At 44.7% G+C, this 576,716-nt stretch overlaps 2 protein-coding genes across 3 annotated transcripts; one reads left to right on the top strand and one right to left on the bottom strand.

Annotated features, from left to right (window-relative positions):
- Window positions 1–188,264: 188,264 nt before the first annotated feature.
- On the bottom strand, window positions 188,265–278,399 carry BRINP2 (BMP/retinoic acid inducible neural specific 2). Its single transcript, XM_019728423.3, has 8 exons — window positions 277,636–278,399; window positions 237,326–237,672; window positions 209,434–209,624; window positions 208,151–208,359; window positions 197,350–197,455; window positions 194,568–194,804; window positions 191,873–192,095; window positions 188,265–190,298 (listed from the first exon to the last, which is right to left on the bottom strand). Exons 2-8 carry the CDS (start codon window positions 237,592–237,594, stop codon window positions 189,182–189,184), a joined length of 2,352 nt encoding a protein of 783 aa, XP_019583982.3. The 5' UTR covers window positions 237,595–237,672; window positions 277,636–278,399; the 3' UTR covers window positions 188,265–189,181.
- Window positions 278,400–285,502: 7,103 nt separating this feature from the next.
- Window positions 285,503–576,122, top strand: ASTN1 (astrotactin 1). 2 transcript variants are annotated; one of them, XM_019728300.3, is made up of 23 exons: window positions 285,503–285,986; window positions 388,326–388,513; window positions 417,528–417,921; window positions 419,414–419,560; window positions 420,647–420,754; window positions 425,187–425,336; window positions 426,344–426,511; window positions 433,862–433,946; window positions 479,000–479,074; window positions 485,886–486,023; window positions 486,504–486,654; window positions 495,026–495,192; window positions 498,145–498,339; window positions 499,770–499,897; window positions 506,127–506,231; window positions 508,263–508,451; window positions 543,300–543,568; window positions 547,554–547,687; window positions 551,333–551,484; window positions 552,501–552,636; window positions 558,795–558,895; window positions 568,387–568,570; window positions 572,683–576,122. In XM_019728300.3, exons 1-23 carry the CDS (start codon window positions 285,704–285,706, stop codon window positions 572,918–572,920), a joined length of 3,885 nt encoding a protein of 1,294 aa, XP_019583859.3. In that variant the 5' UTR covers window positions 285,503–285,703; the 3' UTR covers window positions 572,921–576,122. The 2 variants fall into 2 exon arrangements, with proteins under 2 accessions (XP_019583859.3, XP_019583781.3); XM_019728222.3 differs by having other exon boundaries at window positions 285,574–285,986; window positions 426,344–426,535.
- Window positions 576,123–576,716: the final 594 nt, after the last annotated feature.

Here is a 576,716-nt window from a genome sequence, read left to right as displayed (position 1 = left end):
AATACGTGTGACCTTCGCTTTCTCCATTCAACTTTTTTTTTTTTTTTCCTTTTCTATAGCAGCTAAATTCCATGATAGGTTTCATGGAATTTCATCTGTGCCAACTCAGTTCAGCCCTTGGCTAGGAACTGAGGGTGAATGTCTCTGCAGATCTTGGGGCCCTGATATGTGTGCCCTTGGTCCCTCTTACATAGCCTGGCCCACAAACCAGTAGCCTCAGCTGCTGTAAACTCTGATTGCAGCCTCCTCAGCAGTAAGACCTGTGCTCTCTTTTCGCTCTATGTCTCGGCCCCATGTTCACCCGACAGAGCTCTGGGAACACAGGCTTGACTCAAGCATTTCCCTTCCCTGACAGTTCTGCTCTGCCTGTTGTTCGTGCCTCATATATTTGTCCACTTTCATAGTTCTTTAGGAAGCAATGGCGAGTCAACTCTAGTTACTCTAACTTGGCTTAAAGTGAAAGCACATATTTTAGCTCTGATTATTCATGCAGAAATGAGAGATGAAGACTTGAACCTAAAAGAGGCAAATAGCAGGGATAACAGCATCGTTTTGCCAAACACACACGCACACATATAAAGTAGGACGCTGTAAACTGCTGTAACCTCAGTGAAAGCGTACATTATCCAAACAATCTCTCTATGATCACAGAGAGGTGACAAGGACATCTGTATGTCGCAGCCTATCTTCTGGGTGGAAAAAAAGTATTTTCTGATTTATTTTAAGCCTAGGCCTGTGAATTACAGGCGTAGTAGATTTATACTAGGTTCTTCTCCTGAGAGATGCCAAATTAAGAAATTAACATAAAATTCAGTCCCATGCTGGTGATTTTCTGGATGTGACTGGCAGAATCAAATAGAAAACCATTCTTGAAGAATAAATCCTCAACCTTATCTGCACTGTATTTCCACAGATAACAGTCTATTGAAGATTAAATCAAAACTCAAATTACGTAATACAGGGGGACATTCTACCATATGCAAGAGTCAGCAGATACAATAGCGTCAGACAATTGGGTTGTTTAGAATTTCAGGTTATTGAACAACCTAAGAGGTATGTCTAAAATGATTAAATAAATGAAAGAAAAAAGAAATAAAATACAAAGACCAGCAAGATGCTATAAAAAGACTCAGCAGTTTCTAAAAGGAATTAGTTAAAAGTTAACAAATTAAAAAAAAGCTATATAAGATAAAACATAATAGTTTGGTTAAATAGGCACATGCCACTTAGCTGAAGAGCTAATTATCAAAATTCAAAAATGCTTTTCAGTGGGCTAAAAACAATGTGAAAAGTATGAGAGAAGTCAGGAGATACAGAGAAGAGAATATTCTGTTAAAAATTATAGAGCCAGCACTCTTGGAAATCAATACAATTACAATAAGGACATTTAAAAATGGTAAATCTAAAAGAACAAACAGAGTTGGGGAAGAGATGATTGGTGAAGATAAATAACAAAACAAAAAAAAAAAATCAGAAGATACAAGAAGATGAATAAGTATTAACTAATTACACACTGGAAAAGGCAGGGGGTAGCTAGTGCAATGGAGTAAGGCACCAGGAAGGAAGATTACTGACACCCCAAGACCTCGGAGAGCCTTGGAGTTGGAGGTACCACATACATCTGAAGGCTGAGTGGGATGTGGGGCCAACAGCAGGGAAACATCGCCATCTAGAAAGTCTGGACTCAGGAATACAAGGTGCAGCTGAGGTTGGGTATGAGTCTGTACAGAACCAAGGTTACTGAGTGAAAGTCTGCACAGTCACTGAGCTTCCCAGCTCAGCTGCCAAAGCACTAGCTTTTAGGCTCAGACTCTAGGTGGAAGTACACCCCACTGTACCTAGTTCATATGGTCCTGGCCCTCCGCTCTCTGGCATATACTTCCTGGACATACTTCCAGCCCCTCATTTCCTAATACCTGCAGCCCTTCCCCGCTTCCTTGAAATTGGGGTTGAGCTTTAGCACATCCTCCACTGTGGCAGCTGTCAGTAGGTCCAGCACTCGGTTCCCATGCAGTCAGACTCACAGAGGCTCCCCATAAAGGCTCCGTCTGCCTGGTGATGGCTTGTCCATCCGGGTGTTCCCGGGAGTGAGGCAGCTGGTCAACCTACTGGAGTTGAACTCACCTCACATGATGAATAGAGGTTGAGTCCTGGTGAGCAGAAGAAAAGGAAAATCAGGTTTATGAATAAAACTGCTATGAACCATTTTTTAAAAACTTTTTTTTTTGGTTGTATGTTTTAGTTCTTTCCGTTCTTTTGTTCTTTCTAGGAGTGGAATTTCTGGGCTCTCAGCAAATGTGTGTTTACATTTATAATCAGCCGCCAGATCTTTTCTCTAAGTGGTTGTACCATTCAGTTTTCCTACCACAGTATGTAAGAGTTTGGGGCTGCCCACACTGGGTGTGTCTGTCTTTTACATTTTTAACAATTGTAGTAGTTGGATGCTTTCATTTCATGGTGATTTAAATTGAATTTCCTTGAGGACTAGTGATATTGGGCACTTTTTCATGTTTTTTTTTTTTTTTCCTTGATGAATATGTCCAGGGTTCTACCAGTTTTGCGGATCTTTTCAAACACTAACTTTTGACCTTGTCATTTTTTCCTATTGTGTTTTATTTTCTGTTCTTATTTTTATTATTTTCTTCTCTTAACCTTATGGCCAATTTTTCTTAATTCTACTGTTGTAAATGTAGAAATAGATATGTCTCAAGATCATTTCATAAGAATTAAATGAGAAAATGTTTTCTGGCACATAATACTAAATAAGTGATATTTATTCAAATTATTACAGAGAGTTCTCTGGTACTTCCTGTGAGGTTCTTCTAAGTTTAGAATGATTGATCAAGTATTTTCTTTCTGTATAGGAGACATTTTAATGAGGTGGAGACCAACAGCTTAATATTTTAAGGTCTTTATTGGATAAAATTCAATAGCTAACATTTATAAATCTTATAAACTAACATTTATAAGGCTGTATTCCCTTCAAAATGGAAACAAAACAGAGACTGCCTCTAGCTGAGTGCAACAATCTTCTCCTAAAGTGTAGTTTCAATCACTCACTGTCTCATGAGGACATTTTCATAGAACCGTGTTGACTCAACAGGCCTGTCGCAGTCATGTCCTTTGAATGAGATCAGGTTGGGTTAAAAAAGAGGTAGGGATTTATAGAACCCAGTATCTATGGCAGCCTTGAGTAAGAGAAAAGAGTCCTAGAAGATGGGAAGGTCAAGGAGGGAGAGGTGGAATGGAATTACTTCTTGTTGAAATCCAACTGTGTGACAGGCCCATCCAGGCACTTTATGTACTTTATCTCTGATATTCCTAAATTATGTGGCATAGATTATTATTTCCAATTTAGAGGAGAGTATATGCAAGGTTATAGTGAGGATTAAGATGGGATTCAAATTTAAGACTGTAAAACCCCCAAAGTCATTTCTTACCACTGCAGGAAGCTTATACATAGCCCTCCCCAGGGAAATGGAGAGCCATACGCTGCTTCGAGCCTCAGTGTGTTGTTAACCAGAGTACTGATTAAGCAGAACTGCTAATACTCACCTGCAGCCCCAGATTTTAAAATCTGCCATTGTGAAAAGTGCGATAAAAAGCTCTACATGAACTCAAAAGATTTCTTTTCAGAGGGGGTATGGGAGAGGTATATACAATAAAACAGCTGTAGACTTTCCAATTTATGTTTTGTTGGAAGTTAATCAGAGTTGAATGGGTTGTAAAAGTCCCCTAGAAAATAAAAGTTGACCTTGGCTTTATGCACAATGTAAAGCTAATATTTGTGTATCACATTTCTTTTGACACTGAAGCTTTGCTCCTATTTGGGAAACACACACACTGAAATTCAAGGCCTTGAATACAAGTCCTAATAAAAACAACCCTTACGCGTCCTAACGTTCACTTCAGAGAAGCACTTGGTCTCTGTCCATCTGCAGTACATTTAATTCTCAGAGCAAACTCCTGTGAACATTGGTTACTCGGCTAATCAGTCCACCTGGTCCTGCCCAGTGCAATTAAAGCATAGTGACAAAGACAGGGACCCTGTGTCCCGTAGTGCAGGTGGCAGGTGGAAGCTCCCAGCCTGGTTGTGGTACGCCCTCTCCCTCCACTTTCCCCAGTGGCACAAAGGCAGGAAAATGGCAGAGGACAGCCCATCTGACACCTCTTCACAGGCTGAGTCTTCCCTTTTTAAAATCATGTGCTGTTCTTCTCATTGCACAGACTCCTCAGTGGTTTTGACTTTTCATTTCTCTCTCGCCTTCTCTTCCTATCCTCTCCCTGCCCCCCTTTTTTTCTAGGTTGTTTTGATGAGAGTTCTCAATAAACGACATTAGACACGTCTTCACTTTGTTGGTTATAATCTTACTCTAGAACCAATTACTAAAGATCTCGGAGGCTGGAAATTTTGCAAGAAGCTGCTTTATCAGACTCTCCTTTTCAGAGATAGAAGGAACCGTAACTATCACTCATTCACTTATTCATTTAACAAATATTTTATTTCACATCAGGCACTGTTCTGGGTTCTGAAACAGTGTGGTAAAAATAAAGAGAAAGAAAAACTACATACAGTTGACCCTTCAGCAACTCAAAGTTTGGGGTGCTGACCTCCCACGCAATAAAAAATCCATATATCACTTTTGACTCCCCCAAAACTCAACTACTAAAAGCTTCCCTTTGACTGGAAGCCTCACTGATAACATAGTCACTTAACACATATTGTGTATGTTATTTGTATTAAATACTGTATTCTTACAATAAAGTAAGCTAGAGAGAATGTTAAGAAAATTGAGAAAATACATTTCTAGTACTGTATGTGTTTATTGAAAAAAAATCGCACATAGGTGGACCCACACAGTTCAAACTCATGTTCTTCAAGGGTCAACTGTACGTACTCATGGAGCTTCCGTTCTTGGCAGGGGATGGAGAGGCATATATTATTCAAAAAGAAAATTATGTACTATGTTGAAGGTGGTAGGTGCTGTGGAAAGAGCCGAGGACAGAGAGGATGGGAACAGTGTACGTTCGCAGTGATAAAAAGGAGTTTCAGGGTTGGCCTTGCTGAGATGGTTACAAAACTTGATGGAAGAGGAGGTGAAGGAGTAAGCTGTGGTTCTCTCTGGGAAGATTTTCAGAGGAAACAGCAAGTGAAAACTCCCTGAGATGGGAGTACTCAAAGTATTTGATCAAAAACAGGGACGTTCAGACAGTTGGAATGGAGAGAGCTGGTCTGAATCTCCTAGTAAAGTCACTATTGAACTTTTATGTGCAGTTTCTCAGGGGCTCAGTAATCATTTGTTGATACTAAAGGCTGATTAAATGATGCCAAAGAGATTCCTGGATGAGCTCTTACAAGATCAGAAAGTACACACGCTGCTTGAAAGAAAAGGAACAGTTAGCACGTTGTTGTAACATAGACTGTTTAGGCAGGTGACAATATCAGGCTGATCACCAGCATTTTATCACATGTTTGCACATCAACACACTGAAACCAGGCTGCATAAAATACTGCATACCTCTAGCGCAGGGGTGTCCAAACTGCGGCCCACGGGCCAACTGCGGCCCACAATCCATTGTTAATTGGCCCGCAGCAAATTCCAAAAATATATTTAGTTTACTTAAATAAACCAGGTGAGGCAATACGTACTTCACCTCGAGTGAGTGGCCCGGCTGTTTGTGTATTTTACTGCATATGGCCCTTGGTGAAAACCGTTGAAAAAAGTTTGGACGCCCCTGCTCTAGTGGGTGAAAAGCAGGCAATCTGCTAGACTTATCAAGGTCAAGAACATGTTTTCTATATTTCCTTACACTTCTTTGTTATCTTCCTTCTCAAGCTTTATTCTCAGCAAATGCCTCCAGCATTACTGAGAAGGTCATGGGCATCAGACCGTAGCTTCCTTACCTTTACCTCCACCTATACCTGTTCCCACAGGCCTCGAGAGTGAGAGCCTCCCACAAGCTCACTCTCTGTGACTCCCACCCATGGCTCCCACCCATCCCTACTCTCCAAAGAAGCTGCCGAATTTCCCATTTGATGACATCCCTTCTGCCTTCAGATGATAGCAGGAGTTTTGTTTGTGTTCTCACTATTGGAGACTCAGAACGTGGCTCTTCCTGGTACCAGATAAGCACCCCATAAACGTTTGTGAGTGGAAAGAATGGTAGCTCCCCCTTGTCTTACAGCGTAACTGATTCCCTCTAATCTGCTTCCAAAGGTAGTGAGAGACACACCTGGAGACGTGGACGGGAACTCTCCCTGCTTTCTCCACCTCTTAACTCCCAGTTTCCTCTTTTCCTAAGGAGCAAACCTTCCTAATGCCCTAAAGCTCCAAGTTGCATGTGTGTCAGAGTTACCCATCTTTTCTCTTCCCCTGTCAAAACGCCGTTCCCTCAGTAGAAGGCAGAACGAAGGAAGAAAATGATCTGAAGTAATTTACTTTGATGTCGCAATAATTACATCAGAGCCCTCGTGGAGGTGTCTGGATTTTCAAAAGAGGGAGCTTGTTCATCTACATGATACTGTGATCTCGGGAGTATCATGAAAACCTACCAGTGAATTTTAAAAGAAGTCAGGTAGGTTGGGAAAATGACTGCCTGCTTCCCTTTATGAGAGCTATTCTGGTAGAATTGCCTCATTGCGAACCTGTCTTTTGTCCCTTCAGAACCTTCCAAGTGCGCTGTCTCTGGGTCCCATGGTTATTTTCAAACATCCCTTTTGAGGTGTGTCTCTCACAGCTCAGGTGTTTGAGAGACATGTCCCCTCAGGTCTGCAGGTGCGTCTGACCGACCTCCCTGATTGTCCCACACCAGGCTCTGATTCAGGGGTAGTGGCACTCCTGGCCAGTGGGTTACCCTATTTCGCTCAGCGTGCTCTTCAGCTAAAAACTCATATTTTTAAGGGCCCCTTAAGGGACAAAGGCTATGGGTACAAAAGCATAGTTTGGCAACTCAGCAATGCCATTATTTGATAGAGAATCATTCCCAATGGTTTGGAATCAGGGCCAGATATATCTGACAAGAGGGGCCTGACAAGTCTGGAGTGTCCGCAGTGGCTCTCTAAATAGTGGAAACAATCATGCAATAAGGTTGGGTAAACAGGAAATGTAGACACTTCCAAATTACTATAACTTCTCTGGTTTCTTGCCAGATTGATTTCTTTCATTAGGTTGGAAGTTACTTCCATGTACATAGCATCCCAGCCTCGGGAGGTAGGGGACTGATTTAGTGGTCTTAATTTAGTAGCATCCAGAATCTTCAAGAATTTATTGTTTAATATTTGAGTGCCCATATGTGACATTGGGATGAAATGGCTTGATTTTGTTACAAGTCTTTTGTGAGTTTTGCCTCAAGTTGCGTTTGAAACAGTTTCCAATGAGTGGTGCCACCACCTTGGACACTGAACCTAAAGGTAACAGATTTGAACGCTGTTTTCAGCCCAGTCCCTGCTTGAGACCTATAGTAGCTTCCTTTTTTGGATTTTCTCTGACTTAATCTCCTTCGCCTCACATCAGGACCCTAGATCAAAGATGTCCTGACCACTTTTCTGATCATACCTCTCCTTACAATCTGGCCAGTGTTCTCCACAGAGGCACCACTGCTCCACCCCTACCCCCAGGAGGGCGATTCGGAAATATGGGAGAATTTTAATAGTCACTGTTACTTGGTGGCAGTTCCAGCACTTGATGGTTGGGGTTTAGGGATGTGACAAGTCCTGTGCTGTGTGGCAGTCCTATGCATGAAGAATTGCTTCTCTGCTCCCAGTGCCAGTGGGGCACTCACTGATAAAAGCCATTTGCCGGATGACCATCTCCCTCCAGCGGCATCATAATGATCCTTCTGCCCTCGCTCGTGTTCTTTGCCCTCACGCCTCATCTGCTGCGTTAGTGTTGACCCTCTCTTCTTTACACGTCTGTACCTATCCCACCTGAAATGCCCGCCCGTGCACTGTCCGCCTCTCTGAATCCATCCCAGAGGCTCCGCTTTAGTTCCACATCTTCCTTGAAACCTTCCCGAATCATGCCACCCCACGCGACCTCTTCATACCGTGAATTCCCTTCCCATCTATTTTATGTATCACTCTCAGAAGAATCGAGCATATGCCTTTCAGTTTGTTTATTTTTAAACTCTTTATGTGTGCCTATCCTTACTCCCTAAACATCTAGCGAGCAGTCTTGGGTTTTATAATTCTCCCTCTTTGATTTCATGTATTTCTCTAGCTCTCTGCTCCAGCCAAACACCGAGGTTCACTTTCTTTCTGTCAAACATGCTATATGTTCACCACAGCCCACTTCCTTGTCCCCCTGGACACACACGGCAAGGCCCCTTGCAGTTAGGTGTGGTGTTGGACTGAATTCTAGCCAAAGGAATGTGGGCAAGAATGAGGTGTATCACTTCCGGGCCTGGCCCGTGACGTTGTCCGTGTGCAATCAGGACACCCTTTTCCTCTTTCCCACCCACCAGCTAAAGGAGAGGACTCCGTAGACCTAGAGGGGGACAGAGCCACAAACTGAAAAGACTTGAGTCCTTAAATGACCTACTCACTGAGAACATCTGAACTGGACTCTCTGTGTACAAGAAATGAACTTTAATTTTGTTCAGCCACTGAGATTGTTGCGTTGTTATAGTAGCAAGCATTACCAACAGACATCCATGTACTTTCTCATCTGTGTTAACTTACTAAGAGTGTTCCCAATGCCCTGTGTGAGTTTCCTGTCCACATGTTTACATTTTATGCTTCATCTGACACCTAGATCAATTCCTACCTCCTCCCTGGCACTTTATACGAGTTCACCAATCCAGAATGTCTTCCCCTCACCAATTCTTGAAAAGCGCACTTACGACTTTACCGCTCAATTAGCAAGTACACTGCACATGTTTTTATTTAGCTTTAATTTGTGTATTCTATCTTCTCTGGGAAATTTTAAGATCTTTTAAGGTAGTGTCTTGGTTTTATGCTTCTCAGTATGAGGGATGTTGTATAGGTGAATTGACATATTTTACTCAGGCCTTTTTAAATATCATTTCTTTCTTATCAACATGGCTTGAATTATAATATTTGCTCCTTCCATGGATGCCTTTGATGCCCTTTCTTGTTTCTATGTCTGTTTTTCAGTTAGAAATGCTGCTGAAAGAAAATGATACCTTCCCACTACCCCTTCTTTCCCCCTATTTATTCTAGCTTATTTGTCTGTGTTTAATACATGCTAGTTGAGTAATTGAATCTAATTCTTGCCTCTGAATTCAGGAAAGAATAGAGGTAAAGCAACCTAAACCTCCCATTTCTAGAGATATCAAAACATTGTATCAGACATCTTTATTTTCTATTTTATTGTGGGAGTAATCACAGGGCTGGCTGCCTGTTGTAAATGAGGTCAATCATTACTGTATTGACTTTTGTTCCTAACAAGAAAAGATTCTTCAGTCGGTTACTGTAGTGTGATCTTTTCTTTCTCTGATTTCACCTCGGAGTTGATGTATCCTCATGCTTATAATAGTTTTCAGATTGTTGGTGTAATCTGGTGAGGCTTTGCTTACAGGGGTTTGTTGGAAGGAAAGCCTGAAGAGGCAAATGCCTTGCCAAGACATCAAAGTTATTGGAAAACAAACTCATAAAACCAGACAACAGATTGGTGGTCACCAGAGCGGGAGAGGGTGGGGAGAGGCCAAAATGACCTCAATTACATGGTGACGGATGGGAAGTAGACCTTTGGTGGTGAGGACACTGGAGTATATACTGATGTCTAATTATAACATTGCACATCGGAAACATATACTGTGATCAACCAATGGAACCTCAATTAAAAAATATTTCAACCCCCTTCTGGCCCCCCCAAATTTTTTTAGAAAGAAATTAAAGTTCTCAGTTCTGATCTTCTTGTTCCCTTACTGAACCTTGAGACCCATTCACTGATAAATAGTGACTGTAAAGAGACGATAAGCAGGACAGGTGTCCGGAGACCTGACCTCTTCTTCCAATAGCTTGGCCCTCAGCCACCCACTTCTTTCTGCACCACTCTATCCACAGGAGAATGGGTAAATATGTGTTTTTCACTTCCTTTTTTGGTGTCGTCTTAGAGTCAGTGAGGCCATATTAATAACCAGGTAGGTAATTTCTAACTAATGGACGGATGATAGGCAAAAACTCTCATAATATATTGGTGTTATAATCTTTCTGAATCAATATTAAACACATGGCTTAGGTCTCTAACTAGTCTCAGATGTATCAGCTGTGGCCTTAATAATAGGTCTGCCTCCTTTGCTTAGATCCCTGAGTCTCTTTTTCAACTCTGAAAGAGGCACATGTTAGGATGGGAGGGAGAAGGCCAGTGACTGGGCAATTCCTAAGTAGCAAAGTGAAAAGCTCCTTCAGTGAGGGAGTGAGCAAGGAGTTACGCCAGGGCTCCAGTCACTGGTCCTACCAGGGAGAGTGGTGGAGAATGGAGACATTTATGGCAGAGGGTAGGAGCAAAGATAGGGGTGGGAAACATGCAGTGGTTCAGGGCAAGGCGATTCAAATTTATTAACTAATTAGAGTTTTCATTTAACTACTGTCAATACTTTTTAATAAGCTGTCTCATCCATTAATTATTGAATATGTCTACTCAACTTAAGTACCTGCTTAGTATAGTCAAGGGCCAGCCTGATTTTGTGTCAACTTTGAGTTTATCACCATGTCAGCGCAGGGGAAATGTTTGGTGTGCACTTGCTGGGGGATTGATGTCTGGCCTTAGCTTCTGTTTGGTCCACTCTATTTTGTTTCAGATTCTGGGACATCCGTCATAGCTGCAGTTAGGGATTCACTTCCTTATTCATTCAATAATTATGTATTAAATGCCACATGCTATTCTAAGAGCTAGAGATACAGACAAAGTTCATACCCTCACAGAACTTAAATTCTTTTGGGAGGAGAAAGTGTGTGTGCGCGCGCGTGTGTGTGTGTGTGTGTGTGTGTGTGATCATATATACCGTGGGTGCCAAAAAAAAACGTATACACATGACTTGTATTCATCTTTGGTTATCAGTATATATTGAGTATTACAATTTTAATAGTTTGTTCCTTTCTTAAAATGTGTATACATTTTTTGGCACCCTCTATAAATATATACTATATATTTATTTGTACACACACATACACACACACACAATTTAAGCAAAGTCCCAAATAAGTGTGGGACGAAGCCATGCACATTTCTAGAGGGAGAGCATTCCAGGCAAAATACTTGGCTGGTCCCAGGGGCAGGTATATGCTTTCTATGTTGGAGGAGCAGCAGGGGGCCAGTGTGACCAGAGTGTAGTAGCAAGCAGGAGAGGTACCAGAAATGAGGTCACAGAGTTAGAGTGGGGCCAGATTGCTCAGCACTTTTCAGCAGTGAGAGGACTAGGATTTATTCCAAGTGAAATAAGAAGACATTGACTGGCTTTGAGCAGGGGGAGATGTGGTCTGATTTCCTTCTCAGACAGTTTGGGTGTGGTGCAGAATCTGGACGTACGGGGGCACAGGGTGAAGAGTCTCTTGCTTTGGTCCAGAGAGAAACGATGTAGCTTGGAATAGGGGCCAGTGGTAGAGGTGGCCTTCTCCCCAAATCACCCCGATCTCTGTCAGAGTAGAAAGATGACACTGTTCTACAAGTCAGAGGGCTGACCCTACAGTATCATATTGAAATTAGAGCACCTCGGATCTTTCTTTTGAAATTGTGGTCTTGTTTTTCCAGGGCTTCAGATCCTGACCACGCTGGGTCAGGAATTTGGGGTACAAATGAAGTCAGAGTAAGAGAATTTGGAGGAGAGGCAGAAGATGGAGAAAGGAGAGCAATAGGCTATGGTGTCTGGTGTCCCCCTAGTCACACCCGAGGACACAATCCAAACTGGGAGCTGAAGGCTCTGCCCTCACATCTTATTTATTCTCCACCCGTTGGTTTCCATGCCCAGCGTTCATTAGAAGCCTGCTGTGCCCAGGTCACCAGTGACCTCTACATGGATATTCAATGCCTACGTTTCAGTTGGCACCTCTGTTGACTCTCTGTAGCACTGGGTACCTCTTGGGTTACAGAACATCACACTCTGTTGTTCCGCCTTCCACTCCTCTGACAGTCCTGCTCTCCATCCTTTGCAAGTTCTTCCTCTGTTAGCTTTTCAAATATTGGTGTTTCCCAGGTTTTTATTCTCTGCCCTTTCTCTTCTCACCCTCTCCACTGTCCCAGCTCTCATCCAATTCTGGGCTGCAACCATTGTGTATATGAAGATACCTGCTCTCCCTCTAACCTCAGACTTGAGCCTCAGACTGCTATCCCAGCAGCCAGTGGGGCATTACTACCTGGTTGTCCCACAGTCACCTTACACTGAGTTGGCGGCTTCCACCTTCTCTGGGCTCAGTCTGCTCTTTGCTTTCTTTATTCTGCTTCTCAGTGTGTGGAGCCACCCAGCATTCCTCCTCCTTCCATCAAGCCCCTTCCGTGGTGAGCCATTCACCGAATCTGGATGATTTCACCTGCTAAAGATATTTTGATGCCTCCCTTCCTGCTATCCCTGCCCGCCCTGCCCCAGCAGAGGCTCTCATCATCTCTTTCCTAGACTCCCAACTGATCCTCATGCCTCCCATCCATCGTCTCTATTCCTTCAGGGATCTGTCTGTCCTGCAATCGGATCGTTTCACTCCTTTGCCATAAACTCCACAGCTCCCCTGTCACATATCGTGTGCCGTGTGTTTCCTCGGGAGGCCAGGCAGAGCTGTTCGCCATCTGGTCCCTGCCCACCCTCCAGCACGAGGTCCTGCATACCTGCCCCCATCTCCCACTGTCTTGCACACTCTGGCTCATTCTGTTCTGCAATACTTCTTCCCATTTTCCAGTCATACCAGGTTTCATGCCAGTGCTCTGGCTACTTCCTCTGCATGATAAGCCTCCTCCTTTTCCCTCTCTGGATAATTCCAAGTGAATCTTTAAAACTCAGCTCAGGGACACACGTCCTCTGGGATGCTTCCTTTAGTGTCCCCAGGATAGGTGTGACACCCTCCTAAGTGTCCCGCTGCCCTCAGCATCATAGCACCATCGGGCCTAAGCGCATGTTTGTGTCTGCTTCCCCTTCCCGAGCATCATTTCCTTATGTGTGGGATGGGGACAATAGTAGCCCCCATCTCAGAGGACCATTTGGAGGATTATTAAATAAGGCAACCCGTGCGATGAACGTAGAACAGCGACTGGTGCATCAAAAAGATATTCATTCATAGTTACAATGATAATAGCAACACTAATCTTATGTAATAAAAATAATTGATATTATTGATAATTATTATGTGGTGATAAAATTATTGATAATAATAATGGGCACATTATTGATGAAGAGGACCCCCCCACACACAAGCAGGGCGTCTCTAACTGGCTGACCACAGGGCTGTTTTAGAGTGATATCGCAAAGTTGACATGCCCGAAACAGTGAGTTTTTCTACTTGGGAAACTTTTCTACTTTCAAAACTAAATGGTTTTGATCGTGGGAGGACATGGATAACTGTTTGAGATGAAAAATAGAATCCAGCCCCTGGCTGCAACACTGTGCTCTTGGCCCGGTGGTGAGAAAGGCCCTGATTTTACAGTCGTGCTGCCCAGTCTGTGAGAACAACATTGCAACGAGTTAAACAGGTATCAAAGCACACTGAAATGATTGACCTTGAAGGGCTCGGTGTCCTAGGAATACAGGCAAGGTCACGTAGCAGAAAATATGGGGGACCAGGACACAGTGGGAACAGGGAACAGACACCGAGCAGCTGGAAGTGTTTCACATGTACCTGCCCGTGGAATACTCAGTTCTATGAATTAAACAATAGTCTCCCATTTACCGATGGGGCACAGAGAATCTTGTGAGTTGCCTAGCATCACAGAGCAAATTTCGCGAGCCTGAGCGAACCGCTTCGTTCCGTCACTAGCTGCTCTTCATTTGCCTACATAGTCTGAGCAAATCTTTCAAGTTTTAGTTTAAGTTATTTCCTCGGGAAAGGTACACACCTGGATACGCACTGTGATAACTACATCCTGGGCCTTCAGCCCTTCTGGTTCTGTAATTAAGTGTGACACACTGTTCCCCTGCTCAATTTGTAAACCCTGTAAGGGCAGGTTGGGGCTTTATCTTTCTGGTTCACACCTTTAGGACCAAGAACTAGTACAATGCCTGGTCTGTGGTAGGTACTCAGTAAATGCTTGTTTCATTAGCATTCTTGTCTTTACCAAGAGATGTCTGGAGCATGTAACCTGCAGAGCTCTCGCCCATTCAGTGTTCCCGGTGGTAATGTTCAGACCTCACGAGGGGAGGAATTTGTGTCCCCAGGCAGCTGATGCTGTGGGAAGGGCATGTCCGCAGATGGATGCTGTGGGCTTGGGGTCTTATCAGAAATTCTGCCCAGGTCTTTGTCCTTCTCAGCAGGCACTGGCAGAGGTGCCATGTCCTCTTAGCTCTTTTTCCTGTAGGGCCTGGAGACAGCCTGCTGCAATCTTTCATCTTCAGCACGGCTGCCACTCACTCCACCCTGGAAACTCCTTCTTGCCCTGAATCTGGATGGGAAGTGGGGTGCAGCCTTCCTGCAGAGACATGCACACAGCCCATGTCAGGGCACAGAGTTTTATTCTGCGTCTGCACAAAGACACACTTGTGATACCAGAAGTAGCAAATATGGGCACTTATAGAGCTTAAAATAGTTATAATTCATGTTCGGAAAATAGTTATAGTCATGTTCATGGTCAGAGACATATGTCTCGGTTGCTAGTTCCTGCCCAGGACTGGCCCCTTAGAAGACCAGACACGCTTGTTCACTGTCGGGTCCTGAGGCCGCCTGGGTTCTAATCCTAGCTCTTGTAACCTCAAGGCCTCACCTTTAAAATGGGGGTAATGTTATCTATTAGGTTGAAACATAAAATTGCCATTTGGGTAGGTCAAACAGGTCAAATATTGACAATTTCTTGTAGTTCAACTTAATACATTCTAAAATTGTTCTAGGTGCAATGAATAATGCATGTGGGGCACTTATCATAATGCCTGCCACAGAAACACTCAATACATGTAAGCGTGATGATTCTAACGATTTCTATCTGAGACAGTGACGAAGGTCTAATTGGACTTCCGCCGTCAGTTTAATTTTTCTAAGTGGTACCAACCAAAGGCTTAGCTTTATCTGACCATTGTCGAAAGGTAAAGAGCAAGCAGGCAGCCCCTAAAGCCCACTCTTCTCAGTATGTCATATTACATGTGATATTGGTGAAGAATGACAGGGGTCTGGTATCCCAGGTGGACACTTTAAATCTCCAAATCCCTCTATACTGAGAGAAACCTGATCCCTGAGCCCCGCCACATACTGAGCGGTTACCTCAGGCATTTCCTCACACTGACCTCTTAATATTGCTGTGATCCTGGTTGAGTAACAATATCTGAGCTCCAGATAGTTCATTTTCATTTTCAAACAAGCATACCTTGGTGTTCACTAGGTTTTAGGCAACGGCATCATGCTTCCACAAACAAAAATGTATCCTCAGAGTAACATTGTCATTCATTCTACAATTATTTATTGAGCACATACTAGATGCCAAAGATTATGCTAGATAATGGATATGATGGTGACCAAATCAAAGACAGTCCCTAGGAGCTTACAGTCTACTAGGAGAGACAGACATTAAATATATACTCTTATAGAAGGAAATGTAAAATTGCAATTATAAGAAGCATTATGAATGAGAATATATAGTATTATGACATCAAGAAATACACAGCTTTGACTTAGTCTGGGGAAGTAGAGCAGATCTGCCAACTAGTTGACACCACATCTTGAGAGAATTAGATAAAGAGGTCCTAGGAAATGCAGTTCTGTCCCAGAATCTAGGGACTGGCCGCTGGAGTGGGGCTGGGTTCCCCCCATCGCTTGCTCCTCAGCCAGATGCTCTCATGTAGGGTGCAACCTGCCACATGAACACAGCAACTCTGGGTCTCTGGAGGCTTCCTTGAGGAAATGATGTTGGGACTCTTGTTATCTGACAAGGGGAGAAACTAAGTGTAAATACGTGAAGATGTATGTTTGTATCTGGTAGAGCTGAGGGTTGGAGTCCTGCCCCAGGCAAAGTGAACTGTGTGTGCAAAGGCTCTGTGGCAGGAAGAAACAGGACCCACTTGAAAAACAAAGTGTCCAGTGGAACTAGAAGTCAGGGACTACTGGGGAGCAAAGTGGGAAGTGAGGCTGGAAAAAGAAGCAGAGATCAGAACTCGTGAACCTTGGAAGGGATTTTGGTCTCCACCATGAAAACAATGAAGAGTCACTTAACTGTTTTAAGTAGATGATAGTAGAGAATTAAATTTTTGTTTGTCAAGATCACTTTGGATGTTACGAGGAAAATGGATTGGAGAGAGGTGGCAATAATGGATACAGGGAGACGATGTCAAAGGTGGGAAATGATGGCAATTTGTAACAGGGTGGCATCCAAGGATGTGGAGAAAATGGTACGTATTCAATGAAGATGAGGAGCTGAAGTCGATAGAAGTTGCTGATGGATTGAATATCGGGGATGACAAGAGGAAGCAATCAAGGAAAACGCCAGAGTTTTGGGTCTGGGGAACAGCATGGGTAGTGAAGCCGTCCCCTGAGATAGAGAACCCTGGGAGAGGCCATGTTGTGCAGAGGAAAGGCTGAGTTAGAGTTTCATTTGCGGCATCCGCATGGAATTATCAGCTCAGCAGTAGGGTTCCTGCATCAGTAAATCAGAGGAGAGATCCATGTCAAAGATGGAAGTTTGCAAGGTGCCTGTGCAAAGAAAGCAATTAGAGTCACCGCAGTGATTGTGATCACCAAGGAAAACAATGTAAATAAGACAAGAAGCTTAGAAATGAGCCTTTAGGAATTCCAAATTTATTGGCCAGATGGAGGAAGATAAACTTTCAAAGTTGTTTTTATATTCATTTGCCAGAAACTAAGGCTCGGAGGAGTTGAGTCATGCGCCCAGTACAGATGGCAAGCAAATAGTAAAGGTGGAATCTGAACCTGGGTCTTTTATATTCCATAGCTCTCACTCCCCCATTGTCACATTTTTCAGTTTTTAAACAATTAAGTTCTAAAACTTTGAAGAATATTGCCATTGTTTTGTTTAGCATTGAATACCTATTTTATTCGATACAACTATTTTTTTTTTTAAGAGAGTTTAAAAGATCCACACTGCTGAGGGTGAGGAGAGAAAGGCAAAATGGCGGCTATAAAGAGATGTAAAAACCAGAAACTACCAGCCCCTAGGATCCTGGAGTTCTCCAACTTGACATAATTAGGTGTTCACTTAGCACTCAGTAATGAAATGACTTTACACCCACTCCTTTGGAGGGGAAAAAAGCTAATGCGAGGTGCAGGAGACCTTTAGGCTCTTTCACAAAACCTGTCTTCATGGCTGGAGACTGCGGCTGGCTCCTGCTGAGTTTCTAACTGCACTGTGACACCTCCATGGAGCATGGAGCTCTGCTCTCTCCCTGTCTCAGGTCAGAGAGCTGAGACACGGGTCCCAGCAAGTCCTGGGAGGGAGGTGCTGAGCTTCCCCTGGGTTTGTTGTGTGCAGTTGTTTTCCCTTTCACTACAGCAGGTTCCCTGGCAGTGGATGGGAGTGAGTCCAAGCGTTTTGTGAAATAACCTGGAACTTTGTAGGTATACCCTGCTCAGAGGTAACTGGGTGGTATTTGGCTGTGTCTTGAAGGTGTCTTCACACTTCTCCTTCCTCATAAAGGTCTGGAGAGGATTCTCACTTGGAAACAACACTAAAAGGATAACCAAAAAGAGGGGCTTAAATGACCGGGCTCCATAGGCCAGAAGGAATGAAAATTGCACTTTAATTCCTGTCGGGCAGGAAAGTAATTAAAGAATCTACGTACCAGGCAAACACAAACGAGTTGTTCTCACCCACCCATCCACTTACACAAAACAAACAAGGGTTTGAAATGTCTTATCTAGAAACAGAAAACGTAAAAATTGTCCAAGTTAGGCAAAACTGGGGGATGCACAGAAATTGGTTGCCACTTCATGCTGTGTCATTTGCCGCAGTTCTTGGAGAAACTCTGTTTCCTCCAAGAGCTCGTTGAGAACCTCAGGCTGTGCCTGCCTAAACTGACCAACTTTCATCCTGTAATGGAGACTCTGGTTGGCTGACCACGAAAACATTAAACTGTAGTTCACAGAGATGAAAAGATACTTCAAAACATGGACACGACTAGGAAAATTGGGCTTTTCATAGTGTTTAGATTCTTGTGACACCTCTCAGTTTCACTAATACGATGGTGTGGGCAGGATGGAGAAATGAAGCGAGGGCTGTGCCTGGAGGTCAGGGAGTTTAAACTTCAGCCTTTGTCCCACCATTTACCAGCTGTGTGACCTTGGGCAAGTCATTTGATTCACTTGTCCAAATATACATTGAGTGCGACAGGGGAGCTTGGCCATAGCCAAATAAAGAGGTCTTTCAGATTATGTTAAGGAATTTGGACTTTTTTCTAAGGGCGATGGAGAGCCAGAGGGTGGTCTTCATCAGGAGAGTGACGTGATCAGATGTGTGTCTTAGAAAGATCTCTCCGGTCTTAGTGTATAAGGCAGATTGCACACGACAAGGATGGATTTGGGAAACTGATCAGGAAACTTCTACAACTGTCTAAGCAAGAGGTGTGAAGGGATAGACTCGGGAAGTGATAGCAAGCGTGGAAATACATAGATAGATAATAGATGATAAATAATGTGAAGCATGTTAAGAAAGAAAAGACATAGTAGAAGCTAGATATGAGCATTAGGGCGATTTCTGGTTTGCGGTACTGAATAGATATGGCTGTCTTCAATGAGTTAATAAATAAAGGGAAAGAACTGATGATGAATGTGGTTGAGGAATGCTCAGTTTGAGGTGTGTATGGAAGTCTCTAGATGGAAATGTATTATGAACAGCTTTGGTATGAATCAAGAGAGAGTCTGGGTAAGATCTAAAGACTTTAAAGCCGTATATTTATCCACAGTCGATGAAATTGTGAACACAAATAACTCCATGCAGAGAGGATATGCAGAATGGAAAGAGCAGAGGACGGAAAACAGAGTCCTCTGGGAACAGTAAGCATTTAAGAGGCAGATGGTGGAAAAAGAGCTATGAAGTGTAAGAAACTCACAAAGCAGGTGAAGCTGCTGCAGGGTAAGAATGCAGAATGGTCAGGTTCAGATTGATCTATGTTGGGGACCTGTGTTAAGGGAGATCGCCGAAGAACCAAGGTGGAAGGGGTTCCAGTTGCAAGCCAGAAAGATGTTGATTGATGAACCGTAGAATACAGGTTATATGCAAAAGGATGGAGGTCCGCAGAAGAAAGAGGTCATAAATAATCCCAGAGAAAATAAGAGCTTCAAGCAAAGCACGGCCAGTAGTGTCAAAGTCGCTGAGAATTCAGGTATGATAGGAGACCCATTTTATCTGCCTTTTGTCTGGCAGGTTTGAGGTATAAAGTGGCTTCCATGGTTGTAGTTCCTACTTAACTTCTCAGACCACATGCCTAACACCCTTTCACTAGATTCTCTATTTCTCAACTTCAAATTCCTGGGAGAGAGAATCTGACATGTACACTTTGGATCAATAATTTATTCAAGATTCAGTCAGCTGTGTCCTGGGAGAGAGGGAGGGTCACATGACCCCAAGATGGAAGGTTTGTCCATACTTCAGCTGGGCCCGTAGGTAGTGGATAGTTCTCAGAGGGAAAAAACATGGGCTGGATATGTACCTTAGAAGTCCCCATAACACAGCAAAGTTTAAAAAAACAAAACATAGATCCTGAAACAGGAAGGACACAGGAAAAAGCAAGACCAGAAGGAAGGTCAAAGCACCTATCTATTTTGCCATCTCTACAGTCTCGGGTGAATGTATCAGTCTTCTCTGTCTACGTTGTTATGAGAATCACATGAAAGAAGTTATAGGAAAGTGGGACACAAATATAATATAAGGTATCTCTTGAGACTGGATCCGGCTACTCTTAATTCAGAAAATTTGAAATCCTCTAGCTGTGTTCTAACCACGGTTGTTCTTGAGTTTCCTGTTTCTTTCTTGGCCTCAATTACTGGGAATCTTTTGGAGTTACGTATTTTACCTCTAATCAATTTTTTCCCCCTTTGTCTCCTTGATAAGTAGGTCTTGATTTTCACACTCTAGCTTCGTGTGTATCTTTCCAGGCTCAAGTCAAATTCTTACTTGGGGCTCTTAACCAAGACCTTGACTGTCCTCTGGGTGTGGCAGGGCTTCTCCTTTCTCTTCCACCAGGTAGAAGACGTGAACCTCAATACTTCATTGGGCTCATGGTGGAACTTACGCTTTGAGAGTCTCCTGCTAGTAGCCAATAGTCCTAAGCATTAGTGGTTCACAGGGTGAGGACACTGGCGACCCGTGCTCCCTCACCAGCATGGGGAGGCGTCCTGAGACAGTGCAGAGTGAGAGGACCAAGCATTGGGACCTTTCTCACTAAATCATTCTCATACGAGGAGTGGGGGACCGCGGCCTCATAGTTCAGGCCTTCGGAGGGGGACCCACGTGACTACACCCTCTGGAGACAGACCCTCTCTAGTCTCCATTCCCTCCTGTCCTCTTCATGCATCCCTCTTCAAGGTTTTCTCCCCAGCTGTGAGGTGGCCACACTGCTCTTTCAGAAATCTCGCTAGAAAAGAATCTAGAGACGCTAAGTCTGCTTGACTTTGGAAACACTGGCATTCCAGGTCTTAGATGGATAAAATGCAGCTTCTTTCCTCTGCCCTTGGATTTGCTGATGCTAAATCGAGACAGACTGGCTCTTTCTCAGAGAGTGATGGTGAGAAAGATGCTTGATTCCAGTTCCATCTCTCCGCTACTGAGGACTACTCAGTTGCTTCCTGAGTTTCCCAAATGCACACATTTCTTGGTACAGTGAGTTGAAGACAATCCGTTTAGTCCCTGAAAGAGGGAAGCGCAGTCTTCCTATTGACATGACCTTAAACCTATATGCAGAGAAATAAAAACCCTGAATGTATTGTGTAAGGAGCATTTGACTCCTTTCTGAGGCTATTTTTAGTACAAGGAGCCATTACATTGGTGGAAAATGGCATCTGAATCATATGCGATGAAAATGCCACTTCCAAATAGATTCCTTTTGATCCTCAAATTTCTCCTCTGAGAGAAGAAAGTTTGTTCTTCCACATTAAGATTTATTCTTTTTTTTTTTTTTTTTTTTGTAATATCACATATCTTCTGTGTATGTGGGATTGTCATCAATCATCTCTACCTGCACTCAACAGGTAAGTCTTCCTATGTGGCGCCCACCATGTGGCCTTGTAGCACAAAAAATAGTGTGGCTTCTGTGGCACACTAACGAGCCTTCCTGAATGAAGCCATCGCCAGGTGCGAGGTGAAGCCCGATCCCACCTCTCACTAGACAGTGCAGTTCCTCTCCCATCTGTCTCTGCGCCTCTTGTGGTTAAGTAGGATAGATGTGCTCTGTCTCAATCGAATCTAGAATACACTCCTTCAGTCTGCTGGAGGGATCCAATGGCTAGATGGAAGAGATGAGAGAACAAAGGAGGGAGGGAAGAGGAAAGAAAACAGAAGTTACAGAGCTCAGGATTTGTGCTAATTTGTCAGTAAGCATTGCATTTAAATTGATGGAAATCCAAGCCAGTGAAAAGTAATGAAGCAAAAGAAAATTCACTTCCAAATGAAGTGATGATATGCCTCCTCCTAGGGAGAACTAAGTGTGATTATTCTGACCTGACGTTTCATGGGAAGGGCAGGATTTGAGGAGGGTCAGGTCCCTTCCCACAGCCATGTTAAATGATATTGCGGTTGAAAAATAAAATGGGGAACTGAGTTCTTTTCCTAAAGGAGTGTAATCGAGAGACTGGATTTATGAAGGGAACATATAGAAAACAGCACAAGTGGGTCATATTAGGCTTTATGTAAGCAAAGTCCAAAATGTGGAGAATAAACTATGGGATGACAAGAGACAGAGCAGCCCAGGTAGAGGTGCCCCATTGTTGTTTTATTTGTTTGTTTCTCAGCATGCAGGCTCACTCATCAGAGAAACACACTTCTTGGTTCAGCTGTGGGTTCACTGATTCCTTGTCCAGTGGGCAAGCCGTTTTATTTTTGACATATCAAATGCTATTGCTGTTACAGAGATGGTAGCCAAGACCCCTGGGTAATTCCTCCTCTGCAGACCCCAGTCTTGGTAAGAACACCAGGTTTCTGACCATCTTGTTTTACTCACTTGCTTTCTATATACTTTCAGCCGTTTCAACTTCCTGTTGTTTTTCATTCTTGATCAGTCCACTCCAGGGCTGACAATTAGCAAGATCATCCTGAAAAAAGAAGAAGAGAGAGAAAGAGAGAAAGCTAAAGTTCAGTGTCTTTGCTTGTAAGCTCCTGAATACAGTTCCAGGGTATTTAGAATATTCTGAACAGCGGGTAATAGTAACTGATAACAGTGACGCTTACAGTAGCTTTAAGTGGATGTCAATAGAATGAGAAGATAGTATCTGCTCCTTATTCAGTTTCTAATTCTCTATCAATCCTGCTTCAAAGCTGCTGTCTCTTCCAGGTGACGTTTGAGCCTGTCCCTCTCCATCTCTCACGCACCTTATGAAAAATGGCTTTGCCATCTGCAGCTGTCAGGAGGCTGTGGAATACGGAGTACGGCTCAATGAATATACAAATGTGCAGCTGGACCACGGGCCCTTCCAGAAGGCGGCTGGAATGTAAATCACAGTGAGCTCGCACTTTTCAAATACCGGCCTGCGACTTACTAGGGGGCTGCCGTGCATGAGGGATTGAGGGAAGTACAAGGACCAGAGAGAGGTCTCAGTGGAAATAGGCCCTGTGCCATGTGGGGAGGTTGCTGGGAGGACGGAGCCAAGAGTCATGTGGTGAAAAACCTAATTTCTTAGGCTCTAGCAAATGGTGAAACAAAGCTAAGCACAACAGGCGGTGCATTGAGCTCTGGTGTGTTTGCTGGTATGTTAGCTGATGGGAGTCTCTTAGGATCTCTCTCTCTCTCTCTCTCTCTCTCTCTCTCTCTCTCTCTCTCTCTCTCTCTCCTTCTTCCATTTGCCAGGCATTGGGCAAGGTCTGGAGCTACACATTTTGTTTTTGAATCAAACAAAATCTCTGCCCTAAAATTTTGTGTGTGGGGGGCACGGGAGGGGCAGAGGGAGGCTGGCCGTGGTGATGGGGAAATAGACTTTATAATAATGACAAATATAATAAATCGAAATGCGAATGTGTTGAGTTGTAATACAAATAGTGACCAGGATCTGTGAGATCTCAAGAGGCAGAACAGGTTAGTCTGCTTGGGGTTGGTTTTTCAGAGGTGACCTTTGAATGGAATCTTCCAGCAGGAGTGGAAGTTCTACTGGTGGGTTTGTTTCTCACACGCTGGCTTCACCCCTAAACACACGTGGCCTATGAAACCCTGGCTGCCCATGGGAGTCATATGGCTATGACAAAATAGTCCCAATTCCTCCCTTCCATCGATTATGCCATTGTTGTCATTCATTTCACTTACCCATGTGAGATAATCGACCGATATCTTTTAGCATTATTACTTTGAACAGTTAATTTAGATCAATTAAGAACACAAAGAATAAGACTGTTTTTATTTATTCCCTTTCTGATGCTCTTCATTGCTTCGTGTAAATGTGTGGTTTTGCTGTGTCTCACTTTTCTTCTCCTTGAAGAACTTTTAAAATTTCTGGCAGATCATGTACGAGTATGCTAAGGATTAATTTCCTCAGGTTTTGTTTGTTTAAGAAAGTTTTTTATTTCTCCTTCACCTTTGAAGGATAATTTCACTGGCTTTGAATTTTAGAGTTGTGTCTCTTTTTCTTTCAACACTTGAAGTATTTCAGTTCATTCCCTTCTTGCTTGGATGGTTTCTAATGAGAAGGCCATTGTATTTTTAGAGAAGGTGACATTTCCTGATTTCTTTCAAGATTTTTGTCTTTGGTTTACCGAAGTTTGAATATAATGTGTTTAGGGATGGTTTATTGTTTATTTTGTTGTTATTTTTGTTATCTTGCTTGCTTAGTATCTTCTGCGATCACTGGATCTGTGGTTTGGTATCTTTATTTAATTTTGGAAAGTTTATTATTTCTTCACACATTTCTTCTCTGTTTCCTCTTTCTTCACTTTCTGGTGTTCTCATTATGCTGCATCTTTTGAAATTGTCCCATGTTTCTTGGCTGTTCTGTTATAGGTTTTTTTGTTTGTTTGTTTGTTTGTTTGTTGTTGTCCTTTCTCTTTTCTCTTTACATTTGAGTTTCAGAAGTTTCTGTTGACCTCTCTGCAGCCTCACTGATTGTTTTTCTTTGCCTGTGTACAGTAGCTAAGCCCATCAAAGGCATTCTTTGGGTTACAGTGTTTTTTTAATTGCTCTCATTTCCTCTTGGTTTGTTCTTAGTGTTTCCATCTCTTTGCTTACGTTACCCATCTGTTCTTGCATACTGTTTACTTTTACATTTGACCCTTAACATATTAATCATAGTTATTTTAAATTCCCTGTCTAATAGTTCTTTCTGACATCTGTGTCATATCTGAGTCTGGTTCTCATGCATGCTCTGTCCCTTCAGAGTTCTCTCCCAGCCACCGCCACCTCCGCATGCCTTATAATTTTTTGCTGAAAGCTGGACATGTTGTATTAAGTAAGCAATACTGAGGTATGTAGACGGCTAGCGTGAGCATTTATATTAATCTGGCTATAAATGCGTGTTCAATAATGGCTGTAGCTGTAGGTGCCTTGAAACTTCAAATGCCTCTAGTGTCCTTGCGATTGTGTTTTCTCTTGCGATTATAATACCCTCAATACCCCTCTTCAGAGAGTCTACATCTTGCAACTCTTTCAGCTGTAATCCTCTATTCTCTGGGTCCCCTTTGGTGTGTTTGTCAGATGTGGGGAGAGAAAGCGTTGTATACTCCTATGATTAAATCTCATTCTTTGACCAGGCTTCCAGCTCTGGGCTGTGACTCTCACAAGTGTTTTTTCAGTGGCGCCATTTTTTTTTCACTCTTAAAGTGAGACAGGAAGACTAGAAAGGACTAGATTGGGAGGAATGCTCTTTCCCAGCTGGGATAAGGCTTTCGTATAATCTTTTTCCATAGAGGGTGTAGGTCTGTGTTATTTTTTGAGGGCATTTCACAGTGATTCTTCTCCCTTCCCCACCCCAGCCAGAGCTGCAAAGGTTTCTTTCTTGGATCTTCACTGTGGGAGCCGAGTGGGATGCTCGGAGGTAAAACTCAGGAACATGCGTTGAACCCCAATACTGCGATCGTCCCCATTTTCTTACTCTCATGCTAGTCTGCACTCAGCTACCAACCATTCATCACAATTGCCATTGAAGTGTTCCTGTCAGTTGCTTTGGCAACTTCTGCTTCAGACCTTGGATGTGTCTCTCCGAATGAGCCTGTCTATTCAGCTTGCGGGGTGGCAGTTAGCCCTACAAACTCAGCTCTCCGATAGTTTCAAGAAAAGTCATTGGTTTTCAGTTTGTCTGGCATTTGCTTGTAATAAGAACAAGTGTGACAGCTTCTCAACTTTTTCCATGTTGGAGGGGAAACTAGAAGTTGTCATGGTTACTTTTGTTACCATTATTACTTCAGCTCTTACAATAAAGTAGGCATATTGGTTTCAGGGAGATGAGGTAGAAACTGCTAATTTGTATTTCTCAATGGTCACATTGGCTTTGTATATACTGTGCCCAAAAGAAAAAAATATCAGGTTTTGCTCATTCATTCCCATATAAGCATGGCTTTGAACTTGATTTATCTTTAGAATGACTGTACACACACTGAAAAAAATGTGTAGTTTTGCTTTGCCTCTCTGGAAATCGGCTCTCTAGCAATCCCATCTCTTTGGAGTGCAGCTGAAAACCAGCAAATAAGCAAAAGAGTCCTCTGAACAGTTCATCTAAAAGTCACAAAATGCAGGTGCTAAATTTTTCAAAATGTAATTTTGATGCAAGCAAAACTGTATGTAATGCATATATGTTATGAAGCATAATGATATAATCATTAACTATGAGTCTATGACCTGTCCTAAAAGCTAGATACTTTCAAAGCTATCTCCCACCTTGGGGCAGCTAACCTCCCAAATTTGGGCATGTAACTCATCTGTTCTATGAAAAACATTTTCTTACATATATTTCCCTAAACAACATAATTTTAAGTATTGTTTGTTGTTTTTAGTTTTCATAAGGTATGCCATATGTAGTCTTCTGGACTTGCTTTTTTTCATTTAATTACTTACATACATTCTCTGTGCCCAGGGTCCTCCTGTGCAAAATGCAGGTAATAATAGTACCTATCTCACTGTATTTTTATAAGAAGAAATAAATTAGTATTTGTAAATCACTTAGCACAGTGCCTGGCATATAGATCATGCTGTCTATATTTGTTAAAGAAAATATACATTTATTCATTTATGTTCTCCATACATTTGGAGTTCATTCATTTCTACTGCTATATAATATTAAATTTTACGTATACCATAATTTATTAATCCATTCTTTTGTTGATTGGCATTTAGATGATATCCAGCTTTCTGCTATTACAAATAATACCGATTGAACATTTTTATTGTATTCACTGTTGTCACATACTGTGTGAGGGTTTCTCTAGGGACTATGGCAACAGTAGAATCGCCGTGGGGCTTGAGCATATTCAGCCTGACAAACTAACACCAAAGTGGGTGCACACGTTTACACCGCTATTAGCAGAACAGAAGGGGTCTTGCTGGTTCACTACTTTCTGTCACGTTGTATTATCAAATTTAGCAGATTTTGTACTCCAGATGCAGTAAAGTAATGGTTAATTATTGTGCATTTTCAGAATTTCTAATGACATTGAGCATTTTTCAAATGTTTGTCCTTTAAGTTTCTTCTACAGTAGAATAACTATTTATGTCTTTTGCCCACTTTTCTATTTGGATATATATATATATATATATATATATATATATATATATATATGTATGTATATATATATATACACACACACACTAATAATAAAAAATATAAAAATATTATATATAATATATAATACATATATAATATATATTATATATTATATATAATGTGTATTGTATATTTTTTGTATGTAATATATATATTTTATATATATTATATATGTATTATGTATTATGTATATAATATTTTTACACTTTATATATCTTCATGATATGTTGCAATAACCTCACATTCTATGCTTTACCTTTTTGCTTATTTTGTGATTTATTTGAAATAGAAAGGTTTGATTATAAAGTGAGCAAATTAATATTTTTCATATGCTTACTGCTCTTTACATCTTGTTTAGGAAACTGGTTAATATGTTTCAAAGATATTCACCTATATCCTCAAATGTATAAAATTTGGGGTTTCCTATTGAAGTCTTTGTAATTCACCTTATATGTGGTATGAGGTATTGATCAAAGTTTTTTCTAGGTGAATATGTGTGTATGTATCCTAACATCCCTAAATCCCAATATCTGTTGAATCATCCATTCTTTCCACATTGATTTGCAGTGATACCTACGTCAGACACAAAGGCTCCATAATTGCATGAGTCTATTTCTGAGTTCTGTATTCTGTTTCTTTGGTTAAATTATCAGTTTCAACACCAATACCACACTCACTTAATCACATAGCTTTTTAGCGCCTCTTGATATTTTTATGTACATTTTTTTCTTGTATAGGAGTGTCCTGGCTATTCTTCAATCTTTGTTCTTCTACATAGATTTTAGAATAGGCTTTCTAAGAACTTCAATATTTTATTGGAATTACATTGAACATAAAGATTAATTTGGGGGATAATTGATATAATATTGAGACTCCTGTCCATGGACATGGTATATATTACAGAAACTCCTAGATGTCATCTTCTGGAGAGAAGCAGCTCATACCACTCTGGCTTTCTCCATAGAGCTCATTAGTGCCTTGAAGTCTAGTGTGGTCACTTTATGCCCATTTTATAACCCTGAAGAAAAGTTAAAGTATATTCTTTTTTTTCTTAAAGGAATAGGAAATTGCATAACCCCTATTAGAAAAATTTCTATCCAAGATAACTAAAACAAGAAATTCTTATTTTTTTCTGGAAAATTCATAAAAAAGATACCTTTTTTTCCCCCCTGGACAATATTCTTCTGTAGGAATTTTAAATAATGATTATGCACTTTTTCCAACCACTTTTCTGTCAATTAGTTTTCGCAGGCTAACAAACCACCTTAAAATTTAGTGGCTTTAAACAATAACTATTGTTTTAGTTCACCTCCTTGGCTAGGATCAGCTGGGAATTTCTGCGTGTCTCAACTGGCTTTGCTCCTGCATCTAGATTCAGCTGGCAGTTACTGCCTCACTCACACTATCTGGCAGGCAGCTGGCTGTTGGCTGGGGCAATAGGCCATTTGTCTCTTGTCATCCAGCAGGTTAGCTGACCTAGTTCATGTGGTGATGGTTTTAGAGTTCCCAAGGGGTCTTGAAGCTCAGGTTCAGAACATACACAGCATCACTTTTGGTCAGAGCAGATCACAAAGCCAGTGGATTCAAGGGTTAGGGAAATAGACCCTTCTTTATGGGAAGAGCTGCAAAGTATTGTGGCCAGCCTAGCAGTTGTATCTGCCACTTGGTGTATCAGAGCAGATGAGCCTCCGATCTAAGCACAGGCTCTGCAGTCTGTTATTTGCATCTTCATCAGGACTCTGTTGTACTGCTCTGCCACTGCACTCCCACCCTTAGAAACACTGGGTCAGGGTGGAGCCTTGAGGTGCACTTTGATGGCAGATCTAGGTGGGTAAGTTCAAACAACGGGACCTGATGTGACACCTGGCAGGCCTGTTGGCTCTTTAAAATTTTCTCTGGATCTGGAAATGCTCTCTGATTTGGGACCACTTGCTCCCTCTGTGGGTTGTGAATGCTTATGGTGCCAGGGGAGAGTCAAGGGGGTGTACTCTGTGTGTCAGTTCATTTCTTTGAACAGGTGCAGCATGCCATATGGCATGGGTGAGGGGTAATGTTGGGGGAGGAAAATGTGAGAACATAACCTCAGCATTTCCTGCCCGCTTGCATTCTGCCTCTTCGGATTGCTCTCCCTCCCGCCCCCCTCTGGGTAGCACCACATGGTGGGAAATTGCAACTTGTCACTTCTTTGGGTGTGATAACAAAATCTTGGTTCCTTGAATAGAACACTTCAATGTTAATTTTCAGTTGAAGAGGAACCTTGTATGTGTGTACGGATGAGTGTGTGTGTGTGTACGCGTGCGTGCATGTGCTCAGTGTTTGTGGGGGTGGAAACTGCTGTTCCTGAGACTGGATTCAAACTAAATCATGCTGTCTCTGTGGTAGAAGAAACGTTTACCCCAAATCTTACCAAATCCTCTTCCCACATCACAAGCTCCATTGGAATATCATCTTCCTTAGCTCATCACTGCCCTGGGATTTCTTTCCTCTCTCCAGCTGAAATCCAGAGAGATCCTCTTTCAATTTCTTCAGGCAAATCCACCCCTTCAATGTAACTCTCATTTTCTTTAGTTAGTTAGCAAATTCTGCCCTCGATTTCATTTCTCCTTTTTTCCTACCACCTTGAAGCTCACTTTCTCTTTCTCATGCTACATACATTGTGATTTTTTTCTTCTATGACATACTTCTAAATAAACAAACAACAAAGAGGAGACCGAAGAAATAGCAAAACTCGAAGCAATATTTTTGACAGATTTTTTTTCCCTTGTCAGAGCATTAGGAATCTCGCTACAGGCAATTCTGTTATAATGTACAAAGTACGTTTCACAGATATGGTCCCTAGTACTAGAAATTTAATTCTTGTAGGGTATGTGCTTCTTTTATGGCTCCTAAATTCAGAGTTGCTTATGGGCCATCATTTTATATTATATTGAATCCTGAGAAATTACTGAACCATTGTTGACCTACAAAAATGGCAGTTTCATATGGTTCAAACTATATTGTATGTTGGGTCACTAATAAGTATTTTAATCAATAATTTGGTGAGATACTCGTTTGATGAGTCTAGATTGAGCTAGAAGAAAACAACAACAACAAAAAAACTGTCACCCCCCCATCTTGCCTGTACTATTGAAATGGCTTCCTATCTGATTTCTTTGCCCCCACCTGAAACCCCTGTCCTCCTTCTGATCAGGTCATTGCCCTCATCAATGATTCCTTAGGCTAAAAACTAAATCATGTAGTCTGTATACAGATCTCTTCCTGTATGAGGCCCCAATCTACTTCTCCAGCCGCTTCTCATTCTGTCCTGTGTGGCTTTAGCCACAGTTATTTAGGAACTGAAGCGATGGAATGAACACAGCCAGGGTGCCCCGTCTCTCTGAGTTTCTTTGTGTCTCCTTCTGCCAAGAATACTTGTTCTCCACCTGACAAAATCCCTCCATACCCTGGGAGGTCTCACTTCTAATACTACCTATTTTTCTCTCTGTCTCCTTGATCCACCCCTGTGGATGATTTGCTTCTTTCCCTGGATTTCCATTATATGGTACTCTTATAGCAGTTATACCATTTTCCCATTATATTATACATATTTGCAAGTATGTATCCTTAGATAGTTTTGAGTCCTCTTAAAGACTTTGCTTGTGTTTTATTCCTTTTTGTATCCCTAGCATTGCTTCACCCCTGGCGAATGCCCCATATATGTTGGTGAAATGTATTCCGCAAAAATCATCATTTTCTTTTCCTCTTCCGGATGGAACAAGGAAATTCAGAAGCAAGCAAGTTGCTAATATTAAAGTTAATGAGCTTGCAAACAGTCCGTTTATATTTGGATAGAGTGAGAATATTCAAGGCAGTCATAGTTTTCCCCAAACCCCACTACCTGTCCCAGCAGTGATTAGTTATTTTAGAAAAGATTAATATGTCTTTAATCCGACTGCATCACATCTTTCTCACTTATTTTAAGCAGCAGAGGACACCTTTCAGATTTAATGTTGAAACATGTAATAACTTCTATTTAAATATCACTTTCTAACCAACGAGTTTTTGTTTCCTCCATTAATCAAATTTAACTTAATCCTCACAGTACCTCAAGGGAAAGCAGCTGGCCAAGAATATCCTGGGTTTTTTTCTTTTTTTTTTTTTTTCCTCTTCTTTTTGGGGTGATGAAACTCCTGCTTAGTTCTGAGAGACTGAGATTTTTACTTTCACATTCAAATTCCATTTTGGTTAGAGCTGACTCACAATGCCAACCCCTGAGTGTTGGGGCTCTTTTGCTTTCTGTGACTCCTTCTTCTTAGCCAGTGCCTTGAGAAAATCAAGTCTGTTTTAAAGTTGGAAGACTTCAGCCACAGGAGGGCCCTCATCTGGTGAGATCCTGGCTGAGCCTCCCGGGCCTGCCCAGAGCAGTTAGGAGCCCTGGCACCTGAGACACAGGATAGCAGGGTCCCGTCCAGTGGGAGGCTCAGAGTCCTGGTTCTGCAACTTTGTCTGAGAAGGCTGGAGGGTGGGTTGGAGGTGGGGGCACACAGCAGGAGAACTGAGCAGTTGTCACAGGCAGAACTGCAAACAGCAGCAGCCGTAGCAGCAGGACAGGCTGGGGGAGCATCATTGCCAGCAGCTCTGAGCTAATGATGCCCTCATCTTCCCACTCAGCATGTAGCTCTGAGGCAGAAAGCAGCACAACCAGTGTCCCCGAAAGGGATCTGTGTGATTGCTCATTTTGTGCAGTGTTTTTCCATTTTGCCTAATAGATTTTTATTAAAGGAATATAGATGCTACTACATTCAGGTTTTGGCTCTGGGACAGACTCTCTGCCTCACCCGACCAGTATTCACCTTCTTTCTCATTTAAATCATCCGGATTGTCTTTTGGAGAAGGGGGACAGGGGAAGAGAGTGGTGTTGGAAGTTACACTGATGGTAGGGCTTCTGAAGCTTAGAGATGTAGACCGACTGGTGATCTAGGCATCCCTGAGAGACCTGGGCATCATACGAGGTTACTCACAACTTCCAGGGTCCTACTCCACTTTCTTTTAATTCACTCAGCAAAACAACATGTAGGAGTTGCAAAATCTAAGTTCATAAATTCCATAGGTGTCCATATAGTCCATATGTGTCAAAATATAAATGAATCTATTTTTATAGCTGAAATTAATTATATCATATTTTCATTGATGAGGAAATTTAAGGTTGGGCAAGTCAGTCCATTCAGTTTCCGCCCTCCTGCTTCTCTCCTCAGGGCTTCTGAGATCCCAGGGGCTTGTGTCAGATCAGTGTAGTTGGGGTGGTGTTGGGTCTTTGCCACATTTTCTCCTGGCATCCACGAGAAAGTTTGTATTTTCAGGTGGTCTGGAGTGAGAATTCCACTGGGATCATTCTGCTCCCTCCTCATGGAAGTTGGGAGGCAGCTTCAGATCCACTGGTCTTCCAGCAGCTACTTCCTCAGGTCTCCTGAGTAGATGGGAAAATCCATATGCCTCCTCGAGGGCATTCAAGGATGGGGAAACTCAGGGGGGCTACATCAGGACCTTCCTTTCTCTACATGTCCCATCGGCTGCTACCCTGACGTGCCTCCTGCTGTGGCCATGGGGTCCCTGGTGTGTTGGGGCTTCCCTGGGCCCTTAAGGCACAGATCCTCATTGCTCTTAGATTCCCAGGCTTTTCTGGCATTTCTGAAGCCCCTCCCCTAAAACTTGGCATGTGGTGTAGGACAGGGCTCCTTTAAAGCACCCACTCTGGGCGTCTACATTCCTTTCTTTCCCTTTTCGATGGTTTTTCTTCACCCCCACTAATGGGCTCTTCACTGAGTCGGAGTAGGGTGGCCTGACCCTTTCTCTGTTCTCCCCAAGCCTGTGGTTGCGTGGAATGAGCTTTAGTCAAACTCTTTTGAAAGGTTGGAACATAAAAAAAAAAAAAAGTCAAGATTTTGGAACATAAACAACCTTTTTTCCCCCTCAAATGATTGTCTCTGGCAATCGTTTCAAAACTGTTCTTTGAGACTCAAAAGCTGTCCTGTCCTTCAGCATTTCTGCTCTAACAATCTTCGCTGGAGGTAAATGGATGTTTCTACCAAGTGAGGGAGGGACGAGCAATACGGTCATTGTAAGTGGTGGGAGACCCGCAGGTTATAGCTCAAATTGTTATCTTGCCACATTTGTGTTAAGTTCTTTCTGTGTGTTCGTGATGGATGCCACAAAAAATCCCTCTTCGAGATTCCACTTCTGAGGTGATGGAGCAAGCGTTACAAACCTGTCAGAGGAATCATGAGGGAACCAGACCATGGAAGTCTCAGCCTCCCAACGAGAAGACTGAGTCCCTATGCAAAGTTGTGGGTACTGTTTGGGTGAATTTCACATTGTACTGGATCCCCAAGCTGACTCTCAAAGAAGACACCGGAAAAAGCCAAAGAATGGCTTCAAGGAGAATCATTACCAGCCCACCCATCACCAGAGCCTCACCAGACTATGATCTGGAACCTACCAGTAGGGGTAGGTGCTGAGGCCACAATTTCTATTTTCACTTTATCCTGATAAATATATAGTCCTCAAAGAACTTTGTATTAAACGAGATTGGTCCATTAGGGAGCATTGGAAAAGCATTTTATTTTGCCTCCTGGGCCAGGAAGTAATGAGAAGGAAGGTGATACGTGAAGCACGTGACCAGGGAAGAGTATGCAGAATGAGAAGAGAGTCGGCCCAATGACGGCATTCTGGTGCCGAGAAAGTTCAAAAGGAAGGAAGATCCAGAAGGGTCCATGAGGGGACTCCAAGGGGGAGACATTCTCTCTGGCTTTGACTGTCTTTGGGTATAGCAGATATTCAAACATTGGCTTTCTCCTAGGGGCACTTTTGTGAGTTCTTCAGAGACCACTGTGCCATTGTTGGGACCTCCGTACCTATATCCCTGACATCAGTGATGAGTCCTTCGGCTGGTCACTTTCATTTCTTTCTCCACCTCCGTGATGAAGCTCACTTCTGACCATCTCTTCCCCATTAATTCTACATACTGGGGCCACCTCACTGTCCCAGGTGGAGAGTGAACTCTTGGGTGAGGTGTCAAGTTCAGCTCCTTTCTGCAGGGGCAGGTGTGGTCTGTGAACAACATATATACCTCTCTGTGCTGACAGTGGCTTCCATTAGGGGACACTTTCCATGCTGCTTGGTCAGGAGCAGTTCCGGCCTTTAGGTTTTTCCAGGAAAAATCTGACAGGGTTGGGGTTGCAGTCAGATGGTTTGAGCAGACAGGACTCTAGTTTCACTAGAACACGGAGTGCTTGATGGGGACACTTGAAGATGATACTCAGTCAAATAGGTTAGGTTTCATCATATATAAATAATTTTTAACTAAGACATGACAAGAAATACATATGTGTGTGTCTATGACTTAATCAAATGGTAGTTACCTAAGACCTTGTGGTGCCAACATCTTTCTTTTAGTGAAATTTGCTTTTTATTCCCAGTTGACCAATAATTTATCCCAGTCATGTGCAAAAGGTCCAGGCTTTTGTAATCATGTTTCCATAGTTGGAGTGTCTCAGCCTGGAATTTAGATAGAGACTCTCATGTTGGTGGTTGTCCCTCATAATTTTGTGGCAAGTTCTCCATCTTTGGTTTTAGAGTCCCCCCAGTATTAATTATGACATTTATTTGCTTGTTGCTCTTGTGCTCCCAAAACTCCAGTTGTCTAAATCATCATGATGTGAAGTTTCTCAATGGAAGAACACAAATCTTAGGAGAAATGTCTGCCGTTAGAGTTTATAACTTCTTTTCAGTACAAATGCTCACCAAAATGTGCCTGGTATTGGCCACAAGTCATCTGAAAATTGTTTCATCCCTGCACACCACTTTGGCTATTCTTTCTAAAAATCTGACATCTTATTATCCCCACGTTTACATCCAATCTATGTATGTGTATTCACCCACTGTACTTTCATGCTCTGTTTTGAGTTTCCAGAGTTTTTTCGGGGTTTGGGAGCTTCAGAGTTGTGGGAGAGGATCGTTCGCCTAAGCCTGAAGTGTGCTGGTCCCTCCTCCCCTCCTCTCCTTCCCCAGCACCCTGGACACGTCACCATGGAAACACTTCTCACCATAAACCTGGTCATCTGCTGTCATGCCTACCCACCCCTCACCCCAACTATAGGCTTCGTGAGGACGGTCAATTCATCTCACTAATTTTTGTATTCCCTGAGTCAAGTACAGTGCCGGACACACAGTAGGTGTTCATTGTATGCTTGCCAAATGACTTTGGTGGCCCAGTGTCAGGCTTAGGTTGGGAATACTCCCATAGGTAAGGACTTCCTGGGATTTAGACCCACATATTATTTTGGAGAAGTGTGGTGTTTGTGTGTGTGTGGGGGGGGGGTAGGTATTTAAGGAGGGAATACGGAGAGAATTCAAGGGCAAAGAGAATAAAATTCCTTGGCTTTCTTTATAAATTTAACTGAGAGGCACATGAACTTTCTCCCTAGTCTGAACTCCCTTTGCACTTGCTGCCTGTACCACTCATTTTAGTACTTAATTAGCACGTTGCTTTAAATTAAAGTCGTCCAGGATCACAGAGGGGTCTAATCTGCATAGTTACCTTAGGAATTCTGTGATGCCAAAGCAGGTTATGTGGTTCTGCTTTCACGAAGTCTCCTAAGTCACTTGGGAAGAACTGTGATGGGAACTTTGGAGAACCCTGAGAAAGGAGCTCACCTTCTTTCAAAGTCTGCCCTCCTTTGAGAAGGTGACCCAGGAAGTCAGAAAACTTATTCTGATGTGGGAAAAGTCAGAGGACCTCAGATCTCAGGGGAAGAAGCAGATGAGTAAGGTTTCTGGTGGATTCCTGTGGGATTTCATCCACACTTCTCTGCTCTCCTCATCTTGGAGATGAATGGAGTGGCAAACATTTAGCAGTTGGATCAAGCCAGAAGAGCCGTTCCCCTGGGTGGGCAGACCTCCTTTTCATTTGGGGAAGGAGGGGCAGTCACCCACAGCGGAAATGGAAGGAGCAAGGCCCTCAAAGGGGAGATGCAGAGCTGGGGGTGATGGCGGTGGGGGCTGGGGCCTTGGTGACGAGAAGCTGAAGCCTGGACACCACCACTCTGCTGTGACTACTTCCATTAAGTTGCTCTGACACACAGAGGGAGGTTGACCCAGTAAGGCCTTTGTTCGCATGCAGGCCACCAGAGGGGTCACGTGTGAATGTTGAGACAAAGCAATTCTTGGTGTGGGTTTGAGTCAACTTCCTCAGTCTGAAATGGACTGAGAAATTAAGGTGACAGTTCTTTAATCAATTGCTTTAATAAGTCTACAAGCCCTAAAATACCAAACAAAAAATGTGTTTTAGTGATGGCATCACAGCCTCATTTCCAGGCCTCAGCTTTTATCTGTTGTTTTGCCGTTGTTGTCATGATTATCATCATCTTTCTCTGCCTCGGGCTTTCTCTGAACAAGTGACTCCAGCACCTGAATTTTTAAGAACCTCACTGCAACTGATATATGTTAAACAGTTACATCTTTGAACCAACACGTATAATGAAACATACAGAACATTCGCTCACACCAGTTTGCGAAGGCAGTTGCGATCTTGCATATCATTGCCCGACAGACACGTCCTCTATTTCCTTCCAGGAGCGTATTCTGCGTGTGTTGCCTGGTGCTGCTTTTCCTCTTTCCTTCTGCTGCCCATAGCCATGGCAGGGAGTGGGGCGTGTGTACTTTTCCAGTGATCTGCTGCTGTGGATTTTCTGCACCGTTGCTTTCTAACAGGAGCCTGTAGCATCAGGCGTTGATTTTTGTATTTGCCCATCGTGCACCCTCAGTTAAGTTCACGAAGGGCAAAGGTGTTCTCTGATCTGTTGAGTGCCTAGAATGGTGCTGAGCAAACTGCGGCTGCCCCGTCCACACTAATTGGATGCCAGACTGAACGCCAGATGGTGGCTCTTTGATTTGGCTCCTTTCAGGTCTATTTAACTACAATTCACATCCACTGGGATTTAGATCCCATTTTATAGGCACATTCTTCTGATCTTGGTGTGAAGAATGTGCTGGAACAGCTCTTGACGACGAGCCACATTAATATTAAAAGCTTCTAACAGTGGACAGAGACAGAGTGGAAGTAGGGTTTTCCATCTCAGGCATTTGGACAGTTCAAATGTTATTAGTCAATTTCCCCTCTCACCTGTGACTATAATGTCTAAAGTTCCCCCACTGGAGTGTCATTCCTTTTATTTCTGTTCTTCTCTGGAATATTATATTTTTAAAATAGAAATATCCCTAGATAGGTAGCATAGTACCTCGTTATTAGCCCCTTGGTATAAATAAGTTTCAGTACCAAATTAAATTGGGATATTTAAGTTGGGACCTGAGGTAGAGATTAAACATTTATTTAAATGTTTATGGCCAAAGGACCTATTGTACATGACAGTGAAAGCCAAGAGAAACGGAGGCCTCTTAGTGAGCAAGGTCCGTATCAACTAACATGGCCCATGCTTTACCTAAGGGTAGTTGGTGTGTCGGGGGGTGGGAGGCTGGTAGACTCCAGCTTTAAAAATAAAAATAGGAAACAGAAATCAAATGTAGTTTTCAGCTACAACCTAAGGGGAGCCATAACTATAGCCTAGAGACCAATGCTGTAGGAACTTTGAAGGATTTCTTAAGATTTGTAACTCCCCTGTATTTATTGTCACTGTTAGTTTTTTCAGTTTTTTTTTCCTTTTCTTTTTTGGCTGTTTCCTTTCCGCAGTTATTAAAAGCAAACCCTTAAAACCAAAAGGGTCTTTATGGTTATCTTGGGGAAAACAAGGAAGAGAAGAGAGCTTGGCAGACTGACTCCTACATCACTGCCAGCTCTTTGGGAGAAAAACCACAGAGGTGATCCATAAAATGGAAAGAACAGGAAGGGGAGCAGAGAAAGCAGGCATAACATCTGAAAAAAAAAAAAAAAAAGACTTAGGGTTTAACAATAGAAAGGCCCATTTGGCGGCAGAAACCAAAGCTAGAGGCTAGAACAAAGCCATGGTGGGGAGGGGTACTGAAGTGAACAGGGGACGTCGAGGCTGGGAGACAGGGTAGGAAGCAGAACTAGTCAGGAATTGCAGACAGATTGCCTCTCATGCTGTTCTAAGGCCAGCCTCCCACCAAGCTCAAAGGGGTCCCCTTCCCTGAGGGCCAGGGGCTCCAGAGTGGAAAGAAAGCTCTTGGTTTCCATTCCAGGCATGTACTTTTCTTCTTGAAGTGAGTTTAGATCACGTTTCAGCATGTGTCCTCCTGCAGAGAAAGGTCTTCGTGTTAAAAATAAAGTTCACTGGAGACACACTTGATATTTCCAGTGGCCTTTCTACGTGTCCAGCCTGGGGGAGGGCTTAGCTCTATTGCCCGTCACTGCCTCACCACACTGCCTCATGCAATTGGGTTTAATCTATAAAGTGTTACCCGTGTGGAGCCTAATTGTTTCGAGGTCACCCCGGATGCCGTGTATCCCCAGCTGGTTGGAATCCATTCCCAGTGCTGATGTGAACTTGAGAAGAGGAGAGCTGGAGTGTTTTTGATGTGGGGTAAAAGGCACCAAAGCGAGAGGGCGGGAAGAGGCATTTTTCAACCCCCTTTTCTTTCCGGTGTGTTCAGACCCCTGCTGTGCTGCAAGCACATTGCTTTTTCTTAGGCAGTAAGGTTAGAAACCTCGAATCTCAATGTGTCTGCTTCATGACAAGGGTGCCTGTAAAAAGAAAGTTTCTCCTGGACAAAGTAAAAATACGGTTTGGTTGCCTCAAATCAGACTTATGTGTAGCTGATGAGATATGCATTTTTCATTTATCTGTTGGTTGGCATGAATGTTCTGTGGCAAATTTTGGTAAATATAATCTCCTTTTAACCTGGGTTGGTAGGTGTTTCAGGCTTCCAGTTAAAACAAAATAGTAAACCAATGACAACTTGAAATGTGCATACTTTCCAAATTTTGCAATGGACTTTGGATTTTTATAGAAGATGATATATTAGCAGAGATTGTGAAAGTAAATGTGAGTGCAGTATATGTCATTCATTAGAATGACCTTTTTTTTCCGCCTTAAATTGAAAGACGCTACAACATTCCCCCTTCCAGGAGGTATCTTGTGAAAGTGGCTTGTGGATGGCCACCTCTTGGTTGGATTCAGGGCAAACTGGGCCCCAGTTTGGACCCCATAAGGGATACAGAGGCTCAACTGCCATCCCTTGGGATGGGAGCTGAACTATTGGAAGCTCTGCCTAAAACTGTAGCAGACTAATTAGATGGAGAGGCAGAGTTACACAACGCATCCTGCCTGGTCCAAAGCGGGCTATGTGTGGGAGGGAGCTGGGCAGCCCCACGGAGGAGTGGAGAGACCCTCAGGCCAGTTTAGCAGAGATGGTGCCATGGCACATGTGATGGAACTGCCACTTTTGAACCCTCTGGAAAAATAACCTGAAACACCAAGAGAAATGGCAGTTCCCTCAAGTCGCTCACTGAGTGAGGAATTCCTCAAAACGACGGTTTTATTCCTCACAGTGGAAAAGAGTGAGAACAGGAAAGAAATGGCTTTGCTTTCTTCTGCTTGGAATTTTGAATAATGAGACCCACCGGCGGGAAGGGAGAGTGACTGGGTACAGGGATGGACAGAAGAAGGAAATCAGAGGGGGCAATACCTAGAGCCACCCCGCTGTAATGTCCCACGTGACTGAGAGTACAGCGTGGGACCATCAGTCACGGCCACGACGACCTCAGAACGCCACCTTTCGCGGCTGCTCCTCTCATCTTGCTTCCTCCCTTTCTGCAAAACAGGTCTATTATGTGTGACTAGAAATTTGACCAGCTACTCTGACGCTACGTAATTCATTTTTTGTTGCGGTGCTGTTTTCTTTAAACTAGTCCTATGTTGTAGCTTATCTCGGTATTATGTCTTTCTCTTGAATTTGAAAACAGACTCACTTAGCAAATATGCATCGAGCAAGAACTACATTGCTATTTTCGAACCCGCTTGTAAATTCTTCTCACTAAGGTCTAAAGGGTCACGAGCTTAATATGCCTCCTCTTCTTGGAGATACCTGCGTTTTCAAAGAATTTGGGGACTTCAGCTAGGGACGGGAACTTGTGTTACAGTCTGAGAGAAGAGAGATTTCCAGAGACGATTTTTACTGGAGAGGCTACTTGAGATCAGGGTTCTGCCCTCCCTTCTCGTGGTGACCAGACGTGGGGTGAGGGGACAACTTGGTCCCCTTCCTTCAGAAAAGTGACCTCTGCCTGCTCCCTACGGGGGAGTGGTGCAATAATGAGACTGTGCTGTGGCAGGGAAAGCAAATTACTTGTCGAAGACTGACTGGGGTTTTCCTTTTTAAATCATTGCTTCATTAGTACATCCCTGTCTGTCTCCCTGATCTTATATTTCAGTTTCTGGCAGGTTAATCAGGAGACTGTAGCTAAATCATCTGTTGCCTGTGCTAACCACCCTCAGACGCCCTGCTATATATAAGAGCCCTTGGGTAACGCTGGTTACTTTCTGCCCAGGTTGCCGTATCCCTGAGTCTACAGCTGGTTACCACGAACGCCTCCTTTGATTTGCTTCTCAGAATGTCACAGTGACCAGCTTGCAGGTGGCATATTGCTAAGAGATGCTGGCACAGAGTTTCACCTATTATGCTGCCTGGGCTGGTTTTTCTCATTATTTCTTGCTGAGGATGGTCGCTTTGATTTTCCTCTCCGTCCTGCTTCTTCCTCCCTCCATGCATTGGATTCCTTTTGAATCACTCAGGCATAGAAGTCAGAGGAAGAAGCACCTCCTTTAAGGCCAACCCTCGGACTTCTAGGTCTCTTTGGATTCAAATTCTGCCATAAGCTGCCTGGACCCTGTGGGGCTTGCTGACTCCTTCCTTACAGTGTCCTCAAGCTCTTGTCACCTCCCCATTCGTCCCTATTTCATGCCAAACACAGACAGAATTTTCCAGTCTTCCCCCTTTGCTGAATCTTCTAAGTGTGAAAATCAGATGGCTCCCACCAACTCAGACGTTGGGTCGTAACATGCCGTGAACCACCAACCTCTGAATGTGGCCCTTACCTTTCTTGCTTCAATTCATCAGGAACAAGCTGATTTCATGTTGAAATAAATGAGTTTTGCAGGCGCTGCAAATTGCATTTGTTGCCTGTCAGTGGGAATATGAGTGTGGGATAAAGTTGAGAAGGGTGTGTGTAGATTTAGGGGTTCTTGATGCTAGTTGAGAAATGAATATGATTTCCTAGGAGAAATAGCCTGGCAAAAGTCAGCTCTTCAAAAATCCAAAGAAAACCCTTTGGAGCCATGTAGAAAGGGTGTTACTTCTGGTGCAGGGAATGCAACGTGGGTGGAACAGAGAGGAGACCACAGAGGATAAGAGATACACACGCATATAGAATAGTCATGTTGAGCATTACTCGTGCTGTGCTCATTCTGTTGCCCAAAGATGGTGAATAAGTCCAACATTTACTGGGCACCTGGTTGGTACCAGGCAGTGCTCTAGACGCATGCTTTGTTTCACTTAATCCTCATGGTTATGCTACAGTGAAATACAGTACCATCCCCATTTAAAGCAATGAAGTCCCTTATCTAAAGTTACACAGCTGGTGAGTTTTGAACCAAACTTTCAACCCAGGCAGTCTGGTCCCAGACTCCCTTTTAACCCATGCTAATTCCACTTAATGACAATACTTCTCACTCAGTGCCTGTCATAATTCTAGCACACAATATGCTCAGTGCATACTTGCTGAAAGAAAATATTTGCTCCAGAAAAAAAAATAAAACCAACTAAATCTCATTAGAGGAGGCAGTGAAGGATGCAGGATGCTGTCTCCTTAGGACTAGAGTCTCAATTAGGTGAGGATTTCCCACAGCACAGTGGAAGGGATCAGGACGCCCCTGCCCTGTCCCAAAGGGTCAGGATCCAGCTTCTCCACGCTAACCACCCCACATCCGCACTGTTGTTCCGAGCCAACCGTCCCTAGTCACCGCTCCACACTGGTTCTTGTCTGTGTTGCTCGGAATGCCTTCTCCTGTTTGCCCACAGGACAGACTCTTGATTGGATATGGTTAAAGAACACCACTTCTTTATCATTTTCTCTGGCTTCCGTTTCACCCTATTGTTTTATCAGTAGCCGTCCTTCAGTTTCTGTAATTGTTTATATCCAACTTTACCATGTCACACTTTGGGGACAGAGCCAGGAGTGCAGTTTCCAGGCTCTCGGACTCATGTGGAAAGGTGCTGGCTCAGGTAGAAAATGGCCATCAACTGTGATTGGATGGCCATCAGCTGTGGCTAGTTGGCCGTCAGCTGTAACCAGTGAGCCACTGGCCACTAATATAACTGCTGTGGCTTTGCTAGCAGAAAAATGGGGGCTAGCAAGAAGACAGTGGCTGAGCCTGCAAGAGCAGATTGCAGTTAGCACAGTGGATTGCAGCTAGCAAGTGAGGTGGGTTGGCAGAGAGAAGTGGATGGCAGGTTGCGGATAGTGTGGCTCCTGCTTCCTGTGTCTCCAACCCTGCCACCAATGAGACTATAGTGATATGACTCCCCGTCTATGGCTCTGTGGGTGTTCCTTTTTGGCCTCACTATGTCCTGCGTTCTTATGTGGGGAGCAGGACCAGAGACCCGCCTGACACCCTGCATGACACACGCTATAACTATTGATTTGCCATCTGTTTCCCCACTCAGCAGCGAGCTCCTTGCAGGCAAGTCATGTTTCATTCACCTGTGCACCCATGACCAAGCAAGGCGCCAGCTGAATGCTGGGTGCTCATTAATGCATAGTGCAGCTGGTTGCATTTCCTGCCTGCTGTGCTCTGCTCTCACGGTGCAAAAGCTCAGTGGGCTGCATGGGTGCTCAGGCCCAGAGCAGTTGCAGGCACCTGTACCTCCCATGTTCGCTGGCCACCAGCCACTTGTTCCATGGGAGGGTCAACTTGATTTAAAGTTTCGGGATTGAGGAACAATATGTCATGAACTTGACTCAAATGATTCTCTTAACCAGTGTCAGCCCATTGAACTATCCCCTCAATTGCAACTGTTCCATCAGCCAAACAGCTTACTCAGCTTTTCAGATGCCTATTATTTGGTCTGAAAACACTGGCAACATTTCGGCCTCCAATCTGATGTGAAACCTGTTAAGGATAATGCGTTTTCTCTGGATTAGGTGATGCCACCACCCTCTTGCTTGAGAAGCATCAGTTATGTCTGCATCTTGGCTAGAATCAGCTGGAATTGGGAGCGTGCTGGCCTGTATTTCATTGCTAACAGACTCCTTAATTAACCTGCTAAATCTAGTTCACCATTCACGGTAGTTTTAGAAACGAGATGCGTAACAATGTACACTTTTTCTTCCACCGCACTTTTTTTATTTTTATTTGTGCAGGTTATCGGATAGTCAGAGTCTCTTGGGTTGTGCATTAAACCTTCTCAAAAGAAGCGAGGGTTTGAGAAAAACCCAACGGGGCTTGATTTCTTTTGACAAGACTTGCTGTTGCTCCGTTTACCCCTTGATAATTGAGTTCTTCTCCCCTAATATTTAAATACGTCAATTCACTTCATCTAAAGTGACTCCTTTCCTTGTAATGTCTCCATTCTCATAAAGTATTGTTTGTAAAATAAAAGGCTGGAGAAGCCCCACCCACGCACCCCACCCCCTTTGGGGAGCTCTCCTTTCCGGGAGGTCTGCACAGTGAGAGTGGAAGCTATGCTTTTCCACTCTTCCTGGGCTATGAATATGCATGCCTCCTGTTTGTCATGCCTGAAATAAATTTGCTACCTGTGTTGTTACTTCATGCTTTGCACATAGTGTCCCAAATTGCTGCTTCTCCGGAGACGAAGCCAAGGGCATTGTGTCCCATTCATGATGAAATGCAGATTTCTCATTGAACCCAATCAACCTTCATTTCAAAAGGTTGACAAGGCGGATACTTACAGAAGTCAGTTGGATAAATTTATGGTACTGAAAAGAATCCATTCCAAGAATATCCTCTGATTCAAAAGCTATAGACTTTTTATTTGATTGTGACTTAAATTGCATTTTCATTCACATCAAGTCTTTGCTTCTCAATTTTGTGTCTCTCAAAGAGAGACAAACTTGTTGACAGTGACATGGATCTCTACCGTTCTGTCCCAGGCCGAAAAGACCTAGTCTTTCAGTCCTGCTCCCATCAGATGATTTTTATACCGGTTAATAGATGCGAGAGTTTTGCATGAGAGAGCACGGTATCCTTTTAGACAGGAAGGAGAACTAACATATTTTCAGTTACTGACCATGTGCCAGGGACTGTGTTAGATTTTTAACATGCGCTCAATCATTTTTTAGCAGGTCTATGGGTGGGTGCTATTGTCCCCATTTCAAAAATAAAGGTATACCTGGACCCAGAGAGGCTTTTAAACTCTTTGGCTAAAACATGCATATACTAAGCAGAAGCGTCAGCTTTCAAACCTAGGCTTGTCTTTCTCCAAAGCAGTCATGTTTTCTCTATTCTACCAAAGTCTTCCTTAAATATCCTTGTTAGTGTGGGCAGGCCAACAGCCTTACAATATCAAAGGAGACGAAACTTTGGCCTGCCTACCCCAGAGGTGACCTCAGAATCTCTCTCAACACAGCATCTAAGTAGCCACTACCAACGAGGGATAGAATGCCAAGTCCAAAGTTACTTGCCATCCCTTTCTCTAAAGGTGTCTCCAAAGCCTGCTTGTATGGACTTCATGGCTAGAGAGTACGGATCACAACCCTATCCCACTGACCCAAAGAAGCAAGGTGGGTGTCAGCAGGAGGCAGTGATGACACAAACAAGTGACACACACACACACACACACACACACACACACACACACTCATCTTGTTTGTCATTTGGCCAATTTCGAGTTCCTTCTGGTGAGAGGGTCATTCATTTTGGAACTATCCCAGAAAGGACTATTCCCCACATTTCTCTCCGGTCTTCTTCGGTCTGTCAGGCTTCTTCAAACATGATACATAATCACTCACTTGAATGATTCACGCACGGTTACGTGCTTCCTCTCACGCAGTTTGCCTGTGCTTCTTTACATGATGGTGTATCTGGCTACCCGCCCAGGATCCGTTTTCCCCTGTGTGGGTCACATCAGTACCCTCTGCTCAGGTCTCCCCCCAGCAACTTCAGCATCCTCGTCATGTATCTTGTGCGTCAGGCCTTCACCAGCGTGGCAAGATTTGTCCAAGAGTAGGGTGTCCTTGGTCATGGATGGCAGATGTGGCTTGGGTCCCAAGATCAAACAGCATGGCTTGTAGATAACACGAATAGTAAAAATACATGTGCCTTTGTCCTTCACATACACACAATTTTAGAAGACTTGACAAGCTGTATAACAAGGTTGATTTTCCATTTGTAAATCAGCTCTCTTTTAAGCTGGGTTAACTTTGTCAACAGCGAGGCCTTGTTTTTTCTGAAGTCTGGGATGGATTTGGTTAGTTGGGGTTGAGCGGATAGCCCTGGAACCAAGCAGAATTGCTTTACATAACAGAGATCAAAGAAAGTTGAAGTTTCTGGGACAAGGAAAGAGCCAGGAGTAAGGGGCAGGCAAAAGGGCAGTTGTGCAATTCTATGCAGAGAAATGCCAGTATTGACATGGCTGAGAAGAGACTTTGAGGTACAGACATGTTCTAATGGGAACACTTAAGAAGTTTGTGATGAGATAGCGTATGTAAAACTCCTACTCCGTCACTTGTTCATGCCGGTCCCTATTTTAGGGTGACTGATTCCCGTGGTGCAGTTTGAGGAAGTGTTAAGTTCTCCATCCAGGATAAGGCAAAAACAGAGGGAATAGGTTTGTGTGAAGGAGCAATAGAGCTGAAATGATGTAAGAGAGATGTTTTAGAGTCTGCATGGGATTATTTGAATCAAGGTATCTAGACTATCAAGTACAACCTTTCCCAACAAAAGGTTCCTCGTCTGAAGACACAACACAGAAGATGTTTTAAGGTATTATTTTCTCAGCTTTCCTAAGGGTATTATAACTAGTATAATTCTAGATGCACTGAAGAGGAGCTAAATTATTACACACTGTGGATGCTTTAGGGCAAGAGTTGACAAACTACCAGTGAGGGCCAAACTACCAGTGAGGGCCCACTGCCTGTTTTTGTAAATAAAGTGTTATTACAACATGACCATGCCGATTTGTTTATGTTTTTTTGTGAGTATATATATACATGTAGCATTCGTGCTACAATGATAGAGTTGAGTACTTGGCATAGAGAATGTATGACCTGTTGTTTTGTATTCTTTTATGAGGTGGTCAGACAGGTGTGGCCACAAAAGGAAACAGAGGAGAGACTCAGGAAAACAAAGCTTATTATACTCATAGGTCCTAGAGCTGGGAGCCGTGATACGTTATGAAGGGCCACATGGTGAAGGCACCAAGGTGGTCAGGAGGCAGAAGACAGGAGCAGAAAGGACACGCAGGTCATGACCTTTACTGGGGTTTCTTCTGGAAAAGCAAAGCAGAGCAAAGTAAATACCGTGTTTCCCCGAAAATAAGACCTAGCCGGACAACTGGCTCTAATGCGCCTTTTGGAGCAAAAATTAATATAAGACCCAGTCTTATTTTACTAGATATTTATTTATATTATACTATATATTATTTACTATATATTTATATATTATTATAGTAAAATAAGACCGGGTCTTATATAATATAATACAATATAAGATCCGGTCTTATATTAATTTTTGCTTCAAAAGACGCATTAGAGCTGATTATCTGGCTAGGTCTTATTTTGGGGGAAACAGGGTAGCTCAGGATTGGCTAGTTTGAATGATTCAGAGGGTACTGGATTATTGGGTGGTCTTTAAGTGTCTGCTACCTTGCCCAGGGATGATTCCAGGAGTACCAGTGGCCAGATAGAGGAGGTATGGCTCTGGAGTGCTTAGTTTATATATCGAGGGCAGGCTGGGTCCTTTGCTCTCTCTAAAATTGATCAGCCCTGAGAGGAGCAGTGTCTCCCCAGCCAGAAAGGTTGTTTTTTTCTTTTTCTTTTTTAAGATGTCAATACATCATAATATGTAAAGAATTAAAAATCTATACAATAACACCCACAAAGCCTAAAATATGTTCTATCTGCCCCTTAACTAAAGTCTGCCAACTCCTGCTTTAAGATACTAGCTCTTCATTAGGTCTTAATTCTTTAGGGAAAGCCAGCTGAGAAAGGCCGACCAAGTTAGTACATCTAGTAGCATCTTAGGTGAAGTAACCAACTTAGAATTGGGCCAGGTGCAAGTCCTCACCCAGAGCGCCAAACTCTCGGATCCCCACTACCCGGAAATAGCGATTACTGCACGAGAGTGCCTGAGAACAAGCTTGGGTGTGGGCTCTGTTTAAAGATACAACCTTTGCAGGGCTCCCTGCGCAAATCCACATCAATCCTGAGTCTCAGTGGCCTCACCAGTGCCTTTCCCGGAGGCATCGTTTAATCCTAGGCGATCTGTCTTTTAAGAAGCTTTTCACCCTTGCCCTGCCATCGCTTTTCTCTAGCGCATTACCTTTGGCAAACTCCTGAACGGAAGTTGCGATTGACCTTTTCTGAAGTCTGTGCCCCTACGCACATCTGCCCTGTGATTCTTATTTTCCCTCTGCCTTTGGGTGTTACAGGCCTTCAGTAACATTTTTCTCCCATCATTTTTTTTTCTGCAATAATGGGATAGGCCTCTGGTGTTTCATGTTCCTTGCTAGTTCCCCTGTGCCTTTGAGAAAGGTTCAGCTGAGATTTTGACAGTTTCGCCTCCTCCTTCAGTTAATTCTTTTCCTTCTCTACCAAGTGGAAGGCTGGCGATATTTACTGGACCAAGGTCTCTCTTTCCTCTTTCCCTTTTAACTTCTGGCCTAGACAGGAACAACACTCAAATCGTTAACCTTCAGTAAAGTACGGGCACCAACCAACCAAGAGAGACGCTGATTGCGAATAAGACATATGGGCAGCTTGTGACATACCTGCCAGTACATTCAAGCTGAGTACCAGTCCAGTCCCAGACACTGGCTTTTGAAAAATGTACGTTAGTGTATTTTTTTTTCTTTTGGGAGCACTTACAGTGAGACACGAGAAGTCAGAGCATTCTGTTCAATAAGATCATCTGTTGTTCAAGCAAATCCTCTTCAATGTCCAACCCTGAGTTGGTTAACCTCACCCAGGAAGCGTTATTGTAGCAGGTCAATACTCGAAGCAGTCCAGAACCTGGTCTTTTGTTGTCTTCCCCAGGTCCCTGTTACTATGTTTTATTTGTGCCTCGCATTCCCTTAGAGGCCAAAGCTCACCTTTTGAGTGTAATCCAATAACTCTGTGCCCCAGCGGGGTGCTGGAGCGGGCTTAAATGGGCTCACAAAGCTGACCGCGTGCGTCTCTTCCCAAATCCCCATTCAGGATTGAAACCTTGAAATAAGTCATGGAGGGAGTATTCATATCACGAAATTGGCAAACACTGCAAATAAGGTTAGTATTTTTTTTCCTGGAGACTGGGTTGTTAAACATTGATCGCCTGCAATAACCTATGACACTTCCCCTCAAGTGTTTTAATTTCTCATTGTTAATATGAAGGATAAAAAGACAAAAAAAAAAAAAATTAACCTCCCTAAAAAAACTGAATTGTTTTGACACTCACTCATCCCAGTATTGCTATGAGTAGTTACACTGGTCTTTATTAAAATTGTTAATTTTTTTTCCTGCAATCCTTTATATAGCCATCCCAACCTTCAAGAGTGGTTCCCCAGTTGCTTTTGCAAGTAGGGACTGTCTTCAGCTTTAAAATGAGTGGTTTAGGATCTGAGCTCCCTTTAGAGAGACACTGCAGGTAAGGTTAGGCACGTGTTCTGTTGTTCTGTGGACTGGAACAACCCTTTTGCATCTAGAACAAGTACAATATCCCCTCCCCTTTTCTTGTTTTGAGCCATTTGATCCACAAACATCACTTTTTTCCCTTTTTTCACTTTTCTGTCTGTTTTTATTTTCACATTCAGGTAGGTCTAGGCACTCCTCTAAGATCTCCTAAGGAAAGCTGTTCTTTCTTTCTCCCACAGCTTCTGATAGGATAGTAAGCTGATGCATATTTTTAAAGCAAATCCAGTTTCTTTCCTGAGAAAACTTAGTTCCCTGGGACTTTTCCAGACACAGATCTTTGAGTTTGTAATAGCAATCACTGAGACTTTTTTTTTTTAATTCCTTAATCCAAGAGGATACTGTATCCTTTATAAAATAAGGGTTCCCATTCTTTTTCAAAATGTCCGTTAATAAAATCTATCATCTGGAGATCTAATGTAGAGTATGGTGATTATAGTTAATAATACTTTTTTTCATATACTGAAAAGTTGCTAAGAGAGTGGATCTTAAATGTTCTCAACACACACACACACACACACACACACACACACACACAGTGGTGTGATGGAGGTGTTAGCCCACACTGTGGTGGTAGTCATTGTGCAATATCTCCGTGTACCAAATCAAGACATTATACACCTTAAACTTACACAATGGTATATGTCAATTATATCTCACTAAAGCTGGGGAAAAAAATTCCACTGTCTTTCTACGGGTGAAATCTTTAAAATCTGGGTCTTTAAAACCTGAAGCCGTGGTCAAAACTGGATAATAAATGTGCAGCCAACCTGATACCACAACACAGGAGATAAACACTGGGAATCTCTGAACATGCTGCATAATCTAGGCACTTCACCCTTCCCCACGTCTCAGACTTGGCCCTGAATGTTATTCACAATAACATAAAGGAGCTAATTTGTAGAATGTACTTTCACCTCTTTTCTCCTTTTCAGTTTAAGCTTAAATATCGCCTTTATGAAGATTTATCTGACTCCCCTGGAAAAGTGTACTTTGTTCATTCTGTTTTATTATATTTATATTGTGTAATAGCTCTTTTTTTTTTCTACACTACTAGGAAGTAGTTTATGCCAGGATACCTTTTATTTTTCTTTATATTCCCAGGACTTAGGACAATGCCTGTTTCATAATTGGAACTTTATAACATTTGATTAATGATAACATGCAATTCTTTCCCTCTAGGATTTATAAAGTTTACATGAAAAATTAAGTGTCATGGAAAACTAAAGTCGTTAGATGAAATGTTCCATTAGAAAGTTATTTCTCCTTTAATCTGAGCTGGAATAGAGCAAACTGTGGGTACTTACGCTACCATTGGCATGAATCTTTTAGTTTTCTCATTCCTGTCTATGAGCCAAAATCTACTTTGAGTTTTACGGCCCTGGCTATGTTGGTAGATATAAGCAGAGTAGCATCTTGCTTTGGGGATCCAATGACTTAGCCTAATTGGCTAGTACACCCGTTCTTCTATGGCCTAATGAAATGAGCCCCAGATTTGAAGTCGGGAAAACTGGGTTTCCATTCTGAGATGTGCCAAGTAACCTCTATATGTCCTTAGGCAAGTGATTTAACCTTGGTGAGTCTCTGGTTCCTTCTTCCTAAAATGGGCTTAATAAGACCCATATCCAAGAGTTGAGTTGAGGCTATTAGAGTCCTTGAAAATATTTATTCCCTGGGACTTGGTGTGTTTATGTGAGGGATTATTGCCCGAGTCAGCAAGAGTTAACTGTGGACTCCAATCCAGAACATAAGAGAAACCCTGTGTAATTATGACCCATATGCCATTTCTGTTCTGACATTTCACCTTATTCATCTTTCTCATCACAAAAAGTGTTAGCCTGGAAATGGCCATGCTTCCTATCTCATCCTGAAGTGAGTTATTTTTTCCCCCCTTTTTTGAAAGTTTTAACTGATACAATTCCACCAGCTTCTCTGCTTCTAAGTCAGACCACACAGGTTTTTTTTTTTTTTTTCCCTTTAAGTCCACCTCTCAAAGAATATACGTCAATCTCTTTCCTGTGATTGTGTAACTCAGAAATGTCTAAAGCTATAAGCTTCAAACTTGGCAGGGTTGTCGCCTTCACTAGGAAAGAAAAATCAAGGAAAATTTGAAGGAGAAAACTTCCACTGTATTTTTTTAAGTTAGTTAAATTTTACAATAACATGCAGTTGTTATTTACATGTTTTCATTCTCCTTGTTAACAATACCATAGTGTTGCCTATGGAGATTTCAATCTCACCATCCTCTTGACATACAGGATAGAGACATATTCCTATGCCAGTCAGGAATGGTGGATAAAGATTGTTCTTGTCCTGCAAGCAATAAATGCTTTTCATCTTCTGTTAGAGTAATTTGTACCCAGGACTAATATTGAAGTCAATTATGGTAAGTAAGAGAGGTCGTTGTCTTCAAGGTCCGTCCTCACCTCAGAATCTTCCTCTACTTTTAGCACAAATGAAATTCTATCTTCAGATCTTCCTTTATCTAAACAGCTATACTTTTTTGTGAAAAGACAAATGGTAGTTATTGCCTATGGACTGCTCTGAATGAATAAAGAAGCTGAAAGAGTTTTTGAAGGGGGTTAGAGGAGACTGACTGCATGTGTAGACTGTAGGTCTAAGAATAACAGCAACAACAAAAAAAGGTTCAGAAGATAGCACGGTGAGGATGAAGGAGTGACCATTAATTGACCTATTTTATATCTAAAGGAAGGGACATATTTAACTGCAATTCACTTATAAGGAATGAGAACTCCAGGGGGCACCCTCAAAAATATGGGAAAGAAAGGAACAGTAAGAGTCTGGGTCGAGAGTCTGGAATGGACTAAAGAACATGGGCAAGTGAGGTGAAGAGCAGACAGATGCCCAGAGGATTTACAAATTGGCCTGAGTCCAGTATATGTGACAAACATGTGAGGCATGGCAGGCTTGGCTGGCTGAGATTTCCTACAGGATGATGCCCAGGGTCCTTAGGGAGATTTGCAGTCACATCTCCATGTGCTGAACACAGAAAAGGTAGGGTTTCAGGTAGTCAGCTTCCCTCCAGATTGCACTTTCCCCAGATCTTCTCATCAGGAGCAATTCACAACTTACATTTGTGTGTGTGTGTGTGAGAGAGAGAGAGAGAGAGAGAGAGAGAGATTAAAAAATGGATATAATGTTGCAAAAGATACGGCTTATAAACTCTGGAATTCTAGAATTTTATATATGGGTAACTCATACTTGAAAGAGCGCTAGGTACTAGGGCTGCAGGAAACTTGCTCGAGGTATCTTAGTTGTGGAAGTTTCTTGAAAGGGCACACACAGCTTTAGAGAAGACTGTATCCTCAGGGAATCTAGGAACATCTATCATCCGTGTCCCCAGACAGCTGAGCACCTGAGTCCCCTTAGGAGCGCGAATCTGTAGATCTGCATTCTGACACCATTCGTGAGACTCTGTCCTTTTCTTTTGATGCTTCTCTTTGTGCCTTTTTTCATTTCTCCTTCCACTGTTTGGAGATCCACAGTGACTAAGAGCATAGATTATGAAATTAAAATACCTGGTTTCAGGCACTAGCTCTCTTCCTTACTAGCTGTGCAAGTTACTTAACCTCAATCCCCTCATCTGTAAAATATGGACGATAATGGGACTTCCCTCATTGTTTGTTTGGATAACTAGTGCGTTTATATATTTAAAGTCCTTATTACTAATATGTCCTGTCAATGTCCCCCTGTTCTAACTCTGGAGAAAGATACTGTATGTCTTGGAAAATTATATTACCTCTTTTGTGTAGAACTTTTTTCTACAAAAGTATCATACGGCTGGTGACTAGTGCATAGGCTGACCACACTTGGGTCAGATTTCTATGTTGTTCAACAAGTGGCCAGCCCTTATTTATAAAATACCCCAGGGCCATTCCCCTCACGAGAAGGCAATTTTCCTTTGAAGGGATGGCGACTGTGGCAAGCTCCATGACTGACAAGCCCATTTTAGGGGGGATTAGTGTAAAGAGGGTGCTTTATCTAATTAACTAAATCCATCCATCATGCTTCTATTAAAATCTGTGACCCTTCTTTCTTTCTCATTTAACTCATGTAATTACTTCAATTATGCGTTTCTTCAATTATTGTAATTATGCATTTTTATTGAAGACACTTTTAGATGGAATGGTGTTGGCGAGATGACCTCTAAGGCTCCTCCTTGTCTTGATATTCAGTTAAGATGTCTTTGCAATGATTCCTGTTAGTCTTGAGGGCAAGGACCTTGTCTTCCTGTTGACTGCTGTATTCTTAGCCTGACAGGTGGTAACTGCTCAATAAATATGAGTTGAATAAATGAATAAAATGGAGACTTCAAAGAGGGAACTTGTCAGGCAAAGTGCCACTGAGCAATACATTTCTTGGGTCTTCCTCTAATGTTTAATGTCGGATATTTTTCTATTGTAAGATAGAAAATTATCCATGACTCCTTTTTCATGGGTGTATTTTTTCATGGAACCAAAATAAAGCCTCCGGAGGTCAGTGCAATAAGCTAGGCCAAGCCTTGAGGAGGCAGGAGTAGGGGATGGAGATGTTTACCCCTGGACGTTGAATTGGTGTATTGCTGATAACTAGAAACACCATCACCAAGATGCTCCGCAGTTGCCATGGATACCATCTTCGGTGCTCTGAGGTGTCCTTTCACGGTGCGAAGAGTCGTGCAGAGTTGGGCTCAAATCCCAGGCCTGTTCTTCATTGGCTCTCTGTCCTCGAACAAGCTATTTAAACTCTCTCGAGCCTCAGTTTCTTTATTTTTTAAATGGCTAGATAGAAGAGTTGTACTGTAGACGATGATAAAAATAATGGCTACTGTTTAGTAAACGTATTCCATTAACTGGCAGTAATACTCCTCAATTATTCTGTGAAGTAGGTGTTATTGTCTCTGTTAACAGACGAGACAACCCTGATGCAGAGAGGCAAACTCATTTGTCAAGATCATACAGCTAGTAAGAGACGGAGCTAAGATTTAAACCCAGGTTTGGCCTGAATCTCATACCATGACTAGAGATAATTCATAGAAAGTTCCTGGCGCATAGCAGGCATTTAAGAAGTGGAAATATTAAGATCTCTTTGCAGAATATACTGCGCTCAGGACTTTCTCATCCTCGCTATTTCTTCCCATGTCAGAGAGCTTTGAAAGCCCTCCTTTCCACCTGCCCCACTTCCTTACGCAATCTCATGAGCTTCAAAGACCTTGTAAATGAAAGGAGACAATAGCTAATACAACCGACTGCTTTCTAGTCAATGCCAGGAAAGGAGAGTCCATTTCCTTGGTTTGAGGATCATTCAGAGCTTCCTCTGTATCTTATAGTGGTGTGGTCTGAGCCCCAACATCTGGGTGAAAATGGGTCAGAGAGGCTTCTCTCTCCAAGTAGGCACAGAGAAATGGGGTATTAAAACTTAGAGCATCAGCCTTGTCTTTCCAAGTGTTCTTTCTGAGCTATAGCCCTGAGAGATTCTTTATAAAACCAAATTTGATTCTGTCCTCTGGATCAAAGAAATAATTATACCCTGGAGGGCTAAAACTACTGTACGGGGAGAAAGGGAAGCCGAGAGTGAACTCTGAGATGGGGGATAATTGCTGCCAAAGGTGAAGGAGATTGACTGGGAGTCTGATACCTGTACAACTGAGGCAAAGTGAATATAAAAATCTGCGCTGGTTTCTAGCACGTGCCTTCAGAGGTTCTCAATGACTGGGGTGTACAACAGGTAGGGGGCTTATCTTGAATCTTGGCTTTTATAATCTGCTTTTACAAAGCCTACTTAGGGAGTCCACTTTACTGCTGGCAGGGGAGTGGAGCACAATAAAGCTGTATTTAAAAAAACAATTCCCGTTACCTTGAATTTCTTATGGCATTCTTTGAGTGCTAAATCTGCAGGCAGAGGCAACATGCACCTCTCTCCTGGCCTTAAAAAGAATTTCCCATAATTGTTGAGGTACCACCATGAGTGCCAATGATGCGGCGAGTGGAATGGGTGACCAGAGAATCTGATCCACGTTGCAGGAGTTAATTTCCTGCCCTTGTAGGTTCTCGTCTTTGTTAGACGCTGAAATTTTTTCTGATTTTTCTAGGAACCTATTTCAGGTTAGCCTTCTGGACTCGAGGGAGAATTGCGTCCCTGCCAACAAGGTGTGTTGGACAAATAAACAAGGGGCAAGGCAGGGTTGTAGTTGAGGAAATTGTAAGACCTTGGCTTTCTCCTTTCCTCCATGTTCTAGGTTGCCGATTTCATGTCCGTGATGAGAGTCAGTCTCAGTCTGCATGTGCGATGGTTTGTTCCAGGGAGGGCACTGCGCACGCTGGTTTCCCATGACCCCTTTTTCTTCCTTCTTTTCTTTCTCCTCACACCGTCCTGCTCCTCCTTTTCATCTGCTTACCCCTCTTTCTCTTCTTCCTCCTGTTTCTTCAGTGACCTTGCTCATACCTTATTTTTCATCCATTCTACTTCCTCCACTTCCTTTTTTCATTTTACTTTGCTTTGCTTCCTCCAAAATCTAACTCATTTTCTATAGTTTTGTCCTGGCTATCTCTTCCTTCCCTACTCCCATATTTTCCATTTCTTCAAAATATTACTTGTTTATTACCTTTTCAAAAGAACATGCATTTTTAATGGTCATGAACCCCCCAGGGGACAGAAGTGCAGGTGAGGAACTCTGTTCCTCCGCATACAGATGGGCTGAGAGGAGGGGGAAATAGAACACAAATGACTGGCCCCGGGGCACTGGACAAATTAGCCCAGGCTGACCGCTGCCTGTTTATCTCTAGATAAGCAGGCTTTATTGGTCCCCCTCGATAGGAGGCCATTTTGTCAACTGTCTGACCATTTATATCAAAGCTTTGGATTTATCTGTCTGTGGGTTTTCCTTCCCACCCCCAGTAAGTCTGCACTTATTTGCTTTTGAAGACAAACATAAATACTGGTAAAAGCCTCCCACAGGTGCTTGCCCACTCACCATGCTCAGAAACATAACAGGAGTGGCAGCAGAGATAACAGTGCAAATCAGTATTAAGGAAGGCTTTGTATCTGAGAAAAGCAAAGAAATCAGTGATGAAAGCGAGATGAAATATCTGACTATCAGTCCGCAAAAGAAGGAAGGAACTTGGGGTGCAGACCTGGAATCAGCGAAGAGACAGAAGCAGGGCCGGTATGGGTGGGGAAGGATCTACCCAGATGGCCGGAGCTGGAAGGGGAGCCTGGTGGGGAAGCGGGCTAAGCCTCGAGGGCTGAGACGTCCTTAGCCATGCATACCCAGTCCGCCCTCAAAGAAGAATCGTTGCCTCAGCTGCAGGGAGTGCTGTGTGCAGATAGCCTTCAGCCCTCAGGTCATTGCAGGACCGGGTCCCCACAGAGAGCACCTTGTCAGAGGCCACCTCTTCCTAAAGTGACCTACATGCAATAACTGACAGAGGCAGGAGGAAACAGGCACAGCCACCTTGGGTCAATGCAGGGCAACTCTGTTGGGACATTTGAGCCCCAGGGCTCCCCATGGGATTGGCTCAGGCTGTCGTTTGGGTTTGGTTTGCAGCCCAGTCTTCTTTCTTTGCCCTCCCACAGCTGCTTCCCTCGTGGGCATCCTCTACACTAACCTCCCTCCTTGTCGGCTTCCCAGACAACTCAACCGACAACAGCTGATGCTAAAGTTGGTCTAAGAGAGCAGGTATGATGATGGAACTTGGGAGCTCGATGCCTTAGTGCTTATCTGCCAGTGAGGCCAGCTCTAGCAGAGCACAGAGAGCCCCTGGCACGAGGAAGTTCAGGTATTAAGACTTTCACCGGGGTTGAAGGCTATACCAGTGGAAAGCGATACTGTGTAGCGAGTGTTTGAGAATTATGGGAGAAATGGTAACTAGAAGAACAATGGAATTCAATGGCTATTGCTAAGCTTGACTGATGCACTAAACTAGAGGATAGCAAACCATGCCCCACGGGTAAAATTCTGCCCACTGTCTATTTTTCTAAATAAAGTATGATTGGAACACAGCCACATCCATCATTTACATACTGTTTATAACCGTTTTTGTACCTCAAAGGCAAGGTGAATTGTTGTGACCCAGACTTTATGGCCTCAAGGCCTAAACTATTTACTGTATAGCCCTATGAAGACAAACTTTGCTGACCTCCACAGAAGACCCAGAGACAGAGGAAGAGTTAGAATGATTAACAAGCAATTACAAAAGCAGATGTGAAACCCGGGAGACCTTTTGACAGAGGCTTTCACCTCATGTAGTGGGAGGGCAGAGAAAGCTACGGAGCTAAACCAGGATTTAATCAGTGGAGTAACTGAGTTCCAAAGAAGGTTAAAATCCAAGGAAGGTCTATTATGCTAAGGTCAGGGCTCTGGTTAGGAAACAAGGGGGCACTGACACATAGGATGGGGACATCTGGATTGATGACTCTAATCACCTTGAATTTCTAGATTCTTCTCAATCCTCTGAGCCTGTAGAGGCTCTATCCCAATTTAGATCTATCCCAAATTAGATCTAACTCACACCCTTTCTTGCTTGAAGAAAATGCAGAGACCTGTCCCTCAAGAAACAACATGTGCTCCCCTCAGGATCTGTCCCATCTCCCCTCCTGGCCACGAGACCTATGACTGGCAGCCAGAGAATGAGGGGCCTGTGAAGAAAAGACAGTGATGATACCTGGAAAAAGCTGCAGGACTTAGCCAGCATGTACTGGCAGGAGTGTGGGCCTGTGTGGGGACAGAGTACCAGAGAGCAGTTTCCAGGCTCTTGATCTCACGTGGAAAGGTGCTGGCTCGGGTAGTAGATGGCCATCAGCTGTGATCAGACGGCCATCAGCTGTAGCTAGTTAGCCATTAGCCACTAATATAACTGTCATGGCTACGCTGGCAAGGGGGTTGGTTGGTTGGCAGAGAAGCAGATGGCAGATTGTGGCTGGCAAGTGTGGATTAGCAAGCATGGATGGTGGATTGTGGATCGTGTGAATCCTACTTTCTGTGTCCTGCCCGTCCGCTAGTGAGACTGGGGTGCAGGAAGACCCCTTGTTGGGGTACTGGCGGATGTTTGCTTTTGTGTCTCGACCAGCTGCCATTGAGAATATAGTGGTATGACTCCCCTATCCATGGCTCCGTTGTTGTTCCTTTTTGGCCTCACCATAGCCTGCGTTCTTGTGCGGGGAGCAGGAGCTGACTCCCTGTATTGCAGCCTGTTTCTGGAGGTGCTTGATCCAGGGAACTAAAATACATGGTTGGATAAGGGAGATTATATTAAATTAGGTGTCGTCTTCTGAGATATAGGATGTAATACTGTGTCAAGGACCCCTGAGATACAGCAGACTTGTTACAAAGTCTGGAAGCATGAAAAATCATTAGTCCACACTGAATGAAGCTGAAATGCCAGAATTTCCATGAAGGAAGATGGAGGAACTTATTCAAAGACTGGGGGAAGGAGGCATGCTGAAATGGATATACTGTGGAAACCCAAAAACCCCATCATGGGAAGGCCCAGAGTGTACACAGCTTACCAATGCCACACAGAAAGCTCTGAGGAAAGGGTCACCACCATCAAGAACTTCAGTGATGCCTCTTAGTTATAGGCCGTGGAGAATGATAGGAGAAACCATCATAGAAGAGAGCTCACTGATATCAATGGATGATTGGACCCCTTAAAAAAATTAAGACCAGGTGGCAGCACTTAACAATCAGAAGCCAAGTGGCTGTAATTTTCATAAAGAAGCACAAGGTTGGCAAGGCCGTCAAGAAGATGTGATCTGCCGAGAGTTATGAATTGTTACAGACTGTGGCGTCCACAGGGGCAGAAGAGATGTGCATCCAACAAAGATGTTATTGAGCTTGTCCCATCAGAGGAAACCAAGACTGGGTCCTCAAGGGGCTCAGGGCAGTCACCCCAATAAAAAGCCATGGTTCTTTGCCATTTTCTGGGCCTGAGCCAGTTTTCGGATCCCAAACTCATTGTCTGAAAAGGAAACAGGGCTTCTGAAATGAGAGAGTGCAATGCCATGGCCAGGTACCCAGTCAGGATTTCTTCAGCTCTTCCCCAGAGGGGTGTACAGCAGTCTATGCAGGGACCGGGGAAAAGGAATCCCCAGACATTCCAAGGGCTGTTGGACACAGTGTTAGAGTTACCATTGATCCCTCGAGATGTGGAATAGTTTTGTGGTCCCTCTGTTCAGACAGAGACTTGTGGGGTCCAGGTAAAACATGGACTTTGACAAAGGTCTAGGCAACTGTTGGTTTCTTGAGTTTGTGAATCACCCAGTAGTAATTTCCTTAGTCCCCAAAAGCGTAATTGGGATAGAAATACTTGGTAACTGGTGTGACCTCCATACTGGGTCCTTGGCCAGTGGGGTTAATGCTATCTGTAGGGAAGCAATGGGGAAGGTCAAGTGCAAGGGCCTAAACTTCTCCACCCCTGGATAAGATATTAAATAAAAACAAAACAAAATAAAATTACATTCCAGTGGTGGGGAGAACAGAAGTTAGTGCTACCAGGAGGGAGCTAAAAGAATCAGGAGTGATGGTCCCCATCGTAACTCCATTTAAGTCACCATCTGGTACCTGTAGAAAAACCATACCGATCTTATACAGATTCAACCAAGTCGTAACCCCTCTTGCAACTGCCCTGCCAAATGAGGTATCTCTTGCTGAAAAGGTTAACATGGCCTCAGGTCCATGGAGTGTGGCCATTGATTGGGCGAATGTTTGGTTTTCCATCCCTGTTGGAAAAGAGAATCAGAAGTAGTCTGTGTTTCTGTGGACTAGACAATAATATGTATTTGCATTTCACCCCCCATGGCTGTGTTAATTCTTCTGTCTTTGGTCATAATACAAACCAAAGAGATTTGGGTCGTTTGGATGTCCCAAAGTATATCACATTGATACGCTGTATCAAAGACATTATGCTAATCGGGTTGAGTAAGCAAGAAATGGCGAGCACGTTGGAGACCTTGGTAGGACACGTGCTCTTAAGAAGGTGGCAGATTAAACTCTGAATATTCAGGAGGCTGCAGTATCAGTAAAGCTTGTAGGAGGCCAATCATGGGGCATTCTAGGACATGCCCTCCAAAATAAATGCAAATCATTGCATCTTGCTCCTCCCATCACAAAGCAGGAAGCATGGGCCTGTAGTCCTTGGAAGACCCTGGAAGCAGCACATTTCACGCCTGAGAATACTGCTTCATCCATGTGGCAGGTTATACAAAAGGCTGCCAGCTTTGAACAGGGCTCAGAGCAGGAAAGGGCTCTTCCACAGGGCCAGGTTATGGGCTAAGCAGCCTGCCACTTGGGTCCTACACGACAGCAGATGTTATAGTATCCGAGGAATTAGTGGTGAGAAAAGATGCCATGTGGCGTTTGTGGCAAGATCAACAGGAGAAGAACAAGGTACCTTGGGGTTCTAGAACTGGGGCCATGCTCTCTGCAAGGAAGAATTGTACTAGTTCTGCAAAACAACATCTGATGTGCTGCTGGAGCCTGGTGGAGTCAGAATAGACAGAGACCACAGAGCACTGCATGGCCATGCATCTAAAACTTCCCATCAGGATCTGAGTAAGATTTGACAGGTCTGGCAACTCAGTGTAATATGTCATTGTATGTTGTCCATCTGGGGTCAAGCAGGGGAAGGACAGAGGGCATGAGCAAGCAGTGTGACCAAGTAGCCTCCGTCCATGTCATCTGCCGCTGTGGCACCAGTGCCCCTCTCCCCATTCATGCCAATGGCCTCTTTCAGCTAGCTCTTGGAAGGAACGTAACTGAGCTTGATTTAAGGGTGCTCAGCTCTTTACGTGGGTGTGTGCTGGCTGGCAAACAGCTGCAGTATGTGGTCACTCGGGGTGGTCTGGAAAGACCCTGTCAAGAAAACTCTTCCCAACAGGCAGGCCTTCAGTCTGAGCAGTCATACTCTGCGTTGAGTGCACGTTAGAATGTACATGGCTTTGTGGGCGGTGGAAATGATTTGGAAAGCTGAAGAGAAAAAAATATATATAGAAGACTGAGACTAAGGAAGTGTGGGATTGAGGCATGTGAGGGTGGACACAAAATGTGAAGATGACATGTTAACACCCACCAGAGAGCACGCATCATGGAAGTTCCTTTTCCGAATGAAACGGGGGGAAGGAGTCAGTCAGTCACTAAGTGATTAGAGGTATTGAGTGCAGTCAGAGATGCTCTCAGGGGTGGTGGGGCACGGCGGCAGGGAGGAGGTGCAGGTGGGAAACGTACACTGTACACCCCCTTTCCTGCCCGGAACCAGCTCAGTCCCTTGTAGATATGGGTGATAATCATACACCTTCGGTGCAAGGCTAATAATTACAGCCTGGAACTCCTTTTCTTAGAGTCTTTCAGGTGCTCCTTCCTGCTGCTTCTCTCCCTTCATCCTCCACTCACTCACTCCTTCTAGACCCCCTGCTTCCTGTGAGTGTTAGGATGGTCTCCCTACAGATCTGTGGGGCAGACCACTGTGTCGTGGACCTGGATACAGGCTCTGGGAGAAATCTACCTGTACTGAGAAGCTGTGGGTTTTTGATGAGGCAACCGTGGGCCTCAGGACCTCAGCCAAGACCCTTATCAACATATTAATGTGGTTTTGTAAAGTTTCCAGTATCTCTTATTCTATGAACTTTGCTTGTAGAATTACACTCACTGTGGATACATATGGAACCAAAGAATCTAGACTCTATAACCATCTTACCTCTAACTAGCCCTGCTCAGCCATAGGTGTAGCGGGAGAGACAGCAGTCTAAACAGTATTATTTGGTCAGTTTAGAGAAGTCCTTTTGCCTCTATTCTATCTTCATAATTAGCAATGCTTTCCTGTTACGTTTAAGGTTTGGCTTACCCATCCAAACACAATCTTTTGAAAACTGAAATGGGAAAAAAAATTTAAAAGAATCTGAGTTGAAGTTCTCCTGTTTAGTACTTATATGGTTCTGGCAAAGTTACAAAACTTCTGTGAGCTGAAGTTTTCTCAGGTATACGATGCAAGGAGAGGAATTCCGTGGCCCACCTCTCAGGATTGTTAGAAAGATACAGACAAAGAAAACGAAAGTTGCATAAGCTGGAAAGCGGTATGGAATTGTAAGGGGTTTTATTTTCAGCTGCTCCCACTTCATTGTGAATATTGTAAATGGTATTACCTGTCAATTTTCTCTCTTTACCTCAGGACACTGAAAGGAGGGGGGTTTTAAAGGAAAAGAAGGAAGGGATGGTTTGGGGGACGTTACATGATTTACTTGTCAGGGTTGTCACGGGTAACTCTGGGCATGTGTCTAACTGGGAGCAGAATGTGCTGGGAAAACCCGAGAGAGAGGAAATTGGTGGTGGGGAATTGCTGGCCACGATAAATCAGTCACGTGCTGTTCTCCTAGAGCACCCTGGACTATACAGTGTCCAAAAAGAGCCAGTGCGGATAACTTCATTCATTCATTCGTTCATTCATTCATTCCTTCATTCAAAAAACATTTAACCAGCTTTCACATTGTGCTTGACGCCGGGAGAGTCGAATAAACACAGTCACGCAGAATGGTGGCTGAGACAGGCTAACAGAACACCCATGTCAGTTGCATGTGGCACAGCTGTGACAGAGGCAGCAAGACCCTGAGAGGAGCACAGAGCAGGGGCATCTGTATCAGATTAGGAAGCAGGAGAAAGGTTTCTTGGAAGAGGTGATGCTTGAGCTGATTTTAGAAGGATGAGTAAGCCTTGCATGACGTGGGGGCAGAGAGAGTGTTTTCCTGGAAGAGGGAACAATATGTGCAAAGAGTTGGAAGCCTACAGCAGCGTGTTGTATTTTAAGGAATCACAAGTGATTGCAAATGACTGTTTTGGAGGTATGTGGCGAAGGGCGGGTGGGAGGAAGAAAGGTGTGTGTGGAGCTGGGGAGAACAGAGAAATGGGAGGGCATTGCCAGGATATCTGAGCTTGATCCTGAGGGCTGTGTGGAACCTGAAAACGGGGTGACAGTGACATTGTCAGAATTACGTTTTAGAAAGAGGGCCGAGTTGATAGAAAGGCATTAGGCCCGGAGGCAGGAAGCTCAGTTGGGAGTCTGTGTAGCCACTGTCAGGGTGTGAAGTAAGGCCTGGTAGTGGGGATGGAGAGAGGAAAGCAGAGCTCACAGAATGTGCAGAAGTCACTGTGCCAGAGCTCTGTGACTGCATGTGGAAGTGTCGGTGTGACGAGTTAGAATGCGTCTCAGAGCTGAAAAGTACAGGTAACTTTGATCACTGAGACCGTCTACTAGAACCTTCCTTTACCCTGTTGGGAGTAGAAGCATCTGGTGATGGTCCGCCTACTTTCAGGTTTAGGGAGGCGACCAAGCATCATCGCCAGCCCCATTCAGTTAAGTAGAGGACCAGTCCCACCGTCAGTCATGCCCACTCCATTTCAAACTCTAAGAAATCAAGCTCCTTTAAAGCAGACTTTCACAGACCTGGGCCTCCGATTTTCTCCCATTTTCTGCATGGCCCCCAGTTCCCTGCCCTGCTTTCTCCTCAGAGCAGTGGGTGGTGACCCAGGGCATCCTGCCCCACAACGTCATCCTCTCCAGCTTCTGCTCCCCCTCCCAGCACACATGCCACCCTCTGTCGGAAGTGACAGATGATGGCTTTGGTCCTGGGCTTTCCTCTTCAGAGTGTGTCTGTCACTTCTCCAGTCTGTGATGAATGTATTCTAAAGCGCTTAAAGGCTGTTTGGGGCCGAGACGTCTATTTTAGGTTGAGAATTGCTGACACCCAGGAGCACTTTTTTAAATAGAAAGAAGAGTATTAGAAAGAGGTTTCCTGCTCTCTTCTCCATAGCAACATTTCTGTGCTACCCAGTGATCTGGGATGACGTGGGGTACGTTGGAACCCATACATTATATAATCTGTGGTGAATGACAAAAATGGCCACCGCGTCCTCCCAGTATCCATGTCCTTGCAGCGTGACTTTGTAGTTCCTCCTATCAAGTGGGGAAGACGTTCTCTTTTTCACAGAGCATAGAAAAAATGCGAGTTTTACAGGGAAAGAAGGAAGGGAAACTTGGGAGAAGTGATGCAATTTACTTAGCACAGCGCTCAGGGAGGGCAGCGCTGGGTGTGTGTCTAACTGGGAGGCAGAAAGTATTGGAGAGATAAGGAGCATTAGGAGGTTGCTGAGGAAAATAAATTAATTGCTTTGCGATTCTCCAAGAGGGGGCCCTATGCCATATAGTGTCCGAAAGGAGCCAAGTGCAGATAACTTCACGTGTTCGTCCATTAATGAACTAATTCATTAATTCATTATTTAAAAAAACCCCACGTATTTACCAGCTTTCAATGTGTATCCCTCAGGCACTGTGAGCTGACGCACGTTAATAGATTATCCGTTTGAGTACAGTGTGGCCTTTCTAGCTGGGAGTTGCTCAGCCCACCCCAACCCAGGACAAAAGAACCACCTAAGAGAATCATGAGTTAAAGAAATGGAGATATTTCTAAATCTCTCCCTTTTAGGATGCTTGATGGTACAGCAAAATCTAACTGAAGACTCATCGAAATCTAACGGCTATATATTTTGGTCTTTATTTTTCCCTAGAAACCTCCTTAGGGAAGGAGGGAAGATGGGTCATGCCAAATTTTAAAGTAAAAATGTGCCATGCTGTAGAGCAGAGCAAGGACATTTCATGAAAGCAAAAGAAAATACTTGGACCATCACTGCTTGGAATACTGAACATAACCAGGATTAATTTTTGAGGGTATGCAAGGAAGGCTAGACCCCAATAACCTTTAGAATTTAGAAGCTTACAAATGTAATTAAAGATATTTCTTTAATTTTTTTTATTGCCCCAGGCAATAATTGATTTGGTGATTTTTTTCCCCCCTATAACCTTTTTATTAAACATTTTTAGCTCATAAAAACCTTATGCTAAGCTTATTTATCACAGAAAAATTAACTTGCCATGTCTCCTGGGTAATCAGCACGTTCTAATCACTTTATCAGAATGAAACATGTGATACCCTGGGACCACGTGAAACTTTCAAAGGTTCCCTTTGAGAATAATGATATAAACTATAAGAATAAAACATTGTAGTTTACTATGGAGCAGGCACTCTGCTTAGGGGCTCTACATTCATCATCTGATTCAATCACTGCATCAATTCGTATGAGGTGGAATCGGCCCTCATTAGTGATTCCAGTTAGGGTGTACCTGAGGCTGAGGAGACGTCCCGTCAGGGAGGACGTCAGCAGAAGGCAGTGTTGGGCTCTGGGTGCCATGCTGTTGGCCGTGACTTTGGGTTGCTGGATTGGGCTGGGATTGTCTCCCCACTCGGCCATCGTTCTCCTGTATTGCTCTTGGTTTATTTTTTAAAAATATTTAGCAAATATAGAAGTAGGAAAATCAATATAATACATAATACAATATAAAATGAATCCCCAATTCTTTAACAAAGAAGAAGGGAAAATGTATAGAACGTCGACATCAGGCTCAAGGCCAGTGATGGAGGCTGCCCCTCAGGTCTCATAAATCCCGCGTAACAAGACAGAGGTTTCCAGCCATAAAGCATCTCATTCTCACACGGTGTCATTTCCATAAATACAGTATATAAAGAACACAGTGATGAGTGCTAACTCAGGCCACGGGGGAAAGGCAGATGTTCATAAAGTAGCTCTTGTTGTCAAAGCGAGGTTTTAGAACTTGTCTGAAAAAGGATGTTTCCACGCTGCTATGACGAAATGAATACACACAAGTGTGTGTGTGTGTGTGTGCGCGCGTGTGTGTGTGTGTAATTATTTTTCCTTCAGTATGTCCTCGTCAGCAGGAATCTAGACTGCTGAATAAGGAAGCCAAAGGGACCTGATCCTTGAGTTCACAGCGACATTCACCGTTCTTTTTTCTTTATGTGTGTCCTAAGTGATGTCACAGGCCATATCTGTGCTTTTGGAATACAGCTCAGGCTTATTGGATGATTCTCGTCCAAGTCACCGTAGCCACCTTCTAGGTAGGAATGGTCTTTCTAATTAAGAAAATATCCATAAACACTCCATGCCCAAGAGCAAGAGGGGGACCCTCTACTCTCAGAGGAAGTGAAGCCAACCTTTTATGTCCTCACGTTTCTAGCCCCTTGCCACCTCAGACAAGTCCTAATACTCCAGTCTCCCTTCTGGCCCTGGGGATATATCATAACTGAAAGCTCCTGATACTCTGTAAACTAGAAATCCCCAGGGCATGGTGACAGCAGGGTTACACTCCAACCGCCTCACCTCCGGAAGTCGGTTGGCTGACCCCGCTGGCAGCTGCAGAATCATTGCACATCATGCATTGTGCAGTTGCTTTATAAAATAAGTTTTTCCTGTGGGCAGAAACATCCCTCTTCCCCCACTTCCAAAACAAAAACCAACTCAGCCTGTCTGCTTTTCTACCTGTCCACCTGATCTGTTTTTGAGTCCCATGGTCAAGAACAGAACCTTGACTGGGGGCTCGTGATGAGCTCCCGTATCCCCTAAATGTCCATTAATGTAGTGGTATTAGGAGTTATAATGAAATGTGGCCATTTGGCAACAGACCCAAATCCCTCTTCTTTTAAACCTGTGTACCCTCCCCTCCCCACAACCCCTGCCCCCAAATTCTGCCATCACACACAAACAATCCACACAAAGCACGGGGACCCCTAAGCAATTTGGGTCTCAATAAGAGTTCCAGAAAACCAGGGTGACACACATTTGCTCATTCATTCACTCATCCATCCAACAGAAATGTATCCTAAGCTCTGTGCTGGGTGCTGTGAAGTTTCAAAGATAAAGATGATATGTCTCTGCCCTCAATGAGCTTTGAATTCTGATAGTGACCTGGAATTACATTATACCTGAACTTTCCATGGTTATGTTTCCAGGGACTCATTAAAAGGGGGAAACCTCATTAAAAGGCACCACTGATTTAAAAGAGGACAGATAAAGTTGAAGAAGTAGGAAATGGGGGCTACAAAGGAAAGCTAGAGGAAGCACTATTATTTAGCACAGAAAGAAAACGCTAAAGTGATGTCTTAATAAGAGCATTTAAGTGGATAGAGGATGGACTCTATTATGGCGTTAACATGCACGAATTTATCTAAAATCCTTTTTTGAACCAAATTATGTTTTTTTCAGTCTGTGCTGTCTCTAGGGGAAATGAGTTCCTTATGTAGATTGCCTGCTGTGTGAAATAACACATCCTTTGGCTTCTGAAATTTCCTCCTTTAAGCCTGTGTGAGCTCCCACTAATTCTGGGTTTGCAGGATTGGTGAACAGGGCCTCATGGTGTGTGCCCTGGACCCTGCACAATTTTGCAGGTCTCTTTCATGTCCACCCTCAAGCCCCTATTTTTCTGGAGTCCTTATGGTTCCTCATAGAGAAGACCCTCAAATTTTGTTATGAAATTAGCTACACAGTGTTCTGAAATTTTCCTCGCTCATGTGTGTCTTTTTAGGGATATGCTAAAAAGAACAAATTTATCAATTTATCTAAAAAAGCATTTTCACATCTCTAAAATCAAGGTGTATTCTATAATCAATGTTAGCAAAGCAATGTCTCAGAGATTAATTGGCAACATTTTTTTTCTTAGCATAAGGAACGTTAACAGTGTGTCTTGACTACCACCTTCAATTTCATGAAATATGGTATTAATATATTGTTGGTCTTTGAGGAACAGTGGATGCTAGCGTACAATCATAATGTTTATGAGATGCTCTTGGATGCCTGGGATTTAATTTGTGTGTTTGTTCAGTGTTTATCCAGGTGCCTTTTCCACACCAGCATCTTTGTTGTCTCAGAGGCCAAGCCAGTTTCTCTGTTATTTATACCTCTTCATATAACCCCGCATACCCATTGGTACTTAAATGATACGAACCAATAAGACTGGTGAGGAAGCACCTGGAACCTGGCTTTAATTCCTACCCTGGCTCCCCAGACAAACCCTATGGGATCTCCCCACCCCCACCCTGATGCTTCTGTCTAGAAGTAGAGAATCTCTACTCCTCATCCTCCCAATGGGTTTGAAGATAAAAGCTAAGACAGTGTCAGGATGGTACTCAGAGTTCCTTGGGGAAAAAAATGCTAGAGAACAGCATGATCTCATTATTCTCCTGGTGTTGACCGTGTCCCTGGAAATCTAAAGCCATTCTGGAGAATGGATTTCCGACGAAAGTACAGCTCTTTAATCGGAGCTTAATTGGAGGCAGAGTCTGTTCAGCAAGCTTCGCCGCGTGATTCTCCTTTCTAAGGCAGATTGTATTTCACTTTGCATAATGAGGCAATCTTTCTATTTACTGATTATTTCCTTATATAACTTGATCACTGAAAAGAAGTCACCAGCAAGACCTCAAACAACTGACTAATAAACATCTTCCCAACGCCTGGTGTGTAGAGCACTTACGATGCCTCTCTTGCTTGCAGACTGAAGTTTGTTTGCCAGAAGGCAGAGTTTACATTCCTGGCATTTTATATAGAAAGCCAGAAGGAAAAGGACAGGGTAATGTCTCCATGTCTGGCATCTTGAAGGTATGAGATAGGACGTGAAACTCCTAGGGTTGACCTAATAATAGCACAACTAACACTTGTGTAGCTTTTTATAATTTTATATTAATTTGCTCCTCACCACTACCATGATAGAAATAAGCAAAACACGTATTGTCCCACTTTGTATGTGAGAAAAATCCCAGTAACAATGGGCAGAACCCAGAATTGAATCCAGGTGTTCTGATCCGTAACCCTGGCCAGCATGCGGCCTCCCAGGTAAACTGACTATATTCCAGGCCCAGCCTCGTGACGGCCATACTGGCATCTGCCAGTACCAGTGTCCTCCGTGATTCAGACAAGGGAGCCAATAGGCTTTTACCAGTTTCCTTAGGTAATTTCCTCCATCATCCAATTTGTTGTGGTAGCATAGGCCAGAGCGGCTGTCTTTCTCCATTATTCCTCTAGTATCTCCATGCTTCTGTTCTGCATAGTACTTACCCTGATACATGTTCTGTGTGTTACTATGTCAGTTTGCTCTTAGTCTCCCGTGTAGACTGTAAAGTGCATGTGGGTACATATCGTTACATGCCCAGGGCCCAGCACAGCGCCTGGCACATAGTAGGCATTCGACAAATATTTGTCAAGTGAATGAATGAACAAACAATGCTTGAAATGGCTAAACTTCCCAATCAACACCCGCGTTAGCAGCAGGGACTTGTTTTTATAAGTGAGCCATTTTACTATAGATTTTATTTCCTGGAACAACAGTTCTGTGCTCAGGGTGGTCGTGGCATTTTGTAGTGTCAACAACCCAGCATCTCGAATTGTCCTGCCAGGAATACCGTATCATCAGCATTTAATCATACCTGTACTGTATTATAAACCTTGGTTGTCTTATTACAACGGGAGGGAAATGAAAAGGGTGCCCAATAGCACACTAGGGACCACTGCCGTAATATAGTCTAGACTTCAGAAGAGCAGTGGCTGGATTTATGTTCTTCTTCCTGGGTTCAAGTATTTCATGGTTTTTAATATTAACTCAGTGAACCCTTCAATGGTCCCAAACTTATGTAAACAACCTTGGCAATATGCTAAGAAAAAAAAAAAAAGCCCTGTATTCAATGTAGCATGTATCTTGGACATTCAACAGAGCTAACTCTCTCTTCTGCCCGTAAACCATCTCTTGTAAAGCTCAGGAAAGGTCCAGGAAAAATCTCTAGCCTCTCTCAATAGCAGCAAGTGTCTCTGTGCAGACATTGTGCTGTGTTGGTCGATGTGCCTGTGAAATTGACCCAGTGCTAATGTTTTACTTGGAAGTGGTGACACTGACATAAGTCAATATTACTTATCACTGTGTTTGACAGGAAGCACATGTGCATCTGCTTCTAACAGGTTGGACGGACATCAGTAGTAAATAATAAATTATGAATATAGGTCACCTGCTGATGGGAGGCAGGCACTGACAACTATAAGCTTGCCTCGGGGACATCTCAACCAATAATATCTCTCTCACCCGTCCTTTCAAAATACCGCCCTTTCCAAATGTATGACTTTGATTTTAAAGAATCTCACTCATCACTCAGTATAAAAACACAAAATCTAAACTGAACTCCATCTGTCCCCAGAAATATGATCCCGAATGCTGAGACACATTGGGGTGTATAGATATGTTTTAGCTAAAAATAAAAAAATAAAATGGCTGAGGGTCCTCAAGTTATGTGAATAAATACGAATTGATGAATCAACAAGAAGGAAACAATGTGCTTGCCTTTACAATCACATAGTATTTTCAAGGCCAAGAAGTTCATGATCTTTCATCTAATCTACTAATCCAGTTTCCTTTCATTACGGATGAGGGAATGGAGACACGGAGAAGTAGACACACAGTGAAGGGAAATCGCTGTTCAATGACATGTGGTTACTTACACAAGAATGGTGGGGTTTTTTGTTGTGTGTGTGTGTGTGTGTGTGTGTGTGTGTGTGTGTGTGTGTGTTTTAATGCCCAATTTAATGTGGTTTGTGGATGCTGGGAAAGAGGATAGGTCCGGGTTTTTAGACTTGTCAGTCTTTGGCTTGTTCACTCACTGGGAGAAATGTTTCTAGTTTTTTTTTTTTCTCAGTAGCCCTTCTCAGTTTGTGTGAGACTGTGGTTCACTTGACGATAACCTCAAAGCTCCCTGGAATTCAGACCGTCTTTGGGAACCCTCGTGGGTCTTGGCTGTCATTCTAGAATGTATGGTTATCCGAGTGCATTGCCTTGGGTGTGTGGAGGGGAGCATGGTGGCGGCTGAGGGGAGGGAGGGGGCAAAAGGAAAGTGAAGAGAGAAGAAGACCTTTGTGGCCCAAGGAGAATTAACCCTTAGTGGCAGATGATGTCTGTTCCTTTCTCCAGCTGTGTTGCTAGAACAGACATGAAGAATAATCCCTTTGTACAGTGTCTGTTTGGACTCACCCAGGAGTAGGGATGACTTAAAAGTGAAAGCTTGCCTGTAATGTTCTAGGATAACCTTCTTCAATTTCAGGTTAATTGCAGGCCCTTCACCTGCTGGTCAGTGCCCTTGATTTAAAAAATTGGCTACCATATATGGGGAAAATATATTTTTAGACACATCCCTAGCCTCTCCTGGTTAAATCCTCAGGTCACTCTTGAGACTTTCATGAAAAAGTAGAATTCCCCATATTTATTAGACAGTTATAACAAAAAATAGAAAAGATATTATTTATTGTATTCACATGGTAGGTCACCAGAAAAATTAATGTTCAGTCTCCTGTTTAAAGCTTACTCTCATTTTCAGCTTTGGGGACAAGAGTAGTTTTTATAGTGGTGGGTAGATGAGGACACTGAAGGAAGATTCTTCTGCACTTTGGTTCATCTCCACCTGGTCAGCTCTTGTTTCCTCAGAGGATTATACCTCCCATACTTCTTGCTTCCGGAATTTTAACTATTCTGCCTGATTTACATCCTGAGTCATTTGACTGTATAATGTGCTAGTGGCCTCAGCTGTGTCATTGACTCTCTGACGTTTCTTAAAATGTGACCATCTAGTGACTTTGAGCAGAATGATCATCAGTGAAGTGACAAAACTTGGTGCAATTCACAACTATTAAATCTCCCTTTAACAAATCACGGAACTAGTTCTCCAGCTAAATCGTAGCAACGTTCCAAACTGTGATTGCACTGAGGAGACAGAAAGCATGGCTATGTCACACATTAGTTGGTGTAAATGAAAGGGCCACTTACCCAGTTCAAACCAACCCAGAATTTGCCAGAGTTACTTTGCTGGTGATGCATGTAGGAGGTGTGTATTGCTTCACAGGTATCCTTCACTCTGGTGGTGGGCTCTGGCTAGTCTTGGGTAACCCTGTGCTGATCCTAGCAGACCTCCAATAGGGGTCGATTTTGGTGGACCTGATTAGGTATATGACCTTGGGCAAGTTGGTTGTGCTCAAGTTTCCCACCCATTATCCATCAAATAGGAATAATATCATTAACTTCATAGGGATATGGAAATAATTAAATGTGTTAATACATGTAAAGCATCAGAACAATGTGTGGCACATAGTGAGTGCTAAAAATTATCATGCTTCCTAGTAATGATAATTAGATCAAACTGTCTGAAAGCACTGTTGAAAAGGGAGCAAACCATGAAAATTAATCATTTCTTTGGCCTTTATGAAAACTGCTCCACAGTGCGGTGGAAAAATCATTGACATAGAAATGACTTCCAGCTGTGTTATCTTGGGCTCATTACCTTATCTTCTATGATCCAGTTTCTTATCTGTAAAATGGAGGCGCAAAATAAAAATATGTTGTTAGGAGGGCTGAATAACATCATGGATTGCAAACATTGCACCTGGCAGAGAGTAATGGTCAGTGTATGTCACTCCCCTTCCCCGGTCCAGCCAAACTGAGCCAACTGGGAAAGAATGCAGTGTTTTCCAGTCAGAGTTTTCAAAATGAGAAGGAAAATTTATTTCATTATTAATGCAGTGAATATTTATTGAGAGTCTACAATGTGCCACGCCTGGTTGCTAGGCTCTCGGGATACAATGGAGAACAAGCCCTTCTCTATTAAACTTGACGTTGTGCCGGAAATGGCCAGCTTTGGTGGACTGAGAGAGCCTCACTTTGATATTCAAGGTGCAGAAGGAAACAGCGGTGATTATTATCTCATAAAAGAGAAAATCCAAAGAACTGGATTCTTTCGATTCTTCCCTGTCCTGGAGTTGGGCAGCCACGCCCCATCAGACGACAGCTCCTGTGCTGCTGCATCCCTCTCTGTGAAGAAAATAGAAGTCTAAGGGAACTGCATGTCACTGATTAGGCTAATTTCAGGGTCCCATCTGTCTCCATGGCTCAAGATCTTTAGTCGCAGTTTCAGAATCCCTCAGAACTTAAGACTAAATATTGGTTCTCACTAAGAGTTTACTGGCTGATTTAGCAGAAATGTGAAAAGGTGGCTGCATGCCAAAGTGCTTTGTAGAGCTCAAAATCACAAAGTTTTTCTCCTGGGAGCTTAAGGTTTAACTTCCTCAAAGCTATCTCAAACTAAATGAGGAATTTATAAGAAGAAAAACTGATCTGTGAGAGGAAGGCATGTGTAGAGTGGAAGGAGTATGACCTTGAATTTCGATGGACCTGGCATTAGGAGAGGAAAGTGGCTAGAGGTATAGGAGTTGGATATACCTTAGTTTCATCATCTTGCCAGCTGTATTACTGAAGCATTCTGTGCCTCAGTTTCTTAATCTGCAACAGGGGGGAAATAACCACTTCATTAGGTTATTGGAAGGGCATAATCTAATTAAGATTCACGTGAAAATGTTCTAAGGGAGAGGAAGGCGTTGCTGTTCTAGGACCATTGTGGGCAATGCAAAAGGGGAGGCTATCACAGGCAGATGGATGGCAAGGGAAATACACCAGGTGTTTACTGAGTACCTACTATGTGCTATGTTCTTTGCTGTGTGCTGGGGAAAGGAGATATAAGGGGAAAAGAAAACATTAATTGATCTGAATGCCAGACACTTCCCCCACATTATTTACTTCCATCTTCACAACACCCTTCATAGATGGTAATTTTCATGATCTATAATTTGCAAATGGGGAAACAGACTCCAAAAGTTCATATAGTTAATAAATGATAGAGATAAATCTCAAATGCCAGATGAACTGATGCCCAAACTCTACACTCCTCTCACTCTTCAAACGGTGAGCAAGACCAAATCTTTCGTCCCAGAAGCTCATAATCTAGTACCGTAAAAATCACATGATTATGTAGATGACATGATTTTCATAGTTATAGACTCCGCTGTGGAAATGGAGCTTTATGTCCCTATATCTGAATTTACCTTAATTGTTAAATCTGAAATTCCACCAGTGTGAGAAATTGTAATCCCCATTAAAGGCAAACTTTTCCTCATTTGTTTTGGATAAATATTTAGTTTAGGATTTATTTTTTCTCCTCTCCCTTAACCCCAAGGTCATTGAAATTCCAAGCACTCTAATAATTTCTGGTATGTTGTCTATGGCTGTTTTCTGATGTTCACCTTTGCTGAGGAGAAACTCACCCTCCTCTGTTTCCACTGCTGCTCATCACCCATCCTGGTCCAAGCCCCTCCCACTGTCATGACGACAAGTCTTCTTCATGAGTGTCCCAGGAATGCCCTTTTCTCATCAGGCTTTTCAACACATTGCAGTTCTTCAGAAAAATACTGGATTCAGCCCATGAGATGGTTCATGACCGGGACTAGAAGCCATCAGCCCCTACGTTGTGACTGGGCTTCACTTGACAAATAGGCACTTTCCGTGTGCCTCCATCAGAACCATCCTAAGGTCCTGTCACACCATCTGAACAGCATTAAAGTTGTCTCTTCTGTCTTGGTCTTTCCCACAGAAAGGAAGACTCTTCAGGTCCAGGATTTAGGGAGTCTGGTACGCAGTGCAGTGCCTCGTAAATGGTGAGTGCTCAATACATATCTATTTTCAAACAATGTACGAACAAATGCACAAATACTGAAAAAAAAAAAAAACAAAAAAAAACGGAATAAACCCTTACAAGACAGGTCTTCTTGAGCAAATGTTCGACACCCAAGAGTTCTCCTTCGTTGGTCTTATTTTCACTCTGCTCATCTTAAATGACAGAACAAAGTTCTAAGTTAAGAAAGAAAGGTAGAAAATCGGGCAGATTCCTAGGGGAGAAAGAAATAAGGGGACCCGTACTGAGCACTACCTGTGTGAGACCCAATGTTAACTTACTTTGTTAACTCTGTGAGGAAGGCTTTGCCTATGCTGATTGGGTTATGATTTTAAAATGTAGCCAAAAATTGTTTATTCTCTCTTAGTTCAGACAAAATGATTTTCGACTTTTCTTTAAAGCGTCTTTTACTAAATCTCAAGGGAAAAAGGGAAAACATGACAAACTATCTCACCTTTGTCAGGATGTATGTCAGGGGTGCCAAAAACAATGTGTACACCTGGACACTTTGGTCAGCGTTGCTCAAGCAGTAGTTCGCCGTCATCAGCAGTGTCTGAATGCTGATGGTAACCACTTTGAGCACCTCTTGTAATTGCAGACGTCAAACATGACTTGTATTCATCTTTTGTTATCGGTATATATTATTACAATTTTAGTAGTTTTTTCCTTTCTTAAAATGTACATACATGTTTTTGGCATCCTTTGTATTTTTGAGAACATGTGCATTAAATGGAAATCTGGATGAGATCTTGTTACAAATTGGCTTTGATGTGGCTATTTCCAAGGTGTTGCACTTTGAGTCAAAAAATGAACTTGATGAAATAGTGGCTTTTGCATTTGAAATGGCAATCTGGGTAAAAGCTCGCCTCCAGGATAGGAAACCGGAAGGTGGAGGGCGGGCGGGGGCCGGACAGGCAGGATGCATGAGTGTGGCTGACAAGGAGAAGATGACAGGGCATTAGGCCAGTGACACAACTCTTGACCTGGATTTGGACGTTTCGGGGGAATTCAATGAGGATGGAGTAGGGGACAGTTAACTGTCAGGTAACTGATCAAACGGAGCATTTACATCCTGGATTTGGAAGGTACTCTTACGGTCACCTGTGAAAGCCAGTACCTCCTGTTGTTCCTCGGGCGTTAGCGACTAAACAAAATGAGTGATTAGCTTCAGTGTGAACCAGTTACAACTGGACCGTGTCACAATATGGCCCGTGTGTGCTACAGATGGGGGGACAGGTAAGGCTGGGTCATGGGTCCAGATTCAGAACAGAATGCTCTCTTCATCCTTGTTGATGACAATGGGAAGCCTTTAATTTGAGAATGACCTAGTTTTTATAAAAGTCTGCATTCTCCAGTTTGGTCTGGGCTGCTCCTGCCTTCTCCTATTCGAGAAATGAGATGGTGCCATGTTTTTCTACATCAAATCAACAGATAGAATACAAGGAGCTCATCTACGAGGTCATTTTTAAAGTCCACAACACATGAGCCCACAGCAGATCTACCTGGTACCTCCTGTACTTATGATGTCAGCATGAGCCTTCCTTTAGCGGCAGCAAAGCCATCACCTGAAGGAGAACAAACCTTGGCCTAAGGGGTGGGAGTTTCCATGTTCTGTGAAATGTCCAACACGTAATCCAGCTTCTTCCTTATCCCCAGGCTGGAGTTTTGTCATTGGTTTGACTGCAGGGGTGGGGAGTGAGGGTGGGGGTAGGGGGGAGGTACTCCTCGGGTGCTGTTTGGAACCGCTGTACTCTCTTTCTGAATACCAGCCACAGCCACAAATCCACAACACACAGTGTTGGTGGGAAATGCTCCAGTTTTTTTACACATCCACTACAAACATCAGGCTTTATTAATAGGGGAGACAGCTTTCTAATGAAATATGGCCCTCAACTTCTTTTATACTGGTAATATCCTGAACTCTTTACCCAAATGAAGCATAAAGCACTTACGACTGTGTTTTGCCACTGCACTGACCAAGGAATATATTCATTTGCAGTAACATGGGATTCAATGGAGTGGAAAATAAGCTCTGAAAATTGCTCTTGCCATGAAATTGTATCAATAAATAGGAAAAGCCCATTTAAATTGCACTGACCAGTTCTCCCCCCATAACAGAAATTAATATGGCCAAGTGGTTGGTGACAAAGGCTGAGCAAGCCGTGTGTCAAGGCCTGCCTGGTGTAGTGAACTTATTTTACTGTTCACAGAACCAGCTGAGGGTGGCTTTGTGGGGGGCGGAAGCCTCTGGGGGTGAAGCAGGCGGACAGATGGGGAAGCACCACCTCTGGGTCTCTGACCACGCTCTTCCTACATTATCTGTACGTCTGTACAGATGGAAACCGGTCCCCAAAGATGTCCATCCCCAGTTAAGAAAATGAAAACCAGGCTCACGTTGTCCTTCTTTGAATCAAGGCTCATGTTGTACTTCTCTCTGGCTGTTAAATCCAATACACCATATTCTCATGATAAAATTCTAGCAGACACATCTGAAAATAAGCACATGGTTAATCTGTGGCTTATCCATGTGGCAATGAATAAAACATCAAGTTCAGGCGTGAAGTAGCCAGTCAGGATGTGAACAATTTGTGTCAAATACAAAGGCTTGTGATTGATGATACGGAAGTCAAGTTACACTAAGAGCCAGAGCTGACACTTCCTGCGTGATTTGGGACAAACCATACCATCTCTCTGGACTCAGTGGCCACGTTTGTAAAATGGGCCTGGCAATGGCCGTGCTGCTCGCTCCTCAGAGTGGCAATCCAATGAGGGGTGTATGTGAAAGTAATCGAGAGGGTCTGCAGACGTTTAAGGCAGCTCAGCACCGCTGTCAGAGGACAGCGCTAGTGGGGTGAATTACACCCTTCTGAACTATTCCTTTGTGCCACTAGAGGCAGAACGACGGTGAAAGAGGAGGGACTGGGACATCTGGGAAGCAGGAGTCCAGTACTGCCTCTCCTGCCAGCACAGTGAGCCCTTGGGCCGCTAACTTCACATCTCCCCCTTTCACATCTGTGAAATGAGGTGGCTGTACCGGGTTATATCCCAAGTTCCTTTCTAGCACGGAATTTTGTATGTCTTTGCGCAAAGAGGTGTCATAATCGAAACCCAAATGGTAAACTAGGAATGAAGGAACATGTGTTTTAATTTCTACAACAAAAGGATCACCATTGTCTTGTAATTTGATGGTAAAGGGTGAGGTCATGGAGGAAATTTTGGAAGAGTTTTTAGAGCTCCGTACTCTCTAGGGTAAACTTGTCTTGAAGCAAAATTATAGTACTTGTGCTGCTGTCTGAAACCTTCCAATTTCTTTTTTTAAATCTTCATTTGTATCATCTGTCCAATGTCAGTGAAGCTTTTTAGAGATGGGAGACTCCTGTCCTTTCCAGATATCCCCTGGGGTTCCTAAGTCTTGGCAAAGAAGTGTTTCTGTGCCCAGTACCACCCCAGTAGAAGCTGACTATATTGCTTCCTCTCTTTGCCAACAGAGGTTTCTTGGGGACCTTCTCTTACTCTGGATATGCAGAATGACACAGAGAGCATCCCACGCCTCTTGTTTGTTGACTAAGCCCCCTCCCAAGCCCTCTACATGCGTGTCAGGAAGCCCTGACATGTAGTAACTCCGGGAGGCACCCAGCCTGAGTGACCCAGGCCACCTCCTCCCTCTGTGCGCTCTTGCCAGACTGCCCCTCCCACCCTGCAGGGTTTCTACTGTTCTCATTAGTCAGAGCTTAGCAGATGATGACACAGATTTATGGCAGGTGGACCCTGGAGGGGAATGCTGCCTTGTAGTCTGTGTCCTGCTAGCAACGTGGCTGAAGAGAGTCTGTGCTCTGTTCCATGGCTCCACTTGCCAGTCATGCTCTTGGAGAAAGTGCAGCTCCCCAGTGAAACTTGAAGAAAATGTATCAGTGTAGAGTCAATGGTTCTTAGCACAAGATGGTGATCAAGGTTGAGAGACCAACTTTGGCTGCCTTGGTTAAACCATCCGTGGTATCTCTGTAGACCAATCCGTATTTGTTTGAATTAATGAATTGAAATACACGAAAACATTCTTTTTTGCAAAAACCCAAACAATGCAAAATAAAGCCAGCTTCCCACCACACATCACCCCCGGTCCCTACCCAGAGGAGAGCACTGTCAATCAGTTTTTATAAACAGACGGCTGTCTGTAACAGGGTGATGGACGGCAGTGCCGCTGAGGAGTCCCTGGGGACCCCCCTGCAGGGTTCTCTAAGACGAAGTATAATTAATCTGCTACTGTCACCAGACAAGTCCCCCCTCAAGAGGTATATGACAGGAAGTAGAGATGGTATGTGTTCGTTTAGAGAGAGAGTTGCTGTGGGTCCTCTCTTCCGTCTCCACAGGGAGTCAGAGCAGGTACTTTAGCCTCATCCTCAAGCCAGAGCAGGATGGCTCCAAGGGGACCACTTTTATATTTGGAAAGTCTCTGCAAGAAGAGGAGACAGGTCCCTAATGGGACATGTGCTTAGGGAGCAGACTTGCTGGTCTTCACTCAGCACCTATTTGAGCAGAGTGAAAAGAGAACCGAATAGAGAAGGCACTAGGAAGCTGCCACATACACGTTTTTTGGTTTGGCAAGGATAGAGGGGTTTTCTGTGCCTCCAGCGGACATAGAGGGAGGATTGACCAAGATGGCTGACTTCCAGAAGAAGGGCCCCTGTCAGCAAGAGAATGTGGTGTGAACCACTAGGAAGGTGGGTCAGAAGAGGTCAAATCGGAGCTTTCCATCTGTTTCAGGAAGCACTCACTCACTCATGTTATGCAAGCAAGATGCCTGCCAACTCACTGGCATCCAAGGCCAGTTGAAGTCAGCCAAGAAAGGATCTCAGAGGTGCAGAGACTCCAATGTCACCTCTCTCCTCCAGTGGACTGAGTGTACTGGAGGAGAGAGACCCAGAAGAGGGGGCAAGAGCGGAAGAAACCAAAGAGTAGACCAGGCATCTCCCCGACTCCAAGTCCCTCCAGCTGGGGTCAGGCTGAATTAGGTCAGAGGAAGGGAGTGAAATTGATGACTTAAAGTGGGATAAGTAGCTGAGACTAAACCGGAGTGTTTAATATATGAAAGGAATCATATATCTAGGGCATCTTTCCTGGCATCACTGAGGGTTTGAAAATGGAGGAGATTCAACACAGTTAAAGGCAGTGATTGGAAAAAAAAAAAAAAAAAAAGAAAGAAAAAAAAAAAAGCGATTCCATATCTGTATCCCAATGAATCAGATTTTTCAATAAGCCGGTTACATGTAGAAAGATATAGTATCATTTGTGTGTTTTAACATTAATAATGTCATAATGTGTATATCATACGGTAGCTTGCTTTTTCTCACTCAGCAATATGTCTCCGAGAACTTTATATGTCAACACACATGGATTTTGTTGTTATTTATAACTGCTGCATAGACTGCCACAGTACAGCATTCTTAGAGTTCGTTCAGACATTCTGTGGCTGGTGGGTTTTCAGCTGCTGTGTAACAGCTTGATTGGACACAGTTAGGCTGCAAGTGAGACCAAGGTGTGGCATTGATTTCTGCAGGAGGGCCATGCCTTCTGAACTAATAATGAACTTGCGCAGGATTTCTGAATCCCTGACACTTCCTAAGGCTGGGTTCTAAGGACATGGAGACTGGAGAAAGGGGCAGAACAGGCTACCTACGGATAGAATTGTCTTCTCTTTATCTTCCCAGTTACTGTTCTTCCAAGCCCCCATCTTATTGAGGTAGAAGCCAAGCCAATGATTTTGGCTCACTCTGTTTTCTCACCTAACATTTGAAATGAATTCCTTCCTTCTCCTTCCAAATTTTGGTGTTGTGGCAATTAATTAATAATGTCAGAACAGTACTTTGAAAATCTTGAAATGGAGATGTGTTACACATTTGAGAATGTATTAAAAGAAATCACCCTATCACTTAGATGTAATCTTTTCTATACATTTGTCAGACATATATATTTTTAACCTCTAATTTATGTTTTTAAAATAATATGCGCTCATAACAGCAGGGCATTTTCTGGTGATACTTTGCTCATCGCTAGTAATTACTGAGCAGACATAAGTGTATCCAAATAACTATATGCAATATTAAACATACAACACTGAATACAAAATACATGAATGACTTCACATTTTATAGGATTTTAGCCATCATAGTCAAACATCCATAAATATGTCTTAAAATTTAGTGCATTCCTCCTAATTATAAGAATTTTCTTTTTTATTGGTCTTTTACAGCCTCCCTTATGAAGCTTTAAAATGAGAGTATCAACTCTCACCCAGTGGGACACACTCTGAAATATATTTTCTGTGTTCTCCTAAGTATAGAAGAATCTCACATTGTCCTTTTGGGCAATTTTCATTGATTTTTCTCATCGCTGTTTTTCTTTTGAAGGTTCTGTTCACCTTCCAAAATCTCAGTGTTACGTTTTTAGCAATAAAGACATTATTATCAGGCACCAGCCTAATTTACCTGTTAACATGGCTGTGTTCTTATCAGTGTTAGGAAAAAAGCCCGCTCCGTGTATGTTCTCCTGGCTTATAATTCTATTCTAGGCTCTTCTTCACAGATGTCAGTCAAGTCCACGGGATGGCCAGTGGGTATTTATACAGGTGAGGAAAGACCTCCTTTCTCCTGAAAACTTGGCCCTCAGATGAGCCACCTGCCGTGGTTTTTAGCTTTTTTTTTAACTCAGAGGAAAATATAAACAAAAATCACACGGTGTATCTGACAATCTTCTATTAGAAAGATTTATAGAATCACGGGGCCAGAAGGGAACCTAAGAGCCCATGGTTTCCATGCCCCAGCCTTCGTACTGGTCAACACTTGCCATCCCAAGTAGACTGGCTCTCTTCTCTCTTCATAGCTTTTCAGAATAAGAAATGGTATTCCTCACTCTGGATGAATCATTTTGATATTTGATAATCCTCACGTAGGACATTTCTCTTGTACCCTCTCTGAGTAGTAGAGCTGAAACTGTTGGCTTCTTGTCTGTAGAGATCCAGGCTGAGACTGGGCCTTGGTAGGTGACCTCATTTGCTGCATTTAAAGACATTATCTGTTGTGATGCAAATAACTTTATTTTATTATCATCTTTATGGGCTTCTTTTTCCCCCAATACGTTCTCTAAGTGCCCTTGGTCAGAGCCAGAAAGGCTACCTCTGCTGTGTTGCCCTGGGCAGACTGGGTCAAATGCTAAAAGGACCCTCAAGATTTCCTAACAATAGGTGTGTGGAAAAGACAGATGGCTTCCTTTGTATCTGATAGATGCCCACTGACTGAACATCTGTGAGAGGAATGGAAGGTATTTATTCTGAGGTCCCATTTGTATCAGTAGGAAATCCGATGTAAACTTTTTAACAGTTTCCATGGAGGTGAAGGCAGAAAGCCCTGCAAGTCCATTGCCTCATTACACCTTCCAACCACCATTTTCCTCACTGCTTGATGGGAGGCTGAGCTTGCTCTGTTGTCACATCTTTCATGATAATACCAGCCACCGACAGCTAGTTAGCCAGAGAACACGGGTCAGGCCAAAACTGCACCCTGCCAAGTCACATGGCCTGTGTCCTGGGAGTGTATGCCACAGTATAGAGAGTGACTCTCCTTTGACATTTCAGACCCTCACCTTCTTCAGTTCATCTTGGGGCAGCAATCCTAGAAATGACATATGCTGAATAATTAAGCGTGGAGTTTGGTAATTCAGATTCTTCTTTACAAAGAGTAATTTGCCTTATAAAAATTGGTGATGCTTTGGCCTTCTAGTCTATATTTCTTCTCCATATCAAGGTAACAGGGTACGGGAGTAGCAATTTGAAGTTAGTCAGAGAGCTTTGAATAAAAATGAGTTGGCGAGTTTTACAAGACATGTCCCATGCTCTACAAAAGACCAGGATTTTTTAAGACCAGGATTTTTAAATTGAGCATATTCCTGCTGAGCCAAGACGTGGTACATATCTTCAAGAGCTGAGCCTCATCAGAGGAGACCTTTACAATATCTGCTATGTAATGTTAAATAATTCTATGGGAAGATGGCCAAACCAGAGGCTCCTGAGGTGAGTCTTGAAAGACGAGCAGGATCCAACTAGGTCAAAGAGAAGGGAGAGGGCCAGGGCAGAGGGTGAGGAAAGAGTGCGTAGCTTCTCCAGGATATCAGAGTTGTGCAGGATGGTGGACTGTAAGTACAGGGAAGGGGATGATGAGGTTTGGGGTGGGATGGGAAGTTTATAAAGCACTTGGGACTCAGCCTGAAGGCACTAAAGAATCCTTGCAAAGCAAGTGCGTCAGCGTATTTGTGGTTTTAAAAGTCATTTGGGTGGTGGAGGGGGGAGACGTTTGAAGACGAATGAATTGATGGAGACGGAGTGGGAGGCAGGGAAACCATTTAGAAGACTGTTGAAATAATCATGAGATAGACCTGAACTAAAGTCGTAGCATTTGTGATAGAAAGATCCATATTGGAGATGGAGTTTGAGCCATATTACAGAGGCAGAATTAATGGAATTAGATTGATTGGCTGTGGCAGTTGAGAGAGAAGAAACTCCAAGTTTGCACCATGGAGGAGCAGGCACTAAGTTCAGTTTTATATTCATGAATTGTGAGATGTCCACGGGATATCCACGTAGTGATAGCTAGCAGGTCTGGGGCTTGCTTTGAGAGTCATCAGCTGTAAATGAAGCCATAAGAGTGGGTGAAATTGCCCAGGAAATTGCAGAGAATGTCCAGTGCCCTTGCTTTACTCTAGGGCACAGTTCTCCAGGTAGCAGATATGGTGTTCAACATTTACAGAGTCATTTTCTCTTGGACGATGCTGGATAAACACTCTTACATTGTTAGTCTGCTTTCTGGACTCTCACCTTCTATTATAACCATCTCATCAATAGTCCAGGATCCATTCTAGTGTCCAGGATGATGTGGACAAATGTATTCCCCTTGACGGCATAAATACATGTCTTCATTTGGGTATTAGCCAGGCTCATACAGCAACGTAAAACGAGATGAAAGAGAAGCCCTTTTCCTGTATGTTAATGCCTCTGAGGCAGCCTGGCCGACGGCATTTCCTTGCCTTGTCTCTAGATGTGGAAGCGGTTGTTTTACTTGGAGTTCTGCTCCTGAACTAGATATGAAACCTTTATCACTGTGTTGGTTTCCACCGAATAGTCTATACATCTGTTCATCCCGGACTGCTTGTGAATTGTGAATGTTGATAGAAAAGAGGGCGGGGAGGAGGGTCTCTCCAAACTTGATTTTGTAACGCCTGACAAAAGAGTCAATATTTTTAGACTAGAAAAGCCCCCAACAACTCAGAGCAGCACATACATGCCTCTTCGTGTGCTGGTGCTTTGAAGGTTCTAGACAAGGAAGCACCAGAGCAGCATTTGTGCCCGTTCCCTCACCACATCTCTGATTCCCTTTGAGGCACTGGATGTAAAATGACTCTGAGCACCAATGGCTCATAAATTTCATCTTTTGAAATAAATTGGTGCTAGCAGGTCTCCCAATATGCGGATCCTGTCTTGCAGTGACAAAGGGCATTCTAAGTAGAAGCATTTGCATTCTGGGGACGAGCCTCTGTACTGCTCAAATGGGACTCGGTGGGGAAGCCAGACGTGCTACCCAAATCTATTAGGATGGATGGGAGGTAATTCCATGTCCACTTGATGCTATTTTCCCTGTTGAAGATGTTGATGGTACATGCCTACATATGAGAGATGAGTCTGGCCCTGATTATCTAGATGATTCTACCAGTTCTCTGCCTTATTGTCTTAGCAAAGACTGGACACAGCTCTGCAGGCATGCATGGGGGTGGGGGGAGGATGGTGTTGCTGGTGTGAGCTGAACTCTCATGACTCACCCCGGCTAGTGTGACTTTGGGAGCATGGCTTCTGTGTTAATAACAAATGCTGCCAATCAGAGTGTCATGTTGAAGCACTCAGTACATTGTATCCAGAATAATCTTTATTTAGATGGCAAAAGTGTCAGAACAAAAAGTGCACAACCTACATGTAACGGGTTGATTGAAATCAAGACAGAGGTAGCTAACTGGAAGCAGGTGGGGTAGGGTAAAGAACTGGTGCTACGTAGAGATGAGAAATCAGTCAGGCAAAACGAGTTCTGGGCATGGATGAGCCATTTATCCTGGCAAAAAGGACATACTGACTCATTTTGGAGTTCAGAGTGGTCCTGGAAACAGAAAGTAAAGAACTGTAAACATGACTCAAAGTTTTGAAAGGATGAGTCTCATTTGGTGCTTGCATCCAAACTGTTAACGCCATGGGTTAAGAAATGGCCGACTCTCTGCCACCAACGTGGAAGCAGATTAATCCAGAAACAGCAGCCTAGTATGAATGGTGGCATCAGTGCCAGTGAAGATGGCAGGCAGCTTTCCAGGCACTGGCATTGCTAGGGGCATTGTTTGTACCCATCTGCATAGGATTTTATATAAGTTATAGTAGCAGCGGTAAGTGCAGTGGCCTGAAAGCAAAGAGCAGTCCCCGTGAATAAGTGTCTTTCCTGACATTATCCCCAGGCTCAGCCTGGCAAATTAGTGTTTACTGTAGGTTATATGTCCTGTGGCAGGGCATGTTTCACATTCTCTCTCTCGCTCTCGCTCTCTCTATCACACACACACACACACACACACACACACACACACACACACACCTACATACCTACACACCCACAGGTTGCATGGTTTTGTTTGGAGGCTGTAAGACTTCTCTGGATGATCCAGAATTTCGCTGGTATAGAGAGCATGAGGTGACCTGCCTTACAAAAGACCATGACCATCTAAACAAGAGGTAGTTCTGGAACACTTTTGAGCCTGGTTGACCCCCAAAACATCAGCTTGAGTAGGTCAGCTAGATAAACCAGGACAGTTAGGGTACAAAATAATTCTGGAGGCTAGAGTTAGAAATGGTAGGAAAACTACTACAGCTCTTTTCCTTCTGAACCAGACCCAGTAATGTTTGATCACATCCCTCTGGGGCAGCTGTTACTGTCTGTCAGGGGTTAGGTTTCCTCAAAGCAGAGCCTGGGTCAGGGATTTGAGTGCCCTTGGTTTATAGAGGGCATTCTCTCCTGAAAAAGGGAATGAGAGAAGTAGGACAGGGCAAGGGAAAGAGCTAAGCAAGCATTTGGTCTCAGCTCGATCTCCATACTAGGGAAAGGCAGGGGCCCAGAGACTAGATAAATTCACTGTGCCTAAGTAGCATCCACGTCTTCACTGTAGACCGGAAGACCTATTTTTATGTCATTTTCTTTTAGACTGTTCAAGATGGTGTAAATATACTGTACTCTGTCTTACTGAGTTGGTGCCTGTAACTAAGGAAATGACCCTTGTTCCCAACTCTAAGATACGGTGAGATGGTGTCTGAGAGATTTATTGTCCTGGTAGCCGGTTCCTTGGGTGATATGTGCAACCTCAGCTCTCAGTTTACTCCTTAACATGTAGTAAGGCTGCTTCAGTCTGTAGCAACAGCGGCTGTTCTCAGACTTTCTATTGTGCTTCAGCCAATGGCTGACTCCAACACTTTCTGCACCTTATTGGTTAGCATTTAAAGGAATAATTATATCAGATGTCTGGGACGACCAATTTCATTTAGTTATAAGTGATAGAATTATTTTAAACAAACAAAGGATTTATTTACTCATACAACCAAGTCATAAAATGATAACTCTGGCCTTAGGAGAAACTGGAACCAGAGCTGCCATGTACATTTGCATATTTTGTGCAAAGCACAGGTGCCCCGCCAAGGGGACAGGTAGAAATCCAGCCCTTGCTCCATTCCCCAAGCCGTGCTCTTTGGCATGAGATTATGTCTCCCCAAAGGTATCTTCTGCTCACCTTCAGGGCTAGGTCCTGCCAGAGGCAGTGCATTTTCCTAATTGGTGCCCTCAGAGGAGGTGCCCGTGTTCTACCTCCGCTCTGCTCATCCTTTGCTCTGTTTCATTAAGAGCCTCGCTGTAGAGCTTATGTGAATGAGATTCTCACAGCTCAAACATGCTTGCAGGATATGCCTCCCTAGCTAACCAAGTGTGGTAATTGAGCTGGCATGGCAATAGTATTAGTGTTGTGTCACTCAGAGTCCTTCGGAGATCTTAAATACTAGTTTAGATCATTACTGTGATCATGCAAAGAAATAGCATACAAGTTGGGGGAATGAGAAAGTGCAAGTCTAGTGACTATAAATCAGGGTGTCCTGTAGAAGAATTTGATTTTGCATTAGAAGCACTTAGGAATAGATTTGAGGCCGAGGGGAAAAATTGAATCACAATTGGCAAGAGTAACTTGAGAAGCTCTTTAGATATGCAGAGGAAATAGGGGGGAAATGAGAAAGAAGATTATGAATATAGACGATAGAAGACAGCAGCTTTACCAGATAATTAGAAGTGCTTCTGAAAAGGAAACCCAAACCACTGGAACCAGATTAAATGAGGAAAGATATTATTAAAAATGTTTCTTGACTTGAGAAAAGAATTCACTTTGGGACGGCCAAAATTGCTCACTTGTACAGATAAAATTAATAAAATGATTTCTATACCCAGATGTAGTCAGGCATAATCTTTGAATTATAAAGAGGAAAAAATCCTATCAGTACCCCTGACAATAGGAGGAAAACAAATGGAGAGCATTTCTACAGAGGCATTAATATTAGGCTGGTGCCAACTGATTTTCTTCACCAGTAAATGCTAGAAGACAGTGGAGCAACATCTGGAATTTTGGCAGCTGGGAGATGAAAGATTGTTAGCCCAAGTTTTATACCCAACCAAACAGTTACTGAAAACATTTTTATATGGCACTAGTAAGTATACTATCCGCTAATCCTTTTTCAAGAAATTAAAGATATTCTTCGACTAATAATTTTTTAATAATTACATGGGAAGTCATCATTAAAATACAAACCTTAACACAAAACTGCATAGGGAACCCTTTGGAGTTGGTAGATTGCATATTTATGGTGTTAACTATTGTTAAGCAATCCCAGAGATCTGTGCTATGTCACAGTTTTTAGTTGTGTTGAAGTAGAAAGATGAAGACTAAATCACAGCGCTGGATAGCTAATCTGATCAGTACCTTGGCGTATTCATGTGTGTGGTTTTCCTTAACTGAACAAACATTCAACTCTCCTAGACTGATTAAAAATAACATGATTTCTTTGTTTAAAAAAATGGTCATCAACTGAGAGAACAGCAAAAGTCAAAAAGGCAAGAATTGTTGTAAGGATATGCTCAGTAAATACACACTAGGTTGTGTCAATTATTTTCTTCTATAAGTATTTATTGAGCACTTACTGTATACAGGTCATTGACCCATATCTGGGAAAATGATGATGAATAAAACAGGTATGATACTTGCCCTTGTGAAAGGAATGGAGCAAACTCTTCTCACAGGTAAACAAATGGTTACAAACTGTTAAAGGTACTTAGTTAAAGAATACGAATGAGGACTTTCTTTAGATAAGATAGTGAGAAAGTGGTCAGAAACGGTGATTTTCAAGTTGAGTCTTGAAGGATGAGCTGTTGCATCCACGGAAGTAGTTGGGAGCCTTTTACACCATATGAATTGGGCACTTGTTCTGTCAAAAACCACTAAGCAGTGAAATAGGATGAACTGGTCTACATTTTGAAAGATCACTTTGTCTGCCGTAGGAGAGTGGGGCAGAGGAGGGCAAAGATGAATCTGTATTCAGGTGACAGATGATGACATCCAGGTGACAGGTAGAAGAATGGCGTAGAAAAGCAGAGTAGCAGTGGAGAAAAAGAGACAAAGTGATCTACCTCGGGACGTAAATCTGAGATGTCTCTGAGGCATTCATATGGAGATACTACGTAAGTAGTTAGGGATGAAATTCCTGAGGTCACAGAGGAAGTGGAAGGTACAAATACAGCAGATAGAGGACATTCTGAACCACGAAAATTGATGACGTCATCACGGAAAAGAGTGTGGGGAGAGAGAAAGACCAGAATTGAGTACCGAGTACCATGCAAAACAGGGCATACAGCGAGGTGGCAACCCAACTAGGCTTGTTGGAGCATCATTCCCTGGAAAAACAAAACAAAAAAAACACACCTCTTAGATATAGGTATTGTAGCACGTATTCAGGTTCCCTATTGCCTGTTACATTCAAGGCCTAGGAATTTAGTAGGGCCAAATGTTGGACTTTAGCCCTTGTGCTGTGGGACTTCTACACTGTGACTGGGAAAGCGTCAACCCTTCACCTTGCACAATCAGTAGCCTCTGCTCAGCAACATGGGAGTGGTGGAATTTTGCTCTCCCCCTAGTTTTGCCAGCATTGAGTTTATGGTGGATGAAGTACCAACCTTACTCGATGTGAGCGGGACACTGAGATCTAAGATTTGGAATTGCAACTGTGTCACATGGTGATTTTCTGGCAAGATTTCCTACATTAACATTCTTGGTTCGGGAACCATCAGACCCTCCCATGGTTTGACCAGGTTCCTGGGGTCCCTGCCTTCTGGGTGACTAGCACCGATTGACTGAAGCCCTGGGCTATAGCCTCTTTTCATGTATCTTTGCTGAAGTCCTGAAGAAGATGAATCTTGATTCTTAAATTACCCCTGATTCCAAAAGTGGTATCTATGCACTATATCCCACTGTCAGAAATCTATACCATTTCAATCCTGAAAGCTGTGAGACTAGTCACCGAGGTCACTTTCAGAGACACTGGCAGGTGGTTAGTAATGGTCAATTGCCTACCCCCAGGAGGAAGATCTTTTTCATCCAAGGCAAAGAGGGAAGTCCATTCATAAGAACAGCCGTAAAGGGCATATTTTTCAGTCTGATAAGTATAACTGGGTCAACAACATTGGTATCTGTAGCCCAGGGGTTGAGAAAATGCTACGTCAAGTTTACAGCATTATTCTCAAGTCTCCTCCAATGACTGCTGAAGGGAGAAGAGACATCTTGCATGGCTTGCTGAGTCTCCAGTCTTAGAGTTCATTGCTGATCATTTCATTATTAGGGTACTAGGTCATGTAATTTAGTGGAGTTTGCCAGAAGGCTGCAGAAGTAGGCCAAGTGGTTGGAATTGTACAGCACAGGGAATATAGTCAATAATATTGTGATAGCGTGGTACAGTGTCAGATGTTTGCTGGACTTATTATCATCGTGGTCACTTCTTTGGGCATATAGATGTTGAATAATTGTGGTGTACCCCTGAAACTAACATAATATTGTACATTAGGTATATTTTCATAAAATCTTTTTTTTTAAAATAAAGGGTTGGTGTTATCAGCACACACTAAAATGGCTACCAACTCTCCCCCAGCACAAGCAGTACCAAGTAGCAAGCCCAGCATCATGACAGATTAGCTGAGGAGGTCACCACCTGGGAGGGACACACCAAAGAACCGTAATGACCTATGTGAAAATTCTCCTGGAAGTATTCAAGTTGAATTGTTGAATACTCCTGCCTCTCATGACTTCCGATGTTTCCTTTTGAACAGGTTATAGGTTACTCTGTCTTCTGGAAGTATCCTTACTGTCTGTCCCTTACTTTGGGCCAGTGATCTTGGCAGGGACCCTGACTCATCCTGTCACATCCATACTGTCCCCACACGATGATGCTGTGATTCTTGGATGCACTTTGACACTTAAGATGAACAAAGTGGCATAGTGCCAGTACACAGAAAGCACATGGCAAGGAGTGTGGGTCCAGAAGTTCACTATCACATAATGTGAAAGTACGGTGGCTTCCCTTGAGTCACCTGATTGGCTGGACTACGAATAACCCATCAAGAGGAAACAGTGCCTCTGAGTGGCGTGTGCCCGCTCGTTCACAAAGGATGAGGTCTGAGCATCACAGCTTCCTGAGGAAGTCAGGGCAGTCATAGGACTGCTCCACTTAGCAGAATCTAGCTGGAAACTGGCTTTAAGTCTGAACAATGTTATTTTAGAATAAGTGGAGAGAAGAGCTGAGAATCTCGGGCAACGTACAATGCTTAATAAATAGTATCTATGACAGTTCACCCCTTTGGATGTTTGGTGTCCAAACACACCCTTCTATTCGTATTTAACATTTAAACAATATCCACATCGTGCACCCACTGAACAGCATGTGTTTATGTGTTGTATGAATAACAAGTGACTCTTCCTCTTCCCCAGAACGGCAGATACAAATCCCACGTATCCATATGTGAAGGATGCCCTTTCCTTTCCCGGCACAGACAGAATTCCTGTCTATATTCTGTAACCTAAAGACTAAATGAATAATCACTTCCAATATACCACATATAATATGGTAGGGAAATGAGAGCGTCACGAAAGTGGAGTAAATTATTTCTGCTCACATTATATTGGCCAGACCTCGTCATCTAGGCCAGAACCCACATGCGAGCAGCTGGGAGGGCTGTACCCAGAAGAGGAAGAAAAATTGTTTGTGAACGACAGCATTGCCTCTGTCATAATAAAAGAGCAAAGCGTTTTTGGAAAGAGGGACTTCTGATTAAACACCTTTATTTAGCTCTTATTTCCCCAACCCTGGAATAATCCTTGAAAATGACAATAAAAGGAATAAAAAAAGGTAGACATTGGGAAGGGAAAAGAGCATGGGAGGGTGAAAAACTGAAAGAGAGATGTTAAAATTTAGAGCATGAAAATCAGGTGAATTAGGAGAAGTGGTGTTTGAAAAGAAGATGACAGAGAGAAAATAGATGATATCTGCCCCCAAACCCCCATAACCTCAGCTTTTGGAGGAGCAAGATGCACTGTTTAGCTATCATCATAATGAACACGTATAGCAATCATAAAACCTCAGTGGTGTGCACTTTTGTTCACCCAGCTGAATATTAGCGGGATCGCACATGCCTGTGGGGGTCAGCTGGGGCTTTTCCAAGCTGGGCTTGGCCAGGCTCCCCAGCGGGGGTAGCTCTGCTCCCCGTGTCTGCCACCCTTTTCCTGACACTAGCACACTAGCAGAGTCATGTCCTCATGGTGAAGGCACAGGTCCAGGAACACAAGTGAAAATTCTTGACTCCTTAAGGACGAGGTTCAGAACGGTCACTCATACCTGCTCTGTGGGTCAATGGAAGTGCCACAGCCGTGCCTAAATGCAAGGCATGGGGGGATAGGTAGATTCTGACTCCTAAGTGAAAGGAACTGCAAAGTCACATGGCAAAGGGCATAGTTGACGGGAGGGGAGAAGCATTAGGGCCACTAATCCGATCTACCATAGCAGAACTGAGAGGATGAGGTGAAATGATGGGCGGAAGTCCCGGGAAGAGCACTTAGAACCCCAGATTTCTCTCCTGCTGTTTCTCAACCCCAGGAACAGCAAAGGGTAGTGGTGATCATTGATACAGGGGAGCAAGTAAAGGTCTGTATTTTGCAAAGTAAAGCACCTGCCTCCTTTTCTTGCTTATCTCCAGCAAGTCTGGAAAAGGAGTTGGTAGTCTTTTCTAGAGAAACTGAATGGACCCTGAAGTAAGACCTACAGATAATGGTCACTGGAGGAGGCCGTTGTGGGAGTACATGGAAAATGAAGTAACATTTTCAAACAAGCCACTATTAACTTATAAACTCATATAATTAACCATTAGAATTAATAACTAAGAATATGAAATTATATTAAGAATATAAAAGTATATATTGTATAGTAATTTTAAAACAATAATGAATTAAAGATGAAGTCACATCAACCCATGAAAACAATTCTTTCAAGAAGTGGAGCTGAGAAAGGAGGCAGTAGATGGAGGGATGGGTGGATTTCACTAATGTTTTTAAATATATTTTATGATGCAGAAGAGACTAGGCAAAAATGAAAGTTCAAAATCTGTGAGCAGATAAGAATTTGAACACAGGGAGCTGGAGATTTCAGGAACCTCAGCAGCATGCAGTTCTGTCCAGGAATTTGGAGATTCATAAATGTTTTATTTTGTAACATGTATTTATCTTGATATTTACATGCACACACACACATAAACACACACACGGCATGAAATCAACATACAAAATGCTAATAGTTACATCTGTGTGGTGGAATAGGTGATTTTGTTCGTTACACTTTTCTGTAGTTTCCAAATATATAATAAACATACATTAATTTAAAATCTGGGGGGAAATGTTATCTAGCCATCCATTTATTTCCTTCAGAAAAATGCGTGTTCCTGGAAGGCCATGTAGAGTACCAAGGAAGTGGTATTTTAACCACTTTGGCATACTCTAAAATACCCTATCTTTTTAGGAATGGTTTTGCCAAAGGGGATGAACGGATGGTTTATCAGAATCCCCAAAACAAACCATTCCACCTCTTCCCTCCCTCTGCTCCTCTGTCCGCATCTGCCTTTCCTTCACTACATCACGGCTGTCTCAGCCCCCTCTCACTGTTTCACAGGTTTTGTCTCTCACTCCGTCAGGCTATTTTTGGTTTGCCCCCTCCCCACTGCCTGATCTATTTTCATGTAAAGAACATGATTTCTGACAGCTCTGCTTCATTTGTTCTGGTCCCCCTGTGGACTGGCCTGAAAGCATGTTGTCAGAGAATTATGTTGCACTGACTGCAGGAAATGAATTAAATTACTAATAGATCATTCTGTCTCAGGACACAGAAAAAATGCAAATACACTGGCTGTGTTGCCTCAACCCCGTATGGTTGCACTTTCGTATGCTAGGACCCCAGACTCTCTGATTCTCTGGTGCTTATCTTGAGCTCTTTACCCAAATGCACTTGGATTAGAAACTCTGCCCCTGACCAACTGTGTGACTTTGGGCAAGTTCTGGTGCTCCCTAAGCTTAGGAGTCCTTCTTGGTAAAACGGCTGAATGCCAGGCTTGGAGAACAGCTGCCCCAGTCAGAAGAGGGGTCCAACAAATAGCCATTTCCAGCCTTTCTTCCTATTTGAGCTTCCTACTTCTTCTGTTCCAGTTTACTCAACTGACGCAAACCAACGTGTAACAACCTGCCTGTCTCCCATACTTCCCTGTGTGATCTTAGGTATTTATTCCAACCTGGGTGGTCCTACTGTGATAGGTTCGTTTTATTCTAACCTTGCTTAAACCTCATGCAACCCTGTGAGAGATTGTCATCCCAATGTCACAGAGAAGAAAGTGAGGCTCAGAGGTTGCTCAAGATCAATGGCTGATAAGTGCTGGAGACAAGATTCGAACCTACAAGAAATCTTTATGCTACCTAAGCTCTTAGGTGGATTCTCCTACTTAAATTTTACAGCAATTCCCTTTTCCTGTTCCAAGTAAGGACACAACAGGAATTCGAGTTTAAAGGCACTAATTACTCCAAAACTCTGACATCTCGTTAGTTATTAGCCTTTTCTCTTTGAAAAAGCTCTTCTCTCTCTCTCTGTTTCTTATTTGTTACCATCTTAATAACTTGTGATTCAGGGACTTGGCTTTAGGGGATTACCAAGGCATTCATTCGTTCATTTGTTCCTATCTTCTGCATCTATCAACCATGGTGTGCTGGGAACTGTGAAGACAGTAGAGACACACAGATACTGATGAGGTCCCGGTGTTGTGGGGAAAGAGAAGTGCGAATGTGCCATGATGGAGTCCTGTGGGAGGGGAGCAGCCAGGATGCTAACTCTACAGAGTAAATGCATTAGGTAGGACACTCGTCTGCAAGTACCAGAAAACCCAATTCAAACCGAGCTAAAGGAAATTCAGTGTCGCACAAAACACCATGCAAGTCGTGGTAGGTCAAAGTTTCAGTGAGGCCAAGGTGATAGCTCCATTGCTCTGCTAGTCTCTCAGCTCTGCTCTCTCCTGTGGAATGAATTTGACCTCAGCTTCCCTAATGGCTGCAAGATGGTGGCCAACAACTTCTCCGCGTCCAATAGGAGAGAAAGAAAATAACCTCTGCTCAACGGGTGGAAGAAAACTTCTTCCTTCAATCACTCAGGGTGTGTACCCACTCCCAGGACATTGTAGGGAAAGGGGGTTATCATGCTGGACTTTGGCTAAAAAGACCCCTTCCGTGAAATAAGTGTGTGCTATAGGAGGCAGTACAAGGGAAGAAGAGGCTAGAGGCTGAGTGGGGTCCACAGCAGTGGGATTCAGAGCAGAAATGACAGTTGAGCTGATGGATGAGTATGAGCTCACCGGAGAGGCTCCGAGTGCATTTCCAGCAAAGGAAACAGCTACACCTTGGCCCAAGGACCTGACATGCATGACATCTGTGGTGGCAGTTTCCTAGCAGCAAAATGGAAAGAAGCAAAGAGGCCTTAAAAGAGGTGGGGACATTCTAGGAGGGGTCTTGCATCTCTTGTAAGGCATTTGTTTTCAGTCTGCAGGCAATGGGGACCAAATGGCAGTTTTCATTTGACAGCAGGGAATGCCGGGTAAAATTTCTCTCACAATGATTAACTTCATATACTAGAGTGTAGGGAATGAAGAAGCCATCAACAAGAAGACAGATACAAAATTTCAGATGAAAGACACTGGGTGCCTGGCTGCATCAAGCTGGGCACAGATGCAGAGCTAAAGAGGTAGAGGGAGCCTTTGGGAGGACACACTTCCTTTTGAATTCCCTTCTCAGGGTCACGAAAACCCAAGAATGAATTGTCTGTGATGACTGGGTAGGAGAGTGAGGCTAGTGGTACACACATCTGCCCTCCCGACCAGAGGGCCAGTGTAGGGAGGGAGAAGGATGACACTGCATTCAGCTTCCTCACTCCCACTTCCTGAGTGTGTTTGGGTGTGTGGGGTTTATCCTTTGTGCAGAGGCTTCCGAGTTAACAATCTCAGACTCGTGATCTCAAGAAGAGATGGAGAGAGCCTCAGCACCTACTCAGTAAAGCATGGAGCTCCTTTCTCTGGTTCATGGTTGGATGTTTCTTTTCTTCACTTACACTCTGAACTCGGGTACATTCCTGGTCTCGTTACCAGAGGCTGCTTCTGCCATTACTGAGGCTGATAGAACAGGCGGTGGGATGGTTGGGGACCTGAGGATCCGCCCAGTTAGAACATTTCTCAGGCAAAACCCACTGCCAGCAGGTATCAGAGGAGAAAGCTCTCATCCATTCCTGGCTCGTGGTCTAGAGGCACAAACACTGGAGTATATCTTCCTTGTTGGTCTTCTGTTCTAGAATTCTACATCTTCTGGAAAAAGTGTTTCCACCGGGATAAGTCAGTAAGCAACATCTACAACTCTAGGATGGACGTTTAGTTCAGTGGCAGGGAATCTACTAACTGGGGTGGGAATAGTGGGTGGGAACATGTCCCGCTCACGTTATAGCATTAGGAGGGGGTGCTCTCTTGACTTCATGAATCTCTCCCCTGAAGTGGCTCATTCCTGACAGGATACAAACATGTTATAGTATCTCACATAGTAAAAACAATAACCAAAACAAGATCTCTTCGACGTCTTGTACTGCCCTATTGCTCCATCTCGCTTTGTCTCTCTATAGCAAAGAGACTCCAAAGAGTTGTCTAAACTTTCTACTTTCTTGTCTCATATTCTGTCTTTCACCCACTCTAATCACCGCTGTGTGGGAACTACCCTTATCAAGACATCAATGATCAATGGTCCATTGTCAATCCTTATATCTTAGCGTCTTGGGCATTTGACACATTTCATCATTCCTTCCTTTCGAACCTCTTCTTTCGCTTAACTTGCAGGTCAATAAACTTTTCCAGCCATCTGCCTATATCAGTGGCCACTTCTTGATCTCCTTGGCTCAATCGTCCTCCCGTAAGTGACCCCTGAAAGTTGGAGTGTCCCATGTCTCAGTCCTTGGAGCTTTTCCTTTCTCATATCTACTCCCTGGATGAGTTCATCTAGTTCCATGGCTTTCAATGCCATTCACATGCCAAGGACTTAAAAATATACTCTTGCAGTTCTGAGCATCATACTTGTATACCCACGTACCTATGAGATGCCTCCATGGAGATGTCCATGGGGCAACTCGTGGTGTTGCCTGTCAGCTACTTTATAAGACTGTAACACAGAGAGTGTGCTCTGAAAGTGTGTATTAGTTACGTCAAGCCAGAGACAGTTGCTCTAATCAGGAATTTGCACTACAGCTGGCTTCATTACCGAAAGGCCATCCTCCAGAGGCAGCTACAACAAGCACTTCAGCTATCTTTAACTCTGATCAACACCAGACATTTTGCTAATTAGCATGCTGAATTCAAAACTGAGTTTTCATTTGTGAAATTAGTGGCTTGTTAATCAGCATAATGAGTGTTAGAAACAGGCTTGCATAGGTCAAATTAGCAGTAATCAAGATATGGGAACTGGCTAAAATATTTTAGGGACATTCTCTACCCGTATAAAAGCAGGAGATAAGAACCCAGCCAAGCCAATAGGCCCTACCTTTAGGGATACCTGACTTGTACCTGATTTTTGTACTTGATTCATAAGCAGTTCTGTTTCCAGCCATTAGGGCAAAGGATTTCTGGCTGTCTGACCCTGCTTTGGCACATGACCTTCTGCTGAGGCAATGCCTCATGCTATGCAGTGGTTGGAGCCCTGGAAGGCCCGTGAGCGGGGACTTCATCAGGCTTACAGAGAAGCTGTATAAATTGCTTTGTGCCTACTTGTTAATGACATTATGTCTGCATGTGTGGCAAAATCTGATCTGAGACTTGCTCTCATTATACACTGGTAATGAGATTGTGCGAGCAGTAACTGATTTGCCCATTTCTGCTTTCCATGGCTAGAGTGGTATACCACAATGAACCTAAGAGTTGTGCATTTTCAGGCTGGTGTATGTCAGTTTTCAATCTGGGAAGTGAGATGTCTCTGTGAGATATGCTCAGGTTTACCCATTCATTGATGTAACTAATTTTTCTTGCATGCCTCTTATCAATCCGAACCTGTCATAGAGGAGGATGTAATTGTGAGAAAACCAGACAGATTTTCTTACAGAACTTACCATCCAGTGGGAATTATAAACATTAAAAAGCAAACAAATAATTATAAATTGTGATGAGTCATAAAGGAAAAAAACAATAGAATGCCAAGGTAGAGAATGGCCGTGGCACATTATAGAAGTTGATTAGAGGCAGCAGCTCTGAAGAGATGATCAGATGCTGAAGTCTGAAGGATGAGAATGAGTAGGACGTGGTGAAGAGGATGTCAAGTGCAAAGTCCCTAAGGCAGGAAAGAGGTCAGTCTGAAAGACCAACATGGCTGAAGTGTTGTGAGTGAAGAGTGGGAGCCATGTTTGAGACTGAGAAGAGAGTAGAGGCTGGGCATCCAGGGCTACCCAAGGTGGGTATTACATTTTATTTTAATTGGAAAACAATTGAAATGTTTTGGACTGTAGTAAAATTGTCATGTTTTAAAAATTGATCTGGAAGCTGGGTGACAATGGTTTGGATGTGAGGGTCAGGGTGCAAACAAGGAGATCAGTTAGAAGGCAGCCATGATGGTTGAGTGAGAAATGGTGGCGGCTCTGGACTAAAGTGGTGGAAGGAGAAAGGGAAAGATGGAGCCACGTGAGAGAGGTATTTTGGAGGTAAAATCAATAGAACTTGAGGAGGATGGAATGTGGGTGCCCAGGGTTAGACACGTGACAGATCTTCAATACAAATATGTGATTATATTGTATTCTTGACGAAGGAGGAAAAATAAGAATTTTTCCTGGATATCTGGTTTTCATAACAGGGAGGAAAGGCATTGTTGTTTCCTGAGAAGATAGGTAAGACAGAGAGAAACCACTTTAATAGGAAAAGTTACTTCTGATTTGGAAGTTTTAAGACTGAAATCGCTGTGACACATTGTATTAAGTAGACAGTTGCATGTGCAAGTCCAGAGTAGAGGAAATGTCTGAACTGGAGATATCCTTTTGTATCTATGGGAAGGAATATAGGTGGTATTTAGAACCACGGTAATAAAGAATATCACTCAGGAAAGGCTAGAGAGGATAATACATCCCAGAATAAGGTGCTTGAGAAGTCTAATGTAATCTTGGCAATTAGAAGAGGGAGATTTAAGAGGAAATTTGACAAAGGTGAATAAGAGGAAATCTAGGATGGTGTGTCATCCTGGGGACAAAGAGGAAAGTGTTTCAAGGAAGTTTGTCAGTGAGGTTAAACACTAACAAGACACTCAGAAAGATGAGGAAAGCACAGTGTCGATTGCATTTGGCAACATGGAGGTGGTGACCTGTAACGAGCAGTTTGAGTTGAGTAATGGAGACTGAAGTCAGACGTTGTTGGGCGGAGCGTCAGTAAGCTGGAGATGCAGAAAGTGGAGACGGTGTAGAGAAGCCTCTTAGGAAGGCTGACTGAGAAGAGGAGAAGAAAAATGTCACAATAACTAAGGGAGTGGGTAGGGTCAAAGGAGAACGTACCAGTATTTTTGTGAGATGGGAGATTATAGAATTTGCTGATCGTCATGGGACTGTTCACTACAGGGAGAAGAGGATGCCCTTAAAAGTGAACAGGGACGGGGGTCTAACGTAGAAGCAACGGGATTGACTTTTGGTAGGAGAGTCTTTATTTTATAATACTCAGGATGTAAAGGGTACTTCTCTTATTTTTATTGCTCAGACCCCAAAGTCGAGAATAATAGATGGCAAGTGATATTCCTGAATTCTGAAATGAGGCATGGCCTCATTTGTGCAGCACACGGAAAGGGTGGCAAAACCTGTTTTGCCCATTAGCTCATCAGTCAGCTCCAGTCAACAAAGGAGACGCTGCAAGAGGGTGAGGGCTCTTGGGAGAGTCATCTGCAGTTCCCCTGGGTAGGAGAGAGCAGAGGGGTGCTTTCTCCTTCACTTCAAGCCAATGAGGGAATGGCTTCATGAAAACACTTGGCAAACTTGCTGTATATCCCTTGGTGCTAGGGCACTCAGGGACCTACCTGACTACACCTGGAAAAGTCTACACATGAAAGGCCATGTGGAGGGGTTGGTAGCAGCAAAGCAGAGGACTTCACTGGGAGTGGCCTGTACTTCCAAAGTCACACGGTTCAAAATGGTGTGTGTGTGTGTGTTTTCCTGTGGGCCGTAAGTGAACCCCATAAAAAGAGGTACTCTTGGGACTTCTTAAAACGAACTTTCACACTAGGACAGTCTGGAGAGATGAGGTATCCCAAGAGAGAATGGCTGTGCTGATGGGCTAGACTCCAAGGGATGACAGGGAATCATAAAAGTCCCACTGGAGAGGATATTTCCTACATCAGGGAACTGCATTGGGGAAGCTTCCATTGGGAAGATACGTGAAGGACCCACAACGTGATCCACAGGGAAAGACTTAAATTTGAGTTTCTGATACAGCGAGGGCTCTGGTGCCGCGATACAACCACGGCAGCGAAGGGCTGTTCCACTATTCACTCTCCTGAGTCCAGCCCAAGGTGGGGACAAAAACAGCATTTAGCGAGTAGGCAAGAAGTAGAGAAGAAAAGTAAAAGTAGAAATGGCCAAAGAATGAAGACACCAGTCTCAACTCTCGTCTTCGTTCCAGGCTTGGACCTGGGGGAGCCCCCTCCCTCCAGCTGATGTGTGGGACCAGCCATGGGGACACTTAAGTTGGTCGAGAAATTGGATCTCTGATATCAGAATAGATGGGACTTTCTAAATGCTTTAAAAGCCAGGTTTTTCATTAATGCCTACAAGTGATGGGAAAAGTAAACATATGTCTAAGGGTCCTTTTTAGGTGGGGAAGAACAATTTCCCAGGAAGAGTGTAAAGGGTCAGTGGTGAGAAAGAATAAAAGTTGCTTTCTGCCTGTCCCTTTCTCATTCCAGCTTGTTTTTTAGCAAGCTGGTTATAATTTATATTTGTTTCTATCCTAAAACATTGTGATGTTTATGCTGTTGCAGGCCAAATAAAACCTGCGTGTGACAATTTATAAGCACGGCCGTACTTCCTGTTCTATCATGGTTTAGACCAGGTTTGCACATTTTAAAGCATCCAAAAACCTAGCAAGTGGCAAAAATAAATGATGCAGGAGAAGAAGGAGGCGTGGGGAATGCATGGCTTCTAAATGTTTGGGAAACCGCCTGTCCGTCAAACCGCGTAAATACGGAGACTACTGCTTAACGACTTTTGTGTTAGGTGTTAGACACTTTGCCCCACAATGGACATCACAAGCCTCCACTGCAGTGCATGTGGCCATGGGAGGGGGATGGGTGACAAGGCAAAGCGACATGCCCCAACTAACATTCATACATACTAAGCTAATGCTTTTTATTACATGAGTGCAGAAATATTTTGAGTTTTCCCAAATCTATAATTTACAATTTCTTGTCAACATTCTTGGTCCCAATAGAGAAGCACCAACTTGTCATCTTAACATTAACAGGATAAATGAGGGAAGAAATAGTGAGTGCGTGTCACAGAACTTTCCCCATTCTCTGCCAGACCCTGGTAATGGACACCAACACAAGCCATTTGCTTGAGCAAGGAAACACCTTCCATTCAATTCATTAAATCTTTACTGACTGCCTACTGTGCGCAAGAGAGTATTGGGAGGTCAGCTTTGACCAGGAAGATAAGAGCTCTCTGGTGTATAATCTTGTCATTTAGAATTATGCCTGGGTAGCAATATGCTAGCCTTAAGCAAAATATCCTGTCAGCAAAATCCAAGCTTCCTCAACCCTAACCAAACATATGAGAGAAACAGAAAAACAGAATTTCAGAATGAGAATCGTTGTACACTAGAGAAAAAAAATGTAATTGTATTTCATTTAATGTTTACTTTTAAAATGATTCCCTAAAAAGGAACCCAGGATTCATTTCTGTACATTGTATCTGAAAAGAACCACAGAATCTTGGGGTGTTGGAAGGATATTCAAAGGGCATCCAAATCACACTTCTAAGTCGGGACAAGTATCCTCCTTAGAGCAAGGCCCTTCCCAGGTGGTTCATTCCACCTAAGCTTGGCCACCCACGATTATTATAACCAGACCCCAGTGCTGTGACTTGTCCTAGATGCAACTAAGTGCTGGAATCTAAAAAGATCTGTGTTTCTGGGCAAAGGGTAAGGCTCAGGTTATACAAGACACATGGACGAGAGGCTGAGAGTTGGTCTCTAATCAGGAAGTAACCACAGTTATCGTGATGGGTGAAAGGACTCGGAAGGCGAGGCCATCAGTATAGGACCAAGGGGGTTCTGGTTGTGAAGTCTGATAGCAAGAATCAGCATCTAACTGGAGGGAAGAGACCTCCAGAAAGCAGGAATAACGTTCCTGATGACCTGGGAACAAGGTGTGGACCCCGCATTAGGGAAAGGAGTCTCTCATTGCACAGCCATTGCCTTAACAAGAGTGCTCCGAGGCCAGGCCTCGAGCAACCACTGAACGAACAATGTCTCCTCTTCATTGTGAGTCCTGGCCTGGGGGGGCTCTTTGCCTGCTGGTGGGGTTAAGTTGTTTTCATCATCCAGATTAGGAGAGATGGAGCAGTAAGGTCCCCACAGGGGGCTGGGAGATTCCTGTCCTGGCAGGAAAAATCGGATGTTTATGGAATTATCCTGAAACAAAGTGACTTCCTCTTTAAATACTTTCTTCTTTTGATTTTCATTATTCCACCTTCTCCTGGCTTTTATCTTATCTCATTAGCTGTCCTCTGACTGACTCCATCTTTTGCTAACTGATCTCCAAATACTGAGAGCCTCCAAGGCTCAGTTTTGAGGTCTCTTATTTCTTCCTATCCCTAGTCCCACGGCTCACGTTCCATCTAGGTGTTGATGACGCTCAATCTTTGTTTCTCCCGCCATGACCTCTTCCCTGAGCTCCATTCTCATCGAACTTCCTACATGACCTATCCGCTTGAGTCAAATTGAGATTTTAGTGTAATATATCCAAAGCATAACCCTTAATCCTGTCTGTGGTCCACAACCTCAATATTTCTCCATCTTAAGAAATGACAACACCATCCAATTGAAAAGTTAAGCAAAAAAATCTAAGTCATCCTTAATTCTCCCTTTTCTTCCCTGACATCGCACCGCCAGCATCCACTTCGTCAACAACTCCTGCCATTTCTATTTATGAAATGTTTCTGGAATGCATCCATTTCTCTCTAGCTACAGCGTCGCCACACTGCTCCAAGCCACTGTCCTTCGTCCTCTGGAATTCTGCTCCAGCGGGAACTCCTCCACACTCCGTTCTATGCCCAATGGCCAGAGTGATCTTTTAAAGTATAATTTAACTGTCTCAACAAATCCTGTCCAAGACTAACATAACTGTCTTCCATCACCTTTGGAATAAAATTCATTCCCCATTCACCTTCCTTCAGCCACACGGGACGACTTTTTTGTCCTTGATAGCCCAGGCTCAGTCCTGAGTTATGGCCTCTTCACTTGATTTTTCAGCCTGCCCAGAAAGCTCTTTCTAAGACTGGCTTCTTGTCATTCTGCTCTCAAAATGTCACCTCCTTGGAGAGTCTGTCCCAGCACCCAATCTAATGAGCTCTCCCCCTTGGTCAGGCCCCATCTTTTTGTACTTTACTCCTTTCCTCAAGGTACTTACCACTATCTACAGTCACTTATCTTGCTGATGATCTGTCGCCCATCACTAGAGTGTGACCTTTAGCAGAACAAGAGAGCTGTCTTGCTCCTCATGAGATCCCTATACTTGTACCTAGAACAGTGCCTATGAAATGTAGGCCTTTAATAATTACTTAACGAGTAAATGTGAACTAACTGCATATCGCTCCCACTCATTGGTGTGCTGGAGGTACGTTCAAAAAGTCTATTGTGTCTTCTGTGTGATGACCTTTAAATATTTGGAGGGAGTCTTTATTAGGGATGCAAATGTGTGTGTGTGTGTGGGGGGGGGCTGTATGTGTTTCTCCGGGACAAATCTCTGCAGGTATTTACAGCAATCGTCATATGAAAGGATTTCCAGTTACTTCACTATCCAGGTCACCCTCCCCTGGACACACTCCAAGAGAAGAGTCTCCAAAGTTAATTCCAATGATGTCTAAAAATAAACTGACACCAAAAATAGGTCGTGGGAAAAATAACGCTTTCAGGCTGCAATGAACAGCCAACTCCTGTCTTGGTCTAAAGCACTTCTTACCTGTAATGCAGAATTTAAGGCAGAGAAAATCTTAAAACGTTTTCTTTACTCTTCTTTTCTATAGCAAGTAGCTCTCCCCCATGGCTCCCAAACCAGCTGCCTAAAGCATGTACTGTTTACTCTCTTGCTTACTGTTTCCCAAGCTCGGATCTGAGAGAGGAGAAGGTTCTCTGCTTATATTTCCAGCCCTAGCCTCGCCTCTGAATTTCAGACCTGGACATCCAACAACCTACTTGGCACCTCCCCCACTTGTCCCAGAGGCACCGCAAAGTCAACACATATCTCAAACTGGACCTTTCTTCCCCGGCCCCTAACCTTCTTTTCTCTTTTATTTCCAGTGCCTGTAAATGATACCGCCATTCATCTAGCCACCCAAGCCCCAAACTTCAGAGGCATTTGAGACTCCTTCTTCTTCATAAGTATCCACATCAAATCGGTTTCCAACTCGGATCACTTCCCCTTGCCTTCCCCTTTGTTTTCAGCCCTAGCTCATGCCTTCACAAGCTCGGGGTTGCAGCCTCCTGAACTGGCTCCCCATTTTCCCACCCCCTGCCTTGCTCCATTTAATCACATTCTCTACATCGCAGTCCTGGGGACTTTCAGTGCCCCTCCTTTGTGATGGGGCCGGAACCTCCTAACATGGCACCCGAAGCTCCTTAGGTCGGGCCTATCTACCTCTCCAGCTGTATCTACCATTTCCTGACTTGCACGTAATTCTTAGAAAAGTACACTATGAATTCCCCCCAAACACCACACATTTCTGACCTCTATGCCTTTTCTTGCCCCTCTACCTGGACTTTGTTCACACCTTTCCTCACCTTCAAGGGCTACAGGAGCAGCTGCTCCCCTAGGGAGCCTTTCTGAACCCTCTGCTGGGCCATGCATCCCCCCTTTCTGCTCAGATAGTGCCCTGTGCAATTCTCTGCCTACGCACCCAACATCAGTTATTGAAATGATCTGTTTTTGTGCCTTTCCCAGGCTGAAAACTCCTTAAAGTGAGGCAATAGCTCTTAATTATCTTGGTACCTACTCTCTAGGACCCAGCTAAGTAGGCAGCCACCTAGCAAATGTTTACCAATGCAAAAGACCCTTTAAGAGGCTGAAACATTAAGAGTTCCAAACATGGAACTCTTAGACAGAAGATAATATCACAGTGCCCTTACATGACAAAATGGAACTGTTTGTACTTCTCCATTTTTCATAGTTCCTGATATTTCAAACCTTGTTTTCAAAAACACTTCTAATGTGATTGCTCATGCTGGAGCAGCAGGGTTCAGGCGACTCAGGGCGGTCAGAGCCGTGTCTGAATGCTATCTTTCACCTTTTTATCTGTGGCTAAGTTCACATTAAGTAAGATGGATGCTGAGATATGTGTCCAAGGCCAAGGTGATGAAACTTCTTGTGATCTAACAGTAGATATGAAACAATAGAGACTCCTGTGTGCTGGTGCTATTTATGTGCATGTCTTAGTCCCTACAACAACGTTTCCACCTGGAAGACAAGACTTAAGACTCATTTATCCTTGAAACTCTTGGAGTCTCTATCACAGCATCCCACACAGAGAATGACCTCCATAAATGTGTACGGAATTGAACTGAGGCAGCTACACGGCACCAGGCTACTTGGAGGCACCACTTTTGTTTGCGACAGTCATGGGAAAATACATAGTGACCATTTCTTTCTCTTTATTGTGAATTTCCTTGTTGAATGCCTCCTTAAAAGGCAGGTAAAATCAATTGCAAGTCAGCGGAAAGTGCTGCGGAGATGTGACCTCTGGGAAAGCCGGGAGGACAAGTGCAGCAGTGCTAACATACGATGTCTAACGAGTTCAAAGTACAGATCCATTTGACATGAAGATGAGGAATGGCCTGAAGCACGTGTAGTCCAAAGGCTTCATCGTCGGGTCCTGGGAGAGATGACACCTCTCTTTCCTTCTCTTCTTCCCTTTGCTCTGTTAGATCCCATCTTGTTGGACCCTCAAATGCTCGGTCCTTGCAGGCTGTCATCCTCTCAAAATGATCCCTAACTAAAGCACAGCACCTCCGATATCCTTTGAATCCAACAATATCGATCTTATTCAACATTCATTCATTCATTCATTCATTTGGTCAAAGGTCACCCATCACATGCAAGCCGCCAGTGCACTTGTAAGGAATTTATGGCCAGTATTCTTCCTGGTGTTTCCCATGGATTGTCTGCAGGCACATAAAACATAAAATGAGGGTACTGTCTAATGGGCGTGGCATGCAGTTAAATTGGGGAGAAAAATAACTCGAGTTCAAAATGTTCTCATTTTTCTCCACTCAGCAGGGTCTCCTATAGACACCTCGAAAAATAAATTTGTAGAGAATGTGACTATTAATTTACTTTTACCTTCAAGTAATGAATTTCTCCGCGTGTGTAGAAGACACATAGTGGCTATTCTGGATAATAGAGCATAGCAAAAATTCTCAAACTAGTAAAACCTTATCTCCGTGCATCACAAATGTAACTTATATGCAATTGCTTCTGGAGGACTTAAGGCCCTGGCCTTTCTTTCCCTCCTTGTCTCTGAAGGCAAAAAGCACTGCTACCTTGCTGTTTTGTGATTGAAACACAGCCAAATACACAGGCAGACACCCTGATTTTCATCCTTCATTACTGGAAACCTGCCATTAGGAATAATGTTGAACGTCTAACCTCAGTTTCTCATCTGTAAAATGGGATTATAAAATGTACTTCACAGGGTAACTATGAGGCTTCAATGAAATGAAAAAATACTTGTTTTGTATGGAATGCAGGTTTGGTCTAGTTACCAGTAAAACTCATTAAGAGATAATGTTCAGGTATCCACGGCATTGTTTTCTTTGTTTGCCGATTACGGAGGTTGGAACTCGAAAATTGAGTACTTTCTGCTAAACCGTTAGTCCATGAGGAACCACTGACATCTCCGCCTTCTCTCAGGTGAATCAGAGCCCAAGCACACCCGCCAAGGAAATATCTGTGCTGCCACAGCTTCCATAGCCTCTCGAAACAACAGTGGCAGCAGCCCCCAACATCTTGCAAGACTGTGCTCCGTGCCAGACTGGGCTATGCATTTATGTGTGTCCTCTCCTGTACTCCTCAGGGTGACCCCAAGAAATCTGAGCTCTTCAGCTCAGCAGCATGGTGTCTGCTGGAGGCCACACACAGGAGTCAGGCAGGCCACAGGAGGAAGGGTTGCTGTCCCACATCTGAGCCCGGAAGGATGCTAATTAATTAGCCGCCTCACTTCCTTTTACTTTATTCTGTCTCTTGATCTGTTGTCACCACCCAGGGGCCTCTCTGTTACCTGTCTCTTTCTTACTGTCTTTTCCACAGCTGTGAGGGCAATCTTCTGAACCCAGGCCACCCATGGTCCCAGGAGGGTCTCTGGGACCCCAGCCCTTTGGTCTTTCCACCCTCGAGTGCCCACAGCACTTGGCAAACAGCATTGTGGTGGCCTTGATGGCTTCTCCCGCAGGAGAAGGAGAGACCCTGGGAGGTAGGGACTGCCTGTCATTTATCATTGTATCGACCGGGGCTGTACGTGATGGGGGGGCTCCTTTCCCCTCACTTCCTAGTAGGGCAGTGATTCTCAGCCCTGGCTGCATGTTTAGCATTATCTAGGGAGTTTAAAAAAATAGCTATGCCCACAGCCAGTCCGAGTTCCATGGACTTTGAATCTCTGGGTGTGGGGACTCAGTGTAGGTTTTGCTACAGCTCCCAGGTGACCTTACTGCATAGGCAGAGCTGAGAGCCAGTGTTTGTGTCTGTGTCTCTATGTCCTGGTGTCTCTCTGTTGCCTCCTCACTCATCTGACCAAGTTTAAGAGGAAGGCTGACCTGCAGCCAACCCTACCCCTCCTCTTCCTCTCGGTGCCCTGCTGACCTGCAGAGAGCCTGCCTGCTCTGCTGCTGGTCAGACCTTAGATAAACAGTCAGGGCTCTGCCCGCGTGGGCCAGGCCTACGGTCCCCTAGTGTCACCTGTGTCTGGGCAGGTAGGCCAGCTTATATCTGGAGTTCGCTGTTAGGAAACCCAGTCTTACCTTAACCTAAGCCTCCTTCTCCAGAATGTGTTTCCAATAGCAAATGTGTCATTTACATTTCTGTTGGCCTGACCACCTCCGAACCCCATCAACTGACTTAGAATTTAGGAAGGGAAAATATTTATTATTTCCCTGAAATCAGCAGCATCCTCTTTTTCTGGCCTGGTGCCCAGGCCATAGTAGCTGCTCAATAAATACTTGTTGCAGGAGTCAGTTCCCTACGCGCGTGTAGTAATGTCTGTTCTCTCCATTTCACTTTCACTTTCTCTCTGTCGCTTTCCTCCTCCACAAGCTACAGATGGTATGAATGCTGCAGCCCTTTTGAAGACGGAAAAAGCACTCAGACAGATGTGTCGTTCATAGCTCCCTAGTCAGGCATAACTAAACATTTACATTTATTACCAATTAGAGGGGAAACAGACTGTAGTTTTATGCACTGTATGTGGCTGGATATATTTCTTTTTGGGATCTCACTAAAAACTTCACAATGTATCATTGGATCTCACTCTTTTACCAACTCGAAACTCATTGAAAATGCCGTTTAAATAGAGATCTACCAACGACAGTGCAAGTCTCCACATATTTCTCCTACCTGCCCACGGACCACAATACAGGTGGAAGGGCCGCTGACCCGGTGTGGCTGAGTTGACCCCACTCCCCTAGGAGTTTGTAGCACATACAGCATTGATGGAGTTACGTAGACGTTGCTGAAGACGGCGCGGTTAAAGTTGTCAGTGGTACACAGTGTACAACAGTGTGTGTACGCACATGGAGCTTGGCTGCGTTACAGCCTTTTTGTCCTTTTGGGGCGAAATAGAATGAGTAAAAATTGAAGTAGAAATCATCCATTCTGCAGAGTATCAGACCAAATGCTGAAGAAGTCACTGTTTTTAGCTGAGCTCCACCTAATCTGCTGTACACCTGACATATACAATATCGGTCCGACCTTCTCAGAAGGTCAAAGGAAAGCACTAGTGAGATATAGGCCACCCCAGCTGTGGTCTCGGCTCCTGGTAACTCAGCTTCTTCACCAGTAAAATCAGACGACTGCCCCCGGGAACTTTGGCTAAGAAATAACGCGATTTAGTTAAAGATGTATGTGTTATACAAAGATTTCGTCACGTGGCTATTGACAGTAGGAACAATTTCAAAACCACCTAAATGCCAACAGGGTAGGGACTGGTTCATATATGAAGGAAACACCAGATGAATCACACAACACTGAAAAGTTGTGGTTTTACTATAATAAGATACCGCTTCACACCCATCGTAATGGATGGCTGCAATGAACAATGAAAACCAGAAAACAACAATTGCCAATGAGAATGTGGAGATACTGGACCCTCGTGCTTTGCTGCCTGGGATGTAAAATGATCCAACAGCTGTGGTGTTTCCTGGAACAGTGAAACGTGGAATTCCTATATGACCTGGTAATTCCCTTCCTAGGTGTATACCCAGAAGAACTGCAAACAGGCCCTCAAAGAAGTACACGTCCACACATGTTCCCAGCAGCACTACTCACGGTAGCCAGAAGGTGGAAACTGCTCCCATGTCCATTATTGGATGCCTGGGTAACCAAATGGTGACCTCTCCATACAATGGAAGGGTTTTCAGCCATAGAAAGGAATGAAATACTGATACATGCTGCAATGTGAGAGAATCTCAAAAATAATGCCGAGTGAAAGAAGCCAGACACAAAAGGTCATATATTGTATGATTCCATAGATAGAAAATATTCAGAATAGGTAAATCCATAGAGACAGAAAGAATGTAGATAGATTTGTGATTTCCAGGCACTGGAAAAAGGGGAGATGGGAGGCAAACCGCTTATTGGTTATGGGGTTTCACTGGCGAGTGACAGAAATGTTTTGGAGCTAGATAGTGGGGCCGGTTTCACAGCATTGTAAGTTTACTAAATACCGTTGAATTGTTCATTTTAAAGTGGTTAATTTTATGTTCTGTGAATTTCACCTCAACAAATTATTTTACAAAATTGTGATTTTGAAGGATATTTACTGACAGAGGGAAATTCACATCATGTATATATTATTAAAAACTAGACTTACATGATAGTCTGAATTTTGTAAGCTTAAAAACATATGTATGAGTGTGTGTATATATATGTATACACACACACAAATACATGCACATACATATATGCATACACATATACAAATACATACAGAGGGTGCCAAAAAATGTATACACATTTTAAGAAAGGAAAAAACTGTATTAAAATTATGCTGATGGTAACCGCTTTGAGCACCTCTTGTAATTGCAAAAGTCAAACGTGACTTGTATTCATCTTTTGTTAACAGTATATATTGAGTATTACAATTTTACTAGTTTTTTTCCTTTCTTAGAATGTGTATACATTTCTTGGCACCATATATATATACACATATAAAATCCTCCCCAGAAAAAACTAAAGATAAATTTAGAACTCTGAATATTAAATCGTAGATTATTTCATTTATGTACTGTTTTTGTTGAGCATGTCAATTTTATAACTCGAGGAGAAAAAAAATATTATTGACTAAGAATTGGGTTACAAGAGTATTGCTCGGGTTTCCTTCAGTTCTGCAATTCTAGAAGTCTAAATGGGTTACATTTACTTGCATGCCCGTTAGATGTTGGGCAAGAGCAGATAAGCCTTTTGGGTCGGCTCCTAGATCATGAGGAGTTAGGGCAGGCGGGACGTGTCGGAGCACAGAGACGTTCACTATACAAACAGCCGTAGAGGCAATCTGCATGCAGAACTTCAGTCCTTGTCACTTCGTTCAGGAGTGGCACCACTAGAAGGACGGACATACCCATTATCCAGCCCCATAGCCCGTAATCTCTGATGGCTCTTTTAAGAATGATGGAAGCGTTCATGGTTCTCATGTGGACTCTTTCCATAACACGTGCATCTGAAAATAAAATAAACATCCCCGTCCTGCACTGCTCCCCTAGCTGAATTCCTACTCGTAAAAGAAAATTGAGTTGTTGACTTTTTCCTTTCTTATTTTCTTAGAATAAAATACTGCGGTTGATGTATTCCAGTCGGTGGCTTCCCTAAAACGGTCATCTTTTGCTTGGCTTGTCACTCACTGTGGGAAACTGAACTTTATACTATCCTCAATTCAACACATCCCCTTTCTGTCACTCTCTGTCAATGTGCCTTTTTAAAAAACACTGAGAGTTAAAAAGGAGAGTGCGGGTTAATGTTCATACAATCAGAACATTTTCCTCCATACTTACAGATTTTTTGGTCTGTTTTTGATTTTTATCGTTCTGTCATCTTCAGTGATTCTCCCCAGCCCCTAATTACCTTTGTGGATTTAGAACCCTGACTCTTCACCTCACTACCCTGGGTCAGTCGGTATAAAAAAAGAAACTGAATTACGAGCATATTTGTGCTGACGTGATACCAGGAGATTTATTTCTGCTGGTAGAAAAATCCCCATATGCAGAAGCAACGTGTGCTCAGACCTGTGAGGAGAAGTGTAAAATCTCATTTAGTGTTGCCAACAGAGAGGAGATTCATAAAGAAAACAAATTCAGGTGCTGTTTTTGAAAGACTGTGAATCGTAATGCACGAGAAAGTGGAGAAGATGGAGAGAATGTTCACAAAAGCCTGAAAACACCAAGCTGAAGAGTCATTGACTGTTCTCATGCCCACAAAAGAGGAGACTCAGGAAATTCTGCGGACAGAATTTAGGGGTGTGCCTGAGCTGAGTTTTGAGTTAGGAGGTGAGTCATTTTGAGCTCTGCTAAGCACAGGGTCTATAAAACCGAGTCAGAATGGAGCTGGATTCCTCAGTCACTAAGCAGCTAAGCCATTGTTCTAGATTCCACCTAGAGGAAAACCGCAAATGGAGGTGTCATCAAAATCCTGACCGGTGTCCACTTCATGTGTGCAAACTCAAATGAATAAGACGCATTTCTTACCATTATAGATGTGGATATAGTTGTACCTCAAAGAAGGTCCACACGGGGCAGTGGTGTGTGCCCTCTGAGTGCCTGAGTGTGGGGGGCATGCTGTCCTGCCACTGGGGCGTGGGTGCTTCTGGGTAAAGGAGACGTGGGGGGGGGGGGGCGGATTTTAAACGAGACTACATTCCTACCTCGCTCCTTCCTCCAGGGACTGCTTTTTTTTTTGTTGAATTGTAAAGCTGTGAGCCCTCAATTGCTAACTCGACACACTGATTACTGTTTTTCTGGCTCTTTCTTTAAAAGGACACTAATCCAGCCCCAGGGGAAATAAATAGCACTGGGATTAACGAACAAAAGGTCATCCCCACCTCCCCCTTGACCTAGATCTCCAGAGGAGGTTAGCATTTATCAGGAGGACGCTGTGGTATTCTCCCTAGCCAAGCAGAGCTTTCCCAGGCCTTGCCAGGCCCACGCTGAAGCTGTTGGCTCACTCATTTAACACGCACACACTGGGCTCACGCCATGGATTCTCGCCCTAAGACATGACTTCACAGTTGTCTGTATTAAATTGCACTCTCTTTTCTCCAGCCTCGGGTCACCCAGAAAAAAAAAATAGTGTGAAAGTCCCTCGATCCAGCACACGGGACCTAATTAGCTGCTCTAGCTCTAAGTTTAGTTTATCAAGAGGAAGATTTGCTGTTTTAGAGTTGACATGCTCCACTTCTGTGTGCAGGCTTGGTGAGATCTGTGCTGCAAGAATGGCATGTCATGTGCTTTAGGCAACATGAAACCCGGGCTGTGTTGTCACTTGCAGCACCACAGATGTATGCTTCTCCCGTTGCATTACTCAGGAGCCTTCACTTAATATCTGAAACTCAGCATTAAGGTGCAGGGACAGGAAGCGATGTCAGGTACGACAGCTCTGAATGGACATCTGCTCGGTGCTAACAAAAAACCTGTCTTGTTTCACAGGATTTCTATGTCAGTAAGACCAGGATAGAGTCCCCCGATGGCGCTGTCTTTACGTTCTGAAGCATTAACTGAGGGTGAAGAACAAGAGAAATATAAGGGATTTGCTTCCCCACAAAGTGTCTTCATCTTAGAAAATGAATTGGGCTGCCCCTCACATAGGAACTTGATGCCACTGACTCATTCTTCATACAGCACGGGTTTCGCTTTGCTTTTCTAGCAGTCGGGGTGGGTTTATGTGGCACCAAACATATGCGCTCTCCTCATTTCCCTTGTGATCAGTGCTCTAAGACACCTGGTAGGAATTAGAAACAGAGTTATGCTATCATCGCAAGAAATAGAGGTGGAACTGACACCAACAGCACAGGGGCACCCAGGTTTGCCCTGGAGAACTAGAAAGATGCTGAGATCAGTGAGTGATCCAAAAGGCAGGGTCAAACGGTGGGAGGGCAGTGGCAGATGATGAGACAAGACAAATAATTTTCCAGAGGTAACAGGAGCAAGAACTGGGGAGCCCCTGGATGGAAACAGTTGGGGCTCTGGGAAACAGGACCCAGGGGGAGTCCCAATGGTTTCACCCAACAGCATCTCCTTGGCCTGGCTCAGTTTTTGATGGACTGAGTACAATATAGCTACTGATCACTTTTCTACATCAGATGTGATGGTGAAAGCCAGAGTGGTTAGGGGATTGAGAGCAACAGTCAGGTCTCTCCTGGCACTGTGAGGTCATGAATACTAGATTCCTGGCTCCCGAGCCAATGCTCTGATACAGGACAAATGGAGGGTGCCAGGGGGGTGCTTAGAATGGAGCTTTCCTCTGGGAAAAGGTAACATCATCAAAGCTCTTGGGATCTATGAGGTCTGAGGAGGTTAGTTACCTGTTGCCCAGCTCTGGGGGATTTACACCTCTTCCTTCGTCCCCATAGGCAGAGTGAAAATGAAGCCTGGGATTGGGGTAGAAATCTCCAGAAGCACTCTGAAGGGTCAAGATAGTAATGGCTGCATATAACTGGGTGTGTTTGTCTCCACCAGGCAGCAGGGACGTTGTGGCCAGAGCAACCCATTCTCTGTTCAGAAGCCTAGGGTTCCAGACCCTTCCATCAGACCCACTCCGCTTACCTTCTTCCCACCAACACTCTCCTTTTTTCTCTTTTTATCTTCCCTCCCCTCTACCCTCCAACACACCTTTGTTCTTTCTTTCTATTGATTCTTAGTCTCATTTCCCAAAAGCTCTCAGTTTATCTTTGGATTTTATCTGTATCATAATCTTAGATCTTTTAACCTCCGCATTTTAATCTCTTACCTTGATCTCTCTGAGATTCTCTTTGTTTTCTCACCAGTTATTTTGTTCTGTTTTGTTTTTCAACTCATAATCATTTGAGATGGTTAGCCTAACTTTTAACTCTTTCCTTTGTCTCGTTGCTTTCAGTTGTTTGTAACTCCTTTTAAAGTTCCTGGTCTTCTGTTTCATCTTCTACCCTATATTTCATCTGTTTCTTAAACTCCTTTTGCTCTCTTTTCTCCTTTAATTTTCATCTTGCTGTTAGCTATGTTCTTCAATGATGTAACGAAATACGAGCCTGGAGGTCTGCACGGCGTGCAGAACCCACGTTACTAAAAGGGAAGCAAGAAGCCTTTCTTATCTTAGTCGCTCCCAGCTGCCCCTACAGACGGCTTTCCCATTTCTCTCAATAGATTTCCTAGCTTAGCTTTGCAAGGAGACTTGGCTGAGGAGAGGAGAGACTTATGGGTAAACAACTCTCCTAAGAGCCCGAATCCCACCGTTCAGAGAGTATGTTTTACTTGCAGAGCATTAGTTAGTTACAGGTCACACTCTCCAGGCATTTGCAGAAACATCATGTGTTTTAAAATCTATGTTCTCTGACGTTGGCCTCACTGGCTTGGGTGTGAGGCATCTGGGTGGTTTGCCCTGGATGGGCTGCGAGTGGGGCCGAGTGTTCTGGCCTGAGTTGGTAAAGAGCCAGGGAGGGCCAAGAATTGCAGCATTGTGATACCACACACATCTCTTTGCTCCTCACTGAGCCGTTTCTCGGCCGGGTCAGGAGGAGCCTGCCTGAGTGTGACTAGCGCTGTCCTACCTTCTTCCCTTCATCACGAGACCAAGGAGAAGTGGTCTATGGCAGACGCAGTTACGAACAGGCTTTCCACGTGGGGGCAGATGTGCCCCTGCCAGGTGCTTCTTTCAAACCACCAGGCCCTGCCCCGGACCACAGAGGCCCGCCAGAGGCCTTCCTCGGGGGCTCCTCTCTCTTTCTGCGGTGGCTGCGTGTCCCAGCCCTTACCACCCCCCAGCCTCAGGACACCCATGGTGTGCAGGACAGTAGCTGAGGATAGAAAAGTCTTAATTCTCCACTAGACTAACGGAGGAAGGAAGGATGGTGGAATTCCCCATCTCCTGATTGTCTTCAGGTCAATTTAGCCAAGCGGACCAGTGAGATATCCCACCTGAGGGCAGGTACTTTCCCTCAGAGTTCGACAATGGCAACACATCAACATGAGATTCTTAGCAGCAGCTGCTAGGTATTGGCTGCTTGTTATAGGCAGGTCTGAGTGGTGGGTGCCACGGGAGCGACGTGGTGTGTAAGTGTTTGTCCCTGCCTTTGGGGATCTTGCGATGTCTTTGGTGACACAAGAAATACGCACAAAATAATTATGTGGCTCACAAGGTCCTGACACCTCCAGGAGTTTCTCTCCCTCCTTCCTGCTCCTCCCTAAAGACCAATTCATTCTCAGGTCACACTTCAAGTCAACATTCTCGAGGAAATCTGCCTCTTCCGACCTTCACTGTCGCAGGTTTCTGTGTTTCTGCCGATTTTCCTCGTTAGACAGTAAGCTCCTTAAGAGCAGAGACTGACCACCACACTGTCGTATTACCGTATTACCGGCGTGCCGTACAGAGAGGTGCTCATCCAATATTTTCAATGAATGAATGACTCAACAGTTAGATGCAGCATACGTCACAGGGAAAACGCATGGAAGAGGCAGCATATTCTGCACGAATTTAGAAGGGGAACAGAGAAAGCGATTCCCTGGGGTCCTGTGGTAAAATCGTGGAGTTGGTGCAGTACGAGAGATCTAGCAACTGTTGTGACCCTAAGCATGTGGCTGCCTGCACAGTCACTTCTCATCTGGTGTCATGTTAGGTTATAGAGCCCCTTGATTACAGGAAGTTGGTTAACATTCCTCTGGAAGAGGTGGCATTGTGATTCTCACTGAGCTCCCTACTTCCAGTTCTCTCTCTCTCTCTCTCTCTCTCTCTCTGACAGTAACAACTGGGCCAGATGACCTCTTTCAGCCAGTCTCCATCGCTAGCACTTCCCAGAAGCCACTGCATGTCGCAGTCTGCGTAGTGATAGAAGGAGCCTAATTGCCACAGCCCTCCAGCTTACATTCTGGTGGGAGAGCTTGGGCATACATTAAAAAACAAGTGCAGAAATAGCTCTGAGCATAAGTGACACACTCAGAGAAACCTTTGCAAACAAGTGCATTGCAAAAGGGACACAGACATGAAAACAACCGGTGGGCTCGAGCTGTATGAATAGATCACATGGAAGGAGGGAGAGAAATGCCTGCAGATATAAAGACCTTGTAAGCCATGTAACTCTTTGTGCACATTTCTTATATCACCACCTACACCGTAAGGTCCCCAAAGGCAGGGACTAAACACATACCATGTAGCTTTCTTGGCATCTCATACTAAGACCTGTCTATAACAGGCACTCAGTATCTACTGCCTGCTGCAGAAGGGAGTCCCATTTTGAAATATACCGCATGCAAGGAGATACGGCGAGGGTGTCTGGTGGGGCTCCTGCTGAGGGGACTCTGGGCGCAGTCTAAGAGGGAGACGGGCCAGTTTGGAGGGTGGTCCTGGCATGGGGTGTGATGGCAAGTATATTGTGCAAAGTGTGAAGGGGGGTGAAAACATGTGCAGGATTGGTGGGTGAGGGGCTCCTGCTGCCAAGCCGGGGGAGGGGGATGGAGGTGGTGAATGAGGACAGCCGTGGTGGGCAAGAGGGACAAGAAGGGTGGCCACCATGAACGACCACCACCGCTGGAAATGTGGCCTATACCAAGTATCGTAGAATGTGCTCCACAGACTCGGTGGGTGTAAGGCTCTGCTGGGAGTCTGTGAGCTTGTGTGCACAGCCGAAGGGTGCTGACCTCGTAGGGTGCAGCTTGATTCCTCTAACTTAGTAAATTCATCCTGCCGAGCTAGTGGGGGCTTGGAACTGTGCACAGAGCTGGCAGATACAGTGATGACAGATGTGGTCCCACCCCCAACCTGGAGGCTCTGCGAGAGTGGGAGGGGATGTGTCAAGAGGTTCAGACTCCATGAAGGGGGCTTTCAGGAGAAGAAGCAATCAGGAGCTTCTTGAGGTTTCTGAGAAGGGCAGTCACCTGCTCGCATGATGCTTGAGGAAGGTGATTTAATATCAGAGTCCAGGTTGGATGGGGGGTGGGGGGTTGGGGTTGGGACTTGAGCTGGCAGGCTCTCCATGCTGCTACAGTCTTCACGAAAGAGGGGTGGCATCTGGCCTTGAGTGAGGACAGAGACAAGAAGTGACTACAGCAGTGTTTCCCGTTCTGCTCGGATGGGGAGGCTGAATGATGAGAACACGGAAGGGGAAAGGCAACTCCATAGTTTCCATCCTTCCAAGACTGATCTGCTGCGGGGCCCTTCTGGGGTTTTTATCATGGAGGGAGACCCGGCCAGGAGTCTGAAACATGGCTCTACTCCTGGCTGTTGGACCTTGGGAGAAATCATTTCACATCTGCTTTGGCTTATTTATCTGAAGACGAGGCCATTTCAGCCTTAAATGGTCTAGGATTTATAACAGTGCTTTGGTGGGAAAAGTACGTAATGGATGATGTAAATTAATGACACACTAAATTACACTATTGATGGCAATAATGACGGAGATTTGTACACTGCCTTACACTTTACAGCGCGTATTTGCATGCATTCTTCAATTTCATCCTTACCAACACCACGGAGGTAAATGCAGGCATTTCATTTGTATTTTATAAATGAGGAAACAGAGACAGGGAGTGTTGTCCTAAGGCCATAGGGTGTGGAGTGGCAGAGCCAAGACTCAGACCCCCGAAATCTTGACCTGCTGTACTGTGTGGGACCTTAGAGGTCTCACGTATGTATTAAACATTGGCTGTGAACTCCTATTGCGTGGAAGCCAGCATTACATATCATCGTCATCATCCTCCCTTAGGACATTTGATGTTCGTTGACCTTCACCCATCCCCTCGTTCCTTGTATGTTTACTGTTCACCTGCTATGTGCCAGGCATAGAGCCAGGCCCTCCCCAGTGAGAATAGAGCATGGGCTCTGCTCACCAGGACCCAGCCTGGGGAAGCAGCTAGACTGTGAAAGTAGAGGGATATCGCAATACAGTGTGCTAGGCTCTCTTCCTGAAGCACGTGTGGAAGGTACTGTGCACGATGTGTGTACAGGTCTGTTTCATGTGGGGCTGGCACCTTCTCATTCGTGCAGGGAACAGACTGGTGACAAATGGCTCAAGGCCCTCCGCCTCGATCAAGGCTCCCGGACTTCAAGTCCTCAAACTCCGTTTCTCTCAAAGCCCTGCTGCCCTCTCTGCCACGACCACTTGGTCTGTGGTATCTTCACTCTCCATTTCTGTTGGTGTATTTACTGTTCACTCCGTGTTTTCAGTACTTCCGTAGAGGCTCTGTGGTAGATTCAGTTGTTTCTGTACATGAACCATAGGTAACATTTGTTATTCAGTCACGGCTCTCGGGCTGAACATGGTAGGCGATCAATAAACATTTGTTTGATTGATTAAGATTCCCGAATTGAGAATCCACAGATCTGGGAGGTGCCAAAATGAATCCTCTAAAAGTACTGCCACGGAGCCAGGGGAGTGAAGGCCAGAGCAGCTGCAGTGCTGTCTGGGGCGTTTCCGCATGAGGACTGGGGGCCACGAGCCCACCCTGGCCCCCTTAGTCCATAGTGGTAGAGTGTTAAACAGCTACTGTCAGGGTGTCCAGGCCCACCGTGCCGGGAAGGAAGGGAGAGTCGGGCTCTTCATAGTCGTTTGGGAAAACAGAGCTCAACCCAGCAGGGAAGGTGGTAAGAAGCAACGACAACAACCTCAGAAAGTGATTCTTATTGCTACCTGCGTCCTCTTTCTGGCCGTGTCGGCTTTGTGAAGCGGCCGGATACACAGGCTGCTCGGGAGCCCGTTTTCCCGGCTGCAAATAATCCCCATCCTTGACCCTGGGCTCTCAGGGGTGTTTGGAAGCCCAGGGAGGTAATGTCTGTGCCGTGCTTGTGGGGTCTTGGACAAAAGGCGGCGTATAAATTAAGGCGATCATTTGTGTCACAGTGTACACCATACTTCAGAAGTGTGTTTAATGCCCTGTCCCCTTTCCTCGGTCCCCTTGCTCTAAAGTCTCCCCTCTGCTTGTACTAGGAGCACAACCGTTCTGATCTATCTGCAGTCAGATTAACTGAACAAGGTCCTTTGAAATCCCATTTAGTTTATCCAGACTGCCTGTCTTCCAGACCTTTCGGCAAGCTCTTTTCTTTATTGAGAAAGGGGAAAAGACTTCACTTGGAACGGCAACTCCTTGGTTCCGGGATCAGGTCAGCTTTTTTCCTGAGGGATCCCTCTGCCCCTCCAGCAATCTCATCTGAAACTCCCTTCACACTGTGATGGCTGGATGCAGGCCTCTCTGGTTTGGTTGCCTTGGCAACAACTTCTGAGATTAGTGTTGGGTAGTCGCTGTTTTTCCCTCTGCCTCATGGTACAAGAGGGGCAAATAAACTCTGTGGATTGGATGAAACAAAGGAAGCAGTCCAATGAGTGACAGGACGAAAGGGGAGGAACAGGCACCGGAAACCTCTAGAAAGGCCACTGTTGGGCCTTTGGAACCTCTTGGGAAGTTACACATTTAACATGATTGAAAACCAGGAAGCCATGATCTAGAATGATTTGAAGGGAGGTACACAGAGACCTTGACATGACAGATGAACTCCTCTGAGAATCATAAGAACAGGAGACTTCATCAGCGAAGCTGATTCTCTCTTCGGGATACACTGTAGAACCACACATTTTAATTTTTCTTCATTTGGAAGACTGGGCATAATTGTATAAAAAAAGACAACTTCAAGACTTGTGAGTTTGAGAGCGAGGAGCGTTCTGATCCCTTTCAACTGCTGTGATTCAAGACCCACATATGTAAGTGACTGTTCATTCTTTGTGTTGTCACCAAGGGCAACGCTTACATTACGGTAAGAGCAAGGTGGCTTGAGCGGTGATGAATTAGTCGAATGTCAACTACAGGTTTAACAAATGTACGTTTACAGGTGGTTCATCCTTTTCTTGCTTTAACACATAATCACTGGATTCTGATGATTTTCCAGGCAGTGTACTGGGCACTACAGGTTAGTGAAGAAAGCAGTGGGACCCTCCCAGATGCTGTGTTCGCTCTCAGTCCCGCAGTCAGTGCTCTGCTTTAGCAGAAAGAGGAAATGGAGGCTGTAGAGTCGCCACACCCAAAGTTTACCATAAAACCACACAACTTCAGGGTTGAGAGGGCCTTCACCTCCCACCTCCCATTTAAAGCAAGAGTTCCTGCTTCAGGCATCTCTTGGAGACAGGCGCCCCCTTCCACCCATTCCCTCATCTGTCACTTCTTACCGAGCAGCAACTCCTCCCAAATCTGCCCCCCACGTCTCCCACCTGTCTCGCCCCAGTGGTCTTCCAGCAGGTCTCCCTGTGTCCATCCCCCCCCCACCATAATCCATTCTCCAAACAGCTGACAGAGTGATCTTTTAAAAATGCAAATGAGATCATGTCTTCTCTACTTCAAACCCTCCAAAGGCTCTCTCTGCACTTAGATGAAAATCTTAAGTCTCCACCTGCCCCATAAATCTGAGGGATGCTTAGACCTGCACCACCTCCCGACCTCACTTCCCTGACACCCCAGCACGACACTGGGGCACAGTGGTGTGCCTGCTTCTTTGCTTTCACTGCCCCAAACTGCCACACTCACCACACACACACAACACACACACACACACACACACACACACACACACACACACCACAACTCTCTCTCTCTCTCTCTCTCTCTCTCTCTCTCTCTCTCTCTCTCTCTCTCTCTCTCAAGACTAAGCTCCTTGGCAGCCTGTACTTTAACTTGTTCACTTCTAATTACAAATGTGTCTCACATGATAGGCATTCATAATTATTTGTTGAATTAAAAAAAAAATCTAGCCTCTTTAACACGTTTTGAGTGACAAGAGACGATCTGTACAAGGGTCCCCAATGTGTATATGTTTCTGACACTTGGTTTAGTTTTTTCTCATGTAATGTAAAATTTTCTTTCCCTGTGACACATTGGACTGTGTTCCGTTACGTAAAATTAACCCGTTTCGTATCTATGTCAGCTCTTTACATGTTGTGTGTAGCTTTTAGCTCTCAGTTCCTCTTCTGTTTTCTAGTCTAAATACAGTTCCTGAACTGTTTGGCCTGTGCTGATCTTCAAGCCCTTCTCTCTCTCGCTTCCTTCTCTCTCAGAAACTACCAGGTTGCTTCCTTCTCTCTTACAGTGTAGTGATTGGGTTGGGTGTCTCTCACAACTGCCTGAGGAAGCTAGGATGAGCCAATTAACGGGAAACATTTGGCTGGTGAAAAAGAAACTTGATCCAATGTTATAACATGCTTATTGATCACTTCTATGAAACTAGTTTAATGTCTGACCAATTAAACCTAATTGAAGGCTCCGCTCTGCCAAGCCAAGGACACCTTCCACTGGATTCTGAGCAACGACCTCATGTGCGTATTGGTGACTCAAAACTAATTCTCTATTCTTAATCACTCCTAATACAGGCTGGTCCTCAATAAATATGATATCAAAGTACTTATATTAAGATTATGCAGAATCTCAGACATGGTAATTAATGAAGAAGCATTTGAACTGTCAGTGGTATCTTGAGCCCTAAAGGCAAAACTAATAACCTGACAATATAAGTGAAGTACCAGATCAACCAATTAATTAGCCGAATAATTTAATCTGATGCTCTGGAAGTAGGCCAATTAAATGCACCGTTACTATTTAACATTGATTAAGCAAGGTGCTAGATCCTGAACACAGCTTGAAAATAGACCTTATCCCTACCCTCAGGGAACTTAAAGCTAATTTAAACTGTATATAAAAGGACAAAAGAACAGGAGATGTGTTGACTTGGGGTACTCACTGGACATCCTCCCTCTAGGGTTGGGCAGGAGCAGGGTGGGGCTGTTACCAGCGCTACACTCTTCCAAAGTTACCCGCACTCCTAACCTTCATGGGAGAGTGGGAAGGCCCATTTGAGGTGAAGTGAGATCAGAAACAATAGGTTAAAAACAAAAAGCTTTCCAGAAAATACAAAGTTTTCTATACTTGCGCTAGGTAGCAGACGAGAGGAACCCAGATAGCGTGAGTGCCTTTGATAATTCATTAGGAATAATTCATTGGCTACTAATGAAACAACAATAACAATAAATACAAAAAACGGAACCATCTTGCCTTCCAGCGTACTTAATACAATGCATGGACCCATCAAATTTAATGATGACACAAAAATAAACCACAAAGTAGCCCAGTAACTGCTCATTTAACTTTAATGAATTCTGATCTCTGAAATTAATAATAATAACAACATACATGTATTTATAATCTGCAGAAAGTTCTTTAACCTCTTGTAAGCCTTCTCTTTAAGAAATACTTACGTTTCATGGTCTTCCCTCCAACACTTTGCTCATAGTACTGGATGACTAATATTTGGTGTCGTAACACTGTCCCTGAAAAGAGAATCCTCCATTCCTTCCATTTCACTAAAAGGAAACACAGGAGAAGGGCCTCCCTCTCTCTCCTCTGGATTCCGTGTTTCCCGTGGGAGTGCCCTTTGAATTTTCTGTAGCGGTTCAAATAGATTGTGTTGAGCCATTCGTCTTTTCTCCTCCTTGAGAACCATCAGCATTCATATGGAAGTTGGGGAGAGCTGCCTCTGGCTGGACACGGCTCATGGCTCCCTGTCTCAAATGAGACTCACCCCAAGGCTTAGGACTGACAACTGTCATGTTTCCTTTGGAGCATGCAGCAGTGTAATAGGCTAAAATGGAAGATAATTTGCCAAAATGTGTTGTAGGTTGTTCAAACACACTAAATAATGGTGCTTAAGTACAAAAGAGTTCAGAACTCATCTACGAAAGTGACGACCACCCCACAAAGTAGCATCCCCCACATCTATCCATGTTCCACCTATGTGTCCACAACTCCAGGCTAAGAAGCACAAGTATTTGTCTACACCAATCACAGTGTCCCCAGCGTGACTTGATTTCTTGGTGCCTAGTGACATGAAAATGAAATGGTAACCCTGCATAAAAACTGTGAGTAATTGAGCTCTGACTCAAGTTGACTAAAGCTAAGTGCTTTCCGTGCATTATTTCATTAAATTCTCACAACCTATGAGGTAGACATTACCATTAATTCCCGTTTTATAGAAATAAAGAAATTGAAGCCTAAAAATTAAGTAGTGTGGTAACTGCAGAGGAAAAACCTCAAGTTCAAGTCTGTGTGGTATGACTTTCCCTACTCTGAACCTCTGTGATTTATCACCCCCTTCGGAATAATGTGCCTGGGCATAAAGGTCACAGTCATTGCTTGGACATACAAGGTTTTGATAACGTACACATCATTGCTCTCCCCAGCGTACACATTGATATACTTAGCCCTTGTCTCCACTGATTTAATTTTTTTCCTTATAGTCTTTACATGCATTATAGGTAGGCTTGGTTATTATAATCATTTTATAACAAATTGCTGAAACCTAAGCATGATGCATATCTCCATGGTGACCACTTTTTTCCATTCTGTCCCTGGTCACATTTGCACCATGTTCCCAGTCGTCTAATGACTCGAGTTTACTTATTGAAAATGGTATATTATTTTCCCCATCCACCCTGTCTGAAATTAGCAATTTGTATCCCTACCTTGTCTCAGAAAGAAGAAATAGAAAGAAAATGGAGTCGAGTTTTTATTTTTTATTTTTTGACACTTGCAATGCATCACTTTCTTTGTCCTGAGGGCTAAAATAATGTTTGAAATTATAGCAAATTGGGATCTCAGAGCCAAATCTATCTTCCTCTGTAGAGTTTTCTACTCTTCCTTGGAATTCCTTGGGGTTTCCCATTTATTTAATGTTGCAAATTTAAGGTCCAGATCCCCCAAGTAAACTACCAAGCCCCTCTCTACCTCAGTTTCCTAACCCAGCGACCACAGGCCAGACAGCTGTAGGGAAGCTTTGTTTGCTTGTTTTTTACCTGATATTCTTGAGTTTAATATTTCTTGCCGCTCCAGGGGGAAGGTCTAGGGCACAAATAACACGGAACATGGAGGAAATTATCTGAGTGTTCTTTGGGCTGGTGATGTAATAGTGTATTCAGGTGATACTGGGTAAATTATCCAGTTTACTGCCTCCATTCTCTGACATTGTTGGTGGAGAGAAGTTACGAAGAAATAATCAGAGGCATTGATGACTGATGAAATGTGAAAAACAAGGGAGAAAGGAATCCAAGAGGATGGAACCGTATTGAACTTAGATTGAGGGGAGAATGATGATGTTACTAACTGACGTTGAAAAGTCAGAAGGAGGAGACACGAGGGATGATGGGAGGAGGGAAAGGAAATGATGAATTTGGCTATAAAGTTATTGAGTTTGAGGTGATGCTGGAAAATTAAGTACCAAGTGTCCGGCAGACAGTTTGAATGGTAGGAGTGGACTTTAGGGAAAAGGTCAAGGTGTGAGATAAAAATGTGAAGGTCATATGTATAAAAATGGACGATGTCTCTGGGGTGGAGAAGAGGAATGAGGCTTGAACCTTGAGAAATACCCTTAACCAAGCAGCCAACACAGAAAAGCCAGCTAGGAAGTTAGAAAAGGAATGGGCCACGCATGGGAGAATAAATAGGATAGCACCATGTGTTGGAAGCCAAGGAAGGATAATGGATTTTTTCGGATCGGGCTGTGAGAACTCTGTCAGATTAAATGTGTTGAAGCAGTTCATAAGCTACGGTATCAAATGCTCTACTAGTTTTTACTTGTAAAGTTGTTATTTAAAACTAACATTTGATGAGGAAATAGAATGTATTAGAAGGAAACAGCATCAGAACATCTAAGACCTGTCTAATCACCCACCCCAATTGGACCCTGTCACTAAAGAGGAGACCCAGTTAGGACACTCCAACAAGACACACACTTTATAACGAAATTCAGCCATAGGAAATGGCTATTTATTTTGTCGTGGAAAGAATGGTTTTTTCGTATGACTCACCCTCATAACTTTAGCATGGCTCCCCAAACCTACTCTGATGAGCTTGGCCACCTTGGAGCTTTAGGAAGTGGTTTTCCCTAATCTGACCCAGACTCTTTTCCCTTGGCTTTCACCCTAGTTCCTCTGATCATTCTACCTGGGGCCTTCGGAGGGCTGGAGAGGGGACATAAGTGATTAGTGTGTATACACTTAGGTAGCCACAAGGCTTAGATCAAAGACCTGTCCTCCTAACTCCTACCTCGTCCACCCTTTTGGCTTCCCTTCCCTACCATTTCTCTGAGCTCAATGAGCACATTCAAGAAATCAAGACTGTGGAAAGTCATGATTCTGACTCCATCTTTCCCCAAATTGACACAAGAGAAAAGTTCTCAATGATCTAATATTAACATTTTGGGACGCCCTTCCACCACAGAGCAGATAACCAGATAACCTGCCAGTGCAACTGGGGCAGAGGAAAAGTCAAGATGTGTCATCATTCTGATTGACATGCAGACCCTCCTCCATGGTCTGGTGAATTTTACAGTCAGAGCGAAGCAGAGCACCAAAAGAATTACTTCCATTATGCAAATCAATGACCCAATTAAGCACTTCCTTTCGTACATAGAGTCCCAGTATTAGCATGCCTGGTCAGTTGTTCAAATGACCAAATTTTACTTGGTCTCATTAACATGTAATTTTTAAAATGCATATTCCTCCAATTAATGTAATAGCTCGGTCTCTGCAAATGGAATTCTCCCCAAATGTGTAAGTGGCTCTAAGTAGTTTAAAAAGTTTAAAAAGCATAGTAAGTATCTTGTACGTAGGCTGTTGATCCTTAATAGAGGTTCTACAAAATGGAGTCAGCAGAGAGAACCATTCAAGTGCAAATGGGGCAATTAGGGACGGCCAGCTTGACTCTCCCTGTCACTCTGCGTGACTGCTGCTGCCCCTTTGCCAGCTCCACTGCAGTGTGAGGAAGCTGACATGCATTCTTGATTCTTTGGTGTGGTTTCAGAGAAGGGAGATCCTCCGAGGTACATCTTTATATCCAGAAAAGCACATAGAAGATGAGATAATGCTTGATTATTCCGAGCTTCAAGCTTGGCCTTATATTTGCCCCTGCAAGTGCTCGTTGGGTTCTGAGTTTATCTTTGCCTCTTCTCTTTGGTTTCTTGTACCATTCTCCGCTCTCCTCCCCCATGGCTGCTGCTTTTCATAAATGCAATTTCATGATGAGAATTTGAAAATAATGTGGCAGTGGTCGATCGCCAGCGACGGTGGGTTGCCTCTGACTCTCTCTTCTTCGAGACACGTTAATAAAACACCAGTGAGCTTTTTCATTTCGAATAACCAGGAAGATACATATGTAGAGACACTGATATAATGTCAGATATGTAATATAAAATGGTCATATCATAATTATGTTAAAAACTATTATATAGTTTAAGTTTATATACATTTAATATATATGATACCCATTTTATTTAAATATACAGTCTTAGGAAAACCCAGTAATAAATTTTAGAAAATTGAATGTTAATAAAAAAAAAACCCTATCAGTTTTGCACCTATACGATAGTTCAGAAAGTTAATTTTCTCCACAGACTGTGGTAATTTGAACGAGAATATCCTCATATAATTCAGATGCTCACGAACAAACTTCCCTGTATTGAAAATTGGGTTTGAAATAGGATTTGGGACTGTCATTTTCATAGATGAGATTATACTTTGTGCGTGGAGTCCCATTTTTAATAATTTTTAAATCTGAAATTAATTTGAAAAACTCCACTGACATCTTTTTAGGGGGAAAGGCACTGCTTACCTTCTTCTGATTGATTGACTCCGTGAAACTTCCTCAGAGCTTCCTCTGGGCCTCACATCTTTTCAGCAGCTATATTGCTATCACTTTGTTAATACATTTTATAAAGGCAACAAAACTAAGGATATAGATTTGTTATAGGCTGGGAGTTGCCTCGCCAGTTGTCTGGCAAGTCACAGCTTATTTCTGCAAATATCATCATTATTCTTTGTGAGGTATTGAGAAGTCGTTTTGTCGGCATCTGTTTATTAATAGATCACAGTTTATAGTAATTAAATCCTTCTTTGTGAGGTTTGGACGGAGATCACGCAGCTGTAAGGGCAGTAGATGACAGTTCTGTGTTCCGGAAGGTCAAAGACATTCTTGGTAGAACTGCCTCCGTGTCAGTCATTGTCAAACAAGGATGAATTGAAGGTAATCGCCAGACTCGAGGAAGAGAACGCTTTTATGGGATTCATTTCTCAGTCTTTATCAAAATCTCACGCCTTTATTTCAGGGATGTACTTCTGTGAAATAAAGTGGGCAGCATAGAAAGCCTGTAAAGTATGCATCGGTATTTCCCTGCTCTCCATTTCCTGTTGGAAGCATCACTCGGACTGTATCACACGTGTTTGTATGTTATGCATGTATTTAATCCCACATGACATCATGTTCATACATGATTATAATAGACATGACTTGCAGTACAGTTTACTATCTGATGTAATAACTTTAATAACTTTTGTAGGTATTTAAACACTTATTATTTTCGTTTTTCAGTTTTCTTTTCATACTTTGGAGGTTTTTTTACAAAAGTTTTTTTTTTGGTCTCATATTTTTGCAACATCTTGAAAAGCCTGTAGGTTCTAGATACTGAGACTTCTCTCCTGTCTTTGAAGACGAGTGTCATTCTGCTGACCAAGGCTAACCCCTGCTCTTATGCCTCCAATGCTGGCCCTGCCACAAATCAACAAGCACGTGGAGAATGCCTACCACGTGTCCCCGTGACTGGCAGCGATGATAATGTAGAGTGAGAGCTGCAATGAGAGAGAGAGAACGGGACTGACTTACCTTAGGACACAGCTTAGGCTGGCTTCACAGAGGAAGTGGCTTCTACACTGAGCCTCCTGGTTGAATTGGAATTGAATGGACAGAGAGGAGTGGGGGTGGGGTAGGCGTTCCTGAGAGAGAAACAGCATTGGCAGAAGCACAGCTTTCTGTAAGGTCTTGTCAATAAAATATCTCTACCTGCCTCCTTTTCAAAGACTTTAGAGATATTGGACCAATTTTCTTCCTACCTCTCAGGCTGTCCTTTGTCTGGATGTCATTTTCACTCCTGCTTCCCTGAAATTAGATGCCGCCCTCCAAAATCTGTCCTGGTCTCCTTTTCTTTAAGTTCTTTCTTAGTAATCTTGATGTGTTCTCAAGGCTAACAACTGTTCCCTTACGTAGAACTCTATCCTTCCCCACCTCCAGGGCCAAACTTTCTTCTAAACTTTCTTCCAAAGTTTGTTCAAACTTTCTTCCAAAGTTTGTTTTGCTTTTTATTTCAGTTGCATAATGTGTATCTCCATGCTTCCCAAACTAAGCATATCGATTCTTGCAGAAAAGGCTGCCCTGTGTTCTGTATTCCTCATTCAGGTAACTGCAGATTTTCTTCGTCATTTAGAGCTAAAACTTCAGAGTCAGCATGGACTTCTCCCCACTCGGTCCCCCTACCACATCCAATCCGCTCATTTTTCTTCAGTTAATTCCTCATCTTTCGCTCCCTTCCCATACCACTCCCTCCCTGCCGGTTGGTTATTCCTTCCCCTCTCACCTGAATTATCACCGAGCCTCCTAACTGGTCTCTGTTTCCATTCCCACCAACACAGGGCACACACTTACGTTACAGGTGCCCATTTCTGGTCATCTCTCTTCTCTGCCAAGCATCTTAAAGACATCCGCTCTCTGACAAATAAGGTTCGAAGTGCTCAAGTCATATATTTGAGGCCTCTACGATTTACCTTTCCGATATCAAATCAAGTATTCACTTTCATACACCCTTTGCCCCATCAAAACAGCCTCACTTGTGGCTTCCCGCAGGCATGTAGAGTTTTTCAGTCTCCATCTTTTTGTCTAGAAAACGTTTGCGTCCCACGTCAAAACCTGACTTCTCCTTTAAGACTCAACAGGAAGGCTGCCTCCTTTGCAGAACCTCTGCTTATGCTAGGCTTTCCTCCCTCTCATTCATTTCCCCCCTCCTCCAACCCCACATTGTATCGGAAGGGCATTCTCCCTCTTTTGAATTCACACTAATTTTTTCATTAACAAACTTTACTGTGTTTTTCTGTTTATAATCCCACAGCCTTCTCCTCATAGCTCTTAGGGCAATTACTGTACTTTGCATTGATTCTGGAGACGTTAGCCATAAATATCTGGTGGATGGATGAGTGCAGCCTTTATAGATTTTTTTCCCCTCTAACAAGTCTGCCTTCACATCTCTAAGTCAATTGAAAGGATATTATAGATGGAGGGAATTTCTGCACCCTCGCAACAAGTTATTTGAAAGGATAATTTGAAAGGGTGCTTATTTATGGTGTGGAATTGCAATTCTCTAGATAAACATGAAAAGAGAAATTAAACTGATGATTGGACAATTTTTGTGATCTCCTCTTACAGAACATTTGAGCTAACATTTTGTATAATAAAGCAAGGGGATGAGTCAAGGACAATTAACAACAACAATGCTGATAATGGAATAAGTGCTATTTATTGAGAGTCAGGTATATGCCACGTCCTGTTCTGTGTGATAGTCCATGATGTTATTTCTAGCCTGACAATTGACAGATTTGCAAATTGAGCTTCAAAGAGATTAACACCAATTATCTAATTACTCAAGATTACTATTTAAACTCCACACCTAGGTCTTATTTCTCTGGATCAGTATCTATTCTTCAAAGTATTTCTAGTTATTTCAACATCGCATGATTCCAGGTACTTGCCCCTTTTCACCAGTAAAGCCCATTCCATTTCGGGTCAACCTGGGGTTTGCCTCTGCTCTTTTTGTGTGAAGTCATTTTTTCCTGACTTTATCTCTCTGTGTGGCGGTTGTTTCCAGAGGCCCGGGAAATGAAGTTATGAATGCATGGTCAGTCAGGGTTTTTCCTCGTGATGACTCATCTTGGGATACGGTACATCAATGCCTGTATCTGAAAGTGATGAGCATATGTCCATAGACCTGTGCACCAAGTACAACTCTTTAATATTGGCATAACTTAGCCTAAAATATCAAATATAAGAAACTTGGCCAATGTCCCTAAGACTAAAAAAGGTCTGCCCTGCTCGGTTCCCACAGTGGGAACTCCCACCATCAGAGCCACCCCCTGGAGCCATGGACGTTCATTATCACAAGCACTTACTGGAGGGAGTTCAGTGGTGAGAGCAAAGAGCATAGCCTTCAAATCTTGGCTCTACTGCTCAGGAGCTGCGTGGCTGCTCAGTGCCTCAGTTTCCCTGTTTGTGTAATGTGCGGGGGAAAAAGGAGCAGAAGAGGAGAGGGCACCTATTTTAAAGAGTGGTTTGAGGATGGAGAAAAACATACGGACCTGGTATAGATGAAGTATTCAACAAATGGTAGTCATGATTGCTATTCATCTCAAAAGCAAGTCCTGTTCCCCAGCAGAACGAAGGGTCCTGTATTTGTTTCCCGTGGCTGCTGCAACAACTTACCATAAGCTGGGTGGTTTAAAACAACACAGTTTATTCTCTCACAGTTCTGGAGGCTGGAAGTCTGAAATCAAGGTGCCGGTGGGCCATACCTCCTGTGGAGGCTCCAGGGCAAATCCATTCTTTGCTTCTTCCAGCTTCTGGTACCGTCACATTCCTTACCATATGGCCACATCGCTCCAGTCTCTGCCTTTGTGGTCAGTTACCTCCTCCTCTGTCTGTGGGATCTTCCTCTGTCTCCCTCTTATAAGGACACTTGTCATTGAGTTTCAGGCCCCGCTGGATAACTCAGAAGGATCTCATCTTAATCTCTTTAACATAATTACCTCTGCAAAGATCCTTTTTCCAAATCAGATGGCATTTGTAGCAGTTACCGTGTCTGGGGATTGGGACATGAACATCTTTGTGCGGGATGGGGTGGGGGCACCATTCAACCTATTCCAAGTGCTGAAAGAATGGGTAGGGTATTTTGTTTTGTTTGGCAGGTGGTGTATGTGTGGTGCGCAGGCTTCCTGAGTGGGGTAATGAAGTGATGCTGCTGACCGCCAGGGGGCAGCATAAGAGGCGGAAACAGATTCTGAGACGGGAAAGAGGACATCCTGAGAAACAGCCTAGAACAGTGGAAGATGGCAGGAGGCCTGGACTTGGGGAGAACCAGGCTCTAGGTGTAGTTTTAACCCCCACCTCACAGTGTAGCAGAGGTCAAGACACTTCTCCATGGACCTCAGTTTCCTCATCTATAAAATGAGAGAGTACTGGACCAGATCAGAGATTTTAAATTGACTGTGTACAAGTTGAATGCAACCTTCCCAGGTGTTTTATTTCTATCTTTAAAAGCTCTGAAAATTTAAAAATTGGCAGCCATCGTATAACAATTAGTATAGCTTTTTAAGAAAATCAGTTGTAGCAATCATAGGACACTTAGTCTCTGTTGCTGACAGTGGATTGTAGGGAGTGTGGCCCCACCAGTACCATGAACCGTCCAGCTTGCCACCTCTCCCACCACACCCTGTTGGCTTCTGCTGCGGAAGCTGAGTGCCAATGGACCTTTGTCATCCTCTCACACTGCACGGTTCCTGATTTACAGAAATATTTGTCTGTGTCCATGTTTTCATCAATTGGGAGGTCCAGATGAACGGTTTTTCCTACACCTCGCTGAGGTCATTCATTGACATGGCCTGCCTGGGTCCTCCAGAGTTTTCCTTTTGTGATGACTGAGTCAGAAGACTGACATCACTTCTCCTCTCTATGGCACTGATGATCTAGTTGCGAGAAGGGGGTGCCAGAGACTGACGTGACCTGTCTGCAAGCCAGCTCTCCACGTGCCCTCCAGGCCCAGCAATCTACCATGTTCCAAACGTGTTATGGGGCTACCTCACAATCCATAGGGTGAGATGCTTGGCCTCTCTCATTGCTCCTTATAACCAGACCCTACCGCCCCCTCCCCAATTTTCTCAGTCCTCACACATCTTTCTTTCATCTTTCTTTCTACCTCCATGGCTCCTGCTGCAGAGCCTTTTGCCCTTCAGCTTCTGCCAATGAGTACCCTTCCTGTGGTTCTGGAAAGCTTAGGATGGCAGCCTCCCCTTCATCTGGACTTTACTGCTCTCTCCTGCATGATTCATGATTTAGTTCTGCAAAGCATTTTTAGAGCCTTGTTTGCAATGGTACAGCACTAGGAAAACAAAGCAGCATATTGTCTTCAATCTGGTCCCTCTCATAAGGGGTCTAGTTAATTTTTAAATTGTAATCCTCCAGTAATGGAGCATCTGAAAAGATAGCTTCTCTCTCAGCTGGAGCCTCCTGTAGCTTACGAAGGAGTCACGTGCCCTATTGTCATGGCCGAGCCTGCCTGGACCTTCCAGGGAAGCTGCCCCCAGCCATTGCTTGGGTCTCCAAGTCTCACTGTTACTTGTCCTTTTCAGTGGTCCCTAACTGAAGCTGGAGAGTGATGCCATCCCATCTGTCCCCTACCCACAGCATTGTTTTTTAAATCACCAGGTGCTCCCAGCTTGCTTGAGTTCCACTGATGGTAGTTAGCTGAATAAGCTCATTACAGAGAGGGCAAGTTCTCTCACAAGCAAAAGAAGCTTTTGCTTTAATTTAATTTAATTTCTATGTGTTTTTTTGCTGTTCCTGAACTTCCTTAGCAAATATCAAGCTAGGAAAGTTCTTTTTCTTGTTGTTGGTGGTGGTGTTGTGTTATTTTTTTATTGGGGAACAATATGTTTTTCCAGGACCCATCAGCTCCAAGTTAAGTCGTTGTTTTCACTCTAGTTGTGGAGGGCGCAGCTCACAGTGCCCATGTGGGAATCGAACCGGCAGCGTTGGTGTTATGAACACTGCGCTCTAACCAACTGAGCCAACCGGCCATCCAGAAAGTTTTAAATCATATAAAAGATACCGAACAGTTGACTTTCTTTGGACCTCTAGTTGTGTGCAGTTCACGTCAACAAGTAGCCGGCAGGTGAGGGGAAGGGGTCTCTCCTTGGTGCCTTGGCTGTGCTCATGCTCAGTGCTGAGCTAACAAAACATGGAGATATGCTGGCTTTATCAAAAGGGTACACGAGATTGGCAGGGAATAAGAAGCAAAGCTCGAAGCACAGGTCAGAAAGAAAAATTTGGTAGCCACAGAGGCAGGCAGATTGAGAGGCAGGAAACGATGAGTGAGGCATGAAATTATATTCTTGGCAGTTCTGTGTGCAGATGAGGGCAGACCTGAGGCTTTTGCAGACCCTGAGGACAGGAAGTATTTCCTGAAGACCCATGTGGTTCCCTCAACAGCATGTAGTCATTTCGGATGACGTTCTGTCATCCTTGCTCCCATTTTTCTCTATTCTCTATGTAAATGGTGCCAATCTCCACTCAATTGCTCAAGCCATAAGCTCAGATTCCTCCTGACTCCCACTCTCTTTTCACTCCCTCGCCTCCCCCATTTAGTTGTTCTATCTTCTAAGTGTTGAATTCACCCCCACTTCTCCCCCTCCGCTGCCCGACTGGATCCATTGCAGGACATTGCCTCTAGTCTTTTCCCTTTTCATTTCTCCTTTATTCTGCCACAGTTTCCAATTCGATCATGTTACTAATCTGCCTGAAGTAGTAAAAACACAAAGCAAGAAACAAAACCTCCCAGGCTCCTGCAGAACAAAATCCCCAATCGTTAGCTGGCACACAGTTCAAATACTTTGGCTTCAGTTCTTCTGCCCTTTGATCTGGGTTCACAACTTGGCGCACACTAGGTCTCGCGACTTCTTGACTCTGCCGTTTCCTCGTCGGCCCCTTTCGCCTGCCCATGCCCAGTCCCGAAGCGTCCCTTCTTCGGCTCCGGCAACTGTGAGTCCTGTGTATGGAAAACTCCAGTTGCTCTTAAAGACCCATTCAAGCAGCCCCTTTTCTGTAAGATGTCCCCTAAGTTGCTTGTTGTTTGACTCAATACAAGGCACACACCTCCGGGCCCCCCTTCCTTCTCACATCAGTCTACATAGAGGCGCCCACAGAACTCTGCATAGATTGCTGTTGGCTGTCAGTGACCTCACGCTGGTCATTTGCATAAAATTCAGATTCTACCACCAAGCTGGACTGAAGAAAGTGTGATGATCTCATTTATTTTCCTCATATTAGACGTTCTTGAAATTGACTCATACACTGAACCAATATTTCCAAATCATCTATTACTTGTCAGGCACTGGAGATGTCGCAGTGAAAGCCTATGGACGGCAGTCTCTGCCCTCATGGAGCCTTCACTGTGGCTGAGGAGCCAGGGAGCGAAGAAGATAAAAACTGAAAACATAGAATGTTACGTAGTGATAGGCGTGAGAAAACTGAAGTGGGGCCAATGATTTGGAAGGAAATGTTTGTCCTACGAATGAGCCATTCCTTCTCCTGGGGGATTGTGTAAAATTCCAGGGCAAGAAAAACGAGGGATATACCTAAGGTGAGTAAATGTGAGAGAAAGCACAGATCTAGAGACCGCACGCTAATGTTTGTAAAATTAGGCTTGGATCCTCAAGGGACGGGGGTTTAAGAAGAACCCCTGGTCTATGAGCGGTAGGGTCTGAGCAGATGTTTGAACAAAAGAAACGATTTTGCAGACTTCAATGACCAATTCTTACAGCTTCTAGCTGAATGTTAACATCTAGGTCCGTGCATTTCTTTTCCTTTCTGTGCGTGTGTCCGTCCCCCTGCACGAACCCCTGGAACTTCCACATCATAGGCTGCCTTCCCTCCCACAGGATAATCTGTTGTGAAGTGTGACGGTCACTCAAGCCGCCCGGCTTACGTCACGATTCCTCCCACACACCCATCCGCTCTCTCACACGCAGACCCTCACACGTTCTCTCTCCTCTCTCTCTCGCACACATGCTCTCACACCCACTGCCACACACATACACTCTCTCTCACACCTGCATACACTCACCCAGACTTTCTCACTCACACTGAGACCCCTACGAGAGATCCTCACTGATGCTGTGCCACGTGTTATCACCCTGGAGGAAGGATCCTCTGAAGCAGTCAGATCGCACAATCAGCCATGTGTAGCAGGTTCCCTCAGGCTCTCCCTTGGGAATGGAATAACTTAAGGACCCCACCTTTTGGGCTCTTTCTGCTTAGGTTGCTCTATAAGAATTCTAGCCTTCCTCATGCAAATATCTATGGGCGACATCACCTCTCCTCACCTCTGGCCACCCGCTGTAACCCACTGACCTCTTCTTTCACTGTGGTTTCCCTGTGTGCACCCTTTCCCCGTATTGCAGGGAATTCCCACACATGTGATATGGGCAGCAGTTCTCCGCCATGGCCTGTGAGGACTTCAGCTACAGCTCTGGTCCCTGACACAGGCATGGCTCTGACATGAGTGGAACACTCATTTCCGGGGTCCTTTTGCACGCCCCGTCCCTGAGCCAGCACTTCCTCCATCGGACCAAGTCACCGGCCTGCTATTATCTAGTGAAGCTTTGCTTCGTTGGAGACAATATTGTCTCGGGAAGGAAGAAATGAAATTACTTCTAAGTCAGAAATTGAATTAATTAAAACAATTATTACTATCCTCCTCAGGAATGAGATGGGGTCGTTAGGTGAGGTTGTGTTTGTCCCCCTCTGGATGAAAGAACAATCTTCTTTTTTCCTTTCCATTTTTAAGCCTCAATAAGAAAAGTAGCAGCACGTTTCTGAAGAGGGCAGGGAAATGAAAAAAGAATGATAATTCATTATTCAGGAATCACCTCCTCTTCCAGATGCTGCAGAGAACACAGGGCTGCGAGGAGAGGCCGATGCAGACCCTGCCCAGCTCGCACCTCTGGGGCAAACACTGTCCACAGAGACCTTATTAAGAGGAGACAGGCAGGGAACTGGGTGAGAAGAAAGAGGGGGCTCACTCTTTGCACCCTCTCTACGTTTGTACAGCACGTTCACGTGCAGTGTCACTGTTTTGTGGACCAGCATCCCTCCTCCCCCAAACCCCACTTCAGATTAAGAAGCCACCATATAGTTGTCTGCCTGAAGGTTGCAGAATGGGCCCCTGTCCACTGGGGCTCTGACTGCAGAGGGATAAGGTCTTTGCACGAGGACACACCTGTGAAGCCCTCTGGTTGTTAGTGTGACCCTGCTCTGTACCCTTGTGCAGGCAGAATCCTAAGATTCCCCATCTCCGGCTGTACACACACCTTCTCCCACCTGTTCAAGCAAACACTAACCTAGGTGCTGCTATGAACGGATCTTGCAGATGGAGTTAAGATCCCAAATTGGTAGCTTTCAAGAAAAGGAGAGATCCTGATATGTTTTGCCTAATCAGAGGACACCTTGAAAGGGATTGAGCGCTTCCTAAAGAGTTTGAAGTGTGAGAGAGATTTCACACCAGGGAGATTCTGCATTACGGTCTTTGAACGTGGAGGGGCCAGTGGGCGAGGGCTATGGGTGACGTCTAGGAGCTGAGAGCGGCCCCTGGCTGATAGCCAACAAGGAAACGGGCCTTCCTCAGTCTTGTGACCATGAGGAACTGAATTGTGCCACCACCACTTGAGGTGAACCCCAGGTGAGGCAGCAGCCTGGCTAACACCTTGAGTTGAGCCTTGGGTGACCCTGAGCCAAGAATCCAGGCACGCTGTGCCAGGACCTCTGACCTGCAGGACTGGGAACTAATAAATGGCTTTCTCTTAAGCCATTATGTTTGTGGTTACTTGCTATGCAGCCATAGTAAAGTAAGACAGCGCTCAGGGATCCCAGCAGCATCCTGCTGGCGGAGCTGGACCACATACCCCATCCGCTCTGCACCGTGGCCCCAGGTGTGCAGATGTGCTTGGGCTCTCCTGGGTCTGAAGCCCCTCAAAGGAAGGGACTGCCTCCCCCATGAGTGAGTACTGTGAGGTAGTTGAGAACACTGACCTCAAACAGACCCTTTTTGAATAGCTGTTCTACCAGCAACCGTGGGCAAATGTATCCCCTGAACTTTAGTTCTGTTCTTTTTTAAGATAAAGCTAATGACATCTACTTCTTGGGATTATTGTGAGGAATAAATGAAACAATCTTTATAAAACATTTAATATGCAAGATTGATTGATACACGTATGGCAATTATTATTGTTTGTTTTCCATAAACATATATTAAGCAGCGGCTTTGTACCTGGCTTGGCGTGACACCAGGTGCTGGAGATACGATGACAAATAACACCGAGTCTTGGCCTTCAAGTATTTACAGTCAGTCTCATCCCTACTGACTCCCTACTTATCAGGGCTTTAAGAAGCACTTACTCAGTCCAAAGAAGGAACTCCATATCTTGGAGGTGACTGGTGGCAGGGAGTGGGCTCTGAGCAGATCCAGGCCTCACCTAGAGTCCTGCAAAACGTCGGACAGAAAAATCTAGGTGCTTTGTACACAGTCCAAAGCATGTCCTGCAAAATCATGCCACCAGGACAGAGCCAGTATGCAGGTGAATTCTCAAATCATGAATCACCTGGAAAGCCTTAGTAAAATACAGACCAGTCTCCCCTCCACCCAGCCAGAGGAGGCTCCTGGTGTATGTTTCATAAGTACCCCACACAGATCCTATTCCAGCTTATTATATGTGCAGATTTGGGGCATTAGGAATTTGGACAGGGCTTGACGGGACAATTCTGTTTTCTGGGGTGCTAACTGAGGTCCCTTGGTGGTATTCAGCTAGCAAAAGGGCAGATCTGGGGCGCCCAAGATGGCTTCACTTTATGTCTGTCACCCTTCTGGGGATGCAACACAGGGCTCCCAGACAGTGTCCCAAGGGACAGGAAGAGGAACCTGTGCCCTGACTCTGGCTTAGTGCATGTCCCCAGTCCTGTTGGACAGAGCAGTCACAAAGCCCACCCAGAGCCAAGGGGCGGGGACCCAGACCCACCTCTCAATGAGAAGAACGTGAAAAAAAAAGTGGCCATATTTAGTCTCCCACAGCCTAAGCAGAGTTAGGAAACTCTGTTTTACCGGAATATTAAATGGTGATGGCCTCTGCTAGAGACAGTTTCTAGGTGTTCTGGAACAGAGGCCAGAACATTTCTTTCTGTAAAGAGACAAAAAATAAATACATTAGACTCTGTGCTCCACGTGCAATCTCTATCACATATTCTTCTTTGTTTTATTTCCAATTCTTTAAAAAAAAATGTACAAACCATTCTTGTGGGCTATACAAAACTAGGCTGTAGGCCAGCTATGGTCCATGGGCTATAGTTTGCCAGCCCCTGTTCTAGAATACTCTTCCATGAGACAGTCTGGGTAAGCTGGGGGTATGGTGACAGCCTCTACCCATTATGTCCCCTGAGTAGCAATAACTCAGAGAGTCTTAGAGCTAGAAAGGACCTCGGGAGCCACCTACTCCAAACCACCCGTTCCATGTGGAAACCACAGTCCAGAGAAGTTAAGAGATGTGGCAGAACCGTGGCTCTTAGTGGTAGATCCACAGAGATCCTCAGGTCTCTTCTCTCCTCATCCATCGTTCTTCTCAGTGCAGCATCATACCATGTCTCCAAACGCTGCTTTTCTAGACAGCAGAAGCAGCAGCTCTCTAGGAGTGGAGGTTAGACGCAGCAGCAGGGAAATGTGCTTGAGCCCTAGAACCCCGAGAGTGTTTACCCCTGTCTGTGATCCAGGTCACGAGTGGAGGCCAACCTGGAGGCCGCATTGCTTGGCCTGTTGCTGGCTACTGGCTGGAAAAGCAGAGTGCAATCTGTCTCTCTTATCAGGACAAACCATTGGCTTGGAAAGGATGGATTTAGAACATGTAAGGAAAGGGGGTGTGGAGAGGTCATACAGGGGTCTGCACGGGGTCGGCTGGGGTATCCATGCCCCCCCCCCCACTGGAGAAGAGCAGTCAGGGCTTGAAGAAGCACTTATCTCCGTAGTGGGAGGAGCCACATACACCAGGCTTTCTCATGTCCCCACACCTGCTGAGTGTGGTGTCTTCTGTCTGGGATGCTCGCCGCCCTGTCTACCTTTTGGGAAAACTTGGAATGTTATCTCCTCTGGGAATCCTTCCCTGACCTTTCTGGAGAATTAAGGCTTTTGTCTCAGACTCTCACGCCTTTTTAATTTTATGAAAATAATATAAGTACTCTGGCCCTAAGTTACCTAGTGAGCTTGATACAAGTAGTCACTATTTCTGTTATACCTCTTTTTTATAGATATTACATGATTATGTTATATTTATGTATATTTACTGTAATGGTTTGTTTTCATGTCAGTTTCTTTGTTAGATTGTAAACTAGTTGATGAAAGAGATCATCCTATTTTTTTTTTTTTTTGGCTGTCCAGTCCCTACTATAAAGCCTGGTGCAAAGTAGGTATTCAAATAAATGTTTGCTGAATGAAGGAATACATAATCCATGAAAGTGGGTTTTTCTGCAATAAGCAGTAATACATTCCTCCAGGGTCAGGTCCTGGACGACTCTGACTGCCTGGTAGCTCATGCCAGCATTTTCTTCATTACTGGCTCTGAAAAGTTGGAATCCATTGGAATAGTTACCATGAGGAGATTATGAAGTAGTCTCATTTGGGTCTTAAATGTTAGAATCATTTCTTTAGAGTTGCGTAAGCATAATTCTGCCGGCCTTGCAAGGCCTAGCTTTAAAGTTGTGATTGGGGTATATCCGTCCCCTCACTCCAATGTCCTAGATATTGGGCTGTCCGAAGCCATCATATGTTCTGGTTCTTTCTAAAGAACACAGAAGGTCAGCAGTTGGTTTTTGATAGCTTGGCTCATGAGACATTTGAGGACTTTGCTTAACATATAACCCATACTTTAGAAGAATATACATTACGAACTCCTACTGGGGTCCTTTCCGATGTGTCTTGGCAGTCCTGGATGCTCTTCAGTATTTTGACTCGAAATAACTCGACCATGTATTTTGACTCGAAATAACTGTCACTGGCTCATCACATCCCTTTCCACACATCAGTGTTATTTTTTGTATTGATTCCTGCCTTTGCCCATATAATGCGAGCTTTTATTACATCCATCTCGACCTCTTTCCAGTTGCAATGCAGAGTAGCAAGGCACTACTGTTTTTCCAGCATTTCTAGTAGACTTGATCAATTGTTTAATACTGATATGGATTCTAGGTTCTTGGAGGGATGAGCTCTCCGTGCAAAGGAAGGAGGCTTTGCGTGTCTGCCTGCAGACAAAAGGGATGCTTGGTGATTGGTACAGCCCTTCACGGCTGCCCACCCCTACAGCTATGCTGCTGTGGTTTTGCTGTGGTTAAAAATAACTAGTTGGAGGGAGAGTGTAGGCTTGCAGTGGTATCTCACTATACAGAAGGGATTACAATGCTACAGACACATTCAAACTTTCACCAGCTCAGAAAGCTCCCTTTGCTGATCGGTCGTTTCACAAGCATGTATCATTCAGCAGGGAGCATTCACGTTTTTGTTTACAATGTGTACTTGTGTAGTTTTGCTTGTTTTAGGCCTACTCTCATTTCTCCCACCCCAGAAGCTGGGGGTGGAAGTGGGAATGCGTAGAGTATGACATGAATTTAGCTGGTGCCGTTGCATTTTGGCAAGTGTTATGGCAAAGAAACCCAAGAATGTCCACCGAGGACAAATAAAGTAACACATACTCACACAGGACTCCTGGAATAGATTGGTAATGGAGAGAAGTCTGTTTGATTTTTCTGCTGCAGCTGGAACCTACATTCCAATTGTGGACATAATACTTCCCGACTTTAAACCTCAGGGTCTCTCTTTCTGTAAATTGGGGGTAATATAGCACTTTGCTTGGTCCCTCACACGTTGTTTAGATCTGTGGTGCGTGCTTATAGCCTGTAGAAGTCGGGACTGGCCTGAGACAAAATTGTACCTCATGCAGTGTTCACGGGCAACACCCTTGATGGCCCACTTCTAATTCCAGCTCTGTGCTTGTGGAGGAGAAACTTAAGGAAGAGATGCAGCCAGCCTCAGAATGTCTCCCCTTGGCCTCCAGCTCGCAAGTGCAGAGCGAATGTCAAAGTGAACTGTGGAGATCCCCAGGGGGGAAATGCTGTGGGGGGCAGCTGTACCCATGCTTTGTGAGACACTGCACAGGAGCTGAAGGACAGACCCGGTCCCCTTCCCCCTCCACACACTCCCCAAAGGGTTGGCTTGGTCGCACTGTGGGAACAGGTAAGGAAACATTACCGATGCTGAGGCACCAGTTACAGGAAGGCCTTTGCTCCCTCCCCGCTCCCAAACAGGAACAAAGAGCGCCTGTCCTCTGCAGGCGAGAAGCAGCAGCTTCTTTGATGAGGGTGTCCAGAAGGGCATTTCTTCGGTGGCACTTGCCAGAAGAAATAACAGAAATTTCCATTCTAAACAACAATACACCAACAAAACAAGGACTCCACGGATGCAGAGTGCATTTGGCATATCAGCACGCCCTTGCTGACTACTGCAGGTGGGGCAGGCAGAGAGATGGAGAAGAGGAAGCGAGAAGGGGATGGAGAGATTCAGAGAGGAGAAGGCAGAGCAGAGTGGAACTCGCCATCATAAATGTCTGCAGTAAATCACTCAACCTCAAGGTCTGCAAGCTACAGCCCACGGGCCATGTCCGATCCAGCCCGCTGCCTTTTGTACCGCCCACAAACTACAAATGGTTTCTGCCTATGTACATGGCTGGGGAAAAACAAACAAAAGAAGAACAATATTAGGTGCCATGTGAAAATTATGTGGATTTCAAATATCAGCGTCCATAAATAAAGTGTTATTGGTGTACAGCTACGCGCACTGGTTGTCACCTGCTGTGGCTTTCACACTTCAGTGTCAGGGTTGAGTAGGGTGTGACAGAAACCACATGGCACCCAATGCCCAAAAATTTACAGCCTGCCTCTTTCTGCTGTCTGCTGTCTGCTATCCCTGCTCTAGACAGTGGCTTCAATGCTGGCCTGTCAGTTCATTTAAATGGTCCCCAAAAAGAAGCGCCGAGCAGTTATTTGTAACTGTGCATCTTTTCTGGTAAATGGGGGGTCACTACTGCACAGGCAGGTGGAGGAGGGCATCCCCGCTCTCTCTCCACCTCCGCACTGCCCCTCAGCTGCCTGCCCAACTCCTCGCACAGCGCCTGGTGCAAGCCAGCCAGCCGGTGGGCTCGGCGTGCAGGAGATTTTTCATTTGAGCAATCCCACGGGGACTCCATCCAACGTTTCGAAATAGCACAGAAAAAAATGTTATATATGGAAATATGTGTAGCACGTGTTACAGTGACTTCCATCTCTTATACAGAAACTATAAGCACAGCACAGCCAAATTTGAGTCATCGCGTGTGTATTAATCATAGTGTGATATTCGATGTTACTCAACTTCCTAATAGTGAGTGTTTCCTATCATATGGTATAGATAATCTTTGGCTAATTAATCACACTCGTGGCGTACATTTGCTCTGTTTCACACAGTTGCTGTACCTCATGGAGCACATATTAGGGATTTTCAGACGCATGTTTCCCCGATGGCACTTTTTTTTTTATCCCGTTAGCACTTGCAAAGTGGCTCTTGGATAAGAAACCTACATTATCCAGCATGGAATTGACTTTATTCCGACTACTTTCCACCAACTAGATCTTTCTTTAATTACCGTGTTTCCCCAAAAATACGACCTAGCTGGACAATCAGCTCTAATGCGTCTTTTGGAGCAAAAATTGATATAAGACCCAGTATTATATTATATTTATTATATTATATTATACCCAGTATTATATTACATTACATTATGTTACGTTACATTACGTTACATTACATTACATTACATTACATTACATTACATTACATTATATTATATTATATTATATTATATTATATTATATTATATTATATTATATTATATTATGCTGGATCTTATATAAGACCTCGTCTTATTTTACTATTAATTTTTGCTCTAAAAGACGCATTAGAGCTGATTGTCTGGCTAGTTCTTATTTTTGGGGAAATACGGTAGGTTCCTGTGTAAACTGGCCATTTTTTCTAAATAGATTTTTCTTTTTGGCAGTTTGCTTAAAACTGCATTCCCCAAGGAACTTTTTACATAATCCAAAGTCAGGTTTTTAACGCAAGGGGATCTAGTTCAGGTGGAAGGACAGGAGTATAGTGAAAGAGACATGGAGCAATGCAATAGTTATACGACCGCCTTTTACAGAAGCTTCCTGAGTGCCAGAAACAGCGGGCAGCAGTGGGTGATTTGGCCACTGACAAGTAGAGAGGTGGACGGTGGGGTCGGGGGCAGCCGAGGAGGCAGAGATATTTTTCTGAAGACTGAGAGAAAGGAAGATGGGAGCAGGTTCAAGGTCAGCGAGACAAAATGGCAAAAGGATGTGTTTGGAAAGAACGTGGATGGAAAGAAGAGGCCGTAAGTATGGCTACGATCGAGAGGGAACAGGAGTGCATGGTACACGAGTGCATGTGGTTTCTGCTGCAAGTTGCGCTCGAGGAGAGCCGTGGTTCAAGGGCGTGTGTGCAAGAAGGTGGGCGGATGTCAGACAAAGAGCTTGTGAAAGAACACTTATGTGAAGGCAGGAGATGGCGCTGGGGCCGTGTGCGTGTGGGCATTGGCAAGAAGAGAAAATGGAAGGCGCGGGGCAATGGGGACGGTATTCATTGCTTCCCTCCTGTTTCTGTCACCTGCTCAGAGTCCCAGTTTCCCCATCAGGAGTTTTAATGAACCGCTGAGGTGAGCGTGTGGCATGTGCCCTGTCAGGAGTGATGGTATTGGGGCGGGCAGCCTGGGGCTCTGCTTTCCCTGCTGCGGTTCATCATGTCTGAACTAAAAAGGAATTGTTTGGACAAGCCTGTTAAGAGCATGTTTTCCCAGCATTAGTGGGAGAGCTGAAGGAACTCACATTGGATGGGAACAGTGTCTAAGGCTGTGCTGAGAGAGAAAACTTATGTAATAACATTCACACGGCACCTTTCCTTTGCTTCCTTGGTTTCCTGCATTCAGATTGGTCTCGGGCACCTCTCCAAACCTCTGTCTGCGTTGAACCAACTGTCCAAACACCATAAGGCCCTTTTGTACACTCTGATTGGGTCTGTTTCAGCAAGATGCTGAGGAAGCATGTGTTCCCCTGAGCGTGTGCATGTTGATGTGCGTGCGTGTGTGTGTGCATGTGTGTGTGTGCATACACACGTGTGTAACACCGTAGAGAGAGGAGCCCCCTCAGAGAGACGAGCTCTTCCAGCAGCAGTTGCTTTGGGAAAGAAGAGTTCAAGCAAAATTACCCCATGCGTTATGCACTTCTCTCTGCAGGAGCGACACTGAGCCACACGAGTCCCAGGGCCTGGGACAGTCTGTTATTCCACCCCCAGACTGTTTCCAGCAGAATGCACCAGGGGAAGCCACAGAAAGTTAGGAGGATTATCCAAGCTTGTGTTATATGTAGAAACAAAAAAATCACATCGTAAATAGTTTGGGGTCTGTATATTGATCAGGAAGAGGAGAAGACCTAGCTGTTCAGCTCTGGGGGAAAAGTGCTAGAATTCTTGGTGCCTTGCACCCAGCCTCTCTGAGGCTATCTTGCTGGCCGCCTCTGCACACCTCAGCGGCCGAGAGGCCTGGTGGGAAGAGAAGCTGACACGGAGCTGGAGAGAGACCTGCTCTGCCAGTAGAGAAGGTGGGGCCGAGGAGGAGAGAAACTGTTGTCATGGCCAAAGGCCAGCAGTGTTTCTGGGTTCTGCTTGCTCCATTAACTCTGCAGAGGAAGCTCCTCGGTCCCAGCCAGTGGAGAACTGGGCCCTGGAGGCAGGCGCTGCCAGCTGCTCGCTGATGGGCTCTGAGGCCTTCCAAGGCTGGGCTGTGCCCAGCGTCCCTACCCTGCTCCCCTTTCCCAGCAGTGTAGTCGGGCCCCCCCACCGCTATTCCCTCTCCCTCCAACCCTTTGCAGCTTCCCTTGTAACGTGCTTATAACAGGCCTCATAAGTTTGAGCGTGCTTCCTAGGACTGCAGACGGATTCGTGAAATGAGCTCATGGTTCTGGCCGTGGGACACGCGAGTTAATGTGAGTCCCAGAGGGAGCCGCCTGCCTAGGCTTTTTCGGGAATGGGAGGCAATTTAACAACGTCCAGACTTTCAGAGCGTCAGAAAAGTAAAATCTGACATGCTCTTGGTGGGCTGTGTTCCCCTGTTCTCTAAATTCTTAGAGAATTCATCAGCGCCTTTTATAAGTCCCACCTCCTCTCTCCCCTTATGTCCCAGGACCTTTACATCATCATAAAACAAATCCTTTCATATCATCTCATCCCTTTGAAGCTTTGGGCCCATCCAACATTTCACTGTCTTTTCGGTCATTCTCCATCCTCCGAAATTCTCCTGCATTCCAACCATCATTGCGGCCGTATGCCCCCTCTTCCTCTTTCCTAAGGTCCTGTACTACTTTACCCCTCCCCCTTGCTTCTCTCTCTCTCACTCTCTCCCCATCCCCTCCCCCAACCTGCCATCCTCTGTACTTTTCTGACCCTATGCCATATGGCTTATTGGCTTGGCATCTCAGTGGTATATATATAGGGACAGATGGACAGAGACCAGAACAATGAAGTAGGCAATTTCTCAAGGTGAACTAAAAAGCTTTGCTCTTGATTCTTCCAATCCACTCAAGACATTTATCAATTTAACAAGCGTGTATAGTACACCTTCGTGTTCTGCCACCGTGTTAGACACTGGGGCTCTCTCCATTGTATACCTTGGGATGTGAATTACCACAACCATTAATACTGACGTTATCACCAAACTTTATCACTGTGTTTAATAACCTCATTCACTATTAATTGGTATTATTAACTATTATACTTAATAACTAATTAGTAGTATTAATATCTACATTTACAAGCTTATGAAATAACTCCCCATATATTATTCATTCAAATAAATACATCTTTATTTGGTACCTTCTGTGTGTCAGCCGTTATGCTAAACATGGGGGATATAAAGTGTCCTTTCTGAGACTGACAAAAGAAATCCCTGGAATAGCCAGGCCTCAAGATGATTATGGGCTAGCCCAAGGTTACAGAGCTAATGAATGGAAAGTTCCAGTTTTTTCCCATAAGAGCTAACGCTCTTTCTTCAGCGTGGTACCTTAAAATTAGTGGTACAGTGGAATCAGTCACCCAGGAAACTAACGTATACTAATGTCTGGGTCCCACTCTCAGACATTCTAATGTCATTTATCTGGGGTACGCCCTGGGCTCAAGAGTTTTAGAAGTTCCCCCAAATGAGTCTAATATGGAGCAAAGCAGGTGCCTAGAGCATTTTGTCAACAGCGCTTGTCCAGTGTTGTGTTCTGTTGTTTCCGTGCTTGTTTGCACATGAATGAACCTTGTGTCCTCTGTGAGGCCTGATACACAACTATGTGTCCTATAGTGTCTATGGCCCAGAAGGCTTAACGCAACGTTGAGTGCACTGTAAAGAGACCTCAAGTCCCTGGTGGATTTCTACAAGTATTATAACCAGTTGGAGGGCAGGATTTGGTGGCAGGACAGACTAGCGAAAGCAGTTCCCAGCCCCTCGTTTAGTGGCCGTGGGCCTGAGGCACTGGCTCTGACAACGCTTCACACTCTTAACATGCGACAAAACACTCCTCCTTTAAACATCAAATTAGCTCCCTTACTTGTCCCCTCGCTCTCAATTTTCCCCACGTTTGTCTCTTACGCGATTCTTTTACCCAGGAAATTTCTCTCTCCATTGAAAATTTTCTGTTTTCCAAGCTGCAGACAGATGCCAAGTTAGCTTTCCAGAACCCTTCCCACTTTTCCAAGCTAGAACCGAGAAGTCTAACACAGAAGGATCGAGTCCCTCTGACTTTCCACTTCCGTCCAGCTGCAGACGAAGGGCCTCCATATAGAGGAAGCAGAGTTGTGAGTAGATTTCACAGCCTCAGAGGAAGGTGGCCAAGCGAGGACTCCCACGCTGTCCGAGGAGCCCTCACTGGAATCACCTTTAACCATCCTTTCATGGCCGTATCGACTCTTCCTGGCACATACCTCAAAACTCTTCCAACCTCTGCCTATTACCCAGTCCCAAAGCTGTGTGCACATCTTTAGGTATTTGTTATAGGAGCACCCCACAATCAGTACCAATTTCTCTCTTGGTCAGCTCAGATTGCTGGAACAAAGAACCATAGACTGGGTGGCTCAAATAACAGAAACGTATTTCTCTCAGTTCTGGAAGCTGGGAAGTCTGAGAACAAGGTGCAGGCTGATTCTCTTTGGTGAGGGCTGTCTTGCAGATGGCTGCCTTTTTACTGTATCTCCGCATAGCAGAGAAAGATCTCGTGTCTCTTCCTCTTTTATGAGGGCATTGATCCCGTCATGAGGGCCCCCCTCTCATGACCTAATCTAACGCAATGTACCTCCCAAAGGCCCCACCTCCAAACACCCATCACATTGGGGGCTTCAGCATATGAATTTTGGGGGAGAGACGCAAACATTCAGTCCATCGTACCTATATCTTTGGTGGGAGATGGGATTAGGGTATTTAGCTCAGATGAACTCAGAGGATTACCTGTCACATGCTCTTCACCCCAAATGTTTCTTGGTTCTGGAAAAATGTGAAGTATTATAAGTCCATCTCCCAAAATACAAAGTTGTGAGATATCAGGGCAGAGAAGGGAGGGATCTTTCCTTTTAAGAAGCTGCTTGAAAGGATTTATTCATTCATTTATTGAACAAGTGGTAGTTCTAGGAACAGAGATGAATAAAGCATAAACTCTGCCTTCAGGAGCTCCCAGTCTTTTTGTGTGTTTTTTTGTGTTTTTTTTTTTTTTTTTGTCTCTTTGTTTTTGAATTTTATTTTATAATTTATTTTTAAACGGCTCTGCTTTTGTTTAATCTACAGGAGCTCCGTGTTTTAAGGGGGAGAAAGATATGCATGTAAACAAATACATCTCTAGTGAAGTGTCATGGGAGCACGGAGAAGAGGGTCCTACCCAGTTTGAGGGGTGGGAAGTGGGTGGTTAGGGGGAGACTTGAAAGAGAATCTTGTTGGCTAGGTGAGTGGGTGCAGGGGACAGTATTGTAACCTACTGTGAACACGCGGAACTGCTGTTGAGTGAGGGGTACAGGGAGTTGTGGGAGAGTGGGGCGGGAAGAGAGCACAAGATGGAGAGGTGGGTTAGCAGCACATCAGAAAAGGCTTCATGTGTCACCCTGGGGAGTGTGGACTTCGGTCTAATTACTGGTCACAACCCTAGACTCAGGGAAGTGACTGTCTAGCTTCTGCCACTAAGTACTCAGGATGTGAGTGTGGCTTCAAACGCAAGTGCCCAGGTGCTCAGTGGATTGTCAGATGTCAAGGCCACCACTTCCTACAAAGACACTGAGGTGGAAGTTTCAAGGACATTTCTCCCCTTGTGCTGAGCTTGTGTGCAATCAAAGAAAACAGTAGGCAATTTCAGGTTGGGTGTTATATGTTATATTCTCTTTGAGAACTGCAGTTAGGATGGCAACAGGCAACAGAAACACCAACATATTTTAAACAACAAGGACTCCCCAAGAAAAGAAAAAGAAAGAAAACCTGTGTTCCCAAAGGCGCCTGCCATGTCTTCTCTCTATTGATGTCAGACATTTTTATGGGTATAACGTTCCATAACGTTATTTCGTAAAGTCCCACCGAAAACATGGCTCAGCTCTCCCCTATGACACTGCGGCTTCAACAAGCCATTTCCTCCCCTAAATCCTTTCTTAGCAGAGTGAGTGCAAAACACATCCCAGAGCCCAGGCCAGAAAAGACCCCACCCAATATACCGTGTTTCCCCGAAAATTAGACCTAACCAGACAATCAGCTCTCATGAGTCTTTTGGAGCAACAATTAATATAAGACCCAGTCTTATTTCACTATAATATAAGACCAGGTATAACATAGCATAGCATAGCCTAGCCTAGCCTAGCATAGCATAAACAACACCAGGTATAATATAATATAATACAATGTAATATAATAATGGGTCTTATATTAATTTTTGCTCCAAAAGACGCATTAGAGCTGATTGTCTGGCTAGGTCTTATTTTCGGGGAAACAGGGTAGCTTTGTTTGCTTTTTAAGGGTCATTACAGGAGCCTTTGGAAATCCCATGTGTTCTCAGTAAACCTGGATTTTCAGAAGCCCTCAGAAATTCTGTGTCCCTGGCCCCACACACTCAGGGCACCACTGTCTCATTTCTGGATTATTATTATTATTATATTTTTAATTAATTAATTAATTAATTAATTTATTTATTTATTTATTTATTTAAAGAGAACTCAAGCTTTGGGAGAAGTAAAATGCTTATTTCTATTCTGGGTAGCCTTCTACTAACCTGATTTTTGCCCAGTAAAATGGAGACATCAGTCTCTGTCACAAGACAGTTATTTTCAAAAGTAGAAGGAAACAGTGAATGAAAAAGAAAAGGATTTGCAGATGAGAGGAACCAGCCTCCTGCAAGGGAACGGGGGCTTGACAGATTCTGTCCTCATGACAACCAGGGAGGCAGGTAGGTAACAGCATCCGCATTTCACAAAGGACGATGTAGACACTCAGCTGATTTGAATAATTTGCCCAAGGTCACAGAGGTGGGAAGTAGCTGCCCTGGGTTCTCCAGGCCAGCACACAGGGCAAGCCCCTGATTAATATCTATGGATTTGAAATTCCACGTGCAGAATTAGCTGGGAGAAGTGCAGGCCTTCTCTGATTAATTTGGGAGAGTGATTAATGAGCGATGTTAAAATTGATAAAGAGAATATGCCATCAGATTTTTAAAGTGTTTTTCTACCTCGCAAGACCATCTGAAGCTCTTATAGGACAGAAGGAACAAATGAAGTTATGGATTTCTCTGGCAAGGAAGCTGTAGCCTGACGGGCTCATTGAATGAATTAGCGACAGATGAAGACCGGGACCCAGGCTCCCAGCACCTAAATCCGAAGCTTTAACCCTCCACTTGTGCAACTCAAGCCTCCACGTGCTTCAAAAGCAATACAGATTTCCACCCCAAACCCTCTGTATCAAACTCCCCAGGTGATTTCTCCTGACACGAGTTTGTGAACACATGTACTTTTTCTTTCTTTCTTTTTTGGTCACTTAGGCTCTGTGAGTTGGAAGGGTACCTGGTTCCTCCCTGACGCTGTAGAACTCCCCTGTGCATACCCTCTAGTCTATGAGTGTTTTCTAATCTAAAAAAACCGTTCTAGAAGGGAGACTAGAAAATGCCCCTTGTTCTCTCTCACTGTTAACAAGCTTCACTGTTAGCTAGTTTCTCCTTGTGTCTTAACTCTGGCTTTTCTTTAGTCAGTTTTTTTGTTGTTTTGTTTTATCCTTAGAAATAGAGAACATCTGATTAGCATCCCTAGTGTAACAATAGTCCCTATAATTGAAAGCAACTCTTAGGTCTTTCTTCAGAATCCTCTACCTCAGACTCTTAGCATCAGAATTGTGAAATATTTTTAGACTGAGGTAGTTCTGAGCTATGGACCCCGAGGAGAGCATCACAGAGAAACTCCAAAGATACACTTTTTTTCCAATGTGACATATTTTGAATAAATATTATTTAATATTCCCAGTGATTTCACTTAAGAAGGGAAACGCATTTCCCATTTTTTCGTGTTGCCCTACATTTTATTTTAAAAATACCGAACTTAAAGTTATAAAGCATATAAAAGGAACCAGTAAGTTTTTAAGTCCTCAATCATAATGATATACTACTTATATAAGTCAGTGAAAGTGACTGACCTTTTTTTTTTACCCATTGCTCAATCAAGATTTCTAGCTGCCCATTAGCTTGGGGGAAAGGTTGGTCAGACAAATTCACATTCTTTCCCACTTTTCTGTAGCTTTTTTGTTTCTTATAAGAAAGACAGGGCCAATAAATGGTGGGAAAAATACCTTCTCTTCCTCTGATCCTTTCCCCTCCAGACCAAAACACAGGCTATTTCTTTTCCCAAATCTCTGGGAGGTAATTCCAGTCTGGGCTTAAAAAAGGTGATATATATATATATATATATATATATATATATATATATATATATATATATATATATATATATATATATATATATATATATATATATATATATAAAATTATTTTTTCTCACGACATAAAAGATCATAGAAATGACCAAGGGAAAATAAATCGTTTGGGAGATGTGACGAGGTTAACAGAAAGGAGCAGAGGTTTCCATCCGCAGTCACATTCCTTTGACAAGATTCTCTTCTCCCAGAACGTGGCTGCTATGTGAGGTCACTTTTTCTGTGACACTTCTGGTACCATGGGGCACTTGGGACAGTCTTGGCTCTATTGTGTATTCCCAAAAGTTTGTTAAACATATGCAGTAGAGCTAGATTCAATACCCAGTCAAATTCTAAGTTCTGAATCCAGTAAAGAAAAAAGAAAAAAGAAAAAATGGATAGCTAGCTGCTGTTTAATTCCCCTTGTTCTGCGTTCTTGTCGCATTTGTAGAGAAATGGAAACATTTAGAAATATCCAACTAAAAACTAATTTGAGAAGGTGTTGAAGTCATTGAACTCTTCCTTCCTAATTCTATCACAGGCCCTTCCGTGGGCGGAATTATTGCAAAAAAGACCTGAACACCCTGTGGAGAAAGAAGTACTGACGTTAACACATGGGATTGGCATGCAGAGTGAGTGCCTGTCAGCAGGAAATATGTACAGACATGGTGTTTTATGACCCATCGACGCCACTCTTCCCACCACCCGCCAACTTTATCTGGAAAGACCATTCTGCCTGATGTCCTAAATGTCACATACAAAAGAGCTTGTTTTGTTCCTAAACGATCATTTCCTTACTCAAGGCTTTTTGGCCACCACTACATAAAATCTACAAAGAAAAACAACAAACCATGCCTGGGAAAGACATCAATGGCAACACCTTCCTTCGGCTCAGGGGATCAGAGCAGTAAAGGAAGACAAGACAAAGACAGCCAGCCCCTTTTCATCACAGCCAAGCACAAATGTGGTTGCAGATGCCTTGGCCGGCGCTGGACATTTGGCTCAGAACTGCCTACATTTGTTTCATAGTCAACCTCACTCATACTTGGATTGAGCACATGCATACTTCGGAGAGACTGTGCACACACTCGAGTGAGCAGACCAGGCATCCCATCACCCACCAAGCAAAACTTCCTGAAGGAAAGATGCTCACATCACTTCATCCCAACGAGTTCTCTTTGAGAACCATGGCTGTGGTACCTCTATAGAAAGAGATGGGTAATTCAAAAGCAGTTTCTTCAAAATAAGACGCCATTGGGGCCGAGAATGCTGAGTCAGCACAGGGCAACACAAGGGGAGGCCTGGCTCCTTCAGATTGTGAACTGATGAGGGGCTATTTTATGGTGTCTCCTGCTTGAGGAAGTACAATGTCTTGACTGTACACATGCACAGGTCCTCATAGAAATATACTCAAGAGGCATTCCCAAAGGTTGGCCTAATAGCACACCATTTTCCATTGGCCTCCTCACTCCCTCGTTTGGCCTTCCTGCTTTCCTGCCTTTCTAAACCCCTGTGCTGTTTTGGTCCAGGAGCAGACTCTCCCTCCTTAGCCCTGACCTTTGTTCCTTCCAGAGGAGCTTCCTGGGGGAATCTAACTTCCCACTTGATTTTCTAACAGCCTAATTAGACCCGAGTTAGTGATGGCTGGCAGTAACCATGTGTAATGTCCTTCCCGGATGGCATTTGTTCTCTAAAAGCCTTTGTTGATGTTCACAATCTGAAGAAATGTCAATGGCAGCCACAGTCAGTGTGGGTTATGCCCATAGGAGCTCCCGTATAAATCACGATCGGGGCTTCTCATTTCTTCAAAGACTCCTGCATTCTAAAGACTTTTCTTCAGAAGAAGGTCCCTGGGTGCACTAACTCCTTTCACTTCAATTCCACTAATGTCCTGCTAGTGGTGACAGAATCATGTGCTCAGTACATCACTGACCCAGCTACCATGGAGGAACTAGAAAAGTATGTGTCATTCTCGCCAAGGTACCTTGTGGTGCACATAAGGCTCAACTGCACATGAAACGGTCCCGAAGCAGCAGATAAAGCTCATAGTTGGGCACTGAACTCTGACCCTGAGTTGACGATACTACATGAGTTCAAAGAGGGCTAGACCAATGTGGATGGCTATCCTGGAGGGTTGCATGCATTTGGGGTGAACGGGCAGAGGGCAAGGCCATTCAAGGTGTGGAAGTGTGTTTGGCGGTAGTAGAGACCAGAGCTGACCTAAAGCTGATGCTCGGAACCATCTCTAAGTACTAAGTGAAAAGCTGCCTTTTTTGAATTTTGTTTTGCCCCTTCCATCGGCTCCCAAGGTAAAGGCGTAGCAAGATGCCATTTGCCTATGGACGGACAATCAGAACAGGCAGTGCCGCTGATCTGAAAGCGTGGTCCTCCAGGCACAGCATGAGTCAATATCTGTCAGAAACTTGGGAAGAGAAACGTTTCCAAATGATCCAGTGCCCAGGGTCAGGGGATTAATCCCCTAGGTTGGCCAGTTAGCTTTGCCTGTTTCACTGTTCCATATTAGCCGTAAGAAGCCTGGACAAGAACATAAATGGATGTGTGATCAATCTGCCAACACCATTAAAAAGAATCCACAATTTAATACTGGCCATGTTTACTGATGTTGTGTTGGCAAACTCAGAGTGGTTGTTTTTTTTGTTGTTTGTTTTTTTGGTCTGTTTGTTTTTGTTTTTATAGAGCATGCCATTAAAATATACTCAGAGTAGCAGTATAGCCTAGTGGCTGCGTGTAGGTGCTAGAGGCAATTGACTGCATTAAAATCCTAGCTCTGTTTCTTAGCTTATGACTTTGGACAAGCTACTTAATGTTGTTATGCCTCAGTTTTTTTTTAATTTGACAAATAGGGATGATCATATAATACTTCCGTAGGGTTGTTTTGAGGACTAAATGAGAGAGTCCATATAAAAAGATGAGAAGAGTACCCTTGTATGTCTCTGACGTGCAATAAATACCAAATCATCATTCTGATGATGGCAATTATTGGTCCTGCATGGACCTTAGAGGGCATCTACTTAAATACTACAATTTTACAAATAAGGAAACTGAATTCTGGGAAGGTAAAGTGACTTGCTGTCAATCATTAGTAAGATGGGAACTGGTACCCTCGGCTCCCGACTCATGAAAGAAAAATTTACATGTATGTGTTATTGTCACCATTAGCAAAACACATTCACACACATTATCCCCAAACTCTCCCTGTTATACCATGTTGCCTCTGCACACAGAATTGCGGAAACATTTTTCAGGCACCCAAGTATAAGAGCTCCTCAGGGAATAATTCTGAGTGAGTTCCCGGAAGAGGCGCTTGTGTAATGAGATGAGAGAAGGGCAGAGAGAGGCCGTGTCACAACAGTGGGGCCGACAAATGTGAGCCCTTCGGTGCTGCAGCAAAGTTATGTTCCATTATTAATTTGATGCTGGTTAAATTAGCCATGTTTACGAGCAGCACAGATAATTCCTTCAAGAGGAGCTGTACTGTATTCCATGAGCCCAACGGTCCCAACAGGCTGTCTAGATAGTGCCTGTTTCTCTTCATTGATTATAGCCAGTGAGTAGAATGACACCAGGTTTGCTGCGTTTCTTCTTTCTTGATGAATTTCATCTCGTCTCTGGGAAATGATATCTGCGTCCCTGTGGTCATCGGAAACCTACCTCCCCCTCTACCCTGTCCCTGCCTGAATCAGCCTACCCAGCACCAATGACTAAGAAGTTGGTGTGCCACAGTCATACACTGGGGTGTCCTTTTGACTGCGTGTATCCGTGTTGTACAGGCATCAAACTCCTTTAAGAATTCTATTTTTCTTGAAGCAAGATGGAGAAAAGTATGTTTTACTTGAACTTCTCCAAGGGAGACCGCTGTGTGTTTGGTAAATCACTTGGGTTGGTGGGTGGAGACTTCAAATGTGTTATATTAAATAAGAAAAGTCTGATAGGGTATTCAGGGCAGGGGCAGAATTTGGGCGACAACAGAAGAGCAAGAGGCTGTTGTTGGGTGTGGGAATTGTGTCTGAGGACAATAGGAGAGTTCTATCTGGCAAGAAGACTTGAAGTATTTTTCTCTGAAGTGTGCAGGGTAAGCCCTCCTTTCTGTTTTTATGATTCTTCAGTAAAATCTGTGAACAAGCCATGAAGTGAATTTCTTTTGAAAAAACAGTGAAGAAGTCAGCATTGAGATCTAATCTGGTAAAGACAAGACGAAGACACTGCATGGTTTGTGGGAACCGGGGCTAGGAGGGAAGTTAGCTAAAAAATGTGCTGAGGTACCCAGTAGAAGAATTCTTTCTACCAATAACTAGCTAATCCTTAATAGAAATGTCTGTCCTTCAACTTCCCTAGTTTTGGAAACATTTTTCCATAATATTTGTTATGGATGCGTGTTATGGACTGAGTTGTGTCCTTCCAAAAGCACAGGTGCTGGCCTTAGTCCCCAATGTGACTGCGTTTGGAGATAGAGACTCGAGGGAGGTAATTAAGGTTAAATGAAGTGATATGAATGGGACCCTAATCCAGTAGGATTGGTGTCCCTGCACACACACTGAGGCGAGGCCATGTGAGGACACAGTGAGGAGGCATCTGTCTGCCAGCTAGGAAGAGAGGTCTCATCAGAAACCAACCCTGCTGGTCGCTCAGTCTCCCAGGCTCAAGCCTGTGAGAAAACCGATGTCTGTTGCTTAAGTCGCCATCTGTGGTCTTTTGTTATGCCAGCCCAAGCAGACTAATACAGCTGCTCTCCCTCACTTTAGGGCATGGCTTTATAGTTTTCCTAGATGTTCTTTGACCTAGAGTGCTGGACCAGTCAGTGTCCCGTCCTCTCCTGGAAAGACAATTCCTTGGCATAAGCCCATTTAGCTGGTGGAAAGGTCCAGTCTTGAAATGTGCCATGGTTCGCGGGTTGCTCTGCGTGTTAGAGTGTCACCAGAGAAGCAGAACCAGTAGGAAGTACATATCCATATGTACGTGTATGTAGTGTGTACATTACAAGGAATAGGCATGTCAGTTGTAGGAGCTGGCTTCATAACCCGGAAGTCCCCAGGGCAGGCAGCGAGGAAGGAAAAGGAGAGAAACTGCAGCTCCAGCTGCCATTTCATGCCTGAGAGGTGAGTCAGCAGAACGGCCACACTGAGGTGAGTATGGAGATCTCAGGATGCAGGAATATCTTACAGTTTACTTTCTCCTCTATTGCTTGGCATCTTTGCTATTGAAGGAAGGCTTAGTCCATTTTTAAAAGGTTTCCACCTAATTAAGTCAGGCCCATCCAGGAGAATCTCTCTTTTGATTAACTCAACATCAGCTGATTTGGGACTTTAATTGCATCTGAATTCACTGTAGCATCTAAACTAGTGTTTGATTAAATAACTGGGAGAAAGTGTGTGTATAGTACAAAATGGTAACCGTCTCTCTTTGACACTGTATTTCTCCTGAAAGAATGTCCCATGTAACCCACCCTAATAAGAAACATACTAGGAAGGGAATTCTGGGGAATGTAGTTTAGCTCTGCCAAGTTGACACAACATGAAGCCATCACAATGTTCACTGCTTGGGTGTGTCCTTCTTTCTCACTCTCATGTTTGTACCCCACAACATATGTGGGGCTGATCTATCAAAAAAAAATCTTCTCTATTCGTGGAAAAGACCACCAGACTTTAGAAAGACACATTCTCTTCTTCTGTTCCTCCGCTGGTCATCTTCCGCGGGTTTCAATCCTGTCTGGTTTCGCCATGATAGAGTCTTTGCTCTGCTTGCTGATTATCCTAGGAAGGCAGTATCTACACCCTTATCTTTGTGGTTTGCTTTGTTGTGGTCCTTCCGATTATACACTGGGGTTGAGTAATGGCTCTACCACTTAGAAACTAGGTGAAATTGAGCCAACCCCTTCCTTCTCCAGGACTCAAAGAATAGTGACCTGCTAGGTTTGCTCTATAGATTAAATGACCAACGAAAGGTAAAACACTGCCGCCTGCACACCGTGGGAGTTGGATAAATGATAGCACGTCATAATCATTATCATCTCAATGTTAGGCCTCATTATTTTCTCAAAGTCTTGAAAGACAATCACAGAATAAGTGCTTGACCCAAACCCGGAGCTGTGAATTTATATCAGTTGGTTTGCCCCTCACCCCACCAAGAGTTATTTCAAGTTCCTAGTTACTTTAAGACATTTATTTTGGAAGGGATTCTACTTGCTATCAGGCCTTTATCATTTTTTCAGCGATATTGGCTACACCATTAGCAGCAGCGATGATAAATGTAATAATGATAATTCCAGAAAACCTCAATGTGTGCTAAAGGATCCAGTGAAAATCTGAACAGCAGGAGACAAAGTTTCTTCCCACCAATGAATGGGAAGCCAAGTCTAATTTGCCACCTGCACAGCACTTTCGAACCTGTCAGAGAAAAAGGAAACCAGTGAACCTTCGTCTTGTCACTAGTCTTGGGAACTGCTCTCTAAAGCAAATGAAAATAGCACTCATTAAAGTAAAAAATGGAAGGTCTGTGTCAGCCCCCTATGTTCTCTTCTTGGCTAGCAGCAAAGTCCTTTATTGTCAGTGATGAGGTGGCGCCGAAGCCCACTGGACCTCCGCACTCATCTCCTGATGCTGGAGAATGAGCATCCCCTTAAACTCTTTAGAAAAGTTTAGAGTATGAAGTTATTCAGTTCTCCTGTGATTTACGAGTCAAGGGATATTAGAAATATAAAAAGAGTTCCACTCTTTCAAAGTCCTAAATCTGGGAAAATGCTCTAAAAGCCAAGATAAATTCCAAGTAAAGAAGACAGGACTTCTGAGACGGCTTCCTTTGGCCCTCCTGACCTTCTAGAATAACAATACAAGCATCTATACAATTTACTGTTAGGGTACAAGCACACAAACAAAAAACAAAATACACCCACAAACCCCTTCCTCGTAGTATTTACTCATATACCTCAAAATCGGTCAAGTTCTTTTAGTGTGGCACTTTGTTTACAGTTAGGGATGCAGTCACGAGATGAAAGTGTGTAATATAAGGCCATGAGGTTAAAAATACGGATTATAGCTTATTCATTCAGCAATTCATTAATTCAACATGTATTTAGTAGACCTACCATGTGCTAGGAATGTTGGAAGATGGAACTACTTGCCCTAGAAGTTGTACCTTACACGACAACCGGCATACGTTTATTGCTACTTTTATATAAAAACTTTATACTATCGACTTCTAATTTATTGATGAGACGCCTAACTAAAAAGAACAAGCTCTTATAGAACATTTCTCAAAAATGAATCTTGTTTTCATCTTAGCCTCGTTCCTTGATTAAAATTACCTCCTTCCTTTGTTATGAACTCTGAATCCCATCTTCGTGCCACTCGAAACTGGCACGTGGCTTTGGATCCTTTTTGCCACAGTAGCCCCTCTGGGGACTTTCCTCAGCTGTCAGACACCCAGGGACTTCTTTCCCTTCATCCCAATTGTTATTGATCTGTTCACCCTGTATGGAATTTGGAGGCAGGTGCTCAGCTCAGGGGCAACCCAGTGCCCTCTCTGCCCTCATTTACCCCCCATATCATAGTGGAGAAGGGATGATATAAATGGACCACGTTCACAGAGATTTATTGAGCCTAGGTCTCAGATATTCTATCTCTTTGGGGATATTTCTTCTGAGGTCCTCCTTCTCATAGCATATCAGTGAGAGTCGGGGACTGAGTCGAAAAGGCCTACAGTGTGTGGTTTCCACCAGTTCTGGTTTAGGCCCTGGGGGTACTTAGATTCTCAGTCCTTGGGAATTGCATAGAACAGAGTAGTTGAGGAAAGACAGAATCCTGAGTCTTGATTGGGTCTATAGCTGTTTATTACCAGCAACCCAACTTCTTTTGAATTAGAGGGACACATTTCATTTGTCTTTTAAATTTCTAAGTCTCAGCTCTATTCTGTCTGACACCCCTGTGTCTTCTCTCCTGTAGGTAAGTTAGGCTGACACAGAAAGAGTGAGAAAAGCCACATAACAGGAGCCTAAAGGCCACTTCCCCTGCCATTACAACAGTTATCTTTGATATAAATATGTATGTATGTATGCACGTATATGTGTGTGTATATTTTTTTCCTTGAGAAGTCCTGCAAGTTTCTGCCTTTTGGATCCGTACTTTATTCATAATTAGTGACTCAGGTTGCCTCTAGCAGCAGCTTTAGTTTAAGCATCTCACCAGACGTATTTTCTTCTTCCAAGATTTGTTTGCCATAAACTTTTATCTCTCACCACAGAACATAGTTCAACAACATTTATAACCAGGAGACTTAATGAGTCTTAATAAATGGGAGACTTTAAAGTGTTTTTGTCAGGTTAAATGGTCATGATAAGGACATTTCATTGGACGTAGGCATTTATTATAGGATTATCAATTTTTATACACACACATATATATACATAGGTATGTACATAGATATGTGTACGCATATATACATAAGTAATACATAAGCAAATATAAATATTGCTTTGGCTTATTGGATATAATAAAAACATAATAGAAATATCTCAGTTCACAAGATTTTAGGATGAAATAAAAAGGTAAAATAGGAAAAGATAATTGAATGTATTTATCTTGCTCCATATTTAACCAATACTTTAAGACATTCTTAGTCTACCTGGGCATCACTAGACGTACCTTATGGGGCCATTTGTGTATTGAACCAGAATATTCTATACTGGCACCCATTTAAGCCTCTGGGCTGCCCAGGTCCAAGGAAGTTCACGGTAAGAACAATAGGAATTTTTCTGAAATCCAGAAAAGTCTACTATGAAGTCAGTCTGTCCCCAGACCACCACCCTTATGAGAAAAAGAAAACACCCCAAGTTAAGTATATTCTAATTAGGAACACCACTTGTAATTGTATATATAATTTTCGATTTTCAAAGGCCATTTACAGCTCTGCCTTAAATAGGTTTCATATATATTTATATATACAGATATGAATATGTGTGTGTGTGTGTGTGTGTGTGTGTGTGTGTGTGTGAGATTTATAGCAGAGGCTTTTAAGACAATGAGTCATGAACCACTATAAACTTGACATCTCATACTAGTTCTATAAAAGTCTGAGAATGACTTTGCACTACCTAAGAGCCTACAGGTCAAATATAGTTGGACTGAACTCAAAATCTCATGAGAATAGAAACCTCTCATGATTTGCTTTGTCCTTTGTCCTGTCCTAGCAGGACCATCTAAGACAGATGTTCATAGTTAACTTCTGACTCTTGATGGAGCCATTTGACCTCACGAGTACCTTCGAATTACAGAGTTTCACTCACAAGCCCTTAAAGAAAGAGCCCAGAATCTTCCCAGCACTGTGGTGAAACAGTCCAGGAAAGGCACCGAGGCTCTGGATGAGGATTATATCTGTTCAAATATAAAAGAAATGTCCTCGTGACTCTTTAAAAATCTTTAAAAGTACACAGATATAACTTTTTAAATGCCAAGTGCCATGACGCCATAAAGAAATCCCAAGGTAAAACATTCTCCAGTACTGAGTCAGGGCAGAGAGCTAGCATTACAAAAGCAAAATTGAATGTAGAGTGGACATGAAAGCACTAAAATGGGGGTGGGCTAGGATAAAAGATAGGTTGGACTGGAATTATATGACAATAACTAAAATCCTGGCTGGATTGTGTAGAAGCTAAGTGCAGCCTGCATGAGGACTCGTGGCACAGGTGGCAAAAGGAGGTGGGTAAGTCACAATGGCCCAGGTGGGAACCAGGTATGGATGCTGGACGGGGAAGCCCCAGTGCTTTCAGGACCCTGTGGACCAGGAGCCGACTAGCAAACTAATGAAACAAAGAAAATGGGATCCCTGAAGGACTGTTATTTGTTGAGCTATTTGCCAAAATTAGCAACAGAGCTATTCCATTTAACACCTGAGCGTGTAGAAAACAAGAACTTCTTCTTTTGTAGAAAACATTAACTTCGTTGATTAATTCAACCAATATTTGTTAAAGACCTGCTATGTGCAAGGCATGATGGTGGGTGCTGGAGAACAAAACAAAGCCTTTGCTCCATGACGTTTTCATCATATAGTGAAGCTGTATCGTGTTTCCCTGAAAATAAGACCAGGTCTTATATTAATTTTTGCTCCAAAACACACATAGGGCTTATGTTCAGGGGATGTCATCCTGAGAAATCATGCTAGGGCTTATTTTCTGGTTAGGTCTTATTTTCGGGGAAACACAGTAATACAGCTAATCAATGAATATATAAGAATATACACTGTGATTGATGCCATAAGGATGACAAACAAGGAGCTATGATTGAGAAAAACAAGCAGAGATGGGCCTATCGAGTGGTCCGGGAAGACCTCCCTGAGAGAACTGAAAACTAAGGAATTGGTCATGAAAAGAGTCATGGGGAGAGAGTTCCAACTGGTGCAGGAAAAGGAGACAGCCGGCCCAGAGGCCCAGAGGGTGAAACAGCTTGGTATGTTCTAGAACTTAACAGCAGGCAGCCTAGTGGGAGACATGTGATACTGTTGAGGTATAAAAGGACATGAGGCGGTTAGAGACCAAAATGGCAGCTTTACTGCTGAAAAAAATCTTGTTTAGAGGGGGTGGCATAGATCTCTGAGCAAAGTTTGCTCAGAATTAAACTTGCCTACGTGGGCCTGGTTGGAAGATGCCAGCCTCTCCAATTGGACGTGCATCTGCGACTTACCCCATGGAGATAGAGAGAATAAGTCTTCTCAGTGAGCAGGCTGCCATCCCAAAAAGAGGAAAAGAAGGGGCTGGACCAACTAAGTCAAGTTTTCTCCTCTCCCCGTAGGGATCAGAGGCCAGGAGGTTTACTTAAATGGCGGTCCCTTCATTTGGAAACTTGAAGCTGAGTAACATGTTTCCTCTAAACAATGACTTGGGTTGGTGCCTAACTGTGTGTTTAGACTAGCAAGGGAGAAAGGAAGAAATAAGATACCAAAGTGGAATGGAAACGACTGTGGCTTTTGATGGGAGAAATCCCCCACAATCCTCACCGATATTTTTTTTCCCTTTGAATGGTGCCAACCGACAGCACCCATCCGAGATTGTGGCAGAGAGGATAAGGTAGAGTTGTGTTTGGTTTTGATCATAGTTATCACTAAACTGGACTTACGAGGGGAAATGCTGTCCATCAGGACTGAGGCCAGGCTCATGTCTCAGCTGATCTATAGGTCTTTTAACTCATGCTAGTGTGATTATATGCGTGCAGGTATGTGCCTCGTCCAAGGACATCTGCCTTCCCTTCCATTAGTATGTAAATCTCATTGGCTGCTTTGCTATCTGTCCGTAATGTCTGGTTTCATTATAGAAATTCAATTTTTGCTGCTTCCCTCACTGATTAATAAGGTTGAAAACAGAGCTATTCAACATTGTCGGGTTGAGACCAATGGAAAAAGACAGCTCTTCCCCTTTTCATCCAAAACCTCTACGCTTCTTCCCTAAACATTGCAGATGCTGGGAACAACCTGCACAGAAGGGGTGGGGGGTGGGGGGAGGGGATCACAGTTAGAGTGTAGAGAGCATCCTTTGGGAAGCAGACTAGACTCGGTCTGATTCACACACTGAAATCCTGCTTAGCCCAGTGTTTCCTGTTGTGTCCCCTAGGATCCATTAGCGATGGATTTCTTGGCATTTGTGGCTGGCAGGAATGAGATCAGCCAGGCCCAACCAGCTCCAGCCCCCCAAGGGTTCAACTACAGCGCAGGCAGCCTGAGTACCTGTCTCCGGAGCTGGATGGGAGCAGCTCCGTCCCTAAAGGAGCTGTGTCGTCCAGTCCAAAAGGACCTTCTGTGTCCATTGGATACTGCCCTCAGTAAGACAGTTATAGTTTCGCCTTTAAAAACATTTTAATTTTGACAAGAAGTATATAATTCAGAAAGTTCAAGTGGTTCTCGGAGGTTTACAATAAAACCCTCAGTTCCCTGCCCAATCCCAGATTCTTACTCCCTAGAGGGAATCACTTCCAATTATTTAATCCTTCCTGCGGTAGTTACCTTAATAATTTTAAGTAGCATGCTTACGCTACTAGTTTTGTAATTTTAGGCATAATCTGTTGGTTTTCCTACTATAAAAAAAGTAAGATTTGGCTCTCTGATGCCTACATACCCATGTGCACGTACGTGTACATATACACAACCTCCCCCACACACACACACACACACTGTCTCTTCCCCTCTTTTTCCCACTATCATTATATCACGACTTTCCATTTTATCACCATGCATTGTTTACTTTACTGTGAACGTATAAATAAGATGCTTATACTGCCGAGTCATACGGAACACTGTGATTTTTTTTTTCTTGTACAGTTTTCCCCTGAAGTAAATAACTTGCCTACATTTTCTTTTCACTCAGTTATACATGCAACTATCTTTAATTGATCTCCAAACCAGATCTCCTCTGAATGGCTTCAAAACACATGGGGTTGTCTGTCGGTGTCACTCGTTTTTGGAAACGTCCCTCCTGGGGATGTCATCCTGTCTTGCCGCTTGATGGCTGCTGTCTGGGTCTGCTTCCAGCTGCCCTCCTGGCGTCTTCTTTAGCTTCCAATACACTCAGGAGTTGTATTCTCCTCCGTGTTGGGGTCCTGGATTTCCGAGATCTCATTTACCCTCCTTGATTAAATTTCAGATCTTCCAGTAGCTTTCCAAAAAGGGTGCATGAATTGGTGGTAAATTTTAGATAACTTTATATCCCCCTAAAATCTTTATTCTCTCTAATAGGTTAAGCATAGAAAAAGTTTTCCCTTCCCTAGATGACCTTGAAGTCATCTCTCCATTGTCTTCTACTTTCCTCTGTGAACACTGAAAAAGTCTCAGATGGATTTTATCCCCATTAAAATTTTTAAAAATCTATTATTATTATTATTATTTTTCTCTATGGAAAGCTTTTAGGATTTTTACATTTTCCCAGCATCCTGAGATTTCCTAATTTTGGATTTTTCTCACTGCAACCTTTGGTGTCGGCCTTCTCTGACATACTAAGTTTATTACCACTTGTTCATCTACTCTCTAGCGCTAAAATTTTATGGCCGTTTTCCCCATTTATTTTTTCTTGACCCTTGTGACTGTAGGTAATCTTTAAAAAGATCCTTTTATCGTCCTATTTTTGGGGTTTCAGGAGGATGCAGAGATATATAGGTGTATATATCTGCTGCTCTTTGCGATTACACTTCTCCATCATTTCTCATGATTTTGGGTTCTGTACGGTGAACCATAAAAAAATGAGGGCCACAGTCCAGATAATTACTAAATAGATTCCCTTAGTCTGTGAGGGTGCTGCCAACCGTCATTAGTAAGGGTTTTGAGCTTTGAGTCTTGATAGGGGTTTTTCCCCCATCTGCCCACTGACTCTGGGGGTGTGGTCAACAGCCAGGCTAACTTCCCATTGGTGGACTGGCTGGCAAGGCTCAGGTGAGCGGTGTGTTCTCCCATGATGGCTATTCACTGGCTGTCTCACCGTAGACGATGTAATCGTCTGATTTCAGTTGCTTTCCTTGTGAAGGAAACATATTTCTGTTTCTAAGTTTCGTGTCAGGCTTAGAAATTATAAACTGTAAAGCTCTGCACAAATGATGGGAAACATTATATTTCAGTTGTTCCCCGTCTTGACTCCCAGACATACCAGTTTGCGTCCATTTATTTCACAGCACACACCACGCTCAAGTTAAATTTATATTTCCCTGTCTTTCTCCCACATTAGACTGAATGGCTTCCAGACAGGTATATTGGCCATGATTTACTCAGCGTTGTATCATCAAGCCATAGCACTGGGCATGGTACATGATAGGGGTTTACTAAAATGTTGGCTGGATAAAGAGGAGACAGAGCCATCTGGCACCAGGATCGAACCCATGATATTGACTTCTTTAGTTGTTGCTTCTAACCAACTGCCTCTGCCATTAAGAGAGCCCACTCCCATGGCTGAGACGACCCATTCTTCACAGGCTCTGAGCCTCCACAGGCTGGTCGATGTGCTGATCTTGAATACCTTGGGCAGATCTGAAAAATGACACTCCTCCTGAGCCTGACTCCACGTCCTCCTACCCATCCCTTGAGCCATATGTTTAGCAAGTTATATTTAATAAATACAGCAGCAGAATCTGATTATAGCGAGCCCAGTGATAGTTAAACTCGATTGCCAGGGAAATAGAGTTAGAATTTTGAATTGTTTTTATGTATTGCAACGGGCAATTTGCAATGCCTGTTCCATATGGCATGGACTCTGTCTGTGGATTGCACAGCCCATTCCCTGTCAGATGGTCCCATTTTGGGTCAGTGATGATGGCAGGGAACAATGTGTAGAGGCAGGTGATCCCCAACGGGGTCCATTAGATTTCAATTGTTTCCCCTCGATCACTGTCCTACTGCAGACCAATGGACGCTGGCACTGTTGGGCTCGCATCCTTACATGTTAAATTGATGCATTGGTGTTTACAGCGCTGGCTCTGTCTGGGCTTTGGAAAGGCAGAGACAATGGTGGGAAGAGAAAAAAGTGCCTCAATGAAAGGTTAGTGGAAATCGTTTTCCTGCTTCCAGAGGCGGGGTGGGTTCTTTAATCTGCACCAGTTCACATATTTCCAGCTGTCACAGTTCAGAGGAGCCTTCTCAGAGCTGCTCAGTGCCCCAGCAGAGGGAGGGTGTTGCCTGCTGCTCCGTCTTCCGACGGACATTTCCTCTTCTCTGACCGCCCCACCCACTCCCAGAATGCATCGTCCTTCTTCCTTCTTGAGTCTGCCTGGGGAGTGTTTGCCATCCTTTGCCCGGATGGGAGGAAGTGGCTTCCTCTCCCATCATTGAATGAAAATTACAGAAAGTACCTTGAAGATGTTCTCCCCTGGCTCACCTGTTCAGCTTGTTAATGGAGCAATTCTGCAGCTTGGACGGGGCTGGAGAGGGGGTGTGGGGCAGCCTGGTAGGAGCCTGAGGTCACTTTCTGAGAAAAGGACGCCTCCATTCAGATCCCAAGAAGAGACACCCTCCCCTCTCGGTGCCCCTGCGAAAGGCTTTTGTGAATGCTTTTAGAGGCTATTACAGGAGGCTGCCTTTGGCACATTTTGAATGTCAGTCGACTTCACGTCACCATTCTTCCTATCGTAAAGGAGCGTTCATATAATATTCACTAGGGTGGAGGAGACAATAAGTCTGCTTCCTTCCCTGGCCCTTTTCCTTTCCTGTCAAGAGGAATCAACTCTGAGGAGCGTGGGCAGTAGAGCTTTAAGTCATTGCTCTGAAACCTGGCCTCTTGAGCCAGCAGCCATTTTCTTATGTGTCTGTCACAGGTCCTTCGTGGGTTCTTCTCTAAACATCCTTTGCATCTTTCCGTTATCCTTCTTTCTTGCTCTCTTTCTGTTTTTTTTCTAAGCATTCACAGCCAGGCTAACTCACACACACAGGGGCTGTTGCAATGTCATCGGTGACCCCTTTGCTCAGTAGCCAGGACACCAAGTACTTTGCTCTCCACAGAGAAGCCGAATACCTCCAGCTGGAGTTTACAAATGTCTTGAAGTCTTTGAACCTTCTTATTTAAAAATAAAATTAAGCCTCCTTGCTTGAGCGGTAAAGTCTTAATGACCTACATTAGGCAAATGACAATAAAGCAAAACAAATGCTGCTTTACAGCCAACTATTCACTGGAAGGAGGTGTGTGAAATGAGAATAGTCCTCACAACAAGTGGATATTAGGGAAGGAGGGCTGGAAATGGGGGCTGCCATACAATGTGTCTTTCCCCTTCATCTCTACACACTCCTGTGAAACAAGCGTGATGCATTTCCTTCCTGGGGCGGGGGGGTACCTGCATTGACCTTGGGTCTCCTTTTCTGACTCAGTCTTTGATTGTACACAGCTGCACAGTGAGGATAAGGCTGTGGAACCAGGTGAAAGGAAGAAGTGGGTCTCTTTATCTTCCACCATGTTTATCTCTTGTACTAATGCCGGAGACACCCCACACTAGTCGGACACGGTTATTTCACCAAGGCCCGTAGGCCATTGTCCAAGTCTTGGTCATTTCAGAAGAGCCATACAGATAAGATTCCTTGCACAGGTGTCCCTTGCTCTCTAGAGAGAAGCCTAGAGGTATTTCAATATGCTCTGGGATATTGGAGTTTGTAGATGTTTGTGGCCATATGGCAGTGGCTAGAAGCTAAAGAAGGCAGCATCCTTCCAGTGGACCCCAATGGACCCACCCCAGAAAGTCCTTTGGCAGCAAGATCATCTGGTTCTATGTTTACATCTCTCTTGGCTTTCCTCTTTTGTTATCCCCAGCCTTCAGGAAAGTCTCATTTAAATATTCCCCCTGGTCTTAGCTGTGCTACGGAGTTGGCAGGACAGGAGCCTGGCTTATGTTTGGTCAGAACATTAAGTAGGAGCAGCTTTGTCCCCAGAAGAGCAACGGTAGCCCTAGTAATTAACAAAAGATTTCCCTCGGGTAACGTTTTCCAAAGTGGGTTGCATATGACATGAATTCTGTTTAGATATTAATAAGCCGTACGGGGGAAAGAATGCCATGGCCAACCAAGTTTGGGGATTGTTGGGTTATACATCTGAAAGGCATTGACTCCTCGAGTCCTGTTTGCTAGTTTCCTGTGGCTGCTGTAACAAATTACCATACACGCGGTGGCTTGTGTTCTCTCACAGTTCTGGAGCCCAAAGTCAGTATCCCTGGGCCAAAACCAAGGTGTGAAGGTGTGGGCGGGGCTGTCTTCCCTCTGTGAGCTCTAGGGGAGAATCCGTCTCTTGCCTATTTCAGCTTCTGGTACCTGTTGACATTTTATGACTGGTCCATATCTCCCCAACCTTCAAGGCCAGCATCTCAAATCTCTCTATTTGCTCCATTTTCACATCATCACTGTGTGTGTGTGTGTGTGTGTGTGTGTGTGTGTGTGTGTGTGTGTAACCTCCCTCTGCTTCCCTCTCATAAGGACACAAATGATTGCATTTAGAGTCCACCTGGGTAATCCAGGATCAACTCCTCAAGAGTCTTAATTTAATCACTTTGCCATATGTGGGTTCAGGGATTAGGAAGTGAATATACCTTTTTGTGGGGTCACCATTTAACCCACTAAAGCCTTTAATACCTTGTGAGCAATGTGCATTTCTAGGATGAGGTAAGAATTGTGAGGTGTTTCTCAAATCTATCACAAAGCAGCCTTATCTCAGGATATTTTTGTAGGATCGGTATTCTGAGGAACACACTTTGGAAAATGTTACCAAGAGAAGATGAATTTTGGGAGGAAATGAAAGCTGATCAGTCCAGCTTGTCTTCTCCCTATAGATCTGGCTTTTATTTTCCAAAGGAAGATGACACTTTCCTTGCCTTAGGAGTTAATATTATTGCACAGATAAAATATGAAAAAATAACAGCAATTTCACAGAGACATCTCAGCCAAGCTCCACAGGGGAAAGTGTCTCTAGGGAATAGTTCAAATAGCATTGTATTAGGAGTTTCAACACTTAAATTGGATTCCTGGTCCCCCTACATACCAGCTAAATGATGCTGGGGAAGTAATTAAACTGTCCTAAGCCTTGGTTTTCTCATCTATGAAATGGGGATAATAACCACACCTACTTTGGCAAATCATGGGTACACCCTGTACAAAAGCACTTTATTAAGTGTAAAACTTCACACAATCTAAGAAATTATTTTTATTCTGTGAAACCCAAAATTGAAAAACAAAAATAGTCCTTGTCCTGTAGGAGGAGGAGGAGGATGGTGGCGGGTGTAGATGTCTACTGCTCTTCTCTGGAGGTCAAGTTGTTTGTGGTGAGAGACCACAGCAACATGACTATGCTTTCTTACCCGCTGTGGTATTTCCAATACTTGGCATCCAGTAGGTGCTCAATAAATGTGATATGAATCAACTCTTCTTGTCTACATCTCTTCTCCCCAATGCGAATTCCCCAGAATCATGGAATCCTGGGGTTGGAAGGGCTCTTAAGATACCATCTAGAACACTAGTTCCCAAATGTTGATCTGAGGACAAGTAAAGGCTGGCTATGTGAGAATTAAATTCCCCAGGGGATATGACACAGCTGGTTCATACACTAATCTAGCCTTCCCCATGGTCTTCACCCAGAACCTCAAACATAGCACTAAGTCTATGAATAAGTCTTTGAATATCTCCATGGAGTTTTTGCAACTTCCTTCACTAGGGATGCTCTTGGTACCAAGTGGCCATGTGAGACAGCCAGGATTCAGAGCATGTTGGTTCATTCATTCATTTATCTTTCCTGCCAATGTTTATTGTGCACCTACTACGTGCCTGGCACTGTGCTAATCGATCCCAGTGCATTCCTTCTCAGGATATCCATTGTCAGCATGAACCCCATGGTTTAAATAAAGCTTCTTATTTCTCCTTTTTTTGCCTTGAGTAAGTCGAGATATAGAAAGACTCACTCCCTGCTTCACTGTTTGCTTTTCTCTTCTCTGGGATTATCTCTAAAGTAAGAAGGAAGCTTCCCTTCCCTTAAATAATGAATGCTTGAACGCCTCAGAATCACGGATCATACAGTTGAGAGGGGCCTCAAGAGACCCATCCTCAGAAATGGAAGGCAGTATCATTCCCATTTCCCCATTTTATTTACAAATAAACTAAATAAAAGTCAGGGACATTAAGTGATTTTCGAAGCATCAGAATTCAGGAATATACAGTTTCTATCTCCTATCTCTCCCTTTTTACTTTGTAAAATAATGTTTATTCCGAAATTTTTATTCTAAAATAATATGAGAGCAATGTTCCATTATTTACAAAATACTATCTTTTGAATGCTCATTTGGCTGGCTTGAGAAATGGGCCTTTTCTTCTCTTGCAGGGCTGGCTCGTAATTACTTATTGACATCTGATATTCACTAGTGTATGCTTGTAAATAAATATCACATGCCCCCAAACTGAGCCAGTCAATATCTGGTAAATGGTGGATGAGTAAAAGGTTGTTGGCTGTGCTTTATTTTTCTGTGCTGCAGTGGGGCCTTGGGTCTTTTTCAGTCTCTCTGGCTTTGAGGGTGAAAATACACTCCCCCCCGAACCCTGCTTCTTCTGTCCCTACTGCGTCTCTGTTCCAGGGCTGCTCCGTTCGTTCATTTGTCACCAGCAGTCGCCAGTGTAGATGGAGAGGCAGGTCCTGCCAGCTGTCCTGGGATCTGCTGGAGTCGGGTGCAGCAGGGGCCCCCCACCGTCCCACCCCAATCCCTTTTACTTTGGTTACACAACTCAAACATCACAGGGTCCAGATGGTGCTGCCCTCTTGTGGCAAATGACATCCTGTGGGGCGTGAGTGGGTGGGAGGATGGATCCCCATCTCTGACCTGTGTGTCCCGGATAAGACTGGTGGCAAAACCTGTATTTTTCATTTTAAACAAAGATCTACCGTATCTTACTGTGTTCTTCTTTCAAAGGGTTTTCTAGACAGCAGTGCTGACTTCCTTTGCTCACTTTTATCCAAAAGTCAACAGAAGGGATGTGTGGGCACCAGAGAAGGTCTCAGGGCAACAGCTGGGGGCTCAAATACTGGGATGGATTATGCGCATAGGATTAGGGTGGCCCCCCCAAGGATAATGGGGAATTTGAGACAGATTGGCTCTATTTTTGAGCCAAAAGAAATTAAATGCTTTGTGAGATACTCTACCTTGTGTGTGTGTGTGTGTGTGTGTGTGTGTGTGTGTGTGCATGTGCGTGTGTGCCTAGCATGTAGAAGAGACTTGATTTGATGAGGCTAGTAGTCTTTCTTTTTTTCCCCCTATCTTTCTTTTAAATTGTTGATATTTTTATATGTAATTAATATCATGCATTTTTACTCCATTTACTGGGACTGAATGATTCAAAATAGCCCCTTATACTGTTAGCAGGGAAATCCGAACTTCAAAGGGTCTAAAGAAACTACTGTTTGAATGTCAACTTAATTATGAAATGTATAAAATTCCCATCTTTTCCCCTCTCTTCTACTCTCTCACTTCATCCAGTTGGTCCAGATCACTTGAAAAGTGATAACATGTGTTGGGTACTAATATACGATACCTTCCTCTTCTCCCCCAACCCCAGCCGACTGCCATCCCCCACCACCTCCTTTCCCCCAGGAAAGCTGAGATTAGGGAACTGCTCGCGCTATTTGCAAAACTGAATTCAGCACCAGCCCAGCAGCAGACCTGATCCTTGGTGTTGGTCCCCTTGAGTGTTCCAAAGGATATTTGCATATTTCCTGAGGAGGAGAGTCCTAGGACATCCCAGTGTCAGCAGCCAAGGCCACCCTTCCGGGATAACTGGAGTAGAAGGACATGCCTCATTGTGTCTCAGCTTCGGATTTATTTTGATGCTGGGAAATGTGGGGTGGAAGGGGAGAGTGTAGGGCAGAAGGAAGACAGATGAGTGGTTAATGTGGCCCGAAGTGGCAGATTGAGAGAGAACACAAACACAATAGACAGACTGATGGATTGATAGATTGGACGTGGAGATGTAAATAGGATAGTCTGTCTAAGCTGTTTAGAGTCTCTCCTTCTTATCTATCCGTCTATTTATCCATGTATCTGCCCTAAGCAGGGACTGATAGGGGGACAGACAGATAACACGAGTAGGATGGATTAGCAGCTGGCAAGGAGTCTCTTGGTGTCCCAGATTTCTAGAGAGCAAAGGGGCTTCAGGGCCTGGAGGGCAGATGACAGGCAGGGCCCTGGAGGATTCCTGCCCCTTCTGTGCGCCAAATCAAAACATGATCGATCAGCGCCAAGATCAAGAGAAGGTTCCTCAGGTGGCCGTGTGCCTGCTCACCTGCCTTCCTGTTCCAGACCCCTCCTCTAACAACTTGCAGGTGTCTTAGTCTCACACCCCAGAAAGTGGACAGCTGCCAATCTAAGAAAGAAGCTGAGAGAGCAGGGTTCAGTGCTAGCATACATTTTTATCCCACAGCCTTGCTTTAAATTCTCCTCAGGCTTTCAGTCTTGCAACAACAACAACAAGGAAAAGGAAGAGAAGAGAAAGAGAGAGAGAGAGAGATGGAAAGCTAATTGTGCTCCGGCTGTTCCGGAAAGCTGTCAGCTGTCAGGTCTGTTTAACTGACAACCTGGTCTCAGAGCCTTGGGAGCCCAGCCCGGGGAAAGTTGAGCACTGTTCTGGGGGGAGGGAGGGAGTGTTTCTGGCTGCTTCTCTCCCTACTCCCACCCTGGCCTAGGCCTGTTGGGGGACATGGCCCTGGGCTAATGAGCAAGCCTGGGGGAGGGTCACAGGGAGTGAGGTGGGCCATATCCTCTGTTCTGCCAATCATCCTTGGAAAGAAGGAGCCTCAGGGTAAACAGGGCTGTGTTGCAGAGAAGTCAGGCCTTCACAGGACAGCCTTCCTGTGTTGGGATAGAAGAGGTTCCTTGGGGGTGGGGGGGAGGGTTGGTGCAGTTGGAGGAGCAAGAGGAAGTGCAGAGATTCCCGGCGCTCACTTAGGCACACAGGTAAAGGGACCACACCTTGGGTCTGTCACACTGGGATTGAGTGACAGCCCCTCCAGGAACTAGCTGGCCCTCCCTCCCCTCTTCTCATCTACACAAGCCAGCTTCCAGGATCCCCTTCGTTTCTCCTCCTTCCTTTCATTCTGCTGGGCCCAAATTCCTCGGTATGAAATTCTCGTGAATCTCAAAATCAGGGCAAATCCTGTGTCTAATGGGAAGACATAGCCAGGCTCGATTCCAGTAGCCACTAGTTACTTTGTGACCTTCATTCCACTCCCCACTACTTCCTATGTGACCTTGACAATAGTCGTCACTACCCACTTATGTGTGATTTTGAGCAAATAAGCCTTATCTCTAAAAGGGAGATAATCTTTAATCCACTGATCAAACAAAATTGCACATATGGAGACATTTCATAAACTATGGGCATCTATAAGACATTATTCTTCCCTGATTTATCTTTGTTTCCTTGACAGCCGCTAGCACAAAGACTTACACAGAAAAGGCACTTAATAATAATAGTCAAAGGAACAAATAAATAAATGGATGAAGGGCTGTAGTAGAGAAATGTTCCTCGAAGTTTGATTGTGGGACAGCTGAGTCCTACTGCAGATCTGCAGAATGAGAAACTCTGGGAAGGCGGCCTGGGAATCTATACTTCAGCTTGGCTGCCAGTGTTTCAAAGCTGGGAGGTTTCTGTCCGAACTAGGAAATCGGGGAGCACAAAATAAGCTTTTGTGATTTTTCTTTTTTCAGGGCCTGGACTGTGTCACCACTGCCTCCCTAGCACATGGCACAGTGCCTGATAACGCATTGATTCTTCAAGACAAAGTTTAATTTCATGAACGTCACCATCAGTGTTTTGTAGAAAGCAGGCTGCTGGGGTTTCACTAATGGATAAAGTATAGTCCCTACCCTCAAAACAATCACCTGCAGAGATCATTTTACGACTCTGGTAAAGTGCAGTCGTAGACTTCCACTGGGGGGGGCGGGGTGCGTTACGTGGGGAGGGACAATACCCAGCAAGGCAGGGCAGGGTGGGGGCCTGGGTGAGGCACTGGGCACACCAGATTTAAGGGGGTGCTGCTTTCTGGTTTGTGGAAGCACCTCCTTAAATTTTGTACCCTAGGGGCCTTGCCTGCCCAACCCTGGTCCTGGCCTGGGGTGAGGGGAAGGGTTAGAGAAGGCTTCTGGAAAGAGTTATCAAGTCTGCAAAGGTGCACAGGAAGGAGTTTTCCAGGGGACTCAGAGAGAAAGATATTTCAGGCAGAGCGAAGAGCATAAAGGAAGCAGAGGTACTAGAAAGATTATGGTGTGAAGAATTACCCACACGTGGAGGGGGCAGGAGCGTGACATTAATCGTGGAGTGTTAGGAGACTTCAAAGAGGGTTGTGTCAGCCACATTGAGGACCTTGGAATTTGTCCTATACTGACTATGGGAACAGGAGGGTGACAGGGTCACTTTGTGCTTCAAATCGAACATTCCAGTTACTCTGTAGACACTGCACTATCCAATTCATAGATATTATGAACCTGACATGCAAGTCACATGTGTAACTTTAAATTTTCCAGTAGTCACATTCAAAAGGGAAAAGAAAAAGGAAATACGAATGTGAATAATATATTTTATTTGATTTAACATATCCAAATATAATCATTATAACCATTTCAACATGTAATTAATATTAGACAATATTAATGCGTTATTTTATATTCTTTCTTATTGTACTAAGTCTTCAAAATCCAGTGTGTCATTTACGCTTACAGCACATTTCGGTTTGGTCCAGCCACATTTCAAGTAAACAATAGCCACCCACACATGGCTAATGGCTGCAGTATTGAACAATGCATGTCTAGAGGACAGAAGGTAGAGACTAGAAAACAGAGGCAGGTTTTTGCAAGGTCCAGGGGTTGATGGTAAGTTTCTAATCCAGGGTATTGATGATGGGAATGGAGAGAAGATGATAGAAATACTATCGAGTGACTTAGCTGTCCCTGCCTTCTTTGTTTGTGAAATCGGATAGAGTATTTACCTTCCTGCGTGATGTAAAGATCCTCTGAGATCGTGTATATAAAGGACCAGCATGGGCTGGCAGGGGATGTATACTTAGCCAGCATTCTCCCCACTAGCCAAGCTGTCTGCCCTCCCGGGAACAAGAATTGACATCCTGCTTGGATGAGGTGGAGTTTATAGCCTAGAAATGGTAGTGTACCAGGCTTACACTGCAGACACTAAAAGAAACCGCTGCCTTGTAGCCCCACGGTACCTTTCCAGGTGTGCCTCTAGATATGACCCTGGTGAAGCGATGTTAATGCTGGGCTGTCCTGGGGAGGCTGGTAGAGTAGCGTGAAGCCAGCCCAGGAGAGGCAGAGGAGCAGAATTGCTGACATTCCGGCAGCAGCCACTCTGACTATCAGCTGCCAGCAGTTGGCAGCAGCTCCAGAAGATTGAGAACTGAACAGCTTAATTGGAGGAGCGCTAACACTGTGGAGTGCCAGGCTGGCATGGTTAAGTGCAGAAATGTTTCCCCAGGGCCCTCTTCCTTGTCTTCGGTTGACGTGCCCTTGCTCTCTTGGAGAACGCCCCCCTCCAAACCCCTGTGCACAGATCAACAGCTTCTATGTTCCTTGGAAGGAAAAAAAAATGCATTTCCGAGTAGATGCAGGATACAGCCCTCCAGAATTGCTCGTGCTGTGGAGAGAGGCAGGGGTGGGGGGAGGAGATGGCGTGGAGGGGGGAGGGAAGCCAGGTCAGTGTCTGTTCCATGAAAACTCCATGCGGGCTGTCCAAAGAGAAGCGCAGGGGCTGTATATCATAGCAGAGGCTGCGTAGCATATTAAGACCCTTCTGAGCATGACCCTTCCTCCTATTTCCGTTAAGGTGACTTTCGGATGAACATTTGTTTATTTTCGAAATGATTATTTTGGTCAGCTGAAATCACGGGGTGGGTGCTGAGAATCTAAAAACGTTAGCAAGTAATTAGTGCCTAGAGCTGGTGAGAAACACGGCTCCGATTCCCCGTGCCCTCTGACTCACGTTCATTTGCCATCTTTGTATTAGTCTGTGTAAGCCAACTGCTGTAACAGGCAATCCCCAGACTCCACTGGGATAACAAATGATTATCTGTGTCACAATCTGACTTGGAGGAGCAGCTCCCCTGCCCAGCTTTCTTCCTAGCACCTCATACCTTACATACCATGGGTCTACCTTTCACTTCTTAGAACCCTTCCTTTCCTGTGTTCTCCTAGGAGAGGAAGGAAAAAGGAGAATTGCCCAATGGAGGGGAGTACATCATCTCTGCCCAATTCCTTTGTCCAGAGTTCAGGTACTTAACTTAAGAGGAAAAAGTTTTTTGACCATCTAGTTGGTCTTTGCCACAGTCACTGTCATAATCATTCTCTCTCTCACTCTGGCTCTCACCCCCGCCCCCCACGAGACTCCGATAGACTGTTTGGGACCTGACTTGACCCTGGAGGTTTGAGAGTCAGGAGACTACAGGAGAGGGGCGACATTAATTAGAGAATGGTGCCCTGGAGTTTCAAGGTTATTATTAATCAGGACAATGTCACAGACGAGAACTTGGAATGGCAAACAAAGTCTGTTCTCTCTTGTATGCCAGACCAACTTTGTCAGTTTCTGATCGAAAGCAAGGAAAGGTGCTGCAGCCAGAGTGCCAACAGAGTGGAGGGCTAGGCTAGTCTTCCCATCACTCGTGGGTACCATGTTGTCCCCCATGGCCCCCACTTGCCAGCCCTTTGTGGATCCTTTGTGATGATACCATAGCAGAAGACTATTTGTCTTTTGCTTACAAAGCAGCCCTGAACATCCAGAATAAGCAACATTATCTGCAAAGGTGTGGAAACTTCGGTCTGGTAAAGCACTGTGAAAGACAGGTAGTGGTGCAGGTGGAGTCATAACAGAGATGGTCATTGTAGCAGATGTCGTGTGCCACAGAGGTCCCCTCTTCAGCACATCCCCTAGCTTCTGGAATATTAACTGCTGTCTGCTCACAGTTCACAGCTATGCCTCTCGGTAGGAACGGCCGTGCCCAAAGTTATGGCTCCCTCTCATGCGTAACTCCTCTCACGTAGCTTATGGCCAGGGACTGCCTGCGTGGAGATTTCAAAGCCGAGCCCCCTTGCCTCAATTTGGGACAACTCGGCATAGCCCTTCAGGCTCCAGAACCCCCACTGAATCTGCTTAGGGCTCAGTCAGCACCTCATGGCAAGTCAGTTTCTCCTCCTGCCCAAACATGCTTTCTTTACTTCTTTACATATGTGTCCCTCAAGAGCTCACCTCAGTAAACCTTCTGCATGCAACGTGTCATCGAAGAATTCATTGATACAAAAAGTGGTTTTAGGAAGCTGATTTTCAAAACAGGGTTTGGGAGATGGGTCCGTCATTGGCTCTTTGGCAATGCAAACCCCGTCGCTGGTAGTAGGTGGAGATATAGCAGCACAATGACTAGAAGCAGGGAAATTTCTGTGCAGTTGCTAAAACTTCCACCGGTGGTAAATGGATACAGGATGTGCACAGAAGGGGATACACGGCTGGCGCAGCATTTCTCACGATTAAGAGGGAAAAGGGAAGCGGTAATTATAAGGAACATGGAACTGGGTGGCTGCTGCTGAGCACCATTGATTTTTGAAAGATAAATAATGACAGGCTCAGATGGTTAATCACCATTTGGAGGCAACATATAAAAGCTAGAGGGCCTCCTTAGCAGCATTGAGGGGAACCCGAATCTCCTGCAGCCAGAGTGCCAACAGAATAGGAAACTAGGCTCAGGACTTAATCATGAAAGTAGTAGACTGAATTCTCAGTCTCGGTAAGTCTCCTCCACCAAGTACAGGGTCCGCATGGGAAAGGAGTACAATTCTGAGACTGGGAAGGGCTGAGTCAATGTATTTAAGTAACTTGACTTGCTGGGTTCAGAAGTCCCCTCTTTCCCTCTGCCTTGTCAGAAGAAAGTAGCACTCCCCTTGCTTACAGATGATGCAGAGACCTCCTGAGGCATGCACTTTCCAAGGCAATGCTTGTCTGCTTCAGGACCCCCAACTACCCTCCTAGCATCCAGTCCAATAAGTAAGATGGAATCTCGGTACCACCATGCTAGAGACAGCTCAGCTGAGCCTGCTATGGAAGGAAACAGGCTGTACACCTGAGCAACTATAGGCATGGCTGATGTATACTTGTAGTAGCTGGTAGCAAATGTGTGGGACTGAATCCTGGAGTATTGGGTCAAGAGGGGCAGAACATAAGGTTGGATAATCAAGAGTTTATCAGTGTGGGAATAGTCTCCTTTTTATATGACTTGATACCTTGGCGAGGGCCCACAGGATGATACCGATATGTTGATAGAAGGCCTGTTAGGATCCAGAAAGAGCAAAGGCTCACACTATGTGAAGCAGAAATGCTGGAACTGCCATGGAGAGTGGTGAAGGAAGGTTCAAAGAAGTTGGCACATGAGAGTGCATATACTATATAAGGTTGGAAACCACCGGTTGAGTATGTCCCCTGGGAGGGCTGAAGGACAGACCAAGTGTCAAACTAATTAGGAGTGCACTGGTGAAAGTGGAATCAGCTCTGTGATGGCTGTTCTCTGTGGGCAAAGGCTGATGTTAGGAGACAGACCTAGACTCCTAATCGCCTGAGTGGAGCCCCAAACAATACAAGTCCAGGAGGCAGCAATCCAACCTCAGAAGCAAGGTAGTTGCGACTATCCTAATGAAGCAAGGTGGCCATAGATACCACGTTATGTGGCAAAATCCAAGGGGCATTTGGGTTGAGTTGGAGGGGGAATCCAACCTTCAAAGAGCTATGGAGATATTAATGGGATTTGGTGTTTTCCAGAGGCAAGTTAGATGAGCAGTCAGAGGGGATAATTCTTAGTTTACACAAGCACAAAACGGTCAAGGATGGATGGTCAGACGGCTGAGGGAAGCCTCTCAAATGAAAATTCATGCCACTTTGTCCAGTTTCCAGACTTGAGTCAGGTCTCAGACCAGAACACAGGAGGCAGAGCACTGGAGGCATAGGATCCCTCGGAGAAGGAATCCTGCAATTCGTAACAATTATATTCGCAGTTGAAATTCCTCCAGTCCTTCACCTAAGGGACTACAATCATTTACTCAAGTGACAGTGCATTTGAGAAAAGGGAATACCCAAACTCTTCAATGATTCTTGGACATAGGGTCAGATTTTACACTGATACCCAATGTGGGACTCACATGCCATATTAGCTCTCCTGTTAGAGTTGAATCTGGAGATCAATTTGGGGAGTATTGCCCTACAGTGAGGCTGTCTGGGGCCAGGACATAAAGGGAATCCTGGAATCCTAGGTCTGGTTCACAGTGGGTACACTGGTTTCATGGGTACACTTGATGGTCATTTGCTGGTATAATTGGAAATCATAGACTTGGAGTTTGGCAGAAACCCTTGGAGTTGACATAGCTTCCTTACTTACAGAGGAAGAATTTAATAGGGAAAGCCAAATGGAAACCTCTGCAACTGTGCCTTACCCAAGCCAAGAAAGAAAATAAAAAGATACTATTGCAACCTGGGAAGAATGGTAGATATTAGTGCTTCCTTCAAAGGTGTAAAGAATACAAGGATGATGGCTTGTAACAAATCCCCGTTGAATTCACCAGAATGGCCCCTACATAAATGAAATGTGTCACGACTAAATGATTCACTGCTGCAAACTTACATAGTGGCCCCAATTATAGCTCGTATGCTGGATGTGATTTTACTAAACCATATTAATACAGACTCCAACACATACTATGTAACCATTGGTTTGATGAGGGCATTCTTTCCCATCCCTATAAGGAGAGAGGATCAGAAGCAGTTCATATTCATGTGAAGTGGATAAGAGTACACAGTACGGTCTTGTCTTAGGTTATGTTAACACTTCAACCCTCTGTCATCATATTGCTAGAAGGAATATGGAGCAGCTGACATTCCACAGAACATCACATTGGACAATTATATTGACAATGTCATGCTAATCAGACCAGATGAGGAAGAGATGGCAAGTATGTTGGAAGCCTTGGCAAAACACATGTGCTCCAAAGAGTGGAGATTAAAGATTCAGAATCCAAGCATATTAATGAACTTTTTTAGGGATCCAAAGTTCTAGAGAATGCCAAAACATCCATTCCAAATTAACCAACAAAGGACTATAGCTTACCCTCCCACGACTAAGAAGGTAGCATAAATTTTAATAGCCTCTTCAGGTTCTAGAGGCTGCATATTCTGTACCTGGGATTCTTGCTGTGACCCATTTGCTGGGCAACACTAAAGGCTATGAGCTGTAGGTTGTGTTCAGAGCAGGAAAGAGCTCAGCAAAAGGATATAGGCTGTGGTGAAGTGATTTTGACACGAGTCATATGACTCACGAGACCCTATGGTACTAGAGGCATCTATGGTAGGAGAAGCTGGTGTGTCGAGTTTATGGAAAGCCTGAATAGAAGGTAGTGTGTAGAGTTTATGGAAAGCCCAAATAGATGAATCACAATGTAGACCCCTGGAGTTCTGGATAAAGTCCCTGCAATCTACAACAGAGGAGTGCCACCATCAGAAAACAGTTACTAATGAGCTATGTGGCCCTGGTAAATACAGAGCTTCTGACCATGAGACAGCAAGGACCTTGTGGCCAGAGCTATTCCTCAGGAGCTGAATTAAGAAAAACCAACTGAGTCGTAAGGTGGGACCAGTCCTGCAGCCGTCCATTCTAAGGTGGACATGGTACATCCCAGACTGGGAACAAGTAGAGCTGGAGACCCCAAGTAAGCTTACCAAATAGGTGACCCAGAGCCCCATGGCGTCCATCGATGTTGCACTAATGTATATCCCACAGCTCATATCTATGAATTAATGGGAAGACCTTTATGACCAGACAACAGAGAAGTAAAAAGGACAAACTTTATTTTTAAGGTGGCTTGGATGGATGGAGATGAGGGGAAATCCAGCGGGCAGAGTTTTGATGTTAGGTGCAATTAGTCGTTAGCTTTGTGTAGAAACAGAAGTGGCCTGAGGTGGAAAAAAAAACGTAGATGAACTCATGGGCAATGGTGAATGGCATTGTTGGTTGGTCAAGGGCCTAGAAGGAGAAATGTTGGAAGATTTGAGACAAGGAGGTCTGGTAAGAAGATACACGGATGACCCTATGGAAGTGGATGCATGAAGGTTTTCAAACTGCAAGTAATACTCAGCAGAACACATCTACAATAGAAGAGGTACGAAACAACACAACTAGGTGGAATGACTCCGTCAGCTGGAGAAAGCCAGTATCTATCATTGGCCACTCTGGTGCTGGCACCATGAGTGCATGAACTAAATAGCCAGGAGGGCAAGTATGGAAGCTCTGCATGCGTTCCAGTTCATTAAGGCTGATCTAGTCACTGCTGCTGTTGAATGGAGGCAGATGAGAACGTTGGAGGTGCACTAAGAACGTTGAACAAACACCCTGGATTACTGATTATTCTTACTTTTTTTAAAAAAATAATTTTAGCTTCTGGATGCCTTTGTGTACCCACAGATAGTGCTGACAGTGGTATCTTTTTCTGTAGGCCAATCTGACCCCACAGTCAAGTGGTTTTCTCAGATGCTGCTGGTAAAGCATAAAGGAAAAGTCCTCCTGGCCCCACAGGAGGCAGCAAGAGTGAGGCTGAATATTGACAACAAAAGCAAGAATGTGTTGGCTGAAGAAGAGTCATTAAAAACGGCATAGTCAAACTACATCTGAAGATGATATGCTCTTGTTTATAGAAAATTCTAAGGAATCTACACACACACACACACACAGACACACACACACAAAACAACCTATTAGAACTAATAAGCCACTTAAGCAGGGTTGCAGGGTACAAGATCAATTATGGAAATTAATTGTAATAAACAATGAGCAAGTCAAAAATGAAATTAAGGAAACAATTCCATTTATCATAGCATCAACAAGAATAAAATACTTAGAAATAAATTTAGCAAAAGTAGTATGAGACTTTTAAGACCAGAAACTACAAAGTATCATTGAAAGAAATTAAAGATTTCAATGAAAAGACATTTCACGTTTATGGATCAGAAAACAATATTGTTAAGATGGCAATACTCCCCAAATCGATCTACAGATTTAACACAGCCCTGTTAAATCTCAGCTGTGAATTTTTGCAGAAAATGACGAGCTGATTCTTAAATTCATATGCAATGCAAGAGATCCAGAATAGCCATAACACCTTGACAAAGTTGAAAGATACACATTTCCTGATTTCAAAACTTATTACAAAGCGACAGTGATATATTCAGTGTGGTACTGCCATAAAGATAGACATGTGGGTAAATAATGTAGAATTGAGAGTATGGAAATCAAGCCATACATTTATGGTCAATTAATTTTTGACACATATGCCAAGATAATTGCAGAGGGGAAGAAAAGCATTTTCAACCAATGGTGCTGGGACAATTGGCTATGTACATGCAAAAGAATAAAGTTGGACCTCTGCCTCCCACCATACACAAAAATTTACTCAAAATGTATCAGAGGCCTAAAAGTAAAAGCTAAAATGCTTAAAACTCTACTTAAACTCTTCTTAGAACTCTTGCTTCTTAGAGTTTCTAAGATGCTGTCTTCTTAGAAGATAACATAGGCATGAATGTATTTGACCTTCAATTAGGCAATGGATTTAGATATGACACAAAAGCATAAACAGCAAAAGAAAAACAGATAAATTAGACTTTATCAAAATTTTACACTTTTGTGCTTCAAAGACACTATCAAGAAAGTGAAAAGAAAATCCACATGGTGGGAGAAAATATTTGTATTTGTAAATCATATGATGTTTACGCATCATACATATTGGATGATTCCACTTATATGAAATGTTCAGAATAGGCAAATGCATAGAGACAGAAAATAAGATTAGTGGTTGTCAAGTTCTGGGGGTTAGGGAGGAATGGAGAGTGATTGCTAATGGGCATAGAATTTATTTCTTGGGTGATGTGAATGTTCTGGAATTAGTGACAATCAATGCATAACCTTTTGAATAAAAATGACTGAACTGTACACTTTAGAGGGGTGAATGAACTTTATGGTCTTTGAATTATATCTTAATAAAGCTGTTATTTTAAAAAGAAGAGAGGTGGCCCAGGAGGCTGGGTATAAAGCATGAGCATTACACTAAACCATCATTGCGTGTATGGATATGTGCCTAGAAAAATGCTGCTCCCACTTCTTAGAACATTGTACCTTTCCTTTTTGCCAATTGGCATCTTATGCCTTTTAATATAGCTGGAATATGAACTCTTCCTTCCTCGTGTCTGTATCTAAAAATCTTACGGCAGTACTGCACCCTGGTTCCCCATCAAAGAATTCAACCAGGAATTGACTGCAGTCCAGAACTTGCTAAAAGTGCACTTAATATGTGGTATTTGAAAGAGACTGTCTAGTTGGCATGTTAACCAGCCATTCTCTCAGACACTCCAAGCTCTAGCACGGTAATAAGTGATCGGAAACAGTGTACCTGAGCCACATGACCCAGCCAGGCACAGGCATTTTGGTGATGAGTATTATAATATTTTATTCTCTGCTTTTATAGAGGGTCTATATAAAAAATAAAAGCCTTTTGATTGGCTTATTTATGTCTGCCACGAAACTGTAATTGAAGACCTTTTCCGTTCTATTACCCAACGATCCTTGTGTAAGGGCCCAGGTGATAAATGTCTCTTCGTTACCAGGAAGAAGTTTGCTTTTGCAAGTCAGTAACATGGATATTTCCTTTCCTTTCCTTTGCTTCTCTTCCTTTGCCCTCCTTCTCCGCTCCCCAAGCATAGAAACTGTCTAACGCAATAAAAATAACCTACGTTTATTGAGCATGTCCTGTGAGCCCACCTCCCTCTCCTTTACGTGCCTTCCTTACTTTATTTGAACATCACAATATCCTATGTCCTACCCATGGTCATTGTCCCTCTTACACAGATGTGCAAACTGAGGCTGACAGAGATTCAATGACATATCCTGCCCCTCACAATGTGTATGTGGCAGAGATGGGATTTGAACCAAGGCAGCCTGACTCCAGAAAGCATTCTAAATCCAGCATCTGCTTTCACTTAGCTCTACAGCCTCCCCCCAAGTTGCATTGTTCTAAGTCACCTGCAAAATTTTTGAATTAAGGGAGTGCACATGCTAAATACATGTTTGCTTTATTCCCCACATCGCCTCGCTGAAAACGCTCAATAAATAACATTGATTGATTCATTCCACCGAATCCTGAGATCCTTGGAAGAATGACCCCACATAAATTCTGGTGGCCGTTTTTACTAATGATGCAAGGGCAGTAGTAATCACATGGCCTGGAGGGGAGGAGGACAGAGCTGCAAACAAAAATAATTCATTTTCTTTCTTAGACGAGGTGTCTGGAGGTTGCACGGCACCTTAGCAATCTATAGTCTGAGGCCTTTGGGTGCTTGCACACTGCTGCTGTAAATTTCCTCATCTCGTCTGATGTATGTTCCATAGGATGACAGGTACTCCCCTGTCTCACTTCTGAGTGGATTTACTCTGATAGGCTTGGGGGGAAAGACCTTTCCTCAGCCAGCGTGATTCCTCTGGGCTGTGGGGCTGCTCACCTGTAAACACATTCATAAACAAGCTAGCTCTCAGCCTGCAGAATTTGGACTTAGTGAAGTTTCCTTCCTTTGCTCTCTTTCTTTTTCTTATTCTACTGGTAAATATATACGTCAGACACCTGGCTCCTAATTACCTGAGAGGTTAAAGGCCAAGAGAGCACCGAGATTTCCATGAGTGAGGTCCTTACCTCCTCGCCCGACATTATTAACCTTTTGGTTTCTTTGCCCTGTGCTCTCGGCGGCTCCCGTTTTTACCTTCCTGCAGGAAGGTAACGTGCATACTCTCGAAGAGCTTGCCCCACATGGTCCACACAACAGCAGCAAGCAGTAGCATCACTTGGGAGCTGGCTAGCCACGCAGAACCTGGGGCCCCACCCAGACCTGCTGAATCAGAATCTGCCAGTGAATCCTTTGCACGTTAAAGGCAGGAAGCACTCATTTCAGAACGCTGTAACCTCAAGGGGTGGACGCAGCTCTCTGCCAAACAGACCTCCTGTGGAAGTCCCTTGAGCATGCCTGGGATTGAATAACAAGGTGCTGACATGGTGCTCAGGAGTTAGAAATAAGGGCACGGACCTGTCCTCGTGTGTGCCTTCAGCTGAGCCCTGCTGATATCCATCGCTCTTTTTCTGCTCCCTGAGAAAAGATGCATGCGTTATGTTAGGGCTGGTCATCCCTGATGTGTAAACCATCTGGACACCTGGTGTATTGCTCCCCCAGGTAGTAGAAGGTTCACAATCAATGCCATTACTGTCTCTTCCAGGGAGTGATTTACTCCCTTTCTGTGTATCACCAGTACTCTGTACATCTCTGCTAGAGAAGGCACCGCTCTGATTTGTCTATGCCTTCCACCCCCCACATGAAATGGTACAATTCTTCACGGTCCAGAAACATGTTTCATAGAATTTTGAATATTCCACACACTGTAGCTGACAGCCTAGCACTTAACACATGAAAGAAAGAAAGAAGGAAAGAGGGAGCGAGGGAGAAAGGGCAGAAATAGGATTGAGATTTGAGGATTTGAAGGTACCCATGTATTCTGGATGGTGGAGAGTATAGAGCAAAAATATGCCGAGAGGTAAGTGTTCAGAAAGCAAAAGGAAAGAACCATCTTAGGGTGGTGGGGATAAAGCAGTTGGGTTACAGAATAGGGGACAAGTCAAGAATTAAGGTCATTTAAACGTAAGTGTGGAGTCAATGAGCAAATCCAGGTTAGTCTGACTTACGGTATGTACTTCTCCTGTGTCACACTGCTTTTAACACCATAAAGAGATAGTACTAGAAGGACCCTCGATACCTGGGTAGGAAATTCAATTCCCTCATGCACAGGGGAGCAGAGTGGGGCCCAGAAAAGCGGAGGGACAGAATTGGTGGTGGCAAAACCAGACAAGAAAGATGTTTTGCAGAAGTTTTCAGATGCATATAGATATTCAAACTCCAATTGGTGGATTATAGGAAACGTCCAGAAATTGGAGGCAGGATGTTGTCATTAAAAAAAAACATTGAGCTGATAAAGTCATCAGGAATTCAGCAAGGTGGTTCTTCTATCTCCAGCTTACATGGAAATATGTCCAGTCTATGCTCAAAGCTTCTCAGGGAAGTTTTTGCCTGTTAGAGAAGCTGGTTCTTTTTGCTAGAACCAATCCTAGGGAAAGATGTGAAGATATTCCCACCTCTAAGTGGTCCTCTTCTCCTTCCTGGGAAATTGTCTTTCTTCCTCCACCCTCACACTCCCAAGCCCGTACCTGGGTCCCCATCATCTCCCAGGACCCAGGTGTTATTTACTGGTAGAGGGGTGGAGAAGGAAGCAGATGAAACTGCTAGTCACAGCTCTGCTAATAGATACAACCTTGGGCAAGTTCTGTAACCTCTCCTTCCTCATGTCAGAAATGAGTAGCCTGAAAGACCTCTAAAAACTTTCCAACTCCATCAATTGAATCCTCTCTTTTGCCAGTGGGTTAACTTCAAAGATTTATTTCATCCTAAAGGCATTTTAACTTCCATACAAAACACAATGGCAAAAAAGATCTCTCATATGCAAGAGAACAGACTTACATGATGAAATTGCAGGCTTTGGAAATGATATTGTGGGGCAGGACATGTAGCCACGTATTTCATCTACACATAAGGCATCTCTACCCATCGTGATGACTATTTTCATATTTGTGAAAGGAAGTTAAGAACTGCATGTGAATTATTTGTGATACCCAGTATTTGAAGCAATCTTCATTTACGTTTTTGGCTGTGGATGCATGAGTATCCTTGCAGAGTATAGAGCATTACATTATTAGCAGCAGGTATTAAATATATTATTTAGTATTAGAGGTATTAGTCTCCAGCATTAGAGCAGATTACATTTGATGTATTAGTTCTTTGGAGTTATAATTAAGGCTTGAATTTCTGATTGTTATATCCAATAACTAAATCATGATTTGCCTCTTAATTCCACAATGAGTTCACCAACATTGGCAACCCACTACTAATGAATTAATGACAATTATTTATTTGTAACTATGTCTGAGAATAGGTGGTTTACATCTTCTGATTATTGTAGACTTTTAAAGTGACGATTTTGACTGGGCATCCTTTTCTTATCATGGTATTTCTCAGCCTTGACTTTTGGGAAACACTATGCTGAATTCATGGTTTCAAGCCTTTAAAAGCCTCTGAAGGGATCCCGTCCATCCTTTATTTCGCCCTCTACTACCTGCCTTCTGGAAGCAGTTTTGGCCTGCTGCTTTGACAAAAGCTCTTATACACCACACACCCCATCACTGTCTCAGAATGGAGGAGTCAGGCATCCGTCACAGATAACAGATGAGTAGGTCAAATGTAAGCATTTCTACCACTGTGGTTAATTAATAATGTCCTTTAGTCCTTATCAATATGGTACTTGCATCTGGGCTCAGAAAGACACTCCTAAATATTTTCCAATATGTAATAATACTTCTAGATGGAGTTGATATACTCAGCTTTGTGGTTTAAACCTTCAAGCAAGCAAGAAGTTGAAATCTTTATAACTGGATCACTGTATTTCTAAAACCGTAGTACATTACACCATCTTTTTCCCAGATCCTTCCCAAGACAAGGAGTCTGAGACAAAAGAGAGAGAGAGAGAGAGAGAGAGAGAGAGAGAGAGAGAGAGAGAGAGAGGCAGCATCCTTCCTAATTACTCTACAAATGTGCTTTCCCCCCCGTCTGGTCTCAGATTCAGAGACTGACAGCTGCGGTGAGGTTTCCCATTGCTCAGCTGTGAGACTGGCCCAGGTGGGATGTGAGCTCCCACGTACTGACTCAGTTCCCATGAGGGCAATTACCTTCATGCTACTGAGGGTCTACACTGCTAACTTTGTGCATAACACATTTTGGATTGCTTTCCTCTCCACTCTGAATATTGCAGTGCACAGTGTACCTTTCATGTGTGGGTACAAGACTCTGCCAACCCACCCCTACAGCATGTAGACATGTATGCTCAGAGTGCTGAAATCAGACTCTGATATCTACCTTGCTCTCTCAGACTCCATCTGTGGAAGTTAGCAAAGCCTTCACCCTCCTCTGGCACATCACAGACCTATAGATGAAGATGACGTCTGCTGGTTCCATCTCCCACCGATGAAGGGCTTGATGCAAGCCCCCTAAAACAAGCCGTGGCTGAACTAGAAATAGACAGCCAATAGCTCACCCATCCCCAGCTCACCCATCACTCTGCATTTCCACCCTAGAAGGCTTCAGGGAGCTGGGAAGAAAGAAATGCCCTAGTCTGCTTATGTACCAAGGATTTCAGGCCCTCATGGATTGAAAGGTGGTTCCATGATTAAATAAATAATGCCGGATTCTTCTCTATGGAACAACAAATGACGAAGTCTCTGGGGCAGGTAGACTCTCATTGTCCCCCAGCTCATTTTGTACCAACTGAGATGTACCACAGGTGGAGAATGAGGGACTTAGTATTTACGTGGTGACTTTCGCTCGAATAAAATGGGGGTCATCATGCCTATGCGTTGTGCTTAGAACCTGTGGAGAACAGACAGAGACATGGTTCTTCAAAAGATTTGCTATGAAGCGGTTCTCATCCCACCTGGGAAGGCACTGAAGGGAGAATGATGCATTGTTCTGTGTGGCGTATGTCAGACCTGCCTTTTAGGCTGGGGAGGTGGGAATCAGACAGAATGGAAGAAACCAATGTCAAGTCTGCATCTTCCCCAATTTCCTCAAAGGGTGATCCCAGACCGGAAGAGGCAGAGTGGGGGAAATTCTCCTGAGGTCAGGGTCAGCAGCAGTGCAGGCAAAGAGGAGCTCCCGTTAGCTGGCATTTGCCCAGCACAAAGGGTGCCTTTCCCCTGAAGAGGACAGACTTTCATACCGTTCTCTGGCTGTGGGACCCATGTGTGTCCTCACTGCAGGGAAAAAGGAGAGTCGGGTAGCCAGATCATTCTCTGGGAGAATCCCGCATCGTTCTGTCTCACTTCATTCTTTATTCTCCTCTCTCTCTCTCTCTCTCTCTCTCTCTCTCTCTCTCTCACACACACACACACACACCCCAGTCAAGACAGGCAAGCATTCGCTTGTGCACACAATAATCAATGATCCTCCCACACAGCATTATCCACCAACTATGGACACCCACGTGTCACCCACAGAACAATTAAAAAAAAAAAAGATCCAGGCAACCCAGGGAATTATACTCTTTTTTCTCTTTTCTCTCTCATTTTTTCCCCTCTAAAAAAGGCGTTTTGGAAAATATATTAAACCAGGTAAATTTTTACTTGTATGTTCACGTGGCTGGAGCAGATTGACAAGGAAAACAACCACAAAATAAATATTTTTGTTTTTGTTTTTTAAAAAAAGAGCATTTCCCTATACATTGTCTCTCTCTAACTTGACAGGGCTGCTTTCTTAGCCGGAACGGGTGCTGTTGGAAGGGGTGCTCTGGCTGGACCATAAGGGAACGTGGACCAAGCCAGGGCCCCGAAACTGGGGAAGTAAGGGGGTCAGAGTGGGGAGGGAGGAGACAGGAGAAGGAGCAAGGGCAGCTGCCCACCCTGAGCGGTCCTCTGTTGGTGTCACTTCTCTGTTTCCTAGGGAGGCGGCTCGAGGAGCAGTCAGTGTCTGGGAGGGCACCAAGGAGGCAGAGTACAAAAAGTAGGAACCACTGTGGGCAATCACGAAACAGCGCCGTTTTAAGAAATCTGGTTAAAAAGAATACAAAAGTGACTCCACAGAGAGGGAGGGAGAGCTCCGATCCCTCCCATGCTTGTCCCCTCTTGCTTCCTCGAAGGATAAGAATCACTTTTAAGGATGTGTTTGTTTCATGGTTTGGCTGGTTCTTTTTCCTAATCTCTCCCTTGGCTCCTCTCTTTCAACTGCATTCATTTTAGGAAGCACTGGCTTTGCAGATGCGACGCTGCTGAGCTGCAGCCGCCCCAAGGGAGTGTGTGTGTGTGTGTGTGTGTGTGTGTGTGTGCACGCGCGCACGCGCGCATGCACAGGGTGAGTGTTTGCATGTGTGCAGTGGCTGTTTCTTTCTCTCCTGCCTGCTTCAGTCCAAGCCCCGAGGTCCCATCTGCTGGGTATGGAAAGTCTCAAGGGAGCATTTGTTGGCACCAAGGCGAGAGCTTGGATGACCTCTGCACCTGGATTTCGGGCTCCCCTCCCGGCCCCATTAGCTACAGAGTTTGCCTGTCTCATACTCCACAGGGTTTGGCAGCTTGGAGTTGAAAGCCCTCAGGGAGGACTGGATCCTGCCCACCTCATTGTTGGCCAACTTGAGCCGGTGCCGGAGCAAGCAGGAGAAAAGGTCCAGCCGGACTTTGCCAGGTGGAGAAAGCTGGTTGACCCGGTCCCTAAGCTCTATGAGCTGCAAGAGGGCAGAGTCCTGGGAACCTTGAGTGTATGGGTAATCCAACTGGAGAATTAAGTCCCGGATAGCATCCGGGTCAAAGGGCAGGCTGTAGCCAAAGACCTGCAAGGTGTTGATTTTCATGTAGCCCAAGTTTTTGGAGGGGTCGGTCATCTCCAGGGGCTCATAGTAGATTGTCTCGTTGGAGCTGTCGTCCAGGGACTTGATTCGGCTCCGCAGGTAAACATGGACTGTCTCAAAGAAGGTCTTCCACCTGTTTCCCAAGGTGATAGTCCAGTTCTGGCACTGGGCAGTGGCATCCACATTAGTCCTTTCCCAGTCAGGGAAGGGGCCCTCATTCACGGGCATGAACCAGCTCTCAGAGTGGCTGCCCCCAAAGGGGTTGACGTAAATGGCCATGACGGGCTCCAGGGTGCTGTTCTTGGTGAGGCAGATCTGCAGGGACAGCGCCAGCATCACGTGCACCAGCCCGGGCTTGTACTTGTTGCTCTTCAGGGTGAGCAGCATGCGCTTCCTCCAGGAAGGGTCGAACCAGCTGCCCAGACGCATGTCGTTGCTGATAAAAATAGAGTGGACCTCGATGCGGCTGTCCCGTTTCTGCAGCAGGTACCTCAGCTCCAGGTCCTGTAGGTCTGTCTCCAGCCCCAGAAAGTTCTCCAGGGACTCGGCTACCTCTGGCCGGCACAGCCCTTGGGCCAGCACGTAGCCCGGGTTGCAGCTCCCACAACGTGTACTGTTGTCCAGAGCGCAGTGGGCACAGGCGGGCCCTTCCCCCAAGGCACACGGGATGGCGCCCTGGCAGGAAGCCTGGTCGTAGGGGCAGGTGCAGCTGTGGCTCTGTTCCAGGAAGGTGCCAGGGAAGGTGCTCTCTCCACAGTAGAGCAGGGACTGGATTCGGTTCCACCAGTAAGACAAGGACCTTTGGGAGAGGAGATAAACATGAAGCGAGAATCATAGGAAGCCACGCGCTGCCATCTTTCCTGAGGGTAGCAGGACATTGACTAACAGGCATGAAAGATGATGAGGAAGACAAAAGCCCGAGTTCTCTGAGTGATGGAAACCCCACCTGGCTACTTTGGAAAGATTGAGTACGGCCTGGGGCTCGGTGTCCGATGGGTCTGCACCAGAAATCCTTAAACCAACCTTGTACTGGAAGCAGCCAGGCTCATTCCTCCCAAGGACCACCTCACTCCTTTATTTAAAAGCCCACGGAGGTTCTCCAACATCTTTCCTATCAAATCAGCCTTCTAAATAAGGTCTTCCAACAACTGGCTCTCCATACTCCCCAACGTCGTGCCAGCTCCTTCCCTACTTCCCAGTCTCTGTCCTTTCTCTTCTCTCTGCTTCTGTCACTCTTCCACAAAGAAGGGGAATTTTCTATGACTGGCTCCCTCTTAAGATTTAGATTTCAGCTCTTATGGTACCTCCTCAAAGAGGTCTTCCATGAGTCCCCTTTCAGAAGAGCCACCTGTCACTCTCTGTCGCATCACCCTATGTCTCTGTAATTCATAGCAGTGACCAGTATCAGGAATTGTTGTGTTTATTTATTGCTGATTTTTTCACGGATGCCTCTCCTGTAAATGCCGTAAAAGCAAGGGACACTGCATTATTCACCAACACAGTCTCAGAAAGTAGAAATATTCTGGTGTTTGGTAAACATTAATTATTTGTTGAAAAAAACGAACCCATCCCAGAAACCCTTGCTGGTCTGTCTCTCCACTCGTGTTTCCCTCATCACCTGTGCTTCAGTTAGACTTGCCCCTCTGGGTTGCTGTGAGAGCAGCTCTGCCCTTCTGGAATGTTCCATCTCACGTGTACCAGTGCGTGTCCATCTCCTCCCGCACGATCTGGCCGAGACCACCTTGTCCAAGGTGGCTGTTCTCTCTGGCCTTTGCTTCTATGTGACCACGTTTCTGATTTATGTTCCACAAATATGAATGTGAGTGGCAGCTACATAGTTATAATTCTCTAGTTTTTATGTTTCTGTCTATTTATAAATCTTCCCAATTAATAAATATCCCTAATACCATTTAATAAAAACATGTTGAGTAAATGAGCAGATGAATGAGTGAGTGCCTGCGTCCGAGGGCCTGGGACCTCAGCTCTCTTTCCTTCTGAAACTCAGAGCAGTCACTCGGTAGAAACAATGCATGTGTGTATTTCTCATCCCTGCAATTGGTGTATGAGTTTTAACTCTACCCCTTTCTTTCCTAAAATACTTACTGAAATGGAAATAGTTGAGCATTAAAGTATTATTAAATTAACGTTTGAACCTACTATCATTTCTGTGAAAGTAAAATTAGCCTCTCTTTTTTCACTCTCTCTTTAGACACAACCCATAATTGAGAATGACATGTGAGCAGGTCAAGAGAACAGGAGCCTCTAAAAGGCTGTGTGTGGGTCTCCACTCCCAGGTGTCCCGTGTCGGACAGAGGGTCGTCTGGCCACAGCTGTTGGGGGTAGGTGCTAAGCTCTGGCATCTGGAGTGCTCACCTTTCCTTGGGTAGGCGGAAGCGAGGCTGCCGATGGCAGCGCTTGCAGAGGTTGAAGAGCCGTCGGACGATCCGATGGGTCTTCTTGAATAGCACTTTCAAGCTGTCTCCCAATTGCTGGTAGCGGTGCTGGAGGCCAGTGTCCAAGGCCCAGAACTGAGAGATGGCTGTGGAGTTCAGGAACCTGTCCTCAGGCAGCCTTTTCAGCAGGGCCTGGAATTCCTCTGAGGACAAGGACACAGGGCTGAGCTGAGGGGCAGCCACGCAGATCCCGGGAGGGGCAGGCGGATGCCCCCCAGCCCCAGCGGCCCTTGGGAGCCACTGTGTACAGGAGGTTCACAGCCCCTCTCCCAGGCCCGTTAGTTATTTCGTTAGTTTCCAACAGCTTTACTGAGAAGTAATTAACATACCATAACTATGACTCAGGATTCTTTCCCACCCTTCCTGTCCTTAATATGCTTCTGAATTTCAAAACAGATCTCTGTCACCACCCCTGGGGCCAGGGGACCTTCTTTTGCCAATGACCTTGGGACGCATCTCTGTTCCCCTGTATACTTCTGTGTAAGTCATTCCCAATGCTGTCTCTGGTCAGTCTTCTTCAATAACACCCCCACACCCTTATGGAAAATGTGAGACGCTTGTTCATAGGACCGTTCACAAGGCCAGCCCATGTGGACACAGAGAAGATGGAGGCCCCAGCTCGCACGTCTTCCTACAAACCCTTCGGTCTCTGAGACCAGCCTCCCCTCTCCCCATCCTTCGCTCTGACTCTAGCATACACTTCCTCCCTTTCAAGCTTCCACTCTTGGTCAGATACCCGTTCTTTCCTGTGGCAACGTGCTGTGTGGTTCTCAGCTCCTGGTGCAAGTCTGAGCTCCTCTCAGAGCTTCTGGGCATGACGCATTTTCACAATGCACGCTCAGGTCTCTGTCCATGGCTCTGGTCTTACATGGCACATGGTCCAGAGAGTCCCGACTGACTCATTAGCAGCAACTTATTGTGGTGAAATCCCAGCATCGTTTCCCCCACACTTAAGAGTTACCAAGCCTATCCCCACAGTTGCCAAAGGCAGCTGGGATTGGAGCACTGGAATCTGATGTTTCCCTTAGAGACTGAATGCCTTGTCTAGGGCTTGAAATAACAATGCCTGGCACCACGGCTCATTCTGATTTCCTAAGCACCTGCTTCTGCGTCCCCCAGAAGACTGGAGAATCACCTCCAGTAATGAAACTCACAACTAGCATGCGCATAGTTCTCTTTATAAAACACGCTCGGAAGCATATAAAAGTATAATAGGGTAAGCACCCACGTGCCCGTCACCTACAATTTGGCATTTTGCCATATTGGCTTCAGATTTTATTTTGTTTTAGGAAATAAGGCAAAGCAAATATACTTGAAAACCTCAAGCGGTTCCTTCATCTCCATCTAGTCGTAACCACGCTCTTGGATGTTTTCTTTATCATTATCACATTTTTTTAAATGTTTTCTATAAATGTGTTTATCCATAAAAATATTAAGTATTGTCTAGCATGTTTTTAAACATCATATAAATAGTATTAAATAGATATTATGTTTCAATAAATTATAGCATTATATGTAAATATTATATAAATATAAATATGTCTACAATATATAACCTTTTTCATCTCGCTTTGTTTTATCCAACATTTTTTTTTGAGATAGCTCCACATAACGTTCATTTAGTATTGAAATGTATGAATATACCACGTGCAGTTCTTTTTAACGTTGATTTTATCTAAACTATCCCACACAACCCTTCTCTCCAGCTGTCATTATCACTTTCCCTCTTTAACACATGAGGACACTGAGGCCTTGAGAAGCTGCATGGCCAATCCGAGGCCATCGAGCTCATCAGTAATAGGGTGACTGAGTCTGTTGGGCTGCTATAACAAAAGACCACAGGCGGGGTGGCTTATAAATAACAGAAATTTATTTCTCACAGTTCTGGATGCTGGACCTCCAAGATTAGCATTCCAGCATGGTCAGGTTCTAGCGAGAGCCCTCAGGGCTGCCTTCTCACTGTGCCCCCACATGATGGAAAGAAGGGGTGAGACATCTCTGCAGTCCCTTTATAAGGGCACTAATCCCACTCATGAGGGCTCTGCCCTCATGACCTAATTACTCCCAAAAGCTCCACTTCCTAATACCATCACTTTGGGCATTTGATTTTCAACATATGAATTGTGGGGGGACACGAACATTTAGAGCTTAGCACAGAGCAAGGATGCAAAACCAAGTCCTCAAAATCTAGGTCTCAAGGTAACATTCACATCAGTTACACACACCGCCAACAAGCACCACTTAGCATGTACTGGGCCTCCTGGAAGTATTTATGGACTTTGTCCATGCAGCAAGTATTTACCATGCATCTTACGTGCAGGCCCTGTTCTAGGCGCTGTGGAATCCATAGCAAACAAGACAGACAAGGCCCATGCCCTCAGTTATGTTTAGCTTAGCTTACTAAGTCCTTAAAACCTAGCTGTTTGGTAGGCATTATGTCCATGTGCATATAGAACAAAAAGAAACAACTCGGAGTGGTGAGAGAACCTACATGAGGTCACAGAGGCCGTAATAGGCTGAGCCAGGACCCAAGCTGAGATCCCCATCACCTTGCCCTGCACCTCCCAGCCACCTCCCACTGCCAGGGAGGACCTCTGGGACAAGCGACTGCTCACCTGACTCCTCAAATTGCCTGTTTTGAGTGGCCCAGGAGTCCTGGACCTGCAGCAGGCTGTCCTCCATGGCCTGGATGTCGGTGTCAGGACAGTTGCATTCTGGGAAGGTGGAGCTGCACTTGCACCAGCAGTCATTCTCCTTGCAGATGAGCTCCCCCTCAGAGCTGCACGTGATGTAGCTGAGCGCCGCGGCCACAAAGCGCTCCCGCAGGTACTCAGGTAACAGCACCTGCAAGCCTAGGGAAAGGACTTGTCAGGGAATCACCAGGCAGAGCCTGTTTCCCTCACCCAAGGCTGCAGCAGCCCAGCAGGGGTTCTGCTGCCTTGTGCATCCTCGGCCCAAGAGTGGCCACCCCAGGGCCTTATCCTGCTGAGCTGGTTGGGAGAGAGAGTTGCCGCTGCCCCAGTGACAGATGGGGGAGGATCTGAAAATGCAAATGGAAACATCAAAGCCCAAGGCTTAGTTGAACCCCTTAGATCAGCCAAATTGAGAGCGTGCATATCATATGCACGGGCTTATTGGCTACACATCAGCATTTCCAGGATGGAAACAGGAAGATGTTTCAGATAAAAGAAGAGCTTACAGTTCTCATGGGGGAGGAATCAAGCCTTGATGGGCTTTTTGCTTTGCCTCTGATAGCCATCCTGTTTCTAGCTTCACTGAGATTAGCGGCAGGCATCCTAGGATGTTACTGATTGCTGATTTTCCTGGGCCTCCCACCCCAGTCCTGGTGAGGGAGCAGAGGCAGGTATATGGGTACGTAGTGGCGTGTATGGAAAGTACTTGGTGTGCTTTCCATATACAATCTCAGGTAGCCCTTTCGGTTATGCTGAGGCTCTAGCAGGAGAGGAAATCCAAGCCCAGTGACCTCAGTGACCTGCCCAAGTCACAGTACTAGTGAAGTTGGCTTGATGACAGCCCCTGCCCTTGTCCCATCCAGTCACGCTGCATATAACTAGACCTGGTTCCCTCATTTCCATATGATTTAACTCTGGAGGAGATGTGAAAGTAGGCTAGTGATAGACACCCCAAGATCAGTCAGGCCTGGAGAGGTCTGACTGGCCTCAGCTCTTGTCATTCGCTTCCTCTGACCTTGCGTATAATCCACTAAAGCTTCCGGTTTCCCACCCATCTGTAGTGGATATTAGCTTATCAGTAGCAGAATACACTCCTGACTGCCTCCAAGCCACACGGGATGGCTGTTGGAAGCATTTCAAGGGATGAAGGAAGGACAGGCAAGTCTTTGGACACAGGCTGACAGGTTCAAGGTCAAACCTGCAGGAGGCTCCCCTCGTAGGGACATTTTGAGAGCCTGTGCCAGGAGAGTGAGCGACATGGGGCCTTCTGTCGCTTCTGGATATGATGAGCTTCCCTTTCCTCAAATGTCTGCCAGCTCTTTATTTGTACACCCTTGACCTTGTCTTTGGCAGGAAATCAGAGGCCCAAAGTATGTATCCCAGTCTCAAAGTATGTATCGCAGACCTCAACCTATAACTGAGAATTGCAGCAGCCATGGATGGCTGATGTTCTTGTTTGGGGTTTCCCTCCTACTCTGCACTGCTCCTGAATTCTCCCCCTTGGATGCTGTGCCCTCAGTGGCAGGCCTCCCCACACACCCTGTCCGCAGGCTTGCTTTCAACGCCCACCCCCTCTGCAAGTCCGTTCTTTCACCTCCCCCGTTACCTCCCTCCTCCTCACCACCACATTTCCCATTGCTATAAAATAAGTGCCTGGAGCAATGTCTGCATGAGTGATGGGCTATAAAATTAAATGGCATAAACTATTCCAAATGAACCACCAGAGATGCTGAACTTCACTCATCACTAATTTCCAGACGCAGACCCAGCCCATCCAGGAATGTAGGAGAAGAGGGATGCTAACTGCATTAGGTGCCTCTAAATAAGGGAGTCTTTTGCTCCTCTTTACTCTCTATTCCTTGATTCCTAAAGCATTTATGGGTTACCTCTGGCTCAGGTTGCCTGGAATTTATAATCGTAGATCCTGGGTGAGAACTATTGATTTTATAATACCAAGACAATAATATCTTAAGCAGAGTCCAATTCAGTTAGGCCTGAAGAAAAATGAACTCTTCCCGCTGCCAAAAAGCTCGGTTGGGATCAGTTTGCACAGCCCTGTCCTTAGGATGCTTGGGGACAGAGAGCAGGACCTGTGTGCCACCCCTATCTCCCAGCCTCCTGACCTAGTGTAGTTCCCTTTCCTTTCCTGTTTTCCTGTTTCCTGTTGGATCCCATTCTTCTCAAACTCTTGTCTTGGCTTTGATCACCCATGGAAGATTGTAGACTAATGACGGAAAGCAGGGACTGCTCTTAGGGTAACCATTGGTCCCACAGTTTGTATAGTTCTTAGTTGAGCTAAGAGATGGTGGCCCCATAACCATTCTGCAAAGGCCAGCTGTTCCCAGTGTGTCCTGAGGATAAAGCAGAGGTTTCTTTGGACAACAAAGTGGGTCACGGAACTAGGTCAAGGCTTATAAGGATGGATGTGCTGTTGCTGTAGGATCGGGACAGAGTTCTTGGAAGGACTGTGACGGGGGTGGATTTGGATGGTGAGTGGTGTGAGCAACGGGTCTTAGGTGTAGGGCAAACCATGTCAAAACTTTTCTCCAAAGAAGGATGGACAGTTGTTACATGCAAGTCCCAGAACTCTTGGTACTTGTTGTCTTAAGAAGGGCGGAACAAATGGGCCAGGCAGGAAGGACTTCCTGCTCTTTGGTGATCCGAGTTTCCCACCCGGTGGGAAAACCATCACTGCGCAACGTACCGAGTAACTGCACTCTGTTCTCCGGACTCTGTACCAGGACAGAGCTCACCGAGTCCAGGTTGTCGTAGTTGCTGCAGCCCAGAGGGCCAGTCCTGGTCTCCGTGACCTAGAGAGGGAAGGGCAGAGTGTGGATGTAGGTAATGAGGGGAGACTTCCCCTTGGCACGTCCCTTCTCCAGTCATTCCATCTCAGTCTGTCCTTGACTGGCCAAAGGAATGGCATGTGTTCCCCCACCCCAAGAGCGTGAAGCCACATTGCTTTCTTGTTGTAAGACCGTGCCTATCAGTGGTGTATGGCTGGCAGCAGCAGCTGTACATAGTGGGAGCTTTTCAGAGGGAGCCCAAAGGAATTTGTGTCTGGCAGGAGAAAATCCAATGTAGGCAGAGGGAGCTGGACCTTTCAGCTGGAGCCCCCTCCTTCTCCGCCCCCAGAGGAAGACAGGAGGCCAGATGTGGACGCTGTCAGCCGGCTGCTAGGCCCAGCTGCAGTCACTTGACATGCTGCTTACAGGCTTTGGGGCTCCCAAAGATGAAAAGCACTAGAGAAATATGAGTTATGGGTATTATTATTAGTATTAAACATTTACGTCCCACCTCGGCACTGAGAAGTCCTTAGAGAAAATCAGCCATGGGCTTACTGCATATTTTAATAAGTATATTAAATATACATAAACTCTTACAGGCATGTAATATTCCCAAACACCATGGAGTCATTTTAAAATATTATAAAGTTGGCCTATCAGTTTGTTCCCTGATGTTTAAAGTATAAGATGAAAAATGGGGAGCTTTACATGCACTGAAATAATTATGTAATAAGAATGATGGGGGCCTAAGGCCCTTACTTCTGCAGATCTCCGAAGGCTTTGCCAACAATCAATCAACCAATCAACGAGTATTTATTGAGCAGTCACTGCTTCAATTCCATACAATTAATCAAACATGCATGGAGTGCTTTTCCCCAAATTCTCTAAGGAAACCCACCCTGATCCCTCCGACCTCCTCCCCCAGCTCCAGACATCTCTGCTCAGCAGCAGGCATAGGGGCTGCAATTTTCCATCCTTTCCTGCGAGTGTTTCATTCATGTCTGGTCCCCTACACACCGAAGGCTCCAGAGAAATAAGCTCGCATTAATGGGGCTCAACAGCCATGAACAGTGTCTGGCACATAGTAGGTACTCAATAAATTGGAGAATGTATGAGTAGTAGGTTTCAGGCTTTGGGGGGTGGAGGGGCGAGTACAAAGACATACACGTTATATACTGTGTCCCCCAGGAGAGTACAACCTGTAGGGGAGACAGGTACATACACACATCCAAGTCAAGCAGAAGCCACGTGTCATGAGCTCGGAGGAAGGCCCAGCTCTAAACCAAGGGAAAGTGGGGACGGAGTAGCAGAGAAGATACCAACTGAGTTAGTCCTTAACTATAAGTAGGAAGTGAACAGGAAGAGAAGGAAGGGATAGGTATTCAGAAAAAAAGAAGGCGCAGTGTGACCTCAAACACATGGGTGTAAAAGTGTATATTGTATGCAAGGGTCTGGCATCCTGCTAGCTCCCATGGTGAGTACCAAAGGCTGAGTGACATCCTTACAGGGAATTCAGTATACTCGGGCTTAAAAAGTACACATGGAACAGAGTTATCAAGTAAGAGATGGTGTGACACTGGCTTAGAATGCAGTGGGGATAGAAATGGGAGAGATCCTTGTAACTTAAAGTAGTCACAGAAGGCTTCATGGAGGAGGTATGCTATAAATTGGCTTTGAAGGATAAGTAGGGGGGTGGGTGGGATGGGGGAGAGAACTGGGAGAAAAAAAGTAACTGCAGACAAAGACCAATGGCCAACGATAGACATAGTACATGAGAATCAGCAAGACGGCCTAAGTGAAGAATTGGACCAAGACCATGCCAGGGCCGGTCTTCTCTACCTGGATGGTCTAGAAAGCCCTATAAGAGCCGTGGCTAAGGACTAGCTCACTTGTTCTGGAAAAGCCTGCCCCTGTTGGAATGGGTGGGCTGAAGGGCAGAGGGGGATGGTAGGGGTGGTATTTGGGAGGCTTGCCTGGCCCCCAGCCCCAGGTAAGCTGGCCAGCGCGCTGTCGGGGTTCTGTACAGATTTTCTATGCACTCACCTGAGTCAGTCACTCAGCAGCATCAGGTCCAGGCAGGGAGGGAGCTGCACACCTTATGTGAGAACAGGACGACTCCCAAAGAGGTCAACAGAACACCCACTTCCTGTCCTTTGACTCTCCCTCCTGCCAATCCATCTCCTTTCCCACAGCCACCCCTCCCCCCACACACATGCACACACCGTGTTAGCACTCTGGGGCTGCCTCTGATACTCTCCTCTGACCTTCACTTTGCTGTTTCCAAGGGTCAGCTCCACAAGAGGACAGTTAGGTAAATCATTGAAAGAGTGTGCATGGCTTCACTTTATTAATCGTCGCACAAGGATAGACATGCGGACGACACAAAACCCATGGTGCCCACGTTCATTTCCTGTTAGAGAGAAGGCTCCAGGCCAGCTCTCCACAAGTGAGGGAAGCCCACTGTGGTTTCACTAGATCCCAGCCATTGTGTTTGTTCTGCTCTGTGCCACCTCTGTCCTCCCTTGACAAGTAACAAGTAGGGAGCTGGGAGGAGAGAGGGAGCTGAAGAGGGTCTGCTTGCAGATACTGCCTGAGCGCAGACTTGCTAAGCAGGATGGCCCAAGGGCCCCTCCCCTGCACGTGAGGAAAGTCCGAGTCTCTGCAGGGTTGGTCCGGAGATCCCTGTGCTCTCCTCTGTAGAAGAGGCAGACAGCTCCGGCAGATTATAAAGGGCTCATAGAGGTAATGGAAAGTGCAGTTCACTCAGGCACACACGTTCAAAGCGCCTCTCCGATAAGCTTTCAGAAAGGGAAAATAATTGTGTGCTAATTGGTCTGTTGACAGAGACCAGCCTGCCATCAGAAAGCCCTGATGGATCTCAGGTTCATTAGCACATCCAATTTTCCATAAATACCAGATCATGCGAACCCTCATTCCAGCGAGCCTGCTCCCCTCCCCCTGCACTTCACTTCCCCCGCTGCTCATGTCCTACGTCTTACCATCCTACCTACCTAGGGGCACCCCTGCGAAGCTCAGGGCAAGTACAATGGGCTTCTAATCGTGAGCGATAGGGCCGTGGCTGGAAAGCAGGGCTGATGGTGTGTGTGTGCTTAAATGCGCTGCAAATTGAATCCCAAACTGCTGCGGTGAGGAATTCCCACAGGTCATTTTACGGATGCTCTGTGAGAAGCACTCCCCTTGCCTTCCGGGGATCCACGTGAACTTTTGTGAGGGCCCTTTTCCGTCCTCTCAGAAGCATCTCATGCCCTCCCCACCAAGTTCTTCCTCAGCCTTCGGTTCCATAGAGGGTGTGCTACAACTAGGGACCAGGCCCCTTCTCCCTTTATGGCTCTGAGCCCTTCCCGGGAATGATGGACAGGATGGATAGGGAACCAGCCCTTTACAGTTTGCAAAGTGTTTTCATGTGAACTATACCTTTTGGTGGCACCCCAATCCTGTGGCCAAGTCAGGGGTGATGTTCACAATATTTATCGACAGGACAGGAGTGTGCTCACTAATTAGAAAAGGTGCCAAAGCAGGGTTCTGGAAGCTTCCCAAGGTGCAGTAGCCCTTTGGTTATTGTCAAGAGGGGTTGGGAGTTCCAGGGGAAGGATAAGTCGGTTAGGGTGGCACATGGGTGGTTCGGGTAAAGACTGTTTACCAGCTGATACGGAAGTGTTTTAATGTTTTAATAACTGTAGCCATATCCGCTGAATGTAAGCCCTGGGTACAGGTAAGCCAAATAGTTGGCAACTCCATGTTAACGAGTTCAATGACTTGTCAAGGTCACAGAAATAGCAAGCATCACGGCTGAAACCCAATCCCAGATCTTCTCACTTGAGTAAGTTTGTTTCTCACTAAACCATGTAGCCTGTCTTCACCTATCAAGCATTTTATTGAGTGTCTCGCCGTGTGCCAGACACTGGCCCCAAATTGCATGCATGCTGCCAAGGCCCTACTACTCTAAGCCCTCCTGCTGTGATGGGCGTGAGGAGGCAGAGATGGGCATGCAAATGGCTGCGGTGTAATGTGACAAATCGAGAGGTGGGCGCTGATCAGGGCAAACCTTGCCACAGATGGGCTCTCAGAGGAATATGTTGGATAAACAAAAGGGGGCAGGGGGCCTCTTTCTCTGGATTAGTGAAAAAAAAGTTGCTAACAAAGGGTAAAATGTAAGAACGCACCTGCTTAGGGAAATAAGGAACAGGCTGACATGCGGAGGGTTTTTCCTTCAGCAAAGCTGAGCAGATCTGCGGAGTCCCTCACCCGACTCGCTTCCACCCAGGTAAGGACAGTGCTGGAAACCAGCTCAAGTACCGCGAAGGTATGTCAGTGCGGGAAGTTGGTGGTAGGTGCTCCAGCACCGGCAAGAGTGTTAGCTGGAAAGGATGTCCTGCAGCCTGTTGGCCCTGGCTGGGCACACCTGTAAAGGCTAAGTGTGCAGAGCAGAGATGGTCTCTGGGGGAGCACGTTCCCTGTCAGGACGGAATGGGCAGGCCGACGCCATCAAGTGAGCAGAGCCAGGGGATGGGATGCCAGCTCTGACTTGGCTCCTTAGTGGCGAGGTGTGTCCTTGGGCAGCTCACGCAGGACTCTAGACCTCAGTAAGTTATATACAGATGAAGACTTGGAGGAGTGGAGGTGAGAGAAAACACGAAATGCTGCTGGTTTTCTCATGCTTCTCTGGGTGACCGGCATTGTGCTCCTCAACAGGAAACTCCAGGTCACTCAGCCCAGTGGGAACTGAATAGTCACCTCACGTTCCAGGTGTGCTTGGAGGGATTCCGAAAGGTGCCTCCAAGGATGGTGGTCGCTCTTTTGAGGAGACGCACGGTGGCGCTAGTTCTGAAAAAGTGCATCCACAGGCACTAGAATAGGTGTGGCTTAGGGTACCGGCCCATCTCTCACTCCATGACCCACAGACTTTACATAACAGGGGTTCCAGTAAGCCATGGTTGAGAATATGCAGCCCCTGCTCTTTGTATGGGACTAGGGTGGACTCTGAATTTTAAGTTCCAAAGGGTGATTGTGGGACACGTACAAGATGCAGAATAAATAATTATCAAGCACCAGGAACTGAGGATTGAACAAGAGAGTGGTGCCTGCCCTGATGGCATTGGCTGAGAGAGAAAACAGAAATATAATGTTCAGTCAGGGCAGAGGTTGGTCATGAGCAAGGCAAAGCTACGTGTAAGCGGAAGTCATTGATATACAGAAAAGGCTGGAATAAACAGAGGTAAGAACTGGGACAAGAGATGCAGGTAGATGAAGCAGGGGAAATGAAAAAGCAGAGACATGTGTTGTAACAAGAAACACAGAGAGCAATCTGGGAGCATTACTGTTTTTTTGTAAGTCCCCTGTGTCTGGATAGGATTTAGTGTCTTATCCTTGCAGATCTGTAATATTCTTCACCTAAGTCCTCTTAGTAAACCATCTTTATACTCAGGCTATCTTGAGTAGATTTGTTTCTTCCAACTAAATGTGCTTATATTTCAATGCACACACATTGAGAAGAGCCTAACTCAGGTGGAAAATGAGGTCAGTGACTTCATTCATTCACTCATGAATTCACTCAACAAACCTTTATTCGTTACCCACAGTGTGGCACGCTCTGTCCTCTTATTGGGAGCCAAAGATGAATACGACCCAGTCCCTCCCACAGGATCTCAGAGGTCATCGTGTTAGCTAGTACTTATAGTTCAACTGATAAGCCCTATAAAAGAGATATGGGCTTGAAACATGGAAGAGGGGCATTTAACTAACTTGGGAGTCAGGAAAGGCTTTGTAAAAGTTACCTTTTTGAGCTGAGCAAAGAAAGGTGAGGAAGAGTCACTCAGGTGAAAAACTAGCATTGGAAACAAAACAGACAGCAGGTGTCAAGGAAGGGAGACGTAAGAGCACGGTATATTTGAATAACGGCTAGGTAGTTAGACAGGCCTGGGTTGTGTAATATAAATGGTAAGTGAAGGGTCGAGGGGGAAAATGGGTCTGGAAGTGTGTAAAAGGATTGTTTAGAGATAAAACTAAAAAGACAGCAAGAGTAGATCTTCACTGGCCTTACAGTTTTCTTAAGAAGAAGAGGAATTATCCCTTTTCAATCTCCAACTGTCCTGTAGCTGATGTTTCCATATATTTCCTTTTTTGGATTTTCACAGAAGTCCTTCAATTATTCTAATCAACATTTTTCGGAAGAGCATACTGAGGTTCAGAGAAGCTTGGTAACTTGTCACAGCCCTGCCGTGAGCAGTAGCAGAGCTCAGACTCTTGGATTTGAGCCTCTGGTCACTCTGCCACCCTGGCTGGGGTACAGTGGCTTGGGCTCTGTTCCATATGCCGTTAGGAGCCATTGAAGGAATTTAAGCAGGGAGATGATATGATATGATGATTTACACTCATGCCAGCAGCACACAGAGGGAGAAGAGCTGAGAATGGAGGCAGGAAGACTAGTTTAAAGATAATACGAGAAGATCAGGTAGGAGTTGAAAAGTCCTGAATTATAGGAATGGTAGTGGGCGTGAAGAGCAGGCAAGGGCACATTGAAGACACGTAAGGGAATAATTCTAGTGATGGATGAAGGCATCCGTGGTAAAGAGGGAAATGAGGCCAGGAGGGGTGATAGAAAGTGAAAACTTGGTCAGGTCAGAGGATGAGAAGGAACATGAGTGGAATTTTTGAGTTGCTGACCCAAGCCTACCTTGCATTTCGAGACAAGACCATTTCTTTTCCAACTTTAACACAGCCCACTACAAGACTGAAGGGGGAGAAGGGCTCCCCAGAGTTCTGTCTTCTTGGTAAAACACAGTCCACGCTACTAACAGTTCTATTTCATGATTTTAAGCTGCCTAAGGTACCGGCCTCCCAAATGTACTGTAAATCTCTGTCAACTTTGGTCATTGTCTCAGACTCTCACTCCAGACACTGTCCGTTCCTAATCTGACGCCTTTCCTTCTGTTAACTTCCATCGTGCTCTCTGAGTCTCATCACCGGTCCTCGGGAAGGTCTCCTACCTCCTCAACCTCTGCTCATGCGCCCTCTTCATCTTTCTGCACCATCCCTGGCCTAGCAGACCCAAGGCATGGTTTCCGGGCAGTCTCCTGTGGTGGTGGCTGTCTGCTTCCCCACGCCTCACACTCCTGGGTGTGGAGGTGACATGGATCTGCCATGTGACATTCTGACATGATTTCTCCTCCATCTTGAAACCGTCTCTGGCTCCTTTGAAGCCAGAACCATCGGGACTCTGTCACCCATCCCTCCTCCTGGTTGCAGTCTATTTTTTCTGTTACTTCCCCTCACTCATTGAGGAGGTTCAATAGCTTCCCACCACCTTTCTCACCACCTCCAGGGCTGTGCGTTCCTGTTGCCCTCAGCATCCAGGTAGGTGATCCTTTAATCCCCTGGCCTCCCAGGTCCCTGGCCTCCTCACCTCACCTCCTCACCTTGTCTTCCAAGCCTGTGTTCACCACCCACACCCACGGCCATGCCCCAGCACCTGACTCGTTTGGTCGCTACACTCCTTCTATTATAGAATCTCAATATGACAAATCACACACTTCTACCGCCTCTAGTCTCTTCCCTCTAAAAAGTCAGCAACCCTACTTAATGTCAACAGTAATTGTAAAGCAAATAAAAAAAAAGAACAAAACTTCTTAGACTTCCAATCTTTTGACCTGACTGACTTTTCACTTTCTATTTTTTCTTAATGCTCTCAAATCCCTTGGTCCATCACTGTAATCATTCCTTTCTATATACTCTCAGCTCCCTGGCCTCTTTTTTCTTTCATCTTGTGTACACACACACACACACACACACACACACTCACACACACACACACACACACACACACACACACACACACACCTTGGTTAAATCCAACTCTTCATCTATTCCATGCCTGGCTGAACACGACATGCTGAATGTAGAGGATAAACTCACAACTCTGCTGACTGATCTCATGTTACAGTTACGGCCATGAGTCTCACAGGGGCACTCAGTGCTGCCCAACAACCCACCATGTTTATCTGGTCACCTGATGTGCCTAACTCCTACTTTCTGAAAAGACCATTTCATATGTGCTTTTTCTCAACAAGCCCTCTTCCTTTGAGCTAAGAGCTTTGCTTCTTATTTCATGGAGGAACTAGTCAATCAGAACATAACCCCTGCACCCCCCACATCTGTCTACCATCCCATGGCTTTAGTCCTTATGTACTGCACACTGTCTCCTGTACAAAGGGCACAGTGTTTCTGCTTCTGTGTAAGACCTAGCCCTCCACCGTGCATGGTGACATTGCTTCTCTCATCCACTCAGTTGCTTCTGCCGTTATCTCCTGTCTCTCCTGCACCATCACTTTCTCCATTCTCCTGAATCATGTCAATGAACATGCCAACATTCTGGAATACGTCTCATCTGAGAAACAAAAACACAACCTCCCTTCACCCTACATCACTCTCCAGCTATCGCCCATTTTCCTGTTTGCCTTTACAGCAAAATGCTAAAGCGTTTCTGAGCCCTCCCTTTGCTCTCTCTCTTGAACCCTCTCCACTCAGCCTTTTGTATCCTTCATACTACTGAAACTATTCTGTCTGGGTTACTAGTTACCTCATGTTGCCAAATTCAAGGTCAATTCTCAATCTAACGGCTCAACAGCATTTAGTACAATTGCCTGCTCCTTTGTGACACTTTCTTCACATGGCTTTGTGATCTGAATTTGGTTCTCTTCAGACCTTTATGCTCTGTCTCAGCCACCTTTGTAAGATCCTCCTCCTCTTCTTTGCGTCTGAATATTGACGTACTTCACAGCTCAGCCCGAGGGCCACTTTACCAGCCATGTTCGAGTGACCTCATCTCATCCTTTCCCATAGTTTTAAATACCGACTACGCATGTGTCAATACTTGTATGCCAAATGTGTATCTCCAATCATGACCTTTCTCTTGAGATCCTGGTGTTTATATCCAACTGCCTGTGAGATGTCTCTACTTGGATGGCTAATAGAAATGTCAAGTTCAATGTGTCGAAAACCAAACTCTTGATTTACTCCTTTCAGATCTGCACCTCCTCCCAGTGTTATCCTTCTTAGTTGTAAACGGAGTCATCGTTCATCCGGTTGCTCAGGCCAAAAATCTGGCTGTTAATCTTGACTCCTTTCTTCCAACTCATTAGCGAATCCTGTAGGCTCTGTCATCAAATTATATTCTGAACCTGCCAACTTCTCACTACCTCTACAGCCAGCTTTGCCTGAGAAAGCCACCATTGTTTTCCACCTTGACCACTGCCATAGTCACTGAAACCTTTATGCTCTGGCCCCTGTACGCTGTGTAGCCTCAACTCCCACTTTGCCCCTCTTCTGACTGCACTCCAGCTATACTCCATGGTGTTCCTGGATCATGCCAAGCACACTTCCACTTTAGCCAATTGCCTTTTCTCTTCCCTCTGTCTAGAATGCTCTCCTTCAAATACCTACGTGCTCACTCCGTCACTTCACTCAGATCTCCGCTTAAATGACATTCCTTCAGACAGGTCTTTGCTAAAGTACCGTGTCTCCATCACTCTCTGTCCTTCTCCCTGGCTTCATTTCTTCATACCATGAATCCCACCTGACATCACATGTTTATTTAATTACGTCTCCACCACTAGAATTTACGCTTTTTGAGGTCAGGGACTTCATATGTTTCGTTCACACTTGGATTCTCAGTCCCCAGGACAATGCCTGACACATAACGGGTGTTCGATAAATATTTATTGACTAATGATTGAATGAACAGAGCTTCCTTGTGAATTTTGGGTGGGACGAAAGCAGGATGTAAGACGACATTGACCTCTACTTACCACCTTCACTATATATTGAGAATTTTAGAACTCCAGCCTGCTCAAGTATTTTTACTAGTCGTCGCTTTCCTAAAACAATATGAATTTTCCTAGAAACCCAGATGTAAGGAGAGAAGTTGGGATGGAGGTTGTAGTTATTAAAGTTACAGTAATACTGATCTTTTATGAACAAAAGAGACCCTATCACTCCTCGGCGCAAATCTCTGTGGTTGTGTTCCACTGCACTTAGATTGCTTTAACAGTCTTTATCATGGCCACGCAATCTGGCTCCGGCATATTTCTGAACCTCATCTTGTACCAGCGCCTTTCTCATGCACCTCTCTGTAGTGCCAGCAATCTTCTCTGTATTCCCCCGAGGCACCAAGCTGCTTCCTACCTCAGGGCCTTAGCACTTGCTATGCGCTCTGCCTGACCACTTTACACACAAAGTTGGCTTTTTTTCGTTCAGAACTCAGCCTCAAAAGTCAAAACCCAAAGTGCCCCCTCCCCCCCGACCAATATGGCTATTAGCATCCTCCTTCTTTCACCCCAGGAAATCTGTTCCTTATGACTGCCTTTCCCTTATATCATTATCCGAAGTTACTTTGTTGATATTTACTTGTTTATAATGTTCATCCTCCACTAAAATGTCACCTCTGGAAAGTAGGGACCTTGTCCACCTCTCACATAGTCCCTCAGCTGGAGCCAGCCCTAAAACGGATGCTACATGAATATTTGCTGTAGAATGAAGGCGTGGACCATGTATTCGGCTGGTTGTGCTTTCGTCGGAAAGCTGCCTTCCCACCTCAGTCAGTGGGGCCTGGCCGACTTGGAGCTGTTGAAGACTCTGGCCACCTCCTTGGTTTCTCGCTGCCTGTCCCCCACCCCCCTCTCCCAGAACCTCTCAGGCCATTACCTTGATGGCCCCTGTGGCTATCTGGATATGGTGCAGCCGTCGCAGCGTACTCTCTCTGTCGATGAAGTAGGAGGCTGCCAGCTGATGCAGGGTCTCCAGGGACACGGCAGAGCTGTTCCCACTGCCCCCGACTATTGGGGCGCCTCCTGCTGTCTCTGTCTTTCGGCTCAGTTTCCGCTTGTCCACAAAAATGGTCAGGGACTCTTCTCCTATAGTGAACAATGTGTGTTCATTGGTGAGGCTTTCTGCTCCCTAATCCCCTCCCAGTAAGAAGATGAAACTCTTGGCGAGGATAGAGGGAACTAAGGAGCCCATTGCTCCCTCCTGCTGACAACTTCCCCATCACTTAGCATCTTTGGAACAATCCCATCAGACTGCCACAGAACAACAGGCGTCACTGCCTGAGAGGCCTCCTCCCATTCCTTAATTCCATAAGCCTTCCCAAAGGTCGTCCCTCTCCCATCTAGCTTACCCACTTAACATCCTCCATTGATCCCTATCTCAGGCAGTCTTCCTCCATGGGGAGTTAAATTCTTCCTCTCAAGTTGTTTATGAGTAGTTGCCATGGCTATGTCTGCTCCCTCCCGAAAGGGCAAACACTTTGAAGCTCAACATTCCCCCACCCCCATCAAACACTCAACACCTGCCACATGCCGGCAGCTGGCCTGTACCTTGGAGAGCTCCTGTTTCGTCCATCAGACAGTGAGCTAAATGTTGTACTAAATCCTGCTATCTCCTTCCCAGGGCAAAGAGAACTCTACCTCTTCAGAGCTTCTGACTCTGCCCTGGGTCTTAGCCATGGCTGCACCATCCTCATCCCCACCCTCGCCACCACCCAGCCCAGTATCATTGGAATTGGTTTGTCTGGTTACCAGTCTTTATAAAGGGGAAGCAGGAGACAGGGACTCCACAGGCATTTACTTCTTTGCCCATGGAGTTGACGACTGTAGGCAAATACTGGGATGTGGAGAAGCCTTGGGGCTAAGTGGCTCAGTCAAAAGAAAAGTGGGAGCATCCCCACTGGCGAGTGTTTAGTAGGGGTCTGTCTGTCCCCCAAGCTCCTTATCTTCCACCCCCTCCTCGGAAGGATGCTACAAGCACACAGCAATGTGTTGGAGGGATTTGGATGTCAAGACACGATACTGTTCTCAAAAGCACAAGCAAGAAAACATTTCTCAGGCAATAACAAAAGACCCGAGAAGACTATGGAGCTATACTCAGTGGGTCGGAAAGCTATTTGTCATGCTCTGGCCACTGATTCATAGAAACACGACGTTGCTTACCTCCAAGGGTGGCAGAAAGTAGGAAATGAGTGCCGTACTTTTTGATCAGGTTTTCAGTAACCTGTTGCAGGTTGGGTCTCCTCCCCAGGAGGCGGATATTCCGGATAAACTCTGGGGCAAGAGGCAATGGCAAACTGAAGAAGTCCTTCCTTTCCAGAGCCAAGTTGTTCACTTTCCAACGTGCAAACTCCCTGGAGGAAAAATCAAAGGGTAAAGAAAAGCTTGTTGTATTTTGGAACAAGAGGCACAAAGTCTGAAGTAAGTCACGTTCTTCCTCCACTGGTGTCTGCTCATCACCTCTCAGCCCACATTTCTTCAGATGGAGGCGCCCGCTGCCTGAAAGAGGCCCTCTGGCCCCTCACCTGGCCTCTCATTTCCAGGCTGTGAGAAAGCCCTGTCTCAGCTGACCTCCAGCATAACTCACTCCCATCCAGCTTTCTCACTGGAGAGGAGCTGCTCAGCTCAGGCAGTCCTGGTAATAGTGTAGAAGGTTAAACAAACAAACAATGAAAACATTGGAACCACGGTTTGCAGAGATACGATCTAGTAACAGTCGCCACTCAGTGGATGTGTCACATCACCTATCATGGCCTGAGTTACCCACTTGTAAAATCAGGAGGTTGGTCTAGAACAACAATTCTCAAACTTTGTGGTCTCAGGACCCTTCACACTCTTAAAAATGGTTAAATCCTCCATATTTATGTGGCTTATATCTATTGATAATTGCCATTTTAGAAATTAAAACTGAGAAAATTTAAATGTATCTATTGCATATAACATAAATAACATATTTTTATGACATCAACTGTGTGTTCTGAACCAAAACAAATTTACCAAGAAGAGTGGCATCACTTCCCATTTTTGCAAATCTCTTTAATATCTGGTTTAGCAGGAGAGAGCTGCATTCTCGTATGTGCTTCTGCGTTCAATCTGTTATGATCATTGTAGATATTCTTCTTTGGGGCCATACTAAACTCAACAAATGTAGTTTCTTAAAGGTTAGTTAGAGTCTAGCATCTGAAATCATATTTGATGAACTTTTCATACACTGTTACTTTAAAACCCAGCGTTCTGTACTGTACTTTAAATAGATCTTTTACCCATCATGATTTTGTAACATCATGCATTGGTCATCTGGAAAATATGTGATCACTGAATTATTCAGATATTCCACATTTTGACACTTTCCTGTATATAATATCACAATGTCATATTCATTAATAGCACCACCAATCTCATCAGAAAAGTCTTTAAATATTGGAAAGCTGTCAAGCTCATGATAACTAGTATGAGTTTTCCCAAATTCTAATTTTTGTTTGAAAGCTTAAATTTTTATCAGTGGTAACAATATTGTCAGTTGTTTTCATTGAATAGGCAGGCGCGCTTCATTATTTTTCCCTTTTGATAAAATGTCTGCCAAACACGAAAGTCTGAATAACCATAGTTTGTCTGTTGGTTGTTCAAGGAAAGATTAGTTCCATGAAAAAAAGTGGCTAGCTCAGCTCACAACTCAATCACAAAAGTATTTTTCCCTCAGAAAATAACCATTCTTTAGTAGCCTCAGACCTGCTTTATGTGTACTTCCCACTTTATCACATAATATTAAAAACAACAACAACAACATATACTCAAGGGTTAAGATCCAATGAAATTAATACAATTTACTGTTTCAAGGATATTCTTACATAAAGCTAGTGTGTGTGTGTGTGTATGTATGTATGTGTGTGTATGTAGGTGCAACTATATAATGATGAAGAAATTATGGCTACTAGTGTTATTTGGTAAGACTGCCTTTATTCAAACAAAGATGGCAGCATTTTATTGCCCATTGCTTTTGCATCTTTAATACAAATGTCAACATGGACATCCTGAAAGGAACTAAGAGGACCCACGTTTTGAAAAGCCCTATTCTAGAACATGGCAAAGTCCCTTTCCAGTTCCTTCTAGAATTTTAATCTTCATGCCTTTCTCCTCCCTGAAATGTTTGTGTTTTAAAGGGGACACATTTTGTAAGGGGAATGTTTGTCCTTGGATGAAATTTAAAGGATCGTATCAATGAGTAAGAAAGAAGTTTTCCATGGCTTCTTATATTATACTAGTAAAGACCAGTTCCACTGCCTTAGGAAACAACAAAATGTAAACTCTTTCAGTCTTCGCACCCATCCTGACTCTTATTTTCATGACCATACTAAGCCTTGGTCTAACCTCCTCCTCCCGCGCCAAAAAAATCCATGAAGTACAAATGATAAGGCTGCAGAAGAATAAAATAATTCAAAATACATAAATACCCATGCCTAATTTGAGGCTATAGAATCCCCACCGTCTAACTCCAGAGAGGAGGGGCACATCCCAAACATTACCATGGAAACAAACAAACAAACAAAAAGGATAACTAATAATTCATGATTCCAACAAAGCCTTTTAAAATTCCTGCTGTGTGGCTTTATTTATCTAAGTAGGCAAGTTCATAATAATACATTATCATTTATGTACTTTGTGCAGGATATGCTAAACTTTAATTAAAGTACCGGGTATTTGTCAAAAGTGTTTTCTATCCCAAATCCCACTGCCATGTAAACAACAGTTGCTTGATCTCCTTTCTAACTGGCTAGATAGGCAATAAAAACTTAATAGATTTTCTTTTTCTTTTTTCTTTTTTGTAAAAAGACCCAACTTCAGCTTTAAGGACACATATACTGAAAGTGAAGGAATAGAAAAAGTTATTCCATACAAATAGAAACTGAAAGAAAGCTGGTGTGACTATACTTATACCAGGCAAAATAGATTTTAAGCCAAAGACTATAAGAAGAGACAAATGAGGTCATTATATAATTATAAAAAGATCAATTTATCAAGAAGATATAACATTTGTAAATATTTATGCACCCAACATAGGAGCACCTAAATATATAAAGCACATATTAACAGATCTGAGGGGAGAACTATATGGCTATACAATAATAAATACCCTACTTTCAACAATGGATAAACCATCCAGACAGAAAATTATCAAAGAAACATTGGACTTAGATTCCATGTTAGACTAGATGGACTTAACAGATACTTTTGGAACATTCCATCCAACAGCAGTAAAATACACATTCTTCTCAAGTGCACATGAAGAATTCCCCAGGATAGATTGTATATTAAGCCACAAAACAAATTTTAATAAATTGAAAAAGACTGAAATGTTACCATGCATCTTTTCTGAGCACAATCCTATTAAATTAGAAGTTAATTAAAAGAAACCTGGAAAATTTATAAACATATGGAAATTAACCAGCATGTTCCTGAATAATCAGTGGGTCAAAGAAATGTAAAAAAGAAATCGTAAGACAAATGAAAAATGAAAACAAAAATACTAAAACTTATGGGATGCAGCAAAAGCAGTTCTAAGAGGAAAGATTATAGCAATAAATGCCTCTATTAAAAAAATAAAGATTTTAAATAAACAACCTAACTTTACAACTTAAGGAACTAGACAAGGAAAACAAACCAAGCCCAAATTTAGTAGAAGGAAGGAAGTAATAAAGATCAGAGTGGAAATGAAAGACATAGATATTTAAAAATAACAGAAGAGATCAATGAAACTAGGAGCTGTTTTTTTTTTCTTTTTAAAGATAAAAAAAGATAGACAAATCATCAACCGGACTAACCAAGAAAAAAAGGAAAAAGAACTCAAATAAATAAAACTAGAAATGAAAGAGTAGACATAATAACTGATATTGCACAAATACAAGTGATCAAAAGAGACTACTATGAACAATTATACACCAATAAATTGGATAAGTTAAAAGAAGTGGACAAATTCCTAGAAAGATATAACCTACCAAGACTGAATTATGAAGAAATAGAAAATCTGAACAGACCAAGTACTAGTATAAGGAGACTGAATCAGTAATTAAAAGCCTCCCAACAAACACAGTCCAGGACTAGACAGCTTCCCTGATGAATTCTACCAAACATTTAAAGAAGAATTAATGCAAATCTTTCTTAAACTCTTCCACAAAATAGAAGAGGAAGGAAAACTTCCAAACTCATTTTACGGGGCCAGCATTACTCTTCATACCAAAGCAGACAGGCACACTATAAGAAAAGAAAATTACGGGCCAATATCCCTGATGAACACAGATGCAAAAATTCTGAACAAAAGATTAACAGAGTTCACAGTAAAATGATCATACACCACTCTTGGAATAAATCCCACTTGATCATGGTATCTGATTTTTATTCTTAGTTTTCTTAATGTGGTGAATCACATTATTTGATTTGTGGATGTTACACCCTCGCTTCATTCCTGGAATAAGTCCTACTTGATCATGAAGAGATGGTGTAACATCCACAAATCAAATAATGTGATACACCACATTAAGAAAACTAAGAATAAAAATCATATGATCATCTAGGCAGATGCAGAAAAAGCATTTGACAAAACTCAATGTCTATTTGTGATAAAAACTCTCAACAAAGTGGGTATAGAGGGAACATAACTCAACATAATAAAGGCCATTTATGACAAGCTCACAGTGAGCGTCATACTCAATGATGAAAAGCTGAAAGCTTTTCCTCTAAGATCACTTGTATTCAATATAGTACTAGAAGTCCTAGCCAGAACAATTAGGCAAAACAAATAAAAAAACAACAACATATAAATAGAAAAGAAAGAAGTAAAATTGTCTCAATTTGTAGGTGACATGGTATTATATGAGTATGTAGAAAATCCTAAAGACTTCACAAAAAACAAACAAACAAAAAACTATTAGAACTAATAAACAAGTTCAGTAAAGTTGCAGGAAACAAAATCAATGTACAAAAATCAGTTGTGGTTGTACAAGCTACTAACAAAATATCAGAAAGAGACATTAAGGAGAGATCCCGTTTAAAATGGCATCAAAAAAGAATAAAATAACCCCAAGAAATAAATTTAACCAAGGAGGTGAAGAATATGTACACTAAAAACATTGATGGAAGAAATGCAAAAACACACAAATAAATATTTGTGGAAATATATTTCATGTTCATGAATTGGAAGAATTAATATTGTTAACAAGTCTATACTACCCAAATCAAGCTACAGATTCATTTCAATCCCTATAAAATTCCAATGGCATTTTTTCACAAAATAGAAAAAATAGTCTTAAAATTTTTATGGACCCACAAAAGACACAAATAGCCAAAGCAATCTTCAGGAAGAAGAAAAAGGCTGGAGGCGCCACACTTACTGATTTTAAACTACATTACAAAGCTATAAAAATCAAACCAGTATGGTATTAGCAACAGCCAAACAAACAACAACAACAAAAACACAGATCAATGGAACAAAATAGCCCAGAAATAAACCTATACAAATACGGTCAATTAATTCTTGACAAATGAACCAAAAATATACAATGGGGAAAGGATAGTCTCTTTGATAAATAGTAATGGAAAACTGGACAGCCTCCTGCAAAAGAATTAAACTGGATCCCTATCTTACACCACACACAAAAATCAACTCAAAATAGATTAAAGACTTGAATTTAAGACCCCCCAAACCATAAAACATATGGAAGAAAACATAGGTGATAAGCTCCTTGACATTGGTCTTGGCAACGACTTTTTAATAATCTGACACCAAATCCAACCTTCCTGTTTTGATGTAGGCCACACCTAAACTTTATTAACTAATAAAGAGTTCTTATCCTTTCATTTAGATTGCCGGGGGGGGGGGGGGAAGGCAGGTGTTCTTCCATTTCCTATATTTTCTTACAATGGTCAAAGCCCCACACTAAAAGGAAAGTCCACCTTACCATAGAGGTGACTCCCACTTTAATTAAATCTAATAAATATAAATAGGTGGTCACATTGCTTGCATGGTAACTTCATTCAGGACTGCCAAACGGTACCTCCTACAAGAAGCTTTCCCTGACCTTCCCATCCAAAAGAGCACTCTCTTTCCCTCTCCCTCTCTCCCTCTCTCCCTCTCTCCTCTCTCCCTCTCTTCCTCTCTTCCTCCCCTTCTCTCTCTCTCTCTCTCTCTCTCTCTCTCTCTCTCTCTCTCTCTCTCTTCTTTATGTATGTGTCTTTTAGCACTTATCACTACTTGATGTAATGTATTTTTAAATCCTCCTTGTCTCCCTCCAGAACATAAACTCTATGGGGTCAGGACAGATTCTGCCTTAATCAACAATAGGACAATGCTAGATGTTCTAACAACAGAATAATAGTAGATGTTGAATATATTTTTGTTGAATGATTGAATGAGAGATTCTCATATATAGTCATTTATGTTACAGCTCTCCTCGTCCTTTAGTTATTTACAGATTATTGACAACTTGATAAAAAAAGTTACAGACAAGACTACATAGAAGCAACAACCAATTGGTAATTGATCTGAAGAGAAAGTAAAGCATTATAAATGTGTATACATATCAATGGGAAAATTGGATTTATAAAAATGTAACTTATGGGCGTAATTTTGTGCATTTCTTTATATAAATCAAGGCACTGATGGCCCTATCCTTTGGTAAAATGAGTTTGGATCCTCTTCCATTGTCTTATTTGGACATGGGCAACGCCCATTGACTGTCCCTGGTCCACACTCTGAAGTCTAGTGAGCACAGAGCTCCCATTCATTGCTGTGCTTCACACCCAGCTCCAGTCCTCTGCACGGGGTCTCACAACAACTTCTATCACACTCATGGTGGTAAAGTTCTCGAAAAGAAGCAACCATCTCGGTGTTTCTCACTTTTCCTAAGTCTCCATCTTCCTTTGTCCAACATCAGACTTGGAGAATCACATGTGTTACCCAAACCAAAAAGCGTTTTGAGTACATGTTACTTAAATGAATGAGGGTATTGAAGCTCAGAAAGCTAAGTAATTTGCTAGATGCCACACGACTACCAGGAGGGAAATTGGGACTGTCAGAATTAGAAGAAACTTTTGAATACTGTTTGCCAATTTATTTTTCACATTATCGTGTACATTGAACATTCTCTTCATGTGATGCATTGAGGTCAATGAATGAGGCGTCTGAGCCCCGAGGAGACCAGCACAGGGAGTCTGGTACCCAGACCTTGTCCGATTGCCCCAGGGGTTGAGGGGATCAGTGATGGACACACCATAATCCATTTACAGCACCACCAGTGCCAGCATGCAAACCAGTTGAGACAGTCTAGTTCAATCTTATGTTGTGAGAAAACCATGAAGCAGAGAGGGAAGTGGTTTGCCTAAAGCAATATAACCAGTTGGTACCAGAACCAAAAAGCTAATGTCCTGACCCTCCCCTAGTGCTCTTGACAACAACCATGATGATGGGGACAATTACAACATTGAGACGTGGAGAGGTTACGAAAGGAACTCGCATGAAATCACACAGTACGTGGCGGAGGTGAGATTAACACCCAGGTCCATTATATGCCACTGTTTTCTCTGGTGAAGATTAGGTTAAGTGTATTTTATTGCCTATTTATTCTTTTTAAATGTTTACTATATTCTAACAAAACTATTTTCCTTACCTGGGACATTCCATTCTTCTAATTATCCATACAAAACATAAATGTACTGTATATCCAAAACACAGTGCAACATATACAACAAAGCAAAACTTTTGGATTACGGTAGTTTCAGTATACCCATTTGCAGGAGAAGTTGAGACCTAGGAAAAAATCAAGTCCACATACATAGTAAGTACCAAGGGAGGAATTGAAGGTAAAGGCCTGATTCCAACTCCTACAGCTGCTCAGGAAATTGTAACACAGAACAACAAATAACTTAGAAAACTGAATGATACAGTCTTAGGGAGCTTTTTATGAGCAAATAATAACGGTCAACATGCAATGAATTCTTAGTATGTGCCAGGTATTCCAAGCATCTTCTAAGTATCAACCAGTGTAATATTCAAAACATCCCTATGAGAGGGGAAATATAATTATCCTCATTTTATGGATGAGGAAATTGAGGCACAAATAAGTTAATTTCCCAGTAGGTAATACCCAGTAGGTGGCAGAGTGAGAATTTCAACACAGGCTGTTGGGCTCCATGATAAGAGTCTTTACCACCATGCTAATACCACCTCTCCTATGAAACACCAAGGGGTAGTCACAATTTTGTGAGTGGCAGAGAGCGAGAGAGAGAGAGAGCGAGAGAGAGAGAGAGAGAGAGAGAGAGAGAGAGAGAGAGCAAGAGAGCGCAAAAGAGAGAGAGAGAGCAAAAGAGAGAGCAAGAGAGAGAGAAGAGAGAGAGAGATGGGGGGAGAATATTTCAATGGAGAAAGAACAGATGCAGATGGATGGTGTCAAGTCAGAACGAGGCATACAGCATCTGCTGGCTTCAGGAAGGTTCAGGCTCTGAGGTGCCCAGTGGTTTTCTCTTCTACTTAGTTCCTTCCCTAGCCCTTCACTGAATCAAAATAATGGGGGAAATGTCTGTGAATGGAGTTAGAGTCAGAAAGTCGTGAAAACACGCTTATAGAACTAATTAACCTGGCTCTTTACAGCATCTGACAACCTCAGAAGAATATTGGAAGGCAGCCTGAGCTAGTCAAAGAATAAATGTTGGTTTCTGATTTTTCATTCAGTAGTTTTTTCCAGTAATAAAATAATCAAGTCTCTTTTTTTCCCTAGAAAAAAGGATATTTTCTATATATCAGTTAATTAACACACACTTCAATTAAGCCATCATCTTTGTTTAAATGAAGACATCAAGTAAATCTCCATTTCATTTTAGCCATTTCTCTTTCAAGCTTCTCCCACTGTGTTTGTTATGCAGTAAAGAGTCTGAGAAAGTAAACATTTCCAACAGCAGTGACGCCCCAATGAGAAGAAGTGCCTTTAGAACAGCAGAGGCCACTACATAAGGGCTCACAGGTTAAGCCAAAGGGGAACCAGAGCTCCCCAATGTGGACTTTACCTGGAAAAGGTGTTCATACCGCACTTCAAAAGGGTGCTTCCATAGTCTATTATAATTAATGGAAGTTTAGTTCATTTCCCATCATTTTAGATTAGCCAAGAGTGAACAACATATATTTCTGTCAAAGAAATTTCTGTCCATTTCATACCCATAAAATAATTACTAACAAAACAAAGTTTAGGAGAGGTATAATCCAGTTGGGAGGGTAAAATCCAATTTGTGAAAGCAGCTGTACATACCGACACTCAGGATATTTGAGATCTAACTCAAAATCTCTACCTATATCGATATTCTGAAGTGATTGTAGTTATCTTTTTCCCTGACTGCTGAACATTAGTGGTCCAGGTTGTCAATAAATGATGCTTCTGGTTGTACATGGGTTTAGGGATTTTCCCAGAATCCAAAGGGAATTGCTGGGGGAGAGCTAAACAACCATGCCCAGCCTTAGGCAACAGAAGCCCTGGCAAGGCCTTGGGCTTTGCAGCAAAAGGGTCTCAATGAGAATACGAAATGGCTCAAGGTGTTCCTAATAGGAAAGATGGAAATAAAAAGGGATGTATCGCGTCACCTCTGCTGGCTCTCATGTCACCTTGCCACACTGTGTTCCTTTACATTACACAAGAACTCTGCCAATGAGAGGCCCCCACAGGGTCCTGCCATGAAAGACTCAGAAAGTGCACAACCGGGGTCTCCCATCTCAGGGGCTGTTCTCCAGCAGCTGCATGCTGAACCACCACTTTTCGGGCCACCAAGTTTCCCCCACAGAGGAGGCTTAAAGGAGTCTTAAAGGAGAGGGCACTTAAACAAAAAAGTCCATAGTTTCAAAACACAAACAGAACTATACCTCCAGTTGAGTCTGACGTCTGCTAGTAATGAGTACTACAGTCTACACTGTGGGTGGTTGTGCTGAGATCCCAACAGTCAGGTTACTCTGTTCCCAGTTTCTAATAGCTACATCTCCCATCTCTGTGTGTGAAGCACCTTTAGGCCCATTTCCAAGGCCACCGATATGGGTGTGTTTGGAAAGTCACATTTCCTGTACCCTGAGTATGCGTCTTCTTCCCCCTGTGGCACCCCTTCTTTCCACTGTGGCACCCCTTCAGGCTTGACACCATCCTATCCCAGTGTCAGTGTGCCCCTCGAATGTTAGGAGCCCATTTGGTCTTCCTGAGTTAGACTCTGGACTGTGTTGACTGGGGAGGGAATCAGTGTTGCTTCCAGCACAGCCAACCTGTCACCCCCTGCTCATTCAGGAAACCGCTCTCAGAATAGGATCTGGAACTCTGGAAAGTTGGGAGAAGTCTTAAGTCAACCATGGAGCCCAGCATGCCTAGCTCCAAGCACCTCTTTGAAAACGATGGCAGAAAGAGCCAGCTGCCGTGGTAGGATATATTGACTTTCTCTACTTTTTGGCCCTCCTGATCTATTTCTAAGAACCTCCCTTTTTGCGGGGGCTACCCTCCTGCAACCTTTAGTGTTCAAAAGAACTGCAGCACTGAAAGGGACTGAGCTATCATTCTCCAAACAGCTGTTTTGGTATGAACCATGCTTGCGAAGAAATATGATTGATTCGCCTTGAAGAATAAAGACACAAGACAAGTTACTGAATAAAATACATATTTAAGAACTTTGGAACAAAAATGATGGATTGGCCTTAAGCCAAGGACACAATTTTCTTGTCAGTTTTCCTGTGACTTGACTTTGTCTATGTAAGCTGTCAACCAGTGACCATAGGAAAATTCCTCACATACCAACCAGTTTTGGATAGATGCAAACGTCTTTGTTCTCAGAACCCACGTTTATTTTGGAGAGTTGCCTTTCCCCCACCAGCTTGAGACGTGCCAGCTTGACATAGGAAACTCAGTAAATATCACTGAGTATTGAACTGCTGATTTTTCTAGAGTTCCAGACACTAAGAAGCGTTCTCTTTCGTCACTTTTCTGCCAATATACCTCACATCTGGGGCTCTCGGTCCCTTCACAGAATGGAAGCCAACAAGCTAAGACATTACCGTCTTTCCTTTTTCATAGGACTCACATCCTTCACCTTGAAAAACTCACGTGAACAAGAATAGCCAGAGCCAACGTACATGTTGATGGATGTCAGTTATTTACCTCAGTGACTCAGCTAAGAGGGTTTTGTGTCGCCTAGCTGGACATTTTAGAGGCTGAGGGATACATCATGTTTTGGCTCCTATATAGACGGCGGTATTTCTAGACACATCACATCATCAGGAGATTTCTAGCTCAACAACAGATTACTGTAATGTACTTGGCTATTAGAGCCTGTACTGCTATAATGAATAAGACATGATTGATCTCAGCTATAAAAAGAAATTATAATAAAAACCATAATCTCTTATATTGGTGTAGAACTTTCCTTTAGTTTTTTTTTTTAATTTGTTCACAATTTTCACACATGCTCACAATTTTATCCGTATAAGGACCTCGGGAAAGAGAAAGAGGAAATACCATTCCTCTTGTACAGGTTATTCGTCTTTTACAGGTTAACAAATGAAGAGACAGAGAAGCTGAGAGAAGTGACCCAATCTCAGTTGATCAGTGGTAGAGTTTGAGAAGGACCCAGATCGTGCTACGGATGAGTTTCTGCTTTTGTCTATGACCTGTGTCAAGTTCAGAGACCACTGTCCACCTCTGTCATACTTCCCAGGAAATTCTTTTGTCTGATTTACCACAGTGGCTGGCAGAAATCCCCAGGCAGCAAGCCTTCAATCCAGAAGCCATTTGGTTAAATAATAGCTCAGCCCCTGCAACTCTAAAAGGCACGGGAGCAAAATGGAGGCCAGCCCTCCCCTGATGTCCCCGTGCCCTGTCCTTCCCACTGTCGGGAAGAATTCAAGAAGCCTGGCATGGAGGTAATTTAGCAGCCTGCTGTGTTCTCAAACAACGGCCTTAAACAATGATTGGCCAATTTCATTCTAATCTTCCCAATTTTGCTCTAATTAAAATCAAGCTGCAGCTTTCAAACAGTTTAATTAAGGCTGATTGGGAGAGATGGGGAGGGGAGACTCAAGCTTAAAGAAGATGGAGAGATCAGTGTTTGAGGAATCGCACACTGCCCTGTGGGGGTTCAGGGTCTTGGAGAGGGCACTGAGAGAGGTGTGGAATCAACATGAAATATAACAGACCCATTGGAATGGAGGACCAGTGAATCTGAGACCAGAAGGAACCGAAAAGGTAGCTACGATCTCTGTTTTCCCAGGCACAGAAACCCCAGCTCCGCTCTGACCTCCCAAGCTGCTCCCCACAGCAACTCTGTTCAGCTGTGGAGAAATGGCTCAGTTTCCCACTTTTTGCCTCCCGCTGTGCTTGTCTTTCTTTGCTCAGCAAGCTGATACCTCAAGCCATGTTTCTCCTCAGCAATGGTCCCTGGGCTTCCCATTATCTACTTAACCCTAAGAGAATTCCCACAGACTGACAGTTCCTTCCAAGTTTATTCCTTTTGCAATGAGATAGCCCTTCTAATATTTGGGCGCATTTACATTTTATGTACACCACTCTTCCTTGGACTAAATATTTTTAATTCCTTCAATACAGCTTCCAGAGCCCTCGGCCCTGATGCTCAACCATCACTGCTTGTTCAGTCAATCTAGCTTAGTCAATGCATTTCTTTTTAAAATGGCCACCAAAATTAAACACCATCCAGCAGATGTGTTCTGAGTCACTAAGAGGACACTAGGATACAATATCTGAGGATGTACATCATTACCATTGTCATTGTAACTATCATTATAGCGTCTCTTTCCTGAGCCCCTGTGTTGCCAGGCTTGGGATTGGATGCTTTACATATTTTTTAATCACACCACAATCTTACAAATGCCAGTGCAGTAGATTGAATCCTCCTTCTCGTCTGTATTAGAATGCCCTTTGATATGCGATTTTGCAGTATCACTCACTCATACGGATGGCGCTTATTTCCCTCCCCCATTGATATTGGACTTGGCTATGTGACTTTGATTTAGACAAAGGAATATGAACGGAAGTGACAGTGTGCCAGTTTGGGGCCAAGACCTCCAGAGGCATTGCATGATTCCACTCTCTCTCGCTCGCATCTCTGCACTCTCCATACAAATTGCTTTCCCCAGGTAGCTGCAGGGGCTGCCCTTTCAGCCTGTACCCCAAAATAAGCATCACTGGAGTAGAGACCGAATGCCGCCCTTGCGGACCTGTAGCTTGAAACATATCTAACTACACCAACCTACAGGTAGATGAGAATAAATGATTATTGTTTTAAGCGATTGAGTTTGGGGGTTATTTTCATATGCATAATTGTGGTAGTAGTTCACAGACACACACCACAAACTCTAGTGCTATTTTATAGCGACGTTAACTGAGGTTCAGGTAATTTATCTTAAGTGTCAGATGAAGCTAATCTATGATCTTTCTATTATACGTGTTTCCTTTATTAATGCATTTGAATATTGTATTCATTTTTTAAAAGACAAACATATTGTTGGCTAGCAGTCATCATATGGTCAGCCCACATTTGTTTTCCAACCCCAGATTTTTTTTTTCCACAGCTAAGCCAGGTTTCCTATGTCTTATATTTGTGAAGTTGACTTTTTGAACTTAAATTTAGGACTTTGCATTTCACCCTCTTCTTGCAGAGACTGGAAAGCTGTTCTCTAAGCTGTTTCTGTTTTCCTCCTGGGTTCACAGATAGACAATTCCCCCCAGCTTCCTCTGTGTTTACGTGTAGCATGTGGCAGAGTTCTGGCCAGTGGAATGTGAACCCAGGCCAAGCCCATAAGACCTCCCATGGAATCCATCATGCTCTGTCTCTCTCTTTTCTTATCTACCTGGACCCAGAGGAGGATTCTAAGGCCCTGAGGGATGACAGAGTGACAGGGTAGGATGAGACTTGGTTCTGATGGATTTCATGAAGCGACTTCCTGTTAACCTTTAACCCTTCCACAAATCACACTGGAATGGGACATGAGAAAATTAAAAAAAAAAAAAAACAATAAAAAAAAAACAAAAAACACCAACAACAGCAAACTTCCTAAGTCCCTGAGATTGGGGGACTATTTGTCTCAGCAGTCAGCCTACTGTGACTCCTTCTGCCTTGCGTGTCAATCTCATAGTCCAGCCTGGCAAAACGATCTTCACACTTGATTTTATTGCCTATCTAGATAAAGTCCCTTTCAGTTACCTGATTTTATTATCTGTGTGGTCAAACATCCATGCTCCTATTTCTCCTCAGCTCAGCAACAATCCCATGTGGGGTCTCTTTTCTTCCCTTTCTCTGAATCTACCTGGGAAATGGTGTTGGTCTTGAGGCCTTGATTTTTATGCTGTGGGGTTGTGGTGTGCAAGTCGTACTCTACAGGGGAACCACCTGTCAGTTAAGGATTTATTTTTAACTATAACTATAAAATCAATGGCTAGATGAACTCAGGCTATAGTTACAGAGAGTAGTGTGTGGATTTTCAGTGGTACATTCAATTAACATATGGAAATTGCAGCAGAAAGAGTTTGATAGAGTAAGACTGCCCTCTCTTTCTTTCCTCTTTATTCACTAATCTTTCTTCATTTCCTCTTCCTCTTCTCAAGATTCCCCTACTCTACTGTTTTTCATATATACTCTTAGAAGACCTCTCACAAAAAGAATAAGCATTTATCTTGAAATAAATCAAATTTGTTTTTGAGTTATTACCAAAGAGTTCTATTAAGTACTATTATTCTATTCATTTTGCTGGTGAGAAAAGTGAGGCACAGGTGCCAAATAACTTGTACAAGTTCACACAGTTAGAAGTAGTGGGACTGCAATTTAAGCCCATGTAGTGTGAGTCCAGAGCCTGGAGTCTCAACCACTATCTGCTTCATCTAATTCAGTCCCAGAACATCCTACTCTTTACTGAATGGTTTCATTCTCTTATCACATGCTTACACATGGCAGACATAGTACTGGGAGCTGGAGATATAAAGATGAAATAAGATTTTTCTTTGCCTGAAGGAGCTCAGAGCCAAGTGAAGAACAGAGAGAGAGAGAGAGAGAGAGAGAGAGAGAGAGAGAGAGAGAGAGGATAAGGGAAGGGAGGGGAGGAGAGGGGAGGAAAGGAGGAAGAAAATAAGATAGCTAGCATATATACGAACAGATGGAAGGGAAATCATAAGTAGGAATAACTGACTCTTGTAGGAGTCAAAAAAGACTTCATAGGCAGGTGACATTAAATGAGTTGAATGTCATTTAAAAGGTGAAAAGGAGCTTGGCTCCAGAGAAAAGGAAACAGCTTTTCATGAAGATGGATGGGACATGGAAGGACACATGTGCTCTAAAGGAGCCTTCTGTGTCCAGGCAAATCTGGAGCCATCTCTGAAACCAGAATAGAGGATAAACGGGGAGAAATGGTGCGGTATGATCAGGGGTACAGAGTCAGCATTCACTAAATATTTGTTGAAATAGCAAATGGGTGAATTTGGAAGGGACTTCCATTGTAAAAAACAAACAAACAAAAATTGCATTTGGGTTTTATTGTTTGGTCACCACGGGACCAACAGAAGCCTCTAGATCGGTTGGGTTAGAGAAAAGAGAAAAGTCCAAGTGGTGAATGATGAAGGCAGGAGAAGAGAGCAGAGGCTGGATTTGTAAGACAGCTCTGAGATGGAAGCCAAACAACTCAAATGGCGGATGGGATGGGGAAGAGGCAGGAGTTACAGTGGTCTGGCGACTGGTCATACCAGGGAGCACAGCAGAGCATGTAGGAGACAGAGTAAGTGAAAATATGAAACATGATGAGTGCAGTTGGGGCTGTGGTTTACCCCAGAAACTAAGACTGTGCATACACAATCAAATCAAGTGGGTGGTGGGTACAATTCTTTGAGAAGCTGAGGAAAAAGTTAGGATTTCCCCCACCCTGTACCCCCTACAATTCACTTAAACGAAACACCGGTATTCTTTCACCATAAGTCCAGCTCCTATTTCCAACTTTTCTTGACGCATGGATGCTTCAGTTCCAAAACAGTCACCACACTTCCTGAGGGGTGCCTGTGAGCTAGAACCACCATCACTAACCTTTGAGAACTCATAGAATGCAAAAAGTTAAACAGGTCGATGGGAAGGAAAATGCCTGATTTGAGAAACTCCAAATTGATGATGAACAAGTATTGATCTGTGACAAAATTCTAGAGCAAGCAAGCTCCCTAGGAGCCAGAAGTGGTTCAGAAAACAAAACAAAACAAAAAAACAAACAAAAACAAGTCTGACATCACAATAAATTTCTTATATTTTCTTTATGAAAAAAGATGGAAAAAGGAGTTGGGAAAAAAAGACAAGGACAGTTTGAGAGAGATAATGTGAAAGGTAGAGGAAGAGAGAAAAGAACTTCTGGAGCGAAGTTATACCACGCTAACAAGTTTAAGAATCGGAGCGAATAATAACCGTCATCAATATCTAGAGACATGTTGTGAAGAAGAGGCATTTAGACTTGTTCTAGAGAAATAAGAGCAGAGTCAGGACCAGTAAGTGGACGTTTGGGAAGAAAGACTGTGATTCAATATCAGAAAGCTCTTTATAGTGTTTGGGGATGTTGAATGGAAGTTGGTTTCAGTGAAGACGCAGGACTGGAACTGCTCAAGTCAAGGCTGGTTGGTCACCTTCTGGGGGATCTGTAGAGTGGTCACATGCATTGGGTAGGAAATAGGTGATTTTAAAGTTTCCTTCGAATTCACAGATTCAAGCATCAAGCATCATGCAGTTCTGTCCTGTCACCCATGTGATCGGGCTTCCTTGTTCACCCAGACACTGTCTTTGCAGCTCTGACCTCTTGTCCCAGGCTGTCTACTAAATCCGTGGTTCCCAGATTTAATCTCTTGGCCTGCAGGCACCGAAATGGACACTGCCTCACTTAGTAGTAACAGACAGCAAAGGAGTGCATTTTCTGCCTCTAGAGCCATACTTCTCCTACCAAGTCTCCTTTGGGCGTGAGTTTCTAGATGTCTGAGGCTGATGTTCAGGACGTGCCCATGACGTCTTCATCAAACTCACAATTCCGAATATACACAGAATGCGCTGAGTAAGAGGCTGGCTTTCCATGCTAAAGTTTATCTCTGTCACTAGTAAACCAACCATGTAGCTTACGTCAAGGGATCATTAGGTGTTTACATGCCACTGTAGAGCCAAGAGAACTCACTCCCCAGTGAGTCTTTCTTCCGTCTCTCCTCCGTCACTAGCATGTCCCCAGGTAAGGCACAGACTCTCCCAGCATGCAAGGACAATGCGAATTCTCCCTGGCATTGGGGTTGGTTATGAAGGCTGGAAGTCTTGTGGTTCTGGCTGCCTCATTTGTTCTCACCAGGGATTCCTGCCTGGCCAGTGAAACTTCTTGCTCACGGTGACTTATGCCGACATCCAGCATTTGTTTGTTCTTTGGAGGCGAGGAGAAAGAGGCTCATTTCTAGGCTCAGGGGAGAGCCTGGCATGGTGGCAGAACTAGGGAGCATTAAACAGGCGCAGAGGGAGCTCTGCCAGAGTACTGCATCTTCCCCACACCATGTCCTTGGTCTAGAAGCCCTAATCTGCCCACACCCATACCTGCAAATCCGAAAACTGGGCATCCGGCTCTAGGTCCCTTTCACTGCTGTATCTGATTCCATGTGCTGTGCATGCAAGGGTAGGTGGGAGTGACCCAGAGGATCTATCAATCTGGATCCATCAAATTCCAAATGACAAAGCAGCCCAATTTGCAGCACCAAAGGTTTCTTCTGGCTTTATGAAAATATTTCTTGAAATAGAAGTTATTTTTCAAGTAGATATTTGTGTTTATAAATCAGCAGTTATGTGATCCTAAAGTCAGGGGCGAGAGACTGACTTAACACTGAATTTTTATAAGCCATCGCCAGGCAAAAAATAAGATACTGCATTTGGGAAATGGCATTAAGTGTCTCTCCAATAGGGATTCGATTTACAGAAATTCAATTCACCCCACACCCTTATAGAAATATACTGGCAGTACAAGTCTGACACACACAGAATTGGCCGTGGGTGAGTTGTTTCAGGAAGATTCATCTGTAGTTTCCCCTCGCTGAGGGTTCCCAGAGCCCAAGTGCTGATGGAGATCTCTGGTGGAAACACAGGACTACAGGGTCTGTGCGTGGGATGAGCCACCCTCCAGCCCCTTGAGGCCAACGGTCTTCTGGAATGCCAAAAACGAGAGGAGAAAGGACTGAGAGCACAGGTGGTGACAACTGGAGGTACCATTTTCCTCGGAGCATTCAGAATCCAGGCTCAGAGTATTGACTCGATTCAATAATAATAATTTAACAGTCAAGTCTTCCATTTTATGGGTTGAGGGCTGGCTCTTCCTCTTATCAGTCATGTGACATCCTCTACATCTCAGTGTCTATTTGTGTGTGGGTGGTATTTCCCTTGTAGAAGAATAATTATATACAAAGGGGGCCAAAAAATGTATACATATTTTAAGAAAGGAAAACTGTATTAAAATTGTAATACTCAACATACACTGATAACAAAAGATGAATACAAGTCACGTTTGACTTCTGCAATTATAAGAGGTGGTTACCATTAGCATCCAGACACTTCTGATTATGGTGAATTACTGCTTGAGCAACGTTGACCAAAGTGTCTACTTGTATACATTTTTTTTGGCACCCTTGGTATATATCTCACTTAGTGAAATGTTGGGCATATGATTAGCACTCAATATATATTAGCTTTTATTATTTACATCATTAATATTTTGTAATACAGAGAGAATCCTTTCCTTTCTTTCCCTAATTTAAATAGAAACTTTGGCCAACTTGTTTGCCCTCTCAGAATAATCTACCATGTTTCCCTGAAAATAAGACCTAGTCAGACAATCAGCTCTAATGCGTCTTTTGGAGCAAAAATTAATATAAGACCTGGTATTATATTATATTATAGTATAGTATATTATAGTATATTACATTATATTATATTATATTATGGTAAAGACCCAGTCTTATATTTTAGTAAAATAACACTGGGTCTTATATTAATTTTTGCTCCAAAAGATACATTAGAGCTGATTGTCCAGCTAGGTCTTATTTTCGGGGAAACACGGTATCCCGTGGTCCATGTTTCAATGCTGTGTAGAGTTGATGCACTGAGACCCCTGCCCACAAAAGGGTCTTGTCTCTTGGACATCCATGGCCTCCAGTGGACAGTTCCTCAGAGGGTTTCCTTTTCTTGCTATTACCGTGCTTCCCCAAAAATAAGACCTAACTGGAAAATAAACCCTAGCATGATTTTCAGGATGACATCCCCTGAACATAAGCCTGCGTCTTTTGGAGCAAAACTTAATATAAGACCTGGTCTTCTTTTCAGGGAAACATAGTAGCTCACTTGGTGGAGATCCATCCGAGGCCATCTGGGCAGCACATCACAGTGCCCAGTTATGCCTTCTCCAGTTGCTTCATTTAGGATTGGGCAAATCAGGCCCATGGACCAGCGAGCGCCGGTTATCCATAATTTGAGTCAGGGATGGATTGTGAGGGTAGGAATCCTCGTCTCAGACTCAGGTCCAAACCTTCATCTCCAGGCCACTTGTCCTCAGCGCCTTGTGAACACACTTACCTGTTTCTGATCCTGGAAGAAAAGACAGATGACTGGCATGGGAACCAGACTCCTCACACACAGCACTTTCTTGCCTCATGGACCTCAGTCCACTTCTGGTCACTTGCTCCAGGGGTCTTCCTTGAGGGCAGAGTTCTCTGAGGCCTGGGCGGTATGTCAATTACAGCCGTGTCCCCAGCACTTGTGGGGTGGCCAGCACACATAGGTGCTCAATAAATATGTGCTGAGTGAATAAATGCACCACCACCACCAACAACAACAACAACAACAACAACAACAACAACACTACCACCTACCACATGCCACTCACTATTCTAAACTCTATGGACTGAAATCATTTTCTTGTGGGAGATGTGGGACACCCTGAGGGGGGATAAATGTGGCAAAAGCTGAATAAAGGGAAAAAAATTGAGACTCCCTGACCCAGAAAAAGTTCTTCTCTTGAGGAGAAAACAAAAAAAAAAAACACACACCAAAGAACCCCCACATGACTAGCCAGTGGCCCTGACTTCCTGCATCTGTGTCGTGACAGTTTTTAGATGAAGCTACCTCGCTCCTTTCCACATATACCCATCTCTAAGTAGCAATTCATTCATGAATAAAATTAATTATTTCTCAAAGCAAAAATTAATCCTCTTTTTCTCTGCCTGATTGACTCAAGATCTGTCTACTAAATCTCTTTCGAAAATAAAACCGATCTCGCCTTTTCCCTTTGCCATCCTGGATTCTCCCTTCATTTCTTGCACATTTTTGTTTTTCACATTTGTTCTTCACAGACCATCTTTGCAATCTTATTTCGTGCCAGGGTGGATAAGCTGGGGATAGCCCCAAAAGACATGGGAAAATTTAGGGCAAGAGTCATTTTGTCCTGCGGTAACCGGGGACTGGCATCCTGAGAATTCATTCTGACATGGCATTCAAGGTCCAAATCTGTCCCATCAGCCACTGAAAATGTACTGTCGTCCTCTCCACAGCACTTGTCATGCTATATTCTAGTGTTTTCTGGTGAGTGTATTATCACTCTAACTGGAGTTGTGAACTCCCAGAAGTCAGTAAAACTGTTTCCTCTATCTCTTGTAGCTGCAATGCCCAGAATGCTCTGCACACAGGAAACGCTCCATAAATTCCCGTGAGAGGACCAACTGAGCGAATACAAGGTGTGGTAACTTTACCCTGAATTCAATCTTTTCAGCATAAATGATGCTGGAATTCCGTTGAACCAATGGGGTTACAGGACCTTAAATCACTGCCTACCATTTTCTTACCAGGGGAATATTCACACTCCAATTTTCCAAGGTAGAAATGAAAGGAATAGCCTTTTGGTCCTACCTTCTCCAGACATGTAATTACTTTTACTTCATTTTACTCACCCCTGATGCAGAGAGAGGACACCTCCAGGTGAGCTTTGTGAAATTGTACCCTGGAAGAAATCAGTGTCTCCGAGAGCCTTTGGACGTTTCGAAGGGATAAGATGTGGTGGAAATAACACAATGGGGCAGAGCCGGGGCAGAGGGGTGCAGTCCCGTGCATCTTGACATTAGACACACGGGACTGGCTGCCCAGTTCCTAAATCACACCTTTGCCCCCATGGCTTTGGTTCTACTGCTCCTGGGTCTACCACACCATTCCCCAAGCCTGCACCTGGAGACTTTCCATTCATCCACCTGAGCTTGGCCTGTGCGTCACCTTTTATTCCAGCTTTCCTTGATCTTTCTTTGCTGAGTGACCTAGCACGTTCTCCAAATGTACTGATCTGTAAGTTCCATCAGATCAACAACTGTGTCCTCCTTGGCCATGGTTTATTATGAGAATCTTGTAGAAGCAGAAGCATAGAGTCGGCCCTCCAAAATGTCAATTGAACATCACTCTGTGTAGGCCCTTGAACTGTAGTTGCTTGTTGTGTGCGATTTCTCCTTGCTCCAGGAAAGCAGAACACATTCGCATCCAGTTCTTTGTACATTGCAGGAGCTTTCTGTAGGTCTGTTGCTCTCGTGTGGTGTTTCCCACGTCAGAGATGGGAGTGGGACTTTGTACAAGGACGAAGACACGCAAGGCTCATCATCCAGACACATCTGGAATGAGACTCCTTGGGTTGAAGTCTTTATGATGCTGGGTGTGGGGACAGAGTCCCAGAGAGCAGTTTCCAGGCTCTCGGCTGGGTTATTAGATGGCCATCAGCTGTAATCAGCCACCTCCTCTGTGGCTGGGTGCCATCAGCCGTTACCAGTTAGCCATTAGCCACTAATATAACTGCCGTGGCTATGCTAGGGGGTTGGTTGGTTGCCAGAGAAGAGGACGGCAGATTGCAGCTAGCAAGTGTGGTTAGCAAGCGGATTGTGGCTCGCAGATCACATTGATCCTACTTCCTGTGTCTCGCCTGGCCGCCAGCAAGACTGGGGTGCAGGAAGACGCCTCGATGAGGTACTGGTGGATGTTTGCTTTTATGTCTCGCCCAGCCGCCAGCGAGAATATAGTGGTATGACTCCCCTATCTATGGCTCCTGGGTGTTCCTTTTTGGCCTCACCATGTCCTGCGTTTCTGTGCGGAGAGCGGGAGCTGAGACCCCGCATGACACTGGGTCTGTAGTCTAGATTCGCTGTTATATCTCAGGGGTACTGTACAATTAGCCAGCACTGAACTCTTGATTAAGGCAAATTCTAACCAGCTTATTCTGCCCCCCTCCCACCTTCTCACCTCTGTGGACTGAGAAACGGTGCCTGTGACCAGAACTGCAGGCTAAGCATCGCCACATTGCGTCTCACTTTGCTCTAATGTGTTTTGCTAGTTTGTGCGCAATGCCTTTCCCTCCTTCCATCCCAAAGAACTCCCTCATTGTCAAAATATAAACCCAGGGAGAGGTTTGGAGAGCAACCAGTTTGCACAGTTTATTACACAGGTGACAGTTGTTTCTCCAGGAGCGCTCCCCTCCCTCCCCGCCTGTCCCAGCGGCCTGAGGACCATGGCTTCCCTTGTGGTCCTCTGCAGCTGTGTGATCACAACTTTACCCCATAACTATCATGAATGCCTGGGAAAGCACTGGGATTCACCCAGGCCAACTGAGGTTGCCTTTGGTTGCTGTCTGTTTACATGGATTGTGATCTCTTAATTGGCGATGGTTCCTCTCCCAGGGTTTGCTGTTTATCCAAATCAGTGTTTGTTAGTCCGTGAGAGGTGGTTGGGATGATAAATCAGCTCTGCAGTTCCTCCTGTGAATGCGTCCACAGCTTCTTTCTGCTTCCTTACCTCTCCATCTCCCGGCAGGCACCCACAGGCTGGTTCTAGGCCCTCCAGCCTTTACTGCTTTAAAATTCCTCTCCCATCTGCTGGATCTATTCTTATGAGTGCATGTGCCTTGGCACTAATAACTCCTAAATTTAACCTCGCTTGATTACGATTCTATTTCAATTGTAACATCTTCTGTAAATGTCCTCACGACCTCAAATGCATCATGGGAGATACTGCCTTCTGTCCTCTACCCTGGTCCTTCCTGCTTTCTTCTTCATCTCCCAAGCTTAGCGTGATCAAATATAATACTTCTCAAGCTTGAATGTCATCCTGTTCATCGGGGGCTCTTGTTTAAATGCAGGTCCTCATTCTGTAGGTCTGGTGAGGCCTGAGGGTCTGTAATTTTTACAAGCTCTGCAAAGACTGCTAATGTGCCCCCCACTCCCCGACCCTCCCTTTCTAAAATAGAGGCAGCTAGAAATGGGGGTGATAACAGGGTTCAATAATCTGGAATTATACCTAACCTTGCTGTCCCCCAAACCACAGTGGTATCCTCATTGTTCTGTATGATTTTGAACTTTCGCTTCATTTTAATTTATTCTTTCTGAGTTTTAAGTGTTTCATCATAGTGGCTTGGATTTTTTCCAATCCCATGATTATCTCTCTATTAAAGCCTTAATACAAAAAGAAATTAAAAAAAAAGAAAAAACAGACTGCTCATTACTTTGATTTGTAGCAAAGGAAGAATGGAACATTACCACTAGAGTGTTTCGAGAAACCATATTTACACTTGCATCAGCTCAATTTAGGTGCCTGATTAGGGTTGCGTGTTATGATAAAGATGCACTTACCAGTCAAAGGCAAGTGGCATGGTCTGGAGTAATGAGCAGGCAACTTCGAGTTAGGAGCCCTGACTGCTATTTCTGGCTGTGACTTGCTACCTGTCTGACCTTGAACAAGTCTGTCTCATTGCCTTGGGGACCCTGATAGCCCCCACCTGCCTCACAGAGCTGCTGTGAGAGGTTGATCACTTCAGTGTTTATTATAGTGGGGGCTATGGAATGAAGCAAGGGAGGGGGGTTGGGTGTCACAAATGGAATCGGAGACGGGATATCAGCGCTTATAGCTCTTACCACTAGCCTGTTAAGAGACAGTGTCTGAGACGTGGGCTGATTGCTCAGGTCTTGGTCTGACAGGCTGAGGACATGCTGAGAGGTTGGTTAATGGAATTGAAAAGCTTGCCAAAAAGTAGGTGAGCTAGCCAAGTCCTGCCTGTTATTTAGGAAGACTTAGCAAAAGTACATATTGTCTCTCTTCTCGTAATGGCGCCCTCCTGAGATTGTTCATTTCATCCCTGGGACCAGTCACTGGCTTCTGTAGGACATCCTAAGGAAGACCTGCTCAGTTGGCAATCCCTGACTTTAGGAGAAAGGTTTTTATCAGTGGTAACTCCAAAACACACTGGAAACCATCTAGCTCCCTCAGGTAAGCCCACAAGACCAGTGAGAATGTGCCCAGAGAAGATTCATTCATCCTTCAGCTGAGTTCCTCTCCAAGCAGAGAGATAGATTGAAGGGTAAAGGTTAATATGCTTTAAAATGGAAAGAAAGAATATTTTTTTTCTCCTTCTTGCATAGGTTAGTGAATGCTAAGCCAGCAGCAGACATTATCACAAAGATAGAACCCATGGCTCTCATCTCATTACCATTCTTGCATTGGCTGAAATTTGTTGAGGACAATCTAATAATAATAGGTAGCTTTTTATTACACACGGTTCTCAATGCTTTCCATCAACTAACTCATTTAATTTTCACATTAATTCATTAGATGGGCTCTATGATTGCCCTGATTTTACAAATAAGGTAATTGGGGAACAAAGAAGTTACATAATTTGCCCAACGTTATACAGCTAGTAAGCACCAGCTCCAGGCTTAGAACCCAGGTCACCTGGCTCCAGAACCTTCACTCTGAAGCACCTATGCCTACACGAATACAAACTTGAGATGGAGAGAACAACAGTCTCCAAGGGCCCAGAGTTAGAGAGGCCCAGCGCTATTCTAGAATGGCCAGTCATCTCCTCAAAGTGAGAGCACACACTGATATCCAAACAAGCATGGGTGGGATTTAGAGCTTAAGATTAGAACCTCACAGTGCAATAGTCATGACCTGTTCACACAGCTACGAGAAGAGAAGGGTCTCTCTCCTGTTGTGAGAGCCTCGTGTGATTCTGCACCAAATAGTCTAGCCCCGTTAGAAAGTTTTATTCTTCCCCCATCACAGTTCATCTCCTTTCTTATGTGGAAAGTACACATGGGTACCATTTGATTTCTAGGTACCAAAACCTTTCTTAAAGAATCGGATGAAAGACCAATTCTGATTGAGACCCCACATTTCACCACAGAACATTTCTGATATCCTCTAGAAGCTTTTTTTTCTCTCCACCTTTCTGGATAAAATGCCCTTCTGGTCATTGGTCAGAAGCATCACCTTCAATGTATATTTTCCCAGTTTTCTGTGACCCACTGTAGTCAGTGTAAGTAAGGTCTAGAATTCGCCAGAGGGAGTTGCCACTAGAAACAAAAGGCGAAGGGATAAGACTGAATTGCCATGGGGTTAATATAGTGCCCTACAACAAGTATCCATGGATCCACCATTTTGCTGAATAACTAAAGGCAAAACTCCCAGAATGCTCCTGGAGCAACCGTGTGTGACCATTCTCTCGTTGCCCCACCAAAGAGTCACAAATCAAAATGCTGCATTCCTGTCAGAATGACTGGTTACTGTTTCCCCAAGTACAGGTTCATGTGCAATAACTGACCCCAGAGAAACAGAATGGCACAGTGTAAGAGCTTGTCACATTAAATGATCAGAAAACCATTACCGACTGATAGAACAGTTGATGGTGCAGAAGTGATTACAGACACTCCCCGTGGGCCAGTTCAGAACTGCCGCCCAGGCGCCCAGGCTGCCAGGCTTGGAGCCGGGCTTGATGAGAAGAAAAATCTATTGAGGGGAGAAGGAAACTGATGGTTTATTCCCTCTAGTTCCTATCGCCCTTTGCAGTAGATAGTGGTGTTGGGATTCCCAGCCTGACATTTCAGTTCCAATATGCTTTTTAAAAATATAGTTTTGGTAATAATAGTGCTTCTGAAAGATTTGGGATAAACGGAAAAGTCTAAGGTAAATTAAATCTTGTTTTCCTGTATTAGAGGAATTTGCTGCTTAAACACATTCAAGGGCTCTCTCTCTCTCTCTCTCTCTCTCTCTCTCTCTCTCTCTCTCTCTCTCCCTCTCTTCCTCCCTCCTTCCCTCCCTCCCCTTCTCTCTCTCTTCCTCCCCACCCCACTCTGAGGGATGCAAATATAAATTCTTTGATAAAGAGAAGCATCAGTTGAATTTACCTTATAGAAAATTTGCAGGGGGCATATGTCTAGTTTCTTAAATATTTCCTGAAAGTTGAGTTAACCTCTGCTGTTCATCTGCTTCCACCTGAGCAGGTGTTAACTCAGCCACTCCCAGCCTGAGTGGGCCGCAGGCTGCCTCAGTGGCGCTGTGTAAATTTCCACTGTAATCTTGGGGGGATGGCAAGGACCAGAGCCACAGAAGCAGAGAGTGTGAACTGCAGTGCCCCCTGAGACCAGATGGGATCAAAGCATGGTGGAAGAGAAATGGCCTGACAGGAGAGCTGGGCGGGCTACTCCTGAGGGCAGGGTTTTGTTTCTGTGTACCTCTGCACCCACAAGTACCAGCCCCCCAAATACCTGATCTTGTCCCTTGGTCTGCATCTGCCTGTGGGAATCATGTACCAGAAGAACGGCCTCTGTAAATGGCTGCTCTTACCACTTGGGAATCTTCCGGTGCTCAACACCTTAAAACCTTATTTGTGAGACCCCAGACTAAACTCAACAGATGGCATGGTTATTTCAGAAGTTCAAAGGAAAAAGAAAACTCTCAGAAATAGAAAAATATCTCTACATATATTTTAAGAACCCACACTCTGGGGTCTGATTACTTGGGAGTTAATCCCAGCTGCACCATTTACTTGCTATGTGCCCTTCAGCAAGTTTCTTCACTTCTCTGGACCTCAATTTCCTCATCTATAAACAGGGAGAATAATTGTTCTTTCCACATAGGGTTGTTAGAAGGGTTCAATAAGTTAATGTACATAAAGCATGCAAAGGGCTAGATCTAACAAGGCGGCCAAAAACTTTAATATGTTCATATGATTAGAAATACATCTGCCAAATGGTTAACGATGGCGACTTCTAGGTGCTAAAAGAATAGGTGACTTTCTGGTTGTGCTTTTCTTGGTGCTTTTTCATATTCGCTCATTTTTCACATTAGAAACTAATTTGTAATTGGAAAATTGAAGTCTTTGATAAAAGAAAAAAAATCAGCGAAGCTCCCAGGGTTGTCTGAAGACTAGGGCAAGGTGAGGAGGAAAAGGGAGTGATGCCAATGGGACAAGTGGGCAGAGGGGTAAAGGGGGAGATTGAATTCAGGGACAGACTCGTTTGAGCCACGAGGTGAGGGTTTTGAGGCCCCTTCTGCTTTGGACATGCTGGTCCCGTAGTGAGGAATATGGCCCTGCGTTGTCCCTCGTCCGATGGACCAGGAGGGTCTCGTGCTTGACGTTCTGCTATCTCTGATGCTCCTGAGGCCGGCTCTAAGGGGCCAGGAAGATGCAGCCCATTTCCATGTGCAAGGCCAGCGGAGGTTGTGGTGACCACAGGGGTGAGGGCAGGAGAGTGGCTGACCCAGCAGGGCTGCCCGGACGGACGTCTGAAGGAGCTCTCCTGCCTTCATTTGCATGTCTAGGTAATTATAACTCCTCAAAGTATCGAACCCATTAGTTAAAACCCGGCCCCAGCGTTTGACTCTAACCTCCCGCCGCAGCACCGGCCACACGCTAACTCCGTGCCTCCTGATTTGTCCTCAATTTATAAGCAGCACAGCCTATAAATAGAAACCCTTTTGCGAAGTTCCCCAGGAGGCATCAGCAGGTTTTCCAGCTTCGATGTGTTTCCTTCCTTCTTTTTTTAAACACCAACATGGTGGGTTTATTTTCCCTGCCCTCCGCTCCTGCAGCTCTCACCTCCCATTCAGTCTGCCGCATGCCAGCTGGCTTAGCAGCACAGCGGCGGGGCCTGCCCAGGTGGGGTTCTGGGGAAAGCCCCTGTCTCTGTCGGGAGTCCCCACTCACCTGTAGATCCTGTACCTGGTGGTGAAACCCTGGCGGTACCGCTCTACGAAGTCAGCGTACTCCTGCGCGCGGTGGAACGGGCCCCGGTCGGTGAGCAGCCAGTCCAGGGGCGGCTGGCCGGTCGCGGAGGCATGCTGCTCGGGGACCACAGCGACAGCCGTGGCCGAGACAGCCAGCACCCAACCGGGGAGGCCCAGTGCCAGCAGGGTTGCCCATGGGGCTGCTGCCGGCCGAAGCCCTCTAAACCGAGTGCCACACTGCCACCTCATGCTTCTCCCGGCCGGTTGGTTTCTTCATTCTCTCGCCACGCTCTCCCGCTCTGTGCCGCTCCTCCAGGGCTCCTGGAACTAGAAAAGCACACACAGACGTGTCAGTCAAACACACCTGATCTTATCCCATGGTCCTGCGAGCATCAAACATCACTGGGCTGGACCCATTCTAGAAATCCTTTCTCTTAGCGACATCTTCATTTAGGCATTGAGCTAAGTGTGGATATATATTTTATTTCAATTTATAACAATCCGGTAGGAAACACCACTGTCATCATTTTACAGATGAGAAGATGAGGTTTAGAGAGATTTAGAAGACAGTTGCTTTAGTTCAAGTAGCTTCCAAGCAAAGAACGCAGAATTGTGAACTCAGGTGGTCTGACTCTGTCTTTATCGTCTGTTGCTTCCATGTTTCCAACGTTGATTCAAGATCATCCGCTTCTGCCTTCCTCTCAAAAATGTCCGTGATGTTTCAGTAATAGCCTCAGAGACTGCGTGCTGCCTCTAGAAGCCTGATGTAAGGGGAAGAGCAAGTTATGGCACAGAGAAGTAGTGACATTCCATCACTGCTATGAAGCTGGCTGAACTTGTGCAAATCACCTTCCTTCTCTGGGTTTAGTTTTCTCTTACCAAAATACAGAGGCTTTGAACAGCTGATCCCTTGTTTTATAGCAGGCCCTGCAGGGATGCAGTCAGAACAGGAAATCCAGTTGCCCTAACACCATCATCAGAGAGCAGAGACACTCATACAAAGATACCTGTCACCGCGTCGCTCTCCTCACCGTGGGACCTGAAAACTCCCCGAAGGCAGGGTTGCTTCCTTCTATTCTAGCTCCTGAGAGCACACAGCAGGCCTTCAGAGACCCTGCTTGAAGGAATGAATGAGTACATGCCCTGTCTTTTCTGAGTAGAAGGGAAGGTGCCAGGAAAGACGATCTTGGCCTTGAGAACCCGTGGCTTCCTCGTGACTTATCACAGGCCTTTGATTTCCAGTGCCTGCACTTGGTCTAAGGATAACTAGTGACCTTTATAAACCTCTGGGCAGATGCAGGGCAGGCTGGTTCACTACTGAGGGGCTTCTTGCAATTGCATTCATTTCTTCAGTCTTTAATTTCTAGCACATGCTGTCACAGTCTCGACCATCTTCCCTCACCAGCACCGCTTCAGTGTGCTAGAATGGCTTCTGACCCCTAGTACCTGTAATTGGAGGCTTTGAGGATATGCTTTGGCCTTCAAACCCCAGAGATAGGCTCTCTGGGGATGAAGCAAGGGGTGGTAACTCCCTGGCACTTCCAGAGTCCTGTAAGGGCAGGCAAAGTGGGCCTCAGCTTTTGGTTCGCTCCCCCTTCTGGGGTCCCCCAGTGTACTCTGGGATGGCCCTAGCTTAACAAAACCATCAGATGTCCGTTGGACTAATGCAAACCCGGCAGTGTCTTCCCTGAGGCTGGGGCCAAGTATAAACCCTGGCTATTCCCAGCCTAAAGTCTGGCCTGAGTCTGAGAGGTCCCAAGCCTCAGCATTTGTACAGGACACTCTCAGAAGGGGAGCAATCCTTGCTCCTAAGGATGGAGACACACAAGCATGAGTGTCTGGACCTTCAGAGTCACTCTTTCACTCCAGCCAGCAGGTATTGACCACCTACTACGTGCTGGGTGATTCTTACAAGTTGCCCCAGTTAACTCTCACAGTTAGTGTGTTACCTAGGCATTATTATTATAGGTTTCCATTTCACTGGAAACCAGCTCAGAGGAGTTGAGCTGGGAAGCCGCAGAGGTAGGAGATGACCCTAGATCTGGCTCCACATCCAGGCCTTGCCAGGAAAGGCTGTGCTGCCTAAGAGCTAGCGCAGGCAGCAAAATAGACCTTCGCTCAGTGGGCTGGCAGAGAGGGGCTGAAAGAAGAAGAATGAGGCAACACCCGCCCTACTGGATCTTAAAAGATATAATATTCCAATAATTAAAATATGTGATACTGGCATGCAAATTGAATGGGCAGATCAATGATGTTGAACACATAGCTCAAAAATAGAGCGTATTATACATAAGAACTTAATATATACTTTAAAAAGCATTACAGACTAATTGGGTAGGGGATGGGCTATTTTATACATCACGTTAGGAAATTAGTTCTAAATGGATTTAAAAACTTAGATATGAAAAATAATACTGTAGAAGGAAGGAAAATTCCCCAAGTGTTTTATAATAAGCACGCGTCAGTTTTAAATCAGTGGGAAAAGTGATATAACCGAAAAGGAGGAATCAGCCTTGGACATGGGGGCGGGAGGTAGGCGTTTTCTTGTTTATAGGATATAATCTGATGAGGATGCCCCAATGTCATCATTCACACATTCATCTATCGAGAAACATAAATTGAGGAGTAAGTGCCAGACGCTATGCGAAGCATTGACGGTACAGAAGCGAGTGCTCGGGACATTATCTGAAACTCCACCGTGAGTGATTAATTCCATTATAAAATATTGCTCTGTTTTTAAAGGCATGTTTACGGAGGGGAAGGAGGCATGTTTATTTTAGAGACTGGGGCTGTTTGGCACCGCAGGCCACGGCTGCAAACACAGATAGGAGAATGTGCAGGGACATGGTAGGAGGACACGCTGAGAGGCAGGATTCTAAAATGGCCCTGAGTGTCCTGTGCTCTTCTGTGCATGCCCCGTGTAATGCCCTCATCTTACGTGTGCACAGGACCTCGGGCTATGATAGTCCCATGATCAGGTCACTAATCGGTTGACTTGGAGTTAATCCAATGGGAAAGTTTCCTGGGAGGGCCTGACCGAGTCAAGTGAACCTTTAAAAGTATGTAGTTGGTGTGTCAGCAGAGAGACGAGCTCCTGCTGGCCTGGAAGGAAGCAAACAGCTATTCTCTCTCTGCATGGTCGATGGGGGCCATGTGGCAAGGGGGTCTAGGTGGCCTCTAGGAGCAGAGAACAATTCCCAGTCAATAGCGATAAGGAAATGAGAGTTTCAGTCATATGAGCACAAGAACATGAATTCTACCAACAACCACAGGAGCCTGGAAGAGAACCCTGAGCCCCAGATGAGAGGTGGTCCCTTGGCTGGTACCTTGATTTCAGTCTGGTGAGACCCTGAGCAGGGGACCCTGGAAACCCAGACCTGGACCTGCCCTACAGAAGCTGCAGGATAGTAAACTTGTTGTTTACTGTTTATGCCACTAAGTTTGTGGTAATTTGTGACACAGGTATAGAAAAGGAACACAGACACCTAAAAGCCAAGGGCACCTGTCCCCCACTCTGTACAAAGCCTGGCCTGGTGAGGGTTCTTCATGCTCCCTGGGAAGCCTCGCTGCTATCCTCGGTGTGAGAAAACCTTAAACGTGACCATTTCCACACACCCCACCTTGACTATGGAACTGTCTGGGTGAGAGGTCAAGTCTTTGCTTTTGTAATTCTAACACTCACAATCTGGTCCTCAAAAATCCATGATGCATCAAGTGCATGCATTTCATCAAGGGATCATGGTAAGCCAGTGACCCGTGTGGCCCTGGTCCAGCCACTGTACCTCTTGATGCCCTGTGCTGTAATACAGCGGTGGTGGCCGCCACCTCACCTACGAAACGAGTGTTTTCTAATGGCAGGTGAGAGCATGTGTGAAAAGCTGTATGCTCCTTGAGAGAAGCGAGCTACATTAAGCCAACGTTATGCTTCTTGTCATTCTTTGTTTGTAATTATGCTTTCTTGGAGCTCACATTGTGCTGGAACCTGCCTGGTTATAGGAGTATCGGCTTTAGAATCAAATGGTTTTGATGGCTGGGCCGAGTCTGCTGAGCACAGCAAGAACGCCCTGATTCAGTGCTGGCTGCTCTTCTGAAACACTTGGCCTTGGGTCACATGGTTTCCACTTCATTGGCTTGCCTCAGGATCTCAAGGCATTTTGACAAAAAAAAAAAAAAAAAAAAAAAAAAAAAAAAAAAAAAATTCTCTTTTTAAGAAAGAGAAGTTTTAAACAGGTTTCAAAACTTTTTTTTTTTTTTTTTTAAAGAAAGCCCTAGGATATGTTCCTTCATCTTTAAAAAATATACATAATACCTGCCTTGACAGTTGTGTAAAAATTCGGCTGCTTAAGGGGGACACAGCGTTTGGTTATTTCCTGTGTATGCTCCACAAATAACATCGCCAGAAATTTTATAACAGCGACCTGTCAAGCAAATTTTAACTGTCTGAAGTCTCATGACTTCTGGCGGTATCACTAATATTCAACAGCTTATATCTAGCAGCTTTCTCATGACACTCCCGGGTGTCGTTTTGTCCCAAAGCTGACTGTGTAAGTAAACCTCCATGTTACATGTGAGTAGATTAAAGTAATGGTGAAGCAGGCTCCTTGATGAAAAAGTCATAACTTAACTTGCAAAAGCCAAATCATTGCAATTACTGAAACATACTTAAGACAGAATTTTACACCCACCTGAATAATAGATTAGCTTTGGACCCAAGTAAAAGAAGCCCTGGGTTTTCCTGGGTGAGTACATTAGCTCAAATCTGTTCATGAAACCATGAATTCAACGGGTTACAGCTTTGTCAGGAGAGAACATCCAGTATAGATGAAATCACATGAGAAGGAGTCAGGGCAGTGTTCAAAATGGGAGTGCTTATAACAATCTTCAAAATGGGAACGCTTATAAGAAATCTGTCTTCACCACCCTGAGCTTATCGCCCAGCTGAGGACTTCTGGGCACTCTTTTGTGTCCCCGTGTTGGTCTCAATCTCCATTTATGCTAGATATGTCAGTAGATAGAGCAGTTAGGATTTGGGGCATCAGCTGCTAAATCATGCTAAGTGAGATAGGCATCGAGTTTCCTCTTGAAAATGGTGGCAGAGCAGGGGTTACCTGTTGGAGAAGTTAAGGATATGGCGTAGCTATTGCTAGAGGCCAGAAGAAAAAGATAAATAGGTGTACAAGTATTACTATAATTATAAAATTCTTAATGTGATCATGAATCATTTAGTATTTGTCTGGAAGTTCCTGCTTATAAAGCATGGATAATAAACTCACCCTCAGTCTTCATCTCCCAGATCTTATGTTCCCCTTTTAACGGATGGGAATACTGAGGCTAGGAATGTATACGTGAATGGCACTAGATCATGTATTTCAGTGGTCTACCCACTCTAGATCCTATAGTATTTACACCTTACTGCATGACATTATTTCCAGCTATAAAAACATGCAGGCTTTGCCACTTACGAGTCAGTGCTTTGGGAGCAAGTCACTTCCCTCTGGGAGCCTCCATTTGGTTATTCGTAAAATAAATGAAGAGGTAAGGTGAGCCCTGTGGTCCTGCCCAATGGCCAGATTTCATAACCCTGTGTGAATACCGTGTTTCCCCCAAAAGAAGACCGGGTCTTACACTAATTTTTGCTCCAGAAGATGCATTAGGGCTTCTGTTCAGGGGATGTCATCCTGAAAAATCATGCCAGGGCTTAGGTTAGGTCTTATTTTCCAGTTAGATCTTATTTTGGGGGAAACACAATACAAGGGGCACAAATGTAACAGGAGAGGCACTGAGATTTCAGTCTTTTGGTGGGAGGAAACGCTGCGTTTCAGAAAGGGAGTGAAGCATGAGAGAAGTGAAGTATAAAGCAGAAATTCCTGCCTGTTGGAGCAGTGACATTTAATAAAGTGATTAGGCAGTGACATTAAATAAGTTTTCAAGCCATTTGAGTGGTTAATTGGCCAACTCTATTGAGGAGATGTTTTCCTGAATAAATCTGAGGGCGTCAGTGGTAAAAACTCACAGAAAGTGTTATTTGTTCTAGTCATCATAACAGATGGATGCAACCCCCCTGTTTTGACTAGAAAGGGAGGGTGGACAGGAGAAATGACAGGACATTCTGGGGTGGAGATTCCTACAGGGCGAGGGTGGATGTGGGTGCTACCAGATCAAGGAGTGGCATTCTGCCGTCTTATTGTGGTAACCTGCAGCCTCAACAGAAACCAACCCGACAGTGAGCCCCAGGTTGAACTTGAGAGAGATTCAACAGGGCCCATGCATGATTCCCCCCTGTGATGCCAGCAATATGACAAACTCATTGCCACTGTCCCCTCCAAGCTCTGTGTTATGCCCTTCAGTTCTACCCCCAGAGCTGGCATGGAATTGGCCAGCTAGTGGGTGCATTTCCCCACTGCTCATCAGGAAATTACTTAAAATCGGTGAGGTACCTGGATCTCCATCTTGCATTACATTAGCAATGTGAGTGATCATTTGTGCAAAGGTGAGAGCTCACTGTAATTACTATTTGCTAAATGTCCTTCCATTCATCTGAGACCTTTCAGAGGAGAGGCTGGGAGAGGTGAAGGGACGGGCTGGAGGCCACTCCACAAGGAACCAGAAATGAAACTCAAGTATTCTGACTCAGAGACCCACCACTCAGTTCTCCTCAGCCTCACCTGACTTACCTCTGTCCGTAAGTCAATGAGGTATTAAGGGGTTTCTATGCACTTAAGGGCTATCCTCCTTGATGGCAGAAAATCTGATGAACAAGACAAACCCAGCATTTGCTCTCATGGGGCATGAACAAAACATAGGACTTGAAGATCCTGTGATGAGCTTAACAGAATGGTATATACGTGCATTCTCTCTGTCTCTCTGTCTGTCTCTCTGTCTGTCTCTCTCTCTCTCTCTCTCTCTCTCTCTCTCTCTCTCTCTCTCTCTCTCTCACAGACACACACACACACACACACACACACAGACACAGACAGCTAGTGACAACAGACCTTGAAGGTTCCATCCCCTCAGGGCCCCGTATTTATAGGTTCCTACTGTGTGATAACCAGCCCTTCACTCACGAAGGACAGACTCATCTGTTAGATGCAGAGGCTTCATACTTGCCAGCCCGGCATCCTTGGCACTTTTCTTGGTGAGGCAAACGAACTGCCAGGCTTGCCCAGAGCCTTGCAAGGTAAAGTTCAGGTCACAGTGTGCAGACCAGGGAGGCGCCTGTGCCCCAGAGCTTCTCTCGGGATCACAGGAGTCGCCAGCAAAGAGGAAGAAGGCACTGCCAATCAAATAGAACCTCTAACTGGAAAGTTGCACATTTCAAAGTCTTCAAAACCTGATCTCCATGCAGATGAACTGTTCTCCAAACCATGTCCGTTATACTCCTTCCTTAAGGAACCCCAGCGGCTCCTCGTGGCCCTGATAACAGATCTGCCTTCCTCAGAGGCGCTGAGCCCCCCACCAGCTGCTCCACAGGGCAGGGGGCATGAGCATGGACCATGGAGCCCGAAAGCCTGGCGTCTCACGTCAGCGCCACCTCTCTTGCCTCAGATTCCTGATCTGCTAAAAAAAAGAAGGGCTAATCATAGAGCTGTGAGGATTAAATGACTTAATATTTGTAAGAGGCACCTGGCCCACGGTGAGTGCTTGTGTGTGTCGGCTATTATTTCTTCCAATGCTTCAACATATGTTATTAGAGCCCAACTGAATCCCAAAGGAGGCCCTTGGCAGCACCTCATCCAGTATGGGGTTGGTTTTGTTGTCATTGTTGTTTCCAGGTGAGCAAACTGAAGCCTGGGAAGGTAAAGTCTCTGCTAAAAAACGTGTCCTCATTAGCCTGTGGGAGTCCCTTGAGGTCACTCAGAGTGACCTCACTGGTCCTCCTCCCGTGGTCCTCCACAGTTAATGACTGCAGGGGCGGGCAGGCCAGGGGCTTTGTGCCTTTATCCTGTGACCTCTGACACGTGACCCCAGACTGCCTGGCTATGGGCCTCACCTTAGTACCCACTGCTGCCTCCCTTTCCTCTCTGTGAGTCTATATAATGTCTGTCATGTTTTTTAGACTCATTTTCTCCAAGAAACCTTTCAAAGCGAGGCTCTGATTACTTTGCCTTGCGATAGCCTGTGGTCTGTGATTAATTTCCACTTGATCATGCTATGGAACTGGCAGGAAGGGCTGACATCCCTGAGGTTACCTGGCCCAGTGGACTCAGCCGCCTGGAGTGTGTTTGTGGAGGGGAGGTATATGGAGACAGGAAGAGCAGTAACTGATATCTTGGGTTTGGACATATTTTTATATTTTGGAATATTTTGAAAACCCCTTAAGGAGATTTTGCTACAACTCTCCAATGCAAGCCAGTGATGGAATCCCCTTCACGCTGTACAATCGATGAGAAAACAAAGGGCCACGGAAGTGCAGTGAGTTATTCAAGGTCACACACTGATTTGGGGCAAAACCAGGACTTGAACCTGGGTCTGTCAATGCTTAGTCCAGAGCGCCTTCTGCCTCGACTTATTTCACGTGTGTCAGTGGTGAATTGAAATTTCCAGAAGTCAGACCCCATGAGTTCCAGAGCTGCCATCATCATCATCACCAGTTATGTTTAGATATCAGTTACTATCTGCCAGGCACTGATCTAAAAACTTTCCATTCACTGACGCATTTAATTCTCGCAAAACCCCGTGAAATTGATGTTGTTATTCCCAGTTCACAGAGGTGAAAACTCAAGAACAGAGAAACCAATAATGTTCTCCCCACAAAGTCCTTAGTGCCGTCTTAGTGTAAACCTAAGACCCACAGGCTTTACTCTGAGAAGGGAGCTGTCGTCACAGGATAAGGGAGGTTATCCTCGATTCCTCGAAGTCACTCTCATTTAAAAAAATTACTACGGATTGATGAAAAGTCTAGAATCATAGAATACAAACAGGACTCCCCTACAGTCATTTCCCTGGCTTGGATAAGGACATGTAAGCCTCTGCTTTGGAGGAAGCTGTGTGGCTCCTGTTTAGAAGGCCTGGCAGCACAGCCTGACGGGAAGGCTGTTATGTTTCACTGTAGTATCTTAACATGATAAAGTCACGAATGTCCCCCCAACCTGGGCCCTGGTGGACAACCTGCAATTTGTGGTTCCCTGTGTGCCCCTGAGTTACAGTGCTCTTCCCTCAGACCCCTATACCCAGCAGAGCCTGTGCCAATTCCCCATCCCCCCTTTCTGCCCAGTCTCAGAGTATCCCTCTAAGGTATAAGCAGCTTGCACCCTTGCCGGCTCCTGCTCTCAGCTCCCCCACTTCCTATTGTAGGGAGACAGACCTCTCAGATTGACTTGCCCCTTTACCTGATTCTGAATCATACCACCACCTCTATCTTTATATATTCTGGCCAACAGGTTGGTCCTCCTGTTACCAAGACAGCCTGAATCATGCCAGTTGGCCCCTGCCTCTGGTGCGCACTGCCGCTCTCCCTGGGTCCAGCTCCTGAAGCTGCCTCAGCGATCCACTCACGCCCCTGGAAGGCAGCTGGTTCTATCCTCCAGAGAGGAAACCTTCTCTGTCCTTGCCTCCTGCCCAGCAGCCTGGCTTCCATTGCTGAAGCCCCAGCTCAGTCCGCAGCAGAGCGAGCCTCTGTAGACACAGAGGACAGTTTAAGTGTTTCTCTCGGGCCTGTGAAACCAAAATAAACCTAAACCAATCCCATAGAAATTGCTCACCACTGTGCAGGCTGCAGAACCAAGATTGGGGCTCTCCATTCTGACTCGTAGTCGGCAACGTTATTCTTCCTCTTGGCTTTCTGCCAGGCCTGTCACCGAATCAGAACTTTTAGCCCAAGCTCTGCCTGATTTGGGCCTTGGCATGGGCCAGAATGTGCAATGATAAGGCACTGAGCTGTGCCAAACGGCACGGAGCTCTCGAGATGTTACAGATGCAGCTGTGACCAGCAAACGCATTGTTTCCGGGATTGTGTTTGTAAATATATGAGTTGCCCGACAGCTTGCGGAATTAAATATAGATGCTACATCACAAACTCTAGCTAAAATAAGCTATATGCTGCTCAATGAATGTCAACAAGTACACTGAGAAAGAATCATAGCCCCTTTTTGTAGCACAGGCCAAAGAACCCATCCCTAAGTGGTTTTCTTTGTTTGTGTTTTAGGCTGTTGGGTTTTGTTTGTTTGTTTGTTTTGTTTTGATGATAGTGACTTTCCCCCCATGGACTTCCCCCCACCCCCATAGGCTTTTGACTGATACTGGTGGGCAGCTGGGGGGAGGGGGAAGAGACGAGATGGGTGTAATCCGTGAGGTTGCCGCCTTGGGTGTGGTGTGTATAGTATGCTGATGAGCCGGCTTGGAGATTAGCAGGAAGATGAAGAAATCCCAGCCAGCTTTCTGGGACTGCTGGCCTGGGGGCGCCATTTCTAAAAGTGTGGTCCGAGGCCCACTGGTGGTGGTTTGGAAAGACCTTCTGATGGAGAGCAAGCGTATCCCTCACTGCGTGTCCTCTCGTCAGTTCTTGAACCCAATGATTGCCCTTCCCTTGCATTGATTTCTACAGGTTGTTTGTATGTATGTTAGCCGCCTCTTCCATTACTAATGGCAGGTTACCTGACGTAGGTATTCCTACACTACGGTCAGCACCCTGGAAGTGTTTACGGAGCGCGCTGATTCAGTCTTCACCTGAGAAGGCGTGTTGCCACGTCATTCTAGGTGTCAGTGCAGAGCCCCCTCTGCTCTGCCCAGTCACCAAAACCCATGCAAAATGAAGGGTGCTGTGACCTCACGGCCACCTCAGTGTTTTCAAGACATTAAGGTTTTTCTGTGTTGACCATTTGGAATGTATGCAGTCGCTATGTTGTTGCCAGTTTTATCGATCTCTTTGTTTGCTTGCTGGGTTCCTCTCCAATTTTTTAACACCAAGGGTTTTCTCCACTAAAAAGTGGAGCTGTTGACGTAGCCTGCAGTGATTTGGGTACTGGCTGGAGATTCTTGCGCAAAACGGTGTAAGAGCCTCCAATGGAAGGACTAAGGTCGTTCTTTAAAAATATCACTTGGGACTTCATTCTGGCTCACACTGCAAATCAAACCCTTTGGAAGATGTGGTAGTAAGTTTCCCACCTCCTTCCTTTTAGGAAATTTAATAAACATCTGCTCATTCATCCAACTAATGTTTACTGGGCAGAGAACAGTCCATTTAGCTAAAATGTAAAATGCATGAAGGAGACGGTGGGAGAAAAGTCCAGAAGGTAATGCTTGGGTTTCTTTGAAAGAAAACGTTAGTGCAGATTCTTACTATAATTCTCTTCTGACAAGCCTTATTAGCTAGAGTCACATTAGGAAGACGGAGCTGACCAACACTTGGGTACATCCGTAACTCAGTGATAACCGAGGCTCGAATCAGCGATTTCCAAGTCACAACGAAGATTATACTATTTGCAGCCTAATTTTATATGGTATCATTGATCTTCCATCCAAATCTTTGGGAAAGTAGTATAAAGTAACTCTATTAAGAATTTTAAAGATTAAATCAAATATTCCATTCTTCAAACAAGGAAACATAGAATATAGTTAAGACAGCCAATTTTTCATCAGAAATACTTGATGCTGTATTTACATTTGCGATCATTTACAGTTGAAAAAACAAATTCACATACCCAAGGTATTCCAAGCATACTTCATTTTTCTCTAATAACTGAATTGAGTATAAGTTTTAAAATTTAAAAACTTAGTTTCTTACTTGCATGAGCCACACATTAAGTGCTCTATAGCCACATGTTTCTAGTGGCTTCCACATTGGCCATCACAGGGCTGGGTGGACCCATGATACTTCTCTGAAGGGCAGTTGTCAGCAGTTAGAGGGTCTTAACTAGCACCGGGGACAAGAATGGTAAGTGTACTTCTTAAAATGCTCTCTTCCCATTTTTATTTGTTTGATTTATTTCAGAGACACAAAACTATTCCTCCCTAGACTGCTCCTCAAATTGTTCTTGAACTTACTGGCATACAGCCCACCCCCATTCCACAAACACCATTAAGTTGCACTTTGGCAAAACCCACGGCACTTTCCAACCTCCAGACCGGAGGGCTTTTCAGTACCTGTGGCTAATACTTATCAAGTAATAAGTGGGTACCAGACGTTGTTCTCATTGCTTTATGTAAACGTAGGCTGTCTCGTTGGATCCTCAGGACAATAAATAGCGTGGCGTCCTACAGTCGTTTTCTTTTTATGGATGAGGAAATTAGGAGCTAAAGCAATTAAGTAATTCCTCAAGGTGCCAGTGTCTTACAGCCAGGTGGGTTGTCTGGGTCCGGATCCCGGTTGTAACACTGGGTTCTACCCTCCTCGGTCCACTTCTCCCTCGTCACCCTGACTTCTCCAGAGCTTTCGGCACTGCCGGTCGGCCTCTCCACCTGACACCTCCCCTTGCTTCTGGGTTTCTGCCGCCTCTTGCATTGCTTGCCTTCTCTTCCAAATACAGAACCCACGTCCACCCTCCTCGCTTCAGATCAGCCTCCTTCCCTTTGGTGCGGCCCTGTTCTAACTCTCAGCTCTGGGAACCAGCCTTCTTAAGGGAATGGGGACAGGGAACCGACCAGAGAAAAACTAGAAGTGATCCAGAAAGAGAAAAATCCCAGGAAGGTGGCTGTCACATCAGCAACCGACACCTGGGGTTCTAGACTGGTAGAAAGAAAGGCCTCTTATCTCCGAGAGGAAGACCTGGAGAGTGTGATGACACAGTTGAGTTAATGGAGAGCTGGGGTTAGAATCGAAGCAGATCTTTCCCACCCAGCCCAGAGACCTTCGTGGTACCCCGCTCCTCTGACAAATCTATGGGTCTAACAGAATCAAGGGACCCAGTTATCTCCATAGCACTTCTGTATGTCTGCCCTTTCCTATCTGGATCCTAGGGGAACATTTGTTTTCCACAGCCCCACTCTTCCCCCTCAAAGCCTCTTCTTTCTACCCTGCATTCCCCCCCCCCCACCTTTGTCTCAAGCGCTGAGTTTTCACAGGGCCTGTCTTCTGTCTCCCTGCTCACCTGTAGTCTTGGTTTTCCAAGCTGTTAGCCACTGGGCTCCAGGTAACATCTTTCTTCTTCTACAGGGTTGTTTTCAACTGGATACAAAAGCCATTAGTAAATCAATAACCCTTTATTAAGAAAAGGGGGGGAGGATGGGACCTGGAGTTTTTAATTCAGATCTAGCAACTCCTGGGGCAGTAGTGGAGCGGTCTAAAATTAGGCCTTTGCAGAGCGTGCTGCTGCTACTGTGGGAACTTGATGGCTGCCTGCCCATAAGCAGCCGCTCGCTGTGGGTGGGACCATTCGCTGAAATCGCCCTCTCCTGCGGTTGTGTCTTCCTCTAACTTTGACACCATATGTATTATCTACTGCTTTAGGGCTCTTTGTTTCTTTTTTTCTTACCTCCTCTCTCTTCTCTCCACCCATCTCCTTCCCGGTCTCCATATCTGTCTTTTTTCTTCTTTCTAGGAATTTCTATCCATTTATGAGTTTCTATCCAACACACCAAATACTTTTGGCATCAAGTCTCATTTGTCAATGTAGCTGCGTTGAGCATCCAGAAATGCAGGTTTTTCTGACATATTTACAGAGATGAACCTCCAAGGCAACACATGCCCTGGGACCCACCGTGCTTCCTGCCAGCCTTTAGGGCCTCCCATCATTGTTCCGTCCTTCCTCCTGTTCCACTCCACTGTCTTCCTGCAGAAAACTAAGGCAGTTCTGCAGGCACGTGTGTGAATGGGGCAAGAGTAGTGATGGCGTGATCACACACTTTTAAGGCCAATATCATAGTGTCTAAAAAACACACACGATTTAACCCTATGACGTTGGAATTCTGCATTTCTTTGGATTTAGCAAGTCTCCATCTGGACAATTATTTTGAAAACATACATAAAGATTTAGCTACAGGGATGTTTATTGGTTGGCAGTGAGAGAGAGACAAAGTGCCATTTATGTTTCCAAAGTATGTGAATTATCTATTATTGTGTAACAAAGTATCACAAAACTTAGCAGCCAGAAACAACAACAACAACAACAATAATACACATTTACTATCTGACAATTTCTGTGGGTTGGGAATTCGGGTGGTTCTGACTCCAGGTCTCATACGAGTCTGCAGTCATGTGACTCGTACCTGTCACAGCTAGGTGACAGGTATCTGAAGGTTTGCCTGGGGACAGAGGAGCCATATCTCAGTTGGCTCAGTTTCAAGGTCGGCAAGTTGGTGCTGGCCGTTAGGTCTCTGTTCCTCTTCTCATCAACCTCTTAGGGCATGGGGCCACTCAAGCACCCCGGCGACATGGAAGCCCGCTCCCCTCAATGTGAGGCATCCAAAGAGAGCGAGGCAGAGGCTGTGCTGACTTTTAGGACTTCGCCTTGGAAGTCACACACCATCATTTCTGCTGTTTGTTGCTCATTTAAAGCAACCCTGATGCACTGTGGGAAGGGACAACATGAGGGTGTGGGTACCAGGGGCTGAACCATTGAAGGCTGGTGACCACACAGGGGGGAGACTTCACTGAGAGAAGTATTTCTGGTCTTTCTCCTCACCAAGAATTTTTTGTACTGTGCATTTGAGAGAACAACGGAGCTGGGGTGGCCCTGTTAGTTCCACTCCTTTCTCTGCATGTGCATCCTGCCTGCTGTCTGTCATCCAATAAACAGTGTAGCCGGCTCTGCCTCTGTTACAGAATAGTGGGTTTGGAGGGATAGCAGTGGAAAGCTTGTGCAAACCTGATTTCGTTTCAGATCTAGGTCACATTCTCTACTCATCTCTTTCAGAAATGAAGCTATTCTTTACCTATGTCTTATGTCTCAAATGACCTCTAAAATATGTCTCAGAATGAACTGTAAGCCTTTGTTCTCACTGGCACTAATCCAAACAACCATCTCTGATCAGGGCTTTCAGTGCATTCTGCATGATGCATCAGATCTAGGAGGAATCACCCAAGATGTGTGTGTGTGTGTGTGTATCTACGAGTGCATTTTTTTTTTCAGGATTAAGAAGGAAGATGCCAGATACAAGAAGTGACAGAGAGAAGAAAACAGAAATACATTTTCTTTTCTTTTTCACTCTCTGAAAGCTCCTAGTTGCTAATTTTATAGGGCAACTGATTCCTGAAGCGTTTCAGAGTCACTAGGTCTGGGGTGGGGACTGAGAATGTGCATTTCTAACGAGGTCCCTAGGGATGGCGATGCTGTAATTGGAGGCGCCACATGTGGGGAACCACTTCCCTGTAATAAAATGGAGCTAATATGAGCACCCACCTCCTAAGTCTGTCATTGGAATAATTAGACGAATTGCAGGGTAAAGTGTTCAGACAGGTGACTCGTTGTGCCAATTGTCCAATGAATGTCAGCTGTCATTATTATTCTCTGCCTGGCAACACCGTACATGTTTGTCATTGCTCATCTTAAATTTCACATTTGCTGAAAACTTTCCTGATACTGGCAGAATCTGTAATCTTATGCCTATAGCCTCGTGGCCCATTCTGGAACTTACCACATGGAGCCGTAACGACCAACACCTTACACGAATGCCTATGGCTTCCATGGACTGAACCGCTTAAGGATGGGGAACTTTGCATTATTTATCTTTAATTTCCCAGAATGTGCCTGACACAGAGCAGGTGGCCCACGAAGGTATTTTGATAGAAGACATTAATTCGAGAGTCTCATGTATCTCTGAGCACATGTGCAGGGTTGGCTTGACTAAGTCAGGACCGTCGTCTGGCTACCAATGAGGTGTTCACCTAAATTCTAACATATGAGATTACCTATGTGGGCAGTGGTATCACATTTTGATGGTGATCAATGGCAGAATCACCTTTTCCACCAAGATGACACCTGAGCCCCTTCCCAGACCTATCAGTAAAAAATCTCTGGATATAGAGCCTGGGCACTGGTAAGTTTTCAAAGTTCATCAGGGGATTCTAATGTATAACTAGGGTTGAAAACAATTAGGCTTGGAGAATGCAATCTATTAAAATGTGTATTTCACTCAACATTATCCGGCTTCTGCTCCCATCCATGAATTTGTTTCTCTTATCCCAATATAAATTGCCAGCGTTGAGCAGTTTTGAAAAGGGGTAAATAGAGAAATTAGCATTTGTAGAGCACTTTACAGTTTTCAAAGCACTTTCATACTCGATGTGTCATCAAATTCTTAAAATAACCCAATGAGGAAGGTATCATTATTCTTTACAAATGCAACAGCCTAAGGAGGGGGGTACACACCAAACCCTTTTAACAGAAGCAACAAATCAGCAAAATGCCATCTGCCGGGTTGTTTTGCTCTTGGCCTATCTCTTATCAACAATGCTACCTACAGGCCATCTCCGGTGCTCATCTAGGACTTGGATTCCAAATGTTTTCTCTGCTTGGCTTTTGGCACACCTTGTTTCATGGCTGGCCAATGACTCCTGCTTTGCTCTTTGGCCTTCCCAGGTTGGGTTGGCTCTTTGCCAGCAGCTTTTCAGGGATTGACTTCCTGTCCTGTTTGCAGGCGTTGGTGTTGGCATGACTTCCCTCTGCCCAGAGTCAGCACCCCGCAGGTTTCCCTATCTGACGGTTAAGGAATTCAGGTCAGAGGAGTTAAGTGACTTGCCTGCAGGCACGCACTCAGTGAGTGGCTCAACTGAGATTCAAACGCAGATGAGGAAAGACTCAGGAAGACTCAGGGCTTTGAGGTTGGGAGTGGGCACAGAAGAGGGAGAAAGATGCTCTAAGGAAACAGAGGGCGTTGGACCCATGCCTTTCCCTTTACAAGTCTGCCAGGGGCCACTTCTGAGTTTGTGAGCATAGAGAAGACTATACAATAGTAACAATAGTTTGCTACATATGCTAAATTTAAACATCTAAAAAGTATTTTGCTCATCAAAGAAATCCCTGGGGTACACTGTTTATTTCAGGGATGCGGCAATGACCCAAAAACATTTTTGGATGTGTCTCCAGAACTGAAGCACATCCTTCTAAATGGCATTAAGGGTGGCAAACATTTGTCCTGTGAGGGGATAATTTATGTTTAGGTAAAAACTCACTTAGAACCAAATATAACGAATAAAAACAAAGACAGTGCAGATGAGTGGGATTTGTTTTGGAAAACCCTGGGCCATAAGCGCCTCAAGAAAGGTGAGCATGTCCTTTTTTTATTTTATACCTGGCACTGCTATTGTGCCAGACCTACGATAAGTAACCAATAGGTGTTTGATGAAACAATGAGCAAGCGAATGAATGGGTTTGAAAATATATTGGTCTGAAACCCAGAAGGCGCTATTTTAAAAAGACTACCCCAAAATGCTCTGATAGAGTACAGTTGAAGAGAGTGTTGAATCTCTCAAGGAGACTAATGGTTATTTGAAGACTAACTCTTATTGAATAACACAGGTCCTGATTAAAACACACACACACACACACATACACACACACACACGCACGCAGCCTCGTCACATTACAGCCCTACGTTTTCTATCCATACGCAAATAGGTACATGACATCCCTGTATGTATGGAAAGAGAGTTAAATCTTCTTAGTCATGGGTAGCTGTTCAGGAGACAGGGGAAAATGAAGGCTTATTAAATTCAAAAGGGGATAGAAGGAGATTTGATACACTAAATGGTTAGATACAAGGTTTTGCCTGCAAATTAAGACTGTATGTTATCCCTCTTTGTGATACCAGGCAAATAATCATTTTTCATCTTCTCTGTGATCCTGTCCATTTAAACCTCAGGTACCCTGGTGAGGTGGAGTCCAGGACACAGCACGGTGTCCTCAGTCTGGACGTGGGTTCTCAGAAACATTTTATTGGGGGAAAGGATCCCACGATCTAGCCTCTTTGAATTGTGGATGACAAAACCGTGGGAAAGTGAAATATCCTGTTTATGGACGAGAAACAGGATAAAGATCAGACAGAGGCAGATTTTTAGGGTGTTGGGAGGAATAGAAAATGTGCTGCCTTACCTGTTACCATAACAATGTTACTGGGAAAAAGAGACTACAAGAAAAAGAAAGAAAAAAAAAAACTCTCCCCGGTCCGTCCCTGTTGAATAATGATGGAAGATGAAGAATGTGTGTTATTCCTTTCTGCATGATATAAACCATACGATATACAGCTAAACATCTCATAAGCATCATTAGCGTCTGTCAGGTTCATACTTTTTAAAACACAGTTTCACCCTATGATGGGAAAGGCAAGCATAGAACAATACGATTCTGTAAGTGCCCCAACCGCGTCTGCTAAAAAGACCTCACCTTTGTTGAGGGCACATGCTGGACACGGCATGGTTCTCGCTGTTCAATTCTACCTGAGGGATGCTTTAATGGCATGGCTCAAGTTCAAGAAAGGACACATTTTTATTTCCTTCCCCATGCAAAGAGAGACAAATAAAGATTTTGTGAAATTGCCCAACAAGGGGGAAACTAAGAATTTCATGCAATTATATGGTTCCTGAAGGTTCTTCTAATTGAATTACCAGAGGCACCTGTTGGGCATTCCTGGACACGTCCCCTATAATTCCATTAGTATTACCTCTGAGTATCCTATAAATGCCATTAACATAAGGCAGATATTTGCTTTCAATATGATAATACAGATGACTTTGTCTAATTGTCTCTAATCCCTCCCCCTCACAGCCTGGGAAATTGCTTGCAATTGCTCAAATCCAGTCACTTATTATCGTTGATCAAAAGTGCTTTGGAAACATGACAGTGGTATTGAGTGAGCTCCTCGCTTCACCCATCACACACTCTTGTCTTCCAGGTGGGTGAAAGGAAACATTCCTACTGATAGCCCCACATTGAAACCAATAGGGAGGAAGGAGAAAGGTAGACAGAGCCTGCCGCAGGCTTCACTACCCTGCCTGTGGACCCGAGACCGGTCTCATGAGCAGTGTATGCCTCACAGCCAGTGGGTTTCCTCTCCGGAGGCCCCTCCACCCCACCCACCTCACCCCTCACTCCCATGGGCAGCAGTCTGCTGTTGTTGGGTCATTATGTCCACGGGAAGAGGCTCACCCTGCAGCCCGTGTACGCTGGCTCTGACCCATCAAATATGTGTTATTCTTGGGCCACTCGATCTTGGATATTGCTAAATCTAGCCTGTTTGTAAGTTATTCCGTGTCTGCTTGTTCACCTTGTGTTTTCGACTACCTAGTGGCTCATTTATTTTGGCATGTTGGCCGAGCAGTGTCCAACCTGACCTCCTTTGCTCTTGTTCATTGCTCCATTGAGATATCTGTAGGACGGCTTGGCGGAAACAAGTTTCAAGTGTTCTCTGAGTTGCATTTATTCATGTGCAGACCCCCCACTATAAATAATCCAAAGTTGAACAAAAGGTCTGGCCACTGGTCAGTGGTAGTAATAAAAGTTGAAACTCAGGTTTATTAGGGAGGTGAGTGATGTTCTTAATAAGAATCAAGCTTGGATGGGCTCCTTTCCACTCCTAAAACCAATATACCGTGTTTCCCTGAAAATGAGACCTAACCGGAACATAAGCCCTAGCATGATTTTTCAGGATGGCATTCCTTGAACATAAGCCCTAATGCGTCTTTTGGAGCAAAAATTAATATAAGACCCGGTCTTGTTTTCGGGGAAACACAGGCTCTGCAGAGACCCAGGCTGTGTAATAAGGGGAAAAATAAGTTAGACTGAGTTACCAGATGGCTTTCACAGTGGGTCTCTCTAATCTCACCTATATTTCTGCACATTGCTTCCCTCTTAAACGAATCCTTTGATAATTACCAGGCCCGTCCACCCACACCCAAAGTGGGCATACACCAGTGTACTGAGAGACATAATGGCACAAGCAGTGGGTTGTCAATTAAAGATTGTTGTCTCTTATCTCAGTGGCAAAAGATCTACCTTTTCCTTGTTCGAGAAGGTTCAAATCAGAACCCTTCTAACTTTAAGTTCGAAGGAAGATAGTGAGGAATCTCAATCAAACATGGGAAATGAAAGGAAATGAGGTTCACAGGAGACCCCTATTATCTTTGCTCACAACACAGCAATTATTGGAATGATTGCTCTACTGTGAACGCATATCTCACACTTAACGTTGTTTCCCCATTATTTTCATTATTCCAATTGATCGATCCCACTTCTAAACCTATTTGAAAGAAATATGGTCTTTCATTACAATCTTCTCTTTTTTAATGTAAGATTAAACCAAGATATGTATGAAAGAAAATATAAGAAGAAATACATATTTTATAAGACATAGAAAATCAATCCAATCTTTGTAAGGGTTATTCACTGGAAATTTTTAGCTTCCAAGTTTGCAGCTGGAGAACTATACATGTTTGCTGTTTCCAGTCTGGGTTTCCTCTGTACACATTAGAGGTGAAAGACATGAATCAAATGACAGTATTTGGAAAGGGACCACCAGGCCAGTAAGTCCTATGTCCTCAAGGGCTGCTGTCGTTGGTTCCCATCCTCATACTCTCCAGAGTTTTATCCAGTGTTGTTTGAAATGTCCACATCAGTGCATTGCCCAGAGGAGAAGGTCTGGGCAACAGAGCTGGCCATCGGAAGGCCTTCCACATATAAGTCCTGTCTGCTCTTTGCATTTTAGCCCCAGAAATGCTCTATGTGCACATTACTACTTGTTCACTTAGGACCCATGCTTTGCTAGGGCTTTCTAGTGATGAGATCCTGGCTTAGTGAACGAATGCTCTGTGGCTAAGAAGACGATGGAGACATTATACTTTCCTGAAGGGATGATGTTCTCTGGGCAGATAATGACACAGCCAGAACCCTCTGCAAAATGAAGGTGCTGGGTCCTTCTCTTGATGGTCGAGGGAAATATGAGGCTTTTTGCTCATTGGTTTGGGATGTTATAATAAGAGCTAACATGTACGGGCCAGATGACTGTGCTCAGCTCTGAATTAGCTCATTGAATCCTCACCAGAGCCCTGTGCGGAAGACACGGTGACCATCTACATTTTCTACATGGGGATGCTTAGATCTTGGAAGTGACTCACACACGATCACGTAATTAGTGGAGCCCAGACCTGAAACCAGGCCATCTGACCTGAGAGTCCATTCTAGCCACACCCTATCGCATATCACTTTGCTTGGGTCCAAATAGGCAGACTGGTAGCCCAACGCTCACTTCCCATCCTGTGAAACTGCCATTCATTAGTGAAGAAGGAACCATCAGTAGGTTTCAGTTTGCTTATAGCTGTTTCAAAGGGGACCCACATGCCTTTCTTGACTGACTCCCACCAGGGGACAAAAGAGAAGAGAGAACAGGAGCCTGCCAACCTTGACAGATGGTGCGTAGGCTGTTTGGGAGATGGGTAGAGAGAGATTTTTGCTGGCTGACAAAGAACAGGGGACGAGATTGGAGAGAAGTGTGACATAAGCAGACAGAGCTAAACTTGAAATATATGTAGACGAGAAGAAGATTGAGGGATAGGGACAGATCTAGGAAACAGATGGGTAAATAGGCTTGAAAGGACATTTTTGAAATGCCACGTAACTCCAGTCTAGTGAGGAAAAGTGAGGGAAGAGACACGGCCCGAAACCAGAGAAGCAAGCTCCTTTCCATAGTGTGTGCAGTTTCCCAATGGGAAGATTCAAAAGACCTGTGATTGCCCAGTGCCCCCCCACCCCCACCACCCACCCAGGGAGTTAAGGATCCATATTTATGTGCAAAGGAAGTTGGCCCTTGTCACTCTACTTCGGAGTCAGCCTCCAGAAGAGCAAAAGATGGGAACATTCTTAGAAAGCTTAGAATTGTATCAGTCCCCATCCATTGTCAACTGAGTTCTAGAAAGGGGACAATAGGAGGCAATGGAGTGTCTGCTTAGTTGACCCTTGTGGATGTACCACCTGTTACCAAGCTCCAAGGACCCTCCCCAACTTTGGCTGAGAGACTACTGATGGCGTGTTCGGTGTCCCACACACTCGCCTTTCCTTTTCCCTCATGAGCCTAGCTTAAATTATTTATGCACATGACTTCATAGTAAGATGCTTTATGCATGAGGTTGCCTTAGGAGACAGGAGATAGACAGCCTGCTTTTGTGAAGGTGTCTCTGGAGGAGGGCAGCTGCACAATGCATTACTCCATCAGACTCTGTGAGGACAAAACATCAGAATATTGGGGCCTCTGTTTAAAATCATGCTCCCTGTTGCCTAGATCCGAAGTTGAGAAGCATTTGTATTAATACAGTTGCTGGAAGGAAAAAAAAAATCAAAAGATTCTTCAGCACCAGACAGGGCAGGTCTGTGTTAAGTAGACTAGATCAGTACCTCTGACTGGTTGGATTTGTAACAAGCCTGGAGGTAATTCACCATTGTTGGCTGTGGTTCTTCTCTGGAAGAGTCAGGAGCAACCAAAGGAATCATCCGGCCATTTTGCTATGCCATTCACTGTGAGCAGGGACTTGGCCTGTCTTAGACCCTGTTCTGGGAGGTTTGGTCACTACAGAATCTGATTACTGATTAGACGTGGTTGACAAAAGGTCTCACCTGTCCGGTAACTCCGTGGCAGAAAATCTTGCTGACTGCGTCATAAGAAAAAATGTTTCCAAGGTATCTTTTTTCAGCTTTCTTAATAGCAGTCTTGGGTCATTTGTTTGGAATTTTGGAATCAAGTCTAAATGGAACTATTGCTTCCAATTAAGGTCCCATAACGTAGAACTGCAATTCTTAGTCTGCATTAATACTTCTTAAATGTTTTGTCACAGTTGGGCTGCCTTAAAGACATCAGTTGTGTCTCCCTCTTATCTTCCTATACCCTGGCCTTTTTCACTTTTCCAAGAATTCCCTTGAGCTACAGATTTCCCTACAATTAATTTGTTTTTTGTCCCAAGTTAGCTTACTCGAAAACATCAAGCTAAGAAAACTGAGAAAAGATGAGTGTTTTATAAAGGTACAGGTGAAAGGCGTGTGTTTTATTACAAACCTATACATTGCAGTTTCTTCTCTTAAAAAGAATTATTCCTCGGAAAGATAGCTGTGGGTTTATTTTCTATAAACAATTACTGACTTCTTAACCTATGTACAATACTCTGTGAACTGGCACAAATGTACAGTATAATATATTCTCTAAGCACTCAAGGAGACTGCCATGTGGTACAGTATGTGTACCCTGGAAGTTAAGAGGTAATATAAGAATTAAATAAGCATCAAAGAGTATCACGGGGATGGTATTACACAATATATATTAATTCCCACTGTTGGGAAAATTCTCCAGGTAGCCACGCGCCTTACCTCCCACCTTCTTGCAATCTTTGCTCAAATGTTACCTCCTCATGAGTCCTACACTGACCACCCCAGTAATTCTTGCAACCTTCCTCAAGTGCTCCAATGTCCCCTACCATATATATAACCTTCTAACAAAAAATACAACTCATGTGTTTTGATTTTTGTTTATTTTCTGTCTCCTCCCACCAAAATATAAGCTCCAGAAGGGCCGAGATTTCATTGTTTTGTCGATTTTGTTCACTGCTACATCTCTAGCTCCTAGAAAGTGTGTAGCACCTGGGAAGAGTGCGATAAATATTTGTTATTCTTGTTATATGAACTTGGAATTGAGCTAGATAGAAGGAAAGCACAGATCAATAAGTGATAGTACCTGCTGTAAGGGGCACACCAAATGACATTAACAACAAAGATAAAACAGTAATAATAGTGACAATGACAGTTGTTACTTCTCCAGCCCTGATTACAGGCCAGCCATTGGGCTAAGCTCCTTCTTTCACTATTTCATTCAATTTCAATAATAGTCCTTTCAGATAGATATCATCTCTATCACATTGATAAGGAAACAAAGGCTTAGAGAATCTAAATCATTGGCTCCAGATAACACAGGAAGAAAGAGGTTGTCCTGGAATTTCAACTCAAGACACTTTTCCTCCAGAAGCCATTATATATATATTTATCCTTTTAATGATACTCCTTTACCAAACATATACAAAAGTGGAAAGAATCATGTAATTAACTCCTCTGTACCCACCACTCAGCTTCAACCAACAATGATAAACCCATGGCCAACCTGGTCCGGATTCCATGACCTTGACCGCTTGCTATATGATGAAATGAGTGGCATGGAAAATTGACTCCTTATGAGCAGAAGAGCAGATGCTCCACATGGGAGTGGTTGGCAAAACCTTTGTGAGGTCTGCTTTGGTTAAACTTTCCTCCTCTCTTTTCCCTCCTCCTCCTCACCAGCGATCACCCAGGCTGCTCGTGAAGCCCCCGGGATGGAACCCTCAGTCCCTGATCTGACCCTGATCCTAACCCTATGCTCCGGATGCCTGAGTCCTGATCCAAAGGAAAACTGCAATGAGAAGAACTCGATTCAGTAAGTGTACGTGCTTATTTGGGGAGGGAGACATTTCCACTAAGCCTCATTACTTCCAAGGGTTTGGGGGCAGGGGGCAGAGGAACAAGTTCAGAACGGAAACCCTTTGAAGCAGCTGGGGACGAAGACCAGCTATCTCTGTGGGCTTCGGGTGCTGGTGGTTGATGGTGCATCGGTCAGCCTGGGTGCAATGTAAGCATTTTCTGTTAAGTGATGGGGGAAAATGCTACAGCAGGAAAAAGTTGACTTAGGAGAGCCACAGAGCTTGGGGCCTGAGAGGAGGTGCTGGGCAGGCTTGTTTCCAGAGATCCTGATGTGATTCTAAGTAGCTTTTTCTTAGTCTCCATCACTAAGGAGCCAGGCCTCAGTTGTCCCTCCTGCCTTCTTTCCTCCCGTACCTCTTTGAGGGCAAGTTGGTCAGGCGTGACTGGGGCTCAACCTCTGCTCCCCCTATTTTGTGTGACCTCAGGCTAATGACAAGCTTGGTAAATCCCAGCTTCCTGATCTTAGAAGGGGCGACTGTACAGTATGCATTTGTAGAATGTCTAAAATGATGTTTGGCACATATTAGTTCGTTCCTTGGAGATCAGATACAGGTGAAAGGCGTGTATTTGGAAAATTGTCTGCCGTCGCCATGTGACAGTTCTCCAGCTTTCATTAATGAAGAAGGTATAGAGTTCTACTGTGAAATATGCCTGTACCTCGTAGTATTCATGTTTTACAAAGAAGGAAATGAAAGTAGCCAAGAATCCTGGTTGGATTGTAAATCCCAGTGACACACATCCCACAGGCACTTTGGAAAAGATCCAGGATCTGGGAGCCAAGATGTATCCTCCTCAGTTCCTTCTCACTCAGGACCATAAGTTTGACTTCCCACAATCTCCTCATTGACATCTTTGAAGGTACCGACAAGGGAAGGTCCCTATTGCCACCATGTCATTTCCAGGCCCTGAAAGTACAAGAGGCTGAATATACCTTCCTATGCCAAGCAATGGGATAAGCACAGTGTGTGTGTGTGTGTGTACACATGTGCCTGCGTGCACGCGTGTGTGAGTACGTGCACACTCTTAATTTATTCCTTTCAGCATTGTAGGCTCGATTAGTCTCCCTTTTCCTCTCTTTGTGTAAAGATTAGGAAACAGGGCCAGAGAAGTGAAGTAACTTGCCAAAAGCCAAAATTAGAATTGTGTCACCCAGCCCAGCTAGCCCCTGGACAGACTCTCCTCATGCCCAGGAACCAGGAGGGGGTTGAGAGTGGGGTAGAGAGACAAGGGCCAGGCTGCTGCATTCCATGCCAACGTGTCAGCAGGCTGGTCAGATCTTTAGCCCAGTTTGATATTTGGTGGGTACCGGATACTGCAGCTAATTGCTCTTCATGAATCATACTTGTCAGATTGTTTTGCTAAGCACATCTTGTGTTTAAATACAGCAAAATCTTTCAGAGGCTCGGGGCGGGGGGGGGGGACTTTCATAATAAATTCTCTGACGAATTTAGGGCGATGATCCCAGGCTCTCAAGGATAGAAGAGAATCCTGGGGCATTGAAGGAGCATGGCTCCCACATAGGTTATCTCTTCTGGAGCTTTCATTCTTCCCTGGCAGAAATTTCCAGAACCTCACTACTGGAGGAGAGACTGTGTCTGATAGAGCAGTTAACGGGGCAGGCTCTGGAGGCAGATGGCTTGCGTTCAATCCCACCCTATTGCTCTCTACCTGTGTGATCTTGAGAAGATACTGGCCTCTCTGTCTCCGTTTCATCCTCAGTGAAGTGGGAATACTAAAAGTGTCTGACTCATAGGATTGTTTTGAGAAGTGACTGAGTTGATACATGTTAAAAACGTAGAGTAGTGCCTGGTAAACATTAAATGCTTAACAAATACATGATGGCTATTGTAACAAACACTTCTCCAGACTATAAGCTATTCCCCACGGTCACTGATTTTCCCCAGCTCTGTGCTCACTTTGTCCCTTCTCTGCTCTGGAAATTTAATAGCAGTAGAGCCGGGCTGTGATAACTTTCTTGTCCCGTAGGTACTGCCCACTCCTTTATGGCAACGTGTTCCATGCCAAATTCAGCAAAACTTAATAGGGTTTCAGCCATAACATCAAAAAACAAATAAGAGTTTCAAGGTCAAGGCATATTGGAAATATTTGGTTAAAACATGTCTCTTTATTGAAGAGCTTTTCAGACCCTCTCACTATCTCAACGCTTTGTACACCTCCAGTTGTGAGGAGATGGGTGGCAGGGAACTAGAACCATGTCGCCCTACTCTTGCAAGAACAGACCTGTTTTTCTTCATGACACTCACGAACTCTTTAAGGGACACCAATGTTTTACTGACCTGTATTGGGTGACATTTCATTTGCATTGGCCCAAATTGGCATTTCTCAAAGTGTGGTCTTTATATGACCTGCTTTTAAAAGGCAGTTTTCTGAATGTTACACAAGCCCTACACGATCGGACAGTCTGCATGAGGGGCTGAAGATTCTGCATTTTAACAAGCTCCCCAGGCGCACATTAAATTTTGAGCACCACTGCCTTAAAGAAAACACTTCCCTAATTTGGGAATTATATAAATTTGAAATCCTGACTACTACATATTCCTTAATAGGAAGGGTACTTTAACTTCCCAGAAACCCATATTTTCTTGAAAAGTGGGTTCCGTGAGGTAGATGGGGAGGTTTGTTTGTTTAATTGCATAAACATCGAAAGTTTTCCCTGTGCTAGGTATTGTGTCAAGGAACTCGGGATACACATAAGACTCAGATGCTGGCTCCAAGGTGTTTAGAATCTATAATGGAGAAGGGAACGAGGGCCAGACACTGCTCACGCTCTTGCCGAGCATCCCTGTAGGACCTTGGCTGCAATCGCCTTAGGAGTCAAGTTCGCATGGGGTACTGCGGGCTCATTCTGGGAATTAAAGCAGAGAGAGGGAAAATTAATTTCTCTTCTAAATGGCTTAGTCACAAATGAACCACCAAGATATTGGTTTTCATTTTGTTTTGTTTTGTTGTTTGATTCCTGGGGAAAAAAATGCAGTAGCAAACAGGACAAAGAAGTCAGTGAAGCAAAGGATGAGAGCGGGAAGTCAGGAGAGGGAAAAGCTAATAGCTTAGATGAATTATAGGGAGAGGAAAAAAAAACCCAACCCTGCTGACTCTGTTCAGTTTCAGGTGAGAAATAACAGGATTAGAATGTCAAATTGCTGAGTCCTGCAGACCTGAACTATAAACCTTCTCTAAGCTACTCAGCTCTTTCCCTCTGCAGTCACTAATTAAATATTGCCTTGAAAGAAATAAAATAAAATAAAGCCTTTTTTTTAAAAATCAAGTAGACTACGTATCATTAGCCTGTTATGGGGCTGGGTATCTAGCTGACCTATACTAGGAACTGGCAGTGGAGCAATCTTCGGTAGGGCCATCAAGATAACAGAGAGCTTATCTCTGCCTTAAACTTTTTATAATCACTTCTTATTTCATATGCAACCTGTGCAGCATCTTATTTTCACATGGAATCTCTTGGCCCTAACTAGCAGTAATGGAAAATGCGTGGGATTCCCCTTTCAGTGTGATGTATACAATTCTGTAAAGCAGAGGATCCTAAGGGCATGAGAAAGCAGTGTCTGAAGTCCAAAAACCATCCATGTGTCCGGCTGGAGAAAGGATCAGGCAAAGTTCAGGGGTCACTCCCAATCGGGCTGGCTCAACAATTCAGCATCCTTTGCACGCTTCTCCCCTTTTATCCAGATAGTATCTTTCTGTACTGTTTCCTTTCTTGCACGTAAAGCTTACTATATCGGTACGTTTCTAAGTCTCTTCTCACTCACGTCATGAAAACATGGTGTTCGTGGCCCAAGGTTGGTAGTTGGTATCTTTATGATCGAATATCTGACTCTAGCACCTGAGGCCACCGGCAGTTCATTTTCCATGTCACTCTCCTCTCCTCTGTGGAGGAGGTCGGCCACCAAATAAGAATTGAACCGACTGAAGCCCTAACAGAAATATCACTGGCTCTGTGTTCTTCTGTTGTTTGCCTGAGCAAACTCTATCATTACTCCATGTGCATATGGCACGTGTCAACTGTTTTAAAATTAGCCAATTTTCCTAAGCATAAAAATGGATTTTTGTCATATCACATGAACCATATATCACAGAAACAAACCAGTTTTTGTTATGGCTTTTTTTTTTTCTTTCCAAAACGCATTAAGTCTTAAGTCACTGCCAAATCCATTTTGTTGACTGCATTTGTGAGATACATTTAAAGAAATGAAGCAGGGTTGGGGGGAATCTCATACAGAGCTGTCACCTGGAAAGAACTCGAGTTCATTATCAAACCAACCGTGGCTTCACTTGCTTTTAAATAATAAACACAGCCTCTGAATGCTGCCCTACAACTGAGTTTAGGCTAGGGAAAAAATAATCAGCATAAAAATAAGGTGATTAAGAAAAAGTGTCTTTTATTGAGTACTCTTTATGTACCAGACATTCTGGGGAGTGCTAATTCTGCATTATTTCATTTCATTAAAGCAATCCATGATGTAAAGTTTACTACACCCATTTGACAGATGGGTATGTAGCCTGAGGCTTACATAATTAAGTAATTTGGCAAGGTCACATAGCTAGAACCTAGCAGAGCCTGCCAAGCACCTGAACCCAAGTCAATCATCCCTGACCCTATTCTCTTGATGGCAAGGTCACCTCATGTCAGTGAAAGCCCATTAGACCTCTAGAGACATGATATAGAGATGTCAGGAAGCACCTCTGTGAACGCTTGCATTCCAGGCCTCTCTTAATGAAGGACATGTGGGTGTTATCATGGACTTGGCGGCCTTGGGTTTCTCTCGGTCAAATAAGCCCTGATTTAGCTTTAGAGGAGGAGGTAACAGAGACGGAGTCTCCTGTGTTCTCTCCCCACCCCCAAACCCCAAAGCACAAGGCAGTCTCTTTAAGGACTGTGCATCAGAGCAGGACTTCTGGGGGACTCCGCCTGTGCAGCACCCCCCCCCCCAACATTGCTGAGCTCAGCAATGATGCAGGATATGTGCTGAAAGGCCAGCTGTCTTCACGGTTCATTTTGAGGGGCCTATAGTTCATCTCAAGAGGGAAAAACACAAGTCTCCTACTTAGGTTAAAATCTGTAAATTTCTCTTTCTAAATGCTTGAGTGTTAATTGAGAGGGCAGCCTATTAAATCGTTATTAGTCATTAATACTTAAGTGCAAATTAGTTGATCAGGTTACTGAGAGGTGTGAAGTGCCCCGAGGGAAAGCTATTATTTTGAAGGAGGTGGTAGGGAGTTGCCAGGGAGGGCAGACTTTTGGTGGCTGTAGGGGTTGAGTAGGTGCTGGCAGCAGAGGGTGCTGGCCTTCCGAGGGAGAATGGGTGGAACAAGGATGGAGGGAAGACCCCAGGGTTGCTTTCTACAACACACACACACATACTACAGGCAAAGATTTTAGGAAAGGTACCAGCCACCACCTCTAGGAACCTTGCGTGCGCTTCCAGGACGAGGGGCTTGTAACGCAGCCTTTGGCCTCTAGGGGTCTCTAGTGCCCCGAGGCTTCAGGAGGATGCTGACTGTGCTCCGTTATCCTGAAGGGCTCAAATCCTAAGGAGCTAAGATTGCGGAAACGCAAAGAGGCGCGTGCACGGAGACCCCTGGACCCCATCACCCGCGGAACACTGCTCGTCCACCCCCCTGCTCCTGCCTGACGCCCTATTTATAGTATGCTAAATGGCTGAATGCAAGTGAGGGGGAGGCAGAAATGAACTGCCCCCACTCTCCTTACTGAGGCTTAAGCATCCCTCGGCCTCAAGGAGATCCCAAGGACTTCCCTCTGCAGCCCCACCCCACGCTCTTCCAGGAAGCCCTGTCTACCAAACTGGTGCTTAGGAAGCTGCACAGGCCTGGGAGAGAGGAAGAGAGCAGGGTCCCCTAGTCACCCAGCCCACCGCCCCCTCCCCTGGGGCTGCACACTGATGGCCAGGCTGTCCCTGTGGCTGGGGATGAAGAAGGGAAGGGACAGTGAGGGAGGACCACAGCCCAGGTCCCAAGAGACCTCAGTGCCCTATAGAAGTAGAAGCACTGAAGGCCAGAGGGTCCAGAGAGCATTGTTCTGTAAAATCTCGCAACTGAGGAGTATTGTGAAAAGTAAGTAACTTCGAGAGAAGCCGTATTACTCCCCATTTATGGTGAAAGAGGCTGCAGGGGTTGGTGGCAAGACTCTGGCTCTCTAACCCACCCCATGACTTGGGTTTGAATCCCAACTCTACTAACTCACAAGCTGTGAGATTTTGGGTAATTGACTTCACCTCTCTATACTTAATTTTTCTCATCTTTAAAATGGGAACAACAATATTTCCTTTGTGGGGAGTTGCTAGCATTGACTGACATCTTACAGCTGGTTGTAGAGGGTGCAGCCCGTGCCGGACACACAGCGGGCGTTTGTTCACAGGCATTGAACTTCATGCATCTTCAGTCATCAGGGACAAAGGGGAATGACAGTCATGTGTCCTAGGCTCACTGAACTTCTTAGATGTGTGGGGGTCGCTGAGTGTCTCGTATTTTAAAATCAATGTGCTATGTCACCTGTTATTTTAAATGAATCACAAGTTTTGCTTTTCAAAGGAATTCTGTAGTATGGTAATTTTCAATGTGTTTTGGACAGCCTTTAGGTTTCAAGGAGATGCCTCCCACTTATGGGTGAGGAAAGAGAAGGGACAGGTGGGGGAGCTCCAGGCCCCCAGGCCGGGTCCAATCAGGGCGGTCTGGTTTTCTCTGCTTCATATATTGGGGTTCCAGGTAAGGGTTTACTTCATTAGCGCCATCTGCTTTTGTGAAAGGTAAAAAACCACTGCTAACATATCCTTGTATAACTCACAGAAACCTTTTCCTCCAAGCCTAAGGACACTCAACTCTTATTTTATTTGTTTTGAAAGCCTGCTCTTTTGAAAAAGGAGCACACCTGTATTCAGAAACAGAGACACTTGAAAGATTCAGCCGTCACACACCAAGTGCCCAGTATGTAAAGCAGGACACTTGAAACTGTACGGCAGTTTTGAATGGGCACCCACCCGCTTAGCCTGCCCAGAAATGCCCGGAGGGTCTCGTGATGCCTCCATCCCACCCGACTCATGGAGCACAGATCCTGGTGCAGTTACCCTGACCTTGACCACAAAGCTGCCCTTCCCCTGGACATGACCTAAGACAGTGATCACAGTGCCAAAGGCCGGGTCCCCAGAGCCTGTGCTTTGGGATCTAACAAACTTGGATGCAAACCCACGCTCTGCCACTACCTGGTTGTGTGACCTTGGGTTAGTTATTGAATCTCTCTGAATGTTAATTTCCTCATCTATAAACAAAAGATAACAGCCCTTCTCGGAGAGTTGTTAGGTGATTAAATGAGACAATGCCTGCGAAGCACTTAGCGTGGTGCCTGGCATATGGTAACAACTGCCAGGAAGTGCCTGATTCGCTGGCATGGGACAGAATACAGGGAAGCTACTACCGACACTGACCCCAGCTAAGCGCCATCGTTGCTCTCCGTGGAATTCTGTCTTAGCAGCTTTCCTGCTTAGGGACACAAAAGCAACAGCTGAAAACAGCAGCCGTTTGCTGATAGTTTTAAATCGCTGTTCATCTTCGTGATGTTTGTAGAAGACAAGGGGTTATCGTTGCCATTTTCCTAGAGGGGATGCTGAAGCTCAGAGAGGTTCTAGAACATACCTAAGGTCACACAGCAAGTGGCTAAGACTAGATTGAAGCCCAGATTTGACCCCGAGGTCACAGGCCTTTTCTCCCCACCTTGCAGACTCTCAGAGCTTTCCTGCCAGGAAGGCAGGGGCATGGTGCAGGGACAGGAGGCCTGGCTCTGAATGGCACCTCCTCTGTGCTTTGCCTTCCTCAGTTTCAGTCTGTAAACAGGAATGATACTTACTTCATAAGGTTGTAATAGAAATTAAATGAGATAATATAAGTAAACACGGACCTAGTATAGTTTTTATCCTAAAGCAGGCTTTGGATGTATATTGAATATGTATGAACTTGGCTCACCTGTTTCACCGGCTCTCCAAATCATTTCTTTATTCTTACTATGGGAACTATTCGTAGAGAAGATACTTGTGTATGTATGTGCATACACGGCTGTTGTGTGTATGTATGTGTATGCGTGTGCATACATGGGTACATATATGCACATATATATGGAAAAGGATAGCACAGACTACCACCCAGGTCAGGAAAGAGAACAGTGAGCATCTTAGAAGCCCCACCGCCCCACCCCCTCGGCATCTCCCTCCCTGATCAAATTCCCATTTCTCCCTCCAGTCCAATTCACTTCTCATCCTGTTAAAAAAGAATTTTCTTTTCCCCTTTTGCTCATGTCTTTGGGTTGCCTCCAACCTTTGGTTGTGCCTGTGCCTGTCACTTCACTAAGGTTTTGATGACACGTCATTCACAGGACAGAAGTGAAATAAAGTGGTGCGGCAGAGCAGGGATGCACGTGGGTGTGTGCGTGCGTGCGTATGTGTCTGTATGTCCACACCTTCTACCTTTGTGGAGAGAGGCAAACCAGGTGCCTTGTGAGATATGTCTTAACCCAAAAGAACAGAAAGGACAAGTGGACTGATGGCAGAGGGGTTTGGGAACATTTGGACAATTTGCTGCTCCCCAAGACCACCAGGGACCAAGTCTGGTACCTCCAGGGGTGAGGGGCAGACATCATGGCAGCGAGAGGCTTGGTGACAGAGTACACTTTCTCTTCTTTAGATCCCCACATTCTATCCTCCCCTGGACTTTCTACTTCCTCAATTGAAAAATCAGGTCTCAATTTAAATGTTCCCTCCTCTAAGAGACCTTTTCCTGACAACCACCTCCATCACTCTTTCCTATAATACTCTATTTTAATAATCTTTTTCATTATCAGCACCTAAAAATTCTCTCATTTCTTTGTTTAAATGTTTGTTTTCCTGGATACCATAGTAATAAACAATATGGACTTGGAATCTGAACTGGGTTAGAATGCCAGCTACCCCATTTGCTCTCTGTGTGACCTTGGACAAATTATTTAACCTCTCTGAGCCTCCAATGGATCCTCTATAAAATGGGAATATAGGAATTATTAAAACGGGAATTATAGGATAATTCGATGAAGTAAATGAGTTAATGTATGTAGACGCTTTCATTACGGTGCCGGCACATAAATGCTATTAAAGCATTAGCTATAATCAGCGATGTTAATAATAGTCAGTATTGTGTTTACCACCCTACCTTCCCTCTAGAATATGAGCAACTTGACGGCAGGACTTTGATCTGTTGTTCACTGCTGAATTCCCAGTGCCTAAGAAGAGTTCCCGGCACATATTTGTAATAATATACCAAATAAATATTTCCTGAGAAGTATGTCTTACAACCCAACCCCAACCCTGCCTCTGTGTGCAGGAGATAGCCACATAAACAAATCATTACAGTGTGGTGGGTAGAGTACAAACACAGAGTTTGCATGAGATGCGTAGGCGTGTAGAGAAGGAGGCAATTAATTCTTTCCTAGAGTCTCAGGGAAGTCTTCACAGAGGAGATAATCCTTAGAATATTGAAACTCAGTAACCCTCAGGAAACAGAGAACAGAGCACAGGAAGGTTCTGCAAGAAAACAACACAGCACGTCTAACAGCCTTTGAGTGCTATGCCAAGATGGAGCAGCCCCTTGTTTCTGGTTGCTGGAGTGACAAGAGGGATGTGGAGAGATGCAAGGAGAGGCTGTTAGACCAGCTCATGAAGGAGCTCCTGTTGGTCATCCTAAGAGATTTGGATTTTATTCTGCGAGTGGTGGGAGTCACTGGAGAATCACAATAAGGGGAGACACATAATCAAATTTACCGTTTTGAAAGGTCACCCTAACTACAAGGAGGAGACTGGTCTGGCTAGCCTTTCCAGGGACAGAACAGGGAGACCAAGTATTGGGAAAGTCCAGGTCAGAAGGGATGAGGACGTGACAAAAGCGAGTGGCAGGAAGAGGGAAGCGGGAGGAAGGAGGATGGCTTTGAGAAATCATTAGGAGGTGAACCTTGTCAGGTCTTGGGGGTTGATTGGCTGTGGGGGGCTGTGCGAGAGAAAGTGGAGCCCAGGACAACCCATATTTCTTAATTATGTCTCTGGGGGGTTGGTTATGCCATTAACCAAAGCAGGGAATTTAGAGAATGGGAATGTTTTGTGTGGGAAATTGGTGTGTAATAAGCTCACATTTGAACGTTGGCGATATCAAAGTGAAGAAAGACCCCTGGTGAGGAAGGAGATGGGCATTTCTTGAGCATCTGCCATGTCCCTGGCACCTCAAGTATTTTATCTCATTTAACAGTCAGAACAACTCTTTGAAAAATGGGGCATTAGTATTTTTTATTTTCTAGATGGTGAAACTGAGGCTCAGAGAGGTAGTCATCCCTACTTTCCATAGTAACATTGACGAACAGGAAGTAGAGCAGTTTGATTAAGCAAGACTGAATGAAGTACATACAAAGAGGAGGGTTAGAAAACAAAGTTATAAAGGTGTTTGGGGCCGGATCATGGAGAACTTTGAATGGAGATATTAACCAGCCCACTGGAATATTGTGAGGATCAGGTGAGAGAAAGATTGTGAAACATTTTGTAAAAATTTTGTAAAACATTCTCCCCCCCCACCCCGCCATGCTATCAACATATCTGATTCGAAGGAAAGCTCTCAGAAGGAAAAAATGGTAACGTGGTAGAGATGAGAAGGAGAAGGGGATTGGAAAATGAAACACAGCCAGCGGATCCCAATGGTTGTGTCCTCACACTTTGCAGTGAGACCCTAAAGATAATTTACTTGGTTACAAGTATTTTGACTGTCAGGTAGAAACTCGAAAATATTAGGACAAAACTACCAGATTGCCTATCTGCTAATTGTTTGCATGTGAACTGAGAGATGCAAAGCTCCACAAACACTTTGGGTGGGCTGAGCCCCAGTTGATGAGGTCCCCCTCAAATAGGAGCCAGTGTATCTCTTTGTACCCCCCTTGACTTTAGAGCTCAGAAACACACGGCCTGGGGCTCTCTGCGCTGCTCGGCACCCCTCTCTCTATGTTCTCTCTTTTCACATCTCTGGGTCTTCCTGCCTCCTGCCTCTGCCCTTTGTCCACATTACCTGCCACCACTCTGCAGGGTCTAGACCAGCACTGTCAAAAGAAATATAATGCGAACCACGTATATGGTGTTACCTTTTCTAGTGGCCACATTAAAGAGGACACACAAATGGATGAAACTAATCTTCTTGTATTTTATGTAACCCAAAATATCCAGGATATTCTCATGTTGACATGTAATTCACATTTAAAAAATACCGATGAGATATTTTACTTTTTTTTTTTGAACTAAGTCTTCAAAATTCAGTGTGTATGTTATAGCACACAGGTGCTTGAGGGCCCCGCATGGTTAGTGCTGGAGCATCGGTAACGCAGGGCAGGCTGGGCTCAGTCCTGTGAGGTATCAGACAGCCCGCACCCCATGCTCAGTCAAGCATCCCAGAAATAGTTGCATTTCATGCGAGCTTTAGTAAAAGGAACTGAATGTTGACGATTCCATGCTGTCACCATGTTACTCCATTTTACGTCCATCTGCATGGCAGAGTGATGATTTCAAAGGAAATCAGCCTGCATCCTAATTGGTCAGGTGAGACGTGCCCAGGGCAGTCCCCAGTCTGAAGCATAACTGAGCTGCCTGTCTCTTGACTCCCAAAGAGAAGAGGCTTTCACCCACAATCGGTGGCCACCCATGTAGGGCCTGGACCTCTACCTTAGCCCCCCAAACATGGCCATGTTTATTTGTGAATCAGAAAGAGAAAAGGCATCTGCCCCCCTGTCCAGCTGCATGGTCATTTAACACAGGAAACCAAGGTGACAACAAGGCCTAGGGGAGGCTTTTTAAGAGAAAGTCTGTGTCCCTCAGGACTTGTCCCCAGAGTGAACTCCTGGGGCTGCGCAATCAGAGACACTGGGTTCTTGGGGATTTTCCTCTGGGCCTGAGAGCAAATATGCTGTGACTTCAGACAAATCATTCCAGTCTCAGTGCTTGATAGGGACTTTCTCCATGTGGGAAGGGGGCCACCCAAGCAACCAGTGACATGCAGGGTGAATACATGTCTGAAACCACGTGAAGACCAGTGACTAGAGTGGTTGTGTCACCAGTTCCCTCGCAGGACTGTGGCTTTGCCTGAGCCCCTCTCCAGGAGACCAGCTTCCTGGTCTAGAGCAAAGGTGTGTGGCTGCCCGTTCACAGCCATCTCCTGGTGGTCGGCAACCCTTGGCCCTTCCTTGGAGCTGTCCAGGCTGGTCGATGGCCTGTCCCCTCTGCTGCTCAGCTGAGCAGTCACAGTGCCCCGTGGTACAGCTGCAGGCAATCCCAACCCCACCCCTTCTGCTTTTCTGTGGTCTCCTCCTTTGGGACTGCTACAGCATATGTTTTATTAAAAGGGAAAGAGGAGGCGAGACAAGAGGTTATGGACATGGGCACGCTCAAGAATCTTAAAATTGAAAATCTACTCAGTGCGAAATGCCTAAAGGCTTTGGCATTTTGCTGGCTCCAAGTAAACCCCAATAAGGACATTTGGGTGGGGAAATAGAACTAGAGGAAAAGCAAGGCTCTCTCTTAGGAGTGTCTGATGCTAAAATATGAGAAGATTGCCTCACGTTTTCTTGAATTTTTCTTGCTTTCCCCAATAGCTTCATTCAATTTATTTAATATGCTGTTGATAAGCTCCCTGACCTGGCGCGCTATTTTTCCCATAATGTATGGATTAGGCTTGAGAGTGGGAGGCTAGGTCATTTCTAACTCCTAATGAGATGCCCAACGTTCCCGAGTCCTCTGCCTGGTCTGAGGGCAGCTTCCTCTAGGCCAATAATTAACCCAGATGTGTAGTATTCCCAGAGTCTGAGGGGAGACATGGCACAGGGTAAAACCCCAAGGAAATACTCAAGCTTGATATATACAGCCTTTCTACTCTGCTGCTTTTAGCATCTGTCAGCTGGAGTCCTTTCTCCATTTCTCCCTCTCCAAACAAATCCCACCCATCCTCCCTGGCACACCTCAAATCCTCCCTCCTTAGAATACTGACAGCTCCCATTATCTGCACAAATCAATCGTGGACTAATTAGGTCAGCCTCACGAATCTCTCGGATTGAACTGCTGTTTAGAATGTACACTGCCACTTACCTTTTTCCCAGAGGATAGCCTATTTTCCTAACTAGACTGTAAGATCACTGAGGGTAAACGCAAGGTCTTAGAAGACTTTTACCCCTCACCGTCCTTGGGTCAGTGCCAGAGGGGAAGCTCTATGCCACTGCAACCTCCAGTCCCTCTAGAAAACAGAACCACTGAAACAAACCACAGTTATAAAAATTCAACCAGTCCTTCGGAGAAATCGTGGAGCCTGGGGTTGGTTTAGCAGTGGTGAGACCCACACCCCACCCGATAGTTCCCCTTCATTGCCGTCTGACCCAGAGGAAAGCAGTTGGTTTATCTTTCCAAGGTTCTCTGCCCTCGCTTTTCCAAGAAAGAGGCTAAAATCATTCTACCTCTATTTCTTAGGGTAATCAAAGACAAATGAGACAAGAAGCCATGTGAGGATTAATTAGATGAGCTCCCTAAAATGCTCCCAGCATTTTGGGAAGGATGCCATTATAAAATGTAGACAAGGTCTTATTTCAGAGAAAGAGTTGAATCACCAAAAATACACTGCACAATGGGGAAAACAAAACACTAAGTAGGAAACCTCGGCACTAAGCACCCCAGTCAGCAGAAAGTGCCCACGCAGACGTCTCCAGTCCGTCCAGATTACCTCTTGTTTGTGCGCCAGGGAGGGAGTTTGGAGCATCTTCCCGGAGGGAATCTCCTTTATGAGATGTGCTGCTCCCCAGGGGCTAGCCTTTGCCTGGGGAAAGGGGACCAGGAGTTGATGACGCAGGGATCTTCTCTGCCCTCTGGCCTTGCTCAGTAAACAACCTGTTAGGAAGCCAGAAAGTAACGCCCAGAGGATGATCTTCAAAGGCCAAAAGGGAGAAGGCGCTCGCCATCCTTGAGACTGGCCCAGAGCTAACAGGGCAGGAACGCTCCTCCCTCCCCAGCCCTTCCCTCCTTTCCTGCTTTCTTGTGTCCACACTGCAGCACACATCACTCCAGGCCGGGAGACAAAGCCGGCCCCATTTTTGATGAGGAGGGAGCAGCCAGGGTCAGGATGCTCTGTCTTCTCCATGGCCGCAGCCAGCTGTCAGACCCTTTGGGGGCAGCTGCCCTCCAGCAGGGAAGACCATAGTCTGACATTTGCTTCCTCTCCCTCGAACATTTCACAGGACCCACGCGCCTCACCTACCCCAGTATGCATCTTCCCCCATAGTAGGCAGCAGCTGTGACACTGGTAAGGTTTCAGGACCATCATGGTAGCTTTGCTTGGTCATGCCCCCAACTGCAAAGCAACTTATTCTGGCTGAGAGAGAACTCCAAGAGTCCTGCCTTCAACAAATCTCTCTCTCTCTCTCTCTCTCTCTCACACACACACACACACACACACACACACACACACACACGTGTGTGAAGTGAAGAGGGAACACACACCAACTCCAGCATTACTTAGCTGTTGCCTGATGTCAGCAGACTGCCCCCCAGGGGATTCTGTAAAAAGACTCGAGCTGCTTGGTTAATACTGGCATTGCATGTATTCTAGAGAGCGTGGTCAGCGAGTGTCCCTTCAACATGCCCATGTCTGGAGAACGACAGAGGCAGAAATACTTGGTTGGCAGTCTGCCTTTAACCTCCTGATTGGTCTGTGCTCACATGTTATTGTCCCTGTTGGAGAAGGCCCAGATTGCCCAGCTGTAAGCATGGTCTGTTTGAATTGCTATCCTTTGAACAAAACATTTCTTCCTGCTCAGGGCGTCCGGCTCCGAGGGCTAGCAAGAGCACACCCACAGTTCTTTACACAGGGGCCTGTTCAATTACGTTACAGTGCATTAGCTTGCTTATTAGTTGATATTTGGCTTAGGTCTATACAGCCTGGATAAATATGTACCACACAGAGGGACTGCTTGGTGAGGAGAAAACTCCTCTGGGCTGAAACAGCATCTCGCAAGTTCAGACTCCTACGAGAAAGGAACACTTCAGCATCTGGGGCCTGGGCAGAGCTGCATACGCACGGTGGTTGTGTTGGCAGCCCGCTTCCTGCATACAGCTGTGAGCGCAGACAGACACACACGCACCCCACAGGCAGCGTTAGACCGTGTACCCAGATGATCACAAAAGCAGGGAGAGCGATCGCCAGCTAATGTCAGCCTCCTTCCAGCACAGCAGTGTGTCTCCAGGGTGTTGCCAGGCTCAACTCCACCAAGGGGCTTCTGCCACCACCCTGGGGACACTCTTTGCAACCCACAGGGTTCACTTCAGAATGTTTTTTCTTGGCTGCATGTTCATCGGAGAAAGACACTGACCTCTACAGACATGCCACAGAGCTTCATGGACCTGGGACGATGGACGTATACATGTATCACGTATCACAACCCCACCTCTGTGGGTCCTTCCCAAACAGTGAACCGCGTGCAGTTGAGTGGAGCCTCCGCACCGGTAGGCAAAAGCCCTTGTCATTTCAGTAATTATGCAGCCCAATTGGATTTTCTGAAGCTAATGGGAGTTGCACTAACTTTGAGGACTTAAAAGCAATATAGGTCAGGCAGAGTTCCCAAGCTGTGACAGCCATGCAACACCAGGGAGCAGTAAGAGGGCCATCTCTAGCTAAACCCCAAAGTCCACTGCTCAGCTCCACCAGACAGAAACTGAGACGTGGGATCATTCCCTCCGCCTGCAACTGCCAGGAACCAGGGCGAGAGGGTTGTAGGGGGGCAAATGATCCCCTCCCCAAGGGACACACCGAAAGGACAAGGAGACGGGGATGGAGAAAAATCACCCAAAGCCTGCACCGTTACCTTGAATCCTTGCAAGAGCCCTCCTGGCTGTATCAGCTGCTCCCCAAACCTCCACTGACTGGAAGGAGACTCCTAACAGATCCCAGGTTTTCGTGCAACATTTCCAGTGGCAGCTTTCCAAAGTTTCTACTTCATGATTTCTCGTGGTTCTTTCTCATTTGGGAAAAGCGAATGCCTCCGCTTCAGCGGGTGAGAGGCAAAGGAAGTCTCTTTTCAAATTCTCTTGCTCCCGGCTTGGCCGCTGCCGCCGCCGCGCTACCGCTTGCCGGCTGCCTCCCCACTGAGCAGCCTGGATCCCCGGCACCCGAAGCAGGTTTGAAGTGGGGCTTCGGCGCCGCTGAGCCGGGGAGCACGCGGCGGGGAGAGGGAAGGAAAGTGCAACACCCAGTCGGGGGTGTCCCCTGTCCGTCCGCAGAGGGGAAACCCAAGCTCTTGTCTTGCTTGCAACTCTGAAGGGACTCACCGGCCCTTCATCTCTCCCGAAGTCAGTGCCCCGCACATGGGCAAAGCCCGTTCCCCCGGCTTCAGTGCCGGCTCGGCTGCCCGCAGCCCTGTCTCTGCGCTGGCGCCTGGCGGCAGGTGCACGTCCCCGGGCCGGTGCAAACGGGCTGCGCCCGCGCTGCGGAGGATCTGTCCAGCTGCTGCCCGCAGCTCCCGAGGCGAGGCGGGCGGATTCCAGCTCCGGCTGCAGCCGCGCGTTCCAGCTCCGACTCTGCGCTCTGCACCTAAGCCGTGTCACCTGCAGACTCAGACACCAGATGAGTGTCTTAAGATAACAATGCTGCCCGGCCTGCCTCTCTTTCTTATGCACGTAGGTTGGCAGCCAATGGGACGCAGAGCCACAGTCCCCACAGGCGCCCATTGGCTGGCGGCTTGGCAGGGGGCGGGCTCGGAGCCTCACCGGCTGTGTCCTTTGGTCAACGGGCAGGCGAGGGACCAGCTCTTTTAACCCCCGCAGCCTGGTAGCAGGGACTTTCTGGCGTGGGTTAGGAAGGTTTGGGTAAATCCCCCGCTGGGGAGTTGGAGAGTGTAAGAAGGCGGAGGACCGGGGAGAAGCCTGGGAGCTGATTACATGTTCTTCTCACCTTCCGGAGTTACAGTGATCATTTGTCCCAGACCATTTTGTGTGCTTGCTTAGCTAGAACTCTCAGAGATAGGGGCCCATCTGACACATTTTCTTAATAATTGGAGTTTTATTCAGTTGTTTTGTGTAGTTTAGCCTCTTGGTCCCAAACGGAAATGAGCCCCCAAGTGAGAAATACTTTGTCACTGTGTGTGTGTGTGTGTGTGTGTGAGAGAGAGAGAGAGAGAGAGAGAGAGAGAGAGAGAGAGAGAGAGAGAGAGAGAGAGAGAGAGAGGAAGAGAGAGAGAAGACAGGAGAAACTCAGTAAGAAGAGTGGAGAGAGGACCCGCTAAATCAAGAAACATTCTGTCCCCAAACCAGGATTGTGAAGACAAAGGCAAGAAAAACCCTTGGGGAGAAATTAAGGGGGTGGGGGGGAAATGTCCTGCTTCCAAAAGAGAGAATTGTTTTGCCTGTGGTGTTTCCCTCTGTGTGTCTTCTTTCACTTCCGTGTGTGTCAGGAAGAGGGACTGTGGGCCTCCATTTGGTTTTTAAAGGAAGACCAGAGATTCAGAACAGGACCAGCCTTGTTTCTATGAAGCAGGTGCTGTTGCTGAGCCTGTGAACTGGGGTGTGGGGGGAGAAAGAAATATTGAATCAGTGTGAAATATATTCTTGATGTACTAATGAGGATAGAAAACTGAATTGTGTCTAGCGAGCTAGCATACTGCACTAAATTTCGGCAAGAGCAGGGGAAACTAATAGTTGAAGAAAACTCCAATGCAACAGAAGAACTGGGGGTTGAAGCCTGCAAAGGAATTTAGGGGGTTCCCACTAAATCATGTGGTGAGGGAAATATACAGAGGTGAATACGCAGCCAGAAAGGGAGAGAAGTGTTTTGGTTCAGTTTCTTGAGTGGAGAGCAACATCAAGATTATTTTGTAAAAAAAAAAAAAAGAAAAAGAAAAATACAACAGCAAAAAATAAAAGAATGCAGAGGTTTGATGAATGCCAAAGTAATATAAATTAGGATTAGCTAAAAAGCATCAGGGAGCCAGATGTTCTGAATGAATGGGGGGAAATTAGAAATATCCCTTACACACACCCTGAGTCCCAACCAGGCATCACTTTGGCCTGTAACCCCGTCTCTGTATCTTATACAGGTTTGAAATTCCTCCTCCATACTCTAGGTATTGGTTTACTTAAGCTATAAAATGTGTCAGAGCACAGTCTTCCCAGAGGGTCCCCAGCTCTCCTATTGAATAAAACATGCAAGTGAACCAGTGACAGCCTAAATCTGTTGCTGTCCAACTGCTGAGTTATTTACTTCTGTGCTTCTAAGAGACAGGCCCCCGGAACTTATCCCAGGTGATAAGACACAAGATGTTGAGACTCTTGTAAAATGAGAGAAGGGAGTCGGTAAAGGGAGGGAGTCGCTGAACAAATGGTTATCAACCTCAGTGGAAAGAGTTACATTTTCCAAGATCTCTAAAGAGGGAAAAGGGGTGGAGTTGGGAGACAACTTGAAAACAAAACAAAACACTTGCCTCTGCTTTCTTCTCCTGTGGAGTCTGAAGTCCTGGAGAAACATCTAATGAAGTTAAACATTAAAGACTTCTACAGGTGAATTTTTGGTGAATTTTTGCCTGTATATTCATCCATGTGAACAGTGCCCACAAATCTTCCAGAACTTCAGGAAGCTAGTCCCGCCCTTCTCAGTGAAACCATTCTCTCCCCCAGAGATACTATTCTGATTTCTATCATCAAAGATTGATGTTACCTGTTCTTGAATTCCATGAATATAGAATCTTAGACTATACAGTCTTATGTGTCTGGTTTCTTCCATTTATCATTATGGCTATGAGATTCATTTATGTTGTTGTATGTTTGTTTATTTTTTTATTGCTGTGTAGTATTTCATTGCATGACTACATGATGTTTATATATTCTCCTATTGACGCATATTTGGGTTGTTTCTGCTTTTGTCTATTACGAATAAACCTGCTACGAATGTTCTCGTACATGTCTTTTGGTGGACATGCCACAATAATTTATCCTGGGTATACTCCAAAGAGTGTAAATCACTTAATTTTCTTTGGGCTACTACATGGTGGTGGTGGTGGGGGGGGAATCTCATGAAGAAGATTCTAAAGGCTACTTTCTTTCTGAAGTAATTGAATACGGGGATAATGGCAAAAGCAATCAGCAACTAAATGCCTAAAATGTGTCAGATCCTGTATACATAATATCATTTCCTTCTCACAACAATTCTAAAAGGCATGTATTATTATTTTTTTTTTTATTTTTTTTTTTCTGTTTATGGTAGCTCATTTATTTTCATCACTGAATAATATTCCACTTCTTGGATGTACCACAGTTTGTTTATCTATTCACCTATTGAAGGACATCTTGGTAGCTTCCCGTTTTCAGCAATTATGAATAAAGCTGCTATAAACATTCATGGGCAGGTTTTTGTGCAGACATGTTTTCAACTCATTTGGGTAAATAAATACCTAGGAGCATGATTGCACCAGGCACAGAGGTTTTAAGGAAGAAATTATATGAATTCTCTGAAATTTCTCCCAGAAAATAAAAGCAGAGGGAACACACCTAACTCATTTGATGAGGTCAGCATTACCTTAATATCAAAACCAAGACATTACAAGAGAGGAAACTACAAACCAACATCATTCAAAGGCATGTATTATTGTTTCTACGTTGCTAGTAAGAACATTGAATAATGCTATTTATTGTATCAGGAAGTGGCCTTGCTTCTTAAGGTGGTGTGTGTGTGTGTGTGTGTGTGTGTGTGTGTGTGTATGTGTGTGTGTGTAAGTCCTCCATGAGCAGCACTATGGGAAAAGGAAGCGATGGAAGGTCTCACTGCATAAAAGAGGCTGGATATTGGTCTGCAGAGCTGGGACAAATTGGAGAACAGAGTAGTGCATTCCAGGTGGACAAAATGTGTGGGAAGAGTGAAAATGGAAAATTGGCTTTAATTTGATTGGGATGTGTATGTGTGTTGTGGCGGGGGATGGGGTAGTAAGCAAAACATCTAAGAGACTAAATATGGGATTTGAAGGAGTTTTTCAATTTCCAAACCATGCGTGAACTTTATCCCTTGGAATGGGGGAACCTTTATAATACCATGATGAAAGCAAGATTTCACGAAGATCAACCCGGTTAGTGCCTGCTAGCAGAAGTCCTTTTCTTCTAGAATCTGTCCAGGCCTAGCCTAATATCCAGCCTGCCATGTTTCCCAGAAAATAAGACCGGGTCTTATATTAATTTTTGCTCCAAAAGATGCATTAGGGCTTGTGTGCAGGGGATGTCCTCCTGAAAAATCATGCTTTTTCCAGGAGGGCTTATTTTCTGGTTAGGTCTTGTTTTCGGGGAAACACGGAGCTAGGTATGCAGATATACTTGAATATAGGAAGTTGGCCCTCGGGAGAAAAGTCAGGATTGGAGATAACAGAACCGGATCATTGATAGCGTCTTAGTGAATTTCAATACTTGCGCTTTTGTTATCTGTAGCACCTGGGGTGGGCAGAGATCACTGATCCCATTTCCTTGATGGGGACACTGAAGATAAGAGTGGTCCAGGCTCACCTCCAAATAAGCAAATAACAGAGCTGAGACTTGAATCCAGGCCTGATGTTCCATCACATCATGTTACCTTTGCACAAAGGTAATGATAGAGACGCATGCAAATTTCTTCCAGTCGCATTTAAACGTAAAACATCACACAGCACAATGGTGTGGTTTTTGTGAACTTCTGCCTCTCCCCCAACTCTCGGTAATGACTTCCCTAAGAGGAGGCTAGAGGACCTTGTATGTGTGTTTATAGGAATCCAGTGTACTGGCAAAATACTCTCTTTTTATTTGTACAGTTTTCTTACTCTATCCTTCCATTGAGAAAGAGGTCTGTGAACACTTGAGACACCAACTTCCAACTGTTTCCAACTCAGTACACATTTCACAGGGCCATTTTATCAATGTGTTATTTGATCTTGTAAGTATGAATAAGAAAGCATGTAAAAAATGACTATGGATTGGCAAAGAAAGTTAGATACTGACTCATCAGAAAATCAACCCTAAATAGTTCAGTTGGGTTCTCTAAAATGACTCAAACCCTTCAGAAAATTACAAAGAAAGATTTCAAAATAATAGCAGATGATACGCTACTCAAAAGCAGAAGCCCTTTTTTTTTTTTTTTTTTTTTTTTTTTTAAAGATTTTATTGGGGAAGGGGAACAGGACTTTATTGGGGAACAATGGTCAAATTGTTGTCCTTTGAATCTTAGTTGTGGAGGGTTCTGTTCAGCTTCAAGTTGTTGTTCTTTCAGTCTTAGTTGTGGAGGGCGCAGCTCAGCTCCAGGTCCAGTTGCTGTTGCTAGTTGCAGGGGGCACAGCCCACCATCCCTTGCGGGAGTCGAACCGGCAACCTTGTGGTTCAGAGGACAGGCTCCAACCAACTGAGCCATCCGGGAGCTCAGCGGCAGCTCAGTTCAAGGTGCCGTGTTCAATTTTAGTTGCAGGGGGCAGAGCCCACCATCCCTTGCGGGACTCGAGGAATTGAACTGGCAACCTTGTGGTTGAGAGCCCACTGGCCCATGTGGGAATCGAACCGGCAGCCTTCGGAGTTAGGAGCACAGAGCTCTAACTGCCTGAGCCACCGGGCTGGCCCGCCCTTTTTTTTTTCTAGAATCTGTCCAGGCCTAGCCTACTACCCAGCCTGCCATGTTTCCCAGAAAATAAGACCGGGTCTTATATTAATTTTTGCTCCAAAAGATGCATTAGGGCTTATGTTCAGGGGATGTCATCCTGAAAAATCATGCCTTTTTCAGGAGGGCTTATTTTCTGGTTAGGTCTTATTTTCGGGGAAACATGGTAGCCAGGTGTGCAGATGTTTACTGAATGAGTTACTGTGACCCATGAAACTCAATGATTATCATGGCTGCTCCCAGACATACCACATACCGTGTAGTGGAAAGAGCACCAGGCAAGAAATCTTGTGGTCTCCACCCCTTTTTAGAAGATTGCTTTTGGGTAAATCTCCTCAATGTTTCACTGGCCTCAGTTCCCTCACCTGTTAAGCAAGAGACTAGACTAATAGATGAGCTGGTAGTTTCTTGCCGTTTTTCACATTCCAGGACTAAGTATGTTTTCCTGGCATCCATGTTAATTTTTCAATGGCAAACCTTATATAATTAAATTTAATACTGCTTTCTCTGCTAGGGAGAGTAGGAAAAAAGTATCATCATAGAGTCTTTCTTTCCCTCAGTAACTCCTACGGGAGTAACGAACATAAGGATGAGTTTTAGAAAGGTGATGAGCAGATAAGTCTTTTTTTGCAGGACTTTGCAATGCTACATAGTACTATACCTCTGGGTTAGTGCTCAGATACATCGGATTCAAACTTGTAATAGAGTTTTCTTTTCTTTTTTGTGGCAAACCCATCTTGCACCCCTTAAACGTGACCTTAAATATGGCTGATTTTCTCTATTCCCTTTAATCAACTAGAGTACCCTGTGAAATACATGGCAAAAGCTTTTTTCTTTTAAAGGACATGCATTCACATATGCCAATAAATTGACACCAAGTAGAGTAAGAATGAAATTGTTTCCAAAATGGGGGTCCTTTTTGAAAACGGTGGTGTATTAAATTCCTAGAGAGTAGGCATTATGTATAACAGTCTTACAGCATTGAATAAATGACGGTGGAGGGCATACTTCTCAAATAAGTTGTTGGTTATCATGTGAGAGAAAGTTGAGTTAAAGATCAGATTCCAGCACACACAAATGCCACTTTCTACCACTTTATTATGTGTTGTTATTGCTTTAAGACAACACTCACTACCCAGCACTAATGGAAGCAAAACTTATATGGGCTTTTGTTGTTATGGTTGTTGTTTTTATCTATCCTGTTCCACTCTTGATTGGGTTGTGATCCACTTGGACCATTCCCAAGAATACTTTTTTTTAAATGTCTTTTCCACTTGTAAGAGTGCTCAGCAACTTTAGTTTTTCTCGCATTTTCTTCCAGCTCTGTTCTATTTACTGGATTCTCTAAACTTAAAGACTCAGCGTTTCTTTGAGTTAGCTCTACTTTTTAAAAATATCAATTATACCATTCCCTAAATCGTCTGTATATTGGTTACAACAGATACATTTGTAACAAAAGGAAACAAAGCGGTGGGGAAAAGCTGCAAATAAAAGTTCTGGTCTCCCACTTAACTGTATACAGCTGGTCAGCTTTGGTTTTTGTTGTTCATATCAACCTCTTGATTTATTTATATCTATATAACTAACATTTTCATTAACTATTTCTGCAAAGTTAGTGCAGAGTAAAAAGTACAGATGTGCATTTATCCCAGCTCCTGCTTATCCAGTATATAAATCCAACTAGTGGGTAAAAAAAAAAAAAGAATGTTATTACCTATATCCACAAGACAAGTGGGGGTGAATTTGCACCTACAGAGACCACCCCGCACCGTCACCTGCTCTGAGTAAGCAGCTTTTTAGGTGTGTGCCCTTCCCAACCCATCTGGACGATGATGCGAGAGGGAAGATTTTGCAAAGACCAATTTTCTAAAAAATGCTGTGCAGGTGGTTAGTAGCCAAGCGCGTGCTTCTCCTGGGGGGTGACAGGGTGGAGAAGGGCGGCAGCACCAGTAGCCTGCGGGGGCTGACCTGATTCCCTGGAATCCTCGGCTCCCTTCCTCTTTTCTCCCTACGTCCTTCCTTCCCCTTTTCTCCTCTCCCCCTCCCCCTTTCCCTTCCCCTGATAAGCAGCTCCCAGAAACAAAGGACGCGGGCTCTCCAGGCATCAGCGGCTCAGCCCCGCGCACGCACTGGAAGCGGCATCTTGTTCGGGGGACCAGGGATCGCAGGCTGCACGTCCCCTCCCCAACCGCCCCCGCCTCCCTCGCGCGCTCGCTCGCTCGCTCCCCGCTCGCTGCCTCCCCCACCTTCGCAGCGCTGGGAGGAAGGCGCCGGGGCTCAAGATGGCTTTAGCCGGGCTCTGCACCCTGCTCGCTTGCTGCTGGGGGCCGGCAGCGGTGCTGGCCACGGCCACCGGCGACGTGGATCCCTCCAAGGAGCTGGAGTGCAAGCTCAAAAGCATCACGGTGTCGGCACTGCCCTTCCTGCGCGAGAACGACCTAAGCATCATGCACAGCCCCTCGGCCTCCGAGCCCAAGCTCCTCTTCTCCGTGCGCAACGACTTCCCGGGAGAAATGGTCGTGGTGGACGACCTGGAGAACACGGAGCTGCCCTACTTCGTGCTGGGTGAGTCCCTAGGGCGGTCGAGGCGGCCCGAGGCGCTGGCCCTGCGCCCCACCCCCCACCTCGGCTCGCTCCACACACACCCACTGGCCGGCGACCTCCCCTCCCCCACTCCTGCCTGGCTGGATCCGCCCCATTCCAGACCATTCTCCACACGCACTTGCAGGCCAGCACCACCTAGCACCTGACTTCCCCCCGCGTCCCACTGGGATGCTGGGTCCTCAACCTCTCCGTAGCCACCCTGCCTCAAAGGAACAGGTTGCAGGAGTCTCTCTGAAACCCTTCCCAGTTTGACCTCCCAGCTTTCATTCAGCAGCACATGGACAGAGCACTTCTTGTCTGCCACCAGCTCAGCGAACAGAGCCCTGCTCCCTACGCCCTGGCCACATTCTCAGTTCTTTGCCTCACACCCCCTGGACACCCACCTCCACCCATAGTTGCTGGGGGAGTTGGAAACCGGCATCCCGTTGTCACCTTGCCAGGCATGTGCAGGCCGGATTGCACCGGCTGGATCTCTAGGCTTCACTCATTGAGAGCTTTTCATCTGTCACCAGGTTACTGACGCGCGCTCTCTGGCCTTCCTTTAGATTACTCAAGTTTCCTGCACCCCTGGTGTCCATCCTGGCAAGCCCTGCCGCCATGCCTACATAGAACAGCCCCTCATGCAGTCACCTTCACTTCTCCATGTCACCTCACATATCCCTGGATAAAGAAATCATCGAGCAGTAGCCTGTAATTATCTTCTTTGTTCTCATGGCTACCTTAGGTGGGCGTAGGCGTTCCTGCACACCTGGTCTCCCTGAGCGAGACTTCCTTCCTTCCTTCCTTCCTTCCTTCCTTCCTTCCTTCCTTCCTTGCTTCCTTGCTTCCTTGCTTCCTTGCTTCCTTGCTTCCTTCTTTCCTTTGTTTACATCTCTCTTGGTGCTCCTATTTTCATTTTCTTAGGCCATGAAACTCCTTCAGGCACTGGAAACTCTACGTCACTTTTAATCCCCCCTCCCCCTTTTCCATAACCAAGCTGTAAAGATACTATGGTCCTGCTCCAGCGTCTCACAAAGCTCCACAGCTTCATGTGACGTCCTTAACCAAAATTCCCCTCACTTTTCCATGGGCGGGTGTACCTTTCACCGTGCTGTGCACGCCCTGCCCATGCCATCCATTTCTTTAGTGATGCTGTAAGGCATTCTTATTTTGCCCAGGAGAGAATTCAAAGATAATCACAAGTCTCTAGATCCAAGAAAAAAACCAATGTCCAGAGGCTGCTTCATCTACTCGGTGCCCCAGCAACTAGAACTCGCGTGGCAGGAGCATGGCTTCCTTCCTGACGGCCACATGTAGGTGAGGGCCTCGAGTGGGATGTTATCTAACATCTCCTCATGCTCTTCACAAGACACATCTTCACACAAAAACTTTAACAAGTAGAAGAGTAAATCCCCATTCTCCACCCCTATGGAAAAGCAATTTCAAAAATTGTCTCGTCTTTTGAAAAGTTGTTTTTCAGTTCCCGGAGTGCAGCTCAGACAACCCCACTAAACCCAACCTACACTCTTAATGGCATTATTTTTTGTATGAAAAATGTACTAATAACATAATAAGAACAGAGGGCTGAGTGGGAGTGGGAACCCTGTCGATATGCTGCTCATTAAAGCACAATTGCCGGGTTATTCAGTGGATGTACATTTCTTGTTGAAGTCACGCTGATGTGTGTCGTGCATAAGAACGTGTATAGGGAATTGTGTGTTTCTAAAGAGCCTGTTTTGGGCTCCACATGCAGTGTTTACGGTGCATGAAGAGGGACATGTGTAGTACATGGAAACAGGGAGATTGGACTAGCAGGTATTCAACATTCCACTTCCTTTTTTGCAGAATCCCAAAGCCAAGGGCCTAAAGCCATGATGGGACTACTGGGATCCAATGTGCCCAGCAAAACTCCAGAGGTTAAGAAGGGGTTTTCTGCCCCTCTGTGCAAAGCGGCCCACTGCAGCACCCTGCTGGGGTTGCTATGGTAACCTCTTGCAACTTGGTATTTACACACAGAGCAGACTCACTCTCTCACTCTAGGGCCAGCTGCATTGATCGTCCCAGGCCAGTCAACAGGGTATGTTCGGAACCAGAGATGAGGTGGGACCTGTCCCTTCTGGCCCAGTATTCCCAGGGGGAATATGTGTGAATCTCTGCTTGGGTGGCAGAGGAGAACTGGGCAGAAAGGGAGAGCAGTCCAGGTTCATGGAGGGTAGACTCAAGTGTAGTTGCTTTTGAAGTTAACTTTTGTGGTCCTGGATCTTGTCACTCTTAGCCAGTAGTAAGGGCTGAAATCACTTTGATTTAGAGCTTTCCCTACTCTTATCTCTGGAACCTAGTTTGCTTAAGTCATCATCTGGAGGAGTCTGAATTCGTCAGTCCTGGGAATTTACTGGGCATTCACTTGCTGGGCACCACCGTGTTTCCCCGAAAATAAGGCCTAGCTGGACAATCAGCTCTAGTGGATCTTTTGGAGCAAAAATTAGTATAAGACCCAGTATTATATTATATATTATTATATTATATTATATTATATTATATTATATTATATTATATTATATTATACTATATCATATCATATCACATTATATAATATCATATCATATCATATCATGTTATATTATACCCAGACTTACATTATAGTAAAATAAGACCGGGTCTTATATTAATTTTTGCTCCAAAAGACACATTAGAGCTGATTGTCCAGCTAGGCCTTATTTTCCGGGAAACACAGTATTACGATACAGAAGTTAAAAAAAGTGAAAGATTTCCTGCCCTCAGGTCTTTTCTAGTCGATGGAAACACAGACTGAGATACTGTAATAGCTGTACGTCATAGCACCTGGTTGCGTGGTATCATATTAAGGTGTAGGAATGCTGAGGAGGAGATACTGCATGATAAGATCAGACTCCATGAAGACATGGGCTTCACTATGGGTCTTGACCCAAATCAGAGCCTTTGGTTTCCATTTGTCTCCAGGGTCAAGTTCTGTCACTTCAGTGAGTCAAACAAGGGTCTTCTCCTTCTGAATGAAGCCAGCTTCTTCAGCATCTTATCCTTGCAAGCCTGCTGTGGCCTTTCACGACTCTTTCAAGACTTTGTACATGCTGTTCCCTAGAAAGTTCTTTCTGCCTTCTCCACTTGAATGTTCTAGAATGTTCTTCCTATTATCTCCACTTGAATGTTCTGGAATGTTCTTCCCACCTTCTCCACTTGGCAGTCAGTCATCCATCCTTCCTTCTAAATCCTGCATGCATGTCACCTCTCCTGAAGCCTTCCCTACCCTCACAAGGCAGTCTGAGTCCATCCCACTTCTGTGCCCTTTGTGTCGAGTAAAAAAACAAAACATGAATGAAATTAAAGATTAGTTTTGTCTTGGCCTAAGAAAAGGGAAGCAATTTGACATTGTGGACGAAAGATGAGCAAAGGATGGTAGTGGGGGTGAACATGGGAATGGCATGTGCATGGCACAGTACGGATGGAGATGAGCCTTGTGGTATGAGAGTTGGACGTGACTGCGCCTGGCTCTGTAGAGTGGGTAACGGTTCTCCACTTAAAAGCCAGCCAGGAGAGGGTTGACTTGACACAGAAAAGGGTGCAGCGTGACTTCCAGAGTCTTTCTCAGCCATCATAGTTGCCCATTTTGCTTGTAGGGAATCCTGAGGAACAATGGAAGGGGGGTCATAGTATCTCCTGTTCTCTGAGGTAGGATTTACAAATTGTGGTGCAGGGGGCAGATGCGACTTTCAGTTACATTTTGTTTAGCTACATAATTTTAAAATGTTTTGAATTTGAATGTTCTTAGTCAGACATGCCATCTTTAGATGGCTATGCTTCCCACAAATACTGATTGTACTGTGGCCAAAACTTGTCATTATGGCATTTATCTGACAACTCTAAGTCACGTAATCTAAACCCCTGTTTTCAGAAGTGTTGTAAAACTCTCTGTGATATCGCAAAAGAACTGTAATTTCTAATTTAAGACATTTAGATATTATGACTCTCTCTGGAGAATATGAAAGGTTTGCCAAATTAGTCAATTAAAATTTCATATCTCAACTATAATTTTGTATCTCAGCTTTCAAAACAGTAGACATTTCCTGTTTCGGAGCCATGTTTGATTTGGAGACAACTGGTTAACCTGCAGTGTGGCTTCCACACTCGAGTGTGGTTTTCCGTGCTGTGAACGGACCATATTTATCAGTCTCATTACTCTTTGAAGGTGATACGCCTCTGTCTCAGACCCAACTATTGAGCTTGTGCATGTGTGAAACATAGTGAAAAGATGTTTCTCTTGTGCCTTGGAGTTTAGCTTTAGTTGTCATGGCTTTTTATTGAAGAAGGTAGTCCTGAAGATAAATCAACCAGCCTGCAGAGATGTGGTGAGCCCCACAAGCAAGGTGCCGTTTAAAGTGCATGGAGCAGTCCAGTGTGCTGGTTAAAAGAACAGGCTTTGAAGACAGATCTGGTATCAACTTCTAGCTTTCCAACAGTGGAGACAAGTAAGGATTGGAGAAGTTAAATAACTTACTCAGGGGTCGCACAGCTGACAATTGATGGATCCATCACTCAAACTCAGGTCAATATAACATTTAAGCCTTCTCTGTTAGTTACTATTTTAAATGCCTTCAAGTTTTTTCAACACCTGTTCTTCCTCGCCGGATAAAAGGAGACCTGGCAATGGTTAGACTAGGGATGGCACGCTCACCTAGTTTGTATAGAGGAATCCTTTATGGTTCTATGTACATATCTTTGGAATCTCCTGGCCCACTGAGTGATTGCTGACACAAGCCTTAATACAGAAGGTGAACTACATCGAGAAATATTTACCTAAGTTGGTTTACTTCCCTAAGCACCATTGAGGGATTCTTATTTTATTCATAGGTTCAGGTTTGGGTAGCCATGTTCCATGGTGTGTTATGGCACCCCCAGTCATGACGAACATGGCGGGGTACATGGGGATGAAGCTGACGTGTCCTGTGCTCTTCTTAGAAGGGACCCACTGGAATGCAAACTGGGAATCCAGAGAGAATATTCCACTGTCAAAGGGAGCCACCCAGAAGTGCCGTGGTTCCAGCTCCTTTCCCAAGGTCACTGACCTTTGTATTCGGTGGTCTTGTGCTTAGAATCCACGGTCAGAGCCGAGAGTAGCTGCTAGAGCAGCAGTTAGCGAGCTTGTCGACTGGCTTCAAATGTAGTATTGGACATAATGTTTTACTTATTGGTGAGCTTTCGGCTAACAGGACACATCCCTGCCCCTTTTCACATATCTCTCTATCTCTCCGTTGGAGAAGAAACTTTAACATGTGTTTCCTTTAAAGTGTGTTTCTTTTCCCTCCTTTGGCTCTTTTGCTACAGTGAGCAGCTTAGGTGAATAGTAAACCTATTTGTACAGAGCGCCCTCCCATCTAAGACATGGGAGGATGAATGGGAGCCGGGTTAAGGTAGGGTCTTCAACGCTTATAGGACTCATGCGAGCAGAATGCACTAATTTATGGTATTGAGAGCACTGCTATTTTATTGTTTCTCTACGGAAATATAGACTTTTTTACATCAGAGAAATTTTGAATGCAAGAGTGAGACATTTTACATCACTTCAAATGTTCTGCTAGGTATATGCGCATGGCTTGAATTCAAGTCATGGGAGTTTTTGAAGGAAAAATAAAATACAAGCTTAATTTCTATTTTCATTTTTGGAGGAAAGATTGAGGTCTTGATTTATAGAACTTATATCTTCCTCTCTCCCTCCCTTTTCCTTGCCTTCCTTCCTTCCTTCCTTCCTTCCTTCCTTCCTTCCTTCCTTCCTTCCTTCCTTCTTTATTCCTTTCTTTTTAGGAATGTAATTAAACCCAGAAGACTAGTAGTTTCTCATATTAAGAGATTACGAGAGCAGAACTTGGTACCTTTTCAGCAGGAAAATGCCAAGTCTTCATTTCTTCACTTTTATACCAAGTTCAAATACATGGCACACAGATGGCAGAAAAAGCTCTATTCTGAGCAAGTTAATCTCCCAGGACAAGTTAAGGCCTATTGTAATTTCTAATGTACCACAATTTGGCATCTATCACCATTTTTTTAAATTACAAATAGGAAAGTCGTTATTTTATTTTTTAATTGCATACGGTTTAAAACTTTGAAGAAAAAATAAAGTACCTCTTTTGATCCCTAGGTTTCCTAGGAACAAAATTTGGAAACGTTAAATTGTTGCTAATGGTAATCTAAATTGACATAACAACTTTTGTAAAACAATTTGGTATTTTAAGTGAAGTTGAAAATATGCATGCCTCACGACCCAGCATGTCCACTTCTAGGTATCTAGTACACGGAAATTCTTACGCGTATACACAAGAATATTTCTAGCAACATTGCTGATCATAACAAAACCTGTAAGCAACCCAGTGTCCATTAGCTGGAAGCTAGATGTGTACACTGTCATCCCATTGAATGTTTTCTAGCCATGAAAATAAATGAGTTGTAGCTACTTGTACCAACATAGATGTAGCTCACAGATGTAATGTTAAGTGAAAATAAGAAACTAGTTGAAAAATACATACAGTTCAATTTTATTATATTAAACTCAAAATAACAAGGTATCATTCAAGGATACATACAGATATGGTTAAATATTTATGAAAAGCAAGGAAACAGAAAACACAAAATAAAGGTGGGTGTTAACCTCTGGTGGAAAGAGATGGTAATATGGAGGGAGAGGGAAAGGAGGGGTTTCAAGCATTCTGGCAGTACTTGACTTTTGTTTTTCTTCCTTTGTAAAAAATTAACATAATAATTTATAGTAGTTTTAGATTTACAGAAAAGTTGGGAAAGTAGTACAGAGACTTCCCATATACCCTACCCCTAGATTCTCCTGTAATAAACATCTTACATTAGTGTGATATATTTGTTACAATTAAAGAGCCAATATTCATACATTACTATTAACTGAAGTCCACATTTTATTCAGACTTCCTTAGCTGTTACCTGATATCATTTTTCTGTTCCAAGATCCCATCCAGTATACGATATTACAGTTAGTCATCACCTCGCCTTCGGCTCTTCTTGGCTGAGACAGTTTCTCAGACTTTTTTTTTTTTTTTTTTTTTTTTGATGACCTTGACAATATTGAGGTGAACCAGTCAGAAATTAAAGTTGCTCTTTTTGCGCCTTTCCATACTTACTCTTTGAAGGAAGTCACTATGCGTAGTCTGTACCAAAGGACTGGGGAGGTATGTTCCACCTTTTTGAAAGCCGAGTACCCACATAAATTATTGTGAATTATTCTACGTGAGAGAATTGTCTCTTATCTACCATTAATTCAGTTATTCAATCCTTTATTTATATCATATGGACTTATGAATATTTATTTTATACTTTGGGTTATACTCCAATACTACTTTATTGATTTTATTGCTCAAATTGCCCAGCTTTGGCTAATGGGGTGCTTTCAGTTGGCTTCTGTGTCCCTTTGACATACCCCATCACTGTGGGTTTTTGTTCTGTTTTTGTTTATTGAGCACTTTGTTACTTTTTGTCACAAGATGTTCCAGGCTCATTTTGTATGTTGCCTGACCCCAACTGAGAGTCACCTGTGTGTCCAAGGAGCCCTGATTCTTCTCTTTGGAGAATGGTATTAGGAACCAGATCTAGGCACTATGTGTGTTTATTTATATTGGGGTGTTGCTTCGAGACGCGCTCTGCTGATAGAGCAAAGACGTGTATCTGTGTATATTAACTTCGTATGTATACATATATTTATAAATATTTCTATATATACCCAACTGTACACATATTAAGCTAAGCACGAGTTCATACTGATGTCTCCAGCTCTAATCCATTATCTAATTATCATACCTAATTACCATTATCTACTGCATGGATTATTCTAACCTCCTCCCCTTGCTCAGCCCACCCCAACAGTGAGAAATCTGGTTCCCACTCTCTTCCATCTATTTATTTATTCACTTGTTCAACTCCACTGTGCGTCTATAGCAGTGTCGGAATTGTTTACCCATTCTCCCATGGGCAAAAACTTTATCAATTAGAGTACAATTCTTATGTACGGTCACGTGCCACTTAGCAATGGGCATATATTCTGAGAAATGTGTTGTTAGGTGATTTAGTCATTGTGTGACTGTCATAGAGTGCTTGTACACAAAACTAGATCGTACAGCCTACTACACACCTAGGCCATATGGTATGTCCCAGTACTCTATTAAGGAGGAAAAATAATTTTCCCTCCACCCTTCTGGGTTCTTAGCTGAGACATTTCTGTGATAAAAGACAGATGAACAGGAGAAAACCCAACAAGTTTAATAACGTGTACTTCCCGTGAGCACTATATTTTTGAGATCCACTCATGTCACTATGTGCAAATATAGCCCAACACTGTCCAGCTGAGCTTTCTGCAATAATAATGTTCTATCTGCCTTATCCCACGTGGTAATCCCTAGCCACACGTGGCCCTTCCGCATTGAAATGTAGTTGGTGCAACTGAGGCACAGAACTATTATTTTAAAACAATTTTAATTCATTTACATTTAAATAATCTCATGTGGCTAGTGGTTACCATATCACATAGTGCATATATAGAATATTTCCATCATGGCAAAAAGTTTATTGGCAGCACAGGTCTAGCACATTGATTTTGACTGCTGCAGAGGACTCCAGGGTAGGCGTCCGCCATATTTTACCAGCCCTTTCGATGGTGGACGCTCAGGTGGCTCCTGGTTCCTCGTCACTATAAGTAATGCTGCAGTGATCACCTTTGTGTGTATTTCCTCAAGACTATTGTTAAAATTTCTCTAGAATAGAGAAGCAGCAGTAGAATTGCTAGCTCGTAAAAATTATGTATACTCAGTTTGACTCAAGACTTTCAAATTGTGCTCAGTTTTCACACTCATCCATAGCATTTGAGGGTCCTTGTGTCCCCTCAGGGGACACTTGTCTTTATCCACTTTTCAAGTATTTGTCAATCCACTAAATATAAAGTGATATATCATTTTGTACTTTTAGAAACACTTTAAATACTAAGGAGGTCTCCCCTTTGACTGTAGTATGAGTTACAAGTACCCCTCCCTCCCCAAGACTGTTCTGCGTCTCTTGATTTTGCCTATTATTTTGTTTAGTTGGTTGGTTGGTCGTTGTCCAAAAGCTTTTGAATTTTATGTAATTTAAGTTACCAATTATTTAATTTTGGCTTCCACACCTTACGTCTCAGATGGGAAGTTCTTCTTCCCAACTAAGACAATAAAAGGATTTTTAAGATAATAAAAGGCTTTAAGATAATAAAAGGATTCACCAGTTTTTCTTCTCATATTGTAATGGCTTCATTCTTTGCATTTAAATATTTGTTATATTTTGAACTGATTCTGGTATATGCTATGAGATATAACCTTATTCATATGTACTGTATGAATTGTCAACTTTAGCTCCTCAGAAGTCTCAGTGCAGTTTATTAAATAGTTTGTGATTTCCACTCTGATTTGAGATGTCACCTTCACCATATATTAAATTCCTTAATACATTTAGGTCTACTTGAATTTCTGTCATTCTTTATTACTACATATACCTCGTCCTGTGCCCATCCATATTGTTTTAATTATTGAGGCTTTGTAGTCTGTTGTAATATTTGGTAGGATTAGTTGCCCTTTGCTACTATTCTTTTTCAGAGTTCTCCTAGCCATTTTTTTTTCATATACACTTAAAAAGAAGCTTGTCTAGTTCTAATGAAAACAAAATAAGCCTCCAAACAAAACAAAACAAAACAAAAAACCAAGAATAACAAAATCTAGTGATATTTTTGTTTGAAATCCTGTTAAAATTTTAAATTAACTGAGGAAGAACTAAATCCTTATGATGTTGAGTTTTTCTATTTAAGAATTTGGTATTTTTGTATTTGTTCAAGTCTTTTAATCTGCCCATTAGTAGAGTTTTAAAGGTTTTATTTATTTTTTTCTTTGTTTTCCCTCATAGATGTCTTATATATTTCTTGCTAGATTTACTTCTAGGTATTTTATCTTTTTGGGCTTCTATAAAGGTGTACTTTCTCTTTATACATATGTTCTAAATGATTACAGTTTGTGTATGTGAAAGCTATTAATGTTTTTGTGTTAATCCCCTTCCCCCCCACTATCCTACTGAATTCTCTAGCTATAGATGTGTTTCAGTTGGTTCTCTTGGCTATTTTCATCGTACAGACATATCATATGCAAATACCGATCATTTTAGATCTTGCTCTCTGGATTTTATACTCTTAATTTCATTCTCTTTTCTAACTACACTGGTAGTAACTCCAGTACCAGGTCAACTAAGAATGTGATAGTATGAATTCTTCTCTTTTCCTGGCTTTAATGGGAACGACCTTGCTGTCTTGCCATCATGTTAATGGATTTTGGGTTAAGATAGATAAAAATGATCCTGATAAGGAAGAATTGAGTGGTTCTTTTCCTTTTAAAAATTATTTTTTTTGAAAGTTAAATTTTTTTTTAGTATTTATAATCATATGATTTTTCTCCTTAGATTTATTAAAAGGGAATCTAAAATCTATAGATTTTCTAATATTGAACTTTGCATTCCTAAAACCACCCTCACCTGGTAATTGACGAGTTATTCCTTAAATATTCTGTTGGATTCTGTTTTATTATTAAGGATATTTTGTATATTCTTATTTCTAAGCGAGGTTGGCGTTAGATTCTCTCTGTCTGTCTGTCTGTCTGTCTGTCTGTCTCTAATCTTTCTCAGGATTTGGTATCAATTTTGCATTTACTTCATAAAAATGATTTCAAGTTTTCTTTCTTTGTTTGCTCTAGAACAATTTAAATAGCACTGAGATTATCTACAGAGCCTGTTATCACAGCCCCTGCACTACCCAGTGTGTTGATGGAATGGCTGAATTAAGAACTGGTTCCTTTATGAGTAAATAATGAACAAGTAAATCACACAGGATAATAGGACATTGTTTCCAGAGAAAATGGTCTAAGCTGAGATGAAAGGATGGTAGGACTTAGTCTGGTAACCATGGGGGTTCTGAGTTTTGGTGATGAATTATGAGCTCTCGCCTGAGGAAGCAGGAATCAGATAGTGTAAAACCCAAAATGGGGAAAAGGATTTGCAGCATAGAAATATTTGGCACCTGTGTCAATGTTGACAGCCTTTGGTGGAGGGGTCATGAAGCTATGGATGTAATCCATGGAAGTGCCCAGTGAAAATCTTTTGCTGCTGCCTGTTTCTAAGTGACTTTTGTGGTTCTAAGTAGTGAGGGAAATGCATAGCGAATGTGCCATATGTCATATCCCCCTTCGTAATGAAACTTGTGAGCATGGAGCATCAGCTGGGGTTGTCAGGACAGGTCTGTGCACCTTTGGTGGCCTTGACTGCTGGCCTCAGATTATCCTGTTCTCTCACGGATATCTAATTTCCCTCCAAATTCTGAGAATTAAAATTCTCTCTCCTTCCTTTTTCCCCATCATGATCTCCTGCTGTGCCTTCACCTTATTCTCTTGCCCACGTCCCCTCTCCTGTCCTTTCCAGTGTTTTCTGCGTGGCTCTTTTCAGTCTATACAGTCAGGGCTAGGACCTGAAAGGGTGCCGTGGCAAAGGGTAGCTACTTGATTGAAAAGTTCCCTCTGCACACGTTCTCAGCATGTCCCCCAAGCACGTGGGAGGGGTGGCCATTCCCTGTATTCTTCACGGATGCATCTGTACCAAGTGTTCTTCGCCTCAGGACGATGTGGGGGCTCCAGAATCCATCAAGTCGAACATGTATGCGTGAGTGCAGTCTTCTGGCAGGCAAATCCATAGCTTAAATGAGGTTTTTAAAGAGGTACTGTAAGTAGGAAAGACGTTAACCTTCTGAAACAAAGGGACCTTTAAAAAGTGACTTCAACAAGAAAAGTTTATTCTTTCTCAGATGCCAGTTCCATGGGGAGCTGCTCAGTTTGGAAGGGCTGTTGTTCAGAAATCCAGGATCCTTCCATCTTGCTTTGTCCTCTGCTGCACAGAAAGCAGGTTCCCCAGGGGCCCAGTTCCTCACCTCACAGGAAGAAAAAGGCCAAAGGTCCAGGGTGATGATTTTCCTTTTATATAAGCAAGGGAGACAAAAACTGCACACATCCCATCTACCCCCATGCCATTGGCGAGAACATTGTCACATGCCCCAAATCTGGGCAGGTGACACTGGGAAATGCAGTCTCAGCTGGGTGGTCACGTGCTCAACTTAAATTCTACAGAGAGAGAGAGAGAGAGAGAGGAGGAAGAAGAAACAAGAGAAAGAAAGAAGGAAAGGAGAGAGGGAAGAAAGCAGGGAGGGAGGGAAAGAGGGAAGGAAGAATAGATTTTTTTTTTCAATAGCTGGCCTTGTCACGGGGACTTTTAAAAAGTTAAGAACCATTCATCTAGACCCGTACAATTCCATTCTCCTTGCAGAAAACACCTCCTTTTTGGAAGTGTGCATCTTTAGCTTTGTCACCTTGTGCCCCTCCCAACTGCCTCCATTGTCAGCTTCTGGGCCACTTACCAATATGCTTGATATACTTGGCACCACCCCTCTGTTTTTTCTCCCTAATGCATCTCCTACCTCTACCCAAGAATGTTTCATTAACTGTGCTGAGATCTGAGTGTGAATTCTCCCCTTTGTGGGGATTAGAGGTCCTAGCAATAAATACCTGGGTTCTATCCTGGTTGGGTCCTAAACGCTGCTCATTCATTCATTTATTGTCCTCGATCACCCTCTCCTCTCACTGCCCCAGGGGACTACTCAAACCTTTAGTAAGATAGTTAATCTCCTAACTTAATTTCTACATCTTCACACTGTGCATAAGACCTAGCCTCATACTTTATACCTAAAAATTGGGGCTATCAGGCATAATTTCTGTACGCCCCCCACCTCTCAAACTTGTAGACCTCCTGTTACCTTCACGCTTAACTTTTCATCTCCCACTGTCAATCCTTTTTAAAAAGTCCATAATGTATTTTTAACCCAGTGTATTCAAAATAGGGTCATTTTAATATATAATCAATATGTAATTACTAATGACATGTTTTACATTCTCTTTTTGTTCTAAGTCTTCTAAATCCAGTGTGTATTTTACACTTCCAGCATATCTCACTTGGATGAGCTATATTTCAAGTACTCAGTAGCCACACGTGGCTAGAGGCTGCTGTAAAGGTTGGATTGCAAGGGGCTGATAAGCAGTTGTAAAGAAACTTCCCAGTGCGTAGAAGCTACAGCCAAGACCTAGGTAGCTTAAAATTGCTCGTGGCAACTTGCCTAGTTTTTTGAGGCTGAGTTCAGTGCCTTTTAGAGAGGAAGTACTCAAAGTTGATTTTTCTAATTGAGTTATTTTTATTTTTTTCCATTGAGTCCTCATACTTGTTTTCTGTCAGTATGGTCGGCATACCTCATTGTAGCAGTGAAACGATTCATCCATTTTACTTTGTTTCTCAAAAATGAGTGATGTTTTAAGCATGTGTTTTCATAAGATTCGCCAGAATTTTTCATCGCACCATTGCATGTTTTGTTTTTTCTGCCCATACTTTTTGAGTGGCTGCTAAGTACTGGTCATGATAGTAGGCTCTCTGGATGCAATGAGAAATAAAAGAGACACAATCGTGTCTTCACAGAACCAAGACTTTTGTCTCTTCTGGGACCTCACTGGATGTATCAAATCTCGCTTCTAGATCTTGACATTTTCTTTCCCCTTCTTTGTCCTACGTCTTTCCCTCCAGCCTATAGATATAATCATGTTTCTCCTATCTTAAAAGAAAACCCACGTACTTGTGGGTCTTCTTAGCGAGCACCTTCTCTGTCTCTGTTCGCAGTGGCTTGTGGCTTCTTCTCTGCTTCGTTGCACTGAGATGGCCACTGACCCCAATGTTAAGTCCGAGGAATAAATACTCTTCTGTCCTCATCTTGCTGGCCCGTGTTTGCATTTGCCATGGCTGATCTTCCTTGAAATTGTATCCTCCTTTTCTTGGGAAATGCACAACCTGTGTATAGGGAAGAAGGTACTTTGTAAAACGGAAAGAAATCCAGTGTGGCCAGGGCATAGAAGTAGAAAGAGTCCTCCCCACATTAGATGGTGGCACCTTCAGAGCCTCGTTGCATTGACTCCCAGGACCCACTGGTGAACGCTCATGATTCTGAGCAATGGGGAAAGATTCTCCAGGATGCGGTTCCTGTTTCTCTAGCACCTTCTCAAATTAACCTCATGTGAGTTGGGACTGTTGCATTGCTCGGAAGAGAAAACTTAACTTGAACTGCATATAAATGACAAAGGGGATTCGTAGACTCAGGTCAACGACAGTGGCAATCGGGCTTACTTTTTTCAGGGCTCCAACTGTGTGTCTTTGCCGTTGTCATGGCCTCCTCTGTATATAAGCTGTATCCTTAGAATGGTAGTATGATCACTGCAGTTCTGGGTACCACATCCACATGGGAAATGTCCAGAGGAAGTCAGGATTGCTTCTGAGAGCGCTCTCATGGGGAAAAGGCGCTCTCTCCCAGCTGCCCCTTGCAATCAATCCACTCCTCACATTTCTTTGGTGTGAGTTAGCTTCGGCCTGCCCAACCCCTGGACCAATGTCTGTGCACAGAGGGATGTGATAACCGGTCAGCTTTGACTCATCAGGGCCCATTCCTGGAGCTGAGGTCAAACTGCCAGACCGCATGGAGAGAGGGGAGGTGAGGAGGAAACCTCAGTCACTCCGACAGTTCCCCTCACTTCATACTTCAGGAATGGCAACCTATCATTCTGTTTTACTTTCCCCCCCAATCCTTTTATTCTTCCATATACTGTACATCTTAGGTACAATCTCCTCTTCTGAGGGTCTTTTGCTCTTCCATATTCTCATAGCACTCCACGCCGACTTCTCTAGTAATGCTCTGTAATTCCAAAATTATTTTCTTCCCCATGCACCCATCCCATGACACTAACAGGCGCCTTAAAGGCAGACAATTTCTTAATCATCTCAGTCTCCTCCGCTTCCAGCACAGTGCTTGTTTGGCATGGGGTATGTACTTTGTGAATGCATGCTGAGCGTGGCTCCATTGAACGTCACCAAGCCCACTCCTGAACAGGCTTCAAGTGGTTTTCAAGTATTTCACAGATCTTCCCAGGGGTCCATGACACCCTTTCCAGAGGCTCTTTGAAGTAAAAACTGTATTTCTCATAATATTAAGATATTACTTGTCCTGTTCACTGAGTTGATGTTTGCACTGATGGTGCAAGAGCCGTGGTGGGAAAAGCTGCAGTTGCCTTAGCAGGAATTAATGCAGTGACACCAAACCATGCTAGCTTTTCATCACAGTCACAGTGTTTTAAAAATCTAGTTTTACTTAGGGGTATCCTAGATGCAGCAATGCAAATTATTAATAATCTAACTGACAAAGTGGGAAGTACACGTAAAGTGCTTCTCCTACAACAAGCTGAGCTGTGATTGTTTGAGTTGCGAGCTGAACTATCAGCTTTCGTCTTTTCTTTTTAAAAAATTTTTTTGAATACTAGTTTCAGGTGTACCATCTGCTTTTGTCTTATACCACAATTTTTGCTTGGAAAAAACAACTTGAAAGGACAAGCAAACTACATTTACTCAGACTTGTGCATTTGGCCCCCATGTTCTTGAAAATGAGCATAGTGAGCTTGGAAAATAATTGACAATGTTTGTAGCCTATGATAAAATCCAAGCTTTCAAGAGAAAAAGACTGAATATTATAAAAACTTGTAAATGCCACAGTGAGCTAGACAGCTTTCCAATACTTACAGACTTTTCTCATGAGAACCAGTAATGCTATTAATAAAGGAGAGTTGTTGAGATTATATAATAAAATGTGCCAACATTTGGAATATCTATATAAATCCATAAGCCAATATTTTCAAAATGACCAGTGCATGATGTTTCAAAACCATGCATTACTGAAACAGTAAATTCAGATTTCAAATGAATAATGAATTTTAATGAAGAGTGTAAAAAATGTTCAATGTATGGTTTCTGTTTCCACGTTGCCGCTTACCTTTAAAAAAGTAATACTTACTGAGTTTTTGTGTAGTGTCAAAGAATATCCACACTTTCCTGAAATGGTTATTAAAATATTCCTCCCTCTTGTAACTTCATCACTGTGTGAGGAAGAATTTTCTTAATATTAATATTTCAGCCCAAATAACATGTTGCAGGGTATTCAGTGCTGAAGGAGAGATTAGAATCCAGTTATGTTTTATTAAGCTGGATATTTAACAGAATTGCAAGAAATGTAAGGCAGTGTCAGTCTTCTCATTAATTCTTTTATCAAAAATATTGTTTTTTTCCATCAAATATATGGTTTATGTTATATAACACACACACACACACACACACACACATATACACACACACAATGAGTTTCTAATTACTGTTTTTAAACAAATTAATATTTAACACATTTCTCAGTTCTGGCTTCAAATATGGTAAACATTGATAGCTGTTGCCCACATAAATAAAATCTCAATCATTTTAAGAATGAAAAGGGTTACTGAGACCAGGGAGTTTGAGAGCTGGTGACCTAGCTCCCATGGCACTTTAGCTGGGGGGCTGGCCCTGTAACCCAAGGAAAATTAATTGTCTTTCGTGTGAACATTGCAGGTTTGTATCCCTGTTACAACCCTTCCCACAGAGTCAGTTATTAGCTGGTATGGTTTTCGGGCGAGTGAGGCTCGTGCTGGTGCATATCTGCCAGTCATACTTGCTGAATGAACAGAAGAACGAATGCGTGAATGAATGAAGGTTCCTAGTCTCCTTCTACTCCAGCTCTGTATTGTTATTTGTCTGCTTGTCACTGGACTCTTGAATGAATATCCTGTGGTTCCTTGGGAGGGCAGAGCTTTATACAAACACAATAACCTCTACCAATTCGATGTACTTCGTTTAGCCTCTGACCCTTCAGCCATGTGGGGAATTTCTAGAAGTCAGGAAGGAAATGTGATTGATTAAGACTTTCCGAATCCTGGCGCTTAAAGGTGCGTCCAAAAGTGCATTTCTTCAGGATTTTTGATATACAGTCATCTGGGAAGACACACTGTTGTCATTTCTTAAAGGTCATCACAGGGGAGGCAGATTGAAAGGCTGACATTTAAAGCAACTTTGGCTTATTCCCCAAGGGTCTTGAGATTAAAGGCAAGGGCGGTGGTTATTATTCTAGAGCCACTTTAAGAGTTTGAGCTACTTTAAGACAGACTCTGAATCCAAAGCCTTTCTACCTTCATTTACCACCAGAGGAAAGGAGCTGAAAGTTGATTTTTCTGAGGTTGCAGTTTAAAGGAATCTAGTGAATATGCAATCCTGGGGATTAGACTCTTGGAGACTCAGATATTTGAGGGTTTAAGGTACTCTGAGAGCTTCTAGGGCAGTGCTTCACAAACTTGTTCATGGCAGGAGATCTACATCTCCCTGGAGTAAATTACATATCTTTTCATGGCTGGAGGGGATGGGTTCAGGGGCTGTGGCTTCCAGTAGATCCCACCAGTTACCCCAAGGAATGGAGGTGACCATCACCACATATCTGCAGTCCATTTTCAGCATATCAGTATGCTATGGCATACCTCCTGGGAAATTCTTTTCTAGTCTAAAGTATCTTTGTGGGAAGGAGCTGGAATCATACCCTGTGTGAATTCCTCGTGTGCAGTGAGCGATCACAAATAACTTTTCTAAGGATCTGAAAGATGTGGCACCTCTACATTGGACCAGATTGCCCCTAAAACTTTGGGGCTGTTATCCAGTGGGTTAAAAGAGCTCAGAGGTGACACCAAACCATTGGGATCCACTCCCAGCTCCTGACTTGTTTTGGTCTCAGCCTTAAGTACTGTTCATATTTAGTCCAGTCATCTGGCTTAGAGAGCGTGTTCCAGAAGTTCTCATGACCTCATCAACAGCAAATTAGAGTCTGTGAAGACATCTAATAACCATGATTTCCACAAGGGCTTGATAAAGTTCTAACCAAACCTGAAGTCAAAGAAACTAGATACTGTGTTTGCCTGTGGGACCTTGTTCAGTATCCGCATTGCCCAATAAGTGGCAACTTCTTATTCTGAAATAATGTTGGGCTTACAGAAAAGTTGCAAAACTAATGCAGAGAATGCCCTATGCCCTCCACCCAGGTTCTCCTCATGAACCTCTTGCCCAACTGTAATGAATAATCAAAACTAAGAAATTAGCATTAGTATAAGGATATTTTTAGTTGGTATATGGGCTACATTTAAAAAATACGTTATTTACACATATATTAGAAAATACGTATTTTAGAAAATAATAGGCATATGAAACTCATAATTTCATCGATTTTGGTCACTAAGATTCAGATTACACAATAAATTGATGCCAAGTAAATTTTAAAAACATGAAAGTGACTAAAATTTCAGGTGGTATGTGGACATGGCAAAATTAAATTATGAAGGTATTACTTGAATGCATGACATTTGGGAATCTAAGTAAATGTGCAATGTGGAAATATGAAGAATTGACCTCCCTGTCCTGACTCCCTTGGTAGACGCTCCTTGGATGCTGGCTTCCCAGGGCGGCTTTACTGCTTCAGAATACCCCTCCTGAGTGATTTGCTGTCTCCGTCCAGTAGGTTGATGATGGCCAAGTCTGGAATAATGGCCCTGGACTGGAACATAGCGAAGCCGACTCTCCTATAATCCCCCCATTACAATGTAGATGGATGATTATGGTGGTGGTGACGGAAGTTAATGCTCTTCCTAAGACTGGACATTGACAAAAACTTGGAAATGCTCCTCTAGAGAGAGGTTTGAGAGGGAAATGTAAATTATTCAGTTAATGGGTCTTCCCCAATAAAACGCAAAAACTGCTTTCATCTTCAGGTCACCACATAAATCACAGTGCCACCTGGCAGATTTACGTTCTCCCAGGTTCTGAGCAGAGGTGATTACTAAGAGCTCTGGAGCAGGGCAGCTATTGAGGAGTTTAGATAGCCAGGGGGGGCATGCGGAAAGCTATGGAAGGACTTGTGTTTAATTTGGAAGGGGATTTGCTGACTGCATCTGTCTTCTGAAGTTCAGCCTTTCCTCCCCACTCAGGAATCAAAATCACTCTAACTAATTTGTGACTCTTGAAACTCAGCGTTTCTTTTTATATTTCTTCCCTTCTTTCTCCTGGCTCAAAGAATCCTGATTTCCCACGCATGTTCTTATTGTCAGTGAGTGACAACTTGGTGAAACATCAGGCTTCAATTAAGGTTTCCCCAATTTCATTGTCCTTGTAAAGGTCTGGGATGTGCAAGATTAAATAATGACCTCCTGATAGAGCAAAATTGCTTTTGGTTACATGGTATACTTTTTGAAAAATTTTTTTTTTTTTAAACCAGAGTCTTTCTCAAGGAAAGTAGACTCTGTCTCACTGACTACTAGAGGCTCTTGCTTTTCCCTATTTTATTTTTTATATAAAATCTTGGATGTGAGGAGTGACAGTGATGTATAAAGGACTATTGGATTGGCAGTTACCACTTAGACTTCTGTGTTTTGCTTTTATAGTTTTATACTTTATATATGTCTGGCTTTCCAGATCATTCCACATGAACTCATATCCCAAAGTAGAGCACCCCAAATCCTGGGGTTCTCTGGAATAACGGGAGGAAGGGTCCGATTTCTAAATGTAAAGTATACGAACTGTCATTAATCTTCTGTTTCTGCATTGGCCTTTATTTGTTTATTAACTTTTTTTTTTTTTATTCTTTTATTTTTTTTCTGTGTTCACTTATCACGTAATAACCACTGGCAGTACAAGCATAACTTAAAAAAAATACACCAGTAATTTGACCACTGAGCCACGTGCTGACCACCTTGCCTAGAATTTCTACATTTGCTGGTAATGTGTAATTATTATATTCATTGCCTCAAACAACAGTAACTACAGAATAAATATCACCAAAGGGAGCTGTCATCAGAGCCTGTCTACATAACCATTAGCCCGGGTTCATGGTATAACGTTGTGCACAGTTCCCCGTGGCTGTCATACTGGTAGACACTGATACTGTCCCCTGAATACATGAGTAGCATCCAGTAAATTGGCTCATTTATTGCTACTAACTTGTCAGGTGGAAGCCACTGCACTCATGTGCTCTGTAACGACCCTGATACTTACTGACCTGTTGGGTGACTTCGTGTAGTCAAGGGAGACAGTAGAGCACATCGCTAGGCTTTGGTTTTGCCCCCAGGTGCCATTTGTGAAATACTTACCGTTGGGTTGAGTGGACCCAGTGAATGTCACCCCTCTTCTTCACCCAAGTTCGAAACCAATTGAGAGGCAGAGACAGGGGATAGTTGGAAATGCAAGTATCACCTTTATTACTGATAAAACTAGGCTGGGAGACATGGCTTAGATATGATCGAAAGGTTTGCCTAACGTTCTGTTTAACTAAACTTACATTCTCCAACATCGAGCTTCCTGCGAAACAGAGCTGGCCCTGCTGAGCCCCTGCAGAGTTCAGAGAACAGAGCAGAAAGTGCACTTCCCGCAGGCATGTGGACACCAAAACGAAGTGGCAAGGAGTGGAGGGGCTGAGCCCTACCTGCTCAGATCTCTCTCCTACGTCATCACTCAGATGGGTTTCCCCTCCTCCCACAAGGAGTCCCAGGGCAGGGAGACCATCAGTGCTACCCTAATGGAGACTTCTTACATGTCTAAGCACAGATCCAGAGGAAAGCAGGTTCCCTACCACCCCAACACTCTCTGTGTGCCAGGTCCTGTGCTGAGGACTCTGCCTCCATGGTCTCAAGCAGTCCTGTGAAGTAAGGGCTGCGTTACTAATCTAGATGCTGAGGCTCCATGGGGGTAGCTTCTCCAAGATCCCACAGCGAGAACGTGAGTGATCAAAATCCATCCTTCGGTCTATGTGACGTCAAAGCCTGTGCTCTCAACCAGACACTGCAAAGTCTCACATTTTACATTTATGAGTACTTCTCACCTTAACACGTACCTGGATGTCGTGCCACATGTCTGTATTCTTTCGTCTCACTATCTGCTCAGTGGGGAGAATGCTCCTGACGTAGATGAGAGAACCCGTATACGGAACGGAGAGTAAAGAATGGTTGCGATTAGTTAGCTGACACACACGTGGGTACCTAAAGAGTCCACATATGGATGGAGGGTCCGCTGTTTAAATGGAGAGAATAGAGCACGCTATGCTCTTTTCAAAACATCCTTTATCTGTGAGCTGACACTTGCTGGGTGAATGACGTTAGCCTTGTTTCCCATGAAGTGGTAAATTGGGTCATGTTGTGCTTGGGAGACGCTTTCGTTCATTTGTCCATCCCTAAAGTGCTTGTATGGTGTCTACTCAGTACCAGGCGGCTTGGGGCTAAATTGGGCTGCTTGGATGGCATGGATAATGCTCACGTGACCCAGAACTCTGAGGTTCTGTGCATACCCATAGAAGGGAAGGTAGTTAAAAACATTATAATATCTACTCAGCTCCAGTGGATTCTTGACAGATCTGTTTTCAGCTAGCGTAACTCTCATTCTTCTCAAAAACACTTTCACTGCCTTTGACTGCTAAGAGAAAAACACTGTTTCTTTTACTCTACTCACAAGACTACTGACGCCATTTGTGTGGGTTTTGTTTTGTTCTGCTTTTTTCTCACGCCAACCAATTTTCCAACTCTCCAGATAACAGCTTGGTGTCCCGCAGTTTAATTCTGACACTAATGACCTAGCGTTAGTGACGACCCTACAGGCAAAGGCTTTAGTCCCACAGGACTATTCCCCCACCCCCCAACCTCACTTCAGATGTTAGTTGCAAGTCCTAGGTTGTCACCTGTACTTCTGACCAACCAGCTATAAATTGGCATTTCCTCCTGTTCAGTTACTTACTTTACTATTGTAGCTTACAGAATTCAGGGTAACAGTTACTTACATTCACCTGTTTATTCTGAAGGGTATGATAAAAGAAACAGATGGACATCTAGATGAAGACCTTGGACTTTAGAGATTTATCACACAGACTTGGTTATTCACTGTCTCCAGCTCCTCTCCCTTCCCCAGGGGATGGGGGTAGGGCTGGAAGTTCCAAGCATCTAATCACGGCTTGATCTTCCTGGTGACAAGTCCCCACATAGGAGCCCACCTAGAGTCAACTCATTGACCAAAAGAACTTCATCACCCAGGAAATTCCAAGGGATTTAGGAGCTATGTGTAAAACAATCCTCATCACTCAGGAAAATACTCAGGTTTTAGGAGCTCTGTGTCAGGAACCAGGGGCAGAGATCAAATATGTATTTCTTATTATGTCACAACTGCTTATAGCTTCACCATGATAACATAATTCATTCACTCACTCCATTCATTCATTCATTCATTCATTCACATGTTTGAGGGTGATAGTGAAGCCATGTGTTTATTTCTCAAGATTCTCCCTGATTGGGGCCAACTAGTAAAAAAAGAAAGAAAGAAAACGAGAAAGAAACAGAAAAAAAAGAAAAATTCGAGCTCAAAATGGCAGTGTTTTGGGAATGCTCTCACTTATTTAGTGGTTCGTCAGAATCAGCTTATTGATAAGTATATTGTCTTCTTCGCCAAATGAAGACATCGTTCAGCTGCATACGGAAAACTTTCCTAAAGTGATTTATTTTGTAGGTGATAAAAATACCCTGATAAAGAAAGCAGAGAAAGTGCTTGGGATATTTAGACGGCACAGACCAAGGATCTGTGTGACTCTTCCTGTTGGGAACGTTTTCTCTGTGTGCTCCCTGGAAGGGAAACGGGAAAGATGAGGGGAGGTTTTCCCAACTTTGTCATACCCTCTTGGTCTCTGTGTCGACAATGTCACTGTATTTCTGTCCACTTTGCGTCTTCTACTTGTAAGATTAAAATAGTAATTACTATCGGGTAAATCCTAACCACTCACCGGGTTTTCCCCTTATTTCTAATAGACTTCTTGACAATAAAGATTCTCAGTTGTTTTCACAATATCTCTGCTCCAGCAAGGCTGTCCTCATCACTGCATCCGAAGTGCCCTTCTTGATTCGAGCCCTAAGCTTCTGTTCAAGACAAATGCATTGGTCTTGATTTGGTTCATATCATGTCTTTCTTTCTAGAATGTTCTTTTCCCTGTCTCTACCCCCCTGAAATACTGGTCATTCTGCAAAGATCAGCATGAATCCCTCTCTTTGATAAAGGCCTTCCATAACTGCACTTTCTCACATAGATGTTCCCCGTCTCATAAGCCCCACAGCCCTTGCTATCTAGCTCACATGATTTTTATATTAATTAATGATTTGCTCTGTGTTGTTTTTCCTCCCAGTTAGATGTAAGCTCACGTAGAGGAAGTACTATTTTCACGTGTCTTTCGTGAGAGCCCTTGTTAGCGCCCAGAATGCTCGTCTCCTCAGTAAGTAGTTACAGAAGAGATACAGCAGCCCTCATCTGCTGAGGCCCACTAAATCCTGAGCTGCATGGTTAACTCACACCCGGAAGGGTTTTCAATGGATTGTCCTTTTCTTCCTAGCTTTTCTGTGTGGTGAAGTGGAAAGAGCCTAAACTTCAGTGTCAGAGGATCCAACACTTACTCATTCGATGACCATAGCCAAGTTTTAGTCAAAGCCCCTAAACATCACTGCCTCATCTGCATAGGGAAGATAATACTTTTCTCCTAAGAGGGCAGGAAATCACTTTCCTAGAGAAGCTGGCACCGTGTTTGGCACGGAAAAGATGCCTCTTCTTGCTACCCACTTGGACTCCACCCAGACTGTACCTTCTGTGCCTCTAATCAGGTAGCTCCTAAGTGCCCTGCTGTTCAGTTATATCCTGATTAATGAAAGCTTTCTAAGGAAGCTCAGCTTGGTACAAACAAACTCACAAAAACCTCCTGTAAATCTTGGGAAGCTGAGCTGTCTGAGTGCATTAGCATGACAAAACCACCTCAGGACACAGCTATTTGTCCCAGTCCGCTTGAAGAGGGGGCCATGTCGACTCAGCAAAATGACCAAGAGTTCTAAATATATCAGGATCCACAGCGTCTTCTGTCTATGCTTTCCCTCCTTCTTCCCCTTGTCAGTAACCAGAGTCCTGAATGCCTTCACCTTGACCCTCTACCAAAACTGGGAAAGATCTTATGTAATTACGGCTCTTTGATTCACTGATTGGAGTTGAATGCAAGTGAGGTTTAGCCGGTGTGTCTCCCCAGCCAGCAGTTATATTCTAAGTCTTTCTGTCTGTAGTGGTATAAGAAACTGTGTCCCATGGTAAGACAGCTCCAGCATCGGCATACAGACAGATTTTCTGGAGCTGGGAAATTCTGCACTCCCAACCTGCCATTTCTAAGGTTGACCTTGAATATAAACCAAATGGAGCATTTTCAAGGGGATAGGATATCTTGGCTCAGGTAGAGCATCTGTCTTCTTCTCTGATGGCTCAGCTCCCTCCTCGCCTGTGAGCTGGGTTCTGGAGCTTGGTCTGGAGGTGGCTGGTGGTGACAGGATAGAGAAGTGAGTCCTATATGATAGGCCCCTCCCAGCCTCTGGAGGGTTCTGTCCCCTGCCGTTGGTAGCCTGGAAGGCATCTCCTTCCTTCCTTGAGTGAGGTATGTTAACCTCATTTAAACTCTATCCTTACCATTTTCTATTCTAAGATGCATAGATGCATACTTGATGCTTTCCAATACACTGGATGCTACTTTAGTTCCCATTTCATAAACAGATTTTCCGCACTCTAAAAATCCTCCGAAATCACAACAAGCAGTGTGGCACAGTGGAAAGAGTATTATTACGTTATAAAGTAGGAGATTTTTGACTGCACAGTTGTCACATTAGTCTCCAGTACTCTCCAGGCGCAAGGATAGTTTCTGAGCCTGAGCCTTCACAGACCTTGTGTTCCAGCTCTGCCTCTAGGTCACAGCGACCTTGGATAAGTGTATTTACCTCTCTGGGTTATGTGTGGAATGGCAACATTGGAGTAGGTGAATCTAGCACCCATTCCCACTGCAGATTATATAGTCTCTGTGCAGTTGACCTGCTTCTGAGAATCAATCATTCGAAGTGGTGTTGTCATTCTATAACATCCCTTCTTGTCTGACAGCCTTGTACTCTTTTCTTTGTCTCTTACATTAGTTCCATCTTAATTAATAATGTCTGTGGCTGAGAAATAGCCTGTGATGGGGCCCGCTGCTCTTCACTAAGAGATGTTTGCCGGAATTAAAGGGAGTCTGTGCCCCTTGGTTTCTCCTTTCTGAGGCATGTATCTCTTTTGACACTTCCGCAAGTCTTCACCACACTTGTGTCTTCTAACCAGTGGTTCTCAGCTAGGGGTGATTTTGTTTCCCCTTCCCCCTCCCAGAACATTTGGCTGTGTCTGGAGACATTCTGGTTGCCACGCTGACTGATGACGGCCTCAAGCGTTGGTGGGTACAGGCCAGGAATGCCACTAAACATCTTCCAGTGCATAGGTGGCCGCGTCACAAGAATTGTCACATCCAAAATGTCACTAGTGCTGATGTCAAGAAACCCTTGTATGATCATTTTTCATTGCTTAAGGGCTGAAACCAAATATGTTCATTACTGTGTGAGTAGCATGCTACTTCATGAGAAAGAGAATTATTTATTATTGTTTGACTAACCCTGGGTAGGTGGGTGAACTGAGCCAAGCACATCCAGGAAGGGAGGTCTGCTTAAAACCACGGTTGGATACTTCTTGTAATACTTGGAAATGCCCAAAGACGATTCTATTGGGACACTTAACCAAATGCAGTAAGACTAAAGACCCTCAAGCTATCCAGTTGAGATATGTTCAAGAAAGGCCACTTCACACGAGAATAGGCATAAGGATTTCATCAGTGACTTCTGAGGCATGGGGGGCGCCTTCTCGGGGTAGAAACCATGAGCCAAAACCTTGAATAGGATGGAATTTAATTTGATGACAAATGTTAGCACAGTGTCAGGCCCTCTTAAGAAGAGAGGTCCTTTAGTGTGGCATTTGTTTTACTTTATTTTATAATTCTTAAGTTAGAACTGATGATTCTTTATAAACCTGTGATAAAATATTCTAGAACAATGCTTGTGAAACTTTAATGTGCATACAAATCCCCTGGGGATGTTATTAAAATTCAGAGTATTTTTAAGTACTTCTGGGGTGGGCACCAACATGGCACATTTCTAGCAAGCTCTAAGTGACGCACACACACACACACACACACACACACGCTGGACCATAGATGGACTTCGGGTGACAAGGTTTAGAATGTTAAAACTGGAAAGTGTTTTAAAGGTCACTAATTCACAGCCTATACATCACTATGGTGAAGGTGAGACCTGGAGACTCTAGGGCAGCCCCGGACAGAGTATGGTGACCAGATATTCGTGCTGAGTCCAGTCCCTACTGCTTTCCCCCTCTGGCCTCGCTGTACCATCTCTGGCAAATCACATTCTGTTGCTGAGTCTTAGATTTCTCTTTTTAGAAACAAGTGCGCTATGGTCTCTGTGCATTCTGCTGTAGCCCAGATGTGGTTTCCTCCAAGCCTCTGGCCTTTAGAGCTTGGTGGTCACCACTGCTCGTATCTCTCTTCCTGTTGTGTGTTGCCTCCAGGGAATGAGCCTGAGGAATGCAGGAAGCAGGGCTGGAAGGGCAGATGATGGCTGACGGGGATTGCTGATGGGGTACTGGCAGGTTAAGCAGGTGCCATCTGCATTGGGTGAGCACACTTCTTTGAGATGGGCTCTAAACTTGCTCACAAAGGCATCCAGGCACCCATCAAGCTGGCTCAAGGTGGATGAGATGCCCAGAGCGTAATGTGAACTGCCATTCCTCGCTGAGACACAGGCAGCAAAGCAGAAGCAGCGTCCTGGGGCAGTAAGCTTTCCATCCTGCCCCTCTGACCGCAGCACAGGTTCTCTGGGAATCACAGAGGCGGCACGGCTATGAATACTGCATTGGAGGATTGGAGGGCAGTGAGGAGAGGGGAAGGAAGGAGAGGGAAGAGACCTGCGCCTCCATTCACTTGACCCTCTTCGTTATTCATCTGCTCTAATGCTTTCCCTGGCATCTTGTTGCTGTTCAGGTTATTATTATAAGTAACCACTATGATTAGCTTTAGACATCCCTCTGGGAATTCCGAAGGCATTTCTCACAACTCATTCGAAAATGATTACTCCTTTTCTCATAGAATGATTGTTATTGCTAAAGTTTCTTCTCCCTCCTGCATGCATTCTTACCACTGCTTCTTTCCATTCTATAGTAGCATCCAGTGAAGCCATTTTTAAAACTTGAAGAAAACAATCAATATTTTAAGCAATAAAAATCCATTGTTTTTCACAGAGTTTTTCTTCGAGGATTTTTGCAGACATCAGACAATAAATCTGCAGCTCTTTTCATTCCGCTTTGAATAATAGTAAGACTGAAACATAGCAATTTAGCATTGGCTTAAATGCACTCCCATGGGTTGGCGGGGAGTGGACCCACATCAAGAATAGCAGCAGGTTATCTGGTTGAAATTCAGACAGCTTGTGATTCTCAAGTCCAGCGAGGTTGTTCCCTGTAGTGTATTAGGCAGGGCTCCAGGGGTGGGAGACCAGTGTTCTCTAACAAGATCAGAACTGTAAGGGCTGATTAGACCCATGAGATGCAGCAGAAGTGGATAATGAGTGGGGAAGGGGTCAGCAAGGTGCGACTGCTTTCCTGGCCCACGTTTCAGAAGCAAGAAGGCACTCAGTGAAATGAAAATGTAACCCATTTAGTGTTGATGAAATGGCATTCTTATGTTTGCAATCCATTAGTAATCTGCGGATTTCAGTGCTCCTTGGAAGCCCAGAGGCCACCTACGTACATGGAATGATGAATTTTGTACGTGCGGAAGCAATAGGTTGGAATGTGTGGGTCCAGAGATCGGTGCTCTCATGTCTACTACTGTTATCTGTAATCAATAAATGTTTTCAGCCCACATTCTCTAGGTGACTACTATGGTCATAGCCCAGTCCTAGGCACAGATGATTTTGTCCCCCTAGCAGCTGACACACAGTAGGTACTCAGGATACATTCTTGAATAAATCAGTGTCTGAATGAATTAACGTATAAACGGAAGCAAATGAGACGTGTTCCTTACCCGCATACAGCTTTCAGAAGCACGTGGTCTGTAATAAATTAGTAATATTGTGGGTCTCATTTTCTCCACCTTAAGAATAAAAAAATAAACTAGACCTTTGCAGGGCTAACGTGTGAACATTCCCACCCTTTTGGATAAGTAGCAATGCTTGCCTGTGAATCGCCGTTAGGTGCTAACCTCAGTCCTTACATTAACTGGACTATAGATAGAATAATGACTTTCGTCTTTGTTCTGATAGCATTCCCTGTGCAAGTCATATTAATGGCTTGATATGACCCCATCCTTAAAGCATATTCATGTTTACATGGCACATGGATTTTGTACCATGCGTTTTGTTAGGTAAAGGGCAATTGTTTCAGTCTCAAAAAAAGACCCTAATATTTTTTGAGGTAGCAGAAAGTTGTGGAAAGAGAAGAGCTGGGCTTTGTATGAAAACAGACCCTGTTTTCAATTCTATCTGTGGCTGATGGCTATCCAGTTACTTAACTTCTCTGAGCCTAGGTTTTCTTTTGACCAGGAGGAAGTTTAGAAACCATATATCCCCTAGCACATAATCGTTGATTAATAGCTCTTCTTATTCTGATTATGACTTAGGTCAGTGTTTAGAGGTATCTTTTCAGATACCTCAGTTGGACGACTAAGGTGATACATGTGATTAAAACAAGATCCAACAGGGTGGGTACATATGTCCATGACTCTAGGATATTAAGGCCACCCTAAAAGCTATCTTTAAAAGCATATTGTGTGATCAATTGCGCTTTATGAACTAACCTAAAAGGATTGGTATTTTTTTTCCTGGAGAATCTGACCCAAGCTGGGTGACACAGAGAAGGAGAATACCAACATCGGGGTATTTCTTTTATCTTTTTTCTTCCTGGGTATAGATAACCATGAACACCTATAATGCTCCTTGGGATCTGCAAACATATGTGAGTCCAGATCTTCCAGGAACAGCTCATAGCAGTTCACACCTGTTAAACACAGGAGGTTTGCTCAGCATGTGCGAGAAACATATGCCAAGGTACCATGCTAGGTGGTTTGCAGAGAGGAATTACATTAGCCTTGTTTTTCCACTGGGCCTGTGGTGTCCAGGGACCCAGCTGTCCCCCTTGTTGGGGTTCTGGGTTATTGCTTTCAGATGACTGTTTTGGGTGTTTTGTTGAAAATATGATCTTAGAAGACGTGAGCCCCTGCTGCGGATGTGCCTGGACTGTCCTTCTGATGGCGCAGACTTTGAGGTCAGCAGGGGACATTCCAGGATCTGGCCTCAGAATCACAAAGCCATCCAAATGAAGCCACAGGATGGGGAAGGCAGCCTGTCACCTTGCCTCTCTGGTGACTTCATTTGCTCCCTACTTACCTCTAGTTGAATATTAAGTCCAAATGGAAGATAGTAATTGGTGGCCTGAAAGGCACAGTAAGTCTCCTTAGCCGAGATAACAATCACGTTTCCTATTCAGGGGGAAAGGAGTTAGATAGATTGCATCTATCTGTTGGTTCACATGCTTTTAGAAATGCAATACTTTCCCCACCTCCTTCAGTTCTAAAGGTGATAGATGTTCGCAGTATTTGTGTCAGAAAAAATAGCTAAGCATAAAGAAGAGAAAAACACATCCTTCTTAATCTTACTAACCAGAACTAACCCCGTTGACATGTAGGTGTAGTCCCTTCTTTTTAAGCATAGTTTTTGCCTACTTGAAATACTATTGTATGGATAACGCCAAATCTTGAGTTTTCATTTGAAATTTTAATGTAAACAAATTCCCATGTTATTCAAATCTGAAAACATTGATTTTTTATAAACTTTGAGAGGCCAATGGATGGGTGTAGATGGTTTGTTTACTATTAAATTCTCAGTGGTTCGCAAACAAATATTTGTCGAATAAAGTGAACAATGATATACTAATACACGGATATTCAATATTCTACTGAATAATATTGACAATTTGTTTGTTTTTATAATGCTGCAGCAGTCATCTTTGGTGTAACACACGTCTTTTGTATTTCTGATTAGTTTCTTCGGAAAGATTCCCAGAAGTATAATTATACACTCGGTCAAAAAGATGTGAGTGTTTTTTAAGTTCTTGGAACATATTACCAAATTGCTTTCCAGAAAGGTTGTACTAATTTCTACTCCCACGAGAAGTAAGTGGGAGGCGTATTTCGCTGTACCCCTGGGAGTCAGCAAGTTAGCGTAGACCAAGGGCCACGGGGACAGTTCCATCCATCTGGGAGGACAGACCAGAGCAATTTCTGGTGAATTGAGGGGAAGGTGTTTTTCAGTAGGATCTGAAGAGTGAAATGTGTCATGTGCTTTAATTAAAAAAAAAAATCCAGTAAGTGTAAACTGGGGCTCAGAGTAGAGAAAAAAACATTTGAGGAAAATGAAAATATACAGCTTTCTCCTGCTCAGGCAACCCAAGGGCCAGCCCCTGCAAGCCTCAGAGAGGACGCTGCGTGCTAGGAGCTAACAGTAACCTTACCTGCCTTCACCACTCAGTGTCAAACACTTTAACGAGAACCAGGCTCACCCCACACTCTCTCCATGACACTAATCCCTGATTTAATTACCCTTGACAGTGTGTGATGGGCCTTAACGAGCCAGGCTCCCTAATGAGCTGCATCTTGGGGTTTTAGAACCTTACCTGAAGGGTGCGGCCTTTACCCAGGCTGGCTCTGATGGGTGCAGAAAACCAGCTTCCAGCTCAGGGACCTCAATGCAAGTGACAGGGCAGCATCCGGTAACCTGCAGTGTGACGCTTCTCAGTGGGGCGGTGACACATGATATTTTCCTGGCCCTAAATCGTTAGAAAGGAAGAACAGCAGGGACAATTTGAAGAACGTCAGCATTGTGTGGGTACCATGCTACCTTCTCTGCCACCCAGTCTTCTACCTGGGCACAAGGACCGTTTTGCTTTTTTGCTCTTCAGTAAAGTTTCCTTATTGGCAAACCATGGGATTGGAGTGGGAGGGTGCGCCTGCCAATTACTCTGGAGGGACAGCCTCACCTTATGGCCAGGATGACATGGACCGTCCTGTCCAACACTGGCAAGCTTTGCCCTTGGTCGTCTTGGTTCATGGAGGCAAGATGGTTGCTTGGAAAGGAGAACTTCAACCAGAAGAAACAGTCGAAAAGGGAAAAATCAAGTGAATCTGAAAAACTAGATGAGTGTACAGAATAAGGGTTAGCCATGAATGAGGTTTTCTCTTCACAAACTCTGTGACCTTGGAACAGGTTAACCTTGGTGAGCCTCAGTTTCCTCAGCTCTGAAATGCAGATAGCTTAGTCCTCATCTTGCAGGATTCTTGCAGACTTGAAAAGACAGAATGCATGAAGGAGAGAAGCGAGCATGGCTTTTAGACCCCCCTCAGGACTCAAGAACTGGCAGGTGCTTTTTTATGGTTGTTGTTCGGTTATTATTATGTTCCTGCTCTTTCCTTCATTGAGCTCTTTTCCTCAGGTACATGCTTTACGAAGACATTCCAGCTTCCAGTCTGAGGAAGATTTGGGTTGGCAGTGCTTCTAGCCCCAATAGCCACACAGATCCTTTCCAACAACCTGCTTTCTTAGGCAATGGGATCCTCAGATCCCACAAAAGCTCTTCTCTTATGTCTGCATGTCCCACCTCCTGTTCGGTTTTTTTTTTTTTTTTTTTTTAAGATTTTATTGGGGAAGGGGAACAGGACAGGACTTTATTGGGGAAAAGTGTATACTTCCAGGACTTGTTTTTTTTTTCCCAAGTCAAGTTGTTGTCCTTTCAGTCTTAGTTGTGGAGGGTGCAGCTCAGCTCCAGGTCCAGTTGCCGTTGCTAGTTGCTAGTTGCAGGGGGCGCAGTCCACCATCCCTTGCGGGAGTCGAACCGGCAACCTTGTGGTTGAGAGGTCGTGCTCCAACCAACTGAGCCATCTGGCAGCTCAGTGGCAGCTCAGCTCAAGGTGCCGTGTTCAATCTTAGTTGCAGGGGGTGGAGCCCACCATCCCTTGCGGGACTCAAGGAATTGAACTGGCAACCTTGTGGTTGAGAGCCCACTGGCCCATGTGGGAATCGAACCGGCAGCTTTCGGAGTTAGGAGCATGGAGCTCTAACCGCCTGAGCCACCAGGCCAGCCCCCCACCTCCTGTTCTTAAGCTGAGTTTTAGTTTGACTCTGAAACTGTCATCTCTTCTATTCATGTCTGTTCCCCAACATCCTGGCTGTGAATTTCTCACTTGGAATTCAGATAAACTCATTCTATGAACTTAATGATTACACCGCTCTGGAAGTTACACCCTCAACCCTTACACATGTTTCCCAGGAATTTGTCACATGGCCTGCAGCTTGTCCTGCAGTTTGGTTCTCCAGTAAGATTAATCCTACCATGTGATGAGATAAGGAAATCTTCGAGCCCTGCTCTAGGTAGGCACTTTGACTCCGTTTTAAAGCCCTAGTCATCTGATGGTGGTACCAGCGTTCCTTGGAGTTAGTTCGTTTACACCTTTGACAGTCAGAGGCTGATTCATTCTCTGTTCTTAGATTCAACTGCTCTCGTGACTGTTTATCATATTTCTACTTCATTCTGATAAGAAATTTCAACCCTCATAGCCGATTCAGAGCAGAGATAAGTGATTGCGATGTCCTAAGGCCAGGGGCTGATGCAGCCTTTGCTGGGTTGGTTTGCTCCTTACCCACTTCTCCAGTTTTTCTTCAATTCATTCTATAGCATTAAATAACTCTTTCCCTCAAGTACCCCTACAGGGGATAAGTCATTCAGATTCTTGTCTAATACCCAAAGCATAAATACACTATTGAAATCTCAGAAGAAAGAGAAGAGTCATTTTAGCACAGATGCTTCTCCTAGATTTTAATTTGGGACTTGCTCATAGGATCTTGTATTTGGTGCACGCACACACAGACAGACCCGTGCTGACTTCAGAAATAGCTGTGGTACTGTGAGTTCCCCAAACTAAGGGAAAGAATATTTTTAAAAGCGTGGGCTTTTTCAAGTGTAACTTGTTTGGCTTTTGAAAGCAATATATGAAAAATTTGAGGATAAAAATTTAATTCTCTAATAATGTTTGACTTTTAGAATTTTGATGCAATTAAGCAAACATTAATTGTAGTTTGCAGTGTTTGAATTCACCATAGAAAAGGCAGTCCCAGGCATAGTATCCCTTTGTACCTGATAAGAAAATTATGGGTGACTCTAGCCTACAGAGGTAAGAAAGAATCTCCGGAGATGATTATGAAAAGAGAAAAATGGATACCTTTTTTTTTTAATATACAGTATTCCAAGTTATGACTCCTCTTCAGAAATGAACTATTTGCTCAAATTCATCTAATGACAAGAAATTATGTGAATAACCTCAAAGCTCCATGTAGGGTTGTAATTAAGAAATGATAAAGGGCCCCCAACCATTTTGCTACTCTGATGAAACTTACATTTGCATTATTATTATTACTATTTTTATCAGAATCTGCTGATTGCTTCATCAGGGCATTGCAAGCTACTGTTTGTAAAGAAATTACATCTCTCTGGAATAAAGGTCATTTTCTCTTGGTGCATAAGTTGACATGAAAAATTACATCTGCAGCAAACGTTTATGTTTTGAATCAGATGCGTACAGGATGTGGCTGACCTGACAAACTGTTTACATAAATCATCAAAATGGGATGCCATCCATCCAACCGTTTGGCAAGAACTTGAGGGAGCAATTGTAAAACTGGGGGCCAAAGGGATCAGTGCACCTCTATGAGCAACCTGAGTCAGTGGACTGCCCACGTCACTGTCAGAGACACCCAGGGGTACGCAAAAGGGACATCTGGACCCTGCAGTCACCCTTCTCTTGCAAGAAAGAGGTGAAGCACTTATAAACAGAGGGTCATTGAATAGACACAAAACCATAGCCACAGGCAGAGGACAGGATAGTGGTTAGGATCTTGGGCTTTAGATCTAGGCTCAGTGGCTACAGATCTCGACCCAGAGTGCTACAGCGGTTGGGTTACAGAGAAGCACTGGGGGTGGATAGAATGACAAAAAATACTGTGACATGGGTGACGAACGGGCCTAGATGTCAAGGAAGACGATGAATGCGTGCTTCTCGGAAGAAAAAGCATTAACCGTGGGGTCTTCTAGAAACCACTACTTCAAAAATTTTAATTTAACATTTTAATATTTTTATAGAAGAGAGAGGCCATAATGAAATTTCTTAGTGTGCAATCGACATTAAAGTCTTTCACACAATGTCAAGCTGATAGAAATAAATTTTAGAAATACTGGAGATTAGATGAGGACGTTGAAAGGTAACTTTTATAAAAAAAAATTAAAGCTTCGGTCTTTGCCACCCAGATGATTTTGACCTGAGTGTGACCTGCACAAGGTGTCTGATGGTTCCGGTTATTGGTCACCCCTCTTAATACCATCCTTGCTTATTGTTTATGCTATTTATTTAGCGTACCATATATGTTAACTTTAAAATGTTATTTACCTTTTTCCATTTATCTCTTGAATCTCCAGTCACATTGTCTGTTTCCTTCTGGTATCGCGAGAACCTACCACACAGCCCAGCATTCACTGGATCCTGGTTTATTAAATCTTGATGAGTACTTAGCCTGGGCTCCCTAGAAAATAGGACCTAAGGACTAAGTTCTGATGCTTATTTGCAAGGCAAGGGGTAACCAAGTAAGGAGAAAGGGCAGGAAGAGAGGGAAGAATAAAAAGAGATGTGCAATGATGTATTACCGTAAAGGCCACTGCCTCAGGACACCAGCAAGAAAGCACAGCAGGTCACTTGACACAACATTTGGCTCTGCCAAATGGGAAATCGATGCACAGGGCTGTACGACACCTTGGAGCAGTCCATAGAAGGGAGGAAGGAGAAATCATTTATCTGCCTGGCTCCTTCCCTTGTCCTAGTTCCCATTGGTCAACGTCTGCACCAGAGGAATTACCTGTGCTCTGGGTTGCATCAACTGGCCCCTGCAGTGGACACTCAGCAAGCCGGATCTCAGACCCTAAAGTGTGGTGCTATTTCTGATACGGAAGTTGCAGGAGGTGCCATGACTGATGGTGTGTATGGCTAGTTAGCTGGCATGTCCCTAGCCAAGGGAGAAGGTCTGTCACTCCCAGGCAGCAACTGGGTGGCTTAGTCACAAAGAGCTGAGGTGGAGCAAGCAGCCGAGTGTCTTGGAGGCGGGAGAGACATCGGATATCAGATGAAGCCCGTAAGGTGTATCTGAGAGCGTGGTGGTTGTAGGGACAGAGCCCCAGAGAGCAGTTTCGAGGCTCTCGGCCTCATGTGGAAAGGTGCTGGCTCAAGTAGTAGATGGCCATCAGCTGTGACGAGTTGGCCATCAGCTGTTACTGGTTAGCCATTAGCCACTGATATAACTGCTGTGGCTAGATTGGTGGGTTGATTGGCAGAGAAACGGATGGCAGATTACGGATCGTGTGGCTCCTGCTTCCTGTGTCTCCAGCCCAGCCGCCAGTGAGACTATAGTGGTATGACTCCCCTATCCATGGCTCCGTGGCTGTTCCTTTTTGGCCTCAACATGTCCTGCGTTCTTGTGCCGGGAGCGGGAGCTGAGTCCCTGCATGACAGTGGTGGTCCTGGTGGTGATGGTGGTGGTGATGATGATGATGATGGAGAAGGCACACTGCCAGCAAGAACTAGAGCCAAGAAAGCATTAGAAGAGGCCAATGAGAATCAACAAACGAGGGGAAAATTTTAATATGAGGATAGGTTTGACACTCTTCCATTTAGAGAGGTGAGGGCCAAGAGAAGTTCTAATTATATGAATATAAATTTGTGGATAACATCTTGGAATATCAGAAATAAGGGGCATCCTTTGAAGCTTGAAGGAGAGACTTAATTTGGGAGAAATGAAAGGAGGTGTTATTATGACTTAATATAGTGGGTAGTAAATACACAGAATGGATTCCCCTCAGAGGTGAGGCTGTCAGAAAATACAAATTGGTTGAATACTAATTTAGGTCGGTTTATACTTTATGGAGCCATAATCAGCTACCAGGAGGAAATGAATGGTATTTAGGGCACTAACCCTAACCTTTTGAGATTGAGATCACAAAAGACAGTACTGTCCTTTCTTTAATATACGTGGTGTCATTTTCAATGACTGAATCCTGGTCTGAATGGATCATTGGTCTGAGTCTATCTGGAGTGGTTTGCATGCCTATTTTTATCATTAATATCCATGGGGATTTCAGGGCCTTTTTCCCTTGCGGGAGGTGTGGGGAGATGTGGAGGTGCCTCAGCATTGTCTCCGAATCTAGATAAGCACCCTGCATTGCTCTAGGGATGACGTTCACCTTAAAGGTTACTTGGTCTTTGTTTGTTAGCATTGAATTCTCCTCTGCAAACCTGTGGGGAATTAAATGAGCACGCAACCCATGTGATGTTTGAAACACATGTCGTTTAAAACACAAATGTAAAATACATGAGTTTTGTCATACTCGTCCTGAACTCTATTCTTGGCCTCTATTAGTCTCTGCGCTTGGATTTTCTTCTCTCTCTGTTTATCCAAATCCGTGCACTGCAAGGCTTAGGCCAACTCCGATTTCCTTCATCCAACCTTCTCTGACCACCTCGTTCCTTGCGGGCTTTCACGGCTTTAAATCTTTTGACATTTATTGTTTTTATCATAAATACTCAGCTTTATGCTGTCTGGAATTGGTTGCTAATCATTTCATTTGTACATAGATCATGACTCTCTAACTAGGTTTTAAACTTTTTTAACTCTTTCGCTGCGCTAATTAATTTCAAGTTTTTTACAAAATGTGTCAGAAATCCACAAAAAACAAAAAGTTGACATTTCGACTATTTCATGCATTTAGTAATGATAATTTGAGCTGTTTTGTATATAAATGACATTATTTTTATGTACAAATTTTTTCTGTTGTTATTCATTCTTGAAAAACACAAAAATATAGAAAAATGTACATCTGCTTTCCTAAACTTCCTTTCTGAAAGTTTCCATCCACAGTCAGTGGATGGAAATATTTATTTGGCTTTTTCCAACCATCGCGGCAAAAGGGTTAAGACCGTACGTGAGGTCTCCTGGTAGTCTCAGGTTCCCCCAGCTTATAGCACAATTCCCGGTGGTTGTTTGATGCTGAGTGACAGCTTGGCTGGTGGGAAGAAGGTATGTGCTGCCATCCAGACAGACTCTGGGCAGTGTGCAGCTCTCTGTAGCCCCTGTGGAAATGTTTCCTCATTGCTTTTGGATAATGAAAACTATCCTTAATTTGCATGGAGGGTCATAAAAGTTACTGCCCTTTCAGTGGTGCTAACTCACTCCCACTCCTCCTCCTCTTATCAGAACGTGCTGATGACTCCTGAAGACCTCCTAATTGATAATGAAGGGAACACGATCTCCCACCTGATTTACAAAAGAATGTGCCTTCCTTCACTTTGTCCAGTGGTTCCTCTGAGCATGGCTTCTGTGGGAGTTGTTAGCAAATGCTTCAGGCAGTACACATCAGATAAGGAAATGCATCATCCCTCGTTTCCTCCCAAGCTCAAATCTGAGACGATACCGTAGCGTTTAGCCAAAGCAGCAGCAAACTTACACTGATACCTTCAGCAAATCTGTCATGGGTCTCAAGGGCCTTCTTCGTCTTCTCTCTCCTGGAGAGAATTTTGAGGGAGGGATTCTTGTGCAGTAAGAGGCAGGGAAAAGACTGAGAACAAGAATGACTTAAATAATTCAGCCTGGAACATGCTACTCAACTTCCATCAACCTCAGTTGCATTATCTCCCAGATGCCTTTTAAGAGGATGAAATGAGATGAACATACATATGTCGCATGGGCAAGTGAAGGGTGTTCGTGCTTCGTTGGCAGGCTGAGCCTCCTAACCAGGATCCTGGCTACTTGCTTTGAACTAATATGTTCATCTGGACAGAGAAAAGATGCTGAACTCGTGCTCTGTGCTTCTTAGAAAGAGGACTGTGGTAGAGTCGAGCCTCAGTGGGAAGCAGGTCCCAAAGCCCTGGGATAATCAGATGCACTGAAAGGCTTCCTCCAAAATATCTCCATCGGAGAAAACACAATTAAATGCTCTTAACTCAAACTATGCAGCGGGCCTGTCCCCTTCTAGGCTAGATGGAATTAGATTGGCAGCTCTGGGGCTTAATCCTTTTACTTCTCTCCTTGCTGAGGGGCCACTAGATTTGACTTCCTGCCCAGGGTTAGCTCACAAGTCAATCCTGAGGCCTGGCTGAGCCAGTTGGCCACACCACCAGCCAAGATGTAGTCAGTTCACAGAACCAGGGTAGGTAGCATGCAGCTTGAAATGGATAGCTGCTGTCTGTTGAGAAAGTCTGCTATGGAAAACCCTGATCTCCTAACAAAGAAAGAAGTAGCCTGTGGGCCACCAAGAGCCCACTGGATTGGGGTGAGGGTAGGAAGTTGGGGTAAGAATGTGAGGGTCTACCTTCCAGGATCTGATTGCCACCATTGGTGTGCTGGCTGAGAGTTATATATTTTGTAGCCTCTGTTGCCTATGTGATCTGTAAGAAAAATAGTACCTACCCTCCTTCCTCCATGGCGAACTGAGGAGAAGCAGATGTATTTGCAAGAACTCCGTAAACCACAAAAGGCGCTGGGCAGTTGTTGGGCATTAATTGTAGTTAGTGGAAATAAAAGTCCAATAATGATTGTCATTCGGTGAAGTTTTCCTCTTTGTTTCTAATGAGTACTTTGACCATTTGTGTGCAAATGTGTATTGGCCTTCCATATTTCCCATTGACTGTTGGAATGAAACCATCCTCTCACCACATTTGCTTACCAGTAATAATGCATTCTACTCAGCAAGTACTGCTTTCCTTGACTCCCTCTGTGAAACCCTGCAGAAGAATGTGTTTCTTCACTCCTAGCTGGTAATTGACTCTGTGGTCAAGTCCAGCTACATGTGGGTGATACCTGGTTTTAAAACAAGCGAGGAAGAGCTAGCTGCCCTGGATGTTCCCTGGAGTATTGAGGTACTCTAGCCTTGAAGATGGTGGCTGGCGCTCCAGGGCAAGCTCCAGCCATCATCATCCCTAGAGGGAAGAAGGGTAAGGGGTCCAGAAGAGGCTATGCAGTTTAGTGTGTTGATTCTAGCTCATTGTCTCAAGGGATTTTCCCTTTCAGACTTTTCTATAATTTATTGCAAGCAGCTGAGAAGACCTTTGAGATCCTGGCCATCTCTGCCTCCACTTCTTTGAAATAAGGAAGATAAGTCCTGTCATCTCCCTTGTGGGAATGCAGTGAGCCTGATGGGTTAGGTAATGTCTGGAAAGAACGCCGGCCACTGGGAAGTAAGGACAGCAGGATGGCCACATGCAAAAACATCGAGTGGTGACATGCGTCGCCAGGTCGCCAGGATGGGGAGTGTAACCGTAGCCTTGTCAGCAGGAATCAGAGCTGAAGGTGGGGTTAGGAGGTAGTCAGGGTGGGGCAGGGAAGAGACAAGTGGGAGTGTCCCCATTTTATTCTTTAAAAGTCTTCTCTCTAGCAGCCTCGACCTTGCAAGTGGAGGCTCTGCTCTGCTGCCATATTCCAGCAGCAATCAAGTCCCTTGAAGCTGTCATGGCTGAGCTCTTATGTCCCCAGATAGTACAGCTAATCAGGTTGACAGGAAACAAAGAGAGTTCCACTGCCTGGGTTTTCTTTTCGTGGCACCATGCTCTGCCTCTCCAAGGACAGGCGAAACGTGGCTCCTGTCACATCTGGTCCCCGTATCCCTCCCACTCCAAGTCTCTGGCCATCCACACGTCCACCTGAACTCACTGGGCTTTCTCTCGTCCCTCGGTAACACAGACATACCCTCATTACCTTCTCATGGCACCTATTTTAAAACCACTTTGGCTCAAGGAGAATGGGATTTGGCAGATAACAGTAGGGTCCCCATCAATTTCTTTTTGAACCTGATAACCCCAAAGTACTCTAGGTAGAGGCAGTACTTCCTCCGTCAGTATTTCTACCTCTGCTCACTCTGAGAAATGAAAATGCCAGCTCTGTGCTAAGTGGGTCAAGAGGTCCCCTTGTTTGATTGCATCTGCTTCCACCCTGTTGACAATATTCCTGAGCCTTTCTGTTCCACCACCAGGGCCACCATCCAGTTTTCTACTAGGATTCCCTCAGCTTGAACTCCTGGCACATATAACTCACCTTCAAGGTCAAATCTGGTTCCTTACCCCACAACCCAGACTCTTGAAAGGATGTATGGAATATACTCCAGAGTCCTGTCTCTTTACCTAATTTTGGGGCCTCTCAGGTCAGCAAATCATGTGTAACGTGAGAGCTAATAGAAGCTTGAAGAAGTTGGAGGAAGGGAAGTAGAGGAGATGCAAATACTTTTACAGATCATTCCTTTTATGCATCGAGTACTAACATGCTGTCTCCCTTAATTCTACCCCAAGCCCATAAAGTATAAGAGTGGGTAGATGAGCAACTTCGGGCTCAGAGAAAGCAGTATCTTGCCCATCACCACACAGACATCAAGGGGCAGAACTGCTAACTATACCCCTAGGTCTGTCTGATTTCAACTGCCAGGTTCCTCCCCAAATGACCTTTTCCTGCCTTCAAGTCCACCTGGGTCCATCCGTCCATTTCCTGGCTGAGCAAACAGAGTGTATGTCAATTGTTCAAGGTCACTGGCTTCTTTTAGGGGCATAGATCTCACAATCTTTTACCTGGCGTCTTTCCTATAAGGCACCCAGAACTCCCTTCATGTCTGCAGGATTATGAGGATGTGTGCTGTCCCTCTCTCTGAGTCATGATCGAAATCTGAAAGTGTGTATCCTCCCCAAGCTCACATGTGCTTTACGGAGTGGGTCAGGTCACCTTGGATATTCTGACACCAGCACGGTTGCTCCTTGTCTGAAGTAAAAAGCAGAAGCAATAACAATACACTAAAGCAAAAGCAAGGAACACCTTGCTTACGTAATTTTAAAATCACAAATCTTTGAATTCCTCTGGGATTCAAATGCTCCACACTTGTAAGCCACCTGCATTTCCACGTCTCAGCTCACAACAGTCTAATGCACGAGAAAATGGGGTGCTCAGAAGATGGACTAGTCTTAGGTCCATTGGGCTCAGACCTAATAGCAGCCCTTGCTAAACATCCCTCAGGCGCTGGCAAGACCCTGTGCCAGGGACACGTCTTCACCCAGTGCAGCTGGAGCATATCATCCGGTCAGATGGATGTCGTTTTTCTAATAGCTGTACTTTCTGAGGGGACTTTCACCATCGAATTCCTGCAGCTAAGAGAAAAGCTAAGGCAAACGCCAACTTAGAAAAACTGAGATGGCCTGTGTGAGTGAGATAGGAAAAGGGAAACTCATTATAGAAGAAAGTGCTGTCTTTTTGTAATGGAGGACCCTTCTTGTGTCTGGGGGTCATTAATATTGCATCAAAAGAATATGTTTATTTGAAAAAAGGAAAAAGAACCCAGAAGCTGAGAGAATTAAATAACTCCTGGGAACTAGCCTTAGGAAGGTCTTTTAAGGAGGTCTTTTCAGTTTGATTGTAGAAGTTTCTGGCAGGGTTTGGCCTTGGAATTTTAGCTTTGTGTGACTCCAGATCAAAAAAGCCCTTTGGGATGCCTGAGGGGTGGAGAAAGCCCTTTGTGGAAAGACGGTGGCCTGTGACTTCATAACCAGTTTGGCTCACTCACGGGTCAGACTTCTCAACGTTTGGTTTCTATGCTGTTTTTATGTAAAGTTTCCCAATGTTTCAGTCTTACCAGGGTCGCTGAGGATGTTTGAAGGTGCATATTGTTGGTGCAACTCACCATTTTAATACTTCAATTAGACGCCAAGCAATCAAACAAACCTACTTCTTGGGGGGCCTTCCAGCACAAGATCAGAGAATGGAGGGCCACCACAGCTCCATTTTCCAGGCCTGAGGCCACATAGCTGCTGCTTTCTGTGTAGAGTGGAGCCAGTGAACATCACCACATACGATTGCTTTCTGGTACCATGTAGAACGGGAAGAACGAGGCCGTTCCCTGGATTATTTATGGAGCTTTTGACCATGACTGTGTGGTGGACCATGCAACAAGACTCCCTGCTTCTGTGTGGGGAGAACAGGTTCTTTCAATAGCTCCCCCGCCCCCCGCCCTGTCTTCCCTATTTCTTTCCTTGCTGTTTTAGGACTGAGAGGCAACTTCTGCTGGTTGATGACTCTCAAGGAGCGGTAGGTTGTTAATGGACATACTCAGGGCAGTTCTGTGTGATCCTGAGAATGAGGCAAAGTGGGAGGACAGCCGTGATAACAAACAGCAGAAGGAAAGGTAAAGGCAGCACAGAAGGTGTTAAAATAGCCTCGAGCTAAGTCCACATTGTTCTGTGTGGGCAAGTCCGATCCAGGAGTGGGTGGAATTCTAGACGGACCGGCTCCCAGAACTCAGCTGGTTTCAGCTTTCAAGTTGCTCAAATGAGTGAAAGATTTGGGAGAAAAAGGAGAGAAGGCGGGGGAACCAAAATGCCTTTTGCATTTCTGCAGCTTCTTTTGAGTTGAGGACTCTTCAGCCAGAGTCTCCAGCCAGCACCCTGTTTCCATGGCAACCCACTTGCAGCCTGCAAAGCTGACAGCCCACTCTGGAGCTAGTACTGCTGAACCAGGAGATGGAATAGGAGAAGTTTTGCTGCCTGGATTATTAGCATTCAACATATACACAGAGGGGTATATAGGAGTCTGCGTCTTCAGTAGCTAATGCTGTTGTTTTTCCCCGACCTTAAACACAAATTCTATGCATTTATTTAGCATTTACTATGCACTGGGGAGGTTCTGGGACTCAGAGGTGGGTCAGGTGTCGTCTTTGACATTGACAAAGCTGCTATCCGGGGTCGGGTTACCACACCATGAGATCTGCCCCACAGCATTACTGCTGGTATTTCACTGGCACAGAGGATGGTAGGTGTTGGCAAGGTATCCCAGTGACCACGCTATTCAGGAGCTGACAAGGAGTGAGTAAAAGTTCTCCAGGTGGAGGATGTGAGGAGAAGGGAATTCCTGTGGGAATAACATCTAGTAGACGGAAAAATAAACCAAATTATGGTCTTGCTTCTTGATGTGCTCCTGAGGCCCCTGACCCCTCTCAGGAGCTTGTGCCTACCAGCTATTGAGGGTGCTGGCTACACCATTACCACTTTGGGTTGATTTAAAGTCTGTGGACCGACATGTCTTCATGGGCTTTCACCTGCATGCTTGCTTTAAGGGACAAATGCATTTTTCACATTATGTGGAAATGTAATTCTGACACACCAAATGCCACGCGGAGCTCAGAGGGTGGTCAGGGCTGATTTTTAAAGACAGCTTGTCTTTAAACATTGGAATTAGTTTTGTTTGGAGATTCAAATACTTTTTCCCTAACACATTCCTACCATTAGTTTGACTCTCCAGGTAATGATTTTTTTAAAGAGGTACATACGTGTTCTGAACTACCTTACTGGTCTTCACGTTAAGTAGCGTGCTTCTTTAGACTCCTAGAGATATACTAATTTGCATATTGACACCAAGCATAGAAAGATAAATGACTTCTTTCAGAGCACTGGAGAGCAAGGCCCACCTCAGTTATGTTCCACAGATTCCCCCCTAGGATCGGTGCATGTCATCCTGTGAACGCCGTGCATATTAATTGGTGATAATTGAAAAATAACACCCATCATCCTTAATGAAGAAAACCGCGCCGATTGCACTTTTATACAAAGGCTGTTTTTGTTACCAAGATTCACTAAATAATCAGATCGTCATCGTCTCACATAAAATTACTACTAATGTGAGTACATATTTAGTTTTTCATTTGTTCAACAACTATGTTTAAGACAGTGTGCGGGGATATAAATATGAAAAAGAACAAGTCCTATTTTCAGGAATCTTACAATTTACTGTGTTTGTGGAAGGAAGGGTGGAGATGTATAAATAAATATGATGCAGAGCAGAATGAAGCAATAACTATATATGTGTGTGTGTATGTGTATTTCACTGTGGCTCACATATAACACGTTTTATAAGTATAAACTGATTGGCAGAATAAGCATAGAAGAAATGATTCATTTTGATGAGCGTCCACGTCTTTCCGGACAGAAAGGCTTTATTGAGGAAGTGACCCTTATGCAGAATTTCAAAGAATAAGTGATGTTTTGTAGGTATAGAGAAGAAGGACAAGGCAGGGAGCTGGGCTATCGTGGGGCGCGCCTGGGGACGGTGAATGGTCCAGTGCAGAAAGATGCGGTGGGAAACACCTGGAAATCGGGCACTTGGTTTTGGAGCCGCTTGAATGTCATCATGCCTAGGAGTTTGGATTTTACTTTTCTGATGGGAGGGTGGGAAATGATGAGACGTTGAAGATGTTTCAGGAGGGAAGGGTGCTCACTGCCGATGTACTCCCAGGAGTTTGTAAGTTTTGCTAGGAGAGGCTTTCTGTCTGCTTTTTTGACTCGTACATCCCAAGGGCTTACCCAGTGCCTGGCACACGGTAGAGACTGAGTAGATAACAGTTGAATGGGATTCCACCAGGGCTTTAGGAATTTACTTCTAGGATGATGTGAAAGTAAGGAGATGGGAAGGATTCCAGGCAGGAGATTCAAGGTAGAAAGCTTTTCTGGAAGCTCAAGAGAAAACCTATGGCCTAAAGCTAAAAGTGACACTGAGGAAGGAAAAGAACTGTAAATGGGAGGGCTGAGGAAAACACTGGAGAACTTGGTCACTGCGTAAATGTGCGGCCAACGACCAGACATGTCCTTGTATGTTTAAAAATAACTGTCTGGGACTTCCATTAACCAAGGCTTACTGCCAAGAGAAGAGCTGCCTCCCATGGTCGGGTGTGGGGAGCAGCTGAGAAGGAGTAAATGATATCTTTGCTTTTGAAAAAGTTCAATGTGACGCGTCCTTAGGAAATTCCTGTGGACACTCAGTGTAAGGGACATTTGGGGAGTGGAGCCATCTATGTATGGGACAGGAGGACTGCAATGAAGGACGAGGGAATCATCAGACAGAGATAATTAATAGTTGAAGTGCAGAGGGTCTGGGCCTTGGTTTGGGTCTCCTTGGGAGGGAAAGGAGGGTGAGACTGACCAGGTTGGGAGACACAACCGGAAGAGAGCTTGCATTTAACGGGTAGGAAATTCAAAAACTTAAGAAGTGGGGGGGAAGTCAGGACTAATATTAGGAGAGCAAAGGGTCAAAGAATCCCGAACAGTGTTTTCTGATTGAGGATGTGACCATAGAACTCAATTTGGTTGAAAATCAAGTAGGGTGAAGACTGGTAAGAAACCACTGGGTTAGACAGTCAAGAGGTACTAGTGATTTTCACAGAATGGTGGAGGCAGAAAACATGACAGGAAGTTACAAATATTGGAGCAGAACATGGAGTGGCAATGTGTTTGGGAATGAAGGAAAAGAAAGAGGAAGGTTTAGTTTCAGGGGAAATTAGACTTGATGAAAGACCTTTTGTATTTTATGAAGGGAAGCATGTTTGTGAGCTAAGGGGAAGGAAACTATTACATAAAGATTTAATAATAAGCTTTTAATTGTTTCTATAATATAGGAAAAGTATTTTGATTTTGAGAAAAAAACATTATAAGACAAGCTTTCATCTACACAGACAATAATAATACATCTGAGCGTGGTTTTAATGCGATAATGACGAACACGATACATAAAGGTGCTATTTAGTCTTACTAACAACGATCATTTGGGCAGTCTCAGATTTTCTCTGTGGAAAGAGGGCTTCTTTCCATAAATGCCATAAGGTCAAACAGCTGGTGACATCATGGTCTGTCTGTGCCTGTCTCACCATTGGCCTGTCGGTGATGGCTACTTAGTCCCAAGAAGAATGAAAATCAGGTCAAATGGAATAAGAACTTGATAGTCCTAGATTTGGGTTTCATGACAATGCTAGGAATCCTAGATATCGAGGTAGTTTGGAAGATTATTGGATCTTTCACTTTGCCCTCCAGAATGTGTCCATGAAAAGCATCCCAGGATTATAATGTCCTGCCAGTGTTAATATGCCTGGGACCTACAGTGCTGGTGGTATCAGTGTGTGTGGGAAAGGAGCTTGTGAAATTTTATGTGCTTGTTCCTCGTTTTGGCTAGCTGGAGAGTAGAGTTGGAGAGAAACAAATGGGAAAACATTTCCCTTTTTTCCCCTTAACCAAATAACGTAGCCAAATAGAAGCAAGTAAAAGTTTTCATCCCTTTTGTGAAAGTTGAAGATTTTATCTTGTCCTGTGTCCTCTGTGAGTGCTAGGATAGGATGATTGTTCTAGAAGCATGAAGTCGACTGAAATGCGAGTAGAAAGGATTCTATACATTTCAAGGCTCTCTGCAGTCCAGAATCTAGAGACCACTGCATTTGGGTCAACATGATTATCTGGGTATATCAGATGAATGGAGAACCACACTGGCCACACAGAGGTGCTTTGTTTCTTTAAACATTATTCAGAAATAGGACAAACAGACAACTCCTTGTCAGTATTGAAAACAACACTGATGCAAGTACACTGAGAAATAGAAGTGGACAAAATAAGAGCAAGGAGTGTCTTCCCTAAGAGCAGAGGAGCGTCTCTCTAAATTCATCTGATGCAGTTATTTAGCATATTCAAAAACATGGAGGAAACCAATAGAATGTTCAAGGGAAAATTTTGGGTACAAATCTATGTAGTATATACAGGTTTTGTCCAATTAAACATTGACCGTTTGCATAGAAAGTGACCCGTGGGAATATTTTACCTCAGAAATGTTAATAGTAGTTAATTGTCTATGGTGATGGAATCATGAATGATTATTATTTTCCTCTTTATATTTTTACATACTTGCCAAGTTTTCTATGATGAGCATACTTTCTTTTGGTAATTGTACAAATTATTTAAGTCTGGACTTCATGTCACCGAAGTGGAATTGCACGTGCGTTCCCTCACATGTTTCTTTCCATTGCGTTTTCACCTGCATAGGTCTCGGTTTGGAGGCCTAATGTGGTAACTCCTGTGGGCTTGTGTTTACAACCAAACCTCAGTATGAATCAGTACAGGCTTTGTTGAGACTCTAGACTGGAGCACGTCAGCACTCACCTGTTTACTGGGTGTTTTTCCCTGTGGGTGAGATGTGTGGGCACCAAGATCGGGAGACGGTGGTGCTGCTCCCGATGTGCTGGACATGGAAGGCGCTGCCATGACTCTTCCTCCTCCTGCTGCTGCTCATCCTCAGTCCCTCCTCCCCTTCCTCTTCTTCCTCCTCCTCCCCCTGCTCTTTTCCTGGGCGCTGCTTCTCTATGATCAGGTGCTGTGTGGCTGTGCTTGAGCCACATGCACGGGGGGGATGCACTGCTGGCTCGGGAAAAGTTCAGGGGCGTCACTGATAAAGTGCACCAGGAACCCGGAGAAAGGCAGAATGAGCATTTTGAGTGTAGCCACCCAAATTGGGCCGTGCGAATAAGTGATTTGAAACAAGTGTATGTTTGTGGTGAGGGAACTGCCGTGCATCTTAACTGTGGTGGTGGATATCCGAACCCACACACATGATAAAATTGCGTAGGACACACACACACACACACACACACACACACACACGTGAGTATAAACCAGGAATTACGAATAAGACCGTTGGATTGTGTCAGTGTCAGTAGTCTAGCTGTGATACTGCTCTGTAGTTTTGCAAGATGTTACCATTGGGGGAAACTGAGTAAAGAACACAGGCTGTCTATTATTTCCTACAACTGCAAGTGAGTCTACAATGATCTCAGAGTGAAAAATTTAATTAGAAAAAATAAAACGTATGTGTGAGTCATTCGTGTCATGTAAGAGCCGTTGCCGAGTGGCTCGGGATTCTGCACTGCATGTCAACACAAAAGGTTTTCAACCAAGACCTATGAAGAAATGGTTCTGTGCTGGGCACTACGCTAACTAGGTGCTTTGTTTGCATTACTCTCTTCTGATCAGCTCATCAGCCTATGATGGGTGTTATCACCCCCATGTAACATGTAGGGAAACTAAGGCTCGGAAAAGTTAAGTAACTTGCTGTCACGCGGGGTGGCCTGCGGGGTCTCAGCTCTCGCTCCCCACACAAGAACACAGGATATGGTGAGCCCAAAAAAGAACACCCACGGAGCCATAGGTAGGGGAGTCACACCACTATAGTCTCCCTGGAGGCTGGGTTCACACGACGTGCGACCTGCTGTCTGCTTTTCTGCCAGCCGACCGACTCCCCACTTGCTAGCTGCAATCCGCCTCTCTGCAATCCGCAGTCCACACTCCGCCGCTTGCTAGCTCAACCACCATCTTCTTGCTAGCCCCCATTTTTCTTTCGGAAGTTATATTAGTGGCCAATGGCTCACCAGTTACAGCTGATGGCCAACTAGCCACAGCTGATGGCCATCCAATCACAGTTGATGGCCATTTACTACCCGTATGAGCACCTTTCCACGTGAGGGCCAGAGACCGGAAACTGCACTCCTGGTTCTGTCCCCACACTTGCCCACTCTCACCCAGCTAGTAATTGCAAAGTAAGGAACCAACCAAGGCGGTCTGACCCCAGAACGTACACACTTAATCACTAAGCTCTCATCCCTCTGTGTTCTGTCAAGTGACACGTTTAGCTTGACTGATACTTAACTCAGGTCGGTAGGCGTAGCCTGGCTCCTCCCAGTCATCATTTCTTAGCTTCAATCCTGTGGGACTCATTCCCCGCTGAGTTTATCTAAATCCTTCCTACACTTATTTATATGACCAATTTTACTACCTCTAGTTTAGTATCTCAATTTTACCATCAATCAACTTGATGTCTTACGACGTAGAGAAGTATGTCTTTTTACATTGGACTTTTTCTCTTAGGTTTCCTTGGGAAACTCCTCACTCCTCACTTCACTTCTCACTCACTCATTAATTATTGAGATTAGGTGGGGCTTGTCTGTATAATCTGTTAGTGAGCATGTGATGGGATAAACCTTATAGCTGGAACTGGGAGAGTGTGGCAAGTTTGGGAAGGCCTGAAAACTGGTATCAGGCCAGATCCCAGGTTCTGGGACCAGGGCAGTGGTTGAGCTCTTGGAGATGAGAGCAAAGAAGTGAATTTAAGCTAAGTAGGTGCCCTCGAAAGGGGAATGCAGGAAACAAGAAAGACCCAAATGAGGCTAGCTCCGGAACTGGCACATTCAAAGGAAACCAGATGGTAGCAGAGGAGGGCAAGGAAGAGAACAAATCCAAGGTCAAGAGGACGACAGTACCCGAGGAAACTTTCTCCCCAGCTGGAATTGTCATGGATGCTTCCCTTGAGAAACAGCCAGCTCCGGGACACGGACAGCAACGTGTGGCACCCAGCTGGCCCTAGCTGCGGGGTGCTGTAAGACTGAATCTTGCATGTCTTAATATCATATGTGATATTTTCAGTTCTGCTGGTGGTGGGAGGGATGGCCTCTTTTCTGCCACGTGGGAGCTGGAAACAGCCTTAGGTGTTTATGGCCTGGTTTGGAGCAAGTGCAGTAGTTAGGAGTTAGCAGCTCCTGTAGAGAATTGACTGGCCCTTGCCTCTCTGAGCCTGAACTCCTTGCCATGAAGAGGCACTTTCCATGCGATCGCTGGGAAGATGCTGAGCGTGTGCAGAGAAGACTGGAGAGTGGCGAGGGCTGCTGGCCTCCTGCGGGTCGGCTCTGTCTGTGCTCGCGCGTCCCTTTTCATGGGATGCTTTGTGCAGGGTTGGGAAAGAATTGGTCGGCTCGTTAAAGTTAGCTCTACAAAGATTGCCTTACAGGGAAAATGAAAGAGCACCTCCTTCACAGCCAGTCGCAGGGGAGAGAGGTCATGGCAGAGGGAGGAGCAGGAGATGATGTACGGGAAATAATTAATGAGAAGAGCACTGGGCATGATAACAGACTGACTTGAAAAGGGAAAAGAGAAAAGAATTCTGGGCTGCCCCGGGATTGTCAAATCTGTGTGAAACGTAGACATAAAAGGTAATGCAGCTATGTTATTAGAATTGGGGGCTGTCTGCACCTCATGCTTTTCCCTCAGCCCCCTTCCCAGGCTAAATCTCAAATCCAAGGCCATTAGAGATGTGAGATGAAGGGAAGTGAGAAGCCTTTTTGGGAGGGAGCAAAGTCCACTCATTGTGGCTATATTGATCAAGCGTGATTTGAAGCCATTCCCTCCATTAGACCGCATTACCCGCCTCTGCCTAGGAGTCAGTGTCCCCAGTCTGGTTGTCTCCAGAGTGGCACCTACCCCTGCTGGACACCAGCCGAAGGCCGAGTGTCCTCTAGGAACTCCTCCCCGGTGAGCACAGAGGAGGCAGGGTGGGTAGGAACGAGCAGTTCTGGAAGCAGCTGGTGTGTGTGTCATCAACTGTTCCCTCTTCCTTTGATGTGAAAGATTCCCCACACAAAAGCCACTGTCAGCTGCAAAAACATGGTAATAAGTATTTTCTTTTCCTGCTGAAATAAAGCAATTACCGCAGACTATGCAAACACCTCACTGACCCCAGTGGGAACCAGAGCAATTTGCTGCAAAGTTGGTTTCCACTGAAATAGCAAAACACTCCGTGGAAGCCAGCCTGACGCTGGATTGCAGACATGGAGGAGGGTCACTTGCTTTCCAGCTCCTGTGAGGAGGCTGTCTGAAACTGTGGGGGTGGGGGTGTGGGTGGGGGGAGAAGAACGGGCAAAGGAGTGAAATGCAGAGCAGAGCAGTGGAACACGGCAAAGGGTGGCAACACAGTTTTGCACCAAACACCTCCAAATTGCCAGCCCCTCCCCTGGCTGAGTGACGCCATGCCTGGGGTCACGATCATTGAGAACTGGAGGCCTCCAACATTGTGCCTTGCAAGTGGGGTCTGCCTACTGCTGCTATTGGAGCCTTACTTTGCCGAGCAGTTGTCCTCATGTTTGCAGAACTGAGGTGAGGGCTCGGGGCGATACCCCTATGGGAAACTTAAATCCCCATCCCAGTCTTTTAGGTGCCCCTACTCTATCTTAGCAGCTCTGTCAGGGCAGATGAGCAGCCCATCACTTAGAACAGCAATAGAATGTTCTAGAAAGCCCAAAGTTTCCTCTGAAGTCGTCTAACAGAAGAGTGCCGTGTTCGGGCACTCCCTGGTAGGGTTTGCTTTGCAAACACATCATTTCTACTCTTAAGAGTGGTCTGCAGACCAGCAGCGTCAGCATCCCCTGGGAGCTGGTTAGACATGCAGAATCTGAGGCTCTACCCCAGACCCGGTGCGTCGGACCTGTGCTTTCACAAGACCTCAGGTGCTTCAGTCTGAGAAGCCCTGCCTTAGGCGTCTGGTGCTGTTCTCTCACCGGCATTACTGTGGAGCAAGCCTTCTCTTTGAAACTAGCCCTAGATCCGAGTTTTAGCTCGTTCCTGAATAATGTTGATGAAGAAACTGACTTCTCTGAGACTCCGTTCTCCAGTATAAAATCGTACCAGGGCAGCTGTGAGCTGATGCATATCAAGTGTCTGGCAATGGGAATGACTTAGCAAACAGCCTCCTTACTACCAAGTTTTCTTGTTTAAAGAACCTTTGAATAAAACACACCACTCCGTCCCCAAAAGACTAGCTGTTATTGAAACTGGTGTTTTCCAGTGTTCTAGGAGGGTTCCATAGAATTGCGCTTTGCTCGATCGATCTTCTCTTAAACTCAGCCAGGCTTTCACAGCGATCTTTTTCTAAATCATGTCTTCTTTATAATTAAAGACACGATACCAGCTTATTTCCTGGTCCGCTGAGCCCGTATTAGAGGCAACCTGGAATCAGAGGACCTTTCACATTTCCTTTTCTCTGAAGTGGACCGTGGTGAAACTGCACGGGCTTTGGGCTTGGATGGTCTTGGACCCAGACGCTAGCTCTGCCATTTACTAATATATGACCTCATCCACTGTCTAACCTCTGTGAACCTTTGTTTCCTTCTGTAGAAAATGGAGCTAACCAATCTCACAGGGTCATTGTGAAGAGTAAGTGGAAATTATATACACCCGAAAGGTGCACATAGTAGGTGTTCCACACGTATTTCCTCCTCCTTTGTATCCAGAAGTAACTCTAACCATTTTGGGGATAATTAAACTAATATTTATTCTAGAATATCATTGGAAAAGGAAGATTTGCATGTGAGGGACACCCGCCTAAGTTTTGATTCTCTTTTAGCCGCTGGCCACTTCAGAATCCGAACAAATGTTGAACACTCGAGCCAAAATGGTATAATGAAGCATTGGTCGGATCACTTGTTTTAATAAATTAACTTTGAAATGTTACCTATTTTTATACTTAGGGACTCATTCTAACTTAGTCCTTGTTTGATCTTTATAACTTATTTTAAAGGTCTCTTTGTACGTTATTTGCCCTCTATATATCTTGTGATGGTCTTTGATCAAAAGCAATAAAATTCTGACCTAGTAAAATCTCTATTAATAATTTTCTCACATGTTATGTGTAGTTCATATTTACCGACCGACTTTGAGTTCTCAGAATGCTATACTTCAGTGAGAAAAAAAAATCAAATATTATTGTATTTTATAGGTAGAAAAATAAGGTAGGGAAAGGATGGAGAAGGGAGGGCAAACAACCAGTGAATGTTAGTAAGTTGTCTAAGAGGAAAATATTCAGATATATAATTTAAAGATGAAAGATGCCTTCCGCTGAGCTTTCAAGGAAGTGGAAAAATCAGTGAGTCTGAGAAACTTGGCTGGGCTATCTTGTCTAGTATATTGGGAATTGGAAAGATGAAAGCTCTTCCACCAAAAGTGGTCCAACAGTAGAGGAAATCACATAATGTTATGAAAGGAAGGACCCATGAGAGATCTTCAAGTATCTTCTTTGTCTTGAGGCGTGCCCACACCGTGACAGCTCCAGACAGATGACAACCCACTTTTGCTTTTAAAACAATGTTAGAGGAAGATATTCCATGGTCTCTGGATTCCAGTCAGCATTGAACAATGTTGATTTTTTTTAAACAATTTCTAGTCACAGAGAACTTTTCCTGAAATTGAACCTAAGTCCTGTGTTTCTTGCTCAGCAATGATTTTTATAGATAGAATACTGCTAGGGGCTCGAGTTTTTAAATGTCATCCCAGAGCATCCCCACATCTAACACAGTCAAGTGAACTGTCTCGAGATTGTGTGTGTGTGTGGGTGACATTTCTCTCCTTTAAAACCACTTTGCAAGTTTTATCTGGTGTATCTCAAACATCTAACAATTTGTCACACATGTAAGATCAGTGATTTTACACACACCTTTCTAGTATGTGTTTACATTCCTCTATTATGTCTTGAACAAATGAGTTTCTTGGATTTGGTACCCATTTTCTGCAAACTTCAAGTACACACTTTTAAAGGTAGCATACTATATTTGAAAAATCAATATTCGTGGTTTAATGAATTTCAATTATGTCTATTCCCAACTTTAGTTTTTTACCAAACTGATGAGACCTGACATGCTCTATCTATTCCAGATGTTCTTCAGAATCAAATAACCTCACGGTCTGTTGAATTTGTTTCTGTTTTTCTGTATGCTCTTCCGTCTCCTGGTCTAGCTCTCCCTCCTGTCTCTCAGCACAAAATGAGAGTTCTCCGGACTCATTCCTTGGCTTTTTGCTTGTGCTCTGCCTGTTCTCCAGAGATGACCTCATCCACTGTCTTGGTTTCCACTGCTCCCCAAATGCCTACAACTGCTAAATTTGTACCAGCAGTCCAGATGTTTTTCTGAGCTCAAGAAAAACGCGTGTATTTGCATATGGAATATGAGCATTTATATCTCTCACAGGCACTGAAAGGTAACATGCCTCAAAGTGGGTTCACCATTTCTCCCTTTACCCTCCATACCCCTTCCGTCTCTTTCCCTCATTGCAATAAATGATACCACCCATTGTTCACAGTAGCCAAAAGGTAGAAACAACCCCAGTGCCCATCAAAAGGTGAATGGATGAACAGAATATGCTATAGACATACAGTGGAATGTTATTCAGCCTTTAAAAGGAAGGGCATTGTGACACACGCTAAAACATGGGTGAACCTAGAGGGTATTAAGCTAAGCGAAATACGCCAGTCACAAAAGAACTGATACTGTATGATTCTACTTATGTGAGGTACCTAGAGCAGTCAAATACGTAGTAGAGTGGTGGCTGCCAGGGGCTGCGGGGACGGATGGGGAATGGGGAAGGAGAACTACTGTTTAACAGGTACAGAGGTTCAGTTTGGGGATATGAACAAAACATTTCTGGACATGGATTTGCTGACGATTATACAACAATGTGAATGTCCTTAACTCCACTGAACTGTCCACTTAGAAATAGCTAAAATAGTCAATTTCATGGTGTATGTATCTTACCACAATTTTCAAAAAGACAACAAACTAAGGGAACATGTGAAAAGACACCGCAAAAAGCAAGCTGCCAAATCCAGAATGTGGAATATACTACAAGACCAATGACCGAGTTTCTCTGAAAAAATCAAAGTCGTGGAAAAGGGGGGAAGAAGGAAGGAGCTGTTATGGGATAGAGGAGGCCTAAGAGACAAAACAAATTAATTCAAAAAATGAGTAAACGGCATCACCTTCCACGGAAGCTCTTAAGTCAGGAACCTAGAAGCCATCCTTGAACCTTCTTCTTGCCCCGTATGTCCATATGTGAGTTCTGACTTAGAAGCAAACCAGCTCCAAAGGAGCTGGATAAGGGAGACATTTGCATGTTTTAGAATTGCAAGGAAGAGCTGACCAAGGTGACGTTACAAAGAAGTGGGCCTGCTAAGAGTCTTACATGGTGGGCCATGCAGTTACTTAAGAATTGGTTGTTGGGGATAAGATTCTAGATAGAGGGACAGGATGAGGATGTGGTGGGACCGGGCTTGAGGCATGAGTGGCAGTGATGGATGGGCAGCTACAGGGCTGACCAGTCTGGTTGTACTGGCTTCTTGTACAAATGAGCCGTCTGGAGTGGTGGCTGCCATCTTTCCCTCAGTTTGAGTCACATTTTGGTTTGTAGGTAGGCCTGTGAGTGTATACATTTAACATTGTGTGATGTAAAGGAGTCAGAAAGAAATTTGATCAGAGATAATTCTGGAAGCTTCTAGAAAATAGGGGTCATGTTATGCAAATGAATGGGTGACCTGAACAAGTTGATCATGAAAAGGATGGCTCTTACACGGAAATCAGTGATTTAGCTAATCAACTTTGTACTTTAGGGAGAAAGGAAGAAGAGGGGACATTTTTAGGGTATGTCTTATCTCTATGGTTGTTTCATGGATGTAAGCCAGATGAACCCCCAGAGAGACACTGCTATTAGAAGACACAACTAGGATGCACTTGATAAGTAGAGAATCAATCCTTGATAACTAGGATTGAAATGCAGTGGAAACCCCATTTTGAGAATTAGGGTTCCTTAACAGATGAGGGTAAGCTTATTCTTAAACGTGTCCACAGTATGTTTCCTGAGTTTGACATCTCAGTGTGATGGAACATCAGCCTTTGGTTAAGTTGGTTGCAGCCTCTTTCCCCCTGGATCGTAATTTTAAATCCCCTCGCCTATGATAGGTTATTGTTTTCCATTCTCCTTTCTTTCTTTGAACCAATCGTTGTGCTGAAACCCATTCATCAAGGTCCCAGCAGAATCAGCTTATGTACTCCAACTGAGTTTTGTAGAATTGACTGAGGGATTAGTCAGAAAATACAGGAAGGAATAGTGCAGCATGCAGAGGCTGATAACAGCAAAGTGTCATGGCCAGCGTGGGCCTGAAGGGAAGAAGGGGAAGTTACTGGAACCCAGTGCTGTTGAGAGAGAGCTGTGACCTCCGGGAGGGACACAGCCAGCCCGAGGCCAGCCCACGGGGCATGTCCTGCTTCTTCATCCCTTGCCCTCGTGCAGGCCTCCTGGGGCACAGAGCAAGAGGAAGAAAAGTGGAGGGTGCATCAGAGTCGCAAATGGACTGTCCTTATTGTGATTCCATGTCTATCTCTTGCCATCTCTACTTTGGTGTTGCTACATTTATCTTGAGCACAGTTTCCAAATGTTTTGCCCTTTCCTGATTTTGCATTTTTATTATGCTGTGTACTTACTTATTCATTTGCATTTCCCAAATGGAGTCTATTTTATATCTAGGTCAATCACGCCAGTCTTAACCTGAGCTACGGACCTTCTACGAGAGCCTATACATAATGCGCCCGGAAATAACCATCCGCTAATGCTGATTCTGATTCAGGATGTCTGGGGAGGGGTCTGAGCATCTGCATTTCTAACAAGCCCCCAAGTGATGCTCATACAGCTGGTTCATGGGCCACATTTTGAAGAGCAAGTTGCGGCACGATTTGAAAATGGTCCTTAGATCAATTTCCAGCTGCCCCCAAATTAGTTAGGTGAGGTAGTGGGAAGGCCCATCTTTCTACTGATGGCCTGCCATCTGCTCCTTCATTATTTCTTGGCTTTGCCACTAGTTCCCGGGATTCAGGTGTACCATGTGCTTCTCCAAGCCTCAAAATTTCTGCCTCTATATGGGATTTGATGCTCCTCGACTTCTTGGACTTGTGAGGGAACAGTGACAGCAAATTACTGTGATTATCTTCTGAGAACGGTGTCCTATAAGTCCATCTGCCTCACTGTCAGTCATTTGTTTGAACACCGTTTAGCTTGACGCTTACCTAAACCAAATAAGAGATGGCGCTTTGGTGATTGGATCAGTGAGTTACAGGCAATGAGGGGTCTGTAATCTTAGAGTAAGTTTCCCTTTAACAGGGAAAGGTATCACGGACTAAACTTTGGGGGTATCTTAACACATTCTTGGCCCTATTGTGCAATGGCATTTCAGCAAAACTTATAAACAGCACATACAAAGTAAGTGACCAGATTATCAGAGCTGAAGCTCTATAAATAGTGGAGAAAGTCAGAGGGAAGGGACAGGGACTTGTTTCTCTGAACTTTATTTCAGGCAGTAAGCTGACGTATTAGTGCACAGAACCCTGAAAGCCAGGACCCAGGGAAGTTCCAGATGGGATATGAGGGAGGTTACTCTGGGATCACTATAGATGCCACTGGGTATCGTGGCCATGGGCTGAGATAGTAGGGAGGCCGGTGGAGTTCAAAATATGGGAAATTAAGGTAGAGAAGAGGAATATAAAGGATGAATTTGTATCATAATCAATTGGGAAAAGCAATAACGTTTACGAAAATAGCTGTCTTAACATAAATAATATAAAAGTACTATTTATTGAGTGCCTATAACATGGCCAGTTCTCTACGCATATATCCTGGCATACCAGCATGCCAACTCTGAAAAATGGCATAAGAGCCCAGACTCTCAATTGTCTGGGTTTAAATCTGGCATGCGCCAGTTCCTGGAAGTGTGGCCGTTAGGAAGCTTTTAACCACCCTGTGCTGTATATTCTTTATACAGTGAAATGGATACGGAAATAGTAACAATCTCATTGGGTTGTCTTAAGGAATAAAGGGCTTGATAAGGGAAAATTGCTGAGATCAATGCCAGCACAGACTGATTTCTCAATCAATGCTAACAATAATTAATATCGTTTGGTCAGGTTTGATGTCCTGCTTAATTGTGAGTTCTTTCCCGGAAGCCTTTTGTTTCTTCCAGCTTGGTGAAAGTATAGTTTAGAGTGAGATTAACAAGTTAGTGATGGCAGAGGAGAAGTCTTCCTACTGTTAAAATACTCACCGGATGTTTCCCTTTTATATTTACAGCATAATTATCTATCTAGAGAGAGAGAGACAAAAAAACAAACAACAACAACAACAAAAAAAACGATTTGAGACTAGAACATAATAGTGATCATGATTCTTTGGCATTCTGAGGAGTTAAGGTGAAGGAAATCCATACTTGCAACGGTATATCAAGGCTCTTCAATTTTGGCACGGTTCTTTTGGGGAACGAAAAAGGCACTACAGTCTCTTAAAGAACCATTTAGCCCTTGAATCTGGAAGGCATTTCAGGTGAGTTCTGTGAGACTCAAAAGGTAATTATCATTGAGGATCCATCCAGTGTATTATCGAGGAGCAGCTAAGTCCCGTACAAGCATATTATTTAATCCTTTCTTGCTCTTTCGTGGTAGCTAAGTGTTGTCACATAATCCCCCATCAGTGGGGGAAATGATGGGCCTAGAATTCCTAAGCGACTCCCTGTTCAAGGACAAATGGCAAGTTAGAGAGAGACCCACTGCCTGAGCATAGCCAGTGGGTCTCCACTCTGCCGATTAACTCCGTGAGCCGGGCTAAGTAGTTGAAGAGGAATGCCCACTTGGGGAAAAGAAACTCATTTCAAAATGATACTTGACGAAGGGTAGTGGTGATCAAGAGGGATAAAGACACGGCCCAGAGAAGTCCTATTTCATAGTTGTAAAGCTGGGGAAGACACTCGCATTATCTCATCTAAATCTTCTCATCTCACAGGTGAAGAAGGAAGGGTCTCCACCTCAAGGTCACCTGCAGTCAGTGTCAGTGCAGAGATAAGAACCCCGTTCTGGACTAATGTACTTTCCCCACAAAGTACAGTTGCCTTAGCTGGGAATGGAAGGCTATAAGCATCTGTAGCATTTTTCCCATAGGAAATAGTTAAATCAGGAAAATCATGCTTTTTAATTATTGAAATCATTTATTGATGCTGAGACATTGTTTGTTTGGTGAACATATGTGGAGAATATTAATAGATATTATATGTTACTAAAGCGCCCCTTATTGACTTCTGCGTCACAACGTAAACACGGATAGTCCAATAAAGCATGACTTTGTCTTAATAGCATTATGAATAAATTATTAAGGACTTTTTTTTTCTGCAGTAATTTTACTAGTGTTTTTTTTTTTTTTTTTAAACCAAACGATCCATAGGACTATAATTAAAAGTAAAGGAATGTGCCACAGCTTTCACCATAATCCTCAGGAATTTAATAATGAACTGTCAAAACTCAGACTAAAGAATATGCTGTTTGCTGAGGGGCTCCTGGAGGATGGCTTTCAAGGGGACCAGCACCTCTGTGGTTGCCTGCCCACTCTGGCTGAGGTCTGCTGTACAGAACGGCTGCCATGCCAAGTTTGTCAGGTGCCAATGGGCATTGCCAAAGCCAGGAAGTGGGTCTTCTTTTTCTGTATCATTCATGTCTAGTACGAGCCTGGCTCATAGGAGGCCCCCTTCAAATGCATATCGGATGAATTACTGCACTCCACGCCATGCCCTTGAACTCCAAAGCCATTCCATGGTTTGGATTTCTTACTGAGTTGGCCTAAGGATCTGCTCAGAGCTAGTGTACACTGAATAACTGTGATAAGAGACAGGAAGACCCAGTTTAATGAGCAAGGGCTCTTGTGTCAGCCAGACCTATATTTTACTGATAGCTCCAGTCTTTGGCAAGTTCCTTTGTCACTTTGACCCTCATTTCTTTAAAAATGATAACACCCACTTTTCAGGGACCAGTGTGATGACTGATAAACATGTAAAATGATCTAACATTTTACACAAACAGCCTGGGAGGTTGTTCTTGTTTACTCTGTGTGTCACCAGATGAAACCCTTAGAGGAGAGTCACCTGATCAAGAACCAACTGGTAAATTTGATTTATCTATTAATTTGCTGTTTTTTTTCATAACCATTTAGTATCTGCTAGACCATCTCTATAGATCAGTATATCCTCTTCTCTGTTCTCACCTTAAATCAGTTTTAATTCAAAGCGTCTCTGTGGCTGCTCTCTCCTGACCAGCCTTCCAGTGTGGTTTCAGTCAGTTCTCCCAATGCCCAGTCCTGCTAACCCTGCCAGAGAGGGTGCAGAGGACATATGTCCATCCCATGACTGTGTATACAAGGGTAGATCTCCTCTAACCTGGCACATTGCCCTAATTTTCCTTTTCTGCCTTCTTGATCCATCAAATCCCCAAACATAACTCCGCATCTGTTTGCCTTAGTGTCTCATTGTGAGTTAGGAAGTTGCCCTTGAGCCTTTTCTGTTGGTTCAACCTGTGCAACACCAACATCAGTCTGCAGCGTGCGAGGCTCCCTGCAAAAATCGATAGACACACGATTTTTGGCACTTACATGGTGCTTCTTTCTGCAGACATTAGCTGGTTCTTTTAACACCCTCAGGGATAGGTAGTTGTCATCATCCTTTGACAGTGTGAGGATCTGAGGTATGGAGAATCAGATGCTTATTCTAGCTCTTGCCAGCAGCCGTGGTGGTCAGGGAATAGCTTTCAGGAGAGGTCCGCTCTCGGTCTTGAGTTCTGATACCTCAGAGCAGTGTTTCAGGTGTACTCTTTCTCTGAAATCTTCTGGGTTGGCACCATTACTTTTTCTGGTTTGGATGTTGGCCAGTTGTGTAGTGCTAGGAATGATTCCTTGGATCTAAGAGGAGCTGGACACATTGAACATAGTCACCTAACCTGTTGAGGCTGGCTTCTTGGAAGGTCTCTGCTAGAGCACCCGTTGGATACCATCATTTATGAAAGCATGTTGGCTGGATGGAGAAAGTGGCCTGACCCAGTGCTGACAATTATTATAATCTTACATACTCACTACCTCAGCTCTTTAAGACTTTTTGTTTGTTTTTCCAGGCAACAGAATGTGTGTGTTTTTCCTCGTACCTGGAATGTTCCCTGATGTTAGGATAGAGTTGAAGCAGAGTTGAAATGAACCCTTCGGTTCCTTTTTGTAGGGAAGGCAAACATTTTTGTCAAAGGGCTTTTGACCTCTGTAGAAGCTGTATGATATGGAAAGAGCCTGGTGAGTCAGTGGCCCCACATTTGAATGTTTCTTTCCTCATTTAGCTTCAGTAAAACTTGCACAGGCTTCGTCCTCTCTCAGAGTCTATTACCTTCTCTGTAAAATGAAGCCGATGGTACCTAACTTTGAAAGCTGTTGTCAAGATTCTATAACCGTTTCACACTGTTTTGACTCATCACAGGCACTTAAATGTTTATCCGCCTTCCTTCCTCCCTTTATTGAACTTTGAGGGCAGACCTCTCTGTCCTCTCAGTAGACCTTACAGACAGAGCACAAAGGACAAACACCCGATTAGTCCATGTCCCAAAATGACGTGTTTCCCGAAAGTGTCTGATTTCTCTTTGTAATTAGTGGGACCCGTCTCAGATACCACAGACTGCCAGCAATCGACTTGAAATGACAGGCGTGAGCTCACTCATTATCCTAATAGGTCCATTTTTAGTGTGTGAACACTGAGACCCAGTCTTGCCTTGGGGCACAAAGAAGTAAGTACTTTGGTTTCTGCTTAAGAATGTGGCATTTATACGTTTGTGTCTCTCATTTGCAGGCTGGTGACCAGTTTCATAAGCAGTGATGAGGGAAGAATAGGACCAGGGAGGAAAGGCTGCCAGTGGCTGCAATCATTCTTTATCTTATTGACAGGATATCTACTAATTTGTCACTCTCGCCCTATCATGTTTTTATAGGAAAGAATTTCGGCCTTCAGATTTTTAAAATGACATATACATACACTCACATAAATTTACAAGTCATAGGCATATAGGTCAGTACATTCTAACAAAGATAGCAGCCCTGTGTAACGAGGACCCTGATCAAGGAACAAAATAGCATCAGCCCACCCTCCCCACAGTCCTCCCTGTGTCCCTTTGGGTCACCATCACCAATCCCAGGGGAAACACTAACTTAAGTTGTAATGCCATGGATCCATTTGATTCCTTTTACATTTTATGTAAAAGAATCCTACAGTGCAAACTGTTTGACTATGTGACTTCTTTTACTCTATGTTTTTCTGAAAATCTGTTCGTGTTATTGAGCGTAGCTGTAGCTCACTGTATCACTGCAAACTAGTGCTATATTGTGTGACTGTGTCATAGTGTATTTATCTATCCAACTATCGATGGCCGTTTGGGTAGTTTCCAGTTTGGGGCTATTTTGAATTGGGCTACTGCGACCATTCTTGTGCGTCTTTGACTCATATGTAAATGCATTTTTTTGTTGTTGTTGTTCACTGAATGTTGTTCATTAAAACACAAAGTAACAAAGCGATGGGCAATGAAAACATCCTGATTTTCTTCTTCTTTTTTTTGTTTTCTGCTTTTTGGTGGGAGTAAGGTGGGGCATGGATGGGTAGGGGCAGATGGAGACAGCCCAGAAGGAAAGTTAGGTTTGTCCCTATGAGTGGCATTTTTCGCATCTAGCGGGTGGACGTGCTTGGCTTTCAAGGCCACTGCTGAACATTTCTCCAAAGTTAGGTCTTTGGTTTTTAAAAGACAAGGTGATTAGCGGTAGCATTGGGAGAGGACCCCAAGACCAAGCTCACATCAGTAATCGATTTTTACTTTGAAATGGAATCATCTTCCTCAAACTGTAGTTTATGGCTACTCACAAATGGAGTTTCTACCCAAGTTCTGTCACACGAGTTCGTTGTCCTTCCTCCGTGGTAACGATTTTCTCTAGTCCTGGACTCTTGAAGGTAAAACATTTTCCATGGAGGTACCGACCTTTCTCTGGATATGAAAGCCTCAGCTTGTTCATTTTTATGGTACAATAAAAGCCCACTTTTAAAAATTGGCCAGCAGGGATTTCGGGTATCAGTAGAAAAATTGTATGTGTTTGCAGTTTCTGAGCTATCTTTAGCCTGCTTGTTCTGTTCTGGAAATGTATTACTAGGAGCTGTCACTTGTCTTAAATGTTTTAATGAATGATATTTAGTTGCCTTAGGCTTTTTTTTTTTTTTTAAAGCAAAGTACATAGATTTTTTTTTTTAATGCAGAGAGAGAGATGGAAATTCCACTAGGCAACCATATTGGCAAAACATTAAATTGTTCCAAACTCAAATATTTTCTTAGTTTTTATTTTTAATATTAACATTTATTCACTCAGAAAATACCCATTAAACATCAGCTATATGTCAGGGACTTAAGGTATAGAACTAGGTTAACAGAAACATACACGGTAATTCAAGCCTGCACAATAATTGAAAATCTCTTGTATCTAAAGAACACAACCAATCTCATATTTTACATGATTTTCCTTTTAAAAAAAAAAAATAATAATAATGTAAGATAATACCTGGTCATTATGGAACACATCAGACCTAAAATTTTTTCAACAGCCTTTGCAGGTCATAAAATACGAGATCGGACTCAAAAGAAAGAGTCTAAGTTGATTTATTCTTTTTTTTTGTCTGCCTGTTTTCCCTGGGATATAGTTATTCTGAAAAGCTGGTAAGAATGATGTTTTTGGAGGAAAAAAGAGAGTACATAAAAATCAGCTTTGGAGTTTCTTCAATATAGTACTTCGTGTTTAATTTTTAATTATAGCAGCACAAGAGATTATATCCAGTGAATTGAGAATTGATGTTGCTTAATGGGAATGTATATTCTTCCCTCGTAGTATATGTATTATTCATAGAATAAAATGGTCTCTCATGAAAGGGCAGCTGGTCCTTTAAGAGAATGGAACCTCCTGAGTTGAAGTAGCTGCTAACTGGGGTTTTGATTTGCTGCCCGAAGTGCACTTACAGGCTCATTTAACATTAATAGAAGGCGATCCGGGTTCCATCATGACCTCTTGGAACCTCAATCATAGCCTGGGTCGTGTAAGAGATTTGGGACGAGTAAGTAGCCGGTTAGCAGCAGGTCATGGAATGAGGATTCTCACCTTCATTTTCCTCATGGCTCCACTCAGTGACGTTCACTTCCTTATCCTGGGGCAGATGGAGAGAGGGAGTGAAGACCAGTTCATCACCAGAAGTTATAAACAATGACTTTTAAAAATCTCGGTTCTACTTTGTTCTTCTCTTTCCCCTTTAGTTTCTCTTCTGAATTTCTCACGCTTCTCTTTGCTTCTATTTCCTCAGCTGTTTGCCTAGTCAACATCGACCATCACAACACCTAATGCCACATAAGGAAAAGTCCTATTGTTACTGTATAGGAAGAGACTATGGGGAAGAGCAAAGCGACTTGTCAGACGGTCCAGGGAAGTAAATAATAATAATAAGAGCTATCCTGTGCATTCCAAAGTTCACTGCAGCATTATTAACCATAGCCAAGATACAGAGCTAAATGCCCATTGGTAAGTGAATGGTTACAGGAGTGAATGATGTGTGTATGCGAAATAATGTGTGTATGTCAAATAAGCCATCACAGAAGGCAAATAGTTCCTGATTCCACTTGTATGAGGTGTCCAATGGAGTAAAACTCATAGATGCAGAAAGTAGAATGATGGCTGCCAGGGACTTGGGGGAGGAGGAAGTGGGCAGTTGCTGTTCAGTAGGTATGGAGTTTTAGTTATACGAGATGAAAACATTGTATAGCTCTGCTGTGCACCTATATGTATGTAGTTAATAATACTATACTGTACACTTGAAAATTTGTTGAGGGGCGATTTCATGTTAAGTGAAACCTTAACATGAAATCACACACACACACACACACACACACACACACACACACACACACACTCTCATTGAGAATGAAAGTACATATTGCGAATGTGAGAAGGATAGAAAGGAAAGGTAATAGGCTTGAGATTGTGTACATTTGAACTGGCCAAGTCCAGGGCAGGGAACTGGAGCAGGAGGAGCAGTTGCATTATACTCAGCAGAGAACCACGTGCAAAGGCAGCCTCGCTTCATTTCAAACCACCTTGTGCGTATTTTCGGTGCATTCTCTCCTTTTGAGAGGCAGGATATCCAGGGTCTAAGAGTACACGGTTTGGTGTCAGACAGTCCTGGATTTGAGTCTCAGCTCTTCTCATGAGGAATTGGAAATTTTCTTAACTTCTCTTAGCCTTGCTGTTCTTACCTGTACAGCAGAGGACAAGATCTCTCTCAACTGAAAACACAAAATGAGATCATTTGTGGAGCAATCTCAAATGAAATTGGTGATGGTTATTAACATGGAGGCAGCACTGGTCCATGAGGGGGGAGTGACTGAATTATAGGAGTTGCCTGAAAGTTCCAGCGAGGTTATTTCTACAAGGCAGGCTCTCTTGGGAGCCAATGTCAGTATCAGTATTTGTATGTAGATCTGCACCCAAAATGTAAATCCCAAAATACAAACCTTCAATTAAATTCTGAGACCTAACTATCTCATGTCTAAACACACAGCTGAAAAGTCAGCTGTCACCTACAATTAAGGAAAAACCCTGAACTTTAAAGCATGAAACTCTGTTAGTCATTAGTCTTTGGGAAATGATTGAAATCTCTCATTCTCTCTGCCGATTCTTCTTTCATCGTTGCATGAAATCTGCCCACTGTGTCATTTTTCACCCAGCCAGGTCCTGTTCTGAGTACAGAGTCCCCAGTGCCAGTCTTGAGGCTGTGTGCAGGGGCTTATTTTTCTGTTTTTTTATTGTTGCTTCCTGGCCTTGCTCTTCCAAGTAGGGCAAACGTGACAACTCAGAGTATTAGCTCACCTGACAGTTTCTTTTTCTTTTGAACAGTCAAAGATATGATTGCGGTTGCTCTAAGATTTTGCAGTTTTTCTAAGTTGATAGTAATGGTTTTAGGGGGTAAATAGTAGAGAATTTCATTGTTCGATCACGGAAGTCCTGCCTGTGCCAGATTGGGTTGAAGTCATTGTTCTTGGGGTACCTCTAAGGTGATGGATATCATATACAGTACACATATACAGGGTTAAGATAAATGTGCTTAAGACGTCAGCAGGACCTTTGGCATGGTCTTTCACACTAGCTTTCCAGACCTAATGGAAGGAGAAGGCAGAACGCTGGTCCATCTTAGTTGATTCATAGATGATTGAAATTTCATAGTGGGTTTCAATCATGTTTTTATTCAATCATTTATACAATGCCAACAAATGTTTATTTAGAGCTCTACCATCCGTAAGGCTCTTTTCTAGCTACTGGGGTTATGTCAGTGACCAAAGGAGACAAAGCTTCTGCCTTCGTGGAGCTTTTATTCTAGTGTCATATTACAGGGCTCTTTCCTCAGTTCTGTCTTGTTCAGCATTTCCAGAACTGACATCTGTGACTTTCAAAAACATGTTTATCCTACAAAGCTACAGTAATAAAGACAACGTGATACTGGCATAAGGATAGACATGTAGAAATGGAATAGAACTGAGAATCTAGAAATAAATCCTCATATTTATAGACAATTCATTTTGACAAGGATGCCAAGACAAAGCAATTTAATGGGGAAAAATGGTGCTGGGACAACTGTAAAACTGCATATTCCATCCAAAAGAATGAAGACTCCCTCACCACATACCATTTACAAAAATTAATTCAAAATGGATCTCATATGTAAATGTAAGAGCTAAAACTATGGAACTCTTAGAAGAAAACATAGGTATAAGTCTTTGTGATCTTTGATTAGACAATGGGTCCCAAGAATGACACCAAAAGCACAAGCAACAAAGGGAAAATTAGATAAATTGGACTTCATCAAAATTTGAAACTTTTGTGTTTCAAAGAACACCATCAAGAAAGTGAAAATACAACCCACAGGATAGGAGTGAATATTTGCAAATCATGTATCTGATAACTGGTTTGTATCCAGAATATATAAAGAATTCTTATAACTCAACAGTAAAAAGAAAAATAATCCAACTAAAATTGGGCAACGATTTAAATAGACCTTTCTGCAAAGAAGATACACAAATTGCCAATAAGCACATGAATGTATGCTCAATGTCATTAGTCATTAGGGAGCTACAAATAAAAAAACACAATGAAATGCCACATCATAGCCACTAGGATGGCTATAATAAAAGGACAAACAACAAAAATCTTGACAAGAGTGTGAAGAAAGTGGAACCCTCAGACATTGCTGGTGGGAATGTAAAATGCTTCAGCTGGCATGGGAAACAATTTGGCATTTCTTCAAGAAGTTAAACATAGAATTACCATATGACCCAGCCATTCCACTTTTAGGTATGTACTCAAGAGAATTGAAAACATCTGTCCACACAGACACACATTAATGTTCATAGGAGCATTATTCATAATATTCAAAAAATGGAAACAATCCAAGTGTCCATCAACTGATGAATGAAGAAACAAACTGTGCTATCTCCATACAATATACCAATATTTAGCCATAAAAATGAATGAAATATGGATATTTGCTAACAACATGGATGAATCTTAAAAATATTATGCTAAGTGAAGGAAGCCAGGCATAAAAGGCCAAGTATTGTATGAGTCCATTTATATGGGATGTCCATAATAGGCAAATCCTTAGAGACAGAAAGTAAATTAGTAGTCACTGGAGGATGGAGGGAGGGGGTGGGGGCTGCTAATGGGAATAGAATTTCTTTTTGGCATGATTAAACTGTTTTAGAATTAGATAGTAGTGATGATTGCACAACCTTGTGAATAGATTAAAAATCACGAATTGTACAATTTAAAAGGGTAAATTGTATGGTATGTGACTTATATCTCAATAAAAAGACATGCTTATCATAATTAGAGGTTACATGAAGCTAGCAAAGGGAATGTTTGCGTTGGGTGGTAAAGATGAACAGCATCAGTACTCAGAGAAATCTTGACAGATTGGAAAGATAGGCTGAGTCTGACAAGGTGAAATTTAGGAGGAATAAACATAGAATCCTAAAACTGCATTCAAGAAAAACAACTAATAACAGCTTCTAAAAATAGTTCCAGGCTTTAGTTCACAGGCGCCTGACGTGAGTCAACAGAATGTCACATCCTAAAAGGTTACTGTAACGTTTGCAGCATTAAAAGAAGTGTAGTTACTCCAATGAGGCATTAATGTCATTTTTTTTGTTGTTTTTTTGAAAGCTGGTCAAAAGACACCCAGACTTGTGAGGTCAGGTCTGGTTGCTGTGTTTCAGGAAGCATCTGGTTCAGTGGTTGCATTTCGTCCAAATACACATTACAGTGGACTTTTCGCAAAGTCTGTTTTCTCATTTGAAGGCATTTTGGTTGGACAGGCTCTCCTTTCCCCACTAGCCCAATGCTCCTTCATCAACTGACACAGAGCCAGACTCACATGCATGTTACCCACTGGCTCCTTCTAAATATTTGAGTTTAACTCCCTTCTCTGCCCAATCTCAAACACAAAGACGTGAACAAGATGGTAAAGTGTCCCAAAGTATGTTGAAAAGATAAGGACCAATTGAATGAACTAGTTATGGTTGATCAGAAACAGATCTGAAAGGCATGGGAGCTGACTTCAGATATTTGAAGGTCTTTCATGTAGATGTGGGGAAAGTCAACTGAGTACAACACGGGATTAATGGGTTGTTGCTTCAGAGAAGATGTTTTGACTCAGTGTGGAGAGCATTTCATCTGAGCTTGAATCCCATTTCAGGGATGGGTGGTCTTTATCCAAAAGTGGAGTGTTGGGTGAGCTTTACTGGTACAAAGTGAATGACCATTTACTGGAATTCAGGATCAGATGGAGACAGGTTCTAGATGACCTTTGTTACCTCTTCTAGTTTGAAGAATTCATCATGATGCTCGTTATCTGTCAAGCCACCCCCTGGTTTGTCTATTAGATACTCTACCATGGAAACATAAGACCATCTCAGGGACCTGGACTGTTAGGAAGTTCACAGTCGAAAAAGGATAATAAGAATACCAACACTCTGGAGTTATTTTGAGGATTAAATGATAGAATGTTTGTCAAGCCGTGTCAATGTCTAGCACATCGTATGTACTCAATTACTGTTGTGATCTTTTAAATTGTGGAAGAGAGGGAAACAATACGCCTAGTAAATGTGATATATATGCGTAGTAATGAACAGAGGGCTGTTGTGTTGGTTACTGATTGTTGGGATTGTGAATTCCCTCCACCCAGGATCTTATCCTGTGGGAATGATTGGCTCTTGTGGTAAAAATGGATTGTGGAGATTATCAGGGTAACGGTGTATAAGTCATACTTTCTAACTTGCTGGGGCCTTGTATTGATGACAGTGGCAGTGAGTGAGTGAGTGTGTGTGTGTGTGTGTGTGTGTGTGTGTGTGTTTTACAAGTGTGTATCTCTATGCTCATGTGAGCACGGCCAACCTAACATATGCGTAACTAGTGCTTTGGGTGTCAGAAGTGAAGAGGATGCCCTATTTTGTTAAACAACGGAAGAGCTTCAGTCAACTACGGACTGATTGGTCACCGAGGAAAGTTGACCATTTTCAGTGACTTCTGATTTCGATTTTAGTGTCTGATTTCAAGCTCTTTCCAAGGGTCACTTTTGATGAGGTTTGTAGGGTTGTGGAAGAGCCTCAGGGGGCCTAGCAGGCTGACAGTGCTGGGGAGAGTGTGACGGGTGGGTGGAGAGTAGGTTCTCAGGCTGGGGCAGGGAGGGAGGAGGCCACAGGGTGAGTGAGAATAAGGATAGAGCAACGTTTCATGCATGTGTCACTGTGAGTAGTGAGTGTATATCAGAGGGGGGTATGAGTATGTCAGCGGGTGTACACTGGGGTATGAGCTACTGTTTCTAGTGTTTTGTGAACTGGATTCAGAATTGAGGAGCACCTGTGCTTGTTGATCTTACTTGTCTCAAACATTTTCAGGGTGTGGTATCCCTATGGGGCATCTCTCTCCCCCTCCCTCTCCCTGTCCCCTCTCCTTCTCCTTGTCCTTCCCTCATAGCTGTACATCAAAGATTAATACATTAGCGAAATGATAACAAATGGCTTTCACTTCCCTCCATAGGAGCATTTGTTATTAGAAGCGTTTAATCTGGTCCCATTCAGAAACAATCCAGAAACTCTCATGGCCCTTCAGGGACCACCCAGTTGTATGATCAGGAAGATTCTTGGCACCAGACAAATCACAGAGATCAGGGAGCGCCATGCCTCCTCGTTGATGAATCAGGGCTTGGGCTCCTGGGTCACCTCCTCTGCTTCTGCGGAGGGCTGGCTGTGGCTAGTTCCATAAACCGAGAAAAATCCCCATCCTCTCCTGCTTGCTCACTGCCCACATATCTGCCCATTGTCCTTCCCTTAAAGGTAGAGGGAGAGAGAGAAGACACGTGTGCAGGAATTCAGATAGGGCTGCCTCTGGGCCAGGTGAAATAGTTCATATCAAATGAGTGTTACTGTTTTCTAAATCTTAATAGAAGCATTTGGATGTTTTTAATACCCCATTTTGTGAAGGAAGGAAAGAAGGAAGGATGGAAGGAAGGAAGGAAGGAAGGAAGGAAGGAAGGAAGGAAGGAAGGAAGGAAGGAAGGAGAAAGGGAAGAAAAGCTCCAGGTGTTTGTACATATTTATATGAGCTTAGGGAAGGGTGTGCAAAGATACATTTCAAACTTTCATATTAGTTACTTCCAGGAGTGGGACTGCAAGGCAGAAGTTTGGCTTCAAAAACTGCTGCGTTGTTTGACTTCTTAGAATGAGCATGTTACCTTTTAAAAGAGAAATGTTTAAAATAATTTTAAAAATAGTATATCAATAGAATGTAGGATTTTTCGGGAAACTTAAAGTGGTATCCTTTGGTTTATGTATAAATCCCCAGCACACATGTACTTTTCCTTGTGAAGTCTTGCCTGCCTTCTTGATTTCATTGATGGTGACAGTGACCACATTCAGGAAAGTCTAACCAGCGCGTGGTGAATGTCACAGCTGTTTCAGCCTCTCTTTGTCTTTGGTTTATTGGCATGAGTCCCAAGCTCAAGGGAGCTGCCTCTGCCCACAGCCTCCCCCCACACCCATGAAATGGGAGCGCCAAGAAAGCTTGGCTGGACACAGAGGAGTGAATATTATTCAGCTCTGGCAATGAAACTTTGTCTTGGCTTCTTGCAGTGGCAGAAGTGGCAGGTAGGCAGGCATCTCCATGGGCAGCGGTAGGAAACCTTGCATTCTCTTTAGGTGCTTAAGTAGATTTCCAGTCCAATTCTGTCACATCGGAGGGGTTCAGATATATTTTCAAAATCCAAGCCTTTAGGCCTGTACTAAACTGAAATTCAGAGGCACATGAGATTGGTTGCTCATCACTATTACCGGAGTGGAAGATAGAAAAAAGATGAGGTGATAATAATACCTTACAGGTCTACAACTTCTTTAATCCAAAGCTCTTTGCAAACAGCTCTGCAAACCCCAGGGCCCAGGGCCCAGCTCAGCTGGTGCTGAACTGCAGCCAGGCCCAGAATGAAGCCGCCTGGGGTCAGCCAGCACCCTCAGAGACATCTTAACTCCAGACACCGCTCGGTGAGGTGAAAATGAAGACTGCATCTAACAGCAGCGGCAGGGATACTTTTTTTGAGGCAAAATGTAATTACCAGAGTTGGAGCTGGCCTGGCAAGTGAGGATTAACACTCCCCAGATCCCACAAGCACCGTGGGCTCTCTGAATGTCTTCAGCAAGATTTGGGGTTTTATGCTTCCATCCAGAAGTTGGCTCTGTGTGAAACCCGGCTGAGGGCTAGCCGGCTACAGGGCCATTGATTCATTGCAACCAGGGGAAAGGATTTACTAGTATTTCTGTAAATCTAGGCAGCCTGAGGGTGGAGGTGGGGATGAGAGGAGGTACACCAAGTATGAAGGTTGTGAAAAAGGCCATGGTCACCTCCAAATAATAAATAATGTCTGGACTCTTGCTGAACAGACAGAAGTCTGCGTATGGCTTGCTGCGCGCACCGCTGAGGATGGCTAACTCTTCGTAAGTCAGCATCACAGGTCCTGTTACTAGTCTGGGATCCTAAGAAGATCACTGAAAGATGCTTCCCTCTTTCAGACGAGTCTCTCATGCACCCAGCATAGGCTTGTGACCAATGGGGCTTTCTGGTTTGGCCTGGTCAGGTAACCTGATGACTTCCTGTAAGGCACTGCCCCTCTTGGTGTCTGGTTCTTCCTCTGTGTCATGGAAGGGTTGCAACAAATCAAGATCTTTACAAAGGATGCCTCCCAGAGTTCGAGGGATTTTTACTGACATGCTGCAGATGCTACCAGGAAGGCAGGACGATGGGAAAACAGGGACCCTAGGGACATTAGCCCTGCTGGGTTGAGAACCAGGCTCTTCTGTCACCTTTGTTGACATAGTAAGCCTCTCTTTATCTCTTTAAGATTTTTTTTTGAAGAAAGAGCTTTGCTGTAAAAAAAAAAAAAAAAAAAAAAAAAAAAAAAGAATGTTTCAGAATAGATGCTATTTTCCAGTTCTTTCGAGCTATGATAATCTATGCCTGTGCGTATCACTTTGGAAGTTTTATATACAAAACATCCTAAGTATACCTATTAGTTACCATAACAGATACCTAATGGTATATGATATCAAAATAAAAAAAAAAAAAGAAATTTCCATTAAAAACTATTTATTGATCGTAGAAAAATTAGAAGAAACACAAAAATATAAAGAAGAAATTTAAAAGTCACCCAAATAACCCCACTCTCCAGAGATGAACTGTAAACATTAGTTGCATATTTTGCCAATTTTCTATTCAGATCAAATTTCTTTTTGGAAAACTGAGCTCGTATTTTACTAGAAAAAATTTTTAAAAATTATTTGACCTTATATTTTAAGTGATTTGCTATGCCATTAAATGCTCTGTGAAGCATGTGATGGTTAGTGGCTTTAATGTTAAATAGCATTTCATCTTATGTCCTTACCATCGTTTTATTCCCCCCTTCTTCCAGTGCTGAGTATCTAGACGGAGTCCAGTATCTGCACATTAAATTCTACGAGGAACATTGTTGGAATAATTCTTTTTCCACTGTGTATATATTACGTATTTATTTACAGTTTGTAGATGTTGTTGGTTAGCTGGTTGGTTGGTTTAGTTTTAGGGTTGGTTGGTTTAGTTTTAGGGTTATGGCTGTTTTTCCCTTCTTGAAAAGTTGTGTTTATTTCTAAAACTAGTTGACTTGAGAAGAAAGCTAAAGGTGGATAAAAGAGATGGATGAATGGATTCATAATACTACAGAGAAAGTCCCACCAGAGAGACAAGGCAGGGGAATGAAAAACACGAGGGGAGGGTGTGTGGGGGAAGAGCAGGGTTTCTCTGCTATTATAAAAGACCAGACATCTGAAAGCCTCAGTAATACAGAGAAGTCTTTGTGTCAGATCGTAATTATTGAGTTTGAAAAAATATTCCATTTGTGAGGGACACAAAATTGGCCGTGTAGATTCCCCCAAGGAGCATGGTGACGGGCTTGAATAAGAGCCACATGAAGAGTAAGGCAACCTGGATGATCATTTGGATGTTGCCACTCACACCACCAACTTGGGCAGGTGACCACGCTGTTTCTTCATCGTGAGGAGGTTCCAGTAGGTCAGTCGTTTCCCATGACAGACACCAGCCCACCTGAGAGAGTGAAGGATGTCTACAGGGTATTTGTGGTGCTATTTAAGAACCTGATAGAAACTCTGTCCTTGCTAGTGAAGAAAGAGAGAAGGAGAAAACTAGGGAAACTCACATTTTTCTTTTTTTAAATTTTTTCTTTTTTTAATTTATTGGGGTGACAATTGTTAGTAAAATTACATAGACTTCAGGTGTACAATTCTGTATTACATCATCTATAAATCCCATTGTGTGTTCACCACCCAGAGTCAGTTCTCCTTCCATCACCATATATTTGATCCCCCTTACCCTCATCTCCCACTCCCCACCCCCCTTACCCTCTGGAAACTCACATTTATTCCATGCCTCTTCTGTGCCAACCATTGTGTGAGTCCGGCTCTTTATCTCAATCACCTCTCACGACAATCCTGGGAGGGCAGGGATTCTGCAGGTGTACTTTGCTGCCTTAGCGGCATTTTACAGGTGAGGAATCTGAGGCTCGGATCAGTTAAGTAGCTCGTCCGGGGTCATATGCCTTGTAAGTGGCAAAATAGGATTCAAATTCATACTGCCTGTCACTGAGTCACATGGCCCCAGCCATATATGTCTTTCAATAAAAAGAGAAAAAATAAATTATTACCCAATAAAGTTTGGTAAACAGGAAGAAAAATATGATAGAAGACTCTCTGTCAGATTGAAAAAAAGAAGATGCCTTAGAAACCCTGGACTGTTTCATCTCTTAAGTCTTCCTCCAATGTATACAACCCAATACTTTTCCTTCATATCTTCTAGGTGTCAAGGAGAATGAGAAATCCTTTAGTCCAATCACTTTGTTTTATAGATAAGGAACTGGGGTCCAGGAAAAGGTAATTGACTTGTTCAATATCATTTAGATGGTTAGGAACAGAACTGAATTAAGAACCAAAGTCATCTGTTATCAAATGAGATAAGTATTCGTGACAGCTAACACAGTGCCTGGACTGGATTAGTACTAGTCATTCAATAAGGGTCATTCTTTGTGTTTACCCTCTGCCATTCCATCTTGTTCCTGTGTTCATTCCTTCATCCATTCAACATTCGCTTAACTGTGCCCAAGCCATGTTTTTAAAAGGCTCTTGGCCGAATTAGAAGTCAAGGTATCTTACCCCAGTGCTCTTCACACCCTATATCACTTGGGGAAGAAGTAGGATGTTGGCAGGTTAAAAAGTAAATGGGAGCATCAGTAGAGAAGAATGAATTCGTAGGCTTAATTTTTGGAGACTTGGGCAATAAATAAAAGGGGAAAAGGCAGTAAGAAAAGTCAAAATCAAGGTCAAAAGTGTTCTTTTGTTTTGTTTTGTTTTTTTTATTGGAGGAGATAGAGGTCAGAATCACCTTTAGCATAACTTTAGACCAAGAAGAAAGAAATACTGGAAAGACAGGTTGAAGGTAAGAGACACGAGATAACAGAGGAACATCTTTAGAGGGAACAAGTGAGGGAGAGGATTAAGGGCCTAGGTAGAGGGATTGGACTGTGGGAAGAAATAGAATAGCTTCCCAGCTAAGATGGAAACATTGGAAAGGAAAAGTGAAGATATGGCAAATCTTGACATGAAAGGCAAGGAAGTTAACAGAGTTCACCTTTCCTAGCGATAGATCAGGGTTGGGATGATAGGTTTGAATTACGAAACCAGGACTTGGGCTCAGAACGTACCCACTCTAGAGATTTTTGTTTTGGGAGGGACATGCTCTTTGGCATAAACCCTGGGAGCTCACAGAGCAGCCCATCTTCAGTGGGAGGCATGTAGCACCTGGGATTGTGGGAAAGCGTAACTAGATGGTTCTCTTGCCCATAGTCAGTGCAGCCATTTGCCTGTCTTTCCTTCTGAGTGGAAGTTGTGACACCTCTAACCATTCACTCCCCGCTGGAGTTTTAGAAGCTTGCCTGCGAGGACTTCACTTCCTCTCGGGATGAGGAACCAGACCAGGACTGTGCTTTGCAGTCAGTGACATGTGACACCTCAGAGGGCAGTGGTCACTTATGTGCAGCTATTGTAAGGAGGCTCCACAGGAGATCCTTTCTATCTCCACTGACGACAACACCCAAAGGAACAGGTTTTAATGACATTAAGGGAGAATTTATTCTGAAAAAAAGAAGAGAAAGATGTTAACAAGGTAGGATAAGCGTGCTGGGGAAAAGGATCTGGATGAGAATGGGGCATATCAGCTCTAGAGATAGAACTCCAGGCCCTCGTTTGTCTGGGTACCTCCGATGTGAAAGCACTTCCTGCAGTGGTGGTAAGACTCCCTCATGGTTCTATATTTAGTGTATAATCTTGATGTCCTGACCTCAGGTGGGTATCGCTGAGAGAAGACCACTTATGAGACTGTTGATTGAGGTTTTGGAGAAGAATTCCACAGAAAACAAGGGAAAAAAGGACTCTTCCGTGACTTTCCTGATATGCAGTAGGCCTTTGCAAGAGGAAAGCATTTTATTCCAGGGGTTAGACACCTAATGCCCAGTCACAGTTTGATCCAGGGAAAGCCTCGTTGCTGGGTTTTCATTTCTGACTGTACACTTGGAATTCTTAATTTCTAATACCTAAAAGCGATGTTTTCATTTTAAAAGATGAGATGAAGCATTTTTTTCTCAACGGTGCATGACCTGATTTAGCATAGAAAAAAGAAATGATTTTCGACCTACAGATTTCCTACAGGAATCGTAGAAAATCCTCAGGGTTGTCATCTCCTGGTATTGGGTAGTGCCAGAAAGAGGGCGCTAGCTCACCAGTGTTGAATTTGTATATGAAAAGCAATACTCTGCCCAGACAACCCAAGCATAGGGCCCTGGACTCACATAAGGAAAGTATACTGACCCATGGCCAGTTGTCACCAGGTCACTAAACCTATTTCTTCATATCTAAAATGAAACTATCTTGCCTCTGAGTACAAATGTAATAAAATCTAGTAATATAGCCGGGAAAATAAGCACTGGCCCATAATCTGAGGGCTTCTGAGGGCTTAAGAAGTCAAGGCTAATGAGAAATGGGAAGTATACAAAAAAAATAAATTGAATTTCCTTCTCTTTTTCTAGGGTTTAATAGGAATTTGGGTGTATTTTCCACAGAGAACATGTGGCTTATGCAGGCGGGATATAGAAAAACAGGAAATATTGGGTATTACCAAGAAGGAGAGTAGGTTAAGTTATAAGTGGGTATAAGGCCAATGAAAATTTTATGGTGCTAATAAGTTTTAAATCTACTAGCAAGTAATGAGGTACCAATCAATACCTTAGCTCCCTCCAGTATGAGGAGGGAGAGTTTTGAAGGGAGGCCAGGAGTATTTAATGAAAGGTGCCCATGTGACTCTTCCGGTTTGTATCAAGAACACCGCCGCGGACAACTGAGGAGTGGGAGGGAAATCCACGCCATTGTGGCTTCTTTGAAGGCCTGGGAGGGGCCACGTCCTGGCCCTGAGACCTGCCCTGATTCTCGCTTGCCTTTTCTTCTTTTATCAAATCTCCCTGCTCTACTTGGTATATGAGTGTCCTTGTGACAGAAAGATCAAGGGGCCACTTCAGAGGAGCTTAAGCTTCAAACAACCTTTTCCAAAAATAATAAAGGCAGAGGAAAGAAAAGCGATTTGTGAGTGGAAGCTGGAGCCAAGTGAACGAGCATGAGAGGAGACATTGTAGAGGTGAAAGTCACCTGAGCCCACCACTCTCACTTAGCGGAAGGGGAAACTGAGGCCCAGGGAAGCCCGTCCCGTGAAGAATACTGTTGTCCCGGGATCTTCCTGGGCCCCTAACCTTTACATACTTGCACACTTGTAGGCGAATTCATTCATTCCCATGGCTTCAACTTACCATAACTTGTGTGTGACCATAGAAGAGAATTTTCCAGCCAATGTGCTTCTGCTGTGTCCGTTTACGTATCTGTGGAATGTTCTGTACCTGAAGGTCCAAACTTTAATATTTGTCATGAAGGTAGGACTCAGTAAAATGCTTTTTAAAGAAATGAATGAGTGAATGAGTGAATGAATGAATGAATGCAAGTTCACACAGCTCTCTAGCTCCCGAGTCAAGCAAAAGATCCTTCATTTCCGTTTTTCCATTTCATGATTTTCCCTGCTCCGTGCTGCCCAATGAAAAGATCCTGACGTTTAAAGTGGTAGCATCAGTGCAAATTTTCTCTACAAAATTTGTCTTATTTTCAAGTTGAAATGTTAGAACTCACAGCTCCTTGGAAATAAGTGAGGATGGGTTTCTGATTTCTAGAGTTTCCCACCTCTCTCGTGGCTCCGTTGTATTTTAATTGTCCAAGAAAATAAATAGACAGGAAGGACACACACATATCGAGGGCTTGCTGTACACTTTACACGTGGTCTCATTTAATCCTCACGTACCCTTTGCAGTGTTTATTACCATCTACATTTTACAAACAAAGACACAGAGGTTGTGAAGTTATGTAACTTGCCTAGGCTCATCCGACTAGAAATGTCAGAGTTGGGAGTCTAACCACGTCTGTCTGATTCTAAAGTCCATTCTCTTTCCCCTTCACTACACTTCCTCCCTAGGGAAACAGACCAGAATTAGGGACATAAAATCTCAAGAAGTTTCACTAAAAGACATTCCTCTGTGACTCCAATAACAAATTGGACTGAAGAGGCAGGCGCTGTGAACCCCAGTGCTAATCCGCATGGTGTGATCTCAAGAAAATCAGTTAACCCCTGATTTGCCATCTCTTTGGAGTCACAGATATGGGACGCACAGACTTTCTTCATCAATTAATCAGTTAATGAAAAAAGAGTTACTTCATAAATGGGTTTGTGTCATTTGCTGCAGAAATGCATTTCATGCAATTACCAACCATAAAAGTGACTTATTTCTGTAAGAAACTAGTATTGGTCTAAAGGAAATAAGACGGCCGGTCTAGTGAAAATCAAGTGGTGGATAAAGAATCGGTTCCCTTTTTATGTAATTTCATGTAAAGTGTTTGTGGAGATATGGGAGGCCTATATTTTATGCTTGATCACAGGGCAAAAATGGAGGAATGAAGAGACGACTAAGAGTGCGTGTGGCAGTGGCACATTGTACATATCAAATTGATTTTTTTCCCCTAAGTCTAATAACTCCAAGATGGAAATTGACATTTTTCCTTGAGCATTAAACACATAATATTCACAACATTCATTGGACCTCAACAATTACCAGCTGTTGACAGAACTTGAATTTCGACATTGCTTTATACAGTGCAGAGTCTAAAATGAAACATACGAGCCAGAGCAAGAGAGAAAATATTCAAAGTAGAAGCATCTTAGAATATAAAAATTATATTTTCATTTCCTTCTGGATTTTGAGAGGCCATATAATAGAAGGAACCCCCGTCTGAGATTCTTTCTCTGGATTTCTTAGGAGCTAATGCTCCTTGTGACCTTGGGCAAAATACTTAACTCTCTGAGCTTTTGTTATGTTTTAAATGGTGGGTGTGGAGTTTATGCTGTTGAAGGATCAGGTATCTGTAAAATGAGGATAGTGTCTCTAAGTTCCTTTAGAGTACTTGTATCCTTAGGTTTTATGATGGGTGGGATACTCGATTTGTCTCCAGTCACCTTGGAGCACTCCTGATGACATGACAACAGGGAGGCAGGAGAAGATAAATGTTTGAAGGCCAAAATAATGGCAAAAAAAAAAATGGGACAATTGTGACTGAGTTTTTTCCTTAAAATTATGGTACTTCTTTTAAAATAGAGCCCTAAATGAAGAGATTTTTAAATTGGAAGGGAGAATTAACCCCAACTGTTAAAGGCTAAATTCCTAAAGGATGAAACTCCATGAGACATTTTTATAGTATACCCCCCTCTATGATTAAAGGGGTGTCTGAAGGCTGGTAGATACCTAGCTTGGCCCCAACATTTGCCTTACAAAATGCCCCAGGCTGCCGTTCTTGTAGGACCTGGGAAAGACAGCAGCTCTTTGATCAAGCGTCTGTCATTTTTACAGTTGGAATTGTCTCTCAGACATTCGATCCACTCTTTCCTTGTTTTATAAAAAGTCGAACCTTTACACACCTAATATGATTTCGTCCTGGTTTCATTTCCTGAATCTTTGTGTTACTTTTTCTTCCTGGAGCTCATGTTCAATGCTGCCAGTTTCTTTGTCCCTGCAGGTGCAGACAAATTAGCATAAAGAGTAAGTTGCAGAATTGGAGAACAGCAAATTTGATTTCAAAAGCCATTTCAGATTGAGGTCCATTTGGTGGCATTAGGAGCAAAACTAATAAACAAACCAGATTTTTTCCTACTCAAATTTATTTTTTTTTTCACTTGACAGTGTCCCTTTAGAAGTAGAATATTTTATCAAATTCTGATTTTAGCTGTCATGTACAGTGCTTTTTTTCGTTTGTTTCCTTTCTTATTATTGCTGACGGTTAAGTTATGTGGGTTGGCAAAGGAAAATCTTTTGTTTTATAATAAAGAAGAATGCATTGCCTATCCAGCTCATTATCTATTTGCCTGTGTGTTTCATGACCTTACAGATGCAGCGTATTATGGTTTGACATTGTTCATGCTACCGTGACTCCCATTTTGCAGATGGAAAATAAATTACCAAGAATCTTCAGGGCCATACCTAGACTTTGAAAAGACACCATTCTGGAGAAACTAGGGTCGACTTGACTCTCTCACTGTCTAAACAAACCTTTTCTTTTATGGCTTCTCTTATCAAGAGTGTTATGCATTTACCTGTTGTTCTGGGGAGATTGAAAAAAAAGAAAAGATTCTTCTGTAAGTTGTGACAGACGATCAGACGAGGCCTGTGCTAGGTGCCATGATCAAGGCCATCTAGTGAGGGGCCCTGGTTCAGAATTCTTTGAGCATCGCTGGTCTATGAAGGGCATTCACATCTCAGTGGGTGGGCTGCTTGGACTCAGTCAGGTTACTCAGTGATGGGGAATCCTGGTCAGGACTCAGACGTGTCAGCAGGAGGTGGTGACCTCACAGGAATGAAGGAACGGGAGCTGGTTGAAGACCAGGGTTTTGGGGTATCCCTTGGGTTGCCCTGCATTAATGTGCTTCCTCTCCCGCTGCACGTCTGCTCCTTCTCGTAACCCTGCCATCTTGCCTAGCGTTTCCCTCCAGGCCCGATGTCTTCTCTCGACCTCAGAGCTTTGCTTACTCTCGCTTATTCCATTTCCTCGTCTCTCCAGCTTGAAGTGGCCCTTATGGCCCAGATTCCCCATCTGTGCTTTTACTCTGCATTTCTCTGGTCTCTGCTTCTGCTGATTTATGCCTGATTTGTTCCCTGTTCCCTATTTCACATTCCTAAGAGGGAGAATTTGATTAGCTCATCTTGTTGAGCTGCTCCGTGTGGTGGGTCACTGCCCAGTCTATAGACTGGTTGTCCTGAGGTGAGGTGCCCACCCCGAGGGGGTCATGTGGAAGGAAGTGCCCGAGGAAGGGTGTGTGGGAGGAGGGGGCACCTTCCTCCTGGGCAAGCATTAGGGTTGACATACCTAGTGCCCTGACCCACCCATCTTTTCATAAACCTGCCTAATACTGCTCCTCGCTCTAAAGTAGCCTGGCAGCCTATGAGGAATGACTGGAAATTAATTTCTAGGAGCTAAAATATTCTCAAGGTCAAAAAGAGAAATCATTAAAGTGACCATAGCTACCAGACACTGTATGAAAAGCTTCTCATTTATTACTTTGTTTCCTGCCCACTCCAACTCGATGAAGTAGATATTATAGTCCTTATTGGGCTTTAATCACCTGTTCCAGATGCACCAGTATGAAGTAGAAAGGTTGGTATTTGAACCTGGTCTTTCTGACTCCAAAATCCTGCCTGCAAATTATATTCCTTCCACATTTAAGTCGGTATCTGTAACTCACATGTTCTTCACCTGAGTCGAATCCAGCATTTATGAAACCATTTGATTGGGATGGGAGCTGTGATGGCAGAGCATCCTATGCCAGTGCTGGGATGCAGCGGGGGGTGGGGTGGGGGTGCTTGGCGAGGTTATGGAGACATCGCCCCACGAACCAGGGCTCCCTCATGTCACCGCCGCAGAGTCCCAGTGCCTCCTCGAGGTCGCTTCACCCCCAGCAGCTGTGAATGCGCCGTGCAGAAGCCTTCCGTGACTTATATTAACACAGATCCATCATAACCATGACAAATATGCACACCTGCAGAGTTAATTGCTTCAATTTCCTTGAGTCACTGATAGGTTTATGACCAGCCTCAATTCCAGTAAAACTGAACCAATCTAGATTGGACAAAAAAGTGCTTTGCTCCAATCAATCTCTTGAACAGACCCAGACTCCAGATGACAGACTTTCTTTCTAGACAGGGTAATTAAAGGGGCAGAGCCAGCTACTTTTTAAAGTCCCTTCATCTTAGTTTTATCATCTATAACACAATCTCAGAAACTAGAGATGAAAAATAGCTTTCCTTGTGCCATTCCTCCATCTTGGCAAAGCTGTGTTTGCCCCTCCGTTTGTCTCACGTCAGAGGCCAGTCAGCCTAGGCTTTCTGGTTTGTTATTGTGAGGATAGTGGATATGTTGAGGGATTTTGGTTGCAGGTTAGGGGTCCCTCACCTAAGATTAAAAGGTTTGCCCAGAAAAAGAAAAGCCATCTTCATACCAGAAGCTTTTTCCCCACCAAATCCATGTCTGGCTCATCGTGAAAGACCTAAGATGACACAAAGTAGAATATCAATTATCCCTTAAAGTACTGAGGACAGCTTTAGCAAAGGAAGCAAAGCTATCTAGTATATGTTTTGTGCCAATAAAACATATATATATATGTATTATTTTTAAAGCAAGAATTTGGAAAACTCTAGCAGATTATTAGATGATGATGTATGAAATAATGTGTGTTAAATAGAAATTAATGGACCAAAAATCGATTTTGGGAACCATCAGGAGTGTAAGAGAGCCCCACAAGATATAAAGAAATAGTGCTCATCAGAAGAGCCTCCCATTCTTTCATGTTACTTCCTGAAATTTATGTACTAAAACAAGCAGTAGTGAATACTAAGAATACCCCAAACCAGTAACAAGAATAGTTAAATCACTGGTGCTGCATAAGATATGCCCATGCGTCCTGAAGAATTTCAGAGATGACGTTGGGGAAAGTAGAGTTGGTGTATCTGGTTCAATGGGATCTGGCAAACCATCCCTGTCTGTAAGAACCCTGAGCCCTCACTGGCGGCAAACCACCAGTGTGGATGGTAATGGATGTGATCTGTAAATACTTCAACACCAATTGAACCTAGCATGAGTGTAAGTTTGGGGGCATGGTAGCAGTCGGCGTCTAGAAGGGGAAATCATGTCTATTTAATCACGGTTCTGTAGGGATGTACCATACATTCCTATCAAGGGGATCTACTTAGATTTTCAAAAAGCTTGGCGAGGTTCTACGTTTAGAATCTTTAGCACTTTTTGTAAATGGTAAGTTACCACCCTATTTGCTGGGCATAGAACCTCTGTAATAAAAGCAGTGTACTTAACTGTCTTTGTACATGATTTGGATGATACTGAACTTTATATACTAAAACGACAAGATGATGGAGGCCGACTTCAAGATCTTTGGAATTTATGTTAGAGGATAGAAGAGAGGGAGGTGATTTTCATGTCGTCAACTTCATGGTAATGCCCTCCCAGATAAAGCCTTTAGCTCTAGTTGTAAAATAAAAGGCTCTGTCATGCCATTAATGATTCAGGTAAATAACCTAGAGTTCACGCAGAGCATTCTCTGAAAACATCGACCCCACATGCTGTCCCGGCTGAAGCAGGGAAACACAATGTCACCGTAAAGGGCATGGAAAACACGACAGTGCTCTGCACGTATGTAGAATCATATTGATTCTGTTTTTACCAGGAATAAAATAAATTATTCTTGTCACTAATCTTTAATGATCGTGTTAATATTAATCATAACAGAAATCCATATTTCCCATATTTCAAAGCATTTCCATGTGCATTTTCATTTTAGCAGCCGCATGAAGTAGGTGTGTTTGTATTATTACCATTTTTTTGAAAGATAGGAACTGAGGCGTAAAGATTTCAGAGGTAGTAGGTACAGAAGTCTTGTCTCCGACTTAGGTTTTCCAATATTAGAATCCTTCCTATTTCTGCTGTATTACATTACTGCACTCTAGGGGATACATTTAATGAACCCACAGAAAGTGCACAGAAAGGCAGCTTTCTAATGGGCAGTAGGAAGTGGGTGTGGTTGTGTGACGGCAGAAGAAAAATCCTGACACATACTAGACACAACAGCCAAATATGGATGAAAGAAAGATGAATGAGTCTGCTGATACAAAGGCCAAGATTAAGAGAGGAATGTAATCTATATTTACCACATGAGTATATGTGACCTTATTCACCAAACACTCAACTGCTAGGATTCAAAGCTCCTTGAAATCCAAGGAAGATAAGTTTAGGGCAAATGAAAGGAAGTACTGCTTCACCCAGCAGGTATTTTTCATATGGAACTTACAAGTGGTATAATCAGAAAATATAGATGCAGTAAGCAAAACAAAAAGATACTGAAAATTTCATGAATGAAACAGACATCGTTTCTGAGAAGCTGAAATAGACCTCAGCTTTAAGAGTTATGTCAGGGAGGATACACGCCTCCTGCCTGGCATAGAATTGCCTTCTGTGCTGTGCCTTTTAGACCACAGATGAGGACTAGATGGAGAAGCAATCGACACTGTACAGCTCTCCCTAAGTTCCTCTCTTTGCATCCTGTCTTAAGTCTAATAATCTGCTCATTCCGGTTACCTTGTGTTCACAGTCCAATGGCTGGATTATGACACCTATAGCTGTATTCTTTTAGCATATGCTCTTACATGTCAGAAGCAGAAAACCCAGCACTTATTTTTTTTCATTTTGCAAAACTCCATTCACATTGTTTTTGTTAATGGATGGGCCAGTGCTACTAAGTGAGGAATAGAAACGTCAACATCACCTCCTGCTAATTTCTTGATCTTTGGTACACGCAGGGTATGCCAAGATTAGCTAAGAAGAACTACCCAGGGCGGGGTCACCTTGCAGTGGAAATGTGTGCAGAGCTTAGCTAAAAATGAAACATTAAACCCCAGAAGAAATGTAATGCCAGTTAATAGGAATAAGGCCATGTCAGAAAGTCATGAGAAGAGGGGCAAGGCTACATCATGAGCAAGTAGGTTGATTAGCAATTAGTCATACAACAGGAGTTTATATTAGGGTGCCTCACAGGGAAGAGGCAGAGAAATACCTACCTTATGGGCTGTCACGTAGCTCAGTGAGAATGCATGTGTTTAGCCCATTACTAGCACATAGTAAATGCTTAATAGAAGTTAGCTGTGGTGAAAAATAGTAATAATTATCAATTGTCCTACTTTGTTCTTGTCACATTCAGCCTGATCGTCACATCATCCAGCACTTTATGGACACTAGGCCGGCACAGAGCATGAACCAAAACTCTTGTGAACAGGATTGAGTAAAAGCAAAAGGTCCCTGGTGACACGAAGTACAGTGACAATATAAACACACAGATTTAGACATGCACCAAAGAGCAGTGAGCCGCACAGGAAGACGTAGAAGGGACAAAGTAGGCATGAGGAGTGGTCTTATTGATGGATGCAAAATAGCAGAGAGATTTCACCTGTTTTCTAAAATGCATCCTTTGTAAAGAATGCATGGCTCCCATCTCTCCCTGCCAGCCCCTTTGGGTGTTTTGTGTGGAGGGCCTGTAGAGGAGGGAAGGCTTTAGAATTAAGATAGGATTTAGGAGAAGTAGAAAGATGTTAGCAGCTGGTACTGTCGCTGTAGGTTACTCCCAGCTGAGCAGCTGCATATTTTAGGAATCAATTGACCTTATATTCCTTTTAAATCATCATTCACTCAGCAGGGACTGGATGGCTAGATCAACATTTCCATGGGGGTATCTGTGTGTCAGGTCATTTAGAGGTCAACTTGACCCCTTTTGTAATGAGTGTTTACACAGATCAGCCTACAGAAATGGGCCCAAGGTAGTGTCAAGAGAGTCTTCAGATCAATAACTAGAATCAAGGAAGAAACAGATCTTGTCCTTCAGGGGAGTCTGTCACAGGGAAATCACAGGAGATTGCTGTGTGATTCATATACAAGTGTGAATTGGTTAATAATTCCATTTCGTTCTGGGGTCTGTAAGCCCAAACTCTTCAAACTCCTGACAGTGTTTACTATTGCTGTATAACTTCTGTACATCTAATTCATTAAGCTGAAATATAAGCACAGTGTGTCATGATTTCTCAGTGTAAATAAACATTGTTTTGGTAGATGGCACAGTTTGAAAGAAAGAGTTCTGTGCTAGGAGTCAGAAGGCTGGACTTGAGTCCTGTTATCTCCATCTCATTAGCTCTAACCCTTGAGAACCTCACTTACCCTCTGGCCTTCTGATTCTAATTCTGTAAAACCTACCAAACAAGATTGATTAATGAAAAAGGGTGGGAAGGGGGGTGGGCTTATTAAAAAAAAAAAAAAAAAGGCCTTTGCAAGTTATTACATAGTGATTATATAAGGATTTTTTTTTTTTTTTTTTTTACTTGCTTGAGTCTTTGTAGAATCCCCTTTCTACTCCCCTTCTTTTGAGGGCTGAACAACACAACAGAGATACATAAGGTTATTAACACCTCATCTTCACTTTGTAGAAACTTCAGCTTCTGCCCCCAGGATGGCGACTGCAGATCACAGGAAGATTAAAAAGTAAAATCAGAGACTTTCAGAGTGAGAAGAGGCATTAGAGGTCATTTAGACCCCCTTTTCTTTTTTGAAACTATAAATAATTGACAAATACATTGTAGATATTCGAAGTGCACAGTGTGATTATTTGCTACACATAGACTTAGACCCCCTGTTCTATAGGAGAAAATGATTTAGAGAGAAAGCCTAGGGAAACGACTGCTCCCCAGTTGTGTATGTGTGAGAAAGCGGTGTTCACGGTCCATGAGGTGAGCTCCCAGGTCTGTCGGGATAGGGTGGAAAGCCAAGGCTCCACTTGAGTGCAATCAATACCTATTGGCAGTTATGATGTTAAAACCAAAATTCAGCTGAAGAAATTTAAAGATCCAATTGGCTTTATTTAATGATTCATGAATCAGGCAGCAGCCCATCTTTGCAGCTAGAAAGGAGCTTCAAGGAGCTGTACAAAATGGAAGACTTATAGGCAGAAGGAGACGAGGCAAGGGCAGTTCTTCTAGCAGAGAGTGATTGTTTCAGGCAAGGTCACCTGCCTTTGGCAGAAGGCAGGGGTCTCTAAGGCAGACCCTTGACTGTATCATCAGTGTCGACCAAGTAACTCCATATTGGTTAACACGTCCTTCCCTGGAAGAGGCTGAAACCCCAAATAGCTTAGGTATCAGGTCTCAATTTGCTGATGTGGAGCTTAGCACAAGTGACTCCATTTGGGGCCTGTTGTTTCTTCTTTTATCAATCCCCCCCTTTTTGATCAGGCTCTTAGCTTAACTCAGAGATGTGATCAAAATGGAAGGCATGCGCACCGCTCCCAGCTACCACTCCAAAGGTCTCACGTTTTTGCGGATCTTCTGTGTGGTGTTCACAGGTCATGGCCGCAGGTTCACATTTCTTAAGTCCGTCATTCTCTTTGTTCCTTTTCTGACATTCCAGTCTTGGGGAGATCATTTGCTTTGTGGTTAGCGGCTGCAAACATGCATTTAAAGCTTTTGAGAGAATACAGTAGACCCTTTAGCAATGTGGGGGTTTAGGGCACTGACTGCTGCACAGTCGAAAGTCGGAGGACAACTTCAGTCAGCCCTCCACGTGTGTGGATTCGCAACCGCGAGTTGACCCTTGAACAACACAGGTTTAACTGCATGCGTCGACTGAACTGCGTGGGTTGACTGAAAAAATTTGTGTGTAAGTGGACCTGTGTGTTTTAAACAGAGTTGTTCAAGGGTCAACTATACCTCTGCAGTGGGACTACTATGATTGTTATAAGTAGGATACTTCCCAATGTTAGAGTCAGTTTAGATCCATGGTCCCCAAGATCCAAACCAATCAAAATCACGTAAGTCTAAGAAAGACCCTGCTAAGGGAGTCACCTTTTTAAGCCAACTGGCTTGTTCAGTGATCTTGTGTAACTGAGTTTCAACTTTCCCAAATGGGTTAATCCAGATACTGCAGGTGGTGTTGGCCACGGCATAGACACCTTCCTTCCTATTCAGCAGAAAGATAATCAAGGGCATTCTTATTATGAAGAACAACTTTGGCCAGAGACTCTAAAGGTTGTTGGGCAGCTATTGTTTTTGCACAGATTCTGCAGTACTTTCAAGAGTTAAGGAGAGGTTCCTGCTCAGAGCCTCACTTACATTTCCATCCTAACCAAGAGGCAAAGCCCCGCCAAAGGAAGTGATGTTGACTCATGAAAACCACCTGGTAGGTCCTTTCTAACTCAATGATGTAAATTCAGGGATGTTGACCAACGCAGTGTCTCAATTCATTTGTGAACAATGAGGAGCCCAGTTAGATAACCTAAGAGGCATTGTCTGGTTATGTGCCAGCCATCTAGGCATTCACAAGCCCAAGCAGAATGATAACCACCACAGACAAAGATAAACCTTGTCAGAACACAAACCATTCCCATTAAGGTGGCACTGTTAATGGATTCATTCACCGGGATTGTTGCATTTGGCCAGGAGTCAAACCAGGCGTCAGTTTGGTTTTCAACGTTTGAGAAGTAAATCTCCGAGCCTAAAATAAAGAGTTGGTGTAAATACCTTGCAAAGATAGGTGCTGCTGGTGAGATCCTTTTGTGACTGCAGATAGATCTGATTTAGATAATCATGACAACATGGGGCTGCAAATGTACTAAGCTTTATATAAATATTTGTGTCTAATTGGGTATGTACAATTACAGTTGGAGAAAGGTAAAAACAAGGCATTGGCTGTTCTGGACGTGAAAGTGGAACTTGGTAAAAGACTTCTAAGTGGGGTTGCCTGTAGTTTGTGGGACATTGGGAATGGAAGAAGAGTTGGCACAGGGAGGACTGGGGATTCTCTAGCATCATGGATGGATCGGAGTCTTTGATGATAAATGTAGCGCTCTGAAAGTTTACCCTCCTTAGCAGTGGCCTGGGAGATAGGGACAGTGGCTTTATATTTCCAGGCCAATGCCAGAGTAAAGGAAAAAAAGAGAAGAAGAAAAATCTTCATGGTTAGTTAAAGTATGGAGTTCTGATCCAACATCCTGGGTGGAAGCATCTACATCACTGCCAGCTGCTTCTCTTCATCAATGTGCTGGTGAGGTCTCCAGCTATTGTGCGGGTCTTAGAGTCTGAAGGAGCCCTTTCTGACTGGGAGATGTAGACCAAGGTTCAAGTTCCTGATGTTTGGCTGCCATCTGGGTCATGAGGAGGATCTGGTATCGTCCCTTCTGAGGAAATTTAAGGGCACTCTTTGTTTTCAGTGATTCCAAATCAGAAGGGTGGGTGAAAATTGGAAAGGTTTGTTTGGAGGGTCATATGTAGTTAGATATTTAAGGAAACTAGAAGATTTCCGGATCCAGTCCAGTTTGCAGTTATGTAACAAAACCTCAAAGACAGTAAAAGGACTAGAATCTAACATCTACAAAGGTGCAAACATGGTTTTTCTCCCCACAATCACCCCAATTTTTTTTTAAGTCAAAGATAATCACAATAAAACTAATTTGTTTACACTGATATTTACATAAATGCAGCAAGAATAGTGATTGACCATATAAGCTCTATTTAAGATGCTTTGCTGGAACTTTCCATAAGGAATTTCAGATTGAACTCTTAAAAGCCTCCGGAGGCCAGGAAGCCAAGCCACGGACTCACCATCAGATTTTTCCTGCAATACCTGTAGTTTGGGTGAATCTGTCTTCTTGAGGTCCCCAAAATATCCGGAGGTTCCTGCGCCTGCTGGGAAATGGTCTTCCTTACTCACCTGGTAAAGCTACTGACACTATAAGCAGAGCACCAGGTTGATTTTTCCAAGGGGTTTCATTGGCTTCATAAGTCAACCTTAGTTCCTTCAAGCTGTGTGGTCATACCTGAGTATCTGCTTTGCTCTCAAATAAGACATCGCAGTGAAAACCTTGATAATATAACCAGTGTTTCCAGCTGTGCCCTGTTACAAGGAGAACAGGTTCATATTGAACTGATGCAAATACCTAACTACAGTGCCGTGAAAAGAATACTCAAGTGTTTCTGAATTCTGGCGGGATCAGGTAGGAAGAGAAAGTCGCTGTTTCATCTTTGTTTACAAAGATATACTTTACTGAATTGCTCTAAGTCATAGGTAGCTTAAGAGAAAAGGTTTCCTTAAATCTGGAAGAAACAAACAGTGAGAACACAGCAACAAAAAGTCAAAAAGATGTTCTAATCATCCTCTTCCTTCTGAATTCATTCAATCCATGTAATTAACTGTTGTTCTCTTGAATCCAGTTTTTCCATTAGTTCTGGAAATTCTTAGCCAGTTCAGTTTTATGATCTTAAAGTTCTCAGAAACGTGTACTCATCAAAATCTTCCATGAATCTTCTCGATGATGAAACACTCTGGTAGGAATACTTTTGCAGAAGCATCAGAGTGAAACAGTAATCGTCTGTATATGTCAAAAGACTTAAAAATGGCCATGGTTAAATGGACTTGACAAGGAAATTTGGTTATTTCTTTAACGTACAACATTTTAAGAAATAGCTAGGATTATGACTGATAGCATTTTGTTTCCTAAGACCAGAATTTTTGCAATACCTACAAGACTTTTAAGATGTATAGGCAAAGTTATTGTTAAAAAGGATAGGCGGACTTTGAATTGTTTCTAGAGCTGCATTTCTAGTCTTGCAAAAATGTGTAGGATAAGTACAGTTGCTTCTAATTCTTCAAAGAATTGATATCACTTGTCGCCTGAATGATATCAAGGGGCTGAACCACCCATCTAACTACGTTATAATTAATTTGGTTCTTTCCATCGGGGAGATTTGCAACTAAGATGGAAATCAAAACGATTACACCTTTGTCTTTGGACTGTTTTTTCTTTCCTTCTGGGTACATTTCACTTAGGAGAGAAAGCTTAACAGAATTGCTGTCAGGCTTTGAATATCGGCTTCCAATTTGGCCAGATTTCTGATTGTAGAGTTATGAAATCCTTTCAGATATCTTGTCAGATTTCAGCTGGGACAAACAGTAAACATTTCTGGCAGTATTAACCCCTTAGACCCAAGAGGTATTCTCAAATCGGGTACAAAAGATACTCTCTTTACAAGATCTAGAGGCAGCCGCAAGGATCAATAACCAATGGTCTGGATTTTAAAAAGAAGGGACAACATGACATTAATTAATTAATTAATTAACTAATTAATTAATTTATTTATCTTTCTCTAACGGGCACTACAGGCAGAGACCTGGGAGCGCTGACTCTGGTAACAATTCTCACCTTTAGCCAGCATCTACCAGCTATTCCCAGACTCCCATCTGCAGGCTCCGAGTGAGATTTAAAGTGGAGAGTGTAGTTCCAGTATCTACCAAAATTTGGCCAGTTTTTAAATTAATTGTAATTTTAGTTTCCCCTTTGCTGTTTAAGGGAATTACTGATAGCAGTTTGGGAAGGACCTATAGGGACGTCCTGTTTCAAGGGCAGAGATGAGGGCATTTAAGTTGATGTTGAAAAACTTCCCTTGGTCCGTAGAGGAAAGTCTGTTTTCCAATGTCCCAGTTGATTACTTCTGAGACGTCAGTCACTGGGCCAGCGTTTTAATGATGGACCCGTAGGAAGGTGTGGTGTGGGGTCCCCGGGTGTTATTTTAGGTGACTGACCACGGAGCTGTTGTAGCTGTAAAGCTAATAGTTTGGTGAACTTTTGTTTACGATCTTGTATCTTTAGATTTTTATTTGCCTTTGCAACACATTTTTTAATGGAGCTATTTTGGAATGTTGAAGCCTTTTGGAAGCTTCCGTATACCAATAAAAATAGATATCTCATTCAGTTTGTTTGAGTCGAGAACCGTTGTTTTCAAGTGTACTTTTTAAATGAGTGATCATGTCTAATTAGAACATTCCCTATCATGGCCGTTGTAATTCTAGGTTGTTTTTAGCAAGATTTTTGCTATTTACATAGATAACTACAGCTTCTTTGACTTAAAATAAGCAGGGGTGCTGGAAGGTGGTGTGCTCAACTTTTTGAAATGTAAGGATCCCGTTTTTATTATCTATCTATCTATCTATCTATCTATCTATCTATCTATCTATCTATCCATCCATCCTAATTAAGCCTACTCTCAAAACCAAGCTATGTAATACCTAAAAGGGGTGTGCCACTGGGTTGGGAATTGTGTGATGTTTGACAGTGCACCTCATTGCACAGTAATTTTCCTGAGGTAGGCAGATGACATAGTGTCAATCTAACTCATTCTGTGACCAGCCTGTCCTAACACGGGAGTCTCTGGGTTAGGTGGTTTGTGCTCTAACAACTTTTCAATGCTCAACCCAGTGCCCACCCATGTTTGTGGTTTTTTGGCTTTCAAGATTCCCATTAGCAATAGCTAATGTTAGGTATAGTCGAGGATACCAAGCTGTTACCCACACAACACAAGACAAACAAATGTGCACCTAAACACATGAGCAGTAGCTCTGAGATGTCCCTGTTGCCTGGCCAATAGAAGTTTCTGTGATTACCACTGGCAATTCCTGACATGAAACTGGGGACGAGAGAAATGACTGAACCAGCAGACACCAAAGAATAGGGACTGTGCACTGAAACCAAAGAAATGGGGAACTGTACCTGCCACCAGCAGTTCCCAGCATTTAATCTGGGGACAGAACCAAGAGCTAGGGTTTTCCAATTAAATGGGAACTGTGGCTTGAACTAAGGGCTAGGGACTTGGGTTCTGGGTTGTACTGTCATCTGCTAGTTCAAGCTGACCTGCCCTGGATTGGAAATCCAATTAGATCTGGAGCTCCACACAAAGAGAGTGGAGTTTGAAATCAAGAGGGACTTGCTTACTCATAGCCTTTGGAAATGGTGAGGGAGACATAGAACTTAAAAGGACTCAGGGGTACCATGCTTACATTTCTCCTCGTCCTTAACGCCATCGGACGTCTCCTTCCATTCTACTGATGCCACCAAATCTGTTACAAACCGAAATTCAACTGACTGCATTTAAAGATATAATTGGCTTTATTTAGTGATTGATGAATCGGACAGCATTTCATTTTAGCAGACAGAAGCTTTGAGAAGCTGTATAAAATGGAAGACTTCTATAGGCCAAAGAAGGTGGGGCAGGAGGTTATTCTAGCAGAGCAGATTTTTTCAGGCAAAGTCACCTTCCTTTGGGGGTGGCGGGGGGAAGCAGGGGTCTGTCAGCACAACCAATAGCACCGACCAGGTAATTCCAGATTGACTGGTTAAGGGTTGCATTTCTGGGAGAAGCTGAAACTGCAATCTGGTGAAGTATTAAGTCTTGGTTTGCTGATGGCGGGCTTTACATAAGTGACTCCATTTGGGGCATGTTGTTTCTTTTCTTAACAGTGATAACAAGCAGTTACACATGTTAGTCTGTAGGAAAGGACTCAGCTTACCACTGAAGGAAGCTCAGCTGTTGTTTTAACACCACCTTCTTTTGCTCCCTCCCTTTGCTTTGACCATGGTCTCCACTCCCACATCCCTCCGGGAGAACATGCCCATTTTAATTCAGGAGTCTCTTGCTGCATGTCTGACAACAAGCTCCCTTGATTGGCCTTGTGTGCCAGTCTTGAATGGGCATGGATAGCATGGTATGCTTCTGTGAAAGCTCTTGTAACTGGATCTTAAAGCAAAGAGAGTATAAGTGGAGTTTTATCAGAGATATCTAAAGAGTGCTCAATTCTCTAAGGAGCATTAGAGAAATGCACAAGTGTAACTTGGACCAGGTCCCTTACTGTAACTGGGCAGATTCCTGGACTTACGATCCTGGATTTATGAAGACTCTTAAGCAGCTGGAGTCATTTCAACATACTGTTTGCTTAACTCTGTCAAGGATTATTGCTCAATTTTAGAATTCATGTGGGTGCTATTAATCATGACAATAATAAACACGGGATTATGGTGATGGTGATGATGCTATTGATGTTGACTAGTGTTCATTATATACCAAATAATGCAAAGCACTTTACTTATATTCTTCCGGGGTTGAGATTTGCAAAGTGAGAGAATGGGCGTTGAAATAGTGGAAAGGAACGGTGGCCTTAAAGCCAGGAGCCCTAGGATTTCTCCTCCTAATTTTAGTATTTACTAACTAGTGAACTTGTTCAAGTATGTTAACTTTTCTGGGACACTTTACCTGTAAAATGGAGGTATAAATACCCACATTAAGGAGTCATTGAGGATTACATTAGCTCACGACTGTTGAAAGGGCTTTTTTAGCAGAGTCAGTGCATAATAATTAATCATTACTTGTTGAGTTGAATCGTAGATGATAGCAGAAATGCAACTGGAGGAGAAATAATTAGACATGGAGATGAATCAAGACAGTTTAGGGCAGGCAATGGGCTATTCTCCCACTGTAAGTCATTTACAGGTGATATTTTGTCACTATCAATTTCATTTTCCATCCGTTTTCAAAGGTACAAGCCATAGAGGGGACCTCACTGAAATAGTTCAGGATCAGAGAATTATAACAAATACTAAGCTCTTTGCTAATGAAAGGCTAGAGTATTAGAGAGAAGATTCAGGAGGAATAGGGTTCTCACTGGGTCTAGTAGGCAGTTTCCTTGCAACCGCCCTGCCACCAGTGCGCCAGCTTTCCCAACCCCCAGGTGTTCATATTTCTTCCAGCAGCAGACTGCAGGCAAGTGGCCCCCTAGGACCTGCAAAGCTCAAATCAGAATTCTAATCAATAAAGCGCAGGCTTCAAAATGACTTATTCTCATTACAATGTATGAAATGATCCGTAAATACGTATTTTAACATTATAGAGTTTAAATATTATTACACATCTTACTTGATGTCAGATTTTGTTAAATGCGTGCCGTTATCTCAATTTACAAAGGTCAGCCGGGTGGCAATGCAGAATAGAACTAGATAGATTCAAAAATGTTCTTACCAGTACATCTGTGACTCAGATAACCCTGTCTTTTTCAAAGAGCTTTGAGCTTTTTTTTTTCCCCCTTTCCAATGAGACTTTAATGAGTATCATGTGGATAAACTCTTTGCAGAGGTTTGAAAAGATCCAGAGACACATTGTGGTAGGAACAAGCGAACGATTTTGGATGAAATCATAAGCCATTTGAATACCTGCTCATCCCTCTAGTTGTGTCAGAACCTTTTGGCTTCATTTTGCCCCCACAGGAATGCTTTCATCTCCATGGCTAGGTAAATAGAATGTTCGTGTAGTTGCTTGATTGCTATTCATGCCAGCACAGAGTAGCGTACAGTGACCTACTTCCAGCAACATCCACAGAAAGTGTCACTGCTTTCCATCAAGCCGGCTTTAAAGAGCCACCCTCTGCTTTCTGTAGCTCCTGCCCACACCTGCCCCTGCAGACAACATACTATGGACCATCGAGGGTCCTCATTTCTTTCCCTTACAGCACTTCTGCTTTCCCTGTTGGTTCATTTTAGCCCATCTTAAACCTCTTCTGGAAAAAGAGAAGTGGTAGCTTTAGAGGATGTTAACATCTCTGATTTTTAGAGTACCGCTCTAAAAAGGGATATGGGAGGGGGGTGCAGAGAGAAATCAGGCGAAGTTTTCTTCTTCTTCTTCTTCTTTTTTTTAATCTAGACTACCCTGTCTGCATAAACATAATTGATCACAGGTAAATAACTCATTGGAAACCATTTGGCGGTATCTATGTGTGGATGATTCTTTTTTTATTGGGGACCACTGATGGGCGTTTCCATAGGTCACTATTCGGAGAGTCAATATATTCAATCCTTACTCTATAACTTGATAGGCTGGACTGAGTTGGAAGCATTCCAAATTCCAGGGGGAAAGTCTGACTGGAAAAACTTCCACAGAGATTTTTATCCAGTTGGCAGCAATACACTTAGCCTGCATCTGATTTGGGGTCTAAGTAGAGTCAAATGCCATGTGTGGTTTTGTGTCACTGAATACCGTGGTTAGAGTTGGGGAGTCCTTCGAGACCTTCTAGTCCAGTCATTTGAAGATAAAAGTGAGCTCCAGAGAGATTACAGGGCCTCATTCTCCCAGCTTCCCATCCCAGGCGCCCGTTCACCTGCCATTCCGTTTCTCATCGCTGGACCATTAATGCTTTAGGCTCTTTTGTTTTTGCTATTGAGAACAAATGTCACCGAGCAGGGGAAATAGAAATTCAATTATCCTTCTCCTGGTCACCAGTGGAAATTTCTACTCCAAATCTTGTCAAGTCAAGAAGTTTCTAGAAATGTCCTTGAAAACGGAACCTCCTGTGCTTCCTTTGGGTGAGAGGTTCTTGAAATTATGATCCATTTTGTTGTACAGCTTTTGCTCACATGGTTCTGTGGCCATTGCTCAAGCCTTTCTGGAGGCAGAGGAACAAGAATGAGATGGTAAGTGGCAGCAGGCAGTGAGCTGAATAGAGGAACCAGAATGAGAGTTCCTTTCCCAGCTGGACATCTTCACAAAAGGATTTCCTGGCTGTCCTGTCTCCTATTTTGTTGTTCATTTAGCCAGGTCTATGTAGGCACAAACTTCAGGCCAACCATCATGGTTGGCATCTGTGCTGGTTGAATTCAGGCCCAGCAGGGCACCTTATTTTATGTGGCTGTCACTCTGGGAGATAGGATTGTATCACTTGAGCTCTGCAGACCCAGCTGGTCCCTGCGGTGACAGGTGTAGAAGCCCAGCCAACTGAGCCCAAGGCACATTGTTTCTCTGGCCAGTCTCCTTCCCTCCCTTCTCTTGACTTTGTCCTTGCTCTCTGCATCCTTCTTCTTTGTCTGCTTTTCATCTGTCCCTTATCTTTCTTCACAGATGGCCAGGACATTAATGTGCTGCTGTCATTATGTTTATGGAACAAGTTGGGGTCTTTAGAGGCTGCCATTAAAGACTTGGGTCACGTTTGATACCAGGGTAAAGATTTGCAGGATAATTAGTGATCCTCTACTGTGATTAACCCTTGACTGAAGCGGGTTATTTTCTTACGAAGGTGGTGAAAGTTAATGTCACTGTTAATAGTTTCAGTTGGAAGACCATAATGAAGCCATGTGGGAAACTAGACCTACCATCAATATCTTTCAAAATCTAAAATTAGAATTGGGGGAAAAGGAAAGTAAAACAGAATTGAAGAAAAGGGGGTAATTCTATCACAGGCCTGTCTCCTTGGTGGACAAGATCCGTTTGTGATTCTTAGTTTTGGACAGTTGGCTGATCACTATTAAATTTCTGAGCTTAATCCTCATCCCACAAGCTCAGAATGGCAGCTGAGATAGCATCGGGTGGAGGGGTGGCTATGTTCTATTTTTAGAGATGTTCCACTTCCCTTGTACTTCTTTCGTAAACAGGCCGTTTGTTCACATTTAATAGAATTGAAAAGCAACCAAGCAAACCTAATAACCCATAGACACCCTGCGCCCCCTCCCCCCCAAGAGCAGGAAATTTTGTGGTAGTGCATTTTGTCTTCCAATTAATCCAGTTCTTTTCTGACTCTTCTCTGGGGAATCCCCTCAGAAGCCATTTTAGATTTGGGTTAGAGGGTTTTTAGGATTAATAGCAAGTTTGAAAATCTGGATCTAGGCAAGGTGTCACCCTGGATGTTGGAAGACTGCAGGGCCACTTCACCAGGTGCCTTCAACGTGAGGCTAAGAATTGACATAGTAATGCTTCTTCCTAGCTTGAGCTCACCACCTGAGCCACCTGGTGACTCCTCAGTTGGATTCAGCTTGAAACTCAGCCTTGCCAGGAGTGAAAAAGGCTCGAAGTTATTCAGTGAATTAAAGGATCTTTGAGAATTTCCCCAGTTCCAATCCAAATTTGACTTTGCATTATTAAATTCTTTGAAAGAGGGAGTCATGGACCCGGTCTTCAGTGAAGTTGTCTTTTGAAAATATGCTGATCCTGACATAATGTGTTGTCTTAGCAGCTCATTTCGGGGCTTGTCAGCACCGGGGACTGCCTAAAGCAGGAGCAGGGCACTTGGATGGCATGTGCGAGTTGTACTGCCTGGAAAAGGTATTTTTGTAGCAAGCTTTGGGTGTCCTAAACTAACCCTACAAAACGACAGTGCTGCAAGCTCAAAGCACACACGCTAACATTAGAACAATGACAATGGCTAATTTAAACGTGATTTCATCTCATTCTCCTTCCCTCTGCCTTTCTGCATCCTAGATTATTTTCTAGCATGATTTCCCCTGCCCAAGTTGTGATCATCTAGGTTCTCTATTGTATGCAGAAGCTCTAGGGTTTCTGCTTTAGGAAGCACATATCTATACCAGCATGAATGAGAACCTTTCTCACCAGCATGAGGTCTGATATGAAGATGGGCCTGGCTTTCAAAAACTGTGATCAAGTCATTCCAAACCTGTCTACTGTGTACTTAGAGGGAAATGAGAGGTGGGATACAGAGTTAAGACTTAAGAGAAGATTTGACATTATTTGGAATATTGAAATTATGACCTTTCTAGGTGGTCATGTGAGGCACAACCTTTTGGAATTAAAATTGTGGATTGTCAAAATCACAGAAGTATCTCGAAATTCGTCTACACAGCTCCACCATATACAGATGAGCAAACTCAAAGCTAAGCAGCTCACTGAGGTTCTAGTTCAGAATTTTGATCAATTCAGAATACAGGGTCAGAGTCCCAGCGACACTGATTGAGTCTGGTCTGTTTGCTACTCTCTGTCTGAGTCTTTTTTTTATCTTTCTCAGTCATGGCTTCATTCGCTTCTCTGCTTAATAAAACCGTGGGTGATTCTCCCTTAACACTGAACCCCTTAAACTGACATTCACAGCTTCCACAGTTGACATCAATCTGAATTTTTAGCTTCAGTCCGTGACGCCTCCGTTTCATACCCTCCAGCCTGCAGCATAACCAGACCTCCCTCAGTTTTGTAAACACGCATTATGCTGCTGTTCCTTTGTGTACACCATTCTCTTCATCCAGAATTGCTCCCCAACGTTTCTTCCCATTTTATCCCTTCCCATGGATTTATGGCCAGCCAAGTTCCACCCTCTCATTCAGCATCGCGGTTACTATTTAGAGGACGTATTCATAACCCTGTCTTCAGTTTCTTACTAGATCAAAAGCTCCTTGAGGGTAGGTGTCATGCATCACAGTTGGCTAACTATGGCAGATAGGGTGTGCTCCAACAATATTTGTTGTGTACAAGAATAAATAACATCCTAGTTTCTGTATATTCCAGGCAATTCCAGAATTCTGGGAGGTGCTGAGATATGTATAGGGGAAGAATGGACGCTCTAAAAGTCAGGGCACCCTTTGTCTCCTGGAGACCTGAGCCCCAAGTGTGATGATGACTTCGGTGCTCATGCCACCTGTGGTATCTTGAGATGACTGTGTAGCACCTATTGGCAGTTGTTTTTTCAGAACATTGTAGCAAAGGCTCTGTGTGAGCCTGGACCGCAGCCCTCAGGAGGTCTTGGACTAGAGTAAATATTTTATCGCCTTCCCGGTTTGCTCCTTGGAAGTCTCAGGGCAGGCTTGCGTTGGTAAAGCAATTTCTGAGCATGTCCTCTTCTTGAGCTATTCTGCTGACATTCAGACCAACGTGATTGCATTGACGTTCCAAGCTCCCATCTCAGCCCTCTCGGCAATGCAATTCACAAGACATTTATTATTGTGTCCTGTGTGGTTTTTCATTGTTTGACCTAGGCCAGGGATAGCGTAAGTAAATAAGTTCCTAGTTTAGCATTTTAGCTCTTCCAGGTCAGGTCCTGCCAGGAGAGGGAAAAAAAGCCATGGAGGAAGCCACCCTTTCTTAATTTTCTTGAGTCTAAACAACGACAGTGACCTCACTGGTAGGCTCTCCTTCCTTTACCCTTTGTCCTCTGTGATGAGTCTGTTCTGAGCAGAAGCAAGATGTCCCCATCCATTGGGATGGGCATGAATAACGCCCAATAAGTTCAGAGGGCTGGCCTGGAACCAAGGCCGGAGATGCTGTGCTCTCAGCCCACCTCCCCATGGAGCACTTGGTCAGTACCCTCACTGTACCTGTTCTTTCCTTGGTGCCATCACTCCTAGAACCCTTCCTCCTCAGAGAGGCTTGTACTGTCAATGAATATAGGGTTTCTCTAGGGGCTGATAAAAAATGTTATGGAATTAGAGTGGTGATGGTTGCACAACTTTAAAAACCACTGAATTGTATACTTTGAAAGGGTTAATTTTTTTGGTATATAAATTGTAGCCCCATTTAAAAAAATGCCATGTGATACTAAATACTAAAAAACACACACAAAACAACAACAACAAAAAACAAACAAACAAACAAACACCAGGCAATAAAAAGCCATGCAATACTAAAACCCTATGCAAAAAATTAAAATACTGTACCACCAAACTCCTAAAAGCACATGGTCTTTCTTCTCAAAGGCTTGCTCCCTCTGTGTATCCAAGGTCAGGTGGTCTGGTATGTGTGTTGGGGTGGATGGTGTCCGCTAGAAGCTCATCTGTCTTGTTCTCTGCTCTCTGTCAGGCTAGCGTGACCTTGGTCTAGGTATTTAGTCGTCTTTGTTTCCACAGTTAAAACAGAGGTAATGAGGCTGACCTACTTGATGAGGATCTCCTGGGAAATAAAAATCTGGTTTGTGAAGCGCTTTCGAGCTATGAGGGGCTAGATTCCTTCTGACTCGTTATGGGGAGGTCTGAAGTGGCACCCACATGTATGGATAAGTCCCAGGCTGGGTTAGAGCAGGTGTGGGTGGGAGGCTGGACGTGTGCTGCTCTGGGTGATTCAATTATGCCGCGAGGTGCTCTTGTGATTTTTATGTCTATGGTGAGAAGGAGATGGAGTTTGGTTTCTACGGCAATGACAGGAAAGGGACTGGGTGGGAGGGTGTATTTCTCAGGAGGAATCTTCCGGGTGCTTTGATGTGAAGGCTTGATGAGTGGGGAGGAAGGTAAGTGCTGTCCAGGAGGGTTTGTGATTGGAGGGGACGTATGGTGTGGCTGAGCAGGTCTAAGTAGGCACCCTCGGAGTCACGCCCAAGGTTTTCTCTTCACCTGGACATCCGGGAGCTTCCTTGGAGGAAAGGTGTATCAAGACGCTTGTGTCGTGGCCTCACTCAGGCTGTGCTTGTGGAAACCCAGGACTGGGAGGCAGGGGATTCTCCATGCCCACACCCTGTGCCCACAGCAGCATCCTGGATGCGTGTAATAGTCACTTCTCAGAGCATGGACAGCTTACCAGCCCAGTGCCCATTGGGACGACTGAGTCCCCTGGGGATTAGGGAGAGGGGCTGTGGATGAAGGGGGACTCTGATCACCTTGTTGACGCTCCTGCTGGGCCTCTTTCACATTTCCAGGTTTACTCTTCACCCTGGTCTGTAGGATGACATAGGGGATCCTATCGATGTCTTTTAGGCACTGGCTCATGCATGATCTGTGGCTCATCCAGATTCTTCTCACCGACCTATCCTGACAGGACCAGCCAACATTCTTCTTCCTCTTCGTCCTTCTCCTGCTCTTCATTCTCCTATTGATGCCTGAATGTCCTTTCCCCACGTATCTACCTGTTAAACAGAACCTCACTCACGGTTCAAGGTCCAAGACCAGGAGACCAATATCATCTTCTGAGGAGCTACTTTCCTTCCCTCTTCCACCTGCTACCCAGATGGGATTAGTCTTCCCGTCTTGAAACTTTGCCAGGAACGTGGTGTAACCCTTAGCCCGTTCATTCATGGTAGATTACTTTAGAGAACTTGTTGAGGGCCTCATTTACATTAGTATTTTCGTGCCTAGAGCAGTGTCTCGTGCCTAACACATACCCACTATGTGTCTGTTAAATTAATGAATAAATATATAAGTAAATAAAGCCCTCACACAAATAGTGAAAGATATTTATAAACTCCATAAATACTTAAAATTGCTATCCTTTTTGTGGTTGTGGTACTTGATGAGAATACTCTCTAAATGTGTCTTATTACATCTTTTTTATGTCTATGGAATTTTTTTTTTTTTTTTTTTTTTTGTCAAAGGTGATACATTTTGGGAGAAGAAGCAATGACTTTCAAAAATGAAGTTTTATAAAGCAAAACTCTACCAAAGTGTGTTCAGTATAACATCCGTTCCCTCAGCTAGTAACAATTGTTAAGGAAACTGATAGTTTGGGGGCCAGATGAAGTTCAGGGGAGGCTAGGTTAATCCGGTGTCTCTACTGTGGAATGTCTCAAGGCTGTGATATGATGTCACTTAGGAACGCATAACGGTGCACTTTTGCAACCGTACCATAGCATCTACAGTGTGAAGTGTATAGTAGGTTTGTGGGATTTTGTTATTAATTTGATGATCACAGTCCAGTGCCTCAATCTAGAGTCCTGAGAGCAGGTGAGTGCTTGTGTCTGGGATGAGTGCCCACTTCTTCACCACCCTCTCCACGTACACCACCTCTGCTCTGCAAAAATAAAGAGAAAAATTAGAGGAAATTAACACATTATTTTACCTGCCACAGCAAGTGGCAGACATCTCCACTGGGCTATGCAGCAAATGATTGTCTTTTTTGAAATAACCTGTCAGCCCCAGTTGTTCTGCAGTAACCTCCCGGGGCTGTTCCATAAGTGCCAGTTCTCTGACTAGTAATTACCAACTCTCTCCTTGGTGGAGTCACTGGTGTGTCTAGGAGTAATTGCTAGAGAACTCACACTTTCAAACAAGTACAAGAGGAAAACAACCTTGTATTTACCTCGAGGGGCGATGAGGGTATTCAAACTGTGCTGGGTAAAGGATGCTGCTGGTCATAGATATATGGGGAAGAACTTGAATTTTTACCTTGGTATTTTTCTCAATGGGTGAGAGGCTGACTCACTAGATTATGGTGCCAAGACCTATGGGGGATAATTCTCTTCTTCTCAGCGTCTCTTCCCTTCCTTGAGACTTGGAGCTGACCTAATGTAGTTGGAACTCTGTGTTGTTTTCAGCTGACTGGCTAATCAGGACCCAGGCCTAGGAGGAGATGAATAAGAAGATTCCGACTGGTACAGGAGGAATTCTGACCTGTGCCTTTGGTGTTTGTCCTCTAGAGATTTCAGGCAACACGGAGGACATCCCTCTGGTACGCTGGAGGCAGCAGTGGCTGGAGAATGGCACTTTGCTTTTTCATATCCATCACCAAGATGGTGCCCCAAGCCTCCTTGGACAAGACCCAACCGAAGAACCCCAGCATGAGTCAGCAGAGGAGGAGCTGCGGATCCTGCATATCTCAGTCATGGTAAGAGTAGCGTGGCCATAGCCTCTCAGGCCATAGCTTATATTACCTTGACCTTAAGAGTCTTGGTGCCATAGACATAGCTCTACAAGTCCCAATGCCATAATGATCATTGATCACGTTAACGAGTGAATTTTCCATTTATGGGAAATGCCTCCACCTGTGGTATAAGTAAAAGTTGCAGTTATTGCTATAGAACCACTAGCCAACTGTTCTCCTTAGGGACATGCCTAGATGTGGAGTAACTTACAAAGCATCAAGAATATCAGATGGAGGCAGTGGATTTTCTTAGAAAGGATTTAGTCACCTAGTAGGTCAGACTCTTGTAGTAGTTGCTCCGTAAATATTTGCTGAATGACTGGATTGCCAAGCTGTTTGCTGCTACCAAGCCCTCTTCTCTCTTCTCCCACCCAGGAGAAAGGCAGCATCCTGGCTTTCTCTCTTCTTACAATAAAGGTCATATTAATGGGTACTAGTCCCTCCCTCTAGCCCAGCTCAGAAACTTTACTATCAGCATCCCTTCCCCATTCAGAAATTATTAAAAAGATTAGAAGATTCTTCCTCAGAAAACTTTGAAGATTCTTCCTAAAATTCTAGAAACTTCTGTTTTAGAATCTCACTAGAAAGTAAGTGCTACAATGGCAGTCAGGGGTTTTCTTCTGTGGTGCTTTGTTCACTGATGTATCCTTAGCACTTATTGCTTAATTCACATAGTTAATGCTTAATACGTATTTGTGGAATAGATGAATGAATATCCTAGTGGAGATAGAAAATACTTGTTTCATTTGGTGTTTTATATATTCATATTATGTTGGTAAAAGCAAAACATTTGCTCCTCGCCTGAAGGCAGGTTGAGGCTTGACTGATTAAGCTTGAACCATGTGTATGGAGGGCATGGGCTATTTCATTATGAGGAAACTCAGCTGAGAACCAGTCTAGGTCCTGGTCTAATCTGTTACTCTGGTACCATCACTACATGCTGTTTAGTTTTGTGTAGCAGACTGAAGGAAACTGAGCACAGTTTAGATACATAAAAATTTCCGCTCTCTAAATATTTGGCATCAAGTGTCTCCCCATAAGATCTCTGATGAAATCTGAGAATGTCAGCCTTCCATTTCTTCCTCAGCCAGTATCCCCACAAATAACTGGCTTGATAGAGGACCTGCATATATACAGGCTACTTATTTAAAGTATATGGTCAAGAAAAGAGTTTTTGAGTAGCAAATGGTAAACCTCCGTGTTCAGCTATGCTGGAAGGCAGCCAGGTAAGTGAGATTGTTATGGTTCCCATTTACACATTAATTGAGGTTTATAACATGAGAGGTACAGTACCTGTACATCCTTAATCAAAGACCAGCGTTTCCTCTCTCAGAGAAGGTTGTCTTCTCAGTTTCCAGCGAGTGGTGAGATCAGGGTGATCAACCGGGTCAGCTGTGGCATTGACTGGGATGATGGATATCGAAGCCACATTGCCTTCAAAATTATGATCTGAGCTGATTGAAGAGAAGGGCATGATGATGGACTTCCCACCAGCCATCCACATCCTCCCGCCAATGTGGAAAGCAGTCCTAGTCATGGGTGGTTTTTCTTTTGTTTCTTTTAGTCCAAGACCACTTCAAAGAACCAATCTTTGTCATACCAAAGAAAAGCTTCAGGTGAAGAAAAGTGTGTAGAGAGTCCCAAGCGCTAATACTAGGTGTGATTCTGTCTGAAAGAAAGTCCTGAATACAAGATGTTCATACAGGCAATGTGTCAAAAGATGTGTGTAGTGGGGGGGCTGGGGGAGTAGTGTGAGGGTCCACGGAGAGACGTTGTAAAGCTTGTCCTCGTTGCTACATCTTATCTTGAGTGTAGCAAAGACCCCGCTGTCTAACCTCAGAATGAGGGACTCCAATAAGTTCTCTAGAGAAGTATATTTGTGCGTGCACGTACATGGTTGTGGGGATGGGTGGCAGTGAAGACAGAAATATGCTGATCAACGATGCCATCGAAAGTGAGGAGATAGGTTGTACCCTTAAAATAGAACAGCCCCTATGAGAAACCCCACATTATGAATGCTTTAATTTTCTTTCTTTTTTTTTTTTTTTAGACCCGCACCCCCTTCACCCCCCCACCCCACCCCCAGCTAGGGGTTAATGGACAATGTGCACTGAACTGGAAAGAGGACAAAAGTCTGCCTTAGACCGCTGTCTTAGATCTTTCCTTCATATGCTACTGGTTGCCCATGGCCGACCAACATTGACGTTCTGTTGCCCAAATAAAATGGGAAGTATTATTTCTTCAGCTTTATTTGAATTATATTTTTTTCAATGAAGCTGGAGGAGGCGGAGGTTAGAAGGGCAAAGGGTGAGGGTGAACATTCTCTGGCTTGGCCTCTTGGATATGCCCACATGTCCATGAAAATTTTGAGAAGTCCTTTGACTTCTGCAGGAGAATCGGGCCCCTGAGGCAAACTGAAATGTGAGTACTCCCTCCCATCCTCGTCAGAGAAGGTGGGGACAGTGACAGCTCCTGCAGCCCAGCTCGCTGTCTCACCTTCCTCCATTCCCGGTCCACACCACACACTCTCCTCACACACTACCTCTCCTTTCCTTAAGAATCTATTCTAAAACCAGTTTCAAAATCTGAAGTTGTGAATCTGCTGTCACCTTAGAAATCAAGCCTGAGGGTATCCTGTTTGAAGATGTGGTTCCTAAAGACTGTCATGGCTTCTTCTTAAGAGATTGGTAGACTTTATCTGATAGCTTTTTATACCATGTCTTTTGGAGGTAAAGTAGGCAGCCATTTGAGGCATCCAGAATGAGAGCATTGTTAAGTATAAGAAGATAGCAAAATCCTTTGACTAATAGCAGTGTTGGGCAGCGAAATGCACTTAAACAAAATCGCACTACCTAAACCCTGTTAGTTATGAAATAACAATAGCAGGGTGATTTTTCATGAACTATAATGATTGCTATTGATACAGTTTTAGTTTGCACCCAATTAGCATAATTCAAAAAAGAGAAAAGTGAAGGTGATTATCAAAACATGAATACACCTAACCTCTTCTCTCTTGTAAAGAAAATGTATCTTTAAAAGCTTAACTGATAATGCTAAGTATTTCCAATATGAGCAGAGGGAATTAATGGTTCTATGAAAACCTTGAAGTTTACGTTTCTCTCTTTTTGTATTTACACTTTTCTCATCCATCTTGCCTCAGTGCAGAGACCACTGTTTATTTTTGTATTTTGCATTTACCATGGTTTGTTTTAAACACAAAATATAAGCAATGAGAGAATGAGAAGCAAAGGGAAATCTTTTTTTGTATCTCTATAACCCTGGATGAATAAGAATCAGTCGGTCCTTTTTTTCCACCATGCCCAGTATAAATATACCATCAGCAAAATTCATGGGCTTTCATAAAACCAATACGGCAGCTGGGAACTTGGCAATTTAAAACTTCGAAAAACCTTTTGCTTTTCCTTTTTTACAATCACATCCTGAAATTTTTGAATTATTTTTTCCAAAACGGTCCCATTCTTCCTTGGGTAGACTAATTGGATTTTCCTCCAGAAATCTTATATCACTGCTTTGAGGGTCAAAAGATGTATTTTAACCTCCTGCATGATTCAGACTTGGCTGGAGATTTATTTCAAATTCTGTAAGATAATTGACATTTAAAGCTACAAAAGTACACAAGGATACTCTTTTGCAAACTTTTGAACAAGTAAAAGCAAAATCATCAAATGAAAATTAATGTGTGAGTTTAAACCAGAAATCAAGGAATTCTTCAGTAATAAGAAAATTGTTTTTTCCATAGAAGATCAGGTTTTAAAATGGCTTTCCATCAGATATTCAGACTTTGTGTGGATTTAAATTTCCATATTTCACTTTTGCTAATTTACCATATGATCTACATTTTCTTCTTAAAGTATATAAAGGAATTTAATGATGTATAAAGAATTTTAATGTATTATCTATATATTTCATCTTTGTAATTAAGGATGGCGGTGTTAATAGACTCCGTATGTGTATATAGGTTGGTTAAGTGCATTTTTCACAGAAAATAGCCTTTCAAAAGGCTCTATCAGTTTGATATATATTTTGTGGTGATAATTCCAACTGGTAGATGATATCGTTCATAGTTCAGCCTCCTCAGGCACAATTCACAACTGTGGAAAAAAGAAAACTCTTTGAGCATTTGTCTATCCCCCTGAGGGTGTGAATCGAGCCCATCGCTCAAGCGTGGGTGCTGCTCTGGCCCCCCCTGTGTAGAGCCCATTGCCCAGTAACCTCAGGCTCCGGTGGCCTTTGGCTGCTGGCTCCTAGGCTCCTTGTTTCTGGGAGCCCCAGGTGAGCCCGAGACATAGTTTTCTTTAGGGAGAACCAATGGAGAGAACAAGGTTCTCTTTTGTTCCTTGGACAAAAGAGACCACGTGTTCTATTGTAGAGTCCAGAATGCAAGAACCAGAAGGGACACTCTAGGGGACTTCCAGTTTGGGGAAGTAGCATTTGGGCCTGAGTTAAGTACAAAGCCCAGGGGACACATACAGGAACCTCCAAGATCGTGTTTCCAAGACTGCACACCACTTTGTGCCAAAGGACCCATCATGCTATCACTGTTCCGTGAGAGTTCAGTCCAGCTGCCTGAGTGCCATGTGTTACTTTGCGTGAACTGTCTTCATTTCACTCCTAAAGCCCAGCCATTTCCAGGGCAGAGAGGAGCAGTTCCACGCGGGGTCACCACTATGTGCCACCGAGACCATCAGGTACCTATTAAGTGTCCGTGGGCACAGGACAGAGGGCTAGAGACTTTTATCTGTCAGCACCTTTTGCCTCCGGAAACATCTGTTACAAGAATTCATTAGCAAATTCATTAATCGGGGTCACTTTTGCATCTTTATTGTCAATTGATATTATTTGTGTGGTTGTAACGGAGGCCCTCATTTATCGCAGCCAGTCCTTCTGATCTTTAAGAAACAAATGGAGGACTTTAGACGTGTCACGTGTTACCACAAAGGACAGAACTGGAGTAATAAATTGGAAGGTACCAAAAGACAGGTCCTGATTCAGTGCAAGGAACTTTTGTAGCCATTTAAGCCATCTGTCATGGGGCTGGGCTGACTTACTGGTCTTACTGCCCACCTTCCAGTCTTTATGATGTACTAGGCCTTCCATTAGGAAAACAGTGGGCAGGCCCTCAAGTAATCAATAAGAGCCCTCAAAACAAAACTCTCTTTGCTTTTGGGTGGTCTCTGAAGACTGACGTGCAAAAGACCAGCGATGTCAGGGTCTTTTGGGGGCTGCTCCACATGCCGTGGGAGGGTTTCGCTTGCACAGCTTCTCACCGGGCACCATGGTTTGGCTGTGCATCGTTTGCAGGTATATGTGAGTCCGTTAGCCATTCAGTTACTTGGCTGGTCCGTCTTGTTGCTGCCCTCAAGTATTCCTGTAGAGTGGGAGCTGGGGTGCAGTGGAAAGAAACACGGGTTTAGACGTGGAAGGCAGGCTTTGGATCCTGGTTTTACCACTTTAGGGACTTTGCTGACCTTTTTGGAGGCTTCATTACCTCATCTGTGAAATGGATGCATTGCTTTGGCTTTTCAGTTTTAAACAATGGAGACGCACTTGGGCCTTCTCTGTAACCGAGTTTGTTTGTTTTTTGTTTTTTAATTAAAGGTTATTGGGGTGACAATGGTTACCCCAAGTTACATAGATTTCAGGTGTACAATTCTGTAATTCATCATCTATATGTCACATAATAGAGTTTTACTATAGAAATTCATACAGGGGTAAGGGAGACAGCAATCCTCTGATATTAAAAAACAAACAAACAAAAAACAAAAAAGCCCAGAGCAGAATTTCATGAAGCCTGGAACTGGAGGGTGGTACAGGTTCCAAGCCACCTTGTCAGCCCCCAGTCTCAGCAGCGTGTGGCCTGACTCTTCCACACCTGTTTTTATTGGTCATGTTGCTGTGGGTTAGTTCCTTTGTCCAGTCTGCTCTGTAAATCCCCCCCACCCCATTTCAGTGCTTTGGTACGTTTGCACTTTCCATTTGCTTATCGAGTCATCTCACTTGGGTTTCCTCCTGACTTCTGTCAGTCTTACAATGTTTATAACTTTGTTCCTACAGCTGTCAGATGCCCTGCTCCCCCTGCGCCCCCACCCCACCACACTTCCTTATTCTTCCTCCTTAGGGACAGAAGCAGATGGCTCTACCTTAGCTGCCACAGTTGCTGTTTGTTCAGAGCTTTTCCTGTCAAGTTATCTCATAGGTAGATGTCATCCCAACCTCCTGTGGGCTATGGTTCTGAGGAGGCTGCCTTCTGTGGCACAGAAAATGACCACTTCCTACTCCTGGCACAGTTAGAAACTACTTCCTTTAGTAGAGGCCAAGAAGCCATGATTGCGTGACTTACTTGGTCAGTACAAGGGGACTCCCGCCACCTGCCTTGTAGAAATTTAGGAGGCTCGAAAGATATCATCATCATCATCTCATTTGGTACTTACTATGTGCCAGACACTACTCTAACAAGTACTTTCAGTATCTATTAGCTTATTTTTTATTTTCATCGCAGCACCACGAGGTATGGTTCGTTATTGCCTCATTTTACCGAGGAAGGGACTGAGGGCCAGCTATGCTAAATAACTTACCTAAAGTTAAATGACGACTAGGTTGCAGAGCCAGGATTTGAATAGAGGCAGTTGGCGGAGTCTAGACTCTGTTCTCTCAGAAGCACCCAGCTCAGATCCTGACCTGTAGGGATGCCCAGTATATATTTATTACATGTCCTCTTGCCAGCTTTTGTTGTTTTGTTGACTTCTGTCTGCCAAGACTCATCTGACACTTTTCCCCATTTCTACCTCAAACCTAATAGTTCTATGAGCAATAGGACCCACAACCAAGGTGGAACGCAGATATTTCTTTCTGGAGCTACCCCAGGCAGCTAACCCCAAAAGCTCATATTCTGTTCAGCTCAGCTAAACCCACCTGCTAACCTTGGCTTCAGCCATGGCACCTCACAGCTGGCAGTGGGTTTATTGGCAGGGAAGGGAAGAGGGTAGTTGGGGACTTCCAACTCTACAATTGTGAAAGTCATGTAGCAATAAACTTAGGCTTCTTCATACACCTATTTTTACACTTTGGGAGTAAATTTTTAGAAACGAAAAAAGCATTTTAAACATATTATTGACTTATTGACCTAAAAGAATCATTGACTCGTTTATTCATTTAGATACCGATTTTTTTCACTTAACAATATCTGTCAGGCTTCAAGTACTTTTTTTTTTTTTTAGCTTCTAAAGCGATAGACAATTAATAATACTAGATTCTGCTTTCAAAGAACATTTAATCATATTATTAATACTTACCCTTTGAAGATGGCCTTTGGCAGAACTTAGAGCGAGGTGGGGTATACTGTCTTCTCCCTCCTTTTCCATTCTTTACATGGTCTTCACAAGTCTGTTCTTCTCTTTCTTGAAGCTCACAGAGGCCTTAAGTTACCCCCATTTTTTCCAGACTGCGAGGAAAACAGATGTAATATTCTGTTCAACAATTTAACGTGCTTGCTATAGAAGCCAACACTTTACTTTTAAGTACTTAGTTCCCCAAGTCCCTGAAGACCCTTTGGAAAGTAGGAGTCATAATTGCTGCAGGATTTAAATCAGTATTAAGAACTGGTGAGGGTCATAGTAGTGAAGCTGTCACTTCTCTCACTGTGTCCCAGGCAATGGGTGAGATTGTTTTCATGCCTCATATCCATCCGTTCCCGTAGCAACTTGGTGAACTTAGATAGGAGTCCCCCCACTTTTCAGATGTGCAACTCTGAGACCCAGAGAAAGCAAATCAGAGAAGCCAGGCCACACAGGTGGAGCCAGGCAAGTGTATCTGACTTCAGACTTCAGTGTTCTGGAAGACTCTGCTGCTTGGCAGCAACAGGGTCGGCTGGTTTCTCCAGTGCTTTGGGCCGTGGAATCGCTTTGCTTCTTTTAGCTAGAGCAGCAGAAACCCTGCACTAGATGAAGATCGGGACACCACATAGACAGCTGGGCCAGATGTTATCATGGAGGAGTCTCTGAGACACTTCCAAAGGTGAAGAGCTGGGTTGGGCAACATGATCCAGCATTGCAAAGAAGCCTGGGGTGGCTCTGAGCAGAGGTCATTGAGAAGTCACTGAGGACTACAGGTCTATTGTGTTGAAGTTTAGTGAGGTGGTTTATAGCAAGGGCTTTGCTGCCAGAAAGACCCACTTAAATCCTAGTTCTACACTTACTCGATTTTCTAGTGACTTTGGCCTCATTGCTTAATCTCTCTTAACTCACTGTCCTCATCTATAAAATGGGAATAATAATAGATTCTACTTCACAGGCTGTTTTGATGATTAAGGGAGGTGATTTTTAATAAGCACTTCCTACAATGCCCGGCCCAGGGAAGTGCCTAGTAAATATTAACCAGGTAAACTCTCGGGGTGTCATGTAAGCTGCCCGTAACAGTTCTGTATGCAGTGTGTTACACAGGGGCCCACGGACCTTAGGGAGGCAGGAAAGCAGCTGGGATCATAGCAACCTCTTGGAGGCGTCCTAGAAGAGTTGTGCTCAGGGAAAAGACCAAAGCAATTAGGGGCATCAGGGCAACAGAACGAGCCCATCACGAAGCTGGGATGTGGTCATGTACACCCAGGGCATCGTGACGCCACTGATGTTTCACTGTTTATAGGGTTTCCTGGCAGCTGGCTACATTGTGGTTTAGGATAATAATCCCAGCTTCCCTGGAAGAACTTCACTAATTTATTTATTTTTATCAAGTCAAATGATGTCATTATGGGAATTCCTTTCCTGCTCAGGTATCCACACACACACACATTGTTATTACATTCACAATAGGGAAAAGAAGGCATAGAATGAATGGTAGGTGATGTTCGTGGCCATTATTGGTGGAAACACTCAGATTCTTACTCGTAATGCCATTCTTTCCTCTAGGTCACGCTGTCTCCCCCTCGCCTTCTGCCCCTCTCTAAAGCTTTGGGATTCTCTCAAAGACCTGGTGTTGGTCTTTAAGTACAACCTCAAAGCCACACCTATGGGCTTTGGCTGGAGACAGACTAGATTTGGGTACAGTAGATGTAGTCAGCTCTATATGCCCACAGGGAGAACACTAGCATGGATAATTACAGGAAATTAGACCGGGGCTCTGTAAAAGGCCACATGGTAAACATTTTCAGCTTTGTAAGCCATAGGAGCTCTATTGCAACTACCCAACTCTTGCCATTGCAGTGCCAAAGCAACCGTACACAATATGTAAGTGAATGGCTGTGGCTGTGTTCCAGTAAAACTTTATAAATACAGGCAGTGGGCCATATTTGGCCTAGAGGCCATAGTGGGTTGACTCTAATCTCGTACTTTCTCATTTTGTCTACAGAGCCAAGAAATTAAAATCCAACAACTTGGTAGTGACGATAGTATCCTATTTGCAGTATAAAGATAATACTTTGCCAGTTTTCATCCGAGTCCCATAGGTTGGTTATAATTGTCACAAAGATTGTCCTTGCTATACCAAGTTCAAGGCATATGGCATTCACCAATTCAGGTGACATGCAAGCACATTCGCCTCTCCTGAGAGGTACTAAAGGGTTTAGAGAAGACCAAAGTTGATGAAAACAAAAATATGCTTAGACTTGACAAGAGAAGTATAAACAAGATACGAATAACAAATACGCTATTTTTTTCTTCTCTGGGATCCTGATGGCTCTTGCTTGGTTTCAACTGTGACACACACAGTAGACTTCTATGAAAAACCTAGATATTTTAGAACAGCCCCTTATAGCGAAATCCCTCATAGACGTGTACTTGCACGCATGGGAGTAGAATCATGCTTCCAGACACGCCATGATAAAGTTGGCTTGTGTGGGACTGATAACGTGAGGACTTTTGGAGTTAGTGGCAGCTCTCTGCCTTGTGGATGAGGCTGAGTGTGGACAAAGCCATTTTAAGGTCTTGCCTCATAAAATCAGCTGTGACATTTCTGCTAAAGTTTATTCAGAGTCTTGCCCACAAGAGAGGCTGATGTCAGTAGCCCTCCTCCAGGTTACGTAGAGGTCTCCCTGGTGCAGCTGGGGAGGTCAGGAGCTTCTCGATGCTGCTGCCTTGCTATTTATGATTCTCTTGATCCCTCCGTCATGACCACTGACGCCCTGGAATAGCAATAGAGATGAGTCAAGTAGCCTCCTAACTCGGAATGAATCAGACTCTCAGCTTACTGATATAGTGGACTAAGGCTGACAGCGGTGCGTGTTTCATGGAGCGGTATCTCGGACCCTCTGGGCTCTGGCTCCCAATCGCAAAGTTTGTGTACGGTGAACTTAGAATGAATTCTTGTGGGGCCGTAAAGAAGACAGGGCCATACGAGGTCCCTCAGGGAGATCTAACACCAAATGTTTATTGGAGGATTCGACCTTTTGTTTCTTCTCTTCCTGTATCTTGTCTACGGAAAGTCATGAAAGGCTCTGGGACTAAAACACAAGTAAGCATTTATGAGTGAACATGTCAGAATTTGACATTTGTGGGCCTTCGAGACAGTATTAAAAAGTGAGGTAAGCTACCACACGGAACAAACTCAGAAGGGGCTCTGCATCCCCAGGGATGTTACAGCACCCTCTTTTTTTCTTCCCTGAATGTCACGGCGTATATACGTCCAAGCCACCACGTCCAGGATTTCAGCTGGCTGTGTCAGTCCCCAGCCCTCCGTACTCTGCTGATGGGAGCAATGAGCCTCAGCATCCAAGCCCCCCAGCCTTTCCAGGGCATGGCCACCTTCCTGGAACTCCACCTGGGGGTGGGATTGGACAGCACCAACATGGCCAGTCAGCCAGGGCTCTGCTCAGAGCTTCTACAGAAGAGAGCTGAGAAGCCAGCTGGCCTCGTCCAGACTATATTTTCTCTCCCTCTCCTCAGCGGTGATTAGAGCTGGGCTGAGGAGACGAGTGGCCTAATATTGGATAAAACCACTGAATTAGAAGTCAGAAGGCTTTCAGTAGGGTCCTTTCCCCATGAAATCTGTGAAACCGGAGACAAGTTCCTTTACCTTCCTGAGCCTCTGTTTTCTCATCTGTAAGTGAGTGTTGTCAACACTTTAGGCATTCCGTGTGTTTTTTGTTGTTGTTTTTTTTTGCCATATATTTAGACAATCCGTATTCGTATAATCTGAATATTTTTTATTTAAATTAACTGGCTTTTTCAGAAATTGAACTTATTTTAGTTGTATCTTGGAAGAAAATGCCCAGATTCATGGGTTTGATATTATACTTCATTATTTCAATAGAGGTTTGGAAAAACTACTGTTTTATAAAATACATAACACAATGCAAATGTCCCACACTTTCGTCAGTCATCTGCGTGCCACTGACCAGGAGCACCCTTATGGGCTGTGGCATCCATCCCTTGGGGATCCCAGCTAGGTGACCTTGCAAGATGCCTCCAGCTCTCACGCTGTGGGAATATGAAAGTGAAGGACTTATGAGGAACAGCAGCAGTCTCTGGTTAAAACTGACTTCAGTGCAATATCTGAAAAAACTTTACTCCATGTCCTGCAGCAACTCTGCTCTTCCCCCGCCCCGCATTTATGAACAGGAGAGGATGGTCTTTGGGGAAATGGTGCACTTGTGTGCCTATAGGGGGATGGATGGAAGCAGTTCTGTGCTGGGAGGGAGCTGTCACTTCTCACTGTGCTGATCCCTTGAAAAGCATTTGGTGGCTTTGGGCCCTTTCCCACAGCCCAGGGGGGCCTCTGTGCAGGCATCCTGGGATTTGCTAAAATGCTGACTCGGGGCCCCGTGTGCTCAGCCTGCTGTGTTCCGCACAGTCTCCCTAGCGTCTCCCTCGATGTGCCCTCCACTTTTATAGACAGGAAGTGCTCCAGAAGCTTTAGACGCAGTGACCCCCACACCATGTGAGGGAGTGCAGGTCATGGGAAAGGCCCTCAGACGGGTAAGAGGAAGTGTCCCACGGAACTCTGAAACCACCTCCGGAGGACTTGGGGTGCTCTAAGAAGAGGACGTTTATCCTCCTTTCTTAAATGACTTGGATGAAGCCAGAGGCAGAGTGACGCCTGCCACACACAGCCAAGCCAGTGCTTCTGCAGTCCTTCCGGTGTTGTAAGCTCTGTCCTCAGAACAACAGTCATATCTTAGTGGGAAGAGTCTGCTTTAGAAGGAACACTCCAGACAGCATGGTGAACTCCAACCTGCCAAATAACAATGCGGGGACTTACAGGGCACCTTTCAGTCTTCCCTTCCCATGGGCCCCACTGGCTCTAGGGCAACCTCCGCAGGAGGACGAGGACAAGTCAAAGCCATGTTTCCATCAGGAACAGGCCGTCCCCTCTGAGGCAGGGAGATTCAGCTGCCTTCCTCCTCCCTGCGTCCCTCCCCTCCGTGCCTCCTGTGAGTTCCTCTGCCTCTTTGATCAAGCGCAGATCTGACGTTCATTTTCACCTGATTTCATCTAATGAAAAAAGTTGGAGTGGGAAGTGGGCCATGTAACTATTCCTGCGTGATACCGTGAGCGCATTCAAAGGGCTGTTGCTGCATTCTGAAATTTCTACCAGCATCTGTGCTCACTGCTGTCTTACCCGGCTCGGTTCATTCCAGGTCAGTAGGGTTGCAGAGAAAGAGCAGTCAAAAGGAGAGAGACAGTTATTTCACTGGAAAGTTGTATTATTTGGGGACAGAAAGATTTCAGTCTTCCTGTTCATTCTTGTTGCCCAGGATCCGTCTCTCTGCACCCTCTGCTCACTGTCCCTGTACCCTCCATGGCCAGGCCATTGGCCTCTCGTGCCCTCTCTACCCCTTCATGTGCATATGGTTAAATCCTACCTACCTTTCAGGTCCCACCTCAAATGTCCCTACCTGGCCACCTGCCCCAACCTTTCAACCAGAGACCATGTCTCCGCCTTGGTTTCCCATGGCTGGGCCTGCGGGAAAGACATCCCTGAGGCTCTCTCAGGGCTGGTATCTATTTCCATCCAATGCACCAGTATTTTCATGAGTCTTTTCTTCCCTACTAGACTCTAGGCTCCTAAATGGCAGGATCTGGTCAGAGTCTGATTCATCTTTATATTTCTTACAGCTTTCCAGCCCAATGCTTCACACAAGAAACATCCCCAGTTGGTGTTTGCGAAATGGAAGCAATTTGTTTGTATTATGTTTTTTGTCACTTGGTCCTTACAGCTATCTCTGTCTCCAGCCAGAGCTTCTTTCACCCTAAGCTTCTGACTTACAGATCTGTCTGTCGGGGTGGCCCTCATGCATTTCCAACAACGGGTCAAACGAAATGCATTCTCTGTCTTTCCAACCACCCTCTCCACCTCTTGTTCTCCGCCTCATTTGGTGCAAGGACCACCCACGTGGTCACCCAGGCTTGACCCCCTTCACCCTCTCCCTCCTCATTCAGTCCAGCACCAAGCTCTGCTCAATTTATTTTCCAGGTGTCTCTAGAATCCTTCTTCTTTTGCTCTCCACTGCCACTGCCGATCCAAGCAACCATCACCTCTCACCAGACTGCTGTAAGGGCCCTCCTCCTGTTCGTGATGCCTTCTGTTGTCTTGTTCCCCCTCCAAACGTCCCATTTACTGCCACTAGGCTGCTCCTAGGAAAAACGCAGCTTGGACAACGTCATCTTCCTGGTGACAAGCCTTGAGTCGTTCCTTCCACGCTGAAGGGTAAACTCCAAGGTGTTAAACCTTGCCTGACCTGACCTTCACCTCCCGTCACTCCTTGCGCTCCACTCTGTTCTAGGCACGATGACCAGCTCAGTCATCTTCCTGCACGTCCCTTATTTTTTAGTACTTCTACGATTTCACTAATGCTGTGCCTGTGGCTTAAAATGCCTCTCAAGTCCTCTGAGTGGGGTTGCTTCTAATGACTTTAAAATTTACTCCATGACTCCTCCTAGGAAACGTCTCTGACCCCCCTTCCTAGTCTGGGTTGAGTGGTGCTGTGTAATCCTTGCTGCACTGTCCTGCCGTCATCCCCATCTGTACATGAGGCTGTGTCTCGCCTGTGTGTGAACTCCCTGCTGGGGGCGGGGGGAGACCGGGCATCTCTGCACCCTGGCAGAGGGGTCGGTCTTTGCCAGGAGGACAAAAGGGGACTCTAGGAACGAATGGACAACCCTGTGAGGAAGGCTGAGCAAGTCAGACAAAATAGGAAGCTGAGGCTGAAAGAGGTCGAAGGGCCGCATGACTAATATGTGACACTGTTGGGACTGGGAGCCAGCTGGTGAGTCAGTGCCCCTTCCTCTGTCCTGCAAGACTTTTGACCAAATGTTCTGTTCAGGTCTCCTCTCTGGTTGTTGTGGCTCCTTTCTGTCCACTAAATCTTCACTCTCTTCTTCCCTTCACATCTTCACAGGAAAGGGACCTTACGGAAGACTGTCACATACACCATAGCTGACTAGGTCACATATATATATATATAATATTTAATATATGATATATTTATATATATTTAATTGATACTGGGCCAAATCACTGTGAAAGATTTTCAGAGTGAGAACTTCAGTTTTGAGTGTTATTGGGGCATAAGGACTGAGGTGGTACCACCTGGGAGATGCAGTGAAGAAGGCCCCTCCCAGGACCTGCAGACTGGACGGTCCCTGACCCAGACTCTGGGCAAAGCAAACCTGCCCAGAAAAACAAACAAACAAACAAACAAAAATGTGTTTTTCTTATCCTCGGTGGCTGTGTTCACACCTCTATAGTTTGCAGCCACTGTGCCATGTCTCCATCAATTGTAAAGTGTGGCAAGTGAATTTGATACTAATAGTAGGTGAAGTGCTGAAATTTGTGACTGGTTTCCTTTTTTCCATTACAGTAGAGTTGGCGTTATAAATGACCTGTAATCAGGTCACTCTCACTCAACTTGCATTCCGGTATGGCTTCTTGACTGAGAGAGAGAAAAATGGAGTCACAGCTATTGCTAGAAGTACATCAAACCCTCCATGTGCCTGTGGGGTCTGCCCAGTTGGTAGCCCACATTTGTCATGGTGTCGTAGCAGAGAAAACTGTTGGAAACTATTGGTCCCGACAGTGTTTGGCCCTTTTCTAAGCCATATTTCGTTTCCACAAGTATAGAATTGAGTTAGGAATTTCTCCATCCTTCCTGCAGTTAATTTGCAAAAAAAGAAATATAAATGTAAACATATAATGTATGCATATATACATGCAATGCATAAGTAATAAAAACAAGTAAAACTTTAGTTTCTAAGCGAAGGGACTTTAAAAAATTCTTTTTACACCATTCTCTTTGTAAAGCACATATGAGGTATGATAAAAAAATACAGTGAATAAAAGTTTAAATAAAAAATTTATTACAGTAAAATACGCATTGCCATTAATCCCCCTCAGAATATCTCCCCTCGCTTCAAACACACTTATCCCATCATTCGTGCCACTTTCTGAAGCAGTTCTGGAAGTCTTCTTTTGTGAGTGTCTTTAGTTGTGCTGTCTTGGCTGCCTTGATGTCCTGGATCATTTTGACTTTGGGGAAGAGCCAGAAGTTGCACAGTGCCAGATCCAGTGAATAAGGTGGATGAGGACTCACCGTAATGTTTTTATTTGACAGAAATTGCCGTACTAGAAGCGATGTGTGACACTGAGCGTTGTCCTGATGGAGGATGATTTACGGCACACTTCAAAACCCAACTTATCTCAGCCATAGCTCACACCCGACAGACTGCACAGAACAAGTTGACACTTGTCACACACTGTTGCTAAGGTTCCACACACCACTTCCCGTATTGAAGATCCCTGCCTTTCTGTTGGATGGCACTCAGCAGCAGCATTCACCATATTTTGTGATCACAACAGAAAGGCTCCGTGTCACACATCGCTTCTGGTACAGCAATTTCTGTCAAATAAAAACATTACGGTGTGTCCTCATCTGTCTTATTCACTGGATCTGGCACCGTGGGACTTCTGGCTCTTCCCCAAAGTCAAAATGACCATGAAAGGTAAACGTTTTGAATCGATTCAGGACATCAAGGCAGCCACGACAGTGCAACTAAAGACACTCATGAAAGAAGATTCCCAGAACTGCTTCAGAAAGTGGCAAGAACGATGATGGCATAAATGTGTTTGAAGTGAGGGGAGCATTTTGAGGGGGATTAATGGCAATGCATATTTTACTGTAATATATTTTTTAATGTAATATATTTTTTAATGTAAACATTCACCATGTTGTTTGATTATATGTCTTGTGTTTCCCTGAAAATAATTATACCGTGTTTCCCTGAAAATAAGACCTAGCCAGACAGTCATCTCTAATGCATCTTTTGGAGTAGAAATCAATATAAGACCTAGTCTTATATTATGTTAGATAAGACCCAGTCTTATATTATAGTAAAATAAGACTGGGTCTTATATTAATTTTTGCTCCAAAAGACGCATTAGAGCTGATTGTCCGGCTAGGTCTTTTTTTCAGGGAAACATGGTAGCTCTTCCATAATTAGGTGTTTTAAAATGTGATGACAAATGTCTTTGACCTCTTTGGTGATGAGACTATTCATGCAGAGCTCTGTGGAGTAGAGTAAGAACAGTGAGATCCAAGTACAGGGCAGTTAGTTTTACTAGAAAAAGTCCCCAGGACAGCCCGGTGGCTCAGGCGGTTAGAGCTCCATGCTCCTAACTCTGAAGGCTGCCGGTTCGATTCCCACATGGGCCAGTGGGCTCTCAACCATAAGGTTGCCGGTTCAACTCCTCAAGTCCGGCAAGGGATGGTGGGCTGTGCCCCCTGCAACTAGCAACGGCAACTGGACCTGGAGCTGAGCTGCGCCCTCCACAACTAAAATTGAAAGGACAACAACTTGACTTGGAAAAAAGTCCTGGAAGTACACACTGTTCCCCAATAAAGTCCTGTTCCCCTTCCCCAATAAAATCTTAAAAAAGGAAAAAAAAAAAAAGTCCCCATCAGTTTACCTGAACGCCCCACCATCTCCCAACAATGTGCTAATGGTACAAATATCTAGAAGCTAGAGGCTGGGTAAGTATAAGCCGTCACACTTTTCTGAGAGCATGGCTGATATCCTCTGGGTGATCTGTAGCATGGATCTATCACTTGAATGTCCTCGTGGATGAGGAGGTTGACACCCTACTGTCTGCAGGCTTCTTTCTGGGAGGGCACTGCAGCCAAGGAGCCAGCTGAGAGGAGCAAAGATGGGCTTCCAGATGGAGGCCTCAAGTCTGAACTGACAGACAGTGTAAACATCATGCTATTTGTGCTGTAGCAGCCTTGCCAAGCCAGCTGAGTGTGCCTCCCTGTAATTAATCAAGCAGTGCATTGTTGATGGAGGCCAGCCTGGGCTGGGCCCTCTGCTAAGGCTGGGGCTGCAGCAAAGTTTTAAGACCTGGTCTCTGCCTGCAATCTAGTCAGAGCTATGATATGGGGAACAGCAGAATTAGGGATTCAAGAGTAATTAAGAAATGTCCCCATATGCTTTAGGAGTTGAGAGAGAGTGACATTTCTGAGGATTGGAGTAATCAAAATAGGTTCCAGGAAAGAGAGGGAGGTATGCTGGGGCTTAAAGGATCCGAAGGACTTAGGTAGAGGGAGGGTGGGGCAAGACACGCCAGGGAAGGGGTGCACAGGCTCAGGAATAGGCATTGACAAGCCCTATTCCCCTCTGCCAGCTCGCTCTCCCTCTTCCCCCTTCCCCTTCTTTCTCCCAACTCCCTCTTTTTTCTCTCTCTTCCCTTCTCTCCTTTACAATAGAACCGAATGTCAAGAACAGGAAAAAGAAGTCAACACTATTAAAAAGTAGAAAAAGGAACCCCCAGGACACTATGATCTGAATTAGGTCGTCGTGCTTTGCAGGTTGGCTGGGAAGGGCCCACACGGGGTCATGAACACATGCCTGCCCCAGGTACAGAATTAAGCTGTGGCTGGGCAGGTGATGTCTGCCTCATCAGTTGCCTTGAAAGCAAGAACCCCTGACTGTCTTTGTATCATGTAAGTGTCTCTGGCCCGATCAAACTGACCTATGGATTCACTCTGCTGATCAGTAAATTCAAATAATACCAGAATTGGGCCTTTTGTCATTTTCCACAGAGGGTGGGGCAGAGCTGGTGAGGCCCAGCTTACAGCTTCCCTTTGCTCTGGACCATCTTTGCTGGTGAACACGGGACCTGTGCCCAAGGTCCTGGCATATGTGACTAGCACCTGGCCAGAAGCAAAGGGAGCCATGGTCAGCTAGGGAACAAATCAAGCTTACAGGTGACAGGGTCTCTACTCACCTCATCATCCCCTCCCGCCTCCCCCACACCCCCACCCCAATCTAAAGCCAGGTACAAGAGAAATCCTGGAAAACCAGAAGAACAAAGCTGACAGCATGTGAAGAGGGGTGGGTGGGATGCCAGGGTGGGGAGGAGGCAGGGCAGGTTTTTGTTTAATTAATGATGGGAAGGATTTGAAGACGTGTACAATGGCGTTGCCAGCAAAACTGTAATTAGCTGAAGACAATATGCTGCTGATGTTGGAGCGGGTGGTGTAACGAAGCCTGCCCTAATAAGAACATCAGTGTCTCACTCAGGGACTGTCTTCAGAAACCAGACCTCTTCTCCAGATTTTGTGCTTGATTAGTTCCAGAGAAAAATTGAATTATAATAAGTTTTTAAGAAGGAGAAAGAAGAGCCACAGCACTTAATGCATGGTGCGAGAGGAGACTGTTTTAACCGTCCATCTTCCCTCTCCCTCCCCTCCTTGATGCTAGAAAAAGTTTGCTGGCAAGGCGTGAGGGCCTTGGAAGGGATTTTGGTGTATGATGTGCTAATTGTGTTTGTACGTCATCTCTGCTGCTTCTTAATTCCCTCGTGCATTTTTTTTTTCTTTTTCTACAATTCTTTAGCGCTAATATGCATCTTACTTAGATGCCAAGAGTGAGTCACAGCGGGAGTGTTATAAGAGATATGACCATGGATGCCCATTGTTCTCCTCCGTGTTGTGGGTCAAATCAGTTACAAGTTAGAGGAGCAGAACGCAATGTAGCAGAGTTTTCCTAACCACTGGTTGACCAGCATTAAATGACTTGCATTGGGTATGACCACTGTTGTCCTGTGGGCCCTTGAATTAAAAACATGACCCCTAGAGTTTCTCTTACCTTCTCTAAATCTATTGGCCAGTCGTCTTTTGGGTGACCTGACTGCAATGCTGTTCCTAGTTTCCCTGAAAGTGTTCAAGTTCAGGATTTTCTCCCTGGTCTGTCTTCTATTTGTGTTGTGATATCGTGGAAAATGTCTGCTGTTCCTCTTAGGTCTCTGATCCCAGAACGAGGGCTTACAGACAGCAAACGGACTGGAGTCTATGTGCATGCGTGGTAACGAAATGCTTGAGCATCTGTTACCTATAGACCCTGATGGATTTCACTTAGAAAACATCTACCCAAGAACAGCTATCTCCATAGGTTTTCCCTGCCTGGATCAAAGTGACCGTCTGACAAGTAGAGCCACCCGTGGCACAATTTAAATTATTGCTTGAAATTGTGCAATTGGTCAATCCAGTGATCAAGCTTAACTGAAGATTGGGTGCATGTTGGGCGGGCAATGTAGACAGTTCTGGGTGTAGACATTTGGGAATCCTCATTTGCATAACCCCCAAGAGTTAGGTGTCGGAGCAGGGCCATCCAGTCCTTAATTTAGAGAATACGGAAAGTTGTAATTGGGGCCCAGGGTACAGGGGTGGGCCCCTTTCTACTCAACAAGATCATGGAGCAACGTCATTGAGATTAGTGGTTGGTCTGGGTTTGGCCTCATCCTACCCCATAAACTTGGGCAAGTTATTTAATCCCTCTGATCTTCTGTTTCCCCATCTAAAAATGGAAATAATTATTTCTACTGCTTGTATTTTTGGGTAGGATTAAATAAAATAATGAATGTAATTCACTAGGCACTGTTTTTGGCACGTGGTTAGTACTACACAAATGGCAGTTATTACGATCCCCTCTCCATTGTGTGGTATATAAGAATAAGGCAGTGTGTGCACAGAATAACAAACTAAAGCAGCAATTCCAGGAAGGAATTAAGCACACGTAATGGGATTGCTACAGGAAGCTGAGAAAGGCGTTCAGAGTGGTTTGTGGCCTTGAAGACAGTCACAAAACTGACCATCAGCTATGTAGCCTTGTCACCTTCCTCATACAAGGCTGTGCCATTGGAGATCCCACTGTGAAAGAGAAGCGGGCCGGGCTCCTGAACCCTTGACTAGACCCTGGCACACGAGACCTCATGGCAGTCATGCTGATTAAGTTGTCACCTCTCTGTGTGGGGCTAGGATGTGATCAAGTCCCTCCCCCTAGGTGAAGGGCCTTCCACCTGTCGCCGGACTGGGATCCATCACTGGATAGTGCAGCCAGTAAGGGCCCATCTCAGTTTTGAGCTGGGAAGGAAACACCCCTTTTCAATCTTCACTGATTCAGAGAGGGCTATTAATGAATATGTACCCAATTCCGGGAAATCTTGACATTTTGAATCTCTCTTCCCTTCTATTCCCAACTGTTTTCATCTGAAGTCCTTGAGTCCCCACATGGCGTTGGAATCCCCACAGGTGCCTTGTATGAGGTCCGCCCTCAGTGACTAGCTTTGCATGTTGATTTTCATTTGTTCAGCCCAACTGCTGCCCACACAGCGATCAGGTCTCTGAAACCCACTCTCTTCCCCTTGTGCCGGACTGCTTGACTTTGGGGGACATGAGAGGAAGAGGGGTTTAACAACTCTATTATGTTAAGAGCACGAGGGTTAAAGTCTAATTGTCATTAGCATACACTGTGCCAGCTGCCTCTTCTGCTACTTGTTCAGTAATTCCCTAACGTCGGGTCCCAACGCAGCAGATTATTGTTATTATTTTATTTTATCAGTATCACCGACTGCATAAAAACAAAGAGGAAAGGAAGAAGGGAACGTGGCCAAGAATAGGCACGGAGCATTATCCAGCTGGAGATATTTATTTATTGGCTTCATGCTTGGCTTGTGAAGATTTGAAGGGCTGGTGCACATAGCCATGGAGGGGGCCTGTCTCACACAGCTCTGCTCCTGGCTTTGCTGAGACAGCGACCTGGCGTGCCTTTGCCTCTGTGTGGACCCTTTTGTCTCTGAGCCTGCCTGTCACACGTGCATGCACGTGCATGCCCACATACACCCACACACGTGGGTGACCTGTGGGGCCAGGCTCTCAACACCACATCGGGGTTCCATTATAATGTCTGACTAGGCAGCAGCATCATTCAGAAAATTGGTGTGTCTCCATCTAGAAGCCTGGGAAGACCTCAGCTCTGCCCTGGTTGCCTGATTCTTCACTGCTCTCCCACTCTGCACAGGCCTAGGCCACTCTTTGGAATTAGGGGATCTAGTGGGGTTGCTTTGAACTTAGACAAGCCAGCCCACAGCCTCACCCTGCTTCACCCAGCTCTACTCGGCCTTCGCATTCTCATTCAATGACAGGTCAAATCCAACGCCAGGTCCCGACGCTGGTCATGATTAAACAACTCTGAGCACCTGACGAACAAATACACTCCTTTCCTTTTGCTCCGGGACAGAACAGTGAAGGCTCTGAGGCAAGAAAAAGCCCAAGTACCAAAAAAGCAGCTCTATAAAAAGAATCTGAACGAGAACAACTTGAAATAGCCCAGGCTGACTCCAGCACACTGGCCGCCAGTTACTTCCCCTGGAGGGCCTCAGGCCATCATTAGAGGAAACTCATGAAGCCTTATGAAGACATCGAAGGCAAACTTCCTAGATTAAAGACGTAAGATGATGATCAAACCTAACAGAATCAAAACTTTTAGACATAAGACAAAAGTTGAGTTTCCTCCTGAAAAGAACGTCGTGCTCTTTTCCTCTTTGGGTTGGAAGGGCTCTCAAATGTCAACCTGCCTGACCTAGAAGACTCTTAGTGTTAGAGTTTGTCTCTTGCTTATGGAAGGTTGCCTGGTCCCCATCTTTACCCAACAAATGGCATTTTAGTGAGAAAGGATATTGGGGGCACATCCTGTTCCTTCCCTAAGGTTTGGATACATGGACCTAGAGCAGTGGGGAAGGGATTTTGAAGCATCTCATGGCAGCAGGCGAAAGTAGCACCATGCCCCAGTGAGAGGTTACTGCTTATATTTTGGGGGAGGATTAAATGAAATAATGACTGTAATAAGGTCTGTCCCTTGCCAGTGGGATGTGCAATTCACATCAGAAGCCCCAGGGGACATATTGAGGCCTCTTAATTAATGTGGTGGCCCATGGCAACTGGAAAGCATTTCTACACGATTAAAGACTTCAGAAAACCCCCAAGGGAAAGTAATGTTCCTAATAATTTATAAATTGAACTCGCTACTTAATATCCTTAAAGTGTTTCTCTCATCTTCCATTTGGGAAGGAGATGGGCCCGGGATAATGGATTTCTATTCACCAGCCACCACAGAAGACTGAATCTGCTGAAAGAGCAAACCGAGGGACTTTCTCTTCTAGTTTAGGTGATGCCTTCTGGCGGTAAAGGGATCCTCAAGGTCAAGAACTTGTTAGTACAGTTTCAATGATGTCATGTGATTTCAAACGCCTTCTTGTTCCTTTGGGGAAGGAGGTGAGTCCGCTTATCAGGGGCTCCATTGGCCCACCTCTAAAGGATTGGTTCCATCATATTATTGGTCTATAGCTTCTGGCTTTACTGGGCAGGAAGAGTTCACAGACATTTTCTCTACCATTAGTTTACCAGTTTAGAGCTATTTCCAGTTTGACAGAGACCAGTGTTACAATCAGGACACTTTCAAGTTGAAAGATTCAGTGCATTTTTTAAAATGTATTTTAAATCAACTCATTTGTTAGATGAAGGCCTGGGGGTAGGTTCAAAAGGTTATGCCATTCTGCTGGTTAGTCCTGATGTTTTAGTGGTGACCTTCACGTTATTAGTAATTTAAGTCTAGTTGTCCATTGGGCTCATAGAAACACAGGGTCATATAAGACCTTGAAAAGCCCCCCATTCCCTAGCCCTGGCACTTTTGGATGTAGATTAGAGTGTGACCCTCAAGGCCATATGAGCTTGCACGTTTTTTCTCCTCTGTCTCCTTTGAAAGCCACAGACAGATGTGAGGGTCACTTTCATGTTTGACGGAGGGCCTTTGCCCCCCACCCTCCGAGACCTGTAGGCATTGCTCCTGGGGAAAAATAGGAGACATGGGCCACCGAACTTGTCCATTTGAATCTTATTTTTTGGGTGACCATTTAATTCCCTTAGGAATATAATTGGAATTCAGTATGTCCAGTTGCCTTGAGGGATAATTAATTATGTTTCAGATTCAGTCTTCAGGTTCCTCCTAGGGTGAGATTAAGCTTTGAAATGTGAGCTGATTGATTGGCTGTAGTCCCTCGACAGATGGTAGCTGGAAACATAATCTCAGATGTTCCATTTCTTTGCCAAGGGTTCACAGAACCCAGGTGATGTTCTAAACATCGGTAACACTGATAGATGCAGATTCTTGATTCTGAGATGTACTCGTCATGGGACTGCGGATAAAGGAAGGATTCCACTTGACCCTGAGATGTCACCTAGGGAACCACCTCTAGTCCATAATTGCTTTACCTATCATGGTTTCTTCTGTTAGAAAAAGAAGCGCAACGATTTCCAGCCCTTTTTCCAGCCTTTTCCCAGCCGTTGTGGTCTGCTTTTATCTTCCTTTTGTGCGTGCATGTGCCTTTCAAAATGAGTTGTACAGATGATTGCCTCTAACTAGAATGTAAACGCCATGAGATCAGGACCGGTACCTGTGTTATTCGCTGCGATATCCACATAACAGTGACCACTAGAAAAAAAGCCTTGCTAAAGTGAGTAGATATTTGTTGAATAATTGAGTTATGAATTGAATGAATGCGTCACATAAGCAGCTGACTTATGTAAGCTTTGCTCGCGAGCACATAGAAGATGTCCATATTGAAATATACTCAGAGTTGCCCGCCCGCCCGCCCTCCCTCCTACAATTATTGAACACCTGCTTCAGGCCCGGCACTGTGCTTACCCTGGCGCTTAGTGGCCCATGCTCTCATGAAGTCTACAATCTAGCAGATGAGATTGACAGGCAAGTCAGAGGTGAAAGTCCTTGTGGTTAGAGTTAGGTGGAGGGCGCTATGGGCGGTTCAGGGAGACTAGGGAAAAATTGGCGGAGGTTATGTCACTGCACTGTCTTTGAAGGACAAATAGGAGTTAGCGGAGGGAGGGGGCGATGTGACCCACAGCCAGGACCGAGACACAGGTCAGGTAATGAGACTGCCTTGTGGTTGGCCTGCCTGACTGGGATGCGCATAAAAGGGAGAGCTGCCAAGAACGTTCTCTCCCTGGGCAATCACCATCAATGTTATAGAAAACATTGTTACATAACGAGTCCCAGATCTGCAAATTATCTGACAAACCTCATACTTACTCTCCCAGGTAAGCGCTGAAAATGTCAGTGTCATAAAATAAAAGCTGATTTCATCTGTTTGATCTCTATTAAAGCCAGTAGAAATGATTTATTGATTTTTGAAGAAAAACATATTTTTAAATGCCGTTTTTTGTTGTTGTTGTTTTATAAGCAACTTGTTGGTAGACGTGGAGTTTTCATATGCCCCAAATGCACTTCTAGTTACAAAATATTAACAGTGTTGAGGAAAATCAATAGAATAATCAGACAACTCATGGAAAAATGAACAAAGAGCACATAATCCCATATCTTATAGTCAGTGTTTGTTTGTTTGTTTGTTTGTTTGTTTTTCAATGTTCAAAGTTTCCAGCTTGTTCCTTTGGGTCCAGGTGTTTCTTAATGTTTCGGTTTGTTTTGTTTTAAAAGCTGAGACGAGGACACATACACGAAGAATACATTCTGAACACAGCTAACTCAGAAACTCAAAGTATCGTGTATTACACAGAAACTCACAGCCAGGAATGCGTGTGTGTGAAGAACTCTTACTTGTTTTCTGGAAACCCTGTGTAATGGTGTCATTGCCATCACGCTTGTGAGTGTGCTCGGTGCACACACTCCAGGTGGAAGTGTGTTTGGGTTGAAGGCATGGAGCACGTTTGTTCCTTCCAACAGACTTCCTTCTGTGAGACAAGAAGATACGTGCAGCTTGTCTTTCTCTTTTTGACTCGGTTCCTGCGAAGCTCCTGCCTATAGCTCTTGGCCCAGGGGTTCTTTCTGTTCCATGCCACCTCCTTGTTTCATTAGATGATCTGAAAGAAAATCTTCCAGCATCTGTGTTTTTCATTGAAATGGCTTAAAATCCTCTGTGGAAGTAGAGAGGTTGAAAATAATGGTAATATCAAAGAACTAGAGTTTATCACAGGACTGTAAAAGTAATCAGATGTGAACACTGGATTGCCAACTTTCCACTGTAGGCGTTATCAAGGTGGCTACACCCATGCCTTTTCCTAGTATCATGGAGGCTATGTGTATATATATATGTGTGTGTGTATATATGTGTGTGTGTGTGTATATATATATATATATATATATATATATATATATATATATAATTTTTTTTTCCTACCTGTGATCTTTTTACTGGATAGGGCAGGTAAGTAGTTCAGAAGAATTTGTGTGTAGAGATTTTATAAATTATTATTATAAAATAGTATGAAATTATATCATAGTAATATCATATAACATGTGTGCTATTATTTACGTCATAGTCCACAATTGCTAAGTTACCTCAAAGTGTTGTGACACCTGCCACCAGTTGGGGTTATAGAAGCGGGAAACTATCTCACAGCTTGAATAGCTGAGAATCTTTTTCCATGTGCCTGCGCTAACTTTCCCGTGATGTCTGGAACTCATTTCTGGTAACTGATTATAAGATGTTGAGGTCCTCAAGAGTCATTGACTCCAAGCAGAGGAATTGCTTCGCGAAAGCGAAATTAGAGATACTAAAGACACTGGCTCAGCCAAACGGAAACTTGTGTTCTGGCTCCTGATAAGTCATTAATGTTTTTAAAGAACTAGATGTAAAATATTCCTAATGAGCATCTAGGCCCACACGTGGCACAGGGAATTTTAGGTTAAGTGAACACAATGGTGCCGTGAAAAAGAGCAGTGAAGGAGGATCTGGGTTTCTCTGGGCCTTGTTTCTTCATCAGAAAAGGAAGGGCCGAATCTAGAGATTTTCAATGCGTCTCACAGTTGAACGAGAACATACATTTCTTTGTTGAAATTCAACTAAATGGAGGCCCTAATGGGATCCTCCAGGCGTGTAGCTCAAGTGAGATGCTCAGTGTGAGTTTGGCACAGAGACCTTGAAATGTGAGTGTTGTTGTCTTTCCCCTGCCAATTCACCTTGGGCTGGGACACTTAGTGGTGCTTAGTCACAGGTCCTTCGTTTATGACAGGGCTCTTTTCACCCACCGTCAGCTAGATGTGTGCTTTACGTAGTTTCTCTGTTTCTTACAAGAGGTGAGGGTAGATCTAGGTGGAACCATCCACTCTCTCCTCCTTTGTCCTCTTCTGATTGGTGACATAAATACCAGGGTGTGTATGTCTCCAGCGAGGAGCAAAGCTCATTCAGGGCGACTGTAGCCTAGTGGTTAAGATTGTAGGCTCTGCGGTGGGTGTCATTTGGTCCCATTTCAGTCCTATTCACATGCTGTGCAACCTGGGCAAGTGTGTTTTGTTTTGTTTTGTTTTGTTTTGTTTTGTTTTGTTTTGTTTTGTTTTGTTTTGTCGCTGCACCTTAGCCTTATCCTTTTCAAAACTGGGAAAATATAAAATAGTAAAATAGTTTAACTCCACCTCTTCGAGGTCAAAGTGTAGAACTAGCAGAACACATGTCTGATAGATACATAGCAAAAACCCGTACTAGACAACGGGCCTCATGTTATGCCTGCGTCTCATGGAGAAAGGACCTATGGCCTGGTTCTTATCCTAACCCTGTGATCAGCATCTGAAAGGAGAATTAGGGAGGAGACGCTCCTGAAAACCTCTGTGTAAGCAGGAAAGATGGCGTTTGAACCATTCCTCAGAGATGGATGTTTATGCCATTTTTCCAGCTCTTTAGGGACTAAAATTACCTCTCAGTGGCCTAATTCAGTGTCTGACAACTTTTCTCACTTGGGGAGTTATTCTTTCCGTGTGGCTTAATGACCCATTGTTGCAGTTTAAATTGGGGGTGAAGGGGAGGAGAGTGCGTCTGGCTCTGAGATACGGGGTCTGCCGAAAAACTGTTGGGTTGGACTCAAGCATTCACTCTCAGCCAACTGGTGGAGGGCCCGGCTGTGGCCCCGTTGAGGCATCCCAGGGGCTGTGTGTGCCTGTCCATAGGGTCGCCAGAATGGACGATGGATGGCAGGGGAGGTGGCAGTGTGCCAGGATGGAGTACTTGGTTCTCTGGACTATCGCTCTGGCTGTGACCTGAGCAGCTTCATATTTACATTTTCTCTGTACGTGCATGAGAGGTTTTACCAGGAGAAAGCGTTCCACCGACACAAGAAAACCTGGAGGCCAGTGTATGTTCTCCAACAAGCCACCGGACATGACCTGTCACTTGGTATCTGACTCTCTTGCTTCTTGTGTCAGCTCCTCTGTGCTGCCTGTTTGAAAGTGGCAACATCTGTGTGTGTCTGTGGATGTGCGTGCACGTGTGTGCTCCTTTGCACGTGGTGATGGTGGGAGAGGAAAGATAAATGGGAAGATATACAGAGAGAGGAACTTTATAAATCCAAGACGTAATTACTATGAGACTGGTAAAAGTCCCCTTTAATGAGTTGACAGAAATAATCTTGACCCAGCCTTGTGTGGGTGGCCTCTGGGAATTAATAGGGGGTTTTCATCTCTAGCTTATATGCTGGAGTGGCAGTGATTGAAGTCCACAGTTGAAAGAAGAACCATTTGGCACACCCTCGCCTAATGAAATGGGTTTGGAGGGATATTGACCAAAATAAAGGGAGTGAATACAGGTTGTGCACAGGAGATTTATGTCCGCTGAGTGCTGTGCTGCTAGCAATAGGGTTGCAAGGCCTTGCCTCCCAACCCTGTCTTGAGTGGATGTCCAGGTGAAATGTTCAGTCCCACTGAGCACGGCCTCCTCACCTCTGACAAACTGAGTGGTGTCCCGGTTTTTAAGTAATGGCTTCCGAGAATGGTCTTGGAGCACGAGAAGGTTCAGAAGAAAACTCCCCTGCCAGCCTAAGTCCAAGACATGGGTCTCCATCTCCTCCCTAGAGATGTAGCAAGAACAGAGGCCTCACTCAGGACAGTGTAGGTGGGACAACACTGTCTCCTAAAGCAGTGGTGACCCACAAGTCATGTCACATGGTGAGATTCCTCTACTCACGTAGTTGTAAATTGCTGATGGTTGTAGACTTCTCTGGGTGGGTCAATGGTTTTCCCTTGCTGGGGCAGTAACTTTGATGGAGATATTTAAGGCTAAGCTGAGGGCAGCCTGGATTCCACGTGATACACTCTGTTGGACATTTTGCATAGTTACTTACCTTAGTCGTGACCACCACCCTGGGCGGTAAGTGCCCTCTTCTCTGTCATACAGATGAGGAGCCTGCGATTTCTAATTTAGAGAACTTCCTGGTCACTGGCGGAGCCAGAGCTGGAATCTATACATGATTGATTTTAAGATGTGAGAAAGGAAGACACCGGATGTCATCCTGCTGGTAAAAATTGGCCTGAAAGTAGCTTTACGTGGAGTTGGTTTGCCTTCACAAACTGTCTCTTATTTTTGCAACTGAAATAATACACACACACACACACACACACACACACACACACGAGCTTCTTTCTTCTTCAAATGGTTTGCTAAGCCAGAAGCAACTGTAGATCACTTGAAATGATGCTCTGGTCACCCCAGTTCCATTCCTCTTTCATCTTAAACACAGATCACGGCAGACTGGCCCCTTTACTGCTGAGTGAGGCTTGTTATCAGTGCTTCCTGCACCTGAATGAATGAACGAAAATGATAGTGGTAGCCGAGGGCCGATGCCCCTCTGTGGGACGAACTCACCCTCTCCCTGCGTCCATCTGCTGTCCTCTCTCCCCAGGGTGGCATGATTGCTCTGCTGCTGTCCATCTTGTGCCTGGTGCTAATCCTATACACTCGCCGCCGCTGGTGCAAGCGCCGCCGGGTCCCCCAGCCCCAGAAGAGCGCCAGCGCTGAGGCAGCCAACGAGATTCACTACATTCCTTCTGTGCTGATTGGCGGGCACGGGCGGGAAAGTCTGCGCAATGCCCGCGTGCAGGGCCACAACTCGAGCGGCACCCTGAGCATCCGGGAGACACCCATCCTGGATGGCTACGAGTACGACATCACGGACCTGCGCCACCACCTGCAGAGGGAGTGCATGAACGGAGGGGAGGACTTTGCCAGCCAGGTCACTCGCACCCTGGACTCCCTGCAGGGCTGCAATGAGAAGGCAGGGATGGACCTCACACCAGGTGGGCCATTTGTTCTTCACTGCTATGGGGAGTGGGGAGGGAATAGCCATTGGCTAATTCTATGGCTGGCCGCCGTCCTACAGAATGGGATGTGCCAGTGCCCTTTCCCAGGTGGGCAAGAAGTGTTAGCTTTCTCCTAAGATGATGGGAGCTGTTTTCTAACATAGGAAATTAGTGGAACGAGTGTCAATTACGTCCCTCTCCACTCCCACTTTGCATTGGAAGCAAAGAGACTTTTGCATTCAACACAAGAGTGGGTTAGAGAGAGCCTTTTTTGTATATAGTGAGCCATCCTTAGGGAAATAAGATAGCAAGAAAGATCAACATGTGTGTATGACATTTTTGTGTATCCTATGCTTGCGTAGGCAATTTAATTTTCCATTGAAATGGAGGGGATAGAAGTGTCTGTTCTTTTCTATGACTCTGGAGACTCTGGCCTAGGGCGGGGCGTTAGCTGTGTTGTCTTGCTCACGACTCTGGTCTTTGCAAGGGATACGCTTCTTCAATGAAAATGAAGAATTGCAATCAGTCTGTCTGACCTCAGATGCCTTGTGTATCTGTGAGACACTGGATGGAAGACACTTGGACCTGGTCGGCTGAACAAGACCAGGCTCAACAAAATGTACAACAAACTGTACTTTGCTTTAACAGTAGCGCGCTCTCTCTCTCTCTCTCTCTCTCTCTCTCTCTCTCTCTCTCTCTCTCTCTCTCTCCCTGCCCTCCCCATCTATAAACCACCAGCTCCCCAAAGATAATACCGCAAGACAATGGTCCTTCAAAGAACTGCCCAATTATCTTTGAAGAAGCCATCTGGATACTGAATATTGCTATGGACTTTCAGTGGGGCTTGAAAAGAGGAAATCACATCCTAGAGGTCTCCATGCTGCTTGTTACCTGGAAGAGAGCCTATATGAGTGGCCACTTCCTACTAAGATTAAAATCTGGGGACTCCTTGAGAATGGGGGACCAATATTTCATGTCCCCTGTAGCACCTGGCATAGTGCTAAGCCCACAAAGTAGCCATATGACTCTCAGGGGTTACAAACTCAGATGCATTCGGGGAGCCGCCAGATAGCACGAGTATGTGAACTAGCTGGATGTCCGGCGACAGGGACTAGTGCAGACGATGGGGAAAGAAGGCGGACATGTTCTGCCCGAACGCACTGCAATTCAAATTCTTTTAAAACTCCATGCTGACCAATCGAAAGCACTCTTCAGTCTGTATCCAGCCAAAGGGCCACACGGGGTGACCCTATCAATGCAGAATTAGTTGAACTGGATTTTCAGTTGTCATCATTCTCACGTCACTCCTGTCATAACCTTGTGGCCCCCTAGGAACCCAAGTGTTTCAGTCTCTGCCTGGCTTTCCCTTTAAAGTTCCCCTATTTTAATTCTGTGAAACTCCGTTTATTGGGTTCAGGCAGATTTCCTTGCTCTCGCTTTCTTCTGACCTTTTCTCTCCAACGTTTTGCCTTGACTTTTTCTTATCCAGGGAGTGACAATGCCAAGCTGTCCCTGATGAACAAATACAAAGATAACATCATCGCCACCAGCCCTGTGGACTCCAACCACCAGCCAGCTACTCTGCTCTCTCACACGTCCAGCAGCCAGAGGAAACGCATCAACAACAAGGCCAGAGGTGCCCATGGTCTGACGTTAGGGCGGGCGGGTGGATGCCTTCGTATTAGTGGAGGACGGGGTTGGGCCTCGATCTCCATGCATGTGCGTTTTGGCACAATCTTTCTGGAGGCATGTTGAGTGTCACCTAAAAACTTAACCATACAACAGACCTCATGACTAAGGAATTTCATCAGCGAGGATTTCTCCTTAGGCAATAATGGGACACATGGGCAAAGATGTGTTTAAAAGGCTGTTCATCGCACTGTTTAAAAGAGAGAAAAATCGGAACTGGCTTCAGTGTCCATCAGTAGGGAACTGTTTAACGACCTGCACATGTGTCCACTATGTAGTGGCTCAGCAGGCAGCCATTTATGATGATAATATGGGTCGATATCTCTGAGTATGGACAGTTGCCCGCCCATCTATTAAATGGAAAACATGAGGTTGTAAAATGGAAGGTGCCCCAGAATGCCATTTGTAAGGGGAGATTAAAAAACGTTGATCTGTTTTTGTATCAGACAAAGAGGGACAGTGTATACATCAAATGTTAACAGTTTTCCTCTGACTTAAAGGATTTATAGGACGTCAGTGTTGTTCCCTTTACACATTTTTATGTATTTTCTTTATTTTTTCTCTCTTTTTCACATTGAATATGTGTTCATTCGAGAACCAAGAAAACAAACAAACAAAAAACAAAACAAAAACAAAAAAATACCAGGAACATAATATCCTATAGATATAAAGACATAAACATATGCCCCTTAAGATACAATTCCAGTCTCATATCAACCAGAATCATGACTTGTAAGGAGGGAAGTTTCTCTTTCTTCTTCTTCCAACCGCCATCCGTGAATAGCCTCTCTGGCCGGCAGCTGTCAGGAACATGGGCTGGGTGGAGGTAGGGCTCTAGTGATTGCTGTCATATAAAGGTCCCCTTCTCCAATAAATCTGTGTACAATCAGAAAGCTCTAATCCCTGCCGCTACTCCGCCCCGATTGTCAGCCACCCTGCTCTCAGTTTTATTGATTTTCCCTTGAACTTGCCTAATGAGTTGGTGTCATACAGACAAAACTCAAGATCTTTGCTGCTCTCCTGTTCATTACAGCTGGCTCCGCCTTCCTGAACCCCGAAGGGGATTCTGGCACAGAGGCAGAAAATGACCCCCAGCTTACCTTCTACACAGACCCCTCGCGGAGCCGGAGACGCAGCAGAGGTAGGAGGGATGGAGGGGCAGAGTGGGGGTGAACGGGGCTCTGGGGAGAGGGCTGCACAGGTGCTGGTCAGGCTGAGGGCTCTGTGGACCAAAGCCAGTTTCTGTGGGAAGGATTCTGGGACCACAGTTGGTGTTCCCTCCTAAGGAAGAAAGAAGAGCCTAGAGTGAGACGTTGCAGAGAATCATCTCTCCCAGATAATGGCACTCTCAAACAGGTTTCCAAGTTGTTTGAAAGGCTATTTCTTGGTCAGAAGACTCTCGATTCCTTCTGGAAGCCTCAGGGGTCATATTTTGCTCTTTAGACACAGGAAATAAAGTTGATACAGTATGTTGTATGTGAAAAAGTGGACAGGATATGTACCCTTGCCTAGCGGTCAACACTGGCCTTGGGGTTGGGAGAGGGAGGGATTGCGGGGGCAGGGTAACTGAGGAATAATCTATAGCCTGAGAAGTGTGGGTAAGGGTGTTTGATCTTTAATCCCCTCCCAGTAGAAACAGCGGGAGCCCAAGCCTCTAAGTTCCTTCCTTTCTCCTGGCTTGGTCCAGGTTAGTTCATTCATTTTGCTTGGTGCTGATAGTGTTCTCTCTCCGTGCAGCCACCGTCTGTGCCACTCCACCTTGTTGTTCAGTGGCTTCAGGTACGACCACTGCAATTGTGGCTGCCACTTCCTATGACTTGCTGGTGTCACCATTATCCCTGAGGGAGGCCTGGTTTCCAGCACCAATCAGCTTCACCATTTATGTGCTGTGTGGTACTGGACAAGTGCAGCAACTTCTCTGAGCCTCAGTTTCCTCACGTATTACATGGGTGAATAATATCTCACACATAGGGCTACTCTCAGGATTAAATTATATTAAAATGTGCTTTTTCGGTGATTGGCAAAGCACTATGAAAGCCCTATTGCTGTTGCTATTAAACTCTCCACGATGTAGTGTCAGGTTTCTACAGCACTCCATGTTAAAGAGTTTTGGACAGAGGCCCCTTGAGATACGTTGGAGGATATTTGAGTGGCATCACCTTGTGTTATAATCACTAGCGTTTTCCCCAACCAATAATCAAGCAATGCCCCCAAAAAGACAGCTAAATGTTGGCCCTCTACTACCTCCATTTCAGTTCCTTTCATACTAAGGACATTCTTCCCAGAAATTGCAAGGACCCCTTTGAGTTCCTCAATTCCAGCTTCTATAGGCTTTGCTGCTGTCAGCGAAGAGCTCAGCGGGGCTCTGGGCCACTTAATGTCTGATGCCCCAGCATCCCCGAGGGGAAAACGTGGATCCTCTGCCCTTTGTTATATATTCATATACAGCAAATAGTCAACCCAGGCCCATCCAGCCTAAGCCGCACCAAAGCAGGGTGTGTTCTGCTTGAATAAAAGCCTGTTTAAGAAAATTTCGTAGCAATGAATTAGAATGAGTTTCTTTGCAGCATAAAACTGTTTCTTTTAAGTACCCGGCTCTCCTAGTACATCAACTCTTTATTGCTGTTAACTAGACTGTAAGCTTCTTAGGGACGGGCATGTCTAATTTATTTTTCCAAAGTGGAAGATTTTGCTTGTATAATAGATGCTTGTGTTTGTTGAATCGAACTGGATACATCAGTCAGGCCAGCAGGAAATTTTGTAACTCACCTGCCATGGGTCAGGCTTTGTGATCGGTGGGAGAAACAGGAAAACAAGGCACACTGATAAGGCTTAATTTAATAATATAAATAAAGTAAAATATATACTCAGCAGAGAGAGCAGTTAATTCTACCGGGCAGCAATAGAAGGCCAAAAAGGAGAACATAATTAGACTTGGGTTATATACAACATAAAGAATTCATTGAAAAAGGAAAACCGAGGGTAAGGGCATCCCAGTAGAGGAAACTAGTGTATAAAAAGCTGTGGAGGCACAAAAGAACGTAGTATTTTCAAGCAAGTACAAGTGGTTCAATATGGCAGCTGTATTCCGAGACATAAATATAATAGGCACCTGGGGATAATACGGATGGGAAACAGTCTAGCTACCCAAGGACCGTACATGTGCCATGTCACTGTTTGCTTTTGGTTCTGTAGGTCGTAGGGAACCACTGGACATTTTGAAGCCGGGTAGAGAGGCTGGAGGATGGGTTGGTGATGCAGAAGCACGAGAGACGAGTAGGTGAGGAGCAAGTTACTGAAATCACATGAGAGCAGTGGCAAGGGCCTGTAAACAGTGACAACGCTGTGTGATAAGCGCTGTAACCGCAGGGTGCGCCGAGGGCTACAGGAGTTGCAAGGGAAGAGTGAGAATCGGTTCTTCAAGGTTTCAGGGAAGTGTTTATAGGGACATGTTGTTTGAGCTGAGACTTGAAGAGTAGGTGTATACCGGGGTGACAGGGTGACAAAATGACGTCCTGTGGAGGAGGAAATAATACGTGCAAAGTCACAGAGACGTCTACGATAATGGTCTAGCCAGAGTGCAGTAGCTAGTTTACGAGAATGATCTTACAGTGCAGGTTTGTGGTCTGTGTAGGAAATAACTGGAAGGTCAGGAGAAGGTACATGACCTTGACTGAAGGACGTGGACCTAACACATTCAGCTGGAGTCATTGAAGGCTTTTAAAGATCATTGCTCTCGCCCACTCTGCTTTGTGCGGGGTCCCTCTGGAACAGGGTGGACGATAGGTGAGAGGGGAGGAGGTGGAGGCAGGGAGCCTGGGTGGATGGATATTGCCATAGTCCAGGTGTGAGATGATAAGCACAGGTAAGGATGGAGAGAATGGAGGCAAGAGAAGTCTGGGCACAAAATGAATAATGATTTCATGGCATTGATGGTGGGGAGAGTATGGCTTTGCGAAAGAGGGAAGAGTTAGACGTGATGGAGTATTGGGACTTGAGAAGCCGAAGAAATGACAGTGCTGTTTGCTGGGCAGTGGAGAGAGGAGGTGGGCAGGGTTTGCAGGAAGTGGAGAGGGCCATTTTGGATTTGCCCTGGAGTGCCCAAGGGACACTCTGGTAGTAGATTTGCTCAGGCCTGGTCTGGAGTAGAAATTTATAAGTGTGGGGAAACAGACTCTGTACGGAAAGGACTAACATGAGTAGAATATCTCCAGGTAGCAAGGGACGGAGGATCCAGGCACTGCGGCCACCCTGGAGGCTCTCCTTCTCAGCCACTTCAGCACACCCACTCAGGGATGCTGTTCCCAAAGGCACGGGTGCAGCCGTGGACCAAATCCTTCCCTGCGTTCCTGGAACAGCAGTTCCCAAGGCTCCACTGGGCTACTGTCCGGGCTGTAGTCTCAGCTGAACTTGGGTTTGATCCCGGCTACATTCCCAGCAGCTGCTGGACCTTGCACTTGCCCTGGCTCCTTTCTAACTCACTGTTCCTCTGAGGGAGCTGCCTCGTCAGATTGTGGTCATCGTCAAGTGACAGGAGCCATAAAACCCTGGGCACCGGTGCCTGACACATAATTACACTTCATAAGTGGTACCTACCACTCTGAGGTTAATCTCTTCAAACCTATTCTCCTTACCTGGAAAGTGGGTAGCTCCTGGACAGACTCGTAGATTTATTGTAAGGGAGCAAATATTAGAAATTTTTAAAATGTGTGTGAACACACTTAGCACATGGTCTGACATAATAGATGCCTTTTATTTGTATCAATACAAAATATTAACATAGACCATAAGAAAAAGCCAAAGGACCCACACGTTTTGTTGGCAACTTAACTTTCTTACTTTCCCACATCTGTTCTGCCTTTATGTGAAATCCTCTCCATCAAAAACAAACAAACAAAAAACACAGTGAACAACCCTCCCTTCGGATCCCTGTCCCCACTCCCTGGGAGTGTTTCTTATTCCCCAGCTCCGTTTGCTCACTAAGCTTCCATTTATGACCTTACCCCAATGACTGACTTTCCTCATGTTCTTCTCCCAGCCTTACAGAGTTAAAGAGTCACCTGTAGGACTCCCACCCATAAAGTAGGTGCAAGCTCCTCGAGCTCTGAAGCTTCCTGGGGAGAAGTTTGAGTCCAGGAGTGGAGGGGCTGGTTTGTGAGAGCACCCTCTGTAAAAAGTGGTGGGAAGTGCAGGGACTTCAAACGTAGGGTTACAACTTGCCTGCCACCCTTGGGCAAGAGGTCGGAGCACAGCCAGGAAAGCACAGCAGGGGAAAGCCCTCCTTTACTACTTCTCTTGTGAACTTGGCCCAGGGAGACTGCAGATAACTTGCACACCCCTGACCATTGTTGACCCTGAGGGCCACCAGTTGGTCAAGTCCCCTCTGATGCCAGCCAATGACATGGCGTTGTGTGAGGATGAAGGTCACTGAGGTCATGCAGCTGCACACATTTCTTGTCTGGACTCGGTTTGCCAACTGACCCCGTTTGCTGGGCTGGGCAGCCAACGGCCAAGTCGACCTCTCACTGCCAAGATTTTTACCACCACACGTCTTGCTTTTGTCTTGTGTTCAGTGGGTTCTCCCCGAAGTCCCGTGAATAAGACCACCTTGACGTTGATCAGCGTCACCAGCTGTGTGATCGGCCTTGTGTGCTCCTCTCACGTCAGCTGCCCTCTCGTTGTCAAAATCACCCTGCACGTCCCCGAGCACCTGATCGCTGACGGTAAGCCCACTTCGGAGACGCTGTTTCCTCCCCAAAGAGAAAGGTTTCAGGGTGGGCAAGGAAGATAGAAGTCAAGAGTCAACCTAAGTGAGGGAAAAAGAAACCCAGATCAGTCAGGCTTAGGACAGAATTGGATTGTCCACAGATGAAATCAGAAAGCAGGGTTAAAAAACAAAAACAAAAACGGAACAGATCACCTCTCTTTTTTATGCTCACTCCCATTTCCCATTCCTATTTGTTTCTCAACAAGCCCCGTTTTTGTAGAGCAGACTGGATCCAGGTAGGTAGACGTGAAGATTCTTGAAGCTTTCGAGAGGGGAAATGCTAAGTGGAGTAGTAGAGGTGTTTAAGGATCAGCCGTGCTTTGCTGCATGATTGTTAGAGGCTTGCAAGCATACTATGCCCAGGTGAGAAATTCCTGATTGCAGTAACTTGCTCTAAGCCTGGAACGCCATAGCAATAATGTACTTGCATCCAGCGGTACCCCAATGTAATGAGGGAGTAAAGTCGGTCCTGAGAGTCCCTGAGTTAGGTAAGCCCAGAGCACCGAGGTAATTGACTTGTAGTTGTGTCTGTTCTCTTGCTTACTGTAAGGCTGGAAACAAGTGGGGATTGTCCCTGGTGTTATTTCATGGCAAGTGAAGACAGGGAGCAGGCCCTTGTCATTGGATGCGTGTCAGTGCCTGTGGCTGGGTCTGATAGAGCCAGCCGTGCCATGGCCATCACAGAGCTGCTCTGTCTCTGTATCCCTTAGGTCCACCCTGGTAGAGGCAGGATGGGGCACTGTGGCAGGGACAACATGGCGGGAGGTCCAGGAGGTACCTAAGCCTCCATCTTGGGGGCTAATGACAGGCAGCTTATGACTGGTAGGAGGGATAACCTTGGGTTCGGGCTAATCTGCAGAGTTCCCCTTACTCCATCTTCAGTGACGTGTGTGTGTGCGCATGCGTGCGAGAGATTGTGTGTGCACACATACATGGGCACGCTTCCTCTCTCGCCCCCTGCAGGGAGCCGCTTCATCTTGCTGGAGGGGAGCCAGCTGGATGCCAGCGACTGGCTGAACCCGGCCCAAGTGCTGCTGTTCTCTCAGCAGAACTCCAGCGGGCCCTGGGCCATGGACCTCTGTGCTCGGCGGCTCCTGGACCCCTGTGAACACCAATGTGACCCCGAAACTGGTAGGCGGGAGCACCGGGCAGCGGGTAACTGTCAGAGTTCATGCCTCTTGCAATCCCCCTCGAAACCCAAGCCGTCCTTTCTGATGGTGCCATTGTGACTGGGAGCCTAGGCCATGCAAGCTGCCAGCGTGGCTGGACCCCTCAGCATGTTGGCTTGAAATGTGAGGTCCTCTTTTGGCAGAATACTTGGAAGCATCCTAACTGTAACCCCACACCAGGCAGATCCGTTTAGGTTGACTGTCACTGCCCATTTGCCATCCCGCCAGGGGATGTCAGCTACTGGGACTAGACTCTGTATGCATGTTCACGGTAGAAAAGTTGGAAAGTCTAAAAAAGCTCAAAGAAGAAAATAATAATCATCTATGATTCTATCTCCGGCAGAAGTCCTTTTAAAATTTTAGTGTCCTCCCTTCCAGTCTTTTATCTATGCATGATTGTTAGAGGCTTGCAAGCATACTAAGTCTAGTAGAGTTTTCTCGATTTTTTTTTCCCCATTTATTCTACCATGAGAGTTTTCCAGCCCTATTAAATAATCCTCAAAGACATAATTTTAATGGCCATTTGGTATTCCATTGTATGCGTATATTATAGCTCATTTAAATAATTCCCCTATTATTTGACATTTAGGATGCTTTAAGTTTTTAACTTTTACACATACTACTAAAATGAATGTCTTTCCACATAAATGCCGGACACATTGGAAGTTATTTTGTTCGGCTAAATCTCAGAATCAGATTCCTGGGCCAAATGGTGTAGATATCTTTCAGGCTGTTATATTATCAAATGGGGCTGGGGCTTCTCAGAGAGAGGGTCCACATTCAGACACCGTACACACTAGGGCACGCACACGAGCTCCAGGACACCCAGGAGTAGAACCCTCATCCCAGGTAGCTTTGCACTTTCACTGTAGAAGGGGTTCATCTACAGCAGTGTCTAAGAAGATGTTACCTGTAGATTTCAGTACCACAGATAGCTCCTTCCCAGAGATGCAGTTTGATGCCTTAGAACAGAGGAAAGAGATATTAGTGATATCTAAGACCCTCAAGTGACTTGTTGCAGGAGTCAGGGGCCAACTCCTCCAATCCCTCAATGCCACACACACACACACACACACACACACACACACACACCTGTATAGATGCATCTTTTTTAGGTGCTGGGGTGAACGGACATTAGTAGAGAGCCCTTACTTCCGTTCTAGTTCGTTACTGTATCTCTTTGGGGGAGTAGGTCACCATATCATCTAATGTTCACCTTCTTAGGTCTAAGAGTTTTTACATGGGCCCATCACAGAGATTCTAGGCCCCCATATGGAGGAGAAAGTACAGCATTTTAAACATCTGATGTCTAAGACTGTGCTTACTTGCTGCCCCTCCCACACTGTCAGGCAAACACCAAACCAAACAGATGGGCTCCGCGCTATGCCCAAAACCAGTATGCTCAGGAGAAAGTAAAAAGAGCTCAGCTTATAGGTGGGGCCTCTTCATGCATCTGAGCTAGTCTCTGGTCCCCCCGCTGACTTGCATTATGGGATCCTGGGACAGTCTGAGTTGTGAAACTCACTTCCAAGAGAAGCGTGATTCCCCTGAGCATCTTGGGAGCTGCTACTGAGGTTTTAAAGATCGGGAGGCACTTTTAATTACATGTGGAAATAAGGGACTGGTGTTTTCACCTTGGAGGGCTCTTAGAGATAAACTGTCTCCTTACTTGATATCAATGTTCAGATTCCCCAAGAAGTTACATGACTTGCCCGAGGCCCCACACCTGTCCTAGGCAGAATCTGTGTTCTCTCCATCATGAAATCAGAGCAGAGGTGGGATTTTAAAGCATTGTTCAGTTTCCCCAGACATGTCGGATCTAACCGATTTGTAATTCCCAACCATGTAAGCAACCATCACTACTGAGCGTCACTGCTTTCTGAGCCAGAAGCTCAGGATGCTGCTTGTCCACACTGAAACCCCCATCACACCTTCAGTCCCTCCCACATGTCTCATTTCCAATCCTTGCTGAAAATGGCTTTGGGAAGCCCCTCCCCTGCTAGTGGCTTCCCACTATCTGTGACAATTAATGAATTTCCAACTGGAAAGCCATGGAGGGAGACTTGAAGTAAGAACCCAAACCCCTCAACAGGACCGAGGTGACATCTTCATTTTGGGGTAGCAGCTGGGAAATGGTGCTGCAGAGACTTTTGCTTTCGTTAATGCTGGAATTGGAAACCCTTCCCCTTCCTGCCCTGCTTCTTTCTCTGCACATGGGATGATGTGGTCATCCCACACGCTCATCAGTAAGAAACTTTATCGCCTCCCACACGCCATCCTAGAGCCTTTCTCCAAAGAGCTGAGTGTGGGAATTGGCTGCAAGTCAAGTTGATGTTATTTTTGCATTCCTCTAGCTAACTCACTTGGAAATGTCATAGTGTTGGGACATGTGCTTTCCCAGCCACGCTGAGGGGTCTGCCCATATGGATGTGTGGAACTGTGCAAGTACACGTGTATACTTTCTGATACACACACAAATAAACAAACAAACAGGTGCTCAGTCCCTGCAAAGGAGCAACCTCTGGGGTCTGGAATTTTCCTCAGGCAACTTTCCAAAGTATTCCAGAGTTAAGCGTGTATGCACTCATCACCTGCACAGTAGTCCAGAATACCAGGTGTGGTAGGCAGAATAATGAGGCCCCGGAGACGTCCATGTCTCAATCCCCAGAACCCGTGAATATGTCGTGTTACATGGAAAAGATGAGTTAAAGTTATGGGTGGAATTAAGGTCGCTGAACAGCTGGCTTAAGAATAACAAGAGTCTCCTGGGTTAACCAGGTGGGATCAATGTAATCACAGGGGTCCTTAAAAAGGAGAGAAGGAGGCAGAAGAGGAGGCCAGAGTGATACGATAGAGGAGTCCATCAGCCATTGCGGGCTTTGAAGATGGAGGGAACGGGCACAACCACAGAATGTGGGCAACCTCCAAAGGTGGGAAAGGCAAGGCAACGTTCCCTCTCCTCAAGCTTCCAGAAAGGAACGTAGACACCTTGATTTTAGCCCAGTGAGACTCAGGTCAGACTTCTGACCTACAGAGCTATAAGATAACAAATTTATGTTGTTTTAAACCACTAAGTGTGTGATATATATATTTTTTAATGGAAGCTATAGAAAACTAATATACTAAGAAGGAGAAAAAGGATAGAGAAAACAAACATTGTTATGTGACCCTTTATATTGCTCCAGACGAATTGGAGGGTGGTTACATAGCCTTTCTGAAGATGTGTCAGGAATCTACGGAAGAACCTGAGCTGGAAGAAACGTGCTGATCTGTTTTCCATTCCAGTCTGTCTTTTATATTCTAGCAACATGCTATTTGGGAGGGACGTAATGTACCTAAAGCTCTTAGCTTAATGCCCAGAAGCCCTTCATCCACCGCACACTGACATTCTCTCCCAGAGCCGCCCAGGTTTGGAACCCAGGTGTGTCTCTGGTCGAGTCAGGCTAGCAGCAGACCATTGAGGTTGTACAGCTTAATGCCCGGCTGAATCCAGCCTGAGGTTGACTTTTCCTGTACTTTCTAAGGGTTTTCATTGTGGTGGTATGTCTGTTTGATTGCTTTTTGATGGCAACGCAGACTAACTGGTTTTGGCGACCTCTCTTTCCACTCCATCCCTGGCCTTTGCTCTGCCATGAGGGCAGCTGTGGAGGCTTCAAACACCTGCTTAATTTCACAGCTCCCAGTAATCTTGGCACAGACCCTCCTTCCCTGTTCAGGATATGTGGGCTTTATGCGTCTGCGAGGCGCATGGACGACCAAGCTAAATCAAGGTCCCATCACCACCCAAGAACACCAAAATTCCCTTAGACCCAGATCTTCCGATAATCTAGTCCCAACCATGAGAAATGTATAAAGTCTGGAGAGGGACATTGGACCAGTTTTCCAGACTCAGTGTAGCCCTCTTCCCCATTCTGTGTTCTGAACTACTGCCCCCCTCTCTCTAGCTTTCCCTAATTTTTTGAACACAATTTGGCAGGACAGCACAGCTCCTATTTTGTCCCTGCCACCTGGAAGGTCTGCCCATTCCAAACTCCCTTTTGTGGCTCAATTACAGCACCTTCCTTCAGGATGCACTTTTGGAATATTTCCCTCTGTCTGCCCTCCCAGAGTCATGTGGGGCTGTTTGAGTCTGGGCCTGCCTTTTGCCTGATGTCTCCAGAGGGGACGAGACCAAGCAATTAGATATTACCCAAGTCCAGATGTCTTGCAAAGATTTCCCTTTTTAGATGAGGCACACCCAGTTCCATTTAATGAAAGCCAATAGCTACATGAAGGGAAGAGGTGACTCAGGGCTTTCGGCCTTTATCTGCACTTACCTCACAGACAACTTGTGAGCCCAGTCATGTCTGAGGAACCCTAGCTCCAAGATCTTTCTTTAATCCTTTCATGAGATGTGTGCCCTAGTCCTTCATCTGCAGAATGAGAAATGACCCAAGGGGCCGTCCATCCTACAAGGTCCCTCCAGGTCTCTGCCTGTAGGGTACCACGCACAGCTCAGTGTAGCCGTCTCCAGGCTGTGCGTGGATCACCTCGCAATGGGCTTCCACTCTTTGGCAGGTGGTTGCCTGTGAGTGCCTTCTGCAGGGCACACTCCGTCCTGGTTGGGCACTTTTCCGTGGCCAGGGCACATCTTTCCATTGGACCCTATGAACACTGCTACCGAGTCAGCACATCATGTGTTCCTGCCATCTGTCACAGCAGATGCAGAGACTGTAACACTTCTAGTTAGGAGGGCATCCAACACCCTTGTGGGGTCTTTAAAATTCACAGCTAACAGTCGGAGCCTGTGTTTGCACGAAACCCCTCTTAAAGTCAAGATTTAGCATTGGGTTGCCATAGTAACTGTCCTCCTCAAGTCTGAACTCCTTTTAACATAGATGGCCAAACTAGTTTTGAGGAGAAATACAGAAAAGGAAAGTTTGGTGGGTTCCGGAAATGAGGATCATTTGAGAGGCACATTTTGGATCTCCTCAAACTCCAGCCTGATAGGTTTGAACATTTCTCTGTTGCTCTGGCTTGGAGCTGCCTCTGACATTGTATGGAGGAAAGCTTTATCTGTTGTCAGCAGTGTCCCCACAGAGTAATGAATGATGGAAACCTCATAAGGAGATAATGACTGTGAAGGCGATTTGACAAAGGTAAATGTGCCCTACAAATGGTGGATATTGGCATCATTAGGAAAATCAGGCTCTGCTTGAGGTCTGAATTGTTATTACTGCATTTATTTTTACACGTTTTGTAGTAACTAGGTATCAAGTGTGCAGGAAGGACTTCCTGTCTTGTCAATCCTTAATTCTAGGCACAGCGTCCAGCCAAGGCCATTCTGAGTCACAGGAATGGGTTTGACAATCTCTTGAAGTTACTTCCTTTTTTTTTGTTTGTTTGTTTTTAATATCACCTTATGTCTAATGTCCACAAGGACAATTGGAAAATGACCTCCTTAAGGGAGAAACAGAACTGGGACCTTGTCTCATTAACCAGCTTAGATATCTACTTCTGGGAGTGGAGCAGTGGTGGCGTTATGTATATATTTAGGGCAAACTAATTAATTTAGTTATTTTCCCTTACACAGTATTTACAAAAGGCCTGCTCGTGTGGGGGAATAAAGCTAACCTTGTCTGTACCCTTGCGTAACTTATAGCCCAGAGTCCATGCTTTCTTTGGACTTAAGAGAAACAGCCTTCCTCTGAAAGCCTATCGTCAACTACCTAATTTCCAGCTGTGCTTTCCTGTGTCCAACTCAGCTCCCCAACCATTCCTATGTACAGCTCAGCACCGCTGACACCCGTACATTCGAGCCTGTCGTGAGTCCTACCCATGTGGAAGCCTGGGTTTGCCATATAGGAGAGAAAGCACTGACCCGATACACTCTGTGGGTCCCCACAAAGTAAGAAGTTACTCATTTTCACTCCACTCCTCAGAGCCTCGAGCAGGTGTGGGGAAGACGAGGCGTACTCTCTGGTATAAGGCCCGGTTGGACAGTGGCTTATGGGTCCATCTTGAAATGAATGGTTGAGCTAAGATCCTTTAAACGACTCCTTGCTCAGAGCCTACCTAACCTGTTCCCTCATAACTGTGCAGCCCCTTCACTTCATTTGTATTGGTTTTTGTCTTTGTAAAAAGAAAATAGCACTCACTCAAAGCTATTATTATATTTATAGCCTTTCTAAGTGTCTCTGGCTAGGGAGATAAAGAAACTGTATGCCCCCTGTCTCTTTAGGGTATGCATCTTAGCTATTTACAAATTTCAGGAAGTCCCACCCTACAAATTAAATAACCAGCCAGTGAAAGAGTTAACATTAGTGTTTTAGCGGAACCAGATTCAGTGGGTAGGGATACAGAGCCTTGTATAAGGCATTATTAACACAAGGAAGCAGCAACAATTTTCTTCAAGATTGGTACTGAGTAGAGCAATGGGGGTCTTAGATTTACTTCTAAATTGGGTGAGTGTTTTGCAAACCTGCTGTGGAAAGATGTACATACACGCATATACAGTGTTTCACACAATTTCAGATGGGTTGTGGACCTCTTGGTGTAATAATGGAGTAACTGATGATTAGGCCGCATAATAATATTCTAAACAAATATAGAATTGTGGGGGATCCGTCTGTTTACCAGCGCCAAGATGATTAGCCATTTTCACTTAAACTAAAACTGTAAAACTAAAGCCCAGAGTTCCTATAAAGCCGTAATTAGTACAAGAGGTTTCTTCTATAATAGTTGTTCAGTGGGCTAGCAGCTTGGCATGGTGGGAAAAAATGGTTTGGAGGCAGACAGACATAGATTCAAGTATTAGCGCTGCCGTTTACAAGCCGTCTCCAGATCCCTTCATTTTCCCGAGCCTCAGTTTCTCCGTCAGCATAGCATAACTAATAATACCTGCTTTTTAAGATTCTTAGAAATGTATTTGATGAAATAATTCACTCATGCAGTCTTTAAACATTTACTGATCACCTACTATGTGCCTTGCAATACATTGGGCACCAAGGAAATAGAGATGAAAATATTCCTTTGCTCCAAGAGTTTTTGGTCTTTGTGCTTATAGACCACATACAATAGGTGCTCTGTAAATGTTAGATTTCTCTACTAGTGCAAATTCTCACGTCGTGGAAAATGGAGAGATTGGTGGTGTGTGTTCATTTGTGTGGGTGGGAGAGACGGAACTATATGGCATGGTGGGACTTACTATCTCATCGTGCCACTATTAGAGTCTGAGTTCAATCTGACCGCTTCCTATTAATTTTCCCAAACACAGACATGTTAATCAATTCCTTTATGTTTCTTTTTCTCCCTCCTTACCCCTTCCTCTAAGGGGAATGCCTCTGCTATGAAGGTTACATGAAGGATCCAGTACACAAGCACCTTTGCATTCGGAATGAATGGGGGACAAACCAGGGGTAAGTGAGGGGACGGCACGTTGGCTGTTCCCAGATGTCACCACTCCATCACACAGGCGTGACGTGGAGCAACTGTGCGTAGGGAAATAGAGCTAAAGCGCGGTTATATTCAGATCAGCGAATGGGTAAAAATGTCACAGTGCATTTCCATATTTATACCGTCCCAGTGACGTCCATATCAACTTTTTCTCCATTTACGAGCGCAGAGATGACACCTCTGCCTCGCAGCCCCGCAGCCTCCAGCTGGGATCTGAAAACCAAGCTGTCCCTTTCTTCCTTGTCACACCGCCGCCCGCCATGAGGATTCCACTGGCAGAACTTGGCTGCTGATTTTGGTGGAGACACGTGGAGACACACAGACTCCTGTGTAGCTCTCCCAGAGCTTGACGAGCTTTGCAAGTTGTCATGAGTAGAAACGTATTTTCACTGGGATTGTCAGCAGGGGGGAGATGCAAAGACTTAAGCAGTGCTCAGTGTAAAAATATTTTTTTCCTCATCCCCAATTGCCATTTCTCTGTGAGACCTTTGCTTTTCCCTAAGCACATGTGACAGGGTAAAAAGTTACCTTATCTATGGCTTTATAATTTTATTGTTTTATCATTTAAGAGTTTTTATTGTGATGAAATATTCATAACATCAAACTTATCATGTTAACCATTTTTAAACGTGCAATTCAGTGGCGTTCACATGGTTGTGCAAATATTAACACTGTCCATCTGGTATTGCTTTTTAAAAGCAACTTTCTATGTTGTTCTGGGTGCTGAGAGCTTGCTTTCTCATTGGTTGGGTTATGGAGAAGACTGGGAGGAGAAGGGGATCAGTAAACGCTAACTAAGAATAGCAATCAATGGAACCGGGAAAACCAGAAAGAAATCAAGGCAACAGCCACCTCGGAGTGATTGCTTGGCGTGCAGATTAGAAATGGGTTTGCAGCCTGACAGGGTGGAAAAAAGACGCCACCGTCATTTCATGCATTGCCACGGAGGACTCAGCCCCCTCTGTGCGATTCCGATGAGACCAAGCCCGGAATATTGAATGTAGTTCTGGACTCTCCGAGCAATAAATATGGAGACAAATGGGTGAGAGTTTGGAGAAGAGCAATAAAAATGATTGAAGAGCCCGAGGGAGTGATTTATGACGAAGGGATAGAACTCAACTCTGAGAACTTGGCCAGCTGATGACTAAGTCGAGGCATGATAGATGCCCGTAGACGTTAGAAGAGGGCAAATGTTCTGGAACGGGTGGAGTTTGAGGAATAAGGACAAGAGAGAATGGAGTTAGGGAAAGGAAATCTGAGTCACAGGTCAGAAAACTTGGGGAAGTCAAAATGCCATGAAATCTTTCTATGAGTGAAAATGAAGGATGGCTCCGTTTCCGCTGCATGTGAGATCATATCAGAGAGGCGGTCCACAAAATTTAGAGGAAGGTGTTTGTAGAAGGGTAAATACATATGAGGCAGCCTGTTGTGGAAAGATGGGTGGGGACGGCAGAGGACTGGCTAAGAGATGTCAAGTGCTGTGCCATTTGCTATTTAAAATCAGCGTAGTTCCCTTGCTCTCTGCCCCCTGAGGTGTTTGCATAGTTTCTGGGGAACCAGGATTTTTGCTTAGGTGACAACGGAGGCTCTCAGTCGACTGTGATTCATATTGAGTGAAATGTTGTAAAGGATGATGGATAACCAGCCCTCTATCGCTTAGCCTGCAAGCTTGCTGCTGAAGAAAACGATGACAAAATATCATTTCCCTTTTTGCCCCGAACGATCCGGGCTGGCTCCCTGTGGTGACTGGATTTGGTGGCTAATCGCTCAGGCCTCCACACCCCTGGCCCTTGTAGACAGATCTTGTGAGGATGGGCCTGACGTCACTTGGTAATTGCACAAGCCTCCGTCATCCCCTCCGGCTGTGTGTAGAGACAGTCTTAGGATGTAGACAAGAGCCTCCAAGGAGTTGGTGGAGGCCCCAGGTGGGTGTCACTTAAAATAAGACAGGCTAAAGCACTGAGATACAGACTGACAGGAACATTAGCCCCAGGAAACAGACAGGGAGACCTAATCTGTCATTTCCATCTCTGATTTCCATTATTCTCTGATCATCACTGTCTACGAGGTCTCATTTTGTACACTAATATAATAACGGAGCAACTGTTAGGAGGGGAGAGGAAAGAAAAAAAACTATCATGAGGATAATGGAACCAGAAGTGATAAGAAACATGAGTTTATATGTATATAAAAAAGTGCCAGACAAATGACGGCATTTTCGTTGTAAAGTGACAAGGTACGTGAAAAGTGGAAGATATCCTACATCTTGATTTAAATCAGGGATCTAGTGCCACACTTCCTTAAATGATTCTTAAAAAATTAATCGACATTGATTTGAACATGAAAACTGTCACCTGAACTGATAACTATCTGACAGATCGCCAACTAATGACATTATGTATTGGAGTCTTACGGAAAAATCAATGGTAGGCCTCGTTTTCCCCACTATTTTATTTTATGTTCCAGAAGGTAGAGGTAAGCAGCGTGTGTGGGTATTTACATTTTTCACTTAGTGTCCACATATTGCATACCTTAAAATAGCTGAACAGTCCTTTGAAGTAGAGCAACCAACTCCTAGGCCAGTAATAGTTAAAATGAATTCCCTGGTGAAAAATCTAGGTTAATGTACCAGGAGAAAAGTAGCAATAAGCATTCATGACTTTCAGACAAGGAAGAAAATTGATTAAGGACACCACTACAAAAAAATTACAAATGGTTGATTCTGTGAGGCAAAGGAGTTACACCTACAGCTTTGTTCAGCCTCTGCCTCATGCTCCAGTTTACCTGAACCCGTGTGTGTGCGTTTGCTCTGGTTTGTTTATAGAAATCTTACTCCGTCATTTATTCTCTCACTCATTCATGTTTCCAACAAATGTTAACTGCGTTACCTTTTTTGGCCCAGGATAAGCCATGTTACTAATTATAAGAAGAGAGATGTGGTATCTGCTTTGGAAGAACTAGCGGTCTAGATAGATACACGGGCACATAACAGAAAATTACCATGGATTCGAAGAACTATTCAAATAAAGGTGTGAGCAAAGGTCTATGGGATTACAATTTAAAGGATGACTTATGTGACATCTAAGACTCTGGAATAGACCTCTGTGGAGAAGTTAGATTTTGAACTGTTCTATTTAACAAGTAACAAAGGTAATTCTGAGTAAAGGGAACAGCGTGTGTTAAGGCACAGAGATATAAGAAGCAAGGTTTTTCTAGGAATGGCAAATAAATAGCTCAGTGTAACTTAAGAGTGCAATTTACAGAGACAGGAGAAGAAGCTGCAAAGCTGGGGAAGGGCTAGATCTCAGAGAGCTCTTGCTTCCTAAGGCTTTGGGCACTAAAACTCCAGGTAGATGCCCCTCGAATTGTTAGCAGAAGGGAGAAGTTCCCAGGTGTCTGTATATTTGGTGGGGTATTCCCTCATTCCACATTGCTTTTCTGAACCCCTCCAAAATAATTGAAAACCATCCTAAAAAGAAAATAACAACAACAAAAAAAACTACAACAAATACACAAGTCTTGTAACGATCTAAAATGGTATTGATCTGGATTCTGCTAGTAAAGCGTAGTCCCAAAGTTATCCTGTACATGAACGTTTTCAAGACCCAACAGCAAAGAATGACAGAGAATTGGGGACCGTAGGTACAAGGCATGAAAATCAAAGGGGTTGCAACCTTTTATTGGTGACTCTGGTTCTGCCAAAAAATAGCGGAGGAGAAGCGAGGCAGGTTGAGGCATTTGTGTGTGGTTCTGGGTGGTGAACCCCGTTACTGGTGAACCCGGGTGACAGGATCCAGGTGGCAGATTATAAAGTCACTGAGCTCTTACACGAGAAGCTCCTGTTCACAAAAAGTAAAAACAGCTTCAAAAAGATGTAGACAAAGTCACGCGTGACAGAGTTCTAATGAGTCATTAAAAGAACATGGGCTGTTTAAGGTTACATCCTGGTCTTTGAGGTTGGCAATGCAATTATTCCCAGCCACAGCACCCCTGGTGACTCGGTCACCCGACAGAGGGCCCAGGATGGAAGACCCTGCTCCACCGGGGTGCTTTGCCATGTCTTCTGTTTAACCTGAGTGAATTCACAGAATAACTCCCATCCCCATAGCCGCATAGACACAGCCGAGCACTCTTAGAGTCTGATTTGTTTTCTGGGGCAAAAGGGCAAATCACAAATTTCCACAGATGAGCAATGAAAACAATACATGTGGGTGGAGGAAGCCAGAGAGATTACTTTACATGAAAATGTTAGAGGAGAAAAAACACATTTATTGAGCTACTTTGGAGATTATGAAGAAAGGCGAGAATGGTGTGTTTTTTTTGGTTAAATTAAAAGTGTACCCGAGGGCCTCTGGATGCATTTTTCAGGACACCACGATTAGATTAAATCCATGCATTTGAAGATTCCGGTAAATAATAGTCTGATTTCTTATTCTGGCATCTTAGATACAGAGGGCAACTCCAGGGAGATTCCCCACCAGGAAACTAGCACATATCACTCGATTTCAGGGCTGAAGGATGGCGACAGAGTGATAATTCATGACATGGGGAGAGATCTACAGAAAATGAACAGGTATTTCTCCAAGGCTTTCCAAGTAGTTGTCAGGAACAGCCCTGCTCTTCGGAACACCCCCTCCTTACCCGGCCTACTGAGGAGGCAACACACTTACCATGCCACCTCTAGATTAACACACATGCATGCATGCACGCATGTGTCCACACACGTGTGCATATACGCAGTACACGCTGCCTTCATCCGTCCTTTCCATTGGCCCAGGCGCTTATTGCTCTGTCCTGTTTCTGCAGCTCCTGCCTGGTGCTCACTGCCCTGGGTGTCACTGCTGAGGCATTCTAACTCTGCAGAAGGAGGGAATGCCACAGACTCCGGTTTCCTTTTCATGAAGACGGTGTTTGTCATGGTTGGCTGAAGCCTCTCTGTCTTGCTCAAAATGCAGGCTTGCCAAGAGGTGATTTTCTTCACTCCTGCCCAAACGATGCCATCCTAACATTTCCCTGGAGACCCATGGCCAGAGCCCGTGGGCCCAGTGCTTTGTCTGGGTCTTGGGTCTTGAGCAGAGGTCAGCTGATTATTCAAAATGATCCAAAGCCATCCTCGCTCTCCTGGCCACTAAAACTGAACAGGAACTTCCGATCAGAGCACAGATGCTGAACCCGTATTGGGCAGTGACAAGGATGCTGAGGGGTAGCTCTGATTCCAAGCCTTGTCTTGGGCAGCTTTTGGCCTTCTGTGACCTGCTTCAAGTCTCTTCAGAAATGACTCAGATGGAGTAAGCCAGGCCTATGTGACATATGACATTTCCTGACTTTCCTTTGCCCATTTCTAGCTCATCATGGGGCTTTTATTCCCCTCCCCGCCCATGCCCCATTCACCTTCCTCCAACCCCTCAGACAGGATTTGCAGGCCAATGGGCTGCTGCTCTTTTATCTCTGGTCACCACCCCCCGCCCCCCGCCCTGCAGCCCGACTTCACTGTCATTGCCTGGTCATGGCCATGCCATGCTCAAATGGGATTACCTTCCCATTAGCGCTTTTTATTCTCCTTTTCTGTTTCTCTCTCTGTGTGTGTGTGTGTGTACACACATGTGTGCGTGTCACTCTTTCTAGTAATTATTCCTGACTTACTTATTCCGAGCAAGGGTTTCCAGTGTATTTATTTGGCCCCTTTTTAACATTCTTTTCTCCCTTTTTCTTGGGCTCCCTCTCCTTCTCTTTCCTCTGGTGTCAGTGAAAACGTGACTTTCCTGTATCCCACCAATTTCAATGCCGAAGTGAATGAAGGAAGCGATTAGAATTCAATCCGAAAGTTCCCAGCTTCTTCTCTCTCCTGAAGCCCTGCTGTAACCTGATTGCAGCTGAAAGGGTTGCCCCATGAAGGAGAACTGACGCCTCCCTGGGTGAGCAGGCAGGAGCTGGTGGTGGAAAGCAGAACCTACCAGGTCAGGTCCTCAGACAGGCTTAATGGGACCAAGTCCCCCCGCTGGCTTGGGGAGCACACCTTGTTCTCAGGGCTTTTCTCAAGGGGAAACATGTTTAATTTGATCCATTTTCACAAAAATGTGGTCAATCAGCTGAGTACAGAGACGCACTTCGTACATGGCAGATAAACATCTGGCTGAGAAAGCAACAGAGGGCTGACACCTAGCTCATGCTTGCCAAGGCGAGAAAACCCTGGGACAAAGGCTACATCTGTCCAGATGGGTGCCTTTTCCTAATTTGCACAAAGGCACTTACGAGCTAGTGCGGACCCCGCCGTGTCATTTTAGGGGATGCCCTTTGCTCCCCTTTTAGAGGCAACTATAACCTTCCTGGTTACTCAGGATGACACATGAGCAAAATAGTCCCTAGTAATTGACTCCCTGGTGCCAGTTCATGGAGCGGATACTTCAGAGTCATCTAGGGAGCTTATTTAAAGTACTGGTTTCCGACCTACCCTGAGAGAGTTTCATTTCATAGGTCTGGGAGAGGGCCCAGAATCCGTACGTTTGACAAGTGCTTCCAAATGATTCTGAAGCACTGCCAGATTTAAGAACTGTTCCTTCACAAGATATGCTGTCTCCAGACCCCGCGGGAGCGCGTCCGCTCCCAGTGCACCACCCCCTCCAGTGAAAATGAGAACTGGTTTGTCAACTAGTGGATGAGTACATCCTAAAGGGTCCTTGCAGAGGACTGATTGGGACATAGAGGGCCAGAGAGGTGCAGACACATGCTCAAGGTCACAGAGCTGGTAGCCAGGCTCTATCGTGACAGGTGGGTCGTGGAGATGAATCAGTCAGGTAAATTCAGATTTCAAGGAGAGCGCAATGTGAAGAGCATGTGACACTCTGAGCGTCAGTGATCAGCTGGAGAAGAGATGTGGACATGCTGTGGTCCCCACCTGCTTCTTGTTTTTCTTTTTTCTTTTTTTTTAAGGAGGGTACAGCTCACAGGGACCCATGTGGGGATCGAACCGGCAACCTTGGTGCTACCAGCTCCATGCTCTAACCAACTGAGCTAACTGGCCACCCCCCCACCTGCTACTTGCATCCTCCTCCCCTAGGGACTGAGGGACACATCTTCATCCCACTCTCTCCCCAGTGACAAGCATCTGTGGTCCCCCTCCAGCATGCCCACCCCCAGAGGAGAGTGAAATTGCCACCGTGTTCTCTCCGATGGGTCCAGTCACCGCACCAAGAGACTTATTTTAAACAGTGCCGGAGGCGGGAACATTCGTATTTCCTCCACCATGACCACTAGGATCAAAAAAAAAAAAAATCAACCTCAATTTACCCTCCCATCTGCTCAAGAATGGAAGATAAATTGTTTCAATTTTATAGAAATGAATGTTTTATGTCTTGCCCATGCTTTTCTGATAGTGTCCTGAATTTCTATATTCTACCGAATGCGTGGGTATTTTCCACTAGGAATGCTCTCTGGACCATCCACTTCCTTGGGTTTCAGTCTCAGAATACTGGGTCTGAGAGTGCTGTCACTTCCCCTAGCTTTGCAGAGCTGGGCTATTTTCCTTTTTTATTTAAAATAAATAGAAAAAAAATCCACTCATTATCCTATGCGCAGAGAAAACTACCATTGCCATTTTGGCATATTGCTTCCCAATTTCCTTTTCTATGCATCATAAATTTTGCTTCCCCCTCCCCGCCCCAGTTCTGTATATATTTTTGTTCACATTCGTAATTTCACAGTGAGCATGTATTACTTTTATAATCACAACAGTTGGGGGGAAAGATAAAAAAGAAAGCTTTAAAAGTATCTTTGTTGTACATTGTTTTGTCTAAAAACTTTTTCCATGGGGAAGTTATTCTTAAGGTCGAACTTAAAATCCCCAATTTTAAACTGATTTTGCAGGAAAGAAGAAAGTGTTTCAGGGTCTGGCATTCAGCTAGAAATCCTCTCACCTGAGCACGTCTGTAAGTCTGTACAGCAAAGGGCTGAATGAACACCAAGCAGTGACCCTCAAATTCAGCACAATATTGAATGCAGTGCAATTTCAATGTCACTGAAGACTTTGAAAGGTTCCTTATATAATGCTGATTAATAGCTGTCATTTATTAAGCACATAATGCTGGGCTCAGTGGTTTTTTCATTTTTTAGTATCATCACTAATCTTGATAAAAATCCTACGAACTGTTGGAGAGGTGAGCAGTTAGTAGTGTTTATTGCATCTGTGATTGCTGTGAAAATAATTTCAGTAAAAGTAACCTTAAGGTTTATTCTTCCCCGTTAAGTATTTTGGATTCTTATTCAGATGTCCGTGCTATAATTATCTTTTCCTAATTTTAACTTTATCTACTTTCAGAAACCAGAGGGCAAACATTTTGTCAGTGTACATTTTGGGGTTTTCATCTTTTTTCTTTTCGTAAAAGCAATGCATGTCATTGCTAGGAAATCTAGAAAAATAAAACAGAGCAGTGAAAGGAAGAAAATCCAAGCCACCTAAAGTGCCTTGCACTAGAGAGAACTCATTCTGACCTTTCACTTTATTTGTTTAGTTATAATATTTTTTAACAAAAATTGTGTCACATGATTACATGATGCTTTGTTATATGTACATATATGCACATGTATATGTGCACACACACACGCACATATATGTACATATAATGGGAAAAGTGCCTATTACTATCGGAGGCTCCTGCGGTGACCAGAGTGACAGAGTGGAGAGCAGACTGTCTGATGCTGACATCTAGAGTCTTCATTCACCCACGATGCAGCTCAGCAATCGGGGTCATCTTCGCCTTCCCTCAGGCTCCTTCCCAGCAAGTTGGTTAACCCTTCCATGAGGTTTCCCACCCCGAGAGCAGCATCACTGGCTTGAGGAGATACAGCCCAAACCAGCCTTTCCAGTCCAGGTTCCCTTGGACCTAAGACCCTCAGCTGTAGGAGGGTCCCCAGATTTCTGTCGTGCAGGACTGTCAAAGGACGCTGTGGACGGCCGCTCAAAGCCCGGTGCCACTCTAGCCCCATCAGCCCTGGACATGGCGTATCCCCGGGGGGCTGCCCAGACCACAGTGGTCAGCAGGGACTTCCTCCCCTCCTGACGTACAGCAGGGACTTCCTCCCCTCCTGACGTACAGCAGGGACTTCCTCCCCTCCTGACGTACAGCAGGGACTCCCTTGTTTGGAAGCACCTAAGAAAGGTGACTTTAGATGGAGTGAATGCTCACCTTTGTGGGATGGTCACCAATGGGAAGAAATTCCACACCAGGAGGAGCCAGGTAATATCCATGCCAGTGAGACCTAGTTCTTTGCCTGCCTGGTACTGTGGCGCTCCCCGTGCTCTGCCCTTCAGGTGCAGTAGTCATAATGCTTATGTTCATATTAGTAGTAATAATAGCTGATACTTACATAGCCTTTGCAATGCACCAGCCACTCTTCTAAGTACTTTGCATGTACCAACCAATTGAATTCTCATTTCAACACTGTGACGTAGGAGCTATTTTTGTCCTCATTTTACAGGTAAATCTAGGGAACATTGCAGCAATATTGAGAGTCTCATAGGCAAGAAAAGAGAATTTGGGTCCCTGAAGAGAACTTTTCTCTTGCCAGAGCCCTCAAGGACTGCCATGCTGAGAGTCTCCCAATGAAAGCAGGAGGGAAGCTGCAATTCAGCCTTGAGGCCCTGGGGGAGGGGGTCTGTGAGTTGATGCCAAGATTAAAACAATGACAAGTATGTAGTCTGTAGTTAAGCATCTCTTTCAGAATGATGGAGAGACGCAGGGAAAGTGACAAGTCACTGGAGGGACCTAGCTGGAGGCCTAAACTCAGTAAATGCCATTGGCTGCTGCCCAAACCAGGTTAAAAAATAAAAAGCACTCAGCTACCTCCCGGGGGCCCCAGGCCGGTGACTGTCTGTGGAGGGGCAGACGCCTCTTACTGAGTAGCTCTGTGCTGTGGCTAATGTGAAATCCTGACCACGGGTTCAAGTCAAGATGGCCCATTGCAGCAGAAGGCATGGAACAGCCTGCACTGCGGGCTCTGTGCAGGATTGCATTTGCCCGTTGACTGGCGCAGATGTGGAAGAATAAAACACCTCCGCAGGTCCTTGCTGTTGGCAGAGATTTCAGAGCCCTTGCCCAGTGGGTCAGCAGTGACATCTTCACGTTTGAAGGATGGGGCCGTCCATTTTCCCCGAGCTCGTGGGCCTGGGGAGAAGGTAGTTTGGACATAGTCACAGGTTTTTCTATCCAGAAATAGCCTTGGATGTCGTTAACCAGACTTCTTCCCTTAATAGCCTCGGTCAAACTGTTTTATCCTGGCCAGGGGGCTGTGGATACCTCCCTTCCACGAGGATTCATGTTTACCTGCTCACATTGTTATCTGTGTGGGAAGAGCGCAGAGTTGTCGTCAGGCCGACGGGGGCTCAAACCTTCTACTATCTCATGTCTTCTGCTACAAAGCACTGCATGCTTGGCTAGCTTCGTAACTTTTTGGAGCCTCAAGCTCCTCGTCAGTAAAAGACGTAAATAATAGTATTGATTTCATAGAGTTGTTCAAAGGACGATGAAGGAAACCTAAATGAAATACGTTACATTCAATGATGTTACATAAAGTACGTACGCCCTCAGTAAGCAGTGGCATTAAGTGCCCCACGGATGATGTTTTGCATTGCTCATGGCCTCGTTTACATCCTTTGAACTGCTACCCAGTCATGTGATCTTAACATCAGTTTGACAAGTTGAGTTAGAACAACCCACCTCTATCTAGCACGCACATTCCATGAGAGCATAAACAATGTATCGGTTATCATTGCGTTGCCGTACACTAACCCACTGCCTGGCACATAGTAGGTGCTCAACAAATATTTGTTAAATAAATGACAGAATGTGTCCATCTTTGGGCAGGACTTACACAGACCTTGTTTTCTAAACCTGATTGGATCTTTAGAGTCTCAGGAGAGTGGTGACTCGCCTGCCCAATGTCAGGAAGTGGGAGTAAGAATCGCAGCTGAATCCCGGACAATCCTACACATTCAGAGCTGGGAGCCCCCTGAAGGTCATAACCTGCAACCTGGTGTAGGAATCCCTCCTACAGCCCTTTTAGCTGATGGCTCCCGTACCACTGTTTAAACACTGTCCGTGGTGGAGGCTCCATTCTTCAAAAAGGCAGGGCATTGCATTGTTACAATGTGATTCTTAGTTCTTCTTTAGGCTGCGCCAAAATGTGTTTGCCTGTAACTTCTACCTATTGGTCAGCTCTGTCCTTTGGAACAATAATGAATCTGTTGATTTTTACCGTCTGCGCTCAGGACTGGCACCTAGTATGGTTCCTGTGCGTGGATTAGAAAAATGTGCCCATCTGCTGCCGAGTGTGGGGTGAGTGCCTGCGAACAAGTAAGACCATCATATAGGCGCAGCTACGTGTTCATGTTTCAGAACAATTGTGATGATTTCATCGCTCCCCACCAAGCCTTCTCTTCGGAATATAGCTAAGTCCTTCAACTTTTCTTTAGACTGCAAGTTTCCCGAATCCCTTAAAGATCTTGCTGTTTTCTGCATTTCTAGTTTGCCATTGTACCTTTCGGATGACGTTGACCAGGACGGGTCAAATCGCTCTGTCAAGTACATCACGCCTTTTTCTTCCTGTGCATTTTCTATTCATGACGTCTAAGCTAAACTTGCGTTAGGTCCTTCAAGCAAAGAATCATAGTATTAGCCTATACTGAATTTTGGGCTAACTAAAGGTCTTTTCCACAGGGACTGCTATTAAAAAGAGAAAGTGTATTCAAGACTGCATTCAACTTGTCTTAACCTAAATTCAGGTCTTATATGAAACCTTGTTAAATTTTAGCTTGTAGTCCACTGAAATCCTTTGGCTCTTGACTCGGTTATCCTATGTATTAGCCATCCCTCCTACTTGACGTGAACTGTCAATTTAATTCATGTACCTTCAGTGACCTTCTCCAAGTATCTGATGAAAGTGTTAGAGAAAATACTGCCAAGTCCTGCTCCCATGAAGAGACCTTCTTGCAGGTTGACCTTGACTCCTTACTTGAAACTTGTTGGTTTCCTTGTTCAAGTATGCAGGAATTCATTAAATGCACATTCAAGCCACATATTTCTATCTAGTCCATGGAAAAGATTTTTGTCAAGTTTCTGGCCCAGAATGGGGTTGCAATACATCTCCTAAACCAGTGTGTGACTTCCTTTCTGAAATCCGCATAGCTGCCTTTGAAATGCCAACCTAGAGATGCCGTCAAAATTGGTCCTGAGCTTAGCTTGGGATGTCCTCTTGTTAGTGAATCCAGTCTAGCTCTTAGACATCTTTGCATTTTTATTTATATTGATCCATCCGCATTCTCTAAAGAGCTCAAAGCCGTTAAAATTCTGCCTCCACAGTCTCCATGTGGCTCTTAACACTGTCTTTTCCTCCAGTTTATAGAGTTTTATCTCATTTGCAGTCTTGCCTCATTAGGAGTTCTTGCGATGTGACTTTCTACAGCTTCTTACTCGGTAAATGAAAGTGAAGGTAATAATAATGCTAATATTTACTGAGAGTTCATGGTGCCTGGCACATTTCTAAGAGCCCTATGTATTTTAATGTCACCAAAACTCTTTGAAGCTATCCCCTTTTTGCAGATGAGGAAACAGGTATGGAGAACTTTGGTAACTTGCCCAAAGGTTATACCATAGTAAGTGGCACAGTTGGGATTCAAACCTAGGAAATCTGTCTGGAGCCCATGCGCTTAACTCTCAGGGTGCTGCCCGGCAAGGAAAGCAGTGTACTCTATGGACAAGCAGATTTGGAGGTGGCAGAAGCCCCCTCTGCTTGTGTCTTGCCCCTCCCTCCACACTGCTTGCTTTGAAGTATAGTCTAATGTGCGACAGTCAGCTGACCTAGCTGCAGGTGTGATGGGCAGGATTGCCCTCCCTGTTCTTGGTTCTCCAGCTGTGGGGCATTGAGCGAGTGTAGTCATCGCTGCACTGTCAGCTGCCGACTGGGCTTTTCCTCCCAGGTCCTAGAAGCATTTGCACTTTGAAAGAAGCCTGTGGAGAGGTGGGGTTCAGTGCAGAGGCGTGAACTGCTTCGGACATCGATGAAGTGCATTTAGAAAGATAGGTGGGTGCTCCGTGGGAGCATAGGCAGGAGATCACTGTGTGATGGGCTCCTTTTGTGAGTCAGGCACTCTCCCAGGTACTTTATATGTTACGTCATTAACTAAGAATAGCTGATAATTTGCTGAGTGCTTTCTATGTGACAGGCATTATTGGTAAATGCTTTATGAGGGCGCACGTCATTCCGTCCTCACATCGTACAGGTGAGGAGCCGTGGCACAGAGAGGGCCGTAACTTGCTTGAGAGCACACAGTACGAACGGAAGGGTATGGACTGGCCCCAGCAGTCTGACTCTGAGTCCAGGTTCTCGGTGTGATATCTGAGGACACCATGTAGCCTCTCAGGAGAGGTCCCTCCCAGCACTCAGGCCTCCCAGCATTTGTTTCCACCCCAGTTGAGCTGCTGGCTCTTCACGACACTTACCTTTTACTTTACCTTCTCCCCACTTTTGTTCAGGACATTGCTTCCTTTCCAGGTCCTTCCCTGCAATGCCCTGTCCTCCGATTCATTCTATCCATTCTCCAAGGTCCAGCACAGACACCTGCTCCTGCATAAAGCCTTCCCCAGCCCCGCAGCTGGCAGCCATCTCTCTCTCCTTTGGGCTGCCTCGGGCCTGTAACTCTCTCTTGTGACACTTGCCACATGTGCCTTGTATTATTTCTATCCCTAGACTCAGCTTGGCCCTTTGTAGACTATAAGACTTTTGGAGCAGGGGCTTAATTCTGAGTCTCGTTCTCAAGTACATGCTGTCTTGTGTATAGTAGGTGCTCAATTAAAAATGGAATAATTGCTTTTGGTGTGATTTCCAGCATTATGACTAATGGACTAACAGGATGGATATTTATCTTGGGGCAGGGAGGAGGGGACATTTTCATACTCCTCACGACGTATCACTTCCCCTGAGAATTTCCTCTGTGCCAAGCACCCTACTCAGTCCTCACAACAGTCTATTGGGAGCTTAAACACAAAAGGAAATGAGTCATTGAACATAATGGTTAAGACTGTATAAGCAGACCGCCTGAGTCCAAATCCTGGCTCTACCACTTACTGGCTCTCCTTGTTTCCCATGGTCAAATTAGTTAAGCTCTCTGGGCCATAACTTCCTCCCCTGTGAATTAAGGGTAATAATACCTGCCTCGTAAGGTGGTACTGGGAGGTGCATGAGAATCATGGAAAGCGAGTGTTTATTTAGCTCATGGAGGAGGCTTGGTAAAACCTGGTGGCAATGGGAGTAGACGACCCTTCCTCCACGAATTAGGGAACCCAGCATCAGGTATCATAATACCTGATGGGGGTCTGTCTTTGGGAGCGAGATCCTGCTCCCCTTATTTAAAATCTTTCAGTTTTGACCACCGGTCAGCAGTCCTTGGCCAGGCCGGGTGTTTTGCTTTGGTTTGCTATTTACTTTTTTTCCTCCCCTGTCTGCCAGCATCAAAGCCGTTATCCTGAAGACACATCCCTGCTCTTCAAAAGCTTTGTCTCTCCCTTCCCTAAATTGTGCTTTCCACCAGGCAGAGGAGGGTGTTGTTGAAGGCACTAGCCTAACTCAAGTCTCCTGCTTAATTACACTGCTGTCAGATTTTCCCTGCAAGCCCCTGGCATGGCAGGATGCCCTCTTTGAAGTCATTAGTCTTCGCAGCAGGGAGAGCACATCATCAAAGACTCCGTTTCCCAGCAACCCCTGCTGTGCCCTTGTGCACCAGAGGATTGCAGAGGGAGAGAGAGCAGAGCCTACAAGTGCATTCAGTCCGCGGTTCTCTCCTCTGGTCCTGAGCCGCGATTCCTTTGAACTGAAGCCCAGGGAGAGGGCTGGTGATGCTATCGCAAAACCTCTCCCCATTCTTTCAGTTTCAACCAACTTAGCAATTAAACTTGCTAAGGCCAAGGATACGGAATGTAGGACATTCCGTATTAAGGTTCCGGTTGGTAACGTAAGGCGCTATGGGCTGGGGGTTGGGAAAGGCAAGACACTGCCTCTGGAGGCTCCAGATACTGAAAATGTACTTGATAATGACCATGAGCAATCTGCTGTGAAGTTAAATCTCTGTCTGTCTCTCTCTCTCTCTCTCTCTCTCTCTCTCTCTCTCTCTCTCTCTCTCTCTCTCTCTGGCTCTTCACGACACTTACCTTTTACTTTACCTTCTCCCCACTTTTGTTCAGGACATTGCTTCCTTTCGAGAGAGAGAGAGAGAGAGAGAGAGAGAGAGAGAGAGAGAGAGAGAGAGAGAGAACTTGGACTTCAATCTAACAAATCTGGATTTTCATCCTGGCCTTGCCTCTTATTTGCTATTTACCTGGGTAGCCTCTTTATTTCTGACTTTCAGTATCTTAATCCCTTGGAAGTTTCATGACTATTGTGAATGAAACAATGGCTGACAAAGCCATTTGCCTTGACCCAGATTTTAGATCTGCACGAACCTGGGCCTTAGATTTCATCACTGAAGTTTGAGGCCTCGGACCAGATTTTCTGTTTTCTGAAGGTGAGCTGGTGGAGCTCTGTCATAGCATTCTTAAAGGGAGTGTTAGAGTGCAGATCTTTGGGGGGCTTGCCAAAGCCGGAGGGATGCCCCCTGGTGGGAGCCAGCATTGAGAGTCTTCTTTCCAAGGCCATAATGTTTATCAAATTGGCCCCTCATACACCGAGTCTCATCCACACCACCAGCTTCTCGGGCCAGCCTTTGGTCCCTCACCTTTGCCACCATGATAGGCTTCTCACCTGGCTCCCTGCCCCCTGACTTGTCCTCAAATCCTTCCCTCTAGCCACCAAAAAGATCTATATAAAATTGCTGTTCATTCTACACCCTGCCATAAACGCACCAGTGAAACTACGGCCCTATAAGAGTAAGTCTGGGGCTTTCTAACGTGGCCTACACGCTCTTTCTGCCTTGGTTCCTGCCAATCCCCTCAGCCCCATCAGCTCCAATCATTTGATGTTCCAATGACACTGAGTCTGTCGTAGAGTCTCTGTGTATTCCGTGCTGTATGCCACGTGTCTGGGCATCGCATGTCGGGTGTGCTGTGCCTGGAATGGTTTTTCCTACTCCCCTCCCTAGCCTTGGCTCTTCCCTACTTACTGCTTAAGTCTGCATCCAGATTGCCCCTTCTGAGATAAACATCTGCTGCCATCTAGGCTTTACAAAGTGGTCGTCTTCTGCGATCCTGTTACCCCATACATATCTCGCACTGTTTTCACACCATAATTATAATGATCTGATAGCTTTAATCATGGGTTCACTTGTCTGCTGCTGCTCCTGCTACCCCAGCTTATAAGGTCCTCAAGTTCAGGACTGTGCCTTATTCATCTTTTTAACCATATGGCATTTCCCGTCACATTCAGTATTAAGCACTGACTAAATGTTTGTTGAATGAATAAGTGATGGCCACATGTAGGGTCAGACGTGCAAGTTCTGTGCAAACCTCTGCATTATTTTCTCAGTGCATTTCTTGGTGCTTAGATCTCTTGATCCACAAAAGAGAAATCAGCTTATTTATATTTAATATTTGGCATGATGTTCTTTTCTGAATTAACTCATCTATCTTTCATGTTCCACTCAAGTAGGGTACGTCCATCATTCATTCATTCATTTGAAAAACGTTCACTGATGACCTTCTTTGTCTCAGGGCTGTCTTAAATTCGTAGGAAAAAAAGAGATAATACCCAACAATCATATAGGGCTTACCATGTGCTAGGCACTGTTCAAAGCACTTAATATTAACTCACTTAATCTGCACAACTGTATGACGTAGATACTATTACTATCCACTTTTACTTTGCAGTTGAAAAATGGAAGAACATAGACTATCTTAGCCAGAGTACACTAGAAAAAAGCCTTATGTGCTAAGGTTTTATGGGAAGGTACCATCCCAGGGTAGCAAGAGTGAGGGGGAAAGGTAATTGAGACAGGGCAGGGAGAAAAGCAAAGACAAGGCAACACATTAGTCAGCTGGCCACAGCTTTACAAGCCAGTTTTTGGACACACGGGATGCAGTGGAAATCTATGGAAATCTGTACCTCTGAACAGTCTATGGGACGGGAGAGGAATTTATCTCTTGTTTTTTTTTTCCAGTCTCATAGTTCTCATGGGGGTGTTAATTTGCATGAACATCCCCAATGTTTGAAGGAATGAAACCTATGCTGTCCACTTCCTTCACACACACACGAACTTGTCACCACCCAAGTGACGCTCTGATAAGAGTCAGGTTCAAGTGAGGAAGTGAGGGACTTCAGTAGAATTACAACCAAAATGCACAATTGGCGTAGATTAATGGAGAACGTGCAGGAAGCACAGGATACAAGAGAGTTGAATTTAGGAAAGTCAGAGACTGACTATACATATAGTTTGGTGAATGAATGAGTGAGTAAGCTGAGATGAATAAAACATGAGAAGGAAGCATCTGGAAGAGTGATTTAGACAGGGACAGTAGAGGGAGTCCTGAAATGGCTCCCCTGATGGCCCGGGTACTAATCAAGTGGGACAATGGCTGTTGCTCTGGCAAGGTGACAACCTAACATTGTCCCACTGACCTAGGTTGGGCTGGTCGGTTAGTATTGGTGAGATGAATGCAGCCAGACTATAGCAGGTGGTTTTCTGGAAGGAGAGTGTTCCTGGGACCACTCCTAGGTGTCTTTTTAGCCAGGAGGGGGCAGGGAGGGTAGTATTTAAGGATAAATAGTATCCTTCTATTTACTTCTAACTCCTGTTCTAAAAAATCACTTCCCAGAACACTCTTGCTCTTTTGTTTTGCCTCTCACCTCTGTGGTAGTGAACTTAAAAGATTCTTCCTTGGGGTTCCATAGCACCATCGCACAGCCAAACGAGAGATGGATTCAGTATAACCATTGGTATTCTTGTCTGTGTTCCCAACAGACTGTACAGCAGGGGAAACTCCTTAAGGACAGACACATACTGTACCTTTTTGGCTTTTGGGGTCTTTTTTATTTGTTTGTCTGTGACGCCTAGCTGCCTTAGTCATACAGTAGGTGTTCAATAAACATCAAATCAATAACAGAATCAATGAACAAATAGTGCCAGATGGTCGATAGTTCCACTGTAATCACTTTTGGAGAGGAAAGAGTAACATATTTTTCTTGCCCTTCTAGTCTCTCTCTACTCTTGGACCCACCACCAGAGTAACACCTGATAATAGGAACCGAAACAGAGATCATCTTAGAAGAGATGACAGATCTTGCTGGAAAGAAAGGGAAGAAGACAAGGGTTTTTTTGGTCATTTCATTCTTGACGGTTAGTTTAGATCCCCATCTATCCTGCCTTTCTATGCAGTCGCCACAAGGGCCCAACTACTGTAAGGGTCCTTAATGGGTTTAGAAGCAGAATTCTCAACCTTTAAGGCCGTCTTTGTAACTCTCACGCATGACATTCAGGCCATATATTTTTTTTTTTCCCTTAAAGGCAGAGTTTAAACCAGGAGGTCACGTCTTCAATTTTCTTCCTCCTTCTCCTGGCCTGTGTTTAGCACTATGGAGAAGTAGTGAAACAGGCTGGGATCAACTTCAACTCACTTTTTTAGGTCCAAGTTTGATGCTGAGGGGATGTTCTGATTGGCAGTAGAGATAGCTGCCATTTTGGCGGTCCCTTCTCTGGACTTACCAAGACTCCCCAACTATGCACCAAGGGACTTGGGGCACCATAGCCGTCTTACTGGGGTTCTGTGAAATATTTTAAATTGTCAAGGAAAACCGGTGTCTCTGTCAGACACCACACTACTCCTTTCAATTTTGTGGGTACTCTTTTTTAAATGGCTACTCCATTGTTAGGATATTAATATGCATTGAGTTGTTTGGACCTAACTACATATTTCTTTGGACCCAAGAAAGCCGTGAAAATTAAGTCACTTTGGGTGCTATGAGCTGAGCAAGTTTGGGAGCCTCTCTGTCCTTCATACAATATCCCCAATAAGGGTTGGCATTCTTTTCTCAAGTTTATCTCTGAGGACATTGAGAAATAGAGGAGGCAAGAACATCACCAGACCGTCCAATGGTTTGTAAGTGGTAGAGACAAGGTGTGAACCCAAGAAGGCCAGACTCTGAAGGCCACGGGCCGCCACAAAGACGCTCTGTGCAGATGCAATGAAGATTAGATCGTAGACTGGGCGCTAAAACAAGCTTCAGCAATAGTCCTGTCCAACTCACAATCGGGCCCCGTCACACAACTGATGAGTAGTAGAATTTAGTATCGAGAACAATCCCCTGACTTAAGGCTGCATTATTTCCTCTTCACCCCTTACACTTCTCTCTCTGCCCAGCTTTGGACAACCACCCACTCTTGCTCTCCAATTTTCATGATTAAAATGTTGAAGGCGCTTTATTGCCTGAAGCACAGAGAAGTAAGGGGCTTTGGGGAAGAGCACCAAGACTAATTAGAGGGCAAAGGGTTTGGTTTACAGGGAGAGATGAAAAGAACAATCACGCCAGGTATTATGTGAGCTACGCAAATGTACAGGGGAGGTGGCGTCATCTATTAATATCTAAGTGGTATAAATGTCACACAGGAAAGGGCAGAGAAGTTATTTATGGGATGTAACTAGAAAATTAAAAACGAAGAATAAGAATTTATTAGCTGGTGGGGGAAAGAGGCAGGGGCAGGCTGTGCTATGCCGGATTGAACGAAGCAGAGTGGAAAATACCTGTACACCTGAAACTAACATAACCAATATAAGATTGTATAACAACTACCAACATAAACAATAAATTTAAAAAAAAAGAACAAGAAATACCTGAGGGGGTGACTCTATTGACCACCCCTGGGGGTTGTCAGACAGTCTTTCCTATTCGCATATTTATGGTTCTTTAACAGCCATCGTTTTTCATTTGTCTTGTATGCTGTTCTTTACCCTCTTAATATGTTCCCTTCCTGTGCATTTATAGCCGTTTCAGGCTCTTCTTCCTATTTTTCCTTTCCCCTCTTCCTTCTTTTTGCCCCCATATCCTCACAGTCCCTTTTGATTTGCTTTTTCCTCCCCTTCCCGTTATCCTCCCCGGGCCCATCTTCCTCCTCATCTTTTTCTCGTACCTGGCACATTCCAGGTTTCCAGGCCACTGCCCTTCCTCTCTCTCTTCTTCCAAAATAGAAGATGAAATTTGCCACTCTGACAAAGAGAACAAAAGCTGAAAGTCCTTGCCAAAGTTACAAGGACAGCATTTTCCCTTTTTAGGGGGTTTTAATTTTAAAAGGGAAAAAAAAAAAAAATGGCAGCCTCATCTCCCTCCCCCTGCTGGGTGTTCACTGCTTTCTGGGCTGTGAGTTTCAGTTGAGGGACCGCCAGATAAAAAGCCTCTCCCTGATTCAAATCATCTCGGCTCTCATGTTCCCTCCAGCCTCAGCTCCTTTTTCCTGCATTTTTCCGAAATCCAGGCAGAAAATGATAGCATTAGCATTTTTAATAAAGGGAGCTGGAGAAGAGAGAGGCGGCTCAAGGAAGCTGAAAGAGGGGATGAAACCCAAATCCACTGACAGGCAAAAAATTCCCTTTTGGAGCCAGAGGGAGCTCAGGATGGAGGACAGTGGAGTCGTCTTAGGAGCAGCATTCAGGCTGATATAATTGGAGCTTTGAGCGCAAGCAGACCCAGTTGGGAGGTAGGAAATTGCTGTGCTGGATTGAGTTTGGCTCAACTGGATACTGAGGCCCCAGCCTAGTGAAATGTTTTCTAATTTAGACCATTTTCTCTGTCTTCCTGGAATGAGCCATTATTCGTCCATTGCTGGCAAAAATCACGGTCTTGGCTCACCTCTTCTTTTTTCTTCTTCTCCCTGTGCTCTGTAGGAAGGGAGAAGAAATAAACAGGAGGGAAGGGGCCACACATATTCTTGATGGAGCCAAAGAAAATGACTCTTGGGGACTCAAAGTGGCTGACATCCTCTTTCCCTATTTCATTTTTCTAGGGACACGAATGCAAAAGTTGAATGGCGTTGCGAGTTTTATGTTTTGTCTGGTAGGACCTTGTATGTCTGCAGGAGGAAGCTTAATTGGCTCTTTCCCACCTTTGCAACAGAGGAAAAATATCTCTTTGCAGAGGTGACTATTCTCTAAAGAAAGTGGCAGTGATTAGATCTAATGCCTTTGACAGCTGGATAAAAAGTTGCTAAATAAGAGGGAATTGAATGCCTAAGCCAGGAGTCAATCAGAAGGAATCACAAATCCCAAACAGCACAATGAACCGTCTTGTCATAGCAATCTTCTTCCATCACACTTATAACTACATGTGAATAAAAAAAGTGGCAAATCTACTTTACATTCCCAACTCCAAATCCATAGAGAGCTAGGGCCAATTCAAATCCGCGGGAATGTCCTCTTTTACCCCTGGTTTCAGCCTCCTAAGTGCTTTAGACCTCTCTGCTGGGTAAGTGTCAACTCAGATAATGGTAGACTTTCCACCAGTTAGAGGTAATGCTAATCCCGTTGTTCAAAGCCTCCCATTGTTAACAAAAGAATGACTGTGACATCAGGGTCCCTTACACATGAAATCAATCATTTTAGCGTCATCTGAACAGACCAGAGAATGTGTATTCGTACACACACTTAGTTGCATCTGGGCTCTACATCTTAATGCTACACGTTGATTTCCTTCATCAGTGAGGTATTCCTTTTATCCCCGTACTTATAGCTATGACTTAGTTCTAGATACCAAGCATACGTACGAATAGACGTATCATTGTGAACTGCAACCCTGAAAGAGTTCCAAGAGTTTTAAACCAAAGTATCTTTGAAGAGTGCAGAGAGGCAAATGGAATTGTATCTCTCAGATCCCTTCAAGGAATAAATGCCTCTGAGTTTCACATCCAAGGGTAGAATTAACATCAGAGACTCTCAAAAGCATTTACGTTTGGAGACAATATAGGTTGATACCCAGAGCCAAGTTCTTTGGAAGGAGTCAGACATTAATCTGGAAATTGCTTCGTTACTACACCTAGGGATAAGAGGATTTTTGTCCCATGTCTATTAATGTGCAAATAACCTGAAGTGAGACCTTGGCCTTCAGCGTCCCTCCCCCCCCCCCCCCAATTAAAAGTGTCCTGGACAGCGGTCAAGCATTAAGCATTTGAAAGGGAAGATTTTTCCCAATAGTGTCCTCTGCCATCCCTACCTCTTCCTGGAGGTTTTGGCAGTATCCTTGGTCCCCTTCTGTTACTAGGCTGTCTGCTTTTCCCTGGGCAAGCTCTTCCTCTCCCACAGTCTCAAACATGATCTATTCTCTTGTGTTTCCCAAATCTGTATCTCCAGCCCAAATCTCTTTTCTTGGTTTTAGACCTCCAGTTCTAACTGCCTTCTGGATATTTGTTCACTGATTGCCTAAAAGTATCTCAAATGAACTTGTCTAGAATTGACCACAAAACCCACTTTCCCCTCCCCATGCCAGCTCTAACTCCACAGTCTTGGGCCTGTATAAATAGCGTCAACAATCACTCAGCTCCCAGATGGGAATGGGGTCATTCTCCATAATCCCCCACAATTACCTTCTTGCTCCTCTTCACACACACACACACACACACACACACCATGTCATCAGATCCTCTTTGTTCTCAGAAATGTCTCTCTCTGCAACCCAGCTGCTCTACTCCATTGACAAAGCTGTTGCCTTACTCTAGAACAATCCATTATCTCTGACAATTTCTCTAACATCTTCCTAGCTGCTCTCCCTGCCATTAAGCAAACCTGTTGAAAGGGAGGGAGGAAGAGAAGGTAAAAGCTTGGGAATCAGAGGACGTGCACAATGGGTAAGTTACCATGGGAGGAGTGAAAGAGGAGGGGGCATCTGGCCTGTTCAGAAAATACTGGTGTTGTGGGGCAGTGGCTCTGATAGGAGAGACATAGAGGGGAAGGACGGAGAGGTAGGCACTGGTCAGAAGGCTTTCGATTCCAGACAAGGGGTTTGGATTTTCCCTCATAGGAAATGGGAATCTAGAGAGTATATTTTGAGCAGCAGACAGTATGATGATCACGGCATTTCAGGAAGGCACAGGAGACATGAGCTCAGGGATCTGTGAACTACCTACCTCCCCTCCAGCCAAAGCTGCGCGCCACCGGTTTTTGTAAATAAAGTTTTATTGGGACACAACCGTACTCACTTGTTTGCGTACTGTCCATGGCTGTTTTCCTGCTATCAAGGCAGAGTTGAGTAGTTGCAACAGAGATTATATGGCTGCAATGCCTCAAACATTTACTCTCTGGCCCTTCCCAGAAAAACTTCAATGACTCCTTCATTAGATCAGGGTTTCTCAACCTCAGCACTACTGACATTTGGGGCTGGAGAATTCTTTGTTGTCGGGGGGCTGTTCTGTGTGTCGTCGAATGTTTAATAATGTTCCTGACCTCGACCCACTACATACATGTAGCACCCCACCCCCAGTTGTGACAATTAAGTGTCTCTAGAAGGTGTCGAGTCAGGAGAGGGGGATTATGGTTGAGGGCGCCGTGTAGGAGGCGACCAGGAGGTAGTTGCAGCAGGTGAGGTTGATGGTAACAATAACAGAGACACTTATATCGTGTGTAGCATGTACCTGCCACTATGAGCACTTTTCAGTTTTTAATTCCTTTAATCTTCTCAGCAGTCCTCTGAGGTTGGTACCCTTTAATCATGAGTATCCGATAGGTGAATATCGTTATCATCTTTGTTTGACATGTGAGGAAGTGAAACGCACAGGTAAAGCGATTGATTCAAGGTCACCTAATAAGTGGCAGTCAGGTTTTGCACTGAGTCAGGTAGTCTGGCTCCTGAACTTACATGCGTAACGGTGACACTGTCCTGAGTGACATGAAACAAAGAAGCGCTATGTCCTGATAGCTTAATGGAGGCAGGAGTGCTTACAAAATAGACATTTTCAGCTATCCCCTTCTTCCACCTTCCAAACCACTTTTCCTTCCTTCTAAGCACAAACAGCTGAAGAACCTCTGCAGGTACGTCTGGTCTTCTTAAAGGTGTTACACCCTCATACTCCCTACCCACATACCTCCCCCCCAACACACACACACAGTAATGTACAGAAACCAGACATAATACACACGCCTTTGGATTGTCAAGATGGTCAGGGTCCCCTTGCTCTTGGCACTAATATTCTTTATCATTCTATCGCATTTTTCACGTAGTGATTTTATATTCATTCTTACGAAGTGATTACAACCCCTTTCCTGTGGTTTGGTACCATCTTTAACTTTATTTCCTGTTTGGACCTGGCAACAGTCCCACCCTCTTCCTGGTTATTCTGTCTACAGAGAGTGCAAATGTTGTGAAGACAAATGGACGGAAAATGAGTCTGGGAAAATGAAATAAGCTGGAAGGCGTTCATAAAAGGAGACAACCTGCCTAGGGCCAAAAGAGCAGGTTTAAGCCAGAGCTTCAGAGACGCGGTGTTGGGGGCCAGATCTTAGCGGCCTGCTACCCCTGGAAACCTGTCATCCAGCCCTCCCTGCTCATGGGCCTGCTGAGTTCATCAGGGCTTCCGGGGAATGGTGGGGTTGGCCACCTCTGCAGGGGGAAGAGAAAATGCCCTTTCTTCCTCAGGCATGGCAGAACCTCTTTTATTCAGAAGATTGCCTGCAAGGAACAAGAGTGCGTGTCTGTGTGTGTGCATGTGTGTTGGAAAGAGGGAGGCAATAAAATAGCTAGGACTCAAGATTATAGTTGAAAGTGCATGAGCCCAGCTAATGGAGAACAGGGGTTAGATAGCCGTACCCCAGGAGGACAGGATGGTGTGGTCAGGATGCAACCATGTAAAGGGCCTCGGGTACTGGAGCTTTGGGCAGAGGAACGAAGTGCACATAAGAATCCAATGCCCATGACTTGTGTCCTTGGCTCTGGGCAGGCACCAGGGAGCTGCCAGGTAGCAACATGCAGTGAAGGGAAGAGGGAAGGCAGGAGCCTGTCATTCTGGGCCTCTAATCCACTCAGTCCAGCCCGGGCTGCCTGTTGAATCAGCTTCAGTTCATTCTGAAGCCAAAGCTTGTCAGGGTGCAGTGACTGTCAGACGTGGAGGAGACACAGCAGAAGCAAGAACCTGCAGGGATCTTGAGAACTGGGAAGAGGCAGAACAGGCCTAGGCTGTAGGGACAGAAGCATAATAAAGCAGGGGACAGTGGAGCAGCCCCAGGTGGGACAGTGCCGGAGGGGGAAAGGCCCCGGATGGTGGGCCAGGGAGATGGGATTCTGCAGGTTAGTGGACGTTAAGCTCTGGAATTTCCTCTCGGAGATTCCTTTGCTCCAGGAAAACATTTTCCCATGTTTTCTAGGCCTTGTTTTTCCCCAGGAGGGGAATGCAGGAGAGGGCCTTGGGTGCACACAGAACAGGTGATTTCTCCAGGCCAGACAGGTGTTCAGAGGGCAGAAGTCCCGAGGTTTGAAGCAGAAATGAAGACATATGGAAGGCAAGGGCTTGAAGTTCCTTCCTCACCACTGCCTGAAAGCGGGACTTGTAGTGTTTGTGGGAGGGGAGGTGTGTGCGGTGCCTGAAGCAGCCCAGCTTCCCCAGGATACATATTCGGAGCCTGGATTTGCATCAGGGGGTGTTCTGGTGGGGAGTTGTCCTCGGGAGCAGCAAGTGTGAGGGGGTGAGAGAAGCAGACGGGGCCGAGGGAGGTGCTTACCTGCCAAGCAGTGACCACGGCCACCTCAGTCCTATGGGGACAGCCCTTCAGAGGCCCCAAATGAAGCCAGAGACCCGGCCTTTGACCTGCACATGCACCCCCATGGGATGGGGCCGCCCCTGAGAAGGAGGCCTACATTAGGCGAAGCACCTCCCTTCAGCTGAGAGCAGCTCCCAGAGAGGGTGTCAGCTGGGTCTGTCAGCAGCCACGGTCATCCCCTGTGCCTCAGGGGTGAGTGCCTGGGTGCTGAAGTGGGGACCTGGGTGCTTCCCGGAGCATCTGAAGGGTGGGCCGAGGGTGCAGAATACGGGAGTTCTCACCAGTATTGGCTCCAGGTGCCAAATTCCTGGGGAACATCAGAGCTCTTTTTTGCGTCGTGTCTGAGGTGGTTTTGCACTGAGTTGGTGGCATCAGGGTGTCCAGGAAATGGTTGATGGGGGTGGGGTGGAAGCTCGTGTGCATCTTACTCTGTGGTACGTTGGTCTGGTCAATCGGGATTTCAAGGTCTAGGTCTCGGCAGTTCAGTGACAAACGAGGCAGTGTCCAGATGAAACTGACCAGAGGCTGGTCAGTCCTTTGGCAGAGCTGGGAAGGTGCCCAGAGGTGGTTAGTCTAGAGCAGAAGTGACAGGGGGACATGGTCATAACCGTAGCAAGAAAGTTAGACGTGCTCTGTTTTGTCCCAGAAAGGCAGACCCAAGACTAAGAGGTACAAACCAGAAGGAAGCAGATTTTAATTCAAATAAGAAAAATGCTGAATGTTTAACCCCATCTCAAAATACAGAGCTCGGCCCTAAGTGACAGCACATGTCCTCTGAACTGTGAAGTTTGAAGTTTAGGAGCCAAGGCTTGCAATGGTTCATTAGCCACATGGCGGTGGGTCTGCGTGGGATGTGGTCTCTAAGTCCTGTGATTTTATGATGTCCTCAGCTCTATCCCAGGAGGCCGTGATCATACCCACATTTCCAAAAGGGTCCATCCGGCCTCTCAGCATTCAGCGTGGGTCACGGCCACCTTACTACCTACAAGGCACTGATTTTCATTTCTGGGTGGTTGTAATGGAGGCCAAGTCCTTCTACTCCCTTTTCCCCAGAGCAGTGCTTCCCGTCCCCCATCACTTAAACTGGAGAGAGAGGAAATCAAAAGCCAAAGGCTGAAGAATGGCATTTTCGAACACTCCATTCTCCTTGCTGTCTGTACTGAACAATTACTGAGCCTCGGCCTTTGTTCCAGCTGCTGCACCCGGCAGTGTGGCAGGAGAAGAAAGACCCCATCTTGGAGAATGCTAAAAGGCCCCAGAAATTGTACAGCTCTCACTGTAGCAGTGAGGCGTGGAATACAGCCTCCGTCCACAGCTGTGTCTTTCTCTGTCTTGCCTCTGGCTGCGCTGTTACAATCACTGGACTTCCCGAAATCTCCACTTGCAGCCGGCTTGACAGCATGGAATAGGCTCTGGCTGGAACATTCTGCAGTGGCACAACCCAGCAGTGGCAAGCCCAGCAGCTGTCATTTGTGTGAGTGGATCTGAGGCTGGTGGGAGATACAGGAAGGACAGCCGTGGGGTTCTAAAGTCTTTTGTTGGTGCAGAGGCCTCAGGCTGCCCAACCACTGTGCCCCAGGCCAAGGTCAGAGCGAATACTTTCCAGACTCCAGAGAAAGAGAAACAGAGAAAGGAAGAGGCCTGTGTGCACCGCATTGGGGCCCTGAGATGAAAACACTAGAAACTACATCTTGAGTGAGTTGTCTTCAGCAAAAAATGGCCTATGCAAGGAAATGTCCCCAAACCCCAAATCAGAAAAAGTACTGCGCGAGACCAAAACATCAAAACAAAAAGACCAAAAAACCTGTGAATATTAACTATGCCTGTGAACATTTTTCATCGGACAGATGAGGGCAGTGAGTGCAGAATGAGTTAATGCTGCCACAAGGATTAAGAGACATAAAAATGGTGTTTACAAATATACCAGGGAAAAGAAGCACTTGGGAAAAATAGGTCCATAAATAAGTAAAGGGGATTGAAATCTACTGCGTGTGAGTCTAACAAGACTGAGGCGTGGAATTGCTTTCTGCTCTTCGTCTTTTACATGAAAAATAACAGGGAAATGTAGGGAGTTGTGATGATTTGCAGCGGGAGGTTACAACTGAGAGGCGGAGAAGGGAGCCCGATGGGAATGCCGGGGTGCTGTCGGGAGTCATTTGGGGCATCTCGGTGGCCCCTGGGTGGCCCAGAGCCTCAGCCTGGCAGGCTTGCCCCCGCCCCCCCCCCGCCCCGACCGGCCATGTGCCAGCCCGGCCAGCCTTCTCCCAGGCTTTACCTTCCATGGCACTGGTTTATCTGCCACATCGAACTAGCGTTATCTAAAGAAACCACACTCTCACACATTCTTAGGCTCTTTTCCCTTCCTGGACTGGAACGTCCGCCTCTGTCATCATCAAAGTGCCCCCATCCCAGCTTCACTGCTGCCCTGTTGCTCCCCATTTTCCAACTGGGAAAAACCAAACCTTTTTTTCTCTTCCAATCTCCTTACCAAATCCCTCAGCCATCATCAGTTCTGTGGCTTTTCTCTGCACTTTTGCAAACCCCCACTACTCCCCTTCGTGCCTTACGTAAATGCATGGCTACCTGTCATCCTCCTACGAGCCCAAGAACTTCAGACCAGGTCTTTTCACCCTGTGTTCCCGGTGTCTATAGATGTCAGTGCCAGGCACCTCGTCAGGCTGTCGTCCCCTACCCAGGCTGCGCCCTAGAATCTCCTTGGGTGCATTAACCATATCCATGGCCATGCCCCATAGCAGACCTATGAAATCAGATCTCTCTGGGGGTTGAACCTGACATTGGCATAGCGTAAAAGCTCCATAGGCGAGTCTGATGCCCAGTGAGGGTCCAGACCACTAGTGCATGGTTCTCAAGGTGTGATCCCCACACCAGCGGCTTCAGCAGCACTTGGGATCTTGTTAGAAAAGCACTTTGTCCAGCCCACCCCAGACCTGTGGAATCCAAAACTCTGGGACGGAGCCCAGCGATTCGCATTTTAGCACGCCCTGCAGAAGATTCTGACGCACTCTGCCGGCTGGGAGCCACTGTGAACCTAGATGAGTGCCCGTCAGCAGTCCCCGGGAAGGATCATGGAAGAATTCACCCTGACTTGCCAGCCCCCAGTTCGCAGGGCTTCATTCTTCCCAGGACACACACAGTGGATAAAGCCATGGTTTTAGAGTCTTGTTCTCTGTCATTCTATTTCTTAAGCACAGGAATCAATTAATACCCAGCTCAGAGGACGTTTCTGTGGATAGGCCAGTCCCCTGGAGAAGGAAATTTGCAGACACTGCCTCACACTCATGTTACCTCTGGAAGCTGAGAGGCAGGGTTCGTTGTAAAAGCCCCATTTACTAATTGAATTCTATGCACCCAGGCCACTTCCATCTTTCTGCTGACCCGTCCTTCCAGTTATTTCCTAATTCTCTGCTTCTCAAAACTCTTTTTGTGGCTCAAAAACAAAAAAAAAATAGGACAGATCTTCACCTCTTGCCTCTCATGACCTCACCTCTACCCAGCTTCAAATAATTCAAACTCAGTGTATCCAAAACTGAACTCTTAATTCAAACGTTTTCCTCCTTACACAGGGAATGGAGGCACCGCCACCTGTTTGCTCAAACCAGAGCTCTGGGTTTCTTCCTGACATCCTCTGTCTTCTTCATTCCACATCCGATCAATGGCCAAGTCCCGTTCATTCTGCTTCCTTTATCTCACTTAGAGGCGTCCTCGTAATAGCACTTGGAGCTTCCGTCATTCCAGCTCTTCTCATTTCTCACGGGGTTTACTCCCTTAGCCTGCGAACGACCCTTCTTGACGCCACAGCTTAACATCCTTCAGCATCTCTTCATGACGTTTCAGGATAAAATTCCAACTCCCCATGTTTGTACACAAAACCGTCGCTGCTCTGCCCGACCTCAGGCCTCATGTCTAAGGCTGTCTCCAGGCAGCTCGGCTGCAGAAACAAACCCACCTGCTCTGCTAAGTCTCCATGACTCAATACAGGGCTTTGTCTCACTGTGGACTGGACTTTGCACGCCTTTCTCAAATCAATTCATAGCCTTCAAAATTGGGTTTCTTCCGCCCTCTCTGTAAAGCATTCTTTGTCCCCCGGTCCCCAATAGAGACCTTTCCTCTGTGGATCCATAACACTGTAGGTATTCCCCCGCTGAGTAATTTTACCAAGTGCATAAGTTTCCTAAGGCTGCCATTAGAAAGTACCACAAACAGGGTGGCTCAAAACAAGGGAAACATATCTCCCAGTTCTGGGGTCCAGAAGTCTCAACCCAAGGTGTGGGCAGGGCGGTGCTCCCTCTGAAGCCCTTTTTTGTCCCTCTAGCTTCTGGGATCCCCAGCAGACCATCGCTCCAGCCTCTGCCTCTCTCTTCACATGGGAATCACATACATGTCTGCATCTGTACACAGTTATCTTCTTATAAACACACGAGTCATTTCAGAGCAGAGAGCCACTTCACTCCAGTATGACTTTGGTAACTAATTACATCTTCAAGGACCCTATTTCTAACTGAGGTCACATCCCGAGGCACTGGGGATTGGGGCTTCAAGATAAGTTTTTGGGGGGATACAATTCCACCCACATCCCTGAGTATGATAATAATCCATTGATTTATCTGGTTCCTTCATTAGGCTGTAGGTCCTTGAGGAAAAGGCCTCTTTTACTTGACTTTATTTTCCCCAATGATGTATATGGTGTTTGACAAATAATGAACAAACCTTCGATAATTGTTTGCTGACTGACTGAAGGGAGAAACGTGTTCATTGCTCTTCTCACAGATTTTTGAGTTCATCAGTATTTTCTCTCTATTTTAGGCCACCGCTTGATGGCATTATTTTTAAAACATCCCACGTTTCAGCTTTTGAACTCTGAAGTTCTTCATAGCCCCCCCAAATTCTCCTCCCCTCATTCCATCCTCCCAACGAGTCTACTACTCTTTGACCTCATTTTGCAATATCCGTCAAGTCCATTGTCCCTTTTCTGTCCCCGTTGCTCCCCAGCCAGCCTAGACTCCTGGTGAAGCCATTTATAAAAATGCATGCAGTCACCCCAAACCCTTGTCCTTTTTTATTTTCTGCCCTCTTGCCTGGCCCGTTCCAAGCTTTGTAAGTGCTCACTGTTTGCCTCTCTGCTGGGAACCTGGTGATGGGTATTGTTTCTGTAATTCCAGCCAGGGACTCCGGCAGCATCCCGGTCTTCTTACCCATGTCTTGTCATGGGCCGAAACCCGGTTCTCTCTCCTCAAGCACCCGCTTCTGTCCTGGCCCCTCACTCTCAGCCCATAACCTCAGAGCTAAGTTAGCAAAATCAAATTCATGCGGCCACAGGCTCGCTACCTTCCTCCCATCTTACTTTCAGTCTCTCTCTTACTCCTGTCTTTGAAATGGCTGTGCCCTTCTCAGTGTCACAGCTACATTCTCTACCTTAATTTGTCATTCCAACTCTTCTTACTTTCTATAGCATCTTGCCCCCCAGCCAGCCATTTCTCGAATCTGCTGTTATACCCAGACACCGTCGATCACGTATTCAAATGTCACACGATCCCTTGACCCGATTCTCTCTCCATATCAGGTTTCTCTTCTACTCCCGCTGCCAAAATTTCATAAGAAAAATATCTACAGAGTTTGTCTCTGCTTTTATTGGTACTTAATTTCTTAACGAAGATAGTTGATGCTGGTGCTGTAGTTATTACCTTGAAGCTTAAACTTGGTGATCTCTCTCTTACACAGAAGCACCACACACATCTAGAAATTGTTCTTTTAAATATCAAACACTTTTTGCTTATTTAGAACCACCAAAATCATTCATTAAACAGTTTTGTTTTGTTTTGTTCCTTGAAGGCTTTGCTGTGTGTGAGGAAAGGACTCACGGGACTCCTGCCCTCAGAGGGGAAGGTACTAGAACAAACGAGTAACAAACACATCACAGAATACTTACAGGGTGTGAAAAGTACAGTGAGGGAAAATAGAAGGTGAATCAAGAATGAGTAAAGTGAGGGCAGGAGCAGGGTAACTTGAAATCTGGGGCCTCTGCGGCCGTGTGTAAGTTGAAACTGTGAGATGAGACAGTACCAGGCAGATCAGGAGGGAGTAAGGGCTTTCCAGGGCCAGCACGTCCCGGATGGTCCCAGGGAGGGAAAAGCCCGGCCCTTTCTAGGAACTGGCAGATACCATGACTCTGGCGTAATAAGCAGGGAGAGAGCTATGGGTGACGTTGGCAAGGTAGGCATGGGCTAGGTCATCCAGAGGTGGGAGTTGGGGAACTTGAGGGCCAGGTTAGGACTTTAAAGAAGGGGCGCCATGATCCAATTTGTGTGTAAAATGATCCCCTAACTTAGAGCTTAGCCCTCGCCTTCTCAGACAGGCTGTCCTTGATTATATGGGTACACACTCAAGGACCACGAGCCTTTCTTCCGAGCACTCACCTCAACAGTGATTATACTTTCATTAGTACAACCTCCATGAAGCGGAACCTCCATCTTTACTTTTGTGCATCTCTGAATCCCCAGAACATAGAGCTTGGCCCATGGCAGTTGCTGAATATATATTTGAGGAATGAATGAATGATCTCACGTCATTTATCTTCTGTATGGCTTTGGGCAGTTTAACCTTTCTGAGCCTCAGGGATCTTATCGTGAAATAGGGATGATAGTGAATGATGGATCAGTGGCCGTAGTGTTGTTATTACTATGTCTTCTACCCCCGTGGCCTCTATTTTCACTCCCAATCTCTGTATTTCCTTCTTTTTTAATTGCCAACCCTGCTTATCTAGCTGCCTTCTGCACATCTTGCCGGATGCTAACAGTTAGAAGTCAGCCTTTGGAATCCGACCTTCTCATGCGTGCCTGTGTCACCTCGTTAACCCTCCCAGCCAGTGCAGCTCAGGGACTCCCCTTTGTTCCCCATCGCACCATAGTGAAGGTGAACCAGCAAGGTCAGAGCAAGGGCATTGGTGTCTGAGAGCACTTTGTCTCACGTTGCTTAACTTTCCTAAGGCTTACTTTCCCCATCTAGTAAATGGGAATAATATCATGTCTATGCCTCGGGGTTTTTTTATGAGAATTAAGTGAAATAATAACTGTAAAGCACTTGGCTCATTGACTCCTGGTAAACACACAATAAATAATGGCTCTTACTTGCGGTATCATAAAATTGGACACACCAAATGCCATGCATTGTTAGCTTGTTATTCTTATCCCATTAGAGACAGGGACCCGAGACAGGGACCCAGCCTTTTACTTGTGTGTCCCAGAGTTCTCCACACTATCTCGCTCATCAAAGGTGTAATCACTGCTTGAGGAGTAACTCACTACAAGGCCGCAGTCCTTGATGGCAGAGAATGTGTATTAATCACTCTGAGCCCCTTGACAGTGTTGAGCAAAGTGTATTTTACATGGCAATTGGTTAATCAATATTTTTCAAGTGAAGAAGTACATGAGTAAGTGAATGATGGATTGAATAGATAGTGAATGTCGCTAAATGCACGTTAAATAGAAACAAATTAGTAAATAGGAAAGGATTTTAGGGAAAGGGTACCGTGTTTCCCGAAAAATAAGACCGGGTCTTATATTAATGTTTGCTCCAAAAGACGCATTAGAGCTTATGTTAAGGGGATGTCCTCCTGGAAAATCATGCTAGGGCTTATTTTGGGGGGAACATGGTAAAAGCTCTATACTAAATACAAGTCTTTGATGGATTTTGTGAGTCTTCCCTGGTTTATTTACCTTGTCAATTTCCCCTAAGGTACAAATCATAGATGGATAGGACGCTATCCCTTCTCCTACATGTCCTCTTTCTTATCTTATCCTCTTCTCTTGTGTTAGCGTTATTTGCTATTACCTTCTAGGTAGAATTGCATGTATGTGTCTGTGGTGAGGAGGGGGGAACCCTTGGTTTACACCCTTGTTTGTACAGCGAGGTCCCACTCAGCAGTAAATAGATGTTGAGCTGTTTTCCTTGTGCAGGGATGGATTTGCACAGATCTGTTACCGAGCTTATGTCCTGTTCATTTGTGAGCAAAGATGGGTGTCGGGGATAAGCAGCTCAGGCTATGCCCGTGGGCAGGAGTAAGCGAGACTAACAAGCTTTCAGGGGGATTGAACTTGAGACCCTGACTGCATTAGCCCAGGGTAAAAATCAGCTGAGCCTTTCGATGCGGAGTCCAGAGAGACATGGAGAAAGGAAACTTACATTTAGAAAGTGACAACTGTATTTCAGTCATTGTACTGGAACTGTATTTATTCATTCATTTAATCTTCTTACAGTCCTGGAAGTAACAGGCACTTATTATCACTATTTCACAGAAAAAGGTAGAGAGGCTTAGAAAGATGAACTGTGTGGACAGTTTCACACAGCTGGCAAGGAACTCGAATCCAGACCTTGGTCTTGAATGGAGATCTATCTGACTCCAGCGCCCACACACAAAATGTGAGCCATAGGGTGGTTGGCAGACCAGTGGGGACCTGAAGGGGACCCTGCTCTCTGTGGCTGAGTTCTGCAGGATTGCCTTCAGGGGCCACGGCAGCTGCCAGGACATTAGGAGAGGAGGAAGAGAAAATCAATAGTGAGTCCTACCAGCCATCTGACCCCTTCCTCCTGGCTCCAAAGGAAATGTTGCAGATGTGGCAATGTACGTGAGTGAGTATGTAGCATTGCACAGGAACATGAATGTATGCGTGTGTGTGGGGGGACATTTGTACCTGTGGGTGCATTTACGAATGTATGAAAATCTCAAATCTGTATAATACTCTTTTAATGGAAAAGTTGATCCACTGAAATCAAAATGACTGACAGTTAAGAAAAAACAAATGTACGTCTTATATAATTATAATGAGATTTAGGGATCTTAATTTAACGGTAATGGGGATAGGAAGGGACTCAATAGGCGTCATCGCTCATTCTTACTTGGAAATGTAAAAAGCGAGTTCTAGTGAATGCTTAGGCTAGACTGTACGTTTCTGTGGCAGTCACGTTTCATAGAATGCCAGACTCATTTATAAAGATCGGCTGGGTGAGTGTGTGTGTGGGGGCACATGTTAGGTCGGTGATCCCAACCTTTTGTGTGCTGTAGAGTCGTCCACCTAACTTTTTAAGAATACTGATGCTTGGTCCACCCTCGATATGTGGAATGAGAGCAACTAAGGTTTGAGGACCATTATGCACATCTGTGGGGTAAATCTGATGGATCCCAAAGCTTGAGAACCATTCTGCTAAATGTCACTTATGGAAGGTGCAGGGATACGGGAGATTCAGTCGCTATGTCAATGAGAGAGCATTTAAAGAGGATGACAGATAAACAGGTGACCTTAAAACCACATGAGGTATGCTGTAATTGCCCTACGAAAACACAGGTTGGGGAGCAGGTAATTCTTGTGTACTGCAGGTGTCATGTGCCACACTTACCACTCTGTACCTAGAGCATAGGGGTGAGCAAGCCAGGCCAATACCCAGGCAGCTTCCCTGCCTAAAGACCTCTTGCTGTCTGTACATTTCTTCCACCAGCTCGATGCCCATGATGGTGAGTAGAGGAGAACAGTGTGGGAGAAAGTACAGGTCATGCGATCCACGATAATGCTTACCTCTGTCCCTTACTAGCTGTGTGACCTTGGGCAATTTACGTAACCTTGCTGAACCTTTATTTACCTTTGCAACCTGGGGATAATAACTGTATAGCTGTATCGCTCTCCAGGGGGTTGTGAAATGATGCGTGCATGGCAGTGAGCTTAGTGCTTGCCTGGCGTGTGGAAAATGTTCAGTCAATCAATTGTAGCTACTGTTACCGGCTTTTTCTGACCCAGTCAAGATTTCTTCCGTTTGCTTTATGTAATCCTTGATCCCAGACTATACAGGGGAACTGCAAGTGTCTGAGCCAACTTTCCCCATCGGAGGTCAGACGGGCTCTGGCTGCCTTCTCTGATGACCCTGAGTCTGCAGAAGCAGATGTGTATTCTTTCTTCCCCTAAGGCAGCTGTTAGGGGTCAAAGTACTGATGGCTCCTGCATAACTGGGGTCCAGGCCCATGTCCCCTAACTTCCCTTATTCTCTGACATGCTTTGTGTTGACATAAAGGTTATGTGTGGGTTCTGTATTTGTTTATGTCTGTGTGTGTACTAGTCAGTATTCTACAGAGAACAGGACCAAGAGGCTATAGAACACACAGAAAGATTTATTATATGGAACTGGCTCATGCGATTCTGTAGGCTGACATGTCTCAAGATCTGCAGTCAGTGAGCTGGGGACCCAGGGGAGCCAATGGTGTCGTTTTAGTCTGAGTCCCAAGACCTGAAAACCAGGGGAATTGATGATGTAATTCCAGTTGGAGAGCCAGCAGGCTCTAGACCCAAGAAAAGTCATGATTCAATTCAAGTCCAAAGGCAGAAAAAATTGATGTCTCAGTTTGAAGGGCCTTAGGCAAAATAATTCTCTCTTACTCAGGGGGTAGTCTGCTTTGTTATTCTCTTCAGGCCTTCAGCTGATGGAATGATTTCCACCCACACTGAGGAGGGCTGTTTTACTCAGCCAGCCAGTTCAAATGTTAATCTCATCCAAAACACCCTCATAGGAACACCCAGAATAATGTTTGAGGAAAATCTGGGCACCCCATGGCCCAGTCAAGTTGACACATAAAATTGCTATTACAGTGTGTCTTTACTGCCACTTTTTGAGGCAAAGTTGTAGCCTTGAATCCCAAAGTTAGGGAAAAAGTGGCAACACTTGTTCATTATTGTCATTTTAAAAATCATTTTATGTGCTTCTAAAATTTGTTTAGGAACACCCCTTTTTCAACATTTAAAACCAGCGTTCCAAGTAATGTGTAAGGAATAACAGGTAGCATTTATTCAGGACTTACTCTACCCAAGGTTATTGTAAGTTATTTGCAGATATTAAATTATTTCATCTTGTGCAGTTGCTGGGCCATTATTATCCCATTTTATAGATGAGAAAACTGAGACCCAGAGAGTCAGTAATTGTGTTAGTTTTTCATTATCTTTAAATGAGATAATTTATATTAAGCACACAGACACAAAATATAGGCTGCAATTACAAAAAAAAGTTGATTAAAATGCATAATCGAAGATTATCAAAGATCTGAAATGTATTTATACACGCTTTGTTCAACAATGTAAGGTTTATGTGGAGTAGGCTGTCTCATGATTTTCATTCTACAGATGAACAAACAGACCCCAGCGGCTCTTATTTGCTTGAGGTCATAGTAGCAGAAGGGACATTGGATGTGTCACTTCCATCTAGGGCTCCTTCCCTTATATCTCGATGCCTGTAGATGTCAAAGGGTGAGTTGGGATGGCGGCATTGTAGACAGGAACACAAAGTGTTGATGCCTAATTACTGGAAGGAGGACCAAGCAATGGGCACAGGGAAAGAAAGGTAGGTGGGTGGATGTGGTGGTGAAAGCTTTTCATCCGATTGCCCCGTTGCCTCAGTCACACAGGAAGCAGACTGTTAGCTGAGGGAGGATGGTGGGGGGTGGTGTTGAAGGTTTGAGGAGAAAGAAGACATGGGAATTAATGATATAGAAAGTGGGAGAGTAAGAAAACAGACAAGGAAAATGTAGTGTTATCACTAGGCAGTATTCGGAGCTCACTGAGGTCAGTGGTATGGGATTTGAAATGAGACCAGTCACCGTGGTTGCCAGCTGCATTCATTTGTGCAAAGGCAGAAATGGAGCCACAGTGCGATTGAGTTGAACCAGTGTTGGAATGTTTCAGACAAGCATGAGGAAGCGGTGGAGGGAGCAAGAGAGTTGAGGTTTATATGAAAGGGTGTGATTATATTAATGGATCGTAGAATTTAATCTGAGTGGAGGGGAGAGAGTACACATGGTGGGTGAGGGTCAGTGGAATCGTGGTTGGAAGGAGGGATTTTAAGTCTCGGGAGGTAGAAAATGGTTGTGGATTTAGGCGGAGAGAGCTGGGAAGGTAGGAGGTGATGGTCAGATTTGCGATTCTTGCAATTGTGACCCAGGAGGAGTTGCAGATATTGGAAGTCTAGGCTATGACCATGGGAGGGAGGGTGAAAGGCAGGGTCCCTGGAGCAGACAAGTCAAGGCACTGAGTAGTTTGAGAATTGAAAGAATCATCTTAGTGGCTACTGAAGTCACTACAAATTATGGAGAAGTGTCAATGAGGACAGTGAGCCAGGCTCTGAAATGCGGAGGGGAAAATGGGGGCAGGATGGTGTTAGCATGATTGGAGCTAGGGGAGGAAGTGGATGGAATGGCCTTATGGCAAGAATTAATGACCTTGACCAAGGGCACAGAGTTCCTTTGTGAGAGAGCCAGGTTGTAAAACTACTCAGTCTGGCTCCAGGACCTACACTCCTAGCTGCTTTGCAAGTTACCGACAGATACGTTGTTTTTCTGCATAAGAAATTCTAAATGAATTTGTTTGGCCATTAGTAGACATTAAATAATGAATAAAATCGCATCAATATTTAATTCTTCTTTCCATGAAATTTACATGGTGAAAGATAATGCGAGTTTGTAAGATATACCATAGTCATCATGATTTTGTTCTTAAAGTGTAGTGCTAGAAATGCCTTTTCTAGTCACCAGTGGGAATGTGAATTGTACTGAATAATAATAGCTACATTTGTTGAGTTTGTGCTATGTGGCAGACACTGTGCTAAGTACGCCCGTGCTCACTTAGTAACTCTAGGTACTGTTTAATCCACATTTTATAGGTAAAGATACTGGGGCCGAGAGAACAAAGTGACTTACCAGAGATTGTATAGTGCCCTGGACTGCCTCATCCAGGACTCAAGCCCCGGTCGATCCGACCCTTGGCCCCATTTGCGATGTCGTCTGGTTCTTTCTTTACTGACCACTTGCTGTGTGATGGTACTGCGCTGGGAGATGAGGGTGCAGCGATGATGACGACAGAGGTCTTTATATCTGACAAGGGGAGAATGTGACTACATACATAATGCATTACTGATAGTTATAGGTTGTATACAGGAGCGTGTGGGGTGCTTCATATAACACGGAATATAACTGAGTCTTGGGGCACCAGGGAAGGTCTATTTGGGAAATAAGTTTTAAACCAGGCTAAGAGAATAAGAAAACTTATCCAAGTAAATGAGGAGAAATTCCAGGTAAAGAAATACCATCTGCAAAGGTTCCAAGGCCCTAAAGCGTCCTATAGAAACTTGAGGCATCGTTACCCTAATTATTTAACTTCTGGTAAACCCACAGGTTTACCCGGTAACCTAGGTGTCGGTCACCCCAGCTCTTATTCCTCCCAGAACTGGCACTGATGGCGAAGACAGTGGCACAGAATCATCACCCCACCTTATCATTAGGGTAAATTGAGTCATGGAATGTTTCAGCTAACTGCTTAGCGAGAGAAACTATTTTTACCATTTTTCTCTTTTCTTCTTCTTCTGTATATCTTACAAACTACCCTTTTCCAGATGCATTTTTTAAAAATGAGCCTTTGTTCTCTTTTTATGTCGCTGTTCCCCCCTTGCAAATGCATTTACCGAGATAAGAAAAGGAACATATGCTCAAAAGCTCCCACATTACACATGGGTGTGATTCCCTACACCAGGACCCCAGCTTGTGAAGAGCTGGGCGGAAACTTTGGGCACCGGGCTTCCACCAGAAACTTAGCCTGACGTGGGCCAGAGGCAGGCTTCAAAGGATGTGCTTTCATGTAAGTAGGGACGAATTATTATCATGTGTAAAGTGTTCTCTTGTAAAGCGACGGGTGGAGGAATATAAGTTCAGAAGAAGCTCCTAGATTCTATAATGTCATTATGATGGGGCCTTACGTATCATGGCCTCTAGCTAAAACATTCTATGCTGAACTATGTACATATACACCTTAAACATACATACATACCTACATATATTCTCTCTGTGTCTTGTCCCCACCTATTTTATTATCTATCTATCTGTCTGTCTGTCTGTCTGTCTGTCTGTCTATCTATCTATCCATCCATCCATCTATCATGTATTCCTCCTCTTGCCCCCTCATGGTAAGCTCTCCGAAAGGAAGCCCATCACCAGGTACACTTAACAAATCTTCTGACATCCATTGCCAGGTGCCACAGTTAGACGGAAAGCTGGGACTAACACTTAACCAAAAATATCATATAAAGGACTCTGGGCCAGAGCAGAAGTGGTCCCTTTGTGCACTGGGAGAGCCAGTATGAAGGGGACACCCACTCAGACTGGCCATCACTCAGTTGCATTTCGGCTACACAGTGGAAGAAATTCCCAAGTAACCAGTCCAGTCAAGTCAGGTCAAGGCCTGCCCCAACACCAAGACTAAAGGAAACAACCCTGCAACTGATGTGTCTTGGGGGAGAGGAGCAAGAAAGAGTAGAGGAGAGAAGCTGAAGGCGTAGGGATTGCCAGCATTTAGGAAAGACTTCATAAACTGTGGTTATTGTGTGAGACAGGGAGAGAAAAGAAAAGGCAGGGAAAAGATTACTAATTGTTTCTCAGCATGCACAGTTTGCATGTGCGCCCTGCTAGCTGCTGTGTTTTATTACAATGGGGCTCCCCTGTGGCACAGATTCTGTTCCTGCTTGAGGCAAGGGGTCCCCGCTGCTTCCTGTGCTGTCCTCTGATGCCCCCAAATCGGGGCCATCTGTAGCTGCCCACCTGGGGGGACAATTCAGGGTCTTGATTTGTCAGGATGAAGATATTAACAAACAAACAAACAAACTTTATTCTGACTTCTGATTCTGCTCATCTTCCTAAACCAGCAAGACGTGACAGGGTTGCCCGATGCAGGACGGAGAATATTGGAGGCCGCGTATCTAGGTTGAAGTCAAGAGACGGAAGCTTCCTTCCAATTGCAGTGTTCAGCCTCTTGCCCCCTCCCCCATCTGGCCTGATACTATCCTTGAATTCATCGATGGGTGCTCTTCCCACAAAACTCCTATGGCACAGTCTGCTCAGTACTGCCACCTCCTCCAGATAGAGGCAACACCTTTGCCACCCCAAGCAGATAGGAGCTCAGGTGGAAATTACTGTTTTGTTTGACATTCACTCCACCCCCACCCCCTCTAGCCCAGAAAACCAAATAGGAGTTGCCATCTGCTTAGATTGGCCCAGCGTATACATCTGACCCAGGATATATCAAGAGTTCTTCCAGGGATTTTTGTTTCCTAAGGAGCAGGGGGAGTGTCTCCGCTGTGCTCTGAGCCTGTAAAGACTTGAGCTGCAGCTGCGGGAGGCTATGTCTCTCCACCATGTACAGTAGCCATTTTCACAGAAGGGAGGCTGTGGAATGAGAAACGGAGCAAGGACAGTTATAAAGACCTTTAGATTCTGTTTCCGGGCATCCCCAAGGCAACTTCTGTCTAAGCCTGGATATATGACCCAGCGGTGGGCCTCCTTTTTGCTGAGGCCAATTCCGTTTCCTTACTTGGATGTGCGCACAGTGGTCCAATGCAAAGGCCTTTTCTCAGTCAGCTGGTCTCAGGTAACTCAGCTCCAAAGTGTTTTTGGTGCTTTTCGGTCCAGCTCTTCATCACTTTGTCCCTGCCGTTTCCTGTATGCTCCCCTGTAGCCTTGTGCACCCGTGTGCACCCAACTCCCCTGCCACTTTTCTTATCTCCTGTAACTCCACCCCTCTTCCCTTTCACTCATTCTGTTTATTGGTCTGGACTTCTGTGTATTTCTGCAGAAAGACTGTAGGTTCCTCAGAGGGCAGGGATCTCTTTACTCTCCAACTCCTATCGCCTAGTGTCTCAATTCACAAACAACAGGCCCTCCATAACTATTTGCTAAGTAATTCAGATAAGAATCCCCGTCTCTCTGGCAGATCATGCGTGACTAGTGGGAAGAAAATGAGTAAATTCTCTTTTATAGCTTTGCTGGAGCAAGTGACAACCCTCCGACTTCTTTGGCCATTTCACAAGTTCTTCCCTCTCTCTCTGTGTTTAATTAATGTCACTACTGTACAGGCACTGCCCTGTGAAGCGATGGCTACCTGGGACTGGCGGGTGGGGCTCTGGTCTTCCTATACTTGTCATTCCTCCTCTCCAGCCAACACACATACATTTGCAATCTGAGTTAAAGCCCAGTATTGCCATTGTACGTGCATCCTAGGGAAGACACGTCTTCCTCTATAGAAATGTGGGATCTCCTTATTATAGCGTATTATAGTATTTATATTGGATTCAGGTAACTAGTACATTTACCTTATTTAACCAATGCTTGTGCGTCACTCACTAAATGCCAGACACTGTTCTGAACACGTTATTAACTAGTTCCTCCTCATAACAACCTTACCAGGCAGATGCGATTATTATCCCCAGCCTCATTTTACAGATGAGGAAATGGGGGCACAAATGACCAAGGGGCTTGCTCGTGGTCCCAGTGTGCTTGGTGGCTGAACTGGAAGGTGAAATCGGCAGGCTGGCTCCAGCACCCATGTCACCACGGCGCCCTGCTGTCTCTCGATGTGATCGGGTGGGGTCCACACTGCACACCTGTGGCCTTTGAATCTGAGTCGCCTTTCTTAACATTCAGGCCCCTCCAGATCAGGAAGCCTTTTGACCTGACTTTCCTAGCAGTTTGGCTTCAGGTACTTAATGTTTCTGGGTTCATTGACTCATTACGTCTGGCCTGAATATAGGTTTATTTATTACTCTCTGCAGTTAATTGTTCACATTGTAATCAGCGTCAGTCCTAAACTTTGGATCTTCAAAATATATTTTCAAACAGCCTAGGAACTATGCCAAGAATTAACTCTAATTACACATCATACCAGTTTTGAGCACTAGATATGACTCAAAAGCAAAATGGGTGTTATTTGAAATTATCAAATTGATAGTAAATAAAATGTGATTTTTCCCAAAAGAGGGATAAAATTGCATGTCTCTCTTCTTTTTCATTTGCTCTTTCTAGGTGTTGAGGGTCATATGGGACAAGTCATGATTTCTAGGCTTTTTCTTGAATTGCGACATTTTTTCTAGCTGCCCGTAAACCACCACTTACTGTTCAAAGAAAAAAGAATCAGATTCAAACACTGCTCTGTGAGCTCACCTTCAACAAACAGAACAAACAAACAAAAAACACGTGGGGGACAGCTGTTTATTTGATGCAGGGGTTATTCATAGTACAGTGTTTGGGTACTTTTTGGAGCCTGTTGTAGTTGTCTCTGGGTGTTTCTAAATTGAATTCCAAGAATAAAGTTTTTATAAATAGTAAGCATAAGAAGCGAAAGCATCCATCCCAGCCATGCCCTCCTGTGGTCCCAATGGCCTCCCCTTGCAGCTGCCAACTCCTTTGAGTAGTTAATTGGTTATCTGGTTGGGTTAAGTTGGTGGTTCTCAACCTCGGCCCAACACCTTATCTTTGACAAACATTTTCAACCCTTCTTATAATCCTTAAATGAACTTCACAAATAATCAAATCTATGTATAAAAATGTTCAAAAAATAAATACAATGACTTAGCAATAATTAAAAAAGAAATAAGAAGAAAGTAATTTATAATGATATAGTGACTTTTTTAATGTGTAAATACTCTGGTAGTATTAAAATAGGATAAGTTAACAGACATTTACACCTAATGTATATTCACCATAATGTAATATGTGAAGTAATATGGGATACACGATATATTGGGGTGCCAAAAAATGTATACAAGTGGACACTTTGGTCACCATTGCTCAAGCACTAGTTCGCCATAATCAGAAGTGTCTGGATGCTGATGGAAACCACTTTGGGCACCTCTTGTAATTGCAGAAGTTAAATGTGACTTGTATCCATCTTTTGTTATCGGTATATATTAAGTATTACAATTTTAGTACAGTTTTCCTTTCTTAAAATGTGTATACATTTTTTTTGGCTCCCTCTGTATATCAGAACAATATAGACTGACGCAGATGCTATATTGGTAATTCAAAAACCGTGAAGGGCATTGCAGAAAATAATATGATTTTCCAAAAGTATAAACAAATGGCAAAACTTCTAAGTAATAATGCATAATCTTCCCTCAATATATATGGTAGTTAAGCACCTAGAAAATTCATCATATATGCAGGTAGTACAAGCTCCTTTGTGCTTATTTGTACATGGAGTCAGCAGCTAGGCTCAGGTAATTATAAGCGGGTTTTCACCTAAATAAATGTGCAAGCAGACGTTGAGAAGTTTGCAGGACATGGGCAATTTTACGTTGTGCAGTGCTGTCCTGAGCACTGCTCTGTTCTAGCATCCTTAGCCCTGCCTTCTAAGTGCCAGTAATGTCCTGTCATCATGGTGTGGTACAAGAGCAACGGCCCCAAATTTACCTAAATGTCCTCTGTTGGGTGATACCCCCCACGCCCAATGACAACCACTCAATTAATGCTTAGTATTAGATTTAGGCCCAAATAATTTTGCTGATTTATTCTGCTGATTTTCTGTAGTCCTTGAAAACCAAAGGTGTGTCTGGAGTAAAACCCTCCATAACTGGGTTATTGGGTTGGTAGAATTGGATTATCCATGGAGACTGTACATTCCATGAGAGCAAGGGCTCCTTTTAGTGGGTGTGCAAAATACCTACTGTTGGCTGTACTGAATCTTGCTTGAATGAGTAAATAATTTGGGGGTTGGACATCTGCGTTACTGAAAAGATAACCACTATTTGAAAGAAATAGTTTTGTAGCTTTTTAGTACATGTGACAATACCAAGATACTCGCTAGAGAGAATCTCAAGGATTCTCTTTAAAGTACCATTTCAATTGCTTTTGTTTGAATAATGAGTGACATTAAAATGTTTGAAAATACCCGGAACCAGACCCAGAATCTTCATGTCACTCTGAATAGGGAAAGGGAACCTGCTGATAACCCTGTCTGAGTAGTGGCCTTGGCCGAAAAGTTTGGCTTAGTCTCCACAGTGATCTGTGAGGCAGCTATTAGTAACCCTATTTTTACAAATGATGAAATTGCACTCCAACAGTCTGCCCCAAATCTGACAGTTGGTTCAACAGCAGAGCAAGGTTCGAACCTGAACTGTCTGATTCCAGAGGCTTCATCTGTCTCTTAAGTGAGGCAAAGCTAAGTTCCTATTCAACCTACATCTGAAGCTGTGGTGATGTGAGGTCCAATTGCCACGACTATTAACTCCCCCTTTCCTAGTGGTTCAGCGATTTTGACATTGATCCTGTTTTGCTTAGTTTCCAGCATTCAAGGGCTTGCGTAAACTCAAGAGAGATCCTGGAGGACAGGGATGAGGGCCTTGTTGTCTTTGGGACCCCGGAATCCAACATGGTGCCTGGCGCAGGGGGCATTCAGAGAGTGTTTGTTGTTCTGACCTTCATGGAGTGATGTTTCTCCTTTTAGGCCCTGGCCGTACACGATATTTCAGCGAGGCTTTGACCTGGTTTTGGGGGAACAGCCTTCCGATAAAATATTCAGGTAAGTAGTCACCTAGGGACTTGCTTGTGTACGTCTGCGAGCCCTGAGCCCCACTTCCCAGGGAACTTTCTTTCTTAGTGGTAAAGTATAAAGTGACAAATGTGTTTAGTTGTTTTGCTGCCTCCTCACAAAAACAAAGAACCCAAAGAAACGCTTGGCCTCCCATCATGCCCGTGGATAGCGTGAGGTCACACAGATTCTGTTGGGGTCCCGGCTTCTTTCCCTGTCTGCTCTGTGAACCCCGGTAACTTACTTAAACTCTTGGCACCTCCAGTTTCCACATTTGTTAAATGGGGCTACATTCCATGCCTAGCTCTATTGTTGTGAGGACTATATGAGATAATGGAGAGCCGCTGGCATAGAAACTGGCACAGAGCAGGCAATTAATGTCACTTTCTGCCTCTTCATTGTGCATCTAATTTGCACTTTCCGTATCAAGTCTTAAGTTGTTCAAAATGAATCTCCCCACCCCGCCTCCTCCTTTTCTCAGCAATACTTCCTTATTATTATTATTTTAATCTACCACCGTTCTGATCCGATTTCACGTTTCTAGTCCCTCCCAAATTTCTACCTTCATGCCTGAGAATTGCACATATTAGAAAAGCTGACAAGCAGAGGAAGAATTTGGATGGCAGCCATGAGCTATTGGGGTTTCATAATGTTTGATTCATACCAGGCCTTAGCTGGAACGCATGTTTATTTCCAAACTAAGATCTTACCATCATTTTATTTGATTAATCTGTCCTTCACTTAACATGCATTTGCAAAGTACCTACTAAGTGCCAGAGACTTTGCTTGGCCTTGGTGGTGGGAACATGAATCCATCTCCCTCTAGGAGGGTGCCCTCTGGTGGAGGAAGTAAATAGTCCTGCAGGAGTATCTGATAGCAAAGGATGCCCTGGGCGACTGCACAGCCTTGTGGAGGGATGGTGAGCAGTATGGACAATGGAAAACGTGATTCCTTTCACTGCATTCAGCAGCGTGCTGAGTCTTACATCTCACTGCTGCCCTTTCAAAGCCCTGCCTCAGACCCTCCCCGTCAGCCAGTCCCAGCCTAGGTGTTAATTTTGCTCTTGCATTTGCTCCTGGAGGTGGCGTCTCTGCTTCAGCTTCTTCTGCGCCTCCCTGCTCACTGGGGTGGGGGGGGGGGTGGGGGGGGGACAGGCTGAGTCACGTTTACAACACTGATCATGGGCTGCTTTTGAGGGCTTGTGCTACAAGAGCTGTCAGCTCGATTTCTTAGACTATGACTTGAGCATTTAAACTTTCCAATGATGGTTTATCATTTGGGTGGCTTCCCCCCACCTTTTTTAACTTCTGGCCTGCCAGGACCTCCAAAGGATGGTAAAGATGAGGCAGATGGAAAACCCCGTGGAGTTGGGCTGATGAACATGGAAAAGTTCCCTCTCCCCGAAGAGTCAGAAACACTTTGAAAACCAGCGGCCTTCAGGATATTTCTGTTAGAGCAGAACGTGTGCAAACACTGTGTTTCCATCCCCACAAGCACCGTTCACTCTTTTCGAGTTTGCTAGCTGCCAACTGGATGTGACACCCGGGCACTACTGAGGGCATCCGTTATGCGGTTTGACCCAGGCATCACCTCTCTCAGGAGCCTGTGTGTTCCCCAATAAGAGATTGATCATTTTGGTCCCTAACATATCAATAACTAATCTTTCAGAGGAAAGCAATGGGCCATGATTTTCTGATTTTAGGTATTCAGAACTTTAATCAAAACCACTCTGGGATCTGAGTAAACTAACTGGCAGTGGCCACTCTGGAAAATACTATGACCTGGTCGGTGATTATGATTTCTTCAAGAAGCTAATGACTATTTATCTGCTACTCTGCTCACCAGTGATGAAGTGTTCTGAAGCATTCCAAGCCACTGCGCGTTTGCCTGGACTGTGGAATAAAATTTAAATTTTGATATTGAAATCTTTCCACAGTTGAGTGCCAATATGCCCCGCCCTTTTAATCATCTGTTCTGCTCCTATAGAATCTTCCATTCTTAGTCAATACTATCTTCTAACCTACCCACTGCCCCCAAAACTTGAATCTTTTTCACTCTGCACATTTACCATATGCTTTCCTCTAGAAAGAATGCATATTTGCTTCCTAATATAAATACTGCCCATGTTCATGGTCTATGCCAAGTCTCAGCTAAAGAGAATGTCTGTTGAGCATTGGCTTGCGGGGAGTCATGCAGGGTCTCTGCTCCTGCTCCCCACATAAGAACGCAGGATATGGTGAGGCCAAAAAGGAACAACCACGGAGCCATAGGTAGGGGAGTCACACCACTCTAGTCTCACTGGAGGCAGGATTCACACAACGTGCGACCTGCTGTCCGCTTTTCTGCCAACTGACCGACTCCACTCGAATCGACTCGCCAAACAGCGCAGCCACAGCAGTTATACTAGTGGCCAATGGCTAACTGGTTACAGCTGACAGCCAACCAACCACAGCCGACAGCCGTCAACTACCCGAGCCAGCACCTTTCCACGTGAGGCCGAGAGCCTGAAAATTGCTCTCTGGGGCTCTCTCCCCACAAACACCTACTATTTCAAGGCACTATTTTAGATGCTGTAGTGATGACCAAACAAATATGTCTAAGATAGTCCCAGACTTCAAGGAATTTACGGTCTCATCCAAGAATTGTTCTCCAACCCTGGCCCTCCATGAGAATCCCTAGTGTGCTTTAAAAATGGCCAGTGATCTTACCCAGCACTAATCAACTCCTTTCAAAGTTCTGGGAGGTGGGGCCAGAGCATAAGTGTTCTTTAAAAGCACCATCATAATTCTGATCTGTACTCAGGATCGAGACATACTGCTCTGGCTTCTCCAACCCACTGTACCACTCCCCAATGACGTTTCTGCCTCCAGATTTCCATAACATACTGACTGTAATATTTGTTAATTATTTTATTGCATATTTATTTTTAATTGGCCTATTTGTTTCTTCAATGAAATGGTTGTTTGCTTGAGGGAAAGGGGAGTACCCTATATGGCTTGAAGTATGTGCTGTCTAACACAGAATTTTGAACATGGTAGGTCTTCAACAGATATCTGTAGATGGTCATTTCAGGGGATTCCTAAGGACTTGAAAGCAGATTAGGAAAACACCTGATACTCACCCTAACGTTGATAATCCGAAATCCCAAAGAACCTGGGAAAGGTCCAAGCTAGACTCAGAGGGCCCAAGGGGAGAAGACTGACTCTTCTCACCAGACCCAGTCTGGTGCCAAGGATGTCCTTTCCATTGTGGCTCCAATCACTTCATTCCATTGGACCTTCTGGTGGCAGGAATGGCCACAGACTAAATTTCCCTCTCAGAGATCTTCCTTCCAGTGTGTACCTGCACCCTGGAGAACAGTAACACCCTGCTCTGGGTGTAGAATGGCCTGTTCTGGGAAAGTGGAGCTGCCAGGCCAAGAACAATTTGTCCGTTTTCCCACATTCCACGTTATGCCCGGCCACAGTGAGAGCACAAGCTCATTCTGTCCACTGCTCTCTGGAGAGCATTTTCCTCTGAACAGAAGTTTCAAGTTCTAGTTTAGCGGGGCCATGTACAGGACTCAGCCCACAGCTGAGCCATCAGCCATGATGGTCGCCACCAGCTGTCACGAGAAAAGACCCAACGTGGGCAAACATTTCAGATGCTCACCCAGCGTCTCTTTGGTGGCTTTTTGAAGGTGTCCCTGCCAAATCTGCATGAATGAGGGACAGATGAGATTTCAGAACACAGCTTTTCTCTGACAGTTTGTTCTATATTTGGATTTTGGAGTTCGTAGATTTTGCAGATAAAAGAAAACTTTAGAATTTCATAGGCATGAGCCAGCATGGGCTGGAAAGCTGCTGTGAGATACAGAGAATCAGACCAGTTCCCACTTCTGGAGAGGTGACTTTGGAGAGGTTGTTAAATTCTTAAAATATTTGTTGATAAATTTGTAAAATGAGGCCAAAGGACCAACCTCAGAGGGCTGTGGTGAGGTAAAGGAGGCAGCTGCATAGAACACCTGCCTCTGTGACAGTTCTCAGTAAAGATTGGTGTCACCCTACGCCTGCCATGGCTTTCCCCTCAGGGTTTCACTTTGACCACCCAGAGAAGGGCGACGACACTGTTTATCTTGTTAACTTGGGACAGTGTCACATCTCAGAAGCCGCTATGTACTTTGGAAGTCCTTACAATATTAAAACTCAGATCCATCTTGACCATTACATCTATTGAAACCCAGAGGTTAACCCAAGTCCTGCTCTAAAGAAAAGGTGATCTTCATCACCGCTTCCACCTTTAAATTTGAAGTCTGAGATGATATCCTCCAGTAGCCTGTGCAAACTAAAGAACAATAGGCTTATTGATCAGTCAATAAATATTTATGGAGTGACCTCCTTGGGCCGGAAATCATGCCAGGCCGTCTGGATACAAAGATGACAACGCTCTGTCTTCTGCCAGCCAAGAGAACACATTCTTCTGAGTGGCAGTGGCCACCTGAGAAGATGGGCACAATTCACCATCTCAGGGGCAACCAGGGACCATGTGCAAAGGCCCAGAGGAGAGTCCCTTGCTCAGCCCGAGGGTTTAGGGTGAAGGTCCTACAGGGCTTTCCAGAAGGGGTGGGACCTTAACTGAGTCTTAAAATGAATGGGGCTCCAGCAAAGAAGGAAAGGAAGAAAATTCAGAAAGAAGGAACATTAGGAGGAAAGGCAAAGAGGAAAGAAAATGAGGGCCGCTTTAGGAACTAGAGTCAGATTGCCCTGGCAGGGCACAAAGTGTGACATCTTTGGAGATGTGAACTTCGTTCTCTGGGGCTGAGGTGCCATCAGACAGTTCCACTGGCAGAAAGATATGGTTTGCTTTCCGCTCCCAAATATCACTGTGTGGGGAGGAGGAAGGGGACCTGCATGGACATGGGTCCCTCTCTTCCAAAAGAAAAATTCGCTGTCAGAAATGGGCTAGAACTGCCAACCGTTTCCTAAAATCTATTACATAAATTACAAGCTGCAGGTCACGGATCTGTTGCTGTACGTCAATGCAAAACTTCTCATTTTAAAACCCAAATAGAAAAACAACAAAACCCTCTAGGTCCAAAGACACTCCCTCCTCCTGGTACCATTCAGACGTGTGCATCTTCTCTCTAAAACAGTATATGATACGTATCAGTGGTGCCCCCACCTGTGGTGCCCCCAAGGCAGCGTGCCCATTACAAAAGGCAAAGTGAATGTAAAACTTGCATGTTGTTGCCTCCAACCCCCATTTATCCTAAATCCCAGATTTCGGGCATCTTGGGACAATCACTTGCCCTGAATATGGACTCCTTAATCTTACCAGATGACGTGTGTCTGTCAGTCATACCTTCGATTTTGCCAGCCGCTTCCCACAAGAGCAAAGTGGTCGGCCTCTTCTGTCCCCCAGCAGTGAGCTGCCCTTACCTGGTACAGATCCCTCCCTGCACAGACATAGGGCCCAGCGCCCCTCCCCCCCCCCATTGCCTCCTGTCCCTGTGATGGGAGGAGCTCCGTGCCTCCCTCAGAGCTGCTTAATGTAGAACTTTGCCCAGCAGTTCAGAGACACAGGGGACCAAGAATAAGGGTGGGAATGGGGGAATAAAATCTCCCAAATCCTGGCCACCTCCCGCTTGCTCAGGGGTTTTGCCTCTCCTGGGGGCCCCTGTTTTCTCTTCATTCAGGAAGTGGGTGGAATCACGTGGCTGCTTGAAACTCATGTGCCTTGATTCATGGGTATGCCTTCTAGAGAAGGCGACATTTCTTATAAAAGAACTCAAGTCCTCAGTCCGGTTTCCTAGCCTCTCTGGGTGCCCAGGGAGTGGAGAGGGGGGCATGTTGAGTTAGGGGAGAGAAAGGAGCCCCTTCTCTGAAATGGTCCTCTGTGACCAGCACGCCAATGGAGCCTGTGCTGGGCTCTGTTTAATGCTATGCGTGCTTCCATTGTTCCTCCCTCCACATTAAGTTGGAAGGGGACAACAGACCGCCACAGCCTGGTGATATCCTGCCCACACTGGCTTTTATCCCACAGACTATTTTTGACTGTGAACACAGAGCATTTGAAGGCCTTTGAAATAAAATGAATGAATAAATAAACAAATAACCTCTCATGGTTTCCTGAAGCTCTCCCTTGAAATGCTCATTGATTCTTTTATTCCTTTTAGCCCTCGTTATAAGAATAAAAAAACAAGTCTTCCCTGTCTCTCCAGGGTAACGGCCATTAGCTGAGGGTGTGGCTAGGAGTATGGAGAGTCAGGGTGGGTCTGCCTCCTTCACCCGTCTTCTCTCCTCCTCGGAGCCTCCTGGCTTTCCTCATGTATGTCCCCCTCACACAGAAGCCAGAAAAGGGCAGCTTTTCTCCTTCCTTTTCCTCGGTCAGAGTCCTCCAGGCCCAGAGAGAGAAACCATGGCTGTCACTGTGGGTGTGCAAACCGAGGGAGGGGGCCCGTGAGAGGCTGGCATATCTCGTCAGCGAAAATGCTTCCAATTCTATCTGACTTGAAGTAGGGAAAACCCAGCTTCCAATCTGAAGGAAACTGGAACTCAGTTTCGTATGACTCCATAACAACCGCTTCTAACAGCAGTGAGTGGGTGCCATCTTCAGTTCTCCCACTGTGTGGACGTGTGAGCAGGAGCCGAGCTCTCTGCCTCCTTCAGACTCAGTCCTTTCACCCATAGAGTGGCAGTGAGCTCTTCTTTCTGCTGAGGACTCTGAGGGGAGAGAAGGAAGCAGCTGGCAGTGGGATGGCAGGGCCTCCGGTGGGGCGGTTATCTCCCTGTCCTAACCACCTGGTGTTGGGTGTCCCTACAGATTCACCTACACACTGGGGGAGGGCATGTGGCTGCCCCTCAGCAAGAGCTTTGTTATCCCACCCGCTGAACTGGCCATCAATCCATCAGCGAAGTGTAAGACGGACATGACAGTGATGGAGGATGCTGTAGAGGTCAGGTGAGTCCTGCCTCAGGGTGCTGAGGCCCGTACTTGGCTTGGGAGGCTGCATGAGAAACTGAAGGGCCAAGGTGCTGGGAAAGGAATCCCGACAAGCTGAAAGGAGAAGGTGGCAGGCTGCCTTCAAATGCCCCATGCGCAGTACCAGGATCTACTCTATCTGGGTCAATATTACACACCCCAAGCCTCATGCACTGGGAGAGGACATGAAATTAGAATTTGTAAGCACTTCCCACATCCCCTAAGGACTGACAGGCAATAAACTGTTAACTTCCTAGCCCAAGTTTGGATCTCCTTCTTTGACCAGCCGTTACAACCTTGGCTCAATTCCCAGATATGGAGAATGCCTATAATTTGTTAGTTCAAGGCTCAGAGGCTGGTTGATCTTGGATTTTTGTAAGAGAGATTGAGACATGATCTGGCTGGCTAGGTAGGAACGTGCACCCAGGACTCCTCCCATCCCCTCTGTTCTCCCCACAGAGAAGAGCTGATGACCTCGTCCTCCTTTGATAGCCTGGAGGTCCTCTTGGATTCCTTTGGGCCAGTGCGGGACTGCAGCAAGGACAATGGGGGTTGCAGTAAGAATTTCCGCTGCATCTCGGATCGCAAGCTGGACTCCACTGGCTGTGTGGTATGTCTGCCCTGTCAGGCTTGTAACCGGAGAGGGGAGTCGCACAGGACAAGAACAGATGTGTAGATGAAGGTCTACTGTGAATCAAAAAGAGGGTCGAGAATGAGCCTCCCTGGTTGTAACCACCGTCTAGTCTAAATTGTGAATTTTCTCTTGACAGAGATGAGACGCTAATCACCAGTCAGTTAATCAAGAAGTAGTTATGAAACACCTACGAAGTGACCTATAACTATCCAAGGAAAATGTCATGAATGATATAGCATGATTCTTACTCTCTAGTCTTGCAGTCTAGTTGGTGAAGGATACGCCCAAACAACTTGCAAACTAATTAACTGATTACTAGAATGATACTGACTCTAAGGAAATAGACTGTCTTGACTCTAACAGGATATTCTAAAAAAAAACAAAAACAAAAAAAACTTGCGTTTGTCTAGAGTCAAATTACATTGACTGTAATAGGAAATTTTAGGATAACCCAATGTAAGGCCATGATGAAAGAAGTGAGTTTCACCAAGAATGGTAGAGAAAAAATGAAAATATGCCTGCCCTCTTGGAGACCTCGGCAATGAACTACTTCTCCAAAGGTGGCTTTCTACTTTGTTATTCGCTATATGGACTTGGGCTGCGTGTAAAATACGTGATGCCATGAGCTAGGAAGATTATTTGGGTTAGAGTGGACTAAGGTATCTCCCGTGCCATCCATATGAAGAGTGATTGAACCACGCAACTAAATGGAGGCAGGAGCAGGTGAAGCCTTTATATCATTGGTCGTTTTCATGCCCATCAACACTGGTGTCTGTTTCCAGCCCTTTCTTCTTTTAAGGGCAGAATGATTCCATCCTCACAGAGAGGAGAGGGAATGGGACAGAAAAGGAAGGCAGGAAAGCCATGCATAACGTGGACATAAAGTAGAGGGAGAGGTGATTCATTGAGGCACGTAGTTCTGCAGTGTTTCCGGGCAGGGGAGGAGCTTCCGGGTCTGGTGCCTCATCTTACTTCCCAGTCTGACAACTGTGTTCTTATAAGGGGACCCAGAGCAGGGGCAAGCTGTGAGGATGCTGGGCTGATTCCATTGTTCACACCCCCCTCCCCCCGCTCCCATCTCTGAGCACCTGCTCTGTTCAGGGGGCCATTCTCCATCCAAGGAGGATACGTACCCGGGATCCACGGTGGATCCAAGCCTCAGCCCTAAGGCCTCCCAAACTTTCACAGATTAGGCCTCAGCTGACAGGTGCCTGATTCATCTGAGAAGGGAGAGAAAATGAAAACCAAAAAGGGAAAGGAAGAGAGCTAAGCGGCAGGTAGGTGGAGAAGCTGGCAAGTCCATCAAAAGGAGGGGAATGCCACCAGAGAGGACTATCAGAAAAATAGAAAGAAAAGTGTCCTTGAGGCCAAGTCTTCAGAAGGCAGCCAGGAGGGAAGTCGATGCTCCCCTCCCTTTGGATGGTCCACTTTCAGATGTCTTAAGCAATGAGATTCCCAACTGGGTCCCTCAGGAGACAATTTCACTGTCTAATGGAGCTCCCAGCTGAGACACTTTCTTTCTTTCTTTCTTTTTTTTTTTTTTTTTACTATTCAGCCTGCATGTCTTCATCCAGATTTCCACCGATCATTTTACATTACTCTCTAGGGTCAGTCTAAGTATTGAAACACTGTGCACATGCGTGAACGTCCTTCACACTGCCCCCCCACCCCCCACCCCCGCCCAGACCACCCCATGGATCTGAATGTGCTCATACATTCGTGCCCAGGGATCTACTCCCCGTCTCTTCCCACCGCCTTGCCCTCTCCTGAGCCCCTGGGGTTTGCCTGTCAAAGGCCTCTGTTGGTGATCCTACCCTGTTTACTCAGCATATAGCTGTATAGCTGTGCTGATTATTTTTGGACTTTTAACACTGCGATCTGTGAGACGGAGCCAGCAGGAATAGTTCCGATGAATATGCATTTGCTGTCACAATTGGAGCCACTGCAGAAAGTCACTGGATTATACCAGGGCTTGGTATTTGCATAATTCTTTGAAGTCACTGGTCCATGTGGCTCTTGGAGGGAGGATGGGGCCAGGCTGACCGCAGGCCCTTCCGTTGACTGTTTCTCATTGGCTTTGAAGCACATGACCCGTGATGCAGGAGGACCAGTGGGTTGAGAGCTAATGTGCCACATCACGACTCTTGTGACCCTACTGAGAATTAGGTCAGGGACTGTGCTCTGAGTTGACCTGACTCCCCTGAGCTTCAATACTATCCCAAAGCCCTGGTGTATGGCAGAGCAGTCCCGTGTCATCTGGAGGTGGACCAAGGACAAAGGCATCAGCTGCATCGACCGCTTTTCTCCTCTCACAGAAACCCAGGCATTCAGCTGGCTCGGTGCTGAACTGAAAGGCTTCTCAGGAAAGGCATATCTGTGAACGGAGAAAGCCATGAGGAACTCAGAACACATTGGCCCTTCAGGAACCTGGGAAGGGGTAGAGATATGGGAAGAGGCAGAGCGCACCTCTTATTTTCCTGTTAAATGCAAGGCAGACGGGTGGATTGGTCTACGTGGGCCACTCAGCCTTCATTCTTTCTAGGAAGGCACAACATGTTTCTCCCTTACGCTTGGACTCCCACAGGGTTAATTGCTACCCAGTTAATTGCCCTATTGTTTATATAGTCTCTGAGGACAGGAAACAAATACCCGTGAAAGGCACAGACCTGTACAAGCCATAAGCATTCCAAACCAGACAGCCCTTCAAAAGTGGAACCTTTGAGAGGGTTCCCAGAACACAGGTCAGCCACCACAGATAACCGCATCTTCTTGCTTCTAACCATTGTGCTTACTGTGCAAGGTTGGGCAGTCGTCCCTTCCCAGAAGGCACAAGAGCAGTGGTTCTCTGTTCTGTGGGGCTCCATAGGGTCCAGCAAAGTTATTGTATTAGAGTCCTGTTGCTGCTGTAACAAATGACTGCAGGTTTAATGGCTTACAACAGGGGTGTCAAAACTGCGGCCCGCGGGCCAACTGCGGTCCACAATCCATTGTTAATTGGCCCGCAGCAAATTCCAAAAATACATTTAGTTTACTTAAATAAACCAGGTGAGGCAATACGTACTTCACCTCGAGTGAGTGTCCCGGCGGTTTGTGTATTTTACCGCATATGGCCCTTGGTAAAAAATGTTGAAGAAAGTTTTGACACCCCTGGCTTAAAACAACTCTCATTATCTTATGGCTCTGTCTGTAAGAATCCAGTAAGGGTCTCACTGGGTGTTGATAGGTTTGCGTTCCTTTGTGGAAACTCTAGGGCAGAATCCATTCTTGGCCTTTTGCGGCTTCTAGAGGCCGCCCCCTTTTTTTGGCCCATGGTCCCTTTCTTCCATCCCTGTAGCCAGCTACCTTGCATTATTCTGACCATTCTACTCTCGCCTTCCTCTCTGCTCTTTTGCTTCCTCTTTCCACTTTTAAGGACTCATGATTGCATCGTGCTCACCTGGGGAATCCAGGATAATCTTCCCATCTCAAGAGTCTTAACTTGATCAGCAAAGCCCCTCTTGTCAACTGTACGGTGACACGTTCACAGGTTCCGGGGCTTATGTTGCAGACAGCTGTGGGGGGCCATCAGGGGGAGACGGCAGTGGGAATTGGAGCAGGCTTGGCAGGCAGGAATCTAGTCTGGCCACTCCCAGCTTTAACCAGGGCACCCGGACTCTTATCAAGCCTACCTATTATGGTTTAATATGCAACTTGGTCTGAAAGTTCGGAAACAATTTCCAGTGCTGAAAAACAACGGAAAGTCCACGCTCTGTTGCTCCTTCTTCATCAGCACACTCATCCTGAAAGTGGCCCCCAGAAGGCCTTTGCTTTGTGACATGTCTGCATGTGCTAAGGTGAGTGGGCTGTGGCCTTGGAAGGTGGGAGGTCGGCTGTCCTGCTCTCTCAAGCTGAACACGGCCTTTCCTGCAAGAGCATTGTGCTCTAATGAACTTTGAATTACCCAGTGACCCTGTCGCCCTTCTGTCCACATGCCGTCCACAGCGGTTTCCCACCAAATGTGTCATTTCACCTCTACGCAAGCGCAGATGTGCGGAGACCATTCCAGATGACCTGCTCTCATTCCCTCTGTAGGACCGTAAGCAGAAGAGCATGCCTCAGAGGCTTCCAGAGACACCGGGGCAGGGAGCTGAAATACAAGTTTAATTCCATCAAACTTTTCTCCTTTTGCAGAAGTCCTGAGTGGCTTAGGCTTACCGTGTCAGCGCCCATGAAAAATTCGGGGAATCATTATTTGTGAAAGGAATAAAACTGTCATGTAGTACAAGAGAACGTATTTTGAGCAGGAATTATGGTTGCGTGTTTTATGAATCGCCCAGGTAAGGCGAGGCAGGCTCAGCTGCAGGAAGTCGTTCCTCTTCTCCCAGGGCCCTGAATACACTTGCGTGTCCATCACTCATACTCCTGCTAACAGAGCAACCACCTCATAATCTGGAACGGAGGGTTGTGTGTGTGTGTGTGTTTCAGGCTTGGTGACATTTGACTAGACTCCTAAGGAATGAATCCACCAAAAATCATTGGTAAAGAAAAAGAAATGAAAGACGGTCAAGAAAAGGCGTCGAATGGGGAAAATCATTTTAATCTCATTAGCAAATGATGCCTTAGACCAGTAATAAGTCAAGAAGCTGTGAGCATCTCGTGAAAGATGATTAACCTTGTGTATTTTAGGGGTCACTGAAATTTGAGCTCACTCATTAGCCCTTCTTCGTGGGGGAGGTTTGTCACTATAACACATGGCATTTTCTTCTTAAGCCTGTAGTTGATAAAGGCTCTGGGACTGCTGATTGTAACCTATGCAAAGAGAGGTTAATGTGTGACCTTGAACTCAATCCGGAGCTAACAGTTCTCTTTTAAAGAACAAGTAGAGGGATTGTCCACATGGCCAGGGAGAGAGGATGGCCGGCACTTGAAAAGAGAAAATATAAGCTCCTCCTGGAGACAGGATTTCTCTCTTGGCAACGGGGCTCTGGCTTCAGGCTTCTAGGAAGAGGGCATGGTTTGGAGCCTGCAGTTTCTTTGTATTTTGATAAAGATTTTGAGGAGCCCAGAATGTGAATCCAAGAGCACAAGGAACACTGAGGCAAAAACAAATTCATACCATGGAAAACTTGATTGATTAGTCTTTTGAGGGAATGATTGTTCCGGTTCAACAAGGGTTAAGAAGAAAACTCTATTTTTGGTTTCCGCTTTTTTTCTGGAAATCTTTCAAAAATGTTTTACTCTGAACTGCCACTCAAGTAAGTTACAGTGAAGTAAAGATAATTACACCTTTTTTCAGTGATTGAGGATCTTGTCTTGCCTTCAAGGTCATCACCCTGGACAGTTTTCAGTGTTTTGTCTTATAAATATATGCACCCATACTGTGTCTGTGTGTGTGTGTGAAAGAGGAAAGAGAGAAAAGAATTTAAACTACAAATCCATAATTGATTTCAGAATGTCCTGCTTAAAACAATCAGACAAACAAACAAGACATCTATCGGATTGCTTTACTTTGTTGACACTCTGACTTTATTTCTTTAGGGATTCCAGAAAATCCAGATTTTCTCACACTTGAGAAGCAGCATGGCTGAGTGGAAGGGACACATTGTGAGCTTTGGGCTCAGACAGATCTAGGCCAAAAATCTGATTCTGCCATTTTCCACCCCTGTGACCTTAAACAAGTTATTACTTAATCTTTCCGAATCTAAGTTTGCTCTTCTGTAAAATGACAGAAGAAACAGCTACCTGTGTTGTTGGGATGGAAGATAATATATGTAGATTGCCCTGTACATAGAATTGCTTAATTCCTGATAGATGTTAATTATGTTTAGCTTTGCTTACGAGAGAAAGAAAGAAAGAAAGAAAGAAAGAAAGAAAGAAAGAAAGAAAGAAAGAAAGAAAGAAAGAAAGAAAAGAAAGAGAAAGAAAGAAAGAAAGAAAGAAATCCAAGGCAACTAACTCTTGTCTTCTCTCCAAACCTCCTAAGAAAGTATAAATATCAGGTGGTCCAGTTTGGGACACCAGTGTCATCTAGACTTCAGGGCCAGACAAGATGTGGACGTGACAGGTTTTGGAATTCTGAAACAAAGCCTGCTCCAATTTCATTTGGTGAAGTCTGTGTTAAAAATCATGTTTGATGGGTGGGCACTCTGGGAAAAAAAAAAAAAAAAGCAGGTGGTTGGCAAGACGGGAGTCCTAGCTGGTACCTGAGATAGCTAGTTGGTGACAGGTTGGAACCACGTGAGGTGGGGCTAACAGGAGGACTTTGTCTCTACTTTGATGTTTCTCAAGCTTTATAGAAGAAAAAAGGGAGGAAAAGAGCTCTAGGTAACCAGGGCAGCCCGTTTAATTCCAGTCAAATGTCTGTTTCAGTACCCACCTCCATGACTGGGCAGCCTGTGGTGAGGCCAGCTCCCTTCTGGTGGCACATGTGGCCTAACAGCTGGGTGGCCAAGGAAATGGATGGGTGAGGGGCTAACAAATGTGGGGTGCAATCCTCAGCTGCCTCATTTGCTTGTTTACCATCAGCCGGAACATCTGGGTTTGCACGGCATGAGGCAGCCCCTGGAAACTTCTTTAAATGCTGTCACCTTCCAGCACTCCAGCTGGCTTCACAGGGAGAAAGGAGATGGACCAGGCTGGGAGCCTGGCAGGCCCACAGGGGGGCCATTTGTTTGGAAAATTGCAGAATTAGTGTCAGCAAACACTGTACATCCTGCTGTGACCTTCCGCTGGGAAGTGAGGAGGGAGGAGAGGTGGGTTTTCAGAGGCACACCTGCGTCCGCCCCGGCTCCTTAGGCCAAGGTGCTTGGCAGCTGAGAGAAAGAGGCAGCCAGGCAACAACACAGGAGGGAGCGTGTTTAACACAGTTCCACCGAATTTTGAAAGCTGTGTTTGGTTTGGGTTTGGTTTTGGAGAAGTACGTTAGCTAGCTAACAGTAAGTGTATCGCACAGTCTTAAAAGCAGTTCAAGTCTAAACAGACCCCAGCTCTGCCCCATGCTCACTGCTTGACCCTGGGCAGGTTATTTGCCCCTTTCCAGCCTGTTGGAAAGAATCAGCTGCCATGCAAATGTGCAGGACCTGTTGCACAGACAGAAGAAGCAGGATGGCAAAATGTAGTCATTGACTTTTAGATGGAGTGCAGTGCAGAGAGAAGTCTGTCATTAATTGGGAATGTTAGTGGTTTCCCCATTTATTAAATAAGGACACTATAGAGTGCTGTGCGATGAAATACCTTAAACCACACAGCGTAGCGCCCAGCTCCCAGTAAGGGTTTGGTAAACAGCGGCTGTTGTGTGAGAGACTGATCTCCGTGTAAGCTAAGACGGAGCAACTGATTCGTGGATTCCATCCCCAGCCGGCCAGGTTTTGGCTGTGGCCCTGCCATGATCAGTAGTGCAATCAGGAAAGTTAAGCTCTCTGTGCTACGGCTTCTTCATAAAATGGGGGTGATCACCCTGCTTACCTCCAGGGAATGTGGCCAGGGTTAAATGAGTAAGGTGAAGGCTGCAGACACTGCCAGGTGTGTGAGGGTGCCGTGGGAGCGCTCCCACTGCTGACCAAGCCCCTGTGTCTTCCCCAGATTCTGGCTGACATGTCTTCCTGATTCTCTCCTTTGCTGGCATTCTTGGAGAGTTTACTAAGGACTTGGCATTGCAGAAAAGCTAACTGTTTCGTATTAAGAGTGTCCGGGGCACTAGGATAGAGCCCAAACCCAAGTGCAGGACGTGTGTGTGTTGATGTCTGTGCATCTTCCGCAGGGCGTACTTGAGGTGGGAAGGTCAGGGGGATGGCCACTTCTAGTGGGAAAGCAGTCAAACCTCCCGCCGAGGTCACAGAGAAAGTCTACTTTCTCCTTCCTCCAGGAAGCCCAGGCTCCGTGCGTTCCCTCTAACACTGGTTGGTGCCTGATACCAATTTTGACAAAGTGCTTTGGACACGAAAAAAAAAGTCCTATCAATACCAAGTCCAAACAACAACACTCCCTTCCCCGAGCCCAAAGCAATCTCTGCTAATGCATTTTAATTCTGGCCCATCACTTCCATTCTTCTGCCAGCCTGAGGCGCAGCTGGGAAGCCAGCACCGCTCCCTCGGTCTTGCTATAATGCTTCCTTCCAGCCTATTTGGAGGAATCGGCTTTAATGTAAATGTGTGTGATCTATGCCCAGAGAGAAGAAGCAAGATGTCAAGAAGGTCACTTGCTTTTAAAGGAAGTCCAGCATAGTGGGAAATTTGTGCATTAGTTGCCAATGTTAATGCTTTCAAGGTTGAGTGCTAAAAATAGGCGTCAGTGGCTACACTCCAGTTTTCCAGAGAACCCAGTCCCCCCCGATTAACCCATCTGTGTGCATGCTTTCTGATTACACCAGTGCCCATCCGGACTCAGCCCCATGAAGGACAGCTCGGGCTGCTATGACCGCCACATTGGGGTGGACTGCTCAGATGGCTTCAACGGTGGCTGTGAGCAGCTGTGTCTCCAGCAGATGGCGCCCTTCCCGGAAGACCCTGCCTTGTACAACATTCTCATGTTCTGTGGGTAAGTTGAGCTGCCCATGAGGTCAACAGGTGTGTTGGGAGGCGGGACTTCCAGTGCCAAAGCCAGGAAAATAAATCTGAATGAAGTGGTCACTCTAGGCCAGCCCTTAGGCTCCGAGGAAAGAGCCTCCAGGACTGGAAGAGGAATTGGGAGGACGCTTAGGGAAAGTCTAGATCCACTTCTGTAGATGAGGAAACTGACCACATTCATTGCCCGCCTACCCCAGAATTGTCCAAACTGTGTTTTGTGGAACAAAAGCTTGAGAGAGATTGTGAGAAACTCATCATCTATCAAAGAAGGGAAAAGGGAATCTTTGGAGGAGGAAGCATAATTAAATTCTGTCCCCAAAGTACCAGCATTTTGTGCAGCCACCTTCCCTCAGACATAGTAATCCCTCAGTGGATAGAGCCCTTAACTGTGGGCCAGCTCTTTCACCCACCTCATTTCATTTGAGAGAATAGGGCAGGCGATGCCACCCATTTTACAGATGAGAAAACTAATGCACCTTGAGGTTAATTGACTCCCTCAAGACTGGGAAGTTGGTAAGTGGGGAGGTTAGGATTAGAATTCAGGCCCTCCCTTGTTTTTCAAAAAACTTCTGAAGTTCCCTTAATAGTTTAATTTATACCACTGACTGGAATTATATTTAAAGACATTTTCATATTATATTTATAAAGTAAATAAAGATTTGGCCCATTCTTCTACACCCACAGTTTTCTTGTCCATCTTTCCCTCCCCTTTCCTTCCTCCCTCCCTTCCTTCCTGTCTCCTCTCCCTCCCCCACCCTCTTTCTGCCTGTCAGGAGGAGTGCCTACTTTATGCCACATACCTGATAGCCACCAGGCTGCAAAGATGACTGACGTGCAGTTCTTGCCTTCAAGGATCTCACAATCGAATAGCCTTGCAATGGAAATCAATGTTTATAATAATAAAACTACACTGGATTGTTGCTACTAAAAGCCAGTTCCTGCTGAATAATCATGAAAAGATTATTCGATGGCATAATAATGTTATTTGATTGTATTTCATTTTATTCTTTGCGACTGAGCAATTTTCACATTCAGTTTCTTATAAAAGCCCGTTCCATAAATGGAAGCTTGAGCTCAATTTTCACGTCTCTCTAATGTTATCATAATGGCTGACCCACCTCAATTAATAGAAGTAAATTCAGCCAAAGTTGCGTAGCTTTACGTATTTAATAAACACATATCTGAGCACCTAGTTTGTGCAGAGAACCTGGTTAGGTGTTAGAAATAGGAGAGACGCAGGACACGAGACCTGGGCTCTGCCCTCAAAGGAGCTTACAGTGGGACACTTGGTCATGAACACAGAGGAGAATGGGGAGACGAGGCAGTGTGGAAGAGAAAGCTGGCCTGATCATTGGGATGGGATGAGACAGAACCCGCCAGCTTCAAAACGCTTTCCGGAAACACCGTGTCATGGCTCAAGGAAGGAACCACTTTACTATTTTGTCCCAACCCCAGGCTGGTGCCATAGAGTCCTTTGTGAGTCTCGAGTCACATCTGTTGCCTGGATTAAGGAAGTGTGCCCCTAACTGGACTTCTTTCCTGTTTCAATCAGAATTCAGTAAACGTGTGTAATTAGCACTCTCCAAGCCACTGTGTATAGCCTGACAAAAGAAGTCCTTGACTTTGAGGTTCTTCTATAAAGACCAAATCGCAAGCACTTATCTTTAAAGAGCTCTGCTCACTCTCATGTACACAAATAGGTAACTGGTAAATGGAGAGAACAAACAGTTCAAGTTGTGTGAACGTGGGCCTCATTTGTCCCTCCGCTAGTAACGACAGAAACGTTTGACGACTGCCTGCTATGTGTTAGGCACAGTGTGAGTCCTTTAAGTTCATTATCTCACTTAATCTTCTCAACAACCCAGGGAAGCATCTACCACTTCCCCCACCCCCATCCCCCAGTTTACAGATGTGGAAACTGAAACTCAGGGAGTTCAATCAACTGACCCCAGGTCACCCAGTAAAGGGCAGCGTCATTGCCAAGATGCTATTGCTTCTCACCACTTAAAATTTTGATTATGTGTTCTTCTCTATAGAACAGAGTTTTTATCTTATTGCAGCAATTACCCTAGGGAGTAATTCATGATATGTTTGCATGCTACACACATGTATAAATTCTAAACCTTGTATATTGCTAAGGAGACACCCAAATGCAAGCAATACGCTTTTTAAACGACAGCTTTATCAGAGTCGTTCTCATTTGAACCGGCACATTATATTCTTTTCAATATAACGACAAATAAGGTCAATGAGTGGCTTACGGGTCACTGACCCACATTTACCAACACCAGGTTTGCTCTGCCATTAGGGTAATTGTATGTACTGAATGGGGAGTGCAGTACGCGCCTCGTGTCTGTTTAGCCACTTGGAGGGGGAGTTGTATGGGTTGCTCTCGTGTTTGGATATATTCAAACAGAACATAGCCGGAAGATGGTCAATCTTTCTCATTTCTCAGTTCACTTGTCACAGGCCCAGATTAGAAGCCTATTAATTTCTTGTCCACAGTGTCACTTTTTGCTAATTACCTTGCAAACAAAGGCAGGATCTGGTCATGTCGGTGGTTCTGGAGAAAGCCTCTGGAATATCTTGGATTTCAATGTGTTCACACGTTTACAAGCTTATCTCCAGGGCTTCCTACCCTGACATATGTGGGAAATCATACTCTTAGAGGAGGGTGAATTCCAAGGCCATGAAGCATTTCTCTGCAAAGGATAGGTGAGAGGTTCAATGTGATCACATTGTGGAAGGAGACTTGGTTTAGAGGCTTAAGACACTGAGTTATAAAGGGGACAGAAATCAAATTGGGATATTCATAGTCTTCAGCCATCCAACATGCTCCCAAAGGCATTTCCTCCCAATCTGTTGGGTTGAGTTGACTGCATAGCTCATTGATGGAAAACTTCTCACGTTTTCCCTGTGTTAGGTGCATCGAGGATTACAAGCTTGGTGTGGATGGACGCTCTTGCCAACTCATCGCGGAGACCTGCCCGGAGGGAGGTGACTGTGGGGAAAGCAGGGAGCTTCCCATGAACCAGACCCTCTTTGGCGAGATGTTCTTTGGTTACAACAACCATTCCAAGGACGTGGCTGCTGGACAAGTGCTGAAAGGAACATTCAGGTGAACCTCATGGCCATAGAACCAATGCCTTATTCAGGGCAGTTGCTGGATATTCTGCCCTGTAGAGCTTTAAAGTCAGCAGAAAGTTTTCCATCTTGGAACAAGGTAAATGGGTTCCTAAAAGGACAGGTTATGCTCTTTCCCACGGCCTTCTCCGGGTCTACCTTCCTCCATCCAGAGTCTGAGAACCATGCTTCCTCTGGGTGAAGAGTAAAGCATTAGACACATTTTTATCTGGCCTGGGCAGGGACTGGAAGATTTTCCGTGGAAGCCACCACAGAAAGCTCAGGTTCTATATTCCCTCTGAGTGAAAGAATCAGTGTGTGAGTCAACCTACAAGAGCGGTCGTCAAGTGTGGTCCAAGGTCCCTGAGGGTCCCTGAGGTTCTTTCAGAGGATAGTCGAGGTCCTGCCTTTCCCAAGTACGGACAGGCTGGCTTTTCTTCATATACTTCATCCCAAATAATATAGTGCAATAAGGTGGATGCAGAGGTGAGAATTCACCTGTCTTCTATGAAGTCAGACATTTTAAACATTTGCACACACAAAAAAGTAAAATAGCACTACTTCTCTCATCATTTTTCATAATGTATGTTAATATTTAATGGGTTTATTATTGTCACTTTAAAATGAATGAATAAATATATATTTTTTAATTCTTCAGTTTCTAACAGGGTAAATGTTGATAGATATAATCCACATAAAAAAAAGCTACTAGGGGCCTTTGATCATTTTTTAAGGGGTCCTGAGAACAAAATGTTTCAAACCATTGATTTAGAATATTTCTAGGAGAGTCTCCATGTGATCCCTGTCCCTAATCGGTCTTTTGCTATTTGAATAATCTTCCTCAGAGCTCATGTTTTTCAGGAGATGATGATGACGGGGAAGAAATTGTTATAATATGGACCATTAGTTGATAACAGCCTGAGCCTGGGCTCTTATGAGCAAACCGATGGGAAATTTCCCAGCCAGTTCTTGGGGTCAGTTGCTTTTTCTGTTAACAGATAGTAGACTTTACTGATATTTCCCATTCTAGCCTGTGACTCTGTTTGCCAATGGCAAGCAGTGAGGTGTCATAACCCATCTTATGGTGGCTGGAGTCTTCTCTATAGTCCAGAAATGAGACTGGATGTGCCCAGATCTTATGGCGAGGGGATTAGGGAGTAGGGGCTGGGATGGGAGGGCGGGAATCATAGCCTCTATTTTTTGAGTAAACCTTCTCATCAGGTTTATTTCCCATCTCTCCCCCTGCCTTCACCCTACCTCTCACACTCACGTCTTACTCCAGACACGTACATCCAGTGGGCTTCAGAGTGAGGGGAATTTTTTGATCCAGAAAGAATGTTTTCATTGTGGGTTGAGATATAGATGGTCCGCCTAGGAGTGGGGTTTGCCTAAACACTCAGAAATGAAGGTCTGCCTCTCTTCCAGGCAAAACAACTTTGCTCGAGGTTTAGACCAACAACTGCCAGATGGCCTTGTGGTGGCCACTGTCCCCCTGGAGAACCAGTGCCTAGAGGAAATCTCGGAGCCCACCCCTGACCCGGACTTCCTGACTGGTAAGTGTGCTCATGCCCTCACTTAACCTTCAAAAACCAGGCAGCTCCCTATGGTTTCATAAAACCAAGGCTCTTGACCTCACTTATGTTGGTTTCGAAGCCAGTCATTTCCTTAATACACGATAAAAGCTCCGTCCTAAAAGTGAACACTGGTAGGGTTATTTGTCAGTAAAATTGCCAATATTGTTCTATAATCATCTGGAAAATGCTCATAATAATACCTTTCCCTGCTAGTCTCATCGAGATGCTTTGAACACAAATGGGATAATAGATAAGTAACTGTTCAGAGTTCTCAGTAGATTAGAGGAAGTCACCAGGTCATAATGGAGGCGGTGAAAAGGTGGGTAGCTACTGTGGCCTAAATATCTGTCGTTGGCAAGTATTTATGCGGCAGTGTGAGGGACTAGACAATGATAGAGCTTTGTTGTCAAATGACCCTAGGTTTGAATCCCAGCCCTGCTCCTTTCCAACTGTGTGACTTTAGATAATACAGTCCCTCTGGGGAACTCGTGGCCCTCTCATAAGACAGAGATAACAACACCGCCCCCGTCCCGCCCTCAAATGCTGTTTTGAGCCCAGTGACATTCTTCCCCTGCGCTCATTATGGAACTGAGGTTTGGATTGATTGGAAGAGGCAGGTACCTCAAGGGAAGCTTCTCCTTTCTGTGCCTCTGAAGACCCCTAGTTAGCACTTCCTGGACAGGAGAACATACTTCAGAGGGTTTCATGGACCCATAAGAGGTAACCAGCAGGGAACCCAGCATCACAGGCTGGAAGGCTGGATTCGAGCTCAATTCCATTGCTGGCTTTGTGCATTCCTCCATTAGTTCTCTTCCTTATTCTATGTCTTCCTTATTCTATACCTTTCTTCCCTTTTTCCTTCTTTTTCTGAAGAATGGATTGTGCTGAGGGTAAGCCTCTTCCAGATTCCAAGTTATGTTTAAAACTTGAGTTTGGACCTGTATGGAATTAGAAATAGGTCTGTCTAAAGTCGTGTAGTGTAGTGAGTTATAGCACAGGCTCTGGAACCTGACAGTTGGGCTTGACTCTTCACTGTCTGTGTGATCTTAGACAAGTTACTTACCTTCTCTGTGCCTCAGTTGTTTTACTTATAAAAATGGATATTATAATACTATCTTCTTAATTGGATTGATATGAGGAAAAAAATAAATTAATATTTGTAAAGTTTATAGAACAGTTCCTGACACATAGTGAGATATACGTTTGTTAAATAAATAAATACACCAAGGAAGAAAGAAAATATGAACATTCCAACTACCAAATAGCATGAGAAAACAATTAGATATATTTGGACCAGAAATAAATCTCATCAAAATTAGTTCCCTATGGTTTAGTTCCCTAAAAGACTAGACGCACACACGCAGAGACACACATTAAACTGAAAAAAATTAAAATGCAGCCTCAGGGCATTTCCCTAAAGACCACATCTCTCCAGTGTTAGAGAAGCTAGCTGTCTTGTTTCCACATCATTTGCTTAGAGACACTTGCCATGAATGTGTAAAATACCTTGTAAAGGAGGTGTGAGATGGCACACAAACAGGCAAGGTCCATAGCAGTGATACACCACCTGGCTTCTGTTTAAAGATCCACCAAAATCTCACTCATGATAACTTATTGTGGGGGTGAGGAGATTTTACCTCAGTCACCAGGCTGGGAGAACACAGGGTCCTGGATGCTGTCTGAAGCTTATCGGGGAGGAGTCAGTGGATAAATCCGAGAAAACATCAGAAGAACACATGTTTGAATCTTTATCTTCAGAAATCAGAAAAGATCCAAACTCGGTTCTCAGCCACAACAGAAGCGTCTTTCTCCCCCACGTCCTCGGACCTTGCCTAATTTGGCGTATTGGAGGGAAAAGAGTGGAAAGATATCCATGAGGATCGTTTTCGTTTATCCTGGCCTTGAGAGAGTGAAGTCTAACAATCCTAAAAGTGTAGCGGGAACTCTTCTTGACCTGCTGCTTTTCTAACCCGCCTTTATCCTATTTTGATTCAGAAGTGGGACCAGTTAGGCCAAGAACTTCCCTTTGATGGATAAAGGAATCTGTTTTGTTTGTTTAAAGCCCAGAACAACTAGAAGAATCAATTAGAGAGATGGTTGACCACATTTCTTCCATATTAACTGTGTAGTCCCGGCAACATTGTTCTTGTATCTTTCCTGAGGGTTATACAGAGAATAGCATTTCCTGTCGCCCTGTTCTATTATTATAGGTCATAATCCCCATAAACCTTCACGCTTAGAAGATTTTAGAGCTAAAGTGATCTTCAGAATCTTCCATTATCAGCATTTCCAAGCATTTTTTTTAAAAGGAAAGAAAAAACAAAAACAAAAAACAAAACAGTGTTCCACTCATAAATAAGTTCTGTCTTCCATGAGTATATTTGGAAACACTATAGTATCCACCTTGGCAATTTGCAACGTCTTAGCTTAGAACAGCTTCCCAAAACCCTGCAAAAAAGAAATCCCTTTTACTTATTTAACTCAATGATTCCTAAATTTATGTAACTAGAGAATCGTTTTTACACATAACAGCTATTTCCATCTTTCAGAATTACTGGTTTGAAAAGCATACTTGAAAATACCAATTGATGTGTTTTATCTTGCCAATCGCGTCCCTCTTTATCAAAATAAGAACGTTGAGCTTCACCAGCCTTTTTGGTATTATAAGTTACGTGGAAATAAATGAAGACCAACCAAATGAAGACAGATGAAAACGACTGAGTCATAGCTGGCTGTGTAGCAAGGGAGTCGGCCACCATCTGTCTTGGAAGAGACTGAAAGGCAGGCAGAGTCTGAGAGGGAAGCTTTGGAATGGAGAACAGGAAAGTCTTCAGGTATGCCCTGAGGGCCGCCGTTGGCAGTATGTGGGCCAGCTAACTAGGAGCGAGGCATTCTATGTAAGTGTTTAGATGTGAATGTTTGGCTTTCTCTGGTTGGACTTCGGTTGGAAGCAAGAACAAAAATTGGGAATCTGTCAGTTATTAGCCAAGTCCCGGTCGTGTTGGGCTGACTTTTCCAGGTGTTGTTGTTTGGTGTCCTGGACTAGGTGCTAGAGGTACTGGTCTGACTTCCTAGCAATCTGACTTCTAGGTAGTTGGCTGATTACTATAGAGAATAGGATGGTTTTGTGGGCTGGTTGCTGCAGATTGTACATCAGAGCTCTGTTTGTATATGTGGTCTGGCCATCGTCCAATTGGTATTTCCCATCTCTTAGTTGAGACAAGGAAGAGAGTACGGGGCAGAGCAAGGAGGTCGAGAAAGCTGCTGACCATGTCATGTGCCCATTGGAGGCCACGTTCACTAAATGTCCGTGAAGAGTTAGAGCTCTGAGCTCTGGAATTTCTTCAAGGTCATCCAAAGGAAATGAACTCTTGCCTTTAGAACTTTGGGGATAATACATCCCCCTGGCATTTCAAATAAATAACAGGAGACACCTTCCTTCCTTCTTCTCTCTCTCCCTTCCTTTCTCTCACATAGGTCTATTCATTTTTTTTTTCAAGCATAGTTACAGAAAAAAAAAATGTTCTTGAGAAAACATAGTCAGAGATACTTGGTTTAAAAAAAGAGTCATTCAGAAATGTGTTCCAAATAATAATAAAATAAAACAAAATAAATACAAATTAGAGCTGACTGCATGCCAAGGCCACACTGAGAAAAAAATATATGTTACACAGAAAGGAATATCCCTTTCTTTTTAAATAGTGGAAATACTATCTGTGAGTGGGCACAGAACGGCATTTCCCGAGCATTGACGCTGTTGTAACTGTTTTCCTGACTACGCTCTAGCATAAATACGTTATGTTACGTGGAATTGCTGTTTGGCAGGTAATTATCACACTTCAACTGTGGCTCATCCTGGGTGAGTGCGGGACATTGCCACCTCTTCCTTCTCCTCCACATCCCTGCTTCCTTTATTTTTTCTTCCTCTGTTATTCTAACTAAAGCCTAGGAATTTATAACAAAAGCATCAATTAAGAAATGTCAAGTTCCCATACTTAGGGGTGATGAGAGAGAGGTGAGGAGGAGGAGGGCAACGTTATGGAAGCCAGGAACGTATGTGGTGCCTTATCTTTTCTCAGTGAACTTTTATCCCCACAACTTTATTTTGTTCTGACAACCTACCTATAAAGTAGGTAAAAGAAGTATCATTATCCCCACTTTTCCAATACGAAAACTGAAACAAAGGCGTTGCCTTCCTCAAAGTCTCACAACTAGTCGGAATCCCAGAATCAAAAAGGAAGCCACAGGTCATCTCAGCTAAGCCTCTCACTTTCCAGAAGAAACAACTGGGAACCAAAAAACCTTCTAGCCGTGTGGACAGATGAAGGAAGCTCGCGCCTGGGACTTGCAGTCAGAAACTGCGCCCCGCGCCCCCCCCTCCCCAAGTGACAACATGGCCAGTGGCCAGCGTTAGAACCCCGCCTCTTGATGTCCTGGCCCTTTCTCTTCCCACTAGGAAACAATTCAATTAAAGGAACTGTTTCTTAATATATTGACAAATCTTCATTTATTGGGCATGCTATTAAAACTTTTCGAAATAACAGCAAGCTGATGAGCTGATATAACTAGAGAATGAATGTTACATAAAATAGTGCTACCAAGCATGACTCTTGATGCTCTAAGGAAATGTGCCTTTGAGGTGTGTGACTAGAGTCTTAAACTCGTAAAGTTAGAATTTCATTTATATGCTTTTAAAATTAATATAAAGGTTCCAAGCCAGAGTCGGTGGTAGGATGACTGTCACCACAAAACTTAATGCCCTAAAAGAACATTTGAAAAAAAAAAGTACTGAAAACCTTCTCTTAGTCTTAAGTAACTTATCTAGGATTGTCTGAGATAAAATTTAGGCAATTGATTCACTGAGCGCCTCTCCTGACCTTTTTGTCTTTTTACCTTACCAGTAATTATTCCCATATGATTCACACAGAAGTGGAAATTTGGTAATTGCTCGGCTAATTTGATCAGCGTTGACAAGCAGCTAATTAATCCCACCCACTCTTCATCTAGTTTAGGTGTTAAATTAGTTGAGTTAGCCTGAAGGGTCAAAATGGCAGGATAATTCACTATGTATGTATTATTGCCGTTATATTTATACACATACACTCTCCATCTATCTTCCATCTATCTGTCTGTCTATCTATCTAGCTACCTAAATTTATATATGGACATCATATTTGCATGTATACATATATACACACATACATATGCGTATGTCTCTCTATATATTTATTCCTATAACTTACACACATAGCAAACATTAAGCATAGAATTGAAGCTAAAATTGGTTTTTTAATTTTAGCAAGGTAATTTATTTTTACGTCCTGTGGCCGAATTATTTTGTTTCTGTAGCATTTTATATTTATAGTGATGCCCAGAATTCAAATAGGGTGCCTGCCCCTCTCTCCTTAAGGTGCTCAAATAACAGCCCATTTATAACATTGCTAAGAGGCTGCGAGGATAGGTTTATCGAGAGTGACTTTGGATAAGTAACAGCTTCTCAGAGCCATCGTTTTCCCATCAGTGAAAGGAGGACCACAGATAAAGTGTTTATCTCCGTGTCTGTCACATAGATGGCACTCAATATAGGGTTGTCTCTGCCCCTTCACCTACTCACACTGACACTGTCCTTCCTGGTAAAGAAGAAATAAGCGTTATCAATTCAGAGTAATTAAAACTTAAATACTGAACACAAATCAGTTAAATGGGACAGAAAAATCAATGTTATCAGGTACATGAGCTGAGCCAATTACCGCAACTCTTAAAGAGAGCACAAATCTGGTGTGTTACAGTAAGCCTGAAATTCCATAGAAATTTATTAAGGGAATATTCTAGTAGCATGGTTAGGAACCCCACCCTGTCTCAGACACGTGTGGGACGCCGTCCTGGCTCTACCTGGCAGCCCAGGGCCCTTCTGCAAACACCTGCTCTGAGCCTCAGCCTCCTATTTATAAAATGCAAATAATAATACCTATCTCACAAGGATCAAGTGACTTTATAGATGCAAAGTGCAAAGCAAAATGCCTGGCACAGGGTAAGGGTTCAACAAACGATAGTTGTTGTTACTGTGATTCCAGAAATTGAATCCGTCAAAGAACATGTTCTTGTTTTCTCACAATCCCCCCCCACCCCGCCCCGACCCCCTGACCCAATAGATCTGGCACTTGTGAGTCAATTACACACGCTGAGCCCACGTGTCCTCTGTCCCCAGGGATGGTGAACTTCAGTGAGGTGTCTGGATACCCCGTGCTGCAGCACTGGAAGGTCCGATCTGTGATGTACCACATCAAACTCAACCAAGTGACCGTCTCTCAGGGTAAGCATAGCAGCAAGCAGTCCCTCTCATCTGCTTTCGGGGCACGGTGTGCCTTTCCCAGGGCACGAGCCCTTCTTCCCAGTGTTGAAGACGCAGTTTAATGTGCCGCCACCATGAGGTACACAGCCTGTTCACTCAGAGTCACTCTAAATGGCAAGTGGCTGGAATCGGGCCCTTTTCTATATAGAGGTTCAATTGCAAGTTTTATCTTGGACTGTAGACGAGATAGAAAGGGCAAGACGGGAACCACTGAAAATAAACCTCTGCTTTATCATGTTTCCCTGGAGGCATGCACTGTGTGGAGAGGAGATGCAAAAGCAGACTTTCTATAAGTTGACAGAATAAAATTTTCCAAATGCAAAGAGCATCACTTAGAGGTTCCATGCAATGAAGCGAATAAGGGAATGAGAGCAAGAAAGGGGTGGGGGAGGAAAAATGGAAAACAGCTTACGGTTCCTAAAGAGCAAGAGAGCAGGATGGATGGATGGGTCTGTGGGTAGATAGATAGATGAGAGAGAGAGAGAGAGAGAGAGAGAGAGAGAGAGAGAGAGAGAGAGAGAGAGAGAGAGAGATATCGAGATCTAGTAAGTTAAGGAGTAGTGAATTTGAAACTTAGGACAAATTCTTCTAAAACAGAACAGCCAACTGTCTTGTAGTCTTCAAATTTTGGTGGTAAATGCCTTGAATCAAGCTTTGCACATTGCAAGTCCAATGTGCTATTTGTGAAAGAGAAAATTTCTTTAAACACGGCCTTCATGTCAGTTTGCATCTCTATTCCACCTCATCCCCATGGACTAGGAGAACATTACTCAACTCCTTTCTCTGACGCTATCTAAGGAATATTCCAGACCTGACGTTTACGCTTCAGAGTCTAGCTTCCCTGTGTTGGCTGAAAGGGTAACTAGATTCAGGTGATATTGTTGGCACAGGATGACAAGAGGAGACCCTGAGGGTCTTAGGGTCCACCTCAGGGAGGCAGAGCTTAGGGCCAACAGGAGAGAGATACAGCGAAGGGGCCGGGCAAAGAGTTATGAAGAGGAATGAGGACACATACTCAGTTTGCACCTCACACAGGTGCTGTGCATATCAGGAGGTTAGAATTCAGGTATCTCTACTGCCACGTGCCTTTCAAAGCCACCATGGCATTGAGGGTTATGTGGACGTTTGTACTTGGGGTCTCTGCCTTTTCCTGCTAGTGCAGGTGTGTCGGGCTGTATCAAAGAAGGACTGTATAAAGCTGGCCGGGTTCAGAAGGTATCGGGTTTAGAAAATTGGCCATTGGCTATCTTTCCAACAAATACAAGTCTCTTAAACAGGAAAAGCAAATCCAAGGAGATGTGGCAGGGGGAAGGCAAACAGGTCCTTTCTTACCTTTGCCCGTTTCCCGGTCCTTATACTTTTGATTTTTTTGAAATAAATATAAGCAGTGCATTACTGACTTTTCTGACTTTTCTTCTTCCATTATCTTCCCATTCCCCGTTTCTATGTCTGAAGGCGATATTCTGCAAAGTTTCTCGGTCTCTACCCACAGTTAGAATATATTTTACACCCTGACCTTGCCCATGGGCACATTCCCGCATACACACAACAGAAGTGCCATGAAGCGATACATTGTCTTACAATGTGAAATGTTTTCTGCTGGTTTTTGTTTTTCTATTTCAGACTATGCTATTCTTTTTCACTCTTTTTTTTTTTTTTCTCTTCAAATGCTATTATTTGAGCTTGTTAAATTAATTTAATGATATGACTGGTGATTTGGAAAAAAAAAAAAAAAAGCATTGATTTAAGCTGGGGCTCCCTAAGTTGTATGAGGTGAATGACACAGCCAACTGGCTTACACAGATCCTTCATTTCAGAACTGAAAGATCTGATTTAGCCAAATGGAAACACTCACCTGATAGAGTTCCTGCCAGCTCTCCAGCTCGCTCTGGGCCACCTAGTCACTTCCATACTTGAGGTTGAATGGCCTGGGGACCCAGACACTCTTATTGGGAGTCCTCACTGTCCCTCTTGGGTGATGTTTCTTCGTAGCCCTCAACAACGCTCTGCATTCCCTGGATGGGGCTACCTCTCGTGGGGATTTTGTGGCCTTATTGGACCAGTTCGGCAATCATTACATCCAGGAAGCCATCTACGGCTTTGAGGAGTCCTGTTCTATCTGGTACCCAAACAAGCAGGTCCAACGGCGACTCTGGCTGGAATATGAGGACATTAGCAAAGGTGAGTGGCATGCTTATCAACAACGTTGACACCCCAAGCAAGTACTGGCTGCCTCGGTGCAATGCATAGGGCCAAACTTCAGGAGTCTATAGATGAAGGACTAATTCAGATGTCGCCGTGATGCTCTGTGCCCGTCCCTAAAAATACCAAGGTTTGGCTGCTAAAACCAAATCTTAATGTGGGGGTGTCTGGGGGAAACTTCAGATGCAGGATGGCATTAAGATCATATGGTCACTGTTAGCTGTCGTAGACAACCCTCTACAGGTTTTAACTGGCTACCATGCCTTCTGCTACCATAGCCAGGGCAGCAAATTCCAATGTTCTTGCGGAGTAAGGGAGAAGGAAGAGAGTGTTACAGTCTCCTGCTACTTCCTGCCTCCGGCAATCCCAGCCTGTGCTGGCCAGCAACCCCTTAGAGTAACTACACAGTAAACTGCATCCTGCCATGTAAACACGGTGGGCCCATTTTTCCTACGGATTTGTGCTATGAGGAAATTTCCGTTGGCCCCAGTATTTATATGGTTCTAGATAACAGCCTCACAGATGTATCCTTAGCCACCGTCTGATGGGAAATTAGTATTCAGCCCACGTAAGCATAAGAAATGGGGATTTTTCAAACCTTCTCAATTCACCTCCTGGCATTGGAGGAGTACTGGCTGGTAAATTTGTATTCCGATCAACCAAAACTGGCTTAGAATTGCCATTTGTGGAATTTCTTCTCCTGAGCTAATCCTCCTGGCATTCTGATGAGGTCCAGTTATGGATGTGTGAGTTGCTAAAGGGCTTGTGATGAAATTAGCACAATGAAAACTCAAGAAGTAGGTCGTCCTAAAATTGAATGATCACGGGTCCCTCTGAGGTGAGGGACCCCCTGGTGTCAGCAGTGCTGCAGTGAGGAAAGGGGTCCCTCGTGGCTGAGATGCTCTAGGTTCTCTGAGCTCCACACATACTCCTGTTTATCTTGCTTCAGAGGTAACAGAGGCATGAAAGTCTGTCCTCTGGGCATTTTCTTCCAGAAGAAGCAAAAAACTTGTGTCTGGGATGGAGTTGCTGCAGCCATTTCCCCCAAGCCCCACAACCACAGGGTTCTGTTATCCTTTCAAACTTGAGCATTTTCAAATTGCTCTGATTCCAATTTGCCAAGAAAGGAGTGTAATGTAAGCAAATAGAGATAAGGCCGTTTCCAGCTGGCAAAGCTTTCTTATGTTTCCATGCCACAGCCTAGTGACTAAACCAAAAGGCTAACTCCGCCTCTATTTCTGTTTGCCAGTAATTCAAGGATTGTCAGCCTTTGGGACTGCTGGCAGATGAGAGTCTGACCTGCCCCAGAACTCCTGCTCTGACCCCTTGCTTTTTTTCTGTGTTTTTGTTTGTTTGTTTGTTTTTGCTTCTTTCTTGAGCATCGCGGTGTCCTTAAGGTTAAACATTGAGCCTAGGAGGGAAACCTGCCCATGGCCTTGGCACCAGGCCGTACCCCTCATGAAGCTGTTCTTGCCACTCAGGACCTAGTTTTGTCCCAGTCCAACTGTTGACTTTAGTTCTTATAAATCCGATGCATCCAACCCCTTGCGTGTTATTGATCTTACAAGATAGTCAAATGTTTTAGTATGTCTATTTTAATCTCTCAATTGTTCGTGTATCCCATCCCCCACTCCTGAGTCTTCTGCGTCCTAGCATTTATCTTTCTTATTGTTTGGTCGGATTTTTGCTCTTAAATATGTTTCTCCTCTCCAAGCACTCATTTCCTTTTATTCCAAAAGCCTGCATGAAGGCACGCTACTGATTAAGAATCGTAAGTGCGTAAGACAAAGGAAGATTTTCTTCTGCTTTGCTGCACTCTGAGAGGATTGGTCTGGAATGGGATTTATATACTAGTGGTAACAAGTGTTCTGAGAGAGCTATACCAACCTCAGCATCAAAGTGACACCTTTTTGGACTCGAGTCCTTTGCTTATACGTTCTTGCCTGTGCTAACTTTAGAAACCAACTTGTGGAAGGGTTCTTCTGGTCTTTACTTTTGTATCTATGCTCAGATACCCAAAATTGCATACAGATTCAATAGGCAAGGTTGATCGGTAGTGAAACGAAATCGAAAGAACACAGGACTTAAGGGTTGGGGTTCTAGAATCTGCCAGGTGACTTTTGTTTAGTCAGTTAACTACTGGGACCTCACTTGTAGTGCCCTCTGTGGTCGTGTCCAGCTCTGACAGTGTAGGGTTCCTAGGAATCCTCCTGTATGTGAGAAGCTTTCTCAGGTCAGGCACTTGAATAAAGATTCTCTTCTTCTGTCTACAAATCACTGCAAAACTTCTCAAGGGTCAGTTCCATGCCTTAGGCAACTTCGGCCTTCCAGGGTCTAACACAGCATGTGGCGAGCCCTCAACATCTGTTTGTTTGTTGTTGTTGTTGCTGGTGGCAGTGGGGGGAACGGTGGGAAAGCCCTTCTGATGTGGTGATTTTCTGCGTGGGTTTTACGATACACCTGTCCCGTGTTTTACTTATGCTTGACTGATGAGAATGCAGGGATGGATATTTGGGGCTGGTGCTTCAGAAGACCACCTTCCCTCCAACAGACACGTATTTGTCATACTGCCATCCTTTGGTTTGGCCATACCAACATGTGAGAGCAGCTGTCTCTAGATAATTCTGACTGAAGCTGGTGAAAAATATACTTCATTTCTCAGTGTTTACTCTTCGCCTGTCTTAATTTTTTTTTTTTTTTTAACAGAGCCAATAAAGACTATCAGAAGTGGAACTTCCCAACCTCCCCTCTCTTCACTTCTAAACTTACATTATCTTCTCACCTCGTCATTTGCCCTCCTGCTTCAGAAAACGTAGTGGGGTTCTCCTCTTCAGGCTAACCCCCCACCAGTACACTTTCTCTCCTGCCTCTGCTTCCTCCTCAACCTCACCCCTTCATTAGCCTCTTCCTTTTTCACCTTTACAACCTCTTCAGCCACTGACTTACCCCTCCATCAACCTTACACCTTCCCCCCAAATCACAGGTTTATAAACACACAACTCGTACCACTGTTTCCTTTCAATATATCCCATCTCATTTCTTGAGCAGGTAGTTTATATGCCTTTTCTTTACTTCCTCAAGTTCTTTTCACTCTTCAAATGACTTCTTTCAACCACTTCGCTCTACAGAAATAGCTGTGGAGAAGGAAATCAAGCCTTCTTAATCAGAGGTTCACGTTTCTTTTCTGTGACCATTTTGGCTATCTCAGCTAAAGAATTTGTTCCTCTTGACCAGGTCTGCCTTCTTGAAAATTCTCTCTTCCCTCAGTGTCCCTGGCGCTATTCTGTCCAGAGTCTCTTGACAAAAACTTGGGCCTTTATTTCTCATTCGTTTTTGCCCTTGCTTCTGTAAAGAAATCATTTTACATTTTGGCCTTTTTCCAGGATTTCATTCTTATTGTTCATGTCTTCTTCACTGTGTCTGGGTGATTATCTACCTCAACCTACATTTCTAATCCTTCCTTTTTCCCTAAGATTCAAAACCTCATTTACCCCGTAGCATTTAGCGTTCCTACGGGATATTCTACAGGCACCTCAATGAACAATATCTCTTTTCTCTATATCCCCTAGTAGATTCGTGAACTACAGTGATGGGTCAGAATACAACGTGAGGAGACCTGGATGCTCTCCTCCATCCTCGGCATCCAACCCTTTACACAGTTCTGTTCTTTTTACCAACTAAATGTTTCTTTAGCGGGTGTCTTCTCCTGTCCAGTTCCCCAAATTGTATGCGTTTGCAGTATCAGCTCTCATAAGAAGTATGGAAATAGCATCCTTATGTGTCGCTTTTTCTTCCGTTTCCTGCCATTCTAGTCCATTCTCCATGTTGCCATCTGTTACCTTTTGGAAATGCCACTTCATAATGTGACTGTTCAGCTGGAAGCCCTTCACTAATTCCTCCCTGCCTTCTTGGCATGAAAATGACTTCACTCCTTGCATTTGTTTCCTATGTTTGCCGTAACAAATGACCACAAACTTGGGGCTTTATTTTTTGACAGTTCTGGGGGGCAGAGGTCCAAAATCAGCTTCAGTGGTCTAAACGAGGTATCAGTAGAGCTGGTCCCTTCTGTCCTTGCCATTTCCAGCTGCTAGAGGCTACCTGTATTCCTGGCCTCGTGGTCCCTTTCTCCGTCTTCAAAGTGCATCACTCCTAACTCTGAGGCACATGGCCGTCTCTCTGACTCCTCCTGACTCCTCTTATAAGGACCCTTTTGACTACATTGGGCTCACTCAGGTAAGCCAGGATGATCTCCCCATCTCAAGAGACTCAACTTAAGCATATCAGCAAAATCCCTTTTACCATTCACAGGTGGCCTTCCCAGGTCCCAGGAATTAGCATCTGGGCATCTTTGGGAGTCAGTATTCAGCCTGCCACATCCGCTGCCCTCTCTAGCTATCGCATTACTGACCACTCCCCATCCCAAGCATCCTCCACTCTGATGAGACAAGGCTACTTACTGTCAATCCCTAACCCTTGCATTAGCCTCCACTGTACGTCCTCAGAGACGCCCTCCCTACCCCGTCCTAAGGCTATAGATATGCCCTCTAGACTCTCCACAACTACTCTCTCTCACTTAGAAATTTTCTTTTCAGTCCCTCTCTTGCCCACCTCTTGCAACTTTGTTTTTGTCCTTTTCCTGGTGTCTGTTCAGTTGCCTAATTTCTGGGAAGATTTTCCTCTTTCCGTGGGACCTTAGGATCAGCAAATTAGCGTTCCTGGCTCTGATTTCTGGTTCTTGCTGTCGTTGTTTTTAATTGCCCCCTTCAGCTCTATAAACTGCCATTGGCAATTAAATGAGACCATGGCCCAGTGTCAGGCTCCGACTCTGGATCAAGTTTCCCACTGGTTTGGAAGAAGGCACTGAGCCTTTTTCTCCCTTCTGAGACTTTGTACATGCCCTGCCTGTCTAACCCTGTCCTCTCTTCTCCCTCCGTTCTGCCATGTCTTTTTTCCTGCTCTTCAAGAGCCAGCTCAGATGTCACCCCTTCCACCAAGCCTTCCCTGATGCTCGGGGCAGAGTTCTTTGCTGCCTGTTTTCTGCTCCTGTAGCTCCTTTATGTATTCTTTGGCAGCGTTCCTCACATGGCCCTGTATTGTCATCTCCCTGTCTGTCTGTCTCCCATGGCAGTGGACTTGACAGCACTTGCCATGTTTCTCTCTCTCTTATTTTTTTAATTTAAAAAGTTTATTTATATAAAAAATTCACAATGTATAAAAGAGAATAAAGTGAAAAATACATCTTTCTCCCACTCTTCCTAGTAATCTAGTTCCACTTCCCAGAGGCAACCAGGCAACCATTGCTACCAGTGTACTGTCTGTCCATTCTGAGATATTCTATTTCCAGCCATTTGGAAGTGGACAAAGCAAGTTGCAGAAGAGTAAATATGTCAGGGTCTTGTCTGTTTTAAAAAATTTATATATATAAATATATTCACATATACACATATATAAATATATATAATTTTTTAGCCTCTCTCTCACTGTAGATACAGATGGTGCCAAAATAATGCATACACATTTTAATAAAGGAAAACTATTAAAATTGTAATATTCAATCTATAGCAATAACAAAAGATGAATACAAGTCACGTTTGACTTCTGCAATTACAAGAGGTGCTCAAAGTGGTTACCATCAGCGTCCAGACACTTCTGATTACGGCGAACTACTGCTTGGGCAACGGTGTCCAAAGTGTCCACTTGTATACGTTTTTTTTGGCACCCCCGGTTTGTGTGTGTGCGTGTGTGTGTGTGTGTGTGTGTGTGTGTGTATTCCAGATTATGGGGTAAGGAATTTTATTTTTTTTATACTAAAAACTTCTGTATTGCTTTTGCCACAGTAGGCATGTGCCGCTTTTATAATAAAACTCTTTTAAAACACTGAAAAATATATTCTGAAAATTATGTGTTTACCTTGAGTGAAGACTTATGAAGTTAACAGAAAAAAAATCAAAATGTACAATTGTATCTACAGTGAGCTGAACTTTGGATAGAAACGTGGGAGGAAGTACGGAATAATATGACCATTTCTTGTTTATCTTTGAGTCTTCATCCCTGAAACAGTGCCTGATGTATAATTAGCAACCACGTTTGTTGAAAGAACAAACCCTTCATTTTGTTGTTATTTCAGAAGAAACTAGGAAAGAGCTTTAGATCCAGAGAAGTGACCAAAAAGAATGAACCTTCTGCAAATAAGAACTTCCAAGGGTTTAAATTTAATCTTCCACCTGACATACTAAGCACAGTACATTTTCTTTCTTTCTTTCTTTCTTTCTTTCTTTCTTTCTTTCTTTCTTTCTTTCTTTCTTTCTTTCTTTCTTTCTTTCTCTCTCTCTCTCTCTCTCTCTCTCTCTCTCTCTCTCTCTCTCTCTTTCTTTCTTTCTTTCTTCTTTTTGTTTTGTTTTGTTTTGTTATACTCCATTCAGGAGTGGATTTCCTTGGGTCTTTCTTCCTTTCCTTTTCCAATATCACTTTCATTGTTACTTTAGATCTGACCTTTGCCATTGCTTTTTCTTGCCGTTTCTTTTGGTGCGTATCGGTGGGGTTATCTGCATTGACAGTTGGCAATAAGCCTTTCCACTGCCCCTCCTCGTCCAAAATTCCCTGTTATTTTTCTTTTGTTCCGTTTTGTTTGGTTTTTTTTCCGAGCCACTTGCTTCCTTTCTGCGGGGCAAGCCAAGAAGAATAGCTGCCTCTCCTTCCAAGATACAAGCTGATCGTTTTTCCCTTAAGTCGGCCCCCCAGCTCTGAGAAGTCTTCAGTCAGATTAGAGTCAGAGAAAGGAGTAAACCCTCCATGGCATTGTATTTCATTACAAAGGACACCATGTTTTCCACTTTCCATCACTTTATTTTTGCGTGAATAGAACCCAAGACAGACTCAGTTGGTCCGTCTCCCCGGGGTTGTGAACAGATTTCTGCTCTGACTGAACGCACGACAGTAGCTGAATCAGCAGTCAGCCTTTGATTGCAGTTAGTGGGTGCTGGTCCATGGAGACCCCGTCTTCTGTGTGCAATGCTCCTGTAGCAGTCTGTAGGCTAACTTGTGTAATTGTGATTCGTGGCAGAAACACCTGATTAAGTTAGGGATACAACATAGAAACCCAATGGAGACTAATAACTTAAATTTCTAGAATGCTTTATGTTTTACAAACCCTAAGGCTGAAGCCTGCTCCGAAGGCTCTCTTTATGCACATTTACAATGATGAAGTTAGCATTCAAGTAGCAAAGCAATTAAGGCATAGAGCTATTTTCTGTAAAGGATTAATTAATTAATTCAACAAATATATGCTGAAGGCCTGCTCCATGCAAAGCCCTGTAGTGAGCAGAGAGGGGGGTGTACAGGAGACAGCTGTGTGCCAGGCAGACAGTCCTGATGAAGGCGCTGCTGAAAACGAGCCTGGTGGTATCACAAACGGAGTCTTCGAAAAGAAACTAAGCTTTCCTAAACATATGTGTGAGGATGTAATTAGAGACTTAGGTCCCCAGGCTCTGATGCTGAGTCCAGAGCAAACTGGGGCTGGAAGTTGAGGGAGGAAGTTACTGCAAATAATATTGCCAAACAGTGACTGTTTTTGAGCCCTTCCTGTGAGCCAGGCCCTTTGCGAAGCTTTTGGTACAAAGCTTTTCTCACTTAACCCTGGTGTCACTTCCTGCCTGGTGGAGCCACTGCCTTTCACCTTGAGTTTGCTGGATTTTTGATTTTGCTGTGTGATAGTTTGGGGCCAGGATCTGTGATGATGACATAGTTGCTGGAGTAATGTATGTTTTCCTATACAGTAGAGCATCTCAAAATTTACTGTGCACGTATATCACCCGGGAACTTGTTAAAATGGAGATTCTGAGTCTGCATGTCTAACAAGCTCTCAGACGACCCCAAAGCTGCGAATCCAAGGACCACATTCTGAATAGAAAGGCTCCATCATTTTCTCAAAGGCCTGCAGAGAGCGGATTCCATCATCACCTCTCTTCATCCTGTCCAGTGCAGGGACTTCAGCACCGGAGCCGTGGCACGTGGCCTCCTGGGGTGTGTCCTAGTGTCCTCTCCACAGAGGAGTGTCACAGACAAGAAGACTAGCCTGAATGGACCAGGACGTTTCCCTGATGAAAGCATTGATCATTAGGCTTCTGCACAGAATTGAACAGTCTTAAGCCCTTGAGCACTGAGAGAAATTGGAAACATGCCCACAGTCAGGATTAAAGGCGATAAGCTGGGTATTTTTTTTTTTTTTAACTTTATACTGTCCTGATCTGAGGATCTCAAGCATTCTCTCTCTAGCTTTTTAAAAATAGCATTCAAGAGACCCCCATTTTCTTCCTACAGAAACTGCAAATTGTTACAGAGTTTTTCATATTTTAACCTAGCTGGTATTTTAGCTGATGGGACACTTCCGCTGGTGATAGCAAACTCCCTTCAAATAATTATGGGCCTGATAATAGTGACGTGTTGTCTGTAACATACAATGCAGTAGTTAATTAGACAGCATTCTAGATTATTCTGTACTCCAAATACGTAAGCTTTGTCTTCACAACTCGATGGATTGCGTCCTTGCAGTGGGCTTGTTTATTCGCTTATTTAAAACATTCTATATCTAAACATTGCTCTAGGCACGGGCATCTGATGGTAAATGACACAGAAAATGTTCCTCCTTTTAGGGAGCTTCTGTCCTAATGAAGAGAGAGACAGTAGCAAGTAATACCTACATGAAAGCAATTCTTCTAGTGATAGATGCTATGAAGAAACAAAAAACAGAGGCTGGCTAGAGGATTGAGGGTGACTAAGATGGCAGGCACAGAAAAAGCCTCCATCCTGGTCATGAGGGGGTGAGTATGAGCTGAGACCTGTTAGACAAGAAGGAGCTGGGCATGCAAAACATGGGGGACATAACATTGCAGGCAGAGGAAATAGCAAACACCAAGGCTTCATAATCTTTTGAATTCTCATAGCTTCTAGTATAATGTAGAGCCCAGGAGAAGTTACATGGTAAATATTTAGGCTGGTAACCAACATGGCTGTGGAGAAAACAGGGACCTGGATTCTCTGAGGGAATATGAAGAGAAGAAACTACTTCTGGAAAGCGTGCTCTGCTTTCCTAGATTCAGCAAGCTGAGATGGGACCAATGGGTTTAGCCCGTCCTATTGTATCCAACATGTAGATCGGTGCTCAGGGGGGCTGGCCAGGGTGATATAGACCCAAGAGAAATAAACATTTGTCTATAGTCTTAATAATACAATGCATCTGTCTACCAGGACTTTTATCTTGATCTTAAGTTATGGGCTCCATCCCACAACTGATAGTTTTTTTTTAAAAAAAACTATGTTGGGAAAAATATTACAAAATCTACGATGATGCAAGGGATACGTGACATCAAAAGTGAAAATCTGAACTTGACATCAGTTGAGGTCCTCGCATCTTTTGGGATGAGTGCCTGTGTCTTAAGCAGTAGTATGTCTCTGTTGCCCATCGTATGCAAAGGCAGCATGTTGAAGAGAAGACACGGGATGGGTAATCAAGACACCTGGAGTTTTGGTCACAGTTGAGCTATTTGTCAGCCAGCCAGCCGATCTTGGGTAAGTTACTTAACCCTCTTCAAAATGATCTTCCCATCTGTATAATAACTAACTTGAGTTAGATGATACTTAGACTTTCTTCTACTTCTAATGTCCTGTGACTGTATACTCAGCCCATGATACCTACGTCTGATAACAGAAAGCAACATTTAATAACACCTGGCTCAAGGCTAAATAGGTTAACGCAACTGATATTGCAATGGAAGGAGTTCAATGTAGTTGTTTGTTGCAAGGCTTCAGAGTCAACGTTTTTTATTAGCTGTGGCTGCTGAGATGTTTCCTTAATGGCTGTGAACCTCGGTTGCCATGTCTGTAAAACAGAGCTAAGCATACGTATCTTACAAGTAAGGATTGTGTAAGGACTCCATACAATAATTATGTATGAAGCACAACGTCTAGCGTTCTGTAAGTGTTGAGTGTGTTTTTGACTCATTATTATTCTTATTATTAGCATTGTTTTAATGAAATTTACAGTTCAGCTCACTATTTTTGAACAAAATAGCAGTTGATAAGAATTTCAAAGAGATATGAATAAAACTTGCCCTGGGTAAATGTGCTCTTCCCAGAAACACTGATGGATATTTCAGAAGTCACAAATCTGAAACAGGGGAGTCAAACCACCCCAAAGTCAGCATTAACATCACGTACTTTGGCAACAGTTTTCAGTCCCAGTTTGTAGCCCCTTTGTTGGGAAAAGAACAAGAAATAAGCATGACTTCTCCCATGCATATGAGAGGGATTTTATTTATTTATTTATTATTCTTTTTGGTGAGGAAGGGGGTAGGAGCTATCAAAATGTGCTCTGTGTGGGAAAGGAACCCTGGGGATAAAGCTTGGGTGTTAATTGCCTTTTCAGTGCAAAGAAACTACCAGGTGCATTCTGCAAAGGGGGAGAAATTCATGCAAGTGCCCAGCTGTACCTGCCTTCCCTTGTACCTGTGCCATCTGGTGCACACCTGTATCCAGGTGCGGACACAGATTTCTCCTGTGCCCCAGAGGTGGGATGCTGGCCCTTCTAACCACCCAAGTCCCACCGGAATTGGACGTTGGGGTTGAGAGATAACATAGCAGGAGTTTTTGTGTTTTCCTTAGGCTCCTGTCTTTTCCTGATTTCTGTCATTGCCTGCTTTCGAGGAACACTTTTGTATTCTCTGAGGTGTGAGTGGGTCAGCAATGGCTGGGGCCACATCACTTGCTGCCCCACGTCACGCCCCATCTCTTGGAATGTATCACACCGTGCAGAGCACGGCATCTAGCCGGCGGTCAATAAATATTGGCTAAATGGATGAGTGAGTGAATGCCATCCTTTTTCTCCCCTCTGTCCCATCCAAGGGAAATGACAGCATGTTGTCTAAGGCAGCACATCCTCAAACAGCTTCCCCTCCAACGCCCTGGCACCAGCCACCCTTTCATCATCCCTCCTGTACATCTCCAGGTTTGATTGTTGTGTGTATGGGGGTGGAGGGGTGCAATTTGGCATTAGAAGAATAGGCTAGACATTCAAACAAGTGATCAGGATGAGGGCTAAATACTAGGGACTGGCAAACAGCCATGTGTGCAGGTCCAGTTTATGATTGTTAGTCCACGTTTCCAACTAAACCAAGTTCATGCCCAAGGGCTCCAGAGAGTGGTCACACTGGTCTCCCCTCACAGCCCAACTTAATTAGCAAGGAATAGATGACTCGGCTAAGTCGTCACCACACACGGCCCGTCAACCCGCGTTAAGTCTGGCAAGGGACAGCGTTCATGCCATTTAGTCAGAATTTAATACCACAAGAGCCCTCCGTTTAGAGCAATCGCAACGACCATATGGGTTCGAAAAGACCTTCGTATATTTTTGCTTTTGCTGATAAAAAAAATCAGAAAAGAAGGAAAAGTAGAAAGAAGCATTTCTCCAGCTCAACGTCTCAATAAATCTGCCAGTTAAAATATGTGCTTTGTAGGTGAAATGTGAGTGCCAGTGACAGGGGAAAAACAACCTAATCGGGTAAATCAACAGCCTGGACTCCCGTGACATTTTTCTGTTTCCTGGGGGTTTTTCTTTCGTCAGCTTGATTCCACAGAGGCAACTTCTAAAGTCATTCCTTGAATGTGCCTCCATGGCTCTGGGCCTTCCTGTCAATTTATTACAAGCCTAGTCAATTACTGTGGTAATTGGTTCTATATATATTGATGTGTTTGGGGCGTTTATGGCTTCTTGTATTTTTACTTGGTCTGTTTTGCCTTTAGAGAGAAGGAAGTCTGTGCCCACTTCTTTGCAGGTCCCCGTAGGTGCTGCCATAGATTCTGCTCACTGGGGATTCATAGTCACTTCTGATCAAAGTAATGTGGATGAGGGCGAAGAGGGGACGTCAGCCCTCAAGCTTTCCTGGCCTCTGCACTCGGGTACAGGGCTGGGTAGGAGGAAGAGATGTTATTCCTCAAAACTGCCCCAGTATTTCTCTTCAAGGATAGTTAATATGTTGGGACCTGTGCAGAGCATCTATCTTGCATTCACCGGGCTGGTAGAGGTTATGAATGATGTACAGAAAAACATAAAAACAAATTGAAACCAAAGGCAATCTCTCTTATAATTCAATTGGCCATTTTTTTAAAAAATGCTTTCGGTCGTTCAATGGATATTTACTTTCCACCTTGTGCAGGCATTGGGCAAGTGATACTGTAAGACAGACACGATTTCTGCTCTCAGGGAGCAGACATGGAAGAGAGAGAATGTAAAGAAGTAAATAAAGAGCAAACAAAGTATTAGGAACTTCCGGCCGTGAGGGTCATGAAGAGGGTGCCGTGGTAGAGGGTGACAGAGGCTCTGCCCACTCTAGAGAGGGTTATCAGGGGAGGCCTGAGTGGCACGTACGCTGAGGTGTAGAGGACGAGCTGCAGGAAAGACATCCCAGGAAGCGGGACTGGCCAGTGCAAAAACTTGAGGTAAGGAGGACTGGTGAGATTGCAGCAGCGTGAGTGAGCAGCCCGTGGCCCGGCTAGAAGCTGGAGAGGCCAGCGTGGCCATGCAGAACCACGTGAACCCCGGCCAGTATGCCGGAGAGGAAGCCCCTGCAGTGTCCCAGTCACGTGTCTGTTAGGCTCCCTCCTGCACTGGGTGGAGTAGCGTCAAGGGAAGCCAGCGTGGCCTCAGGGACACCAGTTAGAGACCTGAAGCAGTTACTCAGGCAGTGAACATGGAGAGGGAAGAACCGAGAAACTTGAAGGCAGGGTGGGTCTGGGGGAGGGAGGTGCAGGGGAAGAGGAACCAAGATGATGCCTGGATGTTTGCTTGCACAACTGATTATGCCGAAGTACCATTTACAATTTGGGGGGAGGGGTGGCAGCGGGTTGGGGGGGGGGTGATGACATGAAGCGGGTTGGGGGAAGGTGGAAAGCAAAAGCTTCATGCAGACTTGTCATTTTGAGTTTCCATAGAGACATCCAAGTGGAGAAGTCAAGTAGTTCTGTTGGATATGCAGCTCTGGACCTCAGAGGAGAGCTCAATGCTAGAGATGCAAATCTGTGAGTCCGCAGAATTCAACCAGTATCTAAAGCCCCCAGAACGGACAAGCTCAGCTAGGGAGAAAGGGCAGGCCAAGAAGCGGGCCCAGGACCAAGCCCTGGCTGGCTCCCACGATCAGAGGTCAGGTGGAGGTGGCAGGTGGGAGTTTGGGGGGTTCAGCCAAAGAGACTGAAGGAACCTCAGGAGGCAGCAGGGTCAGAGGAAGGTTGTGGTGAAGAAGACAGTGAGCAGCTACTGTGTCCCGCTGGGCAGAGGAGTGAGATCCGCTGGTCAAATGTCATTGCCTAGTTCACTTAGAGAGTTCCAAAATATTATAACTGCAGAGGCCCTGGGAGAGAGTTATGATATATGCTGTCACTTCCCAAATTTTAGTATCGTTCACATATACCGTATTTCTCACCACCCTGTGAAGGGGGGAGGTAGGTTACATGTTATAACCCTGTTTGGTGAAGGGTTTTGGGTGAGTTGTGCTCAGTCACGATGGCTTCACTTTGAATCGTGAAACCACGAGAGGCACCGTGCTCAGCAGAGCTCTGCGCCTTGGGGTGTCTCCGGGTGAGTGTACTGTCCCAGGTCCTCGGAATGTTGAGCAGCACCTCGCCCCACCTGGGACATCTGCCCACAGACCTTGTGACCCTGCAATAGGACTGTCCCCCTCCTCCCACTGGCAGCCCAGCACCCCCAACTCCAGAGGGGGGAAAGGAGGTCCACAATGTGAAGACACTAGTTGTGGCCCCACAGAGAGTGGCAGAGCCAGACCTGGACCAGGCTCGGTGATGCATCATCCTTGCCTCCTGGAGCTCTGCGTCTGTGTCTCCGCTAGAACTGGGACGGCTCTGGAGGCCTGTCCCACTGCGTAGCTGCATCTCCGACTTCTGGGTGTACCCAGAGCGCTGCCCCAGGATAAGCACCCCTCCTGTGAGGATGCCAGACCAGACATGATGAGGCCCTCGCTCTCAGCAGTGTTATTGTTGCTAGGCATTCTTAACCTAATAGCAAAGAAAATAAAATCCATACTCTGCCCAGCTGTTACCTTGCCACCCCACCCCAGGGGAGACAGTTCTAGTCCACAAGCTAACAAACACTCACTAAATACTGACCGCTCAAAGTATACTGAGTGTCAGACCCTGTGCTAAGTGTCAGGAATGCATTGAGGAATACGAGCCAGGCCCTGCCCTCAAGTTGTTCATAAAATATGTGGGAAATTATCGAAATTACAAGGAAGAGTGATATGGGCTGTAAGAAACCTGAGAACAGAACGCACCAAAGAGGGGCTCCAAATACAGATTGGGGCAGGATTGAGAAATAATTTGTGGAGGAAGCATTGCCTGGACGGACTGATGGAGGGTGACTGGACATTAGTGGGTAGCCTCTGGGGAAAGGATATTCTGAATAGGAAAAAGGCAAGGCACATGAAACATGGGCGTATGATAAGTCATGTCGCAGCTGGCGCGTGCAGGGGAGGTGGGGGAATGAGGCTAGAGAGGGGCCAGGGGACGGCTTAAAGGGCTAACTGGCCATGCCCTCTTCTCTTTTATCTTGAGTCATTTAAAAGTTAGTAAAGGGTTTCAGTAGAGAAAAGACATGCCCCTGTTGTGCTTCAGAAGCTGACCCTGGTAATAGTACGGAGAATGGTTGGGAGATAGAAAAACTAGAGAGAGGTTGACCAGTCAGAAAAATTATTTTGGGGTAGTCCAGGTGGGAACTGCTGAGGGTCTGGAAAAAGTGTCAGGCATAGGGTGCCACTGACAGTAATTTAGGAAAAAATGACTAAAAGGTGACTCTTTGATGTGGAGGGTGAGAATGTGACAAGCCGTGGTAGGCATCCTGCAGAAATCTCCTAGGTGGGCAGACACGGAACACCTGTGGGCGTGCAGTGACATCCCCAATTATGGAACAGCAAGATTTTAAAGCTCTGCAGCCCCAGCATGAAGCGGGGCTGACACAGATTGCTGAGGAGCAAACGTGTGCTTTTTACGATAGGACCATTTGCTTCTCGAGGCCTCCCATAGCTGGGGATGCCAAAGGCAGCAAACTCACCTTGCTGGGGTATCTGTCCTAGCAATGTCTCCCTTTTAGGGGCTCCCAAACTGCAGACACACCTTGTTGAGCTAGAAGAGAGGAATGGGGAACCTACCAACTCACCCGTATCCTTACCTCCCACACGACCAGTGCGTTGGCAGGAACCCCAAGTACAACCACCTTGAATCCAGCCTAAGTCATTCTTCTAACTCTTTCTCTCTTTTTTTTAAATTTAATTTTTATTAAATTTATTGGGGCGACATTGGTTAGTCGTAAAATGACATAGGTTTCAAGTGTGCATTTCTATACGGCATCACCTATACCGTGCATGTGTGTTCACCACCCAGCGTCCGTTCTCCTTCTAAGTCTTTCTGGAACCAGCCTGACTCAGCTGTCTGACCTCGTGCAGAGGAAAAGGGTCCACCATGATCATGCTCTCTGGTTTTTAGATACAAGTCAGGCCACCTACCGTAATAAAAATCACCATAGTTTCTTCGGCAAAAACTATTTGCGCTGATATAAACTAGGGCTGTGGATGAGGATTGAGAATGGCGAGGGAGGGGGCGCGGGGGGGGATTCAGGTTAGTAAAATCTAATCTTTCCCCACAGTAGCTAGAGGTCATATTTCCATAAACACTCCGATTCTTGCCATTCTGAGCATATGTTTCCTTGTTATCTTTTAATTGGTTTTTATTCTAAATTTAACACTAAACAGTTGTGATGGTAGCAGCTGTAAGCACCAGTGTGGTACATGTCAATTCTGGGGACATGTGAGACAATCAGGACCTTGCAGGTGCCCTCCCTCCTCTCCCCACATCACACCCGCCTGCATAGGAAGCTGGAGATGGCTCATCGTGCCCCTTCCTGCCTGCGTTGTCATGTTTATAGATGTCAGGGTCTAGGGAACAAAGGGACAGGAATCATCTAAAATCCGAATGATACCACCGGAAGCGGTGTGTAACGGCAGGTGAATGCCAGTAGATTGGAAGCCGGTATCAGCAAGCCCGTGATGCATGAAATCCTGGGTCCCAGGAAAGCACTTCAGAAATTGTTAAAAAGAGCTCAGCGAAATGCAGGACTTAGGGGTTCTTGAGAGAGCTGGGGACATCTGATTGGGAAGATCTTGTATCTCTACGACGGGGAAGGAAGCATGGTGCAAAGGAAAGAGCAGGAGTTGGGAGTCAGAGACTTGGTGGTCGAGTGAGTTTTAAACAAATGGCTTAAAGCCTCTGAGCCTCGATGCTCTCATCTGCAAAATGGGATAATGAGGACATTGTAGGACTAAGAGCCTTAAGGCTGACAGAGCATCTGGCGTGTAGTAGGTCCTCAAAAATGTAACTATTAGGTCATTTCTCCAAATGGGCTCTGTAGCACACTCATCCAACAAGATATCCCACAAAAAACGAATTCCATGTTTAAAGGATCTTTAACAACACTGCATGCCGCATTTCTTTCTTGGAGATTTGTAACACATGAGAATTTTAAAGGCTTTTCAAAGGTTGACAAAAAACCTGCTCAACTTTCACTCAGATTTCCCCTTCACGTTAGAGCTTGAAAATCTTTTTGATTGTCTATTTGTTATTTTGAGTAATGCTATTAACAAATCCTCAAAAACAAAAATTCTATGAAATCTACTTAGAAAAATTATCTGAGTTTTTTAATACTGCTTCTGATACGGTGGAAGCTTTCTCTTTAAACTCCCCTATCCAGATTTGGCACCAAATTCTCTTATTTCTCTTGAAATACTCCCTTGGTTTGGCCCTCGTTCCTACACATGGGGGTCACTCTAGCCTGACCCCCAGACTTCCAAGCCTGCACTGTTACTCCAGCCTCCTTCCCCCGCTTCATTCAAACATTCATTCTAAGTCTGCATTTCACTGCCTGACTCATCTTCCTCAGCCGCTGTCATCCTCCATGTCATTTCCTAAGGAGTTCTTGCAAAGGCTTGCTCCTAACTGTTGTTTCAAGCTGAAGATTCCTGGTCTGCTCTTTCAGGGACCCACTCAGTATGGCCCCACCCCATCTGGGTAACTTGATCTATGTAAAACCTCCATGTCACAGAATTAGACCCTTGGCCACCTTCACCTCTATTTTTTGGCCTTATTGTCCCTGCCCTAATAATCCACACTGTCCTTAATTTAGTCAGCGCTGCCCATTCTCTAAAACACAGTCTTCCAGGAAGCCCTGCGTGATTTCTCCGGCCCTCACCAACAAGCTGTCTTCTCCAAACTGCTGTAATACTTCACGGTCTCAGCCATATAATGTGGGATTGATTGTATACCCTGGAGTCAGACAGACCTGGGTATAAGTCCCACCTCTTCTACTGATGACTGTGAACTTGGGCAAAGCAATTAACCTCTCTGTTGTTGAGTTTTGTCATCGCTAATACAGAGACAATGTCAGCCCCGACCCCTGAAGTCGATATAGAGACCTGACAGTGGGGCATCTTACCTGGAGGTTAAGAAACGCAGTCGTCCCTTCATGATCTGGAAAAAAAAAAAAATGGCTTACTGCAAAGAACCACCCTTCCCCATGAAATGCAGGCATGACTCACAGATGCTGCCCTTGTTTACGGGTGACAGGCCAGACACAGACCCTCAAAATTCCCGTTCTTTGCCGTCTACATAATTAGCTGAACTGTTTGTCCCCACCGAGGGATCAGAACAAAAAGCTCGTTCATCAAACTTGCATTTAGCTTCTCTCCCTCCTCCAGGTCCCTGAACATTGGCTCACCTTCAGTCTGAGCCAGTATCCAGCCCCTCCTGAGAACACGCTGGCCTCACCCCACTTCCCCACACCTGGTTCTTTCTCTAGCTTTGCTTGCTTCTGTCTGAAAAAGAAAAACTATTTTTGCCTAACTCGCGAGATGCTTGCAGACCTTATCAGAGCGTTCTCCCAATTGTAATAGTCTCCCTCCCCATATCTCCTTCCCCTCCTGTACCTGCCTGACAATAATCTTTTTGAATACAGTGCTCCTTACTAAGTCCCACTTTGTCCTTTACTTGACAAGAATATATGCAAAGTGTTTAGTAGAGTGCCAAGATGTCTAATAAAGAACAGCTGCCATTATTATTATTATTATTATTATTATTACTGTTATATTATGTTTGTTATCTTGCTATCCCAAATAGATTACACATTTTTTGAGGTCAACATCCTACTTTAGAGCCCCCCACAGTACCTAGCGCCATGCAGGGCACACAGCAGGTCTCTACCAGACGTATATCGACTGATGAATCTGTCACTGTCAGTTTTTCCCAAATGTAGGGTCACACTGGAAGCCAACAGCCCAGTGTGAACCTACATTTGGGGAAAACTCTGCAGACAGTGTAACCGATACTTTAGCTCTGTTCCGAGAAAGAACGTGATCAAAGAAGGATCCAGACCACCACCTGATGTAACCTTCACAGGCAATGAGAGATCATCGCACCTTCCCCTTTCCCGCTGTCTTCTTTAGCAGGTAAAAGAGCGTTTACACAAAGAGACAGTAGAGAAGCCATGTAAGAGAGAATTGTTGCTCAATGGTGAGAACAAAAGGAAAGAGAGAAGTGAGCGACTTTCAAAGAATTATGTCTCCAAGTATACCCGTTACCTGGAGGGGTCAGCAAGACCGTCCGTGTGGGCTCTGGGCAACCATGGCGGGAGGAAGGGGGAGAGGTTGGAACAAACGCTAGAAGACTGTTTTTTTTCCTTCAAGTGTGGGAGAATATTAAATTCAGGAAAGGAGAAGTTATTAAACCTTATATCCATCCCCTGCGTGACTTATGAAAAGAGAGAACGTTGTGATAACAGAGATCTCATATGAGTTTACCCTGAGCATGCCATGATAGCAAACCTCATATTCTTAAAAGTATTTTTAGATGTTTAAATGCCTCTGGCCAAAGAAAACCTATTCATGCCACCAATCCCAGGAGTTCCTCAGTGTTACTGAGAAATAGTGTGGCCTAATGGTTAAAAGCAAGATCGTTGAAATCTGTGTGACCTAAGTTTTCCAGGCTCCACTTTGTATATCTAGAAAGTGGAAATGATAATATTTGTCTAACAGAGCAAGGTGTCAGAATTCAATGACATCAGGTATAATAAAGCATTGTATTTATAGTGAGAACTCAATAATAGAACAGGGGTCAGCCACTATGAACCCCAGGGACATCTGGCCTGGGTTTGTTAAGGCCCAAAAGCTAAAAATGGTTTCTGCCTCTTTAAATGATTGGGGGAAAAAATTTAAAAAAAAAAAAAAAGGAAAATAACGTTTTACATAATGATGAAAATATAAAATTTAAATGTCAGTATCCATAAATGACATTTCGTTAGAACAGCCAAACCCATTTGTGTATGTGTTGTCTATGGCTACTTTCTCACAACAAAGGCAGAGGCCAATAGTTGCTACAGAAATAGCGTTGCCTGCAAATCCTAAAATATTTACTATCTGGGGCTTTGCAGAACGAGGTTGCCATAAATGGTGGCTCTTGTAATTAAGGATGCTTTCGTCCCCGAGGGCTAATTCAATGGCTCCGTCCTCAGTGAAGCCTGTTCTGGTCTAACCATCCTGATACCTTCTGGTCCTTATTTCATCCTTTTTTTTTTTTTAAAGGTACTTAAATTCTGTCTGTCTGCCTTGTCTCCTCCACAAAGTAATATATCCTTTGAATGTAGGGATTACACATAATTCATTTCGGTATGCTCAGAAGACCTACATAGCACCTTGTAAATAGACATTCAATAACTTAGTATTTGCTCTGTCAAATTGAATTGAGTTCCAGTTTGGGTCTTCTGACTTTTGCCTGATGTCAACCAACTTTTTGATGGAAAGAAGGTCCTGGGAGGCTAGAAGACAAAAGCCTAAGAAGGGTCTACAAAGATTTGCACTTCAAAACAGCAACAACAACACGAAAAAACACCTAATAATAATGGTAACAGCCTTGAGATGAGTACTTACCACTATTCACACACTATTTCCACATCGGTTATTTGTCGACACTATTCACTTTCTACTGTTTCTGAAAGTACAAAATTAGATGTGCCTCAAGGATTTGGAAATACGGACAATAAATTTTCTTGTCAACCATTTTAAAAGGGTCCTGTTCTCTCGGCTTTCTTGACACCATTTAAGTTTCTAGTATTGCGGGGGCAGGTTTTATTTTGTTGGGGTGTGTGTGTGTGTGTGTGTGTGTGTCTATATACGTCTATGTGCACCCATGCACACGGGGGCAGACATTCATTCCTTCATGTGCCATTATTTGTTTGACACTAGACTAAAAATACCATCTGGCTTATCCTCTGATAGACTTGTTGCTGTAGGCATGATGAGTAACTACAAGATCCTGGAACTTCAATCTTTGGAAACAGAATTCATGATTTCATATATCCGAAATGGCTTATTTTCTGTATTTCTCTGTGGGTTTTTGATTCCGGATTGATGATATCCAGGAATCATACCCCTGGGGTCTTGCTGATACCAAAGAAAGGTTTGCTTTTTCTCTTCTCTGTGAAAATAAAAAAGAATCTAGAAATCCTAGCACCCTCTTAGTACTAACACCTAAGAATTATATATAGTTATTTAGGACATGGGATGGAGGTCCTTAAAAGCTGCCATTTATATCCCCTGCACCCCATGCAAGTACCATCCAAGTATCATTGCATTTCAGGGAGAAATATTTTGCAATGAGAAAGGTTGGCTTGTGGGATCAACATTTCATCGTATTCCACTGGTGTCGAGTTTTGATTTGAGGTGGTTAAAGTTCAGCACGGTCCACAGCATGTTTTCCGCCCATTTCCCCCCTAACATGAATTAAAAGATTATTCAATTCCCAGAGAGGTTGGTTGCCAGCTTCAAGGGTCCCGTTAGGACCACAGAAATCTTGTCACTCTGAACAAGAATGCTGGCATCAATCAGGATGCCTGAGAGGCCACCGTGAGGCAGCCCAGCCACGTCTTTTGATTGGTATCGTGCTTCACAACTGTACACGGAAGCACATTGTCACGATTGATGATGAATTTGACGTCATCATTCTCTTCCCGTGGTCCCATCCTGTGACTTTGTCTCATGGAGCCATCAGGGACCTGGTGGCTCCAGGAATGAAGCCAGTGGGTCAGCCAGTCTGGCTCTGCCCTCCTGCTGCCTCAGGAATCAGACAGACTGCGCTATCAGAGGTCTGGACTTAGTCATGGCCGCCTCAGCTTCATTGTGGGGGGCAAGGAGGGGAGCCCTTCCTCAATCCTAGTTTTTTTTCCCTGCAATGTGGGGATTTCTAATTCTGTTACTATGTAGGAACTGACCTCACGGCACCCTTGGCAGGTTACATAAGTTCCTGCGAGCCAAAGCCTACAAGTTTAGTTCTTACTTACAAAACAAACCATGCGTGTTCGCGAGAGAGATATTAGAAGAGACCTTGGCACCAGGCCATCCTTATTGGTTATCAGAACGGCTACATGGATAACAGCCTCCTCCCTTGGCGGGGGCCGATGCAGCGGTCATGCAGTTATGTCATTTTAACATTTATGATTACTCGAATATCCACTCCTGTTACAAGAATGCAGGGAAGCGATGTAAAATCACAACGCCATCGTGATTGGGTGTAATGGTAAAGTTTTCTTTATGGCATTTGAATGAGATGAGTCAATGATGCAATCTATTAGTGCACACACACCTTTATAATCAGTGTCTGGGCGAGAGCATTAGATCTGGCTTCTCCATCTGCCCCTCCCTGATGGAGCTGTCTGCATGGATATCACCGCCTTCTCTTACTTCTCCCCAAAGTCCTTTCTTTGTGAGACAAACTTGCATAATCGAGTAGATCTGTTCTTAGTCACGTGTATCAAAGTTTCCTGACTTTCCTTATGGCCACCTAAAGTAGGACTGACCACATAGTGCTTTTTGTCTAGCAAAATCCAGGGAGCGAATGACTGTAGGTGGCCAGGGATACACTCTACTGCTTGTGGCAATGCCCTACTCAGGGCGAGCATGTGGTCATGTGGCTGGGGAATATGCTGGGTTACTTCTGGAACAGCTTAGGCCAATGTTACCACAGTTGAAATCAGCAGTTTCAAATGAGGCTGCTTGTGCCCTGGAGCTGAGTAGATGCTGGAATGGCTCCATAAATAATAGAGTTGCTTATTTTTACCAAACAGTAATGATGTTAAATGCCTAAGGAGTCTTTTCCCCACTTTTATCTCTTTTGCATATTGTGCTTACTTGTAGAATGTTTGAAAAGTATTCTGACAGGATTTATAACATGAACTGATCTTGTCGAGGGCGGTGCATCCCAGACATGTTATCAGAAGACCACATGTGTCAGAATCCTTTGATGTACCTGATAAAATGCAGGTCCCCAGCCCCACCCCCCTGATTGAGGGAAATATACGAAGGTCAGGTCACAGAATAAAAGAAGTTTAACACTTGGCTGTTAAAAGGGACTTAGAACCCAGTCTGCTGAAATGCTCCCAGTGCTATGACGTTGCTAACGAGTGGTTGTCTGGCTTTCACATGAGCACTTCTGCTAGCGCAGCGCTACCGTCTCCAAGACTGCCCATCCTGCTTTGTACCGGCTATAAATTACTATAGAAGTTGTCCCTAAAGGAATCAAGAGTCTCGCTGTAGCCTCTGCCCACCCTCCAGAGTAGATAGCAAAGCTTTCTCCTGATTATGCCCACGCCGCTCTCCGAGGCCGCTGCTATCATTCCTTGTCATTGTCTACTTTTCTATCCATTGCCTCCACTGTGCAGGCTGGAAAATGGGCTTTTTTTCCTAATCTGTGTATATTAGTACTGAGTAGTGTACCTGACACATAGTAGGCACTTGATGAAAATTTGCTGTTCAATAAACTCACCCCCCTCATCATTTCCCCCTTGAATCTTAATTCTGCCCTCAGATGTATATACAACTCATGTGGTCCCACTTCTGTGTGACAGCCCTTCCAATATTTAAAGAGAAAGCTGCTAAGCCTGCTTCCAAGTCCCCTTGTATCCATCTTAGCTCCCCCAATTTCTTTGGCCATTGTTCAGATGATACTTTCTCCAGGTGCCCAGGAATCCTGACTACCTTCCCGTTTGTTAGTTTCTCTCCATTTGGGTCACCAAGAGCTGAACCAACTCATGGTTTGTGGCTTGACACTGCACTGTTTCTCTCCATCACCATGGTCACCACAGTCTCTTCATACCGTCTGAGATATATCCGTAGGCTTGGCAGCCGTGCTCCACTCACTGCCATCCTCTATGTCTTGTACCCTTTGCTTTCCCATGCTGCCCGCTATTTCCATCCTTCACAAATGGTATTGGAACCAGGCTGAGCCACTGAGTCTCCCTCACAAATCAGTGTGGGTTGCAGCTCTGGGTGAAACCACATCTCATAATGGAAGTTGCATTAAGGTTGGACAGGCAGCTGCAGAGACCAGAGTCTGAGAACAGAGGCCAGGCATAGGTCACTGAGAGGTGAAAAGAGCCCGGTCCACTCAGCGCATTTTAAACTCAAGAGATGAGGACCAAGAGACTTGGGACTTGTGCAGAATCCAAAATTGCCACCAGGAGCCACAATCTATTTGAGCTGGTGGCTCCAACGGGCAGGAAAGCAGCATAAATTTCAGTGAGGCAAAGCTAAATGGTAACAGACTTTAAATGCTGTCATATATAGTTAATTTGCAGAATAAATTGGTCAGGACGGCAAAAGGATTTAACATCCAAATTCATTTGAAATACAGAAGCTAGATGAGCATCGAGAGGAAAATGGAGATGTTACAACATTCCCTTGCTGGTTCGAGTAGTATTATTATTGAATAATATTTTTATTGAAAATTTCTGGATTGTTTGGTAGTGAAAAATATTTATCAGCCAGCCTTTGCAGCTTGTCAGGAAGACATTGACTCACCGACTGTGGAGCCACATAAGCCCCCAGAGACTCCCACCTGCGTGTAACTAAAGTTAGCATATCCCCCCTCCCATCCCCCACACACTGTACATACGGGGTGCAGCTCAGGTTTTGTAATGTGGACCCAAGGCAAGTAATGGTCATGTGTCAGTTTTACCCATTTCAGAACTGACCAGGGGTTTCCCTAGACTATGCTCCTGTCCTCTATGTTTGAAACCAGAAAGAGGTGACTAGGCAGAAGCTGGAGCATTTAAAGGAGAAGATGGAGTCAGAAAGAGAATGTTGCTGAGCTGATGGTTCTGGCAAAGCTAAAGGGACTCATGGGCGCCCCCTAGTGGAGAAGTTATGCTATATGGGAAATAGAGGAAAGCCTTAATAGTACTTGGGATGGGGCAGAAGCTCAGAGAGGACACCAGTGGAGCCCTCACCCTTAGCAGAGGCCGAAGATGGTGCTGGTTTCTCTGGGTTACTCCCCTGAGTTTTCCCTGCTCCTTCTTGGGGAGGAAGAAGCACCTGTCCCTGAAAGGTCTGGGGGTACCCACTTGGCTTCTCAGCTCAGCCTCCGAGACAGGAAAACCAAGACCAGACCAGAAAACAGCCTTAATTTGCAGACACGTGCGTAGGAGGCTCTTTCAGGTGGCCTGCCGAGCGTGCCCACTCATTCACGTGGTCTTTCTGCTAATGGAGATTTGAAAAGCTAGAGCAAGCCTGCAGGTGTTCCGTATTTTCACCTCTCTCTCAGCCTTGTGTCCTCTCCCCGCTCCCTCTCTCCATGCCGCTCTGTCTGTGGCGAATCCACGGGGATAATCCAGCGCAGCTTTGCACTCCTGGAGGCCTGTGACTCTGAATCGCTATGTCAGGTTTATTTTGATGTGGACAAGAGGCCACACACAGCTGCTACTGGGCCTTAGGATGCTGATGGAGCCAGAAATGTCTTCCCTCTTCCTGTTGCCCCTGTGCCCAGGGAGGAAGGCCAGGGAGGGGATGGACAGCAGCTCCCAAATGGCCAGTAAACGAGTCGTCACCTGCTGTGGCTCAGGGAGGGCTCACCAGTCAATGCCATCATGTTTATAGTCTATGGATACTGCAGTGGGTTGAATAGAGTTCCCTCAAAATCTATGCCCACCTGGAACCTTAGAATGTGACCTTATTTGGAAATGGGTCTTTGCAGAGGTAATTAAGATGAGGTCAGACTGGCTTAGGGTGAGCCCTAAACCCATTGACTGGTGTCTTAATAAGAGAAAGGGGAGGGATTTGAACACAGACACACACAGGGAAGAAGTCCCTGTAACAACTGAGCTCGAGATTGGAGTGAAGTGGCTACAAGCCAGGGAACGCGAAGGAATGCTGGGTGCCACCAAAAGCTGGAAGAGGCCGGGAAGGAGCCTCCCCAGAGCCTTCAGAGGCAGCACGGCACTGCCAGCACCTTGATTTCAGACTTGTCGCCTGCAAAACTAGAGGGGTAAATTGTTTTAAGCCACTCAGTGGGTAATTTTTTATGGCAGCCCTAGGAAACTAAGAGGGAGAGACTTGATAAGAACAAAACCCTTGGTGAGCCACTCAGTGGCATGAAAGACATTTAGTGACTAAAGAAATGGTACTGTCAGAGGCAAAGGAAACATCGCAATCGTATAAACGTTACAAACGGTGGGTGTTAAGAAAATGCATGCACAAATGTATTACTATTCAGCCCAAACTGAGGACGTGCCTACAGAGTACCAGGTGCCGTGCTCTGGGGACTAACGGATTAGTAAGTCCCCACCTGAAGGCAGGTGGAGCAGGCAGACATCAAGCCAGCTCAGTGTGATACAAGTGTGTTAAATGGTCTTGTGGACATGGGCATGAAGGACCAGTGGAATTACTTCTACAAGGGATGACCGGAGCAGAGTGATGCTGTGGGGACAGAGTCCCAGAGAGCAGTTTCCAGGCTCGTGGCCTCACGTGGACAGGTGCTGGCTCGGGTAGTAGACAGCCATCAGCTGTGACTGGTTGGCCATCAGCTGTAACCAGTTAGACATTAGCCACTGATGTAATTGCAGTGCCTGCGTTGGTTAGTTGGTTGGTTAGCAGGCAGAAAAGTGGATGGCGGATTGCAGATCGTGTGGATCCTACTTTGTGTGTCTCGCCCGGCCACCAGCGAGAATATAGTAGTATGACTCCCCTATCTATGGCGCTGTTGGTGTTCCTTTTTGGCCTCACCATATCCTGCGTTCTTATGTTGGGAGCAGGACCAGAGACCCCGCATGACAGATGCTCAATAAATACACAGGGAGGATGGAAAGCAGGGAGGACAGGCAGATATTTTCTGGGTGTGTGAGGAGAACGATGGTATGAGTCCAGTCTACCACAGTGTGTATTTAGTGAACGCTTCTTGACACTTCCTCTGAGCCAGCTCAGGTTTCCTGGCCTGGCTTTTATGGTGAACCCTGACGAGGCCTTGGGCTGTCACCTGAGGAGCTGCAGGCAATCAGAGACTAGAAAGAGCTAAAATCCCTTTGCTTCTCTCCATCCCTATGCATTTGTTGAACGCTTACCAAGAGCGTGTCATTGCATGAGAGCCACGAGAATCCTGCAAGACAGAAGGCGGCTTCTTGCCCACCGGGACTCACAGTCCAGCTGATGAGAGGAGTTCATTTTTGAAGTATAAGCATTAGGGCTTCTCAGTTATCCTTGGGTTTTGTTTTTGTTCCTCTTGAGATGCTCAGGCTGTGCAGAGATGAATCTCCAAGTGGTGGTTGCATCGCTGAGCTATCTTCATTGTTTCTTCCCCACATTAAGTTTAAGATTAAAAAGGGGGGTGCTGCTGGGGTCACAGCTCAGCAAGGTCTCTTTGTGTTATTAGTCTCTTGGTAGATGCTGCTACCCTATTTCTTGGACTCAACCTCTCATCCCAAATGGAATGTCACCATTACCAAAAAGAGGATGATGGAGGCTTCGGCGAGTTCAGTTAATTTGTCTTGAAATTAACTGTTCCCATGCCAAATCTGACTAAGAACTTTGGGGACAGACAAAGCACTGCACCTACACCAAAACTTTTCATTTACCATGAACCTAATTAGCCAGGGACTTCAACCAGACAGTTATTTGTTTGACAACATGCCCATGAAGAGGAGAAATCTTGAGAAAATGGAACCTTATATATTACTGATCACTTTTTAAAAGGCCATTTGGGGTGGAGATAGCATTTTATTTCTGTCTCCTACAGCTTCCAAATCTGCATAGTCCTAACTGATGGACAAAATCACCACCTGAGGCACCTTGCGGAAGAGTTTAATTCTGTTTGGTAGGCAATGCTTCATGAGGCAGGCAGAAAATCGGAAAACTGCATTTTTAGAGAAGAAAAATGTCAACAAGGATTGGAGGAAAAGTAAGCATTTGCTGGCTAAGTATCAATTAAACAAAAAATTCAATTTTCCAGAAGACAGCTAATTATTACACTGGACCTCACCACACCCAGCGATGCTGCTCATGCTTGTAACAAAGACCATCTGCTATTTCCAGAAACTTCCTGAAGAAACACCAAAGAGCCAGATCTGAAGTGTGCAGTGACTTTCATTTTAGAACAAAAAGTAAAGGCTATCCTGACAAGGATTTTTATTTTTTTTTTTCAAATGTGAATTCATTGGTAGGAAAGGACAAGAATATAAATTTTTTTGAGTTGAGACTTTTCCTGAACATGCTGAACTGCTGTGAAACTAATGATTTTCCAGTATTTAATCCCAAAAGAAAGCTGTGTTTCCTGTGTGCTGATGGGGAGTGATGAGTGTGAGTCTGGAAATGTGGATGGGCTCCTGTGTGTAGGCTGAGACAAAGCCAAATAGGAAAACTGCAAAAGACGCAGGTTTTTCCATTCATCCTTATAGCCATTCTGGGTAGAGAATGCCTCTCTCTCTCTCTCTCTCTCTCTCCACCATTGCCTTTTTGCTGGTGACATGGAATTCTGAATCCCAATACAATTCCATCACCCCTCTCCCAAAGTTGCCTAGACCCCCACTGTGATGCACCTTCCACCTCAGCTACTATTTAGTACCCATGGACTCACGGGCCCAGGACACCAGTCATGCTTTTTGACACTTTGTGACATTAGTGGCTATAACCTTCCCTACATTTTCTAGCCCCAAGAGAACCACTCACAGCCTGCTCTTCAGAACCAGAGCTGAAGAGCCTTTTCTCAAGCTCAAATCCTTAAATCTCAAGGCAGTTCATTACCCACTGCACAGTAATGACCTTTGAGATGCATGGGTATGTTTTAGAAAATTTGCAAAATGTACTTTGGCAGTATTTCCTTCAATCTTTGCAACTAGACTATCTCCAACCAATTCCCACTTATATCTGAAAGTACTGGGGCTCACTCTGGATTGATGTCCCTCTTCTTAAAATCTTGAAAGAACCAGGACAGCGAGGCAAGAAAGGAATTTAAAACCGGCCTATCCAGTTAGTACCTACAGAATACAGAGCCATCACTTTGTATACAAGTCATTATAAATGATTTATTAATTCAACAAATACTTGTAGGCATTCAGTAAATATTTGCTTGATGAATTGTTCAGTGCATTAGTTATGCTACATGTTAGGCACTGTAGGATATTATATGGAGGCACAAGACATAATTTTGCCCCTCAAGGAGCCCACCATTTGATATGGTATGGCTAGTGGACGGGGCAGGGAAGTAGACAGGTATTGTAAGAATAATTTCATTTAGAGCACACTCACTAGGTCCCAGACGCTGTTCAACTATCCTCCTGGATGATACCAGTGCATCTTACCACAGCCTTACGAATTCAGTTCCGTTATGATCTCGCATTTTATGTACGAGACAGCCCAGGCCCAGAAAGGTTACGAAACTCACCTTAAATTACACAGCTAGCAAGTGGTAAGGTCAGAAATCACACCAGCAGCCTGACTCAGACCTCGCACTTGAAACTACATTGCCCTGGGGCAGCAGCGGGCAAGCAGAGAAGTGGGCGGTGTGGGGAGATAAATGATGCCGCTTTAAGTAGACTGGGTGATGGAATGCGACAGCAGGACGGAACCCACCAGGGAGCCAGGCTTCCGGGCTCCATCAGCTGGGAAGTTGGTGTCATTTGCTGCAAGAGGAGGACCGGTGCTGGGGAGAGGACGGAGGCAGGGACGACTACCCTTTGAGTGTGAGGTGCCTGTTCAAGTTCAAGTGCATTTCCGAGCAAGCATATGAAGGTTCTGTTACACTTGGGGAACAGGTCTCGGCCAGAGATATGTACTTGGTTGTCATCAGAATAAGGCTTTGTGCTTTCTAGTTGATTGTTTGATACTTTAGTGAGGGGCTAGAGACGATTTACCCATGTTTCGGTTTTATTCTTTTTTGTTAAAATGATACTGTACACTTTAATAACACTAAAATAAGAGTATTTGGAAGCGGTAACCATAATACACAGTTAAACCGGAGCTGATAGACGGATGAATTATTAGGGAAAACCACTGCACTTAAATTTTACCAACTCTTTTGAGCTTCCTTTTTTAATTCAAGTATAGTTGGTAGGCAATATTATATTGGTTACATTAGTTTCAGGTGTACAATATAGTGATTTGATATTTTTATACCTTACAATATGATCACCCCACTAATTCTAGTAATCATCTTGGTTTGATTCTTTATGTTTTACTTTTTAAATAAAATTTAAATCTGTGGTCATGATTTAATATATTCACTTCCTCTTTACCACTCCCCCCAAAAATTATATCCGTGGATAGCTAGATGATAGATACTCATAGATAAAGAGATACAGATGGATGGTAGATTAGGTAGGTAGATAGATATAGATATAGATATAGATTATCTATGGATATAGATAAATAGATGAAAGATGATAGATATATATAGATAAGGGATAGGTAGGTAGATAGATGATGATAGACAGACAGACAGACAGATAGATAGATAGAGATAGGGATATATGCACCTATACTAGGCAAAGGAGTGTCTAAATGAGGGAGACACAGTCTCTGACCCCAGGACACTCATGTTACACAGAGATATAGACAGAAGTAGCCAGTTTATGCCAGATCCTCTTTTCTCTGATTATTAATCCACCATATTGTGTTGTTGTTGTTGTTGTTTTTAAGATTTTATTGGAGCAGGGGAACAGGACTTTATTAGGGGAACAGTGTGTATTTCCAGGACTTTTTATTGGGGAACAGTAGTGTGTTTTTCCCAGGACTCATCAGCTCCATCCAAGTCAAGTTGTTGTCCTTTCAGTCTTAATTGTGGAGGGCACAGCTCAGCTGCAGGTCCAGTTGCCATTGTTAGTTGCAGGGGGCGCAGCCCACCATCCCTTGTGGAAGTCCAACCAGCAACCTTGTGGTTGAGAGGACACGCTCCAACCAACTGAGCCATCCGGGAGCTCAGCGGCAGCTCATTGACTTCATTCTAGTTGCAGAGGGCACAGCTCGCTGGCCCATGTGGGAATCGAACCAGCAGCCCCTTTGCCCAGAGCTCCCGCTCTAACCAATGGAGCCACCCGTCCGCCCCCACCATATAGTGTTTTGCTCAAGGCTCAGAGAGTGTGTCCCATGGCAGGTCTAGCAATTCAGTTGAACTGCATCCAGAGTGACCTGAACCTCTCTGTGCAAAGACAGGCTGTGAGCATGGGTGCATAGACAGAAATGTGAGTTCAGATAACTCAGAACATCTGCTGTGAACAGGAGAAGAGTGGGGTGAGGACGGGTGGGGACCTGGAGTGCAGGGTGTTGGTAGACTTCTGGGCTCAGTGTGCTATGGTCATGCTTCCTTCGCCCCATGTCAAGCTTCCTTTCTGTGGATCTGAAGCTGTTGCCAAAAGCCGGGACCTGATTAGCTTGCGTTTCATTTTTTTGCTGCCTAATGAATTACCTCTGTAGTTCTAGCTGTGATGTCATTAGCATCCCATTGCCTTGGGCACTAACTCAGGAGAAAGATTCTTAAAGCAATCCCAGAATCCTACAGGAATTGTACCAATTTACTTCATAACAACGAATTCACCTTCAGGACCTGTCAGTTCCCACTGGCAGAGCAGACCCTGCGTGAGGATGGCTCAGTCACTTTTGTCATCCGCATATGCTCCCGAGTGAGTCTCGGTGGGTCAGTATGTACATGCCCAAGGCCATGGGCACGTCCACAGTGAGATTCTGAACATCGAGGAGGCCAATATTCTCCTACCACGATATTCTATTGGGGAAATTCATCCACTCTGTGCTGTAGGATACAGATTTAGCCTCAAGCAAATGGCATTTATTTATAGCAAACTGTATTTGCAAAATGCTTTGCAGTTTTGGGGTTGTTAACTACATTCCAGGTTGGCTGTGCCTCTACTTGTAAGAAAGTTAAGTGTCACGGCTGAACTCCACAGTGACCACCCCTGAGAGCAACGGGGTGAATTCTGCAAATAAGGGTGAGAGGAGGCCACAGTCAGGCATTCTTGATCAGAAGGCATCTATGTCAACTGTAATCTTTTAAGACCTTAATTGTGGCTTATTTCTTATGTCCAGAGACTGTGTCCTTGTTGAAATGGAATATTAATTTTATGAAAAGACGATATAGTGTCTCAAATTACTAGAGTATTTCTACCCAGGATCTAGAGGGTGGAAAGGAGAGTCATTGGAGTGGGCAGTGGAAGTGGGGAGACATTGAACCATAAGGAAATAAGGCACATCTCCTCCCTGGGACTCTCCACACACATTCCTCCCTGTGCCCACTCCAGCACTGAGGGGGTGTTAAAAGCAAGTGTCAAAGATCAGACCTTCCTGAAGCTTTTAGGATTTGAACTACTCTCTCACTTGCCACAGACATGATGGTTAAAGGTGTTCTCTTCGGGTAAAGGGAGATTTATCTGGGCTTTCACCACCGGACTCCATCATTTTAAGGAGTGTTTCCCAATTGTTATCTTTAACTGCACATGGAAAATGCATTTCCTCCTTGAAAAATCTCTCTTGCACACATCTCTGTTCTTTGCCGGAGCCTTTCGGTAGTTCCCTGCTCATTCCTTCTGTGTAAATCCAGCTCTTCTCTAGACAGCTCCATCCTGTATCATGAGGGGACCGGAAGGGTGGTTAGTCTTGGCCTCCAGCAGGGCCCACTTTATCTGGACCTGGATATTTTCAGGAGAAGACAAGTGTGATTCTGAATTAAAAAGAGTTTGGTGGCCTCCCACCATCTTCTTTTGCATCGTTCCCACGTCTCTCTTCTCCCTAACCTTGCACTTGTCCAGGGCTGAAGGACACTGGGGAGGAGAGGTCGTCGCGTCTTGATTTTAATTGTGATAGCCAGGAGACAGCAAGGGGAGCAGCCCCTCAAATGTTTACAGCAATTACAGGCCTTAACGATGGAGCTCTGCAGGGCGGGAGGCTGTCACTCAGCTCGACTGTTTGGGGTTGCAGTGCCCTCTAGTGGCCTCACTTGCCTGTCAGGTCTGTCCATTCTGAGCAATGAACCCACAGGGTTTATTATATATGTGGATGTGTATATAGCGGGTGGGGGGAGTTTCTTGGTATTTGGGGATTAAAGGTGAGAGAAAAGGAATTTGGTGGCATATTATTATCCCCTTGAAGTAAATTGTACTTCATGTGAAGGACATGGGGGAAGGGGATATTTCCTCTTATGGGTTTTACTTTCCCTTCATTATCTCGTGTCTCTCACTTTATGGTTTTCTCCTTAGGATAAGTTTCACATGGAATTGTCTTACTCGTTAATTTTTTATTAATTGAGAAAATTGTGCCAGCACGATTTTTTTAAAGTAACTATGTGTTACTTTTCCATAAGTTTATTTTCGGTGATGCTAAAGTGATCACAGAATTTATCGCACATGTTCTTTCTCTCACAGACGTCATTTTAGACTCGATAGCGCCATCTAGCGGTCATTTCGTGGAAACTCTTTTTTCCAACCTCTGAATTCATTCTCAAGGAGGCCTGTGGGTTTATAATGAAATGCATCTGATAGTAAGGGGCATGAGGGCCAGCCAAGAGACCCTCAAGCTCTCTGGTAAGGCCTGCAAGGCAAAATTCTAAAACTCTTATCTTGAAAAGAAGCACTTTATCTTTACTGATTTTTTTTTTTTAAATTTCATTCACTTTCCCAATGAATGAAGGCCTGTTTTTCTAGAAACAACATTAAGAGACCCCACCCCCACTTATTTCTACCCAGTCCATATAGACTATTAAAGAAGACTGGAGACTTGACAGGGTCTGGGTGAGCAGCGTCCCTCCACATGGCCACTTTACAAATATACCCAGCCATGAGTTGCGTAAGTCTGAATGTCTAATCAAGATTTACATGTGGCTTGGCATGACTGGAGCTCGCTGGTGTGTGGGCTCCGGGGCTTCCTATTTAATATTAGTCTTGGTTTTGGTGTGTGCAGGGATGTAGGGCTCTGATAACCTAGAAAGGGCTTGAGCTCCATTCTGGATCCGTTATTAAACAACATGAAAATGTGAAATAAATTCTCTCCCTATTTATAGTCACTAAGTCCTTTGCCTTAGCGCACAGGAGGAGGCCCATGGCCCTGGAGCTGCAGGGTGAAAATGCCTCAGCCGCATAATGACGATGCCCATCTGGGAAACAGCCGTGCTGCAAGGCCTCACGTTACACAGCAAACAAGAGCAAAACTAGCAGAGCGCTTCCTGGACCCCGTAAGCGAGAACTCTGCTATGAAGTCAATGAGTCAGATCTCACAGTCACCGTCTGGAACCACTTGGCAAATCCTTCCAACCAGTTCCCCCAAAGGTCTGGCCCATCAGGCATCACATTCTTGATGTGTCCAAGAGAACCAGAATGGATCCTCTGTATCTGCCCATTGTTTCCACGGGCTCGCTAAGATTGTTTCATGTCTGGGACTACAAAGGATCAGGGAGCGTTTAAGGAACACCCGGCCTTTTGTCAGCTGACTCTACTTCCATCTTCCTTTAGAAATAGTACGTTAAATGGAAAACTATGAAGGCTCGGAAGAGAACTACGAAGCAATGCCTTCTTTCATAAGGAACACGCTTTTATTTTCTAGGAGGCATTCCTAATGTTTGTCTCCAAAACCAAACCAGGAGCTCCCCCAACTCCCTGTTACTCATCAAGCAAGGGTGATATGGACCCATCTCTCAGGCTTGGGAGTGCAGATCTTTTTGAAAAAGTCAGAATTCCCTCCCCATCTTCAATACGTTGATTAATAATGAAGCAGAGACATCCTGGTCTTCCTCTATGACGTGAAGGCTTTGGAATCAGAACTGGATTCAAATCTCAGATCTCACAGTATACTACCTGTGTGACCTTGAGGCTCTTGGCCTCACTTTTCCCATCTTTAAAATGGGTGCAATGATAGAACTCCATGCAGAGAGCTGGCATAAGGGTTGAACAGATACCACTTTCTTAGTAAGCACAGGCTCGGCAAATCTTACTGAAACTATTAATATTATGATGGTGATTCAGCACGTGCTAGCCACTGTGTGATGTGCTTTAAAATCATCCTGCGGTTTATTCATTACCCACCACTAGAGGTAGGTGCTACTGATACCTCCATTTGTGGATGCAGGACTGAGCCATAGGGTGCTCACTGCTACTACTGTTCATTCTTATCAGTGGTGCCCAGAGTCCTGCATAGGTACTGCAGCAGCGTCCTGAGATGGCGAGTGGAGCTGAGGATTCTCAGAAGGCACACCGACCGCTCTCACGTTTGGAAGGGCCATTTCCAACGCTGTGGGTTCCTAGGAGATGGGGTCCCCCAGATTGAGGGGCCCAACAGAATCGTATACGTACCCGCTCGGTGACACTTTCTGACCTCAAGGATTTGACTCCAGCACTCAGAGGCCATGAGGTCAGGGGAGTCCTTGCTCTTCAGCTTCCCTCACTGTTCCTTTTTATTTTGTATGTGGCAGGCAACTCCCCATCTGACGAGTCAGAGGAGCGGGAAAGAGACCCCAAGGTGCTGACGTTCCCAGAATACATCGCCAGCCTGTCAGAGTCTGGCACCAAGCGCATGGCGGCTGGAGTCCGAATGGAGTGCCAGAGCAAGGGACGGTGCCCCTCATCCTGCCCCTTGTGTCACGTGACATCCAGCCCTGACACCCCTGCTGAGCCAGTTCTGCTGGAGGTGACCAGAGCAGCCCCCATCTATGAGCTGGTGACCAACAACCAGACCCAGAGGGTAAGCGGCCTGGGACTTGGGGCTCGGGGCAGCTCAGCAACAACATAGGGTTTGCAAATGGCCTGAGGAGGTGACAGGGTGCAGTGGAGCTCCATGCGACAATATGGACAGTGACACTTTTTGTTTCGCTCATCCAGGCACCTCATCTGCTTAGATTTGCATGGTTGCATGTTAAATCAAGTCAATGCATTCACAACTCCCATGGTGATGACTCAGGAGCCACAGCTCATCGTTTGTACAGGTCTTCCAGCAACAAGGGCTGGAGGAAGAAGGTAGATAGGGAGTCATAGCATTTGCAGTCACCAAAGTCATTATTCAGAAAGCCTCGGGGGCACGCCGTGGGAGGAGGCTCAGCGCTGCCTCCCCTTGTTGGCGTGGAGGGCGGAACAGCTCCTGTAACTGATCCCAAGCCCGGACCAGCTGCAGCTAGACTAGGAGGAGCCTGCCAGGCATCGGTCCCACAGGGAAGGATGCAGCCACCTTAGCCCGGAGCGGGTAGGCTTGGCCCATCACTCCGCCTCTACGAACAAAATGCCATGTCCATGCAGCTCTTTCTTCCTTGCATTATGCTGCCAGTCGTGACACCTCCCACCCACCCCTCCTGTCCTTCTGCCGCTCCCTTTCCAAAGGTGCTAGGAGAACATGAAGGGACCACAAAAGAGAAACTGGAGAAATGTGGCCGAGGCAGTGATTTAGCTCATTTCCTCCCTCTGGTCTCCTGAAGGACGTAAAGAACAGAGTGGTTCAAAATACACACAGTGCCAACAACAATGATAAAAATAAAAACACGCAAGCTCAGGGTGTGGGACTTCGGAAACGATAGGCAAAGGTGACCGATGAGGCATGCTAGAGTCACAGCGGTGAGCTGCTTGCCTGCCTGAGGCGTGTGCCCATCCAGGTGGGGTGATAATTGCTTTCTCCTTCCTCTTTTAAGGGACACCTGGTGTGTCACAGTTTCATAGGCGGTGCCTAATCCAACAGGAGGGATTTTGCCTGTGTGTGTGTGTGTGTGTGTGTGTGTGTGTGTGTGTGTGTGTTTCTCTCCTTATCCGCTTCTGCCACAGATATTTCATTGAGTGTTTGAAAATAAGATTTTTCACAGGAACAAAAAGGTAAATTGTTCCTTTGGCCAACAAACTCTTCAAACTAACAGCAGTGACTACGGAGAGAGGAATGGAAAAGAAGAGACCACTGGAGGGGGGCTAGCAAGGATGGGGAGAAGTAGGGCCTTGGGTCACCAAGGAGACCCAGAGCTGCAGTGGCTGTGACTCAGGGCCCAGCCCTGCCCTGACCTACCCTTCCGTCTTCTGTGAGCACCCGAGGCTGCTGCGGCTCACACCCCAAGAGCTGCTGTGCCCTTGCCTGGAAACGGCAGAGTCAGGGAGCTCCCTCCCAGAAGCGTCCTTTGGCGAGGGCATGCAAAGCTGCAGAACAGAGAAGAGCTTGGAGGGGGACGGGGACAAGGTGTCCCCACTTTCTGCAGGGGCCTTGTGAGGAAGCAGAGGACCTTTGTTTTTGGCAGCCGCCTTTAAGATCCCCTACTTGCCGGACTCAGCCCTCCCATGACTCCCTGCACTGGTCTTGAGAGACGCGTTGGAGAGACCTTCCCTCTGGCTATATTTTGAACCCTTTCATTTCTAAACACACAGACAAGGTGTCCTGAGAAGGAGTCGTCACTGTTATGTTTCTTCTCACTCTTCCTCCTTAGACATATCCTGTCTCTGCCATTATCTCTGCTCCTCTGCTTCTCCTTCTAATTTTGCCCTTTCTCCCAAAGAATGGAGATGAGTGAAGGAGCAAAGAGAAAGTAGAGGGGTCATGGCATTTATAACTCTGTGTGCACGCTTGTCTCTGCCTCGCTGGTATAGCTTTGGGCCAGTTTTACAACCTCTTGTGGCCTTATTGTTCTCCTTCTGTTGGACTAGATAATCTCCGATGCCATGTTTCAGTCTCGTCTGTGATTCCAATCTAGAAACAAGTTGGGTTTAACATAACTAACCAGGGAGCTCAAACCCAGCAAAGCTGAACTCATCTTCCATCCTAAACCCGTGAATGGCGTGGTTTTCTACCAAGTTGCCCAAATTGAAGACCAGGGATGCTTCCCAGACGTTTTGATGTTGTTATTATTGCTATTCTCTAACATCTATTCCATCACCAAAGGGCCACAAACATCTAGAATTTATCCTCTTTTTCCAAGTGTTTTTTTTTTTTTTTTAAATACATCTTTTGATTTGAATTTGCTTCCATCAGGCAAAAGCATAAAGTGGGCCCCAACTGACTATGCCCTGTGCTTCATGCTGGGAGCTGATGGACACAGCGTTAATTAAGAGAACTTGCTGGAAGAAGCCTGAGGTGTCCCATCAGTCACGCTGGGCTCGCGTTCTGATGCCGCCCCACTCCCTGGCCTGTGACCCTGAGCAAGTAACTAACCTCTTTGACGCTAAGTGTCCTCCACTGTAAATCACAACAGCGGTTTATCATGGAGCTCAAACCAACGTGTTAGCACCTAAAAAGGCCCTGTGAATTCTGAAAGTCTGCACAAAGCATAGTGATAATCAAGAATTGGTCCCCACTCCCTGGAGGCTCCCAGTCTGAGGGGGTATGAACACTTATTACGACTATTGTGACCTAAAATGGTCCATGTTAAGTTCTGAAAGAATGAAATGTAGGATACTGGCTTTGGGCTTGGACATTTTGATTTTTGTACGGTTCTCTCTCTCTCTCTCTCTCTCTCTCTCTCTCTCTCTCTCTCTCTCTCTCTCTTTCTCTCTCTCTCTCCCCCTCCCTCCTTCCTTCCTTCCTTTCCTCCCTCCCTCCGTCCCTCTCCCTCTTCTTCTCTCGCTCTTTCCCTCTCTCTCCTTGAATTTTTTGGCCTAAGTTTTTCCGGGGTAGCTGTTTCATTTGTCTAATTTACCAACTAAGTGCAGGTGTGGTGACAGTGGGACAGAGAGAAGGGAATCATAGGGAAAGTCGATGCTACAGGTGTTGAGTTGCCCCAGAGAGGAAGCTCTGACCTCGGCCAGCCTGGCCAGCCAGGCCATGTGCCCTGTGGCTGGTGTCACCCTTGGCCCACCCTGGGCTGGGGTTGAGGCAGCAGTGCCCCACTGAGGGGTCCCTGCAGGATCTACTTAGTCACCAGGGAGTTGCGCCATCATAAGTTCTGTTCCCTCACTGGTCTAATTTTATCCTTTTGTCCTTTTATTTATCGTGAATTTCTACTGTGAAACCACTGCATGTAAAGAGCTGTTCTAGGCTCTGTGGTATTTAGAGGCTTCCATATGAGACCCAGCCCTGTCATCCAAAGATAATAATAACTGCTGGCATTTCCTGATGACTAATGTGCACTATTGATACGTGACTGAAGTGTGCATAGCCTAGGTACTATGCTGTGCCCTTTGGCATACCTTAGTTTATTTAGTCGTCACCACAACTATGAGGACAGTACTATTTTCATCCCATTTACCACTGAGGAAGCTGAGTTTATATAATTTGCTCAAGGTCATATGGCAGTGATTGGCAGAGCTAGAGTCGCCTGGGTAAAGAGTGAGCTACAGGGCCTGCTGACGGAATGCAGAGGAAACACTGGGCCAGGCTGAAGAGGGCAGAAAAGGAAGCACAGACAGGCGGTTGAGACAGGGCTACGTGCCTCTGGGCAGAGGGAAGAGTGGTAAAGGTAGGCCCCGACTGTATGGTACAGAGGTTGAGGTTGCTAGAGCCCCACGTGTGGAATGATGGGAGGAACAGGAGGGAGGTGAGAAGTGGAGTAAGATACTTCCAATGTCTCAACCATCCAGATGAACTGCTATGCTAATATGAGGCAGGCCCTAGAGGTCCTAGGAGGCCCAGGCCTCCCAGACACAATCTCCTGGGGTAGGAATCTCAGATCACAAAATGGTGACGTGGCCCTACAGCCTACTGGCTGGAAGGGACTTAGGGCCAAGCAGAGCCCCCGGACACTCACTCTTTTCTCTGCCTTGTCTTGCAGCTCTTGCAGGAGGCCACCATGAGCTCTCTGTGGTGCTCAGGGACCGGCGATGTCATCGAGGACTGGTGTCGCTGCGACTCCACTGCTTTCGGCGCCGATGGCCTGCCCACCTGTGCGCCTCTCCCACAGCCCGTGTACGCGTCCCTCTCCACCTGCCTGTTGCACGCAGGCCTCCACATGATGCTACAGACACACATTGTAGAGGGTCTACTCTTCACAAAGCTATAGGCTGGGTACCGGGGAACAGAAAGACAAAGAAGATGCGGTTCCTGCCTTCAGGGAGATTACAGTCTTCTAGAGCAGGCAGGGGCACACATTGGAAGAGGAGAAGGGATAGTTTGATAAGTTATAGGAGACAGTGAAAGAAAGTGGGGGCAGGGAATGACCAAGTCTGAATTTGGGGAACGGTGAAGGCTTCGTGATGGAGGTGCCTCTTGAATTTCTCCTTGAAGGTCGAGAAAGTAGGATAGAATGGCCAGAAGATGAGGGGTAAAAGAGCTGTTGCAATGGAGGATGTCAGAACTGTCATGAGACCCTAACGGAGCCAGCAACCCACTCTGTGGATGTCAGGCACTGTGTGTGGGGAAGTCAGGTACTCTTATCCCCACCCTCGTAATAGACAAGGAGATGGATTCAGATGGACTGAATAATTTTCCAAGGTCGTAGAGCCGGAAGCAGAGCCACGGCTAAGAGGCCATGACATTAGCCATTATAGGAATGACAGGATACAACTGAGAGATGACTTTGGGCAGAACTGACAGGGCCGTGTGGCTGACTGTGGGCGTGTGGAGGAAGGAGAAGTTGAGAATGGACTTAAGACTTATGACCTGGGTGGCTGGGGAGATGAATAAACCACAATTAAGAAAAGAAGCATCAAAAAAAACAAGCAAGTCTGAGGCAGCTCTGTTTGGACCTGCCTTGGAGTTATAGTAGGGCAGTCCTGTAGTGATGGTCAGTGGTCAGAGGGAAAGATGGTTGGCAGCTCTGTGAAAAAGTAAACACTAGCGATAAGAAGATTTAAATCAAACCCAGAGAAACAAGAAACAGAACCCCAGTTCCGAGAAAGGATGCTCCAGAATTAGTATCAACTGGGGAGAGCGGAGGACCAGGGATGGACATTAGTGGGTATCTGCATTTGAGGGGTGGACAGAGCAGTGCTACAAAGATGGCTGAGAAGGAACGTGTCCATTGTCCCTCCCCTCAGGGGAACGCTGAACAGAACTGGCTGAACTCTTGTAAATCCTGACGGGCTAGGGCCCAAGGCGGGAACCCCTTTGAGCCTATAATATGGTGTCTGCCATTGGAGTGAAGCACAGAGATTCCATGTCTAATAAAGAGTGCTGGTAGGACAAGCTAGAAGAACAGGACCCCATGGCTTGGTAAGGCAAAGAGAGCCTGACATGAGTATCTAGACCCTCGGAACCTGGAGGACTGAGGATGCAGGAGCAGGATGGCAAGAGGAACAACAGGGAGGCTGGTCTCGGTGAACACCACCCTCTGGCCTGTTACATGGACACGCAGGGGGCATTGAAAGGGCCGGGACTGAGCAGGAAGACAACTGAGAAAGAGCAGAACACAGTAGAATGTCATTACAAGCTAACGTCTCCTCTTATCTAAGGTCTTCTCTATGCAGGTAGTTTTAGATACACCAGCCATTGGTTTCTTGCTCTTCATAGCCAAGACTTGGACGTCTTGAGTCCAAAGACAAGCGAGCTCGCTATGCGTAAAAGCCATTTCTTGTGGTAGAAAGTGAGCCACTGTGCGAAGAGGGTGCTTCTAGACTGAGTCACCAACTAAGACACGTACCTTTGACATGTAACACTGAAGCCACCAAACAGTTATCAGGTGGACACAAGAGCTAGTCATGAATGTTCCGGGGCTGATTGCATTTCTAAACCTGCATTTACTAAATGTCATAGCTAGAGATCAGATGGGGCTGCATTTTCATAAACAGGGACATCTATCAGGGACTTCACTTGTTACTGGAATCACTTCCTTCAGCCGCAGCCCTTAGGTTCTTGAATTTTTACTGGTAGTTGGAGACAGAAATGCACTGTAGTTTTACATAGGTCCGTGTAAATCATACGCACTTCTGTTTCTCTGTAGAGCCCCGCCTTCGTCCATATTTTCACAGAATCTGAGTTCTCAGAAAGGCTCCGTTACTTGCTTAAGCTTCCTAATACTTTTCCTTCAAAATAGCACTCTGCATATGACTCTAATTAATGAATTTGTCAATATCCGCACTGTTTTGGGTCGAGTCCATCTTTCATGTCATATGCAAACTATGCACTTCTTCACAGTAAGCCACTCAAGAGCATGTGTTTTGCATTATTTCCCCACTAGTTGAATTCCTTGCTATTGCTCCCACAGCCTCCCATGATTTCTTGTTAAAGTTCTTATCACACATTATTATAATCACATGCATAATTGTCCTTTTGTCTATTGACCACGCCATAAAAGAAAGCTGGAGCTGGCAGTGCAATGCGGCAGCTTCAGCACTCACCAAGCACATTCTTATAAGTAATGGGTGCTTAATAAATATTTGTGGAATTGAAATTGAACATTGCTTTGGTGTCATACATCCACGGGACCTTGCCCAGTGATCCCTGGGACCAGTGACAGGCATCTGTGAGCTGAGGGAGGCTAGGGAGCCAGGATTATGGGTGGTCATGCGATAGGGGAAGCAAGGGTGTGGGATGAACGTCAGGGATGCATGTGAGGGAAGAAGGCTGGAGTGAGCGGGAACTGGGAAAAATCCCAGAAGCCAGTGGTCTAGGAAGAAACGGAATTGGAAGCAAGTGAGAAACCTGAGACACACGCATACAGTCAGAGCAAGGCAGCAAATTGAAACCACTTGGACCATTAGGAGATCCCTACCAGTGGATGTCAGTAATGGTTATTGAGTGTCTCTGCAATGTATGAAGAGGTATGAGATGGCAAGGCAAAAAGAGTGGTCAAAATGGACAATTTGCACAGAAGGAGGAAACTATGAATTGGGAAAAGCAAGGCAAGACTGGAATCAGGAAATCAGGATATTCATAGAAACCCAAGAGCAAAGGCAGAACCTGAAATCGGAACCTGGGTTTGTAGACAGAGGATATCACCCTGAGGATAATTTGACATGTGGCCAACTTTCTCTAGCACAGTAAACCCCCTATGGGCAGTACCTTAAAACTGAGCCTGTTCTAAGGCCCAACCAACAGAAGGCCTGGGGCAGAAGATACATTAGTACCCATAGCAAGAGGGGAGGCCAGGGTTCTGCCAGCTGGAGATCCCATTACCCTGCCAGGAGGCGTAATGCTATGGAAACTGAGCTGACCATGACCTCGTTCATGCAGGGCTCTCCTAGACATCACCTTCAACTGGCCTAGGTATGAACATCATAGACACATTCTCTTATCTTTCAAGATCAAATCCAGAAACTCTATTTTCAAGCCCTATAAAGGAGTACTGCAAAAGCCCTATCTACTGACCCTGTGAGATGCAGGCATTCATTCATCTTTGACTCACCTATTTAACTACAAGCATATGTTGAGCTCCTAATCTGTAACAGACACTTAGATGAATAAAAAAAAAAAAAGATTTCAAGGCTCTTCAGAAACCGTTACTCTCTAGGGAAAGAGGCCCTCAAATAGATCATTGTAATGGTTGGTTAAGAAAAAGGTGAGAAAGAAGCGTTCTCTGTGTAACAAAGGCGAAGGGGGCCAGTGGTGGTATCAGAAGCCTAGTGCGGGCCTCAGCTGGGTCCCCGTTTCATGCTTCTTCCTGTCTGCACTCAGGCTGAGACTGTCCACGGCTCACGAGCCCAGCAGCACTCTTGTGGTCCTGGAGTGGGGACACTCAGAACCTCCGATTGGAGTGCAGATTGTAGATTACCTGATCCGTCAAGAAAAGGTCACTGACAGGATGGACCACTCCAAAGTGGAGACAGGTGAGCATCTCCCACTTCCTGAGCTCATCTTGAGCCAGGTGGTAAAAAGCAAAGAAAACTGTCCTGCCTCCTGGCTTTGCTCCAGGGCCCCGGAGTCCAGGGCCACGCGGAGAAGCAGAAGTCATCTTGTCCATTTAAGAGTTTTTGTGTGGTGGGCATCTAACAGAGTCTTGTTTTGATTTTGTTTTTCTTTTTGTTTCTAAAAGAGGTGTCCATTTCACTGCCTCTAGGCACACTCAGAAGTAATAACAATACAGTACACTAGTTCTCTTAGCCCACAATTAGGAAACAATTCTGTGCTAACCGCTGCCATGATTATAGAAAAAAAGATCACTTTGCGAATGTGCCCCTCCAGGCTAAAGCATGTGCAAACAGATTCGCTTACCCCATGTCTTGTCCTAAAGCAAACTCTGCTTTTGCTAGGTCCAGTGAGAAAAAGAAAGTCTTGAAGGAGAGGAAATAGCCCACGGAAAATGTTCTGTACCTTCGTATTCCATTGTCTACACATAGGAAATTTCAACGTAAATCCTCCGTAAAACTTACGCATGAGTGTGGTCACCAGTTGGATGGTGGCACCCACAGTCTAATTTGGGGTAAATACCCCCTGGTGAAACTCCCCCTGAGGCCTGGAGGTATATGTGCTGCCCTCAGGCATGGAGAGCTGTCTACTGCTTCTTCCAAGGCCTTTTCCTTGGAAGGTTCCGGGAAAGCCTGGCAATGACCATTGGCCAAAACAGCTGTTCTCTGCCAGTGCCAAAGGCATTTCATAAAAAAGCTTGCATGTGTCCGTCTTGCCTTAGTTTCTGAACTATGGACAAATTGCTCTAAATGGATTAGTTAACTATGACACAGTCACAAAAGACCATTTCTTGTAAGAGTCCTTTCTTTGCTTGGAATTTAAGAAGACGGGGGACCAAGCAGCTTCCGTGTTGAGTTCTCGCTCAGTGGAGCCCATCTCCTCGTGTCTTGGCCGTCACAGTTCCTCATGCCTTTTCCATTCCTTCCCCTCTGGGCAGAAACGGTGCTGAGCTTTGTGGATGACATCCTCTCTGGAGCCAAGTCTCCCTGCGCCATGCCCTCCCAGGTGCCAGACAAGCAGCTGACCACCATCTCTCTAATCATACGCTGCCTGGAACCCGACACCATCTACATGTGAGTGACTCATACTGCGAGTTATTCCTTACCCCGACCACCCCAGGGCTTTTTAGCTGGTTCCTTTTTGCTACTTGCGTTTCTTTAGAGACTTGCAAAAATATGGTGAGTCTCTCAAATCTCGTCCCGATCAGCATGATACAGAACCTTCTAGGGACTGGAGAGAGAGGAGCAAGAGAGATAGCATAGCCCCATCCTTCAGAGAGTTTGTACCATAGAGGGGAAATAAACAGCTAACTTTGTCATCAGGCAGAATTAAATAAATGCTAGTAGATAGGAGAGCAAGGAACATGCAGAAGAAAAAAGAAAGGAGCAATGAATTCTAACGCTAGACGACATCTGAACTGGGTTGTGTAGAACTTCAGTAGGTAGAGTCATGTTGGAAAAGGCACACCGGGCTAAGGAAACAGCAAGGGCAAATGTGAGGCGTCATGAAAGGTGAGTAGCAAAGTAGTCCATCACGCGGAAGCAGATGGTGAGTAAATGGGCATAGAAGAAAGTGAGAGTTGGAAAATAGAGTGAATGCTGTAAGTCAGGAGACTGTTCAATTTTTTTGGAGGAAGTTATAGAATACCAAGAACTCGGCTTTAGAAAGTTAGCTCCGGTAGCATTAAAATATATAGTTGATAGAGGTTAGAGATGTCAGCATTTTTCTTCAAAGAAAATAGAGTGAACTCCCATGTCACGGCACTTGGAACAGCCCTATTCTCTCTGGGAGCTCTTTCCCACCCCTCCCTGTGCTCTGCGAATCATTGTGATATATTTGTGAAGCAGACATACGCCAAGAGGAGAGCTAATGATGGACTCAAAGTCAGGAGAGGAAAACCTGGTGGCTAAGACAGAATCCATAGTCATGTAGTTTGGGGATCTTTTGACCCCATCGGTATGAAAAACATTTCACGGTTTACAGATGAGGTCACGAGACTAGAGTCGAGGTCTCCAGAATAAATCATTTCTGTTTCGACAGTTCAAAGATGAAAAGCACTAGAAACGTGAGTGACACTGATTGCAAGGTGAACTTTGATACTCGGGCTGAATATCTCCAATATAGGAAAGAGAAGTGTAAGTCAGGGGGCATGCAGATGAAAGTAAAATGCATGAAGACAAGCGACGCTCTGGAGGCATTGGAAAATATGGAGTGACATCAAGGATACTACCAGGAAAAAGGAAAGTCAGCCTATTTATGATTCTCATTAGCTCACCTGCTAGTCGGCAGCTGTGGCCAACACCTTCATGAGGAAGCAGAGACAAAATGAACACAGGTTTCAGAGTGTGGGCCACTTAACCTGCTGTAAAATGCCTCCAGCTCAGCGAAACAGGAATGATCGTGTATAATAAGGGCTCCGCGATTCCTGTCCTGACACTAAACCACAGCTGTTAAGGAGGAATTGCAAAGTTCCTGTGAGCAGGATGCTGGCTTAGGGGTGTTAGGAGGAGCAAGCCCTGACCCACCCTGAGAGCCCCCGGGGGCATGTTGGCCTGATCTGGCTACGTGTCCTCAGATCAGAGACCTGAGGCTGATACCTTCTCCCACCCTGACATTCTTGGGAACTTGCTCTCTAAGGTCTTGTAAAACACGAACTTTCTGTCAACATTGATTACTGAAAAAGTTAGAGATAACCTATGGGGCTGTGGGAGAAAAACAGCCAACGTCCGCTAGGTGGCGCTGCGGGCCTGGGAGAGACACCCCTCTGCAGAGGATCACGTGAGAGGGGCCCTGGATTAATTGTTGAGAACACATGGGCCCCAAGCCTGGTTTGTTTCTAACCACTCCGTGATTGGAAGCGGGGCACTTAGTTACTGCAACTCAGTTTTTTTATCTATAAAACAGAGGAAGACAACCTTCTTATGGAGTGCTTACTACACATGGGTGCCTCTGGGAGCCCTCCCTGACCCTGTGAGATTAAGCTTATTGTTCCCATTTTATAGTTGAACAAACTGAGGTTCAGCAACACTGAGTAACTTCCCCAGAATCATAGAGCTGGTTGTCTGGGGTGTGGCAGGTGGTAAAGAACTGAGTCAGGGTTTGCATTTCCGTCACACACTGTATCTCACGCCCCAGCCACTCCAGGGTCCTGGAAGGATCTAGCAGCGTGATCTTAGGACCTCACATTAAAGCACAGAGCTGGCTCTTCACCCGCGGTCCACAGAAGTAGAGCTGCATTTCAGCACAGCTGGCTGACTTTGTCATCCTATGCATTTTATTAATGCATTTAAAAACCATTATCTTGAGAAGGGTCCACGGTACAAAAGCGGTTAAGAAGCCCTGGCTGAAAAGTATCCTAAAGCATCTGGTCCAACATCCTCACTTTAGAGACGAGGAAACGGAGGCCAGAGTGGGGAAGTGACTCTCCGGCCTTCTTGCTCACTACCCCTTCATCATGGCATGTGTTCACAGGGGAGCCCCTGCCTTTGGGGGCATGCGACAGCAGACAGGTAATTCAGAAGGGGGCAGATGTGGAGTGGTCAGTGGAAACGGCCACACCTGGAGGGGAGAGGGTGAAAACAGCAAGGGCGGTCAGCCCTTGAAGGAGGCCCAACTCCATACTTATCAGGTTTCAGGCCTTTAAGACCTGGCCCTGGAGCCAGGGCCAGACTCTGCTGATTCTCTCTCTCTCTCTCTCTCTCTCTCTCTCTCTCTCAGACACACACACACAATATCAGTGTCCCCACTAGCTCTCTAATGACAGGCAGAGCAATCTGAGCCACACACTGGTGGAAAGGACCAGAAGCTTTGGGCAAGGCAGTGACTATCCCTACACATTGGCCCTCCGGGTGGGGAGAGGGCTTCCCTCTGCGGTCCAGTAGTTCCCGCGAACCCTCTTACCGCCCTGCGAGTGTCCATTGGTGGCCAGGACGATGCTAACGATAGACGGAGCAGGCCTTCCTGAATGACGCCATGCGGCGCTTCTCCAGGAAAATGTGTCAAGTGCTCCCCGGGTTCTCATGCTGAAGATAAGCTGGCAACTTCTTCCCTGTCACTTGAGGACCCAGGGCACTGAGATCGCTGAGGAATGGCTCTTAGGTCAAGTGTTCCCTCTACTTAGAAGGTTGTGGGACACTCATATTTGTCCATAAGCCCTCAATAAGTTTTTTTTTTTTTAATAGGTTGTGGGAAGCATTTCCTAATAACTTGCTTTGCTATTAAAAATAGTAAGGCCTAGCACCCTCGATTTTATACTAATTACCCCACCAGCGTAATGTGGGAATTAATTTAAGCACCGGCATTTTCACTTCTGTAGTGTTTAGCAGGACCTTAGAGTTTAGCTAGAACACAAATCAAGGCTGACTGAAGGAGTGGGAGAAGGTGTGGTGTGGTGAGAAGTAACACCACCCCAGGCATGGAGAGAGGGGATCCATGTGACAGCCAATTTGGTACCTCAGGCTTAGACTTTTCCCATCACAGTCCATGGAAATTAAGGACCCAAGGTTAAATAATGGTGGGTTACAAAAGGTGGCTGGATTCTAGCCATAGACTGTGTAGGGCAGGTAGCAAGACTCCAGCCCTCACCTGGAGTTCCAAGGCCACGCTCAAGACCCTGGAAGGTGGACAGGAAAAGTCAAAGCCCAGCCATCCGACAGAGGCTGGGGCACCAGGCAGGCTGGATCTCAGCCACCAGAACCAGGGCCGGGGCTGAGGAGTGTGGCTCAGCCACAGTGGTGGGGGTGGGAAGGAAGGGCCCAACGCTGAGAACTGGAGCCCAGGAGCAGGCTCTTGCTAGCAGCTGGGAGAGAAAGGGCTTCCTAACTCCTGACTCTGATAAGAACTGACCACCGGAAGTGGAGCCAGGGCAGAGTCTGCAACCAAGATGAAGAGGCCCACCTCTGGGTGGGGAGATGGACTTCCATACATCAGGGTCCCTTTTGGTAGGGTCTGCAGAGAGAGAAGGGGGCTCACCCAGACCCTAGAGGGCTGTGCTATCTCTGGGCCCATCCCTGAGAACCATGGCTCAAGATGGTCTGGAGCAGGAGGGCAAAGGACGGAGTTGAGACCCGGGTCATGGAAAAGGACACGGGAACAGCAGGTGCCAGACAGGACTGATGGGATGCACCAGCTTCGGGTTTGGTGGCCTCAGTCACAATTCTAGACACAGCACCAAGAGGCCAATCAGATGATCTGGGACCACATGATGGAAATTTTCCGTGGCCACCATTGCTAGCGGTTCAGGCAGCCCACTCAGACACAGGCGGAGAGGGACGTTGAGAGAGAAGGGAGGCAGTCCGTGGGTTTGGGATCAGGGTCAGGGTGGGGTTTAGTACGAGGCCCGGCTGTAGATCTAAACTAAGGTTCAGGACGCAAGGCCAAGGTCAGCGGGACGGACTGAGCTACCCGTGCGGATGAGACGGAGCTGAGCACCTAGTCCCCTGGTCCCGATCTGACTAACAGCAAGGGGGTGCGCGGTCCTGCCGGAGTCCACAGGTGTGGTCTGCACCTTCGAAGACCAAGGTTCCCAAGGGGATGGAGCCTGCCTGTGTGAGGTGTCCATGGCGCCAGCATGAGGACTTAAGGAGAGCAGAGGGCGGGGACTCACACGGCTCTTACACTGACCGTTCCCTGGGCTTCTCTGTGGGGAGGGAGTGGTAGATGCAAGGTTGTCTTTACTCTGCTAACAGAATCGTTAGGCGATTTCCATCACTGTTCTGCCTCGCCGACTCAGCTGTCTCTACCTGGGCCACTCTACCCCCCACATCTCTCTTCCTCCCTATAGTTCTGCCCAGAGGAAAGAAAGTTCAGAGTTGCCAATAACTACAGCTTCCCATGGCGACCCAGCAAAAGAGAAAGGGACGAGAAAGGTGGCATTAAGGATCTGCTTTAGACTCACCGGGTTAGTGTTAGAGGCCCGACATACGGACACCAGGGGTCATGGTCATGGTCATATTCAAATCCCTCTCTGAGAGTAGAATCTGGAGTTACTCTTTTGCCTCTCCATCCAGCTCCATCACCCAAGAGGGAAATTATACGTTCAGTCTTCACCCTCCTCCTAGGGGTGGGCGGGGGGGACTGTTAGAATCACTTTCATTGTCACATCACTCGGTGGCACGTTTCCACTCTGGACTCCTGGTCCACGGTGGGTAGCATCTTGGTGGGTCAGAAAGAGCTGCATGTAGGGAATAGAACCCCAGCCTCCAGCACCTAAAGGCCCCTCACCTCTGGCTGTTTCACTCGCTTCTAATTTGAAAGAGGAAAATTGTCCTCAGTCCTCTGTGTAAAAGTGTCAACAGAGCACAAGACAGGACAGAACGGGATTAATATGGTTTATGTGACGTCACTGGGCTCCAGGTCCTTTGCTGCATTATCTCATTTCATCTTCACAGTGACCGCCAAGCACTTCCATTATCATACCCATTTCACAGATGATGGAAAATAAAGCTCAGAGGAGTTAACTCCACGTGGCAGGAGCGGGGGCTTCAGACCCAACTCCTGACCATCTGTTTCCATAGATACAAACTCCTGCCCTCAGCTCAGCGGTTGTCAGAATGTAACTGGCATCGGAATCACCTGGAAGGCTTGTGATACCGTATTTCCCCGAAAATAAGACCGGGTCTTATATCGTATTTCCCCGAAAATAAGACCGGGTCTTATATTAATTTTTGCTCCAAAAGATGCATTAGGGTGTATTTTCAGGGGATGTCTTATTTTTTGCATGTACAACAATCTACATTTATTCAAATACAGTCGTGTCATCTTCTGGAACATCGTCATGATGTACTAAATGCATCCATCTGGCTAACGATCTTAACTGGGGCTTATTTTCAGGGTAAGTCTTATTTTCGGGGAAACACGGTAGCATAGATTTCTGGTCCCCGTCTCTAGGGTCTGACTCAGTAGGTCTGGGTGGGACATGAGAATTCTCATGGCTGTCCAGTTCCCAGGTGGTGCTGACGCTGCCGGTCTGCGGACCCCACTTTGAGAACCAGTGCTCTATGCCTTGATGCTTTCCACCAACTCATAACCCAAAGCAGCAAATTACAACCCTAGATCTACCGAGAAGCAGTGAGAGGCTCTCGCCTACACACCTTGTGACCTGGGTGGTGGCAGTAAGAGCGCTGCAGGGTCATGACAGCAGCCAGCAGCCCCTCCCGCCATCCAGGCAAAGCTCGGCTGTCAGCAGGCCCTCCTGCTCTCTCTGATAACAATACCCTCCCCTCCCTGCCAGGTTCACCCTGTGGGGAGTGGACAACACAGGACGACGCTCCAGACCAAGTGACGTGATCGTGAAGACCCCTTGCCCTGTGGTGGATGATGTGAAAGCCCAAGGTAAGGGGCACTGAGGCCGCCGGTCTGCAGGGGGTGCCCCAGGGGCCTCCCCTTGCCGTGACAAAAGAGGGAGCAAGAGGGTCGAAAGGAAGTTCAATGGCAAAGGGGGCCTTGAACTGAGAATTCAAGGCCCAGCCGAGGAGCGTCACCTTTCCGGGAATACTCTTCCTGCTCTTCCACCTCTGCCTCTGGTGGAATTCCTCACCATGTCCCATTATTCCGCACAGTCCGGAAGTCACGGAGCCAGTAGGAGATGCTGAAGAAGGCCCCAGACACACATGGTGTGACACCAGGTGCTCAGTCTGTGCTGAAATCCCCATGACCTCTGTCCTCAGGATGCCGATTGGCTGTCTTACTCTTTGCATATTTCTATGTATATGAATTAAAGCATGGAAAAGCTACAGATTTGAAATTGATTGCTACACCATTCCATCCCTTGACAAAGGTCTGTCAAAATCCTTTTCCTACACTTTTTGGACTTATTATGGACCAGTTCTTTGGGAAACGGTTGTCCCTCTTCCGTGCACCAGATCAGCCCTTGTCAGTTAGGAAGAGTTTGTCTTCAGTCAGCGTCCACTGCACAAAACAGCACACTTCTTGGGGCCCTTTCCTAATGATGCTTTCTTGTCTTAACATCGTCCCCCATTCAGGGGCTTATCACATCCCCTCCACAACCAGAATTTAGCAATTCTGGGTACCACTTCAGGGCTCTGGCATGAATCAAAATGACCTGATCCACCACTAATACCTATTCAGTAGAACTGACCCGATAGTCTTCACACCTTAACAGAGACTCTGACTGATGCTGGAAGTTTAGGTTGTGCACGTTTCAACGGAGAATTATTGTGGCCACACTGGTCTTCTGGTGTCCCTCAAATCATTTTATATATGGCTCCTGACTCCCACTGTATCAGGTTGACCACGAAGGACACCACCCCACAACATTCAAGGGGTGACGTCATGATGACACAAAATCACAGGGGGGAGATGACCCGGACCTACTTTAATTAAAGTCACAGATGCTGTAGCACTTGAGAACTTCTCAAATGCTTTGCACATTTATTGTCTCATTTAACATGCGTGGCACATTAAGAGCACTGCCATCTGGTCATCGTAAGGCTGCTTCTTAAAACTCTTTAACGGATTGCCATTCTTCCTGGGACAAAAATCAAAATGTGTAACAGGCATCGCGGAACCTCCATGGAGTGGCCCTTGCCCATTTCTCCAGCTCACCATGCCCACTCTCCCCATTCATGTCTGCATTTCAGCCTCACCGCTTTCTCGGTTTCTCCAACACTTTTTCTCCAACCATCTCCTCGTCCACCGAGGAGCCTCTGCATACGTTGGTCTCATGAACTCAAATGCTCTCCACTCCCACCCTTTTCGACTGATTAAGTCCCTTCACCCTGCAGATCTCAGATCAAGTGTCCCTCCGTCAGGACAGAAGGGGTCAAGGGACGTAGCTACATGTCCTCATAGCACCATGTTTCTCTCCTTTAGAACATTCATCTCCATTTGTTATTATAATCATGTGTTTGATGTCTGTCTATTTCAATGGACAGCGAATTCCACGAGAGCAGGATCCGGTCTCTTCTTGACCACTGTTACGTCTCTAACACTTAGAAGGCAGAATGGTGACCAGGTGGTTATAGAAAAATGTAGACTCTGGGGTCAGACCACCCAGTTTCAAATTCCTGCTCTGCCATCTATGTATTTGACCTTGAGTGAGTTATTTCACCTCATGCCTCAGTTTACTAATCTGTAAAATGGGGTGAGGGATAATAGAACCCTAGATAATAAGTTTCTCGCCAGAATTAAATGAGTGAATTTATGTGAAGTATTTTTTTAAGTGCCTGTCTCAAAGTAAGTGTTCAGTAAATGTTAGGGTATACATTCTGGGATGGTGACCCTCAGGGTCAACCTGATAGAACTGGGGTCAGGAGCCATAAATCAGGTGATTGGAGGGGTACCAGCAAATCAGCTTCGCCATAGTATTTCTCTTCTTGACACTTGCCCAACTTCCAGCACTAAGCAATGTTTCTATTAACATGCAAATATATTAATATGCAAATGCTATCATTAACCATATCTGCTTTCTCATAGGAACTCAATAAGTATTTACTGAATGAATAGAATATTGGCCCCATTTTATAGATGCAGAAATTGAGATTCGCAGTAACAATAAGCTGACCAGGGTCACACAGTTAGCATCCTACAGAGCTCACATTCAGATTCATTACTTGACATCAGTTCCCATTTGGCCTATGATGTAACTTAGATATGTTTAGAGGGTTATCATGTAAAAGACTGAAAACCTTTCTTTGTCTCTGAACACCGATGAAGAAAAGACCTACATTAAAAAAAAAAAAGAAAGTGTTCAAGTTAGATACCAAAACCTTCTCCCTTTCAGGACGATTCGTGTCCACTGGGATGTTACAGTAGGATGGAGACCTTTAGGCATGAGGCAGATGTGCTTCTCTCTGGAGCAAGTGCTGCCTGGCTCATGGGGTATGGACAGAGTGAAAGCAGAGTCTGGGGTCGAGACCCCCACATGAGCGACTGTGTGGGGAGCACCCGTGGCACCCTTATTTCATCCCCTCTTGATTTCTTACTCCACTCCAGAGAGGAGCAGCTATGAGGAAGTACCCCAGCAATTTCTGTTTGGGGGGATTTGCTAGTATCCTTCCTGCAGCAGTGGACACCTTGGGCTTGCTTACTGAATAGGTAGGCGGCCGGCTGGTGGGACTTCAGGGGGTGATTAGAGGTTGGAAGGGTGCGGCATAACACTGCCTGTCGGAATAGGTGGATGGAAGCAACTCTGATGCAAAGAGTGGCCGGCATAGTCTCGTCGGCCCAGCGAGGTCACGGGACCCTTTCTCTGTAGGGCTCCTTGGGGTTAGTTCCAGCCCCACAATGTATCAAGAGGGTCTTCTGACCACTTGCGCTCCCTGACAAAAGGGTTTCTGCGATCCCAGCTGGGAGCACGAGAGGGAATTTAATGCTCAGAGCACAAAATACCCAGGGCCTGATCTCCTGCAGCCGGGAAGGAGTCCTTCCTTACAGGGCAGCTGTGATTAATGAGTTCGGCTAATTGAGGGTGGCCTCGCAAATTAATACAGTGCTAGCAGTTCTACCAAAACCCATATGCTTTGCATCCTTCCAATCCAGACGGCGATCATAAATATAACTCACTTGGGTCTGAGTTTAAACCTAATAAAAAATGAGAATTACCTTTTGAGTGACCCAGAACATGACTTCAGCTCCTAATTACCGAGCAGGAAGCCAGACTCGACTCCTTATATGAACATTTTTCATAAACTAGGTGCATTCTATGAAGAATTCTACCACAGCATGACACTAAAGCTACTGTGCAAGTAAGTGTCGACCAGTAGTTGACCGAAACCGCCTTCCCCCAGTAGGAACAAGCTAGTCTCGGCAGTGAAGTCATCCCAGTTTTCAGCTTAGGGCGAGGTCTTCCCAGAGCGCTTCATGAAGCCTCACTAAAAGACAGCTAGTTCTCTTCCATTCCTCCCCCAACATCCATCCTCCTTTCCTGATGCCGAACAGAAATACTCATCCATTGCTTCATTCGCTCTTAACACAGCCATTTATTGAGCCCTGGTATGAGATGCTAATGAAATAAAAATAATTACGCCCAGAATCTATGTTCAAGAATTGTATCACCAGAGTTCATGAATTGATCAAATCATGCAACATATATTAAGCCCTTACTAAATATATGGCCCCTGCTCTAGGCATTAGGGGCCAAAACCTACTGCGCCACGGAGCTTCTATTGTAGCAGAGAAAAACAAGCAACAACAACAAAATAGTCACATAAGTAATATTTCAGGTGGCGATACCTGTTCTGGAGACATAGAAGCATGGAGAAGGGACAGGAAGTACAGAGGGTAGAAGTTTAAGGAGAGTGGTTTGGGAGGAAGGTAAAGGAGGAAGATCATTTCAGATAGACGGGCGGGTGTACTGAGATCCTTGGCATGTTTGAAGGCGAGAAAGGACGTGTGTGTGGTGGAGAGAGCTGGGGAGAGGGCGAGGAGTCGGAGAGGAGCTCTGAGAGGCTATCGGGCAGGGCCCATAGGACCTGGTCCGCAGAGTAGGGGATAGGACTCTGCCTGGGGTGGAGCTGGGCAGCCCTGGAGGACGTTGAGCAGAAGCTTGACATGAGGGGACTTAATGTCTTACAGGATATTCTGTCCACGGTGTTAAGGATGGGCTCCGAATAGCGGGTCTAAGGTGGAAGTAGGGAGACAGCTTAGAAGGGAGGGGGGATGATGGGCTGAACTGGAATGATCGTCCTGGAGGTGATGAGAACTGGTCCAGTTCTAAATGATTTCGATGGTAGGACCCCGGGATTTGCTACCGGATTCGATGTGGAGCAGCGAGGAAGGAGAGGCAAGCCAGTCTTATCGTGCACTGTGAAAAGTGCTGTGTAGAGACAGGTACAGAATGCTGAGGGAACCCCAGCGGGCCCATGTAGTTCGAGTGCTTGTGAGGTTTACCCAGCAGACCCCAGCGGCCCGTGCGAAGGCAGAGAAAAGGCAAAACACAGAGCCAGCTGGCTGAGGGGACTAGCAGTGGGCCACGTGGATCAGATCCGGTAGAGAAGGAGGCAAATACGGGGCAGACGGCTGCAAAGGATGAAGGAGCCAAAGGGCCTGGGGTTTCCATCACTGAGGAATAGATCCGATGGCAGTGAGAAGTACAGGAACTGTGAAAAGAGGTCCTACTCCCAGTAGGCGATAGTAGGATATACTTTTTCAAAGATGGAGAAGTTCTCAGGCATGATGACTGGCTTTTGGTAACTGGCGGGGTGGTGGGGAGGTCTCTAGACTTAGGGACCTCTCAGTTGGTTGGGAAATGATGTCACCCAATAGGTGACAAGAAATGAGACGGAGAAGATGAACCAGATACCAGATTCCTCCATGGATGTAGAAGAGTGGTCAGGAAGTGAGTAGTGGGAAATAGGAAAAGGCAGGTGAGTTTGTCAAGTGGAGGGACTTTTACACATACACAGAGAAGTAATTGCCAGGGGTCACGAGAAGGACCCCTCGGCACTGGAAAAGGCTCCAGCCAGGTTTCATCCACCACAGGGCTAAGGAGAGAAGGAAGACTACGGCCAAGGGCAAGGGTGAAGGGAGAGTTGTCGGTCATGTCATAATGTTGGTCCCAGGGGAAGCAAGGGCAGTTTTGAGAGAATGAATTAGCAGAGAGCAGGGGTTTCCAAAGTGTGATCCAGAGCAGCAGTGTCAGCATTACCCTGCTAGAAATGCAAACTCTCAGTTCCATCTGAGACCTACTGAACTGGAACTCCAGTGGGAACCAACAATCTGTGTTTTCTCAGCCTTCCAGGTTGAGAATCAAGTTTGATTCTCAAGGATGAGAATCATTGGCGTGAAAGGAGCACAGAGCAGGATGGGGGAAGAGAGGGGAGGGGAAAGGACCGATAGAGTTGGCCAAGGGGGAGGAGGGGACCTTGCAAATTGGACGGTGCTCAGAATGACAAAGATCTAAGGTCATTGGGGGTTCATCCTCCTCAAGTTTTCATGTGGAATTCTATGGTCAGTTACTTCACTGTGGGGACAGACTGAGGTCTCAGGCAGCTCCCAAAGAGGGACAGTGATAACTTAGGATTTCCGTTCAGGGGACTTCCGTGATAGCTACCAAGGAAGCCGTGGGTAGAGGTATAGCCGCTTCCCAGGATTCTTGCCTCATCGTAAAAAGAGAAGCCGCTACTGGGGGAATATGAAAGCTCAAGGCTGCCCCTGGAGCCACCCCCCTCATTTAAGTAAGACTCCCTCCCCCAGTCTCTTGGACCCTGTGTGTCAGTGTCTCTCTCATGGCATTGGGAAAAGCGTGATCGAGTAGAAAACTGGTAATAATAATACTACAAAAATAGCATCTACTCTATTGTCCAACTCTCCCCCTCTCTCACCTTATTCCAGACATCATGGCTTATTTGCTGTTTGCAGATGTGTCACCCACCCTAGCCTGGGAGCCTCTGCGCTGGCATTTTCTCTCCTTGGCAGGCTCTTCCCCAGACCCCTTCCCTCTTCCAAGTCTTGGCTGGAATGTCATCTGATCCAGGAGACTACCCTGACCTCCCTGTTTAGAATCACAGTGCCCCACCCCGCACTCCCAACTTTCCTTCTCCTGTTTTATTTTCCCTCATTTTTTAACACATTGTGTTTCACTATTTATTATGTTTATGGCTTAACTGAATGTCTCCTATGACTAGACTGTAAGTGCCTAAAGGTGAGCACGTTAGTCAGAGTTTCTCACTAATGTAGCCCAAGTGCCTAGAAAACTGTCAAGCTCATGGTAAACACTCAGTATAAATGTGATTGAATGAATAAATGTATGCTTTCTGTGTCCAGACATTGCGCCAAAGAAAGGCTTTACATTTAACATCACTTTTAGTCTCACAATAATCTTGAAATGTATATATTAGTAAACATCATAGAACAAACAAGAAAACTAAGACGCAGAGAGGTTAAGTAACTTTCCGAAGGCCACACAGCAAATATAGTGGAACCCAACCCCATCTGTTGCCATGGTGCTTATTCTTAACCATTCTCCATGGGTCTACAGGCTTCAATCCCAGGCCTGTTCATTTATTCTGTGGCCTGAGAGATCTTGGCTCCCTTCTAATAACTTGGTTTCCTTTTTTATGATGAGGATGTAGATACAGCCTCCAATCTCTTCACCTGCATTTTAACTATTCCCGGACATCATGCATGTTGGAGAAGGGAGACAGATGCCTAGTTGGAGTAACTCAGGACTTCTGTGAAGCTGAAAGCGGGGTAAAATGAGAACTAAAAATGCCTTATATTCTTTTCTGTCCTTTGAGTTAGTGAATTCTTGAGATGCTATGAAAGCGAATGAAATAATATCTCTAAATTCTCTCAGTGGAGACAGGAAGAGCCAGCGATCCTCATGCCCTAGGAGCCTGACGTATAGATCGTCCTGAATATAGCGTCCCATGTATTGATGTAGGCTTTTAAGCACACCCCGGAGGGAGATTCTGTTGGTTTGGGGAGCTTTGTAGAGGAACCTGGGCCTATCCCATCTGGTCTCAGGCACATCGGCTGCGGCCATCGGGAAGCACCAGTTTTCTCTGGATATTACTGTGGCGTTACGAGAATAGCAAACATGCCAGAAAACAGCATCTCTTTCATCACTGTTCTCAGTGGAAGCTCACAACCAGGGCCTGGGGCCTGGGCTGCTGTTGCCGATTCCCAGAAATAAGAACCCTTTGATGTCAGTAAAAGGGCGGGAGAGGAACCCCAACCCTCCGTATCTGGGCTCCAGTGTGATCACCCACATTTTTCCTCCCCATTCTCTTCTTAGTACCCACTCCCTGCTTCCCATTGAACACCACACAGCTCTTAGAGCAGCCCCTTTGCTCTTTCTATCTCAGCTCATGAAGTGACACATGCCCTGCACACCCACTAGGACTTCCTCTGATTTGGCACCTATGGGCCAACCAGGCTAATGTTCTCTACTCGAAACAGTAACTCTGGAATTGCATCCCCTGACTGCCTCCTGTATCTTAAATCCGTTAAACACAACCACCCCCAGTGCATCAGTGCAAAAGAGCAAAGGAAAATAGACAGTTAAATCTTGCCTCCCGCCCACACTGGCTACGTGACCTGGGGCAGGTGACCTTGCCTCTCTCTGAACGTCCTCATTTGTAGACCAGAGACATTCATACCCATCTTGCAGTGGTGGGTTGAGGATTGAAATTCACGTGTGTGAAGTTCCTGGCAATCGATAGGCCTTTATTAAACAACTGGGGATACCACATATCTTTATTTTCTAAATCACTATCATTTTTAATCTCATGATTCTATTTCAACAACTGGAGAATTTTAGAATCCTGAACATGTAGGTGGATTTCTGAATGAACACTATTTGTCATGCAGCTAAAGTTGCCGGCTCCAAGAGTTTGGTGGCTAAAGAAGCGGTATAGCCCAGGATAGAGAGAGAGACCCTCTCCTAGAGTAGACACAGATCGCCCCCTAGTCATGAGTTCCATTCACTTGGCTAACATGTTTTGATCGACTATATTGCCTGGCCTTGGGCTAGCCACTCAGAGCACTGAGGAAGTCAGATCCAGTTTCTATCCTCATTAGCAAGAGGCCAGATAGGAAAGTAAGAAAATTATTGTAGTGTCTGGGTAGAGTAAGGGTGGGAAGTTATTTATTCCAACCCAGGAAACTCCTGCAGTGACGACTCTATCATTACCAGCAACCCTGAATTCACTTGGAACGGTGACAAGGCATCAGGTAGCTGTGTCTTTCAGCTAACGGGGCGTCACATGGGCAAAGTGCGGCTTAGAAACCTATAGACTTAGTTTCTTCATCTCCAGAGCTAACACTGGACCCGAGACAAAGCATTGCTCACAGATCTTAGTTCCCAGCTGTTTAAGAAGAAAATGTAAACAAATCTTCTTTCTGACAGGTTTAATGAGAAAATCTTTCATAATACAGTGCTTTGCGCTCCCAAGGAAAAACTGCCAAAGCTACCCAAATTCATTGCCCCCTTTGCCACATCACCAAGCTCAACTTAGCAATGCATGTCTTGGACGCAGAAATAGAAAAGATATAAATTAAACTGAAAGATTACTCACTTGGAACTGCAGAATATACTGGATTCAATTTATGTGTCACCACAGATCTGCAGGCTTCTCTTCATATCTGGTCTGGGCGGCCCTCGCAAAGGCTGCAATCATACATAGGCCAGGTTGTTTTTGGCACTGCAGGTGCTCACGCTTCCTCAAGGTGCTCAAGACAGAACCCGACACCGCCTCACTTCTTACCTGAGCCAAACGCCTGTCCCCCTGCTGCCCAGGGCATCCCTGTTGCTTTTATAAGACCCACTTGGTACCCAAGCACATCCAGCCTAAAAATGCAGGGGCCAATATAAAGCCCCAGGGACCCATTGCAGGGTAGGACTGGAGACGGTCTTCTTCCGTCCCCGTTGGATGGACCGTTGGAGACCCAGTAGCTTCTACATCCGCCCCTGCACACCCAGCCACCAGCTCCTCCGTGTACACCCTTCCTTTGGCCCTGCCTCCTTCCTAGCTGCGTTTCCCTCCCTCCTGCTTCCCAGGGATCGCATTGGCCGTAAAGTACTAATCTATGAGCTTTGGCCTCAGGCTCTGTAGTTTTAGGAAACATGGGTAAAGACAAAGCATATTCGAACTGAAATTGACCTTGGACATACTCTGTTCGAAGGCTTTCATTTTACAGAAGAGAAAACCGAAACCCGATGAGGCAAAGGTAAAGTGAATAATGACTCAGGCCACTTCCTCCATGTGCTAGGCTCAGTATTCTTTAAGTAATGTCATACACACGCAGATGCATGTACAGATGCATTTACACGCACACGCATACATATCTGCCTGCATACGTAATCATTTATGTTATGTAAATATGTAATCTTATTTATTTGCCTTGTCTGCCCTCCTCAGAAATAGCGGACAAGATCTACAATCTCTTCAATGGCTACACCAGTGGGAAGGAGCAACAGACGGCTTACAACACCCTTCTGGATCTGGGTCCCCCCACCCTACACCGAGTTCTTTACCACTACAACCAGCACTACGAGAGCTTTGGAGAATTCACCTGGCGGTGTGAGGATGAATTAGGCCCCAGGTAATCAATAAACTTCATTGTCTCTTTTCAAGACCCCGGCTCTTTGAAATTTTGTACCTTCTCTACTAGGATAACATTCATTCATTTGCATAGATAGCCTGTGTGAGCTTAGGTGCTTAAAGAACTAATTTCTATGCTTTTAGACAGCTCAGTTCATACAGATCAGTTTTGGATAAGCTGGGTGTAAGCAGTCAAGTCATGAATGCATTTCCTGAACTCTGAAAAAACTGTTGTCCTTGACCTTTTTTAACCTCCTCTTTATCATGCTGACACAGCATTTCAAACGCTACAACTGTGGGAGCCCAAAGCTTCGTTTTGTGAAAGAAAATGAGGAATTTTATGGAAGAGGTTATCCAAAAGTATTTATTGCCTATGAGCTTTGCATATGTTATATGCATTCTATAGCTAAATTTCATTCTGCTGAAAAACAACGTGGGGTAGTCAACCACCCACCTTGACATCGATGTTGGCCGAAGTAAGATAGTATAGTGTCTGCCAACTTCCTCTGGCCCCTACGCTACAGCTTCCCCAAACTCAATACCCCTGCTTTTAGATAGCATAACCCAGACAGAGGTCTGTGAGAGAGAGAAATGGCAAGAATGTGTAGAGATATCATCTTCCTTTTTTTCCATTGGCTGTAGATTGCTACTTTGCGAGAAACAGATTTCCCTGGAAATACTGGAATTTTCAGATACACAGGGTAAAGAGGTTTTCACATGGAATGTTAGTACCTATATGTCCCCCAAATAATTTAGGAGCTCAGGAAGAAAAACAAAATATGGCGAGGACTTTGAGGATATGGAGAAATAAAAAAGAAGAAAGTCAATGTTGTTGTGTCCTCTAGCACTTAAAGAATTATTGCACTCCAGACAACAGGGCTAAACAAAACTGTCACCCAAAGGTCATCCCATCCATCTGACCTCTGGCCAAACTGGAGGGAGACCCAGCCTTGGTGTGCCTTCTCGTGCGACGCAAAATTATAAACTTTCCTGGAAGACCCTTGTTCAGTACACTCCCCCGTTATTTCCTTTCTTTTGAAGGAAGGAGGAAATTTAGGTTTATTTTCTTGAAATAAAACTATTTCATGTGTCAGATCAGGAAGAACGTTTACGCATTCAATAAATGATATACTAATGTTTATAAAGGGTATTAGCCCTGAGGTGTGCTGCTATGGACTAAGACACAGAAGAAAACAGACAAGGGACTTTCAAGTTGTTTTGTCTCAGTTTTGGTAAAAAGCCAACTTTGGGTTAGAAAGTTAATACATATTAAGAAATGTCCTCTGTGCTCCATCCAAACCTATCACACTGCTGCCCTTCATCCCCCCTCCCCAACTCTCTCACGTCTACCGCTCTCTCTCCTCGCTCCTTCCTCTTTGCTCCCCCACCCCTCTCCTCCTCTCTTTCCTCCTTCCTCTGACATTTATTGGGTGTATAGATGCAGTTCTTTGTTAGGGAACATAAATGTCACAGTTTGAATCGCACAAACATTTCATATATCATCTTCATTTCCAAGGGCATGTGGATTGCCAGTTCCTCTCTTGTACCTCAAGAGTCAGAAGGACAATTCGTGAATGAAGAAAGGGGGCAGGGAAAGAAATGTGGCTCTCACTGTAGAGTAAGGCCCACTGCTGACTGTACAGTCTTTCCCCAAAACTCTCCTCCCCAGAGACCCTTTTACAGGTTTTTCACGGCTGTATAGAGGTTGGGGTGGGGGGAGTATAGCTTCATTAGCGTGTGGAAAACGTAATACCTTACTTCTTAGTGTCATGGGTCTCAGGGAGAACCACAGGAAAGAAAAAGTCCTCTGTCTTGAGATACATCAACCCACGTTGGATTCTGGTGTGAGAATGAACAGAAGGGGTCTGTTGGGTGCTTACTTCCTGTGAGTGAGCAGAAAGTGTTCCCTCAGTTCAGTTCAATCCATATCCATTAGAATTCATGGAGGCCCCCAGGTCGAGCTGAGGGTTGAAATACTTTAAGAAGAACATTGGTTGCATTGCTCTTAAGAAAGAAGACCACAGGCTCTGAGATGGTCAAGGGCAGACCCAAATTAATTATTATTTTTTTTAAACTGAGCAAAGAAAGTAGCCACAAAGACCCCATGGGCTAATTAAATCTGTTTGTTGGAAATGATGGCTAGAATGTGTTCCTTTATCTATTTCTTGGAAGATGATAGAATTGCTGCTCCTAGTCTTCTTTCATTCCCCTTTTCTCCACCTCCCCAAAATTTGTCAGCAACTCATGACATGCAGTAGGATAGATTAAGAGCGTGGGCCACCAAAGTCCCTATTGATGGCGACTTTTGGAAAGCCTGCCTGGAAGCCGCTGAGAGGCAGAAGAGGGACCGTCTGCACAGATGGTCTTTAGTTGGCAGCGGAGTATTTGTTTGATTTCCTCTGACCCACCATGGAAGGAAGGTGAGACAGTATGACTGCCCCTCCGATGACCTCACACTGTCTTAGCACCTTGACTTTGCTGCTGAAGCTCAATGTCACAGTCATCTCCTCCCCTCTCTCAGCATGTCCTCCTAGGAATGCAGTGAGCTCAGCCCTGGTGATGCTCATTGCCAGGACAGAAGAAGAAGAATGCAACAAATGCCCTTATTGTTCTTTGAAAGCTCGTTCTCAATGGGGTACAGACACTTTTCTGGAAGGAATTGTTGACTAAATGCGACGAGATGGTTCCTCACCTGAGACAGTTAGCCTACCCTGCTTCTTCAAAAATAAGACCTAGCCGGACAATCAGCTCTAATGCATCTTTTGGAGTGAAAATGAATATAAGACCCAGTCTTATACTATATTATGTTATATAAGACCCGGTTTTATTTTACTATAAGTCTTATTTTACTATAATTTTCGCTCCAAAAGATGCATTAGAGCTGATTGTCCGGCTAGGTTTTATTTTCAGGGAAACACGGTAGCACTTGATGATAACAACTGCAAGCGTTTTCACTGAGCTTTCCAAAACAGCATGTTACAGCCTCGCACAAGCGTGTTCAAATAAGAGACGCTTCCTCCATGGGTCTCTGGTCACTGGTTCTTGTAAGAAGAACAGAGCTGAGTGAGGGAACCCTGCTCCTTCACTCATCCTGAGTGCTCAGGGTCAACGCCAGGGAGGTCTGAGAACGGGCGATCAGGTGGTCCCTATCTCCGACACCAGAAATGGGTGCCAGGAAGACCTCACGCCCATGAGATAGAGGGAGGTGAGAGCCCATTTCCCCAAGCTGCATGCAGAGCCAATCACACTCTGTTCTTGGCGCGGAGGGATGACTCCATTCCAGTGTGTGTGAACTTGGGGAGACCTCACCCCACCCTCTGCTCCTATTTCAGGATCTGCAACAGGTCAGGTCCCCTCTCATGACGTCCTTTTCTCACTCTTGTTCGGGGCTCAGTGGCAATGTCTCCCGTCCTTTCTGAGGGAGATGCCAGAATGGAGCGTGAGCTCACCAGAGGTTAATTACGTGATATGTACCCCTGAGTCGGCACTGTCCCCAGGACTGGCCCTGTGTCAACGTGCACTGAGGGCATTACTGTCCTCATCTGTGTCGCACTCTAATGACCTCCATACAGGCATCATTAGTGGCATTTGATAGCCTCTGAAGTTCAATATATCAGCTGCTTCTACTCGCTTCAGAAAGAGCCTTGAAAAGGGAAAAATATTCAAACACCTTACTTGTCATTTAATGATGATAAATTACTGGCTTTACAGCAAACCGATTTCATGTCTTTCAAAATGGCCAACTCTATGATTTTAAAAGGACAGACATTTCCACTAAAATATTAGTTATTTTCTCTTCATTTTTCCCTATTGCATTTTGTTTCTCTGTTTCATTTGGTGCCTGCCCCACTTTGCAAATGCATCCACTCTATCTATTATCTATCTATCTATCTATCTATCTATCTATCTATCTATCTATCTATCTATCTATCTATCTATCTATCTCCTTCCTTCTTTCCTTCCTTCCTTCCTTCATGCATTCGCTTGACAAATATTTATGGAGATCCCTCAGTTCTAAGAGCCAGTGATAAAATAGTAATCCAAATAGACCGGGCTCACACTGTTGGCCTTTCCGTCCTTCTCTTCTTTCTAACCCCTGTGCTTGATCTCTAGGAAAGCTGGCCTCATCCTTTCCCAGCTCGGGGAGCTCAGCAGCTGGTGCAACGGACTCCTTCAGGAACCCAAGATCAGCTTGCGACGCAGCCCCCTCAAGTACCTGGGATGCCGCTACAGCGAGATCAAGCCCTATGGACTTGAGTGGTCAGAGCTCAGCCAGGACCTCAGGAAGACATGCGAGGAGCAGACCCTGAGTGTCCCCTACAATGATTATGGGGACAGCAAAGACATCTAGTGCCATGAGTCCAGACAGCGGCTGCCAAAAGGAAGCAGGAGAGAAGAGGGGGACATCTGGGTTGGTGGGTGGCTTTTTAATACTTTTTAATGGAACATTCAGACCTCCACAGACACCATCGAAACCAGGGAGAAACCCGTCCTTGTTCCCTGCAGAATTCGTGTGACATCCTCTATCTGCATGACCCTCACACCTCTGGCCAGCGGCTTCAGGCAGCGCTGTTTTTTTAGGGGATTACTTTGGGTCTTGTTTTACAGTTGACTTTTTTCCCCCCAAGAGGTTCATCCAAACACTCGAAAGTTCTATTATGCTTCCCATGAAAGGTCCTTAGGTCGAGGCAGCCTGTGCTCCCTGAGAGCCTGAGTCCCTTCTACTTAGCGACAGAGAAAAGGCCAGAAGGCTGTTACCCTGGCCTCTGTCCCCAGTGGCAGGCATTCCCCAGGATGCCCCTCACTCTGGCCCAGCTCACAGAGAAAGACAACAAGGTTGGGAAGGTGGCCCGGCCGTGCCGTGAGGCTTCCCTATTGCTAACGTCACACCTCTCAGGTGAACCCAGCCTCCCTTCTGGGCCCCAATGGGTTTTCTGGACTGTTACTTCCTTCCCCATGTTACAGGACAAATGAAATCTCCCTCGGGAAGGTCTCTGCCCTCTCCTCCGAACAATGTCATCTTTAAGAGGCAACAAAATGCTACCTGTCCAATGCACCTTCAGTGTGATCTACCTGGGAGACTAGTGAGCAGTCCACATTCTGGAAAAGAAGTGGCATTTAGTCTTGTTTTTTTGTGTTTTTTTTTTTAAAAAACTCCTGTGCCTCCAGGCTAAGCTTCTGCTGACCCCCAGTATACAGGACTCTCCTGATTGTCTAGTGTGGGCGCCGCTTGCCCTGGACAGATACGGCTCTTGGCTGATGTCTGCTCTGGTCCAGGAGGGGCGAGTACCACCATGTCAGTGTTTTATGAACCCAAGTTATTACTGATCACAAAACATCTTCTGTCCTCTCCCTGCCCCCCACCCCCGTGCTAAATGGGCTTAATCATATTGTTAGTTTGGCGAGTCATTTTTCTGGGTGAGCATCGCAGGAGGATCCCACCATTTTCACCCCACTGAGTTGCCAGGAGGAGCAGAGATTCTGTGTAGGCCGGCTGCTGTGTCTGCCCCATTGCACAAGTGCTGGCATGGGCGTCAGCGGGAGCCTAGCTCACAGGAAGCCCAGCTTTCCCAAAAGCGCTTTGCAGGGCCATGTGGACCAGAGACGGCCTTGGCTGCCCCACACCTCAGAGGCTTGAACACACACTTTCAGCCACCCTGCCCTTGACTGGGCTCCTCATTTGGAAACACTAAAATAAGGGCAGGAAGAAGACGGGAGATCTATAAGGCCATCCACTGAGCTATATTGATTTTTTTCTAAATAGTCATAATTCCAGATCACATTCATTGAGTGCTTACTGCGTGCCAGATGCTGGCCGAAGCACTTTACGTATCACTGAATTCTCACCTCCCCAAGTTCCGTTCTCAGCTCCATTTCAGTGGCGAGGAAACTGAGGCAAAGAGAGGACGTACACCTCGCCCCAAATGCCTCATTTACTCTCTGCCTGAGCCACAGTATGAATTCCGGCCGTTGTACTCCAGAGCATAGGCGCTGAACCCCTCTGCCACTCAGCCCTATTTTCAGTATTGCCTGGGCCGGGCAGCTGTGCCAGCTGTCAGCTCCATGGAGGGCCTGCCCAGAGAGCATCCCCTTCCCCACACCTCCATGGGGTAGTTGTGCCCGGAGTGCAGTGGGAGGAGGCGCCAACGTGCACCCTAACTCTGCAGCCAGAACCCCTTTGGGACCTCCGGGTCTGCAGCACAGGTGGTCCCCGCTGGTGCCCGGGAGCAAAGCTTGTGCTAAGACCACAAGCACAGGTTCCTCTCCCTCCCTCTGCATCTTTCCACAGAAAGATTGACAGGTTTATTCCACGCTGTGGACTGCCCCTGCCTCAGAGTCACCCCACTTCCAGAGCGAGGCTAACAGAAAACTCAGCCATCCCACCTGTGGTCAAGACAGGGCCTCAGGTGAGACCCCTCAAGGGACAAGCTTCATCACCACAGAGGAAGATGTCCCAGGCAGGTGGACACCAACCAGTGGGGCGGGCGAGGCGAGAACTGCCGTTGCCGCTGCTACTGTGTTCTGTCCTTTATTCAAGTCTGAACAGAAAACAAGGCCCACGCCGCACAGGTGGGAGGTGCCCAGGCTGTCGCTCCCTTCCTGCCCCCGTGGAGGGTGAGATGCCAGTCGATGGGCCAGGGAGGGAGGACAGCGAGTGGCACCAGGGAAACCCTTTTCTGTCCCCCCTTCTGTTTTATTACAAGAGGCTCACTGTCGCCCTCTCACCTTCTGCTTTTTCCTGCTCTACCAAATCCCTCTGCCTCCCTTTCGTCTACGTTATCTTTGCTTTTCCTGTGACCCTTTCTCCTTCATCCCTCCCTTCTCCACGGTTCTGGTCCTCCCTCACGGTCCCCTTATGCCCGCGTCACTGCACCCATGCACACACACACACACACACACACACACACACACACACACACACACACACACACACACACTATGACCATGGCTTCTATGGCTGCGTCCCATCCACTTTCACATTAAAAGTGAGACCAATAGGGATGGGGCAGGAGAGAGTCTCAGGATGCCCCAAGGATTTCACTGGAGGGTGTGTGCCCTAAGAAGATACATTAATCACACCATGACGACACCGCAAAGCTTGCCTGGACGAACCATCCTGACTAGAAAAGGTGACGGTGCTGGACCAGTATTAAACCTCAAGTTACCAAGCTGCCAAATAGGTGTTAAGGGACTTGCTTATAGCCACCCTCACACTCCCAGATCTGGGGCTCCCAGGAAATCACTGGGGCTCCCACCTGAGTGGACGTGACCCACTGTACTAGCGTTAGACCTTTCCCTGAGTGTGCAGTTGTTTTCCATGGAGTTGGGTCCATTCATGATTTTTAGGTAACCACACTTCTTGATATTCAAATGTTCTATTACAAAACTGAGTGTGAAAACAAAATCAAACACTTTACTACTCTAGAAGGAAGGAAGGATATAATGTGACCAACGTCAGGTATGGCAGTATTGTTTAAAAGCGAATTATTGTACGATTATTAAAAAAACACGAAATAATCAACTAAATAATAAACAAAGCTGTTAGTAAGTGGCGGGTGTGTGGGTATCACCTTGTATCATTAAATAACCGGTCATCTGCTTGGACCAACCTAGGAACTGTGAGAGTTTTAAATTTTACATACACAGACCTTGTAGCCTGTCGTCCTAACTAGAAAAAAGTTAAATACTTCACAGCAAATTATAAACTTACAATAGTGCTATGTAGTGATGGTTCTCATGGTCTCTCTGCCACCTTCTCCAAATAATGAGCCAATGAAATGTATTTATTGCATATCTGCTATGATTCGGACACTATGTGTGGTCGGAGGGTACATGGTGAGTAAGCCAAGGATACACTGGGGAAAGTTAGACATTGAGCCCATCGTTACAGAGGTGGTGAGAACTATGACAGTCAAGTAGAAGCTCTGGAAGTTGCTGAAATGTTTACTTGGGCAGCTAAGCAAAATGCTGCCAAAGGCCCTCCCTGACACTTTCCTGTAATATCTTGCATTCTGTGGACAATTTGGGACAGGCAGGCTATTATGAAATGCTTCGAGGTGGGCAGCCCAAACACTCAGAATCGTTTTTCTCTCTGCAATGTAACTTTAAATAGATGTCATCGCCACCGACCCCAGAACATGACTCCC

This window comes from Rhinolophus sinicus, chromosome 11 (assembly GCF_057876585.1).
Source record: "Rhinolophus sinicus isolate RSI-liver-muscle chromosome 11, RSI-T2T, whole genome shotgun sequence".
Lineage (NCBI taxonomy): Eukaryota > Metazoa > Chordata > Mammalia > Chiroptera > Rhinolophidae > Rhinolophus > Rhinolophus sinicus.
Note: the sequence above shows the minus strand (reverse complement) of the source record. Positions and strands in the feature narration are given on the sequence as shown.

Coding starts and splice junctions, on each gene's coding strand:
- BRINP2 (XM_019728423.3), bottom strand. CDS start 237,594: ATGAGGTGGCAGTGTGGCACTCGGTTTAGAGGGCTTCGGCCGGCAGCA. Junction 209,625..237,325: donor ACCAGGTACAGGATCTACAG/GTGAGTGGGGAC, acceptor TTTTTCCTCCAG/GGAGTTTGCACGTTGGAAAG. Junction 208,360..209,433: donor ACTTTCTGCCACCCTTGGAG/GTAAGCAACGTC, acceptor TGTTCACTATAG/GAGAAGAGTCCCTGACCATT.
- ASTN1 (XM_019728222.3), top strand. CDS start 285,704: ATGGCTTTAGCCGGGCTCTGCACCCTGCTCGCTTGCTGCTGGGGGCCG. Junction 547,688..551,332: donor GCGCCTCTCCCACAGCCCGT/GTACGCGTCCCT, acceptor GTCTGCACTCAG/GCTGAGACTGTCCACGGCTC. Junction 558,896..568,386: donor GGATGATGTGAAAGCCCAAG/GTAAGGGGCACT, acceptor TGCCCTCCTCAG/AAATAGCGGACAAGATCTAC.